Source organism: Pseudopodoces humilis, chromosome 7 (assembly GCF_049639895.1).
Source record: "Pseudopodoces humilis isolate 2021_Gansu_Grassland_sample_001 chromosome 7, ASM4963989v1, whole genome shotgun sequence".
NCBI lineage: Eukaryota > Metazoa > Chordata > Aves > Passeriformes > Paridae > Pseudopodoces > Pseudopodoces humilis.
The window spans coordinates 41,041,140-41,612,841 of record NC_142206.1 but is presented as its reverse complement, the minus strand read 5'-3'; the positions used below and the strand labels follow the sequence as shown (position 1 = coordinate 41,612,841).

The 571,702-nt window shown below is 43.7% G+C and overlaps 18 protein-coding genes across 37 annotated transcripts; 11 read left to right on the top strand and 7 right to left on the bottom strand.

Moving 5' to 3' along the window:
• Positions 1-16,352: 16,352 nt before the first annotated feature.
• Positions 16,353-90,258, bottom strand: ADCK1 (aarF domain containing kinase 1). Its single transcript, XM_014249711.2, has 11 exons — positions 90,185-90,258; positions 87,235-87,372; positions 82,872-82,955; positions 61,126-61,329; positions 39,136-39,294; positions 35,470-35,628; positions 32,195-32,311; positions 23,026-23,175; positions 22,596-22,793; positions 18,768-18,961; positions 16,353-17,355 (listed from the first exon to the last, which is right to left on the bottom strand). The coding sequence occupies exons 2-11, from the start codon at positions 87,358-87,360 to the stop codon at positions 17,184-17,186; spliced, it is 1,563 nt and encodes a 520-aa protein (XP_014105186.1). The 5' UTR covers positions 87,361-87,372; positions 90,185-90,258; the 3' UTR covers positions 16,353-17,183.
• A 10,130-nt stretch (positions 90,259-100,388) lies between these two features.
• SNW1 (SNW domain containing 1) lies at positions 100,389-118,723 on the top strand. The gene is made up of 14 exons (XM_005520225.3): positions 100,389-100,478; positions 101,473-101,626; positions 104,049-104,210; positions 109,889-109,984; positions 110,075-110,181; positions 111,008-111,112; positions 111,203-111,272; positions 112,055-112,120; positions 113,390-113,506; positions 113,855-113,996; positions 115,668-115,764; positions 116,585-116,702; positions 117,721-117,884; positions 117,961-118,723. Exons 1-14 carry the CDS (start codon positions 100,465-100,467, stop codon positions 118,163-118,165), a joined length of 1,617 nt encoding a protein of 538 aa, XP_005520282.1. The 5' UTR covers positions 100,389-100,464; the 3' UTR covers positions 118,166-118,723.
• SLIRP (SRA stem-loop interacting RNA binding protein) lies at positions 118,656-122,691 on the bottom strand. The gene is made up of 4 exons (XM_005520224.3): positions 122,568-122,691; positions 122,353-122,411; positions 120,562-120,669; positions 118,656-118,776 (listed from the first exon to the last, which is right to left on the bottom strand). Exons 1-4 carry the CDS (start codon positions 122,659-122,661, stop codon positions 118,717-118,719), a joined length of 321 nt encoding a protein of 106 aa, XP_005520281.2. The 5' UTR covers positions 122,662-122,691; the 3' UTR covers positions 118,656-118,716.
• Positions 122,692-122,727: 36 nt separating this feature from the next.
• ALKBH1 (alkB homolog 1, histone H2A dioxygenase) lies at positions 122,728-137,057 on the top strand. Of its 4 annotated transcripts, none has more exons than XM_088057314.1 (6): positions 122,728-122,859; positions 125,596-125,704; positions 129,922-130,084; positions 133,635-133,725; positions 134,795-134,985; positions 135,511-137,057. In XM_088057314.1, the coding sequence occupies exons 1-6, from the start codon at positions 122,728-122,730 to the stop codon at positions 135,929-135,931; spliced, it is 1,107 nt and encodes a 368-aa protein (XP_087913440.1). In that variant the 3' UTR covers positions 135,932-137,057. The 4 variants fall into 4 exon arrangements, with proteins under 4 accessions (XP_087913440.1, XP_005520455.2, XP_087913441.1 ...); XM_005520398.3 differs by having other exon boundaries at positions 134,792-134,985; XM_088057315.1 differs by having other exon boundaries at positions 122,736-122,859; positions 129,963-130,084; positions 134,792-134,985.
• A 17,068-nt stretch (positions 137,058-154,125) lies between these two features.
• SPTLC2 (serine palmitoyltransferase long chain base subunit 2) lies at positions 154,126-226,154 on the top strand. The gene is made up of 12 exons (XM_005520226.3): positions 154,126-154,247; positions 165,209-165,403; positions 172,819-172,973; positions 174,003-174,151; positions 174,482-174,606; positions 178,854-178,947; positions 181,907-182,012; positions 182,830-183,049; positions 184,926-185,052; positions 218,124-218,259; positions 220,307-220,436; positions 225,430-226,154. Exons 1-12 carry the CDS (start codon positions 154,149-154,151, stop codon positions 225,547-225,549), a joined length of 1,656 nt encoding a protein of 551 aa, XP_005520283.2. The 5' UTR covers positions 154,126-154,148; the 3' UTR covers positions 225,550-226,154.
• A 7,313-nt stretch (positions 226,155-233,467) lies between these two features.
• ISM2 (isthmin 2) lies at positions 233,468-251,718 on the top strand. Its single transcript, XM_088057946.1, has 6 exons — positions 233,468-233,802; positions 247,666-247,923; positions 248,410-248,779; positions 249,586-249,726; positions 250,232-250,309; positions 250,762-251,718. Exons 1-6 carry the CDS (start codon positions 233,662-233,664, stop codon positions 251,277-251,279), a joined length of 1,506 nt encoding a protein of 501 aa, XP_087914072.1. The 5' UTR covers positions 233,468-233,661; the 3' UTR covers positions 251,280-251,718.
• A 6,802-nt stretch (positions 251,719-258,520) lies between these two features.
• AHSA1 (activator of HSP90 ATPase activity 1) lies at positions 258,521-264,812 on the bottom strand. The gene is made up of 9 exons (XM_005520227.3): positions 264,584-264,812; positions 264,051-264,241; positions 263,790-263,872; positions 263,003-263,120; positions 261,282-261,370; positions 260,795-260,929; positions 259,929-260,030; positions 259,344-259,395; positions 258,521-258,930 (listed from the first exon to the last, which is right to left on the bottom strand). Exons 1-9 carry the CDS (start codon positions 264,661-264,663, stop codon positions 258,758-258,760), a joined length of 1,023 nt encoding a protein of 340 aa, XP_005520284.1. The 5' UTR covers positions 264,664-264,812; the 3' UTR covers positions 258,521-258,757.
• Positions 264,813-265,051: 239 nt separating this feature from the next.
• Positions 265,052-281,855, top strand: VIPAS39 (VPS33B interacting protein, apical-basolateral polarity regulator, spe-39 homolog). 3 transcript variants are annotated; one of them, XM_005520229.3, is made up of 20 exons: positions 265,052-265,163; positions 265,259-265,351; positions 265,818-265,917; positions 267,209-267,352; positions 268,359-268,397; positions 268,753-268,817; positions 270,717-270,773; positions 271,678-271,770; positions 272,433-272,466; positions 272,904-273,006; positions 273,095-273,122; positions 273,282-273,355; positions 273,900-273,975; positions 274,270-274,404; positions 274,901-274,942; positions 275,340-275,429; positions 275,828-275,914; positions 277,551-277,640; positions 277,955-278,059; positions 278,323-278,810. In XM_005520229.3, exons 2-20 carry the CDS (start codon positions 265,259-265,261, stop codon positions 278,341-278,343), a joined length of 1,476 nt encoding a protein of 491 aa, XP_005520286.1. In that variant the 5' UTR covers positions 265,052-265,163; the 3' UTR covers positions 278,344-278,810. The 3 variants fall into 3 exon arrangements, 2 of the variants coding, with proteins under 2 accessions (XP_005520286.1, XP_014105392.1); XM_014249917.2 differs by having other exon boundaries at positions 265,064-265,163; positions 265,240-265,351; XR_015772892.1 differs by lacking the exon at positions 265,052-265,163 and adding an exon at positions 279,644-281,855 and having other exon boundaries at positions 265,170-265,351; positions 278,323-278,547.
• Positions 281,856-282,003: 148 nt separating this feature from the next.
• SAMD15 (sterile alpha motif domain containing 15) lies at positions 282,004-286,906 on the bottom strand. The gene is made up of 3 exons (XM_088058067.1): positions 286,748-286,906; positions 286,538-286,636; positions 282,004-284,232 (listed from the first exon to the last, which is right to left on the bottom strand). Exons 1-3 carry the CDS (start codon positions 286,904-286,906, stop codon positions 283,966-283,968), a joined length of 525 nt encoding a protein of 174 aa, XP_087914193.1. The 3' UTR covers positions 282,004-283,965.
• A 116-nt stretch (positions 286,907-287,022) lies between these two features.
• Positions 287,023-297,987, top strand: TMED8 (transmembrane p24 trafficking protein family member 8). Its single transcript, XM_014249919.2, has 6 exons — positions 287,023-287,320; positions 288,338-288,416; positions 289,966-290,095; positions 291,004-291,142; positions 291,404-291,703; positions 292,820-297,987. The coding sequence occupies exons 1-6, from the start codon at positions 287,104-287,106 to the stop codon at positions 293,035-293,037; spliced, it is 1,083 nt and encodes a 360-aa protein (XP_014105394.2). The 5' UTR covers positions 287,023-287,103; the 3' UTR covers positions 293,038-297,987.
• Positions 297,988-303,952: 5,965 nt separating this feature from the next.
• On the top strand, positions 303,953-311,970 carry LOC148184014 (uncharacterized). Of its 2 annotated transcripts, none has more exons than XM_088057217.1 (13): positions 303,953-304,181; positions 304,512-304,688; positions 304,942-305,047; positions 305,558-305,680; positions 306,197-306,431; positions 307,425-307,448; positions 308,232-308,354; positions 308,891-309,078; positions 309,810-310,009; positions 310,308-310,399; positions 310,705-310,759; positions 311,421-311,518; positions 311,670-311,970. In XM_088057217.1, the coding sequence occupies exons 1-13, from the start codon at positions 304,069-304,071 to the stop codon at positions 311,882-311,884; spliced, it is 1,749 nt and encodes a 582-aa protein (XP_087913343.1). In that variant the 5' UTR covers positions 303,953-304,068; the 3' UTR covers positions 311,885-311,970. The 2 variants fall into 2 exon arrangements, with proteins under 2 accessions (XP_087913343.1, XP_087913344.1); XM_088057218.1 differs by lacking the exon at positions 303,953-304,181 and adding an exon at positions 304,278-304,370.
• An 833-nt stretch (positions 311,971-312,803) lies between these two features.
• Positions 312,804-321,915, bottom strand: GSTZ1 (glutathione S-transferase zeta 1). 6 transcript variants are annotated; one of them, XM_014250062.2, is made up of 12 exons: positions 321,780-321,865; positions 321,274-321,395; positions 319,375-319,461; positions 318,785-318,836; positions 318,154-318,221; positions 317,238-317,318; positions 316,646-316,771; positions 316,041-316,116; positions 315,416-315,496; positions 315,198-315,250; positions 313,866-313,915; positions 312,804-313,131 (listed from the first exon to the last, which is right to left on the bottom strand). In XM_014250062.2, the coding sequence occupies exons 3-12, from the start codon at positions 319,387-319,389 to the stop codon at positions 313,005-313,007; spliced, it is 729 nt and encodes a 242-aa protein (XP_014105537.1). In that variant the 5' UTR covers positions 319,390-319,461; positions 321,274-321,395; positions 321,780-321,865; the 3' UTR covers positions 312,804-313,004. The 6 variants fall into 6 exon arrangements, with proteins under 6 accessions (XP_014105537.1, XP_014105539.1, XP_014105540.1 ...); XM_014250064.2 differs by lacking the exon at positions 315,416-315,496; XM_014250065.2 differs by lacking the exon at positions 319,375-319,461.
• On the top strand, positions 321,905-349,416 carry POMT2 (protein O-mannosyltransferase 2). Of its 3 annotated transcripts, XR_015772868.1 has the most exons (22): positions 321,905-322,113; positions 322,789-322,873; positions 323,665-323,769; positions 323,999-324,107; positions 325,003-325,111; positions 326,515-326,674; positions 329,236-329,342; positions 330,268-330,350; positions 331,491-331,600; positions 333,609-333,675; positions 334,482-334,554; positions 336,020-336,098; positions 336,850-337,001; positions 338,628-338,719; positions 339,808-339,884; positions 341,008-341,079; positions 341,294-341,353; positions 341,532-341,637; positions 342,606-342,746; positions 343,401-343,515; positions 344,055-344,274; positions 346,343-349,416. XR_015772868.1 is itself a non-coding variant. In XM_014249682.2 (21 exons), the coding sequence occupies exons 1-21, from the start codon at positions 321,905-321,907 to the stop codon at positions 344,158-344,160; spliced, it is 2,214 nt and encodes a 737-aa protein (XP_014105157.2). In that variant the 3' UTR covers positions 344,161-349,416. The 3 variants fall into 3 exon arrangements, 2 of the variants coding, with proteins under 2 accessions (XP_014105157.2, XP_087913341.1); XM_014249682.2 differs by having other exon boundaries at positions 334,485-334,554; positions 344,055-349,416; XM_088057215.1 differs by having other exon boundaries at positions 344,055-349,416.
• A 7,661-nt stretch (positions 349,417-357,077) lies between these two features.
• NGB (neuroglobin) lies at positions 357,078-363,607 on the top strand. Its single transcript, XM_005520235.2, has 4 exons — positions 357,078-357,184; positions 358,553-358,664; positions 360,177-360,296; positions 361,444-363,607. Exons 1-4 carry the CDS (start codon positions 357,078-357,080, stop codon positions 361,588-361,590), a joined length of 486 nt encoding a protein of 161 aa, XP_005520292.1. The 3' UTR covers positions 361,591-363,607.
• Positions 363,608-365,728: 2,121 nt separating this feature from the next.
• Positions 365,729-398,081, bottom strand: TMEM63C (transmembrane protein 63C). 4 transcript variants are annotated; one of them, XM_005520236.3, is made up of 24 exons: positions 397,946-398,081; positions 379,339-379,453; positions 378,841-379,061; positions 378,437-378,516; positions 377,243-377,330; positions 375,345-375,382; positions 374,783-374,925; positions 374,424-374,475; positions 373,873-373,981; positions 373,380-373,453; positions 373,195-373,275; positions 372,938-373,058; positions 372,687-372,820; positions 372,345-372,467; positions 371,628-371,781; positions 370,993-371,099; positions 370,112-370,198; positions 369,525-369,590; positions 369,232-369,394; positions 368,898-369,003; positions 368,530-368,697; positions 368,133-368,248; positions 367,906-367,977; positions 365,729-367,830 (listed from the first exon to the last, which is right to left on the bottom strand). In XM_005520236.3, the coding sequence occupies exons 3-24, from the start codon at positions 379,036-379,038 to the stop codon at positions 367,618-367,620; spliced, it is 2,493 nt and encodes an 830-aa protein (XP_005520293.2). In that variant the 5' UTR covers positions 379,039-379,061; positions 379,339-379,453; positions 397,946-398,081; the 3' UTR covers positions 365,729-367,617. The 4 variants fall into 4 exon arrangements, with proteins under 4 accessions (XP_005520293.2, XP_014105198.2, XP_087914271.1 ...); XM_014249723.2 differs by lacking the exon at positions 397,946-398,081 and adding an exon at positions 397,634-397,666; XM_088058145.1 differs by lacking the exon at positions 397,946-398,081 and adding an exon at positions 396,496-396,515.
• Positions 398,082-414,041: 15,960 nt separating this feature from the next.
• On the top strand, positions 414,042-421,198 carry ZDHHC22 (zDHHC palmitoyltransferase 22). The gene is made up of 2 exons (XM_005520238.3): positions 414,042-414,970; positions 419,176-421,198. The coding sequence occupies exons 1-2, from the start codon at positions 414,412-414,414 to the stop codon at positions 419,439-419,441; spliced, it is 825 nt and encodes a 274-aa protein (XP_005520295.2). The 5' UTR covers positions 414,042-414,411; the 3' UTR covers positions 419,442-421,198.
• Positions 421,199-435,752: 14,554 nt separating this feature from the next.
• Positions 435,753-446,091, bottom strand: CIPC (CLOCK interacting pacemaker). Of its 4 annotated transcripts, none has more exons than XM_005520237.3 (4): positions 446,023-446,091; positions 443,957-444,131; positions 442,901-443,070; positions 435,753-439,345 (listed from the first exon to the last, which is right to left on the bottom strand). In XM_005520237.3, the coding sequence occupies exons 2-4, from the start codon at positions 444,021-444,023 to the stop codon at positions 438,467-438,469; spliced, it is 1,116 nt and encodes a 371-aa protein (XP_005520294.1). In that variant the 5' UTR covers positions 444,024-444,131; positions 446,023-446,091; the 3' UTR covers positions 435,753-438,466. The 4 variants fall into 4 exon arrangements, with proteins under 4 accessions (XP_005520294.1, XP_087914416.1, XP_014105525.1 ...); XM_088058290.1 differs by lacking the exon at positions 446,023-446,091 and adding an exon at positions 445,915-445,935; XM_014250050.2 differs by lacking the exon at positions 446,023-446,091 and adding an exon at positions 445,551-445,762.
• Positions 446,092-501,798: 55,707 nt separating this feature from the next.
• On the top strand, positions 501,799-505,414 carry IRF2BPL (interferon regulatory factor 2 binding protein like). The gene has a single exon (XM_005520239.3). It carries the CDS (start codon positions 502,444-502,446, stop codon positions 504,655-504,657), a length of 2,214 nt encoding a protein of 737 aa, XP_005520296.2. The 5' UTR covers positions 501,799-502,443; the 3' UTR covers positions 504,658-505,414.
• The last annotated feature ends 66,288 nt before the right edge of the window (positions 505,415-571,702 follow it).

Genomic DNA, 571,702 nt, shown 5'->3' with positions numbered 1-571,702 from the left:
ATTCTTTAGAAGACCAGAGAGGAAAACAGAGGTGCTGGTGAGCCAACAGCAATGTTTTTTGTCTGTGTAAGCAATGCATTGATGCACTCAATCAAAATTCTCGTCAGTGACATGGGGTGAGGCGGAATACATGCTGGCAGAGACCTCCACAAAACACAGCTGCCAAAACACAGCCCTCCAAAAGTCTCTGCACTGCTTTGCTTTTCTCATACTTTCTCACATTTGTCCTCAGCTGCCATCACACACCATCCCACACTCACAACCAACAGACAGACAGGATGAAGGTCCTCTCATGTGCTCATTGTCAGACTCACAAAGAAGTTCAAGAAGAGATACGCTGTCATATTCAAAAGCCACCACCATGGTGGAGCAGCACTTCCACCAGCCACCCTTGCCTTGTATTTTTCCCAAAGAAGAAGGCAAATACTCACCTTTCTCCAGGTCACCAGACAAACAACCCTGCTCCTTGGGACACCCTCCCTGCTCTAGGCTCTTCCCCCTGCCCCTTGTTCCCTTCCTTCTTCACACTGCCCATGTGTCACACCAAATGAGCTACCAAAGCCTTCAGCAGATGCACTCATTAACTTCAGCAAGAGAAAAGGCAACCAGAATCCAGAGCTGTAACCTCTTTATAATTTGTAATGAGTTGATGGGAAAATATTTCTGCCTGAATAGAATCTTTAGTGATCTCCTGATTATTGTGAGTGGAATATGGCTGGCTCCTTCTTTTGTCCCAGCCATAATTACAGGACAGCTTCTAGTACACTGCATATATCTCTTACCGTCATCCCAGCAGGAAGAGGTATACTCACTCTTCCCCTTCTGTGCCACACTCTGATAACAGCAAAAGAAAAATACTGCTGGTATTAATATATCATCCCTTGCTGTAAATCAGGGTTTAAACTTTCTGCTGCTTGGGAAAAACCTTTAGTCATCAGCGATGTCACCAAAGACATCAGCCAAAGACACTGAGTCATGTTGCACCAGAGAATGTGCTGTGGTTGGGGGTTTTAAGATCCTTTAACAAGTGCTTGGAACCAAGATGCTCTTTTTCTCTTATACTGTACCTATTAAAAAATTGTTTGGCTGAAGCAATGAGTACTGTTGAGTAATTCCACTTGCAGAGGAAAACTGCAAAATAGGTATTTACAAAAAAACATGCACTCAATACTGCATGGTAACCACAGGGTTGGGGCCTCCCAAGGCTGAAATACAGTTCAGGAGCTATCACACTTTCCCCAGATATCCTTCTTGCTGGCAGCTTCAGGAGGAGCCAGAGAGGTCATGACAACAAATGTTCCGTCATCCCAAGGGAGATCCCTGCAAGGTGGGCCATGATGCATCTGCAAGGCTCTTCCCTGAATTCCGTGAAGAGTTTTCTTGTCTTCTTTCAGCTTGGAACTACAGATGTCCACAGAAGACCCTGTCTCTCCACAGCTTCCACATTTCCCAAGCACTGCAGGCCCACCAGACAGTGGTGATCAATAGAGGCCAGCCCCTCTCCATCTCATATATAAAGTCTGGGACTTTATATTTGAAGAGTTCTCCACCTTCATCTCCTGTCCATTGTCTCCAATTCAAGGCACTCAACTCTTCCTTCAAATTCTTCAGACAAAACCCTTGCAGCCTACACTCTTGACATTCTCTCTAAAAGCCATGACAGATGGCAGTTCTCATCAAGTGATTCTTTCTTCCACAGGGACCAGCAGCATCTTTTCTTTGGCTCCCCAACATCCCAAACACCAGGCCAATGAGTGGGAGGGGACAGGAGAGGTTGTCCAAGTTCAAATGGCTTTATAACACAACTGATGCACTTGGTGTGGAAATGGGTTTAAGTTAATATCTTATAAATACAGGGAGGGAGGGAGGGCCTTGCCTCCAGAATTGATCCAGCTGATGGAGTGTCCAGGGTCCTGGAAGCACACACCTGGGCTTTGTGAGGGTACCTCTGTACAGATAAGTTTTCCCCACCCTGGAGCTAAGTTATTCTTTTAATGAAAATTAGTTATAATGCATAGTTTGTTTCTTTCTGAAAATGGGCCAGAAGTTTTTGGAGGTCTTTGGTGGTTTTGATCTTCCCCTGCAGGACTGACCTTGGCTCAACAGCCCATGACACTTCTTGAACCTCATACTTGCACTTGCACTGCACTGTGTTGTGCCTATCTCAGGAGCCAGAACAAGGATATTTGTCCCAGACAAGCACTGCCCTACTTCTATATGGCCCCTTTCTCCAGCCACAGTGTTCTTTCTTGCTCATTTGTGCAGCATGTTCTTACCAGTACTCCTTGGTTGGTTCCATGACTATCTGGCTATTCGTGTTTGAGACATGCATATTAGCCCCTTATCTTCTGGGCTTCTACAGCACCTTTACTGTATTTTTGAAGATGCTCTGGAATTTACATGCAGATGGCTGGAGCAACTGAACTGATCTTGGGAACTGAGATGCCTCATATGGTCTTGGTGATTCAACTCCAGCCCACACAACTTAAGTGCCTAAGATGATCTGGTGATGTGATGGAGTCAAGTGATTCATATGATTAGGAAGGCTTGGACAGGACACCTTGGTGACCACTGTGACAGTCTTTGTCACTGTTGTATCACAAGGAATGGCTGGGCCCAGAAAAATGCAGTCAGTTGGTTTGTCACTGTACCCTGCATTGGTTTTAACAGTTTTAAGGTATTCAGGCACAACTGCAATATATGTAAATACATACATATATATTCATAAATCTTAAGAGATGCAAACCTTCTTGTTAAAAGTTTAGACCTGTTATAAACAGAAGTATAGATTAGGAAGAAACTGCTCCACTTGGCAAGTTCTAAGTGCTGTCCATTTGTGGGCTTTTCCACTGCGTTCTGCACCAGTCAGAAAGAACTACTTTTAGAGGCTGCAGGCTGGACTAGATGGAGCATAATCTGGCCATTTAGATTCCAGTCTTATGTTACAAATTGTGGTTTTTAATTGTAACTAGTGCTAATATTTTTAATTACTTTTTTCCATCTATTGTCCTTTAGTCTGTGTAATGCCAGATGTTTGTTTAGTGCATGTGGTTTGTCCTTCCAGCAAAAGAGAACTACAAGATTTGTGGCTGTGAATGGCATACACATTTGCTTTATTCATGCAGCTCTGGAGCAGAGGTGGTGAAGAGCCTGCATGTGCTCTCAGGGACCTCAGTCCAGGACTGGTGTGGATTTCCCTTTGAACTGATATCAATGAAAACCCACAAAAGAATGGTGGTGCTTACAAGGCTCTCATTTTAGGTCTCTTAAATCTGTCCCAAACCCTGCAAAATCTCTGGGCCGTATCACATCCTTCTGTGGCCAAAAAAAAGAAAAATAAATTGAAAGACTGTGTGTAATGGGATCATCCATTGGCACATGCCATGACAATATAAACATATCCTGTCTCTTAACACTGGTTATTCAATTTTTAACTCAGGCATTGATACTCAGGACTTGCAATGCTTTCAACCCCCATATATCAAAGCCCTTCTGTGAAATGAGAAATGCTGTGTAGGCTGCTAGAAGCCTAGAGATAAACAGTTAAGATATGGAAATAATGGCCAATACACTCACTAACCCAGCTGCAGATCAGAAAAGTGAAAAAACCCTCTGCCCAACATACAGCTGCTTTGGTGTGAAGCCCAGAATAGCTTCCCTGGAGTAATATAGTATGGAGTTCACAAATATCTGTATGTGAATATTGTAGTAACATAGAGCTGCCTTTGTAATCTAAATTCCCCATTTCTTAATATAATCTCAAGCAAAACCTGTTCTTTCAATCCATACAGCATAATATACCTGCCTGAGCACTTCTCATTGCCATCCCAGTACAGGCAATGAGGTCAGAGATTAAACAGCACTCTACTCCCCAGCCTCTCCCATTTGTAATCATGCAGCATGTGTGTATTTATGGGCAGAGGCTGCAGTGTCCCACTGTGGAGAGATCAGTGGGCAGCTGTTTCCCACTGAACATGTGAGAAATCAGTGACAAAATAAGGGTGCTGGTGGAGGCTGAGTCCCATCCTGCTGTAATGAACCAAATCATCCTCTGTCTCTTCTGACCAAGCAAGAGCCCTCGACGTTTTGCTGTATGCTTTTCATTTCCCTTTTGCTTCCTCTTCCCCTCTAAACCACACTGTTTTCTCTTAGAATTACTCACCCCCTCCTTCTCCAACTGTTATCCATGCTCAAAGTGATTAACTCTGCCCCTTTCTCTGGGCCTGTTCCTCTGAAGATTACTGTCTCATGCTTGGAGTGGATAATCCATCAACCAAATGGCCTGCTGCCACCCAGGGGTCTGTTGCAGTCCTTTGGCACTAGTGCTAGAAGGTCTCTGACTGCACAACTGGCAGAGGGTAGAGAAGGCAGTGCATCGGGAGCAAGAGCAGCACAGGCTGGAGTTCAGTGTTCTGGCCAGAACATGCACACATAAAAATCAGCACACATATGCACACTCAAACTAGCAGCTCCACACCCTCAGATCCCAGAAGATGGCTGGAAGAGGAGCACAGGAATGTTTGACATGATGATTAGCTGTCAGGAGACAACTTGCCTGCTCTCACACTGCAGTGACCTCTGTTACATCAGGAGGGGAAACTCTCCTTGCAAAGAGCCATGGGAGCCAAGGTAGAGTTTTCAGATGACTTATGGAATCTGAATAGTGTTATTATCTAAAGCAAATATGGAAGTGAGCTGGAGCTAAACATGCTGATGCTGAGCCCACATCCTGTGAGCTCACAGGGTTCTTGCAATACTCTAAGACTTTTCTGCCAGAGCTGGTGCTTCTATGGTTGGTTGGAAAACTTCTAGCCTGGTGATGCCATTGCAGACTTGGCTTTCCTCATAGCCTTGCCAAAATGCCTCCAGCCTGACTGCTGTGCCTGTCCCAACTGCCCAGGCTGAGCCAAGATCTAAGTTACACCACTATTAAAGACTAAACTATTGGTCTTTGAAGTGATCTAAACCACACCCAACATCTCTCCACAACAAGGGCAATTGATAAGCAACATCAACATCTTTACAATATAGCCCAAACCACAGCCAGGTCTCCTTCAGCCTGGAGAGGCCAACCAAGCATGAGAGAAACATCACTGCAGAGTGGGCTAAGGAAGGGTGCAGCAAAAAAAGTAACAGGGAAATTACTCAGTACATGGGTCTACCACACAGACTGTTTTGGGCAGGTGGGAACAGCCCTACCAGCTTCATGAAGCCAAGATGAGGCAACATCTGCCTTGTGGCTAAAGCAAGGAATGAGGGGAAGCTGTACCCTGTGCTGTCAGTCCCTCCCTGTGCCTTATTTGCCGTGCCCATAGCACCAGCCAGCAGTGCCATGAGGTGATGGCAAACAGCCTTTCAGTGTAGCAGAAACTGGGGAGAAATTTGCCTCAGAAAACCAGTTGCAAGTGGAACAAATATGCAAGAAGAGAAGTGCAGAACACAAGCTTCTTGATGGGAGTGCCATCAAGCCAAGCTGCTGGCAGAGTGAATGGGCATCTGACTGATATAACAAGCCATTTAAGAAATCCATTTTCCTCTACTTTTCACCATTTTTTCTTTCTCTTTTTTCCTTTGTGTTTCCTATATTAGTCATTTTTTAAAGGGCAGACAGCTTATCCCATCAAGCTGCCCTGAGAGGAGGGACTGGGCTGCCTGAACCTTTACCAGTTTCCTACTGACAATCATCTATTCAAATCCTTCTCCAGTTTCAACCAAGAGAGGCATACAGATCCCAGAGATAATTAAAGTCTTTTAGATGTAATGAAAATAGGTAGGTGGAGAGGCAAGAGAGGACTCTCTGAGCACCCCCACTGTGAGAGACTGCAGTGCGAGCTAAAATACCAAGTACTAGCAAACCTTCATGGGAGAAATCCTGTAACTACTGCAGGCCATAGGAACCACATTTAATTTGCCTCTGCACTCAGAAGGGCACTTGCAGCTGGACATGGAGCAGGGAGTCAGCAGGCGATGGAGGCAGGCACAGCCCATAATAGGTGGATCAGCAGCAGGACTCTGTTTCTCTGGCCTCTCTGGAGACAGTAGGCACAGCATCTGGGAGCAGATGAATCCATTGTACCCAGTTTATCATGTGGGTTCCCTTCCTGGCATCATTGGCCAGCCCTGAACTGTGCATTCATGTCTGGGACTGCCAAAAGTGTTTAAAAGCCCTCTCCATCTCTCACAAAGGAAAGAGCATTCTCTTCCCTCTTTACATCTGTCCCAAGGAGACTGTATCCTCTATACTAACGATGCTAGGCCAGCTTTGTAATGAAGCCACACTGTGCAGCTAATGCTCCCGCATCCTCTAGGCAGAGCGAGGCCAATGAGCCTGCTCTCTGTGCAAGTCTTCCCACACCAGCTCCGCAAATAAGCTCATGCCAGGTCACAGCCTGACTCCACCGCTGACTTTGCTGGCACATGAGTGCTCGACAGTTCCTTCAGAAGTTGCTAAACAATACGAACCAGGCTTAATGATGGATGCTTGCATGCTCCCTGTGGATTTTCTGTACTCTGCTTGGGAGATCCCATTTCCCCTCTGAAGGAAGTAGGCAGAAAATGGTAGGGCATTATCCCTCCTATTTGCACCGAAACTTTGGCAGAGCCAGCACATAAAAAATGGAAGGAGCCATATACCTCCCTCTTTTAAAAACGTAAAGGCTAGGATGTTTTCCAAGCCTAGAGACAAACTTAAGGCCAAGGCTGACATTTCAGGGATCACTGCCAGTTAACTTAATGAACAAAATTCTCTTCTTCAGCCATGCTCTGTGCATGCTGGAGAAGAATTAGATTGTTTTCCTGCCCCAGTTCTGGATAATAATTTTTGCTGCATTCACTCAGAGACATCTGTCTATTTTCATGCCTGCAATGTAAGCTGGTGTTGAAGTTGCATCTGCTAGGAAGCCTCTCAGCTCCCTATCCTGGGGGCTATTTCAGGGCGAAAGTATCCATTAACTGCTTACTCTGAAGCACACGCTTAACAAAGCACGAGCAAAAAACATAAGGATCAAGCTCCGAATATAAGTCATTGGCAGTGGCCATGCCTGGAGAGAGGGTGAGGGAGTGGTCGGGAGCAGGGTGGCGAGGATGCATGGGCTCCCCAGCACCATACTTATGCCATGGCCTTGGCAGCAGGACTTGCTCCTGGGCATCCCAATGCAACCCAAACCTCCAGCATGTGCGGTGCCAGACAGCCACCATTCCCAAGGGCAGCCAGACTCTCACGGCAGCTCTGTCCACCTGCTCACTGGCTGCGGGGGGACACACACTGCTTCATACCCTTGCAGACCTGAATCCACATCACATCCACCCTCCTCTCCCTGCCACTGAGGCCCGAGCAGTGCTCCCCCACTTCACAATAGGATGTTTCACCAACCACAACTTAAAGATGCTAAATAAAATAGCAGTGAGTTCCAAAACCCACTATAAAAAAAGAAAGGGTGAAAGAGAGGGAGGGTGTGGTCTGTTTTCAGGGGGAATGAATGACTGGAAACAAACCCCAGATCCCTGAAAGCTCAGAGAAAACAGGAACAAAAAGTGGAAGAAAACCACATAAACAGGGAGGACGTGATGAGGAGAGGGGCTTTTGGTATTGATGTTTGAAACGGTCTCTTTAAAATGGAAGATAATGACACTGAAAATTATTCTGAGCTTTTCAAAGGCATAAATGACCAAACTGCCTCCTGACTCCTGAATTACATTATCCAGAAAGAACTTAATAGCATGTTATTATCGCTTCTCCTCACTGACAGGATTTCAGCACTGAAAAGACAAACAAGAAGTGCATTCATAATCACAACCGCATTCACCTCTGCGACGCACTGGCCACAGCTAATTTCAGGTAAGTGTCTCAGCAGCCAGCCGGAGAGCTCAGCAGTGAGGTAATTGCTTTTGTCACTACCTGAGAGGGAGAAGCTGGGTGTCCCCAGTGGCAGCCAGTGCCAAAACGCTGCTGTATGGGGAAGAGGGGCATGTCCTGGACCGATGGCAGCTGGTTGGGACCTACCTCTATGCGGCTGGCTCCAGTGGGTCACAGTGTGTCCCATCCTGGCAGGCATCTGTGAGGGGGCCCAGGCTGTGTGGATGGCAGTGGGGTCCCCATGTCTGCTGCAGCTGTGGCTCCACTGGCCTGATGGGAGCTTGTAAGAATAGGAGCAAGACAATAAAGGGGGATATAGGGATTTGTGAGGGCTGGGGAGTGTGAGTAAACAGCATGGCCTGAGCTGTCCAGGGATAGCCCCAACCCTTGGCATTTGTCACATTGTTAGTTTTCATGACCAGCAGCCCTGAAGGAGACAAAAGTGTTGCTGATTTCCAGAGCTGGGCAGTTTCACCAGCCTCCCTCCCTATTCCCCTACCTCTGCCACCCCATCCCCATGCGTCAATTGAGAGGTCAGTAGGCAACTTGGTCATGTTGTGCTCCCTGCCAACACTCATGCCCTGGCAATGTCCTAGAGAGGCCTGGTAATCATCCTGGTGTAAGTTGGGGATGACCCTGGTGTCATATAACGCCACTGTGCCACTGTCTGAGAGGAGTTTTCTTTGGGCTATTGCCAAGGCTTTCCTTTACATCTTCCTTGTGCTCTACTAAGATGTGCCACTGCAGTACAAAGCACCTCTCTGCCAGGTGGTGCTCCATCTTCTCCTGAAACCTCCCCCAATGGCCAGAGATGGGGCTGGCTGCAGCTAAGGCAAGGGTACATGGGAGCTCAGCCCAGATGGAAAGTAACAAAGGGAGAAAGGCAGAGAGCTGTATCTGGCTCTGCTGAGCTGCCACTGCCATAGGATGCATTTGTATGGACACAGATCATGACCCAGCCCAGCAGGATCTCTGCAGAAGACCATCCCTGCTATGGTGCTGATGTGACAAGGCCAAGCTAAATGTCAGGGGCAGCCTTCATGCAGCACTATGTCCTGCCCATGATTTATGTTCCAGGTTTAAGAGAATTTCATTTCAGCAGCCATGTTCTGACATCTGCAGGCCCCTAAGCAAGTGAAGAAGGTAACTGCCAAGATAACAGCCAGCTCTGTGCCTTGCTGCCTGCCTGCTACACATGTAGTTGTGATTTTTCTTCCCCCATAGCACAATTTGGCAAATAATCCTTCCCCACTCCCAGCAGAAGACAGGCTGTGGAGAAAGCTTATGCAGTGCATCCAGAGCCATTCATGTCATCAGGGTAGGACTCCCCAGCCCAGACTTTGCAGAACGCTCCAGGGAAGGGGCCATAGAAGCATCTGTTCCCATAGCAAATTTTGAGTGCTGCCAAGGGCAGTGCACATAGCACAGGAACACCCAAGCAGCTTTGCAACCCCTCCCATGGGGACCCCTACAGGGTTCGTTTCTTGTGCAGCCACTGCTTGGCAGAGAGAGCAAATGTAGCAACAAAAGGAAACCATGGGAAGATCTTGGACACAGCTCCCTTGAGTAAGACCAAAGAGCAGTCTTAAAAATGAAGGAGTTCCATCAACCACATAACCTGGGCAGGATGAAGACTGAAGAGCAAACTGCAGGAAACAGTCCTCAGCCAGCAAGGGCTGCAAGGGCAACCTTACACTGCCTGCACAGCTCTCCGTCACATTCACTGGCTTCAGAAACTCTCATTCCCTGGCAACACAACTGAACAGCCAAGTATGGTTTCTACAGGGAAAGACTCTTCTCCCACAAAACTGATTGTTCAGCCTATTGTGCAAAGTTATCAATGGTACCACACTTAGTTGACTCCCGCCCCACATCACTCTGCTTTCTTCCCTTTGTCTTCCTCTGGTGCTCTCTCCAATTCACACCAATATGTTTTAGGCCCATTAATACCCCAAAGTTAATTCTCAGTCTGCATCACCTCATTTTTTAGGTCTCCAAACCAGCTGCTGCACAACAGCTATTTGCCTGCTGACCTTTTGCTCACAGAGACTACAGTGACAGGCTCACTCCGCTCCAGTTTATCTGATGATGCAGAGAAGCTACTGCAGTCCCAGCACAGACTGGGTGCAGTGCAGGCGACCATGGGACTCACTGCCCTGTGATGTATGCATCTTATATTGCCAAGTTTTCCTTTCAGCCTTATCAGCATGATGGATAGTTTAGCCTTAGTGAAGTACAAGACAGCAATAACAATGCCCATAATTTTTTTTTTTTTTTTCACGTTTTCTTTAAGAGCAATATGTTATTACCAGGCTTCATGCATGTCACTTTGTTTATTAGCTACCATTTAGTAACCTCTTCCATCTTTGCTTTATTAAAGCTAGATGTACTGTTAGGCTGAGAGTTGAGAGGAGAGCAAGGGCTCATGGGGCAGCCACCCTGGGGAGATGCTTGCTTGTGCACATCAATGCTGAGCCTGAAGCTGCAAGCTTGCAAGCCACCAGCAGCTAATGTACATTTTACATGCAGACTCGTCCTGCTAGGTCAGACCCAAGTGCTGTAACTTTCATAGCAGAGCTTCAGTTACAGGAAGAGAACTTACGAGTGGTTTTTATGCTCATATGTATCAGAATATGGAAAAGTAGCCTCTGTAAAACAGACTCTGAATGAAACAGAAATAAAAAGAAAGTAAAAATAAAATATTAGCAAAATACCAAGGCTCCTCCCTACTCCACTGTTCATGCAGTCTAGATGAACAGTCTTTACCAGACCACCAGAAGTCACGAGTACCTGGTTACAGCAAGCAGCTCAAGGCAAAGCTGTGCACAGAGCATCCTGAGTTCTGACATCGTGGCTGATCTGGAGTGACACCGAGGATGGCACAGAACGACGCTCTCTGGATCACGCAAGTCAACCCAAAAAGGTTAGCTTTCAACAAGGACACCATGAGCTGCACAGGGTCGGGGGCAAGAGTATGGTCAAGAGTATGGCAATGGCCCTGCCCAGGGCTCCCTCAGGCACTGCTGTGGATGGACACACAGCCATGTTTCCTGCAGGGGACAGAGGCACTGATCACTACCCTAGACAGGTGTAGCTCCAAATGCCCTCCCAGGGAAACTTCAAACTGTCTTGGTGGGACCTGACTACCATCACACAGAGAACACTGAGCATCCTTCCAGCCCACTCAGGAAGCCTTCAGCTGGATGTGCATACAATTTACTCCCAGTTAAAACCTATTTAAAGCCTGTGTTAGCCACAACAGGGTCCTGGGAAGGCACCCACTGCCTCTTCTCTGGAAGACACTGCGACGTGCAGGTTTTGCCAAGAAAGACGGACACAAGAGGCAGCTGGCTGATAAAAACTGCAAAGCAAGCTACCCAGGCTGGCATTTGCCAGCACAGGCAGGCTCACACCCACCTCTACACCTGAACCAAACAAAAACAGCTGAGAAGCCCTGGACTGGACTTCAAAGCAACGACCAGTCAGGGATGTTATTTCGCATCTGAGCACAGACAGTGACACAGAAGGAGAGCTGGGAAAGCTGAAACCCAGATCCAACCTCATCCCACAGCACTGACTCAATGGCAGTGTGAGCCAGCTCCCTGCCTACTCCATGCCATGGCTGTATGGTTCCACCAATGGGCTGGCTGCGAGGGGCCACCAGGCATCTGACTCCTCTCCTGCTCTGAGGGAGACTCTTGCCAGCTGAACCACTCTGCTGGCCAGCCAGGATGGAGACCCTTTCTGGGTGACATATCCTAGCTTTGCACCACCTTTTTGTGGGGGGTGGAGGTTCATTCCTAACTTTTCAAACTGACATGTGGCCACCAGCGTTTATTTACTCATCTGGTACTGCCAGAAGGAGGTTCTAATCACCTTTCAGAGCCTCCAGCCATTATCAACTCATCCCTTTACCTCTTCCTTCCAGGACTAAACAATTCCATCTCCCTGACAGGCCATAGGAATAGGTCCTTACCATGTCATGTGCCCTCCACCAGACCCAGTACAGTTTTCCAACATCTGTCTTCAACCGAGAGAACCAAAAGAGGACACAGTTTCAGGTGTGGACTCAGTAGCACCAAGGAGAGGAGGAGAACAAGTAGCCTTGGACATGATTTCCACTGTAAGTTTGTGTTTAGCTGGGGTCCCCCATAAGCCCTTCCTGCAGGGCTGCTAGTCCACTACTAGGTTTTCCCAGTTCTAGTGATACCTCATAGAATAACATGTGAGGTGATGTAACCATCACCTTGTATAATACTTGGAAATGGTAATTTTTCTGAGGCAGACAATTAGTTAAATGCCAGTCTCTTACTGTCCAACTCTTTTACAGTCCTGGCCAGCACCTGAGCAGATGCTGAAGGAAGGAGGATGACCTGCAGGCACCTCCATGGAGATGACAGAGGATCAGCTCTTCCCTTTCCTTTTTCCATTCCTTTCCTTTTCCTTCCCCTTCTCTTTCCTCACCTCTCCTCCCATCTCCAAACTCCCAGGACTCGCTAGAAAAATTAATTGCTACAAACACTCAGAATCACATGCATCCTCCCACTGCTCTGTGAAGAACAGTTTGCTGCCTGGCTGGAGCGCCAACACTGTGCTAGCCACTGGCTACTGCCATGCTGCAGCAAAGCAGCTGAGACCAAGTCCCCTTACATCAACAGGGGCAGAACAGCAATCACTCCCCAACCAGCAAAACTGAGGACTGCCAAGGGGAAGGAGCAGAAAGCCTTTGGTTCTTGCAGGCTCTCTCCACACAACTTGGCAGGAGGCAGTGAACATGGAGTGGTGGCAGCAGCTTGACCTCAGAGATGTCAGCTGCTGGTACCTCGCTGCTTAGGGTGGCCCCTAGGAAACTTTGGAGGTCCTGGCCCCCAGCACTGCTTGCAGCCTTGCCCAAAGTGCAAAGCTGCAGTTATGTGGCTTAGGAGCCCAAAGCAGAGGCAGCAGAGGAAAGCAGAATTCCTTGGGAGATACTGCATTCCTACAGCAAACAAGACCTTTGTCACAGCCTGTAGGCAGGAGATGGCTCTTCGGTGCAGAGAGCAGCCCTTCTGCTGATTTTCAGAGGACACAAGAAGAAAGTCATGAGCAAACAAAAGACTCCAACTGCTTCTTCTCCATACACCCTGCTTCACCTTAGGATATGTCTATCCAGGTTACTTGAAAATCAGCAGCCCCAACCTGACCTGGATTTATCCTGAGGACTGGGATCCTCTGAAACATTCCTCCCACCTTTCAGCTCAGCAGCACTAGCAAATTCCCCCTCCTAGCACACTGCATGGCCCCAGCCTGCACCCCTCTTATCTCATGCTGTTTGTTTGCTGTGGGCCTTTGAAAGCTTTGATACGTTTGAAGCTGCAATACAGATTTCTTGCCATCACCCAGACAAGCACAAACCCTGGGTGAGATGGGCAAGGACAGAGCTCAGGATGCAGGGGCAAAAGCCGGCCCCAGCCTCTCGCTTCTAGAGAGGAGTCAAGGAGGAAGAAATATCCATCTTCCTAGCCATTCAGTTATCAGGGGATGAAAGGAATAAGGCAATGACTGCCCTGAGGGCTGTATCACTCCAGGCATCCCTCTTTTTGCTCCTATCTGAATGCTGGGCATTGTGGCCCAGCCCACTGTGTGTGACAGCTTCTTGCATGCTCCAGGACCCAGCAGGCTGCCCATACCCCTTTGGACACAGGGTGTGGGGGCAGAGGGTATAGTACAGGGTGACACAGGGATGCACAGTGGATGTGGGGGAAGACCCCTGCCAAGTGATGCAGTGGAATGGCACAAGATGCACACATGTCACAGTTCATATGCTGTGGGAAGCAGTGTGTGATTCATTCTGAAGCTTCTACACTGCAACAGCATGAGGTTTGTGTGCTCTGGCAAGATGGCAGACAGCATCATGCAGCCTTGATCTGCGACTCTAAACGCCACCCATTTGTCATCAATAGTGTTCACTAGATGGGCTAGGCAAAGGCTAGGGTGTTCAGACTGGCTTTTTTTCAGCTGCATGTGCAAAAGCAAGTTCACTTCATACCCAAGATTCTTGAAGTTTTGCACAGCAACTGCATTTTCCCTGACTGCCCCATTTTCCACCTCCAGTGGATATAATGATGGCACATATAAATGCTAGATGAAATGTCCACTGGTTTCCCAACACATCTGAGAGCATTAGGATTGGTGATGCCATAAGGCTACAACAAAGTACTTCATGTTTATTACAGGAGCTGAAAGATGCCCATCAGTTTTGCACCTCTGGCCAACAGCTCTAACCCCCATGTTAGTCCTGAGAAAGAGTTGGTGGGCTCCAGGGCCAGCATTTAGTGTCTGCACCAAACTTTAGTTTGCTCACAGCTAAAGCTGGGCAGACAGCAGCCCATGTGCTGCCTGCAAGCCAAGCAGCAGAAGCTGTGTTTGCTGGTGGTGAAAACACCATTAAATGCAGGTTGGAAAGAGAGGCCAAGTGCACAGACCTGATCCAGGCTACCCATGTTTGACAACTGCAAATTGGGATGAGGAAGTGTCTTTTCAAAATGCTGTTAACACATTCACCTTTGAGTGCTTTCAGCAAAAAGACAAGGCAGGAATGTTACAAGGTCAAAGTCCATGTGTTTGCTTCTTTCTTAAGACAAACTTTCATCGATTGACTGTAGGAAGGGTGAAAGCTGAGCACAATGGATGGAGGAGTCCCTCCGCTAACACTGCAACACACAGCCTCCCAGCAGAGACTAATGACAATAGACAAAGCTCTGCCGAATATTCCCTGTTCTCTGCCTGCTGCACACTGCCAGAAACCAGTCCGAGGGCTGGTTCCCTACCACTTTTAGAGTCAGGGCCGTCCTCAGGTAGCAGAACTAGCAGTCATGTGGTAGGATTTTGAAGGAGTGAAAGAACATGCATGGCTGAGAGCACGCCGTGAGCTTGACAGCCAATGCAAATGACAGCTACAGGGAGCCTCTCCACAACACGAAATCCTCTAGAAATGAAGGCCTAAATGTAGGATGAGCTTTCACTTACAGATGAGAAACACAAACGGTGCTATGGTCGGTATATCCTGCCATGAACAGGCAAAGGCATTTGCACAGGCATCTAAAAGGTGAGGATATGCAGTTGGTGACCATTACTAGAGGGTCTCTTGGACTTTAACAAGGCACAGCAGTCCAGCTTTCTGAGAGGAGCTCTACCTGTGATGAGAACAAATCAGGCCCACCCATGCTGGCCAGCCTACCAGCTCTAAGAGCCTGAGCAAGGCACTAATTCAGTCAGACTGCTCACATGAGCAAAGATTAGTCATGTACAGGATGCAGCACCAGTATTCCAGGGCCTCAGTGACTCTTTGTTGACTCAGGAGTCTCATCCTGCAATTATCACCACTTCAGTCCCTGATGCCATCATATGACCCAGAAGTCAAGGGAATCTCTGACCTGTCATTGCATGGGTTGGGGACAAGCTTTGCAAGGACGTTAGTCTTACCACTTGGCAGTCCTGAGCCAGCCAATTCTGCCTACATGCTTGTGCGTGTACACAGTCACTGTATGCACATCTGCAGTCCCTAACCCATCATGCCCAAGCCCACCAGTAACCAGGTACCTTTTCTGGATTATATTCCTTCCCTTTCCCACACAGCCAGAAAGATGACTGACTCACCAGGGACTCACACACACTTACCTGCACTCTGTCCCCTGCTTCCCTTCCCAAGCAAATGAACTCCCTTCAAGGTGGGGTCTCGCACCTGTGCAAATTGGGAAGTTGTATGGAAACTGTGAGAGGAAATGGCCTTCTTGTGGCTTGCCCTCAGGCACAGTTTGGTTCCTGAGTAACTCTCAGTTTAGCAAGCTTTCTGAGAGTAGACGGACATTCCCATCCTGTCCTTCATGTCCCCTTTCACCAAGATAGTTTATGAGGAAAGCTGAGATCATGTGAGCAGTCACCTCCATCCACCTTTCCTGGATAAAGGTATTCTTACAAGCAACAGAGATGTCTCCCAGTATCTCAGATACGTCTCACACAAGCAGGCCTCTAGGTGAGGCTTTCTGGTAGCTGTCCCACAACTACAGAGTCAAAGCCATCAGATCTGTCACTTGCACCACTGAGCAATGGCAGGTTTTTGTCTGAGGCTGGAGTAGTAAAACATCACAGGCAGTGACAAGGTGAAATGCTCACTGTGGCATGGGGATGGTGACATCTCACAGATGTGCTGTAGCGTACTCCCACAGGCAGGGAGGAGGCAGGCTCAGTGTGGATCTGGGCAGAAGGGTATGAGATATCCTCCCAGCAGAAAGATGCCTGCTCCTCCACTCCATCCCAACATGCATTTGATGCAGTACTAGAGGATTCAGATGTGGCACAAACTTCTTGGATATAGAAAAGACCAAGTGGACATTTTGCTTACAAGGAATTACCAGCACTGCCTGGCATCACTCCCTTGTGGAGAAATGGAAACAGGACTAAGGTTAGAGGCTCAAACATAACTCTAGTGCACAGCCAAGCATCCCTCCCCCAAAGATCTTTGATACAACACATTTATTTTGTTGTGTGATAGTTTTGTACAGTACACATACATTACCAGCAGTTTCAGAGCCCTGAGCTGTCCTTCTTACTGCCTTTCCTGAATTTCAGAAGAGAGGCAAGATCACTGTCCCCTTCCTCCATTTCACCTGCAAGGAAACAAGCCAGGAGAAGTCCAAAAACAGAGGCACTTGCTGACAGGACTGGAGATGCATCTTAGGAAGTCAGACTCCCAGTCCACCACTCTCACCATTTGTGTCCTCTTTCCCTGGTGCTGGAAGAAAAAAACCCTAGTGACAGCTTTCCACAAGGTCTCATTCCTCTGAGAAACCTTCCGCACACCTAAACAGAAATCAGACTAAAGAGATTGCACAAATTAATATAAACCCTATTGTATTTTAAAGGGACTTACCACCCCTCTCTGAGGGTCTGAAAAATATTTTGGGGCATTCTAGGTAGGGCTGGGATTCTTTTAAATTCTTTAAGATTGTTTAAGAAAGAGTCAAAGAGGCATTTGCTTCCAGCACAATCCCACTAGAATCTGAGTGGAACTTAACCTGCACAAATGAGGAAAGAAGGTATTCTTTTCTGTCTTTCCTGCCACAAGGTATCATGCACCTACTTTACCTAAACCACAAAACAGTAGGGCTCTGGTATCAACTCAATCTCTCTGTGCCACAGGGGAAGCTAATGCTGTAAAAGAAAAGGACAGTGCAGTGTGTAATGTGGAGTAAGACCCAAAAATAGACAGAAATAGTCAAAAAGGCAGATGTGCCATGGAGAACAGAAGGGAGGGAGGGAGCACCCAGGCCTCTCCCACCAGTTCATGTCAGTACATTAAATGGTGCATCCGTCTCAGGAGAGCAATGACCCAGTTCCCCAGCTGGGACCCCTTCAGCCACAGAAAGAGTTCATATAAGTTGATCTGCCACAGGCTTAGGGCTTCTGTGAATGAGATCTGGGCCCTCCTGTAAAGCGAGTGACTCTTGCTCCTCTGGTACCTAGAATGAGAGAAACAGCTGCATTAGATCCAGCAGGAAACAGCCCAGGAAGAAAGGGGCCTGTCCTACATCTTCCACACAGCTGACCCTCCCCAGGGGTGGGCGCTATCCCCCATATGGAGAATCCTCAGGAAGCAGGGATTTTCTCTAAGCAGTGCTTCTGAGGAGCTGGGGACTGCCTTTTTTGGAATGAATCTGGCAGAAGAGACAGCCTGCTCACTTGAGAATTCAGTTCTCTTACCACTCTACGTAGTGATCCTAGGTTATGGCATTCCTCTGCTTCTATGCCCAGCTTCACCTCAGCTCACATGGACAGGTGCACACTACTATTGCTTTTCCTGGTAGCACACTTGTAAGAGTCCAGCAATCCTGACACAGATTCCAGGAAAAGTATTTCTCCACCTTTCTTTAGCAGAGGCTAACTGGGATTCACAGGTCCCTCATCAGCCCAAGAAATAACTGTTATTTCATCTGCAAGGAGGAGGAATCTGAGGAAGAAGTGCATTGATTCATAAGACTCAGAGAAGGCAATCACTTGCACAACTCCTGTTCCTGGCTTTTAAACATCAGCCTGATCTTCAGTCAGCCCAATTCCCTCAATCCAGCTGCAGTGAACTTTCAGATCTATGCTACTCACAAATACTGCCCAGTGGTAATGCCTATAATGGGAGAGAAGCCCCTTCCCCTCCTCTGGGGGACAAATCCTAAACCCTTAACCTAAGGTCTCCAACTCTATCCCTGTCCCCAGCCCCAGGGTGACAGGTTTGTCCTCTGGAAAGGCTGATGGATGTAAGAAAAGCACAGACAATGGCTGAGACGTAGCTGAGCAGGGGCAGGACCACAATGAGGGGAAGAGATCCACAGCTAACAGTAATAGGTCAAGAGGTTAAGTCAGAGCCTTATCAGCCCCCCTGAGTGGGGCCCTAATAAGTCTTAATGGCCCTGACTAGCCTGGAACCACCCCCAACCCTCTGTTCATAGGCCCAGAAACCTCAGTTCATCTCAGACATGCACCTTCAGTTCCAGCCTGAGCTACACTGGAAGAGTAATGGTCCTCAGCTCATGTCCTGCTGTGAAGCCCCATGAGCTAGACCTCCACATGGACCTCTTTGCTTGATCTCAGCCCTGTCTTGTCACGATGGACCTGCTTGACAACCACCAGACATAATCTAGACTGACTTTCTCATTTGTTCTTAGACCTGCCCCATCACCAGGATGTTGCCTAATCATGTGGACTTTTGATTGGATCTGACCTTCATCTCAAGGTCTGTCCTGCTTGCCTTGCATAGCTGCAGTGGGACTGGACCCTGACAAGCCTGCTGTACCTCATCTCCCCTCATCTCCCAGACCACAGGGATAGTCAGCTCCTGCTGCTCCCTGTCTGGCCTCTGATGTCTGGATAAGAGACTCACGTGGAAACAGCTCTGATGCAGCAGCGAGACATATTGAGGAAGGAGCTGGCACTGGCCCGTGTGTGCAGGGCTGACTCAATCCCCCTTAACAAGTCATTGGTCTTCAGCAGAAGCAGCATCTGGCGGGGAACGTTGTTGAGAAGCTGGGTGATCTGGGGCAAGTAAGCGGCAGCATTGGACCGGATCTCCATGTCCTGTGGCCAGTCAGGTCATGTCAGGGAGAAAGGAGAGAGAAGGTGAGAGTACATGGGAAATCTGGGTCCAGATGCAGCTGAGATTTGCCAGGAAGAGACAGTGTTTTAACAGACCATGACACTAGGACAGAAGCTAAAGAGCTCTGTCCTTCTTTCCTGCAGACACTGGGCACAGCACTCACTGCACAGATCACTCTTGCCAGATCCCATTTTCCCCTCGGTGAGATAAGGACCTATCCCCTCACTGGCAAGATTAATAGCCTCTCAGGAGAACAGACACTGCTGCCTTGGTTCTTGGTCCTAGGCAGCCTGCAGCAACCAGATCTCATTACTGCCATTGGAGACTTCTCACCTCACCAGCCCCAAAACCAGCAGAGGTGCAGGTAGTAGAATTTCTGAGGAAGGTGGAGGCTGCAAAGACAACCAGGCTGCTTGATCTTTGCTTCCCCATGCAGCTGACAGCTCTATGCTATACTGGTGAAGCCATTTCCAATGCTAGTTTAGTCCTCTGTCCTCAACACAATTCAGCAGAGGTGAGAAAAAATTACACAGTTAAGCATCATGATAACCCAAAAAATCAAAAATCCTCAAATTGTCATCTGTCAGATCTAGATCTATATCCTGTATGACAGCAGCTCATAGCAGATAATTAAGGGAAGAGTGTAAGTCCAACGCAATCCTTCATTATCTCTAGTTCTCCAGAGTCCAATAAACACATTGCTTACTGTAAGAACCCAGTGAAAACTTAGGGGCTACAGTCTGAGCCACTTAACTGAGCTCCTCTCCAAATACAAGTCACCAGAGCATGCAAGACAGTCAGCCCTGCTTCTTATTCCTGTTTTTAGATCTGAGAGTTCCCTCACCATCCCAGTAAATGTAGCACAGTGTAGCTGGGAGCTGATCCTATATGCATACCATGCCCCTACCCCCTCCTACAGAGGCCATGACATGAACCATGACATGAAATCCAAAGACAAGTCCCTGCAATATCTGCAATCTACAAAATCCAGGAGAACACATGCAAGGGGGCAGTAAATAACTTCTTACAGTAAGGAGGCTTCTTTGTGGGCAATGACAGTTCTTAAGCCTTCTCTCTTCTGGAATGAAGGATGGCCTATATTTCGTGACATGAGATCTCCCGCTCACTCTTTATGAACTTCAAACTTATTATAAAGGAACAGACCTGCACAAACTGGTGTGCAGGTCATGATGGTCAGAGATGTACACAGCTCACACAAAACCATGTTGCTTTGCTGCTGACAAACAAATCCTTGTGTCCTCCTGCCTCCATCACTGACCAGATACACAAGGCTTCAGCAAGATGCCTAGCACTCCTAAATGTTGTTTTCTTTAATTATTTGTTGGCAGAAAATTGCTCCCTGATTATCTCTTATCCCTTTTCCCAGCCAGCATCATTGCCTACATTATTTTCCAGACATAGGTTTTCTTTTCTATTTCTTTTCTTTTTATTTTTAGCTCCAGCTGCTTGTCCACATCACAAAACAACCACATGATCTGTCATCAGAACTGTCATTTTCTGTCAAGTGTGCAGAGGAAGAAATAAGCTATGCCACAGGACCTGAGAAAAGCCCCTTGGCTGCAGCTGCTGAGGCTGCTGCAGGATGCAGCAAAAGCCATCATAAAATCAGATGAGATGAGGCTAGCAGCCACCCTGAGCGATCAGCTGCCTGGCCCTGGATGGCTTAAGGCAGGAACAACTATACCTATGGCAATCCTCCTACATTTTCCCAGCCTGCACCTAAAACTCTCCAGTAACACGAATCAAAACCTCCCCAGGCCATCTGCAGTGGCATTTCACTGCTTTGCCACTAGATCTGGCTTTTCTCATGTTTAGCTGAATTTAAACCCATGTTTAAATTCATTGCACTTGTCCTGCTTGCAGCACTCTTCAAAAAACTCAAAAATCACTTCTACAACCCTTTCTGACCTGCCTTTTCTAGATTTTTTTCTGACCTAACTTGCTCAGACTGACCTCATGGGCTACATCTGTTTGGCCACTAGTCCTTGCAGATTCCTACTGGACTTGCTCCAGTTTCATCAAACCTTTCTCAAGATGCAGTATCCCAGACTGAGTACAGCACTACAGATAAGATTTTGTTTCAGGAAGGTTACTTCCTTGTCTCACAGGCTACTGTCATGTTGATACATCCTCAGGCACACTCTCTGGAGCTCTGCACTGATGGTACCTGCCTACACAGCGCTCAGCTCTTGCTGCTGATAAAATCTTTCAAATTCACCTCTAAAGTAAGGGCAAGCAGCAGCTCATTTCCTAATGCCACAGCAAATCTGCTCAGCTCCCCATTATCTGCTGCAGGATTATCTAGTTTCAGCATTAATTGTGTCATGTAGGCAAAGACAACAGAGCTGGTTCCATACACGCAATTCAACTCAATTACAAAGTTCATTAGCACACACAGAGTACTATGTAGCTGCAGCTACACCTCTGGCATAACCTTCACAAGTGAGTTGGGAATAAACATTGCTCACTAACTCAGATTTAACACTGGCCTTCTAGTATTGGAGTCAGCACTGTGCCAACTTGCTTTGGCAGCTTTGAATTTTTTTCTGGAGCTACCAGCTCCAGAACTCACCAGATGAAGCACAGACTTCTAATTACTGTTAGATAGTCATTATATTATTTCTGATGTGCAGAAAATTAACTCAGATCATTGGGAGGGGGTCCATTACCCAATGACCTACTCATTGCTATGGACAATGGCAAACCAGTACAGCAAATTCTGCCACATCCATCAAGATGAAGAAACTTTTAGAAGAGAATTTCATAGGGCAATATTATAACACTCCTTAAATGAATTCCATCCTCTCCACTACAGATGTGTGTAGATAAAAGCAAACCATAGGATACAACACACTTCTACTTACAGACGCTTGTCCATTGGCTGAATCACATCACTTTATGTTCTTCTCTAGAAACAGCACAGTTGGCAGGGCTGCTAGTATTCTTAAGGTGGGGTATTGTGTATATCAGGTGTGCGAGGAGGCGTGAGAAGGATCCCAGCACGTGTGTGTATGGAAGGGTGGAAAATGTAAGCAGCAATTTCCCAGATTTGTAGTGATTGAGTTGACAGAATCTGCAGCTAAGCAACCTTGACTCCAAGTTAATAGGGTTTTTGATTGGAAGGTAATTTCCAGAAGTTTTTAGGAGTTTATATCAGTGCTGACAGTCATTTATATGAATAGTGATAATGCATTATTCTTCTCATGTCTTCCCACTAAACCTTTATGTCTCCTGTACCTTATCCTAGCCTCCTTGATGGTTTCCTGCACAGCTGCATTGAACATTTTTTTAAGAAAAGGACAATCTACAAATGTTTCCCCAGCCAGAAAGAGTGAACACTTAGGTATTAAAATATTATACAAAATTTAAGCAGCCCATGACAAGTGAATCTGGGAAATTAAATTCAGCTACTATAAAACACATTGCAGAAGGAGTATGGGCTTTTTTTAGCTCAGCTATCAATACAGAAATTGCTACAGAGCTGCGAGGGGTTGCCCAGCACTGCTGTACTATCAGTGGTGCAAGTGATTTCAACAAAGAAAGGTACTGAGGAGAAGCAAGGGCACACATTAGGGAAGGACACACAAGACCTACCTCACTGGCAGAGACTGGTGACTGGTCAATGCCCCTGTTGACAGATTCCCAAGATCTGGCAGTCAGCATGCAGGCAAAGAGAGGATACAAATCCCCTGCCCCAAGTCGCCGGCTGTACTTCTGCACCCTCTTCATATCAGCCTTGATGAGGGCCTGCCAAAGCCGGCAGTAGTCCATGCGGAATGACTCACTCAGCACCTGGGAAGGGAAACATGGTCCCCAGAAGCTCATAGAGGACAAGAAACAGGGGGAAAAGTCTTGCACCCCTCACCTGTGCCCCATCCTCCACTTCAGAGTCAAAATATATCATTGGAGGGTTATGGAAGTAATATGAAAAATGTATTCATATATGTGCTTAGAGGGGCAAGACTGCAGCCTGGTGCCCAAAGGCAGCTTCACAAGGCCCTGGAAGCCCCTCATACCTACATACCTGGTAGAGCCCATGATCCAGGAGGATAATGTGGGCCTTGCCAGAGGCTGGGCACTTCTTCACCAGCACATTGCCTGGGTGTGGGTCACAATGCACAAAGCCATTCACAAAAATCATTTCACTGTAGAGCTTTCCCAGGTTGCGAGAGATCTGCGAGGAGACAAGAGATGGTCACACACTGCCACCCACAGCAGGGTGCCTGCCAGGGAGGGGAGGCAGCCTCTGTGTGACAACCCAGGAAGCAAGGGTCTGTACACACTGATATTCCCACGCAGAGCTCCCACAGCTCCTCACACTGATGGAGGCACACGGTGGCTGCTGGCATCTACCAGTAGCAGGGTGGTCCAGGTCATTCAGGAAAGGATCCATGCAAGGATCACCATGAAGGTGGCTGTGGGATCACATGATATTTAAAGACACTTGTCTAGCATAAAAAAGATACAGTACCGGTGGGTAGGAATGGGGTTTCTGGTAATGAGGAGGGAAGTGGGAAAGCAGATAGTGGTGGATATGCATTCACAGGGAAGGCATGGAAATTGCTTCTGGGTTGGGTGAAACTGCTTGGAAGAAGACTCAGGTTTCCATCCATGGATGGCAGCAGGACATGGTGGAGAAGGGGTGGGGAGAGACGCAGCCAGTCCATCTGCCCACCAGAATGAACATGCGCTCCCTCTCCCCTCCCTCCATCACACTGTCTGCCACTTTCCCTCTTTCGTTCCTCACACCCATGCTAATCTGTTCAATGTCTATGAAGATGAAGAAGCACATAAAAGCTGTTTAAAACATCCTGTCACTGCTGTGTCCCTCCATACTACTGCTCCTTATCATCAAGAGGTGTTATTAATGTTAAAAACCTCCTAGGAGAAAGCAAACATCCCCAGGGCATGGGATCAACCCCCTGCCATGCAACAACACAGCAGCCTTTCCCTGCCATTCCACCAGCCCTCCCTGCCATCACAGAGAGGCACAGCGCTCCACAGCAGAGTGCTGTACAAGCAATTAAAAGACAGTCATCATAAACTATCCCAAGCATATCTCCAGACACACTATGTAAGCAGCAAACTGACAGCTGTCCCCATAAGCAGAGGTGGTAGAAGAGGTAACAGGGATAGTAATGACAGCTCATCCTGCAGAAAACCAGACAGACAAAAGAAAGGGCTTCCTTTACCCATCTCTGAAACATAGCCACCTCTGAGAAGAGTATTCACCAAGAATAGTGGCCAAGTAACTACAAATGAAGAGAAAGAACAAGAACCCTCCCTGCAGCACAACTACAGAGACAGCAGTAGAATCAGGCAAAACAATCCTCTCCCTCAAGTGGGACCTGGAACCACTGCTGAATCACATGAATGCTGGCTCGCCCCATGATGAATCACCGACACGGACGGAACAGCACAGCCCTGTGATCTCCTGTAGTGCAGCTTCCCTAACGCCATGCAGGTGTTATTTTAAGTACTGACTGAGGGGAGTGATGTTTCCCTTCTGAATCACCAGCAGAGATCACCAGAGCCATGAAGTGACCCTTACAAGTCTCCTTGATCGGCAAGCTCTAAAATTAGACAGGACCGAAGTACCAGGTGCTGTGATCTCATATAAGAGCTGAGTAGCCTCTGTTAACAGTCCAAGGACGTGCCAAATAGTCTGTTTTAAGCCCATCACAGCATTCACTCACAAAGCCTCCCAGGGACCAGAGACTCACTTTGCACACGCCAGGCTAACCACACTTGGCCCTCGCTGTCACAGCTGTTTGTCCTCCTAGGGCATGGAAAAGCACAGAGTTATTGAAGATGAGGACTTGGGGACAATCTGGGGCCCAACATGATGCCTCATTCCTGCTGAGGACAAGTCCAGACAAGGGTTGGTAGTTATACAAACCTATTGCTTGGTCATAGCTGAAGAGGTTGTGCAATGCTGGTCTGACCTCATAACTGACCCTGCCTTAGAAGGAGATTTGATGAAAGCCCTCCTGAGGTTCCCTTCCAAACCCAAATATCCTAGGATCCTACAAAAACGCCTCTCACCAGGTTATCCATGCCACTCTCATTAACAGCATCTTATGATATGGCAGCAAGCTCCAGATGCAGAGAATGTCCCCAATCCTAAGCCACTATCAGCAGAAAGGTGACTAAATAGACCTATGGTCATAGCCTCTTGCAACCTGTAATGCAACACAAAAGCAGCTTGAGATCCATCTTCCCACCCTCCCATGAAAATGAGCCCTGTTCAGACTCACAGGTTGGGTCATTGGTAGAAGATTATGTTCACTGCAAGATCCCCATCATCTCTCTCTCTTCCCTGCTGTACTTATATTTACCTATTCCCCAACATGCAACCTTGAGTATCTCCAGTATCTTCAACTAAACTTTATGACTTCTTTAAGACATATGAATGTATTATGTACTACTTCATTAGCATACAGAAGATATGTTACAGGGATTTATGGTGCAAGCATATAAACAGTCTTCACTTTTGGAAAAAAATTACCATGGAGCTGTGATGCACACTAAAGTATTTTCACATAATTTTGTCTGTTGTCATACCTCTAAAATAGGATACAAAATAAATTAAGATAGAAAGCAACAATACTGTCAAATTCTAAACAAAATAGGAAGCTTTACACTCTAGGTCTTAAAGAGTAGTATGTGAATAGCAACCTATCATTGTAATTCAGACAAAGGGAGTTCAGATTTCTTGAGAAAAAGTTTAGGAAAAAAACATTAAACCCTTATATACATTAATTCTTCTGTACTGTGCCTTGTCACTTCAGGCCCTTATTCCTTATTGAGAAGGCCACTGGATAAATAATATCTACAGAATTCACTCTGGAAGAAGACAGCTAAGTGAAATGAGAAAACAGACTTATGAAAACCTCTGCTCAGGAGAAGGGAGGAATTCAGCATGCATTTAGGCTATGCAAGACCTCAGGGTGAAGGTGCATCACAAATTAGAAAAAAAGGTTGCAATGATTTACAGAAGCAAAAACCATGGTTAACATAAAGGCTTTTTGTTATGACACAGAGAGGTCATCAGTCCTTTCTCTGTTTATCATCCAACAAAACAAGGTCTTTATCATTACCAGTATCCCTCAGCATTGTTCTGATGAATACTGTAAAAAAAATAATCAGTCTTGGAATTCTGTATTCACTTCTAGACACCTCATTAACTCAAGAGGTGCAGACTACACAGAGGGAGTTCAGAGAAAGCAAATAAATGAGCAGGATGGAGGAGGCATTTACTGGGGAAAAAAAAATTAAAAGAGCTGAAGATTCCAAAGTTGGCTAAGGAATGGCAGAGGAGGAAAGTCTACCAGTTAGGAGGTTTGAATAGCAAGGAAGTAGAAGCACCTGTAGTTCTGTATGTACTACAAGAAATAAAACCAGGCAAAAGTGGGTGTAATCATGAATGGCATAATTTAGGGGTAACATATAAGAACAAAACCTACGCTGATCAGCAAGCAGAGCTTAGCTTGATATATCAGGATGATATCAGAGTCTGGGTCTGGCCAGAGACATGTCCCTGCCTATTGCCAGAAGGTGTGTTAGTGCCTAAAAGAAGTTAAATTTCCCTGTCTGTGCTGTAGCAGAACATGATGACTACAGTCACCAAGTGAGCCTGTGGCCTTACCAATCAATGCAAATACCAACCTGCCATTGCCAAATGATGTGACGTGACCACAACACCATGTCAGGCAAACCTCACATTTTCAGCCCAATGTTTTCATTTTGGAAAAAAACAGACTTGAGAAATAAACAGATTGGTGACACAATGGAGTGACAGATACAAGTATAACAGCCGGACTTGGGAGTAACTCTTCACCAACCTAAGCGCATGAAGTGCCCTTTACCTACTCAGTCTGGCAAGGATGTTACATGTCACAAACTATTGTATGCGAGTTACAAACAAATACAGAAGAAAATAAGAACGCAGTGCAAACATTAAGGGTTGTTACTGTACAGCATCACACAATCCTTCTATAAACTGGTCAAGTTCACCAGAAATATTTAAGACAAAGTATGACTTTGGCAGCTGTTCCAAAAATTTACTTTTAGGTGATCAGAATGTTTCCCATAAATCCCAGCCTAACTTTAATATGTTCAGTTTAAATAATTTCCTTAACTAGCACAATCCTTGAGTTTAACTAGTTCTGTTCCTCTCCAGTATTTACTACCCCAATGTGTCCACCAGTCAGATATGAAACAGCAGAAATATGCCCCATTTTCTACAGGATGCTACCACTTTAGTCCTCAAGGCCAACAAGTGCTATTGCTACTCCAGTCCTCCTCTACAATGTCAGACCTCTCAGCTTGGTGTCATCAACAATCTCCTTGATACAGTTGTGTTTGTGTTGAGGTCATCACCGGTTTGTTAAATGAAATCTATTTGAAAAACAAATTCACAAAACTCCACTGTGGTAACCTCTCTTGACCACTGCCTCTATGAGTTTCTTACCTACTTTGCAATTTCCCTACTAATCCCCATGTTTTCTAGTTAATGGAGTCATGTGCAGTGTACCAAATATTTTAACAAGTACACCTAACTACATTTCTGTCACCTAACTCAGAGGATCCCAAGCTGTAGTGCAGGTACCAGCAGTGATATATTTCTTCTTGTATATGTATGTACCCAGACACAATATGTTGCTGCCATCAGTTTTGAAAACCTAGACAACCTGTCACCCTTGCCCTTGTACGCAACTAATCAACACACCTGCTGACAAAGCAACGTGACAGTAACAAAACTCTAGAAAGTTCATCACAACTGAGTATCTTTAAAAACACCAATACACAAGAATTAGCAAGAAACCTCTCAGAAAAGAAAAAAATGCATGCAAATTTGAGCTTGTGAGTGTTCCTACAGTAAAAAGCACATACATCGTGCTCATGGGTAGCATGATATAGTGCAATGTAACAAACCAGCCTGGGTTATCTGGGGAAAGTCACTGATACTTTCCTGGACTTGTGAGCGAGCTGGAATGGTTCTGGCTCCATGCCTCTAACTGACATGAAGAAGAAAAGCACAGAAAAAAATACTGTGTCATGGTCCTGTAGAGATGACCTCACTGCCTGCCCCTGATAAGTCCTAGATGAAACTGCCTGATAGGGCATCATCCCTTCCCATCCCACCTCCATCTGTGACTGTCTCTTTAGATCAGAACCAGATACTAGTCTCTGGCCTTAATTTGGCTGTAATATTTGCCAATTATTTTAAGAGATGGCGACACTAACTTCTATTGATCTCATTAAAAGTAAAGGTCGTTGTGCAGCTCATTTCTCAGGGCTCAATATTACCTCCTCCGGCCAAAATAATAGCATTGATTTTGGAACCTTAATCGAAGGTTAATTGGATTGAAGACTGTATTGGGTTTTTGCTTGCTTTCATTGTTGTTATTACAGCCATCGTCTAAGGTTTTGCTTAATCCTGCTAGGGCAATTCTGCCCAATTAAACTGGTGTCAAATTAGCAAAGGGTGTGGGCAGAGAATAGCCACAATTTGAAGTCTTCTCTGCCTCAGCTCTGAAATAGCTCTTATCCACAGTAAGAGGGTGGTCACACAAGAGATCTTATTTCACACTCTGTCCTCTATCATCCAGTTGTGAGGCTCAAAAGTGCTCTGTTAGGCAGTACTATTACTATGCAGTGATCTAGCATCACAGCAATATGATGTCTGAACACACCTGATGTCATTAAGATACAGGAATAGTTTTTAGGACTCCTGGAGTGCACTCCTAGTATGCCCTGTACTCTCTGTTGGGAACTCAGGAAATTATTTTCATGCTCAATGCTCCATCTTCCATGGCATGTAAGTGGAGAGAAATGTTCTGACTCATCCACCCAGGGAACTGAGAGACTAACTCATCAAGTTTGCACAGATTCTCAAAAGGACACAGCTAAAGAAGACTAGTCATTATTTTTTTTTGTTTCTTGCATCTCTGTCAGACACAAAATGACCATGGGGATCATTTCCCTTGGCTTTAAACGCAGTTGTATTTCCTTGATTTAATGTAAAGCATCTTGTTGAGACTTAAGCAATTGATTGATATTGATGCTCAATACCAACTTTCAGTAAGAAACAGGTCAGCGTCTAATTTAACTCTTTTACCAGGTGTCTGTGCCCAGTTCAAAAGCTGAAAATACTGGAGGTCACTATTTTTACTTATCAGTGCCTTCTGAATTTCACTAAGCTTCAGACAAGATGAAACATAGGACAATCGCAAATGAACTTCTCCCCAGACTAACTCAGTAAGTGCAAAGAGCAAGAATAGCCATCTTCCCCAGAAACAGTGTTCTTCTCCATGCTCCGCTTCATCTAACACTTGAGTGTTATCAGAGCAAATACTTGAGACATGACAGGTTTCCACTGCTGACAAAAGGATCCCACCCTGGGAAATCCCACTTAAATTTTAGCAGCTACACAGCTACAGCTCCTGACTCTTGGCAGAAGGGTAAATGCCACATTGAAAGCGTATTTCAAGTTGCAAAGCTGTCAGCTACAGGAAGGTACTGGGCTCTTTATCAAGCTAAGAGATACAGTTTCAGTGTAGAACCCATTTAGTAACAGAAAGAAGCAAAAAGCCATAGTAGGATGGAGTAACAGATGGCAATAATTGCGCACAGTAGCTCATCTTAAGTACCTTAGTTGTTTGCTTTCAGTTCTCAGCTGGACAAAACACTTTTCTGACTTCTGAATCAACCATGCCTCATGACCAGGCTCTTGGTGAGCTGAAGTACATGGCGTTGTTTCTTTTCCTTGACTCAAATCCAAATCAGGCTGATCACAGGGACTCTTGGCTACCTGACCTGGCTGGTTAGTTTGAGGCAATACAGCACATGCCATGAGCACATCTGGAAGCTCCACAGGTCCTAGAGCCTGCTGATACAGCAGTCTCTGCAGAGACAGGCAGAGAACTCACAAAGAAAGAATGGAGAATCCATGTGGCAGACCAAAGACAATGTTAAGATTTGTATACAAATAAGATCTCTCTAAATGAATCAGGTATAATCAGAATAGATGCAAAAGGAACATTTGTGTCATCTGGGATCTTTAAAAATCCATGCTCTAAGTAGTCTCACTGTCCTTCCTTTCCTCCTGTATATACTATGCTACAAACCCCTTGAGAGCCCCACAGTCTAATTTTTCTCTCTTCCCTGTTCTACCCACTTCTTCCAAATATACCTTCCCAACTAAGACTGCAAGCATTACTGTGTTTTAATAGAGGAAAAGCCCAGTTTCCAGATGCCCCCCTTCTTAGCCCTGCCATGTTCTAGTCTTCCCTTAAAATTCCTGCTAGCTCATTCTTGGTAACTCCCCTCTCCAGGTTTCCCTTTCACTGTCAATATCCTAGCTGCATGTTCCTCCTCAACTACACTACAGTGTACAAGTACACTTGTACATGAATAAGTAACTGTTCCACAGGCAGATATTTCAATGTTTGCACTTGTCTTTAGAAATCAAAGCCTTCTCTGATTAAATGCCATTACAATCCAGCACTTGGACGGATCCAGAGAGATTAATGTGCTTTTGGGCAGCTTTAATGATAATCCTGCTACAGACGGTATTAAGTAAATGTCAGTAACCTGGTTTGAAGGGAGCTTTCACCTCAGGGATCCTTTCCATTTAGAGGAGAGAGGCTCAGCTTGCTTTTCAAGGCTGCATTGTCACAAAAAAGAAACCGTGCTCTGTGAAGACTGTTCTTCCTCCACACCATAAAACAAAATGGAGGAAAATGATAGAGGGATTTATAAAATAAATATATTTGGGGGATGTGTAGGTAGCTAATGCATCTCTTGAAAGCCAAGATTGCTGTCATATTATAAGCCAGGTCACAGTTTTGAAACATGGGTTGCCACCCCTCCTTACGCTCCTTTCATTGTCTGCTGCCTTTTGCCCATCTCCCCACCATGCCACGCAGTCCTTTACCCAGGGCAACAACAGCAGCAGCCAATAATTAACCTAGGCAATATTTCTCCCCATCTGCTGCACCTTGCCGCAGGAGAAGTTTGGGGTGTGCACTGCCCCTACCTCATCTTACTGTGGCCATAATAACAGACCTCCTTTCCCATCATATGATTCTGACAGGCTCAGTATTTCCTCCTTTCTACATTGCTTTGTTGGCAATCAGTAAAAGTTAATCTTCAACTTCAGACAGTGGGGAGAGAAAAGGAAGAAAATTCAGTCCTACAACTGAGCTGAGTAGCATCCTCTATCTGTCAGATGTCTGCAATTATCTGAAACTTACACATTGCAGTAGTAGAAGCCCACTGACAACTTTTCAAAAATTACTTCTTAGCTATTATTTAGAGGCCAGCTCAGACTCAGGAAAGCATGGGATTTCACTGCTGCATGGAATGTATTGTGCCAAGTCATCATGAAACAACCTTCCCAAAGGCATGGATAAACAAAAAAATTAGCAGATATTTTCACTCTATATTGCTCCTATCACAAGCAAAAGCCTCTGCAAGTTAGAAAAACTGAAATTAGCCGTTTCTCTATAACTTTGCTATCTCCACCAGTCTGAGAAAATACAAAGAAAATCCCAGGGAGCTGCACTATGCTAATGACCTCAATCTCAAAATGGATCTGCTGTCTGAGATCTAGGAAGAAGCCCACCTCAACATCTAAATGTACATATTGCTCAAGAGCCCTTCTATTAACGCATCAAAACAAGCCCTTCTCAAGGGGCTTGAGACTGTCTCAAGACTTGAGGAATATTCACTCTTCTGAGTGTGTGGGCTAGATTTCACCTCTGCCTATAGCAGAAGTATAGTATAAACTCTCTCAAAGAAACAATTCTCTCACTTTGGACCAGTTGACTTGTCCGGATGAATGGAGCTGACCATGTTTTGCTACAGACAGAACTTTCCAAAGCTCTCTTAATAGCTAAGTCCATGAGATAAAAATAATCAGAAACTTAAGTTGTTCCTTTAGGGTAACAGGAACTTCCATCTTGGAACAAACTGTGGGTGTCTTTAATGTAAGAGCATGGTCATCTTTCACTATGTCTCCCTGAAGATCTCCCTTTTCCAAAGAGCACAAGAACAGAGATCTCTCAGACTGACTGCTCTGTGTGTGCTTATTCTTCTACCCTGTCCCATCCTGTCCTGTCAGTCTCCATTTTGCATCAAGGTCAAAATCAGTTTTACACCAAATTCAGAGATGGCTGAGAAACTACCTCATTGACATTGATGCCATTCCTCTCCATATAGGCCCTGTCATTCACTTGTCCCCCTTCCATAAACTCCATGAGAAGGACACGCCTTGTTGAAAGATCCCAGTAGATCCTGGGGACCTGAAACAGAAACACGTGGGTTAGGTCAGGCAACATCTTGGGAAAAGAAGGAGAATATATGACACAAATCCCAGAAAAGAAGTAAAAATGAAAGCAGCTGAAGCGCAGACTTTGCTTTTTTGATGAGCACAAGGGAGGTAATTCCATCTATCAGCCTCTTCCGCAGGACAGCATCAATGTACACAAGGATAATACACCAATTCAACTACAGTAGTATCTGATCTCATGTAACATTTCTGACCACGCTCTACAGGATTCTGAACACCTCCCATTCCCAGTGAGGTCTGAGATACCTTTCTTACCTGCAGCTCCTCTAGCTCAGCTGTTTAACTAGTACCTATTGCAAGTTTCTGTATCATCCACTCAGCTCCTTTAGACAGGAACTGCATCTTCTTTGCTACACACAAACAAGCAGCTTTAAAAATTACAAGCCATCGTCATAAACTGTATCTCCGCAGTGCCCCTTGGAACATGAATGCCTTTGAGCTGATAAACCCTGCATACTTAAGGCCATCTGCAATTGAACTGGGAGAAAAATCAAGTGTCACAAATAAGGGACTTGTTTGGGAAGACCCTTATCTATCTTATTGCCAGCAACACAGTAATGAGTGTAAAATGTCAAAGCACTTTTCATTCAAGCTGTGGTAGATCAAGCTGAGTAAGGTACCAGAGAAGAGGTCTGGTGTCATCCAAGGAGTCAGTGATGAAAGTGTCTCTCAGGATGGCTCCCCATTTTCTAGCCTCTCTCTCAAGACAAATTTCTCCCATGCTGAAATCCCTATTGTCAAGAGCCATTTTGCTGAATTCCCTTTTGAAATTCCTCATGTTACTGTGCTGACCAAACCCCCAATCTACCCTAATCTGCTTTTGCACATGGGTGAAGCCACACATGTATATTTTAGCAAAGACATAAGGGAGCTCTGCCCACTCCCATTACTGTGCCCCAGTACAGAGATGATAATTTTGGATCATGCAAATAATAAGCCAGCTGTGCAGTCCCCTCTCCCGTGATTAAGCCATGGACTCAGGACCAGCACCTTGAGGCAGGACAGGAAGAAGTAAGAGGTGTTGTCCATCAACTGACCAAAACCAGGGGATGACCAGCCAGACACTGTAGCTCATCATAGCTCCTGAACAAGCAGCATTTGTTGCTTTTAACTACTGACAATACCCTAGTCTCTTAGAAACTATCGGCTTCCCTCCTATTCATGTCCTAGAGAGACCACTTCTACTTCACCATGTGTGTGCCACCTTACATCAAAGGTTCCTCTGCTGAGCAATTTCAATGTCCCTCAGTCCCACCATTCAACATTCCTGGTATACTTTGCATGTGAACCTTGCTTAGACTTTGATGCCATAGACCCGCTATGACCAAGGGGGATACAGATACAGCCATCCCAGCTTATCTGGATGCCCATTCTTTGCAGTTAGATTGGTGAGAAAGCCTGCTAACTCCAAAACTAACAGCTCCCCATCCCATCTAGCTCACTGATCCCTTGTATCACTTCCAATGACATCATTCTTATCTCAAGATTTACACAGGCAAGTCAGTGGGCTTGTAAAGCACTATTCATGCTATTGGAGATGCCTCTCTCAATCACAGCCAAATTCTTCAGTGATTTTTTTAATTACTCACAGATGTTTGGCTCTAATGCCTGTGTGTGGAAATAATTTATCTCTGGCTTTAAAAGCTCAAACAGGTTCACAGCACAAAATCTACTTCTCAGCTTTCTAGCGTGTTTAGGAAAATTTATGATACAGGAGCCCAATTCTTCTGTTCCTTTTAGGTGATGAATACGTCTCTGAATTGGCAGGTCAGACAGAAGGATCCATTATTTGGCCATCTCAAGTCATTTGTTATCGTTACACATATTGATATCATGATAGCTCCTTAGCCCAGCAAGGAGGTGTTTGGCTGCCTCCATGGGAATTTACTTCACAGTATGCTACTTACAGCTGCAACAGATACACTCTCTAAGGTGCATCACTTCTGGTAAGCACCCACTCAACAAATCCATTGGCCTCTGACCTTCCATGTGGTGGCTTTTAGCTATCTGTGTCTAAGGGAAGGCCACTGCTACAACTGGGCTCCGAAAGGACTGCTCCAAAGCTGGAATTGGGCAATATGGAATTACAGCCCTTATGTGGAAGAAGCAAGGAAAAATGGATTTATCAGCCTGTAAAGCCTAACAAAAACTCACCTTATTTCAGACCGCTGTCACTCCTACCTTGGGACTTCTGCATAAACAGGAAGTGGCAAGCTCATTTAGAAGTGTGTATACAAGAAGATCCACAGCAGAGTGTGATTTTTGCTGCCTTTCTGTATGTGCCATGGGCACAGTCACATCAGTGACTGCAACCATGGCACTATGTGTGTTTCCAGAAAGCACACACTGGAGGCTTGTGTCTCTTGTACCTCAGCAAAAGATTTCTGAATGTGTGACTTTGAAGATGTGAGCATATGTCTTTCCAAGAATGAGATGTGTATGTGTCTGGTTGTATTTCAGACATTTATCAGTAACATAAGTGTGTGGCAGGGGAGGTGGGATAAAAGTATCAGAGGGGAAGACCAAACATGGGTGCAATTTGATTTCTGTATGAAGATAACATGAATTAGCCACAGATCTGTATGAAGGGTAAATGTCCAATTCTAGGGTGAGAATGTGCTTTTTTGCAGTAGGAAGGACTCATGTGAATATGCTTCTTCCTGAGATACAAGGTGTCCACAATACTACATCACCAGTTTCAGTCTAGCTTTTCTGTTCTGTGTCCATTTCTTACCCTCAGCTGAGACAGAGCCCAAGGAAAGGTACCATCAAATTCAGGTTCAGCAAAGGATGGCAAATCCATAGTCTCTGAACAAGTTCAGAAAGAAATTGAAAATGAAATTCAGAAAGAAAAGCAAGCTCCAAAGACAACTGGTCCCAAGCCACCACTCCTGGCCCAATAGAGTGCATTCAGTAGGAAACAGACAAGAAGAAGGCATGTCTCAGAGAATTTTCTGGTCTGTATCAGCAGAGCAGTCTAGAATGAACAACACAGAGAGGCTGAACTCCATTCTCTCTCCATGGCTCCTCCATTTGGTGAATGAGGGGCCTAGGACATAGTAAAGGAGACTATTCATGCACATATACAGACAGAAATACGTGCTTCCTCACCTTCAGGAAGTCAAAGTTTTTGAGCATATGAGCAACCTTCTCAGCATTTCTGCCTTCATTGAGGAAATCCAGCTCTAAGGGCAGATTCTTCTTAGCTTCTTCCACCAGCCACATGAACTCAAAATCTGGAAAAATCTGCTTCACAACCAAGAGAAGAACCTGAAAACAAGCAAACAGACAATTAGTTGCATGCTGGCTCCAAAGTCACACAGCTACACACAGTGATGTTTAGATAGTATCATTCCATAAAACTTCCAGATAAAAAAAAACTAAGTGCTTTTAGAGTTCCTGCAGTATCACAATAAAACACAGAATCATGCCTTGGTCATGTAAGACAAATTTTGGCCTGTACTTCCACAGAGGAAGGCACACCTAGGAGTTAAATGATGGCACACACATCAAAAAGAGGCCAGCTGGCTGCTGCCTAGAAAAGAATAAAGCTCTGGAGAAGAGACCACATGACCAGATCTCACCAAGAGTGTTGCCCTGGAGCAACACTTTCTTCTGAGTCCTATAATTCTACAAGTCACTCTTTGGCTTCATTTGAACAGATCTCAGATAATGTAGATGAGGAAGATCTAAAGTAAGACTTGTCACCTCTTTATTACTTCCACTGCTGAGCAGAGAAAATCCTCTGGGCAGTTCAAAGAAGACAGTGGAGTTTGGATACAATTAGTAGGCTACACATCTTTAAGTAACACTTCTGGTGGGGGTCAGAGGGCAAGTTGCTCTTCAGCATCAGGCAAAGCCATTCTCACAAGGCTGAAGTATTTTCCAAATATCATATATCCACCACATGGAATGCTCTTCTTCTTAAAGGGATTAGATATTCAGTGACACAGCATCTTGAAAATCTCAGCCAAAAACATTTGATTGAAGCAACATTTAAGGGTGAGTGAATCAACATTACACAATTGGATGGCATAATCAAAGCTGCACAGCAGCCAAGTATGCTTTCTGTTCAAACAAAGGGACAGTTTCTCCACCTGAAGTAAAAAATTTGTTTAGCTGTTTTTAACTGAGTCATAAAACAAGTAAAAAAAACATAAAAATGGCACTTTGCTGTCTTCATTTCACCTGTTCTGCACATTTATCTGAAAACAGAAACAGGCCTTTAAGTGTGTGTTATTGCAGTTTCCCCTTCTTGATCTTCACCACAGAGGTGGGAACTCCTGCACTGCAGGAGGAACATTTAAAGTACACACAGGAAGCTGCCATCATTGAAATGTATGACAAAAATAATTTTATGAACCATCACTGCTCCCGTTCAGTTGTGTGACAACATTTGTTCTCCACCCTGTCTCAACTTCTCTTATCTAAATGTCAGTTGCAAACTCAATGTTCCTTTAAAAATGTAATCACCAGGTTCCAGACACTACTGAATTGTACTTTTTACTGCTACATCTAGAGGCATAAATCCTTTCAAATTTATGTCACCCAAATGAAATGTAACCAGCGATCTTCATGAACACGAACATAAACTTCAGAGGATCTCCAAGATTATTTCATTGGTGCCTGACATGACAAAATTAATGCATTTTTTTTCACTTTCTTCAAATGCTTTTTTCAAAAAATTTGCCAACTTGACTATCAGCAGGGACATCCTAACAAGTATTTTGCCTACCCCTTTTCTGACATATGGTCTTGAAATAATTATTGATATATAGAGAGCAGTGAGGTATCTCTCTCTGGGTTTATCAGATGCTGCACTGATTTTTAAAGAGTCAGCAATTGATGCTACGAAATCTCAAGTGAATTTATGAATTTTCCTTTTCTTGTTCAGATTCTTTCCGATCAGTCTCTAAATGAGACCATCTCCATCAATATTTAAATTAACCTCTTTACCTAGCTTCAATGTCTGTCTGATTCTTAAAGGACCAGAACATTAGCATGTGACCTAGCTTTCTATGCAGTCTACACAAAAACAGTCCCACACAAGGATATGATACAAGTAAGCCAAGACTCCACAAGAGAGACCTTTTATAAAGAAAACCACATGTGTCATATTCTGAGCTATTTTCCTAATACCTATTTATATACAACATGTGGATGGTAAACCAGACTGTCTGTACAAGAAAGACAGTACTAAACTACCAAAAGAAAATAAATTGGTTTAGCTTCAAGTTTTCCAAGAGGAATAGTTTAAAGCCAGAAAAGACAGGAATCATTCTAAAATAATTTGTTTAAATGTCTCTTACCAGTATAATCAGCAATCACAGCAACATGGTGTGAGGAGATATGTTTCTGTGATATTCACTATCAGAAGGGCAAATGTCTCAAGGTAAACACAGGTTTGGGTCATTCACACAGAATCCTCTTATTGCCCTGATCCCATACTCTTTCATTACCTGCTCATCCTTAATCCTTGACTGCTCTTTTTCTGCCACCTTGTTTTGGGAGGGAGTGAAGGATGTCATAAGCCGCCTGAGAAGTGCTGTGCATATGATGACTCACAGGAGCAAATTCATTGGGCAGATCACTGCAGTGAGTCCTGGAGAAGATCTGAATCAAATTCAAATCTATAGCTGGACCCAAAGCCAGTTCAAACAATTCTGTGTTTTCAAGCCAGCACTGAAACAGACAGATCCTATCTTACTGGGACATCTCTTTGGAACCCAAAAATTTCTTTCACTATGAGTTCAAATTAAATATTCAGCTGCAAACTCATGTTCCCCAGCTGGAACCAGCTGTGCTGCTATGCAGACTAGCCAGGACTGCTCAAAGCAGGGTATTTTAACTGCCTAGAGAAGCTTTAGTTATGTGGTACTCTGAGAGGTTGCTGGCAGAACTTTTGATTTCTGATCTTCTTCACAGTGACGGAGAAGTGTTACTGCATGAGCAATACCCTCCAAACACTGACCAGAACTCCTCAGCTTCACTTCTTTAGTACCATGGACCTACCCATCTGCCAATTAATGTGCACTTACTGTATATACGGACACACAAATATATATATATATATATATATATATATATATATGCTTTTTTAGGAGAGCAAAAAGCTTTAGTGTTACCACTTACAGACCTAATCCTTCCCATCTCCTCCACCTCAGCCCTGTGTCCATTTCCTGTTCTATACACATTGAAACATTTTCCCAGGTGAATTCCTCATTTGTATATTTGCCCCTGTTGGGTGAACCTCTCCGTATTTTAGTGTTTTTGTTTCTACCATGAATCAGTTCAGCATTACAGAGCTGATCAAGAAACAAAACTGAATCATAGCAACCTCATCCACTGTTGAATCCACAACAGAATTTAATCAAAAAAAAAACATGCTAATCATGGACTGTGATTTTCCTTGGCCACACAGCCCTGACTACAAGAGAACTGAAACCAGTTAAGGGGCACACAGGCTGTAAAGAGACTTGAGGACTCTCTATTTCTTAAATCTTACATGGACTTACTATGATGTCATTTATCTTTACCTGTCTTCTCCTTCTGCCCTCCTTCCCTCTTACCCTTTTGTTCAGTCTCCATCCACAAAATCACCAGCACTGCAATCCTCACCAGTTTTCTGTATTAATCCTGCAAGAGAGCATTGATCTCTGTGGAGGTTTCAAAGCCACAGATTGGTGTTGTTATACCTGCTTACACCATGGGTGAATGTGGTCCTTATATGTTTCAGTGGCAATTGTTCTGTAAGTTGATGTCAACCGGTAGTTTTACCTCCATGAGCAAAATATCCTTGGAGCTCTGAGCTTGGACCTTGGGGTGCTGGATTTTCACTGCCACCGTTCTCCCATCCTGCAGCACTGCTTTGTGTACCTGGGCTAGTGATGCTGCTCCCAGGGGAGTGTCCTCAAAACTCATAAAGAGCTCTTTTATCTGCCGAAAGAAGAGAAAGAGGCATCAGCTTGGGGTAACAGAGGCTGTTCTCAGGAAAGCCCTGCCCACAGGCCAGAGAGTTCCTGTGCCAAAGCTGGACAGACTCAGCCCTTTCATCCTTCTTCTGTCCCCTCCCTTAGCCTTGTCATTGTTTGGCCTCTGAGTGAAGCCTGCCAAATGCGCAAGTGCCCTGGAGATACTCTGCTCATGGAAACATGTGACAGAGTCCCAGCAATATGTTTCATCTTGGACTTGTAGTGGCCAGGTAGTATGAGAGAGACTTCTTTGGGCTGTCCTGAAAATGTTTTGGAATGATTATGGTCAGCATCCTGGGTGCAGAAGCCAACAGCTGTTCCTTTGCACGTATTTCTTTTGCAGATATTTAATACCACCCACCACCACCCCTGAAACCTAGCAGTGTGTATTCCTGTGCATTACAGTAGCAGCAGCTAGCTCACTTGGTGAAAGCCAGCACATGACTGGGAGCAGTGGTTAACAGCAGCATTCAGGGCAGGGGGACAAAAATTGCTGTTTCAACCTCGACAGCTTGGCCTGTTTAATGTGATGGACTTTGTCACACCTTCTGTAAAAGTAACCAGTGCTCTCAACTCAGAAGAAGCGCCAATCAGAGACAGAAAAGCACTTGGTGAGCAGGAGAGGAAATTATTAGAAGCTCTGGCTGAGAAATCCAGGACTAGACTACAACGAAAGTTGTAGATTAAATAGATTTACCAGAAGCAGGTCCAGGAAGCAAAATCCAAGGTAGACATGGGTGAGGCAATGGGAGAGGGCAGAGGCCTCTGCCCTGCATAACAGAGCACCATGCTAGAGAGCACCAACTCTTGTCAGCACCAGGCAGCACAGGCTCTGCAAACACTACAACCAAGGCAGTGCAATTTCAGCCTAGCTAACAAGCCAGGCCCCTCCACACAGTCAGTCAGCTCACAGGAAGGGCCAGCACAGATATGTGGATTCAGGCATAGTTCATGTAATGCTAGTTGAGGATTTTTGTCCTGCTCTGTAGAGCAAGGTGAACATAAGCTCTGAGGTTTCCAGAAGTCAGCAAAGGGAACCTGTCCTACACTTCTCGCGGGCTCAACTGATTTCAAGTGAGCAGTTGAGAAGCCTGTAATTTATGCAGTAACAAAAAAGAAAGAATGTCAGTGCATTTTTATAACCTGCTTTTTAAAAGGTAATTAAAGATGGGAGCTGCAGCAACCTAGCAATTAAATATGAATAAAGACCTTCTAAGCAAAGTCTTCATGCAAAGCTTTAAACGAATACTCTTCTGCTGAAAAGGAAGAAAAATACTACAAGGAGCAGCCTGTTCCCTCCTGCAGCTGCCAAGGAATGAACCCCCTCCCACACCACCTTACCCCTTCTCTCCCAGCTCCTTCCACAGAAAACTACTGCTAGCAACAAACTGGAGCATTTGCAGTAATTAGATACCAACACAGACTCAGCTGCCTCCAGTAATTCACTAGGAAGGTGCATTTTATTTATTTAATTAATTCTCTTTGGTCCTGGCGGCAAAATCAATTAAGTAAAACAACTGCATTTAAAAACAACTAGTTATGTGGTTTTTAATTACAGCAGGTCCATAATTCAAACCCATTGACATTTGTGTCTCAAGAGAAAATGTGTTCAAGACACAGGGACTTTTACCTTTATGTGAAGTGTATGTATTGCCTGAAGAGAGGATCTGTTAAGGGTAAAGATTTAAGGTAGCCAAGAGCCTGCTGGGCTGTAAGATCCCACAAGGAAGAAAAAAATGCAAACAAAGAACTTGCCACATGAGGTCAAGCTGGGGCTTTCTTCAATTCTCTCACTACCCTACATCCCTGTATCAGAGGGATGTACCTTTTTACGAAGTGGTTACCACTCTAATTGTCAACAGGCTGGGTAACATCCTCCAAAGGTTAAAACACAGATCTGGGAGTTCACTGGCTTGAATCCAATAAGGTACATTTATAGTAAGATCATATATAAATTGGATAAAATTCCATCTGCTCTGGATTTCAAAACCTCTTAATTGCTTACACTGTCAATCCAGCCATATTCACCAGTACTGAATGCATGCAGTGGAAAGAAAAGATGCACATGTTCCCTCTGTCAGGAATAATACATACCTCATTATCATGTGACTAAGTTTTCTAAAGAAACATAATGGAAGAAAGCTGCATCTAGGAGTTACTTGGGATAGAAGAGTTTCATTTTAAAACTTGCTACTTAGGACATGGAAGTCAGGTTAACAGTGATGTCCAGTAGAGCCAACCCAGTGGCCCTCCCACAATTCCAGGGCAATTTTGTGCACATTCACAGGCTGCAGACAAGGACAGGAAGGTGAGGTATTGCAACAGGGCTACAGAATTGATGGATACCCCAGGGGAAGAAGGGCAGAGCATACACAGGGGGAGGGAGCAGATCTCAGCTGAGCCATTACGTGAGCAGGTGTGAGGCTGAGATAAAGCGGAAGCACAATTATGGCAGGGCTCCAGGACCCCCCACTTAGCAAATGACCCTCATTCATTATGGAATTGTCTTTTCTCAGCTCACTGGAGGTAGCTAATGCCTCTGCTGCAGGCTGTGTGTCCCAGACAGGCAAAAGCAAGCAAGAGGCGGTATGATATGGAAGCAGAGGTGAGCCTGATAACCACACTGCCTGCCAGGGAGTGGGCTCTTTCCCAGGGAAGGTGGCTGCACCCATTTCATGCAAGCAGGGAATTCTTGGAACAGGCTGCAGACCCTTACTGCTCACAAGCACCCTTAAAAAAAACTGTCATTTCCAGGATGGATAATTAGCAAACAAAGGTCTGGGACACTCTTGGAGTCCACCTGACTTAAGGAACTCTCAAGTTTTTTCCAGGCTACAGCTGGTCTCAAATGGCCTCATCAAACTCACTGTTACCATCTGTAATCCTGGCAGGAGATGAAACAAGCATAGTTTCCTGACAGGTTTAATACAGGTTTAAAAGGAACTTTAGGGCTTCTCTTTTAAAGGAATAGGACAGCCAGCTGCAGGTTTACAGCCGTACAGGTGAGTGGTGTCCCTGCACACAATGGCTTCCCTCACTCCTTCTGCACAGGTCCCCATCATGCATGTGCTGCACCAGCAAATGAATGTGCACTGTACTTCATTTGCTGGAAACACAGCCCTTATTGTTTAATTCTAAAGAATGAAGCTCATTTAATTTTAAATACACAAAATATGCATGATTGTTGGTATTAGTATTCACACCTCAAGGAACTGATATAAAAGCTCTAACAGGATCTATCTACTTACACATTTACTAGTATGTATTCATGCTGAGGTTGCAGCTAGAGACCACATTAAGCCCAGAGGGCCATGGTATGATGTGCACAGTCGCAACGGGCCCTGCACAAACTCACGCTTTCTAGGAGTTCCCAGATGTCAGCTACAGGCTTCCTCACATGCTGAAGTGCTTTCTCAAAGCACAGCTGTTCTTCCCATGGTCTGCAGCACATACTACCTGATGCCACAATGCTGGGTATAAGGATGCCTCAGTATTTTTTGTGAATCCTATCCTTAAACACTTAGGAAGATACTGGAAATCAATTGGATTTAAACTCCCAAATCCTGAGTCCTTTCTGAAAGTATTACCTTACACGACCTGCCTAGCATGTTCTGAGAAGTCTGACAGAGCTGGGATTTAACTCAGATATCCCAAGTTCCAGCCTGGTATCTTAATCTCTAACCCATAAAAGTTAAATGTGCATGTCTTGCTAGCTAATTTCTTTTGAAATATATTGCCTCTTAATCCAAACCTTTTTATATCCATGTGCTGCAGCAAATGATGGCATATTACTGCCTGGTTTCAATTTGCCCACTTCACGGAGAGGTATGCTCTTTTCCCGCTCCAGAAAGGCTGCTAGCACGGTACTCTGGAGCAGGAGCCTAAGTCATGGAGCCCTTCTCCAGCCCAACACTATATAGTATCTTCTACATGAGATGAGGTGGCTCTGCTCTGCCACTGTGATGAATGTTGCCCATGTGTCAGCAGTTTGTTCAAGACAGATTTAGGGAGCAGTGAGATGCAGGATCACTAACAACAGAAGGCATTCTTAACTTTTGGAATTCACTTTACCAAAACTAGTACGCTATTGCTCTCAGAAATCTGAATGACCTTCCTGGTTTAAGGAATGTGAACCACATCCTAGGCTGGTCATCTTTTCAACAAGAGACACATAATGGCGTATGTTGCTAAGGTCTCACTGATCCCTCCAAGTCTGCAAAACCAGAGTTCTAGGTGTGAGAAAAATATTACCTCAGTATAGAGTAATATACTTCCCAGACAGCAAGTGAGGGTTTTTTTCCATTGTCCCAGCCTTTCTATCCCCTTTACAAAAACAAAATGTCACAGTGTTGCTCTAAGAATTATTAAGACAGCAAAAACTGAAAGATTAGATTTATCGCAGTAGACAGTGGATTATGAAGAATAATTCATCAAACGTCAGAACAAAAAGCCCACAATTTATAGGCAGCTTTGTTGAGTCAGTGAAATCTGATTGGACTTCTCCCCACCTAATGAATGCCAAGCTTAATTGATGGTTTCTAAATTCATCTGTCAAGAACATGTATTTATTAATTTGGTATTTTTAATAATATTGTAGATGTATACAGAATAGTATGGATTCAATTCAATGGATTCGCTGCTGTTCCTATTACATTTAGACTTACGTGCACATATATAAAGAGGTATATGCTGCATCCAAATGAATGTTGGTAAAGGTATGTGTGTGTTCTCATGCACTGCAACAACTACCTATGGCTTATTACAGAAAACCCCTGCATCTTTCAGTGTACTGGATGGAAAAGTAAGGTGGTTCTTTTCAGGGGGAGATATGCAATAAGGTGCCTGCCTAGAATTTGGGAGAGCTGAGGTCTAACATTGTTTCTCCTTGATATCCCATATGATGCTGGGCCACTCCATGTCACAGCGCTCATGCTGTGATGAGCAGAATTAGGGCTGTCAATACAACTAGAAATCTGCCTTTGCCTAATTTATAAGGACCAAATTTTTAGCTTTGATTTTAAAAACCTACCTGTATAATACATATACAACAGTTACTTCACACAGCCACAAACATGTCATGTGCCACTGGTACACATTTGCTCCTGGCATGCCAATCACCACTAATGTCATTAATCACTGCTAACGTTTCACAAAAATAGCTCAAAATCGGTGCTGTCCATCAACCATCAGCTTTTCTTCTAGAAAAAGGGCTGTTACTCAGGTGGGGTGTGAAGTTCACTTTTTCCTGTTTTTGTTACCTACCACCACTTTGGACCTCTGCAGCCCTCTACCTGCTAAAACCCTGAGAACCTTCTCTGGGATCCTGCCAACAGCATTTCTCAGTGTTTAGTGCTAGAGAAAATGAACTCTGCTAAGGGAAAAGTCATTGATCCCCCTCAGCCAAAGACCAATGTTTGCTCACTCATTCATTGTCTGCTACCCAGGATCCTGGCTACTTCCTGTTCTGCTCACCTATGATCCTTTTTCTGTAGTCTCTTTTGGCTAGACAAGCAGTTGAAAAGCTTACATGAAGCCACTCTTAATATTCATCATATCCATCCACTGAGCTGTGCAGCAATAGTATCAGTCTACTTTACTTGCTATAGTACCTTTAATTACTACAGAGCTATACCTTGAGGAGAAGCACCTTTATTCCTTCCCTGATGACTCCTGCATAATAGTCTGTGCTCAGACACACTCATGTTAGCTTCATTTATTTTCCTGAGTAAGTCAGATCCTTAAGACAAGGCAGAACTGTCTGAGACTATCACTCATCCCAGATCGAAACCTGGATCTCAGTGGTGACAGCTACAACAGGCAGTAAGAGCAATGAGCAGACAGAGCAGATGTGTGTCTCCTGAGGCCGTGTGTGTGAGGTGGACCTCATATCCATGGCTCCCACAAATAAAAAACATTCAGCCTAACAAAAGCAAGGACTGTCATAGCCAGACTGGAACATAACTGGCTCAGGAAAATCCTCCTGACTGGCACAAGGAGATAAATGTTTTTCACCAATTAAGTTACTGGATGTCCCACTACCTTCCAGAGACACAGGATTAAGAGATTAGCTCAGTACCCAGAGATGCTTTCAACAGCTGGGAGTTCTACAGGTTTTCTAATAGCATTTCACCACAGCCTCTTCTGTGTTTAGCTTCATCTGGCTGTTCTTTGTCCAGGTGCTGGTTTCACAAAGCACTCTGAAAGCAGAGAAACTGCACAATAAACTTCTGATGTAAGACAGATATCAAGATAAGTTGTAAGAAAGCAGAGTCCAGATATCATCTGCAGGGCTAGCACAACATCTTTGGTAGCAGAAGCATATAGATGACACCAGAGAAAGGAAATAGCAAAGCTGGGATGTCTCCAAACAAGTTTCTTATCCATCCACGTGTGTGTGAACATTATTCCTGGACAAAGTATTCTATACAGGTAGTTTTCCCCCACGTCTATAATCTCATACACAGAATTACATTCCAAGAAATTATATTTCTCAGAAATGTCCATTACCAAGGGAAAGGTTTTGCTGTTGGAAGCTACATCATAATTTTAAGCTGCAAGTCCAGTTCACTTCCTTGTGGAGAAGATGGAAGGTGGAAGAACCTTGCATAACTGAATCAACTATTTCCTCAGAATCCTGAAGTGATAACAAAGGGATTAACAGTCCGTCTAACACTGACATGAACATTGAGAAAATGCTTATTTTCTGTCTCTACATGCAGTTAATTAGCACAATGACCTGTGGCCTGTTCAGCATCCCACTTCTTTCCATCTTAGAATACAACATCTTGTGCACCTAGTAATCTTCCTGATACCCTAAACCATTTCTGCATCCCAGCCTGTCTGTGACTGGCCTCCAACAGCAGCGAGTGCTTCCTTATCCTAATGGTCAAGCAAGAGTCCACCAACTGTTGTTGACTTCTGTTTGTGTGGAAAGGGAAGATGTAAAAGTACAGTCTCTCTATGTGCACAGTAAACAATGTCACTGTGCACTCTATTTTGCATGACATAAGTATCTTATAGCCTATGCAAAATCCACAGACCAAAGCAAAGTAAAGCCAAGGTGTGTATGTACATATATAATCCGGTTTGCTATCCATTCCATCATTCTGAAAAAGAAAATAGTGCTTTGTGAGCTACTTATTCACTCCAACAGTGCAGGATATGGGGCAGATGCTTCCCTGCTCTTCCCCTGAACATACAAATGCTCCATTTAATTTTTTATCTTTCTCCCAGTTGATCAATGTTCATTAAATCCACTCTTTTCTCTCTGACTTTTTGGGGAAATACTACTTCCTCTGCATCTCTCCTGTCTGTGAGGATGGAGCCATGCTTCTCAGTTGTTCAGACAGACTGGAATCACAGTCTTTCAAGAGCACACAACAACTCCACTCCCAGCCACCTTTTGTATTTTAATTGAAAGCATTCTTTCTCTTTCCTCCCCCTGCTAACAAAGGAGGGTCTCATTTCCAACATCAGTGCACAGTGGAAGCACAGCAGAAGACAACTCTTTGCTGCGTCCCATCTACCCAAAGGGATTCCTATTCCATGGCTGAAGTAGAGCATGGTCCCTTTCTATTAAGGCTTTCTGTGTTCTTTGCAGCTCTTCAGCTCCCAAGCAACAGAGCTGAAAGTGCTAACATAGCAGGAACATCCCAGTAGCCTCCTAAGGAAGGGAAGAGTCCCCTCAGCCTTCTGCTCTTTTAATGGCTCTCTTAGTATATCTGAGCAGCTGGCTTATCCCTTTCCCAGATGGAGATGTTACACAAAGCTCTGCTCACAACCTCTACCCCCACCACTGCATCTGGGTAACAGCTCACATAAAATTCCCACTTCCTTTCTGCTGATTTGTAGTTCTGGCTCAGTACTCTACATCAGCCTACTTCTAGCCAAACTACCATTTCAGACTGTTTCTCAGTCATCTTTCACACAGTCACATCTTTGCTCACATTCAACAAAGCTAAAGTATAGTTCCTAATCTTCTAAAAAAAAAGTCAAACCATACCTTCTATCTCCTTTCCTAACACAACAGAGAATGTCACCAACTTTCTGTCAAGCAGGCCTGCAGCCTTGACCTTGTCATCAACATTGACTTCGAGGTCTGACTCTGATAACAGACATAAAGTGCTAATGCTCACAAATGACAGATGAAAACAAGCCGATTGTCCCCCATCCCCTCAAAGTTCACATTTCTCTTGAGCCACACATTAGTAAAATACGTGGAGGTCCCCAACACACAGAACCCCTTGACTGAATCCCTAAAGACATTCCCAAATGATGCATCACCCCTACAGATGCCAGCAGCCTGGTACAAAGACAGAACATTTGTAAAGAATCATCAAATCATAGAACAGCTCTGGTTGGAAGTGACGTCAAAAGATGGTCTGGTTTAACTTCTCATGGGAAAGGAAGCCTAAAAGAGATTGTAACATCTTGAAAATCTCCAGTGATGAGGTCTCTACTACATCCCTAGGGAAGTTGTTCCCATGACTGGTAGTTCTCAATGTAAAAAAATTCTTCTTCAGGATGAAGCCTCACTTGAAATGCCACAGAGATGGGGCCAGTTGGCACATAAGCAAGAAGGTTAGATTTAAGAAAACGCCCAGAAGCAAATGAACTTCCAAGACCATTTTGACTCCAGATATAAACATCCCTGCCATGCACTGGCTGAAACCTGTGTAGGAAAGGGTCAAGGAGACACAACAAACATGCTCCATGTTAGTCACAGCCAGGCAGGGGGAGGCTCAGAGAGGACTGCAGAGATGCCCCAAGGGCCTTGTCAGCAGTAAGCCTGCACAACAGCAGCAGTCCTGTGAGAAATAACCAGCTGCCAGTGCCTGAGGATATATGGGGACCTTCAGGAACACACATCACCTGTGCTTCATCTTAAAATGCCTCTGATTCAGCTTTGAAAGCCTGGGGGCTTCAATAAGTGTATAAGACAAGGCAGGGGAGTTGGGGGGGGGGGGTGGAATGTGTATGGACAGTTTTATGTGACTATACAGAGTGTGATGAGGGGATGTTTGGAAGAGGTCAGGTACAAGGATTTGGTCAGGAACTGAAGCTGTGCCAAGTCTTGAGCACAGAATAAAAAAGGAAGCATGGAGCAGGGCATTTGTGTACACAGCTTGTGTGGGGAATTGTAGGTAAAACCCATCCACATAGAGGCAAAAAAGAAAAGGATCAGGATGGTGTTTGTGTGTGTGCAGAGGCAGGGTGTGCAAAGAGGAGGTTGCAGGGTGCAGGGTTCCTGCAGTGTGTGTGCAAGACAGTACTACATTTTGTTTTGTAGTATCATAGAACGGTTTGGGCTGGAAGAGACCTTAAAGATCACCTAGTTCAAACCTCCCTGCCATGGGCAGGGACACCTTCCACTAAACCAGGTTGTTCAAAGCCCCATCCAGCATGGCTTTAAACACTTCTAGGAATGTGGCAGACACAATTTCTCTAGGCAGTCTGTTCCAGCACCTCACCACCTCCACAGAAAAGAATTTTTTCCTAATATCTAACCTAAACCTACTATCTTTCAGTTTGAAGTCATTCCCCCTTGTCCTATCACTACCACACCCTCATAAAAGTATCTCTCCAGCTCTCTTGTAGGTCCCCTTTAGGTACTGGAAGGTGCTATGATGTCTCCCCCAATCCTCTGCCAGGCTGAACAACTTCAACTCTCTAATCCTGTGCTCACAGAAGAGGTGTTCCAGCCCTCTGATGATCTTCATCACCTGGGACAAAGAGCAGGAATGACAGAAGCAGCACTGGATGATCCAGCAGCCTGTCACCAGGGTGGACAGAGGCACAGCACACAATGATGACATGCAGAGGGCAAAGCCCAGTCCCAGACAGATTCTGCCCAGTTATATCCTTTCCTCTGGCTTTGGTTATAATTACATAGATACAAACAGGCCTGAAGTCTTACTGATGCACAACACTGCCCCAGATTAATAGAACAGGGAAGTAGGAGTAGGGATCTGAAGTGGACCTGGAAGTACACGCAGTCTGGCAGATGTGGGCAGCCCTGCCTGAACTGAACTGCTATCAAGAAAAGGATATAATAAGGTCACTACTTTAGAAGAATTATGCTTAAAAGGTAGTAAAGCTCTGCCGAAGATGTAAAGCTCATAAGCCCTTTACTGTGCCCTGATGGGATATTGAAACACCAGCATACATGGCAGACAAAGTCAATGCGAAAGACACTGCTATTCAGCAGTCCACACCACAGAGACCAAGGTGCAGGGACTAAGCAGAAGCTGAGGTAGAATAACTTACAAAGAGGTCTGGATGAGGCCCTGGAGTTTGTATCCTTTGCAGCCAACTCTTGGAAAAAATGTACAGAGATCAGTAAAAGTCCCTCAAGAGACACAACTGCACAACAAATTAAATCCAAAACTGACTTTGCCAATAGGGTCACTGGCACCATGCATTAGGTCATCCCTAATGATCAGTCATACATACAATGAAGCCCTGAGCTCTCTGCACTGATGCAAAAAGTCCTATGCTAAATCAGCCACATCCTATCCTGTCTCCTTCTTGTCAATCTCTCCTCTGAATATCAACTTTTTCTTTCTTTTCCTGACCATATTTCCCCTACTTTTCACATGTCTGCTCTGATCTGTCTGTTCCTTCTACAGTTCATTTATTATCTGCCTTTCTCCTCTTCCTCCCATGCTTTTTTTCCTTACCCTCGGATCTTAGTGCAGGGCTGCCAAATCCCTGCTTCATTGGTGTAACCCAGCTGACTTGCTTTCCTTAAAGCAGTGTCTGCTCTCATGTAAATTACCCTCCAAACCCAGCCTGTGAAATGGGCTTGTTCACTAAACTCCATGAATAGTAAAGTAGGCACAGCTGGCCTATTCATAATCAACATAAAAAATAGATTAGCACTTTACAGATTAAACATTATTGTTTCAACAGTTAACATAAATCAACTACACTTACAGGCCTAGCATTGCTGCTGTCACTGCAGTGTGACAAGTACTGCAAAGGGAAGGGCTGGCAGTCCAGGGTGCAATGGGAAACAGCTTGAATGTAAGTTCTCCTCTGGCATCCCCAGTGTGTACTGCTAGAGGTTGTCACCAGGACAAAAGTAGGCTACGGAAACAAAACTAGGGGGGTAATTTTGATTAATTCACATGCATTTCCAAGCAATCTAGCAACCCATTATTCTAAAGCCAGAATACAACTGCCTTTCTTCCTTCCCTCAGGCTCAAAAATGCAGCTCAAAAATGAAGCAACAAAGCCAGCCTCTGGTAGGAACAGGGCACTCATAATAGGAAGGCTCTAAATACTAACTGGTACGTAGCTCTGTTTCCAACAGTTCAAAATATTTTGCCTTCTGTGGATGAAGATAATAGTTTGGGGGATTCAATCTACTGTAACCATCTCAAAAAGCACCTCATTACAACCCAGGATTCACCTCACCAAAGAAGGGCCAAGTAGAGATCCACTTCAGACATGTCCTATCGAGAGCAAAGCCAGGACAGAGTATCCCAGAGTGTTCAGGCTGCACTTCCTCCCTCATCAGGTACAAGATGCTAAGTCACTGGAGACACTCAGTCCAACACACTGTCATCAGTGTGCTGTGGTTGTGTAGTCATGAGAGAGATAAGGCCCACAGAACCAGTCTGCTCCATACCTTTCTATTCCTTCCTGCTCACTCACTGAGAACCACCCACTGTCTCAAATGTTTATCTTGGAGCAGTTGAACTGTAATTCCTGAGCTGGTTTTAATGACTGCAAGGGACTGGCAAAGGCCTTGGCTAGAACATCCCATTAAGAATGAGCCTCACACTTCTTTCAAATAAAAAACAAAACAGTAAAACAAAAAAAAAACAGAAGAGGAAGATTTTAGGTTATGGTTATGGTCCAAAGGACAAAAGATGGACTGAGAGAGGAGGCATTGGCTTATAGGTTTTCTTGGCAGCCAGGGCAAAGACATTAGCAGTTTACAAAGGGCAAGGCGGGAGAAGTTACATGGACAGACTTCTTTACTATAACCCCTCTTAACAAGCCCTGGTAATTTTAATTGCTCTGGCCTTTCTTGATAAATGGGAATAGCAGTTAATAGACCTGAACCAATCAGCTACATCCAATAAGGTGCTTGAGAAAGTTAGCTTTGTTCTTCACGCACAACTGATACCACCTCAGTTTCATGCATTATCCAAAATGAGCTAACTAATTTAAATTTTCTACTAATAATTTGAAATTTGAAGGATTGATGCTGAAGAGCCTTTTTCAAGAACTTGCTAATTTGAGACGCAGTAGTTATGTGAGCTTTGTAGGGGAGAAACTTGTAGGCTTGCTTCAGCTGAGCTCTCCTGGCACAAGCAATAGGTCATGTGAGTTTACTTCTTCAGTTGTCACAGACAGCTTCAAAGGTTTGGCTCTGAACTACACATCCTGTAAAACTAAATACTGCAAAGCTTACAGAAAATAAGTGGAAAATGTGCCTAATGTTCACAAAGGTAACATCAGAAAACTTCCTCAGGGTGGTCTGCCTATAAGGAACAAACACACTTTGCTCACTAATGGTGTAAAGAATTTTGAGACACCTTAGATCCCAATTTTTGCCTCAATCCTCAAAACATGTAAAAGCATGTTGAGTGTGTGGCTTCTTATAATGAGAATTTCCAATGCTCCTACCAGTTTTTTTCACAGGGAAGAAAACTTGCAAGCACAGTTTAAATGTTTTTTATGGCTCAGCATCCTTCCATAGAATCAAGAGCTGCCTGTCAAACAGATCCCAGAAGTGCCATAAAACAAAACTTATTAGATCACCGTACATCTCAAAAATTTGTAAAAATGCTATGTGACTATTCTGTGTGTTAGAAAAATACAAATATGTCAAGGTCAGGCCCTGTAACTCCTTATTTGATCTTACGTCATTTGTTTCATCTACAAATAACCTATTGCCAAAAGTTCCCTAACTCACTGCATAAAGTTTACATGTTTCTGATGGGTCAAGAGCCAAGTAACTATGCAGATGTAAAATTCTGAAAGAAATTATGATTAGGCAGCATCAAGCAGGAGATTAGAAGATCAGTGGGCAGGCAGGCAGATGACAGGATTCTTCACTCAGAGAAAAATCAGGCATAGTAAATCCAGTCTGTGTCAAGATCAGATCATCAAGAATATTTCAGAGAGTATCAGCAGTGGGCTTTGAAACAGAAGCCAGTCCCTCAACACAGCAGCTCAAGGTTTCTGCCCCTACACGGATCCTGCTGTGTCAGAAATGCCTGGCAATTGCTGAGCAAAGGAAATACACATTTGGAAAAAAAGTCTCCATATGCAAGAATCAGAACTATTAATCTCAGTTACAGACTGCAATTTCCAGTAATAGTTTGGAATTGGAAGAGTTACGCACATGCTGAGAAGTGTTTTCTGTCAATGGCCTGAGCATTGCTGTGCAGCACATCCGCCACCTCTACAGGATGTGGACACTGAATACAGTCTGACACAGCTGTTGTGTGTACTGTCAGCCAAGATGTGTTTGCTTCAGAGCAACACTTCAGGTGTAATCAAAACTCTGAGAAAACTGTACTGAACACAGCTTACCGTCTGCAGACACTGAGCCAACAAATTCCATGCAGGTATGTCATACACTAATCCCCAGGCACCTAAAGAATTTGTAAATTGAAGGCAAAAAACATCACTAAGCATCCAGTTCAGAACTATTCCTTACCAGGTCATTCCCCATTGCACCTTCTGATCTGAAGTTTTTCTTTTCCTTACAGAAGGCCCTCAAAACAGTCCTTCAAATGTCCAACCTTCTATACTGTAAATCTTACTAGTTTGAAAGAAGTCAAAGATTATCCTCTAATCTATACTCAAAACCTCCCGTCTCTTAGGTACTGTGGGGCCTAGAGTACCCAGGGAGAGGTTGCCATGAGTAGGACGCAGCCGAACTCTCCCAGGAGCTCTGAGTGGAGAGAAAACCCATGGAAAAAGGCAGTATGCTCTTCAAAAGCTCCCCTGGCAGTAAGGACACCAGGCTGTCCTTGGCATGACAGCAAGAGTCAGTAACAGTGGAGTTTGCATACAGAGTGAGCAGGGACACAAGAAACAAAGCAAGTTCACTACCTGAGGCACATAAAGCTCTGTTTGCTTTCCAAATCTGCCCTTGGAGCAGCAGTTCTGGACAGCTGCTGTCCCCACAAGGGCTCAGTGTAGAGGCAGCCACACTGGGATCTGCCAGTCACTGAGGCCAATTACCAAAGACAAGGCAGGGCAAGCACAGCAGAGGCTGCAGCAGCAGCGGGACCTGCACAGGCAGCCACTTGTGCCTTTCAGTTGAGTAATGCAGGACCATTTGTTCTGGGTGACATTAATGCTATTCGCCATCCATCTCAGACTCTTTAAATTACCTTTTTATGGCCAAAATCTTTTTCATAATTGATAAAAATCTCTTTTTTATATCCCAAGTTATTGAAAGAAATGTGAAGGTTTTTTATTTGCCATTACAGTTTTAATAAAAATGTGGTTTTTATTGACGTCTGCTTGGAAGCCCTGCAGGGTGTACTGAAAGAGACTCAGAGTGGTGAGAGAAGGGCCATATCTTCCCATCCCACTTTCCAGCACCTCACACTGTCAGAGTAATGGCCTGCCACAGCTCAGCTTCCATGTGGGTGGGTAATGGAGGGTAATGCAGAATAAGGAGATTTCCTTTGACCAACAACACCCATAGCAGGCAAAAGAGGCTCTTGCTGACCTAGATCTGGTTGCCCTGAGTCTGTTAGTGAGGTAATGCACAGTGATGCACTTCACAGACCACGCCAGCACAGCATTGCTGGAGATGGTGTTTTAGGACAGAACCAGGTTCATAAGCTACAGGAGACCTGGGTGTTCAGAAAAGCCATTTTGTGTCAGTCCACAGCCCCAGGCAACCACGGGAGGCACTGTGCACTGTGCCATACATCAGTGCTTTTGGGCAGAGCACTCAACCACAAGGCTGTGCAACACTGGAGGAGTGTCCTGGCATCCTGGATGGGTTAAACAACACTGCCCGCCTGGGAAAAGGCTTTCTGAAGCCGTAACAGAACCTGCAGCAACCATTATGACATGAAGACCTTGCGATCTAGCACAGTAAATGAATCTTCTCTAGAGCACCATATGGAGCCAGCTACAGAAAGTGGCTCATGCTACTTTGGGAATACCCTGGATGCTGTAGGACATGCAGTGTAATACCCAACAGCCTACTGAGGGCCTGGGTCCTCTCCCACAGGGCTGAGCATGGCTTGAATAATTCTGCAAATTAGAAAGAAGCATATGTCTTGCAAGAGCTTAAAATGCTCATCGACTATTCCAGAAGATAGGGAATCAAGTCCATCCTTCTCCCTGTCACCGTCACAGTAAAGGCTGCCATACTATACCAAGAATTTATACAGAAATAGGAGTAAGAAGCATTTTTTCTATTCCTGCTATTTCTCATACTCTCATAACAGTATAAGGACAGGGAAGTCTCTTGCACTGGGGATTAGCACCTTGCTGTGCTCTCATTCTCTCTTTCCCATCACAGTACACAGGGGTACACAATTTTTGTCCCTCCCTGTCAAATGGTCATGCAGCATCACTGCAGATCACTGCAGTGACCATACTGCCAGGTGTATATGGGTACATTTCAACAACAGATTAATAATATTTCATACACCCAATGCAAAAAACACTTTGGGAACTTTGGGAGTGCCCTAGTTCCAATCAGGACAGGGTTAATCTTTTGCAATAGCCAGGAGGGGTTGTGGCCAGGACCCTAAAGTTACCTGATCCCACCTCATGCCATTTGCAGTGGCAGGAGAAAGGGACTCTCCTCTTCCAAGGAGAAGGGGTTCCTCCAAGTCTAGTTAAATGGTGGACAGAACAGTTAGGTATTATTATCAGGGGCTTTTCACATAAATTGTTTATTTTGTTATTAATATTGTTGCTGTTATTGTTTGTTTTCTTATCTGATTGCTGTTTCCAGTAAATTGTTCTTATCTCAACCAGTGATCTTTGCCTTTTGTGCCCCCAGCTGGTTTTAGCTGGAGTACTAAATTAGAGAATACCACTCCTAAGCCAAGACAGGGAGCAAATTAAAGTGTTGCCTGGAAAGAGAATCAACCTTCCTAAATAACATTAGAGTGATAATATCATAGCAAACCTTTACTTGAAAACCTTCAGGTACACAATATAGCAAAAACCACATACGGTACAGTAATTCAACAATTTTTGTAAGGTTAGTTGATTAGTATACCTATTAAATATTGTCCAATTAGAAGAGCAGTTGGTTAGGTAATTTTTTCCTGGGTATTGCCCCATTGGAATTGGTCCCACTGGATAGAGAGGGGCTTCTCTATCCCACTTCTTGTGTCTCCTAATCCTGGTTGGAAAACAAGATGTCCTTATTGATGGTCCTCTTTTTAAGTAAGACTAAAAGTATTTCAGGAATGTGTTAGAAGGTTAGATTAGTGTTCTAAAATATAGGGGGAAAGGGTAGGAAAAGTACTAGGAGCTGCAGTCACGTATTAGCAATCCACAAGGCTACAAATCTATGAAAAATATATAAAAAGCTAAAAATCTTTAGGCATCATTTTCCCCTTTAGAGACTTGACAAAAATTCTATATTGTATAGTCTCTAACACTTACATTTGACAAAGGGCAGTATTCTTCTTAGCCACAGTTTTGCTGCAAAGACAATGAATTTTTAGAAAAGAAGTATCTGTTTCTTACTTGCACAGCACTGGGCTGTGCCAGGTACAATAGCAGGAATCCAAGGCTGAATCCTCCAAACATCACTGTGGAAATGCATCCTCCTTCACAAATCACAGCACAGGAGGTTCTTCTACCACATGTGCTTTGTTTATAAATCACAGTCAAAGCATTGACATATCCTGCCCTGCTCAATCAACAAGCTCCTTTACTGTATGGCTGTGGGAGGTTTCTTGCAAATGGCAAAACAGTGCTTCAACAACCTGTAAAAGCTGCAATTAACTGTGGATGAAAAGGATGGTCTCCTTGGAGGTGCTGGGTAATCAAGCAATTATAAACTCCTTCCCATTACCTGCATTTCCACAAAGCAGAGCTAGAATGACATTCCTCCAAATGACTGTCTTTCCATCTGTTTAAGCCCTTTATATGATTTGGCTTCAGCAGAGAAGTCTTGACCTCTGAGCTCTCCTCAGCCTTTTCTCCCATCTTAAATAAAGCAAGCATTGTAAGCAGAGCTTTAAATCACTGGTGTGTTCTCCCTCTGCAACTCTTTTGCCTCAGCCTTCCCTGAAGCACAGCAAACTCACCAGCAATGGCATATATACGTATGCAGATAGGGATACTTGCAGTCAGGATTTCTTGGGATCCCTCATCTGACAACATCTGAGGCTGCTCAGCTTCAACCATTTCTACTCCTCTGCAACAGTTTCAGCAACTGTTAGATGTGAAGGTAAGTCAAGAGACAAGGAGAGACATTCACTCCCATGGCTAGTCACATGCCTTACAGCAGCCTGTCACTCACCAAGCAATGACAGCCTGGACACACAGCACCTGGGCAGCCACACGACAAAAGCACCTCATCAACATGGGAAAGATCCTGCCTGGGACCACACTGCCCTCAGCTGGAGGTGTGCTAACTTTATCCTTGCCCTTATCCCCAACCAAACAATCTCACACCAGAGACAGGAGCAATGACTAGAGAAGCTGCCCAACAGGAACATGCAAGAAAGAAGCAGGAACTGGGATAGGGATGGGGAAGAAGGGAGTGTCTCCCACCAAGGAAAATTACCTCCAACATGAGTTAAGGCCTGAGTAGAGTATGGCACAAACATACATGAGTACGGCACAGACACAAAGATATCAAGGAGAATAAGAAGTCCCAGGGAAAAGGTCAATAAGTTGATTGAAAAATGCCGATGTGTAAGGATGGGCTGGAAGCTGATGAGCAATAGGATGTGAAAAGTGACATTTTGCTGTACACAGGAGAAGTAATACAGTGGCACTGAGTGGGTAGGCTATGGCCTACTTGGATGTGCAACACGAGGAGGTATTTTGGGACAAGAAAGAGTGTGTGTTGGCACAGAGAAGAGTACACAGTGAAGCAAGGAGATGCCACAGTGACACACAACTGTGACAGCACTGTGCAGTAGCAGAGAAGTGAGACCATATTAGGGAATGCACTGGACAGTAGTGGAGCCAGGCAATAGAAAGGCACAAAGGATATTTGGAAGACCAGGGTTGTATAAGCTGACAAGTCCTTCTGCAACCACTACATCCTATGACAAGGGGTGATGTGAAAGGTCCTTAATCAGAACAGAGTGGCATCATCTCCCCAGTATCCCTGTACCCCACAGCCACATGACAATCCTTTCCAACAAACCTACCAGGGGAAGGAAATGTCCCTAATTCCAGTGCTGTCAAAATTTCTTCCACCTTTTCTAGTTTCTAAACACAAAAATTTTGTGCTTTTAAGGTGCACCCACTCTGAAAGTTTTATTTTCCAGAGCTTCTCATCAGTCTTTCTTCCTAAAATGTGTGGTGTCCACATTTCACCAGAAGTTGCCTGGCTCTGCTCTGCATGCACTTCGTTGAGTTACAGCACTTAGCTGAACCAGCTGTCTCTCCCTGTGTCATTAATAGTTCTGCAGAGAAAGAACGTATTTGGCTTGCTTTCATTTTCCACGCTTGACACCTTTTCACTTTCAGAACTTTGTTCAAGCAAGGAAGATAAAAATAGAGGCAGGAGAGACTCTTTCATTCATATCTTAACACCCATTCTTATGAACAGAGCTTTTCCCAACTGCTCCAAGGAATACACCCAGAACAAGCCCAACCTGCAGGATCTCCACTGTCTCCCAAAAAGATTCTTGCTCTGTGATCCCAGTGGTGATAGTTTCCAGGAGTTATTGCAAAGATTTCTTTGTGCAGCCTCTCCCACTGCTACTGCCTCGTGTTACCCTGCAAATCCCACCATCCACCTCAACCTCTTGCATATAACACTCAAGAGAATGATCACCTCCCACTATCACTCATCCAAACCACTGTGGCTGAGATTAGAAAGCCAGCATTTGCACACTACTGATTATTTTTATCCCAACGATCCCTGATAGGTACACAAACTAGCCCTGGACTTAAAATAGGATTAGACAGGAAAACCCACTAGTCAGCATATATGATGCTTCTCTTTCTGTGTCAAACCTATGCCATTTGCCTTTACATCAGAGATACATGCTGCAGCTCCCAGTCCCCAGCCATGATGCTAGCCTAAAATGGGAGACCCCCATCAGCAGGGTATCAAGTAAGTTTGTGTGGGGGCAACAGAGTCATGTTGAACTGCCAGAAATCCACCTCACAAATTCTCTGTCTTTGCTCAAACATCCATCCCATTGGCATGGTCTCCATTTAAGCCAGTTTTCCCACAAAACATTTATCAAAGATCCAAGCCCATGATAACATTTGCAGGAGTAGGTCACATCAGAAGGCTGACTACTTCTAATTGACTGAAAATATAATGCTTCTGTACATGAAATTGGCTTTTCTGATCTTCCTGCCCTTTTGCAAGCTCTTGCCTAATTTGTTAGATTGTCACATTCCTCCCTGGGTATCACTGTATTTCCAGTTTCTCTTTCTCCCATTTGTTCTGCACTGATCCAGGCTGTATGTAATTACTTCTTGCCTACACTTAAGATTCATATAAAGAGCCCTGCTCTTGGTCCTGACAGGAGTTCTGGAAGTCCTACCACCAAATTCAAGAGCAGCAGGACTAGGCCTAGGCACCGTGAGAAGATTCCCCTATTGCCATTTTTTTCTTCTATTTGAATTCATCTGCAAGTTCCCAGGTGTGATGCTGGCACCAGGAATGAAAATTTCAGGATCCCTCTCTGCACTCTTCTCTGCCCTGATACTCCACCTTCCACTCTGCCACCTATATTTCAGCTAAAGTATATCATATTTAAAATATACTGAGGATCTGGCTACACTGAAATCAAATTTGTTCCTGAAGCAACCCTTTTAAACCCTCTAGGCTCCAGCAATGACAGCTTTGGTGCATTAGGTTCCTAAATCCTTTCTGGTTTTAAATATCTTGATTTGGTACCTTGTAAATATTAATACAGGCATTTACATCAGCTTTTAATACTACCCAGTTTTACAAGGTCCTTTATTTTTATATATGTAATTCTCTTCATTTATCTCTTTTATCATTGCTCTCTTTCTCTTGTTACCATTTCCTCTCCATCACTTTCTTCCCATTTCTACCTTTTTTACACTCCCTCCCTCTGTAACTTTAAAATTAAATATTGCCCAGCACTGCCCATGCGAAGGAAGTGAATGCTATGAGGTAAGGTTGCTGTGGAGACTGTATTCGAGCTGCTTCACTGGGATCAATGAGGCACACAGCGTTCATCTAGCTCCCAAGAAGCACAAAGAAACCAGGGATTATCAGTGGCAGCTGCACACACACTTGAGAGAAAAGGTCCCACCTCCAAGCACCTACTTCAGCCTTTAAGAGACACCAAATAAAGTGTGCCAGAGGTGGCTAGTGTGGTAATTTAACATGGATTAACTTTGGGGTGGCTTTCCACAGCTCCTGTGGGAGATTGTCACATGGGAGCCCATGGAGACAGAGGCCTGCAGGGAGCGGTCAGCCTGCTCTGCTCCATCTATCACTGAGCTATGAAACAGTTGGTACCAGCCATGCTACAAGGATAGAATCCTAACAGAGGGAGCGTGTTGCAGACTGGGGGCTGACATTAACCCTGCCATTAAACTGTAGGGAAATATTAATGGTCATTCTTGGCTAGACAATATGTATACCCTTAAACTACACATAGGCAGACTCGCCCTATTCAAATATGCCCATAATACACCCTCTAGGTGCAAATACTTCCCTTACCTCATGTTTCCCCCACACCTCCTTACCACATAGTCAAACAGGCCAGAACAACCAAAATAACCCCAAAAACCTTTATATATGAGAAACAACAGATGTACACACTGCTTCCCTTATTCAACCTTCTGTCTTCCTCCCCCTCACACAACTTTCCCTAGCATCACCTTTGCATACTGTTGCCTCCTGCCTCCCTCCTTACCATTGCAGCCATGATCCTTGAAATGCTTCTCCTCAACCTGGGCTAGAGTGTGAGGGGATATCTTGTAAAGAGCAAGATGCAAAGTAGCAGAACACCCTCAGTAATTTACTGTGGTTACTTCCCTTATATCTAAATGAACACAGTCACCTACCTACTGATCTCAGTGCTGTGGGCTGCTGAGGGTTAATGATGGCACTGACTCCTGAGCTACTGCGTTACCTGACTGCAGCACCAAAAGTGATTTATGCTATTATTTTCTTTGGGGGTTAATTAGGGGCTCGAGAAAGTAAAGGGCTGTCAGTGCTAGCTGGAATTGGTCTAGTGCAGCCAGGGGAGAGCAGTCATCCCTCACAGAGCTCTGCCAATATATCTTTGTCCTAAACATCAATACCTCCAGCTCCCACTCCTCAGTGTGGCAGACAGCCCTCCATCCTGACCTCCAACAACCCTGTTCATCTTGGCATACAGAGTACGCTGCTCTGCTGAGTCCTGCCATTTCCATTTGGCACCTTTCAAACCCTTCCTCCTCTGTTATCTTCTCCTCACCAAAGCCTGCCAATAATGCCCATTGATGGACAGGGAAAACTCGCATGGCCTTCACTCAGAAGCAAGGACAAGGTACCTCCCCTCGGTATCTCATATAACTGAGAAACAGCAGTTTTCCTTCCTCTAGCTGCTGTCTTCCTTCCTCTGGCTGTCCGGGGCTTGCTGAGGCCTGAGAAGCCAACACATGTTATGGCTGCCCCTACCTCTTTTCCCAGATCCTCACGGATAACTTGCTCAATCTCCTGCCTGGTGCTCTGCGGGGCCTGGCTATGCAGCACCTTGAGGGTGCGGGTGTACTCCTCAGGCAGGAGGTAGTCCAGTGCTCCCAGGTGCTGCCCCACCTTGATGAAGGTGCCTCGGTTGGAGCAGCACAACTCCCGGAGGCGCTCAGCAGAGCGCAGGTGCACCTGCAAAGAGACCAGAACATCTGTCAAGCCCTTTTGCTGTCTGTTACATGCATATGTCCACATATGTATCTTTTTTGTCCAATATTTAAGCAGACCAAGGATTTCCATTCTTGATTGTAGGCATCATCATCTAATGTGTCAGTCCACTATTAGGACTCTGGCTGGATTTAAAGGATCTGAACCAGACCAGGACAAGATACTCCCAAATATAAAGGGCTTCAACACTTGCTTGCATAGGCAACACGATCAGTAACAGCACATTTTGTCTGGCCATAGGGCAGCATTGGTTTGGCACTGCAATTCTGCACTATGATGCACAGTTTGGAAACTCCTTGACAAAAGAAAAAAATCATCACCACAACTCTTATGTTAGACTCTTAGTGTGAGTGCAGTGAATTAAAATGAGAAGAAAACCACAGATACCATCCCAGAAACTCCCAGGAGTTCAGAAGAAGAGTCTGTTAAAAATCAAAATTACAGATCTCTGCTTGGCAGTGAGGAGGACAGTATGTGCGCAGTCCTTCATCTTTCTCACCTCACTTTGAAACACACAAGGGGAAATTACATCCCTCCAGTCCAGTCAGGTCTTGGGTCTTAATGCTTACATTGCCAACAAAGTCTGCAGTGACAGTTGTTTGAGCAACTAAGTGTTGTAAGACTTGCCAGCTGCGCTCACAGTGGCCAAAATGCAACTTCCAAATGACAAAACCCATTGCCAACCACTTGCCTGGTCTGTATTTCAGCTCTTATGGTTCCTTTTGCTCCTCAAGAACACACCAGCCACCACATCCTTCAGTGACAATGATTTATTCTCCCTTTATTACTGTCACTAGAAAAGCCTCCTACCAAGGACACAGCTATATTGAATAATATTTAATGAGCTTCATATAAGTTTATCCTGATACATTAATAAAACCTAAGCAGATCAATAACAAAAAATAACTGTATACCCATGTCCTGTTAATGCCTGACACCAATCTGCATGAAGTCTCCTCATTCCTCCGGCTTCTGTGTCAGAAGTCATTGAAGGTCAAACCCTGTGTCTGCAGCCCTCAACTGCACAAGATCCTGTGCAGTTGTGATGGACTCCACCAAACACCTTGAAGTATGTGACAAAAAGGAACAATACCACAAACATTCATGAACACCATATATACCCAGCCATTCAGTAGCTATATTTGCTCTCTGTGCAAAGCAGTGCCATGTCACATCATGGGACAGGCTGAGTGTCTCGCATTTGGCAATGTGTCGGGGACAGACTGAGTGCTGGATGCAAGTGCATGAAACACACGCCTAGGGGAGTGTGAGGAGAAAGACTAATGTGCAAGTCTCACCCTCAGTGTGAGACTTCAGAGTTTGATGCACACATGCTCACACACACGTATACGCACATTTTCCTACATGGGCAAATACAGGCAAGTGTAACTCATGCTAGGTGAGTGAGCTTCGCCCAGCATTGCCAGCTCAAAAACACTCACACATGTAGGCTGCAAATAAAACCCATGAGTATGCCTCAAGTCTCACACATCATTCTCCTGCATTTTACACAACAGCTTTGAAGCTCCTGCTGTAACAAGCCTCTGCCCTAGCTCTTTCCCTGCTCTCCTTCCCTGTGTGCAGCAAGGACAAAAGCAGGGAAAACGGGAACAAGGAAAGGAAACTGTAACAGAAGAGAGCAAGAAGACCAGGGTGGGAGTAATGGGATGAAAGAGAAAGGGAGAGAGGGAGCCAGTGCAGCTGGGTTGCTTGTCACAGCACAGGGAGTGCAGCCCATCACAGCGAAACAGTGTTTTTGCAGCTCTAATAGTCACCCTCTACCCACTGCCTCCAGCTGTGGAGGAAAACCCCTGCCAGCAGTGAAGGAGAGTGGTGGCCAGCCACATACCTCCAAGTATTGCACAGCCATAGCCAAAAGCATTGACAGGAAACAGGGGCAATGCACTTACAGATATGTTCCAAGAAACCCAGCACTGAGCTCCCAGCATTGAGCTCAGGCCAGCACAGGGACCTGCAATCTCCCACACACAGCAGCAGCTCATCAAATGACTCCAGGTTGCAGCATGACTCAGGGCAGAGCAGCAGCAACCCGGGGCTGTAGTGCAGTGCTGGGTGCCAGGCCAAGCAGCCAGCTCAGGGTAGAGGTGCTGGCTCCAGCACATTACCCACACTGCATGGATTCCCAAGGGAGATGGGAAAAACAGGCTGGAAAACTCATGCAACTAAACTAAAAATGCAACTGGTTGTAGACATGCCTCCATACAAGGGTGTATCTTCACATCTGGGTTAGCGCTGAGAAGGAGGTGGCAATAGCCCCTTTTTCCTCTAGAACAAGGTGAGAGGAAATTTTTGCCCTCACAAATTTATCCAAGCTGTTGAGAAGCTGGTTGGCCTCATGGATGCAGCAGTCCTGGACAAGAGGATCCTTACAGAGGGCCCCAGGAACAAAACAGAATAAAATGCCCTTCAAAGCATCCTCCGCAGTGCTCTCACAACTGGCTTGGCTTAAACACCTAAGAGACAGATGCCCTGGCTGGCTGGCTGGCTGGACCAGGGAAATCCAGCTCCTGCACTTCTGGAGAGATGAGATGACCAAGCAACTTATCCCAGAAAAATTACATCTCTATTCCTACATCTTACAAAACTCCAGTCTGCATTAGAGGCAGAAGTACATAAGAGGCAGAAGTAGGACTGTGAATGCAGCTTCCAAGGACTCTTTTCTTATCAACCAGATAAGGTTTTTTAGAGGAAGTTTCCTAATGATCTCTGTTATTTTCTTGGATCTCCCCAAGACAGGTCACTCCAGATGCAGCACTTGTTTCTCTGACAGACTACATTCCCCTAATCACAGACAGAGCGTCACATTCCTACTATGATGTTCAATAGCGGTGGCCCACATTTCTGTTCCTCCTTGAAGAAAATGCAAGGTGAATGGAAACCCCCAGAATGGCTCAGAACTTTTCTGCAAGATACTGCTCTATGTTGCCCAAGCAAAACTTCGAAGACTGCTTTTATCAGAGGAAAGAGCTGGAAACAACACCTAGTTTTACACAGATGTATTCACAGACCCCTAGGAGCACACTACAAAGAAAGGAAGCATTTCACGTACCAAGGAATATCAAGAATAAGCTTCCATCAGAAAGCCCTTCAGATCACAAATGCTGTCTGTGCACACAGCTCTTTCCTCAGTCCACATGGGCATCCCTTTCTGTCTCAAAACCCTTCTCCAAATTTCAGCAGGACAAATTCTACATTGGCCCAAATGGCTATCCGACTCCTCTGCTTTACCTAAACCTCAGTTAGACTGGGATTAACACTGATTATTAAAACCGTGAAAGTAACAACTCTTAGGTGTGGAGAAGAGGCATCTCTGGGATGAAGCACATGTTCAGCAAGCAGAGCTGCAAAGGTATGTATTTTAATTTATCTTTGATGTACAATCAGACCTGGCTTCTCAAGTTGCTTTTTTTTTTTTTTTTGGTTGCTTTAGGAGGAGCCTTTACTCACACAGATTACTGGCACAGAACCGCTCATCAGAATATCACACGTGCAGATGTCTTAAACTGGCAGGTGCTGATCTGGTCTTAACAATAAAGGAATTAATTTAGAAGAAAACAAATACTCAAACTAAAATCTACCAGTGAGAACTTCAGTATTTGATATCTGGTGACAGACCTGGTGGCAAAAGTGCTCAGAAAGGCCACTGAACACAGTAAAGTAAGTGGTGGAAGCAACTCCTCATATGAAATCCCTCAGTAAAGATATCCCAGCTCTGCAGGGCATACTCTTAGCTGGCAAAAGGTGAAATGAGGATTAGGAATGCAGAGAGAACAGCCTGTCCATCACTGCTTGCAATGGAGAGACACTCTCCAAGACAGTATTTCAAGAAAGGTGTCTCCAGAAAACACCTGGGAAACTTCAATCACATAAAAATTAGAGATGAATTCAAAAAGTAGCTGAGATGCTAATAACCATAATAAAAGGAAATCTCATATTAAAACTGTTAACTTGCAGAGGACTGAAAGGGAATAAATGTTGCCCTGATTTTAAGAAAAATCTAGACTAATCTGGGAAACTATAGTCCTGCAAACTTTAATTCTGTATCAACTAAATTAGCTGAGACAATAATTACAGAGAGTACTAAAAATCATCTAGCTAAATGTGATATGACTGATAAAAAGCCAACAGGGATTTTGAGGGGAAAAAAATAATTTTTCACCAGTCTACCAAAATACTGTGAGCTTGCTAATACAATAGAGAATAGAAAAGAGGTATTAGAAAAGAGGTATTTACTAGGACTTTCAAGTGGCTTTCAATAAATATCCTCACAAAGAATGAAAGGAAAACTCAGTAATTATTGGAGATACAAGAACATCACTTCCTCATCCCATTCCCAGCTCAGAGACCCAGCACTACAGATAGCAGCAATGGAAGACACTCCAATTAGGACAAGGCAGCAACATTTAGTGCTGTTTTCACGACAGTTTCATTTCAACCTGCTCTGAGCATTTTTAGACCAGATGATCCTGCAGAAGCCTTGTCCATCTTAGGACCTGCATTCATTGTTACTTCCAGGGAGGATGAACTAGCACTGAAAACAGAGAAACATGATGAAAAGGGGAAGAGGTCCAGGTAGTGCACAGATGGAGCTCTCTACTATAAAAGGATTGACCTGCATTACTGTTAAAAGCAAACAGCAAAGTGTCCCATTATACCTGTTCTTACACCAAAGTTTAACTTTCTTGCTAGTGATCTGGCAAAGAAGAGAATAGTGCAGCGACAAAAATTCCACGAGACATAAGAGATATTATTCACCACTGTGGAAAAGTAAACTCTGCCAAAGACAGGCGAAAAATCAATATACTGGGAGATCTTACACTCAGCATAGACGGCTACAAGGTCACACATATTGGGAGGTGCAGTCTGTCCTCCCCGCACACACTGCTGGGCTCTCAATTAACTGGAACCATCCAACACTTGGATCACATTCTTGTGGACAGCTCAGCCTGCTCAATGCATATAGTGAGTCAGAAAAATTTAAAAACCTGTTTCACTGTGATAAAAAAGCTTAAAATATTAAAACTATCAAAAGATTATTGTATAAATTGAATTCACAACCCAACCCTGGATTCTAGACATCCTATCACAAAAAAAGATAAATAAAAAAGGACAAGGGAAAACATGACCACGTCATATAAAAGAGTCTATTTAAAAAGAGATTTGACATGTTAAGAGACTGTTGATGCATACGAGAGAAAAGTTGTATGTGATCATGAAAATAAAAAGTTCCCATTCCTATTTCCAACTCATATAAACCCAGAAAACAACAACCGTTTTTAAGTTGTTTTTTTTTACATCCCATTTTGCACATTTCAGCATTAACCAGTGGCACTCACTGTCAGAGGATAGAAAAGCCAAGAGCTTAATGGAATTCAGAAAGGCTTTAGATATTTATGATAAAACAACCATACCTGATTTTATATGGAGCTTTTCATCTCTAGAAGTGCTTTTACAAAGCCCTTTACAAAACTCAGGATTGCTATTCTCCGTTTTACAGACTCATAAGAACATTACAGGTAATAAAATGTCTAAAGGGCTTTAAACACTATTGCTCAAGGCATCAAGACAAAAATTACCCTACTGTCTGGCCACAATGAGAGAATACAAACAGGGTGCATTATTAAAACCTTTAGAGAACCTATTTGGTGTATCCAGCTCCCAAATTCTGGTTAAATCTTCTGCTGAGGTCAACCTGTCCAAGGGTCTTCCCTTCCAAGGGTATTCACAAAATTACCTGCCATTCAAAGGACTTGTGACATTGGTGATGAACTCTTACTTTCCTTCCACAGAACAGAACTGCTGCTTATGGTCTTTCATATTAAGCCTTTGGGATGCTGGGAAGAAACCTGTAGCACAGAGTGGGGTGGAAGCATCCCAAGCAAATACGTTGTCAGCCATCCTAGACAAGAACACTCTTGCAGAAATGCCTGCAGTAAGAGACTGAACTGGAAGAGCCAGGCTGTCCTCTGGACTCCCTTCAGAGGCAAAAGAGGATGTCATCACCTCTGTGGTGGGTATCCCCAAAACAGAGTTGGGTCAGGAGAAAAGACATGTCAGAGAATATAGGAAAGAACCTTTTCTCTTCCACCCCAGATAATGACAGGGCCATAAGCACAGGACTAGTAAAACTGTAGAAATGGCTTTAGACGACCCAGGACGGCACAAACCAGAGAAAAATGAAAAGATGTCCACCTCAATTTAACACAGTGAGAAACTGAAATCAGTGGCCTTGCCAAAAGATCTGTAAGGATCCTTAGGGAGGATACAGCTACTGATGATGTGAATAGGGTACTTGGGTGCTTTAAAAACAGCAATACAAAACGTAGAACCCATTTCAGTGACAGTGTAGTTCTGTCTAAGGGGCTGTTATCTCCTCTTTCAATTAATCTGAATAAGCATACAGTAAATATAAACTGCTACAGCCGTCACTAACACTACCAAACTGGTAATCAAAACTGACTGGCAGCAAGGATGCTGCAGGAAGACACACAACTCTAAACAATGTTATTGCCTGCTTTTTGTATTATCTTTCCTATTACCTTTTACAAAAGCTCATTCCTAGGCACACTAGATATTTGCCATTCCAATGCCTCCTTATACCAATACTAACTGATCATACTGCCGATGATGATAACTGATCCATGCCTTTGGAATTGGAATAAGCCCTGGTGCAATGTACCTCACTACCTAATAATTCACTATTTGTGTGAGTTATGTATAACTTAATAACATCCTTCAGAAATTCTGGCACAACAGTTGGTTGCCAGTGGGACAGAAACAAAGTGAGAAAGAGAGCTTTATAGTTTGGAAAGGATTAAGGATGGAGAGGATCCCCTTGAATAAAGTGACAACTTCTTAGCTTCTCAGTTTCATAAACACAGAAACAAGGAGTGACACAACTAGCGGGATGGTCAGTAAACTCAGTACTAATGGAATACAGACAGTAGGCCTACAGACAGCTGAAATCTGGTGTTGGCGCTGTGGCTTTGTTTCAGTAGTCCTACAGGTAGCTGAAATTAAAGCAAATACATTTTATAATTCAAGCAAAACTTCCCTGGAGATCACAACAGACTCTTCCAAACCTAGGCAAACACATTTTAAACTGAACAGATATGCAAGCTCACACCCCCCAAACATCAGGACTCCGAATTTCCACAAACAAGTGCACACAAGTGTTGACATCCCACCCGTGCCACACATACTCCCAAGTCTTACTGCTAAAAGCCCTATTCACAACTTTGTTTATATAGATGATTGAAGGCTGGCCTAGCAACAAACCACTAGTGTGAGATGCCACTTGGTTCAGAAAACATTTTTACACTAGGCTGAGATCCACCCCTTTGGCCAGTCACTTGCAAGCTGCTCTGCAGAGCAGGAAGCAGTGTTTCTCAACTGCAGAGCAGAGCACCAGTAGTGACCTTGCTGAACCCTGCCCTTGCTGGCTGGTGCATGCACAACCAGCACCAATTGCCTGCTTGTGTTCCATCTTCATTTTACTCCAAGCTCGGTCATTTGTGGTCTGATTATCTCTCATTACTGACGACCTTGCTGTAATGAGTTTTAATCTGCCTCGTATTAATTAGAAACATTTTCATTAGCCAGCTCAATTTTAGGTAAATAGCTAATAGAAGCAACTGAGCTGCAATTAGTTATCTGTGGGGCAGTTCAGGATAAAAATCAGAAGAGAGCAGCTGTTTCCCCTCTAGACACCTCTGTGATATAATTCACTGTTCTGTGTAAGTCTCCTGAACCAGGAAAACAAGAAGCACAGGGAAGGGCTGGTCAGAGACAAAGGGAAAATAACATGCTAAAGTAACTGGGCTGTAGAACTTCTGTGCCTATGGCAGGAATCTCAGAGTCAAGATGAGTTCCCTACACGCACAGACTTTACCTCCAGTGAGATTCTGCTCTTGAGGCTGTTTTACCCTGTGAAGGTCCTTCACACAGGCTCTTCTGTGGGGCACATACATTACCATTAATGGTTACTTACACATGAGGATAAGATAAAATCAGATCAGATTTGCCCAAGACAGAAGGATCAGACCCATGTCTACACAAAAATACAGTACTTGCAAAGACAGCAAGTTCATAAAAGTGCATTCAGTGCCTTGTTGTCCTGATAGCTAATATACAAATAGATCTGTCCTGTGCTTCATTGCAGAGAACCCAAGGAGGATAGAAAGTAATTCAACAGCATGTCTGCAGAAGGAACGGAGACATTCACAGAAGCCACAATGAAATGAGGCACATGTCTTGATCCATTGATCACAAAGCCTGCAGCTCCACAGAGGCAGGTGAAATGATAATAAATTTGACACAGCACCACTCAAAATCTGGCTAACAAAATTAACTCCCTTCAGCTTGGATCAAACCACGTAGGATGCCAGTGAAAACAAGCTGAGTGCTGTAAAGACACCATCTAATTTAGCATTGTGTTTAGCTGTGTGGGAGGCTCTCACACCTTCCCATCAGTCCTATGAAGTCTTGTTTCATTTGCTGTTTTTAGTTACTGTATGCAATAGTATCAGCGAAGATATGTATTACACTCAGAAGTATTTCCTAAACAGGAGCTGCTGTCATACCCTGCAGAAATCACATACTATTGACAGAATACTAAGAGATGATGCTGTGCAGTAAAAATGACCTGAAGGGAGAATACTCCCCAGACAGCTATTTCCAGTTAACACCGTGAAAAGGCAGTAGCATGGGAAGTGAGGGCTGGTCTTGGGCCATAGGGACAGTGGGGGGAAGAGCTCAAACAAGGAAGGCCACAGAAGCAATTAGCTGTCACTGAAGCTCACATGGATTTGGCTACACTTTCAAAGCTAAGTGAAGAATCCTAGCAGCAAGAAGGAAGATGGAGATCTGACAGCCTCTTCCCTGAGTTCCTACACTCCATCCTGCAATAAAATAGAACTGGAAAAGCCATGAACTCCACAGGAAGCTGCAAGATGCAGAAGACAGACTGAAAGGCACACTGAAATGTAAGTTTTATGAGGATGGATGGCCCAAGCACCATCGAGAAAGCTCAACTACGTCTCATCTAGCTCAGCTGAGGGTCCAGACAGTAGCTTCACAGTCTGCTCGCCTACTGTGGGTGTGCAGAAAAGTAGGAAGCACAGAGGCAGCTGCTGCAGCTGGAGGGAAGAAATCGTCACATCCACTTTGTCAATGCTAAAGAATCTGGGCTGGCATTTTTCTCTTCCCAACAGTCAAATCCCACCCTACCAGCTGCACGTCACAGCTGACCTCCAGTCAGGATCTGTCTGAGTCAATGTCAAGTGATTAAATTGTGCAACAGCAGCTTCTCCCCCTTGTACATATGTAACTTCTCTCCTGGCAGGTCACTCCAACAGCCAGAGGAGCAGAGCAAGCCGGCTCCCTCTCTTACAGCCATGCAGACACACACCAGCATTCACCTTGGTGACAGACCCCAGAAAAACGAGTTTTTATTGCCGTGTCTCTAAAGAGAATACAGCCCCTTACCAAACTGACAGAGGCAGATTCCTTCACCCTTCTTTAATCTGAGAAGCTCTGACCTTTAAAGTACAGACCTCTTCCCACAGGAACTGGATGCCTGAGGAGGAAAGAGACAGTAACACATGAAATACCTACAAGTGATTAAATTGGATTGACGAGGAAGTCAAGAAAGATAACAACCATGGGATTATGCTGTCAATTCCAAAAAACTGCAGTGACTGTCATAACACCACATCCAACAGAGAAAGTGGCTGCGGTGCCAGTAAGTCATCACCAATGGCAAAGTGCAGTTCTGTGTTCATAAAAGTGCCCATGTTAAAAAAGAAAATAACCACAAGGAATGTATCTTTGTTACTCAGCAGGTCTGTTCCCTTCTGGGTATCCATCAGAGTTGCTGACTACAGTGAAAAAAAAAAAAAAGTATCAATAACTCCAGCTTTTTCATCTAGTTGACACCACACAGCTCCACACCAAGGAAGGCAGCTGGTGTCTATTAGCATCCCATCAATGTCACCAGTATGGGAGACTGAGCTGGTGTCACTTATGATTCATACACAATAGATTCGTTAAACTGCAATTAGGAAGTCCAATACTTTCTTGCAGCCACTCCTTTGCAGCCACTGCTTTCTCTCTGAAAACAATAGGTTTCTGCAGGTGTCAGTGGAAGGAGAATTTGGACAAAACTGACTTATGCGCGTGCCAGTGAAGATAGCATTTGGTCTGCTGAATCCTTATGGCTGCTAGGAACACAAGGAAGAGAGAGAACCTATATTGACTATGAGAGTGCCACTTCAAAATAGCATGAGATAGCAATTTAATGAAGTAAAACATGAATATCTGACATGGCACTAAACTGAGATGAACAAAAGGAGAGCCCAGGTGAGGCCACATGTTACCCAGAGTAGATTACTTTTGCTCCCACAGAAAGCAGAAGGAAGCAGCATCAGAGACAACTGCCTTTGTTGCAGCTAGTATCAAAACAAACAATATTGTGCATTCCTTCCCTGCACTTGGCTGTGGCTCACCAAGGTTGTGAAGGGAATAAAACTGAGATCATCTTTATATAAAACTACATATTCAACATTTCTCCATCAACAGGCTAGTCAAAGACAGCCAATGTCTAACCTTGGCTAGAAGGCATAAATAGTAAACTCAAGACAAAAGGTGTTGTTGCAAAACCTAATAGAACAATAATACTGATAGAGATCCTCCAAAAATACAGATCTTGGTGGCCAAGTGCAATCACTGTGATTGTTCCCAAAGACAATATTTGCATGGCAAAAAAAAAAAGATGTTAAAGAATTTGCACAACACAAGATGGACATGAAGCAAAGAAATTAAAGCACATGCTAGTAATCCAAAGCTAATACTATCTATGACTCCTAGACTCAAATATTTAATATTAAAGCATTTATATACTCCACACAGAGATCCCATGAAGAATGAAGTTACACTGAAACTGGGAGTTGAAGTCAGCAGGCAGGAGAAGATGGAAAATGACATAAACACAGTCTTGATTCAGTCTTGGGAAATAATAGAGCTTCCCTATTCTCTCATTAAGGAGACCATGGCATGAATGGGGGCTGTGCATTGATTACCTCTGAAGATTTTCTCCTTTCCTGGACAGAGTGCTGCTAGGACAAACACCTAGCTGGAGATGGTAAGAGGGGACTCAATCCCAGCTACATGGATCCTTTGATCTGTAGTTGCCTGACAACTTGAGGGAAACATCGAGGCAAAGCTGAGAACATGAACAGACCTCATCCAGGAGCTTCTTTAACGCTATATTATTTCTATTTTGAAGTCTATAATTGGCTCCCTCTTAATGGTTTTCTCATCAGCCCCTGGCATTCACTAGCACCCCACAGTAGCCACTCAGCCACAAGATACACACCTAACTGCCTCTTTGAAAGCACAATTACCAAGTCTAAATGGATTGCTGTCCAAACTATGCATACATTGTGTCAACAGTGAGAAATATAGGCATTTCAAAGTCCTCCTCCTCTGAGAATTGACAGAATGGTTCAGTCATGGGGAAGCAAGGTGCCTCAATTCCCTCTACTACAGGAAAGCAGACATGTTTGGGCCACATCATAACAGCTCCCAGATAGCATACCATAAGAATAATTTGGAGCAGGTATTCTGCAACTTCCAGGGGGACACAAGCAGACTGAACACTTGGAACTCAACCAGCACATTAGTTTGGCCTCCCTGACACAGAAAACCCTCAGTGGCAATAAAGCAGTCCAGATAATAAAAGATAATAAAAGACTGTGTCCTGTTCTAAAATCCATAAAATCCACAAGTCCAGCATTCTTCATTTCAAGCCTTCATGATGCTGCTCAACCATGACCCAGATAGAAGACACTGGTCCAATACCAGCCATGAAGACCTCTCCTCCATATGGCAATGGCTCCACCCTAGATCATTTTGGCACATAATGTTGGGAAACTGAAAGCTCAGTAAAAGGAAGCTTGGAAACCCATTCTATATGCTAGTTCAAGTTTTTCAAATCTCCCATCTCTAAGAAAAAATCTGTTGGCTTACAGAGAAGCATGTGTTTCTAGCGCTTATACGGGAGCTGTTAAATTTTACTACTCAATTGCCTGAAAGTAAAAAAAAGAAATCCCCTCTGTTGGCCTATTAATCTGTCATAACGAGATTCTTCATAATTAGTTTGTCCCTAACAGTTGCTTTGTAATGGTAGTGAGAGAATATTTCAGGAATGGCAATTACCTCTGGTGTCAAAATGATGAGGAAAACAAATGTTCAACCATCAACAAAATGCAGTGCCTTTTCCACTCCCACCTGATGGTGGGTGACAGCACTGCACATCAGAATTACAGTGCGGGTAATTACTAGGCATGTTGTTATTGAGAATTCATTTCCCCTCTTGAGAAGAAATTTGTTGAGCAATGCAGGTGAAAGGTGAGGCAACTGTCACTGGGATGGGTGTCCTGTGGGTAAATGGTCTCACCAATACATTGCTTCTTTAATTTACTACACATATGTACAACAATTATAAACAGTGAACACTATTTAAAGGAACTTTCCTATATTAGCTACATACACATCCCATCATTTCCAAGATTTTGCAAAAGGACAGAGCTTGACCTCTTTATTGTTGCTTTATATAAATTTAGTATACTTCAAATAAAATACACATGTCTGCATTAGTTGCTTCACTCCATCCATACCAACAGGAAATATAGTGGGTTTCTAGGCTATTTGTAAACAGAAGAGTTCCTCAGGCAGTGAGCTCATTGGATTTCAGCATATTGTGGAACCTGACATCTGGCTGTCTCTGGAGTGAGATTTACAGGAATGAGACTAAGGCACACACACTGTGGAGCTCATCTTCTCAGATGAGGACCATGTTCTGCTGAAGCTGGGAATCCTACTCCAGAGAGGAACTGGGAAGGGAAACCTGCTTGTTTGACTGCCATTGACACAAGTGTGCAAAGCAACAGCCTGGGAGAGCTGTCCTGCCTGTGTTCAGCAGTATGTCCTCCCAGCACTTGAGTCCCAGTTCTCAGAAAATCAGGACTGTGGCAAATCTTTCCCACATGAGTTACCAAGGAATGCAAGGCCAGGCAGGGTAAACCTATATCAAATCTGCCAGTAGGGCAGAGGCCAGAGAGGTGGCAGCTAGGGCTGGGGCATCAGTGGGCAGAGGTAAGGGCAGGCAGAGGTAAGGGCAGAGCTGGAGCAGGCAGGAAACCGAATCAGGCCTGGTACAGGATGGCACTGGAAGTGAACAGAAAGCTCAGCTGTGTAGGGCCAGTGTAAGAAGCTGCATGCATTCAGATGGGGATACACCAGAAGAGATGCATGCACGAAGCTGCTTCTACATGCATTTTGCTCAGTACTTAACCACATTACCAAACACTTGCTACCCTAAAATCAAAACATAGGTTTAAAAGAATCAAACATCACCCTCACTTCTGGTACAGATTCAGTCCGCTTTGGGAAGAGTGGAAGTCAAGGAAAGTTGCAGAGGATACAACCCTGCCAGTCAGGGCAGGAGGAGCTGGTACTGCTCTTGGGAGCCCCCCACATGCATCAGATTGCAGTCACCTCTTGTCTTCAAGCACACAGTCCTGAACAAGCACCAGCTCAGAGTGAAGAAGGTGCAGTTCCAGCTAACAGCCTTGCTGTTTCTCAATCCCCATCACTCAGGAGCCATCATTCTAATTTAACATTCTCCAGTCAAGGATCACCATTCTGTATGTTGGCACAGAATAACTCACAATTCAGAATGACACAGCAAAACTTCAGTTTACTGCAAGAAATAGAGGCAGGGATGTTGTCCTGGAGAGGAAGAGAGACAGAACAGGTGATACCAGGGCATTGCAGAGATGAAACAGCTCCTGCTGAGCTCTGGAAATGCCCGGCTGTGCTGCCTGACTGTGAATGCAAAGGAAAGGGCCAGAGGGAGGAAAGCTTATCTTCCTCCCTACTTCTCTTCACACAACAGTCCTATGATAAACAAAGCCTGCTGCCCTTCAGCAGTTCTGTAAAAAACAACTTGTGTTCAGAAAAGCCCTACAATAACAAACAGGCTGCACAGCTACAGAGTTCACAGGCAACTCAAAATGAGTACATTTTCAAACAAAGACTGCACAGGCAGTAAAGACATTTTAAGAGATGGGTTTTTTTTTTGAAAAGCAATTCTGCTAGTGACCTTTTCAGTGAAATTACCTCTAAATTCAGCAAAACTAGCAACATAGTAAATGGATTCAGGCTTGGCAGAAAGCATTTCATAAAATATTGGGCAGGTTCATATATGTGCAAGCTCACATGCAAATTCTTTGTTAAAGTGGATCTCGGAACAGAGTGGAGGCTTTATAAAGATGACCCCTGTTTATCTGCTGGCTGTGACCCTCTTCCATGTCACATCGGCTCAGTACACTGACAAAAACAAGTTGTTACTGGTGTCAGACCTGCCAAAATGATGCTACTGCAGAGGAAGGAGCAGCAAGCTGCTCTGAATGGTGCACCATCAGCAGAACTTGCAACCACTGACACAGAACTTTCAAACCGAAAAAGATACAAGTAAACAACCCAACAAAAATAAAGACACCCCAAGCCAGTCCTACAGGACTAAAAGTAAGTTTTACTAGTGTAGCAGTGAATGTGATTACCATCTTGGATTAACTCTTCCAAATAAACCTTTGAACCTTTGACTCTGTTCAGAAAATGGCTACTTTACTATAAGGACTCCTCCCTGAACAAACTGACACGTGTCTACCTGCCCTGATGTACAAAAATTCACATTTCTAGGCAGAGCACCTGAACACTAGTAAATAAAGCAAGGGGTAGCTTTAAAACCTGACACTGAATGATACTTTTTGGTTTATTCCTAGAACTAAATCATCAACTACTCTAGTTCAAGAGAAACAGCTTCCCTTTTTCCTAGTCCACAGGGCTTCCCCAGGCCTGACAGAGTCCTGCCTGGCATTGGAACACCAGATGGAAGAATACAGCAGTTCCTTTCAGAAACACCTTTCCCTCAAGTACGCAAACAGCGTAGCCCCCACTATGTCAAAAGGATTTGCCTGGAACCCACTAAGATGCCCCCCACATTGCGAACAAGTCTAGAGGAGGGTTTGCAAGACACCACCCACCACAATTCCCTCACCACTGACTTTAACTGGCTAAATGAAGACACTTCCTTGACAGGTAAGGTACTTGTGAGCTGCCCTCCAGCACACTCTTTTATCAGATCCACTTCGGGGAGAATGTGATAAGGTCACTGCTTTAGCAGAACAAATCTACAATATTTAGTCCTGCTCTGAAATTCCAACCTGGACTGATACATGAAATAGCCTCTGCATGCCTCTGCTATTCTCTTCACCCCTGGTTTTACATCTAATTTGTACTCCTAATTTGGAGTATTTCAAGATAGTTTCACTGCAAGCTAACTACAAGAACTTTAGAAAAGAGAACAGAATCCACAATATGGGTCTTGCTGAGGACTCAAAGGGCAAACAAAACATTTCAGAAGTCCACTTTGACATTGCAAGTATATGTCTCTATCCCAAAATGAAACTTTTAGGTATCTATTTTTCCTAGCCTCAGATAAGATTATTTTTCCTCTCAAGCTAGCTGTCTTCCTGTTCTTAGAATGGATTAAGTACTGGCTATCTGTCAGCTCTACTGATTTTAGAGGTCGCCTCCAACAACCATATGGGCCATTCCTTTAAAAGTTGGACTTGATGATCCTTGTGGGTCCCTTCCAACTCAGAATAATCTGTTTCTGTGTTCTGTGAACCATACAAACTGGTCAGTAGTTCAAGGTGACACAGTCCTTCATTAAGAAAACAACCCTAATCAGGGCCTGATCCAATGTCAATGGGATCAACATTAAGTCACTTACAGTGGCACCCTAAGTAATTTCTGCTTTTTGTCTTCTTCCCTCTTTACACAGACCTTCAGCCTCTAAGAAATCCCATGTTTGCGTGTATTTACACCATTCACATCTAGGGTGAAAATCTAGGCAAATCAACCATGACCATGAGCTTTTTAGAGAAGATACCATCTCTTGCCTAATCTCTTGACTTTGCACTGCTGAGTGCTCATGTCACACTGGGACCCAAGGCATAGTCAAACACTATATAAAACCTGACTATTTCTCCATTTCTCATTTGTTCTTTTTATGTTTCTTATGATGCAAGTTCCTTGCAGCCTCCATCCTCCCAGAGCTTCCTAATGGTTTCCCCACTCTACCAGAGATGTTCTTCAGATAGTACTCTGGCTACTATGTACCTCTTCAACAGCTCTACGGAAGTAATGTGATGACGTCCTCAGGGATTCAAATGAAAAGGGATAGCCCCACCTGGAGGAGACACAGCTAAATGCTCCCCAGGCATACTGTGCCACTCCTACTGGGAGGCTGAAGAGACGGCTCAGGCAAGCCGAGTGCACAATTCACACGCTCCTGGAGCAAAGCACTTCACGGACAAGCCTGCACCGCCAGGAAAAAGCATGCAATAGATGAGGCACTGCCTCCTTACCTTCACTTTTCTCCTCCTTCCTCCTTCAAAAATGTCACAGTAGATGGGCCATTTTTCTAAATAAATCACTGCAGATGACTGAAGAACACCTAGTTTCATAGGGACAGATCCCACAAAAAATGGACCTTTTTAATGCCACAAAATTAAAACCTAGAGATGCTATGGCCAGAGCATTCAGCTGACACCACTCCAGAAAGCACAAGGAGGAAAAGGAAGTGTCTTATAATTATAACATTTATTTTACAGCTTGTTATGTTTTCAGTGCAAAGCTTTCACTCTTTATGTGTTGGCAGGAAGTTTGCTAGACAGCAGCGCTCAAATGTAGAGTCATCAAGCCACCAGCTGGCCCTGAGAGTAGCTTTTTTAGATTGCATTAGTGTTGACCATGCCTTTTAGATGAAGAGATATCCCAGGGAGCACATAATAGGGCAACCAAACATGAGCAGCTCGGGGACTGTGGATGGCTCTGAAGCTCTTCACCTCTCTATTACTGGTTCCCAGTTAGTTTGGTGACAGAAAGTCACTGCCATCTAATGGCTATTTCGTGTCTCATAGGAAAGTTCATTTTTCTCAGTTCACCAGAGGCTGAAGTACAAGTAGACCCACCACTGTGTACACTGTCTGTGGTGGAGAACAGCCCAAAATCCCCATTCACAGTTGCTTTTTTGAAGGAATACCATGGAGAGTTCCTGAAGACTTGTCTCTGCAGATGCAGTCCATTTCCATCAGGAAGAAACTATTTTAGGACATCACTTAATATTTAAGGCACACAGTGTCACTGAATCACAAGGGAAGTTCAAAGACACAGGCTTTTTCATTGGTCTGAACTACCCAGAAACTGTAGATTATTTTTGAAAACACACACACACACATACATTCATTTCTCTTCTTTCCAAGATCCTTCAACTGTGCCACTTCACTGTGAGACAAAACTCAATTTGAAAATACCTACTCCACTGTGAGAAGTAAACATAGTGAAGCCAGGAAGAACCTCCAAGGAGCAAGAAATCATATTCTGCATAATGATGGCACAAGGTTACGCTTTCCAAATATTTGCCCAGGTACTGACAGCCCAATAACCATAAATTTGAATGAGGAGAACATCCTCATTCTGCTCTCAAAAGGAGGACTTTTAATTAATCTCCCCAAATGTCTTGTCCCTGACAAAGCAATTTTGTAGCCAATGAAGTTAATTCAAGAATGGATTCCCACTGTCTTCTGAGATACCTTGCCCACAGATCCTTTTTCTCCTTGCTATCTCCTCTTCATTACAAAAAAAAAGCAACCCTCAAAGCAGTAACCTTTTGTCCAACAAAGGAAAACAACAAAAAGATGTTCTGCTCAAGATTTTAAACTGTGACTACTTGTGCCAAAATCTGCAAGACAATTGACCCATTGCAACTGCTACACTGACAACCCAGAGTTCCATTGATACTAGCACTTAAACAAACTGCATGCTGTGACACACCTCCTGACTGACAGCAGGATCAACAGAAATTTATGCCAGCAATGAAGGAGTGTCAGCCAAGACATCCAGATCCTACACTGAGAGGAACACCTCTCTGGAAATGTCACATGGTAAGCTGACTTGGTACTGAGGAGACATACATTGCGAAGGGCCAACATTCACTGAGGCAGAAGAATGTCAGAGAAATGCAGCCTTCTACAGAATAAAATGTTTTGTTGAGAAAACAACAGGTAAGGAAATGGCACTGAGCAGGCTGCCCTCCTTCCTCCTCTGGTCCAGTGCCAGTAGGAATAGAAAAGAAATGCCCAAGCTTACATGTGCAAAGATGTCCAGAATCATTTAATGAAACAGACATGAACTGAAGAAAGGTCATACCTCCCCTAACGCTCCTGACACTAGACCTTCAGATATACGATGTCTTGGAGCCATGGCTACCACTGCCCTTGACATCAGTACACTGGCAGTACCACCATATGCAGGAAGAAGGCCCACACACCAGGAAAGGACCCCTAACTTAGAAGAAAGATTGAGTTTTCAATGTGGTTGAGCCATCCATGGTGAAATGAAGCAACCACTGGGAAGGACATAAAGCCCGAGCACATAAGCAGGTTCATCTCTGCCTCAGGCAGGGGCAGGAATGAAAAATAGCTGTTGCTGAGGGACAGTGATGTGTGCCATCTGGCAAGTGGGTTTCATATCTCCTAGTTGACAGGAGATCCAGGGAGAGGCAAACTAACCTCAGGACACACAGTGAATTCCCATCTACTGCTTGCCACCTAAAGGAAAGTAGTAAAACACTTCCCATCTGCTGGCCATAAAAAAGTGCTGGGAACTGAGGAACAGAGGGGCTTAGAGTATTAGCATCAAAAGTGGTTCATAAGGGACAGAAATATATAGTAAAATTGAAGATAATTCCTTGGAGCTAAGCAGGAACCTGGCTAAAAGTCACTGGGAAACCCATTTCCTTCTTAATCTGCTTTGCATTTAATTGTTTCCTAATGACTATGTCCCTGTTTGGCCCCAGTAGGCTCAGGGACTGGTGCTGCCACTGAACCTTCCCATCTCTCATGCAAGCCCATGGGTAACTGGGAGACCCCAGTTTAATGTCTCACTGGGAATTCATGGAGAACAAGTTAAGCATTATTTGCACTGGAGTAGCATCACCAGTATGCTGAGTACCAAGAGGAGATCCACAGGAAAAGGAGTTTTTCCACTCCCAGCTGCAAGCACATCACAGGCATATATGCACCTGCACCCCAGTACTGGAGACAGAGGCACAAAAACCGTATTCAGACCTTTTGGCACTATCAGCAGTCCCATGGTCACCAAATCTCACACACCCACACCCACACATACATATACACCCTGCCTCACAGTCTCTCTTCTAGGCACAGCATCTGGAAATCAGCAGCTAATTCATGCACATGCTTAAAAGAAAATTGCAAACTCAGTATATGAAAAGCAGGTTAAGCTGGCCTCATTAGAAGGACAGAGAGAGTACAGTGAAGGGCTCAGAGTACTAGAGATCTATCCAAGACAGAAGCTAGTAGAAGCAACATCTGTATAAGTATTGTTAAAACAGTTATTTGGGCAGGGCATTCACATCCTCTAGGCCCTATCCAGTGACAAATCTTAAGTACCAGCTCCCATGGGGTAACTTCTTACAAGTCATTCTGAGCTAGTACGAAAACAACAAAAAAAAGCTGGAAGGTGGTAAACACTTGGTTGCCATCCACTTAAAACTGCACTGAGATAAACAGTTTGGTGTACAATTGCCCAGATCCAAAATATCTCCTATGCCAAACTGATGCTTCACTAGCACAAGCTCTACAGGGATGTTGCTGAGGAACCCACAAGTGCTGTTCCTGCCAGGCTTAGTGGTTGCACTCTGTAACACCTGTCAACAGCAGGACTGGCCTCCACTGGTCAATGAGTTTCACCAACTCATGCTATGGCTGTGCTGGCTTCCTCCTATCTCCAAGCTCATCCCTCTTTATGCACCTGAAGGCTAGTGCTGGCCATGCTGGCATGCTGTGCTTGCCACTGGCTCTGCCACATGCAGGAGCTGCCTAATCCTGGCAGCTAGTCCTGGCTGCCAAGCAGGGAGGCCACAGCTCTGTGCAATGCTTGCAAACAGGGCCCTTTCTGGCTGCCTGGGGCATGGATTGACAAATCATCAAAACCCGCTTAACAGAGGTTAATGAAACCATGCAGATACATGGCAAACGATGAGGAATTTGCAACAGCTGCTGCAAATTCTGCCAAATGATAAGCTGTCCACAGTACTGATAACTCCACAACTTGGGTGTCGCTCAAGGAAGCTACATGCAGCCCTTTTGCAAACCAGGTTTCAAAGGTCCAGGGCAGAGATGTTGGGCAGATGGACAGTGAAGCTCCAGACTCCAACACACCTATCTCCAGTTTATGCCAGGGCATAAGTGCCACTCACTTGGGATGGGGAGCTACATTAGAACAGCTTTGCATCTTTAGACAACAGAGGATGAGAACAAGCCCAAGGAAGCCATTCTGCAAACCGTTCCAGATACACTAAGACCATATTGATGATGTGGATTTTCTGCCAGAGGAATACTGAAGCATGTTGGAGTCCAATGTCACTGAATTCTACCTTACTCAAGGCTGTTTCCAGCTTTATAGTCATTCCAGTCTGAGAATCCCTGGAGAGCACCACTCCATGCCTTATAACCAACCACACCAGTGGCCTAAATCCTACATGCACCAAGAAGAAAAAAGAGGCTAAAGACCTTACTTCAATCAAACACACTATGCAGACTGGCCTAATTTGGCACAAGCTGTACTTCCCACCCCGAAGAGGCCTTGAACTGGAGTAGCAGAGCAACTCTGGCTAACATATATCACAAACACTCAGTTAAAACCATGTGTCATTCACAGCTCAGTGAACTATAGGGCTGTAGGCTGGAATGAAAGATGCAGCAGAAGACTTGAGAGGAGCAGTAGAGGGGTGCTTGTCTTCCTTCCTACTAGAAACGTTTTTGCTATTATTGTTAATTACTGATATCAAAACACAACAGTGTGTTTTGCAATGAGATGTACACTTCTTTGCACAATTCTCATTTCCTCAGAGATCTGCAAGTCTGATTCATCTCTATTATTTTCTTTCCAAGACACTGCTTTTACTTAAATCAGTCGGCCTTTATGTTATGGCCATTACCAAACAATATGCAGAATAAGAAAGTACTGCCAGGCCACTCTCAGCAGCTGACTGCCACACAACCAGTCTGGGCAGCAGAGCCAAATGCATACACCAAGGAGTCTCTACTGGACTTAAGTGAGCAATGGATGCATATGGCTACTTTTGACAAAGGACCTTCTTCACTGGCCAACGCAAGTCCTGCATGATGCTGATCTAATATGGGGCTATTATCTAATACTGCTGTTAACAATCTGGTAGAAAGCATATTGAATTACTAAGCTGATAGCATTACAGCAACTCATCTGTGTCTTGCAGTTTCTGAGGAATGCAGTTGAGGGCTATTACCTACCTGTGACTTGAGGAACTCATACTCCTCTGATCCATATGGGACACTCCGAAGAGAGGTCAGGTAGTCATAGGTGATAACTGCCGTCTGCAAATGAAACCAGAAATGCTGAGCAAGCTCTACAGTTATCAAAACAGTAAGACTTCTGTTAAAGAGAATGCATGTATCTTAGACTTCAAAGTTCAGGCTCCACAGTGAAGCCTGAACAACAGGCTCATTAATAAATTAAATGAAAACATTTTAATTTCAATGAACACAAAAAGAAGCGCAGGGACCTCACTGATATGTCACTTTACATAAGCAAAACTTGACACTCCTATACTATCTGCTATTTGAGATGCTCAAAGCATTTTCCTAATCTCTGTACAGCACCTTGCACAGCAGACTCCCATCTTCAGTCAGCCATCTGGGGCTTCCACAATAAGGTCTGCTGCTAGTAACAGAGGCCATTCAGACTCTTTCTGTGCCACATCAGTTATCCCACTTCATAGCTCCAAACTGCCTAACCAGCTTGCTCTGGGTAGAGGCTCAGCAGGGAACAGAGTGATTGAAGACAAACTCAGATTAGCACAAGCAGCGATACTTTTGGGGATGTTCAACTGCACAAAGAACTATGGAGCCAAAGGGTCAAATATCCAATTACAAAACCAGAATATGGGATCCAGCTCAAGCCTGTTAGACATTGCCATGGACAATGGAATTATATTCTTAAGTGCCTTAATGATTTCTGAAAATAAATCTGGGGTATTTCAAAATTCCTATCACTAAAGTTCCTCTCTTTCCACAGTCAGAACATCAGTGAATGGGAGAGAAATCTACAGGTCACGTTTGGAGGGAGAGAAGGGAACATACAACTAGCCTGTCCACTAATGTGCCATTTGAACTTCAAGATCCTTGTCATGAAGAACCATTTGCATAACTCCCACTGAAAGTCAGTTTTCTTCAAATCCCCCTACTGAAGGGGTAGCATTCCATTCTGGCACCCCAGATACCAGTCCCACTTTACACCATAAACATGCCCAGGAAAGGCACAAAGTACAGTCAACACATCAGGAAAGCCAGGGAAGCAAGGAGAGCAAACCTGGTTTGAGACAAAGCCAGCAAAACTGAAAATAGGGAAAGAGTCAAAAACTCAGAAATGCATCCAAGAGTGGACCAAGATGGGAATCAGTAACAAACAGACACACTCCCTTCTTCCGGAGGTTAGGTTTCTTATGTTTCCTTTTTTCCAAATTGTAAAGTGAACACATCAAATTTTTTTTCTGGATTTTCAGGTTCTCTTGCCCCCGGTCAACTCAGGACCTGCACAGCTGCAGAGACCAATTCAGAAGAAAAATTTTTCAAAGCATCTTCACAATCTCAAAGAACAACTTTGAAGTGGAGGGAGGTTCAAATCAGTCTTGCATGAAGGCTTGAGTTGGTTCTTATTTTATCTCTGGTCCACAAGGGTAATTATCACCTCCAACTGAAAAAGAAGCAGCTAACAGATTGGCCTGTATTACAGAGGAAGAGGGAATTAATTAAGCGGTTGCTAATTACACTATAATCTTAAACACTAAATTAATATTATGATGATCCTGATAGGCAACTCTGACATTGCCAAATCCCTCCCAGTGTCTAGCTACTGCACAGAATGTTCCTTCCACATAACAAAAACAACTCATATACTCTCAAAAGAATACAGCAAATGTACAACGGCTCTGCCAGGTTTCTAATTTAGAAATACAGAATACAGAAACGCTTTGCAGCATGATGCTGCCCACGCCACTGACTTCGTTCTCATCCAAGACTAGTGCTGTCATTCATGTTACAGTGTAAGACTGAAGCTCGGAGTTAAAAAAAGATAAACAAAATCAACCAATCCGTCCCTTTACAAATGCTAGATTACTTTCACTGAGCTTGCATCCTGCCCATTGTTAAATGTCCCACTTGGTATCAATGAAAACTCAACACTGCACATACACTCTTCCACTGCTCCTAAACCTATCCTCAGATCTTACCAAGCTGTGGCACAATGTTCCCCCTGAATAGCTGTCTACCCATACATAAGAGCCAGTTCCCTAAACAGAGCATTAAAAAGAAATTTTCTGCTAGTGAGCTTCATCAAGTTTCTTATGGAGTCTGCAAAGAGCTACTGAATCAACGTGCTTAAAATACAACCAGAGTCAAATCTCTCTTATCAAACTCAAGATTAAATCTGTCCAGAGTCTCACAGTTGTACTTTAGGTTCCTTGATCCTCATGTGTTCTTTTCTTCAGGCTTCTCTTTTGTCTTATTTTGTTTGCCCCACTGTAACTTGTCTTAAAGTTTTGTGTCGGCTGCTGTTGAACTTATAAGCTTCGTTACAGTCTGCTTTTGCCTGGCTATGGTTCAATGACAGAATCAAGCATCCAATAAGAATCCAGGGCAGGACTAGATTGAAGGACAGATACTTAGGTCCATGTAGATGACACTGATATCCAATAACACTTGTTTGCTACAGAGACTTATCTCCTATTTGCAAAAATTTGCAAAAAGAATAAACCCAAAGCTGAGCTTCTTAGAAGTAAATGTCTGCTCTATTGGCTTCACCTGGTCCATGGCTAAAGAGTGACAGCAGTTCTGGCTGCCTGTCTTCAGATGAGAGCTGACTTCTGACTGTTCAACAATGAGCAGGGAAGGCAGAGGTCACTGGTGCAGCAAGACTAAAGAATCTCTCAGAAGCAACTCAAATACATGCAGTCATACATACCAAAGGAAACAGAGAATTCAGAAAGAGACAGAACATTATTTTTTGAAAGTATACACACAGATTTAAAGACATGCTGCCATCCCTTACAGAAGACTGGTAACTTGGTTTTGGGGTCACTGCTTGCAGCTATGAGTGCAGAACCCTCTAATGCATTTAAGAGCAGGACCAGTGAAGCGCTTTATAGCCAATGACTTGTGACCTCCCTGAAGGCAGAGAACATGAAAGTCAGGCATGTCTGTGATTTGCCACCAGCTAAAGCAAAGAATATTTCCTTTCCCCTACTTCCTATTCTTCAGGAAGGTAATCTCTCACCATCACTCAAAACAGACCAACTGTACAGCCTCATCACTGGAACTTCTCACTTATTTTGTCTTAAATAGTCGATTACCACAAAAACAGTAACTTAAGAAAGACTGAGAAACACTAGCCAAGCAAGCAGAACTCAAGGACACACTGGAGAACCCAAACACCCTGAATAACAGATTTTCCTCCAGCAACAAGCTGCATGCCTCCATTTCCTGTGCTTTAAAAGGGAAAGAGCTGCTCCTTGCCACCAGGCAGCACCTTACCATCAGGGACAGAGCACAAAGCTTAGCACTTGTTAAGTAAGAAGGAAAGATTACAGTTTGTATTTCTGCCTTCACCCTTTCAAAACAATCATTCATTCTTCCCAACAGTTTATGATGCTGCACGCACATGGCACCTGAGCCAACCCACAGAGCTTGTTTCTCATTGCATCTGCCCTCAGGAGCTGACTCCTTGTAAAACTCATTAACGAAGTGCTTAGAAGTCACAGAAAATGCAGATAGACAGCTGCTTACCACTGGGGGTCTATAAATGATGGAGATTGTGGCCTGAAGTGACAGATGTATAATGCAAGTGAGGTACAGGGAGACTGATACCCCCTCCAGTGTCTCTGCTCTCCATGTTCCTGGCTGCTCATGGATTCATCAGTGAACTTCGTCAAGGAAAAGCAGCAGTCTCCAATCCCAGTTTTCTGAGAAATATCAGTGATGCCAGGCAGCTACAGCATTCATTTTACACATCTGGAAACCATATCCAATCTCAGAAGTATGTAATCACCCATCCTCACTTTACTCTTGCTTTGAGAATGATCCACAGAACACCAGTCCTTCTCTCCTGAAATCTCATACCAAGGGTCATAAGGAAATGGTTACCCTAATTTATCAATACAACCAGGATACTTACAACAGAATGTGAAAATGGCACATGCAGAGAGGAGGGTTTGAACTAAGTCACTCTTAAAAGGCAGCAGGACACTGCACCTGGGCGACTGACCTTGAAGGGTAGCTGATGAAAATGTGGGCCCAAAGTGAGACCTTGCTCTGAAGGTCCGACCCTATCCAGGGAAACAGAGACAGCTCTCTGAAGTGCAGTATCTTCATTTTTCTCTTTCCAAAATGTGCAAACAACAGCTGTATTCCTTACATGCTTTCACCTCCTTTCTCCTCATGTATCAAAAACTTTAAGAGCTCCCCACAGACATTCGCACTTCCTAAGCCAGCTGCCAACTGAAAATGCAGACAGGGAATGGAGAAAACCCCAAGTTTTTGTGAACTTCAATTCCCTTATCCATCTAGCAATCTTCCTGCACACTGCTGCGATAGAACTTACTGTGGCAATGGCTCGGCCCACACGAACAACTCCAAAGTCATTAGGATCCAGGAACTTGTTTCCATACAGATAGATGCCAGAAGCAGCCGCTGTCAGTGAGGCAAATTTCAAGGCCCTTAGTGCCATGACTGATGAACCCTGCCAAGACATAAAACAGCAACTGTAACATCTGATCAGGACTTAGTGATCTGATGCCTACAGCCCCAGAGGACCTGACAATCCAAGTTTTAATTGCTCCTTTCCTAATGACACATTGCTAGCACTGCCCTCAGCCAAGAGCTCAAGCAATCACCCAGCAACTGAGGGCAAGTTGCTCATTGCTATTCCTAACTCAACAGTGTCTACTGGCCACAAATCCAGAAGCAACTCACAGCTAGACCTTGCATATGTGCAACAAAACATTTGCTCAGGATCCCAAAGGCTTTTCAAGGAGATAGATACAACAGGTGGACAGACAGAAGGAAGCCTGAGATCACCAAAAGTCAATTCTGATCCTATCAACAGGCACTTCAACACAAATTTTTGAAGATATCACAGCATAGGCAGATTTTAAGGGGACAACAGAAGATATAAAAAAACAGGGCTTAGAAAGAGCTCTTGCAACATCAAGAACACCCAAAGCATGTTAGAAACTCTGCCAGGCTAGTTCTTAAAGTTCCACATTGATGAAGAGTGGTCTGGGAAAAGGCAATGCACCCCAGGAGGTTGTATGCCACTCCAGCAGTCTGTGCCAGACAACCACAGGGGATGGGAGAACTGATCAGAGTGACCAAGAGAGACTGGTTTTCTCATTGTTACCATCGCATTCAAGTGTCAGACAGGGAATGTACTGGAAGAACAGTCTTGTGCAGGAATCTACAGCCTATTCCTAGCTCTGTCACAGGCCCAATACAGGCCTGGGGTGAGACACTTCTCAATCACTTTTTTTTCTGTGAGACAAGGGTGGGGAATGAACACATCTCGCACACTAAGCACTTAGGATCACTACATTCATTGATTGAGGTATGTAAAGTAGCATAAACATGTAACTCATTACATGTTAATACATATATTTTCCATTTCTTTATGTCACTGTAGAGGATTCAGATATGAAAAAAAATAATGAGTTAGGTACATTTTTCTTTCCTTTCCCTATGGCTGGTATTGGATAGAAGGTATGATTGACCATTCCTTCTGCTTCTACCACAAATCAAAAGGTATTGTCACTTCACTGCAAGCTCTCAAGGGCACCCTCGAGACAGTTCAGGCTCTTACCCCATCAAGGTGGAGCCTACCAATCCTCCCATCCCAGACTTGACTGAGAAACTTGCCTACTTCTCATTGTGAAGTTTCAGCAGGGTCAGTCTGCTTGTGCCTTTTCTCTCAGAAGCCTTGTAATCAAAAAACACATGCAGTGACACAGGTCAAGTCTTTCAAAAACAGTTCACAAGAACACAATCAGCAAAGCAAGCTAATATAACACAAGAGACCTTTGTACATGAAACTTAGCTAAACTTTATTATTTCCTTTTATTTCCTTACAAACCCTAGGTAACTGTGAGGCAGAAAAGCTGAGACATATTCCGTCAGTGCCTGTCACAGCTGCCTGCAGCAACCCAGCTCTTTCTCCTGTCAGAATGGGTAGCGGGCTGACCAGGACTCCTTTGAATCTATGATCAAACTCAACAGAAAATAAAACTGGGCTCTTGACTGCAGCCAAATGCACACACACTTCACAAAAAAAAAGTCGCCCTCCTTCTCCTGCCTCACTGTAATTCCAGAAATTTTGGGGTTTCTTCCAACAGGACCAATCTTTTTTGTACAGAGATCTCTTGTATCCTCTGTCACCTTCTAAAGTCACTTTTTTGCAGTGTTTTAATTAAATCATTTGTGCTCCTTGTACATTTCCGTAAAATTTCATTCATTGAAAAGTGAAAGGTGCAGTGACATTTTCTTAACAGAAAATATGCCTCTCTTTTTCATTATTTTTTCCTTCAGTTTCTCAATTACTAAAAGAACATTTTATTGAAAGCAGAATGCAGGTCCATCTGTTCTTGCATCTTATTCCTACCTGAAGCTATAATCTGCAGTTTGTTACATCACATCTATTGCCATACCCGCCAGCTGTACGTCATGAATAGAAGACGGGAACTTTAGGCAGCAAATAAAACAGGCAGCAAGCTGAATTCTTCAGCAAGAAAGTTCCTACTTTCATGCTTAACATGTTGCAGCAATAAAAAGGGAATAATTAAAACCCCTCCAATATAAGGTACAGAAATAGAATTGTCTGAAGTAAATCGTATTTCAATGTTTTGCATAAGGTATAGAGAAGTCTTTTCCATGTAAATGAGCCATTACGACACCCCTAGGGATATCTTAAGGGCCCTGTCAGCTGTCAAACAAGCCTTGGGATGTCACAGCCTCTCGATATTAAGCCCTGCGTTGACAGATGACCTCCAGCTCTATTTTCACCTAAGTGAGGTGGCTCTTTTGACTTTTACACAACTTGGCACACCTAAGCGTCCCTCGCGTTACAGCTAGGCGTCTCCTGTTCCCACCAGGGGCAGCCGGGACGGTGCCGGTTCCCTGTCGGAGCCCCGAAGGTGACCCCACCGCCACCTGCCCAGGCTCGGCGAGCGGCGGCGACCGCTGACCGCCCCGAGGACAGTGAGGATCCAGGGCCCGAGTCCGCCGCCTCGCCCGAGATCCGCCCATGAAGGACACAAGGGGCCGGCGCCGCCTGCTCTCGGTTCTGCTTCAGGCCAGGCCGGGGCTCCCAGAGCAGCGTCCGCGCCCCGCGCCGCTCCCGCCTCCACGAGCAGCCCCGGCCGCGCCGAGCCCTGCAACAACCGGGTCCCCGCCGCCGGGGCCGCAGCTGCGGGCGGCACTCGCTGCCTGGGCCCGGAGTCGCCGTGGCGGCCGTGAGGGTGGGAAGGCCCGGGCGCTCCGGCGGCGCTCGGAGCGGCACTTACCGACCGCCTCGCCGGCACTTCAACTCACGCGCGCCCCTCGCCGCTCCCCCCCTTCACCTCGCACACGGTACGGCCCTGGCTCGCACGGCACGCCGGGAAATGTAGTCTTCCGTCGCGGCTGCTCGGAGGGGCGGGGGAGCGGTGGGACTGCAAGGGGCGGCCCGTGGACGAGCCCACAGGGGACTAGTGGGGGGAGGTCGGGGGAAATGGAACGCTGGACCTCGACGGCTCCGGGGCTGCGCTGATGCCTTTCTGCGGGGAAGTGAGCAGCTCGCACCCCGGATTAAAGGCTTCCTACCTCCCTTCGGTAATTGCAGGGTAAACGCAGTCCCACTTTGTCAGTGGGGGTCTCAGAAAACCCATCTTCTGCGCTCTTAAAAAAAAATTCATACTTAAATTAAATTTCACATCCTATTTCACCCAATCAACTAGGTTGGAAAAGACCTTTAGGATCACTGAATCCTGTCTATGACCTAACATTACCTTGTCCATTAGGCCACAGTACTAAGTGTCACATACAGTCTTTTCTTAAACACCGCCAGGGATAGTGATTCCACCACCTCCCCATTCAGCCCATTCCAATATTTAATCATTCTATTCCAATGTTTAATCACCCTTTCTGTGAAGAACTTCCTCATGTCCAACTTAAACCTCCCCTTCCACAGCTTGGGTCCTCTTGTGCTATTGCTGGTTGCCTGGGAGAAGGTTGCAACCTCACCTGGCTGCAACTTCCTTTCAGATGGTAGTAGAGAGTGATAATGTCTCCCCGGATCCTCCTCCTCTCCAGGCTAAACACCCCCAGTTCCCTCAGCCACTCCTCATAGGATCTGTGCTCCAGAGGCTTCACTAGTCTGGGTAGACAACATCCACAGCCTCCCCTCATACACCAGGCAGATCCCGGACCAGGGCCTGCCTCTCCAACATCCATGCTGGCTGGGTCTGATTGCTTGGGCATCCTGTAGGTGAAGTGTGATTTTACTCCAGATGATCTGTTCCATAAACTTGCCAGGAACCAAGGTCCGGCTGACAGGCCTGTAGTTTCCCAGATCCTCCTTTTGGCCCTTCTTAAAGATGGGTTCACATTGGGTTACCGTTACCTTGAATCATAAGGGACCTCCCCAGGGAGCCAGGACTGATGGTAAATTATGGAGAGCAGCTTCACAAGCCCGTCTGCCAGCTCCCTCATCACTCTGGGATGGATCCCATCCAGTTCCATAGACTTGTCAGCATCCAAGTGGCTCAGCAGGTCACTAACGGCTTCCTCCTGGATTACGGGGGGGCTGTTCTGCCCCCTGTTCCCATCTACTAGCTCAGGAGAGTAGGATATTGCACTCAAGAAAACATCCTGATATCAAGTCTCTCTTCCTGGATGAATAGGTTTTTCATCCAAACCCCTGTGGAAAAGTGCTGTAAAGGAAATTTAACTATCTTCTCCCTGGCTGGGGGACAAAGGTGTGTTAAATATTTTCCTAAAAGATCAACATAATATTGGAAACATTTGATGGACACCTGTATTGGATTTGTGTCGCAGCATTTTGTTAGGGGGGGGCAGGGGGGCTACAGGGTGGCTTTTGTGAAAGCTGGTGGAAGCGTCCCCCATGTCTGACAGGGCTAACACCAGATGGCTCCAAGAAAGGCCCTCCACTGGCCAAGGCCAAGCCTGTCAGTGACCGTGGTAACACCTCTGCGATAGCATAGTGAAGAAGAGAAAAAAAGTTATTGTGCAGAAGTAATTGCAGTCAGAGAAGAAAGGAATGGAAATATGTGAAAGAGACAGCTCTTGCAGACACCAAGGTCAATGGAGAAGGAGAGGCAGAGAAGGTGGCTATTTTCAGATCACAGAATATCCTAAGGCACCTAGAAGGAACATCAAGTCCCAACTCTTCAGTGAATGGCCCATACTGACGAACAATCCTGCAACCCCAGTGTTATTAGCACCAATCTCTAACCAGCTGAACTAATCTCAGGGTCATAATACTCCAGGTGCCAGAGCTGAGACTCCCCTGCAGCCTGTGGTGAAGACCATGATAAGGCAGTTGCACCTGTGCAGCCCATGGATGGCCATGATGTATCAGATGTCCACCTGCAGCAAGTGGATGCTGCTGACCCTCTAGAGCAGGACCTGTGGACCTATGAGAATAGAGGAGCCCACACTGGAGCAGATTTGCTAGCAGGACTTGTGACCCTGTGGAGGGGCCATGCTGGAGAAGTTAATGAGGAACTGGAGGTAATGGGAATGACTCACATTAGAGAAGTTTGCGGAGAACTCTTCAGGGGAGGGACCCCACAATGGAGCAGGGGAAGAGTGTGATTTCTATTCCTGTGATAGAAGGAACAGCAACATACATTCATGTGTGATGAACTGACTACAGACTCCATTCCCTGACACCCTGTTCTTCTGATGGAGGTGAAATAGAGAAAATAGGGAGTGAAGTTGAGCTCAGGAAGAAGGGAGAGTTGGGGAAGGTGTTTTTTTAAATTTGCGGTTATTTGTCACTATCCTACTCTGATCTGATTGGTAATAAATTAAAAATAAATTAATTTCATTTTCCCCAGTCCCCATGTTTTGCCCCTGACAGTAATTAGTGAATGATCTCTCCCTGTCTTTATCTCAACACATGAGACTTTTGTTATTGTCTCTCCCTGTCCAGCTGAGGAGGGGAGTGACAGAGCGGCACTGGTTGGCATGTGCCGTTCAGATAGAATCAAGCTGCCACAGTATCCCTTTTGTTTCTGTCTGGCTTCATTTTTGTTTTCCTCGCTTGTACTCTGCGGCAGACCTTAATGCCAATGCCTGCACAGTGAGGTCTTCCTGCTAAATATTATCTCTAAGAAACAAAGCAGCTACAAATTATGAAGGGCAGAGATAAGGGTGATTACCCTACTAGCACTCTGAAGATACAGGGCCCACATGACCAGTTGCTGCATCAGCCATATGATGGCTAAACTGGCTGCAATGCCTTAAGTTTCTTTCCCTTCTAGGACAGATGGGAGCTTTTGAACGGATGCGGGGCAGTGAAGCACTGCAGCTTAGTCTTGGACCATTACAAATTATGTAGGAAGGACTCTTTGTTGGAAGGAAGCTTCATGGTTTGGAGGGAAAAACCGAAGAAAATAAAAAGTTAGGGAGATGTGAACCTGACATGCTGCTGAGGAAATGAGAGAAATAAATACAGATTGAACATGAAGTAACAACTCTGAATCACATAATTTAAAAAGCTTAAAAATACAGGGAAAAGGTCCACTGTTCTACTAAAGCATATGTAAATTTTGTGATGATTTTTGTGTTAGCAAATTGACAGCCTCCGTGGCTCAGGCTGACAGTGGGCATAATAGTGGGGTGTCCATTTAAAGCTACTGTGCTATTGCATATAAAAATTAAAAATAGTGTGAGAAATGAACTTGTAAAAATTCGTAAAAATCTAAATAAATGTATATAACAATAACGAAATAAAATATAAAGTACAGTATGACACACAAGCCCTTCCCAGATCTAGCCACGAATTCCCACTCAAAGGATAACGATCCTAGCCGGCGCCCATCAACAAAAGAATAGACAGGACGCGGCCCATCAAGCTGACAGAAAAAAAAAAAAAAAAAAACTCCTCAAACTGACAAGGACAGGCTCGGTGACCATCAACGGGGAAGAATAGGCAGGACACGAAACATCAAGCCAAAACGGAGAGGCACCGACGAGATATTCATCACCGGACCCGAACACCTCGCCTTGCGGGCTACCGTTGGGGGAAGCCATCAAGTAAACAAAAGGAAAAATCCAGCCGAAATATCCATCGGCTCCAACCCGGATCCAGCCATCCCATCCGGATGGCCTGAACCACAAGAGCCACTCAGAATTTCTTTACATATGAGGAGACTCGGTCCGGACGTCCATTCGACTCTATTCTCCAATGCCAGGAAATCAATTCATACGACAATCAAGGACTGTTGATGAATGGTGCCTGCCTGGAATTCGGCCTCAAGGCTAAAAATCCCTATAAAAACCCCGGACAGTTTACCCTCCTTCGTGGATTTGGGAACACCTATACCTTTGAGTATAGACCCCTGTCCACCCAGCGCTGCGCTGTTTGTTTTATTGTGGTTTTCCCTCATTGTTTATTTTTTTATAGAAATTGTTTTATAATAAATTGTTTTTATTTAACCCAAATCTGCCTTTGCATTTATAACAATAGTGACTCTAACCTCAGCACAACCACCGATTCCTGACCACAGCCCACTGCTTCTACCCAGGATGCTTCAAAGACTGCTGCCCGGGCTATCAATCCCCTGCTTCAACAGCTAGATCCCACATGCTGGCAATGCTCCCAGCACAGGGAGCAGGTCAGCATCTGATTTTTGCTGGCCTCTCCCGGGAAAGCTATGGAAGGTTTCTTCAGAATTATTTTGTTCCTTGCAACTTGCTGTTAAACAGGCTAACACTAGGTCTGCTGCAGAGAGAGGAATAAAAAAAGAGGCTTTTGTAGCATAACAATGCCATGTGCTGATGTGCAGTGGGCAATTATGTAACCAACGCTAAATCTTTCTATAATTAGAACAAGCACCTAGTTAGAGTGATCAGAGCTCTTTTGTGTGCGCCTGCACGGGGCTATGCAAGAAAAATCCTGGCTTGAAAGAAAGATGCTGGCTTGATTTCCCTTCCCTTTTCAACTGGAGAATAAATTAAATCTCAGATTACCCCAAATTGCTGTGAAAGACAAACTGCGAAAAGTGAAAAGCGTTTCCTTTTCATTCCTGTTGAAGACATTTGCATCCCAGGTGTGAATCTCATGAAATGCAGATGCAAACCCAAAGACTCAGCTTCTCTGTCCCAAGCAGCAGAGCAGCCAGACTGCCTGGAGAGAGGACAGAAGGTCAGCATCAGCCCTCCCTAGAGAGAATCAATGTTTTTTTTAGATTCACTTTGATGAAGAACATGGCAAGATATCCACAAAGGCTCATTTCTACTAGACATTCCTTGTGTATGGAGAGGAGGCATGGGAAAAGAGAAGAAAACAGTCCCAGAGAGCAGGTGATTTTGTGGACCCAGAGGAGCATCTTAGAGGAGATATGAAAAGGAATGGTGAGAAATTGTTACCAGAACACCTTGACCCTTGACTCTTCTGATCTCCATCTTGTGGATGGTCAGCAACACAAATATTGAGGCAGATCTATCTTCTGTAGCTATAAACAAGTTCAACTCTAAAAATCACTGTAGCAATGCCAAGTCATACAAGTTAAAGATGTGGCTGGTGGGATCTCTACTGCTAGAGATCTGTGCTTCTCAAATATTTTCTGCTTCTTTTCTGATTTGGTCAGGTCATCAGATGAAATATTAAAAAAATCTCTGTATAATAGTTGACAGATGTGCAAAGCAACATGAAAGATAGGAAATACAGCAACCTCCTATCTGGAGGTAATTCCAGAAGATAACACAGACAGGCCTGCCAGGACCCAGCCTGCAACACACGTCTTCTGATAGGTCAAACCCACCCCATTCTTGGTCCAACTTAAATGGATATTGGCAGGTTTTGCCTTTATATCAGCAATATAAACTTCAGAGCTGACTCAGGAAGCCATAAAATCTTAAAACAGCATCTTCTTACCAATCACACTGTACAGAGCCAATATTCGGATAAAATATCTCTCGACAAAAACATGCCCATTGCCCAAGGTCATTCAGTCCCTGTGACTCAGTAGTCACCAAAGTCTGAATGTGACAATAGGAAGTGATGTGCTCCTTGGAGAGCAGGGCTTTACATGAGCAGCAAAATCCACTTCCACCAGTATTTTGTTCCTTCAAGGCCTTTGCTCAACCTTGTGGTGTGGCATCAATTTAGACAATTGCATGCGACCTCCATACCTCTCTCTCATAATTTCTGCTGGCAAAAAAATTCCCCTTACTTTATTTGCTAAAGCTGTTGGTACCTAAAGGGCACGCCACTTCTTCTTGCAGGTTGTTGGGAAGTGTCAGTGGGCCAACATGTCCCACTGTGTGAAATGATCTTATCACCTGGAAGTGGAATGCTTCCAAGACCTTTGCAAAACATCCACAGCGTCTGTGGTTTTTACAGAATTACATGAGAACATTTTTGCCCGAGATAGTTTGTTTTTTTACAATATGCAACAAAAAACAGAAATTAAACCAGCCTTATTTCAGTCATTCCAGAGAACACAGACATGGCTAGAAGAATTTAAAGATTTTTTTAAAAAAACACTAATAAACCTTGTGATCTTTTCTCCCCAGCTATAATTATTCCTTTGGAGTGCTGTCTGTAACCCCTAAGAGAATGTGAAGTACAGGGATTGCTGATGTGGTTGAACCTTTCCATCTAGTTAAATCTCTTCTCTTTCACTGTTTAGCATCTTACCTGTCCATAATTTATCCCTTGAGTTAAGAAAATTCTTTTATTTTGATCATTTTTATCTGAGTATGTGCAGTAACTGGTAGGCATACAGATATCTGATATTAACAATAGCTTATTCCATTCCTTTGTATCATCATCTTAATTTGTTACAAGATATTTCATGAACCATTTAATTCTGGATTTGCAAATGTGAAAAGTGCTGAAGTAGATAAAAAAAGGTGCAGAGGATTTAACAGCTTAAATCTACCCCAAAAGACTCCTCAGAATGCATCAGAAATATGTTCTTAAAAGCAGCTATGATGTTCTCATCAAACTAAAAATGTCCTTACACCCAGCCATGCCAACAACTCCACAGAGTTCTTACCACACTAAGGATCATTTTAGCACGATCATTTTGTGTATAGAGATGCATTTGAAAACCTGATATCTTTATTGTCCAGAAAGATATTGTCAAAAAATATCCTGATAAAAACAGAAAGTAATTAATCCTTTTTGTCTTAGAGAGGGATTTATACTTGGGGAAAATAAGTTTCAGATTCTCAGAACCATTCCTTGCCTAATGTTTCTTTTGAGAGAAGCACAGAATAAGCTAAGTTGGAAGGGACCCATCAGGATCATTGAGTCCAACACTTGGCCCTGCACAGGACACCCCAAGAATCACAGCATGTGCCTGAGAGCATTGTCCTGATGCTTCTTGAGCTCTGTGAGGTTTGGTGCCGGTGTGACCACTTCCCTGGGGAGCCTGTTCCAGTGCCCAGCCACCCTCTGGATGAAGAACCTTTCTCTAATACCCAACCTAAACCTCCCCTGACTCAGCTTCAGGCCATTCCCTCAGGTCCTGACACTGGTTACCCCAGAAAACAGATTGGTGTCTGCCCCTCCTCTTCCCCTCACAAGGAAGTTGTAACTGCGTTGAGGTTTCCCCTCAGTCTCCTCCATGTTGAACAGACCAAGGGACCACAGTTGCTCCTCAAAAGGCTTCCCCTCAATGCTCTTCTCTATCCTCATTACCATACTTTGGACATTCTTCCATAGCTTTATGTCCTTCTTACATTGTGGTGCCCAAAACTGTGCACAGGGCATAGGATGAGACCACACCGGCGCAGAGTAGAGCAGAGTATAGCTCTGCCATTTGAACAATTATGAGGTCTGGTTCAGAAAAAGTTCAGACCTAGGAGATACATGAAGATGCACAGAGATCATCAATTCAGAAGGGAATATTAACTTTTCTTGTCCCTCTGTGACTGTGGGACAATTAGTTTAATCTGACTGTTCCTGTATGGGCCCTGGTCGCTCAGGCTCGCCTAAAGCAGATCTGGTAATAATGAAACTGTCTCTTCCCAGATTTCAGCTTTGATTAGAAGATAACAAGGGGTAGGAAAGTGAGCACCTCCCACAGTTTTTCAAAGGTTAATTGCTCTCATTGTTAAATATTTCAACCTAACTTCTCATTTGAATTTTCCTAATTTCCACTTCCAGTCACTGGTTGTTTCACCTGTATGAGTTTAAGGAGTGGCTTAATATCTTGCATTTCTAATTTGTGCAGATACATATACAAGATGGTCAAATCTCCTCTCAATTTTTTTTAATGAACAAGATACACTAAATATTTTCATTTGCTCACTCAGGTAATTTTTTCTTGTAATGTAATTGTCAAAGGACAGATGAATAGAGTTAACCTCATTCTAATCTGGAAATAGTAACATTTACCTCTTAAACTTCACCACAAAACAAATTCACTTATTGTATTTCCCTTATACTTCCAACTAATGATAACCTTATAATACCTTTGTAGTCTTTTAACCCTCTTCTACCTTCCAGCATTGTTTTAGAAACTTGAAGACCAGGACAAGAGTCCCTCTAGAGATCACCATATTCCTACTTCTACATCCGTGGCCTGCATGAGTCTTTTTGTTACTTCATAGCACAAGAAATTTCTTCTAAACTGCTTGTCTCTCATAACCCTCATGAGTCCTTTTCAGAGTCACTGGTTCCCAGCACAGCCTGTACTTAACACCACCATTTCTTACAGATATATGTTTGCACAATGTGATGTTGAAACACAGCTCATTTAAATGGATTCTTCTTACCAAGTCATCTAGCTCACACTGTATGACTCTCCTCCCAATATCCCTGAACATTTTGCCACTCATTTGGAAACATACAGACTTTATGAATAGCAATTTCATATTGATAGCAAGCTGATGAAAACGGTGACCAGTATAAATCATGGTGTGTCCCTTCTTCTGTAACTTCCTCAGAAATACTTTGTCAGCATTGATCCACTGCTGATGATTCCTTTGTATTTTGGGAGGCCAGCCACTTCCCAACCCTAGTGGAACACCTCTTCAAGTGTTGCACAGTGCTAATTCTTTAATCAAAAGATCATCAGAAGCAGAAGATAAAAGTAATGGTGTGGTGGTGCATTCCCCCCAATACAGTATTAATTAATGCTCCACAGCAAAGGAAGAAGGAGAAATGTCAAAGTAGGAGGGATAAAACATTATTTTTTTCACTGAGACTAGTATAACAGCTGGGCACAGAAGCCTTGGCAAAGAGGGGAAAGAAGGCTCCTGAATCTGGTGGCAATATTGCCAGATATGACAACAGCAATACTGTCACTAAATGAGTGACAGAAATGGGTAGAAGGGATGACAGATGAGTTTTGCTTAGGAAAATTATTGATAAATGGTAGGTGACAAAGTCTTGTATCTTTAGCTTTGTCTGAAGTGCTCATAAGACACCAGCTATCTCAGAGAGAAGGGAAAGTATTTGTCATTCATAGAGGTGGTGACAGAGCTGCTGTCACCACAATGTTAAGCCAAAAGCTGATTCCCACGGGAGATGAGGAGTTTGGGCATAGAGAGACTGCACAGGATTGCCCTCACCTTCCTCCAAATCTACCCTGTCCTAGAAGTTGTAGCAGATTAATTTAGCCTGCATGAGTAGTTAATCTTTCAGATCAGGAGATGATAAGGCAGACAAAATGACTAGAGGACTGCAAGACAGTTACTCTGCTGTATCATATTCCTGCCTCTTATGGTATAATTTTTTAATCTTAGATAGATAGATAGATAGATAGATAGATAGATAGATAGATAGACAGATAGATAGGTAAGTTTGTTTCTTTAGTCATTCTACCCTTTTCTTCCCTGTCTTCTGTTTCTCTTCTAGATAAACCGTGTCTGGTTCAGTGGGACTCTTCTGCCTTTGATTCATTAAATACGATGTAACAATAACAGCTACTAATTAATAATGTTTTTGGCTATATATGGTGCTATGTATTGCCACTTTAACTCAAATAGTGACTTTCCTATATAAAGCTCCACCTAGTTCCCATGTATTTCAACTCCCTGAGAAGTATTTTTGCATCTTCCAAATTTTAATTATTCTCTAAAGAGTGCATCTCTTGATTTGATTTAAAGAACTCCTATGTAACATATGGATGCCCATATAATGTAGACGGCACAACTCCTCTTTAATGCAGAAGCTTTCTATTTAAAATCAATATGTTCACACTGCTTTAAGTCTCTCTTCTTCACTTCCACGTCCCAGTTCAACAATTTCTAAGCAGCGGGTATCAGAATAAACTTTATTCCGATCCATTTGCTCTACATGTTCTTCTTTTTACTTGGACATTTTCAGCTGGATGAACTGTGAAGTTACTGAACTTGTTGGAGACTTGTGTGAATAGTGCAGGGGAGCGGAATAGGATGGCTGAAGAAATAAAGAGGGATACTGTAAAACTACATCTCCCAGGATGCCTTTTGGCCTACCCGCGTGCGCCGCCGCGCCGGGAGTGACGTTACGGAGACTACAACTCCCAGGCCACGGTGTGGGCACGGCGCATGTGCAGGCGGCGCCACCTTCTCTCTCCTCGGCGGCCTGGCTGCCGAGCGGACGGTGTACGCGGTCAAGATGGCGCTCACCAGGTGGGTCGGGCAGGCCCAGCCGGGCCGTGAGGGCGCTGCGACCCCCCGGGCCGGCCCCCGCCGCAATTCCCCGCCGCAATTCCCCGCCGCGCTGCGGGACTCCGCCGACGGCAGCGGCCGCGGTTAGGGAGCGCGCTGAGAGGCCGCGGCTTCTGGGCAATGGGCCCGTAGGCCGGGCCGCGGCCGCAGGGAGTGTGGCGGGGGCCGGTCGGGCCTGGGGGAACCCTGGCGGGAGCGGATGTTTGGGCCCTGGTCACGGCTCTGCTTTCTCGTGTTAACTGCGGGTGGAAGGAGCTCCTCCGCCTCGCTTGGGTCCGTGGGATTTTGTCGAGGTTTCTTCATCGTCAGAGAGGGAGAGCGGTCTTTGTTATGAGTTGTAGTGTCTCTTGCAGAGCGTGGGAGTGCAGTTCCGGTGGCTGCCCCGGAATCCCGAATTTCTCTGCATACTTTCTTAGTAAATGGACAAAAGGTTTCTGTAGACAAGAAGAGCTGAGAAAGGGGAAATTAAGAAATTGGGTACCCACTTGCCCTTGGCAGGGAGGTGTCAGGCGTCGAGAGGGAAGGTTGTTGTCAGATCTGTCTGTGTGTTTGCCTTGAGAGAAGGGGAGAGCGAGTCACTGGGACTAGGGATATAGGAACACAACATTTATTTCTTCTTCGTAGCAGCGTAAAGAAAAACAGTGGTGTGTGACCTTACTATTGGAAAACGGGCATTCTCACTCTTCTGTTCAAACATTATGTGAATGTGGGTGAATTTAGCATTAGTTTTTTTAAGAATCTTCCAGAATGCTGAGAAAGCACACATTGCCTTTGCCACTCTAATCTCAGAAGTTGCTCTCACATTTACAAGTGCAATGCTCAAGTTTTATAAAGTTGCTTAATCTGTAGAGAGTGATTGTAAGTAAGTATCAAGCATAGCTGAGTGTCCTTGAGTGAAGTTAAAATAATTAACTTTTATGTCATTCTCTTTTGCTTGCTGTCCATGGATATCCAGTTTTTTGCCAGCTCCAACCCAGCTGTCCCAAGATCAGCTAGAACTAGAAGAAAGAGCAAGAGCTCAGAGATCCAGGCAGACTGCTCTGGTCTCCTCACGAAGGGAACCTCCCCCATATGGTTACCGGAAAGGATGGATACCACGGGTGCTAGAGGTGAATATTTGATTTGATACAATAGTAGTGTGTCTGCTAAAAGGGAAAAAAAAAAATCTGGAATAGAAATAAACTCTGAGCACCTTGAATGTGGCTGAGAATGGTGCAAAATCTTACCATGTGCATCATACAGCCTGCTTGATATATTCTTAGGTTGGGAGAGGTTCTAATCTGCCAGGTTTTTTAAAATATTTGATGGTAAACAGGATGGTCTATGTCTACTTCTCTTCAGAGATTGTTGTGTTGTAATATGGAAATATGTTTGTGGCCCTTTGGGTTTACAATTTGTGAACACAAGATTCCCTTGAGAAAGACATCCGTATTGTTCCTCTGTTAGTATTAAATATGCATTCTGGATTATAGCTGAAATAAGCGAACATGTGTGTATCAGAGAAGAGAACATTTCATGTGTTTTGTTCAAAAATGTAGCTGCTGTTGCGGGACAAATTTATTGCAATTGGAAGGAAACTTAAAAATCAGTTAAATATTTGTTGTTTAATTATGGTACTGGCTAAAGGGCTTTCAACAATGTTGTGTGTCATTAGTTGTAATCCTTGCCACTTCTATGTAATCTGAAGTGGAACTGCTAAAGGTAGAGAGAAAATATAGATGTGTAGCTCTGATTACAAAACTGTTTTAGTACAGTTTCTCCCTGTGAGCTGGAAAGGCCTTGCAGTTTGAAGTGATCCTTGACAATGACTTCTGAGACCTGTTCTGATGAGTCACAAGCCAGTGCTCCTGGGACCAAGCATGCTGTTGAAGTTCCATTACAGTAGTTCATGTGTGATCCTACATTGTTTCCAAATACCATAATTTCATCAGCTTGTAACAACATTGCCCTCATTTATGTTTGAGTGCCATTTTTGTAAATCCAACACTGTTCTGTGGTGATCCATGTACTTCAGATAGTAGTTCCAGTGGTTCACTGAAAGAAAACATTCTTATGTGGGTTCAGCAATTAGTCATATGTTGCATATGTATGATGTCAAAAATTACACTTTCATTACACCCAGTGTAGGTTTCCCTTCCTACACTGTTGAGTACTAAAGTTAATATTTTAGTGCTTATTCTTTCTTAATGTTAATAAAGAAATTTTTTTAAGAAGCCAGGTGCTGAAGGGGTGTGAAGTGTTTCCAGCACCATTTGGTGACAAATCAATGTACATCGCAGAAAGCCTGTTAAAGGCTCCTTTCTGCTTCATTAAGTGCAAATTGCAGTAAATGCTTTCAATGCTTTCAAAGCATAACCTTTTTCCAGTGACCCTGGACTACCATTGGTGGGAAATGCAAAACCTGTTCTTAATACATTAAGAGTTATGCAAAAAAAAATTTGAAGAATGACTGAATTTGGTTCTGGCTAATACTTCAACAACTAATTGTTGAATGTGGGATATCCAGTGGAAAATTTCAGATAACAGGAACTATGTTTCAAGGAGCATTTGCAGATGGCATAAGCACGCTGTTCCTGTTTGGAAGTGTTCTGCTTGGTCATTTCAAGTCTCAATCCACTCCATCCCAGTGGTGATAACTACTTGGTCCCATGGTGAGCATGGAGGGAGATTGGGTGTCTTGAGTAGATCATTCTTATTTTTTGATCTGTTTTGTTACCAGACTCTACATAAGCCATGCCGTTGCAACAGAGAAAGGGATAGATGCTCATGCTGCTTTAAGCAAATTCTTCCTCCAAAGCGTTGCATTTGAAACTGTAGTCTGAAATTGTTTTATGAATGGTATCACTGCATCTTCTGTGGTACTGAGCCAGGATGATCTGCTTTAACAAATGTTTTTGATTATCTGTTTATTAAATGCTTTTACACCAACACATTGTAGAAGAGAGGAATAAAGTGTAAGAATTTACAATTCCTACAACGCCTGTTGGGCACTGGCCCAATTTTCAGTGTATTTACATGTCAAAGTAAAGAAAGGCTTGACACATGTAGCATTGTAAAGTTATGAGCTACAGGCTTTGAAAAGAATGGAATGCTTTTTTTATCTTCTTCACTTCATTATGGTGTGAAAAGCAACAAATAACCAGTAGAAGTCTTCATAAAAATGCTGCTCATGTTGTCTTAATATCCACAGTTGCTTTATTTCAGAAGGTCAGTTTTTGAAGTTCTAATTAATAACTCATATGAGAATTAAATACTTAATTTTGTATTGTCTGTAGCATAGTATTGCCTGCACATTCTAGTCAGTAATATCTGTCCCTACTTTGTGCCGGGAATAATTACTGCAAGATGCCTCTCCATTTCAGTGCCTTTTAATAACTGTAAGTTCTCTCATTAATTACTCTCTTACCAGTGAAATAATAAAGTTACTGGAGCATTCTTGCCAAGAATATTTTTGTTGAAATCAATCTGCTCTTTCATTCCATTTTGCATTTTTTTGTCTTTCAGGCATTCACTACTTTTTCTTTTCTGTAGGATTTTGGAGATGGGGGTGCTTTCCCAGAAATTCATGTGGCCCAATATCCATTGGATATGGGCCGAAAAAAGAAAATGTCCAATGCTTTGGCAGTTCAGGTGGATGCAGAAGGAAAAATAAAATACGATGCAATTGCTCGACAAGGACAGTCAAAGGACAAGGTACTATTTCTTCCAATATGTCATCTGGCATGTATACTTGAAAAAGTTGTATGTATGCATTGCATATACTTGAACTCATTGGTCTGGCATTAGCCACATGGATTGTGTCCTCTTTTCTTAAAAACTAAAATAATGTCAGACTGAAATTGTGATCTTCTCTGTAATATAATTAAAAGATGAGGCAAAAATGGTGAAAATCTCTATTCAGAACTTACTTGATAGCTTAGCAATTTTCATTTTCCAAGGAAGGCAAGAAACTGAAAACAACTGTGTCCTCATTTCAGTGCGTAGAGAGAGGGGGTAAAAAAATAGATAGAAAACACAGGTCAGCCTTCAGAGTACTGCACCTTGCATCTTACTGATCCAATATTTGACACTTATGGTCGTTTTCAGTGGTTTTGGGTGCTCTGTTTTTGCTATTGTTGTTTATTTGCCAGTGGTTATACTGCTAAAGTTTTGTGCTGAGTTCAGAAATACCAAGATTCTCATGGAGTTTTTTAGGAGAAACTTCAACTTCCTGTATCCAGTAGCCTTTTTAAAACCAACAGATGACACTTGAGGTCCTAACTAATTTTGAGGCGATCAGGTACTTGAGTCTGCTAAGTCTACTTTAAGGAGTGTTTAAACTTTTCAAGTATGACCAAGTGGGTTACATGGACTTCAATTATCTTAAGCAGATGTTGGGGGCTGGAAAACTGCTTGAGGGCTGACAAAACATGCGACCAGCTGCTTCTTCCAGCAAGCATCTTCTGTAAAGAATAGGGTAACATGAAGAAGGTCTAAACAGAGTGTTAACTATAAAGAGTGTTTTAGCTAATAGATATGAATAGTTGTTGTCAAAATAATTTGACTTCTTGGGCTTTAAATTACGGTGCCTTGAAAAGCTTATGGTTATGTAATATGCCCCATGTCTTACTACATTTGAGGAATGGAGGAAACCAAAATATGAACATTCCCTCTCAAAAAAAAAAAAGGTGGGAATTCTAAGACTATCAGGGAAAATACTTTTTGCAGATACATTTATTGTTTTAAATAGATTCTGCAGCCAGTAGGATTTTATATTGAATTAATAATCTGAGTGTCTAAGCATCACATCTTGCATATCCTCATCCTGTGCCTCATGTGTTACTGCACTGCCATTGAAAAAGATGAGTGCAAACTGATCTGCATGCTGTTATGTGGAAGAAAGTAGTTAGACTGAACAGAAGAAAACAGCGGTGGCAATATTTTTATTGAGGGGACTTTTCTTGGAGTTCCATCAGGCTTTATCTAATGTCTGGCACTATTTTTCAAGAGGAAGGTGTTAAAATATTAATTCTGTTCAAAGACATTTTTCACTAAGTACTTGATACTTCATGCTAAATAGAAGTGTTGCTTTGTCAAAGGCATACAAAATAATATCAAGCAGATAATTAGACAAGAAGTAATGGTACCCATTTTTGGGAAGCTACAGGCCAAATAATAAGAAAAAAAATAGCGTAGTTAAACACTCATTTATAAAACTTGTCATATTCATCTTTACTTACTTGTAGGATTATCTTTAATTTGTGTGTAATAGAATTATTCTGATTGGAATCTTAGTATGCTTCAAAAATTACTAGATATGATAGTAGGCTTGTGGCAAAAGTGACCATAATCTTTTTCTGAGTCTTACTTGGTTTGGAGTTAGGAAAATACTTAACAGGTAGGGTTAAATTTAAGCTGTTAATGTTTGTCATACTTGATTCATGAAGATCTGTGCTTTCATGAACTTTCCATATGGTGTCTATAATGAAGGCAGTAATACTCTCTTTCTCATTCACCAGAATGGAAGAGATGTGGGGCTTTTCCAAAACCAGGTTCTGTAGAACTGTAGACTTAGGGTTTCCTAACCCTGAGCTCTGCCTTCTGGGTCAGGTTGATCTTGATTGCATCCAGGATGTAAATGCTGAGAGTAAAGATTAAGTATAGTGATTCAAAGGGGAGTAGAACTGAGGGAAAAATAGGTAATAGATTCAGAGAATGGTTTGGGTTGGGACACTGTCTGCCAGACCAGGTTGGTCAGAGCCTCATTCATTCTGGCCTTGAATACTTCCAGGGGTGGGCTATCCACAGCTTCTCTGGACAGCTTCACCACCCTCACAGTAAATAATTTCTCCCTAATCCTGATCTAAACCTACCTTCCTTTATCTTAAAGCCCTTCACCCTTGTCCTGTCACTACATGGCCTTGTAAGAAGTCCCTCTCCAGCTTGTAGGTTCCTTTAAGTACTGGAAGGTCTTTCTGGAGCCTTCTCTTCTCCAGGCTGAACACCACCAACTCTCTCAGCCCATCTTCATAGAAGAGGTGCTATAACCCTGTGGTCAACTTAGTGGCCTCATCTGGACCCATTCCAACAAGTCAAAGTTGTCTTTGTGTTTGGGGCCTCACAGCTGGATGCAGCATACCAGCTCAGGTCTCACCAGAGCAGAGTAGAGGGGCAGAATCACCTCCCTCAATCTGCTGGCCACACTGCTTTTGATGTAGCTCAGGATAAAATTGACTTTCTGTGCTGCAACAGGTATTTGAAACAATTTCACTGGAAACAGCAGAATTACTATTTCTTGTTTTGATTTGATTTTCTTTGCAGGAGAAGGTATTGGCAGAGATGTCATAGGGAGCGGTTCTCCAGTGATCTGTGTTGAGTTGAATAATTGAGCGGAATATTTTCTCTTAAGAGCTTCTGATAGTACAGTGTCAGTAGGATTAGATACAGAAATTTTCTTTTCCAGAGAGCTGCAGCCATAATTCAATACTTCTTCAATCTTAATACTTAGAGCTAAAAGAAACAGATACTTAGCAACCTGACAGAAATGAGATGGAGTTTATGAACCTATTCTAGGAGCTACTTGGTCTGAGTTAGGAAGCAAATTTTGCTTTCGCTACAGCTTATGGATTTTTTTGAAGTAGAATTTAGTATTCTGCCTTCTTGTAGAGACAGCAGTTCCATCACCCAGACCCTATCTCTAGATGACCTGTCAGCAGTTTCTACTATTGCAGTGGTTCATCTCCTTTGCATCTGTTCCCTTATGTATTTAAAAAATAGTTGCTTCAGAGAATTTTCCGTGAAAAATACTGACATAAATGTGATAGTCTGACAAGCCTTCTGTTTGGGTTTGGCAGAAATTCTGCTAGACATGAAATGCTGGATAGCGTTGACAGGCCTGGATGCGTGACCTTATGGATCTGCGGATGGAATTCCATCTGGTTGTCGAGATGAAGGATTTCTAGCCTAGCTGTGTGGTTAGCTCTTGTGCTGCTGTAAATTCTTTCAGTACTTTCTCTATTTACGTTACTAAAAGCCAAACTAAAATAATGCATCAATAGTGATATATTTTAGTGAGACTGATGCTATCCCCCTTATTAGCAAAATAAGAACATGTAATTGCATCCTGTATTTTTATGAAGACAGAAGAAAGTGAAATCAAGGAATGGAACTGTTAAGTCCCTTACATTTTTCCAGCCAGAATAACTTTATATGCTGGAGTTGCATTTTTTCTTCATGGCCCAAGACTGTGGCCTATTTGTTAAATGAGAAAAAAACAATCACAAAGCTAATTTATAAGTTTTTTTCCCAAGATGGTTGATTCAGTTGAAACATTTACAAGAGAGTAGTTCCACTGTTGAAGGAAGTCCTGTCACAGCTATGGAACAGGTCAAGATAACATAAATCCAGCTGAAATAATCAAGTGTACTTACTCACAACTTGTTTGCCTTTGTGGCAGAGTTCGGTTTGAAAGTTTGTTACCAGTTTTTTGTCTGGTGTGTGTACCAGGCTTACAACCAGGTAATGATTTCTAAAATTTTATATGCTTCATATGGAGAAAACATTCGTTGACTAGGAAGGAATTAGTGTTACATTGCTTGATAGTAAATTCTTGATGTAGCTATAGGATTGATGAGCACTATACAGGGCTGGTTGAGATATAAAGAACAGAATATTTCAATGTTTTTTGTGTAGCAAATTAATACATTTCTATTAAGACACTTGGATCTGTCAAGTGTCTTGTGAGACTCTGAATAGGATTGATGTCTAAATTCTGCAATGTGGTACAATATCTTAAGCAGTTAGGTAATGCTAGTCTCTTTCTGATTGCAGTGGCATGCAGATTTCTAATTGCTGCCTCTTAAGGCTTCCTCAGCCAGGGAATCACTTAACTGTAGGAAACTTGAGGTTTTTCTTCCTGCCTAGAAGGAGATTCTGCTTTTCAGTAGCAATCAGAGTGAAATATCTAAAACACAGGCTGATGCTTCCTTTCAAATTTTGTAGATTGAAAAATAATAGTGGATAGGCACACTACAATATCAAACAATCCCAGGCTCTTCTTTATCTCAAATGAATGAAATGTCTCAACGTTACTTGTAAAAAAAGATAAATGTCTAGAAAAACAACAAAAAGAAATGTAAATTCTTTATCTGCCTCTTTTTATCACTTCAGAAAAGGACTACAGTTAAAACATGCAAGTGTATAAAGTTTCTGATGTCAACAGAAATATTTGTATTTTCAGGGTAGTTTAATCTATATTGCATATTCTTTCCATAATTAAGTATATTGCCGTTTACATGCAATATTTCAGAGTTTAAATAGTTCATACAGATCATTTGTACCTCAGTGTAAAGTACTTTTTAGATCACTCTTAGACCACCACAAGGAGTACCTTCTTTTATAATTTTTTTTTTTTTTTTTTTTTTTTTTTTTTTTTTCTTTTGGGATGCTTTAAAGCTCCTTCAGCATACTTTGTTCTTCATATTCTTCTTCAGCAAGACACTTGGACTTATGAGTTAATTACCTTAGAGGAACACTTCAGATGTCCTTCATTCAGCATCTGAGAAGCTAGAATATTACTGATACTAATTCAAAGGACTAAAATTTAAGGAGTGAAGGCTGAGAAGTAGAAAATGGCTCTTGTGTGATTAATTAATGCTGAGGATCAAGGTTAATTTTGTAGTTGGACATGTACTGTTTAATGAACTTGAAATAATAGTTCTTGACTTTTAACCCTTTGAACTAAAGCTTCCTATTTTGTTGGCTACATGGGAAGCATTAATGTAATACAATACATTTTTCCCAGAAGCCATCTAATAGTGTTCTTTCCCTGTATTTAAAATTGTGACTTAAAGCTGCCAGCAGCTAGCTGCATGTTGTGTGAAAATTCAAGGACCTGTGTAAAGGGAAGTGTCAAGACTAGACTTGTCAAGTATTTATTTTTTCAAGAAAATAGTAAACATAATGAAGTGAAAAAATCCAGATGCTGGAAAATACTTGTATCAAATTCTTGAGTAATCCTTAAAAACAGAAGTAAAAATGTGCAGGGTTTTATCAGTTTGAAGTCCCTAAAAAAATAAAATACTAGGATTAGGAAGGAGAAAACTGCTGTCTAATGCCAGTTCTGAGAGCAACTTATACAATTTTACTTAACCAGATTGCTTTGTTTCTTCAATTGCTCCATCTGTAAAATAGGGTCCAGAGTATATATATCCTGTTTACATATATATGTAACCAGGTGTTCTATGAGAGTAATTGAACAATGTAGTCGTAATGCATTTATACTTGTATATTTAAATTAGTACCCAAAGTATAGTCTAAGCCTGAAACAATTCCTTTAATACATGTACATTTATTCCTGTTCATCAGCACTAGTAAAATATGATGTCTTCCAGGTTATTTACAGCAAGTACACAGATCTTGTGCCAAAAGAGGTCATGAATGTGGATGATCCTGAACTGCAAAGACCAGATGAGGAGGCAATTAGAGAGGTATTGTATGCTCTGATGTGCCTAGTTAGCAGTGGTAAGCTTTATGTCTTGCAATGGGATAAGATGTACACTGTGGTATTTTTTCTTCAGATAACAGAGAAGACAAGAGCAGCCTTGGAGAAATCAGTCTCCCAAAAAGTTGCAGCAGCCATGCCTGTTAGAGCTGCTGACAAACTAGCTCCTGCACAGTACATTCGGTATGTAGTGCTGATGTTTGTGTAAGATGTTGTGATACTCAAAATGTATTAAAATTGGCATACTTGTTGAATTCTTGAGAACAGAAATTCCTCTTGAATTCTATTCTTCTGTAAGGAATATGAAACTGGCTTCTGTATTTTCAATTAACCCACTAATGATCACCTAATTTGAAGTGTGTGGAAATACATCATTATCATGTAATGATTTATGGCACTTTGAAGGGGTTATTGTTTTAGCAACAAAACACAGATATCCTAGGGATCACTATTAATGATGCTGCTCTGAAAGCAAAGTATTTACTGCAAGTTTCAAGCCACAACAAGACCTGTAACAAAGTTCTTCCTTCACAGAAAATGAGAAGTTGGAAATAATTGGAATTAGGAGGAGGCTGATACTTATTTATGATTTTCTGTTTCAAACACCAAAAAATTTCATGGCAGGGTTACACTTGGCTTGAGGTTAATTCTGAAAAAAAATATGGGAAGAGGTTCTTAATGAGCAGTAAGAAGACACCAGGGCTTCACAGATAGAGGTAGGAAGTATTGCAACAAGCTATGTGTACTGTACTTGTTTTTCTTCCATTTCAGAATTTAGGTTGAAACAGGAGACTGTAGCCCTGGAGAGAAGTTACATTCTGTCTGGTGTAACTGAGTCTGCACTCAGTGGAGTACCATCTGTACAGTTACCTGCTGCTGACATTCATAGTGGGGTAGTCTTAAACTGTTGTGGATAAAATTAAACCCCAGCTAGAGCAGCGAACTGAGTAAAAATGGAGGTGGGAAAGGATTATCTGTGTGCAGAGAACTGAGCACTGTGTTTATTCAGGTACACACCATCTCAGCAAGGAGTTGCATTCAACTCTGGAGCAAAACAGAGAGTTATTCGGATGGTGGAAATGCAGAAGGATCCCATGGAGCCTCCAAGATTCAAGTAAGTATTCACTTGTTCATGGAAAATAGAAGATTCTGAAGTGTATTTCTGTGCAACATGATAATTGTAATTGTTTTCTTATTTACTCAGAATTAACAAGAAGATTCCACGAGGACCACCATCTCCTCCAGCACCTGTAATGCACTCTCCAAGTAGAAAGGTACGAAATGCCATAGCTGTTCACAGTTTTGAATGCTTAGGTGTGTCCACAGATTCTTCTTTTAGTTCATTTCTGTGTACGTTCTCCTTACTGATTTTTTGATGTGATGTTGAGTGATAAATTTGGTGCCCAGTGTGGTCTTCTTGTTTGGTTTTTTTTCCATTTGGGCAGTTCTGAAAGTAACTGTCTTTTCAGTTTTAACTTGTCTAAGGTGGAGTAGATGTGTCATGTATTTTATGCCAGGCTGCATTGTTGAATTTGTTCATGGCATGAATGAGTTGACCAAGGCTTTAGCCTGGGTACTCTTATGTTGCTTTTTGACAACACTGTTAAACTAATCCTTAATAACACTAACTTGTGTCATTAAGGATTAGCTCCTTCTGAAAGATTAGTGTAGTGGTCGTTCATTGGTTTGGTACAACTTGAATAGCTGCTAAATGTGCAGATGTTAACAGGCTGGCTGTGAGTTATGCCTGTGTGATGAAAGCTTAAGAGGCTGCTGAAGAGCTGTTGGGGCTTTATTCAGTGTTGGCAAAGATACACCGCAAAAATAAATCCCATGACAGAGGGTTTGGAACCAGCTGATCTCTAAGGTCCCTTCCAATCAAACCATTCCTTGATTCTGTAATCATACTGCTGCTAAGAAGAGTTGGGATTTTGTTATGGAGTCCTGAACTTTTTACTCTAACTTACTTCAATACTTTCATAGTTTCTTTGAGAAAGAAAACAGTATTTCCTTTTACTATAAGTCTAAGATGATTTTGCTTCTTCTCTTAAATCAGATGACTGTGAAAGAGCAGCAAGAGTGGAAAATTCCTCCATGCATTTCAAACTGGAAAAATGCAAAGGTAATTAAATTGTCATAAACTAACTTTTCTAATGTTGTACCCTGATGGAAAACTTCTATGAATGATTTAAGCTTCAATTGTACTGATTTTAAACATCTAGAGTCAGGTAAACTGGCTGCTTCCAACATGGAGAGCACTTGATGATACAGTTAATTTTTCTTCAGTTTGGCATATGAGGATTGTCCAGTTGAGAGTATAGGAACTGAGAGCAGATATGTTGCTTCATGGCAGAGATAATAAATTTTGAGAGGAAAACATTGTATTAGTTAAAATACCCATAATAGTGCAGTCCAAAGTCAAAATTTCTCAAGGTCACAAAGTAAAGCCAGCTAAATGGAAAAGGAGCAGATTATCAGAGACCCAAGCATGTTTCTTTTTAATACTGCAGTCCATTTTTTGGAAAGTTTTCCTTGTTGCATTCTTTCATTAATTAATTTTTATCACTGGTCAGCTATCTATTTTTGTTCCTTGTTTAAGTAGGTATGTCCTATCCCTTTGATTTTTATCAGTCATTAAGTTTATGTTCTTAGAGAGGGGAGAATTAATTTGCTGCAGTAACTAGTCTAATCATTCTGAAATGTACTGAACGGTTGTCCTGAGACAGCCTCTTCAAATGGAGGAAGGAAAAGCTACATGTTTGGATGTTACTTTTTTTTTCCTACCCCAACACAGCTGTCTAACTGGGACTGATGCTAATTAGGAGATCAAATTTTTAGGTTACAGATGCTAAAACCAAAGCAAAAATTTTGTAGAGCTTACTAAAATAATCTTAAAATATAATCTATAAATAATTTTGAGTTTCAGCTTTGGTAAACAAAATTGGCATTTAGTGTGTCTTACTTTTGCTGGCTGCCTTGTCCCTTACTTTCTCATTTTGAATCAGTTAATCTCTTAACAGGTATAGAAACAGTTTAGGTAAAACAATTTTTAAGCAAAAAATGGTAAAACAGCTTAGACACTGGGGAAGCTGTTATCTGTAGTTCTTAACACAAAGCAAAAAGTGGACCTTATCACTTGAAAACTGTCTTTTGTCATAAGATGAACCTTGAGGGGAAGCTGTGATTTGGATTTGTTGGGAGGATGGAATTGGAGTGAAACTTTGTATTACCTGGCAAGAATTTGAAGTACATATGAAAAGGCGATCCATTGAGGCATAATAATGATGGGCTGTGAATTTTGTGTTTTTGTTTCCTTACACAACAAATACAATAATGCTTGTTATTACAAATACTGTTTCTGTGATTAACTGCCCCTCTGTTTCCACTGTAGGGTTACACCATTCCATTAGATAAGCGTCTGGCTGCAGATGGCAGAGGGTTGCAGACTGTTCATATTAATGAAAACTTCGCCAAACTTGCTGAGGCACTCTATATTGCTGACAGAAAGGTCAGGTAGTTCTTTAAACTGTTTTGTTCCATACAGTTTTACCATCTTTGTATATTAATTTCCTTCAGAAAATCAGCTGTGAATAGGCTATAGCTTTTTGATTTGTCCTGCTTCTTCGCTAATCTAAGACTTAAGGCCTTATCCCCACTCTGAATCATGGGCTCAGTGTGGATTAAGTTATTGGAAGTCATGGGTCTTGTCTCTCAGCTCTAACTGCTGTGGCTGATGGGCTTTAAGCTTCCTAATTTTGGCTTCATTTCTGTCTTGTTTACTGCCTAGCTCCATGACAGATCTGCTTGTATCACAGGTGCTATGCTTTTGGTATTTTTAACTGTCTTATTTGTGCAGGCTCGTGAGGCAGTAGAGATGCGTGCCCAAGTGGAGAGGAAGATGGCTCAGAAGGAAAAGGAGAAACACGAGGAAAAGCTCCGAGAAATGGCTCAGAAAGCCAGGGAGAGAAGAGCAGGGATCAAAACCCATGTTGAAAAAGGTACATTTCTTTGTTATGAAGACGCTATGGCTTTTTTTAATACTCTGAAGTGTAGGTTTGGAGCAACAATCTGGGAACTTAAAATATCTAAATACCAGCTGAAATTTCTAAGCATGACATCAGTTCATGCTTTTATTGGTTAATTCACTGGCTGGTTTGATGGGATACAGGTTTGAACCTCAGATCAGTATGTTGATGTGTACAGGTTTAGGACACTGAGAATTTTGGAGTTAATGCATCAGTGCAAGTGATGGCTTTCATGGACAGTTCTAAAGTAATTTTTTTAAGCTTATTGCTGATGAAGGGCAGCTTTCTCTAGAAGAACTTAACCATCTTTAAGTTTTCAAAGGTGGTAAATGCAATATTCTGGCTCTTGCACTGTTGTAACTGATCTTGCAGAGCTGCAGTTTTGTTGGCCAGTAGGCCCTAAAAAACCCTGCTGCCAACCTAACTAAATTGTCTCCATTGTGATGTCTTACGTTCTGATTGAAATTACACTTCAAAGATCAAGTTGATGAAATTAGAGAGTGGTTACGATCTCTCCAGAAGATGGAGGGATATGGTCATACAATGCCAAATCCTGCAGCTGGGATGTACTAACCTCTTACCAGCAGGCTGGGGGCTGGCCAGCCAGAAGAGCCACTGTTGGAGTTGTAGTGGACAATATGCTGAATATAAGCTAGCAGTGTGCCCTGGCAACAGTAATGCTAAGGGCATACAAAGCTGCATCTGTAGGAGTGTAACCAGTAAATCAAAGGAAGTAATAATTTCCTTTTATTGGTGGCCTGTTAGACTGCATTTAGAATACTTTATGCAGTTGCGGGCTTCCAGGTACAAGAAGGACATCGATAAATGGGAGTCAGTTCAGTGGAAGGCCATCAGAAATGTCATGGGACTCAAGTAACTGCCTGGAGATGCTGAGAGAATAAGGCTTGTTCTGCTAGGATGTGATGTGCCATTGGGGCCAGATAATGGGAAGATTACCCACAAGGTCATCCCACAATCATCCCTAAATGATTATCAGAGCTCTTCACCAAGTTGACAGTGGAAGAATGAGACAGTGGCCAAGAGTTGAAGCAGGAGTTTCAACTGTGTCAGGAGAAAAAGTTTCACCATGAGGACAAATAGCAGTGGAACAGGTTGTCTAGGAAATCTGCCAGTCTCTAACCTTGCAGGTTTTCCTCACCTGAGTGTGAAAAAGCCATGTGCAACCTGGTTTGAATATGAGTGTTGATAGCAGGAGGTTGTGAATTAGACTCCCTTCCAACCTGGGTGATTTTCTGATATTGCATCACAGAATGTTCTTCAAAACTGTTAAATCCCTGCATGTTTCAATTAGATTTTTATGCTTAGAATTATGATATAATCTGTAAATGTTTTAGGATATTAATTCCTAGACAGACAATCATTCTAAGCTCTTTAAAGTTGGAAGAACATAGTTGTTAGGATATGTCTGCTCTGACTTGCCAAGGACAGTCACTTGCTTGAGGCATAAGAAAGCCATGGTGTTAGTGTGTTCAGTTTATTTGAAGTATAACAGTTTAAGTAGTGCTAAGGGTCATTACTCTTCTGTAAAAGAATACTGAATTAAATTACTGTGGCAATGTCTGTGGCATAATTAATTCAAACTTTAAATATTTGTCTATAATGAGTAATCTTGTACTTGTTCAGAGGATGGAGAAGCTAGAGAAAGAGATGAAATCAGACATGACCGGCGCAAAGAAAGACAGCATGACAGAAATCTCTCTCGGGCAGCCCCTGATAAAAGGTGAGTCACAAAAAAAAGCTGGTTTATTCCTGTGGTAGCACTGGCTTCCCCACTAGGGAACGTATTACTGGGCTTTCCTTTTCTTGATGTAAGTGCCTGAATTGTATCTTGTGGAGATAGTCACTGGTATGAAGCACAGTTTGTTCATTGTATGAGAAGGTATTACTGTGTTAAAATTCTCCAGTACTCTCTTCAAAATGTAGAATTTTTCACATGAATGGGAGAGAGGGGGTGTGCTGTATTGGTTTTGGGTGGGTTTTCCTTCAGCAGGACCTCAGTATGTTCAGGTTTAATTAACATGTTGACAGCAAAGATTGAAAGCTGAATCTTCTCATTTTGGTGAGACCAGAGTTAGAATAGTGGCTTTGTTTCTTGAAGCTGTTCATTTTAAGTAAGCTTAGATTTATGAAGATAGGCTGAAGTATCTTATTAGCTGAAGCCACTGAGATTTCTTGAGTGCAAATGATTTCTGGATGCTTAAAATCTCCAATATGTTGAAATTGGATTGCTTGGCCTTTCCAGAATATAACTACACTGATTCTTGCAAAAAATAAGTATGACATTTTAGACCAAGTCAGCTTGATGTGAATTGCAGATAGTGGAAAGCAAATTTAAATGTCATGCCCAGCTGAACATAACTTTGCCAAATGTTTCCTTTGCCAGGAGACAAATTTTAAATGTTACCTAGTAAGGAAGAACAACAGTCAAAATTTGGCTCCTGAGGAAAATCGTTACCAAGGAATACAGGATCAGGTTGCAATTGAGCATGTCAACAAGTATGGTTTACTGACCTCATAAAACTTTCAAATTTTTCATTCAGGTCAAAGCTGCAAAGAAATGAGAACAGAGATATCAGTGAAGTTATTGCCCTGGGGGTCCCCAACCCCAGGCCATCCAATGAAATCCAGTATGACCAGAGGCTGTTCAACCAGAGCAAGGTAAAATACCCTTTCACAGCTGTGTAGCTTTTTTAGCAGAACATGCTCATCCTTCCTTTGTGGGTACAGCTGGAATACTAAAGGAAGCCAGTTCTCATGGTTGGTGTGGATATATTCAGAAAAAAGTTATTTATGTAAGTGATCAGGAAACTATTGATTTCCTTTATCCAGAGCCTATGCAAAGGAAAAAAAAAAAGAAAACAACATTGAATATTTTAAGTGTATAGCTGGATTAAAGTGTTTTTGTTGTCAGTTTTCTCACTGGGGAGTGGGGAGAAAAATTATTTTGCCTTCAAGCTGCAGTGACCTCATTTTCTTCTCTTTTACAAATGTACTGACTGAAAAGGAAATCTGCCTTCAGAGAGAAGCAAGTAAATGCTCTCTATTCCCATTACTGCTTGTGTTAATACTTCTGAAGATATAAACAGTTAACAGCAACATTTATTTTCCCTGAATTTTATACTATTCAGAGATGACAAAATAGATTTGGCTTCAGCAAATCCCTCAATACACCTGCAGTTTGTCAATCACTCTTTTTCATGTTTGCAATGAAAGACTTGCAGGCAAGAAGGGAAAGCTGATGAACCAAAAATGAACAAGCAGACACTTCTACTTTCAGAGCTTATATAAGCCTCTGTGTGATTTGGATCAGTCAGCTTAAATCATGTTTTCCAGAAATTCTGAATAATACACATTTCTGTATGGTTGTACTTAGCTATTACAGACAGCTGTACTTTCAGGGCAGACTGAAATGATCCATTATTCTAAAATGTGGATGGCCTGTAATCTTTCCTATTGCTATCTGGAAGAGTATTACTGAGGCTTGTAATGTCATGTTCTCTGGACTTAATCCCAGACCCAAACCCACTCATATCCTCATGCAGTGCTTGGAGTCATTTGAATCAATAATAAATTACACCATGTTGTCTTTGTGTAACCGTGTAACATCATCAGTGCATTTTGTTGTCAAAATAAGTTAGCTGAAGGTTTGTTGATTAACTTGTGCTGTTCTTCACAGGGTATGGACAGTGGGTTTGCTGGAGGAGAGGATGAAATTTATAATGTTTATGACCAGCCTTGGAGAAGTGGCAAGGATATGGCCCAAAACATCTACAGGCCAAGTAAAAATGTGGATAAGGACATGTATGGTGATGATCTAGAGGCTCGAATAAAGACTAACAGGTAAGGAAATAAATATAAGAAATATTCTTAATTAGTACTCTAAATATAGTCAACTGAGCATCATCTTCTCCTGCAGGTTTGTTCCCGACAAAGAGTTTTCCAACTCGGATCGTAACACCAGAGGCAGGGGCAGAGATGGACCAGTTCAGTTTGAAGAGGATCCATTTGGTTTGGACAAGTTTCTGGAAGAAGCTAAGCAACACGGTGGTTCTAAACGGCCATCAGACAGCAGCCGCCCTAAGGAACATGAGCATGAGAGCAAAAAGAGGAGGAAGGACTGAATGCCTCTGCTCCTTGAGAGGTAGGGAAATGGACTGCAAGCTTGGACTTCATGCAAAAGAATTTTTAATATTGTGTGTACAGGAGGATGGTGTTGTAACACAGCAGCTCACAATTCTGGCCGTGTGGATATATACACACACTAATTTGTCTACATAGGACAGCTACCCAAGGAGAGAGAAGACGTGTAGACCACTTTGAAACATTTCATAAGGGAATTAATTACTGTTTAGCAAGTTTTCTGATTTTGCTGATTCCCCATTGCCCAGCATCTCAGGGTAAGAATGTAGCCCCCTTCCTACAGCTTTAGTTTCTGTAGGTAGCTAAAGCTTTGACTTGATCTGTTAAAAGCTTTCCTGCTGTATATAATGATTGTCTTATGTTGTAACAGATGCTGGGGTGTTAATGATTTGGTGTTTCAGTGTGGCTATAGTTTATTTGAACAAGGCAGGGGAAACAGCTGGCTTCTGTTTTAAAACAAGTACTCATTCATAGTTTCTCAGTAATCTTTATTTTAGTTTCTTTAAATTTAGTGAAATAAAGCCTCCTTCCATCACTCACTTTGACTCTTCCTTTGACTGCGTCTTCTACGGATCTGCTGCCTGAGAGTAAGCTGAAAACAATGGAAATTATTGAAATTAGCTAGGCAAGAATGTTTTGTTCTTTTTCATTTCTGATCACCCACAACATTGATATAGAAAGGAGAAGCTTTATAACCAGTTCAGTTTCACAAGCCCCAAGCCAGGGCTTTCCTGACAGGAAAGTTGAATATATGTGCAAAGCAACTGGTAGTGGTACCAGCAAAATGCATCTTGAAAGCTTGTGCTTTCCACTGTAATTAATAAAAAGTAACTGTCTAAACCTAGCCTAGAAAAAAGTGGAAAAAGTGCTTATGTATTCTAGAGAAGCCTGCACTTTTTAAGAAATGAAAATAACTACTGTTTGCCTTCTGCTTTTTATTTCACTATAAAAAAGCCTTTTAGCTTGCACCTCTTGTGAGAGTACAGTCTTTGAAGCCTAGGCAGTTAAGTGCATGTGGCTATCCCTTACAGCCTCAAGAATAAAAAGCAGCAAAAATTTGCAGGAAATTGACACTAAATACTATGCTATTTCTAGTACCTAATTTGGTAATTGCATACAGATAACATCCTAGTTCAGCACACTTTAGGAAGAACCAGCCTGCTGCCTATTCTTTAAAACTGTGAGCCTACTCACAGTTTAAGGAGTCTTGATTTCTGCTCCCATTTTTGTACCACAGTTGGAACTCACAGTTTGGTTCTTCTTGAGAATAGGTACTGAAGTAACCACCGCTAATGACAATTGATGCAGTAATACACACAACCACAATACTGCAACACTGAAGTCTCTTGTCAACATCTCCTAGCATTTAAATCTCAAAATAAGAAACTAGTTATCAAACGGATATTGAAGAATTCTTATTAATTAATCAAAGGCTTGAGCTGATTGTGTCTGATACACCAGCCTGCCTGTTGCTTGTGGCTTCACTCTGTACTACACCATCTGAGTAGTTTTATCAGCTCAAGCACATGTAAGTCTGTAAGAAAATCCCCTATTTAGGGAACATACCAGATGCAAGTTTCTAATTATTTTGAGAGCTGTTAATATGTCAGTGGCTTTCAGCAGCCATTGACTCGCTGTTCTTCATTATTCCTTATCTGTTAACACCACTGCACACTAAATGTTGGGAAAGCAGTGAGAAGGTCTTGTTCTGTTTCTGTGCTGGAGGAGAGTTGTCTGGCTCTAGCTGACCAGTCAAGGACAGACACTTTTATATGTATACTAGATCATTACACTGTCTCAATACTGTACACTAATGCACTGAGATTGCCAAAGTGGTGTGTTTTTCCTTTACTAACATTTAAAATGTTAAAGATGGACAGAATGAGACCCTACACCTAAAGCAAATTTAGAGTTGTCTTGAATATATGAAAGCAAGCAGCTGATTTCTCCTGTGTGAAATGACAGCTGAAGAAAAATTTCACTAAAGTTCAAAGCTTAGCATCACTTAATCTTTATCATGTTCCCCCTGCCACTCAACATCCAGATGAGATGCAGAAACCAGCATTACAAACTGCAAACTAACTGCATAGCATATCCCAGACAATTTTACTGCATTCACATTACTTTAGCATAGCAGGAGTTTTTAGTCTCTTGAGTGTGATCTCTCGGGTATCTCTATGATCTTGACCCCTAACAACTCCAGTTGAGAGGAGGGAATAAACAGAAGTAGTAATGAGTTAAAAAACATTAAGAGAATACTGAGTGGCAAAATCCTAACCACATTTTGAAAGAATATGTCATGTTTTCATGTTATTGTGTCCAGTTGAAGGCAGAGTCAACTAGTCACATTACTTCATTAAAGGAATTAGCACATTACCTTGGAACCTTCAAGAATGTGGGACTCCTTCTGTAACACACTCTCAACAACTTCTGGAGCTGAGAACTTAATCCAGCAGTAACGTCTGTGAAAGCCTGTATCTCTGTCCTAATTACCAGTTAAAAAAAAAAAAAAAAAAACAAAATGCAATTACTGTAAGAAATAGTCACATAGGCTGTTAAAAATTTTCTACAGATACTGAATTTAAGGATTCAGAAATTATCAGAGGAACTGGCACACTTGCTGTTTCAGGAGCCTTTTACACACTAAGACATTTGCTGTCAGTGACAGCATGGGGGGGTCTAGCAAAGGCTGTTCTACATCCCTTTCAGTTTGAATCCAGCAGTAATAACAACAACAACTCACAATTTTAAGATATAATTGAAGACTGGAATAATGTATAGACAGTAGTTTCAAACTGCAGTGTTTATCTACTAATAAGCCAGTCACAACAGAAGTGACATTTAAATGGCCAAGGTACTTGAAAAACATTCAGCAAGATAAAGCAGCTGCTTAAGAGACTATGAAAGCAGAGTGCATCAGAATGACAAGCACTTATTGCTCTAAAAAAAAGTTATTTTTAGAAATACTTTGCCAGTCAGAAAAGACAGTTGTTAATAAACAGGTGATAATGAGGAAAAGACAGGTGTATCTAAGTGACTTCTATCCCTACTCTGATCCCACTCAGAGCTCACAACAGCTCAGCCACTCTCACCACCAGGCACAACTGGCAACACTTCCAAACCACCTACAAGGTACTGCCTGGTTTCAGTATCACAGTGCTGTCTAAATGAGGCTGTCCTACATTGGTGATTTTTGTACCTCTGGGTTTTAAGCATTAATGAAACTCCTCAAGTAATCACTGAATCTGAATGTACACGCATGAATCACTTGAATCAGTGATGGAGGTGGGTTTGTGGTAAGCTGCCAGACTCTGCAACAAAACTGCAGTCTGAGGTGGGCTTGAGGAAAAACATGAGAGGCAGGCGCCTAAGCATTAAGTGTTCAGAACAACCAGCTTGTTTCAAACTCTCCGTTTCCAAACTAATCCTCAACAGAGAGTGAATCCATCAGCTCACTAACTTAAGTTCACTACACACTGAGCTTAATTTAACAGGATTACTTCATGTGGAGAAACATAAGCAGACATAACCTTTGCACTTCCAGCAATGGCCTGCAATTTACCTGCAAAGGAACACTTTTTTTATCTCTAAAAAAGTGCACTAGATACTAGGATCCCTGACCTATACACTCAGAAGATAAACAGCCTAAACGACACAGGCACTGACAGCACCTTGCAGAGGTTATGGGTTTTGTGTCAGCCCTGTAATCTGGCTGGGGTCTGAATCCACAGCAGGAAAAGATAGTAGGTTCGTACCCACACCTTTAGTTTTTGACCAGTGAGACCAGGCACACAAAAACTCTATTCTCTGTCAGAAGAATGATAACACGATGATAAAGAAGCTAAAAGCACTTTTAGATTAATTATTCAGAAATGGCAGCATCGGCAGGATGTGAAGGATGTACACTGTAAAGCTCTTTGAAGGCAAATGAAAACCACAATAAGGCCGAGCGCTCGCAAACAAGTGGTGGCGCTCCGGGAAGAAGGAGCTAAGGACAGAGAGCACTGGAAACCCCTCTAGAGTTTAACATAAGGCGTCCGGACTGCAGCTCCGAGGAAGTGGGGAAGCTGCTTCGGGGCAAGGCCTCAGCCGCAGGAGCAGCCGGCGGCTCTTCCCCGCTTCGCCGAGAACACGCGATCTGGGGCCCGGAGGACGCGCAGGTACTCACGAAGGGCAGCTGGCACCTCTGCACCGGCCCGAACTGGGAGAAGTACTCCTTCAGCTCCTCTGTGGAAAAACACAGCTGGTTACGCGGGCCCGGCACCTCCGCGCAGCCGCGCCGCCCTGGCCCGACCCCCGGCCTGTACAGGCGCACGCGGCAGGGCCGCCCCACCCCGCCAGCCCCAGCAGCGGTGAGGAATGGGAGCGGGGTCGCAGACTCACTGCTCGATACCGTCCAGGGAATCTCAGCCACGAAGATATCGAAGAGCCGCCGGGAGCGGCGCCCGGCCTCCCGCACTGCACTGGCCGCCGCCATGTCGGGACTGCGGTGAGAGGGAGGGACGGAGAGAGAGAGAGGCGGCCCCGCCCTGGCCGGCCCGAAATGGCGGCGGCGGCGGCCGCCTTGACCCGTGAGGGTGGGGAGGATGCGTTCCGTCGGCTCTTTCGTTTCTATCGGAAGCGCGACGCGTCCGACCTGCGGGGCGTGGTGGACTTCTCCGCACCGGGGGACCAGGTAATGCTGAGCTGCTTCCGCCCGTGCCCCGCGGCGAGCGACTCGGAGGGCTCCCGCCCTCTGCGTGGTGTCTCAGTGTGGCGTTGCCGCTGCAGCCTGTTCTCTCCACCTGCTGTTTTTGGTGCCGAATACTTAGTTCTGCCCTGTTTCTGGCTAGAGGACACTGCACTCGAGCGCTGAGCCTCTTGCGGGTCCCTGTGATAATTTAAAAGTGAAGGTGTGACCCGAGAGGGGCAGCTGGGAAGGGCCCGCGGCCCCTGTGCCCGCGGGCCCCAAAGCCGGGCTCGCCCAGGGTGCCCCTGAGCCGTGGGACGCTGCCCGAAGGCACAGGGTGCCCTGCGGCCCCCCCTGCCCAGCACGATGCCTGGTCACAGGTTTACTCCTTTTGCTTATATATACTTTCATAATGTTTAACTAGCTCCCTACACTGCAGTCGGGGATCTTCAAAGTCTCTAGTAGAACCATGTGATACTTAAGCAGCAGAATGTATGGACATAAAACCCCCCAAGTTTCACTTTCGGAACTGTTTCCTGGGCCTGGTGGCCTTTGTCTTAAACCTGAAATGGGTGAGCTGGAATCAGCTTCCCCTTGCTGTGCTGCCTTCCCTCTAGTCAAGTTTCTTCTTATTTCTCGCTCCTGTATAATAAATGCCTGGCTTAGTCATCAGGATGAGTTCAGCTGTTCCAGTGGGTTGGGGAATATAGGCATCAGCACAGCTGAAAGTAGTAGCCATCATAGTAGTAGCCACCATGTCTTCAGTGATGAAGAGTTGATCCTTAAAACTTGTCTTCTGTTTTGTTGCCTCACCAAAGGATGACACATATTTGCTAAAGTGTTGTTAACCAGGGATTTTCTCCTTACAAGCTTATGCAAAAAAAAATAGTGAGGAATATAGTTCAAATGAAACTCTGCCTAATTTTTCATAGTTTCAGTGTTTAGTCTTTTCTTTTTAGTGTTCTATTGAGCTATTTATTTTTCTATCTTTTTGGACTATAATTTTGCTGTTGCTAATGGAACACAAAATCTGACCCATATGAAATTGTTAGAGGCATTAGAATTAACCAAGGAAATTGTTAACATTTCAGCCTTTCTTGAGCTTGGAGGACTCCTGTATTTGGTAAAGCATTACAACATTATGGCTCTTCTGGGAAATTCAAAGTATTTGAAAACATCACAAGGATATGTCTTCTCAAAATACAATTTTTTTTGTGCCTGTTACCTTCTAAGATCAGGTGACAGCTTACTAATGAAAACATATTTTATTCTTCTTTCCCTCAGGTTGAAAACATCTGGCTTTTTTCTTTAAGAGCTACAGGCTGGGCAGATTGGCGCAGATAATATTGCTTCTTTATTCTCAGAAAACTGCTTCAAGCAGTTGAGCTCTTCAGTGAAGTGTGATGTACCCCATCTGCCCTGTTACCAGGCTTATTGAACTGATTCAGCACGTGTAATTCTGCAGCACAGAAACATCTCCTGTTCTCCAGAAGCCCAGGCAATAGCTGGTGTGGAAGCACTTTGAGCAGGCAGTGGGGTGGCAGAGTTTTGGTCAGAGGATGAGCATTCCTGGGGGCATTCGGTGGACAGGAATGTGAAATAAGCTCAAGGTTGGCACTCACAAAACTGCTTTTGACAAAGAGCTGAAAAATGCGTAAAGCTGACTATATTGCCAGAAGATGCTGTCCGGCAGTAGTTCAGAATTTCTTAGAAATTCTATGTATGTAATTTAGTCCTGTTGTTCAGAAAATGTTAACCAGAGCTGTCAGCTGCAAAGAGACTGATTTACACATGAACCACTACATAGGCTGCGTGCAAAGGCCTTGATAAACATTTTAAGTTGTCATAGACAAAGTCGTGCAGTCTCTGCATGCTTATTCCTACTGTGCCTGGTCATCTCTTTCCTTATATGACCCTGTACTTTTCCACTGCTGCATGGAGAGCTGGACTGGGGAACTAAGCCAGAACAAAACCAGCCTGCCTCTGCCTTGTCCTCCTGAAGACAGTTCCCTGTCCTAAGGGAAGAAGGGAGTGGGAGCCCAGTAGAATGAGTTTAATGGGGATTTTTCCGCAAATGGTAGCTTAATACATGTGCTATTTCAACTTAAGAGAATATGTCAAGCAATTTCATCTTGCCAAGCCTTGAGCTGTTGTTGATCCTGCTGTTGGCAACAGATGGCATTCAGAATTGACAGAGTTTCCATAGTCCTTCATATCAAACAGCTTTGGCTACATCATTGCTGTACTGCTTATCCTTCTGTAAATTAGAGATGAGAATATTCATCTACCCTATAGGATCATGAGCAACTTGTATCTGGAATGTTCTTTGAAAGTATAAAGTGTTATGAATATATTGCTCTGTAATGGAAGTTGATAATTACCAGAATGTTTTATAATGATGAGGCTGTATTGTGAAAACAGACAAATCATTATGAGTTTTGTCTTATTGGTATATATTGTATGGGTTTTTTTTATGAGTAGGGCACATCTCATCTCTAGGTAAAACCTGTAAGTACCAAATCAAAGAATCAAAGTACCTTTTGATTCTTATGTTGCATGTGTACTGGCACTGTTCACCCTGTCCTGATCACAGCTGTTTAGACAGTAGTTCTGTGGTACATTTGGCATTTTCACGAGAGTTACCTTCAAGTGTGGTAGCACTCTTCCTTTAAGATGCTGTTTTTGGATGAATTTTGTGTTTCTTTTTGTGTTTTTTTAACCAGATCTGTTTTCTTTTGCCAGGTGTTCAGATCACAGCTCAGTATTTCTGCAGTCAGTGATCAAGATGCCTACAGAGCAGGATTACAGCCAGTTAGCCAGTGGAAAGCGTATGGCCTCAGTGGGTATCCAGGTAGGTACCTCTGATTTCCTGAAAATTAAACACAACCTCATTGCTTTGAGGTTTCAATCTTACCTTTCTTGTCCTGCCTGAAAAAGCTATTTTGGTTTGCCTAAGAGTAATTTAATGTTATCATAAGTGCAAGAGGACGAAGAAATCAGCTAAAGGGTGGGATACAGCAATATTTATGAAGGTGAGAAGAGACAGTTGTTTCACAGTGAGATCAACCAGACGATAGCTCATGAGAATGGATTCCTGTTGCCTTTGGTAGAGACTACATTTCTGTAGAATCTGTTTTTCCTCGATATATATCATGCACATTGGGTATGTGGCTGAAATACAGTAGTTTCACAGTTGAGGTGTGGCATCTACTTGTCAGTGTAGGACATGGACTACAGTAAGTGAATAAGAACCTTTTGGCCTATTCAATATGCAGATTTCATTAAGCAGGTTATTTCAAAAATGGAAATGTGTTTTAGATTTGCAGTTTACCTGGTGTAGTCACAGAGAGGTATTAGGTTGGAAGGCACCTCCAGAGGTCTCAGCCAGCACCCTGCTTAAAGCAGGATGAAGTTGCAAGTTAGATCAGGATGCTGAGAGGTTTGTATGGCTAAATTCTGGAAATCTCCAAGGATAGAGATTACACATCCTCTCTGGGCACCTGTACTGATGTTTGGCCATGTTTTTTTCCTAAACCTTATATCTTATCAAAATTTGTCTTGCTGTTATTTGTGACTGTTGTCTCTCATAATCTTGCTGTGCACATCTGAGAAGAATCTGGCTCACGTCCTCTCTCCTGCTTTTAGGTGGTGCTCACCAATACCAAGATGTGTCACTAGCCCTCACTGTTGCTCACAGGCTGCTTAAGGCAGCCGGGCCTTGGTTTGGAGCTGCTCTTGACCCTTGGGCCATACTGTTTCATGGGGTTATTCTGCCCCAGATGCAGAATTACCACTGTAATTCTGAGGTTCTCTTTAGTTCTTCGGCTGTCAAAGTTGTTTTCAGGGCAGCAGTAGCCTCCAGTATATCCACTGCTGCCCCAATTTAGTGTAATCTGTAGGTGAAATGAGAGTGAACATTCCATCATCCATGTTGATGTAGATGTTGTTATCAGTCTTTGCCCCAGGATCAAAGAATGCAGCTCATAACAGCTGCTTATTTTAGACAATTAGACTTTGAATCATCAAATCACTATTCTTTAAGCCTGGTGATCCAGCCACCTTTTGCTTACCCTTTCAATTTGGCCAAAAAAATTATGGTTCCCAGTTTCACTCCAATGGTGCTGTAGAAGACCAAGTGGGAAACTTCTCTTAAGCCAATGTAAACATGATCTCCTGTTTTCCCCCTGTCTGGAGATCTCACTGTAGCAGGCAGTAAGGCTGGTTAGACAAAATCTGCCTTCTATGCTGTCTGACCCTAACCACCGTATGTCTGGAAGTGGATGCCATGAAAGTTTGCTTCATAATTTTATTGGGTTTTGGTAAGGCTAATGAGTTTGTAGTTCCCCAGATCCTCCTTATTTCAGGGATTTGTTTGATTAATTATGTTTTTTCTCATGTTTCTTCTGGTTTATTGGGACCTCAGTTTCTGTGTGGGTGCTTTGAAGCCAGCCTAGCATTTCTGAAACTGAAGCAGCCACGCTACCCATCTGGCATGTTTAATACAAAGGGAATTGAATAACTTCAGGAGGAAGGCTTCTGCCTCTTCTTGCTTCTATAAATGTTTTGTTCCACTTACCTGTCATATTATAGCTGCCCTTGCTTGGTCAGCTTGTCATTTTCTGTCTGTCTAAACGTCTTTCCTAGTAATTACATAGGGGGTGTAGGGAATCACAGGTGTTCCACTTAACTGCTTTTCTCTTCTGCTTTGGCAAAGGAAACCTTTTACTAAAATGAAATGCGAATACATTGACAAATTATCTGTCCTGTTTAGAATCAAGCCATATGTGTACTTGAAAAGATTACTATTTTATCAGTTTTCAGCTACCTTTATCTGGACATCCTCAGACAGTAGGAGATGTGTAACCAGCTGTCCCAGGAGCCTTCTAAGGGAAACAAGAATTTATTTAGTTTTTCTGTGAGCAAATGAAAAGGAAGTAATTTGGGTTTTTTTCCCCACAATAAGCAATGAAATAGAGGATTAAGGAATCTGGGTGAATTTCTATTCCAGTGTCCTGAGTTCTGTGAGAAGCATGTGATGCTGTCTTTGTAACTGACACCTGTTTTTTTTTCATGAGAGGTTTTTCTTGCTGTTAGACATCTGCATGTCTTTTCCATCCTTTGACTGAGGTTGGAGACCACTTTGATTAGGTGAAAATTAATTTGTAATACATAGCAAGATAGTGCTGCAGTAAGAGAATTGCATCTGCTTCCTCAGGGCAGTTTCCTTTAGTATACACATTCACAAAGAAAAATTATTTCGTTCTTTCCCCCCACAGCTTTCAAGGCCAAGAGGTTCAATTATGTTGTCTTCAAAGTTTGTCTATGGTGTTCTTCAGTCAGTTCAGAAAGATTGCTACAGAAATATATTTCTTACTCTTCTTCTTCCTATTGTGCCCAAATTGATTTCTAGCACTATTAGTCTTTGTTCTGTGTTTACACAGAATTTTATAGTAAAACTCTGCAACTGTTAGAAATTTGGTTTCTGCCTTTATTGAAACAATAAGCACAGTAGTAACCCACTTTTTAGTTGTTAGTGCTTTTGTAAATCTAGACCAATCTAGTTTCTTAAGAGTAACCTATGTCAAGGAAAGGTTTGGAGAGACGTGAACATGTTCTAAGTTTGTGATATAAAAGCCATAAAATCTGGATTCTTGTTCTAATCTCTGCTTGTAACTAACTCTCCAGGCTTCAATGCCTTTATTAATACCTGGGGATAATACATACATAGTAGAGTGTAATTTCATGATTGTAGTAAAGTGCTTCAAGAACCGCACATCAAAAGCTGTAGACAGAAGGGGCAGTATTAGTATTCTGTTCTATGCAGATGCCAACAGCAAGTAAATGTAATGTTTCTGGCAAAGAAACTTCTTGTAGCCAAACCTATCAGAAGGCTGCCGTAGTCTGAAGGTGCAGGGAACAGAGTGAAGTGGATGACCATTTGTTATTAATACACTGAAGGCTTTTTTTCTAACCAGTTACTTTAATCTTGAGTCTGAGAGGTATGCCGGCAGGTAGCTCTTTTTGTGGTTTTATTACTACTTTCATAAGGCCACAAGGCAAGTTTGTATCCTACTGAGACTCCCAGATTTGCTGCTTCTTTTTTCATCTATTTTTGTCTCTGTTAACTTCATATGACTGAGTTCAAAAAGACACAACAGACCAAAACCTTAAAACCTCATTTTCCTTTGTTCCTCTTGTACCCTTATCTCTCTTTACATGTGGATTTTGTGTTGGTGAGTCTTACTGAATTGACAGTCTTTGAGAGAGTGCCTTGATTCTCAGAGCAGGTACAGTAGCGTCTCTCATATGGGCTGCTGCTTGAACCCTGCCTGAGGTGCCTGGCTAAATGAATGTGCACAATAGCTGCATGCTTATTTTTTGTTTTGTTAATTAACAGTGTCTGCAAAGTATTCACAGTCAACAACAAGCGGTTTGGCATATAATTTGACTTTCGTGCCCCTTTCTGAGTGTTACCATATCAAAATGCAAATATGGATATAACCAGACTTACCAGGAAATAAGCATGAAGCAAAGTGGGAGGACACTTTACATTACTAGACACTTGCTCAGCCCAGGGACTTCTTTCTGAAGTGGCAATAGGAGGAAAGTATGGGTTCAGAGACAGGGATAAAGTTAGTTTGAAGCTTAGAAAAACTCAGTCAGAATTACTTTAACTTTGCTGGGCTTAAGAGAAAAGTCATGCTGAATAATTTTAAAAATAAAATTTACTCCAAAGCAATTGGATTTCCATGTTCTTATTCCCTTATCTCTTGTAATCAATGTGCCTTACATAGATATGTCCTTTATTGTAATTTTTGTTTGGACCAGTGTTGGCTGCCCTCTCTGCCTTCTACCTTGTGCCACCATTTGTTTTTTCTGAAAAAAACAATTAACATTTAACTTAACTATAAAAGATTTAATCAGCTTTTATGCAGAGTCAATAGTTGTATGTCTAAGGGCTTTTTTCAGTACCTCTGACTCCTAGCCTTTGCTCTAGATTCAGGGAAAAAGCAGGGAAATACCTAATCCTATTTTGTCTCCATCCTCTCTTTTTTCCTTTGTGGTCAGGGTTCATTTTCATACCAAATCCTTTCCTTCCGGGCTGCCAGCGTCACTGGGTGAAGCAGTGTCTCAAGCTATACCCTGAGAAACCCAATGTCTGCAACCTGGATCTGCACATGGCTCCTGAGAAGACCACTGACCTGTGGGGACAGAGCAAGGAGCAGCTGAGGTAAGTTCACTATCACCTTTCTTGATCAAAACTAATGGAGCCAGATATCATCTTTGAGAAGGTCTAAGAAAATTGAGCAGGGAAGAAGGGAAGCTGTAGAATATTATCTACATACTGGCAGAATACAGATGGTGTCAGACATGCCAAGTTAAAGATGGATATTTCATGGCCTCATGTGCATCCTTGTTAATCGTCCGCTTTCATTCTCGGTGGGATTTTCTAGTAGCATATTGTTCTAAAGCCATTGGGGAATGTTAAATAGTGACTCTGGCTGATGGGGTGCTTGAAGCTTGCTACGCTCAGCTACAAGTGGAGCCATGAAGTCCCTCTAGGCCTCAGTTTTCCTAGGCAAAATGGATCCTTTCCAAAACTCCCCACTAATGGTAGCACTTTTTCCTAGTCAGCTCTTAGACCCCATACACTGCAATTGAAATGCTGTTAGCTGTACTTTCTTGAGCTTCTCAAATCTACCAGTTTCTGTGTTCTTATTTTCTGAAGTATTTCTTTTGGTTTGGTTTTGTTTGTGGTTCTTTTTAATTCAGCATGACATTGAATTAAATGTATTAAATGTACCATTTTAATGGCAATCCTGTTTAATCTGAAAGATTCTTTCAGGTTCAGAATTCTGTGGCTGATGTAGCTGCTTTTCCTCTACCTGATTTGGAATTTATTGGAGAGTTTGTCCCCGTTTTGAGGTCAAGTAGAAAGTTTAAAAAAAGGAAAAGTATTTTAAAGCTTCAACTTTAATAAAGTCACCTGTAAAAATACATATAAGGCAGACTGTTTACAATACACAATCTTTTAGCTATTTGGATATTTATCGTTACCTTATTGATTTCACTGCTCATTTTTCATAATGATTGTTTTGTGTGGTGGTGCCACCAGAGTTCCCTACAATGCTCATCTTCCACCTCGGTCTCTTAGTGTGGTTGACATGCTGACAGTTTTATTCAAAAAAAGTCATGACATCTACAAGATACAGAATGGCAAAAGTAAGATTGTGACTTCTAACTGTTTGCAGTTTTAGAAGAAGTTAGTATAAGTTCTCTCTATGAGTTAAGTTATAGTCTCACTTGTATCTTCCAGGCTCAGTCAGAATTAGTTACAGAAATGTAGACACCATTTTTGTGTTCCATCAAGAATGAGAAATGGTTCTGTGAAAGGATTGTGCCCAATGGCTGAAAAAAGTGGGATAGTATTCCAGTTTGACAGGCCTCTCCCATTAGGACCTCCTGTGTGCAGATAACGATCAGAACAGAGGTTAATTTGCAGCTGAATTCAGTTCAGTTGAAAACAGTTTTTCAACTGAAAAAGTGGGAGAGTGATGGCTGGCAGCAACCCTGGCAGTTCTTTGAAGTACTTACCTGAGTCTTCAAGTGAGCAAACTGCTGTATTTGTGCTTATACCTAGGGGCAGCAGATGAAACTAGCCAGCCTCTCTAGTATCTGGAGTGAAAGCCTGTCAGGGAGGTGAGAAACAGTGCTTAACTAAAAAGAGGTCTACTTCCAAGATGGGTCACAACTTTAATGCTTTTTAAAGCCATCAGGATAATGCATGCATGTGCTTGGGTCATGGCTTATCTGCTCTTTTCAGAATGCTGGAATCACAAGGCAGGGTGAATCTGTACAGTTCCTAGAAATATATGCTATGCTTTCCTCACAAAGTGGAGCCTGAGTATTTTCTCTGGTGCTGGGGACAATTAAAAGAATAAAAGGGAATAGAGCATTCCCACAAGGGAGATAGAGATACACAGGTATATAGATATGTCCATCCCTGTATAAAAGAAAAAGGCTGGAGAGGTTTTATAGATGTAATCATTACCAGGAAATAGAAAAACAAGCAATCTTCAGACCAAAGCTCCCATGCTGTTCAGTCTTTTTGTAACATAGTTATACCAGACCTTTTCTGTGCTTTCTTGTGGGACCTCATTGTTTCCAGATACACATGACTCACACTTTCCCCTTCTTAGCAATTGCATGTGAAATCACAAAATACCAGGTTCTGGGAATAAGGACTTCCCACACACATTTGGGCTCTTGCTGTTGTGCAAACACTCTAGCACTGCAGTGAAAGAAGGGCACTTTTGAAAGGCACATGATAAAATTGTTTCATTATGAACATTGTTTGTCAGTTGAAAGATGTACATGAACAAACTGTGGGCTCTCCCTTTTCTAAATGCTGTGTTACCTGCTTCTGGGCTACACAAATTGTTCCAAGCAGCATGTATTTGACAGTTACTGTGTTGGTGTTTATGGTAATTGCAGTTGCTGTTACTGCATGACAGATGGAAATTGGAAAGACTATTTTCACTAATCAGTGAGCTAACAAAAATTACTAAAGGTAAAGAAACTGGTCTTTTACTCCTGTTCCTGGTTTATCTTAGGATCTATCAGCAGGCATAGTTGAAGGGCAGGAACAAGCTGCGTGTCCAAGTAGAAATGCACATTAATTGCAGATGTTTGGCTGAGACTTGGCCATGGCAGCACAAATATCAATTTTTTTTGCAAAAGAGAGCATGTCAGGCTGAACTAATGAGGCTATAAATGAGAGCCAGCCGTCTGGTACTACTGTTTATCTTCTGAGTATATTTCCCTTTTCTGTCTTTTTCTTTTTTTACCATAACATGTGACTTGGCGTGAGAAAAGTACACTGAAATTGCTGAAATGAGTAGACTAGAAGATAGATGTGTACCTTCCTTTTTGTATTTGTCATTAACATATTTCTATCTGATTTAGTTACTTATTCTCTGTAATTTTTCAAGGGCTTTTCCATAGTCTGTACTAGAAGCCTCTCCCTGAATCCTCTTCTTGTTTTTTCACCTTCAAGTAAGAATGGTAAATTGGTGTGTGGCTTCAGACCACTCAGTGCCTTTACTTCAGGGTTGTCATGTAAGAACAGTTCTTTGCCCTGCATAGCAGTCTGGATAAGGGGACAGCTGCAGTCTAGACTTCTTGATGCTGTGGTTATAGCTAGAGAAGTCTTGCTTTTTACTGCAAGTCAGTCTGTCCCAAGGACATTTACCAAAGTACCAAGTAGTAGAACTAACCACCCTTTGCAATATTAGGCAGCATGCTATGCTTCACTGTCAGGCAACTCATTTTCCTTTCTTGTAATTTTCCATTAAGTGCCTAGAACATTTTTTCCTTCCATTTCCTTTTTGCAGCTTTCAGATCTTCAGATTCTGGTCTTTCTTTTTTGTGTGCTCAAATAGGATATGTTTAATTCTAATTTCTTAATCTATGCTGCTCATTGTGTTTCCATCCGATAATCTCTTAGGTACCATATTGAAAATACAAGCTTTCCAACTGTCAGCGCTTGGCAGTAGGCCCCATAGCTTGCACATATTCCATGAACTAAATTTTCAAGGTCTTTGGAGAAAAAAAGTATTAGCACTGAAAATAAAAGTTTAGTATTGATCAGTTTTAATAGCATTGACTGGTTTTAATATGCTGTGAAATGGATGAGTGAATTTCATTACTGTATGCTGCACTACCAGAAGACCCCTCAGAAATTAATACATATCCTATTTCTTTATATTTTGTCTTTGTAGAAGGAAAGGTTCCAGTAAATGGGAGCCTAGGAGCCTGTTGGAGAAGCTGCGCTGGGTGACCCTTGGTTACCATTATAACTGGGATACTAAGGTATTGAGATAAAATTCTTCTCCATTTTTCTTAGCCATAAGCACTCAGAATGGCTGAGAAGGACATCATGGAATAAAATGTTTATGATCCTACGAAACAGTCTTGAGGCAAGGCACTAACAAAGCATGCTTTTAAGAACATTTTAATCTGTGTTGGTTTACTGTGAAGGGTTTAACAGCAAAAGCCCATTGCTGCATTCTCATTTGAAAGTTAACATGATAGCATACACTCGGGTCTAAACCTGTGACTATTTCAGGGTAAGTGGCATTTTTACCTACGAAAAGGGCTGATTATAAAAACGTTGCTAACTACTTAAGATGAGTGTGACTTCAGAGAAACTGCTCTTTTTTGGTGGAGTGAGCAGGAGCAAAAAGAGACTGTAGCTCATGTGTTTTTGAACTTAAATGAGTCTGAACCACTATAATGCATTCTTATCAACTAACAGCTATTTTGAGGATCCTGATCAAAATAAACATTTTTTTCATGAGACTGAGGTTGATGGAGGCTGATGACCACTGGCAGAGTGAATATGCATCTTAGCTATATTTTGCAGATAACCAAATCTGGTTGCAGCCTTTTATTTACCAGATCAACCTGTTATTGGATGTCCTTAATAAAAGTTTATCTGGTTATCTTCCAGTCTTCTCAGAATGACTTATGAGAGAGAGAAAAAGTAGGTTTGCAACTGATTCCTGCTTGTTATTTATGAAGGAATAAAGATGCTTGTTTTGGAGCTCTGTTGATCAGCTACAGAACTGTCTTTCTCATTGGCAGTTTCACATTGTGACTGAGAAGATCCTGATTTCAAGTTTAGCATCTAGATATAATGATTAACTTCACAATTAATTGAATCTCTGGCAGCCTCAGCCTAGGCCACGAATTTAATGGTAGGAGGTAAATTTGGTGTGGTTCTGCCTGTGTTGTAGTTACTTTCTAGGTAAATGTCATGTCCTTCTTCATGACTATCAGCCGGACTTTTGAGTTCTTTTTCAATGCTTGTTTCCAAGTGTATTTGCTGCTCTGATGTGTTGGGTGTGGCTTTCTTATTTTTTTCTCCTCCTTCCAGAAGTACTCGGCAAATCACCACACTCCTTTCCCCTCAGACCTTGCATTCCTATCAGAACAAGTGGCTGCAGCCTGTGGCTTTCAGGGTTTCCAAGCCCAAGCAGGGATCTTGAACTACTATCATTTTGACTCTTCACTGGGAATTCATGTGGATGAGTCTGAACTAGACCATTCTCAGCCCCTGTTATCATTCAGGTAAGTCAAGGAAAGCACACTTGAGTGTTATGGAAAGATAAGTGGTTTTTTTTTCCTAGGGTAGCATATTGTTATAGGAAGGCAGTATGATCTAGTTTGCTAATTGGGTATATAATCTTCATTCTCAGAAGATTTGAATAGCAGAAGGCTGTAGGTCAGGGACATAGGTTTTTCTTTAAGGACTGCTTGAATAGCATGGATGTGGTGCCTGGAGTGAAGAGTCCTTTTGCAGAGAGCACAGTTCTGTTCTAAATCAGCAGAGTGTCGCTTGGGTACTAAAGAACTATCTCAGCAGAGCTTCAAACCTGGCAGGGCAATTGCTTGCAGTGTGCTTGAATCAGATCTCCTAGTGTGTTTGCCATGTTTTCACCTAAAAGCTATTCTTAGGAGTCCCTCTGGTTTTTGTGATTGCTTGGGGTGTTTATTTTTAAAGGAATTTAACTGCTGATATTTTCTTACTGTACAGAAAATTTTCTCTACCTGAATTTGCTTTCTCTTCTCTCTCCATCCTTACATCATCTCTAGTTTTGGGCAATCCTCGATATTTTTGCTTGGGGGCCTGAAGCGGGAGGAGGCCCCGACAGCAATGTTCATGCACAGTGGAGATATCATGGTGATGTCTGGCTTCAGTCGCCTGTTGTACCACGCTGTCCCCCGGGTCCTCCCCAACCCTGAGGGGACAGCTCTGCCTTCATGCCTCGACCAAGCTCTTTCTTCAGACCTTCCTGTTGGCTCAGTCATTGAGCACAGCTCTGATGAGGATTGGCAGGTGTGTGCCAAGTACCTGCAGTCCTCCCGCATCAACATGACTATTCGACAGGTGCTGGCTGAGGGTCAGAAATTTCCAGAGGAATCTGGGACAAATGGAAAGGGCCAAGCAACCTCTGAAGAGAGTTATCATGAGAACAGTAAAGCCAAAAGACATAAACCAAACACAGGGAGCTGAGACCAGGAGATCATATTGAAATGGACTGGACAGGCGATCTCCATATGGAATTAGGAACTGGTGTAATACTGGAAGTCACTTGTCTGTATTGCAGTTAATAAACTTGTGGAGAATAAACATAGTCCTTCTTGCCGTCATAAATAGATCAGAGGAGAAAAAGAATTTAAAAGGAAAAGAAGGATAAGTTCCGGACTAGAACTCGGGAGATTAACTCTATTGGCATTTTGTTGCAAATGTTTACTATACTCTGTTTCCTTTAAAATAACTGTATGTCAGAGAATTTTAAGCTTGGTTAAGCTTAAATGGTTTAAGCTTTTGGTGAAGCTCTGTTTAAGCTTTAGGAGTGATGCTTACAAGGTATTTTGACATTATTGGGCAGAGAGTGTTAGTAAAAGATACATAATTGCTATGTAACAGAGAATGCTGTTTGGCTTGTAAAGCTTAGCTGAAGCTCAGCTGAAGCAAAGTAACAAGTGTGAATGACAATGGGCTGCTGTGCGTGTGAGACCTACCTGCAACATTTTCAAGGTAATTACTTCTACAGCAAAAATGCTTTCAGTGGTCAGAAACTGGCAGCTCCCTCAAGCAACATCTGCTGTAAGCTTGCTGTAGTCCTGTACTCTCCTTTTGCCTTCTTGCATCCCCTCAGCTGCAGAAGAATCTGCTTTTTTGAATGGTACTGAACATCTTAGATTATAGAGAGAAACAGTTGTGAGTGATATCTACTTAGAATATCTAGTAGCTCCCAACTGGGTCTCCTCCCAGCAGTAAGTATGTGACTGAGCCAAACATTGCCATTCTTTCAGAACTGCCCTCTTCTAAGTGCCTGTGTGTTACGGTTCTCCAGTCCCAAGCTAGTATCTGTAAGGAACAGGATAACTTGCAAATAAAAGCAATGAAGCTGTAAATTAAGTACCTAAAAAATTAATCATGACTATCTCTGTCACCCAGAGATAAATATGTTGAAACAAAGAAAAGCACTAGCTTTTGTTCTAGTTCTTTTTAAGATTCAGACCTTCCTATCTACCTTTTAATGCAATTTTAATTGTTGGAGTGGAATGCACTATCCCTGGGGTATTTTGTTGCACTTTCCCAATGAATAAACTTACTTGGTTTTTAAATTAAAGATCTCTATCAGTTTTGGGCTGGCTATTTTCTTCTTTCCTTTTTCTCCCTATTAGTTGTTTCAGTGTATTGTTAGTGCTGCTGTATCTCTTGTGCAGTTCCGTCCAGGCTTCTTTTGGATCTACTGCCTCTGCAATCTGCTCCTGGGGAAGAGCCCTGCCTATGTCTGCAGAGCTGCTTTGCTTAGGGGCAGCTCAGGGTTTGTTGGGCAGTTGCAGAGGGGTGTTGCCTGCAGTATCAAAGTTCAGTTTAATACAAATGTGGCAGCTTTTCCTCGCGGCTACAGTGTCTGCTCTGCTTATTTCATAGGGGGTGAATGTGTTTGCATGCAATTAATTCTTTATACAATACTGCAAAGAGTTCCAGTAACTTCAAGTATAAAATAATTAGATATGAGTTTTAATATCTTATTCTATGCTAGATGTGTGTCCTTTCTGTAGCCTAGGCCTGGTATATTTACAGCTGAGCCCTAGGAGAGTGAATATATTATGCAGAGAGGTTGCAGCATGACCAGAAAAGAAAATTGGCTGAGTCAAGCTCAGAAAACAGCAAAGCTCCCTTAGTGGCACCTGAAGATGGAGAAGGATGGAGAGAAATCTCTGTTTTCCAGACTGAGAAGGCAGGCTAACTGTTCTTCATTCTGGAGAAAGAAGCAAAGATTGTCCAACTTACTAATCTCTGATGATGAGACAAAACAGAGTCATGAACTAGAAAGCATTGAACAGGAGCTGGTTTCTTTATGTCACAGGCTGAATTGGAAGTCCATGGTTTTCACGTCTTTTGTTCCCTATAAATATATATGACAAACAGTCATTTATTCCAGGATTCAGTTGTTCCTGTGATACAAAGACAAGAAACCATACTTTACCCTCTGCAGTTAAAAATTGTAGTAAATGGCTGCAAACTACTGATAGCAATTGGTCATGAGAAGTATCCAGTCCATGTTTAATTGTGACTGAGTTGAGAATTTGCTGAGTTACTTGCAGTCAAGCTTTTTATCTGATGCCATTGTAAGACAGCCTTGATCTAATTCTGTATCAGACACCCAGAAAATGAAAAGTCCATGACCCAGAAATGGACATACAGGAAATGACCCAGAAAAAAAAAACAAATCCATGTACCAAGAAAAACAAGAAGAGAGAATTTCCTGAACTGCCAACCTAGCAGGATCATTGGTTCTGTGACCAGAGCAGAGTGGAGTACAAGTGAGCAAGCCACAGGACTTCTGCAGGCTCTGCAAATTGCTTCCAGAATATAATTTCAAAGAGACAGTAAGTCCTGGGAAGAAGGCAGGGAATTAGGGCTGCATCCAGTAATACACTCAGGAAACACTGACCTACTCTACACAGCTTTCAGCGTCTGACATTTGCTTGGGCTTGTTATGATGTGAAAGGAGTTTTTCATAGCACTGATCAAATTTTTGTATCTATAGGTACCACAGATAATTGCTTGTGTTCATATAGGTGCATGCTGAGATAATCTCTGTAGTTTGTAATTCCTCTGAGGGAAAAGAGGGAAAGAAGAGGACATCTGGACCAATTCTGCAAGAAAATTTATGTAATGAGTTGATTACAGGAAGATAAGCATGTGTTTCTTTCAAAGCCACCTGGAACTGAAGCACATTGTTTACCACACGGACGCTGTTCATTATGTGATCTGTAGATAAAGCTAGCTGTCCAGCAGTTACTGCTTTTTTTAAAGTCAAGAATAAAGGGAAAATAAATCTCCAGTTAAATGAGAAAGTGCAGTGGGATGAATACTGGAACCAGAAGAGGAAGCTGCCTGCACAAACTAAAAATTTTCAGTCCTCTTGAGAGAACTGTGCTAGAACAGTTCAGTGTTGCAGCTGAACTGCTGGCTGGTGCCCAAGAGAGATTTACTGCATGGCCTCTCCATGCTGCCAGGCAGTAACTTATGGGCAAGGTAGTCCCTAAAGCTGTGTCTGCTGCTGGAATGATTCTGATCTTAGGTATTTTTCCTTTCTTTGGGAGCTTTTTGACTTTTTTTCCTCACTGTTTCACAGCAGATATTTCTAGGGATTGTAGTAAGGTGCACCTAAGCTCTCTTTTGCAGTATGCTCTGCAGAGCTAGTAGGTAGAGAGAAGCAAGTGGCTGGGGAAGGAAGCCGGGTAGGGACTGCTGAGATAGTGGCAACATCACACTGCCACAGCTGGGGTGGTGGCACAGCTGGCCAGTGTCTTATGTAGTGCAGACAGCAGTTCAGATCTGTCTTGTTCTATTCATCTAAGTTATTCTCTGCATCACACCTGAAACAGGATTGATTTAACACAGAAAAGAGACTTGTCAGTCATAAGATTTTCTTCTACTTAATTAGGATGCAAAATTAATTGAGCAATAATTCAGTGTCCTCTAAGCATATTTCAGTTCTGATGAAATAATAAAATTTGCCTGAGTCTGAACACGTTACCTCAAAAAGTGAACAGAACACATGGCCTGCAGATATTAATGATCCAGAAAAATACGTTGATAGAGGCCTCAAAGGGCCCATATATAAAAGGCTTTTTTTTGTTGTTGTTAATAATCTTGATGCAAGAAGAGACTTAAAGAAAAACAGTGACAGTCATTCACGGTCTGCTGCTCTCTGTAAATCCTAACGACCAAAGCTGTTTGAAAACAGTCTGCAGCATGATGCTATAGATATGTTACGAGGAGGTACAAGATGTGTCTGACACTAGTTCAGCACAGTACAAAATAAGTTTCATTATTCATACTCAGCAAATAATAATCACAAATACCTTAATAAAACCGTTTTTCTATACAAGGAATTGAACCATGACTAAGAACGTGTTCATATGTCCTCTGGTAAAGTTCAGGTGATATAAAAGTTGCCACTCTGTAAGTGACAGCTTTGCTCATACAAGCTGTTTTCTTGCATCCTCATCTGGACAGAAGGTAAAGGACCACAGAAATGGTGGTTGAAAGGACCTCTGGAGGTGTCTAGTCCAACCTCCCACTAGGAATTTGTGCTGTTACCTACATGAGACTTAAAAAACCTTCCATGATGGAGACTGTACCATTTCTTTCAGTACCCTATGAAGAAATTTCACCTGTCTGAGTTTCCCAGGGTACAACCTCTATCCATTCTCTCTGCATTTTCTTACTATCTGTTAGTACTGGAAGTTTGCTTCCACTCTCTTTGTAACTGTCCTACAAATAATTGAACTCTACATTTAGACCATCTCCCCTTAGTCTACTCTGGGGCACATGGAAGGACCCCAGGAACCACAACACTTCCCCATAGATAACATGCCCTGGACCCCCACCTTTCTTCACTTTAGTCCTGTTCAGAACCTTGTCTGATTTCCGCTGCTGCACCGCTCTCTCTGCTAGGGCTGGTTTCTGTTACAGTCAGGAAGCCAACAAATTGACGTCTGAATCCTAGTTCCTAAATCTGCTAGATACACTAGATCCAGATTTTTACAGTGTTTCCTAAATTAAATAATTTTTTCCTCCCATCTACATCATAACAAGATAAAAGTAGTTTATTATAGTGAGGTGCAGAATGAATGAGCCATGGTCCCCTATGGCTTTCTGTTCCTGAAAAATTGAGTTCTTACTGAAGCTTTTGATCCAGATGAGTACTTACATGTAATTATTTTCCTATGTAGTGTCTCCAGAGTTTAATACATGCACAGTGCACCATTTTCCTGAATCAGGATATTTATAGGGTCCCTCTCTAACTGGCTAGCTACTACCTGCAAGGACTTCATTTGCTATGAAATTTACCAAATCTTATTAAAATAGACAACCAGGTTCCAAAGTTGCTCTACAAGAATGTGAGGACACACCAAGTTTACATCACAATCCATAAGAACACATGCTTTCTTCCTTTAGGAAACCTGTTTCAAAAGGATACTTTCATGCTCTTAATGCAAGCTGATCTGGACTTCTGTAGCAGGTCCTGCTCTGAAGGATTCTGCTCTTGATGTCCCAGAGAGGAGAGAAACGATCTGGAATATCAGAATAATTTCAGCCCAGCAGACACAATCCCCATCTGGTTCCTGCAATTATATCAGCCCCCCATAGAAGAAGCTGACTATGCACAGAGACTGAACTTGATCAGCTAAATGCTTATCTCTCCAAGGTGATAACTAAGTCTCAGGAGTACAGCAGGGAGTTGAACCTGATTTTTATTCAAAGCTAGGGCTTGTATTCAGACAGGCATAATAGAAAGTAGCATTTCCACTGAATCAGGGGTGACAGAGGATAAAGTCTGGAAAAGCCTATAGTAGTCATCTTCCCTCTTTTCAGAATAGAGGTGTTTATTTCTCTGGATGAGGAAGTAAAAGCTTTAACCCTGTGGAGGCATGTCCCATCTTGTTTTTTCCCAAGTCACTAGAGATTATTCTGTCTCTGACCTTTTCCTGTGGGGCTGTTGAATGCCCATTTCCACAAAATCCCCATGTGTAGTGGACTCTCCCCTGAGTTTCTCTGTATAGCCTGACCCTTTTGGTCCATGTAATCATATGTCTCAGCACTGGGGTTGTGCCCTCCTTCACCACCACTCAGTGCTTATTTCCTTAATTCAATAGCTCAGTGCTTCTGCCACCTGCCCACAATACAGCTTTTCTAATTTGTTTCATGATGTCAAAGCACAGGTCAGGACCATTAGCCCTGGAAGTTCAGAAGCAAGGCCAGTTTATAACAAAATGTGGGGAAACTGAAGTAGAGGTAATGCGAGATGGCATTTACCACCTCTTGTGGTGCTTAGAGACGTGGTTTAGTATTGAGAGACTGCCAGCTATTCACCAGTCTTCACAGAAGTAATTGTGAATGCCGTTTATTTCTATTATTAACACACCTTTTATAGGGTTTTACAGGGTCCGCGGTCAGAGCAAGCTACTATTGGCTAACACACACAGGTTTACATTCTTATCCTTGTACACAAGAATATTGTTTTGCCTTACTCTCTCTTCTGCAGGCAAGTTTCAAGGATTTTAGCCCTTAATATCACAACTTATTTCAAAGGCTGGTTTGTGCATACAGGCCTTTACTAATATATAAAATATATCAACAGTTAGTGCTTGATTTGGCTGTCCACTACAGCCAAGGTTTAGATTTAGGTTATAGTTTTATGCTTGGACTCGATGATCTTAGAGGTATTTTCCAACCTAAATGATTTTATGAATCTATCAGGCACAGTGAAACACTCTCCAAATATGCTTGTTGAATAGAGAATAAAAAGTGAGTCAGCCTAGAAGACATACGTCTTTCTCCTCTGATGTTGAGAAGTCAGTATTTTACATTAACTTTTAGCTTATTGTAGGTGAATTTAAAATACTCATTCTGTATTTACTGAGGAAGGCCAGAAGAATCAATAAAGGCCTTGGCTTTCTAGAGGTGATCATCTCACCAATCATTCCTCGTCTGTTCTGTGCTAAGGGCTTAGATAAGAAGGTTTTGTTTTTGTTTTCTTTCTCCTTAACGGATAGGTTTCTTAATTAGGGTGGGGGAAAAATGACTGCAATTTTGCTGTGGCAAATTAAAACCAAAATGAGGTAGCAAAGAGCAGGATCTGGAGGGGAGGGGGGCAATCAGAGACAGCTATTGATTTGGAAATGATGGAGTAGCCAAAAGAGAGCACACAGCCTGGAAAGGAGATTCATCTTTCAAAGCACTGTTCTTGCTGAAAACAATCAGTACAGGCCAAGGTGTTGGTTGATGCTAAAGCTTTGGGGTTAGATTTGTTTCCAGACAGAATTTAAATTTTAGGAAGACTCACTGGTTCATAATGGGATAACTTCTTAGACAAATTTTGAGATTATGAGAGCTAGGAATCATGGAATGGAGCTGAAAAAAAGTAAATGTGAGTGGAGCATCAAGACATTTTTAGCAGCAGGGGTAACAAAAAAGTTTGGAAATAGTTTTTTTCAAGGACAAAGTGTCACTGCTCACCACAGCCTGGGCAGGCAGAAAAATGGGAAAAAACCATACTCTGAATATGAGATAAGCCTTCACTACCAGGTGTTGAGTAGCATGTAGCATGTCCCATCTTTTCTAGAACAGAGAGAATTCATTTGGCATCATCTTACCTGGTCCCAGCAGCTGAGACCAAGCTTAGGTACAGCTTTCTGCCACTCCAGTCAGCACACTTTCATTTTCACGGGCCTTTTCCCCCCATGGCTTTTCAGACAATGTGCCTCTAAGGTTAGAATCAGATGCTAGCCTGACCTTTCATCACATTTAACCTGGAAAGGCTGTCAGAGAACTGCACCAGTCTTGTGATGACTGGTTTGGGTTTGTCAGCTTGTTCTCATTGCTGTAATGAAACTTGACTTGGAAGAATTGCTGATTGTCAGGTATCTGTTACAGGTCAGGAAGATTTTAGCCACTACTGCAAATAATCTGCAGCCATTCTAGACCCTGCTGAATGCTGCACACAAATAAGCCCCTTTTCAGTCCACATATCTGAAAACACACCTCAGGCCCTTTTAAAGCAAGGCTTTTGTTCCATCTTGTAGGAGAACTGTCTTCTATTCTTCACAATGACATTGCTCCATCAAATCCTTATCACAAGGCTGGTGAAAAATTGTTATCCCTTTTGCTTCTGGCATAGCATGTACTTTAGCATATCTTCTAGGAGGATCTGCTCCATGATCTTCCCAGGCATAAAGGTGGGGCTCACCAGTTCTCTAGTCCCCAGACCTGACCTGTCAAACGTGAGGGATATGATTGCCTGCAAGCCCTTCCTGGCCCAACACTGTAATTATGCTCCAGGAGAGATCTGAGTTCGGCATGCTATTTTGATGGTTCAGCATTTACCTGAGCTGAAAATTAAGCAAGTCTGCAGACAGGTCCTGGCTTGCATGGGAGTCCTAAGCACCAAAGCAAGTCTTATTACTACCTCCGTCAAATTCACTAGCACTTCTTCCCTTCTCCTAGATCAAAATGGTAAAAAATTAAAGGAAGGAAGGATGCCAGGTGAGCAAGCATAAAGAAGTGAAGATACAGTATGCTTTTTCTGTCCCTGTGGCCTGCTCAGCTCTGCCTGCAGCTGTAAGCATCACTGCACACCATTCTGCAACAGCAGAGGGGCTTGGTGCTGAAGGCTGCAATCTTTGGCTCCACAGATGTTTAATACTTCCTTTCCCTGAATTTCACACTAGAAATTTTTTTTTTTTTTCATGTGGGATAAAACCTACTGAGAAACCATGGGTCCCATCTGGAGAGTGACTGTGTGAGTACTTTGTGCTTGATTCCATGAATATTATTTTCTGCAGCAGAAAAGTGTAAGAGGAAGAAACATTAGTCACATACATGCTTAATTGAGATCTAATAGCCAAGGTCAGTGCTCAGTCCAGAATAGATAGCAGAAGCCTCCTGTGATATATTTTTGTGATGAGAGGTTCATAGCACACAGACTGATCTATTATTGGGTTTCACTATGAAAAATTTAGCTGTCTCCTGGAATATGCTCAAATCTATTTTGCATAATTTCCTTGCTTTTTCATTTAAAAGTATCTTTCCAATGAGACCTCATGACCATGCAAATTAGCAAGTCTGTGCTTTGTGGAAAGATTGCTGAACCTCCACTGAAGTGCAGCTATTTGTTCTTTTGCCAGCCCTTTGCAAGATGACAGTACCTGTTTGTCAATGTCTAGAATGCTTTTCTGTGATTTAAACAAAAACCCTTTCATGGAAAAGATGAGTACCCAAGGGAAGATGCTGCAATGGCCACATCAGTGAGGAGAAGCTCTGGACCTTTGCCTTGAGCTGTGTTCTGCATGTCTGCAAAATACCAGTGCAGCAGTGACACAATGACCTACTTGCTGGTCTGCATCACCTCCCTGGTTTCCTGTGGTGCTTCAGCCTACAGGACCAGCATGACCATCTATTTGGTTTCTTTTTTCCAGCTTTTTCACATGGGTCCGTGCAGGATGCATCAGTGTTGCTCCCCAAACCAAGCATCTCCAAACATTTTCAGTCCACAATTTCAGTCTCCTTTCCTCCTTCAAGTTTTCCTCACAGATCACAAAGTAACCACCTCCCCAAACTTCTAACTGAGAGCATAGGAGAAATACAGTTTGTAATAGCCTCACAGACTACTTAGAACTAGAGAACTGATGAAAGAAATAAGGTTTCTGAAGCTGAAAGGAGTAACGTCTCTGAAGATGAAGTCATTGAGGAACACCTTAGCACCTGTAGTACCTGAAGGATGCAGCTGTGCTTTCTTTGCCAGGAAAACAGCATAGGACATGATTTGATCCAACTAAGTAAGAACAGAGAACACACTCCATGTGGGCACTAAAAGCAAGTATGAATACTCTAGGTGCAAAAAGGCATTACATTCTGGTGCACATTTGTCTTTTGTCTGTCCTTGGAGTCTTGCACTACCTATTGCTGGTGAGCTCCAAGCTTCTGGTGGCAGCAGGATTGGAGCTGTTCACTGTATGCTCCCTGGAGCACCTCTTGCAGCACAGGTGTGATGTCCTCCCACACAGCTCTCTGCACACATGCAGTTTGTGCCTAAGGGCTGGCTCAGACCTTGCTGCTCCCAGGGACACTAATTGGACACACAATGCAAGAACCATACTAGGTCACAGTAATTGACACACAATGTAAATGAACCACAGCCCTTTTGTCTATGCACTGCAGTAGTGACCACTGTAGGAGGTACCCAGACAGTGGCCCCTTCTACTGAAAGATGGAGTTTGCAGAAAACACTCCATATCCCGGTGTTTACCATTCTCCAGTCTGGAGACTGGGCAGCATGGTCCTCACCCTTTCCGAAAAGAGGGAGAGTTTGGGGATTTTAGAGCAACACACGAATATCATTGCCTGGAAGCCTGGCATCTGTCAGGGAGAGGAGTGCAGTCGCCATGGTAATTCTTTGCCTCATTTAACTGCCGAGTGTGGTTATTTGTAGCCATCCCAGCACAGCAACGCCCTGCCCACAGCCCACAGCTACACAACACATCCCCTGCTGGGCAGCACCCCTGCCCGTGGATAATACACAACATGTATGCGCTGAGCAATTCACACTCCTTCAGTCCTCTCCCCCTCATATCACCTATGCCTCTAGATAACCACCCAGTCCCTGCTCCTACAACTATAGGTCCCACTGCTGGACAGGCATAAGATGCTCTGGGAGCACAAGATCAGCACATGCTCAGCCAAGCACCAGAAGATGGACCCACCCTGTCTCCCCCAGCCTTGCCACCATACAACTCTTGTACAGTTAATTCTTAGATGCATTTTGTTTTCATGCTGTGGCATGAACAAGGAATAAATTCAGCTCTGTCCCATTCATTTTCCTCTGTTTCTGCCAGTGACCAAAAAAACCCCCAAAAATCTCAGAGAAGCAGATCTATAAGGAGAAGCCTAGCTGCCTCTCTGCAGAGCCAAGTTATGGGAAGCTGGTGATCCGGTCATTTGGTGCTCCTGAATGTACCCTGCTGCTCACATTTCTTGGCAAGTAACTACAGGAAATCAATCTTAGTACTGTTTCTCCTCAAAGCACCCTATGGGTCCCTGCAGATCTCCAGGAGGCAAGCAGAAACTCCTCAGCCATACATACATGACAGCTCCAGCTAACAGGGTCCATGGGATTTAGCAGACACAGACTTGGTGAAGCCTCAAATTCCCATATCACATGGTGTAAAGTGTCCTTTTCTACCTTGTGCAGTGGTGAGTTTTAACAAGCATGTAGTAAAGGCATGCAGTCAGGGATGGCCTGTGACTGAGAGAAACAGTCACCTGAGTCTGGCAGGACTACTAACAACCAAGACCCACTTGTTACTGCCACACTGCTTGTGTGCTCTATTCATGTGGCCTACAAAATGCTATTAGAAGTGCTTCAGGCAAAACATCTCCCTTAGAGAGCTAGCAGGGTTGCCTGCCCATATCCTTTCAGACCTTTATTCCTCTTTGTAAATCTTCCAAGCTTGCTGACTTCAGCTCTCTTTCTCCTGAGGTCACCTACCCTTCCTAAAAGCACCTCAATGTCACCACCATCAAGCCTGAATGCCCTAATCTGAGTATGATCTAGCTAACACAACCAGACATCTGCGTGAGGAGAAAACTGAAATGAGTTTTTAGTTTCCCCACCTGACTGCCCATCATCTCTGGACAAGACATTTCCAGTTCTCTCAGGACTGCTCAGGATTGCACATCTCATCCTCTCCTATCTTCAGAAGTGATAATTCACTTTCCCACCCTTGCTCCCCTCTCACCCCATCCCCATTATTGCTACCTGCACACTTGGCTGCGGCTGAGCTCACGTGCCTCCCAAGGCACTGGCCCTGTTTTTATCCCTGTTTTGGGACCTAGGCAGACCCAGGGTGCTTGCAGAGCCCACAGCCAACACAGCTGGGGCTGTTCCAGCCCAGAAAAAGCACCTAATGCCTGAGCACACACTTCCCTCTTATGGCCATGCCCAATACAGCAACCACGCAGGCCTGCAGCATCTTCACTGGAGATGTGATTTTCCTACAAGTATTTATGAATTTCCTATGAATTTACACATATGAAACATTTCCCATAGTTTCCTCTTACATTTGTTGGACACAGATATGTCTCCCCTGCAGTTGAGGCTCAAGCACAGAGTGAGCTTTGCAGCCCTGTCTGGCTGCTGCTGAGCAGCACACACTGTGAGCAGTGTGAGTGGGAAAGACATGAGTGCTCAGTCCTGCCTGCACCATCACACTGTCTCTCTGATGGAAGGCCAAGTATCAATCCTTGGTCCTGGGGTAGATTTCCCCTCTTGGTAGTGCACAGCCTCTAACATTTTTCATCTCAGTTAAGTATGGGTTTTTCTTCCTTTGACTTTGAAGGGAAAGTTTTAAACTACCTAGTTATGGGTAGTTCAGGACTCTTAAATTTCTCCCTTGCCCCATTTCACTGTATGGCAAAGTCTCTCTCTCTCCTATCTATAATAATAGGCTTGCCAAAAGGAGAGAGCAGCTTTCTGTTTTCCTGTATTGACCTTTTTCTCTGAACTGAACTTTAGTTTCTTTCTGTGCTCCCATCACCTCTGTGGTGGGTTTAAGCGCTGTCAATCAATATGAAACCAGCACATTCCCTAATATCAGATTTTGTAATTCAAAAGCAGTTTGCTGCACAGATGGGGTAGTTTCCCCTTATGTCTAATCTATGGCCACCTTCCTCCAGCTGCTAAGTCAGTTCAGTACACAAGCCTTAAGAAAATTTTCCATGGGATAATTTTCTGTTGCATGAGTTGAACTGACTCTTTTCATGTAGAAAATTGAGCACTAAAAAACAACAAAAAACAAAAAAAAACAACAAAAAAAACCAACCAAAAACGTTCCTTTAGCCATGTCTTTTGCCAACTTGTCCATCTTCTTCACTCATTTTTCTTTTTCTAAAGAGAGGTAGGAAAATAAGAACCTGCAAAACTGTGCTTGGTATTAGAAAGGTGGAAAATTGCTCTTTCCTTCCTCTCCAAGCTAAGGTTTGGTCACTGCTCAGGTACTAGAGCACTGTCCTCCCTGCCTCTCTTCTCTACAGTATGCTGTCTTCTCCTATGCCACCTCTGTAGTAGCATCAGTACAGGATGAAATGAAAACTACCAACAAAGACATTTTCAAGGCAGCACCACTTTTAGTTCTGTTGTTCTCACAGAAAGAGGTGACTAAGGAAGAACCTGTCCAGTCTCCTGCAGTACTAACAGCACAGTCAGAAGCAGCAGCAGCAGTTAGGTTGCCCTTGAAATTAGCCATAGCAGCTTGATCATGCTCTGCTGGGCTCTAAGCCCTTCACCAGAGCTTTTCAGAGCACCCCGCAGCCACTGATAAAGTGAGACCACATCTGCTCTGAACCTGTTTGCTGTTTGTTTACCTGTTCTGATGTAAAGAGGGTAACTTCCATAGTCCCAATAGGTAAGTGCAGATCCTCAAAAGTATTTAAGCACCTAGAAAGTAGTTAGAAATTAAAACACTATGGGCCTTGAGGTGCTAATGAGAATGTAGTTATATTGGTATTCAGTGTTTTTGCTGATATAGCTGATGGTGCTTGGTAAAGTTCTGCTCAAAAAAGAGCCTCATTCTGCTGACATAAGCTGCCTGCACACAAGGAGGGCTTCACTACTACAACTCTGCTGCTACAGCGATATCACACACATTTACATGTAAATTAGGGCTTTGTTTATACCGAACAGATGCAGCCTTTCACTCCATCCTGGATGGGGAGGAGGGGCAGGGAGAGTAATGGTCTCACTACTCTGATTTTATGGACTGAAAAAGCAAGGCACAAACAAAATGAACTCACGAGTTCAATATCACCCAACATGGCTGTCAAAAAAGGTAGGGATCATAGTTTACAACCATGGGACTGTTTTACTGTACAGAGGGGGAGACAAGTGAGTCATCACTTGGCTCATAGGGGCCTCACCATTATGTGAGGTCAAATTCCTGATGTGTTTGTGTTTGAGTTTGAAACGGAGGTGTTAGGAATGAATGCACCAGGGAGCCCTGAGCACAGGGCATGAAGGCCTGTTTAGATGCACTGTCAGAAACTAACCTGAAGTTCGTCAAAGGAGAATGATTTCACCACAGCTGTTGGCTCAGCAGCAGGACATCTCCCCTCTCCCTTGGCTGACAGGTTTTATGCCGTTTCTCAGCTGCAAAGTCCCATTGAGTTCCCCTCCCTGCAAGGATTTCAACAGAGCCCAAATGAGGTGTCTCCACTCCACCCTCTGTTCCATCCCCCTTTGCAGGTGCTATGGTTGCAGACTGTGAGTGTGGGGAGGAGTAGGTTTTGAGCACACCGACCACATTCCATCCAGGGAGCAGCAACTGTGTTTTACTCTACAATTTCTGTATTTTTCTGTTATAACCTCTATTAGGTTGTGAATATAACCTCTCTGTTTCCTCTGATACTACCACCATCTTTCCACAGCTGGGTGAAATGCAGTATGGAAAGTGGATGGATTTTACTGGTGGTCTTAAACTATAAGATATAGTCTAGTTCCACTGCAGAGAAACAGCCATCTCCATTCCAAAACACTACACAAGTCACTGCCCAAAGGAGGGTCAAATATTCAGAAAATTGAATGGAGGAGGGTGGGATAGGAACAGATAGAACGTTCTAAGTACTGTTTTGTACAGAAGTCTTGGGGACAGGGAACATAAGTAAAAGAAGATAAAGCATAGGAGGATCTGAAGAAAGCTAGGACAATCTTGGTAGTCAGCCCTGACTAAAGCCTAAAGAAAAACAGCTTTTTGGTGTGGTCTGAAAGAAGCTGTGGTGGTGCATGCGCCTTTCCTCCCCACCTCTGGATGCACTACAATGCAAGAAATGCTTGTCAGGCCTCAGCCTTGATGAACAGCACCTTGTCGCAGCTTTTCTTGGGCTTATCAGAAACACTGTCTGCTCCCAGGAACTCATGCTGTCTAATCAGCTCCTGCTTTTCAACAAACAACCTTGGAAACTTACTTTTCTGGCCTGAATATCAACCCAAGTGTATATTTTCTTTGAAAGCTCAATAGAAAAAAAAAAAACCAAGAATTGTAGCCAGGATGGAAAATTACTATGGCTAAAGCCAACCCTCTTGTGACCCTACAAAGTGCAGTCCTACGTGAGACCCTTTGAGCTCTCCAGGACTGCAGTGGGCTGTGAACTGTGGGCTCTCAGAGCTCTCAGACTTTCAAGTGTGCTTCCCAGTTGTTCCTTCCAGAACTTGCCCTTCTACCATCTCCAAAGGTCACACCTCACCTCTCTGAGCCTTGCCCTGTGCTCAGGGCTCCCTGGTGCATTCATTCCTAACGCCTCCATCTCAAACTCAAACACAAACACATCAGGAATTTGACCTCACATAATGGTGAGGCTCCTATGAGCCAAGTGATGACTCACTTGTCTCCCCCTCTGTACAGTAAAACAGTCCCATGGTTGTAAAATATGATCAGGATCTCTACCTTTTTTGATAGCCATGTTGGGTGATACTGATATTGCTCAGTGGGCGGAGTAAGGCAGTTTACCAGTTCACTGGAATAACATCCTTGAGACTTAAAATGTAATTCAAAACTGGAATTTGCCCTTCAGTTTTCATTTGGCTTCCCTGTTTTGCAACTGCCTAGTCCAGAGGCACAAGCTGCAGCCAACTATGTACACAGGTATCTTGTGCAGTGCACAGAGCCATATCAGAGCTGCCTGCAGGTGTGATTCCAGGAGCTGTGTGCAATGTGTTATTGCTGCCTGTGGCAGTAGCTGTGCCTTGGGATGGCATCCCCATGCTGCCACTTGTCTCCATGGATATCCTGGACTCTTCTGTCACTGCAGACCCAGTGTGAACATGGCCTTCTGTGTCCCCTGCACTGTGCTGGAAGGGACTGGATGCCCCTAAAACACCAGGCTACGCTGGCCCCATGCTCAGAGCAGGGTGAGGACCCTCTGTGCAGGGGAGTACTGCAGCTGCTGTGTTAGACTGTACAGTCCTGCATGAGCTAACCGGTAGGTTCCTTGATATTATTTAGATTTCCTAAACCAAAACTGAAATCATTGCATTCTAAGGATTCATGTTAGTTGGGTTCAAGGACAGATGAAGTGACCAGTCTGTAGGTACCTACATGTGAAAAGGGTTTGTGCTTTAATAGGTAACACAGCAGTGAGATCCTATGCCCGGCAGGTGAAGCAGCTTATCCTCTCTAGAATTAAGGCATTAGCAGGTGAAACTCCTCCCTGTGCAGGTGGGCAGCCAGGGAGTGGAGGGTGCTGCCCTACATATGCCTTGTGAGTGTAGACTGATGACCATCTGCACCCCGTGGCAAAAACTAGTCAGTGTAATTCAGTCTGTTCTGTTCAAAGGGAGAAGAGGCTGGAGGAAAATGCTTATAGCCTACTATGGCAACAGGGGAAAAAATACTTCTGAAAGTCTACAGTATATGGTCCCCTAATACTCTTTTTTTCTCTTTTTATTTTTCATTATATTTATTAGTTTCTTCATAAATTACTTCAACAATGCAAAAGCCCTCCCTTGCTCATCCAGAAATAAATCACTTGTGTCTCTTCCCCACTGGTGGAGCACCCACCTCCCTGCACCTACACCAAAGCCAGTCCACTTGCACAAGCACTCAAGTGCTAAGCAGGGGTGCTTGCTGCTTTGATCCCAAGGTCCCTCCTAATAACACCAGTCTCCCCCATGGTCCCAACCTGCAAGACAAGAGGTGGGACATGGCCCAGCTCATCTTAGCTGGTGGCTCTCTCTCGCTGCATGTCAAAACCAGGTGAAGAAAGCTTACTGCTGAGGCAAGTGCACACCTGCTTCTGCAGCAGTCCAGATATGGGCGTGGCCACAGACAGCAAGAAAATGAACGAGGTCAAACACCCAGCTTGCACTTGTTAGCGCTGAGGCTGTGTTTGTACCCCTCATTACAAAAAGCCCTCTTGTCCAAAGGGGACATGGGAGACATGAAGCAGACTGGACATAGGCTGTGAAGCTTTCCTGTCTTCCTGAGGGAAGAAAAATTACTTTCACAGAAGCTAATTCACTTGTTAGGTACTGCATGTTCACACCAAATTTGCAATAAGATCCATGACAAAGGCTCCAAGATGTGATTATAATACATAAAAAAAACTATCAATAGTAGCAAATCAGAGAAAAGGATGAGACCATTCTCTCGAATTCATATGCCTGAACCTGATAATTCTTCATTTTGTTTTTTCCCCTGTTGCTAAGCTCAAGGAAAACCACAGCCCTTCCCTCTAAATTACTCTGGAGAAATCAAAGGTCACATTCTTCCATCTTTTCAGTGTGTGACTGAACATGTCAGGCTGTTTCCTTTCTAGCAATTAATACTCCTGCAGCTCGGAAGCCGCTCCCTACTCCCTCACCAGGATGCATACAGGTGTTTAATAGCAAGCAAATACAGACACACTGTGGTTTCTTTCTGGCTTTGTCTGCGTGCTGCTTGGTCACTCAAACTGCACCGAGGTTGGTAACATCCACTCCCCTACTAAATACAGCGTTTAGTTCGCCTGGTCTTTGAACGAAGTACAGCTCTCCAAACCCTGTCAGGAAACACCTTTGTACCTAAATGTACATAAATACAGTACGGTTTTAAACAGCCGGGCAGCTCCAGCTGTCGGGGGCGATTACAGCTCAGCAGGGCGGCCAAGCTCACGCGTCTTCAGCCCAAGTGTAAATCCCATTGGAATTAAGCTCTGCCCGAGGCTGGTTTGCAGGCTTTCGTGCAAACGTTTTCCTGGCGAACTCCGGGTAACACACATCTCTTCCGAGCTGCCGGCAAGGGCATTACGGTAACTACGTCTGATCTCCTAAATGCTTGCCGGAGCTCTCACCCAGGGCTCTCCGTCGCCTTCGACGGATGATTTCATTAGGACACAGCCCAAGGCGTCCTGGGACAGCCCTCCGGGTCTCGGAGGAACCGCTTCGTGTATCAGCTCCCTCAACACGGAAGAGCGAGGCAGCCCGCTGCCTTACCCCACCCCGGCGCTCTCCCAGCCGTGCCCGAGGCAGGGCAGTACGGGGACGGCAGCAGCACCGACCCGAGCGGCGCTGGCCCCCGTCCTGCCGCCTGCGGGAACAGCCGCTCCGCTGGGGAAGCGGCGGAGCCCTTTCCTGACCCCCGTCCCTGGCCCCAGCCCTGGCCCTGGCCCGTCCCCGCCCCAGCAGCCTCGCTACCACCAGCGCCCGGCGCCCCGCCCCTTCCCTGCCTACGGCTGCGCCCGCCCATTGGCTGCCTCCTCAGCCCCGCCCCGCTCCTCCTCCGCCATTGGACGGACTCTGCTTCTCGCTCGCGCCCCTTCCTCGGCCTCGCGCTGTGATTGGCTAGCTATTCCACTCCCCTTCACTCTCCGTCCCATCTCTGTCAAGTGATTGGGCGACGCTCACACCCTGGCTCCGCCTCTCCACGGGCGTTCCGCTTTGCGATTGGGCTAGCCTCTCCCTCCGCCTTGCTCCCCTGGCACTCGGGTGCTGCGCGGGCTCTCCCTGGGCCGCGGCCGCCCGCCTCGCAGGCGCGCCGGCGCGTCCGGGCGGGGCCCGGCCCCTCGCGTGACGCCCGCACCGGCCATTGGGGGAGCGCGGGTCGCGCTTCCGGTGCGGCGCGGCCCGGCCGGGCGGGGGCGGCGGAGCGGGCGCGGCGGGGCCAGCGCGATGGAGCGGCCCGAGCGGCCCCGCGCCAACGGCTGCGGTGGCGGCGGCGCCCACGGCGCGCTCCGCAACGGTTTCGTGCGCAGCCCTCCCGGTACCCAGGTGTGCGCCGGGGAGGGGGGGCGCCGGGGCGGGCGGGGAGCGCGGCGGAGGGGCCCCGGAAGGCACCGAGGTGTGGCTGTGAGGGATGTCGGCAGAACCCAGGTGTTTTGCGTCGTGGGCCCTCTCCTGGGGAGGGAGGGAGGGCAGCGCCCCGGGGGTGCTCACCGCGCTGGTGGCGGCGTGGGATATGACTGTCCTTCGAGTCACGGCTGTAACTTTACTGCAAGGCTTTGAACTTAAACCTCGCTATAGCACAGTAGGGCTGCGGTTTGAGAAGAAAAGGTTTTATTAGTTCTTCACCACTGCTGCGTTGTTGCAGGTGCGACGCGGGGGGCTGTGGGTCCAAGTAGGCTAGAGCAGGGACTTCCCTAGAAGTCTAGGGAAGAAGACTCTAGAGCAGAGCTGGAGGTTGATGCAGCACTTCCCATCTGAATGTATTAACACCCTGTGATGCAAATGTGTATTTGCTTGCAGACTTCAATTCTTTCTTTGCAAAGCACTCGAGTTTTGTGTTACAGTGTGAGGAACTTAAAGGTTGCTATGAAGTCCGCCTCAGTAGAAGGCAGTAGGTTGTATTTCCGTGAACACCTCAAGCTGCTTGAGAAAAGCCTTCTTCTGTCATCGTCTCTCCTGCTGCTTCTGTTCTTCAGTCTTCTGCTGTCCCTTCTATTTTTTTCAGTGTAGGCTTGTGCACTCACTGTGTGAACGGGGTTGAGAATTGATGCAGGGTAAAATGAATCTTTTTTTCCCCTGAGTTATCTTTGACTACTTACTGTATTTCTTTGACTGGATGGATGCTCGTAGTCTTGCCCTGGCCTTTGGGAGATCCAGCACAATACTGGAAGTGAACAAACGGAGGGAGGTATACTACCTTCATTTGGCAGCAGTGTCAGCTTGTACTGGTTTGGGGAGCCATGGCTTTGGTAGTCCCTGCCTTGCAGACACCAAGCACTGCTGGCTATAAAACCTTACATGTAAATCTTTATAATATCACAAAACGTGGTGAAGGTGAGTGTTCTTCTGTGAGTGTTTTTCCCCACTCTGTGCTATCTAAAGAAGAAGGTCTGCATACAGTTATATTCTTCTACTTCAGAAGAGGAGAAAGTAGGGTAGGATAAAAAGCGTTTTGCTCAAGGACTTTGTTCACCTGTGTGTCTGGAAAACATGGGTGATGCAACATGTGAATGGGGAAAACCATAGATGTCAAACTGAGGAAGCTTAAAAACCTTGCTGGTTTATGAGATGTTCTGTTCACTTAGTAACTTATACTATGCTCAGATATGTTTTGGAGACCTGAGACTTTTGAGATAACTATTTCTAAAGTGGGTCAGGGTTCACTGGAGAAGTGGTCATGAGAAATCTTACCAAAAAACCAAAGTGCAGCAGCACTGTCAGAGGATATAAGAAGAGTGTAGGAAAGTTTGGTATCTTTCTAGCAGATGCTTGCTGCTCAAACAGAGGTTTATAATTAGGAGTATTACATTCTTATCTCCATAATTTTATGCTGGCTAACTTTATGCTAACTTTCAAAGTGAGGGTCTGAATGTTAGAACTGGACTGGAAGAAGCAACTGTTTAGGAAAATTAATTGTGTCCAGCTTTCTCACATAAACAGTGATGGTAAGCTGCCAAAAGAGGTGTTTGCTGATATGTCACAGATTTGGATGCTTGCTTGGTGTTTTGCCTTTTCACTTGTGTTTTTTGGATCTTTCTACACAGGGAGAGAAACATGTGAATGCTCACTTTGTGTTGAATATATTTGTCTGTGTCTGTATATACTACGTGCATACCACATATAGCACTTGAGAATCTGCAACTGTAAGCAAGTACCAAAAAGGAGGTGGCTTACACAAAAGAATGTGATTGTTACTTAGTAGGGAAAAAAAAACAAACAGAAAAGTAAGGATGAAGAGAAGAAGTTTTTCAAGAAAGTCTTTCACAGGTTTTGTGCAAGAAATAAGAGGCAAAATGAGATCTAGCTAAAATGATGGGAAGAGGAGGGGCAAGGAAAACTGTCAGTTAAAAGAAATGTTGCAGTCATTGACAATTTCTCTGGAAAATCATGGATCTTCTGAGAGGAGAGCTTAGAGATAGGGTAGTGCATTACCATGCCCTCCATTAGGGCTTGATAGTGCAGGAAAGCTTTACCAGTTTTTAACTGTGTTGAAAAAAAGGAGTCCTCTTCTACCTAGGATGTTTCTGCACAGGTTATCTATTTAAGTATTGGGGTTTTTTAATTCTTGATTTGTTTGTTTATGTTGCTCTGGGGCTTTTTATCCTTAAAAAAAAAAAAAGGCTTAAATTCAAACACTGCCTGATGATACTGCCTCCAGTAAGGGTGATATTTGACATATAGAGGGTTCTTTACTGTTACTCCAGCATGAACAGAAGAGGGTGAAATTGTTTGCTTAATTTTCGAAGAGGTTGTATTTTTCTCCTTCTGAACTGCTAAACCTCTTTGGTAAGAGGAGAGGGAAACTTGCTGCCTACTAAAACTGTGCAGTTACAGACTTTGGCTACCTTGGAGATTAATGAAATATCATCAGTGACTAGGAAAGTGACCACTTGAAGTTAAGGGTCCGGCATAGTAAAAACATTCTGATGAAATACTAAGGTAAATAACCAAGATAGCTCTTGGCTTTCACGAGATGTCTTGTGTTCAAATTACTTGACTCCTGCTTGAAGTTGATCTGTTTAGAGATTGTTGCATTCGCTGAATTTCAGTTTCAATCTCAGTATAAACATGTTAATTAAAAGAGGTTGGAGAACCGTATAGAAATTAAAAATTGTGGAATGTTGGAGAAAAGTTACTTTTTTCTGTTCCTTACTGTACAGTTAAGGGAGTTTATGGTCAGAAAGAATAGTAATTTATGGATGGACTTAAAATTGATTTAGAACTCTGGTGTACTACTGCACTATGTAAGATAAAAGCCTGACATCTCAAAGGGTATTGTCATGATGTGAGGAATTGAACATAGATAGGAGAAAGACAGCAAATCTTAGTAAAAGAGATGTGAAGTTACCTCTTCAAGTTGTGCATGATTCTGCTTTTTATGCCCTTCTGCTCTTTTGGGGAAAGTGTTGAGTTCAATATAAAAATGGTGTTTAGGAGCTATCAAGACACTTGTAGGAATAAGTGGGTGGAAATGGCTTTTACTTTCTGCAATGCAATTTTAAACTGGAATGTATTTCTCCATTGCAACGTTTTGCAAATGACTAAAGGTTTTCCAATGCTGCATCTGAAAAGATTTTTCTTGATTAGAATAGGGAGATTGGGACATCTTTAATGAGAGAAAATGCCCTTATTTTCCAAGATAATATATTTGAATCCACCTGTTACTGTGAACAAATTCTTAGTAGTGTGATTTTTTTTTTTTCTTCTTAATTTGGCTTCTCATATTAGAATGGTTCTGTTGTGCTTCTAGAAGTTAAAGAAGTAGTCTCAACCTGAAAAAATAAAATTGGAATATAGGTTTTAGATACCAAGTTCTTAATTTCTGTTGTGTGTAGTGTCTCCAAGTCAGTTAGATAGGAGCTGGAATTAGATAAACAAATTTTAATTTCCCTGATGTTTCTAGAAGGTTTTCAAGCACCATCCTATAGCAACTTCCAGATAACATACATGCCTTTGTAACCAAGGTCTTGTACTGCTTCCTCAGAAAGACAAGGAATAGTTTGCTTGAGAAAAGTGGGAGGACTGTGGGATTTGCATTCCTTTAAGACTGTCACAAGTCCTGAATCCTAACAGCTATTAAAATGGCCAGCCTAGATATTTCATTCCTGGAAGCTTTGGTGTGGACATACAGAAAACAGTTTTCGTAGTGTGGTTTGTGCTTGGTCTTCTTAAATAGAGCAAACTGCTTATTGGTTCATCTTGTGGGATGCTTCAGGATGCAGGGGAACAATGGCTTCATGTTGATTTTTAAGATGTTTTTGCTGGAATTCAGGTTAGTATAGTTTCCTTTGGAGATCACACTTAAGATGACTGCAGCAGATACTGCAAGTTCTTCTTGCTACAAGTGATTTAGTGGTAGCAGTGATGTGGAACTTCTTTCAGATGAAAGTTAGGATAAGATAAATGTATTAAATAACTACCCTATCCACTGGTGCAAAAAGGAATTGGACTACAGAATTGTGAGATGTTTTTTACATCTGTGTGCAAATTTAAAATTCAAGTATTTCTGACAGGGAAAAAATGATCCTGGGAATCTAAATCTCATTAACTTCTTCATGAAGAAGTGGTTGTTCCTCCTTACTCAGCGTCTTGCAAATGGTGTCCAGTTTTGAGCTCCCCAGAAAGATGCTGACATAACCACATCAATCTGTGAGTCCAGTGGAGGGTCCCCAGGAAATGAGAGGCTGTGAGAGCTGAGTTTGCTCAACCTTCGGAAGAGAGAAGGCTTAACTAGCTGGCTGCAGGATATAGAGAAAATGGGACCAGGCTCTTGGAAGTGTGTGGCAGTAGTATGAGAGGTAACACATATGATTTGGAGGAATGGGAAATTGTGGTGCACATTAGGAAAATAATTTTTCCCACGAGGGTGGTAAAATACTGAAAGAAGAGGTTCTGGAATCTCCAACCATGGAGGAGTTCAAGAAGTTCAAGACTCTTGAACGGGGCCCTTGGCAACCTGTTGACTTGGACCTTGGACACAATGGAAGACCTTTCCAACCCTGGTTATTCCGTGCTTAGATGAAGTCACGGACTGCAGGAGAGTTTGTCCAGGTTTAGACATTAACATTTAATCCCCAAAACCCTGTGAAAATGTGTGCCTTAGGGCTCATAGTAGGTACTCTGAGGAAAGGAATTACTACTTTCTGGCTCTTGCTTGGTTTTATGATTGACTGTGTTTATTGTGTCAGTAACACAAAGCTGAAGTGAGGAGAAAGTTGTCTGATCTAAAAAAGACTGCAACCTTGTTCAGATATTTTAATTGACAAAACTTTTATTTTTTAAGAAGTGTAGCTGTGCACAACAGTCTTTTTCTAGTACCAAATTCAGTTATAAATGACTGTAAGCCTTTGTGGAATGAATAGCTACTCAGCATTTTCCCTGGCTAAATGAATGTTTGAGGCCATCATATTATATAAGTAGGTGTAGTGCCAGTGTTGTACTTGTTGAGAATTTGTGTGTCTGTGCTGGTATAAAAGCAAACGCCCATGTTAGCTGCTGATATGATGGACTTCCCTTAGATTTGAATATGTGCTGAGAAATTAGTTGGGTGAAGTGTTAAAATATATAGATTATATTTGGACTGCCGTTTCAAATTTAGCTGGTGATAAACCTTAAATGCTCTAAGAAATTGTTATAAATGTATAGAAGTATACAACGTATTCAAGTTTGGGTTTTTTTTTTTTCTGTCTACTTGAGAGATATGTTGTATTTTTCTGTCTTAATTGTACAACAAAAACAATGCTTTTTCTAAATTTCATTAGAAAACAATTTTCAATTTGTTTGGGGGACAAAAGCTTTTTCTGAGTTATCTATTGAAATCAGTTTCTCTTGATGGAATGTAAAACATTGGCCCATCTTCAGTGAGGTTTCCAGTTTTTTGTTCGGCCATGATTAAGAAATGAATCCTAGAGAAAGAACTGTTTTTAATTCAGAATTATAGTTTTGAGGAATACTTATGGTTGAGAAAGCAGGAGTTGGAAAATTTAGGAAGTAGTGGGGTTTAATGTCTATGAAATAGATAGGTTTAGGTTTAATGTCTGTAAAAATGAGAGTAGATTCTAAAATACATCAGGAAATGCTTTCAAAGGTATCTGAGAGCCTAGAGATTGATGTGTTAGGGAAGCACTGCAGACCTGTTATGTCGTTGGAAATCTTTATTGTAAATCATATTTAGTATTCCATATGCCTGAAATCTACTGAACATAATAGGTAAAGTTACATGTAAGGTTTAAGGTAATTTAAGGTACAGTGTCAGAAGAATAGTATATTCTCAGTAGAATTCAAATTGTCGCCTGTATGTAGCAAGCAAAAAACTCCAGGTTTAACTGCATCCTTTACTTGCTAATGGGGGGCAGGGAGGAACCCAAACAACTTTTAAACATTATGAAGATTTACGCTGTTTTTGTACATGTGGTAAATGCATCTTAAACAAGGACTGTGAAATTTGTTGTGAGTAACTAGTTGCAATATTTGATAATACCTGTCAGGAAGAACAAATCTGTAATTAGGAATATACTCTTGATGTCTGTTGTATAAAACAAGTTTATGTCCTGTGGGGTTTTTTTAAAGCTTAAAATGTGATTCAAACCAGTTAGTTCTAATTTTGGTAGTAAGTACTTGGTCTTTTTACCCGTGCAACAGTCTTTGAGATTTGAATTCTAAGCAAAGCAGTGCAAGGAAAAGGGCTAGAGGTGACAGTAAAATTACCACAGAATACCTAACAGTTTAGAGCAGCTGCCTTCATGGAATTCTCACTGCTGTGGTTTCTGTAGTGCTGATTTCCTCAATCCTTTGTAGTAAATGTGGCCACTTTTGCATACGGAGGCACACTCATGGATGCAGTCTTTCACATTGTGTTTCTAAAAATAGAAGCTGCAAACCTGTTAGTAAAATTTCTGCAGCATGTGTGGTATGTGGCAGTGAGAAGCTACTAAATTTTAATAAGAATTTAGCAAAGTTGTCCTCCAGCATAAATAATCTTTTTAATGTGTTTACATAAAATCTGCCAGGTTCGTCTGAATTTGTGGTTCTTGTCAGCATGAACTGAAATGGTCTCTCTAATACAGAGTGCTGGATCTTTCCCAGGGCAGCAGCAATAAGCAGTTACCCTGTACTGCTCTCATACTGTGTGCAGCGTGAATTGCACTTTTAGCATCTTCTCTCCCTAAAGTACATGCCTGCAATGCAAGGTGTGTACCCAGAGTCCTGTGGTCAATCCTGCGTGTTGTCTACAGTAGCATCTGCAAATGCTCCCGTGTTTGTGCATGGCTTTTGTCTTCTCACTCAAAGGATGTAGAAAGCATCCAAAGGAGGGCTACAGAAGTGGTGAAGAACCTAGAAGGAAAGCTTTATGAAGAGTCACTGAGGTCACTTGGTCTGTTCAGCCTGGAGGAGACAGAGAGCACACCTCATAGCAGTTACAGCTTCCTCCTGATGGGAGGGGTAGGGGCAGGCACTGATCTTTTCAATCGTGTGACCAGTGACAGGGCCCAAGGGAAAGGCGTGAAGCTGTTCTGGGGCAGGTTTAGTTGAATATTAGAAAAAGGTTCTTCACCTAATGGGTGGTCAGGCACTGGAACAATGTCCCAGGGAAGTGGTTGCAGCACCAAGCTTGACAGAGTTCAAGAAGCTACAACTGCCTCAAACAGATGGTGTGACTCTCAGGGTTGTGCAGTGCAGGGCCGGGCCAGGAGTTGGACTCGATGGTCCTTGTGGGTCCAACTCAGTAGATTCTGTGATTATCATCAGACTCTGATGTGTTTTGCTTAGACCTGTGGAGTCCTTTCTGGCAGTAGTTGTGTGACGTGGCTGCTGCTCAGTAACTGCTACAATACTGTTCCATGTGATTTGTTTTCCCAAGAGTTTGCCCCAACACAGGCATTACCTGTGGCTGGTTCTTTGCTGCCTTCTGTAACCAGCTGAGTTGTGCTCTCTGACTCTCCTGCAGTTGAGTTCCTTAATGTGATGGTGCTCTTCTGCATACATGTACTCTGCACAGTACAGGAAAGAGGCATGTAGGTGAGCATACACATACTTCTTTTGAACCATGCATTTAAATGAGCTCTGACTTTGCACTTGGATATGCCGTATATTCTACTTCAAAGGTCATGGCTCACTTTATGAGCATAAGGCTTATTAAAATCATAAAAGTCTTAAACTTCCACGCCTTTTTTCTCCTCGTGATAAAAGGAAATTAAGCATAGAACTGTACCCATTTGGTTTCTGGAACTAAAATTTGTGTTGTTTTGTAGCAGCTTTGGAGCTTGCAGCATATAAGCCTTCATTTGAAGGCGAATATATGGATTTATAAGGCATTCTTAGAAAAACAAATAAGCTTGTATTTAATGTGACTACAAATGTCTCTTCTGTAGTCAAATTCTAGAGTTTTTTTACAGTCATATGCTTCATGAAGAGTTTGTGGAACTGCATTCAGTTTTTTCTTTAAATTTTGATTCAGCTAGGGTAACACAAGTTTGTCAGCTGATGTGGTAGCTGACATGCAAATTTAAGGATGTATTAGCACATTGGTGGAAGAATGCTGAGAGGTGAAATTGATTGGAGTATGGGTTGAATCAATACAGGTATTCCTAAAACAGCCTTTCTTAGTGAAATATTGGGATTGACCATATTCAATAGCTTTTTTAGTTTTAGCATTTGTCACAAGCACAGGCACCTACAAAGACCTGGAAAAAAATTGGTATGTTTTTATTCTTACAAAGTTTGCATATAGATTTGGGTCTCTTAGTTGTTTTTTCTTCAGTAACTACTTTTTGGTGTTTGGTAACCTTGGATCCATTATCTTAGGATGTAGCCTTTCATCTCTTCCAGATGAACTTCCAGTTGCCTGGGGAAGACATTAGAAGCTTTGATATGATCTCTAGTTATTCAGTACTAGGTAATTTGTGAAGTAGTTGCTACCAGTTTTCTGTCTGCTTATCCTCAAATCAGCTGCTGGTAGGCAGGCACTGATGGCAGGTATGTAGTGTGCCTGCTCCTGAACAGCTGCTATTCACAGCCTGATCTGACAATGTGAGGATGCAAACTTCAACTTCTAATTCCCCAAGCTGTGAAACTGTGGTGGTCAGAGCTTTGGTGCATGATCTTTCTTGTATCTAGGTGCAACAAAATTCTATAGTTTTGCCTACAGGAGCCATAGTGATAGAGCTAAGGAATCCTGAGAGTAATAGAGAAGATGTGGCTCTCATGGTTTTTCCTTTGCAGGGTTGGCTCACTGATTCTGCGACTGTCATGGTACTTCTGCCTCTCCTCTCTCTCCAAAAGCTGCTGCCTCTTGTTTGCTGAGCTCCATCAAGTACCTTTGTGGAGCGGTGCTGTAAAGACTATTGCGGTCTAATGAATAACCTTCTGCAAACGATTAAATTTTCAACATGGATCGGTTCAGTGTTGAAGGGATGCTATACTGATAATCAGATTTAGTTGTACAAGCTGGAGGCTGGTGCAGATGGTTCAAAGCAGGAGTGAGTGGGGCTGGCACAGTTTCTTTGGATGGCGTTGTTCATGAAGAGAACAGTGCGTGAACCTTTGGCCTGCATTAAGGCCTTAAATTGCCAGCACTTTAGCTGCAATGAGGTAAGCAAGTCCATGGCCACCACTGTATGCAGTATGTTCTTAAAATAATACTGCAGTATTAAACCTGGCCTCAAAGCACTGCAAGTTAGTTACCTGCATCTGGCTTTAAGTGCTGCTGCTAAAAGAGCTGTCTTTGCTATTTGTTTCCATACTTATACCTATTCTAAAGTCCTCACAACTATGGTGACCAAATCAAGATTTGCATTGCTGAAAACTGTGTCAGCAGAAGGGAAGAGATAGAAATGACTATCAGGAGGGAAGGTGCCGTTGTGGTTTATACTTGGTGACTGCATAGCTGTAGCATAATTGTATCCCTAAGAACAGATCCTTGCTTCTGTATTTCTGCAGACTTGAAATACAGACTTGCTCCAGCACCTGAGATGAGCAGGTATCACTTTCCGAATAACTCAGTGTGTGGTGCTGCCAGCAAGTATGTGTGCCTTTTTGATTCATCAACTGTTGTCGAGATTAGTAGGATTCTACCTTACTTTCCCATATGATAATATGAGTGACATAGGTGAATAACTGGTTTTATTCTGTCTATTTATTTATAACTGTCTGCTGACCCACACCCTTCAGGAATTATTTGCCATTGCCTTTTTTTGATGAATTTAGGTTCAGTCTCTTTCCTTGTTGTTGAGGTTTCTTTGATTTGTACATTGTAAGGAATACATTTTTTATATATATGTATATATATATTTGATGCTACACAGAGGGGGTTTATGTTTTGTAGAGTGTTCTTTCATATGTAGCTATTTTATTATCATGCAGCCATTCTGTAACTTAGCCATGCAGATAACAATTTGCATCTAATGGCTAGATTTCTATGTTTTTGTTCATTGACTTATGACATCTGATCTTTAACTTAACAGTTTGAAAAAGTAGTCTAGTTAAAGCCATGGTCTTTCCCCCCAGTGTTAATGCTGTGCGAGCACTTGCCTTCTGGAGTTTTTCTGTAATAGTCGCAAATATTGTGTATTCCAGTAACTGTACTTGAGATAGACCAGTTGTATGCACTAGGCAGCTAGTAAATCTCCTACCTTCAGATGACATGGAAGTAGCAAGATGAATTTTAGCATGGATTTTATGCAGAAAGCCATGCTTTGTTCTGTATGCTGACACATATGCTGTGTTGAGACTCTATATACAATGACTTTTTTGTCTGTGGTGTCATGTCCGCCTCATGGATGAGTACAGTGTTTATGTCTGCATCTTTAGGCTAACAGCTATAGAGGCACATGGATTATGATTGTTTTGTTATATAGGCTTCCAAGTCTGAGAATATATTGTTTAGATCAATAAAACTCTTATTTTCTATTTTGTTTTTCTCTGGGATGCATCACTGTTCTGTTATTTGTGCCCTCTTGGTGAAGGCACTCTTTCCATTTTGGTTTGCCTAGATGTAAGCAATGCTCTATGTGTAGCTTTGCAAACTGAATAGTTTTAATGAGATGTTAGATTAAACTGCCATAGATTGGTAACTGTTACTTGGGTTATATCAGCAACTTGGCAACTTCATATATGGAGGCTGGCAGTATTTATCAGTAATGGCTGAACTTAGCTAGAAGCAGTTTTTGCAGAGTGGTAGGGGATGCAGAGCCTGTAACTGACCACAGGGCTGGGGACTACTCTGAAATGTCTGTCTGCCTTTTCTTCAATTAATACCTCAACTGCCTCTCTTTACATTTGTACTATAGATAAATCATATTGTACACAATGGAGGATTATACAAAAGGCCTTTCAATGAAGCTTTTGAAGAAACACCAATGCTGGTTGCTGTGCTGACCTATGTAGGCTATGGTGTTCTCACTCTCTTTGGATATCTGCGAGATTTCATGCGGCAGTGGAAGATTGAGAAGTGTCAAAATGCAACAGAAAGAGAAGAACAGAAGGTAACCGCTGGGAAATAATGTTTGGTGGGAAATGATGTGGCTGAGCCTTGATTGTTTCTTTGGGGAGAAGTGGAGTTCCAAGTTTTATGCTGTTTTCCTTGTCTTTTGGATGCCCCAAATACTATGAAAGTACTGCTGTGTTGTAAAAAAATAATGTTCTTTTTGAGTTTTTTCCTCAGAGTAGTTTCCTCATCTGTCTCAGTGCAAAGCTGCATCAACAATTATATCAGTGTACTGAAAGATTCCCCAGCTGCAGAAACAAGGGTTTGGGCAAGAAGAGACTGCATGTTCCAGCATCAGGACCTCAAGAAAGGCTCTGGTTTTAGCTGGACACCAGTGGGAGGCTTTCTGATGCTGATCTGGTGGCTTAGTTTTGGTTTAGAAATGTTATTAATTCTCTTCATCTGAAGCAATTGCGAAGAGAAACTTGTGGGTCAGATCCAGAGCACAAGCTATGTAACTTTAAATTCTTTTGGAGTCCAGAACACCAGCAGGTGAGCTGGTGAGTAATTCGAGGTACTGACTTGTGGTTCACTGATAATGATTAGAAAGAATTCATATTAAGACCTATTCACAAAAGCTTCTGTTACCAGGTGAAAGGTATTGCCTGCTTCAGCAGTTAGCCTTGAATGGATAATTCTCATTTTCAATACTTGTAGATAATTTTAGAAAAATTAGAGATCTTTATTCCCCACAGGAGTTAATTGTTTTTAGGAAGCTACTTTGAAACATGAAGTTCACAAACTATTTTCTTGCTAACTGTAAATGTGAGCCCTCTTAGAAGAGTGTGACTACCAGTGAGCTTTCTCCAAAGGTCTTTCTCTTGCTGATTTGGGTTCTCTGATTTGTTTTTCTCAACTGCTTTGGAGAGCCAGAGTGGCTTATAAAATGTTAAGGGAGTTCCTTTTTCAGTTGCTGGTTTCTGGTTCTCTGTGCAGCCACACAAGCAGTTGGCTAGCAGGAAATAGGGAGGGGCAGAAAGGACATCTCAGTAAGGCAAACAAATAATCAAGGGTGGCAGGGAGGTACTAAAAAAGGGAGGCTCCTTTGGAGACTTTTTTTGGAGACAGCACTGCAGTAAAGTGCACATCTTTTTACAGTAGATTAGTTTTGGACCAGTGCCTAAAATTACCTCACAGTAGCTTCTTTCTGTCAACATTGAGGTAGAATTAAACAGATTCATAGTAGGGCACTAAATTCCAAAACAGAAGCATTCTTACAGGAGTTAAATGAGTAAAAGGCATTTCATATTGGTTAAAAGTACAGGAGTTTAAACTATTGCCAAAACTGACTTTTAGAATATGAAAGTAAAAATCTTGGATCCCTTTTAATAGTTAAAATATCTGATTAAAGAATGCTGGTTAAATCTCAACTTGAAACTTGGTGTGTTCATTAATGTCTTTTGAGCTACTTTGGTTTATGACATTTGAGAGCATGACATAATGTTGTATTTTTCTGTGTGTAAAATAGAAGTTGATACATCAGAGAGCAGTCAAAACAGTTGCCAAAAACTACCAAGACATTAGAATAAAAGTTTAAATATTGGTATGTATTCATGGTGTTGAGGATTATAAAGGAGTAACTGAAGTGTTGGTGCAGTTATTCTATACTGTAATTGTTACATTTCTGTTGCACAGTTCTGAAAGGTTTGTCCTGTTATCAGTGTGTAAAAACTGCTTACAGCAGCCCTTTTCTGTGGGAGCAGTCATGACTCTTACATGATTGAGTGTAAAAAAGGGGGCAATAGGTCTAATTCACATAGTTATGATAGTAACACATTATTGGTATTAGGCTCTCAGTAAAGGTTACCACAGGAGGACCTTGAAGCACAGAGGTTGTTAGGAACAGATTATCCTAGTCCTAAAAGAAATGTAGCCTTGAATTTTTTTATAATTCACTCAGCATTGTGTCTTACCCTGAAAGACATTTGCTTAACAACTAAATGTCCTTCTGGACTGCTGAATTGAAACTCTCAGTTTCTGTGTTGGTTACGGCTTCCATGATGAGATGCACGTATTCTGGTTTTGTTTTCTATGTAGGATGTCTGTGGATGGAGCTAATAAGAAGTGCCAGTGAATATTGCGTAAGAATGAAAATAGGAAATCCTGTTTAAAGAAGTTTTGACATTGGAGAAATCTCAGCCTAGTGTACTTCCCCAAATCACGTCTCTAGCACTTAGATTGTCATAGCTGCTTCTGATATCAGACAAATACAAAAGTGATCACGTGAGGTCTGGAACATGCAGTACTTATCCTCACCCTTTGCTGCTGTAAGCTTTGTTTGCTTGCAAATGAATTGATGAGAGCACATTGCAGCATGTCTAGCATGTGGGAGCTAGGGGTTATTTTGGTGTAGGAGGTGGAGGTGTGTGCTCAATTACTTGTTTTGAAATTATTTTCCCCAATATTTGAGTCTCTCTGCTGGATGACAGCTCAGTCACCTTTTGGTAAGGGAATGCAGGTACTAGTGTGCAGAAAAGGCTCAAAACTCACCTTTTTATTATTATTAATACATGCTAATCAGAGGACCCCTGTGCTTACACTGGGGTACTTTCTGGCAGATTTGTGGAAATCTTTCCTCTGTGTGGTAACATTTTTATTATTGAATTTTTTTTTATTGAAATTCTGAAGAGCCAACCAGGTTTTTATAATTTTCTAAAGCATCAAGCAAAATGATTAGCATTACCTTTTTGAAATGGTTTGTAATTGCATAGGTGAAAAATTATAAAATTACATAGTGTGAGGAAGTATTTTGTAAAGGGCTGAATGAACCTTTTCTGAAAATCACAGAATTGAAGTATGTGGATTTTCTGTGGTTTGTTTCTGAAGGTGATTACATTTAAAAGCTTAACATAAACTTAGGTCCAAAATAGTATTAAAAACAAACATAAGGAAAAGACTCAGTTTTTCTGTGTTATAGAGGGTAGTTTATTTCAGTAGAGTAAGTCCTTCCTTATATTGTCATTTAATAGTATAGTCTTATACTGCATCATAACTTGAAAATTGGAGATGACCAAACTAATTTAAAGAGCAGAGCAGGACTTTGAACAGCTTTGAATTCTAACTGTTTCTGATGGCAGGTAAATTCCTTGGAATTTATTAGAGCCATGCATTGATATGAATGATTCCAGAAAAACCTAATGGTCACTCTCTCTTGAAACACAAAAGGGTGAAAAGGGACAGACTTTGCTAGTACTGACTTCCAGGAAATAGTTTCATGGGTTTTGGCTTTGTTTAAAATATATCCAGCTGAGCTTTTCCTGGAGACCAGTGTTGTGCAGCACATCCTCTCTGAAGCATTACTGGTCTGTTTTAGGCATGGGTAAATGGTAAGATTAACAATTCTCAATTACCCTGGGATCAATTTATGCATACTCAATTTAATGTGCTGTCATACAATACAGTTAAATATGCAAAATGCTTCCAGGATTTTACAGGCTGGATGAAAATCACTTTTACCTTTCCTCCAGTCTGATTTGCCTGTTGATTACCTTACATGTTTTGTGTTTGGGAGTGACTTTAAATGGGGCTGCTAACTCTCTAATATACTGCTTCGTGATCTGTAGCTTGCCCAGATAGAGTTTGTTTCTAGCATCCAGGGTTTTCAAACAAATGTTCACAGGAGTCCAGCTGTAGGAGTATTTCAGGGGCAGTAAACTGGAATCGTTTGTTTGATGTCTTAGCATCTGTGTAGCTCATCAGAGGCCTCCTGATGATACAAAGGCTACCCACAGTTATTGCTCCACTTTCCTTGACTCACGTAACAGCGAGATGAAACTAGTCTTTCTGCTTCGTTTTAGAAGCCTGAAATTTGTTGCTCTGTTCAGAGTCAGTTATGTGTTATCAGAGAGCATATTATGCGAGTTGCAGATAAACCCTGCTGGTGCTCATGGCACCATTTGTTAGCTTAGGTGCAATGCTGTGAAAACTTGGCTCTAAAAGTAGCATAATCACTGTATTTGCATGTCCCTGTGCCCTGGGCTAAGGGCTACAAAGCTCTCATTATGACCTTCACTTGTTGCAATATTAATTTGGAGTATGATGAAATAATGGATTCCCAAATCACCTATGCTAAGATATTGCACCCCAAGGGAGAATTTTATTCTTCCCTTCATTGGCTTTGCTTTTCAATGAAATTGATATGCTTTTCTTCTAGGACACCACTAGTACTTCGTTTTTTTTAATTAAGCATTCCCCCATTAATAGGGACTGTGTTCTAGGCTGAAATTGACAGGAATAAAGCTGTTGAGGATTTTTTTTAGCTCCATAAATGAAAGAACTTACTGCTTTTGCTCCCTCTTTTGGGTCCACTGTTGCAGTTTGACTCTTTTTACTCAGAAGATTGCTCGAAGAAGCAGCTCCTAGAATATTTCTCCTCTGAATGAAACTGTTTCATCTCAGACTCATATTCTTAGGGACCGTAACAGCTAGGAAGAGCATTGGATCTGAAGTAAGATGACAACCTGATAGAAAAATAACCAGATCTGAAGGCTGTTTAAGTAATAGTGGTTGCTTCAAGCTCTAGGGTGCTGTTGCAGCAGAGTGCTGTGGTTGCATGTATCAAAAATTTGAAATCATGGAATATGCTAAGTTGTAAGGCACCCACAAGGACATGGAAGTCCAGCTCTTAGGTCTGCACAGGATATCCCAAAGAGTCTCACCATGCACCTGAGAGGGTTTCCAAACTTCTTGATCTCTGTCAGGCTTGGTGCTGTGACTACTTCCCCTTGGGAGCCTCTTCCAGTGCCCTCTGGGTGAACACCCACAGGGTGAAAAGTATGGATTGATAGAGTTCATTTGTCCTTTCCTCCCCAGGTGTTTTTTTTTTGTTTGTTTGTTTTTGGTGTTTTTTGTTTTGTTTTGTTTTTTGTTGGGTTTTATGATTGAGGATTGGAATTGAAGATTTTTTTTTTGTATTTGAAGATTGAAAATACTAAATTAGCCTGAGAAATTCAAGTGGTCTTTTTGTTGTATTATCTATTCTTCATCTGGAATGCCCCACTGCAGAAGGATGGAGGTGAACAAACAAACCAACCCTCAAACCAACCAGCAGACCATCTGCTCCCGTATGCCCTCCAAAAGAGGGCTCTGAAACTCCAAAAGTCCGTATCAGTTTATAAAGGCATAATATCCTTACCCTTTGTTTTTTTTAGTTCTCAGATGCATGGCTCATGAGAACCCCTCAGTGGGGTTAGGATCACTGAGGAAATAGACAATCCATTTTTGCATTATGCCAAAATAACACTTCCTGCTTGTCCTCTTCCAAGGAACTTTCTCATGAGACCTATCTGAGGGTGGGTTGGAGGGAGTGGTACATGTATAGATAACAAAGGAGTTGACAGTATGCTGATACCTACACTTAATGCCCTTTACTATAATCCTACAAATTGATACTCTGAAATACTAAAGCTAGTGTCCCATATTAAACCCTAATTTCCTTACCCATAATTTATCCCTTGAATTCTTGTGGACTTTTAAAATATCTTTTCTTTATCATAATCCAGTAGGTTAAGAGAACTTCTCTACTTCACAGTAACTTTAAACTTTGTTCTAATGCTGGCTTTTAAGATAATGCTTATGTTACATATACTGGTGGTGCCAACCTGTTGTGGGTGATTGTTCTTATCTCACCAGTTGAGCTTGTTACTGTTCTGGCTTTGTCAGCTTGGGTTTCAAAAGAAAGCTCATCTCATGAGTGATCTGAAGTGGGATTGGGCTGTATCAACCCAGGCATACCTGCTTGAGTTGGTATAATGATTCATTTCCAGCCTCCCCCTCCTAGCCATGAGCCTTGGCTAAAATGTCAGTTGTTTCTCTGCTCACACAGTTGGTGTGCTTAGATAACTATTGCAAAGCTGAACTCTTGTGTGTAGATGGTTAAGAGGAATTGAAAGTACTTAGAAGCATGTCAGAAGATTATAATTAGATTTAACAAGTATCTGAAGTATTGCTCTTCTAATGTGCCAAGGTTTCTTTTTGATCTCGTGTCCCCCACCACTCTACAAGTAACATAGCTGAGCGTTTGAAACAATTATTTTGATCTTGTGTCATGAGTTGGGATGGGAACATGGAAGAATTAATTGCCCTTCTGTGCATCTTAGGACCTAGAAATTCTACTCCAACTGTCTGTCTTTGAGAAAGGACATATTTGTGATTCTCTGAAATAGTAATTGCCAGCTAAATTTGGGTTGTTTTTCCATAGCTGAAATGATGGAAATTAATATCTTTCTGCCTTTTTGGTGGAAGCAAATCAGAAATTGGTTTAGGTGCAACTGTATCTGCTTAGCAATTGGCATTTTTGGGCTTGGTCTTTTCTGTGCAGCTGCCGGAAGGAGGATGCAAAGGTGTGAACCTAAATGTTCCTCTACTCCAAACTGCAAGGACAAAGTTGTTAAATCATTAAAAAAGAAGGGTAATGAAAAAAGTACGCCTCTTGCAGGCAAGCATTGTAAGTAAGAGCTTCTAAGTGCTTGTGTGTGTTTTTATTAAAAATCTGCCATAAACGCTCCCAGCCTTGCTTCAGAGGTACAAATGTCTGACACTATAGGACTTGGTGAGATACTCTGCCTTTCTCATACTGTCACCAAAAATAAAATTCCTGTCACAGTATTTGCATTTTTCTTGTGAAAAACAGGAAGAAATGCTCTGCTGGCTCTTACCTTCATAATAAATGCTACTTTTCCTTCTGTACATGATTAAAAAGGTGCTTTTTTTTACTTTTCCAACAATGAATTGTGCATTCTTATCTCTACTAAATGTCAAACTTTCATAATTAAATAGTAAAAAGGAAATCTTGTGACTGTGGAGCAAGAAAAAAATGTTCTTGAGTGCTCAGATGTCCTTGCTTCCACAGTTAGTATGACATTCTTGTGTTATCCATTCAAGTCAGTCACTTAGTTTTCCTGGAAAACATTGGAAGGGAAGCTAAAATTCAGGAAAGGCTCATTCATAAAAATCATGTGGGACTTCAAGCTGTGCAGAAGAGAGGTACCATAATGTAGCTTATTAGCTTCTATTGAAAACAAAAAATTGTGGAAGGTTGTAATGTAATGTAATGGTAAAATGTAATGGTAATGTAAAATAATGCTAGTGGTGCTATATTAAATGCATTTCTTATGCACAGAATAGAATATGGTAGAGCACCTTAGTTTTCAAAGTCTGTGTGCTCAGTACAGCAGTGCATATTGTTTGGTGCCAAAAAGGCATTGCATGTTCCCTTGCTCTGCTTGACTCAAAGGCTGGCTATACCTCTCCTGCAAAGATTATGTGCCCAGAATTTAATGGAGTTATTTTAGGTTTTGTGTTTTCTTGAGTTTTTCATTACACCAGAATGACAGAAAATAATTATTCCTCTTAGTGTAATTTTATTGTCATATATATTTTCCTTTTACTTTGAGTGCTTTTGATGTGTTTCAGGACTTTGTCCCATTGTACCAGGACTTTGAAAATTTCTACAACAGAAACCTCTACATGCGCATTCGGGACAGCTGGAACCGTCCAATCTGTAGTGTGCCAGGGGCCAAAGTGGACATGATGGAGAGAGTTTCCCATGACTATAACTGGACATTCACGTGAGTCAAAATTGAAGAAAACACTCCCAAAACCTGTCTTGAAATATACGGTCTCTAAGAGCAAGTTGCAGGCTGTGAGGTTAAAGGAACAGTGAATTGTGAGCTTTGTTATGAAAGTTTGAGCTTTCTTGCAGCTTGAATCAATGAATTTTGCTCTTTTGAAATGCATTTAGGCCCCAAGGTGATGATTTGTATATGATCTTTTGTATTAAGATTTCCTGGGTATACACCTGTAATAAAATTAATACCTTTGTGCGTGATGACAAGAACTTGGTGTGGATACTTTGGGCTGCACTGCTGCTTGTGACTTTGTGTTGATTTAGAAGTAGTTCTGCCACTTGAAATAAATGCTGCTGCCTGAACTGAATTTAACATGATTGTTTTGAGTCAGAACTGAAGTAATCCGTAGAAACAAAATGAGAAATACAATAAAGGATTTTTACAAATTGGAAATGACATATCAAGTCAGACACATTTTTGATGTGAAGAGGTTTGCAGCACAGTCCTTGGTGAAACTGGTTGTGTCTCTTCTTGGCTTTCAAGGGCAAAAGAATTATTTTTTTTCTGCTAAGCTTCTTATTCTTGTTGTCACGTATTGTTAGCACAGAAGTGCCAGATGTGTTTCCTTTCTGTGGTTAGAGGATATCCCGCTTGAGGGGCTGCCAAGTTAATTGATCTAGAGATGTTATTTTGTAATTGAAAGAAAAGTTGTATGTTTCTGGGATAGAGGGAGAAATGTGTCAGAGCAACAGATAGTTTGTGAAGCCTCAAGCAATTTTATGTGTGATAGCAAATTCACCTGTAAATGTAAACTTTTCTGGGAATTGATTTGAGATTGTAAGATAGGGAGAGAATCTTTTTCACTGATTGTTGCAGTTTGATGGTGAGAGGCACTGCTGAAATAATTTAATGGTTCTATTGAGTTCTAACATTTCAGTGTCTAGTCTAGGAAAGTGAAATAATAATCTTCTGGTGTAGATAATTTTTTTAATTTTGGGTGTCCTAACTTGTGCTGTTTTTAAAATGCAGATACACAGGGAGAGTAATAAAAGACATCATAAATATGGGTTCTTACAACTACCTTGGGTTTGCACAGAAGACTGGGGCTTGCCAAGAAGCAGCTGCTAAAGTTCTGTCCCAGTATGGAGCTGGGGTGTGCAGCACTAGGCAGGAGATGGGTAAGTTGGAGGATGATAGTATGTTTCCTGAATGTGTATTTCAAAGTCTGTATCTGATTACAGGTCTTTGAAACATTAATTGTTTCAGCATTGAACTTTAGTCTTAACTGATAAAGCAGCTTTTACTTTAATGAAGACAAATTGAATTCCTGGATTTAGTTTACATTGCACAGCAGTTGTCTTACTTATGTTTTCATAAATGGGTTTTTTCAGTGTTCTCTTATGGGCCTTTAAATAAAGCACAGTTTGGTTGGTGGAAATGCTCTTTGTAGAATTTAGCAATAGTGAAAGCTTCTCCTTACTCAGATTTCCCATTTGTTTTATGTACAGGAAACTTGGACAAGCATGAGGAGCTGGAAAAGCTAGTTGCCAGGTTCCTAGGGGTGGAATCTGCAATGGCATATGGAATGGGATTTGCAACCAACTCTATGAACATTCCTGCTTTAGTTGGCAAGGTATGGCTTAAGTCATGGACAGAAGGCCACCTAACAAAGATTCTGGTGGTTAATTTTTCTAAAAGCTACTTGTTTGCTTTTGTTTTTCCTCAGTGGAAGCCCCTGCAGATATTCTCTATGGAAACTGTAGGTCACAGTATGCATCTCTAACCATTGCAAAAATCTCTTTGGGAAACAGCATCCATGGGACAAGTAGCAGCCCAGAACTTTCTCTGGGAGAAAGCTTAGCATGTTAAGGCTTACTTCCTCAGGCTACTTCTTGGTGTGTGAAATGGTGGCTGATTAACAGACTGGTTGGCTGGAGGTATTTTGATGCTTTTAAGACACTAAGAACCAACTCTGTCAGTTGCACAGATAAGCTGAATTGTATGTTGGTACATAAAGAATTTATTATCTTTGAGTGACAACTAAGAAAATCCCTCCTTTGTTGAAGTAGAATGATGTTTGAGGGAGATAAGGTCAACTGTGAAGACTCATGATGTTTACTATGTGCTGCATAAAACAGTAGATAATTAGTCTGAGTGTCCAGTATCTCCAGCTATGCTATTTTAGTTATTGGAAAATGAAATAAAGGTGAAATTTTTCTTTGCCTCTACTGATGCAAAATACATGTTCTCTTAGCTCCTCCATAGAGTAAAATAGTGCAAGTACTGGAACAGGTCTTTTTTTTTTTTGAAAATGATTCATTGTCAACCTAATATTGCTAATCTATTGGAATTCTTTGACACTGTGTAGTGAATTATTTTCCTTTTATTTAATTTATTTATTTTTTCACTTCCTGAGATTACTTTGTAAGTCTTCCATTTGCGATATCTACAGATCATAAATTTGCTGCCTTGTTCTTCCTGGCAGCTTTTCTTCCTGGTGATTCTCCTTCAGATTAGCTGCAGTGTCTTCCTGCATGCTATTTTTTTCTCTTTTTTGTAACAAGGACGTAGCACTGTCTACATAATATGCCTTTTATTTTGGTCTGTTAAGTTTTAACTATCAAATTATTTGCATAATAAAAAACCCAACATTTTTCAGTCTGATGCTGGAGAGAAATCCAGTGCTTCAAATCTAGTCTTTATGGAGTCAGATACTTCTGCAATGCTGTGAAGCTGAGCAACATATGTTACTTCTGACATATCTTTTACCTGCATTTTTTTGCTCTTTGTCTTTCCACATCTCTCCAGTCTTAGGTTCAAAGAAAAATGATTCATGATTTCTGTGACACCTTTCAGATTCAGTACACTATCAGATACATTTAAGTAGATTGCTGGTTGTTCTCACTACAAGTTACTCATTCCTTAGCAAACCTACTCAATCTTTTTTTCAGTGTGGAGCCCACTGTGTATCTTCAATGTCTCATGAGAATACCCTTGAGCCACCTTATTCAGATCCTGAGTTTTCACCTTTAAACTTCAGCAGGTTTTATAACCATTGAGAGAATCTGACCAGTAAATTTCAAGGCATGTAACATACCTGTTTTTATGCGGCTCACTTTAGTAAGCCAGCTCTTGTCATAAATGGATACAGCGGTCAGTACTGGGTTAGTCGTGAGGATACTTAGTTTCTTGTACATTGAAATAAAGTAGTAAGAAGCTTTTGCCTCATAACAATACAAGTGCTCTTATACTCAGGTGAATACTCCAAACAGAAATTGTACTCTGGTGAAGAAAAGAGTTCTTGTCAAATGAACCATTTTGCAGTTCAGAATGTTCACTAAATGTTTTTTTTGGCTGCCTGAAGTTGCTTCTCACTGCATATTTGATTTCTTCATTGTCTGCAAATAAGGACACACAAATCCTGAATTTTGGCACCACCCATTACACAATTAATTGTGTGTGCACAGCCTGTTTGGCAATGCTTTGATAGTCCTCAGTAAAGCTCAGACATTCTTATGCTTGATTAAACTCTTGGGCTTTTTTTTAGGTTTTTTTTTTTAATGACTGTTTGTGTCTTTTTGCATGTTCTGCTTACATTTTCAACTGCAAAGCTGCTTGGAACACAAGATATCTTCAAAGTTAATGGTATCTGGGCTTCTGTATTACTACTTAAACAAGTAGTTTAAAAACCAAAAACAAGCTACTGAGTATAGTCGCTCACATATACTGGACCACCTGTTCTTTTTCTGCTCTGTGGAATCCTGAAGCACTTAGTTTGTGTTCCTACTGAATCCTCTTTTAAATAGAAACATATGCAGTTTGACTATTTTAGATCCATCTCTATGTCATAATTTGATCAGCATTAGTCAGCAAAAGGGAATTCAAAAACTTCATTATTTAGTTGATCTTTATTCACTATGCTTTGTTAACAGCAGCCTCTACTAAGCAGATGCTGAAAATAGGTATAGTTGGTGTAGACTGAAAATTGTATTTCAGCACTGCTAAAAGCATCACTAAAAACAGGTCTTTCTGCACCTGGCAGTTTTCAGCAGTAGAGGTCCCCTGTTCACAGCCAAGTTGTTGTGTGCCTGCTACAGTCACTGCCAAGTATGCTAAGTCTAGACCACAGATAATGTGAAATTTGAGGGTTACTTAGTCAGAAGTTGTTAGACCATTTGAGGCTAAGCTAGACCCTCAAACTTGCCTGTTTTGAATTAAGCATCATTAATGTAGTTAGTATAACTAGGTAATAACACCATTCTGTACTGCCTTTAGCACAAAGCTTTTCATCATAGATCTGGATTGAGAAAGACTAGACAATTGAGTTAGAACAATGATGCTTGAAGGATATTTTTTTGGTTGTAAGAAAGCAAATTAATTTCCATATATAGGTGAGTTGCAAAATTAAGTGCTCAGGACTAAGTTACACAATTCATGTACATAGCACTCTGTAGTAAAATGTGGCGTTCAATTAGCCTTACAGGATGTGGTGGTAAGCAATCTTTTCCTAGGCAATTAATCTCTTTTTTTTTTGTTTTTTTTCTTTCTTTTTTTTTTTTTTTTTTTCAATCTATCACTTTTCCTGCTTTCTGCTGTTCAAGGATACTAGTACTGGATTATTATGTTCACTTTTTTTGATACAGTAGTGTTTAATAGCAATGCCCTGGGATGTATACATGCTCTGTCTGGTATAGTTGTTCCGAAGAGCAAACACTAGTTGGAAATTTCCATACTTCATATGCCAAAGTCTATGAAACATGTAATGTGAATGTTTGTAGCAGCACTATGAACACATGGCATTTGTTGCAGTTTCTGGGGAAAACCAGTCTCTAGCTTTCTCAGAATGTAGAATGTTTCTAGGTGAATCACAGTCTAGTGCAGTTTCCTTTGTTCTGGTGAAAGTTCTCTGGTTGTCTGTGAAATTCCTTGTATAAATAAGGCAATGCTTTTTACAGTCCTTTCTAGCAATTCCCATTGCAGAGAAGAAAGCCTCTTGATTCTTCCCTCCATCATTATTAGAGAATGAGCATGTTTCAGTGTTAGATCTTCATAATCTTGACGGTCTTTCTAGATTTTTAACTGAGCAAAGTCACTTCTAAAGTTGCAGCATGTTTGTATAGTAATTGGAGTGGGCCAAAGTTATTTAGAAATATTGTTGCTCCCTTATATATTAATCCCCCAATATAAATACATTCCTGTAGTCCACAGCCATAATGCTGTGATTGAATGTTCAGCATATCAGTTATTGAACTGTAGTCATGACTGCTCTCAAAACATACATATTCTGTTTTAATGTTTGTCCAAGGATTTATCTTCTGGGTTTTTTTTGAAAAAGCAGATTAATTCAATATCATGTTTAATGGCTTCAGAAAACTTCTTCATTTCACGATGCAGTTCTGTTTTCCACTTTCTGTCTCTTGTATATTACCTCCACACATGGTCTAGTCAGTGGTAGCCTCCTAATGAAAGTAATAGTGCAACTTTGATAAAGCCTTTAACCTAGGTCTTCTGTGTCCTGTTTCTTAGCAGCCCTTGCTGAGTGAACTGTGGCAAGCTGCTCTGCTCCCTGTTTTACCTGACTCCATAGAAGGATGAGTACTCATCAACAGCATGAGATAGTCAGGCAGATTCAGCTGCACGACTTCCAGGAAAAGTGAAAATTGAGTGGCTCTATCAGTTAAGAGCAGTTGTGTATTTTTATTTGCCATACTAAGGCTGCAAATTGGATCTTAGCAAGTCTTGCCTGGACTAGCTGCATTCATTTTAGAATTATTTTTTTTCCTTAAATGATCTTGAACCACTTCAGAGCTGAAAGGTGTTCCATGCTTGGTTGTGAAACATAACCTTTTCAATATCTTCCTCTTTCCCCTTCTAATTCAGGGCTGTCTGATTCTGAGTGATGAACTGAATCATGCATCACTAGTTCTTGGAGCAAGACTGTCAGGAGCAACTATTCGAATCTTTAAGCACAACAGTAAGTATCAGAGGGTGGACTCTGCCTTTCTGCAGATGCTGTAGATCAGATACAATGTTTTCTGTCTTGTAATATCTGGAAATCCAATTTCATGCAAGGAAATCAGTTGCGAGTTATGTGAAAGGTCAGAAGACTGCTGCTGCTGAAAGCTGAATCATCCCAAATCATATTTTTTTAATATGTTCAGTCACAACTAATAACACTTTTATCCTGAAGCTGTTCTGGCCTACATCTTCTGCATGTGGAGAAGAACGTGCTATCCCTTTGGCAAGTCTAGGGGCACTGGTATTTTAACATGGTTTCTTATTCTATTCTTATTCTATGCTAGAGTAGCTCAGCATGCTTAGACAATTCTAACAGTGTGTCACATAATGATGCCATCTTAAAGGGGTCTAGGTTACAATTTGGGGGATAGGAACGTGTAATTTTAGAACTAGATGCTAACATGCTTATGATTGTAGATGTCCTAGCTAAAATAGATAGTAATGAATTTGCACAATGTAGTACTAAAAGAATTTTTGGGACATGAAGCATAGATTAAGTTCAATGAATTACTTGCTCTAAGTATTTAAGTATTAACAAAATACACAGATTTTTAAATTTCCTAGTTTCATCTTCCTCCAAAGGACGTATCTATAATAACTTTCAGGTTAAAACTACTTAGGATTTCCTTCTCTTACTCTTGATGAAAGAGGCACATGGTTGTCTGTTGCTGTTGTACACAAAGTAGAACGGTGGATTCAGTCACAGCACCCGAATGAGATGGTCAGAAAAGCCTTTATTATCTGAACTTCTCAGCTTTTTATAGGGTATTACAGTACAGGTTTAACATGATTGGTAAAGGGACCACCACCTCTCTGTCCTATTGGTGGGACAAGAGAAAAACCACAGCTGTACAGAGCTGTTTTGAGAAAATGAAATTGTTTACAAAGATAGTCCTTGAGCGAGAGATACTCTCAAGAGACTTTCCCTTGGGAACAGATCAGCCACTGACAGGCTGTAACTCTCTCAGGCTCAGAAAAATTAGGTCCACAGTTGTCCTTTATTAGTAAGAACTACCTTCATTCTTCAGGTACTCCTAATACTCTTTATACTGTCAGTTTCTGAGATCACAGTGACTCTTGCTCTCTTTGAAGTGTGTGGTGGTAACAACAAAATTTGGGTGACTGCAGTTATTTTTCTTTCTTTGTCCTACTTGATAGTGTGGATTCTCTCTTCTGTGCTTACAGTTTCTTTGGTGTTCACTCTTTCTTGTTTTCTATCATTTGAATAATTAGTTTTACAAAAAAGTAGAGTTTATTGGAACATTTATTTTTTCTTTTTAATTCTTCATAAATTTTGGTTGCTGAGCAAGGTAACAAAAGCTTTGCATTCAACTTCTGCATTTGTATGGACATACTTCTGAACATTGCATCCAGTTGCAGAATTTCAAATTGGTGATAAACATAGTTCTGGCTGTGGGGAGAGGGCCTTAGACTTAAATAAAAAATAGATGATTTGTGGGAATGGGCTACAAACTAGCCCTGCTGTAATTGTGGGCTATTCTAGAAACATTCTAGATGGTGGGTTTCTGTGGAAGAGAATGTAATGGCAGATTAGAATCAAGGCAAAATGCAAACAGTGGTCTTGGCCTGTCAAGATGATGTTCAGTTTGTATTTCTGTATGTGTCCTACTCTTCTTATACTCTATGCTGTCTTTTTATTGTCATTTTCTTGAGATGTTAATGGCTTTGTTCATATTCAAATTTTTAGAAATTAAGGGTGGGGGAATGAAAAATTCCCCTTAAATTCCTTGTTCAATGTTTTTATTTTTTTCCTGCCTTTTTCTGTCATTTGTCCTTTTAATTAGGTTCAGACTCATGTTCCCCTCCTTCTTGAAAGATTAGAGTAGAAGTCTATTTTCTATTGTTCTCCCTAAGTACACTAACCTTGCCTTTCCTTCATTGAGAGACCTGCTGGAGACAGGGACTACACTGCTGAGTTCTCCATCACTGACTTTTTGAACATTAGCTGTCTTTTCACAGTCCATTAACTGACTTACTTTGCCATTTAGTTTTTAGTCTAAATCTAGTTCACAAGCTCCTCTTGCCACTGCATCTGCCCTAGTCTATCAGTTCTCTTTTCATGATTAATTTGTGCTCTTTTCCACGCCCTAGTGTTTACCTGTGTCTTGCTCAGCACTTGGATTCATGCTTTGACTAATCCCATCTTAACTCCTTTCCTCTGAGTTTTTTTTCAGGACTGATTCCACATGCATGTATTTGTTCACATTAGTTAGGTCTCTTAGGATCACATCAAGTGTTTGTAACCAAAGCTTGTAAGATTTCAGAATATGTTTCTACTAACAGTTTCATCTGACTAGTTTCTGATATGCTGAACATTGTCCTCTTTCCAACACTGGTGGTTCTCTTTTTTTTCCTTTTCTCCTTTTTTAGAGGCTTCCTTTTCCCACTTCCAATCCCTTCAATTTTAAACAAATAAATAAAAAAGTATACTTGCCCTGCTTCTTTTCCTGCACTTTGATCTATCTTCTACTTATCTTTAATTTATTATCCTTGAACTTGGTGTGTTCTAGCTCTGTTCTATTGTTCTGTTCTGAGCTATTTCTATCCACAAGGACATTCTTACTACCTAAATTGCCTTTTCATCAGAATGAGATACCTTCCTTTTTCTCTCCCCTCCTCTCTCCTCCCCCTTTCTTTGTTTGTGCCTAGTGCTCTAACTTGTGCTTTTAGTTTAGAATGATGAAATTCTTCATTGCAGCCCGTACAGTTAACTATTTCCTTAAATCTCATCTATGGGCCTGTAGGTAGATGAAGCCTGTGCTTATTGACTTGCATATGGTCTGTCCTCCATGCTGGAGCAATTTGTGCCTTTCTGGAGTATTGCTGTCTTTAGTCATGTCGAAGTTCAAGCTAGTAGCTGTTTTGGTACTATTTAACAGTAATTTCTGGTGCAGATATGCAAAGCCTGGAGAAGCTGCTCAAAGATGCTATTGTGCATGGGCAACCTCGTACACGGAGGCCCTGGAAAAAAATTCTTATCTTGGTGGAAGGAATATACAGGTACAAACTATTCTTTATATTCCTAAGACCCTCCACATGAGATCTAAATGCTTAGTGTTTGGGTTTCTTTGCCAAATCAAGCTATGAATATTGTCACTTCATAGTTATTTCATGAGTCTCATCTCATTAAATTACACTGTGTATGTCTCACATCCTTTCTGTTGCTAGAACTGTAACTGCACCTTGTGTTATCACAATGCTTCCCACATCCTTATTAGCTTGTAGAAATTCATTAATCAAGATTATTTATATCAGAGCTGAGGTCTTAAGTTGCTTGTCCATTCCATTCCTTCTGGGCTCACTAGATTATGCTAGTGTGAATGGAACTGCTCAGATTTTACGTTTTTGCTAAGAGTGAGTGGGAGCAGTAGCCATAGCTGTGTTAGGCATTTAAACCCTAGTGACTTTCAGTACAAAATGTGGTGTTTTGGAGTGTTACTAATAAAAGCCTAGTCAGTTCTTAGAAACATCAGGTAAGTTAATGTCAAGTCAGAATACTGACATTAGGGTGGAAGTAAAACTGAGATAATTTTATAAATGAATTATCGCTGAACACATTCCTGCACCCTAACTTCCTGTTGCTGCTACTGTTCAGTCTGTGTGTCAGCATCCCAGAGATGCTGAGCAGGTAGAAAGCAGAGATCTGGGCCCCAGTGCAAGGAGGAGGGGTGCATCTCTGCAGACTGTGATGGGTCTATTAAATTTTAAGTGTCTGTAATTACTGAAAGAGTGAAGAAATGAAAGCTTAGTGATTTAGGCTCTATAAGGTGGTCCCAACTATTAAATCAACTTATACTGAATTTCTGTTTCTCAACAGTATGGAGGGATCCATAGTCCGTTTGCCTGAAGTGATTGCCCTTAAGAAGAAGTATAAATCCTATCTGTACCTTGATGAAGCTCATAGTATAGGTGCTCTGGGTCCCAGTGGCCGGGGTGTAGTGGAGTATTTTGGACTCAATCCTGAAGATGTGGATGTTATGATGGGAACATTCACCAAAAGCTTTGGAGCTGCAGGAGGATACATTGGGGGCAAGAAGGTAAAAAGCTGGGAATCTCATGGCTGGTGGTAAAGTCTATTTCAGGCAGCTGGTGGAATTCTTCATTAAGCGTTTCAAATTTAATCTATTCCTCAAGTACCCTATTGTCTGTTTGTTTCATACTTTTACATGCTGTCTAATACTGTGAAAGTCAGCAGTGCAGAGGAGTCTAGTTTAGTAAAATACATTGTAACACCTTGTGTGTGTAGTTCTCACATGGTCAGTGATGATCTGAGTTTGCTGAATGTACAGTAGTGATGTAATATCTTTCTAGGAAGGGCTAGGAGCCAGGAAATTGTTTTCTTGATGTTACTTTTAATGGACTTGAAGGAAAAATGCCAAAAGCTTAAGATTTTCAACCCATTTGGAGGAAAAGCCTCTTAGGTTAGTCTGGTAGAATTGATTTCCCTGGGTGTAAGCACTTTGCTTTCTGAAAAGACACTTTTCCTTTTTTCTTTTTTGGCTGGTTGATTATTTTGGTTTTTGTTTGTTTTTGTAATTTGTTTCTTTGAAGTTTTGGGGTTTTTGTTGTTCGTTTGTTTGTTTGTTTTGGTTTTTGTTTTATCTACTGTCTCTTTCTTTTGGAAAGTACAGCTAGAAAGTGTTGCCCTTGCCAAACCTCTAATCCTCAGAGGGATGGTGTAAACAATTCCTTGTGTCACCTTTCTCATATCATAAAATATCTGATCTCACAGATCAGATTTCTAAGCTCTATTGGAGGGTAAAATTCTACCATTTTCCTACCAGGACAATAATTTTTTACACCTTAATTGTGATAATTACTTTCAGCTATCCAAATGGAGATGGAACTTGGAGATATTCCTTGTAGGGTGTTTACTACAGATTAAAATTAATTCAACAACTTCCCCAGAAAAAAAAAGTCATATAAATCTTTTTTCCAAAGGTAGTGAGCTAGTGGGATTGACTCCATGGCATAAGGTAAAGCAGCTAAAAGTCCTTTGCAACTTTTTTAGCTACTGATTGAGGGATTGCTTCAGTGGTAAGAGGCCTTAAATCTTCTTACCTAGTTTATTTCAAAGTCCCTTTACGACTTCCTTTCCTTTAACTCTGACCCTAGGCAGACAGCAACAGAAAACTTCTGCATGTTTTTATAATACATTTGAAGCTTGTGATAGCTACAGAGCTGTCATTATTCATTTTATGGTAGCAAAAGACAGGATCTCTTCTGGTATTCATAGTGATGTTTATAATATTTTAGCATGATTTTGTTACAGTTAACAAGCAGCCTAGATGCAAGGTGTGTTGGTCCTTTGTTCCTGTATGAGCTGCTTTTGCCCTCTAAGAAAAATAGGATATGTGTTTAAGTGGGAAATGCACAAGGATTAGGCTGGGGTTTGTGCACTCTTAAATTACAATTACTGCTTTATTTATATTGTGCAGATGAATGAGAGAGATTTTGTGACCTGTTCCCTTGTTTGGTGTTTTTTGGAGAGGAAATACATGTATTGAGCATTATCCATAAACACCTATGGATCCTGCTCCCCACTATTTCATTTTTTTTATATTCACACTGTTATAATGACCATTTGTGAAACTCACCCTGGGCACAGCTCAAGTAATGCAACATAATGCAAAGCCTTGTTGCAATCTACTGCTGATGGTGTTAGCTAAACAAGTCTGTCATAGACATTTGTCTCTGATCAACACACATTCTTGCCCTGTGACATTATTATGGGTTGTCATGTCCCTGCTGTTTCTTGTAGTGTAAAATTATTCCTTGAGATACCTGTTCTCTTATGGGGCATTCTGAAAGAGGTTTTTTGTGGTGCCCTGTTTTATTGTGATTAAAGATGTGACAGAAGCATTTCTCTGAGTGCTGGGAAGGCTATGTCTGATGCCTCTTGTGTTTTGCTAGGAACTGATTGATTACCTCAGGACATACTCTCACAGTGCTGCGTATGCAACATCAATGTCACCTCCTGTTGTGGAGCAAATCATCACCTCTGTGAAGTGCATTATGGGTGAAGATGGTACAACTGTTGGTGAGTCTTTCTAGCAGTAAGCATGTAGCAAGGGGAAGCCAAAAAGAGCCTCCATCGCTTTGATAGATAACACATTCAGTGGACACTTTGATAATTATTAGTAATTCTATGGTTGGAATTTCTGGGTCAGTAAACCAGTTTACAATTCTGCTTGGCAGATCAGCCTAATAACAGCATAAAAAGTTTTCAGCTAGAGGTAAGTCATCTTAGTCATGTCTAAGACACTTTATTTTCTTGTACTGATTTTTGTTCTTTGTCAAGCTATTCTAGGCACCTGCTTTTTTTTGCATTGTCTGTCCTTTGTTATTTGCCTCACTTTAAACATTGCTTTCAGAATATTTTGCTGTTGTATCTTTTACAGTTGTGTCCTGGTTTATTGCAGGGACAGTGCTTTCAGTTTTCATCTCTATTATAATTCGATATTTGCATCTCAGTTAAAGTAAACATGGAAATGTTTCTGAAATCCCTTTTATCTTGGGGAGCCGGAGGCATTTTTCAAAATCAGTGAACTTTAATGGACTAGGAGAAGAAATTCAGCATATTTGTCTTTATTGTCTTAGTTTTCCTGTTTCATTATAGAAGTAAAAAGGGAAATTTATACTATCTGGGCATTCAAAGTCATAATGACAGATTCTTCTGTCTCATTTGCCTATGGGTAGCAGCTTCCTTCAGTTACAGCATGAAGTAAATAGCTCTTTAAGCTGCCTTGAAACTGAAATGGTGCATTTTGCATGTAGGTTACTTTTCCCTCTTCACATGTAATTGAAAAGTTGTGAGCAGCTCACACAGGATGCTGATATAGTTTGTTAAGGATCTGTTGGTAGCATTTAGTTTGGAGGCTCTCAGAATTCTAACTGCAGTATATATTGAATTCTCGGAGCTTGAGGCATCTGGCCACGAGGTGGTGGTGGTGGTGTATGCTGGAAAAACTGGCTTTTGAACATGTGTCATCTGACCAACCAACCTGTTGGATAACTTACAGTGGAAAAGCTCACTGGAGAAATTACTTGAGAATTTTTCTGTTATAGCAGTTTTCATTTGGTTTGCTTATATTATCTGAGAACAGAGTTAAATGCCAGCAGTTGGTGTTCGTTCCTCTGCAGAGACATCATGAGTGAGGCAAGTACAGCTGGGCAACAGCCTGTGTCTCTGCTAGCTTTGAGTGCTTCCGAGTGGTCCATGTGAGAGACCTGTACCAAGAGCCAGGAGTTGACTCCCTGCTCTCCAGTACAGGTATTAAGCAAGCTTCACACTACACAAAAAGCTGTCTTGCTGTAGTCTTGGAAGTAATTGTTTGAGGTTTTTATAGCTGATGATTTGCCAACAATCTGTGATCTACTTAGGCATTGCTTGTTTTGGGTTTCTTCCAGTATCTGTTTTGCTTAATGAATTTGGAAGCAAGGAATGTGTAACTGATTTCTGTTTGCAGTATTTAAACTCAGGCATTTTTGTCTCTTTCTAGCGGCTACAGTGTGGTATTTGTTCAAGCCAGGAGAATGGAAGTAACTTCCATTCCACACTGTTCTCTTGCCATTATGCCAGCAAGATTTATTTGAGCTGAAAGACAAACCAGATTAGGAACAAATATGGCAAAAAAAATAAACTCAAAAGATTGTTTTTGTTCTCATGTTGCTTAAAATGCATGTTGAGCTATATCCTGCTGATTCGGTGCCAAGAAGTACCAGAATTCCTAGGCATTTTCACGAGAAAGTTAGTGGTTTTGGTGTTTGATAGGTGTCTCGTTTCCAAGAAGTCTCTGTATGTCCACTTTCTTTATAAGCTTTAGCGCTTTTCATAAGTGATGGATATAACAGCTGGGTAGCCAGAACCCTGTTGTCAGATCTCAAATGATTTCTCAGCTACAGGTCTCATGAAAGTGTTACTGGCTTTTTAAGCATCTAAGTCAACTTTGAGTTAAAATAAGCATCTCATAGGATGATTTCTGCATGAAAGTGCTTTTCTATTTATTTTCTGCAGCGTGCATTTTCCCATGCATGCATTTTTTAGATTGCCTTAAGACTTTATAAATAATATTACTTTGTAGACATTTTCTGTGGACAAAGTTGGCAAAAGTTCAATTGGGTGAGCTAAGGAGCTGATTAGTGATAGCATGACAAAATTTTTTTCTTTGTTTAAGGGCTTTGACTGAAAAACTTCTGTTCGGATTCTGTGAAATTACAAGTGGGGCTCTGGAGGTCTGGAGGACCACTGCCTGCTGTTGGTTTGAATAAATAAGAAATACATGGGTGCTGGTAATAGTTGTTAACTGTGAAAGACAAGTGGAGAAATAGTGTTAAACTGGGTCACTGGTAAGCACCTCTGAACTGACCATGTACTACAAAGATTTCATTGCTTTTAAGTTAGTCAAGCCAAACAAATTGGTAAAGGAAAGTGAGATAGGGAAATGGTTTTACAACAGCATAGGAGCTGGAGCCGGAATCAGAACAGTAGATGGCTAGCTCCCAACCTCATGTTTTGGACCACAGCTAAATCTTTTAATAGCTTCAAGAATGCTTTCTTGAAAAGAGCCTTTGCGGCTTCTTTGTCTGCCTGCTTCTTTTTACCACATGCTATTTGTAAAACCTGCTGTCCTTCATGGCATCTAATCTTCGTGGAAATTGTCATGTCAGATTGGGATAGTCTGTAGCTGAGGAATAAGTAATAGGACCCAAGTAGTTTTTGAAGATGAAGGGGTTTGTATATATCATTTTGCAAGAATATGTTAATTGTTCAGGTTATTTCTAAACCTAAAGAAGCATCTGAAGACTTTAAACTTACAATATAAGGTGCTGTAATTACCAAAACTTTACATAACTAAAAAAAAAATAATGTCTCCTTTCAGATTTTTCCAGCAAGTTGTCAGTGACTAAATAGGATATTGGTAGGAGGCAGCACAGACAAAGTACATACAGATGCTATTAAAAGCTTCTCTACAGAGAATGCAAAACATGCTTAGGTGCAAATGTGCTGCCTTAGTTGCCACAGTAGTTTTCTTCTGTCTATTCAAATTAATCTGTTAATTCTTTGTAAGGTGTATGCGTATAAATGACTAGCAGGCTTCAATCACCCTGAAGACAGTTACAGCAGTATAATTATATATGAATATATTACTTGTTCCTTTATCCAGACTGCAAAAACTATGCCAAGAGCTAAAGTAATGGCAGAGCCACCTTACGGGTTCTTGGTAGTGGTGCTTCCAGTAATTCCAGCACTGCAGCTCCTCTACATTATCAGATCAATGCTCTGTCTGTCCTATTTTACCTTGCATTGCTTGTCTTGTACAGTAATTGGCTGGAAGACCATCATGGGGTCTTAAACAAAACATACTTGATCTGCGGTCCCTTTGAGAATTTCTTCAAAGGAACAGTCATCCTCAAGAGTGTTGAATACATTGAGCATACAGACTTTCTTCAGAGAATTCAGATTACAAGGTACATGAGTATTTTGTATATCATCACATTTGGCTTTAATATATAGTAGAGCGAGGTAAGCAGGAGAGGTGAAGTCTTCTTTCTGCAAAGACAAACTTTGGAACTGTTTTCCATTTCAAAGTCTCAATAGTTGAAAACTTGTATTTGGAGAAAGTGTTGCAGATGCTTGTCAGCAGTTTGGTGAATGTTCTTGCTCTGTTCAGCCACAAAATGAATGAATGTCAGATAGTTTTGTAGATAAAGGAGCTTTTTAAACAACGATAATAAAAAGACACAATAAGCAGACTTTCAGGGTCATAGTATACATAAAGATGAAAAATTGGTTCATGGAATGGAGTTCTGGAAAGCTGTAGCATAGAGCCACTTGATTCTTGCTGATATTTAAATTGACTGTAGGGAAAATGAGACAGCTTGGTTCTTGTCATGGTAAATGAGACATTGTTGTGATTTATGATGTTAAGTACTTGACCTGTCTTGGTAAATTTTTCAGCATCAATGATTTGGTTTGAGTTGAAAGCTGGATCTTTTGCTGCTACAATCTCTCTAGGACTGGGGAATCCAGCTGGCTCCTTTCTGTTGTATACATAAGAGCCAGTGATGCATCCTGTACAACTGGAGTTCTGTGAGCATTTTAGCTGTTCAGGACCCAGCCTGTTTGTTGCCCTGATAACGCTGCTGGGGGCAAGTGGAAAAAAATCATAAGTAACCCAAGTGAGATGCAGGCAAATCAAAACGCGCAAAGTGAAACCAGCCAAGGGACTGGTTAACCACCTTCGAAGGTGAAACTTAGTTTGCTCTTCTGTGTATTGAAAACTGAAGATGAGCCTTAAATCCAGGTGTATTTTAAGTTTCAACTAAAGCTGGCAGTACTAATGGCTTGTAAAAGAGGTGAGCTATTTCTTTCCACAGACCTTAACTCAGTAATAGTAATTATACCTCTTGACATTTGTAACAAGTTTGACTGACTTCTGTGTGAGTTTTAGGAGGGAAATATTCCCCACCTAATCACAGCGCCATACACAACACATATAGAATAAGTTGTGGATAGACTTTGCCAAAGATGGCTCTTAAATTTTGACTGAACGTTGTCTTGAGCACTGTATGGAAATGAACGGTTGTTATCCAACATAGATCAGTGGAGGTAGCAGTTGCATTGCCCATCCCAGCTGCTAAACCATCAGAAACAAATAACTGCTCTTTGAAGGCTGGTCAGTCAGTTAGCAGCACAGTCAGATTGGTATTTGTCTCAGTACCTCGGTTGTGAAGAGTCATTAATTGATTCCATCTCATCAGTGAAAATATTTTTAAAAAATTAATAAAAATTCTACTCTTGCCATTGCTGTGCAACAATATTGAGTAAGTTAAATCAGAGAAGGCAGTTAAACCAATTATAACCAGAAGTAATAAGAAGGTACGGCTGCCTTGGCAGAGAATTGAGCATAACTGAGCTGTTCAGAATTCAGGACCATTGTTATATTGTTAATATACCCAAGGAGAAGCATGCTGGGGAAAAAAAAAACAAACCAAACTAAGCTTAGATGGTCTGCTTAAATTCTGGAGGGAAAAAGACTGCAATTAGTATTTTAGCTTCCATTAAGTTAATTAGGCCCTCAAGTGAAGATAGGACTTCAGCAGTTCAATCATCTGCCTAATCAGTAGGTTTCTTGAAATTGGACATTTTGTAACATTACATTTTTCTTTCCAAAGACAAACCATTATATGCAAGTACAAACATAAGCAGTAAACGAAGGAATAGCCCATGTTTCAGCACCTGGAATTGAATTTTAAGTAGCTTATGGTATATTTATAAATGGAGTCTGTACTTTGCCATTCATTGCCAGCAGTCAATCCTCAAATGGAAGCAGTGACTGCTGTTGTACTCCAGTCGGGAAATAGTCCTTCTGCAAGCTGAGGCTGAAAACATTCAATTATCATTAAAATCGGTTCATTTGAATTTCCTCCAATAATGCACTTGTTAATGAGGTGTTAAATTATCACCTTGGGAACCTGAGGAACAGTCAAAACTAATTTGAGCAAAGTGAATTTTTTTTTTTTTTTTTGGTTGCTGCCCTTGAGAATCTCAAGCTGAGCTGGGAAGCTATTGGAAAAACAAATACTCTGGGGGTCATAAAGAGAGTTTCCTGCTTCTCTCCAGGGGTCTAACAGTTTTAAACATCATTCTCTGTATTTGTACTTCCAGCTGAGGATCTTTTAAATTCAGCTTGTTGCTGCACCTCTACCTCCCTCCCACAGAGCATGGCAAGCTTCCAGAAAGACTGCTTTAACTTGGGCTGGGCAGGAGAAATCTTTCAGCCTTTGATGCTTTGAAAAGTGTTTACAGACATTAGCAGAGTTGTACCCTTTGTGTTGTACATTGAAATGTGAGAATTCTTCAGTGCCTCTTCTTTTGGACTTTATTCAAAGTTATAGAGTTTGTATAGAGCTTATAAACCTTTATAAGCGTACACCTGTTTTGTTCTTGTAACATTCTGGTTCTTGCTATTTCTGTTAAGGTAGGAGCTGTCATCCTTTGTCTTCATAGACTAAACACTGATCTGTCATAGCAGAAATACAACTAGAAATGTTGCTTTGTTGAAGTAATTTAATTTTTCTTCATTTCTTGTACTTCATTTAATTTAAAATGTGTGTCTCACTTTTTACTCTCAGTAGCATGTGAGGTGCCAGGTTTCTACAGAATTCTGGTGTGCTGCTCCTACAGGAAAAGGAGAAAATACTGGTAGCAGGTTACTAGTGTATATATATATACTAGTAAATATAGTATATATTGTTAGCAACATTGCAACTAAAATGCTTCTAAATCAGCAACATTAAGGTAAAACATTTTACCTTACATTTACGAGGTGATGTGCTTTCTGTCTTTCTCTGGGTTAGTGTGAAACAGTTTGTGGCTCCTGATGTGGTACATGATTTACTAGAGCAGAGTTTTTCGAAAATACCTGAATGATCCACACAAGCACTACCTCCTATCACCTACACAGAAAAAATAATAGTACTACCACACTAGAGTCTGCAGTATAGAGACTTCTGTGAAGACTTATGTAGTATAATTGTTTCTGTCTTCTTTGGAAACAGGCAATAGTCAGTAATGAAACCCTTTCTGTGGGCTGTGTTAGGCTGTGTGGGACTTGCAGGCCAGCTGAGCTACTGTCCATGCCCACATTAGTAGGTTCTGATGGAAAATATGTTTGGCACAAGGTCAACTCATGCCATTTCACATCAATGCAGTTGACCTACCACAAATTCCCAAACACAGACAATCTTGACAATCTGCAATGTGTACTTTTGTCCTGCTAGAGTGCAGATGTTTGCTAATGTTTCAGAATTAATAGACTTTCTTAAATAGTAGAGATTTAATGTTAAAAGGAAAAAGCTGTCTGAAAAACCTGCATGCCAATTAATGTGTTTTAAGAGCATGTGGCCAGAGAAGAGATTTGAGATTACTTTAAATGAGATTGAGCGGATTCTCAATTTCGGTATTGGGGTTTCGTTCAAGACAAATTGACTTGAAGGATAAAGGACAGGATAAAGCAACCTGTAGGGCTGCTTTCTGCCACAAGTAAGCTTCTGTTAGCTTCTGTTAATGCTCAGGTTATTGCCTAATTATTGCATAGTGGAAAAGTTGTGGTTATGATACTGCCTACATGGGGGAAAATGTGTTACAGAGTATGCATGCTTCTCAAGTTCATGTTGGCTAGCAGCTCCTAAGATTTCTTAACTGTTTGTCCATGGACACTGGTATTGCAATAAAAAGAAGAAAAAAGGCGCCAGTAAAATATTTCTGAAGCTTTTTAAGACTTCCAAGTATGGCTTCCAGCTGGTCAGCTTAATATTGTATCATATAAGTGTGTTGGCAAACTCAGGCTCTACATGGGCGGTGGAGAACTCATTTGTCCTGCAACTAGAATCTCTAGAACTAAGTACTCTGTGCAAACAGATGTGTCACTCTTATAGAGTAACTGTGTTTAGCACCTCCAATCTGAAAAATAGCTTGTATTTTCTAGGATCATAGCTGTATTCCTGAAAATTTTCTTTTTGTTCAGGACATGGCAGCATCAAGCCAATTGTGGGTTTTATATGCACAGCTTTGATCTTTCCAGGATCCTTGGAAAACAGAGCTGTTCAGGAAAAATGAGTCTGTAAATGTCAAAGGAGAGACAAGGTCCCCAGGGCCTGGGCCTTTTCAGGCACAAAGCCTGCTCTTCCACCTCACTGCAGTTCCAGGTGGCAGGATACCAGAAGCTTCTTGCCAAATACAACTTACTAACATGGGAAAGCTCAACACCCTTGCTGTTCAAATTATTGTAGAGTTTTAGGGTTAATCTGAGAGCACACTGCAGAAGGACAAGTACGGCTACTATAGCAGATATACAGGCAGATGTGAGCAACTCTGACTTGGTGGGAAATTTGCAGACTATAGTTTTATCATAAGCTGGACTTGGCTAGAAGCATCTTTGATGTCAAAGGAGAAACTTGAAATGTTCTTAAGGATCTCTTATTTAATGAATCAAAGTCTTCACAAAAGATGTATGAAGATGTGTTCTGTGAAAGACTCAGCTGTTGCCTTCTCAATGACTTCTTACAAAAGCTTCTTATTGAAAAAAAAAACAAATAAACCAAACCAACTCATTCAGAGTGAAAGTTCTTCATTTGAGGACACATTAGTAAAGAGCACATACACACTTGCAGCATCCTGTCTCTCCCATTGTGCCTCGTGTTAGGTGAAATCTGTAGCAGTGTTATACTGGGAGGTATATCAAAGTCCTGTTGAAGGACAGAAATAACTTCAGAACTTAATGTGCTCCATTCCATATAGTCCCATTTAGTACCACTGATGAAAATTAGCTATTCAGGATTATTCTGTTCAGTTTCTTTAGCCCTTAAAGGATTCTCCTATGAAGAGACATAGTAGAAGGTAGTCTGACTGCCAGACTGCTATTCTGGATTTTCAGACTAATGCAGAGATAAATCCTTTTCATAGTGTCTTCATAGTGTCTTACAGTATCTGTTACTGGGCTGTGTAGGATCTCATTATTATCTCGAACTCATGGAGTCTGTTTCATCGCACTCTTGGCATCATTTCTTTATAGAGCTGGCTTCTGTTCAGTTGGGCCAGAAGATGGTACTTCAGTGTTTATGGCTGCCACCCCCCAGAGGAGTTTGCCAAAGAGTACGGTAGTCAAACACATCCCATCCCTCAGGTGGTACCCCCTCAGGGGTACCTCGCTATCCAGGTAAGAGAATGGATGCCCTAGCTCTATTTGTTGCTTTCTAGATGAAGCTGAATATTTCTAACCAAAGCTGGCTATTTCTAACCAAAGGCGGACACTTTATAGCTGGCTGTGTGTCTTTTTCAGTGAATGACAAGCCTTGCTATGCTAGAACTTGAGCAGTAGTCCAGCTGCTTTAGCAGCAATGCTGTTAGAAGCTTTTAAGGTGTTGACATGGAGCGTGACCAGTCAGCTGACTTTTGCTGAATACTGTTTCTTGCACTTGGAGCATTCCTATTTGATTTTAAATATAAGAGCAACACTTCGGTATGTGGCTAATGCAGCTGCAGGGAATGAGGGAGAAGACTGTTGCTAGTCATCTGCAGTTAATTTGCACTGTTTCTTAGTCTACCTTATTGCCTGTGATTTATGTGACATACAAATCCCTCTATTTAGCTGAACTGGCTTTGAGTTTTAGAAGAATAGATTAAGACCTATGGATGTTGTAAAACCTTGTGCTTTTATACTGGTTTGATGTAAAATTCAAAAAACAATGCAGGAGAACAAAAAAATATAATTTTTATGACCAGTGAACAAGAGTTCCATAGGGAAGCTAGTGTAATAAACCTCAGTCAGAAGAGCTACTGAATTACTGCTCTAAAGCTGAGTACTTGGCTATCTTGTCCAGTGTATGGATTCTATGGTGAACTTCTTAAAGATGTGCCTAATGGCAGGATAAATATACTGACAAAGTAAACATTACTACTGTTAATAAATAATAGCTTTTCCATAAAACTGCACAGACTACACTTCGCTACATTTCCCTGAAGACTATTCTTGTGTTTGAGAATTTTAGTGGAAAATTGTTCTGCTTTTTTTCTGAACACAACAGAGCTAATTCTTCTTTTCCACGTTTGGTTTTTGGAGGTGTTTCCTGTTAACCCAGGTCATTCAGTGACATTGGGTATGGTTGTCAGACTCTTCATCTTTTCTAGCCCTATAGCTTTGGATATAACCTATGTTTTATACAGTTATTTTTATTGGATTTTAGTACTTTTCATTTTTGTAGTACTTCATACCTGTACCTTTCTTCATTATATTTTGAGGGAAGTGAGAATAGTTTGGAGTAGAAGGCTACATGGCCATTTTGGGGTTTTTTGGTTGGTTTTGTTGAGGTGGGTTGTTTTGTTGATTTTTTTTTTGTGGTTTTCTTCGGCCTTTTTGGAATTTTGTTTTGTTGGGGTTTTTTGTTAGTTTTGTTTATTGTTTAGTTTGTTTTGTTTTTGTGTGTTTTTTATTTTTTGTGAATTTTTTCTTTGGTTTTTTGTTGGTGTTTTTTGGTTTGGTCTTGGGGTATGGTTTTTTGCTTTGGTGTGGATTTGGGGGTTTTTTTGGTTGGTTGGGGTTTTTTTGGTGGGATTTTCTCCGTTAGGAAGAAGGCATTAGTAGCTTGTAGCCTGTTGATTCTGGATATGTGCCCTTATATTCTGGTTGAGTCCCTAGAATTTGGTACTTAATTAACTTGGAAATTTTAGTACCAGGGGAAACCTTTGGAAAGTGTTATATAGATAAAAAAAAAACCATCTGCTACAAGTGTTACTCTTTTCTAGGGATTAGTTCTTTTGAAAATTCATCATGAAGTGGAGGATTTGCATAACGTTGTCTTCATGGAAGCTCTGTAGATACCTTGTAAACAAGGGGAATTAGACTGTGTTCTGGGAAGTAGATGTGCAGGATCTAGGGGTTTTGATAGTTCTGTTGTAATGGCATTTATTGGAATGGTGGGAGACACTACTGCTGCTCAGTCATGGTCTTGGATCTGTGTGGTGGTTTTCATAAAATACCTCAAGTTTTGGGTTTGATGTATTCAGTGGGATTGAAGGCTCATATGAGGGACTTGGGGGATATTTTTCATAGCAGGATTTTTCCTAACACAGGGTATAAATGTTGAATGACTTCCCTTTAGATTTGAGGGTAGTCTAACATGGGGCCACAAGGGCCACGTATATTCCATACACATTTGTTTTTCTATAAAGTAGTAATGTACTGTGGAGTGGTTCAAGTGCCTTTTCTTTTAAAGTGTTGTCTGTATAGATCACACCTATTAAACTTAAGCACTGTGCTTTTTCTTGGAAAAGCTGGTGTGCACTGCAGCTTTTTTGTGTTCTTGGAAAAGAAATACAGTTTTCTGCACTATTTCCTGTGGTCTGCGTGTAGAGAACAGCTATGCCATATAACATAGAGTGAGCTCCAGCCTAACAGTGGCAGAATGGCAAAACTTGTGCTAATAATACAGGAGTACAAGAGATGCTTTTTGTTATTTGTTTTATCTGTTCTAATGTGGATAGATTCAGAAGAAATTTTATGCTACCACTGTAAATGAACTTTGGAGATGGAAGGAAGTATTGGATGGATGGCTAGTATTTTTGTTTTCCTCTGGAAGTACTTACAGTGCTGTCTTTTTCATTCTCCTCATGCTTGACTTAAAGCTGATTTCATGTTTCATACTGACCATATTTTTCCATTTTTGATTATAACTCTCTTAAAATGTGAAAAGGGGCTGCTTTACTGTTCTTATCACACGTGTTCACCTGGAAGTGATAATCTGTCTGGTTCTGTAAGGTTTTTTTTATATCTGTATGATATTTTACAATTAATAAACACAGTAATATTAGCTGAAACTAGGTGACTGCTACATTATGTGTACCACTTCCTGATGAAACAAGAGGTCTTCATCACATATATTTTTTAATATATATATATATATTTAATAGCCATTCATATCCTTCATCTTCTCTTGTACTGCATGGGAAAAGATTTCTTTACCCCTTTGTGTTGCTTTTTAAAATCCCAAGGAACAGTTAGCTTTGATACTGACTTCCACTGTAAAAGAAGAGTCTGCATGAAACAGATGGAAAATATAGTTCACGCCCTTTGTTGCTATGTTGTAAAGCTACTGAACTGTCTCCATGGAAGTAGATTATAAACATCCTTAATATAATATGCTTTGTCAAAGCTTGCACATTCCTGAGCTTCTAAAGAAATGTGGTGTTTGTATGTGTTCCTGATGTTTCTGCTCTCTGTGTCTTCAATCTGCCATGAAGGCCTGCCAACCTATTTGTACTGTACAAAGGTTCAAGTCTTTTTTTTGTTCTGTCTCTTCTTCACTGATGCTTTCTCTTGAGATTTTTAAGAGCAAAGATGTGCTTTTTGAATTTCACTGCCCATGGTACCATAAAAAAAGAAAACAGAAGGTTTTAAATGCTTGCTTTTTTCAACAATTCAATTACCTTGGCACAGTAAGTTTCATTGAAACTATATAAAGGTAATTTTTTTCATGGTTCTGGTTTTATGATGGAGTTTATGCCACAACTAGTTCAGAAGAACGGCCTGATGAGCACACTTTTTTTTTTCTTCTCATCAAGACACAAGAATAGCTGTCAAACAGGATATGTACAGCTGCCTTTTTAATGACTATGAGTGCTATTATGATGACTGCATTTGTGATAATACAAAATCTGTATGAGCTAATATGTAAGTAGTGTTAATACAATCCCACAAATCCTCCCAGTGATTAATATGTACAGTTAGATAATACATTTACCCAGGCAGCACAAATTTAATTTCTTCATTCTGGAGGGATAGCCCTGATCACATTCTTTAAAATAACCTGTTGATCTGAACCAATGCTTTATAAGTTCAATGACTGTAAATCATAATTGTTAGGATGCAAGGAATTTTAGTCGTGACGATAATGCAACCAGATACAGTGAGCAAGGTATAAACAAACCAGAGGAGCAATTGTGAATTACTTTTCAGAAATTGCTCTCTGGATTGTCTAGGGGGGTAGGGGGGAAAGCTCTTGCAGTCAATGCTGCTATTCTTCCGCGGATCCCTCAGCTAGTGTCAGAGTGAAGTTGGCTGGTAGTGTGCTTTTGTTCTCACTTTCTGTCACAGTAGACTTTCTTTGTATGGCTAATGTATTTGCTGTGATAACTCTAGAGAGAACTTAAACTGCTTTCAGTAGAAATTTGGCCTCTGGAAAAGTTCTGTGTGAAAAAATACAGGGGTAGATGTGGAGCTGGAGTTAGGGAACCCTTCTGGGTCTCATGAGCCTAGTCCCTCACTGCAGCAGGGCTTGAAACATATCAGAGGAGATGAGTGCAATGTGACCATGAACTGTAACTGTTGTTCCTGTGCAATTCTTTGCATGTGAAATAATACCGTGTTCAGCCAGTCTTACTAATTTTTAGATACACAGGCACATGCTATTGCTTTCTTGTTCTTTTATTTGTTAATGGTAAAATAGAGTTCATGGATAATTTTATTGACTTAGTCAACCAGGCATTATCTTGAATTCTCCTTTAAGTGGAAAGGGCTTGTGTGTTTCTGGCAGCCTTCTGACAGGAGGCAGTGTTTTGGTTTGGTTTTGTTTGTTGTTGTTGCCTTGGACAAGATCCATTCTTCATCAAAGACTTCTGTCTAGGTGGATTTCCTATGAAAAGTCACACTAAACACAAAAGGAGAGGATGGGACCTTTTGTTCTGTGTTGTGTGAACGTTAGAGACAGTTGCTATTTCTGCAGTGTCTGGTACACCATTGAGTTAGTACTGGGGGAAAGAAATTAAACGCAAATTACCAGATACACGTGATTCTAACAGTTGTTAAGGAATCCAATGGTACCAGCAGCTAGCAGTCTTTTAAGGTTTTCCTAAGTGTTAAAAAAAGTAGGTTTCTGTAACTCAAAGTGCATTTTGAGTGAAGAGAAGGGGCAAGAATTGGTATTATGACTTTCCATCTCTTGAAAATGAGTTATTGCAATTAATTGCAGGTTGGCATTATGTTTGAGGACATGGTTCTTTTACGTGGATAACTGCAGATAATTTATACGATGTGGATCTACTATTTTATAATTTCTGTATCTTTAAAATCAAGGGACTGCTGAAGCTAAATAATGGGAACAATTCCATTTTACTTTGCACACTGTCTTGCATAAGATAAAAGCCTGCATAAACGCAAATCGGATTTATTTTGTATTTTGGGCCCATTTTTGGAGGGGATTGGATTTGTTGTGATTGGTTTGTTTTGTTTTTCCCCTGATGCTAATTTATTGGTAATTCATACCTAAAGAAAAGAAATCGATGCTGGCTGCATGACAGTTTTTGCATGTTAGGCTTAAATGAAACAGTGATACACAAAGTCTGTTTCACAGCAGTCTTTGAACATTCTCTGTAGCCACAAGTTTTCTGAGAGTCCCAGGTGTTTTCAGGTTTGGAGAGAACCACTACTCCAGCAGAGCTTTTGGAGAGGCAGGCCTGGGGGGATGTATGTATGTATGTCCTGCTGAATAGTCCTTCCCTCTTCTTTAGGTAATGTTTGTGCAGACTTCAAAGACTGCTTGAGGTCAGCAGATCATGTCCTCTGATTATCACACAGGGAGTCTGAGAGGGTAATGACTCCCTATCCCTGTTGTGTGTCATTTTCTTATCTATACAAAGGGAATGGGCAGTTTTTAAAATCAGGGTGAAAAGCACTGCAGCTCAAGTGTTAAACCTCTTGAAGGTTGCTGCTGCAGGCTCTGTGGTTCTTCCGATCCCTTTTAAAAGTTGACAAATGTAAACACATGAATTACAGCCAGATTAGGCTGTTGGTGTCCCTTTACTTGTAAATTCCTGAGTGCTGGATGTACCTTATAGAACAAATAAATGGTCTGATGAAAAAGCTCCAGTTTTGGAGAGCTGGTCTCTTCAGCAACCTGAATGTGTGGGAGGAGGTACATAGCCATAGCCATGGCATCAACTGATGAATCTCATATAACAGCACAAAACTTCACACACTTCAGTGACAAATATGTAGCATGTCTCAAATGCCAGACTTGAGTAGGAATTATCCTGGTATTAAGACAGCTGAAATGTTTCCATATTAAATTACAAATAATTCTGTCTTTTGGATGTACCAAAGAGTTGCATGTTGTTCCTGTTGTGGAGCAATATTTTAAGAGAGATTTGAAAGTTCATCCATTGAAATAGTTGGTGTATTCTATTGGCTGTATTTTTATCAGAATGCTGAAAATATCTGGTATTTTTAAAAACACTAGTCATTATGCAAGCCATGATGTTGCATACCAGTGGAGCCTTGAAAAATCTGTGTTCCCCAGAACTGTACTGAAATTCACTTCATCAGAGCTCACACAAAGTTCAGCAAAATTGATCATTGGTGCCTTGTGGTTTTCTGTTAGTTGTGGGTTTTTCTGGGGGGGTGTCCCCCTGTTTCATTTAATTACATCTCAGTGCAGATGCTAGTTCATCAGTTCATTCTGTGTGTCAGGAGGGACTAAGGTGTTTCAGTTAACAAAATTGGTTAATTCTGTTCCTGGCTCTAGAAAATTCGGATTAATTAGGAAATCTAAATTGCAAACTAGAAGGAAGAGTCATAATAAAACCTACATAAAAACTGTTCAGACATGTTTGTCCTTAGAGTTTTCCACTATTATTCCATTATTTTAATATGGTGTTAATTAGAAGGTGATATAATTTCTTCAGTCACTTACTGTAGCAGGAGATTGATCAAGAGGAAGATTCTGAACATGCTGCAGTCTGGTTCTACCTTGGTGTGAGTGCTGACATAAATAGCAGCTGATCATCTGTGCTGTGGTGTAGCCTGTGTTCTTTGGCTTTATTTTTCCAAGTGAATCAGTTGATATTGGTGGTTCTGAATGTATTTTCTTCATGTAAAGATGAATGCCTTCAGTTGCTTTTAGCTTGATTGGGGATTGACTGGTTTCTGTTTGCTCTACTTTTTAGTTAACATTGATTTAGTAGTAGTGGCAACATTAATGCTTTATAGCTGTCAGGGGAATCTCAAAGATGATTTTGTAGTATACTCTTTGTGTAATACAGCAGAGTTGGAGATAATGGTATTGTACAAAACAAGAACAGTAAAAATGTTTTGTTACCAAGGTGAGACTTGTTGTCGTGTGTTGAAAAACAAGCAAAAGCATCCAGCTTGGAAAGGGCTTTGAGCTTTGTCTTGTGTGAGTCTGCACACTGAGTGTGACGTGCTGCGCACCTGTGTCTGGGCTTTGGAAAAGCCTGCAAAATCTCCTTTTAGGCTACTGCATAGGTGCAAGAAATGCTTAAAATCTGAGAACAGTTTTAAGTGTTAGTAAAAATAGATCAGTATCTGTGTGTCTGTGGAAGTTTATCAGTTGCTGTCTCCAGTGTTATGCCCCTACTGCATGTGCTTATCAAGAGTGAGTAACAGAGATTTTTTCCAGTGATAGTTTAAGTTCTGGTTGAACTGGTGTCCTAAGGTAAGAGCTACCCCAGCTCATTCAGATTGAGAAGACATCTTATTCTTTCTCTGTGAAACTTTTTGTTGATGCACAGATTTATGCTTCTTGGGAGAACCAAAGGATCATGCTTTATATTCTTCCCTTTTTTAATGAGTTGTGGTCTTCTGGATGGTAAGTCATCAGCTATTTACTGCAGCTTCTGGAGGTGATGAGCAGAAATTTATCAGCTGAGATTTTTGCAAAGTCTTAAAGGCTGTTCCATTGTTGTGGTGGTTTGGGATTTTTTTTTGTTTCCTATCATGTTTTGTCTCAGTGTATTTTTCTTCTGCGGTTGTAAATCACATGTAAAATATAATAGAATCTATAATAGCGTCCTTTAGACAACTGTTACATGAAGAGAAGAACTTACTGATTTGATCTTAGCTAGAGAGAGGCTCAATCAAAAGTAAACTGAACTAACTTATCTTTTAATACATTTGTTACCACTGTGGAACTGAAACTGCAGGAATATTTCTGTTGTATTATATTAGATGTAATTCCTGGAAATGGTCACACTTGAGCTTCCAGCTCATGTTTAATTTCCCAAGCTGGACAGTTATTCTACTTTTTTGAGGTGAACAAAATGTTCTGGTGTTATGAAAAAAGGATGTGTTTCTTAACCACTTCATTAAATATGTACTGTTGAAAGAAGGACAAGTTGAAAGCTGGTTTTTGGCGTGGAAGTAGGCTCAGAAAATGCTTTGAGTGTTCAAATAATTACTGCTTTTTATTTGGCGGGGTTTGAAACTCAAGGGGAAATTTAGTATGTAGTGAAATTCATCCAGTTTCTTGCATTGCTCAAAGTGAAGGTACAGTTTGGTTTATTGTAACTTTTTTAATTATCCTGCAAGGTCCAGTCCTCTGAATTACTCCAGTATGATTGCCATGTGTTTCCAGCTGTCAGAGGAGTATCAACCTAGTAGTGTTTTGGTGTGTAAGACACAGCTTTCTGTTCTCTAGCATTGCTTGCTAGTTAATTTCAATTCTCTGTGCTTTACAACTTTTCCTCCCAAAATAAATGTCACTACTACAACTTTTGAGATGCAAAAATGCAAAGCAGAAGAGGTGCATAGCAGAGCAATGGATGTCTTCCATAGTTTACCTAAGAGGTCTAGGACAGAGGTGGCATTCTAATGTAATACAGCTACTTTTGCTGTAAAATTTGTGATGAAAAAACTCTATGCAAAACATTTTTAAAGAAACTTCAAAATGTCTTTACTATTTGGGTTTGGTTTTTTTTTAATTGTGTGTCATCAGTGTCCTCTGAGACACTCATGCTATGCTTTTAACAAATGGTCTCCTTCACTTCTGTGAGTTTAATGAATCCTGGAGCTGCACAGTGGGAGTCTTGACAGACTGGAAGTTGCATTAAACAGCTTTGGGTTTTTATTGAAAACATTGTCCTTGGTTCAAAGGAAAGGTAATTATGCTGCCCTGAAATGATAGTGGCCCCTCCTTTATTGACAGCACACCATCTGGTTGTGATAAATTACATAGCCCTGGCAAGCCTGCAGCTTTCTGGCAGCAATGGGTGACGTAAAAGCTTTATGTCCAGATGGCAGAAAATAAGAAATAAAGATATTTTTTATAAATTACACACTTCCCTGTGTTTGGTGTCATGGTTTAACCCCCAATGAGTCACTTAAGTTTTTGGGGTTTTTTAGATATATCGCTAAAGGAAAATTTCAGAAAGCAAGATGGTGTATAGGGTTTTTTAGGAGCTAATTCTTGCTGCAAGGTAAATTCCACTAATCTTCTGAGGGAGAGCTTGAAAAAATGATGATGGAAATCTTGAGTATTTCAGGTGTAATTGGCACCATTTATTTTACTTTACTACTGTTAGTTTTACACTTAGTGTAGTTCTCACCTAGCAGTATGAACAGTGCAGATTATTAAAGGGTTTTTCTTCAAGAATTGGTTGTACTTAAATTTGTTTGTTGCTGTAGCTTCAGGGAGGTAGCTTCTTTTTCTGAAAGCTTGCCAAGTAGTCAGTTTACATCTATAAGTGAAAGTTCAGAGTGCTGTTAGGTAGTTTGCTAGTGAATATGCTCTCCTGGCAGCTGCTACTTTTTCTTGTTGTCCTAGCCAAAGTATTATTTCTTCTTCTAACCTGTTTAATTTTATTACACCATTTAATGATATGATACATTCATGCTCAGCTCTTATGCCCAGCCTAAAACAAACATTTGAGCCAGTGGTGATTATTAAACAGAAATGTCTGCAGGAATCTTGCTGGTAGAGGCAGTTTTCATTCTCATAATGTCTGAATTAGAGCTGTAAGCAGGTTTAAGTGTTTGCTTGTAAAACATACTGCTTGTGACTTCCTATAGTGTCTGATTTGTTGAGAATGTTGGCTGGTACCTACTTCCAGGCTTTATTTCAGAACACAATTTTAAATTCTCTTGCTACACATTTCTGTTTAGGGTTTAAAAATGTCTTCCATTTGTTGTTTTTATTTGTTTTAAAAACATAATCACAGCACACTATGATGAAGCTTATTCTTGACAAGTTCTTCTAGTATCTTTTGTGAGGCTAATTGCTGCAGAGGAAAGTGTCATCAACTAACTCTGCAAAGCATTTCAGTCTTTTTTATTTGGGCTGAGGTAGCAGTAATACCACTCATTACTTGTTCTTCCTTTCCTACTACTGCTGCTTTTGGAGTTAGATCCTTGCAGTTATATTTGCACAATGTGGCATGAATAACATTTATCTTAGATTTAGATGTAAAGAGGAAACACTTTGAACCTGGCATTGCTATGCTTGTTATTTCTGTGGCTAGGCAGTTTGGACATGGATGTGGGGATTGGCCACAGGTTAAAATAACTCTGAAGCCAACTTGAGTTGTTACTAAAATTTGGTCAAGAATTCGATGTATCATGAGCAAAGTGCCCTGGCAAGTTTGACTTATCTTTTGGCTGCCAGGGTACATAAGAAGCAGATGTGTATTATTCTGGGGTTTGGCAGCTTAGACCTTCACCTTTTGTGGGCAAAATGCCTCAGCAGCTTCAAGCTGTTTAGGCTAATGCCTCATATCTAATATGCACAGTTTGTGGATGAGCAAAAGTTACAAAGTGCACATTATTATTAGTCTCTCAAACCAACAGACTTGAAATTTTATCCTCTATTGTGGAAGACAGCTTAAAGTACGAGGTAGAACTAAATGTAAGTAATTGTAGTGTGTATTAATTAATGTGTGTAATGTTTTCTGCACCTAGTAAATTGTAAGTCTTTGATAATTTTAGGATTTACCAAAGAGGGAAAGAGTTTCTGAAAACTCAAACTAAGAGGATGCTCAAGCATTGGAAAACACTGCTCATGGAGGTTGTAGAGTCTCCATCTGTGGAGACTGTCAAAACCCCAACTAGACTCAGTTCTGGGCAACCTATTCTAGGTGATGGTGCTTGAGCAGGCAGGTTGGACTGACTGATATCAAGACATTTATTCCAAGCTAAAGAATTTGTGAAAAGTGGTACCTTCCATGTCAGTAACAGCTCTTTTCATCACTTAGGACATTTTATATTTTTGCACAGAGAATAATAAATCTGTGGAACTTCTTTTACATTCCACCAAAGCTTTTTTCAGGGCCATAGGAAAGGTGCAGAGCAGATGTTTCCAGAGTCATTGTCTGTGCAAGATGCATCCTAAAATGACCTCATTGTATTAACACTTGTAAGGATATCATTTCCTGATGCTTTATAGGTGATTTATGTTTGTTTGCTTTTGGCCAGTTTCAGCCTATGGTCAGAGATCTGACTTGTCCTCTGATGAGATTCCTTCTGATGGTCTTTGACAAGCCAGTACAACATGTCAGCCCATCCTACTAGACCTGGCCAGTTGAGGATAATTCTAGCATCTCATTTCTTGGACAGACCCTAGATACATTACATAGTCTCAGATCTGGTTGAGCAGAATCACATCTGGAGATCATCAAAGCATTTGGAATGTCCATCTGGAGTTGAACAATGCCCATGTGTAGAGCACTGTCACACTTACAAAGGATATGCTAATTAGTAAGCAGGCAAGACCCAAGAGGACATTCTTACCTTGCTAAGTAAGCTGTTTTGTGCCATGTTCAAGCTGTTACAAGTTCTGGAGTAGCTGTTTGATTACTGTTTTTCAAATTTACCCATTGTTTAGATAGGTTTCTTGCATCTCCTTGGCCACTTATGTCTTTGAAATGCTATTTTCTTCATTCATTCACGCTGTAGTCCTGAAGTACCAAAGCAGTCCAATACTGTTTCCTTCAGTAAAAAACTTCTCTAAGGCAAATTCCATTTTTCATTCCTGCTATACTTGTATACCTCATAAGGGTCACAGTCACAGTCAGTTTCTCTTCTGTTCTCTGAGGATTATTATTTTGGTGATCTTGCTGCAAAGGAATGACTGACAGCTTTTAGGGTTTTTTTTTATTTTCCTCCTAATGGTTGACTTTGATCCAAATCTTCTTGAATTTTCAGTCTGTTTTTGTACTTCAGGACTGAAACTTCCAATAACAGAGCAATCAAGTCTTGTTAAAGGCTTCAGTTTATCAGTGGCTGCAGTCACTCCATGAACTATTAGGATTGATTACAGAAGTCCTCTCTAGTAGCAGAAGCATGCTCTGCTAAAATAATCTAGCATAGCCCAAAATGACTTACAAATGTCTTTCAGACACCTGCAGGTCCACTAACCTTATATTTCAGTCATGGCTTCGTCAGAATCCCTGCCACTGGTACAGTATATGATAATGATGCTACATTTGATAAAGTAGCCCTCTTCATATATGTTTTAAAGTCTTGGATCTAACTGTTGGCTAATTGTAATGATAGCGACTGATTGGAATCTTCTATCCTGATTTTTGGATCTACCTTTCTTAACACTTGGTATGTTATTTTCATGCATAATAACCTTCCTCTGAGTCCTTAGTAGGTTACTGAATTCTGTAGTTTAAGGGACTGTAAAGGGCACATGTAAGGCTGAACTTTAGCCTTGTCTCAGTCACGTGGGGGAAGATGTAGGCTGCTATACAACTGTGCCAACTACGAAGGCAAAAAGTATAGAAGTTGATTACTAATGATGTGTGTGCACCCAGAAGATGAAACCTCCATGTACACAAGATAAAGAATTGGGTTATCAAGAAGTATAACTTTGTATCAAGAAGTATAACTATGACTATGGATTAATAATTTCTAAGTTTCAGCTATCAACATTTGAAATGGAATTTACTCATTTTTTGCATTTGCAGCTGTTACTAAATGTTTTGTGTATGACTGTTTTAGGAGCCAAGGTTTGCCAGATTTGAGGCAGGATGAACTGTTAACCTGTCTTTTTTTCTGTAGGATCAGTAGAATTCTCTTGGTTTAATCTCTTTCTGTTTAAAGCCAGAATTTTCAGGATCTTATAAAAAGTATTTTTGCTGAAGAAAAGCTGACTCCTGTAGTTTGATAAACATTGGCTCAGTTTAAATCAATTGGTTTTAATACTGCCTTTACTAACTCCTTAATGTTTATTCATGCTGGTCTCTTTAGCACATGTATCTTATTTCAAAGTCTTTCTGCTCACTTAATGAAGCCTGCTGTTTGAGGCAAAAGATGACTAATCAAATAATTATAATGCTATCATGGCTGTGTACAAAGGAGCACCCATTTTAGCTGATCTTATTACAGTGTCATTTTGTAATGTCTCTGTGTCCCCATACTGCAGAAACTCTTTGACATGACAATGCTACTACTTTCATATTTGAAGTGCGTGTGCAGCCAGATCTTTCAAGTTCTTTCATGGTCACCAACACAGATATTTAATTAATAAAATAATAAACTGTGAAACGTGCTATTTTGAACAATTAGTAGGATCCTCTGGCAATGTGTGTCTTTCTGTAGTTCAAGGGAGCTTATGTGAAAGATGGGGACAAACATTTTGGTAGGACCTATTGCTGTAGGACAGGAGGCAATGTTCTTAAACTAACAGAAGGTAAATTCAGAGGAGATATAAGGAAGATTGTTTTTTGCAAGGGTGGTAGAACACAGGCTCAGGTTCCCCAGAGAAGTGGTGGATGCCCCATCCTGGAACCATTCCAGGCCAGGCTGGATGGGGCTCTGAGCAGCCTGGTCTAGTATTAGGTGTCCTTGCATATGGCAGCAGTGTTGAAACTAGATGACCTTTAAGGTCCCTTCCAACTCAAACTGTTCTGTGATTCTAACAGATTGCATCTTTCCAGTCACATCAAACAACATGACTTCTTGGTGAGAGCTGCATCTTTTTATGATGAAGTTCAAGGGGAGAGCAGGCTGCCTTGGAGTTCTCTAAATGCAGCTGGTAGTTGCAAACAAAATCAGAAAGTGCAAATATAAAAATACTCCTCTGAGCTCTGGAATATACCAAAGGCTTCAATCTCACCAGTATATATAAACTCAGTGAATACACAATACATGCACCCAGCTGTTTTTTGGCATGCTGTTAGACTCCACTGGAACTGTTTAGTTTGATAGCAAATGCAATGACCAATACTTAATATTAGCATAAATTTTGTTTCCCTGAGACATTTTACTGCCAAGAATATCAGCCATAATTTTTCTTTTCTCCTTTTTCTGTTTCTTATTCTCTTTGGCTTTACTGTTGCCAGTTTTTAAAATCATGTTTAGCTGTTTTCCTTTCTCCTTGAAAGGAGATTTTTACCATCACCTCTACAGTGGCTCCATACTGAGTCCCCACATAATCCAGGCAAATCCCCTGCATACAGTGTTGTTAAAAGCCACAGTTATGGGGTTAACTCAGAATGGTCATGAGCCAAGCCCTTCACTGCTTCTCCTAAAATAAATCATTGTTTCTGCTGCTGCCGTATGGCCAAGGAGCACGAGCTTGCAGCCATCTATTGATTTCCTCATCCATGTTTTCAAGTGCGCTGACTCTTAAATCAGTCTTCTCCCCCCACGTTATTTGTAGTTTCTTTCCTGAGTGGTGAACTCGGGAAGCATGCAAGTATGTCAGAAGAATAAATAACTTGTCTCAGCTGTCCCGTTAGCGTCTCCTGGGCGAATTCAGCACAGCCTTCCTATGTTGTGTTGCAGCCCTTTTGTGGGGAGCACAGGCTGTGAGCAGGTACTGCCGCTGGGGACTCAAGGGTGCAGCACTGGCCTCTAGTGGAAGGTACCTGGCCGTTTTGGTGACCTGGGGCCTGAGATACACAGCCCAAAAACTCTTCCCATTCCCAAATTTGCGTTAAACCCGGATTCCCTGTCAGCCCTACAATAAAACCCAGTAAGTTGATTCTGTCTTTGGACTAGCTTGCTGCATACTATTGTTTGAACAATTTAACAGTAATATAATAGAGTTAAAGAATTATTCTCATTACTTTCTTTAGGTTTCTCTTTGTGCTTGGAGGTTCTCTTGGTATTTGCTGATGTGAGGTTGTTCTTTCTAATGTAAAACTGGGAGTATCTAGTATTCTCATCCGTACATTTTAATATTATCTCTGTGCAGTCTCAAATTACATTGTATAATTGTATATGATAATTTTCTGAAGATCTGTAATGAAAATCTGCAGAGAGCATCTGAAGGGCAGGATGTAAAATTCTTACTGGATATATTGGCAGTGATGCGGTGTTCACATAAGCAAACTTGGAGGAAGCAGACCGAAATGTGGAGTCACCTTGTAGCTGGAACTTAAACAATAAAATAGGAAAAGTATTCTGAAAGATAAGAAATCTGTAGGTACTGTATAATAAAATTTTATTTATTACTTTTATAGAGTGACCTCTCAGAAGAAACCAGCAAAACTTTGCTTTATACCTCATCTTGTTTATGAGCTGTTGTAAATCACTTCTTTTAGGCTGACAGAGTAGGCTGCTGTAGGAGGTCAGCTCTCCCTTGCTCTGTGTGTGAGGGATGCCTTTGGATGGGTTGTGCAGGTGAATCACTGTTGATCCCTCTTTCTGCCTTGGGGTGTGAGTTCATGTCATGAGTCTGCTTTCTGACAGATGATGTTACAAGTGTCTTAAAATCGGCTTGAAATCAACACGTGCTTGGTCTTTAAGCATCCATTACAGCATTTTTAACAACGTTGTGCTCTCCCTGTCTCTTAGTGCAACTTTTCCTTAAAAGGTAAAAGTTTTGGCATTTAATCAGTGTTGAAATGGAATTTTGTTTAGTGTTCTTTTTTGGTTTAAAATCTTGCTCTACTTTCTCTGGTTTTAAGTACTCACTGTAGCCCCTAATAGGTACTACTCTGTTTCTAATCTGACCCTTGCTTCCCATCAGATATTCATAAATTGTGCTTGCCCTTTCTGCTAGATGGCAAATCCAAAAATATTTTGCTATTTTTTTTCATCATGCAATATTACTAGAAGTCATGCTTGACTTGTGCTTTTCAGGAGAAGCCTTCAAGAGGAGAGTTTTCTATATCTTCTATGAAAAACATGTTTATGGCAATTAAAGCATAGTAATGCTTTTATGCCTTCTCAAAAAAAAAAAGGGCATTGGCTGTTGTGTTGGTTTTTTTAATGTTGAGGTATTTACAAGTATAATGTCCAGAAAACAACTTGACTTATTATGTTAACATTGCAAAAGATCTTCATAAGCCCTTGGGAAGCAACTTAGCTTCTGAAAGCTTAGTGGAGAATCTGTTAAATCAGCAGAAGAATATTGAATTCCTGGTTGAGATTTGAAAAATGCTTGTTTCCAAAACAGAATATGCTGAATTATGTCTTTAACTGAAACAGCCAACCAAAAGATGGAAATGTAGGAATAATAAACAGAATGAAAGTATAAGCCTTTGCGAAAACAAGGGGGTTTTAATGTGGAAAAATTTACAAGCTTGATTGTATAATAGCATCACTCTGACTTGAAGAAACAAACTTTGAGAATGGTATATGTAACCAAGTTTTCCTTACCAGTTTACTTTGATTTAAGCACTTCCCAACATCTGAAAATACAGGCTTTTTGAAGTAGAAATTGTATCTTGTTTGGCCCACTGATAGCAAGATATATGGAGAAAAAGCACTATCCATGTTAATGAAATAGTGCTTTATCTTCTCTGTCATTGATGCTAGTGCTCTCAGAAAAGCAACCATAGAGTATTAGATACTGGTCCATATCCTTGCAGTGTAGGTTGTATGTAGCCATCGTCTGTTTGAGGAAACAGGACACAATGGCATCACATTGTTCTCTGTGCCATTGAAGTGGATTGTGATTTCCTTCTGTTTGTTTTGTTTGTTTTCTGTGATGGAAGACATTTAATTGCATACATGTCTGCTAAAAATTGTAGTAAGCTTACATGGTCTGTGATTTCTGTAAAATTGGGTTATAGGTCAGTAATGGAGTTTGGGAACAATGGTGGATGCTACAGAACCTACCCTTTACACAAACTCTTTTTATTCCACACAACAGTCAGTAAACATTAATGTTTAGGTTATAAAATGCCTTTCAGCATTATTTATGAAAAAGCAGGTTGAGATCTGCTGCTTTGATCTCATTTCACCCTGTATGGATGCTGCTTTCCATTAGGACTGACCTGCTGAGAAGCGGCTCTGGTGGAGAAGGACAAGGGGGTGCTGGTGGACAACAAGCTGTCTGTGAGCCAGCAGTGTGCCCTGCCTTGTGGCCAAGAAGGCCAGTAGTGTCCTGGGGTGCATTAGGAAGAGCATGGCCAGCAAGTCAAAGGAGGTGATCCTGCCCCTCTGCTCAGCCCTAGTGAGGCCACAGCTGGAGTGCTGTGTCCAGTTCTGGGCTCCTCAGTCCAAGAGAGACATGGAGCTCCTGGAGCAGGTCCAGGGGAGGGCAGCAAAGATGATCAAGGGTCTGGAGCATCTCTCTCACAAGGAAAGGCTGAGGAAGCTGGGACTGTTCAGCCTTGAGAAGAGACAGCTGAGAGGGGGACCTTGGCAATGTACACAAGTAGCTGAAGGGAGGGTGCCAAGAGGAAGGATCCAGGCTCTTCTTGGTGGTGCCAGGGAATAGAACATGAGGCAATGGGCAGAAGCTGATGCATAGGAAATTCCATCTGAATATGAAGAAGAAATTCTTTATGGTGCAGATGACTGAGCACTGTAACAGATTGCCCAGAGAAGTTGTGGACTCTCCCTCTTTAGAGATACTACAGACATGTCTGGATACAATCCTGTGCAAAATGCCCTAGGCTGACCCTGCTTGACCAGGGAGGTTTGATGAAATGACCCACCTTGGTCTCTTCCTTACCCGTTCTGTATATACATGCACTCAGAGCTGCCATAATCCCCGTGAGCATTTAGTTGGCCAATACCTTCTTTTAGTTAGCTTGATTTTTATTTTTAGTTCTAAGAAAGACCAAAACTTGTTTAGTTCAGGGAAAGCATTTGTACAAAGAAGGGCAAAGTTTTATTGTATTCCCTGGATTGTGGCTATCAGGAGAGAAGACAAAACCTGCCCAGGTAAGCAGTCCGACAAAATTCATAGCCCTCCTAGCAATCTAGTATCTGCAGAGGTCATGCAATCGTCAGTAAAGTTGTGGTATTTGGCAGAGTAAACTGATTGCCAGGTAAATCCCTTCCTTGACTTAAATAAACGCCAAGATAAATGATTCTGCCTCAAATTAAGGATGGCACATTTATTAGTAGTTAATATAATGCTTCTCACCTCTAACACCTGGCAAGAATTCATAAGATGGACCAGCTTGAAAAACAGTGTGAATTACAATGGAGACTGGAAACAACTTTTCCACGAAGTATTAATAGAGTGTTTTCATCTTAAAGGTGCCTTATGGATCTGATATTAACTTGCTGTGATCTTCTTACAGTGATTTAAAACATCTTTAATGTGCACCTGACAATCTTGTTAACTAAACCTATTTCTTGTTAGACACATACTGAGTCTTACCAGAGGCTGTGTGCCTACTGTCAGACTACATCTTCACAATTTCATACAGAATTCTTTCAAATCTCTGCTAATAAATGTTTTTATTTCCTTGATCACATAATGAAAACTGAACCTGAAGATGTTTTGATTGGTTACAGCATGAGGTGTTACTGAGGGACTGAGTAATTGGGCCAGTAAATATGTATCACAAGTGGAATGATTCTGCATGTACTGAATTCCAGTCAATTTGTATGAAGATTTTTTTTAATCTACATTTTTAATTTTATCATTGAAAACAAATATGTTAGTTTTCAATCAGTTTGTAAGGTGAAGGCATGAAATTTCTTGGTTAAGCCTCTCTTTCCATGTTGACAACAAAGTAAATGGGTTAAATCAAGGCTGCAATAATAAAACTCTAATATTAGTGTTGAGCATCTACAAGATTGGTTAATGAAAGAATATAGAGTAACTTCATCATAGCTGCCTAATGTGAACTGGTATTTGTTGACCAACAAGAGCTTGTGCATACAACTTACAGTTTCACTGATAAGGAGTAATTTTTCAAGATGTGTCCTACTATTTTGCCTTGAAGTCTTTGTAAAAACTAATTAAAAATGTAAACCTTTCTTTAAATTGGAATATCTTTGTTTTAGATCCAGGAGGCAGTGATCCCTAGTGTGACAAGCAGATAAAATCCTGCCTGTGTGTGGTTTTGCCTGTCTGAAGTTGGTTTGCCCCACTGAGTTCAGTGTCAGAGGATAATCTGTCTGTGTAATGCAACATGCTTTTTATTTCTCAAGAAGCCATGCTGATGAAGTGTTGCACTGTTTAGAACAGATTTGTGATTGCTCTCCAATTACTATGTAGAGATCAAGGCATGGGGAGGAAAACAAGTACATCCTGGTTGAACTGAATTTTCTTTTGTGTCCAATACCATCTATGATAGCTTATTTATCAACCTTAATAGATTACAGAAATGTTATAAATACTAGGTTTTTGTGAGGAGGGCAACTTCCACAAATTCTTGGGGTTCTTTGTTCTTTGTAGAGATGATTTTTTTTTTTTAACATGGAACTGACACAGACATCAGCTCTAAGAACTACCCTATTTTTTTTTCTTCACCCAAAGGCTAAGTTCATCCTGGCTGTGCAAAAATTTTTAATTGCTGACCAATTGTTGTTTATTTATTAAACTGACTTCTGCAAATCTGGGATGTATGAGAATCCTTAAGTATCTGGACTGTTAGTTTAATCATGAGCTTTTATGAGAGAGTGAGGTTAAATACAGATGACTTTCTCTGTTGATGTGTATCATTGGTAAATCCATTGCAAAAGGAGTTTTGATGTACTGTGGTGGAATGTGCAGCTCCCTTTTTATCCTGCTAATTATAGCCAGTATCTTGAATTGTAGTTCAGTAACTCAAATTTCTACTTCAAGAAGAAATGTGCTTAAATATTTCTTCTATAATAACAGAATCACACACTGGGTAAGGTTGGAAGGGTCCACAGTGGGTCATTTGGTCCAACCATCCTACTCAAGCAGGGTTACCCTAGAACACTTTCCGCAGGATTGTATCTGACATTTCTTTAATATCTGGGCCCCTCAGTTTAGGAAGGACATTGAGACGGTTGAATGCATTCAGAGAAGAATAACAAGGCTGGTGAAGGGTCTGGAACACAAGCCCTGTGAAGAGCAGCTGGGGGAGCTGGGGTTGTTTAGCCTGGAAAAGAGGAGGCTCAGGAGCAACCTTATCACTCTCTACTACTACCTGAAAGGTGTTTGTGGTCAGGTGGGGGTCTCTTCTCCCAGGGAACCACTGACAGAAGAAGAGGACACAGTCTTAAGCTGCACCAGGGAAAGTTTAAGTTAGACTTCAGAAAAAATATTCTTCACTGGAAGAGTGATTGGGCACTGGAATTATCTGCCCAGGGCGGTGGTGGAGTCACCATCCCTGGATTTGTTTAAAAAAAGACTGGACATGGCACTCAGTGCCATGGTTTAGTTGATGGGGAGGTGTTAAGTTAGGTTGTAGGTTGGACTTGATGATCTCAAAGGTCTTATCCAACCCAGTTCATTCTGTGATTCTGTGATACCCAGTGAGGGAAACTCCACAACCTCTCTGGACTATCTGTTACAATGCTCAGTCATCTGTGGATGATCAGACATGTGGATGTCAAGTCTGTCTATGTGTTTTCCAGCCCAATCCTCCTTCACCGTGAGAGAGTCATCTTTACAATTCTCCTTTACCCTTCCTGGTCTTCTGGGTCATTGATTCCTCAGGACTGGTGGTGTCAGTGAAGACCGATGTGAAGAAGGCATTCAGTAACTCTGCCTTCTGTGCTTACTGTTTTCATTATAACTTCTGCCTTTCTGAGCATTAGGACCTCTAAAGCAGACACCTTCATAAGTGATGAAGTATTATTCAGAGAATCACTGTATATCCTGAGTTGGAAGGGACCCACAAGGTTCACAAAGTCCAACTCTTACATGAATGTAAGATATTGGACCCACAACCATGGCATTATTGGCACCATGCTCTAATCAGCTGAGCTAATCTTTATCCTGTGGGAAACTGTTCTGGCAAAGACATTAATTTATTCCAGTGGTTGCAAGGAACATGCATCTCATGTGCTTTCAGATTCATAATGGAGTACTTTCTGTAGGGTGTTGGATTTTTTTTTTTTTTTCAGGTACATGCTAGCTGCATTTTTAAAATAATATTGCTTACATTGTATATTTGTGATAGGAGAGTATTTCTTCCCTTTAGATGGCATGTGAACTTTACTTCTGATACAATGACAGCATGTTCTTTAGAACGTATATGTGCACTTTAGACTAAATGATGGCCAGGCTACTACAAGCAAGGAAATGTTTAAGAGCAATCTTGATATGACTGCAGTAAACTTGCAGAAGGGTATAGAAGTACAGGAAAAGTTACTAGTTATCCTCTAATTTCAATGTTGCTCTGTCAGTAGCTAGTTTAAGCCATTTACAGGACCCATGAGGGACTTGAGATAAGTTGATCTGATAAACATTTCTAGTTTTTTTAACCTTTTGAAGAACTCAGTTCCAGTAATCATCCCTTTCTTCCCCCTTTCCTTCCTTTGCTGAATGTCATCACATTCCAGTTTCCTAGATGAAAGGACATTACCAGAATCATTGCACAACTTCTATGCAAGTACAATTAGCAGGGTGGCGTCGCATCTGTCCTTTTTTGCGTGGTCTTAAAAATGCAGCTGCATACTGCCAAAAAAGCCAGTTGCTGGAGAATTTATGCAGTCCTGACAATTTTTCTAGGCCTACAGTTGAGCAGTTGTGGACAAAGTTCTAACCTTCAGGAGATGCTTGGGCTGGGAATGGATTTAGAGGTCCTGTTTGGGTGCTCAAGCACTGCTTGGGTTGCAAGTAGGATTAGCAATGATACCTACTCACTGCTGTTTCCAGCACTGCTTGGTTTGTCTTTGTGGTCCCAGAAAACAAGGTGGAGCTGTACTAGCAGCTGACAGCCTGCTACACCAGTGTGTACCAATGGGTCTGAACCAGCAAACATCAGTAGAGCCAAGCACTGGATATATACTTGCTGCATAATATTGCAAACCCTATTCGATTAGCATGTGGGATCACTCTTCCAAGTGTAGGATTTTGTAGTGGAGTAGGAGACTAAACATGGTGAAGAGTACTTGTACAGAAGGCAGGGAGAAAGGCAAGCGGAGGACAAGGAACCCGTGCTCAGTTTTTGTTTGATTCCCGATGCTTTGCTTCACCACAGCTACAGTTCTCTTCCAATAGTAATGATATGTGATGGGTAGTGAGCCATTGGGCAGAAATGCCACTTAATATGTTATCAAGTTCTTGGTAATATTATTGCAGCCACACGTTTTCAAACAAGTAATAATTTCATTAAATTGCTTGATGGCTCTAGAGTGAAGTAAAAGCTGATAGACTTTTGAGACCCACAAACCTGAAGAAGGCAACATCTTCCAAATACATCAGTTGCTTTTAACAGGTGATTACATCTCTATAGAGAACTGATTCGTTCTTGAGACTTGCTTACATTGCAAAGCATTCTTCAATCTGTAAGGACAAATCTAGAATCATAACCTGTTTTTATGGGAGTTTAAGGAAGACTGTGAAACAGTTGCTAACTACAAATTAAGACTGATCTTTAATCTTTAGTCTGGAAGGCTCCCACTAACATGGAAAAGGGTATAAATGTATAGAGGGGAAAACCATAAAGGTGATGAAATTCCTTCTGCTTCATCACTTTAAACTCCATGCTTTATGGGAACACAGAGAAGATGTATGTATGATGAAAGCTTCATTCCTTGTCCTGGGAGAGGGGCTCATCACAGTAGCTGTGTGTGTTACCTTACTACACTATATTGGTGGAATCTGATTTGTATTTTGATACAATTATACATCACTGACCTGACATATCATAAATTGGTGCATTTCTGTGTAGGGGATGTGCAGATGCAGCTTTCTCAGAAGGTACCAAAATAGCTTTTTATTCTGCATGTAGTTTGCTGGGCAGTTTTGGGCAGTTATGTATTTATTGATTGCCTCAGTATTCGAGATGCAAGTAGTAGCTTTTGGCCCACTATTTTTAATAACTTGCAGTAAGACTGGTTCTTTTAATTTTATTGAGTTTGTTCTTTTCAACTTCATTTTGCAGTCTGGGTTATTTAAAATGACCAAATAATTGGTCTGAAAACTCAAGAGAAAGCTGGGTCTGCAGTAGAGGATCTGATCTGATGTGAATAAATTAAAAATTTAATTTATTAAATTCAAGAAGCCTTTGTATTTTGCTGAAATCTTACTGCTTTTTGGGGAAGAGGAATTAATCTTCTGGAGAAGCTCTGGGGGAGAAAAGATTAAGAATTAATGCTGTTAATGGAGAAGAAAAGATGTCTTAAGTGGCAGTCAGTGTTATTAAAAATACTAGCTTCTACCCACTAATGATGGCCAAGTTTTGCAAACTTAACAGGTTTCACCTTTTTTTTTTTCTTATATTCTGCCTTTGATTGGATTTTGCTTTTGATTGCCTGGTTGTGGGTGGAATATCTGCTACTCTTGGCAACAAATACTATATAGGTTCTTAAAATTGCATTTGTTCTGGCCTGGAGCAGAGCTGTGTGGGTGTTGGATGTTTCTTCGAGACCTGGAATTCCTGTTAGTTAATCACCTTATGTTATCTACAGTTTTAAAGGAAGACGATTAATATCTAGCAGGCACCTTCACTATGTGGCATAGATCTGCATGCTGTACATTTAATGGTTCAGTTTATCAATCACCCACCTGGGGAAGGCAGTGTTTGGGTAATCAGTTATCCAAAAATATACTTTGTGGACCAGAGGCAAGTAAGTTAAGTGTTACTTATTATAGTCTTATCAATGGCATAGTGCTTAATCTCTTAAGCACATTAGAGTGTTAGCTGATCAAAAATTTATTGTGATCTGCTTAAATGAGATGATGTGCCCCTTTTTCTGGGCAATACAGTAATATAATACAGTGTGCTAGGCTAGAATTTAATTAACTGATGAATAGGTTGTTCTGTGCATATATCTGAACATCTGAAATATTTAAATTGTGCTAGCTGTCTAACATCCTGTGTACTAGTTGTGACAAATATTAAAGAATCCGTATGGAAATGGTGGAATACGTGAGAAATTGGCTGCTGCCACTTAGTGAAGTGGTTGGATTATCAGAAGTAATCAGTTTAATTTAAACCCAGCTCATTTTAACTGAAAAAGGTTAGGGAGCAGCCACATAATAGTTCAGCAAAGAGATCTAAAGAGGAAAGTAGTAATTTACAGTAGTGCAGGCAAGCAGGATAAAATGTGGCGAACAACACCAGCTGATTCAATAGGTTTTCCATTAATTATTCAAAGTGTAATCAAACTCTTCTTCAAGATGCAGTTACTGGTGAATTCTGAGAAAACTTTGAATCTTGTTTAAAAGCAGGTAACTGCCTTTTTTTTTTTTCCAGGTACCTCTTGATTGAAATAAAACCTGATATGGAAAAATTAGGCAGTGCTTGGACTTGATATTTGTGCTTGTCCTGGTCCATTCAGACTTGTCAGGAAATGCATGATTAATCTTGGCTTACATGAAGGAGAAGACACTGCAAATCCTAATTTGCATTTATTTTTAACGCTTCCATAAGCACAAGCAGGACATTAATGTCTTGTACTTTAGTTTTAGGTCTTGTATTGCAGTTACGGATGTGACTTATGATAATTGAGTCTAGTCTCACCTTCAATTCTTTTCTAGGGAGAGCACGTGTGCAGCAGCTAGCAGAGAACACAAGATATTTCAGGAGACGACTGAAAGAGATGGGCTTTATCATCTATGGAAATGAAGATTCCCCTGTGGTGCCTCTGATGCTGTACATGCCAGCAAAAATTGGGTACGTGTGACAACATAACTTCTTACCCATCTTCTTTAAAGCTAGGTTGGTGTAAGAATATGAAGAGTTTTCTAAATATAAGAAAATATTTGTTTGATTTTTGCTTTTATTATCATTACTGAGTCGTATAAAATACGGAACCTTCTATAAGTGATCTTGAGAAAATCTAGGCTTGTAGCTTGAGTCATCAAGAAAGCACTTCAGGGAAACAATTTTGCCTCTATGTGTCATGTTTTAATGGTTGAGTTGTGTGTTTCCATTGTATTTATATGTAAAGTGTATAAATGTGCTAAAGAGGAGCTGAAATTGAGTGAAAATTACCATTAAAAGTCACTGGAGGAAGTCTTTCAACTAGCTCTTGGATCAGAAGGAGCCAGCATTTTCATTAATGAACTCTGAAAATTAGGAAAGGAAAAGCAGCAGGGCAAGACATGATGGGACACAACAACATGTATTTAATGAATCCCAAGTTTGTAAGAGATCTAGATAAAATTACTTGGGTATTTGTATTGTAAATGCTAAAACAACTGTAGCACATAGGTTTATAAATGCTTGCTGATTTGTGGGGTGCTGTGTGGATAATTCAGGCTAAAATTCTGCAAGGAGGATATATAAAGTATGTATCGAGAATTTTTTCAGCATAAACAAAATCCTGATTTCAAGGACAGTTTGGCTTTAATTACTACTTTTCAGGGTCTGTATAATGCAGTGCTCAATCAACCCTTTCAAATTTAGAAAACACAATTTCATTTTAAGCTGTACTGAACATCACTAGTGCTTGACTAGCTCAGGCTTCAGTCTGGCACTTTTTATGAATACAGGAGTATATATTAATACATTTTTTTAATATATATTTGTACAGTAATTTTCCACCCTTCTCAGTGTAACAAAGCTTTAGAAGGCCTATGTTACCTTTATGGGTGCTGCAGATTGCACATCCAGCACACAGAGGCAGCTGTTTCCACTGCCCAGCTTCTCTACCAGTCAATACAATCTTCTCCTTGGAAATGTTCATGGAAATATTTATTAGCTGAGCAGTTGGGCCAGTATCTTAAAATGAGCAAGAACAGAGAGCTCTGATGAGAGTTGACCCTTAGGATCTGCATTAGGTTTACTCAATCCTTTCTTTATCCCTTGTAGCCTGTTTTTAAAATAGTTTGAGAGTACTAAATGCATACAAAATGAAGTGCATCAGGATGCACCTATTTAGAAGGAAAATAGTTGTGGCAGAAAATTTCAAGGCCTAGTAAAAGAATGTTATTTTTATATGTCCTTACAAACCTCTTAAGTTCATTGCTACTTCTCACAAGGTCAGTTCAAAAAAGATTAACCATTTCCTGTGGCATATAGAAACACCCCCAACTGCACTGCCATTACAGATCCATCCGAGATCTTCGTGCCTCTCATTGTATAAGTCACTGCCACTACTTTCTTTAATCTCCTTAAGGATTTGTTTTGTTGAAGAAAGTGTGTGACAGTTGTATGATATTTTTGCAGCTTCCTTAAAAATATTTGGTGTCATATTAGATGATCTCAGTTTACTGTGGTGATTCAGTGGTTCCTTTGATACTTACAACGTGGTACATTCTGTGATGCAATAATGTACTTTAATCAAATTAAATTCATGAAAACAAAACATCTTGAAATTGCAGAAACATCCGCTTTGGGATATTGCAGCATGAGGGATTCCTTGTATAGTCAAACTTCTGAGCCAAAATCATTCTTTTCTGTTGGAAAGATTTCCAGGCTTAGGTTACAAATCCATTTAGAAACAGCCTGCTAAAAGTCTCTGCCACATACAATCTTTCATCTTTTTTAGAACTTAATACACTGAAACCTTTTGAGAAGGACCACCTTGGGATTGAATTTAAAAAAGGCTTTTGTGAGCAGGCATTTCTGTCCCTTAAAAAAAAGTACTGGAAGCTCCAAACTGTGGTCTGACAGCCTTGCTATAACCAAGGCCTATGTAGGTTACCATACTGAGTCCTTCCTGCTCCTGCTCTGCCACCACTGGAATAACTGTGATGATCTCGTTCTCTCTTGGCAGTGCGTTTGGGCGTGAGATGCTGAAGCGGAACATCGGTGTTGTGGTTGTGGGCTTCCCTGCCACCCCCATCATCGAGTCCAGAGCCAGATTCTGTTTGTCTGCAGCTCATACCAAAGAGATGCTTGATACAGTAAGTGTCTCATCTTGTCTTCCTTCTGCTCATGCCTGCTAATAAAGATACAACAATTGTCTGGGGTTTGTACACTGGTTCAATGTTTGGTACGCGACACAGTTGAACCTAATCTTCAAAGCCCTTTGTAATAGAGCTGGCATTGACTCATCTCTTTCCTTGCTTCAGCAGTGCAGAATGGCTGCTTAGAGTAAATCTCAGGACTTTTCTTGTCCTATTTTAAAAGGAGACAGTCTCATTCCTGTGAGACAATGCTAAAGGGTAAAAACCTCTTTAAATGCTATACCTTGGATTGAACTGGTTAGAAGGAAATATTTTGCATCTTCTGGCCCTAGATGCTAATGGTAAGAAAAAAAATAAAAATGCCTGAGAACCTCCAAACCATTTCTATTTCTCTCAAAAGGAAGTGCATGATTACTAGTGAGAATTTCTTTTTCGAGTGATTACTATTCTTGTTCCTGTTTAAAGCTTCAGAGCACTGTATCTTAAATGAACCTGTCCTAGTGAGTCTGTACCACATGCAGGGCCTTACTTACTCTTACCAGCACTTGCAGAGGGAACAGAGGTCCCCTCAAAGGAAGCCTACATCACAGTTAGGAGATGCTGCCTTCAGAAGGTAAGGATGGTGGTTACTCTGACTAACAAGACATGAAGGAACATTATATGAATAAGTCTGACTATTCTTAGTATGTCTTGGTGTGGTAGCTACATTCAATTTTGAGTCTCCTAAATAATCTTTTCTGATGGGCATGTGTACATGGGCTTTCTTAGGCGTTGCCAAAGTTCTACATCACACCTTTTTCCCCACTTTGAGGGTCTGTGACTCAGAATGTAAACTAAGTTGAGTCATGAATTTGGGCTTCATGACAGTAGACTCTGTTCTATTCAGAGACTTACTTGAATCCCATAGGATACAGTCTCAAAGAGCAGAGGTGTCCAGGACAGCTAATTGATCTTTCCTCCCCAGTCCTTCCCTTAAGAATGATCTATCCTGAATTAAAGGAGAGTGGATGTGATGGGAAGCCTGCATGGATGAACAAACCAATGAAAATATATCATGAAAGTGTATAAGAGATGCAAGCACAGACAGGCGACCAAGGAAGAATAGAGACACATTCCTGAGCATGCAGGGATGGGGTCAGGAAAGCCAAAGCTCACCTGGAATTCAGTCTGTCAAAGGACATCAAATGCAGCAGGCAAAGCTTTTATGGGGCATTAGCAGCAAAAGGAGTAGAGAAAATGTGGAGGACTGCTGCTGAATGGCACAGGGGATCAGGTGAGAAATGTGAGCAAGAGGCAAGGGTGCTCAGTGCCTTTTTTGTCTCAGTCTACTGTTGTGACTTAGGAATCGTGAGACCATGGGATTAGTGGAAAGGTATGGAGCAGTAAAAACTTACCTTTGGTGTGAATGAGGCTCCAGTAAAGGAACATTTAAGCAAAATCAACATGCACAAGTACATAGGACCTGATGAGCTGCATCCATAAGCATTGAAGGAATTGGCTGTGACTGCAACGCTGCTCTTGATTATCATCTTTGGAGGAAGAGTATGTGGTGGTTGGAGGAGGCTCCTGAGAAGACAGCAAATGTCATCTTATTTAAGAAGGGCAAAAAAAATGTTCAACAGCCTTGCTTTTATCTTGAGAAGATCGTGGAGAAAAAAAATCTTGAAACTATTTTTGAACATTTTGTGGACAAGGTGACTGGGAGTAGTCACGGAGGAAGGGGAAATCATTCCCAATGTCCAAATATGATCAGGTCGTAACACTTCAATATGTGCACAGCAAATAGGATATCTAACAAATATTTACTAATGTCTTGTAAAAAAAAATAGACTCAACCTTTTCACACTTGACTGCTGCAAAACTTACCTAAAAATCAACACCTTAAAATGACACACTTTTTAAATTTAATTTCTGATAAAAAAATTAGTAAGGTAGTGTGTGGTGTGAGCAGTGTCATAATGTATGTGTAGTGTCATTGGGTAGTATGGACCTGCTGTGTATCTGTGGTTCTGTACTTGCTCTTCCTGAGTTGGTTCTGCCTTGTGAGAGATTGCCTAACATAACACTCCAACAGCAGACTGCTCAAGGAATTCCTTCCCAGCTACTTGTCCTGCTACTCTTCCCTTAATTATCTTAATTTAGTTGTTTCTGTTCCAAATAAAGGTTTTGAACCAGCATATTCAGGGAAGACCCTCTCCTTTGCTTCCTTTCCCCTTATATAAAATAAAGAGTATCAGACTTGGCTCAGCATGATAATAGACCTGAGTTCATTGATGCAAACTTCTGGTGGGCATGGAGTGGGGATGAATGGATAAGAGATAGAAGGAAGGAAAATAGAGGAAATGGAAGTCTCTGAAATCATATTACTGAAAATTGAGCTGAAACCGAAACTCTACAAACTTGATGTGTGGGCGCTACCTGAGCAATTGTGCAATTTTACAGTAGGTTAGATTCTTGGTCTTCTCTTTTAGTGACTAGCTGGGCCTTTGCCACAATAAGCTTCTTTTGTAGGGTCTGTATAAGTACCACGTTTGCTCTCTTTGAAAATCTATCTGTAATTTTTATTACTCTGCTTTAAAATTACTCTGCTTTCTTTTCCTGTCAATTCTTTCTGCGTTTTCTAAAAAATGCTTCAAATTTTTTGCATTTAACATAAGACTCATGGCTAGAGTACCTCTGCAAGTGTTAAATGTACTAAATTGAGGAAATGCATGTTCAATATATTAGAGCTTGTCTGCTAAGAAAATTAATCCAGAGCAAAATGAGGTGTGAATTTTGAAGTGAATGAAGAAATCCTGATTTAGCTCAGTATGTGGAGGCTTTTTTCCAAGTTAGTGTAACCCTCTTTATGGTTCAAAATAGCTGCATGCTCAGAACCCAGAGCATTGGCAAGAGGAGTTAATAAGGAGCAAGTCTTTGTGTCAGTGACTTTGTGCTGTGTTTTCTTGTGATGCAGTGAAAAGGGATTGATTTCAGGCAGCTAATCATTAAGGCAAACCTCAGGTCTAATTCCTCTGCTAACTCTGGCAACACTATCCGGCGGAGGAAGAGCTAAAATGAATGGACTTGGGGAGAGCTGGCAGACACCTTCTTCAAGTCACTGACAGAGAGGACAACTTGGTATCCCATTTGTGTATTCATGAATGGTACCTAGGGCTCATGTGGTATTTAAAAAAAAAAAATGATCCAGATTTGAAGCATAGGGAAGAGAAGCTTGTCTTGCAAATAGTGATATTTGTAGTGCTTCTTTGTTCTTATTAAATACACCCACATGGTGAGGAACAGTTCTTAGTTAAAATTTTAACTGTTTTATGTAAATAAAACTTCCTTGCCTAAAAATATTTGGCGTAGGATCAGAGTGAAGTCCCTCATAACCTGCATCGCTGTGGGCTGTGCTTTCTTTTCAGTGATGAAAAATATATTACACTCTCCTAAAGTCAGAGTACACCAATGCCATTTCCTTTGTAGTCTTTGCTGGTCACATGGCCTTTTTTGTTTTAAATTAATAAAATCCTAAATCTGCATTCAAGAATAACAGTTAACATACTCTTTCAACAGAAATTCAGCTTTAAATTGCTTCCATATGGGATCTTTACTTAAAGCTCTGGCAGACTATGCCCATACTTTTGTTTTGTTCTGTTTTGTTTTTACTGAGGTCCAACTTCTGGGTTTGTAGTTTCCCCAGATTTTAGAGTGCAGAGGTTTTTGCTGCCAGATATAACAAGCATGAAGGGCCATTGTTTAAAGAAACAAAAACTTGAACTATCCATCTAGGAAGAAAAAACATGTACAGCTATTAACCTCCATCTGCCAACTGTCCTCAAGAGACAAGCATTTGACCCAGATTGAAGCATTAATGTTGAATTAGTGAAATTCTGAAGCAATGCTGAATGTACCTATCTCAATAAATTTGCAATTCAAGGCAGTGAAGAATGCCAACCTTTGAATTCAGAAAATCACATTGGATTTGGAAGTGATCTTCAGAATTATTTTTGTCACTTGGCTATATAAAATAACTAGCATCATATGCTATCACACATTTGTTTGCAGCAACTGATCTACTTTTGACTTTGCTCTAGGAGTGTTCTGTAGAGAAATGAAGTTTAGGATTTGGCTTTTAACAGACCCTATTGTGTGTGGACCAGTGTCTTATCAGAGATTGCAACATAATGGAAGTATGATTAACTGAGCTGGGACTTCCCTCATTTCTTATGCAAGCAGATGTTTAATCTCTGGTAAACGTCAAAATATTTGAGTTCAGGTCAAAATGGTGAAAGGCTGTGCTAATTCAGTAGCAGTGTTCTGGGTCATCAGTTGCTTGAGTGTGGCCTTTGAGGCAACCTCAGTGGGACTTGCTTTCCAAGGAGAAAATGCTTGGAGTCCTACCCAGAATAATTTCTTATTTTTCTTTCCTTGGATTGTCTGGCAAAAATCTCCTGTGCCATGCTGTTTATGACACATAGATTTCATCTCTAGTTGTATAAGGACAATGCAGATTAACCAAATGTGGATGTAACAGATGGATCTATAGAACTTGTTAACTCACTATTGTAATTTGTCTTTGCTATTTTGCAATTTAAAAAGTACAGTAGATCAGGTTTGCTAACACAGGAGTCAAACCTCAAACAAAATGTACATTTTTTTCTATTTCAGCTTCATTGCCTCCAGGAAGGGAAGAACATTATTCTGTTTTTCTACCTATGAATAGTCATGGGGTTTGCTGGATATTATGATCCTGTTCTGGAACTGGAATAGTTAGATGGATGCATAGGTACTCTCAGTTAAGTGACCAGTGCTGTTTATGTGGTCTCAAAATTTCTGAATGCTAAAATAAAATAAAAAAATCCTATGCACTTTTGAAGGTACCAGCTTCTAGTATAGGAAAAATCTCAAGTGAAGTGTCAGAATAGTCTGCAGGCAGGCATAAAGGAAGATGTGTGGATAACTTGCATCTGTCTCGTCTGCTGATCTGCTGTGGTCTCTTTGTCAGGCTTTAAAAGAAATCAATGAAGTTGGGGACCTTTTGCAACTGAAATATTCCCGTCGCCGTTTGGTACCTCTCTTGGACCGGCCGTTTGACGAGACAACATATGAAGAAACAGAAGACTGAATTCCCTCCATGTGCCTCAGTGGGAGGGACACACCCCATGGGACACTCCGTGGCACACAGGCCACAGCATCTGAACACACACTTATGACTGCTTAGTATAAGAGACGTTTCCTCACAATACTGAAGTGGCCACATCAGCTCTAAACGGCATTTTGTAAATAGGGAGAGGAGAAAAAAATTCTTTGATTCCTGTGTCTTCAGGGTCTGGCCCTAGAGGTGCTTGGCTTTATTTTTTTCTTGTTGCTTTTTTTTTTTTAATTTATTTGTCTCAATGAGTTCACAGCAACCCAAGTGGCTGTGGCTGATTAGTTCAGACTTTGTATGCACCATTAGCCTCCCAAATGCTGGCTGAGATGTTGCAAGCATGTTTGACGCTGGCATGGCAGCATTTTCAGTGTCACTGCTAGGTGTCTGATCTTCCCAATAAGGAATGAGCTGACCTGTCTGTTTCTGAAGACTTCCTAGAGAAACTGTTGATTGCTAACTTTGACATATTTAACAAGATGGATAATCAACCAAAGCTGTTTTTTTCATTTGCAGTTACTTATGTTTAAAACTTGAATTTAGCCTGTTTTAAAATAAATGTGTTGTTGACATGTCACCGACAGGACCATTGTTCCCAAACATTATTTAGTTTTGTAAGCCACAGGCAGAAGGACTTCTGGGACTATAGCCTCTTTTCCTTCCCAGTATGGATATACCAGATTGTCTCCTGGTTTTGACACTAATTGTCCCTTTGATAAGAGGGTAAGTGATGGAGAGAGGTTTGTTTTGTTTTGTTTTTAATACTTCTGTTTAAAAAAAAAGAAAAAAATATGGGTTGTGTGTGTTGCTTTCTCATCTTAAGGTTAGTTTCTCTTGCTTTAGAATTATCATGAAGTCATGAAAAAGTCACTAAGTCTAGAAGGGTGCTCTTGACTTTAAACAAACTAGAGCAAGTCTCATGCTTTGCCTTAAGACTAAGCCCCCTCAATAAATAGGCCTATACAAGGGGTGACTATTAGGAGAAACATCTATTTAATGGAGATCTGTGAAGGACTGCTGCCCTTTGCCCTGCTAACTCACTGTTTCTTGTCATCTGTGAGGTGCTCTTCACTGGCCCTGTTATGCTTATGGACAGCTTGAATCTTGTAGTCATACATTATATTTTGGCTGGCCAGCAGAGTTCCCATCGGCAGCTGCATGTCTGTAGGCCTTCCCTGAAGAGAGAAAATGTCCTCATAATTGCATTTAGTGCAATATCTTTATTCTTTTGTACTCCTGTAACTGATCAACACTGCTCAAATGAGTGTTCACTGAGCCAGTTGCTGTTTGGAGTCTTTTTATTTGCAAGTTTCATACTGTCCTTCTGTTTCAAATAGATGCCTTTGCTCTAACACACCTTAGAACTGGTCTGCTACTTAGTCTTTACATCTTGAGTTCTTTCAGGGAACAGAATGGATCAACAAAAAGGTACCAAAAATTTTAAGTATGAGTAAATTGCAGTGTAGTTTGTTTCTGTGATTTATACTTAGACATAAACGATTTCTGCAAAGATAGTAAAATGTTAACATTTAGCAATTAACAATTGTTAACACTATGTCAATTGGGCCAGCACTTCAGTTTGGGTTAGCAAGATACTTTCAGCAGGTTACTGAGGTTTTATGAACAGACCCATCATAATAATACTAAAGCAGAGAGCAACTCAAAGCTCTTTGTGTGGTGCTGAAAAAAAAAATTCATTATTTTAAAGTTCTTCAGTGTTCACTCTGCAGCTAACAGGGAGGGAGTGTTTTGGCCACTAGAACCAAGCAGTTCTGCAAATATATGTGGTGAATTAAAGCAGAATTGGCTTCTATTTTATAGATTATCTAACTTCATACATTTTAATATAATGGAACTTCAAAACACCAGTTCATCTTTTTACCACTGGATTTCAGAAATTTAATTACATGAGAAGAACTGAAGAACTGAAACTGACTGTTTGAAAATAGGTCCAGATAACTACTTCTGTCTTAGTCCATTAATGTTGGTTGGCTCTTCTTCTGAGCTGAGTGCAGAGTCTGAGAAGTCTGTATGTGCAGCTTGGATAGCTATGAAATAGTCTCACGTGTTCAGCCCGAGTGAATAAACAGCAGTTAGCTGAACTTACTTTCTCACCCATGTTCTGCCCAGGACTAGCTCTAACATTCCAGCAGATTACCTGCTTTCTGACTTCAAGAAGCTTTACCTCAAAGAATTATTGATCTATTTTTTTTTTTTTTCTCCTCTCTGGATTGTACTAGGGAACAAGAGGAGGTTAGTACAGGAAGCCCTGACTTCAGCCCTGATTCTATTAACTTGATCTTGAAATGGTTTAAGAGCAGACAAAACTGACCAATTTAAAGGCTTGGATCAATAGGTACCTGTTTATAAGCATTCACAAGTGTACAGTGGGTTTGTTTGCTGTGTAGTCGAGTCAGTTTGGAAACTGTGATGTATTAAGTTTCAAGTGGGTTATCATAGATTCTACAAATGTTGAATCTTAACCTTGTCTCTAGAAATCAGTTTTAGAGCATCTTGACTTTTGAAGGGAGAGAAGCATCTGGAAAAATCTCCATAATATATATAAATCCTGTGTAATATTTCTGAAATGGTTAGTGTTGAAAAATTACTAGTGTCCATTTGGCTTCTAGTTGCACTTGGTGAGGAAATTGTGTTCAAGCTTCTGCATTTTAGTATCTTTCTGCTGTGTCACACTGTCTACATATAACTTTGAATTTTGGGTTACAAAGACACTTCAGAAATAATTCTGGTAGTTAGCATTTGCAAACTGCTTGGTTACATTTCAGCCTTGCCATATCCTTTTTGGGAAGCAAATCCACCCACTCCTCTCTGAAGCCTTTTGTTCAAGAGAACCTGTTTTGCCAAAGTCTGGTAAAAATAATGAAACCTGTTGAAACTGCTTCTGAAAAAGTAAGAATTACAAGTCCAAGATTTCATTCAGTAATTCACTAAGATTGAAAGCCAAGAAAGCCTTTTTGCATCTACTAAAAAAACTCCAATAAGGGTTTGTGCTAGGCAAACCTACAGCATATATGCTGTCACAGTATGTGTAGGATGGATTGCTGCTTTGATATTTATATACTGACCAGAAATCTGTCTCCTTTTTCTCCTGGCAGTAGAAATGAATGAAAGAACCAATCTTGAGAGATCACAAAGGAAGAAAAGCTGCTTAAGAAATAAAACTTCAGTCCCTGCCAACTTTTCAGAGACATTCTAATTGAAAATGACTCCTGGTATTTCTTAAGAGATGCAAAATCAGAAAGAAAATGAAGGCTGCTTTTGAACAAAGATTTTGCCCAGTACTGTATATTGGCTAAACTTACTTATAAATATACAATAGTTACCTTCCCAGTCCCTCTCTGAAGAACTAAGCAAGCAAGTTTTTGCCTCTTTTGAGCAGAGTAAAGAGTTTAGAACCATTACTGTTTTTAATGCTAATGGCCATATTCTTTCACTCGTAAGAAAATTGAGAAGCTCCTATTACCGAGCATCAGCAAGGAGTGATTCATAGTTTTCCTTTAGTTCTTTGGCAGAGAAGAAACCAATTATTTTGTGTCAGAATATTCAGGGCCTTCATTTTTGTTTTTTACATGACACAAACTTTTGTATAGTATGTATATGGTATATTTAATTCTTTAGTTGCTATATCTTTTCCATTCTAAGTAGCATCCTTAATGAACAGTTCTGGTTCTTGAGTTGTGGGTGTAGTATGCTTCTGCTTTAGGCAAAGACTCAGGAGTTGACCCAACATCTGAAGGAATTGCATTATCCATCCTCTTCTTGCTGTTTCCTCTTAAGACTGCAGATGTGGTACTCACTATCAGAGCTGCACCTTCACAAAGAACAGGTGAGGGAAGTGTGCCCATAAAATCAGCAGTTCTGTGCTGTGTGAATGAAGGACTGATACAGCAGAGATGGAGAGAAGTAGGGTAGTTAATCATTGCTTATTTTCAGCTGTACAGGGATTTTTCATGTGTGCTTGAACAAGTGTCCCTAAATCAGGAATGCAGCTTTCAGTGCCTGAATGGACACTCCTCTAAAACTTTTCCACACCAGGTAAATACTTCTTCTCCTTCTGTGCAAAGTCTGATTTCTTTACTTCTGAAAAGCATTTGGCTTACAGCTGTTTGCTCACTCAGAAGCCGTGTTATCCATTCAGGGAGATCATAGGAGAGGTTGGAAGAAAGTGTGAGCATGACTTCATTTCATCTAAGAGAAAACCTTGAAACACTGAATCTGGAGCACTTTGCATGAGCCCCCTTCCTGCATCACAGAGAAGGAAACTTGTAGAGATGTGTCCCAATACGCAGTGCTCAGTCAGAATGTATACAGTTTATATATATTATTTTTACAGTTTATATTCAGCCTATGAAAGTGTCAAGCATGCTGGGATCTGTGTGGGTGGCACCTTCTGCATGGAGATTTGAGGCACCTGCAGTCTGTTCTGTTTTAGCACTAGTGAAGTGCTGAGCTGTTCAGGAATGCTTAGTATGACCCCTCAGCATTGTTGGCTTTGGTGCTGGACCTGACACCCAAGTGGCATTGGACCACTACTTGGGAAAAGCAGGAGTCATTTGATCTGCATAACCAGAACATGGTTTCAAAAAAAAAAAACAAAACAAACTCCAATGTCATTCTGATCTCTTTGTATTCCTGTAAACATTCCCAGCCTTGCAGTTGTTCACCTGTTCAAGGATTCAGATTGTAATACTAGAGCACGAACATAAAGTGTTTGTGTGAAATAGCGTGCTTTACCTTTCACTAGAAAGAGAAGTATTTGCTGCAGACATTGGAGCTGTTGTGGTAATATCCCCAAAAGGGGCTGGGTGAAGCAGATGGTGACTGTGGTGTGTGTTGAAGGCCTTAAACTGTGATTCTTGGTATGAAGAATTAATATTAAGACTGACCTTGAAGAATGCAGTGGATTTTAACCCATGGAAGGATACTCAGTGCTCTTAGTTAAGCAGTATGCACTGCTGTTTTCTTGGGAGGGAGAGGTTCAAAACTCAATTTGTGTGTGATCCTGGCTAGCAGCTGTTTAAGGAGATGTCTATATATGAGAGCCAAAAGTAGTGCAGTTCTCTGCACCAACGTTCCTGTGTAGCTTACATAGTTCCTGTGTAGTTCCATCCCAGACTTGTTCCTGGGCTGCTGAAAGTGGGAGACCTACTGAAACAGTCAGGGACTTTGGAACCAGTGGCAGCTAGCAAATTCATTTCCTCAACAGCAGGTTAACAGGTCTCACATGAATATGCCAAGGGTTGGTGCTGTTCCAAAAATACCCACGGTGAGGTGAAACATGCACCAAACCGTCTGACCTTTGTAAACTTTTTCTTTTTTTTTTTGCCAAAGCTCATCCTATTCAGACAGTATTTCTGCTACCCCCTAATGGTATATTAAGCTTAATGCATCTCTAGCCTCCCAATATTAACTGCAGACCCATTTGAGAGAGAACTGAGGAATGCTGGAGCCTGAGGCTTTAGGCTAGCAGCCCCAAAGCCAATGGTGGCCCACATTTCCACAAGCCCTGGGCAGAATCACTAAGTCACAGCACTTCATCTTAAATTGCACTGTATTCTTATGCCTCTGTGTTGCTATAATGTACATATATATTGGATTTTTTTGTAGATAAGACATTTTAGATAAAATTTTTAAATGGGCTCCCCCCCAAAATATTTTATGCCAGATGTCTAATTTTTTTTACACTTGTGATTAACATGAATATGGATGCTCTGTGGGCAGGGAAAAATACAAATGTATGGTACATTGGCTTTAAAAAGATAACAATGCATGTTTTAAAAAAACACTGGAGAAAAAAAATGCTTGGGGAAAAAAAATCATTCAAATATATTCTATGTTCTGCGTAATAAAGACTTTAAAAAAAAAAACTATATAATTATTTTGGCACTTTTTTTCTTAATGAGGCTTTTCCCTGTTAAGGAGACTGAGCCCTCTTCCTTCCCAGTCCCTCTCCCACCCATCCCCAAAATAAAAACCTCAAAACAATTCAACACACAAATTTCATACTGGAATGACTTGGTAAAACCATAGCCTGTTTGAGAGCTCAGAACTCATTGTTCCCCTCTAGCCTTGTACTCCAGAGCCAGGAAACCTTGCGAGAGGGATGCTTAGCTGGTTTTGGGCAGTCTCTGCTCCATAGTACAGCAGCAGCTTTGATGTGCAGTCTAGAAAAGCCACTTCAGTTACGGAGAGACGCCTGCAGTTGTAGCTGCTGTTGCTGACGTGCAGCACTCCCACGATGAGTGCCCGCTCCAGCTTGGTGCTGGCCCCAAAAAGCTGCTGTGCTTGAAAGCTAGGCTGCTACCCGTGGGTGCTGTTAGAGTGTCAGGCTGCTCTCAGCTGCCGTGCTGCTAATGAGATGTTTGAAAGGGCTTCTTGATCCATCTTGCATGGGATTCTTGACCTCACATCTGTCTTGCAGTTTGTGTCTTGTTTTAAACATTTCCTTCCATTCATCTCAGCCTTAAGTCTGCATAAACCAGATGTCGGTGTTTGAAAAGGAGATGCAGGTCCTGATTTTAGCTGTGGGTACACAAATGCGCCCAGGTGATTTGCAGCTTTGTGCTAAGGCTGCTGTAGAAATGCTGGGTTTTCCCTTCTAGGTCTCACTTTCTTGGACTGTGCCACTGCTGACACTTTTCCTCATTGGGCTGCAAAACCTCCTTTCAGTGTCCTTCCCTAATAATTTTTTATAGTCCTTTCCCTAATTTCTTTCATAGGCTCATGAACGCCTGTGGAAATCCTGGAAAAGATACTCTCTACGCCCCCAGTAAACTCCATGTTTCCAGCAGGCTTTCAGGGCTGGGTAAGATGCTGCCGGCGTAGAAGAGAGCAGATCATGGAATGAAGACCTTTTTTCAGTGGTAGAAACTTTCTCCCGCAATTCGGGAACAGCCGGGGCTTTCACCAGGGAGCACAGAGACCCGTTTCTGCCTGTTGCGGGCCGGCCTGGAGCGGGGGGGGCCGTCCCCCCTCCCTCAGAGCGGCCCCAGGACTAGCGCTCGGAGAAAGGGGAAAAGGAGCGGCTTTTCCCAGCTCTTTTCCCCGGGGGCGCGGCGGTAGGCTCTGAGCCCCCTGCCCGGCCGCGTCCCGACTCCCGCCCCTCCATCCAGGGCTCCTCCATCCTCCCTCCACGCCTCGTGCGGCCGGGCCGGAGCCGCCGGGGCCCGCGGCCGCCCCGCCCCGCCGGGAGGGCGCTGCGCCGGCGGGGCTGCCCCGGCGGGAAGCGCCCGGAGCCGCGGGGCTTGCGCGGGGCCGGCGCCGCCGAGGCGCGGGACAAAGAGCCCCGGGCCGGGCCGGGCCCGCCGCAGGGGCAGCGCCCCGCGGGCACCGCCGGCTGGAGGGGGCGGCGGCCGGCCCGGCCATGCAGCTGCCGGGAGGGGAGGAGCAGAGCGGGCGGGGGCGCCCCGGAGGGGGCAGCGCCCGGAGGGAGAGGGGGGAGGTCTGGCGGTGCCGGCAGCCTCAGAGCGGGGCAGGGGCGCGGCGGGGCCGTGCCCGGGGCTGGCAGCCGCGGCGGTCGCCCGGGAGGGGCCGGACCGCTCTTCATGCGAGCAGGAGCCTCTCCCCGCCGAGCGGCCTCCCGTCCGCACTCCGGTGCCCGGCGTTGCCTGCAGAGCCGCGGCAGCACCGGGGAGTGACTCGGCGAGGGGAGGAGAAGAGGAGGAAAAGAAATCGGATTGCCGAAAGGATTAGGAAGTGGGGTGGGGAGCCGAAGCTCTCTCCCTCCCTCCCCCCCCCCCCCCCCCCCCCTGCCCGCACACATTTGTGAAGCTTTTCAGAGTTACCCTTCAGCATCAGTACCGGCAGGCGACCGGCGGAGCCGCGACAGCGGAAGGTGCTCGGCAAACTGCAAGAGCGATCAGAGGGAGCGGAGTGGCCCGGGCCCCTGCCCGCGGGGCACCGCGCTTCCCGGCTCCGGTGGTTTAAATATACATAGACAAGATATAATTTTTTTTTTTTTACGTTTTTACTGCTCCTCTCAGAGGACAGGATTTGGAGCATTAAGGGCGGGCGTGCTGCCAGACCTCCTGCCCTGGACGCACGAGGTGGAGAGAGAGGAAGGGAGAGATGCCTCTGATTAGAGGGAAAGTCGTGCTCATCCTCGGATTCGTCTTCCTGACAACTTTCCTGGCTGCGGTGAGAGGGCTGCCCGTGAGAGGGAAACAGCGCAGCAATACCCCGAGGGAGAGGAGCTCCAAGCTGGCGGAGGTAGGGCGATCTTTGGGGAAATACGGAGAGCCGGGAGGGTGCTAGGGCGAGCTCTTCCTCAGCTTCTGCACCCCCTCCCGTGCCCAGGAAAGCCGAGGGAGAGCCGGGAAAGCCGGCCACCTGGGCGGTCACTGGGGCTCCCTCGGAGGTAGCTGTGCGTCTCGGACGGGAGCAGCATCCAACACGTGTCCTGCGGCCGCCCAGAGCTCCGGGGAGAGAAGCAGCCGCGGGGAGAAGCAGGGGCCCCCCTCTTATCGGCTGTTTCCTCGCTCGCTGAGGGGCAGAGCCCTTTCCTGGCCTGCGGGATTCTCGGGAAGCCTCAGGTCTTCGCACCGCACAGAGGATGAAGGAAAGGGAATGCTTTAGGCTTTGAGTTCGGGGCCGAGTGCCGTGACCCGGTGCCCGGGAAGATCTGTTGCCTCCGGCAGCCAGCATCCCAGGTGGGAGAGAGGGGTCCGGGTGCAGTGGAATTAGCAGTTGGTGCCCTGCCAGGAACACCAAATCTCCTCTAGCAGAAACCTAAGACACGATAGATTTCAGCCATCATCTCTCCTCCCCTCCCCGCCGAAACGCCCCCGGGGCAGGTTCCGGAGCGGCCATACTCCCTTCTCATGCCGGCAGCCTGCGCCCCGCAGTGCCCCCGGGGCAGGCGGCCCTGGGAGCCCCCCGGCCGCGAGGAGGGGATGGATGTCCCGGGCTGCGCCTCTCGCTCCTCGGAGTGCCGGATCCTGGCCCGCGCTGGCTGCCGGGCGCGCACTGTGGAAGGGGAAACTTCAGCAGGCAATGAGGCACTGGTCAGACTGGAAGCCAAGTGGTGGAGCCTGATGCGGATGACGGGAATGGAACGGGAAAGAAACTACCGGGAGAGCGGGTAGTAAGGAAGACTATTGGATGGTTGAAACGAGCTGTTTTCCATCTGGAAATTATTTTTTGGAGGAAAAGTCATTCAGGCAGCAGAGCTGTGTTTAGAAAGTGCTCTTTCAAAGAATGCTGCTGCTGCTGCAAGTATTTGAAAGGAATGATTGAGAAAAGTGATGATCGGAGGAGTTTGAGCAGAACAGGGTAAGAGCAGCTCCGTCCTTGCTGGCGATATGCAGCAGGATGGAAAGCAGCAGATTTCATCTCCAGTGTCAGTCAGATTGGGAGAGGAGGTGCAAAGTGATGGGAATGTACCGAATTGTAAGTTCATGCCAAACCAAGGTCTGATCTGTGGAGGAGTCATGCTGGCAGCTCCTGTCGGGTGCACTAAACTCCATTCCAGCATGAAGGCTAGGGCACAAGTGTGAGGAGGGAATCTGCCACATGGAATGCTTGGCTAAGGGACAAGAGAGGCTGCATCCAGCCAAGTACCACTAGTCAAGTCTGGTGATGGTATTGAGTGGAGCATGGACAGAACAGATGCAAAGAAAACTGCGGGGGATGATGTGCTGTAGTGCTGGTAATGCCATGTTGATGCTGTACTTTGCTAGCAAAACTTCAACCATAGACGTAGATGCTGCTTCAGTTGCCAGACAAATGTCAGGCAGAGTGACCTCAGGCTCCAGCTGCAGGAGTAGGGATTTACACTTGAAATCCAGGAAGGTATTGCAGCCCTGTTGCAGGGACCAAGGATAGGGACAAGCTGTCTGTTGGGAAGTTGTGCATGCCCCCACCACGGGACCCTGCAGCGCAGTCTCAGGCTCCTTTTTATCTGACATCTAAAATACATGGGAGAGCATGTGAGCTGCTGTCAGTCGCGGTTTGTGAATGGCTGTGAATGGGGAGCGTTGTGCGGCCAGCCAAAGATCACACACGGCACTTACACAGCGCGGCCTCTGTCCCCGGGACCTTTGCTTCTTGCAGAAATACAAACATGCAGGAGGGGTATAGGCAAAGGTTTGAGAGTGGAGGTTAGGAGCAAGGAGGAGGTCGAAGAATGGATTCCTCTGGCAGTCTGCTGCACCCTGCATCCCTCAGAGTTCTGGGGGCACAGTTCTCATGGCAGGGAGGAAGCAGTAGGTATTGGCATGTGTCTCCTAGCTGTGTTTTGGGATGAGATCCTCTTTCTGGTGGATGCAGGAGACAATTTAGAGTAGTCATGCCCAGCTGTTTGAACTAAAGCAGAGAGCACAAGCACAGCAGCATGGTGGTTAAAAAAATCCAGAGTGATTTTGGGTCATACACACAGATGGTTCCTGTTGCAGCACTGATATGTCCTGTTTCTATGGCAGCAGGGCAGCCACAGCTGGAGTATTGGTTACACTACGGGTAATGCCCTACAGATGTGGGTAGAATGAAGGGGGCTGTGAGGAGAAAAATAGAAATGACAAAGCAGAGCAGATAGACAATCAAAACCATTAAACAATTACATAACTTGGACTTATTTTAATTTAATAACTTTGTTTAAAGCAAACATTTTTCCTTGTTTTAGAATTGAATGGGAATTTTTGTAATATGTGCTGAGTCTTAGAGTTAGACTTCTATACTAAAATAGTTTAGAAAAATTAGAACAAGTAAGTTTTTCAGTAAATTTTTAGAGACAGAAAGTCTTATTATTGTAGGAAGGATGGAGGGAACACATGCTTTGTTTTTGGATGTTAGCCTTATTGGTGTGTCCGAAGTCCTGTACCTCAATCAGGATCCAGTATTTCCAGTCATTACCAGAGGAGCAAATACTTGGCATTTACATTATCTCAGCAATGACACTGTTCAGCAAAACTTTGCTTTTTTTTGACACATATACTGTGCTCAGCATAAACAACAGATGTAGTGAGAATATTTTGCTATTTCTTCAGTCTGTTTGACTAGAGGTTGAAAAGGCAGGATGAAAATGTTGAAAGGGAGTTTTCTTTTGGAACTTTGAATTGAATCTAACAAGAGAAGACACCTGCTCATTTGGAGGTTTGTTGGTGATGTTTGGGAAGGCGGGTGGGTTCAGAAACAGCACACAGCTGTACAACAGGGGTTTAAAGAATGCTTTTGCAGGTTGGATGCATCATACTTTGATGTGGGCAGAAATGTGGCAGGATGGAGCACTGATGGTTAAGTGGCTCTTCAGATCTGGATAACTTAATATTTGGAAAAGCTTGTGTCCTTTGTGGAGACAAGGTAGAACTCATCACATCACTTAATGGTTTGTTTGTTCATTTATGAAGTCAAGAGGTATAAATGAAAAAAATATGTTTTGATAAACTCACTGGATTTCAAAATATTGGCCCTGAACGTTGATAATAGAAGTTAGGATTCTTTCCAGCTGATGCCAGTAAGTTACGGTGCTCTTCTGGTAAATAGAAAACAGCCACAGCACTAACACACTACGAAGTCAGGAGTGATCAAGTTAACATTAGGAGTGATTAAATCTGTGTGAACTGACACAAGAGTTTCAATAGTTGTGCATAGGAATAACCGTGCCGGCGGGGATGGTGACAGGGGTGTAGGAGCATCCCGGTGCTGCTGGGGTGAGGCAGAGCAAACAGTATTTTATGGAGGGTCCAGCCCCCCCAGTACAGCTCTGGTGGGCTTGGTGGGTTTTCTTTTCCAGGAGGGAACCATTCTTGAGAGGAGCCCAAGAGCAATGTTAGCAAACTCCCCAAAGCGCCCAGGATGTCACTGCAGGGCTGGGACTTTCTGTTGGATTTCCCCTGCTCTGAGGCTGTGAGCAAAGCAAATCTGGCATCTGCGATAAGAGATAATGAAAGGCGATAAAAGAAATATCAAGCATAACATAAAGGCTGAGTTGGCTGCAAATCAGTGGGTTTGTGCAGCACCTGATATGGCTGGCTCCTGGTCCCTGAGAAATAAGGAAAGAAGTAACAACACTACTCCTTATTTACTGGTTAAACTATGCAGTGAGAAAAACAATGGGAAACTACTTGTAAAACTGAAGGTCTACACCTGATTAAAAATAATTTAAGAATTAAATGTGTAGCATGGCCGGAGATACCAGCAGACACTCGAGTGAAGGAGCTCCAAGGTGACGTGGTGCGGCTGTACTAGATTTAAAACGCGTTAAAGGGAAAGAAATATCACCTGGGCTTGAGTGGAGTTTGTCAGGCGCCTCTAAGTCAGGGTAGCCCTGTCATTTGGGAGCCCTAATGTAGCCAAGACACGTTGGTTTGGGGAAACCACTGGGGTGATGGGTAGCACAGGCACAGAGCTCTGCTGGAACAGACCTATGCCTCCCCGCCAGCTCTTGCTCCATCTTGACTCCTTCAGGGCTCTGGCCAAGAAGAGCATCTCAGTTTCCCCAGAGCCGTCTCGCCCTGCTGTGGATGTCCAGCTTGTGTCCCCCGTGGGGAGCACCTTGTGGCCTCTCGGGAGAGCCCAGCTGCGGCAGAGCGGGGACAGCTGGCTCGGTGCTGGCTGCCTGCACAGCCGGATCCCCGCAGCCACTGCGGGCTGTGTCAGTAGCAGAGTCATTTTGCCCGAGGATGTGCTTTTTACCTTTTCGTTTCTTCAGCAATTAAGCGTTCTTGTCCCTGGCTTTGTCCTTGGCGGAGGTCGGATTTGTGGGTACAAAACGTTCACTGAAGCATCCTTCCGCCCTGAAAGGGGCTCTTTGTGCGCAGGGAGGTACTTCGCCCTTTGTAGCAAATTCTCTTTTGAGAAGTGCCAAATTATCTTAGTCAACACAGTTGAAAACCCTCCCGCCCTGGGGCTGAGACGGCAGCAGAAACAAAGGCGAGCCGGGTGTAGGGAAGCTGCCCAACAAGGGGGCTTCTTCCATTTTCACTGCACAAATAGGTCTGCTGCGTTCCCATTGTTACAATCAAAGGGGTTCCTGTAAAAGGCACATGTAAGGGGAAGAGATTAGGTATAAATCGCCCCACAGGCTACTGCCCTGCACTCTCAGGGTTCCCAAAATTGTCCAGCTCGTGCAGACCCTTTCCCCTAAGACAGTCAAGCTGGAGGACTCATCCTGCCTCCAGCCATGATCCTTCCCAGTGGGGTGGAAGAGGGAGCAAGATGGAGAGCAATTCCGGCTTTCCTCTTGTGTCTTAGGGGTAGGGAGTGCAAACTGGTCCACAGTAGCAGTAAGTATTCTTCCTCTCAAAATAATGCTCAAAACAAGAAGCCTGATACTTCCCTTAGGGAAGCCTGAGGACAGTCTGAGCTGCAGACAGGCCAGCAAGGTGTACCTGTGCTGTCCAGCTCCTTCAAAGCAAATGTTGTCAGCCAGAGGCTCAGATTTTATATAGTATACTGGAGCAAGGAAGAGATTGCGGCATATTTCACTGTTAAATCAGATTTGTTTCAGACAGAAGCTTGCAAAAGTGCAGTGTAAGGACTACTTTGCTAGTTTGTTTGCTTGTTTTGGTGAAATGTTTTTGCAAGGAACCTTCATTGAGCAGCCTGATGCTTTTATGTGGCCAGCTATAAAAGTCAGCCTGCCTGTGTTGCTTCCAAGCAATTCAGTTTCTCCATGTTCCTTCCACGAAGGGACTCCAGGAGCTTGTCTGAGAAGTTGTTTGAGATGTACTCTCACCTCAGTACTTACGAGATGGAGACACCAAAAATATGGTAACCTACCTGCTTCTGAGTCCTGGGTGGCCCTTGACATGAAGGGCACCAATGCGTCTTGGGGTTCAGGCTGGTTTAGTCTCCAGGGCAATGATACAACTTCAAAGGGAACAAAATGCAGTAAATTGCTGCCTTCTGCTGTCCCCTGAGCACCACAAGACAGGCACAAGGTAGAGACCTGGCTTCAGGCAGCCAGGAAACATCTATGCATACAGGGAGGAGGTGGTGAGACATGGGTTTATCTTGGATTAGGAGCTGGTGGTTGGCCTGGTCTTTCAGGCTCTTATCTAGCACTCAGGACTTGGGCTGCAAGGCAGGTGTGGGAACATGTCCCAAGACATGTCCCAAGAGAGCCACTACCACTCAGGGCTCAGCAGGAGGCTGTCACATGGGTACAGTACCCTTCAGGTGAGCCACCTTCCGTCCCAGCCCTGGCAGCCCCAGCCAAGGCTGAGCAAGGCAGCCCCGGCTCTTTCCCAGCAGCTGAGCCCCCAGGTACCTGCTGGCTGAGGAGGCAGTGTTTGCTGGGAGGCCTGGAGGTGCTGTGGGACGTGCCCCATGTGGAAAATTGACTTCTCTTGGCTTCCCTGGGATGTCCTCTCTTCCTCAACACTTTGGCACTCCCTCCTGCTGTCCTCCCTGCCCTCCCCTTCACCTGCAGCCATTCCCATAGCAGCCAAAATAACAGGGAGTTCCAGCTGCACTGTGCTGTACCATGAGCAGTTCCATTGAGACGAGGTGTTGTACAGATGTCTTCATGTATGCAGTTCCCAGCACCTTCCCCTCTGGAGACACTGTGGTTTTATTACATGCTAAGGCTGCTGGCTCCTTAAAATCAAAGCTGGCTGGGGAGGGGAGTTGAGCTTGACCCCAGGCTGGGGAGCTGTACCCAAGCACCTGGGGCAGGGACTGCTGGCTGAGAGTCATCCCAGCTTTGCCTGTTCAGGAGGATAAGATGCAGCATCCCTGCCTGGATCCCTTCCTGTGCAGGGCGTGGAGATACTCCAGGTCTGGCTCAGGTGCCCATTTTGAAGGGATCCCTGTTGGATTTGCATTTGTTTGGTTGGCTGCATTAATTACCCCAATGCTTGCACCTTTCGTGAGACAAGGGGAGCAGGTGCCCCCTGCAGTCCATCCTACCTGTGATTCCCTCCCCCACCTCTTCTAGCCAGCAGGGGAGGCTGGTGTTGATCTGGTCCTGGCAGTTTCTACACCTGCTTTGCGATATTTCGGGTTTTCTTCTTTTGCAGTTTCATCTAGGCTATGGCAGGCAAGGAAGCAGCAGCTGGAGCAGTGGGAGTTAGGGTGTGCAGACTAGCAAATGCAGATCATTAGCTGGAACAAGTTAATGGTTACTGAAGCACATGAGGTTTAGAGCTGGAACGAGTTAGCAGTGACTCCCTCTGATGCACTGGGAGCTTATGTGTGTTACTGCTCAACTATGTTAACAGAAACCATGTGTCCTAGCAGGAGCATTTGTCAGAGACCACCAGAAGATGTGGATGTGTGTCTGTTCATCTCTCGTGGGGACCTCTCCATGCAGCCTCTGTGGAGGCCTTGCTCCCACCGTGACTGAGCAGAAGTCTCAGGGTCTTCAAGTAATGGGTGCCTTGCCACCGGCTGCTGTCCTTGCAGCAAGCACCAGCCATCAAGAATTGGCCCTTGGGACTGTGCTCTTGGGCAGAGTCTCTGGTGCGAGGACAGCCCCATCTGCTGTGCTGGGATGTATCCACAGTGCCAAGGATATGCTCCAGCTTCTCCACCACAAGGCCTGCGTGGTTCATCTGAGTAGGAAGCAGACCAGTTCCCCCTTCAGGGCAGGTGGGGAGAAGAAGCTGAGCTGTGGTGAATCTTCTCCAAGTGCAACGTGGGAGACCCGCATGTGTGCCTGGCCTTGTCACAGGCTGCCTGAGGAACATGTTTTCTTCGTCTGAAAAATGGGAGTTTTGCAGGCAAAGAAATTTGGTCAGTGTTAAAGAGTGAGAAGATGTTTATGGTAGAGAAGCACCTGTCAGTCGAACAACCCTGATCTGCATGAGGAGGGCAACAGCTTGGCATGGTGAGGGGAAAGGCCACGAGGCTGCTGCTCTTCCTCCTTGTGTCGCAAGGGATCAGGGGGAGCGAGGAGCACACCCACAGGAGAGCTGACTGTGCTGAGAGGAGCTGGGCTGTGCCAGCGGGATGCATGCTGAGGAGCAGTCTCAGTAGTCTGGACAACCTCCTCATTTTTGGTCTTACACAGAGTCCACTATGCTGTGTCCTTGCTCCTCATGGTGCTGTGTGCTGCTGCTTTTCCATGCTGTGGTGTCTTCTGCTCCAGGGCTGGCTCTGCCTCAGGGGCAACTGAGTCACTGACCTTGGAAAGAGTTTTGAGATTATAGTTGTTGCAAGTGTGAGACATGAAAATAAATGTGAAACACGAGGAAGCCTTTGATGCTGCCTCCTGCAGCTCCCTACCCAAGACAGTTGGAATGAACTAGTTAGAAAAGAAAGTGATACCATATGATCTAAAGTATTTTGATAACTGCATGAAAATTATAATCATGAGGGTGTAATAATTATCTGCACAGCCCACAGTTTGCTGCTGGCTCCTGCTGGTCTGTCCTAAACAGGATCTGCCCATGTATGCACGATAAGCAAGTGCCTCATCTGTTCCATGAGCACTTTGTAGAACTCTCCTAAAACCTAAAGGGAGTCTTTATTAAAAGAAAAGAACAAACCAACAGAAACAAACAAGCAAGCCAATAACTGCCCCCACAGCACCTGTGTAAGTTGATCCTGAGGTGGACCAGATAGTACAGCATTTGGGAAGTCTCTGTTCTGCTCTTCACCTGTGCCACAGCCCCTTTGCAGACAGGAGTGTAACCCAGGGCACAAGAAGAGGGAGGCAACTGGAGGTGTTAACCTCTTTAAATTACCCCTGGGAGATCTTCCAGAGCTCACATGTCAAAATCCTGAGTGATAGCTTCTGCTAAGCCACCTGCCCATAAGTCTAAATGTGTTGGATCTGATAGCTTTGATTGAGGCTCCGAAGGTCTCACAGACAGTAACAGGAACTGAGTGGCATGTTTACCTTCCCTGTTATCTCCTAGGTACCCACCCAGCTCTTGACACCTCTGGAGGATGCTGTGCTCTGTCATGGCTCTGGGAAATCCCTTAAGTGGGTGATGAGCTGATGGGTGGCAGAGGTCACTTGCCTAATGTGTGTCCCATGGATTTTCCATCTGGCTGAAAAAGTGCCAGTAGACAGGTTATGTGCTGGTGGATGGGTTATGAGCCAGGAGGATCAAACTACAGCCCTCAGGAGGCTGCGGTGGTTTCAGCTGGCTGGGCTAAAAAAGCCCTTTATTTGAGCAGTGCCTCATAGAGGAGAAAGTATGTAGTATGGGAGGGAGGCATCATGGCATACTGCATTTGTTCCTGGTGATTACCCTGCTGTTCAACCTTACTTTATTTTAAAGAGACAACAGTGTTACCTGTTGACACTAGAGAAACCTCCCTTTCTGCCCATCCCACCAGCAAAAATTGTCATGAGCCTTTCTGCAAACTGCAGCCCCAGAGCTAACCCAGACATGCTGGGTTTCCTTCTAAGGCAACCAACCAGTCTTCTCTACTTCCATAGCTTTATAGTAAAATCCTGCTCTGGAGTTGTTCCTGTCCAATTTCAGTCCAAATATAATTTTTTTAAATAGTTTCTCCACATCCTTGCGGCTCATTTAGGTAAATCTAAAAAGAAAAGTTTTATAGTTAAAAAAAAATTTAAAAATTGTACGTGACTAATTCTTAAGTGTGCAAGTTTGCAACAGACAAATTTTAAAATAATGTTGGAGAGAGCTTGGGGGAAAGAGAAGGAAGGTCTATTCAGGAAAAGATCAATAGTTCTTTTGGTGGTTTCTTGTTTCAATACAGCATGGTAAAACTGTTCAAAGGAAACCTAACACAAGCAGTAATGATTAAGCAACAAAAGCCCCCATTCCTTATAATTATAGCTCAGTGTGATACCAGCCTTTAGCAAATACGTCATTTTCTTCACTGCAGTGTTAACTAGCCCAAAGCACAGCCTGAATGTTGCCTCTGATCTGACTGCCGTGTGCACAGGTTTCTTTGGCTCAAGCTGAATGAGTTTATGTGCTCGATAATTGGCTTGGGATAGGTGTGGGTAGAAGCTGCATCCTCTGAGCTTGTCCTGTGCTGGTGACTTCCTTGCTCCACTGGCTGCTGATGCACAAGCTCTAGCAGTGCTTCACTGCCAGGGGAGTTCTCTCAAATGTACTTGGGTTGGTTTAACCCCATGATGAGGGGCAGCTCTGCTCAGCAGTGTATGTAGTTACAAAGAGCACTGCTGGTGCTCTGCAGCTTGCAACGCCTACAGAGATGCTGAGGAACGTGCTGGAGGGACAAGTACCTGTGGCTGTGTAAGGGGCAGTGTGGTAGTGACCCTGGTTGCCGAAGTGCAGTACAGCACAGGAACTAGTCTGATGATGTTTTCTGGTTTTAAACTGCTGTAGGATCTGAGATGTCATGTCTCTAATGGTAAGAGTTGCAGCACGTGAACATCAGTCATTTGCTTCCTTAACCCAGATTTAGCTCAAAGCCTTACAGACATTTCTAGCAAAATCACAAGTTCTAAGAGCAGAAGAAATTACTAGAGCCTTGAATTTCTTCCATAGTGCAGTTGCAGTACTCACACATTGAGCCCAGTGATGTGGGTTTGACAGTCTCCACAAGAGAAATTGTCACTTTCCTTGTTAATTGTTCCTGTGCTTAATTACCTATGGCATTAAAAACCTTATTCCTCAGTTAAATTTGTTTGCCTTTCACTGGGGCACATTGCTTCCTATTATGTGTTTCTGTTCTGGATTATAGAGTCTCTGGTGCCTGATGGATTACTGCCTTAAAGAATTGGAAAACTGAGTCATTGCTTTCTTTTTTCAGCATGACAAACAAATTGAATTGTACAAGTCTTTCACTGGAAAAGTCTTTCCATCCCTTGAAATGTTTTTGTGGTTGCTCTCTTCATCATCTCCAGATTTTTGAGCAATCCTAATAGAGGTGTATGGACTAGAAATAGAAAAATGTCAGCCTTTAGTCTCCAGAGAAATGATGTGTGCCTTTTCCCACACCTTTTCCAGATGCCTTGTTGCCCATGTTATGTACAAAGTAGACATGACACTGGGGTGAATTGCTAATGAGTTACTTCCCCTTCCAAACACCTCTTCTAAGCTAGTGCCTCAGGGTGTTTTAGTGGCCAGTCCTACACGTGGGACAGCCTGGACTATCTGGGAAGGGCTCCTGGGCTGGTAGGTAGGCAGGTGTGATCCTGCTTATAGCCTTATAGTCAAAACATGATCTTCACAAATGGAAAGTTCATGCTCTTTCCTGAGTGCTGCCCCAGAGCTTCTCTCAGGTTCCTGCCCTGGTTACCCTTATCCCCAGCCAGGTAGGATGTGCCAAGTGTAAACAGGAGCAGCTGTGGCAATTCCTTGTTCAGCTTTTTCCTTTGCTTGGTGCTGGCTGGTCGCAGGAGAAGGCTGGAACTCACCCACAAGACATTGATGGTTTCCCAGCAGTCTGCTTCCATGGTGGTGGAAGGAGAAGGGAGCTGCTGATGACCAGCTCTCCCATGGTTTGCAGACTTTCTCCTGTGCTCTACAGAGAGCAGGGGAATGGAGTGCTCCCTCTGGACAAACCAAGTCTTCTCTTCCCTCTGCCCACTGCAATGGCTTAGCTCCAGGCTTGATGGCTTTATCCTGCTGCTCCTTGGAGAAGCAGAGGAGGAGAGGGTGCAGGAGTGCAAACCTCAAGGACAGCTGCTTATGTGGCTGTCAGGGGACCCTTGGTGACTTGGAGAAGACAAATCTGATGCATGGATGCTCTGACCTGGAGGGAGCACTGGGCCTTCTAATAGCTTGTTAAATCCATGGATTGATTGTCCATGGGGCAGGACACTGAGCCTGATGGAGGGTCATCTGATGCAGGGATAGATTTTAACCCAGCAAAGCTTCAGAGCGATGCAGATGGCAACAGGAGGGAAGCGTTGGGTGGTACATTGTAGTGACCATTGCTGAAGGGCTCTTGGCCATCCAGGGTTGCCACCCCTGTTGTGCTTATGCCTCCAGAGTATCTGGGAGCTGAGGGAGTTCTGTTTGCCCTGCAACACTCTTGCAGCCAATTCCCCTGGAGCAGTTTTACATTCTCCTGTGGGAACAGTACCCTGAATTTCTTGAACTTGTTTGGGCATAAAATCTAAATTAGGCACTGAGTGTAAATTTGGTGACTTTGAGTCTGTTCCTGGCTTGCTTGCTTAGTGTCCTTAGGTGAGCTCAGATCTTGTAGAGACCTCACTTTCCATGTGTATTTATTTTGGGTTGTGTGTGAAAGGAGCTTACCCAGCCCAATAAGCTCTTTGCAAATTAGGCAGGTAGACCAGCCTTGCAGGGCTGATGTCAGTCTCTTGTGCAGGGGTTGTGTTGGGCATGTGCAGCTGGCAGCAAACCCAGCACCAGCAGGCAGTGTCACGCAGCCAGCACTGGGACATGGCTAGGTTTGTCTGCTCAGCCTCCCTTGCTGATTTTGTTCCACTGGGGCTCCTTGTTCCTTGTCAAGGACTCCTGGGACATGACAGAAGACCTAGCAAAGGGCAAAGGCACTCAGAAATAGGCTGAGACAGAGCCAGGCATCATTCCCATACATTCTTCCTAAAACCGTTGTGGTTTGGATGAGGACAGAGGGAGCTGGGAGGGGAAGGTGTATGCAGGGGTGTCTTTCTGCTCAGGTTTGCTACCAGCAGTGCCACAGGAGTCCTCCAGGCCAGGGAGAGGGGCAAGCCCCCAACGCTCTCTCTGGGCAGCCCAGGTTCTGTCCTCTCTGCAGCCCTCTCTCCTCCGGGCCCATCTGGTGAAGTCTGTCACCGGCCCTTCCCTGCGTTCAGCCTGCTCTGGGCTGCAGCCAAGGGACCAGCAGCGTCCCTGCTGCTCTTTTCCCTCCCCCGGGGATGGAGGGATCGCGGGCTTTGATGTACAGGGACAGGGCTGGGGACGGGCTGTGTGCGCTCATGAGAGTCTGGCTAGGCTCCAGCTGCCTTTGAAGTGCTCCAGTGATCAGGATGAAAGGGAGGGGAGTCCTTCCCCAAACCATCTGGCTCTAATTGCAGGTAGAAATGCCTCTCTGCGTCCCCCCCCGCCCGGCGCCGTGGGGAGGGGGCACTCCATGCTCTTGGTTAATCCCACGGCTCTCGACTGGGCTGACGCGAAGGGTGAGAGCTTGGGAACAAAAGGGGTTTTCAGCTGGGCAGCCAGAAATAGGCAGACACTGGCGGAGGTGCTGGGAGTTCGGGCACCTCTGCTCTCAGCCTTGAGCTGCGGGGCCCTGCAGACCTTCCCAAGGACGCCCGTGCCCCGAGGGGGGCTTTGCCAGTTGTTCCCATCTCGGGTTTCTTGGGCACACTGGAGCCTGCTCGCCCCTGGAGTCACGCTCTGTCGTGCCAGCGTGCACCGAGTGCGGGACGAGGAACGTGGGAACTCGCTGCGAGCACAGACATTTGGCAGCATTTGCTGGCCACCTCCCTGGCCCCCCGGATGACTGGTGCTGCCTCTCGGGCGAGGCTCCCTGTCTGCTACCCCTGCTCCTCCTCCTGGGGCTGGAGGGCGAGCCATGTGCCCCTGGAATGGCAGCAGCACTCAGAGCCATTGGCAGCACTCGCAAGTGAGTTTTGTTGACTTGTTTGGCTGGGCATCTTCCCTTTCCCAGAGAGCTAAAGGTAGCTGGGTTATATCTGCCAGCAGCTTCTTTCCATCTTTGTGGTAGCCTTTGGGCACCATCAGAAGTTTCTATTAAACCTGTGTTGCTTGAAGTAATCTGCCCTAATACCAATACCACAGAACAATTTATTTGGGTGAGGTTTTCCCCTTTGTCATAAAGTCCTGGTTATAAACTTCTTACATAAATATACAAGATTATTAAACATGACCTGTGGTAACTCTGTGACCAGAAGCATCCCTTGATATTAACCCATTTCCAGGGACTGAGAAATAGCTAAAAAGGGAGAGTTAGAAGTGGAAAGCCAGGCAAGATGGGCAATGGGACAGCAGAGGGATGCAGAGAGGGTGGTCATGGGTTTGGGAAGTACCAGTCTGAACACACCTGTAGGCTCAGATGCATCAGAACTGAGCACTGGCACAGCACAGGGCACTTTTATTAACTTGATAGATTAACAGGTTAATTGCTATCCTGATGTTGCAGTAAGATGGGGTGGAGGAACTGCCTGGGGCAGGAGACCAGACCCATCTTTACTGGGCAGCAGTTTGCTCCCTGCCCTGCACTGCCACCCTCAAGAGATGTTCTCTCTGACTCTTCCCTCTCCAGGTCTCAGCATCATCCAACCCCCGTTCAGCAGGGGACGAGGAGCTGCCACCATCGGGCAAGGCGCGGGGGCTGAGGCGGAGCGGGCAGGCTGGCTCGCGGCGGCACAGGCGCAGAGGGGTGGCTCAGCAGGCTGCCAGGAACCCAGCACTGCCCCAGCCCAGTGGTGCTGGCCAGGAGAGCCTGCCCTTCATGCTGGACCTGCAGAACTTGCCAGGGCTGGCCAATGTGGACTTGAGTGCACAGAACCCCAACATCCAGGTGGGGAGTGGGTCTGGGAAGGCCACAGGGGGGATGTGGGTGAGCACTGTGGTGAAAGGGATGCTCTCCAGCTTCATTTGGTTCCTTAAGAGAAAAGATCTCATGAGCAGGGTCTGTGTGGCCACTGTCATCTGTTTTCTTGGTGACTACCAGCTGCACATAGCTGGCATGGAGAAGCTCGTTGACTGAGGAATTTCCCCCCCCCCCCAACCCCTTTTCACAGAGCAGGAGTAAATCCTCCTAACGTGGGTGACCTCAATTTCTGAGGGTGGCGTTTTCCCCTGTGGGTGACCACCAGCTCCCCTGTTCTTCCCACTCTGTCCCTACTCAGTCCCTCTGGATGAGTAGAGACTGTTTACGCTCTTCATATGGTCCTGCAGCCCAGAGTGTCTCTGGTCTCTTGGGCTGGGAACCAGCACACGGTCTGGTAGGTCTGTCCAGGGGCTGTGCCCCAGCTCACTGCCTTGCCTCATATCTGCCCACCAGGTGACCATTGAAGTGGTGGATGATCCTCAGGCTGAGATGGAGATGGACTTGCTGAAGGAGACAAGTAATGACTGGTCTCTGACATCCTCTGAGTGGCTGTCTCACAAGGACCTGTTCTGGCCCCTCTTCTGGGAATACACTGACCCTGCTGAGGGGGAGGAGGAGGAGGAAGATGAAGAGGAGGAGGAAGAGGAGGAAGAGGACAACCTGGATGTAGGGGACAGGGAGGAGGAAGAAGAGGATGATGATGAAGAGGAAGATTACACAGCAGAATATGAGGAGGAGTCCATGCTTAGTGGAGTAGGCAGTAACTGGGACCAGCGATGGCCTGGGCAGAAGAACTGGATCTTTAAGGAAAAATACAATTACGGTGAGTTCTCTTGGCACATGCAGCTGCCCTGCAGACCAGCAATGCCCTCCCCTGTCCTGCCTGGCCCACAGCTCTGCACCAGGGGTCACAGTGCACTGGTGCTCAGCCCCTACTTAAAAAATAAGCAAGCATGCCAAGGAGCAAGGCCAGCACACTCAGCTGGGGCTGCCAGCAGTCAGACATGCCAGTGTCCTGGTGGGAATTGTCCTTGCATGTAATGGCACTGGAGCATGGACTCTAGTGCAGGCATGCTCAGATGAGACATAAAATGTAAATGTTTAATGACAAGTGCTGCTGCCGTTGACTCAGGTCCCTGTAGTGACATCAGTGCCAGAAGCCTTTTCTACAGACCTGGGTGTCCCCCAAGAGAAGAGCTGCAGAGAGCTAGATGGCAGATTCTAGTGGGCAGCTGGGCCAGGGCACCCCAGCAGCTCCCTCCTGCAGCTTCCTGACCCTGACCCCAAAACCAGCTAACCTTTGCTAGTACGTGATGTTCAGCATCATGGTCAGTGTGCTAGGCCATGTGGGGGTGGGCAGCGATACCTGTTTGGGTTGGTATGAATGGGAGCAAAGCTCTGAGAATGAGAGCCCTTGCTCAGGGCTGCTTCCCTGGGGTTGGCAGTAAGGATGGTGTTGGCTGGCCCTTGACATTGTGTGGCTGGGCACCTCCATGTGCCCCTGGCAGCACTGTCCCTGTTCAGGGATGGGGGCAGAGCTGAGGGAGGTGCCAGGTGGCTGCTGTCTCCCCTCCTGCCAGAAGCTTTGCTGGGATCCATCACTCTCTGCCTCTTCCCTGCTGTACACAGACTATGAAGATGAGGAGGAATGGAGCCCATGGTCCCCTTGCAGCATCACCTGTGGCAGTGGTAACCAGAAGAGGACCCGGTCCTGTGGCTATGCCTGCACAGCAACAGAGTCGAGGACCTGTGATCTGACACACTGCCCTGGTAAGCCCCTGGTCTTATCAGTCCTTGGGTACTGTCTGACTTGAGCTGGTCCCCACTGCTGCAGGATGGGCCTTGCTCGTGCTTCAAGAATTAGTTATGTTTAATGTGATCAGGGCTAATGACCATGGGGCTTTGTTTCCACAAAGAAGCTATGACTGGGCTTCTTGTCTCCCCAGGGAGTTGTGGGGCCCAGGCGTGGTAGAGATGGAATCACACACATTTGGTGTGTGACCTCTAGCACCTCTCTCACATTGGGAGCTTGAAATCCTCTCCTGAGGCATATTGAGATCCAGCTCTATCCACTGGGATTTACATAACTAACAGCTTCTGTTGGGCCAGTCTGGCTGCTGGCTCTTCCTTCCAAACACAGGGCCATGTTACCAAAGAAGTGGCAGGAGAGGGGCTGGGAGATGGACAGTGTCTGGTGCACATACAGAGGGAATAAAACCACCGTTCCTCCCGGTGTTCAACCAGGCTCTTTGTTTTGTTTTTTTTCTGTATCAAGGAGCAGAAGGAGAAATGGTCTTCCCCACAGAGGAGACACCTTTCAAAAGTGACAACACTACAGAGCTGTTCAACTCAGGTCAGCCTCTGCTTTGCGCTGGGGGCTTCAGTCACAGACCTTGGGAGGGTCATAGCTGGCTGGTGGGGAGGGCTCTGCCAAGGGGTCCAGACCTAAGTCATCCAGAGCACTGCCATGTGCAGGCTTCAGTGGTCATGCTGGGAAACCCAGTTGCTCCCACAGCCCTGGAACAACACAGTCCTGCTTTAGGGTTCTGTGGCTGAGGCCAGCCTGCCACTTGCCCTCTCCCGTGAGGGAATGTTGCCAGCCTGGCCTCAGCACAAAACCCCTTCCCTCTGTCATGCCTTGGGGATGGAGCCTGGGCTCCAGCTCGTCCCAAGAGCCTGGATGCTCCTGCCAGGTGGTTGCAGGTTCTGCTGGTGGTGTTGGCATGGCTTCAGGCAAATGGCAGCTGGGTAAAAAGTGGGTTGCAGAGTGCGCATGCCCTCACCCTTTTGGTACCCTCCCCACAGAGGTGGACAGCTGTGAGAAGTGGCTGAACTGCAAGAGCGACTTCCTCACCAAGTACCTGAGCAAGGTACTGACTGACCTGCCCAGCTGCCCCTGCTCCTACCCGCTGGAGGCCGTCTACAGTGCTGTCAACCTGCGGGACGAGCAGCGGGGCAAGAGCTTCCGATGGCGGGATGCCAGCGGCCCCAAGGAGCGCCTGGACATCTACAAGCCGACGGCACGCTTCTGCCTGCGCTCCATGCTCTCCCTGGACAGCACCACCCTGGCTGCCCAGCACTGCTGCTACGATGAGCACACCCGCCTCATCACCCGTGGCAAGGGGGCCGGTGTCCCCAACCTCATCAGCACCGAGTTCTCTCCGGAGCTGCACTACAAGGTGGACATGCTGCCCTGGATCCTTTGCAAGGGTGACTGGAGCCGGTATCACGCCGTCCGGCCCCCCAACAATGGCCAGCGGTGTGCTGACAACCCCGCCGAGGAGGAGTACCTGTCCCAGCTGCAGGAGGCCAAGGAGTACTAGCCACAGCTGCTCTCAAAGATGCCACCACCACCACTGGCTCGCACCCCTGCACAGCCTGGCCAGCCCTGACCCTGCTCATGGGCTCCTCAGTGGTGCCAGGCAAAATGGGGAAGATGTGCCATCTGTCTCATCCCCTCAGAGGGGTGTCTCAGCCCCACTCCGATTTCTGAGGGTGCTGGAGGTTATTGTGGTGCAGTCCCTGCCGTGCCACCCAGGGCAGTCCTGCAGTCTAGGGCTCCTGGGCTGGCATGTGGAGAGCAGCGGGGTCTGGGAGGTATAAAGGGAACAAGGGACTGCTCCTGGCTGCTTTTGTTCTCTATGACCTTTCAGCGCAGCCTGAGAGCTGAGCACAAGGTGAAGTGGGCTCAGCTCCTGCTGGCTTCACACCACATCTGAAGAGCTGCCGCAGGCATGGCTGCCTGCTCTTGTCTGTACATCTGCCCTGGCACATGCTGGTTTATGTCTGAAACCGGGGGTAGGTCTTCCTAGAGAGTGCAGGGCTGTTCCAGCCATGCATACAGAGCAGGGCCTTCCCCATCCTTGGGTTTGTGCATGCACGGTTGGGAAGGAGCAGGGAAAGGCTTATCAGGGTCTGTGGGTCTGGGGGGGGCTGTGGGGCAGGAGGGGACTGGCTGCCTGGGCTTCTTTGGCAAGATTGTCTAGCCATGAGGGTTCTGGCTGCCAAAGCTACATGTAGGTGGACCTCAGAGGAGGTCATCATGGGGACACACCACTCGTGTGCATTTCAGCCCCTCTGCCTTGGTGCTTGAGGGAACAGGGTGGTAGCATCTGTGCAAGTCACAGCACTAGCCTTCTACCAGACCTTAGCCTCTTGGCAGTCCCCAGAGGGTCTCAGGAGCTCTTGTGACACAGCTCAAAAGAAAGTCCTGTGTTTCCCACTCACAGCCCTGCCAGGGGCAGGAGGCACCTTGGCCACTGCTCATGCCGTTGCTGGTGAGGAGCAAAAAGCACTGAGTCAAGCCCTGCTCCATGCTCAGTCTGCCCATGTTCCCAGCTTCTCCATTCTGTGTCTGCCCAGGTCCCTATGTGGAGGCAGCCCAGATAAAGTGGGCCATGGACCCCTTAGCCTTGCTTCCAGGCCAGGCTCATCCAACTGTGGCTCCAGAGGAGGGAGACACACATGTGCTAAGAATGTCAATGCCTGGTGTCCACAGATCAGGGATTGTGATGCTTTCTGTTGGCACTTTGATCCTGCCTGGGTTTTATTCAGCTTTTCACAGGTCCATGGCAGTGTCTCCCAGCATATTTTTGAAGCTTTTCTGCAGAGAAACTAGGCTGAGCACCTTTGTCCCTGGACATTCAGTTGCTGAACTGGCAGAAAATTTATAGCTTTTATTTAACAAATTTTATGCATCAGGGGAAATAAAAGTCAAGCACACATGAAGAAGAATGGAGTAATTTCTACACTAGAGGTTTCATGCAAGGCTGCTAGCTACTCTGTTTACTTCTGCAGGGCACTGTTGAACCAAATGACTGGTTGCAGAGGTCATTAGTTGACCATTCTGTGCTCTCTGTCCTTCTTACAGGAGCTTTCTCCAGCCTCAGTGAATATCCTCAGTCTGAAAGCTCTTGGGGAGTCTTTATGGGGGTGTTTTTGTATCTGTTGAGTGTATGTTGATCCGTTTGCCTTGGTTACTGATAGAATATTGCATCCTTGGTCATCCATGCCTAAGACTTCATAGCTGGTAAAACAAAAGTATTAATGAAGTTATCACTGAATTATTCTTACTCAAGTATTATGATACCCCTGTATCCCTAGGCTCTGGATATGGGTTCTGTCAAAATACAGGCAGACATCATCCATTTCCCAACAGACATGCAGTCTGAGATGACCAGTGTTCTGTAAATGGTGAGAAGGAAGAGAACCAAATAAGCATGGATGGAGACCTAGACCTTGGTACATTTTCATGATCACTACTTGTTCTCTAGCCCAGATGGTCATTCACTCACTAGATTCTGGCAAAGAGGTAGGTCATACAGAGGTGGTCAAGAGGAGGTGACAGTGATCTGGTGGCTTGGTTCTGGGAGCCAGGGAGCCTCAGCAAGAGACATGGAAACAAACAAATTGAGCGTCTGCAGCCATGGAAGGATAAGTTTGTTAACTGCAATCATTCAGCAGAGCATATGGCCACTGCCATACCATACACCATCATTAACATCATCAGACTCTCAGTGGAGTTTATTTACCATCAATGCAGACTTCTTTAAAGCAACCTCCTGTTGAATGTGCCTAGTGCTCAGTCTTGGACCCATGCATGGCAGCAGGACTTCTACAGTCTTTCTTGAAGAAGACTTGCAAAAGCTCAACCAATTTATTGGTTAGGGTGGCTGCTCTCTAAGGAAGTGTTCTTACAGTACGAGTGTTACCCAGGATTTTTACCCTCCTCTTCTGTACACTGGCTATGTCAACCTGTCTAACTCCCAGAAAAAAACTTGTAATTTCTGTAATAACTGGAGTTCCTGTCCAAGGGCAAGTAAAAAAATTTCTTGCATTGGTACTTCCTCGTTCCCTGATGCCCCCACTAAAGCTAGTTGAAAGCCAAGTAGCTGTTCTGCTTTGCTGCCTATGTGGTTTGGACAATGCAGGCACAAACTGGAGCATGAGAAACAAGCATTGTTGTTCCTCATACAAGCACCTTACACACCGTGAGGCTTTGCAGAACACCATGAGAAAAGCAGACATTAAGCAAGTGTTTATTTTTATATCCCATCAAAGATTCTGTCCAGCCCACTGCTATTTAAGTGATGAATCACTAAGCTTCCTCTCCTTAAGTTTATTGGTTTTTTATATATATAATATATATATAAAATGTCTTTTATTCCTACAGAACTTCACAGAGAAGAGTTCTTTAACCTGATGCTGCAATAAAGCACTTTATATATGTCTATGTCATGCTGATGTCATTCAGTTGTGACTGAAGCATGTGTTGCTATTTATTTTGGTTGAGAGGGATGATACTATGTCTTGGGTTCCCAGCCCCAGCTGGGGCCCTGATGGCTTTGCTTCCTTCCCTTAACATTTGCATTTGAAGTTGTCTGGCTGCAAAAGTCACAGGTAAGAAAGACTATCTGGAGCCCATGGGATATGTGAAGTTCTGCTTACAGGGAAGGAAGCCTCCTACAAGAAGACCCTCAGGGGCAGTGCTGATAAGCAAATGCATTGCTGGTGCCCCAGCCCTGACCTTGGGTTTTATTGCATGGTCAGCCTGACCAGAGCTGGATGCTGGCTGATGGTCCAGCACACCACTTTAAGCAGCAGGAGTATTAAGCATGGAAGAAGGGGGAAAAAAAACCCCAGCATCATCCCAGCTGAAAAACTGGTTTGGCAAACCACCTCCAGAGCCAACAGCTAATTATAGCAGGGGTATTTGCAAAGCTTTCCAGTGATCACAACTTTTTGTTGCTGTTAATTAAGCGTGTAAATCATAAACACTTCCAAGCTCTTGCTGTTTCCAGCTGTTTCCCCTCCTTCTCTCTTGCTCTTTTTGCTTTGTGCTGGCTGCATATCTGTCAAGGGTTATCTGCTACTCTAGCACGGGATTCTGCTTCACAGTTGCCTGGCACCACTTCTGGCCCCTGCCTGGGGGAAGCAGGTGACTCCTCTCAGTGAAGGATGCTAGGGGCTTCCTACTGGCCTTCTGCAGCACCAAAAAGAGTGTTGCATGGAGCCCAAGCCAGGGGGAGCAGGCTGAGCTCCACTCTGCTCAGAGAAAATCCCGCTTTCCCTGGAGGGGCAGTCAGCAGTTAGTGCTATGTATATAACATGCCTAATGTGCTTTTATCCTCTGCAACAAGGTACTTGCTGTGTTGGATGATGAACCCTGCTGTGAAACTCCTGGGATATAGAAATCCCACAGCCAGAGGATGAAGCAGGAAGAATTCTTCCCCTATTTCTGCAGGTGCTGAAGACCTGGAGATGTCACCTGAAATCAGAGAGTGAGTCTTAAGCTGCACTTTTGCCTGCTGCTTTGAACACAAAACTTCTTGACCAGGTGCTGTTGAGTTATCTTAGTCTGCCAGCTTGGACTGGAGCTGAGCTGGACCAGTCCCCAGGCATCCAGTGTGCAGTGGTGTTTGTTTGCACATAGAAGGAGCAGTGCCCAGGTTTTGCTGGGGCACGGGTGGGGTGAGTAAAGCCCATCTCTCAGGGATGAATATGAGATTTTGTAGGAACATGTTTACAGCAACAGAGATCCCATTACCTGACTGATTTTTTTCAGGGCCCCAGCTCCAAGAATCTGTTTCTTAGAAAGCACACAAAAACCTAGGAAAGAGCAAGGTGTGACTGTGGTCTGTGGATCTTGAGTTAAAACTGTAGTTCTAGAGAAGAAACAAACCTTTCAGACACCCCTGTTCTGGCCTGTCAAGGGACACACCCCACTGTGTGGTTACATTAGTCTTCTGTGCTGGTGGCACGCCTCTGGAGAAGACTAGAAAAAAACCAAACCCCAACATGCTGCAGGTTTTCAGCTGTAGTCTTGCTGACCTCACTTTTCCACTTGGTCAAAAAATTTTTGATCCTAAACTTGTCTTCTAAACTTGTCTTTTACAGGACCAGTGGTAATGTAATTTTCTTTTTTTGCTTTTATTTACCACGTGTATTATGTTCTGTACTGAAATGTACTGGATTCATTACAGCTTTATTAGGCCTTCCGTTATTTACTAATAAAACTATTATATAGAGCATTGCCTACAGTCTTAAAAAAGTTCAAAAACCCTTTTTGCTTTATTGTTTGATGGTTGCTCCTTACTCATCTCCATGTGCCTCATAATGGCATAGTCAGTGAGGCTCCACCTCTGACTTTTCTGACTGAAAAAATAATTTCTGTTTTGTTTTTTTTACCTTTGTTTTCTTTAATTTATAAGACTTTCCCTCTTATCCTATGTCAGATTCTTAAAGAGCTGTTGGGCCAGAGTACACTGAACCTTGCTTTTCTCCCTAATCTTGTACATCCCTCCCTTCTCCAAATAGCTGAAGGACTACTAAACTGTGACTGTCTCCCAACACTTCCAAGTAAAGCAGAGGTCTGGGGTTTCTCATTAACATCGTGTAGCTGCCCCAGAGGTCAGCTGTAGCTGAAGGAGTGTGTGTCTGCTGGCAGTAGGCAGATGTAGTGCAGCGACTTTCTCTAGTATGACTTAAGGCTCAGATCTTCACCAAGTAAATGTCTGAAGTGGTGTAAGGCCTTAATTACCATTGCTGTGCCCCATTAGAGCTGGCACAACCTGGTACGTTCTGCCTGAGTGTACAGCCTGGCCTTTTAGCACAAGCTTTCCTTCAGTGCCGGGTTAGTCCAAGAGATTCACGTGTGAACAGCAGCCAAGGCATGGCTACATTACACAGCCTGTTCTGCTGCTGTGGGGATGGTGATTTCCAGCCTGCAGGGCAGGGAGCCAGCTGGGGAAGCACCAGCATAACTCAGGGTAGTCAGTTTTGCTGGAAGGGCCCTCAAATGGCCTCTGAGCAAAGCCCTGAGTCCATGAACCCCATGCATGTGGGCTGCTGGCGGAGGCCAAAGCGTGCCCTATTAGAGTAGCAGCAGGATGCCTGAAGTAAACCCTGCTTGTGATGAAAGGAAGGCAATTAAAATTCCACTTCAGTTGCCTTCCTGTCCCACTTCCTAACCTTCCAGCAGCAGGTGATTAGCAGGGCCTGCCTTCTGCTGCCCTGGCCCAGCTGTGCCAGCAGAGCCTGCAGCAGGCGAGCACTGCTACAGCGGCATAGCTGCCGAAGCACAGCAGGGACATCGCAACTCAGCTGTCACGTTTGTCTCAAGTTGACTTAGAACAAGCTCATTTTCTTCAGTTTTTAAATAATTTTGCTTTTCTTTTACCAAATTTTTGGCTGTGAACTCACTTGCTAGCCCTGTTGTTTAATGTTTCCCATGTTCTGTTCAGGATTTCCCAAAGAGAAGACCAAGCATACAGGCTGTCCAGTGAGATCAGTGTGGCTCCATCATGTTACCCACCCACTACTGGGTGCATATCCTAGCTCATCTGTGCACAAAAATCCTGGCAAAATAGCTGCATCCATTTTCCCAGCCAGACAGTGCTTTAGGGAAGACAACCCTGCATGGCACAGGGAAGCTCTACCATATCTACAGCTGCCTCTTTGTACAGCCTCCTTTGCTCTCACAGGCCAGCTCAGAGATGAGTACACACTACAGAATTCAGTTCCATGCCACTTTCCTGGTGTCTGTCTGTACATGCTTTATGATTTCATACTTCAGCACTTTGGAATAGTGAGAACAGGCAGAATCCTCTTTCTAGTTTAAAAGGAGACTCCAACAACTACATTCAGTTTTTTTTTTTTAAACAGGTACTTAAGTTTTTTCCTGTCTCCTTTATTAAAGGCATAGTTACCACATATGATTCAGATTTTTAAAAATTAAAAAAAAAAAAGCAAGAAAAATCCCCAAACCAGTAAATTTCACCCAGTAACATTACTCTCTTCTAGGTTACTAGAGGTGCTCTGCAGGACACACTAAGAGAAAAACAAAGTATCCAAGAGCAGCTCATGCCTCAGAAGGAAAACCAAGCACTTCTGTCACCCTCAAGGTTAAGCAGGTTGACGCTTCTGATCAGTCAGATTTTCACCCCTCCTATAAACAAGTTTATTGCTTTAGAAGACAGCTCCAGGAGCTAACATATTAGCAGGTGAGAACAAGCAGGTTCTTTTCTTCCTCACCAGTTAAAGCAATAGCTAAAGTATGATGAGCGAAAAGTACTGCACTCTGTAACAGACTCTAAATGGAGGTGGGATTTATTTCTGAAAAAAAAAAAAAGTTTGCTTTGGCCTGAAGCTCTTGGCAGTAGCTGGCCCTGGGCCCCACAATCCTCTAGAACCATTCTGTAGGTGGGAGTTTCCCTAGCAGTGGATTGCATGAGTTCTTGTAGAGCAGACCAGTGTAAGTGTAAGAAACTATTGTGTTGAATGGGATATGCAAAGGAGAGGAACAGCTTGAACAGGATCATGGATCCCTTCAAAAATGGGAAGGGTTTGAAACATTTACTAGCGGCAGATCAAAAGCAGAGGGAAAATGAGCAGCTGCTCAGACTAAAAACTGCATCAAGCTCATGCTCTCTACTCCCCCAGAAGTGAGGAGTAAATCACATTGGCATCAGCAATCCTCACTGATCAGTGTTTTTCCACACAGATCCCTCCCTCAGCCTATTGCCCAACCCTTTGAACTCAAGCCAATTTGAGGACACAAATTCCACAGTTTTTTTAAGTTAGGTTTATTTAGCAATAGAAGTATGTACATGTAAGAGAATCCCCTGCAGCACAAGACATGCACAAAGCAGTGAGGGACTGAAAATGGTGCTGCTCCATGGCCTTCCTCATCACCTGTCATCCCACTTTACTCAGCAGCAGGGCCAAGATTAGAAAGGAGCAGGTGAGAAATGTATCAGTCCATGTGGCAGAGTCTTCAGGCAGAGCCTCCCAGCAATCAGTATTAAAACAAGCGGGCACCATAACCAAATGTCTGTTTTATGCCCTCGAAGTAGTAGCGCTGCCAGCCTTGCTTTGTTCTTTCTTCTTCACTGGCAGGAATGCCCTTGCCTTCCAAGCACACTTCTGTCTCGCCACCTTTGTCATTGAAGTTCAAGGTAATGGTTGCAAAGTGCCCTAGAGGAACCAAAGCAAGTCTGTCAGCAGTGTGTAGTACAGTACATACAGCCCCCATAGGCAGCTCCGCCCCTCCTTTCACAGGGCATCACTTAAAAGACTCTCGGAGGTCCTTCCCAAGAGGGTCCACTGACTGCAGCTGGAGGCCTTCCCTAGGAACACAGCTAGGAGAGGGCTCCCTCTTCCTGCAGTTTGAAGCAGTTGCAACTACAGCTGCACAAGCAGCTACTTCATCCTTCCTACCTGGTCACTGCTCTACACAGTGGCTGAAGATGCACACATGATAATGTGGGATAGGAAGCTGGGAAAACACTGGAGCAGCTCCCAAAACATCGTGTGCTCCCCGATCATGAGCCACAATGAAGTGCGGCAAATGGGGCTGGTATCCTTCAAAGACAGGCTGGACTACTTACCAGCTGGCCAAGATTTAAATCTCCATTTCATAACAAGTTGCTTCTCAGGAACCTTGAAAAGGGAGACAAAAAACTGAGTAGTAATTTTTTGTAAATCCTGCAGTCTAATAGAAAGCATTTAAAATTGTGTTGATATCAATGTAGCCTTAGAGATCCCTTAAGAAACACACACACACACACACACACAGACGGGAAGAGATTTAAGTATCCTTTTCTTTTCAATCCCCTTCTAGAAAGATATGCAATAGTACAGTCCCAAACACTGAGACAGAATTCCTGTCCAGAAGACTTTAGAGAAAAAGAGTTACTATCTTTACCACTCCTCCAACCCCTGTAAGTAAAATCACACAAAGACAGGGGAGATCTATGACTGGAAGCTACATTTTCTCCCCAGACTGAAGTGCTACGCATTAATTCACACTACTAGGAATGCTTCAATAGCCACAGAAATTATAGATAACTATTGGGCACCAGGTAGAACCCACAGTTAGATAACAGAAGCATTGTAATGGAACTGATAAAAAGTTGCAGCCTGATAACAGTTCTGCCTCTGTGCAAGATACACCTGAACTTGTTAGTACTTACTAGGTCAACAAACTCTCCTGTGACACTGCCATCCAGCAACTGAAACTTGCCTCCTTTATCGGCCTCCAAGGTGGCTTGTGCGTGGGTGAAAGCCTGGACCATCTGAAAAGAATTCAGGAGCAGACCTGTATTACTTGACATTATCTTCCTGAAAACTTGTTGCCTAAAGCCTCCCACCCAGCTACTAAAGTTCTGGAAGAAGAGATAAGTCAATAGTGTAAGGTCTTCAGCTAAAGACAAAACCCCTGCCCTGGCCAGAAAAGCCATTTATCACTACACCAACATTTCACCTGCCCAAGGAAAAGAACCTCCAGCTTTCTAGTGCTATGCAGTGTTCTGAGTCACACAGTGATTTTACTTTGTTGATTTCTTAATGAAACCTACTAAGAAAAAAATATGCTTTTCTTTTTCATTTTTCTCATCAAAACAGGAAGAACAAAAGACTAAGACCATGTTTAAATAATAATACAATGCTGCTCTCTCATCCTAAACTGTATAATAGCGTGCATAAAAGTGGAAACTATTTCCAAAGCACACTTTTGATACCCCCTAACCTTAAAAGGAAAAAACAAAAACAAACCAGAAGGACACAACGGTAAATACCAAGTGATCTGGCCACATGCAGTAAGGGATACACCTACACATAGGTGCTGACAGCTGTCAGGAACTTGCTTCTGGTTGGCATTAATCCCCTCTTGTCAACTGTGTGAAAAGATGCACACACAAGCTTTCAGCAACTACTCTGCAGAACAGCTTTCTTATTCCATCCTCATGGATTGTGAATGTCCTACAGAACTTCTTAAAAAGCTTATTAGGAAGAGCCTCCTATATGCAAAGAACAACTTCCAGAACAAGCCAGGCATTACCTCCTGAGTAACAAATACCCGGTAGAGCTCCTCAGGAGATGTTAAGAAGGTGTCCTTCAAACTGATCTTACAGGTAGGGATCTTGACTCCTATGGATTTGGACTGTGATGTGGCAGTACTGCTCTTGGCAGCCATCTAACAAAACAAGGAAATCAAACACATAAACACTTTTTTTCATCAAAAAAAACCAAAAAACAACCCAAACCAAAAATCAACAAATGGTTCACATATCCAAGGGGAAAAACAAAGGCTCTTGGTAAAGATGCAATCAGACACAACTGTACTTAAATGTAAAAAGGAGATTTATCACTTTGCTTGGAAGAAACATCATGTGCTGTCAATGGAAACAGTCACACCTATTCCACAGATTGCCAATTCCTGAATGTATATATTCTACACACAACATAGGTTGCTCCTATAAGTACTGGAATCTAATACAGTGTACCTTTCTTCACTGATCCCAAAGCATGTTTGCAGTTTTGTTTACCTTGCGGTCTTCTGCTTTAGGAGCCACCTGAGGTGCTGTTTCCGTATGTTCACCATTCACTGTGGGCAAAATCATGCCCTGGGTGAATTCTGGAAAGACAGGAATGTGCCCATGAAACCAATGAAAGATCAAGTAAACTTTCTGACTGTACTTTGAAATACACAATCAAAAATGGTTTCCTGGTTTCCCCCTTGCTCTTGCTAGTATCTATGACTTGAAACAGTTTTTAGAAAAAGTAAACAGACCTCTTTTTACAAGCACTTAATTCTTTCCCTCACTACTCTCCACCAAAGGCCATGTCAGAACCTGCCTACACTAACAATTAGGAAGTCACCTCCTCTTTGCAGCGTAGACATACCATCTTCTACATACTGCTCTTGCATTAATGTTGGTTAGTCTCAGACTTAGATAGCTTTTTTCCTCTCTCACTCTCTAATACAAATTGCAAACACTTAAAAAACTTTTGCCTGGCTGGCCTAGACACACCAAACCAAACTTTTCCATTTCTTTTCACAATGGCTCTTCATTTCTTGTATCACTGCAGTAAACAACAGTAACTTCTAACTCCCTCTTTGATTTATCTTTATGACCAGATGCCAGGACAACACATGGGAAGTCAGGCAAGCCTTGCCAGTGCCCTGTCCAGCAGCACTAGCACTACTGTAACTCCATTAGAACCTTCAGCCTCATTCAGAATTACATTTGCTTTTTCTCCACCTCAGTAACTTCTGGTTTTACCAATTATACAACATTTTTCTCCTTTTTCTTCCTCTTCATCTGTTCAGAGTAGCAAGACTTCCATTAAAAAGCAGAGTTTTATCATATGTGCATAAACCTGTATCCTGCAATACTTGGTTCCCACTTATTCACATTTATTGCAGCCCACAAGATCATACAGTTTTTTTTCTGATTAGCATTCTTATCTTTCACTGGGTGACTGCATCTCCCAGCCTGAACACTATAGTGCCTGAAAAATAAAAACAAGAGTACAGAAATTTGATCCTGGAAAAACAGCAATCAGTGGTGGTTTGTACCCAGTGCATCTAGAACATGAAGTGTAATATAAGTAAATGGATATAAAAAGAAACTGTAGCATTCCTAGCCTATATTTGAGAGGAAAGCCAAACTCAACCAAAACACATTGATTTAACTCCAACTGCTGAACTCAGATTTAACTTAAAAAAAAATAAATTTGATCCAGATGCTGAGACAGCTCATTAAAAGACACCAACAAAACCTGCAGAGCAATTTCCAGACATCACTTATTCTAAAGTCAAAGTAACACTAAATGTCTTTACCAGTGTGGCAAGAGGAAAAAAAAAACCCAACAAAAACAAACCACAAACTGGAGAAGATGTCACCTTCCAAGAAAGTAAGCAAACTGAAGGCCAAATTGTGCCACAGGCAGTGATTATATCACTGGGGTAACCAACACATTTTACTGGCTTTCATTTTCTCTGAAGCTTCAGGATATGAAGGGCATTCTCAGTTTTAAAACATAAATTCAAAAATACTGTTTATTACTGCATTATCAAGAAAACAAACCTTTCTGGGCTGTAGTATACTGTCTAGAGCTAGAAATGCTTCTTCCTAAAGTTACTGTTATTGCTCTGACACCACTCTGTTGAGATGAAGCAAGCAACTCCTCTCTTCACCCCCATTCCTTCTTTAGAATTAGTACATATGGGTTCGTATAGCACTTCTCCATCTCAGTTACATACCCGTTTTGAGAGTGCTGATGTAAGTTTTCATTGCATCTCTAATTTTCTTTGCACCCTCTTGCTTCATTAAGGTCTTCAAGTTAGTGTCAGGCTCATCTTTAGCAAGGCTGACAAGGATCTAAACAACAAAGACAAGCATTCATTAACTAGGACAAATGTGCACGCTTCTTTTGTTACTCAATTCAACATCGCAGACTTTGGCTAAACTTCTATAAACACCCCTGCAGTTTTATGCATCTTACACTTCATCTCTCTCAGCCTACAGTACTGTACCTATGTGCCTAAATACGTTGTGCTACAGAGCCCATTGCATCTAGAAGACAGGAATTAATTTGATAAAGGTACCGCACAATGGGGGAGAGACTCTGTCAGGGAGTGCAGTGACAGAATGAAAGATAACAGTTTTAAATTGAAAAAAGGTACATTTAGATTAAGAATTAGAAAGAATTTTTTTACTCTGATTCTTTACTCTAAGGGTGGTGAGGCACTGAAACAGGTTGCCCTGAGAATCTGTGGATGTTCCAGCCCTGTGTTCAAGGCCAGGCTGGATGGAGCTCTGACTAACCTGGTCTAGTGATAGATGTCTGTGCTCATAGCGAAGAGGCTGGTAATGGATGACCTTTAAAGATCTCATCCAACCCCCACCATTCTTTGATTCTATTAACTTAAGCAGTCTCTAGCAGAAAAAAAAATTCTATACAAACATTCCAAGAAAGGTAACAGGGAAGGAAATATGAATGCTGTGACTATTCCTGTTAGAATACTTCATACATCCAGCTGTACTTACCTCAACTTCCTCAATGTCATTTTCATCCGAGAGATTAGGAATCTCCACGTAACCTTTGTACTTCACTCCTGTCTTTGAGGTGCCTGCAATTATAATTATATTGTTCAGATCAACCTTTCTTACTCTGGTTGTTCTCAAAGCAAACTTGTATCAAAATACATTACTCTCCTTTATTATTACTTCCCAGATGAGATAATTATCCTTGCTCTTGGTATTATACCTGAAACTGACCTTGAAACAGGAAGGATGCACCTCACTCACCAGTCCATGCCAGCTTGATAGCCCACTCATAGAAGAAGATAAGTTTCCCTTTGCGGTTGTTAATGGAGGCCTCTCCATCCAGTTTGCTCACTTCTGTCACCTCACACGCCCCTTCCTCACCCTCTACCCTGACAGGCAGGAGGAGAGCTTTCAGTCGCTCCGTGGACCAGTTGGAGGCATCCCTCTCCGTCCTGCAGGAAAACCGAGCGGGATGAGAATCTGGGACAGGCCACGCTGACAGCACATATTGGGACTATCCAGTGTTCCCCGATCTCGTGTCTCTGCTCCGCTTCAGCACAAACACACACAGGTTTCTTCCCCAGACCATCTCTACGCATTCCCCCGGCACACCTCGGCTCGGGCATCCCCCTACACACGCAGGAGCCGGGGGTCGCCCCAGAGGATCAGCCCGGACCCCCCGTCTCAGCACCAGCCCGCGAGGAGGGGACGGGAGGCGGCCCCACTGCCCGCGACTCCGGCCGTGCAGCCCCCGGGGCCTCCCGGGTGGGTCTGGGAGCAGCCGCCCCGCTCACCAGTGCCAGTTGTTGACGTTGGTGGCGTCCGCCCGCTGCTCCACGATCCAGCGCGGGTCTCCCTCCCCCCACTTGGCCATCGGGACCGGGATTGCCGCCTCCGCTCCGAGCGCCCGTGGAAGCTGCTAGAACCGCCGCGCCGCCTCCCGCCTTCCGCCCGCCAGGGCCCTTCCGGCACGCCCCCGCAGCGCGACCCCGGCTTATTGGTTCCGCCCGGCAAATTGGTTCCAGAGGGCCGCAGGCAGCTAAAGCTGTCGCTCCCGTCCCGTCCCCGCCGGCCTACAGCTCCCGGAGTCGGCTCACAGTTCCCGGAATCAGCCCACAGTTCCCAGAGCCCCGATCCCGGCTGTCGGTCCAGACACCGCACCACCGCTCTCGCAGCCCGCTGGGACTGGTAGTCCGAAGGCACGTCAATGCCTTCGCCAGTGTCCCGCGGGGCACGCCGGGAGTCGTAGTGCGTGAAGGAGGAGCGGCCGCTCCGCGTCCTGTGTGAGAACTACATATTCCGGCATGCCCCGCGCGCGGCTGCCCCGCCCTGCTGTGAGGACGGCGGTGCTGCTGGCTCGGGAGGGGCGGCGAGGTAAGAGAGGGGCCGGGACCAGGACTAGGGGTGGTGATACCCCCGAGGCAGCCGCTCCATTCCTCTGCTGAGGCAGCCGCGCGGTGCCGTTGCAGATGAGCAGGGTGCGGGCGGACGAGGAGGAGTACTGGCACAGCTCCAAGTTCCGGGCCTTCACCTTTGACGATGAGGATGACGAGCTCTCGCAGGTAGGGAGGGTCCGGCCCCGGCACTGGTGATAAGACACCCTCGTCGGGTGAGCCCCTGTTACCATCCCAGCCCAGGCCTCGGCCCTGCACGTCGCGGAGAGTTGATGTTCTGTAGATGGATTGTCACCTCCTGCCCCCTGAGGAGGGTACCGAGGGCTCCCGTCTCTCTCTCCACAGTAGCCAGTCCAAAATCTCATTACGACGTGGTTCTCCCCCACGCACCAAACTGCATCTCCCGCTGGTTGAGCTGTTAGTGTCCATGTAGGTGTCCTTGGGGTTCGCAGTGGTGAGGAAGAGCTACTATGTTTGCTGCATAGCTACAGGACTAAAATACCATCCTGACAAGCAGCAATGGAAGCTGAAGAAACTGTATGCAAAGTTCTTTGGGAGATGTTTGATGGTAATAGGAAACAAAGTGCATTGTACAATGCTGATGATCCTTATGCAAGGTCACTCTTTTGTGTAGCTAAAGGAATCCAAACGGGCAGTGAATAGCCTTCGGGATATTGTCGATGATGATGATGACGACCTTGAGAGGGTCAGCTGGAGTGGAGAACCTGTGGGAAGTAAGTAGAGAAGTACTGTAAATTATCTTTGAGACAGAGGGGGTTTAAAATTGCTGCTTAAGTCAAGTTACTTAAGTCAGGAGTATTATTTGCTATCTAATCTGACTCTAGTCTCCCAGATCGCATTGTCAACTACTGGATTTACCTGAGCAGATCCACTGAAAAGAGGGTGAGCAGAAGCCCAAATTGTGTAAAAAAGGAGAGTGCAGACAAGTGGAGGAAATTCACTTTTTCTAATATGTAGCCAAGCTCAGAGCAGGTGTTTTGGAGGTTATGGATTAATACTTGTCATGTTCAGGTGGCCTATGAGATTCTAGGTGATCAGTTCCTTCACATCACTGCCTGAAGTGGCACTGTTTAAAGTTTATGTGTTTTTATCCCACAGCACTTTAAGCAGATAATCCAAGGTTCCGTGTGTGTTTATAGAGTGACTCCTACACTAGAAATTTGAAAGGGAGGTGTAAACATTAAGTAGATGTGGTTCTAGTGATGATGGGAGTGAGCTCATGGCCCATACACAATGCTGTGTGCTGTGCTTTTTGAGTTCATGACCCACAGAATTGTGACACTTGGTAGCCAGTGTCAAACCATGAAAATTTACATATGGATCACCCAAAGTATCTTCAAAGACTGATCTTCTTGTCCTTTGCTATAGCTCCTCACTCTGTTTTCTTGTCCCACCCAGGGTCTTTCTACCTATTGTGTTCTTTTGCTTATCATCCTGATCCTAAAATAAGTGTGTTGTGCAGCTGTGTGAAAACAAGGGGAAACTGTATTGAGCAGGCAGGAGGGAGACATAGGCATTGTTGCCAGCAGCATGGGCACACTGAGAACTGTTTTGTCTGTGTGGGAAGGAAAACTGTCTTAGTCCTTAGTGTTCAGGAAAGCATCCTCTTAGGCTTCTGCAGTTTGAGGTAGGCTAGAGACTCTCTGTCTTGCTTTGTACTTCTAGAACAACGCAATTTATTTTATTTATACTTTTATCCCAAATGTAATGGGTGATAATGGTGGGGGTGTCTATGTATTCCTTTTAATCAAGCCATAGCCAGCTGTACAATGCTGTTGAAACCAGCCTTTTCTGGAGGACAACATGCCACTGCTTAACAAGCAGCATTACATGAGAGTGGGATTCTGCATGAAGAGATGCTCTGCTTCTACTTAGTGCTTAGGGTCAGACTTACCAAGATGTGCTAGTGCAGAACTGACCAGCACACACTTGGTAATGTTTCTGCTGTGCCAGATCATTCTTTACAGACTCTTTCGTGGTTAAAAATTCCCTGTCTGCACACAGGTATCTCCTGGTCAATCAAAGAGACAGCCTCTGGCAGCGCTAGTTCCCTGGATGGCCGAGACTCCAGCCTACAGAAGGGCTCTTCCTCCTATGCTGCTCTTCCCAAGCAAGCTTCTTCCTACTCTCTAAGCAGCCTGTTCAAAGGTGAGGTTCATTATATACTATATTGGCAAATGTGTTTTCTCTTAAGACCGTCAAGGGGCAGTTGTGTTATCTTACGTAAATTGTTTTATCTGAAATGCATTGCAAGACAAGGAAGCTCCGATCTCTCCTCAGAGTGGAGAGTGTATTGCTTATTGCTCACTGGTCAGAAATTGAAGACTGTCTTGTGCAGTAGATCGCGTGTTTTTGTGGAGTGCGAAGGGGCTTTGGAGATTATGGCTTCTTAAAATCCAGGTTCCAAAGAACAGCAAGGTAGAGCACAGCACTGTGTGGCAATCCATTTGGTTGGTGGAAAAGAGCAGGCTGCAAAGGGACTGGCTTGACCCATGTAGCCCTCATTTGATTTTCAGTTCTGTTAGAGAGGACAGATTGCTGAACCAACACCAACAGTAGCCAGCTGAGCTCCAAATAAAGGATAATCAAACACATGATAGGAGCAGTGGCAGCATAGCTGGTTACGGGGGGAGCTGTGCAGCAGGCCGTGGTCAAACATACACAGCTTGCAATAGTTCAGCTCTATTTTCACACAGCAAGACAACAAAACAGCTTTGACTTTGTCTTTCTTTCTCTGGGGTGTTTTTTGACTCTCAACTTTGACAATAAAGTGATGAAAAAAAGGATCCAAATTGCATCCCTGATGGATGGAGCTGTCCATGTTTCCACAGCCTGTGTTGCAGTGCTGTGCGCTTGAGCCTCTGCTCTGCAAGTAGATGAGTGAATTCAGGCTCTAACCTCTCCTGGCCTCAGCACCAAGAGAGCAGATAGAGATAGAGTGTGATATGGTTTGCAATGCCACAGATAGATTAAATACCTTAGAATGTGAGCAGGTGAGCCCCAGCTATGCTGGTGTAGTGTGCATCACTGTACAGGGTGGCTTGTTCTACAGGGGCATAGCTGCAGTAAAATGGCCTTGTAGTCTAGGCTTATGTTCCCTGTGCAAGAGATGTTGCTCGTGCAGGACAGTGTCTCACCAGTGTTTTTATTTCAGGACGGAACAAACTCCCAAGTTTTCAGTCCCTCTCAGATGGTAAGTTTTGGGTCCCTGCCTCTTTCTGGGGGGGGTGCAGATTTACATGAAACAAAGCGTTTCCAAAAAAGAAAAAGGGAAGTGTCATCTGCCTTAGGATGCAAAAAGGGAAACGGAATCATGTGCTGTCTAAAAGTTCAGTCATGGGTGGTTCTTTCCTAAAAGAAATTAAATAATTGGCATGATGGTTTGGGGTAATTATGTACAGCTGACAACTAGTTCTAGAGTAATGCTGTATTGTCATTTGGTCCTTAAGTTTGGGTCTTCTGCCATGAAAACCAAGGAAGGGATGGGTTTGAAGGTGCATGTGAATCAGGATTTTCATGTGGTACTCATCTGTGCCTTTCCCTCTCAGCCCTCAGTGACACAGGAGTTAAAAGCTATGCCCCAGAGCTGCGCAGACCGAAAGCTGAGTACAAGGTGAGCAGCCTGTGCTTGTTGTATGCCGAGATTACTGAACTTCCTACTCTACTGGTTTCATAGGAAGTGATTAGTTGCTGTTTCAGACAGAAGAGGGCAATGCAGGAAATAGGACAGGGAACTGCAAAATGCAACCTTGCAGTAATTCAGGCGTTCTCTGCTTTTGCTCAGAAGTATGTAGCTTTGCAGAGGTCTTGGTTTTGGTTATTCCTTTTATTGAATAGCCCAGCAGTCTTTGTGGAAAGGATTTCAAAGTAGTGCTTTGTCTGTAAGCTGCTTTCATGCTGGGTCAGATAAACTGGCATTACATGTGGTTTTTACATTTTTTTAAATACGAAAGTTTTGAAATTTCCTATTCATGAATCGCTGGGACAACACAGAGGGAGTTGTGCAGAGGCAGTGTTCCAATTGCCAGGGGTGTTTGTCTACCAGATATGCAGATATGCTCAACACCAGATAGGTGTTGGAGAATCTAGAGGATTTTGGGACTGGGTGGATTCCTGTTTCTAGGTGTGAGATTGTGGTCCCATGTCCCTAGGTCCAGGCAGTAACAAGACTGAGCCCATATTCCCTACAGATACAGACATGCACGATACTAACTCAGCTGCGTGCATGGATTAACACAGACAGAAACCAGCACCTTTATGAATAGACACATACAGGAAACACTCAAGCTTGATCCTGAGCTTCCTTTCTGTCTGACCAATTCTACTGGTGGAACATGCACACGCTCTATGGGTCCCTCCTGCAGCTGGTCTTAGACATCTGGTTTGTTTTGTAGCTGAATCCCAGACCCAGTCTCCTCCAGTAGCTGGCACTTGCATCCTGGAGCTGCTGGGGTTCATGGTCCACCTGTCTTGGGCCATCTGATCATCCCCAGGTTGGGGTATTTTGTCAATTAGCTATTAATGACATAACCTAACAGAGCACTTCCTCAAAGCACAGCAGGAGTGCCCTGTTATGTTGTGTTCTGGGCCTGCAGAAGCAGTGAAACAGGAAGGAGAAGGATTATACACCCCTCTTAAATGGGGTGGTGTAAGTGGGGTGAAGCAAAGGAAGGAAAGTTAGTGGCACTTTTGATGAGTGTCCTGACAGTGTTTGAAGTTGTCCTGACAGCTGAGAAGCTGCCTCTAATCAGCAGTGCTGGAGGGAACCCTGGTGCTCAGGATATTTGACACTCAGCTATACATTGCTTTGAGAGACTCATGTGCGGAGGTTCCCTAATAAGATTGGGACCTTTCATCCTTAGATTTGGGCTTTCAATAAATCTTCAATGGATTTAAAATTCAGTGTCCTCAGAGCTGGCTCTTGTTGCTCCCTTTCTCTGGGCCTCTGGAGGCAGAAAGCTGAATTGCAACTTGGGTCTCACAGAGACTTAGATGACTTTATGGTGTGTGAGTTAGGAGTGGCTCAGGCCACCATCACTTTTTATCCTGAGTCTGTTGTCCCTGTGTTCTCCATGCTGCTGTGGAAGGCTCACCAGCAGAAGTCTGTCTGAATTGTAATGTGAAACTGACTCCTTGCCCTTCAGTTTTGGGTTAGTCTGTTTTGCATGTTTTTGTTTGTCCTGAAAGTAACGTAATTTGCAAGAACTACAACCTGATGCAATGCACTTCTTATAAAGAATGTGATAACAGACCGTACTGAGGCAATAGAAAGGCTGTGTTAACATATGAGCCTTTAGCTTCCCTCCACACCAGCATATGCAGAGTCTTAGGGCTCAGCATTTGCACCTGAAAAATGTACGTACACATCCTACTAACACTTTTCCTGGAGCAGCTGAGTGGTAAGTGTGCGTAGCTACATGTGGGCCATCACTGATGCAGCAGAAGTGGAAAGCAGCTTGGAGACTGCTGAAATTATCTGAGGCTTAAGAGTGCTGTATTTTTCTTGTGGCAGGATTACAGCAGTGACTGGAGCCCCAAAGATACAGTCAGGCGAATGCAGAGGGGCAAGGTAAGGACTTTGCACTCTCACCTGCTTGTAAGAGATTGAGGGTGGGTGGTCCCAAAATGCTTTACACTTTCCTGTGTTCCTGGCTGTTCTGGGAACAAGGAGAGGATCTGTGTTGCTTGCAGCACCTAGCAGGGATGGTGGTCTGTATGTCTGTTACTTTGCCAGGTGGCAGTGCTGGGATCACACTAGCTCAGGAGCAGCAGCAGAACTTCAGGGTTTTGTTGCTTTGTTTACTTGAGTTGTCCCCTCAGCAAGGCTCTGACAGTAGGTATCTGTACTGCTGTGTCCCTTTCTACCCTTTCTGCTCCCTGGGGCTAGGTTTATTTTAAAAGTCTGAGGGGGTGGGGCTTTATCTCCATTCTCAGTTGGTGGCAAATGGAGAGAGGAAGACGGAAATAGTTTCACTGGAGCTGTAATCTTAGTTTCAGCTGCCTTAGTGTGCAGTGAACACATAGGGAGATTGTGGTTTCACTCTGCATGTGTCTCCTCAAAAGCTGAGGTGAACTAAAGGGTGAGAGAGGCCACAGATGTGGGGCAAGAGGAAGAGAGAAAGAGTTATGACTCTATTTTTCTGTTCTCCTTTGAGGAAAGAGGCCTGCAGAGTTCCCTCCTCCTGTCAGGGCTAGTGGTTTGTGGTATAGTTCTTACAGGGGTGTTTGTGCTGAATGCATGTTGTCTGCTGTCCTAGACTGGGCAGTAATGAGGGCTGACTGCAACCCCTGTGGACAGATTTCCAGGATCACGCAGCATGTGGTTTCAGCTAAATGACAATTTCTCCACTCGTTGGGAGGGTGGTTATTCATGTTGCTGAAGGGCTTATGGGAGAGGAATAAACAATACCTTGGGTTCAGCCTGAGGACTGTCTTATGTCCCACATGCCTGCTTCTTCTTGTTCTGTCTCTAGGTCTGCTCTCTAGAGAGATTTCGCTCCCTGCAGGACAAGCTGGTGCTCTTGGATGAAGCTGTGGCAGGGCACGATGGGAATGTCATTACAGCTGTGAGTCCTGCTGGGGCCATACAGGGCTGAGACTTCTGGGTGGCCCCACAGAGAGTGCTTGTGAGAATACAGTCAGCTCTGTTGCAAGACTAGGGGGTATTCTTTAGTTCAAACCAAACAGTTACTGGAAAATGTCAAAGCTTAAGACTGGGAAATTCCGTATTCCTGTTGTCTTTCCTGCCACTCTGCAGAACTGATGTTAATAACAAGGAAACTGATCCATCAGCTTTACAGATTTTTGCAACTACCTTTTGAAGGTCAAGGTTTAATCTTCATTGCAGCACAGAAGATCTGAGACCTGGCATTTAAGATCTGGGGCCTCACCATTTTTTTTGGCTTTTTTAAAGTATCAGACAGGAAATGGGATTGTGTTAGAGCTTTCTTCATCCAGGTTTTTTAATTCCTTGGATTTTGCATGGAAAGGTTTTCCTTTGTAAATTTTGGTCTCACTCATCTAAACTCCAGAATAGGAGCTTAGGCAAGAATCGGCAGCTGTGGCCTAGGCTCTCACTGCTTGTTCTGGGTGTTGTGGGTACCAGAATTAAGTTCAGTGCTGTAAGAGCTGTGTTTTCAGAGGCCCTTTGCAAAAGCTTCTCTAGGCCTTGACCAGTGTGCTGTTTGTTTGTCTCTCTTAATTCTGAGCTGTCTGTCTGTGCTCACAGGTCCTGATATTCCTGAAACGGACGCTAAGGAGAGGTGAGCGTGACTGGCCAGGATTTTTGTAGTGTGTGAAGGACAGAGGGGATCGTCCTTTCACTGGGTGCAACATACAAAAAGCCTCTGGGATATTGCTTTTTTACTAAGCATGAAGTATTTTTGTGGCAAGTGTAGTGTGGGTGGCGGGCGGATAGCAATACCTGCAAAGGCTCCAGAGAGGAGCTTTAAGCAGTGGTAGATGGTGGTGATGGGATGAATGAAAATGAATCTGTAGAAGTAGTACACGGCTGTGAATTCAGCTGTCAGCCCAGTGATTGGGCTCTTCTGTGCTCCAGCCGCCAAGACTGTGATTTGAGATGGGATAAGGTTGTTGAATCCTGCCAGTGACTTTCAACTCCATGCACTGTGCTAAATCCCCTCTGCTTGGGAGTGCTATCTTACTTTACCCACCTGTACATAAACTCTCTCCCTTGCAGAGATCTTGTTTCGGGAGCTGGAGGTGCGGCAGGTGGCCTTGTGCCATCTGATCCATTTCCTCAGAGAGATGGGTGAGCAGAAGTTCCTTCTGGATCTGCTCAGGTGAGGCTGTTGATCCATCTTGTGGCAGGGTTGAGCACACTGCTAGGAACCTGCCTCCAAGGTAATGCTTGCTAATTCTCTTTTGCAGGTTCTTAGACAGGACTGAGGAAGTTGCTGTGAGTATTCCCAGGAGCATAAGCTCCCTTATGCAGGGAGGGGCTGGCTGCAGAGTGTGTGGGAATCAGGCAAAAGCTTTTCATCCCCATTTCACTCTCTGGAATACTGTATCTCCCAAATCCATGAGAAGAGACTGCTTCTTTCCTCTCTCCCTCCAGCTGTCTCAGTACCGGGAGCATTTGAACATCCAGGATGTAGAAAAAAGGAGGGAATTTCTGAAAGGTTGCATTGGGTAAGAAAAAAAATGCAATAGCAGGGGAGGGATGTGGATTCTTCACAGAAGGTGGTAGAGAAGAAAATTAGACCTCTGTGCCAGTAGCATGGCTTATGTGGTTTGAGAGCTGATGTTGATTTTCCGTTAGTGAGGAGTGGGAGTAGAGTTTTTGGTACGGTGTAGACCAGAGAGGAATAATTTGTGGGGATCACCTAGTCCAGCAGCTTTTGCTGCTTATTCAGGGAGAAAGATGTTTCAAGGGACTTTCTGATCATTGACCCTTCAGATTGTAATGGAAGTCTGAGTGCCTGAGCACTTTAGGAAGTTGGTAGCATCCACTTTAGGCTGTTCTATGAGATGTGCCATGTAATGTTTCTCTGAAGCCTCTCTAGTTGGAGACGGCAGTGGGTCAGGAATGTGAGTACTCACTGGCCATTCAAGCTGGGAAGAATGGGAACTTTTTTGGTAGGAAAAAACCTTCTGCTAAGTGTACTTAGAAGCAAATTAAGGATTCTGTACTTAAGAGCTGGTCACAGTGTTTCTTTCCTTCATGTCTGGCCAGGCTGCCGTTTTCAGCTGAGGATACCTCTCACATCCAAGACCATTATACCCTGTTGGAGCGACAGATCATTATTGAGGTATGAAATCTTCTTTGCTGGTCAAGAGATGGCTAGGACTACCTGTGAGATCTCTTGCTGTCCCTAACTTTCACTACATTGGATCTAACCAGCCTGTCCTGGCTAGTGTAGTTGTAATTGCTGTTCAGGCTGCTATGCCAGGCACATGTGAAATACCAGATCTGAGACTTGATAGCATGTTGGGGCTATGCTTGCACACTGCTGTCACAACACTCTCTGTAGGTCTCTATCCCACAGCTAAACAGGCAGTTGTCCTGGCTCACGTTCACCCTGTCTGTCTTCCTGATTCCACAGGCTAATGATCGGCACTTGGAGACGGCTGGGCAGTCAGAGCTATTTCGGAAATATCCTCGCAAGGCTTCAATCCTCAACATGCCACTAGTGACCACCCTCTTCTACTCCTGTTTCTACCACTACACAGAGGCTGAGGTGCGGATGATGTGGCAGAAGATAAGGTTGCATCTCGTCCTTGTAGCCCTCAAGATGTAGGGTGGTCAAGCTGCAGCATGTTAAGGAGAGTAAGGGAAAGAGAGATCTTATTTCATCCCTCAGAGAGACTTTGTCCCCTGGCACCAGTTTGGAGTTTTGTGCTCTAAGACATTCAACCTGGCACAGTTTGTCAGGAAGTTGCCTCCTAGAAATCACTGTCAATCCCATGAGGCTGAGGTGCGTGGAACTGGTCGTGGAAGTGCTGGAGGTGCACCAGTTGAGGATGTAGGGAAGCTGGACCAGAGAGCTAATGAGGTGGGATGGGATAGTTGCTCTCTTCTGTCAGCTGCTTCCTCCTGTGGTACTGACATGAGCAAAAAGCAGTAAAATCTTGAGAAGATTGATTCTGTGCAAGGCAGATGCCTTATAATAGGTGTGTGAACCCCTGCTGTGGCCTGCCCTTCTGAGTTTGCACTGACTTATCTGCTTTCTTTAGGGAATGTTCAGCAGCCCCACCAACCTGAAGAAAACATTTAAGGTGCGTGAGTCTCTCCTGTTTTGGCAGCACTAGCTGAAAACGTGCACAGACAAACTATGTAATGAAAGGGGCTCAGTAGGAGGAATATGAGAGGCTCAGCACTGAGCTAGGGAGGGGACCATGGCATCCTTTTTGAGCAAGGCCCTTCTGGAGTCTCAGAAAGGCAAGTGAGAGCCATGTGGAGATTTTCAATGGATGTACCCTGTCTGCAGCAGCACTTGCAAATCACCACTTCCTACTCTCTTAGGTGCTGTGTGTGGCATCAGGCAGCATCTTGCCTCTTTGTGTGGGTGTTGGTGTGGGTCCTGCCAGGGCTGGGGCAGATGGCATTCATCTCCAGCCCACACAGGCCTTCTGAGCTATGCTGTTGGTCTGACTGCAGCTTTCTGCCTTGCAGATTCCTGATAAGCAGTATGTGCTGACTGCCCTGGCTGCCCGTGCCAAGCTGCGGGCTTGGGGTGATGTGGATGCCCTCCTCACCACCAAGGTGAGCTGCAGAGAGCCTTGCTGGGGACACAGTCCCAAGTACTGGTGTCTGCTACTGATAGCTGGCTTGTTCTGGAGTTGCTGGACAGACTGGTTTTATTCCAGCAAAGTCCAGCACCTTTGCTGCAGGGTGTTGCAATACTTTCCTCCTCTCCCTGCCCAAGACCTCTGCTGGGCTGGCTTGGCTGCAGCAATAAGGTCAGAGAAGGGGCCTGTCTCTGAGTTTGGTTACCAAAGGGATTGCAGCCAGCCTGTGCACAGCCCCTGAACGAAGGGCTCTGCCGTGGGGTGCGTGTGGTGGCTGTGTATTATGTTGCTGGCACTGGGAGAAAAAACACATTTTCTTGTAGCTGGAGGGATTGTCCTTTTGAGTTGACATAGGTTTGGTTCTCATTTCAGAACTGGCTGGGTTACACCAAGAAGAAGGCACCTATTGGCTTCCACCGGGTGGTGGAGATCTTGCAGAGGAACAATGCTCCTGTGCAGGTGAGCCAGGAACCCCTGCTTATGTCCTGCTCTTTTTTGGGATTTGGTGTATGAGTGACTCCTCAGGTGAGCTGCTTCCTAGCTGGAAGTGAGAGAAGCTTGCTGATCTTCTGACACCGCCAGGTGGGTGCAGCACTCAGCTGAGCAGCCCATGCATCAACAAAAGGTGTGGGTGGTACTGAGGGCTGGGTCCTAGCTCTGACTGCAGGAGGGACAGCTGTGCAGGCTGTGACCAATGACTGTGTTGTGCTCCAGGTTTTTCAATACCTCCCAGAATAATCTTCTTCATAATTTTACCATGCACTGAAATGAAATATCATAAAAGGAAATCAGATTTGACAAGGTAACCCACTTGGTCGATCAAGGGAAGCCACTCTATGTAGTGTTTTTGGATTTCAGTAAAGCTTTTGATGTCTCTCGGAGTATCCTTCTGGCCAAAATGTCCAGCACACAGCTGGATAAACAAGTGATGAGATGGGTGAGCGTCTGGTTCATGGGTTGGGCATAAAGGATTACAGTGAATAGGGTGACATCAGACTGGTGACTGGTCACTAGTGGGGTTTCACAGGGCTCCATCCTCTGCCCTGTGCTCTTCAACATTTTCATAAATTACTTGGATGCATGACTGGAAGGGATACTAAGCAAGTTTATAGATGATCCAAAACTGGGTGGAGTTGTTGACTCCCCAGAAGGCAAGGAGGCTCTGTAGAGAGACCTGAACAAATTAGAGGGCTGGGCAGCCATCAAAATTAAGTGGAGTTCAGCAAGGGATGGATTCTGCATCTGGCATGTATAGATAGAATGAGAGGTTGGAGAGCAGCACCATGGATCCTGGTCACTGGCAAGTTGAACATGAGCCTGGCAGCCAGGAGAGCCAACTCTGTCCTGGGGGACATCAGACACAGCATGGACAGCTGGGTAAGGGAGGGGAATGTTCTGCTCTGCTCTGCACTGGGGCAGCCTCACCTCGAGTGCTGGGGGCAGTTTTGGGCACCACAGTTTAAGAAGGTTATAAAGCTATTAGAGACCATGCAAAGAAGGGCCATGAACATAGTGAAGAGCCTTGAGAGAAAGCTATATGAGGAGCAGCTGAGATTACTTGGTCTGTTCAGCCTGGAGAAGAAGAGCCTGAGGGAAAACCACATTGCAGTTTACAACTTCTTTGTGAGGGGAAGAGGAGGGGGGACCAGTGACAGGACCCAGGGAGTGGCCTGAAATTGTGTCAGGGGAGGTTTAGGTTGGATATTGGAAAGAGGTTCTTTACCCAAAGGCTGATTGGGCACTGGAAAAGGCTCCCCATGGAAGTGGTCACAGAATGAAGCCTGACAGAATTCAAGAAACATTTGGACAGTGCTCTCAGGCACATGTTCTGACCCTTGGGAATGCTGCTGTGCTGGGACAGGGGTTGGATTCTATGATCCTTGTGGGTCCCTTCTAACTTGGCTTATTCTGTGATTCTGAGCTTTGTAAGCAAAGCTTCTGGGATCCTGAACAGTCTTGTTGAGGTCTCTTGTTCCCCAAGGAAGGGGCCAAGTCTGTGTGACCAGCAGCCTTGAAATGTTTTGAGACTGGGGTGAGGAAATGAGATGGGATATACCTGTAGAAGGGAACTGAGACATTCTTCTGTCTCTCACAGGTGCTGCAGGAATATGTGCGCCTGGTGGAAGATGTAGAGACCCGGCTGAACCTCGCTACCAAATACAAGTGCCATGATGTTGTCATAGAGGTAGATTGCTGCCTTGTGAAGAGATGGGTCACAGGCCTGCTTTTTCTCTCTAGCTTTTCTGTTCTCTGCCCTGTGCCACTTCTGTCATGTGCCTGGTGGGGTTTGTTTATCCCTGTGGCCTGGGAAAAATTATAAGGTTCCCAGTAGAAGTCCATGAGCCAGGAGAGTGGCTCCTAGCATTTGTGCTGTGAAATTGTTTTGTGCTGGGAGCTAGATGGGGGATTGTAGAATTGCCCTGCCCATCTGCAGGACGCTATCTAACCATGGAAGTGTCCCTTTCTCTCAGCTGGGTGCTGGTTTTGCCTTTTATCTAGACCTACCGGGATCTAAAGGATCGTATCCAGCTGACAGCATATAAATGCAAGGTGGAGCGGGGCTCTGCAGAAGAAGAGAAGATACACAGCATTCTCAGCAATGTGGTATGAAATGCTTACTCTTTCTTCCAGACACTCTTACCAGAAACAGACAGGTGTAGGGGCATGGCTGTCCTACATACTTTGTCTTTGCTGGGAAGCAAATCTTTTGTTTGGTGTTGTATTCGGGGTAGGAATGAATGGTTATACTGGTAGAAATGGCACACTCTGGCCATAGCTGTGCTTGTCAGGGATTGGGAGTCACTAAGTTGACCCCTAGGGCTCTGTGTTCAGCACTGGTGTTAGTGATGTCTTGTTCTCTCTGTTAGCAAATCCGGTGGAAGAACTGAACACCTGTGAAACAGCTTGTTTGGCCATCACCATGTCACTGAAAGAGAGAACTGCAAAACCCAGTCCAGTGCCAACAGAGGAGCTCCGTTACTACTCATTGCATGATCAACACTCATCGATGACAGTGGGTGCCCGTGGCTTGTGGGACCGTGACGTTCAGGCTGCTTGAAGACAGCTACTAAAATGTAGCTGGTGAAACCATGGTACTGATCCATCAGGGTTGATTCTTTTTGGAATCTTTGATGTGGCTGTAAGCCAGGCATCACTTGTGTGTGTGGAGGGAAGTTGCTGGGCACAGCAAGATGAATGTTTGCTCTGGGTGGTGCCTGGGCTTATTCTTGCAAGAGGAACGTGTCAGTCACACTCTGGAGTCTTGCCACCAGACAGTGCTGACCAGTCCCTGTAACAGTCAAGCTGGCTTGCGCATCACTAATCATGGTTGTGGCTGGAGTAAAACCTACCTGGACCATGTTCTCCCTGTGTGAAAGTGTTGGGGGAAAGGACCAGGACCAGTTGGACTTTTTTTTTTTTTTTCTTGTTCGTTCTGGCTCACACTAGGAAAAGAGGTGTGTGAACTCCTGCAGAGCCAGGACAGCAACCTCTGCCAGTAAGTATCCTTCTGCTAGCACTCCACAGCATTTGGAAGATCCCTTTACCAGGAAAAGATGTAGTGTGGAGGTGGTCAGAATCCTTATGGGTTGGATGGAGAGCAAGCAGGGACCTCTCTCAGTTGACACAAACCTGCTGGCTCCAGGAGCTATTTTCTCAGAAAGTGTTATGCCAGGAAGGATTGAAATGCACTTTCTTAGAAACATAACTCCTCAGGCAGCTGCTGGCTTCATCCTTTCAGACCTCACTTCAATTCTGTAAATAAAGCTGTCTCTTTCTCCTTGGGCTGTTTCCTTCCTTCCCCCACTAAGCATATTGTCACTCTTGTGTGTTAATCCTGAGCCATTTATCACCTCCCACAAAACGAGTTGCAGGATGTTTTTTAATGTTCTGAAAAGCACAGTGCATGTCACCATGGAGTGACATTGCTTGCAGCAATACCTTATTTCACACCTTCAGTGCCATCAGCACAGATGAATTAATTTTGGAGAGTTTGTAGGAGTGTGCTGCCACAGGGGGTCACACGAACACGAGAGTAGATTTGGATTCTAGCCTCCCTGCTACACTTTTTGGGGCTTTTTTTTGTTTGGTTGGGGTTTTTTTGTTGGTTTTTTTTGGGTGTCTTTTTTCTTATGGAACCATTTGGGTTGGAATGGACCTCTATCATCTAGTCCACTCCTGCTTTATCAGGATCACCTGGAACAGGCAGACCAGGACTGTGGCTATTGTGGGTTTTCAGTATCATCACAGCTGGAGATGACTCAGCTTCTCTGGGAAACCTGTTCTGAATTTGGCAACACTCACAGTAAAAGGTGGGTTTGTTCTTTCAGATGGACCAGCACATTTCAGTTTGTGCCCAGTACCCCTTGTCATCACTGGGTACCACTGAAGAGAGTCTGGGTCCCATTCTTCACTCCCTCTCATCACATCCTTGGACAAAGTGACAAGGTTGCCCTTGATCTAGAACCATTTTAGGTGAGGGATGCTAAAATTAATAGTAACAAGTCTAATACAGCTTGTATTTTATGTTGCTCATACTAATTGAGTAAATAGAAGTCCTTGGCAGGCTGTATATAAAGTCATATGACCCCATAAACTTAGATAAGACAAATGGGGAGAATTGTCCTCCAGGGAGATGTTTGGAATAAAATCTTTCTAATCATCTCAGGGAAGAGATGAAACAGGGCTTTTTGTAGATCTCAAAAACTAACCAGATCCCAAGGCTCAGCTGTTTCAGCTAAAGACTTTAAATCACCCTGCAAGGACTGGGCCAGGCAGCTAATCTCTTTGCATGTTTATTCCTTCATGTCACCTGCTGCTACCCTTTGCTTTGTAAGAACAGTGATGGGCAGCCACCGAAGTCCCTCTGTGGCACTTTGGGCAGGCAGGCAGTGCTAATAATCTAGTAGCAGTGGTTTGTTTCACCTGCATGTGGCAGAGCACAGGTAATTCTGTTCCAGTGCCTAGAGGTGCTGGTTGGTCAGCTCTGCTGTCTCCTGGACTTCTGAGTCCCTTTGTCCTTGCTTAGTGCAGTAGCCCTGCAGAAGCAGAGCTTTACATGCTTTTATAACAATGCTTAGCTGGTGGCCTGGAGGACATTGTGTTCTGCTGCTGCCTCCTGTCACACATGCTGTCCATCTGCTGTCATTTGTCCTGTCACTGTGTACAGCCTTGACACCTCCATCCCTCCCCTCTAGAAAAATGGACCATGTCATTTCAGAACCTGGAACTGACACCAAACTCAGAAAGAAATGAAATCTCAGACCCTATCTTTGAGATGTCAGTGAGTTGCATTACTTTATTCTGGCCAGGATGTGCAGTGAAAATCATTCCAACTGCACATGTCCTGTACAAGACTTTTCACATATTTATACATTTATTGAAAACAATTTTTAAGCAAATGAGCTTTATGTCATCGGTATCCCTATGTCAGTTTTTTTTTTTTTTTATGCCGGCAGACTTAACACATAACTCATTCTTCTTAACACATACATAAAATATTCACATACTGCATTGAACTCATACAACTCCCTTCGAGTTAAAAGAACTCAAAGTATCTGAGCAAACTCCACTATAAAAGCCACTAATTTACTAACTTACATGTGGCCTAAAAAAAGCTTCACAGTGCACCTTTCACCATACAGTTTCACAACAGGATTTACTGCAGGATTCACTGCAGGACTCAAACCTGCAATTTCTGGATTTTACCACTGGATGGGACTTGAACCTGTTGTTTCTACAAAAGGGGACCTGAAACATCGGAACAGACACTCTGTGATTAGCGCATTGCTGAGTTCCCTTGAAGTACCCATGGTGCTCACTGTGCCATCATGGCCAAATGGTTATATGTCTTTATATGCAGCCTGTCAAGGACTTCTGCTTACTCAACTAGGATGAGCTACATAAAACACAAGATATATTAGGCATGTTACTATTACTCTTAGCATCTCTCACCTAAAATGGTCCCAGATCAGAGGTTTCAAACCAAACAGGTCTGGTTGTCAGTGTAATTCCTCACAGTAGTGTGAGATGAGAATACCTCTTCACATCTGTGTGCACACTGGTAATTGATATTTGATTTTGTTCATCCTGCAAGGAAAATAAAATTCCATTAATAGCTGGTGGTCATTTTTTATGCAGGCCTGAACAGCATCATGTGGCAGAATCTGCCTCAGCAGAAGGCACTGAAACTAAGCAATGACCTCAGCTTTCCTGAATGCTGCCTCATCTGTGCAAAAACCTTCCTGCCCAGGTTTATGTGCAAGAGTTTTGTCAGGAAAGATTTTGCCCCTTTGATTACTCAGGAGGAGAAAGTAGACAGTTGAATGCTGAAGTACTGCTTGTCTCTGCTTTGCAACTTGCTTCATCTCACATATAACATGGGCTACCTTGTTGGGTTGAAGGTGCTGAACTCTGTGTTGTCCTTAGGACATCTTTGCCCCAGGAACTGCTTTAGATGAAGTATTAGCAAGAGAAAACCTGGACTGAGTTATTTTGTCCCTAGATCCTATTTATCATGGTTGTCTGAGGCAACTGATCAAGACTAGGGCAGTGGATGCAAATGAAAAATTCCTATGGGAATATCTAGAGAGGACAGATTTTAGGGGTGATGATCTTATGACTGTTCACTAACTGGACTATTGAGGATGTTAAGTCAGGGGAACACTGCTTGAGGGAAAAGATTCCTGCTTTTTCAGGATTCTTTTAGAACCATTAGTCTCAGTTTTACTTCATGTGACAGAGTGATGCCTGGAACATTTTACACTGAAGTCTCTGAATCTGATGGTTTCTCAAAGACCCAAGAGTCTTGTAGTCAGACACTGAAGAAAACCACTATTTGTTACATTTTTAACAAGCTGCTTTGAACTGTTGTTGCCAGCAAAGGTTTCCACTTGTTTTCCCTTCCCAGAACCTTCCCCTGGTTTGATTTGACAGCTGTGCCACTGAGAAAGTCTCTCTTTAGCCAGCTGCTAGAAAAGAGAGCTTGTCTGGTGCCATCTGATGCCTGGTGCTCTACTGTACCAGGCACCCTCTGGAGACTGTCCTATAAAGCAATGTGGGCTGGTCAGCACCAAGACATCTCTCACTTCAGGTGTAGTGGAGCCTAGTGTGATACTGGATGACAAGTCTCCATTCTCCACAGCTGCTTCCAATAGTTTCTCAGAAATTCCAAAGGAAAATGCTGAGTATGATTCTAAATCTTCATAAACCATAATGAAGCCCGTGAGGAATGCTTTGTTGAGTTCTCAAGTTCTCATCCCAGCCCCTTCATGGGATTAAGCCGTGCAAGAACCAGCACTGTTGAATCTCAGATTCTTTAAATTATTCCAGCCAATTACCCTATGTACACATTTTCTTCTATGAGTTTCACTCTCTGCATTGCTCAGCAAACTTGTTTATCCCTGGTTGCCTGAGCTTTTCTATTGTTTGGTTTGTTTTTTTTTGTCTGAATTTGCTTAATACATAGTCTTGCCCTATGAACTGCTTCAGTTTCATTTGGTTTCTACTGCAGCTTCAATACAAAACTGAATTACAAAACCAAATTACAGTTATTTTGTAGTGGCTCCAGCTCTGGTTTAACAAACTAAACAGGATCAGGTCCAGTCTTTTTTTGTTGTATTTTTTTATTCCCCATGGGGGATCTTGAGAAAGCCATTGTATCCTGACAACATACTAGTGATTTAGTCAGGAGTGCTCTTTCTGTTGAGCCAGGTTTTCATCAGCACTTACTTCTACTTCCTTGCTGGTGATAATGCATTCCACCCTCACCACCACAGACTATATGATATGTCCTTCAAGAAAAAAAAGGAGGTAACTGGATACTCTGTCCAAATCCACCTGGGACAAAGCAATTCTTATTCCCTAAATTCTCTAGTTTACTGTTCTTTTGTACTTTCTGCCACCATCTTTCGTGTTTCAGTAGTGTTTACCATGATAAAACACTGCCTGCCTAGTTTTGCTTCACAGGAAACAATTTCTTTGGTGTGGCCAAAATTAGTTATGCATGTTGCACTTAGACCCCTCGCTTAATTATGATTGCTGACAGCAGCTGTTGCCACACCTGTATACCAGTTATTGTATATGCAATTTATTTTACATCTGGTATTAGAGCAAGCCCAGTCTGTAGATACTGAAGCCTAGGAGAAATCTATTCACTTGAGCATCTGGGAAGTTCTTATCAATCACTTGTGCCTAAAATATGTCAATGATTGTTTTTAGGTCTTTTTTAATCAACTGTGACACAGAAGTGAAAGACAGACAATGGTAGAGTGTGATCTACAACCTCCACTTCACTTAGTTTCTGTAAGCAAATGAAGAATTGCAGAAAAGAGACAATGTGAGAATGGGTTTGATGTAATAAAATGTCTAAGAGTTGCAGTGGCAGTGCAGTGCACAATTTTCTGTAATTGTGAAAAGGTGGAATAGTACATCCTTGAACAATCTGCAAGGTAATAAGGGTACAGTCTGTGGCTGTTGAGCTTCTTATGAAGGCAAAAGTGCAGCATGAGTCTCTAATTCTGTCTCTGCATGTCCTGTGATGCAGGGAGAGTAACCACTCCCACCATGGTCTGGGATCCTTGAAAAGAAGGAACAGTAGTATAGGGCTCCAGTCCTGCTTTTTGGATAAACTGTGAAAAAGTGAGGGCATCTGCTTTCTCTCCTGTTGGTGCCTTTCTCTCTAGGAAGAGACCCATACTGTCTCTGTACGGGAGGGCAATGGATCTGCTGAAGAGAGGCTCCTCAATCCCCAGCAACTCTCGCACGTGTCGTGAAATTTCCTGAAATACAAGATGAAACACCAGAAATTCTCATTTCTCAAACCAAGACAACAGGGCAGCATCTAAAACCATTCCATATCAGAGCAGCAGGAAAAAGTGATATTCCAAATTTTGGTACAGTTTCATGCTTGAAGTTGCAACATAAGGGGGATCTGAATCCATAAGCCTCGTGTGACATGTAAAAGCAGTGCATATCGCCTTCTCTCCAGATTTACTATCAGTGATGGCATCACATTTGGTCTCTTAATGGCATACATACAGCTCTGCTTTCATCCTTACACTTCAAAGACAAACAAGTTATGGGTGAATGAACTACAGTCTCTTCTGCTTAATGCAAAATCATCGCTGTTTGTTAAATTATAATGTGAATGACAATCTACACAAAGGTGTAAAAATAATTAGCAAAAAGTCATATTGTTAATTTAGAAAATGTATAGTTGTCTGAGCCAGCTGGATCTGGAACTGTGAGTGAGCAGAGCCTTACCATTGTTTTTGAAGTAACTTCTGAGAATTTAACTATCTAATTTGATTGAATATGAAAATACAATTTGCAAGGTTTTACTGATCTCTCATAGTATTTGCTCAAAACTTGCCCCCCAACTTTAGCTTGACTCTGAAAAGTAGTACCCTATTTTTTGTGATAACAAAAGAACACCAGACTTGTATCTTGAGTGGTTTTGATATTTAAAATACCAGCACAGTGGGATTAAAACCAGCAGTAATGTCACTTGTCCCCACTGCATAGCTTCCACATAATTAGCTGTAATTCTCTACCAAACTGCCATTTCCCCTAAACTGAAAGCAGTTTCCGTCTTGCTGAGCTGATGCTATCACTCTTATTTCTATAGTAACTGTATCAGCCTTTAATTTATATTTCTCGTTGGGAAATTGTGGCTTTAACTTTTCACCTGCTCTAGTAGACACTTCCTGAAAGACCCAAAGGGCCACATCCTGCAGAGCTCTGCATACTTGGATTCTGTCAGAATAAAGTTCTTTAAAACACAAATAACTGCCAGGATAGGACATGACCTTTGAGAGTATCTCGGTTCCACTGAGGTCTGTGAGATGTTCCCAATTTACTTGCAAGCTTTGGAAAACATTACTGAGACAGTCTCACATCCAAGCTTGCCTGTCTATCGCTTATCTAAAGGAATTTCAGTTCCTACAAGAGGAAGAATGGCTTACAGTTGGTATGTCTAACCCACGGCCTGGTATTATTCAGCAGTTGAACTAACACCATACCTAATCCTGGTATTCCAGTACTAGGGTGAGGCTTACAAAGCCTATAAAATTCTTCTACTTTGGAAAGCACTAATGACTGCAGTCTCTATCAGCTTGTAGAAAAATATTTGTGGAGGTTTGCTGTCTGAAAAATTTAGTGTTAAATTGATGCCTTTCTCTCAACGAGCAAAGTCGTGGCACTAGTTAATGTTTTTGGTAGCTTAAGTTTCAAACAAACAATTAAGATTGTGCAACCAGACAGGACTGTGGTGAAATTGCATTTTGGTACTGTAGAATAAAATAGTGTTAATACTCTAGTCACTGGAGCACAATGCTTCTTCTTTATTCTGGGTTTGAACTTCTAGCTGTGTTTTCTGGTGAAAGCAACCTCAAGCTGTGATGCAAAACATGATTTGGCTCTGTAAATGCAGTCCCTCTGTGGTTTCCACTAAGGGAGGGAAAGAGGGTAGTGAAATTTAAGTTAACTTGTTGATTTTCTGAACTTTTAGGAAGCCTTGGAAGACCAGAGTGTAGCCCTGAAATTCAGCCTTAACTATTAGTGTTTGTTAAAGAAAATATTTAGGGTTGAAAGGAAAAAGACCAATTACATGATCATAAAGTGAGGAAGAGACAGAGTTCCTGTTTGCTTTTCTGTAAGTAAAGTGTAAAAGAAGGAAATAAAAATGAGTGGCCCTTTTTGCTGCTTGAGATCAGTGGCTCAATTGCTGCGGGTTAAATCTAACTAGGTTTTCTACAAAGTTCTACAAATCAGTAAGTGGAAAATGATTTAAAAATTTTTCTGAGTGTGTGGTGCTCACATCTTGCTAAGCAATTTTATGGGGCCGGAGGGCAACATACACTTAAAGAAAGGCTAAGCACTTATGGTGCCCCAGAGAAGAAGCCCTAAATCTGCAGCCAGCTAAAGACCTGAATAGACCTGTACTCTAAAACTATGACTGTATAAATTCGGTTGTCCAGTTTCAGGCTCACTCTGAAGTGGCGCTCTGCCCGGGCAGACAGCAGGGACAGCAGGCAGGGCCAGCCGAGGGGCTGAGGGAGCTCCGGGAGCCGCAGCCGGGCGCACCTGCATGTGGCCGAAGTCCGTGACGCCCATGGCGGGCAGGCTGGAGCAGTTCACGTGGATGAGGCGCCGGCCGGAGATGCCGTTGGCCCTGAAGCATTCCTGGGCAGGGAAGCGGAGGGAAAGGCGGATCACCATCTGCCACTACCGCCCCTCTGCCGCTCACACTCGCACACGCTCACATACACACACACACCGGGTTCAGGCCCGAACCTCGTACTGGGGGAAGCCGAGCTGCGCCACCCACTCAGCCACTTCCTCGGCGCTCCAGGCCAAGAAGGGGCAGAAGCACCGCGGGCCCCCCGCGCCCTCGGGCTCAGGCTGCGGCTCTTCAGCCACTCCAGGCCCCGCGGGACCCGGGCGCGGCTCCATTCCCACATCCCCAGGCCACCACGGCAACGCGTCTGTCGGGGAACCCGTTACCTTGGCAACCAGCAGTTCCTGGTGGTGCTCCCCCTTCTCCCTTCCGCCACTCCCTCCCTGCTGTCAGCCTGCAACGCCGTCCGCGCCCCGCCGCTCTGCAGAACTAAATGTTGATTGGCTGCGTTGTCGAGGGGGGAGGCTGAGGGATGAGCACCGCGGCGCCACCACCTCCCTGCGGCCCGGCTCGCACGTACTCGCTCGGGAGTTTCCGTCCCCCCCAGCTCGGGTGTTTCCGGCCGCCCCGCTCCGGCCCCGCTCGGGTGTTTCCGGCCGCCCGCCGAGCCGTGCCCATGTCGGACGCGCTCTCCGCCGGCTCCCGCCCCGAGCCCCCGGGCGGCGACACCGCGCCCCGGGACCCCGCAGGTACGGACTGGGCAGGGGGCAGCCCGGCGGCGCGTCTTTAGCGTTGGCCTTTACGTGGTGGGTTTGCTCGTTTCTGCCGGAGAAGCCGTGTTTCCGGGTGGCAGCTCCGTGCGGTGGCGGTGCGGTGCCCGCTGCGGACAGCAGCGCCCGGGTGCCGCCCGCGGTGCCGGCTGTGCTGGGGCTGGGCCGAGAGGGGCGGGCTGTGGTCTCTGCGCGGCTCGCCTGCTCACCTGCCGCTCGGGAGCCTGGAACTGCAGCAAGAGTTCCTCCCGGTGCGGCGGGCAGAGAGAGCTTTGATGGAGGTTTGTGCGCTCCCCGGTGAGAGAGGCCCCGTCTAGCCGGGAGCTGGACTCTGCCGTGGGCTGCGTGCGCCCGGGCTGGAGCTGTCTCCTTCCAGCCCTGACTCCTGGGGACGGCCAGCGGTTCCGAGGGGCATCAGCATCCTGCCAAAGCTGGAACTTGTCCGTACTCTGTCCACTGCCTTAACGAGGTCGGAGAGCAGGGCTGTGAAGCGCGTACCGCAGTCGTGTGGGATCAGAGCTTTCCCTGAGCTTGGGAGACTCGGGGAAGACCAGGAGCCATCTTTATAGACGGTCCTTTAAGCACCGACCTAGGAATTTCCATCTCGTCAGTGCCCTCTGTGAACTGCTGCATGATTGCTTTTTCCAGGGCTTTGTCAGCTCAGCTTTACATGATGAAATTTGGCCTTGTTTTGTCCTTCTAAAGCTAGGATTAGTAGTTCCTGAATGAACCCTGCTTCTGAGAATGGCTTTACACCAAAAACATGCGTAGGTTTTTGTTCCCCCTTTCCTAGGGTTGAGGCCATTAAAAATCTTTGTTCCGCAAGGTTCTAGATGCAGCTCATAACACGAAAAACTGGTTGGCACAGGTCTTTGTTCCACACTCTGTGACCTTGTCAGTGTCTGAGTCCTGCCTGCAGGTTTTTTTTTCCTGTCAGTGTATTATAAACACCAACATTCATTTCACCTTCTCTTCCTGTATTCTGTTCGTTGCTAGAAAATGAAGACTCATCCCAAAAGACAGAGCCTGCAGATCAGCTAGTTGGTTCTTTGGAGTCCAGTACTTCGCAGAGCGGGTAGGAAAACCTTTTTGTGTGTTGTGGCCCACATGCGTGACAGTCTGTTTCACTCCTGTGACCTCTTCCGTATGGCAGTTTGTTCTGTGCAGGTAAAAAGAAGGGACTGGAGATTGAATTTTCTGCTTCGGGACAGTATATACCAGAATCAGTATGGGAGGACCTGTTCTTACAGGCTTCAAGGTTATTTCAAAGCTTGTGAAATGTAGTTCATGGTTCAGCTATTCAAATCACAGAGTCATTCAGCTTGAAAGGAACCCTATGCAGTTTTACAATTCATCATAAGAGCTAGTACATTTTCAGGGGGAAATTTTCTATATCCTATCTGAAGAATACTTTAATAATTGAGCATGCCTACTGTCAGTAGATTTGGTAGAAGCTGGATAAGTTCTATAATGCCATAGAAATAACAATTTGAAAATAAAAGCCACATTTGCCCTGTTCAAGTCTTCTCTGTGGATGCAGAATGAGTCTTAATTGAGCTGTTTATTTTATTTTATTTTTAATTATTCCATGCTTCCTTGCTAATGAGAATATTTCTCATTTCTGAAAGGAGACATTTGAAGAAATACATTTTTTTCCGTTAATGCCGTATTCTCATGTTTCTGATCCTTTAAAGCAAGGCAGTTGACATTGGTTTTATACTGCTGTGAGAAGATTTTGGTTTTCAAAAGTGCAAATATTTCTATTCCTATTTAATACTAGGTTGCTTCTCATAGTAGTTTCACATATGTAATGAGAGCATTACAGAGGATACTCTTCTGGCATATGAGCTTGTTTGGGATTATAAATCTAGCTATAGACAACATGCAGCAATTTTTTTCAATATAATTTAGAAGAAAACCCTCAACAGAGAATAAATACCAGAGACATTTCCTTTCTTGCCCATTATTTTCCTGCTATGTACCATTCTTATTATTTTAGCATGTCCATTTTATTTTGTTACAGTGCAGTACTCAGACCTCTTTGCTTAAGTTATTGTGTTGCCCATTGTATGTCTTACTTCTTGCTTATCTGTGGAGTATATTTGAATATGGCAGAGACACTTGGGTGCCCCCTGTATCTGTTGGGATTGCAGTAGGAAAAGGTATAGTAAAAAAAGCATAATGGGCCACTTAAATAGATGACATTCTCAGGATGGCTGTCAAAATGGTTCTGAATTCTTTCACTGATCCAGCTGACCTTTGAGGGAGTATGCAGATGCCATGCAGTAGCTGGCGTAAAAGAAGTTGTCCTTTCTTGGGCAGAAAAGTTGCTACTGATGTCTGTCCTTAGCGTCCTATTGGTGAACCAGCATGCTGTGAGGTGAGTGCAGTGAATCTCTGCTATCTAAAGGACAGTAAATATGGAGTATCCCACTGAAGTTGCTCCCCCTGGCTCACATGGAAGGTAATCACGCAGAGATGGCAGGACTGGGGTGGGCAGGCATTCTTTGTCCAGTTGGCAGGTGCTGACCACAGAAGCTTGTTCTTTCAGTTTGTTGGAATTTCAGGTCCAGAGCAGTGATTCCTCTGCTGGCTGTTGCTGAATTCCTCTCTTCCTCCAAAAGGTCACAATCTGGGCCGCACCTGAGCACGGGCACAACAGAGCACTCAAAGGAAGAAATTGGCACGCTGGGGTACCAGAAAGTGGCTGAACTAGAGGAGAAGCTGCCTGACCAAGTCCAGTCTCTCAAAAAGGTAGATGGATGTTTCTTATGTCTGAGAACAAAGAAGTGAAGCAACAGTTCTCCCACCTTACCTGCTACTGTGCTTGTCACTATGGGATTGAGGCTCCAGGGGTTGTGTTAAGATAAAAGTAGTATTAACATAGATTCAGTTACATTTTTTCCTGTGCATTAGTGGGAGATAAACAGTATCAGTCTAATTTCCAAAATCTCTCTTGTGTCTTCTGCTGGTCCTTGCTTCCTTGCTTCCTTGCTCACTGAGGCTTCAAGGTAATTCTTACCTTCTGCTCCTACCTGTTGCTTCTGGAAATTCCATTCTTGCAGATTTATGGAAGAGGGAACTGAAAAGCCCTTGTTTCTTCTTGTGAGCAGCCAGTTTATTTGCCTTACAGACAGAGTCAGGAAAACCTGTGCAAGTGACACTGAGTTCAGGACCTGTGACTTTGCGTAAGAGCGGCCCTAGTGAACCAGATGGACTTCTAACTGGGATGCAGCAATGACAGTTTGATTGTAGTCTAGATGCACACAGAGCTGAGAGGCTCTCCCTAGAGAGATTGTGTGTTGGGAATTCTTTCCAAGAATAATCAGCTAAATCTATAAATTTGTTGCTTTGTTGAGCGGTGACAATTAACTCTGATGCAAGTGCAAAAATGTGCCTGCCCAGGACTCCTGGGGAGGCCAAGGGGAGTGAAATCAGTGAAACTAATGCAGCTTTGACTTCAAAGTTCATGACTTGGTGCAGTGGGGAAAACAATGCTGAGTGGTGTCTCAGAGCTAGCCTACACTAATAATAGAAGCTTCTGCAGGTCTGACTTGGTTTCATAAAGATACCTGTGTTACTAATGAGTTGTTTCAAATCTAGGTAGAGACTTTTTAACCGGAATGATCTCTGTGACAATATTTCTTATGTCCTTTGTGCAGGAAGCTGTTCCATTAACCAGCTACCATGTACCTCAGGGAGTAGGGGATATAGTCATGATTCAGTCAGATCACACTGGTGCCGTGGATATCCTTTCAGCTGAGCTGGAGACCGCAGACCTCCTTGGGGAGCAGAGAAAAGGTGAGTCCTGAAGGCAGAACTGTTGTTTGGGTAACTTTTTAAGTGCCTGCCCTTGCTAGAAGAACAGAGACTGTCCTGGAGATACTTCTAATTCCTGCTGGAAATTTGGGCTCCTGGTTAGTGAGTGGAAAAAATTCACATCTGGGGCTTTTGGGAGCAGGCCCCAGAATGCAGGTCCCATACCAGAAATGGCTTCACTGTTTTCAGGCAACAGTCAGTAGTAAAAAGTCATGTAAGCCTATGACTCTTCCCTTGTCTCAGCTCAGCCTCCCCCTCTGGCTGCACCCACCATGTGGACCACTGAGAAGATGAAGGAATTCAAAGCCAAGATGGGAAAGGAGAAGAATGGCCGGATGGTGGTGAAGCGAGGCGAGGTGGTGACAGTCCGTGTTCCAACCCATCCTGATGGGAAATGCATTTGCTGGGAGTTTGCTACAGATGACTATGACATTGGGTTTGGAGTCTATTTTGACTGGACCACAGTTACTAGCACTGCCATTACCGTTCAGGTCAGTGAATCCAGTGATGAGGAGGATGAAGAGGAGGATGAGGAAATTGAAGGTTAGTGCAGATCTTATAAAGGTTAATTTGTGTTGCTTATTGCCATGCTGTTGAGAGTATCTGTCAGATGCTATAATTTCCATCTACTTTGTTTAGTCAGCCCGTTTGCTATCTCTGCAGCCTTTTGGGCTCTTGGTTAGAGTGATTAGAAAGCATTTGGCCCTTCCTGCTTCAGCATATATTAATGGCTGTCCTCTTCAAGAGCATTCTTAAAATTGAACACATGGAAAAATAAGATCAGAATTCACTCAGTCAACTTCTAGCTGATAAAAAGATGAAAGACTGAAATTTTAACCCGATTCTTTTTGTTAGACTCTCAGACTGAGAAATGTCTGGTGGTGAGTGGAGGCAAGAAGATTTTGTTTTGGGGTGTTGTATTTTGGGGGGATTTGTTTATTTGTTGTTTTGTTTTTTGTTTGTTTGGTTTTTTCTTTGTTTTGGTTATTTTTGGGGGTGATGGTGTTGTTTGTTGTTGTTTGTTGGGGGGGTGGGGAAGTTTGCTTGTTTTTTGTTTTTTTCTTTTTTTCCCCTGTACATCAGTAGCTCCTTCTGACTGTATTTGAAATGTTTGCTACCTGTGTCACTCTAATTGGGAAACACACAGTAATGTTGCCTGTTTTGTGGCTTCAGAGTATGTGTGACCAGTGTAGCTGGGGGGTTTGTGTCTGAATTTTGCAGGCCCTGTAAATAGGGGTAGGTTCCTTTATGAGGAATTCTCTTGGAGAAGTGAATTAAGGACATAAACACTATGAGGTAACAGCAAAGATCTTTCCTGCCTCTCTTTGCTTCAAGTCTGTATGGTAGGACTGCTCTTGCATGTATAAAAGCAGCGAGGTGTCTAAAAGGTAAGCTAAAAAAGAGAGGAGACTGGGCTGGAGGGCTATCCCATCAGTATTCCCAAGAGAACTGGTTCTTGTTATGACCTTTGTTATGATAAGGGAAACTGGACTTTGTGGGAATTATTTGCAGAAAGGTTGGAGGGGATGCTCTGGATAATGCTATCACAGTTAGCTTTCCATGTAGCTGCAAGTCTGTGTTACATTCTGGTCCTGTTAGTCTTGTTCTGGGTTATGTAGTGGTTCTGGCCTACTTACTTGTCTCCTCTCTCCCATTCAGGACTGTCCCCTGCAGGTGATGTGGAACGGGGTTCCAAAAGCTATCTGCGGAACCGCTATGGAGAGATCATGCCTGTGTACCGGAGGAACAGCCACCGGGAGGTACAGGCAGGCAGCCATGAGTACCCGGGCGAGGGCATCTACCTGCTGAAATTTGATAACTCGTACTCTCTGCTCCGCAATAAGACTCTGTTCTTTCACGTCTACTACACTGGCTGAAGAGGAGGGAAGGGGCAAGGATGGCAGGCAGGTGATGGTGAGTGTAGCAGGCTGCCACCCAGCCCTGGTACTGCCTGACACACTGCTGTGTGACAGAACCATGGCGCAATTCTGCCAGCTCTTCTTCAGACTTGAACTGGTTCTCCCCACACCCTTCTTCCTTCTTCCCCACCGTCCCCGGGGAGAAAGGTAGTTGTGACTGCCTGGTTGTTCCTAGGCAGCTGCTCTTTCTCCAAAACTTCAGGAGGTCTGCTCCATGCAGGCATTGGGCTGGGCCTTCACGTCACAGCTGGCAATTGCCCAGAAGCCACATTCAGGTGGTTGTGGTTCTGATCTGTTGTGCTGTTACAAAATGAAGTGAAAATAATCTGTTACTATTTTGTGAATAACTTTTCCAACTCTCCTGCTGCATCTGCATCACTAGAGGTCAGCTGTTAGCTTCAGTGAGCCAGAAGCACAGCTGGCTTGTCAGTTAGCCAGGGTAACCCCATCACCTACCATCGCTACAGCCACCAGCAGTCAGTGCTTCCTTCACTCACATGAGTGGGTGGGAGTGCAGCTGGCCAGCAGCACCCTGTGCTGCAGTGACTTGGCAGTGCTACAACAGGTGGGCCCCAAATAGCAGTCACAGCTCATGCTTGAACAGGGGGTGGGAGCAGGGTGCACACCTCATAGTCCATAGGAAGACTTTTCCACAGATTAAGAATTGGATGTTGTATCTGTTGATTATAGGCATATGTAGATAATTAAAACCTCAGCGATTACCAGAAGTTTTTTCTGTAATCCAGATGTGAAGCAGAAGACATTACTTAGCACCATGCTGAATGAATACAAAATGGTTGGAATACAACTAATAAATACACAGGAAATGTTTCTTAGTAGCAGGATGTTGGTTCACTGCTATTGCACCCATATGTAGCAAGGAAAAGGCTCCCAGAGAAATGCAGTTTGTCAGCTGCTATTGCTGTTGCAAAGGTATTGTTAGGAAGTTTCTTGGCATGTTTTTGTGACTAGTGATGATATCAGTTATCAGCTTCTGCTTAAGTAGTGGCTGAGTTGAGCAAGGAAAAGTTAATCCATCAGAGATGAATTTTAAAACATGTTAATTGTTGTTTATTTTAATACTTTTAACTTGAAATAGTTCTCTTTTCTAAGAATACTGCTGTATTTACATTTTGATACCTCTTTGCAGAGACAAAAAATTACTTTCCATGGTGATACTAGAAAAGTTCTGAGTTTTATTTTTAAATCGTGCAGGTAAAGCACCTCTACTTGGTCCATTCCTTCTATTGAGAGGAAATGATGGACAGAATTACTTGGGGTAGTTAAAGCCAAAGATTTTGCTCTCATAGGAGGGCTGCATATTTCCTATAAAGGGTATATTGTAATGCTGTACAATTCGCTCTATATTCAAACTTACTTTTAACTATCTCTGCTTACTGATTCACTGCTCCAGAGCACTTAGTAGGTCAAAATGGTAAGAGAGAAAGCAGTTGAGCAGCCCAAGCTGTGAGCAGGAGGAGTGGAAATTGGAAGAGCATTGCTTGGAGTACAGTGGTTTACTGGGCGAGTGGGCAAGGAGCAGAGTTGCTGCTGCTTTGGGCCCTGAGATGGGGAGAAAACAGCCACCTTCCTCAAAAGAGAGAGTGTGTTCACCAGGATGGGGGGGAACTGCAAAGCTACCTTATTCAAGCAGGTCAAGCACAGGGAGACAAAACAGTAGGGCTTGGTATCTGTCAGAGCAAGATGCTCTTTCAGTTAGCAGCTTGGAGAGGGCTATTCCTTCCTTTGACCTCTCATGGATGAAATGAAGAAACATCCTGTGGCCTTTATACAGCACCTGAATCAGGCCTGAACAATTTAGGTAAGGTGGTTTTTTTTTTTCATCCTTTGTCTATCAAGTTCCTAGATATTGCTGATGGAGTGACACACTTCACTTCTAACAGAGAAGTAGTAGTGGTTTGTTTGCTGATAAAAAAAACATCAGTTTTCACAACATTTCATAGTTGGTGTGTTGTGTATAGCCTAGGAAATAAGAGGCTGGAGGAACAGCACTGCAGACAGGGATCTGGGGGTCCTGGTTGATGACAAGTTGAACATGAGCCAGCAGCGCCCTGGCAGCCAGGAGGGCCAGCGCTGTCCTGGGATGTATCAGGCACAGCATGGCCAGCTGGGGAAGGGAGGGATTGTCCTCTGCTGCTCTGCACTGGGGCAGCCTCACCTCAAGTGCTGGGGGCAGTTTTCATAGCCACAATATAAAAAAGACATTAAGCCATTAAAGACCATCCAAAGGAGAGCCACAAGGGTGGTGAAGGGTGTGGAGGGGAAGCCATGTGAGAAGTGGCTGAGGTCACTTGGTCTGTTCAGGCTGGAGGAGAGGAGACTGAGGGGAAACCTCATTGCAGTTACAGCTTCCTCGTGAGGGGCGGGCACTGATCTCTTCAATCTTGAGACCAGTAACAGGACTCAAGGAAATGGCCTGAAGCTGAGTCAGAGGAGGTTTAGGTTGGGTATAAGGAAAAAGTTTTTCATTCAGATGGTGGCTGAGCACTGGGACAGGCTCCCCAGGGAAGTGGTCACAGCGCCAAGACTGACAGAGTTCAAGGAGTGTTTGGACAACACTCTCAGGTGCATGTTCTGATTGTTGGGGTGTCCTGAGACAGGAGCTGGACTCAATGATCATGATGAGTCTCTTCTAACTCAAGGTACTCTGATTCTATGAACGTTTTGTACCAAGTCACTGGAGAAAAACCCTAAAACTATTTATGATCACACAGAAAACACTGGGCCAATGCCAGAAGAAAAGTTGCACATAAAATACGGAAGTTGGTCATGTCCCAGAGCAGTAAGATCAGCCACATACATGTATGGTCAATGCCAGGGCTCTTCAGGCTGTTCTTCAGCCTCTGGGAAAACTTGGTGGTGTTGAAACTCCATGGTGAAATTTTGCAGGACTGTTGAAGGAAATAAAATAGGAATTACATTTTTCCTAGAGGTTTCACTAGGTTGTTTCTTACCTTATATTTTATGTTGTTAATTAGGAAAAAATACTTTGGTTCATCACTCAATGCTTGTCAAGGAAGTGTTTTTGTAAAAGTGGGTACAAGCTTAAGTCAATCTGTGAACTCCAAATTGTCACAAATTTATGGAATTACCTAGTTCCATTACCTAAAAGACTGTATCAGGTAAAATCTTACAGTAGAGGATTAGACTAATAATTTTCTTCCCACAGATGATGTAGGAAGTAAAAGATACCAACGACATGGAAATGGCAGGTTTATTTAGTAAATGCTTTAACAGCACAAGGCAGTCTCTGAAAATAAGAGAAAATAAGGTCAATGCTAGAATTAACTGTCGCAGATTGTCAGGAGATGGGACTATACTTCTTTTCCAGCTTCAGTGGGTCTTATGAGAAAGAAGGAAGAAGGTCTGTATCCTTACAAATTATGGTCTCTATCCGTCTGATACAGACTGTAACAGCTGATGTGAAAGCAGGAAAATTTGAGGAAGTTCAATAATTTAAATTCAGACAGAAATTCAGAAATTCTCAAAAATCTCTTGGCTCTTCAGGCCTTTAGACTCAGAAAAGTGTTTAAATAATTTTTTCTTAGAAATGAGATTTTTTTCATGTGCTGTTTTATAAAATAAATAAACATTTCATTAAAAGTTTATTGAAATTGTCATTGCTAATAAAATTGGAATTATTGAAACCTCTAGAAACACTCTAAACGCAGTTAACAGTTTAATTGTATTTTGCACATTTATTCATACCCCTATAGTAAAACAAGTCCTTAAAAAGCTGACAACAAAATCCAGCAGTAGCAGTTGAGTATTATGAAGACACTTCTGCAGCTCAGGCCACCTGAGTTACTCATCACATTCTGCAATTGACAGTATCCTTTCATAACAGCTTTTGGTTTAAAGGAGAGTTGAGTTAGAAAAGCAAATCACAAGGAAATATATGTTTGGGGATTTTACTCCCCTACCCTTTTTAAAGTGTTAGTTTGCGAATAATGAAAATTACTGATTAAAAATGTGACAAAGAGATTAATGAAGCATCATTCAGATATCAGGATCAGTCATGTCAGTCAGCTCACACAGATACAGTACAAAATACTTGGACAGACAAGGACTGGAAGGCAGGGCTGTGCCAGGAACATCAGAAATGATCATGATGTGGCTACAATGTTTGACTCCTCCAGTACTTATGGATTACAGTACCCCTGTGCCTCATGAAGCACTACATGCAGCAGTAACTGTAGGATGCCTAGTTCTCCTCATATGCTCTAAAGGCTGTTCTCATGGCTTCCAAACCCATCCCCTCTCCCTCCTCACCAGCTATCCTGCACTCCAGGTCAGTGCTGTGAACCAGGTGTAACCCATCTCCAGCACACACAGCCCCACAGGCACAGCACCCCAGCACGTGTAACCTGTCTCCCACACAGCTCTGCAGGTACAGCAGCCTGGTCTAGTTGAAGGTGTGCCTGCCTATGGGAAAGCAGTTGCAACTAGATTATATTCAAGGTCCTTTTCCAATCCAAAACATTCTATGATTTTATGAGTAAATGTGACAATAATTTAACAAGATATGATGGCAAGGTATACATAATTGTTTACTGCATAGAGGGCAGGGTCAGACAAAACTGTCAGGGAGACCCTGTGCTGAGTCAGGAGGCTCAGAAAGGACCTCCTTATTTCTTAAACTCCTTGAGAGGAATTTAGGTGTGTCTGGATCCAGACTTAGTCCCAGACTTGGCTAGCAGTTTACATCTAAAGGATTATGTGCACAGTCAATCCTGTATCTCACTTAGCTAAGATTTCAAGGTTTTGTGTGCTATTTAGCATTTAGTGAGAATTCACTAGCAAGGAATCTCTCAGCCTCAAGAAGTTAACCCTAAGAGGCATCACTAGTCAAGTGGGGATCCTGGGGTACAGCCTGCTGCCATGAAAGATACAGTAACAGGCCCTGGGCTGTCCACTGTTTAGAGTAAGATGATTGACTTACAGTCATATTTGCACACAGGCAGTATTTTGGGTTTTCTTGTGTGGAACTGGTCCTAAGCTTTTGAGCAAGACTTACGGCCCTTAACTATTGTGATCTTATCTGTCTTCTCAGAGTCAGTCCTCCTGACCACCACTGGTGGCTGGCTATTGCTTGAGCAGAAGTGGGAGGGGAGAGCACACTGTCCCCTAGGCACTAAGCAGAAGAAGATGGAATAGACCCTTCAGTCTGACCACAGTGTCAGCATTGCCCCACTCAATGATTGCTGTTGGTCCTTGGCTGTGAGATCTGCAGAACCCTATGTGTGTCTGCTGGTTAACATATTTAGCACCTGTTTGGCACCTACTCTGCTTTCTAATTAAGATTTCTTTATGTTGAAGGGAACTCTGACTTGTATGTACATGAGATGTTCCAGAATTGATCTTCAGCTGCACAGCTTGTTGCAGGCTAGTGGGTTATCTCCATTTAAAACTATACTGTAGCCTCCCTGTTGCTAGCTTGCAGCTACTACCCTCTTCTGTCTGTTGCTCATAATAAGATTTGAAATACGTTTTGTCATGTTTTAAAAAATTAATAAGGCCTGCCTCACAACCAGTTTTGATCACTTGCTGACACATAGATAGTATGTGCCAGTTTTCAATCCATTAGTTAATGGGTTTTGGTAAGATAAATTGCACTGTAGGTAGCAAACCTATTGTTCAGTTCCCTGCTTTCTGAAGTGTGGACCAATCTTTAATAAGGCTTGGGTCACTCTTTTGGAACTGTGCCCATCTACCTGGTCTCATTGACTTAAGCCCAAAAGCAGCACTGAATGTGGAATATCATCCCAATGAGTATGTGCCCAGCCTGCAAATGCAGCCTGCCCACAGGCCTGCTGCAGTGGAACTGAAAGCATTTGGTGTGTGTTGTTTCACTGCTTAAGTTCCCCAGAAGTATCTGGTATCTTTTATGAACACAAGATAGTTTAAGGAATATTTAATCATCAGGAAAGCTTCACAGTTGTGCAGGATAATTCCTCTTTTTTTTTCATTTTCTTGTATTTCCCTATGATACAAATATGTTGTTTCTCAGGTATTCAAATAGCATTTATTATCAAAGTGACAACTTCTTTTTGGAAGGATATGCAGTTTTTAATAATTTTGTGATAAATCAAATAGCTTGGCTGTGTGGCTAGTGATTAACAGCAGCCATTCCTATTCAATATCAAACCCCTAGTTGTTTCAAAGAAATAATCTTATTTCACATGTGTAATTTTTTCAGTTTGGTATATTTCCTGGATTTGTATTCAATCCTGCTAGCTGGCTTAGGCTGTTATGGAAACCCTTCTTTCTTATTTAAATAGACATGTTTGGAATTAGACCTTGGGTCAAGAAAGAAAAATAAAGTTTAAATGCAGTTGCACTTCAGAGAGGGAAATTAATCCTCAGGAAAGGAAAATTTAATCTTTGTTTCTGTGGAAGGAATATTTCAAATAGGTTTTTAATATATCTTTCCTTTCCCTCTGTCTCTAGAAATTCAAAAAGCTAAATCAAGGAAGAAGCTTCTTTTGCATTTTGGCTTTGCTTCTGTGAAAGCACAAATTGTTTTCCATTTTGTTTTGAATATAATTTAGATCTAAATAAAATTTACCTGTTCAGTCAGAGATATATCCTTTAGCAAAGGACTTGTATAAAAATTACCTTGTGTGTTTAGTTATAATAATGGTACTAATCTGTTCGAAATTTTTTATGTCAGAGAAGGTAATAAGCTCTCCATTGTTTTCTCTTTTTTGCTTTAGGTGTAATGTAGCAGCAGGAGTTTAAAATTATTGAGAACAGAGAGTTAAAATTGCTCAAATCAAGGACCTCTACTGGTACTGCTTACATTTACTCAGACTCTTTGGAGGCCTGTAATACATGTTCTCAGGAAAGGGTACTGGTGTCAGACACAGGCTTCTAGCAAATTAATGCTTGGGATCCATTTAATATGCACAAACAGGTAAGATGAAAATGTGCTAAGAGGAAGAACTTAGTTACCTGACTTCAGGTGCTAAGAAAGTCAAGTTACTATGCACTGAGTCTAGAAGGCAGCCACATGCCTTTCTTGGTGGCTGTCAGCTTGTCTCCTTGTACCTGTGTGTGCATGTAACCTCCATCTATAGCCAGCAGTGAGTCAGTTGTTGCAGTGCTGGACCTGGTGAGGTGAATTTGAGGTTAACCTTATTATAGGTCTAGCTGCTGAAAGATTTTGTTGTTCTTTTGGGGAATTAGGGTAGAGAATGAATCCCTAAATGAGTTCACTTTCATCCCCACTGCCTATACTCTTCCTTCTTGTCTCACTACCCCTATTAAAGCCACTCTACAGAGAATTTATCACAAGGTGCCTTAGGAACAAAGAGCATGTCTGAAATAAGAACCATAGGTGTCATTAATACAAGAGATTTCTTATTTCTCTGCCCATTTGGGTAGGGGTGGTACTCGCTAAGGTCAGGCAGGGAGAGCCCCTCTAGACTGTTCCTGGAGATCTAATCTGTTCATAGATGGCCTTGTTGCTGTAAGATGAGTGGTACAATGGTATTTGAGTTTCCTGGTGCCATACATTCTTTGCCTTCATATGCTGCTGTCAGATGTCTAGGAACACCAGAGGACTATTCCTTTTGATATGCTGACACTAAACCCAAGGACCAGAGGAACATTAGATAGATATTAGAAGAGTGTTTCTTATGGCCTTTCATAATTTTCACTAAAAAGAGTGTTGAAATCCTGACTTGTGAGTGGTGTGTTCTTATGCATATTGAGTGTGGATGAGAGACCAAAGCAACAAAGCTTTTTGTTTGGGTTTTTTTTTAATATCTACAAGTGTAAAAGGAAAGACTATTTCTCCTTTTCTCGTATCTGGGAAAATATTGGATGTGACAATGTCATGTAGATGAATGATGAATGTCACAACTGGCAGGATGAAGAACTGATTGTGTTAAGTACATTGCTAATTAGACTGTGAAAGAAGACAGGAGTTTAGCAAAGTGCTAAGGCATTTATCTAAAGAAGCTGATTTGCAGTAAATACCAATTAAATAAAATTTTAGAAGGTACATAAAATAGCAGAGTTCAAATGTATATCGCACGGAGGAGAGTTTTCTGCGGGAATAGTCCACATTTGTCTGGAGACAGTCTGGCTACTTACTCTGAAACTTTGTGGATCTGTGTCCCCTTGACTTTTCTAGTTTCCATTCTGGATTTTACATGTTGCTTTCTCAGAATCATTATACATTAAATGTAGCCTTTATTGGAAAAGGAGAAAGGAAGAATTTTCTGAGACATCAGTGAGGGTTATCTGTTTTAAACCCATCTGGACTGGTGAGTCAAGTCCCTTGGGCCAGAAGCAGGATGCCAGCCACAAAATTCAGAGCTAAGGAGACCTTGCCAAGTAATGACCTTGACATTTAGGAGCTGTTTACTTATCATTTGGAAATGATAAATAGCTAGAGATGGCCTCCCTGCAACCTCTAGGATCTCCTGGGAACAGCTCTCCTCAGAGGGAATCAGGTGCTTTCCACTCACAGCTCCAAGCCATTAGCAACAGGCTTTCAATGGGGAGCATCTTGTAGCTGGTCATACCTTTTTCAAACCTATGTTCTTGTGAACTGTGATGGTTGTTTGTCAGTCCTTATGTATGTGATGTGAATATTTTTGATGTCCTGTGATTTCAAAATTGAGTACTCAGCACCAACTGTTTGCTTTTCATGTGCTCACCAGGAGGTGAGTTTTAAATAGAAAAGAGAATATTAAAAAAAAAAAAAATGGCACTGGACTCTTTCTGAAGGGTATATATAAAGTCTATATTTATAGTGTGCTTGCATTCCTTCTACAATTGGTTTGTATTGTTTATATTTGGTGTGTTGTGGTTGATTTGTAGTAATATATTGGAACTTACTCCCTTTAAATAAACTTTTCACTATGCAACCAAGAACTTTGTCTTCTTTCTAAGGCTAGTGAATATCTTGATATAAAAAATTCAACTACTGACCTTCCAACAAAACAAGAATATAGTTAGTTTTAGGAGCAAAGAAAGATGCAGATACACAAAATACACTTCACAATGTGCAGGAGATTCTGATGCAAATGGATAGGAAAATGCTCTGTTGTCAGCTCGTGATAATGGTTCCAGCCACAAAATCTTTTGTGTGTTAAAATGACTTGCTGGAATATTTTTATGAGATTGTACTGAATGCTTGAGGAATTGGAGAGGAACAAGCAAGTAGCCAAGCTCATATAATGGACATAGGCAGAGTTTGAATACTTTACCCTCCAGTTCTTCATACTGCTACTTGTCACCTCCATTTGCAGAGATCCCCTAGATCCTTTGTAACTTCAGCTTTCAATCTGGAGGATTTAAAAACATCTCTTCAGTTATCAGATACTCATTAAATTGTCTAGAGAAAAGTGCCCTTCACAGCTCCTCCCAGCTGCTTTGCCCCTCAGCTTTATCATACTACAAAGGCTCTACTTACATGTCCTGAAAGAAGCACTTGCTGGCCAAAATGAGGAATGAAGCCTGTAGCAGGAATCATCTTTTCTCACCTATCTTAAGTTTGGTAGGACAAGTGCTACTGAGTTTCAATTCTCTGTTCTAGTCTGATGTTCCCTTGGAACACTTTTATAAATTAATTGATGGGCAGGAGCTGATCCAAAGAATAGATGATTCTGCCAAGTTAAAGATGTTTCATTGCAATTTAAGACCACCAAAGAGAAACAGTGCTACAGCTACTTTATTTGCATTGCACACAAGATACATCCTTGTGCTTGGCTCAGACCTAGGGCCAAGAGGAAAACTAAGATAAACTGTGGGGATGCAGGGAAGTGAGGCAAAATTTCACATTAGTTCTTCCCATCCACCTCCACTCTGCCTCTCCCTTTCCCCCATCTGTAACTTTTGTGGATGGGCTGCAGCAGAAACACTCTGATCATGAGTTACTCTGTGAAGGTCTTGCAGCAGGTTTTGTTGCCTGTGCCAGGGAAGTGGCTCTTCCCTGTTTCAGGTGAATAGGGAGAATATTGTACTTTGGCTGCTGAACTCCTGTCACTGCTTTTAGTAGTGTTTGATTATCAACAGCAGTTTTAAGTTTAGCAGAGCTACTCATTGTTATACAGGTGGTATCAGTTACCCAGTGGAGCCTCTGTAGTAACACACATATACACACATGTAATTACTGTTCAAGGAGTATCTGCCTCTGCCACCATCCTGCCTTCAATATGAGCCCTGACTGCAGAGTAAGAGAAGCAAGGTTCACACCTGCTCTTTTTCATGAAGGCTACAAGAAATGTGTATGCTGATTTAGGAACTGGCAAACAAATTATCTCTCTCTGGGAAACATCATGTGGCTTGGGCTCAAGAAATGGTGAACGTCTGGGACATAAGTCCTTTGAGGAGTGGCTGAGGGAGCTGGGGTTGTTTAGGCTGGAGAAAAGGAAGCTCAGGGGAGACCTTATCACTTGCTTGAAAGGAGGCTGTAGCCAGGTGGGAATTCACCTCATCTCCCAGGCAGCCAGTGACAGGACAAGAAGGCATAGTCTCAAACTATGCAAGGGCATTAGAAGGAATTTCTTCACAGTAAGGGTGATTATATACTGGAATGGACTGCATGGGGAGGTGGTGGATTCAGCACCCCTCGAGGTGTTTAAGGAAGGACTGAATGTGTAGTGCCCATGTCTAGCTGATACGGTGGAGTTCAGTTATTGGCTGCTCTCGATGATCTCAGAGGTCTTTTCCAACTAATTAATTCAGTGATTTTGTAGAGGCTGATTTGGTACGAAGGCACGGCTGGTCCCAGCTTCGGAAGGCCTCATCAGCCGACCCTACTCCCCCCTACCTCCTCCCGGCTTGGCATTGCTGCCGCCGGCACTGCCGCTAATGGGGCTGGCCGCGCTGAGGGCAGGGCGGGTCCCGCGGGCCGCTCCGCAGCTGTGGGGCCGGGCCGGGGGATGCCGGGGCCGCCCCCCTGCGCCGCGGGGCTTTAATGTCGGCGCTGGGGGTGCCGCCGTGCTTCTCAGCATGCTGCGCTCCTGTCGCCGGGGTTGGCCGGGGCCTGCGGGCAGCGTCCGGCAGGGCGGCCTCGCCTTCTACGTGCTCTGGGCTCTGCGGGAGCCGCCGCGGCGGCTCGGCAGGTGCGGCCCGGCCCCGGCCTTGCGCGAACGCGGCCGGTCCCTGTCAGGGCTGAGCTCCCCGCGGGCCGGGGCACCTGCACGCCATGCCTTGGCCCCTCTGGAAATGCCGCTGCCCGAGCGGCTGCGCTGCTCCTGCCCCTGGCGGTTCTCCCTTCCCACCGGTTATTTCCTTCCCGGCATCCTTACACGGTTTGGTCTTTAAATGACACAAGCCCTCTCCTTTCACCCTTCCCTGGCATAAACGTGTTTTCAGGAGTCGTCATATATTTTTCCACCTTTTATTTTTCTCCTTGATTACTATCTCTTGGTTTTTTTTCCCTCCTCTTGCAGCCAGTCCAGCCAGATGGGTTTCCAGGCTTGGCTGCCACTGCCATTGCCAAAGCAGCTGGTGGTGTTCGGGCTGGGAGACTGGAGCTGTTACTCTCCGGACACGAGCATCGCAGTGGATGTGCTGGTGTCCCCAGATGTCGCGCCACAGCGGGTCGGCACGCTGGAGCCCACCCGCAGGTTACAGCAGGAGCTGCCAGGGTGTCAGGAGGGGCATCTTGGAAAAGCTTTTTGATCTCTGGTGCTGTTCTACAAAAGCTGCTCAGGCCCATTGGTCCTCCACCATGGTGTTTCCCTCTAGCAATGATTCTTTTTGGCTGCTTTCGGGGTTAGATCTCTTTTGGCTTTGGGCTGTTATCATCTAGTATGGGAGCAGGAATTTTGTCCTGGTCAGTGTCACTTGTGGGCTGAAAAGCCATGGTCCCTTGTGCAGGTCTCTGGTGTGGGAAGATGACTGGAGAACAGATATTTTCATGGCCTCATTGAAAGAGATGGACAAAGGCAACCCTGTGAGGCTTGTCCTGACTGTCAGTGGACAGGTAAAATAATTGACTCTCCTCTTTTCCTGTCTAGGGTCCCAAATGTTGTTACTTCTCAGCCCCAGAACCTCTTCTCTCTGCTTTCCTTTTCCTTCTATGCTACTCTGAGCTGACAAACATGAACCTGTTAATGCACGTCTGTGATTAGCCTGAAACCTCTGTGATGTTTCAGGCCTGTCCTCTGAACACAGTTTTGCCAGAACACCCTGTGTGTTGCAGGAGATGGGCAGCAGACAGCTGTTCACTTTCAGTTCCACTCTCTCCTGAACTTTGGTACTTAAATAGTTGTACCTTGAGCTGAAGCCAATGGATTTAGGATCTTGCTAAAAAAAAGCATTTGGCTTTCCTTTTCCTAGTTTGTTTTGTTGGTGTGGGGGCTGAAAGGTAGTTTATTCCATTGCAGAGAATCTGTCCCTCACAAGACATGCTTTTGCTCATCCTTTGTATGGAGCCTTTGAATGGAGGCTAGCACACTTACAGCCTTTTATTCTGTCGCTGTTTCTGCTGCAGCTGCTCCGAGGTGTCTCCAGCAGTACACCCGCCCGTTCTTTTCTTGTACCAGAGACCACCCAGTCACCAGTACTCCCAGCAGATGATAGGCCACTTGGTCAGGACCTGGAGGATCCTACTGGGGTATGTGTATTTTGGAGTCATCTTCTTGTTATTTCACTTTTTTCTTAGTATCTTCTTCCTCACCAGTAGCCATTCAGTTGACGTCTAGCTGAAACATTTGCTGCCATTTTTTCAGTGGAGATATGGCTAAGCAAATTCTGGACCCAAAGTTTCTGTCGTGCTGAAGCAAGATATATTCTCCATTGAAATGCCTTTTTAAATGTTGGATATACTAGTTCTTGGTGGGATGGTCAACTAATCCCCTTCATTCCTAGTACAGATAGCCTTTTTGCCCTTCCACGTTCTAGCTGTGCCCAGCAGCTAGCAGTCTGAATGCTGCCTACATCACACAGCAGCAGATAGATGTATTGCTCTGCATCTGTTTGGCAGCTGATACTGATGGCATGTTGGCTCTTAAAACTTAATGGGATGATGAGCTTAACAACAGTTACCACATCTCTGACCCAGTAAGATGCAATTCACAGTAGCCTCAGGTGTCTTTCTTCAGGGCTGATTTGACTGGGGCTTATGTCACAGGTTAAGAGTCAGAGCTCAGAGGTGGCTGCCAGAGCATCCAGACCTGTGAAGAACATCCAACCACCACTGAGGACTGTGGTGGTACCCTGTACCCTGAAGTCACCAGCTGCAAAGGTGGAATCCAGTGAGGCCTGGAGGAAGAGTCCCAACCAAGGACCACCAAGAGTCCACTCCAAAAAGCCCAGAAAAGTTTTATTTGAACCCACAGCATCTGAGAAAGATCTTGATGAAGAAGGTAACTCTGGTAGCTTCCAACTTTATTTTACAGGTCTTGTCTGAATGATCTGTCAATGCTGCTGGGCTGCACCTTCTCAGTCTTTTTCTCTATGTACCTCCAAGGCATGATGGGCTTGTATGTTTGGCTTTGAAATACTAAGAATGGTCTTTATTCCTGGGTCAGCTGCTTGATGAGTTTTTGCCTGCTGGGAAAAGGCCAGAAATGGAACATGGGATATTCTTAGTGTCACCACTTTTTACTGTGACATAATGCCTATCTTTTCATCCAAGTAAAAGTGTTTTCTAAATTAAGACAAATATTGTTAGTCTTGTTTTAGAAAAGAATAAATTGAGGCACAAGAAAATTACCTACTGTGATGTTCTGTAAGCTGCATTACTCTGTACCCCTACTAACAGCACACCACTTGGTCCATAGAAGACATTGGTTATTATTACAGTATAGAAAATATGGAAAGGAATATATGTGTGTATATATATATATATAGTATAATTGTACTGACTTTTGAGTACTAAGAAGGTACCAAGGGATTTGGAAACAAAGCCTTAGGCTTCTGGAGTGGGAATTCTAAGTCAGCTCCAGAGTGTGACCAAGTTTATGTGTAAAAGTTTGTCAGTAACTTAGTGGTCCCCATAAGAAATTACATACTGGGACTTGGCTTGCTTGTCATAAAGGCAAATATAGCTCCATCATAAAGATTTTTCTGCTGCAGGCAGTGTGAGCAGGGAAACAAACTTCCATCAGAGGGGTAAAATGCAATGGCAACAGCATTTGGCAGTCAGAGGAAGTGTGCCCTGCTCCTACTATCTTCTGCATTTCCTCTGATGAGACTTAGTTCATGATTCTTGGTCTTGCACCTTGTTTGTTGCAGTGAGGTAGCTTTGTGCTGGAGGTTGGAGGAAGGTCAAAGGGCTCTTGTACAGTGGAGCTGATCACTTTCCACAGTATGTCTTCTGGCTGCTTTATGAGGCCATCTCTGTGTTCCCTCTGCAGATCTGGCAGTGAAGGAGTTGCAAGGTGAGGATTTGGTTCCTAGATCCTGGTTTGTCTTTTCAGTCATTCAGTGGTGGTGTTCCTTCCCTTCAACATCAGAAGCCTCTCATGCTTCATCCTGTATCTCCCCAGTGATCAAAAACAAGTAGGTTGTGTGTATATACTGTTCCTTTTCATGCAGTTGCCATCAGTGCTTCCAGTACTGTCAGGCTCTCAAATATGTTTCTTTAGCCCCTCTGAATCTCAGGCATACCTCTGGGTACATAGCTCTTTGAGGAAAAAAGGTAAGATATGAAATAGACTTTGACTAAAAAGTATTTTTTTTAGCTTGCTCAGCCAACTGCAGGGGCTTGGGGGTGGAAGGGAGGAGGAACAGAGCAGTACAAGGAATACCTCTGGAAGCAGCTCCAGGCTTCTGATTGTTCTGTCTTAGACACTGACAAGCTGTCCCTGGGTAGCCCTCCCTCACGAGGAGTAGTATGGGGCAGGTAGCACAACTGGGATATCACTTTTGGAGATGGGCTAGTAAATAGGGGACATCCAAGCATGTCTGAAGTGGCAGCTTGGATGCATCCAGCTACTGCTTCCTCCTGAGTTCTCTCTAAGTACAGCAATTATTCCCCCAAGCCAACTGAAAGTATTGCTCAGGGAGGTATGTCTTTCTCCCCTGCAGAGGGAAGGGACATGGGGCCCTTGCCTTACCATTTCCCCCCTCTGAGCATTCAGGTGGCTTGTTCTCCCCAGCAGGGAAGGGAGCTGAGGGTGTCTTGTTTGACTGCTCACAGGCCTGTGCTCTTCCCTCCCCAGGCAGTCCCAGCCCTCGATGGTGCCATGCCATGTGCCTCAGTGACCTGGGGACAGCTGTTCTCATTGGTGGAGAAGGTGTCAATCAACAGTCCTGCAGGGATGCTTTCTGGAAGCTGGAAACTGGTGGGTACTATAGGGTTGTCAAAAACAATGGAGACAGTGGGACTTGAGGATGGCTCATGGAGATGGGAGGGGATACTTGGGCATCTCTGTGCAGATGGAGGGGACAGCAAAGGCATCACGCCTGGCATGTCTCGAGGCCGAGCTGACAGCATAAAGCACCTTGTGAGGCTCTGGGAATGTACTTGAGAGCCCTCTAGGAGCTAAGGTACAAGTTCTGGAAAGAGATGGAATTTTAAGGGGGAAAAGCAACAGTGGCATTTGCAGTCTGTGTGTTGACTGGTGGGGAAGTGTGAGATACAATTCCAGTGTCTTGTGTCTTTCTGCGCCTCACTGGTCTTCTCTTTCACCTTACTATTCCCCATCACTCCTTACAGAAACAATTCTGTATGAGTTCCCTCTAGCCCTGAATCAAAGGAGAGGAGGAGACAAAGGGAGCAAGGTTTTGTGTAAAAAATTTATGGCATATTCTTTAAATTCTAGAGAAATCAAGAGTGTTTTTGAATTCCCACACCATGTGTCTGCTGTTGCTCCCACAGACAGTGATTTATGGCTTCCAGTGGGTTTCCAGCTACAGAATGCCATGCCATCATGCTTGCATGGTCACACAGCTACCTATGACCCTGACACCAAGCGTATCTACATCTTTGGGGGCATAAGGGAGGACAAAGACTACAGCAGCATGTACATTCTGGACACAGTCACCTGGAAATGGCTCCTTGTGGCTGTGAGTACTGCATCTCTTCCAAGACAAAAGTGCAGGAGGGGTGGCAGGTTCTGTCTGAATGTGGCAGTCAATGCACCCATTTCCTTAGTCCAATAGTGTTTGTTCCACTGTTGCTATAGCTTGTCTGAGATGTATAGTTGGGTTTGACAGGTATTAGGAGGCTGTGTTGAAAAGCCACATGCTGAACAGGAACCAGGTACTGTGCCTACAAGGCATGAAGCAATGTGAAAAAATGGTTGCTGCAGAGGGCTGTGCCTGACCAAGCTCAAGGGTGGGACATATTCTACAAGCAGTGGAAGTGGCCTCTCATTTTATACGGTGCCATTGAGAGCTGCACCAGATGCTGAGGTTAAGAGACAGTCTTCTCAAATCAGGAACTGCCCTGAGCACAGCAGAATTCTGAGCCTTGTCAGCATGGGACTGTCTCTTTCCTGGTAAAGCACAAAGTAGCTTTTACAGGGTAAGCATGGATGAGTTACCATGAGTTCTGTTCCCTGACATCTTCTGAGGAAGGTGTGGGAGGCTGATTTCCTTTTCTTATCAGAGCATTCTGGTGGTGTAGAGCATGCCAAGAACATACTGTCTGCCTGCGTAGCAAAGATCTGGCTGGGAAGCCAATAAAGTGAAAATTGAGACTTGTCAAACTCACTGCATGATGTGGGCCCCTTTCCTATGGGTCATGCAGCAAATAATGCACTTCTTGTAACAAATATATATTGAACTTTTTCTAGGCGAAAGGGAGGATACCAGTGCTCACCTACCACAGCGCAACTATCTACCACAAGGAGCTCTTTGTTTTTGGAGGAACTTTCCCTAGAAAGGCATCACTGGCAGTTGCACCCTGCAGCAATGTGCTCTATGTCTTCAATCCAGAGCATGAGATTTGGTATCAGCCCATTTCAGAAGGGGAGAAACCTCTACCTAGGCTTGGGTGAGAGTGCTCTAATTCCAGCTATCAAAAAATAGTGCAGAAAACCTCTGCTTACATTCCCTCCCACACCAGTGTGATTTTCTAAGTATTAGGCGATTATTTTCCACCATGTACTCCTTAAGACAGGGCTGTGTTTAGAGCAATGGGATTCTCAGTACCTCCTGTTGTGAATCCTGATGGGATTCTGTCCGAGGTGTAGACTGAAGCTATGGCAGCACAGTAGAAGAGGCCAAGGCTAAAACAGAAGTTTTGGGAACTTGCTGAAGATGTTTTATTCATTTGCTTGCTCTCTGCCCAGGCATTCAGCTACTCTATTGAAAAACAAGCTGCTGATTTTTGGGGGTCGGAGGACTTCTCTCTACCTTAGTGACATGCACATTCTGGATCTGGGTAAGAAAGTCTGTGCCATGTGTCTGCCTTGGGAAGGTCTGTTCCAAGACAGGGAGTGAGGTGTGCTCAATGGGAAAACAGCAATAACATTATACAAATTCCTGACTAGACAATGGAGATGAAAAACTATGGCTTAAAAAAAAGCCCTTTCTGGGGCAATAAGGGAGGGGATGAAGAAAAAACAATGGCTTTTTTTGGAAGAAGTTGGGTAATAAAGAAGACAGGTTGTTGATGTGGCAGGGTTTTTGTCTAGTTATGAGGCTGAGGTTTTTTGACATGTCACCTGCCTTTTCTTGGTCTGTCAGGTTTCATGGAGTACACACCAGTCCCCCTGCTGGCAGGACAGCCTTCTGCACGTTGGTAAGATTCTATTGCAGACCCAGGAGCTGTCTTCTTCTGTCACTTCTTTGAAGCCAGATTTAAACAGTGCTTGTGATCAGACCCAGCTGCATATCTCTGTCCCACTAGTCAAAATACGTGGATCTTCTCTCTGCTGTGGGCCCAGGAATTCCTGTGCTGTCCTTGATGGTGCTAGTATGGTGTTGGGGGATATTACTTAGCCTCCCTGGAAATCTGTCTTTCAGGTTAGGCTAAGTCTTCTGCCCTGTGCTAGTAAATTGTATGGCCTGCTGTTTGGTCTTCACAGTGTGTGGAGAGGTAGTGTGCCACACAGAGGAACAAACTCCTGTACCAGGACTATACTGTTCCTAAAGGGACAGAATTGCTCACTGTAACAATGATCTAAATTAATGAAGAGCCCAGCTAACCTGCTATCTCATCCCACAGAGCAAAGCATAGGAGTTTTGATAGCTCCTTTTGAGATAATGAGTTCCTCTTCAGGCCTGATTGTGGCCTGCCCTGCAGAGGCAAACTTCTCTTTTAGGGTTATTCTGAAAATCAGGGCAGAGAGAAGCAGAAATCAATTTTCTTCTTGCAGCTTAAAGCCCCCATCCCTGCCCATTGCTGAGGCCATCCAAGCAGGTTTTGTTGTAGCCACCTTTTGACTTTGCTTTACTCACAGTTTTCATGCAGCTCTGGCTGTGTCGGACCAGAAGGTTCTGATCAGTGAAGGCTGCAATGCCAGAGGAGCCTTCCATGATGCCTTTGTCTTCCACCTAGGTGAGTGACTCTCCTGCAAATACAGCTTTTGATAGCTGAACGTGACTCTGGGGCTGCAGTGGTGTTTTTGAACACCTAGTCTAGTCCATTTGTGTCATCCCTTTGCACCAGGAATGGGCTTGTCATTATTGATATCCCCTTTCCATTTCAGATACTCTTTCATGGAGCACAGTGATCCACCACGACCTCTGCTCTGTTCCCCGAGCTGGCCACACATTGCTTGACCTGACTCCTGCCCACTTAATAGATATGGACAAGGAGAAGAAAGAGGAGCAGAACCTGCACAAGGTGTTGGTCTTTGGGGGCTCCAACTGTGCTGGGACCTTTTATAACAGCACAGTCAAGATCCAGCTGGACCTAGGATAATGCATGATTCTCAGAATGAGCCTGAACAGCAAGTCTCTTCACCAGATTAAATACAGATATGGATGGCAATAAATGAGTCCAAGCAACATGGCAGTCCAGGTATCTGTATGTAGGTGAATGCCACCTTGGTACAAGTGATTGTGGGTTTATAAAGTCTGAAGGCCATGGGTATTGTTCTCCTAGGGTACCTGATATACAGTATCTGGGTTCAGGTGCCAAAAACATTCAGTGGGATCTGAGCTGAGCCTGCACAAGCACACAGACACAAGGTTATAGGTTCCCTTTTTTCCCTACAGATTTTTAGCTGGAATTCCCAGGGCACTTTCAGCTTTGAAGGTGACTTAGGTGTTTGGTTTCATTTGGGATGAATGGAATAGTATTTACTGCTGCTATTTGTCCTCAGCGTAATAGGTACAGGTATGATTCTGGTTTGGAGGGAATCTGGGGTGGGATTCCCTTGGGCAACAGTCTGCAGCTGAAGGCTAGGAAAACACCTAGAGTGGTAACTGAGGAAGGGAAAAAGAAGAGAATAATTTTCAGTGTAGGGGAGAGAGTTGGTTGTGTCTTGCTGTCACAATCACCTAGCTTTTCTCTAGGCAGACCTTTTATAAATTCTGTGCTCTGGTTATTGCAAGGGGTCACAGAGTTGCTGACTTGGCTTTTTCAATACCCCAAGAAGGGTTAAGCTATCTTCCATCAGAGACTAGATCTTATTGTTTATATCCATGGAACTGATGACTCTGCTGTGGCTCTGAGTTGGCTCCAAGGATAAGCACACTGTGTACGCTGATTCCCTGATGCTCTTTCTGTAGATGGTAAAAAGAAGTAACCCCTGTGGGGAATACAGAATTGGCTCAATGCCTCACATTTGTTTGTGGCCACATTCCCCAACCCAAAGCCGTACAGAGGGAACTTCTGATCATAACGGATACTTCTGCTTTAATCTGCTTCATGGAGATAGACTGCATAGAAAAAATGAGTAGCTGCAAGTGTTCCAGCACAGTCACAGCTCCTGTAAGCCATCTACACTGTTTCCAGGTCTTCTGTCTTTCCCTACTCAAATTGGAGGTGTTATCTTCTTTATCATGCCAGCTTTCTAGATTTAATGAGTAGAAAGGCTTCAAGCTCGCAGCTCTGCAGGAGTATCTGGCTGCCGGGAAGGGTGGCTTATTTTGAAGGCCTCTAACTCCAAGAGAGCTTTATTTATTCTGGTTATTGTGGGATATGGACCCATGTCCACTTTGAATCTGTAAAAGGAAAAGAATTTGTGAAGTACTATGAGTTGGAGAGCCAGTGCAGGAGTGAGCAGAAGTACAGAGCAGTGTGATAGGCCTGCCTAGTATGGGAGAATCTCACAGGCATTTGCACTAACAGAAAAAGTTGATCCTTGTAAGTTTAAAAACAAATTCTAGAGAGATTAATCAGTGCCTGGAGAGGTTGTAAAGGCTTCATCTCTAAAGGTACTCAAAACCAGCTGGATGCAATCCTGTGCCACTTCCTCTAGCAGGGAAATTAGACTGGGTGACCTCCAGAATTCCCTTTCAACCCAAATCATTCTGTGATTGTGTGATCTTCACCAGATTTTTACGTAATGTGCAGTAAAAGGTAAGAAGACACCACTTTTCCTGGAATCATACAGCCACTGTATGTATGAGTTTAAGGCTAGAAACAAATAGTCTGATTAATCATTCCCTCCTGTGTGCAGTGTGAGAATAGAGCAAACAGGGACAGAGAATATGGAGTGTGGGCAACCTCAGCTTTTCTAAGGTCACAGATCAGGTTTACCCAGGGGCCTCTAAGAGGAGACCACAACTCCTTACTTCCAAAAGAGACAGTATTTATGAAAAAGGAAAATTCATGGAGAGAAGAAACATGGAGGAGGGATACTTTATAAGAGGCAAAAGGAGCAGCAGAAGGTAAGATCTGACAGCCTAGCATAAGTATGTGTGTTGAAGAATATCTCAAGCTTAGCCTTAATTACCTTTCAGCATTGGCAACTTGAGGCACTAAACACAGATCAGCCATGGAAACCTGCAAATATAGCAGAGAAAAGGGGTTAGAGTAACTCAGAGCCTGTTCCCTCATACTTCCCAGTGGTGGCAGGCTTTGAGACCAGGACAGAAATTATTTTATCAGCCAGTACAGAGGAGTTGTCATGATGATCTAATTCTTTAATTCAGCATTAATAACACATCAACAGTACAAGAAAAAGAACTTCATTGCAGTCACTAGTAGAAGCCATCAGCTTTTAGGGAGCTTTACATTTACCAGCTGATCATTGACATGACCTCAAGGACACTGTGCTTCTATGGCAACTGCCTCTGAGCAAACAGGTCTGCTGGCAAGCTGCAGATGGAGGTGATGGAGGGAGGGGGTGTTTGCATGGCTAGGAAAAGTTAAGTAAATTTTGCTTGTTTGCACTGCAGGAGTATCAAGCAGGTCCTGCCAATGTCAAGACTTGATATGTGATAGGGCCTCTGTACACAGGCTCAGAGACTTGCAATCTGAAAGACTCAAGGACAGTGCTGCTGGCTGCCTATCTGCACAGAAAGAGGCAGCTGCCCCCACTCTGCTCCCCAGGTCACAAAGCCTTGGGTGCCTCTCAGAGCACATGTTATTCTCCAGCATTAGATCTTGTAAGTAGCCTTCACCTGCCAAGGGCTCCATAAGGCTGCTACTAGACAGTCCTCTGCATCCCAGCATAATGCAGGAGCTTTCTTTTTTCCCTAAGGCTTCTATAGGAAAGATCTTTTACCTCTTTTACCTCTTTTACCTTTTATTAGCAGAACTAATAAATGGAAAATGCCTGAGCTACCTCTAGTTTGGTAAGGGCCAGAACAGCTTTTACATGAGCTCTGTGAAATCTGTCCATAGTAAAACTGGATGATCAGAGCAGAAAAATACAAAGTTGGTTAAAGGTTCCATAGAACAGAGCTGAGAACTGAACCTATGTTTTTTGAGCCAGGCTTTGCCCCTATGACAGGACATGTTGAAGTCCAAATCCCATAAAGATGAAATATCTTTTTCCATATCCTTGAGTACGAGCCAGATCATAGATACAGCTGCAGAATCTGGCCATCAGCAGGTTGTAGGCAGGGACAAGTAAACACCTGCATAACTCTCTGCTAGTCAGTAATGGCCTAAGTAGGATCCTTGCAGCTGGTTTTTGTTATGGTGAAGGCACTGCATGAAATTCTAGGTACTGGATGGGGTTGTGCTCTTGTCTCCTTTACTGATTTTCTTTCCTATTTTAGGGGAAGATTCTGGGGTTTTCAGTTCTGCGATGGCACATAGGACTCTCTCAGATACTTACTTCATCCCCCACACAGTAGCGTCCAGCAGTCTGCTGCAGAATCTGCTCCAGTGCTGTCAAGAGAGGTGGTACACTGGAGTGAGGCATTGGAAAGTCAATTGAAAGGGACACTAAAACACTTTCTAGACTGGGAATTGTGTACAAGGGCATCTTAACCCTGAGCAGAGTATGAAAAAGGAGCATTTTGGGACAGAAACTAGAAGGAATAGATATCTTACTATAGTTATGGTAGTCTTTAGGGTCCTTCAGCTTTTCTGGACCCAGGGTGACTTCAGCTGCTTCAGACTGCACTTGAAATACTATAAGGGTAATGTAGAAATACGTGATTGTGGAGAGGAAAAATGCAAAAGTTCAGTCAATTTGTGTCTGTCAGAAGTGAAGATGGGCCTGTCATTGCAGCACATGGGGAAAGCGTTTTGAGGGAACCAAAAGCACTTTATTTCTCTCAAAGAGGCAAATAAGTACCCTGCTACTTGCAAGACTCTGTGGGAGTCTGCCATTAGATGTCTGATTACAAAAGCATATCTATCTATCTATGTAGAACTTTGGAAGTGCTGTGAGCCCTTGTGCTTCAGAATGAATCAGCTGCTATAGTGTGCAAGATGGCACCAGGTTTCCACTCTTCCAGGTGCAACAGTGGAAGTGTTCTGTGTACATCTTTCCTCTCAGATCCTGGGGATCTACCAGTCCTGGAGAAGAGACTGGGCAGGAAGAGCACTATCTCTGCCAGTACACCAGCCTAGGAATATCTGTAGTTCTACTTGAAAAGGCAAGTAGAATGCCAGTGGTGCAGTATTTTCTAAGGTCAGCCAAAATACTGATCATTTTGGATGTGGGATGTACCTTGAAAGCCAGAGGTGATACAGTTCTGAGCCCATTCCATTTTTTTCTCCCCTATTTGTTTCAGGACACTCAGGTTCTGTGAAGGCAAAGCAATTGCTACATTAGATGGCTACTGCTGGCCACTGCTTACCCACTGTGTCATCCAGTGGAGGAGAGGGGAGATAAGGAGTTGCCAAGGCTGAACCCCTGGCCTGAGTTGTGTTGGTTGGGTTAGCCCTGACCTCACCTGCACTGAATCATGCACCCTGCTGTATCTTTCTCTTGGTACTACCCTTCTGTAACAGTTGCCAGGGTATCCCTTTACCTCTTCCCTTTGGGCTGCTCAATTCTCTTCATCCCAAAATGTCCTAGTCTCTGCAGTAAAACCATATGGATTCAGCTCTTTCTAGAAAGAACTCTGGGATGCTATAGGATTTTCTGTGTTGGAAATACTGTATTGTTGCCATTAGCATGGTCAGGCAGAGGTTAAGCAGATTTCATCTGCTAGCACACCAATCTGAAGTTCTGCCACACAGTTGGCTGGTAACAATTTAAGGAGACTGAGAATTTCAGAGGCAGAAATCCTTTCTGATTCTCTCATTTGCATGGATCTGACAAGGCAGTACCTGGAGTGGTTGAATGCCAGAGACAATGTGATCAGCGATCATTCTGACTTGGGCTCTCTTCTTTGGATCTTGGGGCAGGAGCCTGGGGTTAGGACGTGTCTCTTCTAGGTAATTAATTATAGCTAGCTGTAATGAACAAAGAGATAATGGGAGGTTATTGGAGAGCCAAGGAAAACTTCACATCCCGAACACCTGGGAAAGGGGAGCTGATCCAAGAGAATACGACAGCTTTTGAAGGCAGCTTGTTACCAATCCAAGGAACAGAATAACCCCTCTGACATCTGCCTGTGACCATTTGGTCCAGCTATAATTTCAGGCAAATCATGAAACAGCCATCGAAGTCAGACTACAAACTGCTTAGTGAAAGGTGGAGTTATGAACCAAAGCAGAACTGAACTTAAATCCTTGGCAGTAGTTTCCCATCAGGGACTATTTGCTATTTCTGTTTCCAAGTGGGATCATAAATGCCATCTCTTTTTCCAATGTATAGGTGAGAGCTCTGGGGAAAAATATGGGACAAAGCCATCCCATCCAGATTGGGCAGCAGGCTGGAGTGAAAGGTTAACTGATATGGATGTAGCTGATAACTCACTGACTGAGAAAGGATGATTCCATCAATTTTCAAGGCTGGGACTTGCTGCATTGGATTCAGTGCCTTGAATTCAGCAGAAAACTGTGGAAACAAAACTGAGTTTACTCTACAGCAATAAGAAATTCTTCCTCCTTGTTTTCTTCTCCCAGGACCCAGTTACCAAATTTTTTTTCCCTACCTCTTTTTTTTCTCTCTAATACTAATCTTTGCAGTAAATTATACTGTACTTATTAGTCTTGCAGCTAAGCTCTCACTGGGGCTCAGGGATCACTGCAACCAGGGCCAGACTGCCTTATCTCTTGATAAAGCACCACTGCAATGCCCAGAATGGGTGGTACTGCATTGGTGCCACCATTACTGTCTCAGTTGTCCAACTCTGCCTTAGCCCATACCAGCCCACTGAGCCAGTGGTACTATGAGGTGCACAACTCCCTCCTATAGACGCCCAAGTAAGATCTCGGTGAAGACCTCTTTTGGCAACCCACCTCTTCCTTTTGCAGGCCCTTTGCAGCCCCCTGCAATATCATTTAGCATCTTTTGGACATCCCCCTATCCCCACCTCCATGCATTTTCTGGTGCTAATTGAATGAGGTTGAGTCTGTTTAAAGTGTGGGGCAGCTTCTCTGAAGTCTGTGCTCCAGACATATTCAGTTGTATCATGGTAAGCAAAAGATCTTCAGCCTTATGGATTCAGTCACAAATGTTTGAGAGAGAAGAAGGCCTCTAGTCTCCTGCAGTCATATGCTCCTCCTGTCTCACATGCCAGGGAATACTGGCTGAAAGCAACTATTAATTACACAGAAGTGGTGAGGAATTTAGTAATTTTGCCTGTGAACTTTCTAGTGCTAATCCCAAGTCTCCTAATGATCCCCAAGTTCAGTACCCCTGGAGAGAGCTGTGGTATTTTTATCCTTACCTGCTGCCCTCCATCCTTAATGAGGTTCACTGGTACCAGGTCATACGAAATTCCTTTCAGAGCCAGTGCTAGGGAGAGCAGAGTGTATAGCTTCAGATAGCTACACTGGGACCAGTTTCATTGGTAGAGGGCTCAGGGAAATGTTAGCATCTACATTTGAAAAAAGACCCCATCCCTCAAGGAGGGTAGTCTGAGTCCACTTAGAAGACAGAGCTCTGGCAAATGAAGGCCCAAAGCACTAAAGATAGTCCTGGCAAAACCACTGTGTTTTTCAAAATAAGCTTTGCAACTCTTTGCAGCACAGCCCTTCCTGATTTGGCTTATAGAGGGCAGGGGACCATGTGCTCACCTGTAAAAACTTTGTCTCAGTACAAGTAGGGATCATTCCCAGCCCTGTTTAGCTCTCAAGACCTGGGCAGACCAGAGTCTGAGGCAGTGTCATGAAGCCCTCTTATCTGTTCCTCTCTATTCCACCTGTTCCAGGTAAGCAGCAGTCTTCCCCTCCTTCCCCCCTTCCTCACTGTTCCAGACTCATGTTTGCTGACATCTCTGTTAATAAGTGATTGATTAATTGGGTTAGGGAAGGATACTGCAATACTGAGACAAAAAAGAGATCGACACTGCATCTTACCGGTTCGCACTCTCCAAGAACAGGAACTTCGGAAATAGCTGTAAAGTATCGGCTGAGAAGAGAAAGATAAAAGGGTTATATGCTGGGAGCACCAGAGAATGTATGTAAAGAGGAGAATACAGGAACAGAAGGCATTTCAGGAACTGTTATGACAGGGGAGAGCAATGTTTGGAGGAGAGAAGGCTTCTTTCTTAAAGTAACTCTTCCTGATTTGGGCATGCAGGTACTATCACTGTCTCTCATAATAGCCTTTTCATCATCCAGTTGCACCTGATGTTTCCAGCAATGTACAAATTATTCCCTATTAAGCGTCCCTCTTTGTCCCTATCCAATATTGCTAACTTCTATCCCATGTTAGATTTCTGAAACAATTTCTGTATTGATTGTGCCATTGAAGCACCTGCACTGGGTATTTGCATGGCATGAAATAGCTTTTCCAGCCATGCAGGGGAAAAAGCCAGATCTCTTTCCAAATAAGAAGAGCTTCTGCTGTTCGAGCTGAAAGCCACAAAGGCAGATAATTCATCTCTACCTGAACTGTAACACTAAGGCAGCCTTCCCCGATGCTTCCACCCTGTCCAAACTCTCACCTTTTCAGATGCCATGATGCAGTTGTCTCCACAAAAAGCTCTGTGTTTTCCTTTTTAACTCAGCTGGAATGGGGGAAGGCTTCTCTCCTAAAACCAATGAGGAAAGGACTATGCCCCCTAATCTGTGCTCAGGGCACAAAACCCAGCCAATCCTGAGTCACCGCAGTCACCCTCTCCCAGCCCTGATACCAAAACCATTAACCAGATTTAAGCTTGGAAGCACATTTAGGAACTGTTCTTATTTCTGTAGTTTTTCATCCAGAAACAAGATACCTAGAGAGCCTCCCATGCTGTCACCAGTTGTCAATGCAGGAATCTAATCCTGGAGAACAAATAAAAGAAAACCAAATCTGCTTGCAGAATTTGTTTCACTAGGGAATGACTGCTAGCTCTGGGAATGGGCTGCCTTTGCAGGGAGATTCGTTAGTGTGCTCCTGTAGCCCACCTCCCACCAGTACTGGCCAGTACAGAGGATTTTCTACATTGCAGATATGAGAGAAGCTGCTACTCTGCTCTCAGACCGACTCTATGTAAAATAAAAGATTGCTTTTTTTTGTGTCACAATCTTTTCTTTCTGCACAAGAAATTGGTACCCATGTATGTCTCTAAATAAACCTGTAATCATGTCTCTCCTTGCTTACACAGTTCCAATGGCATGACATGGATCTCTCTGTGTCTCTACCCTCCAAAAATGCATAAAACTTTTTCCAGAGACTGGCAGAAAGACAAAAGAAAGCAGGGATATGCTCATATAGTCTGTAAACAGAAAACCAGAGACACATATGATCCATGTGCTCCAGTCCTCTGTAAACTTCATGCTTCTCCTTCAGTTTTGATTGGCTCAAATATCTTCAGATAAGGTATGTCTTTGACTAAATTACTCAGATTTATAAGTGAGGAGGAAAGTGATGGCAGTAGTTGTAACACGTTAGTGGACAAAGCATTCACTGATTTTCTTAAATTCTCTTCTTCTGGGATCAGGGCATTAGAAATATCAGCTATGTTAATTTTTCAAATGTTTAGCCTACTGAGTTTCAGGGAAAGGAACAGAACTATGGCTTCAAAAGATAAACAGAGCATTCATGAGATAGTAATTTTAATTGCTTTCCCTGAGGACCTTGCTAATGATTTTTTTTGGCTCAGAAATCCATGTCCTTTACCACATCTATTTTGGACTCTGCCCTTTCAGCCAGCAGACATTTCTCCTGATTCTCTCTGCAGTTCTTTTTTGGTTTTACAGCCTTTGGTATCATTTGGAATAAACTGTGCTAAGCTAATTGCCTTGCTCTGTAATTTCAAAGCCCTGGGGGATTTCACCAAAAAGAACATGGAAACCAACTCATCGTTCAGCTGGGAACTGTCTCCAGAGGTTGGGGCATGGAGTGGTCTCTTGAGTTTATGCTGTTTTGCTCCTAGCAGCAGGGCAGATCATAGGCAAAAATAAACAGCTAGGACTAGAGACAGAATAAATGTTTTGTCCTCCATGGACAGAACCCAGAGTGACACTGGGTCTTCCTCGGAGGAAATGCTGAGCATGGTCCAGGGAAGTCTCAGGAAAGAATTTCCTGCATTTACTACCCTGTGGGATAAAATCCCAAAACCTGCAGTTTAGACTGGAGCTGGGATGGTAACAGGAGGACAGAATATGCTTGATGTCTTCTGAGAGTTCTGGTTTGGTTCTGTTTTCATTTCTGGCAATCAGTGAGGAAAATGTGGGCTTAAATACCAGTCCAGAGTACAAATTTGGGAAACGCGCTTCCCTGTTGTGAAAGAGAGAAGAAACACCCCAAACTTAGTGTGTTGACCTCTTAGGATTCCTGTCTGCTTCAGTACGGTCTACTCTGGCTACCTCTTTCCAGGCGATATGTGGGATGCACCTGGGAAGGCCGAATCTCTCACCTTTCCTGAGAGCCATCAAGCCCAGCAGCCTGCACACAGACAGTGCTCCTTGGGGGCTGGCATGGGGGACACCTCGGTGCCTGACAGTCACTGCTTGTACTCTGCTGACTTCAAATGTAAAGCTGAAAGAACAGATTTACTCCTAAATTCTTAGTATCTCTTCAATAGCACTTGCACGCGAATAAAATATGGTAAGTATCACCGCTAAAAGCATTAACACACTAGAGCATTTTATTTAGCAAGGGGTTAAATGCCTTGTTTTCCATTGCGACAGAGACACGGCTGCAGGCGGGGGCGCGGTCGCCCCGGGAACCGCCAGCCCGGCCTTCCCGGGGTGCCGGGGCACCAGAACCCACAGCCGGCGACAAGGCCGAACCGAGCGAGGCCGGCGCAGGCCGAAGGCGGAGAGCCGCCGCCCCAAGCCCCGCTCTCTCCTGCTCTGGCGCCGCCATCGCCCCCTCTCCCCTCCCGCCCCGCGGGGAGAGCGCGGAGCCAGCGCCGCGTACCTTGGCGGCGGCAGCGCTCATTGCCGTCCCGGCCTCCGCTCAGGGCTCGGCTGCTGCCCGGCACCGCATCCCCGGGACTGCATCCCCCGGCGTGCCCCGCGCCGCGCCCGCGCTCCGTGCCCAGGATGCGCCGCGCCCGGCGCGGAGCAGCGCGCGGCGGGTGCCCGCGGATGCCTCCGCGCCAGCGGGAGCCCCGCCGGGGGCCGGGGGGGCCGGAGCGGCCGGAGCGTCCCGCCGCCCCGCCCGCCGCCACCCGCCCGGCCGCGCTGGCCCTCGTCACCCTGCTCAGCTTCGCCTCCCGCTTCCACCGCCTGCGGGAGCCGCCGCACGTATGGTACGGGCCGGGGCGGGGCGTGCGCCCCTCCGGCCGGGCGCTGCCCGGGGTACGGGTGGGTGCGTGTCCGCCTCCTCCCGGACACCGCGGCCGGGACTGCGCCCTGGCTCCCGGCCCGCGCCCCCTCCCCGCCCGGCCTTGCCCGGAATGGGAAGGATCCCTGTTTATGGCCGGCAGGTGGACGGGACACGGCAGTGAGGGCCACGAGGATGTGCTGCGCTCTCAGGCCAGCCCGGCCTGGCCCCTGCGCCCTCCCCGCTGCTCTCGGGACGTGCTGCAGGGAGGGCTCTGCGTCCCGGGGAGCCGGTTTCGGGGATCTCTGTGCAGCAGGCCGACTTTTTAATCTTGCTAAGGCAATTTGGAATCAAAAGGGCAAACCAGAGGTTTTAGAGTTTTAGAGGTTTTTTTTAGAGGTTTAGAGGTTTTAGAGTGATAATATCAAACTGTTTGAAAAAAGGACCTTTCCTACAATGGCAGTGCTCTATGATTTCCCACTGAGTCTAACGCATTGTCTCATATGGAATGCTATACTCGTATGGTAGTAACCCTCTATACTATAAAAAGCATAAGTAAAAAGACCTTCCTGGATTTTTTTTTTTTTTCTTCTTGACTCTCTTCAGTATTGTAGCAGATTGGTTATTATGATTTGTGTTTTGTTGGTGTGTTTTTTTCCAGTTGGGATGAAACTCATTTTGGGAAGATGGGAAGTTACTACATTAATCGGACCTTCTTCTTTGATGTCCATCCCCCTTTGGGGAAGGTAAACTGCTTTTCTGTTACATGTTTCAGAAGCCATAGGAGTGGGTCAATTAAAGTCTGCCTCTGCCTTCTGGCCAAGGGATGTGGTGAACAACAAAGTCCTTCATAACTGTTGTTGACATCATGGCAGTTTGCATTGTGTCCAGAACCTCAACTTGCAACTTACTGCCTTCACAAAAAATGCTTCAAAAATAAGAAAAGCAAACAGTATTGCATGATGAGTTTTTGAAAGGCTTGACATGAAAAAATCAATTTGACCATTGGAGAGCATATGTAGTAGAAACCTGTATTTTTAAGGAAGGAAACAGTTCCTGATAACTTAGGAGCAAATGAGATGCCTGCCACAAATGACCCTGAGAACACTGATTTCCTGTTCTGTAAATTAACTTATTTTAGCAACAGTGTGCTAAAACTAGTATAGTGTGGATGAAGGTGCATCCTCCTGCCTTGTCAAGGTTATCTTCCTTTCAGACTGACTCTCCTGAAATTAAAGGGATAGGGAGCTATGGGAGACTACAGAATTCTCTCTGCTCTATCCCACACCTGGTATTTTTCTTGACCTTGCAGTCATCCTTACAGTATGTTGCAAAAATAATTCTGATTTTGCCTTTAGGCAAAGGGCAGTTTGTATGCATATGATTTCTGTAAATAAACTCTTCTTTGGATGATGTGTCTGAATTACTTGTCCTCTGGATCAATGTGGCTTCTATAAAAACCTTACTTGCTGCTAGCCTGGATACTTTTTCCTCCAGTGTGATTTTTCTGACCAGTTTTTTCACCGTTTCTCTACAGATGCTGATTGGACTTGCTGGCTACCTTAGTGGATATGATGGTACATTTCCTTTCCAAAAGCCAGGGGATCGATACGAGCAGCACAACTACATAGGGATGAGAGGGGTAAGGCTCTGCAGGCTAGTGTCAAGATGGTTTGCTTTCCTGTGCCTTTCAATACAGGGTGTTACATCTTAAGAACAGCTCTCCCTGATCAGATCAGAGATATGTTTGGGAGGGGAGGGGTGAGGAGGGGAGGTGAGGGAAAAAGGAAGGGGAAAGGAAAGGGGAATGGGTGTGAGCTCTTGTCCACTGTGGGTGGGATTATAACTTCTCCCATGATCTTTTCCTGCAGTTTTGTGCATTTCTTGGCTCCTGCCTGGTTCCCTTTGCCTACCTCACAGTGTTGGAACTGTCAAAGTCACTGCCAGCAGCCTTACTCACGGCTTTCATCCTTATTTTTGGTAGGTGTTCCTGCTACAGCAAACTTGAGTATCTTAATTGTTCAGATAATTTAATTTCTGGATTACCATGTGTTACCTAACCAGAGGATATTTGGGTTAGCGAGAGACTTTCACAAAAGCAAAGTAATTCCACATTTTTTTATATAAATATGTATGAGGCTTTTTTATTGGTGGTCCCCTTAAGAATTTTACAGTCTTGTTTAGTTCATAGGTATTTCTGTTACTTACATAACCACAGTATTGGATTAGATTGCACCTTAATTTTAAAAATTTTTATAAGGCAGATGGTCAGGAATGATTTTGCCCACTAGTGAAATATTGGGGTTTTCCATGTGAATTATATGAATTACAGAGATGTTTAACAGGCCCTGCATTACTTTAGAAGAATTCACAATAAGAAATTAATAAAATCTGTTGTTGAATTGAGCCAAGTGGAGAAATTAACCTTGTAGATGGAGTTACCAAAATAAGAGTTTTTTAGAGGACATACAGGTATTGAGAAATGGAGACTTAAAGTATCAAAGCCATATTCATTATTTATAGGTACAGTCTGAAAGATGACTTCTCCTCTGGCATCCTATGGGACCATGGTGGTGCCTTAGGTAGATCATTGCTGGCTGTAATCCTCTCCATCCGAATATGTTACCAGTACTTTGCAAATGGTATTTCACAGATTTCACTGCTTTTTTTTTTTTTTGGTTTTGTATTTATTTTTATTTTTGTTTTGTTTTTTTTCTTTGTTATCCATGTAGGAGATGAAATGCTGTAATCTCCTGTTTCTAAAATTTCCTGTCTTCTTCTTGTTTTGACTACACTGAGGAAACCGAATTCTTACAATCTTAGATGCGCTTTGGAACTGCAAGTTTTTCTGACATTGCTGTGTATCTCTTTGCAGATACAGGCTGTATTACATTGTCCCAATATATTCTGCTGGATCCCATTCTGATGTTCTTTCTCATGGCAGCTGTTCTGAGTATGGTGAAATGTAACAGCTGTGCAGACAGGTAAGATAAGGATGATAATTTTGTTAAACTATAGGTATTTAATTTTCGCACAGTTAAAGTAATGTCTGCCACTGGTGATGTGTGAATAGTTGAATTGAGATTATTTCAGGAAATTTGAAGGTGAATATATCTGTTGATAGCAGAGAGAAATTTTTACTGTGACGGTTTGTGTAGTTAGGGAGAAAGTATTGTGACTGGAGTACACCAATTTACCTGTGACTGTCAGGTAAATTGGTGTACTCCAGTCGCAATACTTTCTGTTGACTTTATACTGACTATAAAAATCCTGCTGTAATTTGTTTGATTTAGAGAAATGGCCACAAAAACTTAGAAGGAAATATAGCTGGTGTGATTCTGAATAAAGTAGTCAAGTTGCTATGGATATTTGCTATAGACCCATCCAGAGAGGGTGGTGGTTCAGAGGTGCTGGGATATGTCAGAAGCCTTCTTTGTGGCTGGGCTGCACAGAGTTGTTTCCTTGAAATGCATCCTGAATTCAAAGACATAAAAAGTTGAAGTTCTTTGTTATTTATTTCATGAAACATTCAAGAACGGATTGTATCAATCTTAGTGTGTCTACAGTTCATGTGGCTGAAATGCTGCCTGCAGCATCATGTACAGCTATCCAAGGCCATCCTTATCTACAGCTCATTCCCCAGGGAATGCAAGCACTAAATTACAGGGCAGTGCTTGATCAGCTCTGTGTGCTTTGACCTGAATTTATTTTTCATATATTGGAACTAATCCTTTTGTCAAAGTAGTTGATACTCTGAAAATTAAAAGCCAGCTCTAGCTATCGTGTTGCTTAGCAGGTCATGGCGATTTTGTCTAGTTGAAATAAAAGCGTCAAGGCATTAGGAATCAGAAGGAAAAAGGTTTTAAATTCTGCTGTCATTTTTTCTGATCTCTCTGCTATGGTTCAATTTTATGTCAGTTTATAATTTGTTTGCTTTTTGCTGCAGCATTTGTTTGTGTTTTGGATAGATTTTTCCTCTAAGGCTTTCTTGCTTTAGTAAGGGTGGCTCGTCTTTGCCTCTTGTTCTTCCCCATGTCCTAAATTTCTGAGAGAAGTTTGCACTTTCTGGAGCAAAATTCTTGTTTCTGTTCTCAGAGCTTCCATGTAGTTCTTCACACTAGTATTTTAGCTTATACCTGATGGCTGTGTTTCCATCCTTGAATGGGAGATCTGGGGTATCAAGGCTTCACAAGCCTGTATCTGAAACCAGCATCCTTGCATGATTCTAAACTAAATGCAGAACTTATTTTTTGTCTTCTTATGGGTTCCTGAGAAGACAGACTATAATTTTGTGGGGCAATTTATTTGTTATTTATTTTTGTGATAGCAGGATACCCATTCATGTAGCCATCATTTTATTTACTGACTTGCTCTACTGGTCCTGCAGGCCATTTTCTGCCTCCTGGTGGCTCTGGCTGAGTCTGACTGGTGTGAGCCTTGCTGGAGCAATGGGGGTAAAATTTGTTGGCCTTTTTGTAGTCCTCTTGGTTGGCCTGAACACAGTCTATGACCTATGGGACTTGCTGGGGAACCTTAGCCTGTCACTGGTGAGTTTCAAAGGCTTTTCTTCACTTTAAGGTTTTTTTGTTTTGTTTGCTTTGTAATTGTTCTAGTCTTTGACCAACCCTTCAAGTACCCAAACCGAGGTACTCTGTCTGCAGCAAAGAGGGGCATCTGATGTGGGTGATGAAAAATGGAGATTAAGGTTATAATGAAAAAAATATTGCTAGACTTTTGAAAAAAACCCACACTTATATTAGGAGGGCCTAATAATATACACAGCAGAAAGATTGTTATTTCTTCCTGAGAGAAACTGTTATAATTCCAGTTGGCTAAATTTTGTGTCTATGCTAAAAATGCTCATTGTGAGCAGCTTTACAGTGGCCCAAAGCAAGATGCTGTCCAACAGTGTTACCTGACCTTCCAAGGAATATGTGCTACCTGGCAGACAGGCATGTTTGCAGCACTTAGTTTGCATAAGCAGCGTGAGGTCAGGCTCTTCTTGGTGAGAGTAAGGGGGCAGAGGCTGCATAGCTGGAGCATCACAAGTCATAGAAATGCTCTGTAGCCTGCAGTATCCCTAGCCAGTTTAGAGGATGAAGGCAGCCATAGTCTGCTTGATTTCACACACATTTAGTTCTTTTAAGCCCTAAAAAAATTGCTAGTGGGTTTGAGTGTCCTGGTCAAATGTATTGCATTTTATATTTGAGACGCATGAAATCTGCTATTTGGAGAAACATCTTGATGTACCATTTGCTGTCTTGCAATCAGCAAGAAGACAAATTCTTCAGACATATCTTTTAAAAGGTGTTCAGTTCTCCTCTTGTCTCTTTTGAAGCTTGAAAATTCTATTTCTTTCTCTTACTGTTTTTGTCTCATTTGTCTTATAAACAGTAGGGACATGGGGGGACTTTTTCTATTCCTCCTGTGTGATTTGTTTTCTTTGATTAATGTAAATCAGTATGGGCTGCTAAGATTCAATGTTCCAACTCCAGAGAAATACTTCTTGAGTAATGTCAGTTAATTGCATTTGAAATAGAACAAATCCATCATGTCTATGCTTTCTGCCAGCAGACAGCTGCACAGTGATTTCATTTGTGCTGCTGGCAGCAAAGGCAGCAAAGCCCTGAGTGTTAGAATATGGAAAGAAATTTACTCCAAAAGATAGATGCTTTCTGAGTAGCTATTTGGCAACTGTGGTGCTTGAGGAGAGGGGAAAAAAAAAGGTGAGGATTAATCTCCTGAAAGCCTGAATAACTTGCCTCTGCATTTGTTAGGAAGCTACTCATTATTTACATGCAATTTTTTGGGGACTAACTTGATTTCTAGAATTCTCAGCTTGTGTTGGTCCATTGTTCTGGTTTGCTCACTGGTGTCTTTCACTTTCTTTTTTTTTACTTTGCATTGAATTCCTTAGTTAAAGAAAACAATTTCATGAAAATTGACGCATATTGAGGCCTTTTTAAGTGGGGAACTGAAGGTTAGTTCATGTGCCTCTCCACTGCCTGTATTTGGTTATGTACTATCAATCAGCATTTTCTTAAGTGTACAGTGCTTATTAAGTGTTCTGCTGAAGTACTTGAACTAAACAACTCTTTCCTTTGTTGACTTGAGTTTTGCAAGGTATTCAGCTTTTTCCATTCCTTCTAAATTAATTTGTTCTGGTGCTAAGGGATGGAGAATGATTAACCTAATGATTATATGATAGGTATCATGTTAAAAAATATGGAGAATAGCAATTGCATCTGCTTTCATCCACTTTGAAGTTAGTGTGGGCATTTTGCAAAGTTTTTGCTATTTATTTTTTTTCTCCTTCCACAGCTATTTATTATCCCCCCTCTATTTCACATTATTTACTCTACTAACAGCAGTGTCAGTAGAATGTGAAAATGTAATAGCTTCTTTGGCATCTTTTTGCAAAACATGTTTTCAATTGGTTGAAAAAAAATACTTTGCTTTCATTTTGGGACATCTGAAGAACAGGTTTTGCTGCTGACTTCTGTAACTTATGGCTGAGCAGCACTAGAAGTTGCAGTGTGAGAGCATCCTTGCTAAGCAAGGTAATTTCTGTAAGTGAAGCATATCTAGATCCCCAAGATGTCCTGGTTCATTCACATTTGCGTAGACTTATTGGGGGAACAAATTTCCATTTTCCCTTTTGCTTAGCTTAGTAGTAGTACTTAATAGTAGTTACTGTTTTGGAAACCATCTCTTTGATGGGATTTTGGGTCAAGATGTGTACCACTGATAAACAAGTTAAGGTCCTTACTCTCCAAGTATTTTCAAGGGGGGCTGCCCAACCAACCTTCTTTGCCAAAGTTAGGAATGCTCAACACTTTGGAGTGCTAAACTCTCCTACTGCCTGTTTTTGTCTCTTTTCCTATGACCCTAAAATTTTGAGGTACCATAGCTCCAGCTTTTGGAGATACACAGCAAGGTCTGCCTCAGCTTTTACCTCTCTCTGGGCCTTTCTGAGGTAATTCTACAGCCTGGTGAGCTTTCTTGCACAGCAAGCTCGAGCTATAGGACTGCTGCTTAGAGTCTGCTGAAATAAGGAAAGGAGTGAAGTTGTTCCTGCACTGTTTGATGGAGATTGTGTTTGTTACAGGTCATGTTTGGGAAGCATTTACTGGCTCGTGTACTCTGCCTCATCGTGCTCCCACTTGCCCTCTACACGGCTATCTTTGCTGTTCATTTTGCAGTGTTAAATAGAAGGTATTTCACAATGTTTTCTCCAGAAGCATTACTTGTCTTTGCTTTGAATTAAGGCTACTGGTTATATAGTACTCCACTTTCAGTTTCAGAAGCACAGCCACAAGCCTTGTCTTTGTTTAATTCCCTTCCCCAACTCTCTGGCCAAGCTGGCAGTGAAATTGAATTTGAGCTTGAGACTTTCTGAAATGCCAAGCAAGTAACCTAACCAAACTTCCTATCTCATTTTTTCCTCTTCTCTTTCTGGGACCTGAAAATGTCTCAACTCCATTCTTTGTCTTTTTGTAATTTAAAAAAAAAAAAAAAAGTCATTGCATTCCTGAAAAATGGTTGTGATTAAAAAGAGTCAGAGTGTGCCTGAAGGGAGGGCTCTTTCCTGAGTGCTTACAACCAAGGGATGCTTTTTACAAGGAAAGAGCTAGTAAAATGGCCAAGTAATGTGTTCCATATACCAGCATTAAAAAATGGGGAGAATAAGAATTTCACTGTAGAAAAAGAATAGAAAAAGAAATCTGTTATTTTTCAGTTAAAGTTGACTGATCTTACCACTAACCTCTTAGCAGAAGTAAGACTACAGGTACCACAGAGAAAGGCTTTGTTATATCTGTCCTGACAGTGGGTCAGTTTATTTGTTGTAAGAACACTTGCAAAGACAGTTCTGATGCTTTGTGCAGTGCCAGCATGTACATTTTTGTGACCTCAAGCCCTTGCAGCCCTGGACAATTTTCTGCAAGACTGTCTCTATCTGATGTGATTCACAACATTAGAGAACTGTGCCTCTTAAGGGAACTGCACCCACTCTTCTTCAGATTCCTAGTCTGGTTTTATAATTTTTCTTCTGTTATAAACAACTTGGTAATTCATGACAGAGGTTTGTATGCTGTTTAGTGAGACTTTGAATTGTCATATTCTTTGCTCTCTTTTGTAGTGGTCCTGGGGATGGTTTCTTCAGTTCAGCATTTCAATCCCAGCTGATTGGGAACAATCTTCATAATGTCTCTGTTCCAGAGCGTGAGTGTCCAAATGAATAAAGCACTCTGAATGTTGTCAGTGTACATGAGAACTTTAATAAAAACAGTGTCCTTGTGACTCAGTGAAGGGCAGTGTGAATTACACCTTCCATGGTCAAGGCCAGATCTTCCTCTGTGCAGTTATATGTATTGACAGAAAGAAAAAGGCTGAAAATAGCACCATGTTCAGTGCATGGTCACTGGCTGTTTCATCATTTTCCATCTAGAGGGAAAGATGCCATTTTGAGGGGTTTGACTTGTGTGCATGCATCTTGTCATTCTTTGGTCTTATATATTATTATATATCTTATATATATATTATATATTATATATTATATATGTATTATATATTATATATATATTATTATATCTTATATATTGCTTGATACAACAAAAAGATGTTTTTCATGTTCAGCTTAGATTTGTAGATGTTCAGATGTGGGATTTGTTTCGTAAATATGTGTAAATGGAAACTATCAACTTTTGTGAGACAGTGTGCCACTGGTCCAGCTGTGTTGTACTCAGAATGCATCTGAATTTAGCAAAAAGAAGTCTCTGTGGTTGTTCCCTAATCCTCAGGTTGGCTAGGGACTACTGAGCCTTTAAAATGGTTTAGCTTTCTGATTACTTCAGCTTTTTTCTGGCTCTTCCCTGCTCCAGAGCTGTCACTGGGGGAGCATCAGGTCTGTTCTCCAAGACTGAGTTTTCCCACTTGCACTGGGGGGTTAGGAAGGAGGATGTCTTAAGCCAGTGTATCAGTTCTGCTATCCAGTAGCTGAGCTTGCCTCCCTTCCCTCTTGTATTGCTGTAGGGGTCAGCAGTATTTTGACTGTCTACTCTTAGGGAAAGCTATCTCAAAAGTCTCATTATGAAATTGAACACAAAGGAACGCCTTACCACGTCTGTTTATGTTAAAACTTAGTGGGAGAGTTTTAAGTGTTTCAGCCAAATGTTATGTAACAGTTTCACTGCTTAGGGATGGGAGATAAGCTTGCAATGAGCACTGTGGAGTAATGTGTCAAACAGGAAAAAAACTTCCATCAAAACCAGTGGGGAATGCATGCCTAATCAAGCACTGTAGACTAGCTGGGGGAGATACAGGAGAGCTGCCTGACATCTTTTTTCCTCCTTTCTCATGCAGATTTGGCATATGGGTCTGTGGTGACGATGAAGAACCTTCGGATGGCAGGGGGATACCTTCACTCCCACTGGCACCTCTATCCTGAGGGTATTGGGGCTCGCCAGCAGCAGGTTGGTGTGCTGTGGTAGTACTGCCTGTGACTACAGCCACTGACTTACTCTTTTTGCATTTAGCATTAGGGGCCAAACTGCTGGGAGCTACATGTTTACTCAGCATCTGTTATCCTCTCAGTGCCACAGCTATGCACTTGGCTTGGAGCTCTGACTAAAAAGGAGGCTTGAAGAGAGCCTACCACACTGCATCAGAGAGGTGACTTACAGTAACAAGGCTTTTCAAGACTGCTGTCCATAAGTGGAATCCAAGAGGACTTCAGAATAGTCTTCCATAATGAAAGTTACCTCATGGAAGGCTGTAAAACTCTGTTTAAAACAAATACATTATCTTAAAACTTTAGTGGCTGTATATTAAAAAAAAGGAATAGAACTGCTGTATATTATTTTTACTCCAGCCACTGGCCTCTATGACCTTACTTGAATCCCTCTCCTTTGTACCTTGTTTCCTTCATCTATCACCAAAGAATTTGTAGTGCTTTGCTCATTAAATTAGATACTGTACATTTGTAAGCTAATGTAGCCATATGGAAACCATCTGAACTAAGGGCTTCTCATTAAATGATTAAGCAATAAGTGAAAGTAGAAATCAGAAATCGTGTAACTATCTCTAATTAAGAAGTACAGACATTAAGTGGATTTCTTAATTTTTGTTCATCATCATCAAGCTTCACAAATCATTGCTGATTCTGCACTTCTACCAAGATGCATTCTGCTGTTTGATTATTGGTGTCTAAAAATTGTTCTGAGATCCTTGAAAGAAAGTTGCCAGAGAAACACAAGTGTTTGGTTTTTAACTCCCTGTTGTCTCTGTGGCTAGGAGGAAGTTTTCAGAAGTGAAAACTTTGTCTTGATCTTTTTTTCCTGCTGCTTGTCACAATTGGAATTTCTAATACTCTAGCATGACATTAATGTTTATTACAGTGTATGGAAATGCCATGCTAAACTGCTTTAAGCATAGGCAAAATTAGAGTGCAGATCATGCTTTATGACACTAAAAGCAGGGAAAGGCAATTTGGAGAGGACACTAATGGGAGTTCCTTGTGGAAAGTGGGAAAGGGTGGAGATTTCCTCCCTGTGCTCCCTGCCCTGGTGGTAGGACAACAGTAGGGTTCTAGGGTAGTTTCAGGGCTATGGAGAGGGGAAGGGAATTAAGAACTTAGAGAAGATTTAGAGAGGAAAAAGTGATCTCTCTGCTTCCATTTTCCCCTCCTCTCCTGATGGCTTGACCTCAAGGTATGAGGGTCTACCTCCAGCTCTCCCTTCCCCATCGTCACACACTTCTCCGTGTTCTGCCTCTCACCCACCCACTGGGTGGTGCTCCCACCTGAGGCACAGGTGGGGCACTGGGCTAGGGTTCCACAGAGCAGGGCTTGCTGCTCTGTAAGGGGAAGGTGGGCAGAGGGAGCACAGTTCTACGTGCTCTGGGGAGCAGCAGCCTGGAATAAGATGGTCTTTGTGTCCATGGTAGCAGTAGATGCTCTCTGTGAGGCTGAGTAGGCTGGCAAGGGTTAGCTGTCTACCATGTGTGGCTGTAATGGGTGATTCCTGAATCCTTACCTTGCCTGGATCTTTTGGCAGATACTATGGATGTCACAGTCAGCCTGTTGTCATAAATCTCAACTGTCTGTAAAGCCAGTGCAGCTTCTTATCTCCTGGTTCAGATAGTGGTCAGAGATTATTCAAGAGTTCTAGTTTGGGTATCCTGTTGTTGTAGAAGGAGCTTCTGAAACAGGGTGAGAGGAGGTCAGACTGTGTTTGGAGGCTGTTGGTGCATGTGAGCTGCCATGAAGTGCTTCTGAGTACAGGCTATACACTAGCTAAGAGGTGTCATCTGGGTTAAGGAGCAGCCCTTAACTGGTTTCCTGGAGGGCACTGTCATAAAGGTAATCCCAGGATTTCTGTGTGGTTGGTTTATTCATCTGGGGCTTTGATTTGCTGTTGGATGTGTGACTGCTATCAACGGCCTTTTTCTTGTTAAGTAAAATAATTAATCCTGTCATTTCAGGTCACTGCCTACTTACATAAAGACTTGAATAACCTGTGGATCATAAAGAAACATGATTCAGATACAGGTAACAAATACCAGTAAAGTGCCTTTTATAGCTGCTGCTTCTGTTTTTCACATAAATATTCTGAGTTCTCTCCAGAGTGCAGCATCCTTCATGGATATGAGGAGGAGAAGAAGAAGAAGAAGAAGAGGAAGCTGTCTCCATCTTGATTTACACTGTGTGTGTCTACTGTGTTTTGGTTCCTCTCCAGATTGTACAGCTGAAGTAAATAAGCTTTTCTTAGCTGAAGGTTGCATTGACAATTTTTCAGCTGTGTAAGGCTGCAAATAACAGCAGAGAGGAAATTTGTCTGAACTGAGTTAATATTTTTTGCAATCTGTTATTGTGGCTATGAGTCTTGGGAAAGCTGGGTCCTGTTACGGTCTGGTACATTGTGTTTGACAGATTTTTGTGGATGATTGCTTGGGACGAGATAAGAGTACTGAATGTGATGATACACGGTTTATACAAAAAGCTGTTGGTTTAGATTATGTTGTGTATGTAGCTGAGGCATGCTTGGTCTGGTAGTTTCTTGTTTTTTAAATGCTGCATGTGTCTATAAAAATTAACAAGAACTGTCTAAACAGTGAAATATGTAAATAATATAGATACATAAGAAAAACTATAGTCAGTGTTGCAAGAGTCTTTTATAGTTCACATTCTTTGGAGTTGCTCTTAGGGTTAAGAGTCTAGAATAATGTTTTACCCAGGTTTAGGGGCAATATAACTTTGCTTTATTATCTGCTTGAGGCATGAGCATCAGCAAGAAACTTTCTAAGGGCCTGGTAAGTTTGTCAGTGCATTGATATGATTAGTTTGTCTTTCTTCAGCAGATCTGTCTGACCCCTCAAGCCCTGTGGAGTTTGTGAGGCACGGAGATATTATTCGTCTGGAACATAAAGAGTAAGGATGATTTCTGGGATTCAAAAAGATTGTGTAATTAAGTAGAATTGATGGGAGACTTGTCCTTCTGGAGACTGTGGTTAGACGAGCACAAGCAGGCTGTGTGACAGAGGTATCTGTATATCTGAGTTTCCAGTGTGAGGTTTGTAGATTTTTTCTTCTATGGTTTATGTTTTGAAAAGTGCCTATTAAATGAGAAACTTTTAAGACAACCACAGAACTTTATTAGAACAAGCAGCATGGAGATCTGTTCAGTTGTGTGAAGTGCAGTAATCAGAGTAACTCTTCCAGAGAAGCAGTTTCAAAACCTGCATTCTGTTGCCTGTCTCCATGATGAATTTTCTAGACAAATAGAATATAGGGTTTTTTTGTCAGTGTACTGCAAGTATCCTGTTCCTATGTTCATAGGCAGTATCCACCCACTGAAGTTCTCAACAGCACTGAGATCATAGAAGTTAAACACTTTGAATGAAAATGGAAGCTGATCCCTTCCCTTTCTGCAGGGAATACCTAAGTGGAAGCAGGGGAACCATAGTGACTTGATATTTAGTCTTTGTCTCATCTAATGTCACTGTGCCAAAATGCTCTGTGCTTTCACAGCTTTGATTTCTTAACAGAACCTCTAAACTCGTGAGCCAGGAAATCATGTTGTATTGTATTCAGTATGATGTATGCACAAATCATTGCTTAGATTTCCAAAATAATTATAAGACTTATTTTTTTTAACTTTTAATTTGGGAGTTTACTATCAAATATATGGTAACAAGGATGATAAAATCTTGATTAGGCAAAATGGGCTAAGTCCTGATGAGGTCTCTGTCCTGGGAGTGAATTGGCAGTGCTGGGGAAGGATCTGGCGTGTGGTGCGTCCTGCGGCACAGCGGTGTCCCTGCCGATGTGGCCGGGCGGCAGCAGTGTGCCTTTTGGCAAGGATTGACAGTCTGTGGCCATGTTTCTCTGGTTCCCTCAGTTGGCAGACCCTGCCAGAGTGGGAGGATCTTTGTCTGCACTGTGCTGGTGCTAAATGGTGGCCACTGATTTCCCCTTAAGTTGTACAGACTTTCTTCGCAAAAGCAAAATTGGTAATCACAAAAGGTTAGGATCTTGCTTTTCTTCTTACATGACAGGTCTCTTTGTCACACTTTCACTTTTAATTAAAAAAAACAAACCAGAGCAAACAGAAACAAATATCTTTTCCTTTTAGGGGTGGAAGATTGTAGTTTGAGGGTTGGGTTTATTCCTGCTGTCATCCTTTTCTGTCACTACCCAGTGGCATAAGTTCAGAGTCACATGCTGGGAAGTGACAGTTTCACTCCATGTCTCCCATCCCGTTAAGGCTGCATCCTGCTGTGCCCTCAGCTGGAATTCAGTGGTTAGAGTACTGGCAGATCTCTGAATGGCTCAAACCAATGTTTTTATCACAAATTGACAAGGTTCAAAGGTTTGACTTTCAATTTCATTTCAGAACTTCTAGAAATCTGCACAGTCACCAGCATGAGGCTCCCCTGACAAGGAAGCATTTTCAGGTCACTGGCTATGGAATAGTAAGTGAAGGCAAGATAAAACAAAAGCTTCTTCTTTGGGAAGAGTTCATACCTTGGCAAGGGAATTCATTGTTGCTTTTTTTAGTTTGTTAGCTAGGATGATAGTTGAACATCTGCCATCCTCAAGGAAAAAACTGATGTAGTATGAAATGCCTTATCTCATATTTAAGGTCTATTTAATGTGAACAAAGATTAAAAAATAATTTAAACTTTTTCTGTCAGTCTTGGCAGCATTCAACTCCAGACATGACAAACTGAGCAACCTTGAAGTTGCTCTGACAAGTATTATTTTATGTATTTGGCCTTGTCACATAGACAAGTGTTTTTTTAACAGAATGATGACAGAACTTTGAATCACAAAGATGAAATATGCTTTGAGGGATGAATTTCCAAATGCAAAGATCTGTTGCCTAAACCCCTTTTATGAAGCAGCCAAGTTGTCCTGTTTATGCTGTAACTCTGAGCTACAGTCAAGAATGAATTGAAAGCAAACAAAATTAAGATTGGTGAGACAGAGATGTATTTGCAAGTGGTTGCTTATGTCTAGAATGATGTCTTCCTGATGGGGAATCTCTTCTGTGAAGTTTGAGTGAGGCTGGTCTGGGCTAGATTTTTAGTTTTGCACCCAATAGAGTTTCAGAATTTCCTATTTGCAGTGCTTCAGGTCTGTGTGTCTTCTAGTTTGGGCATTCTTTTGTTCTGTTTCTCTATTTTTATAATTTTTTTCTTCAATGCTATGTTTGCATGATAGAATGGAACAGGAGACTCCAATGATTTCTGGCGGATTGAAGTGGTAGGCAGAAAAACTGGGAAGCTCATCAAAGTCCTGCGGAGTCAGGTCCGGCTAACTCATGTGGCCACAGGGTGTATACTGGGATCTTCGGGAAAGACTCTGCCAAAATGGTAAATAGTTTGTAATCCCTGTCCACCCCTGCAGGGCCTGGAGCTGACATGTTTCTGTACTCAGTGGTACTTTTAGCATAAGTAAGAATTAAGTTTCTTTCATTTTTTTAAAAGAATAGAAATACAGCTAACAGGTATTGAAAATATGACCAGAGGGGAAGATCTGGGTTGGGGTTATGCAGTCTGTTACAGTGAAGGTATACAGCTCTGAAAAATAATATCCCTTACTAAGAGATGCAAAAGTGGCATGGACATAGATCTTGTCATCTGGTAAGGCCAGGAGGGGATGACAGATGTATCATTTAACTTGTTATTTATCCTTGGGGTTTGCAGAAATCACTGGAAAGTGGGGCGGTTCATGGTGTTCTGTACCACAATCTTCAAAATTACTTTCTATTGGTATTAATCTACCTTGTGATTAGAAGACCTTTGCCATTTTTGCATGCAGCATCTGAAGCAAGACAGTGGTTACAGGCTGCTGTTCACAGGGGTAAATGTGTTTTATATGTCCTTGAATTATACATCTCCATCTTTCAAATGAGGTGTATGCAGAGACATCCAGGCTGATGCCAAGCAAGCTGCCCTGTCTGTAAAGCTGCACCATGTGGGATGCTGACACAGATCCTGAGGCAGAGGCTGTGCGTTCATGTTGCTGCTGTTTCCAGAGCTGCCTTCCTCTCTAGGTTTCCCTTCACTGTGTTGTGGTAAAACCAACTTCTAAGGAATCCTGTGGATTCTGAATCACAGAGCAGACAGTTGCCTGGCCAGGAGTGCATGTGCCACTTAGATGTCACCATAAAACTGGGCTCATGGGTACATAATGTGTTCAGTTAAAAAAAAACCAATCTCCGTCAAGAGCATTCAAAAAACGTTGTAAATTGGGGTGTTTTTTTCCTCACTAAGAATTTATTATGTGAATGGAAATTATTGCCACAAAATATTGATGATAGTAACAGCTGAGGGGAAGGAATACTTGTTAACTGCAAATAAGGATGGTTAGAGTATATTGGGTTTTTATATTTTTTTATTTAATGGGTAGTAATCACTATCCTTCAGATAATTTAATAGTAATTATTTAATGAATTACTTAATTAGTGAGATTTACTAAGTGGTGATTGATAGAAATTTCCCTGTTAATCTGTCATATTATTGCCAGATTTGATGCACTTTCTCCCAATGTCTTTGATGTGACCCACTAGACATAGGGTGACAGACTAAAGAACAATTTTTAGTATCCTCTATGGTACTTGTTTTGTTTCTGTAATACAGTTCTTGTAGATATGGATTGAGTTAAATTGATGATGGTAATTTTCTTTGGAAGGACTATAAGGGTTGAATTAGAAGTAGTTTCTAGTTGGCAAAGTGCATAATTTTCAAAAATCCCACATACCCACCTAGGGCTTTTTAAGTGAGAAAGTGAGAAATGTGATTCAACTATTCCATAGAGTTTCGATGTCAACTGCCTTGCAGATTGTTTTGGTTTCTACGTGGTTCTTATAGCACATAAGAATGCAACTGCTGAAGCATTATGGAGAAGTATAAAGCTAAATGGGGAAAAACAAAACAAGAAATGAAAATATTGAGTGTTCCTGTGGGGTGGTGGTGAATTGTTCCGCTGATCCTCAGGGGCTGGGAACAAGTAGAAGTCACCTGCACACCTTACCTGAAGGAGACACCCAATTCCCTCTGGAACTTTGAAGATCATATTAACCCTAAATGTAAGTAACTGATTTCCTTTTCAATTGAGAGTGCATCTTGGCTTGCTGTTAAATGAAGGGATGAGCTATTAGATAGCAGTAACTGGCATTCTGCATTTGAAATGTATGTGTTCTTTCTCAGCTGAAGTGCAAACTTGCTGAACCTGAGTATGTGCAGGGATGCAGAGCTCTTTTCTATTTCACTGTTTGTACTGGAAGTTGATGATAATGCTTGAAGTCTAGTGGAAGTATAAAGACTTTTTAATGGATTTTGAGATTTTAATGTGTTACACAAGTGTGAAGCACTCCAGTACAGGCTGTTACTTCTAACATTGTTTAATTGGGAATTGTTGTCATTGATCTGAGTATGTCATATATATTTCAATGATTTTTTTAAAAAAGCTTGGATCCAGTCTGTTCTGGTGTATTTTTTTCCTTCTTCTACTGGGGGTGTGCTAAATGATGACATTGTAGTACCATCAAGAAATGAGTAGTGTGTGACTGAGATCTAAGTTTGCCAGTAATGACAGATGGGCCCTGCAGCCTCATCCAGGAGTTAGATATGTTTCACAGGCTCATCTGGCCCGGTTTGGTCAAGACAATTTTCATTCCATGAATTTCAGGTGTCTGGGCTGAGTTCTGAGTTAATAAAACACTTACTGTTCTTCCTCCTGTGGGAGCAACTGTATGCAAACCAAAAAAGAGGAATTCTGGGCTGTTGACTTAGTAGAATTTTCTCTTCTGTTGTAATGTATTTTACATTCCCATACTTATGGCTTATTTACAACTAAACAACAGCCTGTGAAGAGTATGTCTCTCATTTCAGCCAGAAATAAAAATTTATTTATTTAATGGACTTTTATATATTTCTAGGGCTCCTGGAAGTAAAGGAGGAAATTTAGAAGTACAACAGTTGTAAAGTTCACTGGGGGATACTTTTGAGTGCAAGCCACTGTGTTTAGAGTATGAATGAATTGCACAGAGAATTAAAAGAGGTTCTGGAAGCAGATTTGTTGTAGGAGGAGAGAGTTTAGTTTATTATGAAAAAGGCAAATAAAAGTAAACCATACAAACTTCTAATCTATTTTTCTCTCTTTTTTTTTTTTAAGTGCCCAATATCAGCCTGGATGTTTTGAAGCCTTCTTTTGCAGAAATTCTGTTAGAATCCCACATGGTTATGATCCGGGTAGGATATCATTGATTCCAGATTATCATTTCCTTCTTCCTCTCTCTTGCATTCAAAAAGAAATAGCACTTTTTGAGAGATCTGGGTGATGGCTGCAAGCTAGGGCAGAATTTGCATGCCCAAGCAACCTACTTGAATTTATACTTAGAAAAAAGGATGGTCTTGGAGCTATATCTTCCAAGTCCATGTTTGGAATCCTTGGGCTTCGTGCCTGGCTTTGCTGTTGGTGTGATCTAGCTACAGCCTAGTTATGTAATGTTTTCCATACCTTCCTGTAGGGCTTTAAAGGAAAATTAGTATTTGAGAGACAGGAGGATATTACTATGGTCGAAATCAGGAAAATCTGCTAAACAGACATTTACAAAGCCAGTAAGTGTTTGGATTGAAAATGGAAAACTTCTGATTTTTTTCAAGTTCATCAAGGAGCTGTGATTTCTGGTTTCCTTTTAATCTCTGAATATATATTTTTTTAAAAAGCAGATTTTATATTTGCAAGGTGGACTGACCTTGCAGTCTTGTCTTTATACTCTTGGCCACAGCCCTTCTGCTTCCAGCTCCTCAGTCCTTCTTCTGAAGAATGAGAAGTTAATATTTTGAGAAAGGAGTCTATGGTTTTCTTTACTACTGTTTGCGAAGGTCTTCTCAGATTTTAGAGGAAAAAGTAGTCAAGCACATTATTGTTATTAAAGTGTTTGTAAAGTGTTTTTGTAAAGCATTTCCATGGCAATCAGTGATAATGCTGTCTCAGGTAAGGAAGCACCTGCATGAGTTTCCATGGAAATAATCTTTGAGGCTTTTTTTCATAGTGGAGGGAAACGTGTCACAATACTCTCTTAATGAAAAAGGTCTTGCTTATGCAACGTGTATCCTCAGTGACAGGAAAGCTGGAGGAATGAGAAAATACTGCCTCTTTTGCTACCCAACCATTTTCAGTTGCACAGTAGTATTAAAACATTCATAGTCCTAATAGTGACTGTTGTGGAAGATGATGTGTTTATGTAGGTCAAAAAAGAACTTTCACTCAGGAAGGGCATTGATGTGTGTTTGTGTAAACAGACATTTCTGGGCAGATATTGCAGCATAACTGCCTGCTCATTTAAATTTTATGTTGATGTATCTGTAGGGAAACAGCGGCCTCAAACCAAAGGACAATGAAGTTACATCCAAACCTTGGCACTGGCCCATCAACTACCAGGTATATTGATCAATCCATATTCCTTTCTGTTTTCAAGTGCTTTTGCAGTGCCTTTTGAAGCACAACACCTTGTAATTGCATTGAAGATGCTGTCAGCTTTCTTTTGTAGCACCTGAGATACATGGATGGGAATTTGTCTCACCTTAGACACTGTGCAAAATATAAACTGGATTGATGAATACCTGTTTTTCTCCCTTCTGATCTCTTTCCTCAGGGACTGCGTTTTTCTGGTGTCAATGAGACGGATTATCGGGTTTATTTGCTTGGAAACCCGGTAAGTTGGAGTGAGAGGTTCCAAGCCATTGTCTATAGCAAATTTTAGCTTAGTCTTGCTTCTGCCAGTTCTCTTCCTTCTCCTTTTGGACTGTCTCTCTTATTGTACTCTTAATGCTTGCATGTCACATGAACTCATCCAGCATAAAGTCCCAAATCTTTCTTTTCCTCTTGTGTAGGTGATTTGGTGGCTAAATTTGGTCACTATTGGGTTATATCTTCTGATAACAGTTTGCACTGCCGTGGCACTGAAGAGAGGTGTCCAACTGACATCTGAACTCAAAGGTGAGGTCAGTCTTCCTTTTCATAAATGCCTTTTGCAGGAACCTTAAAAGTGTGTGGATGGCAGGACTTTGTGTCTTAAGGGTGGGAAACCACTGAGCTTGGATTATCAAGCACTGTCCACAGGGAAAAGAGTGTGAACTTCATAGCTGTAGTTTAATAGTGAACACCACAGATCTTCTACAAAAAGAGTGCATGGCCACCTACAATGGCTGCAAGGGATACAGGCCAATTAATCAATGCCCTGCCATCAAGCTCTGCCTGTGCTCTGTACTCAGTAGTTTGAATTAAGACAAGAAGTGTTTTCTGATATTTATGCAAAGCAAATGACAAATGCAAGAGATAAAATGATCCTTTATTATGTCAATTGCCAAGGTTTTGGAGCTTTTCACAAGCCCAAATTAGTCATACTTTCACCATTCCTGTTTACATCAATGGTTGCTTCATTTTGTAGATCTCCTTATGCAAAATCAGTTCTAAAATGTGATGGGAAACTACTCAATTGTACAATAAGTTATTGGCTAAGCTGTATACAGACACCAGAGCTTAGTCCTTTCCCCAGGCTCTGAAAGCTAAGCACCACTTCTTTCCAGGAAGGGCTGACAAAATGATCATCTGGGTGGTTCTCATTGCAGAAACAATGAAAATCATCAGAAACCAGAAACACCTGATTAGTCTGATGCACATCTGGAGAAACTGCACGTTTGGTCCTAGCATAGAGCATGGTCAGCCTTCTGCCATGCCTTGAGACTTAGGTTTTTGTATATCTTTTCAGATAACTGTTCTTCTGAAGAGTGCTTGTAAGTTTATAAAGAATGCAGCTAGGATGTTGCAGAGGCTTGAAGCAATTCCAGACCAATGACTTCCAGCAAAGATCATTCCTGTTGAGTTTACTTAGTGTGTTAAGGTTGAAATAAACAGGAATTGTAGCTGAGTTTTTCTCTGCTGAGGTCTGTGTGTTTGTGTTCCAGAACTGTCCAGAGTTGTGCTACGTGCTGGAGGGCAGATCACACTGGGCTGGCTCCTTCATTACCTCCCTTTTTTTATGATGGGACGAGTTCTCTACTTCCACCACTACTTTCCTGCTATGCTGTTTTCCAGCATGTTGACAGGTAAATACTAGTCTTGGAGAAGACAAGGTAGGGAAAAAGGTGATATTGTGTTAAATTGAATATTTTTCACCCTAAAAAGTTCATTATTTTTATACGCTTTGTTTGCTTGTGCAGAGTGCTTGAAAGCATTGACTTCCTCAAAACGTTTTTCACAAAGCAGCTTGCAGTTGCAGACTGCAATTTTTTGTTTGTCTATTTGGTTTTGGTTTTTTGGTGATGGTTGGTTGGTTGGTTGGTTGTTTTTTTTAAATCACCCTGAAGAGGCAGTCATGTCTAGTGCTTAGGGCATTTAAATTTAGAGATGGGATTGCTGACCTCTGCTATTTCACTGTTCTTACATATTCTTGTATATAAGCTACTTCCCTCTTGGTTTACTGACAACACTTATAAACATGTCTGTTTATAATTTGGCCTTGGTAGTTTTTCCTGTGATTTTATACCGACTTCATTAGCATCTGGGGCCCAGATCTCTTCTGCATTTATTCAAATGGGAAGGTAGGACAAAACAACCTTTGCTGATACAAAACAATCTCTATGGTTCTGAAGGTTACCAAGGTAAATGAATTTAAAAATTGACATGGTCTTTTGGTGTTAACAGAGTTTCATCAGCCTAGCAGCTTTGTTCTTCTGCCTTTTACCTCTTCCTTCTCCTAGGAATCACCTGGGATGCACTACTGAAGTTCTGTGCTGGGCTCTTGTCACCCAGCACTACAGCTAGAAGGGTATATGGAGGTGGATTCCTCGCCATGGTTCTGCTCATCCTGTACAGGTGAGTGCTAAAAGCTGAACTTTACATGGATGGAATGTGTGACCATTTCCATCTCAATAGAAACTTGGCTGCCTGTTAATTATCCTTAGCCTTTTTTCCCTTTTCTCTGCTGAATTTGTTAAGATATCCTCAAGCCCAGTCCTAAACCTTCAAATTTGATTAGATTCAGCATCTGTGTCCCAGTAATGCATTATAGAACATCTTTGTTCCATTGCAGGGAATCTTTCTTTTGTTGCAGCACACAGTGTGAACACTGTTCTCCTCCAAACCCTCTATTCAGTGGTTTGTGGTTCTAAATCCAATGATGGTGACATATACTTCAAATATGGGCAAATTTTTCATTATTGTAGGTTTTATCATATTCTTAGAGTAAATACCACATGTGATAAGACTGTGCTATGTATATATTTGGTTCAGCAGAGATTAGACGGCTCCCAGTAGAGCTTAGAACAGCCCAAAGACCAAGGTCCCATAGGCTGTGAACTTCTTGAGACAGAAAACTGTGTTGTGTTTGATGGATATTCGGTTTCTTTCCACAGCTTCTACCTCTTCCATCCACTGTCCTATGGGATGATAGGACCCATGGCCTCCAACCCTAGCAGCCCCATGGCAGGGCTTCGGTGGATGGATTCCTGGGAATTCTAGAGCAAAGGAAGCCTGGGAACAATGGATCAGAAACATGTCAGATCTGCTGCATGTCAGGCTGATTCTGGTGCTTTGAAGACGTGACTATAAAACGCCGTCTCTGGAGAACTCTGGGTATAGTAACCCTGTTGCTTTGGCATTCGTTTGCATTGCCTGCATTGGAAGATGCAGAGGATGAGGAAGTCCCCTTAAATTAAAAGACTCATGTCCTGAATTCTTAGGTTATATTAATGGACAACTGGCTGCCTAAATGCCGATTCCTTGAAGCAGTATATGTCAGTCAAACAGCAGTGGCATTCCAGCAGCCAGAGCAGTACAGGTTGGAGGCTGTCCTGTGGTTGCATGTACACTCTGTCTCACTGTATTAGGAACAGTGATAGTGACAATACAGACTCTCTACTTCATTGCAAAGAGAGCTCTTTTTATTCTTACAGATCTTCTTTTATAGACGGTTCTGAGAAGGTCTGGAAAGGTATAGCTTTCATTGGTTATCAAACCAACACATCACCATCATTGGACAGTTAGGAACAACACCCTTTGAACATTTTTTGCAAGTAACAAGGAGACAAACAACACCTGCAAAGGTTGGATTCCTCCTTATGATTTCCCAGGCCAGAGTGAGAAAGTTGTGTACTTGACTTTCCCGCAGGCTCAAGCTAGTGCCTGAAACCTAAAAATCTCTTATTTGACCACTGTCACTTCCCACACACTTCATGTGTGTGTCTTCCTTCTTGTAATCTAAGCACCACTACAGTTTGAAGCACTACAGGACTTCTATCATGATTAGCAACCTTTCTTATGGTGAGGTTTTTGAAAACTTACTGTTAGTATCTGGGGACCTCCATTCTACCTTCTTTGGCTGTCTGAAGTTTTTTTTTCTTCTGACCCTGGATTTTTAAAATTTGACTGAAAGGGTCTGTTTGAAATCTCCTGAGCCATTGTGCCTTGCCTGTCTCCCAGGCCCTCTGCAGAGATGGAAATTGTTTATTCCTATATACTGCCTTGCTTTCTGGTCACCTTTAATCATTTCTACAACTCACCTAGCAGGCCTGTTTTCAGGGCCAGACTGTTCCAGCTGAGCTCTTTGTAGCTTCTTTCAGTTCTGTTTGAAGGTGCCAAGGAAATTACAGTAGAAATGGCAGGTGATTTATTTTCAGCCCCAGTATGTTGTGGAGACCAGCATGGGAATGTACTAGAGACTGTAATGATAACTTGGAAATCTTACAGACAGCTGTCATTCAGCTTTTGTTCCCAGCTATTTCAGTACCAGTGCCTGTGCTTTTAGGGGAAGGCTTCATCTCAACGCATGTGGCATCTGCAAAACTGGCTGCTGGTGCCAAGGTATCTGCTCAGTTGTATGGAACACTGGGGCTTAGTGTTCCCATATTGAACAAGTTCCTTCTCTAGACTGCTGAACATCAAATTACAAGGAAGTGTGAAGCCAGGCAAAAATTCTTTGTGATGTGTCAAGAACCATTGGATGTTGAATTCACCCCTTCCAAGAAAGCAGAGTTTGATTTATCAGGTGCCTTTGTCCTGTGTTAGGTCTATCTTTGTCTATGTTTCTTTTTTTCCATTTCCTGCTCTTCATCCAGTGCCGATTTCTTGTCACAGTTCAAATTGCTACCTTGTAGCATTCAACATGAATGACAGATCACAGCTGTGTTCCTGTCTCAAGAAGTAATATTTGAAAAACTCTTTTGTGTATGTTTCAATGAACTTATGCCTTTCATTTCAGAATTCTTGCTTTGCTTCACAGCCTTGATTCAAAATTACAGGTGGACGGATAGTAGCTGGGTGGGTGTGTCTGCCTTTAAACATGGACTGTGCATTTATTTCTCTTACCAAATCTTGGATTCCAATATGTTTCCTACCACACAAAAGGGCTGCATTAGCATAGTTGTTCTGTGGAGGGGACTAGACTCCAGTCAGACTTGCTTTGGTTCCCCTTTAGTAGAGATCCATAGCATTGTTCATTATGGCAGCTTGCTATGTAAGGCTCTGGCTTGGTATGTCACATGTCTCCAGAAACAGACTTATGTAGATACTAGCTCAGATGGGATGGACCTGTGCTTTTGATTCTAAAGGTTTTGAGTTGATCCCCTGCTGCTTATACATGGTGGGAAGTCATTGCAATAAGTAGCTGCTGGGTTTGATGATTCTTTTCCACTTGTTATTGCAGGAAGTGCTCCTACCTGCATGAGCCAGGGGTTTACAGAGGTGATGCATAGACAAGAAGGATGTGGGGGAAGGCTGCAAACTTCTTCAGAACCTGCCAGATCTGACAGCAGCAGCAAATTGTTAACTGCTGGTTATGCGGAAGGCAGACAGTGCAGTGCTGCCTTGTAACAGTGTGATCCAGCATCAACTCTTGGTGAGATCACTGACTTAATACATTGCTAAGCTCAATATGAGCTTTCCCTAAGGTAGTCCCATTGTCACGGGGAGGATTTGCCAGAAGAGCTGGCAGAAGCCATGATTTAAAGTGCAGTTTTTTCCAGCACATAAAATTAGACACTTCCCTTTAGCATTAACAACAAAAAGAGAATCTAAGAAACTTGTGAGTGTTTTGGAATGACTGTTTCTAACACCCTTTATTTATCATATTAAACCTTGAGAATGCAAAAGTTGAGTCAGTAACTGTGGTTTCTTCAGTTATTATGAAGGGGTCAGTTTTGTAGGAGTTGCCTGAGGAAGATGAACCACTGTGTTCCTTGGTTAGGATCCCTCCATGCTTTATTACTAATAATCTTTTGCATGTGGATTGGCAGCTGAGTGCTGAAGATGGCAAGTTTAATGCTCCCATCCCACCTTCCTATGCACAAGTCCAACTTCTGTTTCAACACAGACAAAAGGTTTATTTTTCTTTAGGACTGTCACTTCAGAAATTCTATTGAGAGCATTTGATTGACATTGAGACAATTTCTTAGGTCTTGTGTGCTGGTAAGGAGGGTGGAGGTATACAGTGAAAAAATTTCTAGCTGTTCCACAAGAGGGAGCAACTTCCAGCAGAATTTTTATTTTTATCTGGAGTTAAAAGGATTGAAAGGTCTACATTGAAGACTAGAGGGCAGACATTTCCTCTGCACTCTCTGGATTCCAAGGGTTGGGTTTTCAAGTAAGTGTACATTGATGTGGCTCTGTATTCTTACTGGAGAAAAGTACTGAAAAATTACTCCAGTTAGAATTTGACCTTCAGTATTTGCTTCTTAAAACAAAACCTGTCATGCCATTGTTGAAACATAATAGTAACTGATATTTTGTGAGGTCAATAAAATACAAAAATTTCGATTCGCTTCCTGACTCTGTCTTGAAATATCTGAGTGGTACAGACATGAGGCAATGGGTGCAAGGCACTCTTTGCTTTCGGGATGGAATTTGGGCTGCTTCAGCTCAGTTTTTTCCAGTTGTACTTGTGGAATGAGTTCAGGTTCTTTTCGATAACTGCTCATTAGTCATCTTCTCCAGTCGTGTGGAAAATAGCTAATGGTGCTTTCTGAGGCCAGAAGGTGCTGTTCTCTGGAGCAGCTGCTCTCTTTGAGCCTTGCTTGACAGGGCTCCTTTTATCACTGACTAAGTATTTCATCAAACTGTATCCATAGCTTCAAATCACAAAAAGCTGCAGGCTGCCACGTTCCCTGCTTCAAATTCTTTTTTGTGTGTAAACTCTATTTTCAACTCTCTAGTCTCTGAAGGATAGATAGAGGGCCTTGAGGCTCATCTGGCTTTATCCTAGGCAATCCATCCGTCTTAAAAGGCTTCTGCTAACAGTCGCTTCAGGACATCAATACGCACACATCTATTCCAGCAGCAGGGACTGGCCTATTTCCAGGAACTGGACCACTCATGCTATGAGACACAGATGTGACTGTGAGGAGGATTTGAATGGAGATTTCTGTGCCAAGATTGCTCTTGGTCCAGGTGGAGGGCTTAGTGTCATCACTGTTTGCCACCATTGTTTGCAGCTCTTTAGTCTGTACAGGGTTTTCTTTTTGCATCTTAATTGGAAAGGTTGATTGATGCACAAAGCGCATTGACAATATGCTTTTTTATATCTTCCTCCTTCCTTCTGGTTCTTGAAGAACACCCAAAGTACAGGACATGTCTTTGCTTCCCCTAATTTTTGGGCTATGCATACATTTCATACAGGTGCCTGAACAAGGGGTAGGACAGGACATCTTGTAGTAGCCTGAGTGAATGAATACCTGTTAAATGGTCTGAGGGCAAAACCAGAACCTTGTTATGGAAAGGTAAACAAACATGTTACTTGACAGTTCCCTTCTGTTCCTCCTGAATCCTTCAGAGAATTGTTTTTAAGGGACTTGAGAGCAAACCAACTGTTAACGTGGAAACACAAGGCATTTACCTGAAATTCTCCATTACCGTGGTTAGCAGTGTCCCTTCCATGCTGTGACTGAATAACCCTCTGGGTTTTCACTCTGTGCACAAGCACTGTTTCCTCCTCTCAGGATCCTGCTGGCAGTGTGAAAATTCACCTCCTTAGCAGTGCCCTGTGTCTCTGCCAGCTGGGGAATGTAGGTAAGATTTTTATTTTCCCCCTTTACAGCAATTGATCATGTGACCCCACACATGGGCAAGTGTGTCATGAAAGGAAAAAAGTGTGGACTGCTAGAACAACATAAGGCTCTTCCCTGTTGGGAAAGGAAGGCTGAGGATAAGGACACCACCTCCATAGCATAGTTTCCTCAGGGCGGGGCTGTTGGCTGCAAGCTGTCAGGACTGAAAATTCTGTTTTCTTTGAAGTACTAAGACCTTGGTTGTGTAGTTGGTTGCGAGTTGCTTCACTTTGTAAACTTTTATGCTCTTTACTTGAATATCAAGGGCTATGGTTATCACAAATAATATGTGAGGTGATCACATGTTAGCATAGATATCACTCCTGCTGAATTTGTAATTGATTCTAAAACTTTGCCAAGTGAGATTCCTGTGTTTTACAAGAGACATGGTTTAGAGCCATCTTTGAAGAGCTTGCCCCTGGCTAAGGGTTTGGAGCAATAGTGAGAGAGGTGCTTTGGTAATTCTGTTCTGTATCCTGAACCTTTCTTAGTAATGCTGGGGGGTGTGTGCGTGCATCTATCTCTGAACTGAATTCCTTTAACTACGGTGCAATTACTGTACCATATGGTGTGGATGGGAGAATGTTCCCTTGAGCTATAAACGTGTTTTGTACAGGTGATAATGGAAAATGAGGTAGAATTTGGAATTTAATTTTGTAATAAATATCTCTTCTTTGAATCAATCTCTTTGTGTCTAAATTTTGGGGTGGGTTTTTCCCCCTTTCAGTTCTTCCTCACATACATGGTTTGCTTGAAGTAACAGCATGAACATTAAGTGGACCCATTAGAGAATTTAATCTGGGATAGTGATGGTGTACATCAGCTTTTAGCACACAAGTATTGCTGGACTGCAATTCTAGGAGATCAGATTTTACTGCAATCCAAACAGTGTATTGGTAAGCACAACAGGAAGCAAAAGTGGTACATTTGGACAAGAATAAAGTACTGTCTGTTGAAGCAGGTTTATTTCTCCCTGTTAAAGGTGTGGTAAATTGTAAATATGTATAATATTGACAATTTAATATGAAATTTAATGTGTATTTTCATCAAGCTTCTGATGTTACCTATGAACACGTTATTCTACCGGTCAAGCACTTTATTCAGAAACCCAGCATTTTTCTGTAAATCATACTCAGTCTGTAGTGTTCATAACACCGGACTGGTGAACAGGTTTGTACAAATGAGGCCCTTACTGTGAACTAAATGTGAACATCCATAGTAAAAGTGGAGCACTGAAAATCAGAATCTGGCTTTATACGAGGCTGTAGTGAGGGGCTGGGATATGCTTTTGAGTACAGTGTAATTAGGGGTTGCTTGGGGTGGAACTAGATGAGGAAAACCAACATAAAGCAACCTTACCTGGGACTACACATTGATGCCCAGATGAGTGCTGGAGGAGAGCCAAGCAGTCTGGACATGTTCCAAGGACTGCTGAAGTACGGCCAGGACAGCTAGGAACTGGACTGTGGCCTGTACAGAGTGATACAATAGGCTTTTAAATGGTTACTGAAAAACCTGTTGACTCGTATTGCTTTACGCAGTGCAAGTTGGTCTTTGGATATTGTCTGATCAGGGCTATTGTTCTGGAAGGGGGGACTGCTGATACCAGAAGCTGTGCTAGAATGTAGGGAGATAACCAAAAAAGAAGGAAGTATTGTTCATAAAATGCTGATAATATCTGAAGTTAAACTTCTCACTGCCCCTAAAGGAAGACTGACTTCTTTCTGCAGATGAGTGATCTCGCATGGGTGAACAGTGGTGACTGATTCCAATTTGCACTTGATTTGAACGTACCAGATTTGTAGGCTTCTAGATTCCAGCCATCACCCCGTTACCTGTTCCTCAACAAGAATGAGGCTTTTTTACAACCTGGTGTCTTAATACAGATTTTGTGCTTTGTCTTAAAGCTTCTTCTTAATCTTCTATTTTCTAACCAAACAGAAATTTCCAATGCAAGTTGCTTCATTTGGCCTTCAATCTCCCATTACTTCCTTTTTATTTTCTTTGGTTTACCCATAAGGTTTCCCAGTCTGTACCGTGTCTTCCAACATGAGTCTCCCAAGGTCCATATGCTGAAATCATATGGATTTCATCTTCACTACCTACATCACACCTACCACTGCTGCCTGGTTTACATCTGAGGATTGTGGTTGTACACTTTGGAGTTGTTTTCTAATACACCGCCACTAACTGTAACTCTGGCCCATGTAATGCATGCTTTGGGAGTAGAAAGTTTGTGCTTTATAGAATGGGTGTGAGTCTGACAAGCATTATAATTGTTGTAAATTGCTTTTCTATTTTTTTCCTTCTTGCAGTCATTGCTTTATATCTATATTGCATACAAAGCCTGTCATCTTGTTGTGCAGCTGACAAAATGTTGTCTTAAGGCTTCATTCACCTGACCTATTTTATTCACCATTTATTTTAGGATGAGGTGGTTTTGAAGTACCTGGGTTTCTCCATTGACCAGAATGGGAGTTTAGATTATGTGTCTTTATGAAAGCATCTGTGTTGGATCAGCTGTATCACACCCTGGCAGTGTGCTGGTGCCTTGCAGTGCTTTAGGAAAAATAACTATTCCTTTACAAGGCAGAGAATAAAAGCAGCTGAGAAGTGGGGAGAATCAGTTAAGATGAGAATGTGAACATGCCTTAAGATGATACTTAAGATGATGACAGAAACAATGTGGCCAAGCAGGGCCAAGGCAGTGATTGTCCCCTTCTCAGCACTCACACTTCAAATCCTGTGTTCATTCTTTTGGGATCCCTCACTTCAAGAAAGACACTGAGGTGCTGGAGCGTGTCCAGAGGAGGGCAACAGAGCTGGTGGAGGGTCTGGAGTGCAGCTCTGATGAGAAGCAGCTGATGGAGTTGGGGATGTTTAGCCTGGAGAAGAAGCTCAGGGGGGACCTTGTCTTTCTCTACAGCTACCTAAAAGGAGGCTGTAGCAAGCTGGGGGTCAGTCTCTCAAGTAACAAGTGACAGATGAGAGGAAATGGCCTCAAGTTGTACCAGGCCAGGTTTAGATTGAATATGAGGAAAAATTTCTTCACATAGAGGGTGGCCAGGCATTGGAACAGGCTGTCCAGGAAAGTGGTGGAATTACCATACCTTAAAGTGTACAGAAAAAACTTTAGAACACATAGATGTGACTCCTGGGGACATGGTTTAGTGGTGAACTTAGCAGTGCAGTTTGCAGGTGAAAAATTCCTCACTGAACAGGAGAATTATTTTTGACAAAGCCCCAAAGCTGTGATGGCTTAGGTGAGGAGGAGAAGGTGTCAAACCAGAAGTGTCCCACACATAGAAGGAATAATATATGAGGTTTGCTTTGATACCAGATGGCTGAATGGAAAGCTGAAATGGGGGAATGCTGGCACACACCTAACATGAAGGAATGGGTGCAGTAAAATACAAAACCTTTGTTTTAATAAATCATATCGAAAATGCTATTCCTGGAGACAACTGCTGTAGGTCAAACGTTTATAAGAGATGGCCTAATCAATAGTGTCAATTTAAATTGCAAGGGGGGAGAGAACAAAGAGAGTTGAGATCAGAGAGAAGACAATCAATGACCACTTGAGAGACCAGCAGTGCTTCTGAGCATGAAGTCCAAGGGGGGAAACTACAGAGGAGACTCCACAATAAATAAAGCATTCTTTTACAAGCCTTCACCATGATATTTCAGCAGCTGAAGGATGAGCCAGTCCAGAAGCATAAGGACAATTGGAGGAAGATCCAAGATCATGTGCATCACCCCTAGGTAGGACAGAAGCCAGGTAACTCTGCTCACACAATGCTTGCCTCAATGCCAGGCATATTAGCTAGAGTACCATGTAGAGCTAATGGGGCTGGAGAGATTTTTGCTTGCATCCCACCAGACTGTGGTGCACACACCTCCATAGCTGTGTCTTGTGACCAAATTCAGCTTGGGTGTCAAGACTGACATGGTCTTGAACTCACTTTGGTAGCGTGACTTACTGAAGTCAGAGGTTGCTTCTTGGAAGATCAGCCTGCTGGTGTTGGGTTATCATTGTGCTAGGGGGCCCAAGGTGAATAATATCTGGGGTAAGGTCTGAGCATCTGCAAGTGCCAGACCTGGTTCAACAGCTCCGTGTGATCCCCTTTGACTTTTCTCACCATTTCATGTCTGGTCATCCTAGGACTGTTTTCACCTGCCTGTACAAATTCCCTAGCTGGCCACAGGATATTCAAGATAAACGTGGGGATGTCTAGCAAATTGAATTCAAAAGGAGATTTAATTTTATTCTACTGTTGAATCTTCCCTCTGCCTATCCCTCTCCCCTTAGTCCAGATCCCCACCATGGAGGGTGGTAGTGCTGCCCTGCTCTCTCCACAGTCATGGTGACAGCAAGCAAGCTCTGCAGCTCATTTTAATCATTTTATGGACAAGATTATTACCTCCTTCATCACTTTTGATTCCTGTTATGCAACCATATTTCGTGACTTGCCTTGCTACTGAGCTGTGCCACACCATGGCCTGAGGGGGTAGCTTCAGAAGAATTTTGGAAACGTTGTATGATTTCTGCACCCACCTGAGGATGGGATGGGAGGGGATGGGAGTCTGGGAATAATCTGTCATAATCTGTGGTTTTGAGACTGGGGACAAGGGGAAACAGAGGGGATTAGCCAAGCCCAGGAGTCTGTATCCTAAGTGAGCAGGCAGCCTGAAGCAGACAGATCAGAGTGTCATTATTCATGAAGACTCACAGATGCAGAATTGTAAATGAGCAGGAGTTCAAAGGGAGATAGGGTTTTGTTAGTGCAGCAGCTGGGATGAAAACTGACAGTGCCACAGCAGCATGGGCAAAGCAGTCATCCCTGGGCCAGGCAGATAGGGCCTCCCTGGGCAGGGAGAGTTGTTCTCCAGGTGCTGTGACCCCTGAGCGCTGGGCTGAGCACTGGCATTTGTGAGCTTACTCTTACTTCTGTCACACTGTTTTATGAGATTGGGCAATTTTCTTTCCATGTGGGTAAACTAAGGCACTGAACAAGTAAAGCTGACACTTGGCAAGAGAAGTTAAGAGTGTTGGTACTGTAACTTGAAATGGATGTAGATTACAATAATGAAACCCACTGCAAACTAAAAACATTATAAAATTGTTTATTATTAATTAATTGTTTAATTAATTATCTCACAGTACAAAAGAGCATTATCATCCTCTTTGAATGTCAGTCAATTTCTCTGAAAACCTCCCTTCCCTTTCTTCAAGTGGTCTACAGATTATTTTGGAGCAATCTGTGCTGCTGACCTGGTTGTTCTTCACTCCTGAGAGCTCCAGGGACAGTCTTGCAGAAATCCAAGAGCAGCTCAGAAAAGAATTTAACTGCCAGGTTAGGTACATGGAGCCAAGGGAGCTGGGAGCCATCACAGGAAACCCTCAGACCATGGAAACTTTTGCAGTGCTCAATCTCTTGCTGAGATTCTCATGCTTGAAGGCTCACAAAACATTTGGAACAAGAAGACAGGTTTTCTTGTTTGCTTCCTTGTACTTTAAATCCTCTCTGGACTTGACTTGTGCTCTCAGCATCTCAGTGCTGTGACAGCAGGAGGAACTCCAACAACCACATAACTGCAAGGGAGATGCTGCTTTGCACAAAGGCAAGAGCAGAGTCTCTCCCAAACCCTCAGTCTTTTAAATCATTGGAATGGTGGTTTCTTATCCCTGAGCTCTCCTTGTCTCCCATCTCAAGTCCCTCCTTGCAGCTCCTTCTTCCTGTGCTGGAAGACCTGTGCTATCAAAGGGGAAAAAATGCTGGGTTTATTAGGAGAGTGGAGAAGTATCAGTGCCAGAAAGCAGCAAAGGGATGGATTCACTGTTCAGACAGTCAGGGAAGATGAGGAAACTGCTCCTGAATGTATTCTGCCCAGAAGGAGCTGTTGCTGGGGGGCAGGGAAGAGTTCTTGGACTCTGCTGTGTGTCATACCCCTGTGGGGTTTGGGTACCAACACGTGGGTGAGGATATGGCCAGACCATTGCCCCTTTCATCAGTGGAGGCACTCTTATTTTCCATGAAAGGAAGGCATATCAGGCTCAGCACTCTCAGTGCTGCCCTTACATCTGGTCTGTTCTGACACTAGTGCCTTGTCTGTGAGTGTTCAGCTGCTACCTGCAGCACAGAGGGAACGTGGAAGGCTCAAGGGGAACATTTTGGATGAGAGCTACCATTTTCTTTTGCCATCACAGCTTCACTGCTATTTCTGAGACACCCTTTCTATCAGGAACAACAGCTGAGCCTGTACTTTGTTGTTGCCCTGGGATAGGGTAGGTGATATAGTGCCCTACGAGGATGGGAGGAAAGGTGTCCCAGATCCCAACAAATCTTCAGAAACTGATCACTCTTAACTACAACTTGCTTTTGTGGAGTTTCTCTTCCTTCACTATCAGGCAGCTCTGAATGTATTCAGAATGTTGTTAGGCAAATAATCAATCAGCCTTGCTTGCTGCTCTGACTGCACATATCTGCTTCAACTCTGCTCCTCAGTATCCTGTGGCCTGGGACGACTCCCCATGCTCCTTTCCAGTACCCTGGCAGCACACCACTGCTGTTCTACCCTTTATTGTTAGCAGGGCCAGGCTGAGCTGTCCAGCCAGGCTCGGTGAAGCGCCACATCAGCGTGGTTGTGACAACTGGCTGAAATGTCAGAGTACCTTGCACTGATGACAAAGGATGACACTTCATGATCGTTACTGGTTCGATCAGCCACGATAGCTAAAGGTGAATATTTGTGTTGGCGCTGCCGGGCTGGTCTTCTCTGCCCTGCTCAGATTAACCCTGTATTTCCCACTGCTCTCCCAGCTGCCCTTTCAGGCTCCTTGCTGCTTCAGCAGTTATCATGGCTGTGACTTATCATCAGCCCTCAGTGTGAATATGCCTTTGGAAACCACACAGTTAAGATGCTGTGTCATCTGACTCCTTAGTCCCATCTGGCAGTTCGATTTTATTTATTTATTTTTTTTAGTTTGTTGGACTCTTTCTTCAAGTGCCCGACTTTAGGACAGGGTTCTTCAGCTTTCTTTAATGCATGTGGAGCTTTTCCTATGCAGCATCTTGTCTGGTCTGGGCTGAGAACGGGAGGTCTCAAAATCCTGAGAAAACAGGTAATTTGTTATGGCACTTGCAGAGCCATCTCGGGTGGCTTCCTGCTGTCACTGCAGTCAGTGCTGTCACTCCAGCTCTATAGGAGAGAGGCCCCTGGGAGATGAGCTGGGGCTGAGAACATAACACTGAGCCTTTGAACTTGTCTCCTCCCAGGGAATGATTTCAATTCTACCACAAGAGCCTCCTTTCTGCCTGCACTGAGTCAATTGCCCCTGGGATGGGTCGGTGTCTTTTCTCCTGATTACCAGAAATAAGTCTGATGTACAGAAACAGAATTTGTAATAAGATCAGCACAATTGTTATTTTGGAGCAGACTGTGATGGTTTCAGTAACAGCTGCACTTTTGTATTGCTCTTGTCCTTCTGAAAACCTTAACTTTCCTGACTTCCCTTATACTGCTTGAGACCTCATTTGCCTTTTCTTGCTTTGTTTCCTCTGTGCTGCGTAAATCCTGGGGCCAAATTAAGCAGTGTCAGAACAGCCAAGAGAATCTGTGCATCCTGAACACATTTGACAAAGATGTCACATCTTCTCATCTGTTATTAACAACTTTGCCTGCTTCAGCTGGCATAATTAGCCTTAAATTAGACACGTACCTTGCAGTGTCTAGACTGCATCTACCTGTGGAGTTAGCAGGTGGCTGCGTGGCATCCAGAGTCTCAGTGGAAGTGGCCAAGAACAAGAGGAGGATGCTGTGGAGCATCGCTGAGGCCCTCCCAAGCAAAGTTACACTCAGAGGGAACTGTGCTGATGGTGAGGGAAGGTGGCCAGGTCCCGGTGGTCTTTCCTCGCTGGCACGGCTCTGTTCTGCTGCTTCACTTGTAAAATCAGGACGACGGAAAATGTCAACCGTGAACCAGCTGAACTTTCTGCTCTGCCCCGCAGGCGCGGGATAGGGAAGTTTGGGCATTTCGAATTCCTTTTTCCTTCCTTCCATTCCTCCTTCCTTCCTTCTCCCGAGTGGGAAACGCTGGCGGAGCTGTTCCTTCCCCGGCCGGGGCAGCGGCGGGTGGAGCGGCGGCTCGGCGGTGCGGGCGGGCGGAGCGCGGCTGCGGCGGGGCCGCGGGGGCGGGAGCCCGGGGGGCGCGGGGGCAGCTCCGGAGCTCCCCCGGCCAGCGAGGGGCGGGCGGCCACAGCTCGCCGGCCCCTCGGCCCGCGGAGCCGCGGCACCAGCGCCTCGCCACGGGCGGCGAGGGGCAGGGCCCCCGGCCCCGCCATGGAGAGCGGGATGCAGCTGTCCGGCGGGCAGCGAGCGCTGATCCGGGAGAGCTGGCAGCGGCTGAGCGGCAGCCCCGTGCAGCACGGCCTCGTCCTCTTCAGCAGGTGAGCGGCGCGATGCGGCCACCGGCAGCCGGCCCCGGCCCGCACCGACCCGCGCGGGAGGGATTGGACGGGCTCCGCTTCTTCGAGAGAAACGCTCGCCTGTGCTTGAACCCTGTGCCTGAGCCCTGGCCATGGCTCCTGGCCGGCTCCGCTCCCCTGGCCTCTCTCCCCTCCCGTGGCTGGCGGTCCGCGGGGAGCCGAAGCCGCTCCGCCGCCGAGCCGCCGGTGCCGTGGGGCAGCGGCGTGGGGCAGGGCTGGGCTCGCTCCGCCGCCCTGCCTTCCCCTTCCTTGGCGAGTGAGAACTTTGCCGCGCGGAGACGGAGAGTGAGAGAGAAGCGGCGGGCAGGTTTTGTGCGTTCCTGCCCGCTGATCCCCTGCCTTGTCACCGCGACTTCTGCCCTCGGAAGGGCTGCGTGTCCGTCGGCTCCGGGCAGGGCGGGGAAGGAGCCGCCCGATCATTCCCTGATCGGGGAGCGCTGTGCAGCCCCGGGCACGGACCTGGCCGCCAGGGAGGGATTCAGTCGCAGGGCAGAGGAAATGGTGTGCCGGGTGGAATGGCTGATATCCAGCTTCTTGCCTGTCCTCAGCACACTAATGTATCAATCATGTGAAGGGGAAAAAAGGAAAGATCAATGAAAAGTCGTTTAAAATGGCCAGATGAGCAGCTGATGAGCAGCTTCTGGAACGAGAGGGATCCAAATCTCCCAGAACAGGAGTAGAGCAGTGAGAACAATGTAGGGGAGAGGGGTGCAGTAGTTTATGCACAGGATGAGGAGAAGAGAGATTATCTTGCCTGAATTACCAGTGGCCTGTTTTATCTATCTGGGTGGCTGCTATTGAGTCCCGTATGTGCCTGACATACACTGACAAGGGAGGATGGGGCAGGGGGAGAGGAAATGGCAACTGGTGATGGTGTCAGGGAGTGGGGCATCAGCTGAGTTTGTACATGCTCCCCTTGGTCCACGTGGCTGCTGGAGCTTGGAGGCCTTCCCTGATTTGGGAGCTTTTGGATTCAAGGGGATCAAAAAGTGGGAATGGGAATAGTTGAGACAACAGTTGAGACTTTGAGGAGAAGTGCCAGGCTGGGGGAAACTCCGGAGGGCTGGGACTAGTTCTCAGGTGCCATAAATATGTATCCAAGGGCTAGGGTTATGTGTTAGAGAAACACAAAGGATTCTGTCTTCAGGTAATCTGGATTGCCCCAAACTAAAACTTTTCAGAACTTTTGGATCTTTTACAGATGTGGAGAGATCAGTAGGTGGGAAGGGAGGCAGAAATGAGCTGTGGGTGTGCTGCTGATGAGGTGGGTGGGACTTTATATAAAGCTGAAGAAGTGAGAAGATGGGGTGTTCTTTCTTGCTGTTGCAGGCTGTTTGACTTGGATCCTGACCTGCTGCCCCTTTTCCAATACAACTGCAAGCAGTTTGCAAGCCCTCAGGAGTGCCTCTCCGCCCCTGAGTTCCTGGATCACATCAGGAAGGTGAGAGAGGGGCTGTGTCATGGCTGGAGCACAGCCTCCATGGAGGAAGAAACTTAGGCAATGATTTGGGACTGTGGTGTATCTGACCACGGAACGCATGGGAAGTCTTCTCCTGAGATGGTAACTGCAGGTGGTTACTCGTGCAGCAGAAGGCCAGGACAAAGTGTCCTACAACAGTGGGGAGAGGATGAGAAGGCAGGTTATGGTGGCTAAGAGGCACCGTGCTGATTGCCATGCCCTCATCTGAGAGTGGATTGCTTTCTGTGAAAACTGAAAGAATCCTTCTCCTACTGTAGAGGTGCCTCAGGGAGCTCACCTGTGTCCAGATGAGGACTGAAGCTCTCTGCTTGGCCACACACTGACCAGGAGGTGGCACAGAGCTGTGCAGTGGGCCAGGCTACCCTGGGCCCACTGGTGTGGAGAGGTTGTTGGTGCAGCTGCAGAGCCAGAAGGCCCACAGCACCTCTCAGAGAGCCTCTGAGGGAGTGCTGCAGTACAGCTCTCCCCCCAGGCAGAGAAAGGAGCAATGCTGAGGAGAGGCTCATGCATGCACATTACACCTGGTGCAGCAGAGACCCTTTGCTGAGCCCTGAAGAGAAGCCACACCGGGACAAAGCACAGCCTTGGCTTGCAGATGCCTTCATAAGCTGCCTGGCTCCATCTTTAAACCAGTTTGGTTCTTTGCTTGCCTGTCTTTATTCCTTGTTAAAAGGCTGTTTCAGGACTGAGCTCCTCTGATAGCTGCAAGCTTTTCGTTATTTTCCAGCCTCTCTTTATTGGCAAAGTTAAGATTATTGCCTTGAGCTGAAATAGTTCTTTGCTCTTGTTGGAGATAAATTGCCTGTTGAAATTACAGAGCACAATTCTATCACCTCTCGGCTTTGCCAAGATAACCATGCCCTGGCTTTAATATCTTCTTCTAATTTGTTGTGTCTGTTCCCTTTATCCTTCATTAAATCTTTTCCGTCCTGTTTCCATTTGACTCTTAATGCTCCTGGGAGGCTATGGTATGTGGTTGACCAGACCAGGTCAAGAGACCTGGCTGTACTCTCCATCCCATCTCTTCAAAATACCTTGGCTGATCTTAGAATTGGGGTGGCCTTATTCATAATTGCACCATTTTGGCATTGGAAACTCTAGTCCTGGCAACTTGTGGGGCTCCCATGCAGTTTTCCTGGGGTCCTAGGAGTTGTAATGACTGCATCAGCATTAGATCTCAACCTGCAGCTGCTCTGCTGTAGGCTGTGTCCCTCTGAGTGACAGGGTGGTCAGCAGTGCTGCTTGCTGTGCACCTCTGGTAGTGTCCCATGGGAGGATGTGGTGTGTGCTGCTGCCAGCCCCACTCATGAGACACATGGATCACAGGACAGCAAAGGAAAGCTCAGAGGGCATCTGGGCTGGGAGGGGGTCAGGCTGACAAGGGTGAGGTAGAGGGTCAGACACTTGGTTTCCTCTGGGAGTGAAGCTGAACCTTTCTGTTAATGTAATTCTGCCTTTCTGCTCCTGCCCTAGGTGATGCTGGTGATTGATGCTGCTGTGAGCCACCTGGAGAACTTGTCCTGCCTGGAAGAGTACCTCTGCAACCTTGGCAAGAAGCACCAGGCAGTTGGTGTGAAGGTTGAGTCTTTCTCGGTGAGGTGTTCTCTCTCGTCTCGCTGTGGCTGTGTTTGCTCACCCCTGTCTGCAACCCTCACTGTCCTCCTCCTTCCTCTGGGTTCAGCTGTCTGGAGAGAAAGCTGATGGCTCAGGGCAGCCTGTCCAAGGTGCTGATACCAGTGTAGTGACACTGCCCCAGTGAGGGAAACCTTTGAGCTCCCCTTGTTTTCTGACCTTGCCCAGTAAGCCCATGCAGAAAGGATAGATGGGAGACAAGCATTTGCACTGTTTGAAGGAGACTGTGGCTTAGGACACTAAAGCAGTCTCTCCTGTGCCACAGGGCTACAGGCTCAGCCTTAGCCCTGGGTCCTTTGCATCTGATGCTCTGGGCAACCCTCACCATGCCTGGAGAAGGGAGCATTCAGCTCTCTGTGTCTGCACTGGGATGGAGTTGCTGAACCTCAGCCCCTGCTTTTTCCATGCCAGTAACACCCAAGCATCTTCCATATTAAACCCTTGATCACTCTCCTGCTATCAGTCATGAACAAAAATGCGGTGGGGAAGGGTGGGTCGAAGAAAAGCTTTCTAACCCACACATGGCTCATTCCTGATATTGTTAGCTTTTGTCCTCTTCAGAGGGAGCAGGGTCCCTTCTGTTTGTGGGGGTGGTCCCCACCAGCCCTGCACTCAGTGTGGGAGTGCTCCTGCCTGGGGCTGCTCGCAGCTCTGTGAGGAGCAGTGCCTTCTGGAGAAGCCTGAGAGGCACTGAGACATGCCCTAAGCATCCAGCGTGGAGTCTGATCCACTCTCCTGACATTAGAGCATTGCTCAGCTCTGCTGCTCCACTGCTATGCCAAGGGATAGGGACCTGCACCTGGGAGCCACAGAAATTGGATGTGTACATCTCCCCTGCTGTTACTTGTGCAGTGTCAGCCTGTCTTCCCTGAATTCCACTCTGCACTCATCCATGGTGAGGGCCAGCATAGGGCAGGGGAAGAAGATGACATGGGCTGGTTCTGGGCCCCCTTTGATAAGCCAGGGACTAGAGGGGCCTGGTACTCTGTTGGTGGAAGACGAGCAGATGCCCTGCACTTGGAGAAGTCAAAAAAGGTGGTGAATTGAGAAAAGAGACTGAATGTCATCCTCTGGTGCTGAGCTTGACACCTCCTTGTTTGGTTTGCAGACTGTTGGCGAGTCCTTGCTGTACATGCTGGAGAAATGCCTTGGTGCTGCCTTCAGCCCAGAGGTGCAGGAAGCTTGGAGCAAACTCTACAATGCTGTGGTGAAAGCCATGCAACGTGGCTGGGAGACCCTCCCAGAAGGGGACTAGATCCTGCCAGCCTATCCCTGACCACCCGGCTGTCCTGGGCACAGGGAGTCTCACACCACACTTGCTGCCTCTCCCCACCTCTGTCTTTCTGTGTGCACCAGCCTGTGGCTGTCTCTGCCACTCACACATGCTGTGGGGCTCTCATGTGGTTCCACCCTGCTCCAACATGTGTGTCTCTGCCTTTGCTAAGGGCTGGCAGGGCATGTCCCTGCAGCAGAGCCTGGCAGTGCCACAGCACAGGTATGCCACCCTGCCCCAGGTTCCTTCAGGAATACCAACACCCATGTACCTACTCTGGGTTTTAGTCTGGGTTTAGCTTGCTCATCTGCCCTCCTCTTGCTACCCACCCTGTAGGTGACAGCTGGCATAGGCCTCTTGGGCTTATTTGCCCGAAATCCTATTTGCTTTGCTTTACCTGCTGTGTCTGACACTGCTTGGTCCTCCTGTGCTGCTGTACCTGTCTCTGTGTGACAGATTTGGCTCCATGCAGGTCAAAAGGCAGCAAGAGAGCAAAGCTGGTCACATCATGTGGCTGTTCTCAAACCTTGCAGAGAGTTTTCCCCCCTCTCCCTTCGTCAATATATCACTACCAGATAATTAACCCTGGTGCTTTCTTCTGCCTTGCCTCTGACCTAGATGGAAACCCTGGCTTTCCCCCGTGTCAGCTTGGCCACAGCCCAGTAGGCTTCCTATGGATGTTTCAGGCAGTGGTGTCACATTCATCCCAAGGTGAGACTACTTTTGGCAGGGTTGGGCTGCCAGCTGAAAGGCTTTGTGTTGATTTGGCCTTGGAGCCGTCTGAAATGCAGCAGCAACAACAGCAGCAGTAGCAATGTCTGTTTACTGCTTTGTGTTAAGGAAAATAAAGCAAATCCAAGGAAAAGATGTCTTAAAATAAAAATGAAGGTTGCAATTGTGTCATAGCAACAGCTTCCAGAAATTCTGGCTCTTGGCCAGAGGATGCATAGCTGGAATCTCTCTGCTGCTGTCAGAATCTGGAGCACTTCCCAGCTGCTCGCGGTGCCCATCTGCAGAGTTCCTCACCCTCACAGGAATGAGGAGATAGCATCTGCTAGAAGAAATCCCAGAAAACTGCTGAGAGGCAGCACCTGAGGGCTCTGTGAAGGGACTGAACTTGAGCACTTTGAGGAGAGTTCATCTTCATGGGGAAGTCACTGTGGAACAAATAGAACCATGTTTCTAGCCACTACTAGCACCAGAGCAAGGACATGGAGAAATTATTCAATTACAGGCAGCACCCTTTTTTTTTGCTTCTTCAGGACAGGAGGAGCCTAGTGTTGAGGTCTGAGATGGTCCTGTTCTGAAGACACATTCCTCCTGTTCTCAGATGCCCTCCGCTCTGGCGCAGGAGAAGGCTGAGGTCTCCTAGGCCCATGCCATGGAAGGGATGATGGGGTGCCCTGTGAGATGTGTCTCTAGTGCCCTGCCACCAGGCCTGATGGGAGCCATGGGCTTCCAGCAAGCAAAAAGCCCTCCAGTTGTGTTTGGGAGGCAAGCTAATAGGTGTTGTCAAACAGGCAGTGAACATCCCCATGTTCCTTGTCCTCACCATGGGACCATGTTCTGCCTCTGCAGTGTGGTGGTGTGCCCTGGCTCTCTCCATCAGCTGGGTCAGGTGAAGTCTCCCCATCCTTGTACCCAGCAGTGAGGGATGGAGCAGCTGGGGCTGGGATGAGTCACTAGCTTTGATGGCACTGTATGGGGCGGGAGGGTTCAGGAATGGGGATGTCCTCTTTGCAACCCTGTTATGGGGCATCATGCCTTCAGCATCGTGGGAGTGGGACACCTTCTGGCTCCATGTGACAAGTAGGCAGCTGTGTGATGGGTGGGGTGTGGGTGTTACTGCCCAAACAATCCCTGCTCCCTCTAGCTTTCCCAGCTCCTTGACTTCTGTTCTTCTGTGCCACATTTCGTGTAACTCCCAAGAGAACTGAACTAGTCTGTGTGCCTCTTATACCCAGCTGTACTGTTTATTAAAAAACAACAGTGAGTCTTAGACATTTTTGATGCCTTGTGTTTATTTTAATATAAAAGGCCCAAGGAGACCAGAAAAAAAGGATGACAGAGAGGGGTTTACTGGTTTCTTGTTGATTCTAGCTTGAAGATATTGGTCACTTGGAGCACTTGTGTAGTGCAGCTTGACTGATATGAGAGGGCATCCACCAGCAAAATGTGTTGGGAGCTTTTGTGCCTGGTGATTGAATGGGTGAGCAGTGGAGGGGCTAACAGAGACACCCAGCTATTGATTGCTCAGACCCTTCAAGTATAGTAATCTCTAATGGAATCAGAATTTTGAGCAATCAGCCTAAAAATCCCTTTTCTGTTGTTCAGCTGATGCTTTTGTTTTTTGAGACAGCATTGGCTCACCTGGTCACCTGCTGCTGGTCATCTGCAGCAGCAGAGCATGGCCTCATAATGAAGTCTTGTCTGGCTCCACAGTGCATCATCCAGCCAGCTGGATTATGGAGTCATTCCAGCAGCCCTGCCCAGGGAGCAGCTGGTGAGGATGCAGGAAGTTCTGTCTTCTAGCATGTTCTAGCTTTGATATGATGGGTTCCAGCCCTGTGAGAGTTGGGCACTTGATGCTGAAGAATGGTGCCTGGAGTGGGGAAGCCAGCTAAAGGTTTGTAATAGCATGTCCCAAAGGCTGGAAAACCCAGCCGCATAACAGGTGAGAAGGGAAAACATCCTGGGAGAGTCATGTTGCTGGTTTAGGATGGGTTTGTTCCATAAGGCAATGTATGATGGGCTGTGAAGGGCAAGGAGAGCAACAGAGATCTGGATGCAAAGAAATACTCCCTTTGGGTAATTGATAAAATAAGTTTTCCAGCTCGTCCTGACCTCAGGACTGGTGGTGGGAGCCCAAACCTGGCACAGCAGGGAAGGGCCAGCATGGCAGCCTCCAGCGGCACTCCCGTCTTTGACTGCCTGTGCCAGCAGGGAGGTTTGCCACAGCTCCCACGCACTGCCCCTTTGCTGTGGCTGCTGCCCGGAGGGGATGCTCCTGTCACTGCCTGCCACCAGCTGGCACAGTGGGAGACTCCATGGGATTGCTGGGCCCTGGCTGTGAGGGATGCTGCCTGTGCAGGCTGCAACCAGGGAGCAAGCTCCTGAGTGGCTTTCCAGGCAGAGGTGCAGTGGGATGGGGCTGACACCCCCTCACCAGGCCATGATGAGCTGCCCACTGTGAGGGCTAGGAAAGCTGCCACCGGGGGCAATTCCAACCCTTGCTCACAGCCAGAGCTCCTGCCCATCTCCCTGGCACAACAATGCCCTGTGTTAACTCTCTTTACCACTCATTACAAACCACAGGGGGCCTCTGTAGGAGCATAGCGCTGGGTTTTAAATTTTCCAGGTTTCCACCCAAAGGGAAGCCCTCCCCATGCCTTCTGCCCTGTGCCATAAACCAGAGTGGCAGGGCTCACCCCTGGGAAGCTGTGGAGGAGCAAGCAGGAGGAACCTGCTGAAACCAGAGGCAAATCGTTCAAGTAGTAATTCAGGTAAAAATAGTGTGTATTTTGGGAGGGAGGAGGCCAGAAAAGAGCACTGTTCTCTCAAAATCTAGGACTTCCAAAGTGGTGTTTACCCCCTTCCCTGGGACTTGCTGGTGAGTAGTTCAGCTTTGGAAACATCTGCTCCATCTTCAGATGGGATGGGTTCCTCCTGCCCCAACCCTTGCTGCAGTCCCAGAGCTCCAGGCTACCATCCTGCTACCTTCAAGCAACATCTGCACGTTTGGTGGTGCTCTGAGCCAGCTCTCTGGCAGCTGACTGCTGACAGAAGGTGGGCAAAAAAGGTGTACAACTGTCTCAGGACTGCAACTCATCCCCAATGGAAGGATGGTGCCAAGGGCTGTGCCTGAGACACAGTGAGGTGCTCTTCCACTCCTGAAACTTTGCTGCTTCTGCCCACTTGTTGGGGTTTGTTTTTATGGGGATCATAGTGGGCAGTCTAGAGGTGGGGGTATGTCCAAGCAGTCTCCTTACCACTGAAGCTTCTGCAGGACATACCCAGACAGGGTCAAAAGCAGGCCACAGGTGGGAAACTGCTCCAGTGGCAAGGGTTGCCCCTAAACTGGTGCCAGGAAAGACGCATGGGTGTGATGACAACAGGCAGCAGCTGGGTGAAGTCATTTTATTCAAGGCACGGTCATAGCAATAAATCACGAGAAGGTACAGACCTCTGGCACATTCCTACAGTGGGGCAGCCAAGGGCAATCAGACCAGCAGCCCGAGCTCCTGAGGACACAGTGCCACTAGCAGGCACTTGCTTCTACCCTCAGAGAGGCCACCAGCATCCCCGTGCCCTGCCTGGGGCTGCCTCTGGAGCAGGCAGTGAGGGGAGCAGCTGAGCTGTGGGCAGCCATGGGGGTACCTGGGCAGGAGGCCACAAACCCCCCAGGGAACTTTTTGGGATTGGAAGGGTGCATCTGAGCTCAAGGCTCCCCCGAGGCAACCACTTTGTGACTAGTGTGCTGCAGCCACCACCCCAGCATGCAGGAGCGTGGGTGGGATGGGGGCCATGGGACTGCCAGCCGGCTGAGCTGAGACCCACTAGCCCCACAGGAATGTCCTAAGGGCCCCATTGATGCTCTCACTGCTGGGCTGCCTTTTAACCTCCCGTCCAGCCCAGAACTGGCACACTGTCCCTCCTCCAGTGGCACTTCTAATGCTAACCAGTGCCATGGCTGAGCACCTGCCTTTGCACAACAGCACTTCCCATGCCAGCAGCCCTGGTGCTGGCAGAGCTTCACGTTCCTCTGTTCCTTCCCTGCACTGCCCTGGGACGGTGCAACTCTAGTTGCTCTGAAGCTAGCAGGAGAATCAGGGACAGGAAAATCAGCCCTGAGGCCAAAGCAGGGCTGAGTGAGGAGCCAGCATGGCCAGGTGGGCTATGGTGGGAGAGGAGCTGAGCAGGATGAGGATAAACCCTCATCTCCAGGGGCCACCACAGCTGCTCTGGATGAGCTGGAAAACTCTAGAGATGCTGTCTGGGCAGGTAATGGCACATTAACACTAATCACAGCAGGACTCACACTTGAGAGGCAGTGTGGCTACTGGGGGAGCATCCCACAGCTGCAGCTTGTGGACAAGAGCAGAGAGGATGTGGTGGACCAGGAGGACCTGGAAGTCCAGGTCCTGCCAGCCTACACCTGCCCCCCCTGTTCCGTTGCATTAGGACAGAGCTATTCTGGGTCCCATGGGCAGATAATCACCCTGGTGAGAGCATGAGCATGATGGGGTGCTGCCAGGGAAGAGGAGTGACAAGGAGCTGTCCTCAAAGCCATTAAACACACTTGTCTCTTGCCCTCCTACTTCTCTCCAAGAGCCCAAGGGCACAGGCATTGTGCAGCAAGATGGGAGGATGGGGTTGAGGAAGAGCTGGGCTTGCATTTGATGCCTGCCTTGGTGCAGGGCTGTAGGGGCTCTGCTGGCAGATGTAGGGACACTCACCTTTTCCACCAAAACACACACATGTCAGCAGTCCCTGCTAAAATGGGCAAAGCAGGGGCAGCAGGCCAGCAGCAGGGGAGCCAGCAGGACAGCTGCCTGAGCAGTGGCTGGATGGAGTGAGATGCAAGGGTTAGGGGTGGCCATCCCCTGCCACTGAGGACCCAGAGGACAGCGTGGTGGCAGGCACATTCATCTAGGCTGTCTGGGCTACTCCCTCTTCTCAGAGGGGTCAGGGCCTCCCTCCTGCCCCCAAAAGCATGGCCTCTCAGAGAGACCCTCCCCCCACACTGCTGCACCCCCTCTTCCCCACTGTGTGCTGGATGAGGCAGATGGGAACAGGGGCACATTAGGGGGCTCAGCCAGTGTAGGCAGCGGGAGGGACCATCCGAGCCTCCTGCCACTGCCCATGCAATGGCGTCTCCCTCACGTCAGTCCTGTCATCCCCTGCCCCATTGGCAAGGTAGCCCCCAGCAGTGCAGGGAAGGCTCCTTCCTGCCCCATGGCACATTCTCTGCTCTCAGCACAGTCTGTTCTCAGCCTGTGGCGGGGATGTTCACTGGTAGCGAGCCTGGCTCTCTATCACGGGGCCGCTCCTGTACTCGCCCTCCACTGTCTCCAGCTCTGTCTCGAAGCTCTGCAGCCCCCCATCCTCCCCATCCTCCGCTGGCTCCAGGTGGTTGCCCATGGTGCCATAGGACTGGTGTGCCGGAGAGGCTGCCGGTGTCAGGCTCAGCTCAGGCTCCTGCAGGACAGTGGCCACAAAGAGCTGCCCCGGGGGGCAGTGGGCCATCAGGACCCAGCAGAGCAGGAGGCCACAGCAGGGCTGCAGAGGGGTACTCACATTGGAGTTTGGAGTGGAGGAAACGCTGCTCCGCTCCACGTCATTGAATGCGCCCTCTGACTGGTCAGACATCTAAGGAGAAGTAAGCCATGAGGAAATCATGGTTTGGGGTACCAGCTTTGGCTAGGGACAGCCAGGTGCCATCTCAGACTCCCCATGGAAAGCAAGGAGGGGATGCACTGGGATGCAGGATGATGAAGGAACAGGAGGTGGCTGTCTGCGCCCACCTGGTAGCTAGACGGTTTCCGTGGCTGCAGCTTCTTCAGGCAGAGGCCAAAGAAGGAGAAAATGATGCAGGAAAGGAGGACCACAAAGGTGAAGAGGGTGACAGGCCGAGTGGGACCTAGAGCACAGAGACACTGGGGCAGCATATAAGCCTCCAAGAACCTGCTACATATCCAGCTGAGCCCCAGGCTGGTGCCTACTTTGGGTTTTAGAAATTCTCAACCCTCTTCCCAAAACACAAGCTGACACCTCCTTCATCTGCCAGGTTTTCACAACACCTTGCCCCTTACCACCCTCCACTCCATGCCTAATTCAAGGGTGACACCAGTGGCTCATCACCCCCAAACATCAGACAGGACCCCTTGGCAGTGGCAGAGCATAGCCCCAAGCTCTCCCTACCGAGGCGCAGGACGGAGAAGAAGAGCAGCCAGAACATGCAGAGGATGGGGGCCACCACGACCTGGCTGATGGCGGCGACGTGGAGGCGCTGGTTCAGTTTGGTGGGGATGTACACGTAGTAGATGTTGTACCGGTCAACCATGTGCTTGAGCAGCATGTACAGCAATCCTGGTGGGACAAGAGAAGCCATTTGGGTGGAGGGCAATGGGGACAGCCAGGACATAGGGACAGCAGGGCAGGCCCTGAGGACGATGTCCAAGGTGCCCTCCTATGCCATGCAGGAAGCCTGCACTCCCATGCTGCTGCTGTTGGCTGGGACAGCCTTGTTCTTGGCATGGCTGGGACCATGGGCATGGGATCATACTCACCAAAGGGGACGATGATGGGGCAGGTGATGCTGTAGGTCATGACAACAGAGAAGATACAGCAGGTCCAGGCGTACTCTAGTCCAAACTGGAACTGGTATGCTTGGCTCTGGGGCACAACCAACAGTGTCATTGCTGCCTCTGTCACTGTAAAGCCTGCACTTGCCTTTGCACTTGCCTTTGCACCCACAGGACTGCCTCACCCCCACTAGCTCCTACGAGGCCTAAAGAAGTCCCCCCAAGCATCCCCACAGAACCACAACAGCCTGAGTTTCCATGAGTGCATCTCTGCTGCGCTAGGCGTCACAAAGGCTCACGGATGGCCAGAGCCACGTACCCGCTTGACATGGAGCCGCTCGGGTTCAGACTTGGCAAAGCAGAGGCGAGCAGTATAGACCAGGAGGCCTGGGATGCGCAGCAGTTCCATGGCCGTCCCAATCAGGCTGGAGGTGACCACATAGTTGACAAAGAAGGCGCCATTGTCTGGGAGGAAAACACATCTGCCCCAGGGACAGAGAGGTGAGACAGTGAGAGTGAGAGGATGCTCAGGCAGGAGCTGCAAGAGCTGCTGGCTGTGGACAACAGGTGCTCCCGCTTGCCTGGGAAGTTTGGGAGCTTCCTGCTACTCACTGGAACTTGATTTCAGCCTCATCCAGGAAGTGGGTGTCAAAGAGCCAGCGGAAAAACAGGTCCAGGCTGGAGGGAACAGAAGAGGAGCAGCTCAGACAGAGGGGGAGCTACAGAGTGATGTGAGACACCCAGCAGGCATGTGCTTTTCCCTGTCCTGTGTGTGGCAAGACCTTCTGCACCCTACACTGCCAGAACAGTTCCTACAGCCACACAAGATCACTGTGGAGTGTGTGCTTGCCTCTTGGATGGCCAGGATTGCTGGAGCTGGAGCTATGAAGATATCTGACCAGGTCATTTCGGGGTATGCTGAAATCAAGCAGCAGCTGATCACTGCCACCAGCCCCCTTGGGCCAGCTGTGGCAGCCTGGTAAACTGCTCTGCTCCACTCCTCTGCAGGGAAGGTTTCCATCTGTGACCATGTGTGAGTGGCTCAGCACTGCTAAAGAATGTTTTCCTCCCCAAAGATTGCTGTGTTTCAGAGGCAATGGGATCTTAGCCCTATGGGGCTAGATTGCCAGGGTGAGAGGCCTGGGTGTGATCCTGCCAGCTCATGAGCAGGGACAGCAGCATGGCAGGGTGGTCCATACCTGCTCAGACCCAGAGAGGGCAGGATGATAACCATGAACACCAGGAAGAAGAAGCACTTGTGCATGGTGATCTGATTTTCACTTGACCTGCAGAGAGGGAAGACAAGAAAAGAACATTGCACTTTTTTGGGAAAGAGCAGCAGGTGGGGTGAAGGGCTGGGCTTGGTCTCGCTCTTCACCAAGGAGTTACTCCCTGCCCCACAAAATAGTGTGCATTTGATCTGTGCATCCACTGGAGTCTTGCAAAGCCTCTCCAAGACTAAGGTGTGTCACCATGAGGAATCTGCTGTGGTGAAAGCTCCCACCTCCTTCATTTTTGCCCTCTCCTACCATCCCTTTTGGTATAGACACCCAACAAGAGGCAGATGGGTGTCTAGTATGAGTCCACGACCTCCAGTTTCCCCCAGAAAAAGGAAGGGAGGTGGTTACAAAGCTCCTGTAAAGATTTATCAGACCAGGCACAGGGCTTGGGGCTGATGGAAGGTCAAGACAGAGAGAGCACATCGTAGGAGCTGGGCAGTTTCCTCTACTTTAAGCATCCTGAACCCATACCTCTGCCTTGGAGGATTGGAAGCATGCCTGGGATGCCCCTGCTGCTTCCAGTCCACCATCACACCATCCCTCTTACAAACTTCTTCAGATCCATCTTAAAACCACCTGACTTTGTCAGTAGCCTGGAAGTGTTCAGGACTATGGGAAGCAAATGGCTGCTTTGAGCATGGCCTTGGGGCTCTTTCTATGGAGAGAAACACCCAGGGGGCTCTGCTCTAATGTGGGGATCTACTGCTCACTGCCTGCCTCCCTGCAGGGTGGGTTCCCCTTCCACTGCAGTTCCTCCCATCTATGGCAGCCCTGGGGTCTGTGGGGGCCAGCCCCATTACCTTGTCCAGTGAGACTCGAAGAATGCTGAGTAGTAGACAAGGAAGGGCAAGAAGACTGAGAAGGCCCAGAGCAGCAGCGTGGGGAAAAACTGGGTGATGATAGGGTTCTGCAAGAAGAGAGATGCCGAACACCCCCTTAGCAACCCACCAGAGCACAGCCATGCTGGAGACAGAACATGATGGTGCATGCAGCAGCTGGGCTGGAGCATCCCCTCCCTGAGCAGGAGTATTTGTTCTAGGAGATAAGAACTTGAAGCCAGCCAAAGGCACCACAGCCGTGTTCTGAGCCCCAGTGTTCACCCAAAAGCTCATAGGTCAATGAGTAAGAAGGAGCTGTGCTGCTGGCAGCTTGTAGCAACTCCTGAGCTCTTTCCAGACCTTTATTCTTGAATGGACAGAAACCTGCCTGCCTCCATGGACACCAGCACCAAAGCTCAGGTGCTGCCCCAGGGCTCTGCCACTGGAAACACAAGGAGAAGGGGATGGATAGCAAGCAGAGACATGACCTTATCAATGACCTTGTTTCTCATCAAAGCTCATCCTAGTGATGGCTCATCTTCTTAGGACAGTGTAGAGCTGGTGCCCCCGCCCCCCATCACAGATAAGCCTGGAAACTGGCATGGGTTAGGGATTACCTTGAGACTCTCCACAGGGTGTGTGACATTGAACATGTCCATAGTGTTGACAATGATGGCTGGTGTAGTGAGGAAGAAGAGAAGGACGAACAGGCAGATATTAAGCAGAATGAATCGCACCCACCATGATGTGCCACGGACTGATAAATTTTCCCTGTAAGAGGAAAACACAACATGATAAGGACATTTGGACATTGGACATGATAAGGAGGAAAATCCCTGTGTCCTGGGCCTCCCATCATAGCTTCATGAAGCTCTGCCTCCTCCTATCTGCACCAACCATCTTGGCAGACTTTGTTCTGAGCTCGCCCTTTTCCCGTCCCAAACTGCTTTGCTGTCACATGCAGAGCCCCCTGGACCAGAGAATAGCCACAGTGGAGGTCCATATGACTGGGAGGCTTTGGAATCAGGCTGGAGAAATCAGTCTGGCAATCACCCCCAGTCTCAGCTGGTTGGGCCCTGACACCCTTGTGGTGATCACCACAATCACCCCTGCTGACTTCTGCTATGGCAATACGAGGGATTTTCAGCCCCCATCACCCTAGGAAAGTGTCCTACAGATACAGACACAGGTTCCCTACAGCTATATGGGCTCCCTATAGCTATGGGCATAGGCTCCTTATAGCTATGTACATGGGCTCCTTATGGGTATGGACATGGGCTTCCCCTTGTCTGCTTGTTCCCCCTTCCTCCCTCCCTTCTGCCGTGGGGGTTCACCAGATGATATCGCTGGGTGCAGGGGCATAGCGAACTCCCCAGTGGTGTGACTTGACCACAGTGGTGACAGAGGACTGCTGGGGGTGCTTGCGGCAGTGGATGTGGCTGTAGTCCTTCAAAATCCTGCAGGAAGAGGGAGCCAGGGGTCAGGTCTCACTTCTTGTGAGACCCTTCCCACAGCCCTAACAGGACAGCCAACTCCGCAGATGGCAGAGGCATAGAAGAGACCGACCCATTGCCAGGCTTTGGTTGGAAAAGCTGGCAAGGTGCCCCAGTTCCGCCCATGGCAGTGGTGGCCAACAGGAGGGACATCCCCATGGCCATTGCATGAGGGCCACTCACACAGCTGTCATCCGCTCGTCCTGGAAGGTGACGAAGGCCACATCAAGCCGCTTGAGTGTGATGCGGTTGCGCTCCGCATTGAACTCATCTGTGAGCTTCTCCTCCAGCTCCCCGTAGTACTGCTCAGCATCCACCTGTGGGAGCAGCCAGGGCTGTGCTGCGCACCAGGCTGGGGCAGGGGCAAGCTGCTGTGCTCTGCCTTGCCCACAGCGCAGGTGTGCTGCCTGCAGCCCTGCCCAGGCCCCTCCTACCTCATCAAAGCCACAGAAGTGGCAGCAGAAGATGCGGGCGCAGGGGTGAGTTTTGATCATGATCTTCCCCTCTTTCTGCGCCTTGGTGGTGAAGTAAAGCCGCCCCTTCATTGCTTTGCGCCTGCCAGGATGCCAATAGCAAAAGTCATTTGGGGAGCACCAGACGTACAGACATAAACCCGGACTGGGTGCCTTGATGTGGTGGGCAGGAGCAGTACACCCTCCCACAGAGGCAACGTGGACGTGCATGCACTCACCTCTCCGCATCCAGCTTCATCAGCTTGCGCACGTCAAAGCAGAACTGGACGTTGGTGACGGTGCAGCTGGGATAAGCCTCACTGCAAGCAGACGGGCATGGTGGCACCAGGAGCCAGGGGACAGGGACAGTCCCTGCCACCTGTCTGCCACTCACCCAGCAAGGCTGTGGCACATGGCTACTCACTGGAAATGCTTGATGATAAGTGAAGGGTCTGTGATCTCCTTGGGGATGTGGGTAACCATCAGTGTCCGGGCGATCTGGGGAAAGAGAAGAGGCAAAGGGATCTGCAGGATGGGCAGGGATCTGCAGGATGTAACGCTGCCACCCTGTCCACCCAGCAGTGAGCTGGGGCACCAGCTGCCACCCCAGAGGCAAGTAAGCACAGACCTCCTCAATGCCCAGTCCCAAACCCTGAGGGCACAGCCTGACAATGCCATACCCCAGACAGATGGATACAGCAGAGCTTCAGTCTCAAGAGGGAAGACAGCAAGAGAGAGATACTTGCCTCCAGGCTGTCACTTTATCCAGAAGCCTGTCAAAATCAGGCATACCTTTCCCTGCCAGCCCAGTTCCAGGCTGTTCCTAAAGACCTCTGTACCCATCAGGATCAGCACTTGTGCAAAGCAAGAAGTTGTCCATTGAACAAGGCAGGGTTGGAGGAGGGGTGGTTTCTCACCTTCTCATTCTCTCTGTATTCTAGGTGGACAGAGTGGTGAGCCATGCAAAGGATGGTGAAGATAAAATAGAGGAGGGCAAAGATGCTGTGCAGCCACAGGAGACGGTCTCTGGAAGAGATGAAGTGGGGATCAATGAGCACTGTGGTGAGCGTGTGGCATGGGGATGAGCCTGGCACTCAGCATCTCACCTGTGGCCACCCCTTCCACCCAGCAGGACCTTCCTGTGCCAGCTGTCAGACACTCACCCCAGGAACTAGAGGGGCAGCACCCAGGCTGTTGACTGAGATACCACAGAAATGAGGTCACACAACATCCCCAAGAGCACTTCTGCCAGCAGTGGGTTGCAAAGAGCAATGCCACTGGGTTGGCTGCCCTGACTCTGCCCACGTAGTACAGAGAAACAGGAGAGTTACTGTGAGCAGTGTGCTGCTCACGTGGATCTGTCCCTGTCCCCAGCACGGGACTGTGCTGAGCTCTGTTCCTAGGTGCTCCCAGCAGTGCCCACCACAGCGGCAGCACACACAGCCCCCCCGCCTGTGGGAGCACCTACTGAGTTGGGATGTTTGCGATGGTTGTCCGGCCAAAGTGGGTGGGATTGTGTCCTGCAGAGGAAGAGAAAAAGCAGAAGGTTAAGGGAACCCAGTGCAGTGTGCGTGTCCATATTGCAGTTATTTGCTCTGGTCTGCTCCCTTCTTTTCCATCTCCCAGGTCCTCACCAAGTCCCCACTGCCCTGATTTCCCAGCCTCTTATGTTCCTCTGTCACCCAGCTGATGGTGGGCTCCTGCTCTCATGGAGGCTTCTGAGAGAGAGGTTTTTTTGCCTTCTTTCCCAGAGGCACAGTGCTTGCTCAAAGGCTTGGAAGTTTGCATGGCACTCCTGAGTCAACCTGTGACTAGCAAAGCACCTACCCAGGAGGTCCCCTGAGAAGTTGACAGGCAGGATGACAGCCACGGAGAGCACGCAAACCAGCATCAGCAGGACCAGGAGGTGCCGCTGGAAGGAGAGGTAGGTGGTGGCATCGATCCCACACTTGCTCTGAATCTCCTCATCCCTGGAGAGAGGCAGGTGGGGGTCAGTGCTGGTGGTTCCTCCCCACCACTTCCCACCATGGGGACACTGGCTTGCTCCAGTCTCCCACAACCCACACCAATTCATCACATCCTGACTGTGGCACAAATGATTTCAGCACAGAGGGAATGAGGGACCCGAGCAGCCCTCCAGCTGCCATCTCATTACAGGATTGGTTCCTATCAGGAGAGGCTGAAGCCCTTTTCTTTGGGATAGGATCTAGGGGCCAGGAGGAAATGCAGAGGTGAGCTCTCCGCTCTCTTCAGAGTGGATGTTTTAAGAAGGCTCTCCTCTGCTGCTGGTCCCAGCAGCTCCTGGTGATGGGCCACCACCTGTGGGCACCAGCTCCTCATGGGTGGGCAGCAGTGAGGCATGACCATAATGCCAAGAACACACACTTACTTCATCTGGTAGATAGAAAGAAGCCAGGAACAGAATCCCTAGAAGGAAAAAGAGTTAGGATGAGACAAGGGCAACCACCCCCACCTCCCTGGTGAGGGACTGGGTCACAACATATGCTGAGGAAACATGCAGAGGTGGTGCAGTGCCTATGGCTAGGGGGTTGAGCAAATGGAAGCAGTGCCCAAGGCAGCCTAGCAATGCTCAGCTCAGTGGCAAAGGCAGCTGCCTCAGGAGAAGCAAGGAAAACACACTCCAAAGAGCTGATGGGAAACTGAGCACAACCTCTCTTCCAGGTGGTGAAAGCCCTGAGGGACCATGTGACCTTCCTGAAAGTAGTGGTAAGAGAATTTCTGTGAGTGGGAACAAGAAGTCTGCTGGGGCAGGGGTATAAAGGGATAGAGAAGTCTCTCTACAAGCATCAACCATCCTGATGGATGTCAGGTGCATATTCTTGGCCACAGAAGGATTTGCAGAGGAAGCTGAGGTCAAACACTAACCAACTGTTTCAGGCTCCTGCTTCCAGAGCTCCCTCCTCTTCCCCTTCCATGACATTTCCTAACATTCAGTGCACATTCTTTACCACTATCAAGTGCTAAGGTGGCACTGCTGTAGAGTCCTACAAGACAACCTAAGTTCTTGTGCACTAACTAGCTTATTCCCTGTCACTGTGTACACACAGGGGTTTTCAGACTTTCCCCTGGTGAAGGAGGATTGGGTTAGAAAACACCCAGGCAGACTTGACATCCACAAGTCCGTGGGCCCTGACAGGATGCATCCACAACTGCTGGGAGAGCCGGTGCACACCATAGCAGGAAAGCTCATGATCATCTTTGAAAGGTCCTGGAGATCAGGAAAGGTGCCTGAGGACTAGGAGAAAGCACCATGCACTGGAACAGATTGCCCAGAGAGGTTGTGGAGTCTCCTTCACTGGAGATATTAAAGATACAATCTTGTGCCATGTACTGTAGGATGACTCTGCTTGAACAAGGAGGTTGGACCAGATGGCCCATATTGGTTCCTTTCAACTCTACTCTTTCTGTGATTTTCTGATTCTGGGCTTTTTATGCTCTTTACAAATTTCTCCTCAAAACTGCTCTTCTCCCCTCTTAGTGCATTTTACACCTAATCTGGCAGAGTTGAGGTTTTCCTCATTTGTGAACAGTTTGAGTTTTTAAAGGATGTCTTCTTCTAATAATCCCCTTTAATCTGCTCTTTAGTGTGCTGGCTTTCCCTGTAGTCTTTCTCACTTATTTTTGTTGAGCAATATACATTTCATACAATGCCTAGAGCATCTGGTATAGAGCCTTTAAACAGGCCTCCTGCCACCTGCAAGGATTTTGCTTCTTTTGCTCTTTCCTACTTACATTTTTTAATAAGTCATGACATTTTTTCATAGTCGTACCAGTGACTGATTTTTGAGCTTTTGCTGCCAAAAAGAAATAGAAAGAGGCAGCAGAATGTGTCTGTCTGTGTTTGTTCCCAGCAAAGCCCGCTGTGGTAGAGAAACAAAAAAAGTTACTTTAAAGCCCCACCATGCTGGCAGAAGAGGAAATGTGGTATGGGGGACTTTATCCTGAGGGGTGGGAAAGATCCTTGCAGACAAGCAGCCAGGCTGTGGCCATGCACCATACCAGGTCCCCACAGCTGCAAGGACAGCTATGCAGCTGTGAGACGCTTGCCAACAGGAGCATCCCCTCCAAACTGCCATTCAAAATAGATGCCTCAAAGGATCCAGGACAAAAAACCCTCCAAAAACCCTCCAGCTTCCAGGAACTCCCCACTGCTGAAGGGTATTGAGCAGGAGATTTAGTTTCTCACACTTCTGACCTGGATTTCTGATGAAGAACAGGACAGGCTGGGCCAGGACAAGCCCTGCCCAGGTTCCCACTGGCACTCACCACATCCTTGTTGTCAGCATCCAGAGGGCTGCTCTCTGATGGGGACTTTTCCTTCTCGCTCTGCTCTCCATAGAAAAGCGATGTCAGGCTTTGCAGTGAGGGGAGGAGCGGAGGAGGGAGGCAGAAGAGAAGCAGCAGACATGAGAGGATAAGCACCCTTGGAGAAGTCTCTCCTAAGACAGCAGCCCAAGAAATGCCTCCCCCCCTTCCTGCATCTTACACGGGGGCTGGAACAGTGATTACTGCTGGGCTTGGGACAAAGGGGTTGCATCTTTCTGCCTCTGCACCAACAAGTCTCCCCAGCTTCTATGTGGCCCTGACCCGTGACGGGCTCATGGAGATGTAGCCTTAGCTCCATTACAAGGGACTGTTGAACTAGATATTTTCTATTCCACTGTTTTCAGATGTCTCAAATGGTTTTGCAGTAAAAAGGAATGTAATCAGAGCTTGCATTTTTAATCTTGATTGCCCTTTGATCTCACTGGAGAAGGGAAAACATCACATATTCATCACCAGACTCAGCTCCAGATTCAGAAGCCAAGAGGAACTGGAGGGGAGAAGGCAGAAGAGGGACATAAACAAAGCTTACTCTTGTGGGCTGCCCAGCCTTGCACAGACCCCTCCTGTGTGCACCGGCCTATGCAAAGAAAGATGCTTTGTTTCCCAGGGTGAGCTGTGCTTTGACAGGCAAGCTGTTGTGGGCAGCAGAGCCCACCTGGAAATATGGTCTGGGCTCTACTTTTACCAGAACACTGCTTATTTTTGTGGAATTCTGGCCCAAATGATGGGCCAGGCAAGTTGTTGTGGTGACATGAGGAACAATGTTATTGCTGTGCGTCTCCCTCTGCCTCCTCCACCAGCCAGTCCTGTTCATCCCAAGAGAATGGCAGGAGAAGAGGCAGTGGCACAGTCCCCACTGAAAAACAGTTCTTTGTCCTTCCCAAGAGTGCCCACAATGACATCAAGAACACTGTCACCAAATGCTAGAGGGAATGAAAGCTGGCGTGGGCTTTCCCTCTCCCTGCAGCAGATGGTGACTATGTCTCCATGGGAAAGGAGGGCACCAGGCCATTCCCAGTGGAAAGAAGGGACAGGAACACCTGCTGAACTCTGTGTCATGCCGCAGTGCTGGCCTTCCGTCCAGCCCTCTTTAGAATGGAGCCACCACTTGCAGCACCTTTGCATCCTCCTCACCTATCATTGTCCATCAGCAGTGCCAGGCGCCCGTAGTCCCAGGCTGCTTTCCGAAGACATGAGAAGACCAGAAGGAGAAGCTGGAAGAATAAGAAAGAGAAGTGTTTGCTGCAAGGTCTCACCCCATGGGATCTTCTCATATCCCTCCTTTCTGCCTTCTCACTCATGAGCCCGAGCTCATGCAAAACTCTTACCCCAAACTGTTCCTGCTCCGTCATCTCACCACTGCTGCCCAAGTGTCCTTTGATGCCCACCATGACATGGGCAAAGCCCTTGGACCCCTGTACTCATCCCTGTTCCCCCATCAGCCAGGTGCACCGCTGCACAGGCTGCACTTGTGTGTGGCTGTCAGTGCATGCAGGGGCTGCAGAGCCCATAGAAAGGCACCCTCCTGGCCCGCTCACCAGCCACAGGATGAAGTTGATGGCGAGCACAGTGGGCACGCCACCGAAGGGCAGCCCCTCCAGGACAGTGCTATGGGAGCGGGCGCTGAAGCACTGCTCCTCCGTGCTGTTCACCGGGGCGTCCAGGAAGATGAGCACATCCAGCGAGGTGAGGCCAGCACCATCAGGTGCAGGCTCCATCGAGTACGTGCTTTCCATTGGCACCGTTGTGGGGTCTCACCCTGCAACACAGAGGCAGGAGTGTGGATGGAGAAGCCTTTGCTTGAAAAGGGGCCATGGCTCTTCCAGGTCTCTTCCATCAAGGCCTGAGGAGCTCAATAAGGGTAGGGAGGGGATAAGACTGGCTGGTGACCTCAGTCCCAGTTTCTCTCAGGGAGAGGTTTCTGGACACAAGGCAGAAGGTGCTGCTGAAGAAATCTCACAGCTACGTCCTGCTCCCAGCTACCTCCTGCTCCCCACCCCATTAAACCCAATGCTATTTGGTTGTCTCTGTCATACCTGAGACAGATCTCTCACCACCTCTGCCCCTCAGTCCTGGAAGCTGGGTTGAGTCATGGCCACCCTGGTGTTGTCAGCAGGCAGGAATAAGAAGCTGAAGCATTTGTTTGAATTTCTGAAAAAAACAGCATTGATAATATTGACAACTGGGCTCTTGGGCTGCATTTGCTTCTGTCCCCACAGCCAGATATCTACTGCCTATGGAATATCCCTAAGCCTGCTGTCCTCCTCCAGCATCATGATCCGTGTGACTCAGGAGTTAGAGGACATCCCTTTCATCCTTCCACCTAAGCAGAATTGCTCCTTCCAAGATATCTTGATCTCTTCAGAAGAGTTAGCATCTCAAAACCCCTAAATGTCGGGCTTCCCACCACCTTTTGCAGGAGCTGATACCATAGAGTCCTCACTGGCAGGAGACACTTAAAGGCCATTAATAGCTAAGACTGTGGCTTGTTTCCAAAACCTTTCCTACCACCATGCTTTAGGTAGGAGAGGATCCTCTCCAAATCTGCAGTGCCTGGAACCCCGGGGAACGAGCACCCTAGAGCAGCCAGCATGGCTGTTTCTCATGGGGATGCCACAGGACAGTACCAAACGGCTGCTGCCCTCACCATACAAAGATGAGGAGAGGGAGCCAGCACAGCGAACACTAACAAACATAGGGTGGGGACAAGGGGGCCAGAGTCTCTCGTCTTCATGTGTCCTGCCTCTGTGCTTTGGAGTCACTCTCAACACCTTTAGCCAGCTGCTTCTCGTGCCTGAAGAAGAACAGCTATGTCTGTGGTGAGACAATCCAGTCTTTGGAGGCCTTGAGCAGCCAAACATGATTTTGAAGCTGGCCCTGAGCAAGGGCTTTTATCAGATGACCTCAAATGGGGCCCTTCCAACTGCAACTATTCTACATTCTTATTCTCAGGAACTTGTGATCCTGACAAGAACATTTTCAGGCCTGCCTGAAGTTTATAAGGAGCTCTATAAGTGCCTTGCCCTGCAGACATGATAGGCACAGTATATTGAGGTCAGTGTATTGTGACCAGTGCAAAGGCTATGTGAAAACTCAAGAGGGGTTTGTAACATGTACTCCTGGGAGCTTTGCATTCAAGCCACTGAGCATTCATTCCTCTCCTTCCTTTTCATCTACATTCCAGCCATAACTGAGATCCTGCTACAGCCCCTGCAGTCACCCCGCACCAGGTAATCCCTGCTGGAGGATATTCAAAACTCACATGAACAGGGTGGAAAAAGAGAAGCAGGACCCATGGTTTTATTAAGCAATGGAGGAGAATGAAAACAGAGATATATGGGACCTCCAGGGATGTGGAGACACAGTGTTTATGGCAGCTTCTGCCACCAAGACCACATAAGATGAAATCTTCTTCAACACCAAAGGAAACCTAATTGAGAGGTCCTTGGGGAGCACAGAGACAGCACATAGAAAATGACTTGGCTTAGAAAGGCGATATTCCTAAACTCTACACAGATTTGCTTTTGTTAGGAAACATTTACTTGTGCTGTGTCAGTGTGATATATGCAGGACTACAGTAGCACCTGATTTTATATGCATGGCTGTAGCTTCAGCCTCTCTCTCTTAGACCTTGCAGTTTGCTGCTGGAGGAGTCCTGTCCTCAAGTTCACGAGGAGGAGGAGATTAGTCTTGTCCTAAAGTTCCCAAGGAGCCCAGACATGCCCAATCCACAGCTCACCAGAGCAGGCAGGACAAGAGTGCTGGTGCAGGAGCTGGCATATGTTACATGCCTGAGACACTGACTCTCTTTGACCTCCTCATCCAGGGAAAGAAAAAGCTGAGAAGAAGGGAGGTTTTCAAACACAAGAGTTGACAAAAAAAAAGAAGAAAGTCTGACAACCTGGACACTGAGGATTCCCAAGGGATTGTCAACCCAAGCTCTCCAGAGGGTTGAAGAATTTAAGAACTACTCTTGGTGCCTGCAGTTCCCAAATTAAATACACACACAAAAAAGATGGTGACTTGCTATTTTCTTCATTTCTGAAGCATAAATTCCATCCCAAAGAAAAATCTCCACTGGAAGCCTAAGTGTGGCTGGGATGATTGGACCAAGGCTATGAGTCCAGAAGAGCTTGAGTCTCACTCACCCCACTGCAAGATTAGGCTGGCATCTGACTACCTGCATAGATGCCTTGAAAGGATGTCAGAAGCTGCTGAGCTGCAGGCACCAAGCTCCCCAGGACATGCAGACACATGGCAGTCCCTTTTCCTGTGCATATGGTGCAACGTCACCTGAGCCATGGGCTTCAGTGTATGCTACAGACCTGCCCACACTGCATCTTCAGCTCTCCTCTGAGGTCCCTGTCCACATACACATCCATCTGTCCCGACTATGATGCCTGGAGACATCACTGCCCAAGCTAGGACAGCTGAACGCTAGTGTGACTCTCAAAAGAATTGCCAGGTCACTTGAGATATGCCGATACTTCTCCAAAGGGCCTCCCAGCAGACTTGGGGCTGACACTTGCGCCCGTGGATGCGATGGATCCAAGATGGATGATGGCAGGCAAAGCGTCCCTGCAGTGCCCTCAGTCACAGCCTGTCTCCCAGCCCTGGTTGGGAGTCCTGTACTTTAAGCGCCAGCATGGCCCCATCAGGATAATGGGACCTCCAGACAAGGGACCTCCAGAAGAGACCTGTAAAATGAGGGGGCTACTCTGGCAAGCAGAAGCTGTTTGCCCAGGCTCGCCTGCCTCCTGCTTGCCACCTGGATCACCAGGACCTCTAGCCAGGGTCTGCTCTTTGCTGTGGAAATGCCCTCAATCTGTTCCTCACCATGTGCATGTCTCTCTCTCTTTCCCCTCCTCCTGTAAGCAGCAGTGCTACTGCCATCTGGCATTTTCAGCTGCTAAATAATTCACTGCCTTTTTGTTAACAAGGAGAGTGTGTCTCTGACCGCAGGAGCTGTTAGACCATCAGCAAACAAACAAGGAGACCCTTAGCAACCTCCAAGTCCCTTCTCCATCACCACCACTCCACCACGCAGCAATAAGATCCTGCAGCTTGTTTCTATGCACCGGCTTCACGCTTGTAGGAGGAACATCCTGTCAGGAATGGCAGGTTGAGGGGGATTTTCACAGGGATCTGTACAAGGTGTGTTTCTCTATAAAGTCCTTATTGCTATTCCTTTCTCCCCCATATCAGATATTTTGCTCCTGGTGGCCTAAAGCAATGGGTTCCTCCTGGAGATAGTGCTCCTCTATACTCCAGCTCTCCTGCCCAGAAACCTCCCAAATGCAAGCCTTCACCCTTCCAGCCTGACCAGCTCATTCTCTCCACACAGTACTGCCAGTACAATGCCAGACTGCACAAAGAAATTTCAGAAGATACTTGAAGAACCAGTCCAGCTCTGTCCCCTCTCTCTTAAGCACCTCCAACTCCAAAGGAGTCCAAAGGAGCCATCATGTCATGCTCACACCTGTAAAAACAGCCTTTGCAGTGTATCACAGCTCCTCTGAGCCTGATCTCAAGCCATTCTCCTGCCCTTTTGCTGCTCCTTTCATCACTAGATAGCCACAGAAACTCTCCTCCAAATACCCAAATCGCTACTTTTCTAGACCATTTGTTCCAGCCAGTCTCACCTTTTATGGCACTGCTCTCAGAAAAACTTATGCAAATTATATAGCTGCAGTGTTACCATTAAAATAACTATCGGGGGCAACCAGCTAAAAGTAAATCATGCTTATGTTCTAGGAACAGCATGCAGCAGAAACAGTGAGAGGAGATTTCTGCTCACATGCATCAAGAACAGCTTAAACTGAGACCTGTAGAACATGTTCAAACTCCCTCTGGACGGAGAGCTGTTTTTGATATACAGAATGAGAAATCACAGGGACACCACAGGTCACACTTAAAGTCATTGTTGAAAAGCCTAAGTTAAATTTTCACATCACAGAAATGAGAAAATTCAGCATTTTGCAATATTGCATTGATGGCACTCTGCAATAGTATCTGAAAGGTTCAGCAAAACACACAGTATCACCAAACCAGTTCCTGTTCTCTGCTATGCCATTGCCATTGTGTTTTTCCCAATCTTTAGAGGCCAAAGGAACAAATACTGTTGTGAACAACAGAGCTGTATGAGTGTCACCTCCTGAAGGTGTCAGGACAGCTTCCCATTAGTTGTGCATGAGGCAGGGCCTTTAGATGCCAACCACAGACAGATATCCTCCAGGGCAGCCACTGTCCTGGAGAAGTGACAGCAATGGATTAGTCCAGAAACACGGGGGTGTACAGGGTTGCAGGTAGAAAAATGAAGCAATAACGTAAAGGCAGAAATTTCAATATATGGTCTACCCACTGTAAGTCTTAGAGGGAAGATACTAAAACAGGGTCAGAAAAAAAGTCAGAAAACATGCAGAGGAAAATTATTTTTCCTCTTTGTGGCCTGTGAATGCACACTGAATGCATGAGATTTGCCATTGAAACTGATTTGCTGGATAATTTCTATGAAGCATTTTCAGTGTGTGTAAGCTTTGCCTTGAATATTCAGTGCCCTCTTTGTTTTGTTGATACATCAGCATATGTTTCTTCTCTCTGGTTGGGTGGGCACTAATCCAGAGAATCAGATTTCCAATTAAAAATAAGGCATGTCTTTTATGCGAATGCAATTTTTCATAATTTGTCTTTCCCTTGAAGCATCCTGCCAGCAAACTCATTTGCTAGGGGATTCACGGACAGCTGGAGTAGCAAAACATCAAAACAGTCTTGGGAGCATTGAGATGACTAAGCTGGGGTTCCCAGTATGCCTACGCTCATCCAGCCTTAGCATCCCACTCTGGCACAGGTGGGATTACTGACTTCAGCTGGCCAGAGGGGAGCCAGGGCATGGGGCTGTTGATGGAGCAGCCTGTGGCCACACAGAAAAGCCAGGCTGAGGACTTAGACCTAGAAAACAAGCATCTATGCTACCTGACTGCCTCTACATCCTTCTTCCATTACAAGTAGATCATGGCCAGGCTGTGGAAGGGAAAATCAAGGATTGCTGTACCAGGGAGATCAGGTTCATGCCCTGGTGTGCACAGGATCAGGCAGGCAGGCAAACCTCCAGCATCCCACCTTGCAGGACTGCAGTGACCGACCTTGCAGGACTGCAGTGACAGGGAGGGCAGGAAACCCGAGCCACTGCCACTGCCACATGGCTAACCAAGAACCTCAGGATGGGAAAAAGCTCATCAACAGCCTGCACTGAGCTCAGCACACACCCTGGCAGTTTTGGCACCACAGGGCATGGTGACCTCTCCATTTCTGTCATGTGTGTGCATGGGAGAACAGGCACACCATGGGCCATCTGTCCCCAAGGGGTATGAGCACAGAGGGGATTGGACCAGAGACACAGCCCTCCAAAACTCCACAGAGGTTCAAGGCATTCCTCTCTGGCTCTCCCTTTAACCTTCCCTTTTAAGATTAATGGCCTTGAGGTCCAAAAAGCAAAGAGAGGATCTGGCTGCTCATGGTCTGTGAGGTGACCACCTGTGGGGCAGCAGCCTCCCCAGGCAAGGCTCATTGACATTGGTGTGAGTGCTGTGCCCACACTCTCTCAGACAACCCATCAGCAGAACACCCCATCCTATCACCAGTAGGACATGGGACATAGACCAGCCTGTTCTGTTAGCCTGTTGCAAATTAGACGCATCTTTCAAACAAGGAGAACCATACCACAAGCAGCAGCACGGCTTGTGGGCTATGGAGGCTGGGGTTAGTAAGGTTTGGAGGTAAAGGACCACTCTGCAGCAACAGATGACCCCTATCAGGTAAAAAACACCTGCTCAAATATTAGTTTTGTCATTGTCAATGAAGATATGGTCACTCAGAGAAGTCATGAGGACTCATGTTTCATTGATCCTACTCCAGCTCCCACACACACCCACCACTCAATGAGAAAATGAATGTGAGTGCATGACTGCTTAAAAAAAACCTGCTTAAAAATGGTATAAACTTCATCTTCCCTACCAGTAAGTTCTGGCACTGCTCTCTCACTGAGGAGTACAAAGCCAGGCTCACTGCCAGCCAGGGCAGGAAGAAGCCAACCTATGAGCCCACCCAGGCCCTGGGGATGCAAACCCCACAGTGCTTCCCCTCAGTGGTGAGCCTGCCTTTGGCACTGCTGCTCCTACCCCCAGTGCTTCACCATTCCCAACCTGCCTTGCCAACACTGCTCACCTAATAATGTAACCCACTAGGAAGCTGAGACCGACCCCATTTTGGGGAGCTAAGAAGTTTATCTGCACTCAGGATTGGCAGGCTGCCACTACCTTCTGGAAACCCTGTGCAGGGTCATGCTGCCCCAGGGACTCACCTGTAACCAATACATACCCCTCCCCTGCTGTGTGTCCCTGTGGTGGCTGCCACATCACCCACAGCTCCCTGCCCTCCCCTTCTTCCCCAGCACCGCCACATAGGGCGGGTTTTTGGCACTTGCACAGACTAAATTCCATGAAGTTTTTGAACGAGAAGGCATCTCAGTCGCCCCTGGGACTCTCTGCAGGACAATGGTTGTGGCCTTCCAAACAGCCACCTGCATAAGCCCCTTCTCCTGCGGGTATGCTGTGGACTGAGCAGGCCAACGCTGACTTGCTGCAGTGTTCCCTGGCAGAATAAAGCCAAATCCCAGGCAACGGAGAGCAAACAGTGCTTACAATGAGATCTACAGCCAGGGAGATTTGTTTGGGCCAGTGCGTGGGAGTTGCTGTGCAGAGAGCAGCTCTTCTCCAGCCTCCTCCACACATGTGCGAGCCAGCAGCTGCTGGAGCCAGCACACTGAGCCTGGGAAGGAAGAATTGGAGCGGAATTTATTTATTCCACCCCCAGCCATTTTTGCCACATTTGACTAAGCTGCCAGTGCAGGTTGGCTCTAACCCATGTTTGGTTTGCATTTCACTCTCCCACTGTGCACACAGCCCCTCACACCACACTTTGTGTGTGCAGTGCACCAAGCAAACATGAGCTAATGGGGCTGCAAGCTCCCCAGAGTATCATGCACCCTTGTCCTCTGATAAAACTTAAACCAACACCCTTCAGCACTAAGGATTACCTGGACCAGGACCAACCCAAGCAGAGGGCAGGGTGCTGCTGGGCTGCTGGTAGGTGATGGCTGGGAGCAGAGAGAAAGGAAAGGGGCCTTAAAATAAAGATGGGAATAGACTTTTTTTAGACCTTGTAGTGACATAATTTTAAACTAAAAGAAGGTAGATTCAGACTAGATATAAGAAAGAAATTTTCTAAGTTGAGGATGGTGAAACACTGCCACAAGTTGCAGATGCCCCATCCCTGGAAACATTCAAGGTCAGGCTGGACAGGGCCATGGGCAAACTCATCAAATTAAAGATGTCCATGCTCATTGCAGGGGCATTGGGCTAGAAAACATTTAAAGGTCCTTTTCAACCCAAACTTTTGTATGATACTAAGACAAAGCCAGGGTTAACTTCAAAGAATGGAGACCCAGGTAGCTCACATGTGGCAAAGGGGAAGGTATCATCCCTACCTATACACATGCATACACTCACATCCATCCAAAAAACAGTATTTCAGGAAAACAGTAAAGAGACACCCTGGTGCCATCAGACCCCTGCTCCAAGCTGGGCTGCTGCATGCTGTTCACAGTCCCCAGAGCAACCCCTGCACTTGCAATTAATTAATGATGATACATGCAGATGAGAACAACTCTCAGCCCCTCCTGCCTGTACGACTGAGGGACACGGCAGCAGTTGGACCAAGGGAAGGGCCTGAACTTCCCTGCAAAGGATACTTTGGGGCTCCTTATTGCCTGCCAGCTCCAAGACTACAGCATGTGCCCTTAAGCACAGCCTGCTTTGCAGAAGGAGCTCCCATTTGGCACTGAAGATCAAGGAAGACACCTCTCAGCATGGCTGCAGCTGTGGTGGGATATCAGGCAATTACAGCCAGTTTGCTTCTTCTCCCACCCAGGTTACAGTGCTCACACAGAGGATTTTAAGGTCTTTGTGAAGAAAAGTGCCACCTTCACTGGGAAAAACACTCCCTTGTGGAAATCTGTACAGAAACCAGAAGTAGCTGTGCCTTGGTCAGGGCCCAAACCGAAGCTGACACCGTGAGTCACAGGCATCTTTCACAATGCCACAAGGTGCTAGGTGCACTTTGGTTCCTGGAGACAGGAAACAAGACAGGATGGAAACAGGGACAAGGCAGCTCTTTCTTCCCCAAGTCCCTTCCACTGTTTGGGGAGCATGTAGCTGAGGGAGGTTTATCTGATGCCTTTTATAAAGCAACCTGCTGCAGAGACTGTTAGCCATGGGAGAAGCCAGCCTAGCTGGAGCCATCATGAAGAAACTCTACCTGAGGGAAGAGGGAAGGAGACTGGCAAGGAGAGGAGCTGGGCTGTGCATGGAAGGGATGCAGACTGGGAAGCCCAGCATCACACTGTTTGAGCCAGGCAATTCTGGTTGCTTGGCATCCCAGTGTCCTGCCTGGCCAGGACAGCATGACACACCTGGGGATGTCAGGGACCACACTGTTGAGTTGGTGGAGAAAGGAGGCACATTTCAAGCCCAGCCAGCCCTCCTCATGGCTGATGCCCATCAGCCTGCTGTGCAGTGTGGAGTGAGCACACATGGCGGGCTACCAGGGGCCTGGCACTCATGCTGCTGGGCACAGATCTGCTCCATTCCAGCCTGCTGCTTCCTGACAGGAACTTGGGAGCACCCTCCCACCGAGAACCCTCATCCCACTCCTTCCTAGGGGCCAATGGGCAGTGCTATGGCTATCCTGTTGATCCCCTTCTTCCAGACATGCACTGCTCTGGGGGATGCCCTGGAGCCTGGCTGCCACCTGCCTCTCCATCCTTCACCCCTGCCCATCTTCAAGCAGTCACAACATCCTCCACAGCTGACTGCTGCAGAAGCAAAGAAACATTCCTGCCCTGTCCAGCTCCCCTCTCTGCAAGCACAGAAGCTTCTTCCTGAGAGCAGTGGATTACAACACTACACACACACGTGCATGCACACACACACACACACAAAATATTATTTTAGAGCATCTAAAATCTATAGCAGAGCTAGAACATTTCTATTGCCTGTACTTGGTGCCAAGAGCAGAGTGAGGGCTGGACTGCAACAGGAGCCCATAAGCATAATCACTCACCAATCCTGGCCTTGACAAGGCTTTCCTCCCACCTCTGCCCAGCTTCCAAGCAGACTTTGGTGACACCATATGACTGGGATGAATCACACTGCCCTGGGAGCTGGCAGCAGTGGGTTGCACATGTGGGGATGGCCCCAGCAGCTGCCAGTCACATCCAGCTATGCTCGTTGCATCCAACTGTGCCAGAGGGATTAGCACTCAGCACACTGGTTTGAGTCAATAGTGCATCAAAGGGAAGGGAAAGCTTTTGATGGCGTACACCATGCGGGGCAATCCTCGGGCTGCTTTTCATTGGGGAGATGGAGGGAGCAGGTAGTCTCTCCTCTACTCGCTGGGGCACTCATCCAGCTGTCTCTGCAGCCCACACAGCTTTTGGGGGAGATGAGAGGAAAACTGCTGCTGCAGCCAGGAAGGAAGGCAGCTCTCCCAGGCACATGTGGAGCTGCAGACATGTGGCTCTGCAAAGCATGACTGTTTTGACCTCCTTCTGAAACAGATACTCATGTATGGCGACAAGACTTGCCCCCATCATTTGCATCATCCCCGGGAATTCCCCTTGCCCACAACACCCAAGCACAGCTACAGTCATGTACCTGCTGCAGAGCACAACAGAGCCGAGCAGAGCCGAGCAGGCAGCCCATCACACCCACCAGCCTGCTCTTATCTCCTCCAAGGAAAGGATTTGGGGAGTCAAATGGCCCTGGAGCACCAGAGACAAGAAGGAAATCATCGGACTTTTGGGAAAAGAACTGGGGTTCATGATCCCCCCCCCGCTTCCAAACCCCCAATCCAAACCCTAACCCTAACCTATCACAGGCAGGTGGCCCAGCACAAGGGAGGAATGGGACACAGATGGTCAGCAAACAGACTCTGTTGTGCCAGTGCTGCAGGCTGGCACTGCCTGCACCCACTGCGCTTCTGTCCTGCCCCGTTCTGCCTATACCCATGGGCCAGCAGCTGCCCACACCAGCGCAGGGGGCGTCGGGAGCGATGGAGAAAAACAAGAATTTTTTTTTTCCCTTCAGGCAGAGAAGGAAGTGTCACATCTGGACATGTACAGCAGCCAGGCTGGGAAAGGGACAAGGCACTGGGAGAAGAGAAGCCGTGGGCTGGGAGGCACAGCATCGCCCAGAGGATGTGAGACAGATGGCAGATTTGGCAGCGGGGTGGTCACAGAGCAACCTGCAAGCTTTTTCTGCTGCAAGGGCACACAACACAACACTGAGTAGGGGCTGCCAGCCCAGCCTGGCAGGTTTGCTGGGGGGGTTGCATCCTTTCAAACATGCTACATCCAAAAGGCTGCATCAGAGATGCTTCATGCAATTCAACCTTGGAAAAACTGTCTAGGATCAGGGGGAAAATGGGAGGGAAGGCAGAGAGATTGTCCCTGGCTTCTCTTCACAAGCCTACCTTCCCTGCACAGGGCCACACAGGCAGCTCAGGGAAGGGCTGGCAGCCCTTGTGCTGCTAGATGCCCCATATTTGCCCACTCTGCCAGAAGCACAGGGTCCTCAGGCAGCCACTCCCTGCCCTCCACATAAACACTGCTCAAGTGGAACAGAAAAGACTGGGAAATTAAACACAAGACACTGCAGAAGATGGCTGCAAAACATTCACATTCACATCTCCTTGTCCTTCCAGGGCAGCTTGGGTACAGCAGAGCCAGCACTAACAATACAGCTGGCTGATGATATCTGGGGACCCAGTGTCAGCAGGATGTTATCTCTCTCTGATCCCACCACCCCCCCCCCCACCCTGCAGGGATCAGTGTCCCAGCAAGAGCCACTGCAAGCCTCTCCACAGCCCAGCAGCTACTGAAGCCTTACCCCAATTAGAAGGAATCAGGCAGGCTCTGTGTCCACTTTGGAAGAGATGTTTTGGGATGCAGCATTGATATGGAGGTGCTTGTGGAATGGCTGGGTATCCTGGCCCAGTCCCAGACCAGGCTCCTGCTTTATGCTTCTCATTTCCTACATCCCAATGTTCTCATTTCCTGCATCCCCATCCAGTACATCCCAAATTGCCACTGTGTCCTGCGGCTCTGCACTGAGCACCCTGAGAACCTGATCCAAACATTTGGCCTCTGCAGCACCAGCAAGTCATTTACTAAATGAATGAGGGTCTCCATCTCCTCATGCACTGTGTGACTGACGTAAGGGGCAGTTTGGTGCTCACTGTGCTTCATGGCTGCTGTCCCTGCTCTGGGAAGCATCTCTCCACCTCGAAACACCTCCAGCCAGTTTGGGAAAACACAAGGTGTGAATGTATGAGACCTCAGCACAGCTGCCACCTCCCAGACTGGCTCCCTGGGGCAGCCAGCACTTCCAGTAAAGCATGGACACATCCTGCAGTGAAATACTCCTCTGCTTCACTATTGGCAGCAGCACACTTGCGCTCACTAGAGACAAAAATCTGTACAACCACAGATGTTATGGAGGTTCTGGCTCGTCCCAACATCCTGGTGCCAACCACAGCTCTGGGAGGGTGAGCAGAACAGACAGCCCAGAGTGGTGGGCACTAACATTTAAGTGAAGTTGAATCCCACACTGTTGCTTTTTCCCCGGGGATACACCGATACCTGCAGGACACACTGGTCTCCAAACCCTGCCCAGCTGCTTTCCATGCTTCTCCCAGCAGCACAGCTCCATCACAGAGCACATGAATGTCGTGCTGGAGGGAGGGGACCAAGGAGTAACAAAAGCCAGGTGTGAGGAGCCACAGGAGGACGCTGGAAAGGCTCCTCCTAATGCGCACCATGTCATGGAGAGAGCCAGTGTTAAATGAGCTGCAGGACCAGACTGAACCCGAGAGCTCCCACAGCACTGCTGCTGTGCAGAGCACCAGGCTGGCCACACACAGGACATGGCCACAGAACCCATCTATCCAGCTCAGCTCTGTTCAGCTGAAGGGAGATACCTGCTGACACAAACGAGGTGCGCTCTGAGGAACAGAGAGCTTTCCCCAGGGTGTTCAGGGAGCACACCAGCCTGCAGCATTGAGAGCAGGACTGGAGATAAGGGTCAGCAGAGTCACATGAAATACCTGTGCAGCTCTTCTCCTGCCCCAGGGGATGGAGAGAACACAGCACTGGCACAGAGGGCTCCCATGGGCAGCTGGGGAGATGGATGGATACCCCTGAGTACCACTCCCAGCTTGGACTTCTAAGGCTACATATGTGCAGAAATGTATGTTACCTCCAGGATACCTTCCATAAAACAAAAACAAAACAAACAAAACACAAAACAACAACAAAAACCAAAACACCCCCCCCTAAAAAACAAAACAAACCAAAAAACCACAAAAAAATCCCACCAAAACACTCCCAAAAAGCAAAAAAACAAGGCCCAAAGAAGTGGAGTGGCATCTCTTCTCTGCTGAAACAAACTGCAAATGCCTTTTAAGAGGGCTGGAAATTCACCTTCTCATTATGGAGGGAAAGAAATCCCTGAAGTTTAGCTCTGTGCAGGGACTATCCAAAAAAACAGCTGGTCCTTCAGACACATCTGCCAGGATGAAGGAATCCTGAAACCTGGAGCACACATAAAGCTATACTCCTCAAAGTCTATGGATGTATCTAAGATAAGACTTAGGGCATGGTCATAGTTTCTCTAAGTTTGGTTACTAAAGTTTTCCACAGCTAGCTTTTTCCAGCCCAATGTGTAGGATATCAGAGGACCGTATTAGCAAAGACATCCATCCTCTGACTCCTGAAATGACTGAACAAAACATCAAAGTCTTTAAAATGCACAATTCTCAGGAGGCTACACAGCCACTAGCACAATCACTATCAATATTCCCTTTGTTTGGGGTTACTTTGTTCCTTAAGGAAGAAATTGATGAAATTTCATGGAAGAAAATATAAGAAATTAAAAACCTGGATAAAAGAAAATTAAGCTTGATGAAAACCTCCCAGCAGAAAAATCAAATGAAACTGCTTGATGAGAAGATTAGCAACAGTAATATGAAAGGAAAAAGCAATAAAGAGGACTTGGAACCAGAACAAATAAAAGAATTATGACTCTTGGAAACATACACCTGACCGAAAAGTAATCAGATTTTTCTGAACTAAACACTTTTTAAAGAGACAGCCACTTTAAAATTGGAAATTCTTAAAACCTACATGATAAGACCTCAGATCCCTCTCATCAGTGAAAAATAAGTCACTAGAAATTTATGCAGTATGTCCTTGCTGCCAGATCTGCTCAGTGGTTGAGAACCTGGAGCTAAAGCCTGATGAACTGCAAAAGTGGCTCTGACAGCAGCAACCTTTTTTGAAAGTAGAGGGGGAAAAATGTTTCCATTAACTTAGAACATGGATTAGTTTAGTAAAAGTTCCGAAAAATTACTGCAGGTTAATGCAGGAAAGCCTGGTTCCCTTTCAAAGCCTAATGAAGATGAACTGTAAGAGGATAATCTGTATTAGTTCTGAATTCTTAAATGTCAAAAATAATCAGGTTATATCACCGGCTATATTTTGTATCTCCTATAACAAAATTTTGTTCCTATAATATAGTATTATAATAATACAATATAGGATAGCAGCATAGTATTGTTAAATTCATTACATATATAAATAATATCTTCATAAAACTATTCTCTTTTCTGGATTCATACATTTTAAGCAGTTTTATTTAAACAACTAGAAACAACCTTTTAAATGCTCACGTTCTGCATTATCAATTGGACTTCACTTTCCATTGAAATACAGATGGACTAAATTTATAATAAATAATTAAGTGATTATCTAGATCACTCAACATTCTGTAATGCAAGAAATACAGATATTAAGTATCTCAAAAACCATATGTTAGCTATAAACCCACTCACTTAAGCACAGTGCAGCCTCCTTCTCAGCCCTAAGCATCACATCATGCTCACCACTGAGAAACAACTTGTCCTTAGGAAAAGAGCAGAAGTGTACAAACACAGTGAGATTGAAAACAGGTGCTTAGGTCGTGGCTTTCTCATCATTAACTTAAGTCCTGACTTTAATTCATCCATCCTATTCAGCAGCAGGTCAAGAGCCAAACAAGGCACAGACCAAGTTTACTCTGAAGTCTGTAAGGTTTGGTTCCTTTTTCTGTCCTCTTTGCCATTATACTTCCACAGTTCTGCCCTCCCTGAGAAAAGCAGCCCAGAAACACAATGAATATTGCATGTCCCAAGTCCTGGCAGTCTCCTGGTCTTGTAGAGACCTCCAGAATGCTTCTTGCAGACAAAGGGAAGCAAGGCAAACTTCAGCTTCTGATCATTTCTCTAATGCTGCCTTGGGGATTACCCCATGGTGACTGAATTTGTCAGAAGATAGGAAAAATAACCTCAGAAGCACTGAGGCTGAAGGGAAGTCCCGTAGTCCCACCTTCCTTCTCAAAGTAATGTCAGCTAGAATAGGTTCCTCAGGGCTGTGTCCAGGCAGGTTTTGAACATCTCAAAGTATGAACATTCTACTCCAAACCACAGCCGTGCCAAGAAGACCATCCCAATCTGCTGTTGGAACCAGATTCTCCAGCCAGGTGTGTCCCAAGCCCCACATTACTAGAAGCTGTCCCAATGCTGGCTGGGATCCTAGCTGCACAGGTGCCTGTGGTCCGTGGCCAGCCACTTCCATGCCTCAAGAGTCACCCCCCAGCTTGCCAGCCCTCACACCATCTCAGCACCTCAGCCTGTGCCACTTCCGTGCTGTGCCACCTTAGTGTGGCCCACCCTGCTGCATGGGTAGCACAGCAAGAGGATTCCTCTAACAGGGTCGCCTTGGCTTGGCCAGTACAGAGGCCCCAGACCTTGCCTCAGGATACCACAGGCTCACTTTGGCAGCAGCTGGGAGCCACTCCCCAGCTACATTTCCAAAACTTATTTCCCCTAAGTCCCACACACCCAGCTTCTCTGAATTTTGGTCTCCCCTTGCCCATCCAACACAGCACATTAAGGGGCTCATTGTCTCAATATCCCTCACCTCCTGCCACCAACTCCCAGCTAATTACAAAGTGTTCTCCAATGCAGCAGGGCCACAGCACTTTCCTATCTCTGGTAGGGGAACTCAAAATTACATGATGACATATTCTTCCACCTCTCACAAGCTACCTTTTAACACTTGGGGGTGCAGTGGAGCTTGTCTTTGTTCAGATCCTGTCCTCGTCTCTGTTCAGCCACAAATCTGCAGATTACAAGACACAAGGCTGTGGTGCTGGGGAGTGGGGAATCAGGTCACCTGAAGTTTTCACATGCTCCCACTGAACAGGAGCACTGAATCTCTCTGCTCCAGTACTCCATTTTAAACACATCTTTATTTAAGATCAAACTATGACTGCAAGGAGCCCCTCCTTGGTCAAAATGGTAACCCCAGCTTCTCATGGGGATTCATCACTGATTCCAGTATTGAAATGTTTCTATACAGTGGTGTTCATGCTCCTCGGAGGCTGGACAACATTGTGTTAGGTAAGGGTGACACAGGGACCAGGGCAGCAGGCTGGGAGAGGTAAGTCTGTGCCCCCCTCCAAGCAGAGAGACCCAGGGGACTTGCCGTGCCCTTTCTCACCCATTAACCAGCAACAATAGTGCCCCGGGTGATGGGAAGGGCTGTGCACCGCTCTGTCTGTCCCATTGTTGCAGGAATATTGCGAGCAAACTGCTGACATTGTCCCCACCTAATAACAAGGTGTGATCACAGTCTAATTACCAGTCTCAGACACATTTGAAGCAGTAACTTCAAACAGCCGTGAAGGGATATTTAGGCACCTTAAAGTGCAGGTACATGCCAAGCAGGATCTTTTAAAGCTCTAAGTTCTCTTGTAACAGCTGGTTAGGGACTGAATGTGCTCAAGTCATGGCTGAAGGAAATGAGGACTGGAGCTGCTTCTCCTGAAATAATCTCAAAGCAAACCTGCTTTTGCTCTGGGCACAGCGCATCAACAATTCAGTGTTTTCTTCAAACTTGGGGCTAAGTACACAAAATATATTTACAGCAGCTAAAGTAAGAAACACAGGAGTGACAACAGTAGAAGGCTTTGGTGTTTGTAAGACTTGTGGAGGAGTCAGCATTTGCACAGCACACTGATGTTTGCCAAGGAGTTTAGGTGATTGATTAGTTTAATATCAATTGAATTCACTTGTGGGTGTTACAAACATTTCTCCCTCTTTGTGAGAAAGCTCTCGAAGTCTCTTAAGATGAGAGTATTTCCTGCAAGGACTATTTTAAAGCAGAGACATCCTTTTACAATTCTGCAGATGCAGGCTCTTAAGCTGTGTGTGAAATCTACCTTATGTCCCCATGGGCCAGAAGTCTCTGCATGCAAGGAGGACAGTATTTACTGGCAAGGGTCTACACACACCCGTGATCTGCATCCCCAGCAAGCACCACTATTTCTTCCCTGCACAGGACCACCCAGGCTTACCATCGGCAGCAGCCACCAAACCAGAGATGAAATAGTTAACCTCAGGGAAAGCTTTGGAGAGTCATTACAGAGCAATTCAAATGTTATCATGTAAAAAAATAATAATAATAAAAAAATAAAGCTGAAAGGCATTGGAATGGAGTGTCAGGAGCCAGCATGGAGCCATGCAAAGAAGGCAGAGGTTTAAGCTCACAGGGAAGCCAGAAAAGCCCATATGTGCTATGGAGTCAGAGGCTGCAGGGGTGCTGGTGGCCTCCCTGCTTTTATTTATTACTTATTTGTTTGCCAGCGGCTCTTCGCCAGGATACTTTCAACAAACACTTCCTGAAAGAGCTGCTTCTGCCTCTCTCTCCATCTGTTGCCCAGTCTTTGACCACACTTTGCAGGGAAGCAAGGAAGGCAGTGAAGCCAAGGCTCTGGTCTGGTATAAGAGTCACTTTCCTATTTTTCCCCACTTTCTCCCACCTCCCCTCTGAATAAATACTGCAAACCACTACAAAAGCACCTTTTCTCCCAAATGGCATATTTTGTTGTCTCTCTTCTGCTCAGACAGAAGACTGATCAGCAGCCTGACCAGTCCTACAGAATTGTAAATCTCCACATGGGCAAAGTGCTTTCTCATACCTTGTTTCCCCACCCAGTTTTCCCTTCATACGCTGCTCCCCTGTGAACTCTCTGAAAGGGGCTGGCATGTACATCAGTCCTGGAGATGGTGGCTAAGCAGTTAAAAGGAAAAAGATGTTCATGCAGAAATAATATCTGTCAGCCAGACAAAGGTCTTTCTTTCATTCTCCTGGAAAACACTCTGTTCAGAAGGTTTCTGAATAGCAAACTCACTGTGCAGCACTGCTGCTGCTAGTGAGGATGGGGAAGCAAGCAAGGGAGAAGGCAGGGCCTTCATCCATGGACAAATCTGGATGAAGTCGTAAAGGGGGGGAGAGAATCTTGGCCAGAGCATTAGATTGCCCTGACCTACCAGCCCTCCCAAAATCATCAGTATAACAAAACTGGAGGGAAAAATGGGGAGAGGTTCCCCCTCCTCTTCCCTCCCAGCACAAAGCATATCTAACACCCTCAGGTGTAGCTCCCAGAAGAAGGATCCTGTGGCCAGGATGACGTGGGGACTGAGCACAAGCCATGACACGACACAGCGATGGGGTGACATTTTATGTCACATCACGGGCCAGTGGTGTAGGCCAGTGCATGTGCACTGTGAGAGGACACTGAGGGGCTGGGGCTCACTCCCTCCTTCTGCCATCAACTTGCTCCAGCAGTGCAGGGAAGCCCCTGTGCCTTGCTGGGCCGCAGCCACCCATCAGGCGGGCAGGCGCAAGCATTAGTTATAAACACTTTGGTACACGGTCCAAGATGAAGGCGGGCAAACAGTGTCTAAACAGAGCCAAGTACCCAGAAATCTCCCACAACACCGACCCAAACCCGTCCGTGCCTCCCGGCCCCGCAGAAGGGCGAGCTGTCCCAGGGCTGCCCGAGGAGATGCTGCCTTACCCGCCCAGCGAGCATCCCCCGCCGCAGTCGCACCCGGCAGGCGCAGCTCAGCGTGGGCGGGCCGGGCTCAGTCCCACGCACGCTTCCTCCCCACCCCAAGCACCAGGTCGTGCGCCCGGGTCCGCCCTTCACCCCCGGGCACCTCAGTCCCGCTGGCTGGAGCCCCGCTGCCCGCCGGGCCCCCAGCCCGCTGCCGCTCCCGTCGAGCCCCGCAGCCCGGCTCCCGTCCTGCCGCCGCCTCCCGCCCCGCACTGACCTGCTGGGGGCCCCGGCCCCGCTCGCTCCGGGCCCTGCGCCCTCCGCCTCCCTCCTCCCCTCCCCGCGCTCGCCTCGGGCTGCCCGGCAGCGGCCCGGGCCCGGCTCCGGCAGGGGAAGGGCCCGGGGCCGCCGCCGCCCCCCCCCCCCCCCCCCCCCCCGCGGCGGCGAGGCCGTGGTGGAGGGGCTGCCCCCCCCGCCTCACCGGCGCTGGGCCGGGGCCTGCGCTGCCGGAGCTCCGCGCCCCGCCTGGGGAGCCGCAGCCGCCTCCCGGCCCGCGGCGGGGTCGGGCAGCCCCCGGCGCTCTGCCTACCGTGCGGGCCGTGGCATCCGTGAGGGGAGGAGGGGGCGGGGCGGCGGCGCTCGGAGCGGAGAGCGGGCGGGGAGCTGCCGGCAGAACGCCTGGGTGCGGGCTCTGCGCGTCTCAGGCTATTTCTGGGCGTGAGGCTGTGCCCGCCGCATCCGCCGCTCCGAGCAGCTTCGGCGGCGCTCGGGCTCCTCGGGCTGGCTGCCCGGCGTGTGCCCCGGCGGCGAGCGGAACCGGCCTCCGGGGCCATCAGCCACGGCGGGGGGGCACACGGGGGTCAGTCCCCACCGTGCTAGGGGCAGGTGGCTGCGTACATCTGAGACCTCAACACCGTTTGCAAAACCTCTCCCCTTGATGAAGTGCTGCTCAGATGTTTGGCAGGGGTGGCAGCAGGGGTGGTAGCTAGGAAACTGCCTAAGAATCTTGTTCCTGCAGAAGGTCTCTGCCTTCATCAGGAATGACCAGCAGGACACAGAGGAGCCTGACCCACCAAGTGCAAAGGGGCACTGAAAGCCTTGTTTTCCATAAGCATCCCAGCCTGCTCCCCGTTTCTCCAATCCGTGAGAATGCAGGCAGTGCACTCTGTGCTGGAGAAACCCCTGGCAGCACCCTCAGGGCTGCAATACCGGATGTCTTGCACAGCCAGCACTGTTCCCAAGTGATGGTCATAGACACATCTGCAGGTGGGCTACCAGGGAACAGTCACTAGAATGTGACTGAAGTCTCACCGATATGCCAAGTGCTTCATTGTTCCCACCTTGTATGGGGGACCTGGGGTCCCACATCTATGACTTCTCCAGATGCTGAGTAAATAGTGCTGTTCTGCAGCATCCTCTGAAGGCTTGTTTTGGTTCATTTCATCTATTTTGGGCTGAAGAAGCACAATCCAGTGGTTAAACTCCACCCATTTAAGTGAAGGACCTCACAAGCACAGCTATGAAAATCACCAGAAGCATCAGGGAATGAACATAATATAACAGCTGCTAGCAAAGAATCTTCATTCATACTGCTAGTGGAAATGGCTGGCACAGCACACACATCATGAGGAAGCAAGGGGTGAAAGCCCACTGTCCCCTATAGTGTCTTTCTTTTTTTAGGTTCCCCAGGGCTGAGGTAGCTCTCAGCTGACTTCTGGTCTGCTGGAGCATGGTGCAGAGAACAGGTTGGCTACAACATGATGTCTTTTGATAAAACTTGTTTCATGTAAATGAGTCTCATATAAATGAGATCTTTATCTCCAACCAGGAGTTACCATAGCCCAAACAACACATGCCTAAAACTTTAGGGAACAGCTGGATAAAAAAAAAAATTTCCAAATCTCTTTCACTGCTGTCTTCTTTAGTCATATGTATGATGAGCAGAAGCCATACAGCTTGCCCTCTCCCTCCAGACCAAGCCAAGCCAATGCCAGTCCTACAGCACCACTGAGGCTTGGAGACCTTGACTGCTGCCATGCATCAGGGGACACTCTCTACCTCAGGAGACAGCACAGACAACCATGCCAGCTTAGCAATGGGAGCTTGTGGGAGAAAAAAATCCATGGGGATTTTCTAAAATGCCTCATGACTGTGATCTGCCACTGGGTCCCCAATATTTGATCCCCTGCTTCTGAGCAAGTAAAGACTGCTTTTCATAAGCCGTGGCTTCTCTGATTTCCTGAACTGGCAGCCAACATGTTTGATCACTTAAATTCGAAAACACTGCTGGGAAATGTTGACTTCTGAGCAGATCTGGCAATCTTGCTGCTGCTGAGCTGCCCCAGTCCCAAAGGAACACCCTCTCCCCTTCCTTTGGCCTGCCAAGACATCAGGGATCACACGAAGCTGGACAAACCTAGCTTGTGTGTAAGTAATTTCCTGGAGATACTTGTTTCTTCCTGCCTTTGGCCCAGACAGTGCCTAGCTGGAATGGAATGGAATGGAACGGAATGGAACAGAACGGAATGGAACAGAACAGAAGGGAATGGAACAGAATGGAATGGAACAGAATGGAGTAGAATAGAATAGAATAGAATAGAATAGAATAGAATAGAATAGAATAGAATAGAATAGAACAGAATAAGAATAATAAAAAAGGAAATACAGAGCAGCTCCAAAAGGGAGGAAAACACCTTCATTTTCTGCTATGTACTGGGCCTCAGTGACCGTGCTTTTGGCCCAAGAAGAGCCTTACAGATGCGGTCTCACAAGGGCTCAGGCATCCCATGGTTTTTAGGTCCTCCACATGCCTGAGAAGCATGAACAGTCTGTGGCTCAGCTCCAGCTCTGTGTGTAAAGGAGCACAATACCTCCTTCCTGCGTCGCTTATAACCCTGCAGCAGTGCAGGAGAGACATGGAGTTGCATCCAGAGGCAGCAGGAAGATGAGACACAGGGAGCTGCTTGGCAGCTGTGACTGTAGAACTGCATCCTGCTATCTGTATGAATCTCCCAATTGTAATTCCTCTTTTCCATCATTTATGGCTTTAATATTTACACTAAATTTCTCCAGGCAGACTGAGGGATTCAGGCTGAATTTGTCTAGACACATTTGAGCAAGATGGTGTAACTGTTCCTGAGAATGGCATCTGTGGGTATTGCGTCTGTTTTTTAAAAAGGCTGTTGGTTTACCCTTGGGCAGCACCAGTCTCTGAGCTTCAGAGCCAAAGGTGTGGCCTTTAGCTGGAGATGTGCCTTTGAATACCCCCATGGAGCTGATGATTGTGAAACTGGAAAACTACAGTTTCTTCAGACCAACAGCAAACTTGAAGGGTCAGGAAATGAAAACACCCTTTAAGTCCTTGATCCCTGCACCTGGAACCAGCTAGACCGTGTTTGTATCTCTGGCTGACAGCCCAGCTTGGCCTGGCACATGGCACTGCCAGGATATCCCCATGCTGGCTGCTCCCCACCAGGATCAGTGGGCCAGCTGGAGTGTAGTGAGCACAGCACACGAGCCCGTGGCAAATGGTTTCCTGCAGGCAAACTTCGGAGAGAGCCCTGACCTCTCTGTGCAGGGGTGGAAGCCAGTGCAGGTCTCCATGGGGCTCTGCAGCATGGGCAGGCCTGGATACAGAACCTGGGAAGCTTAAAATGGGCAAAAGAGCAAAACGGCATAGCACAGCCCTGCATGTGGTCCTGGACTTTGTTGTCTGCAAACTGCTTCTGGGGCAGAATTACTTATTTCCTTGGAAGGCTGATAGAATCGTCACATTATTTTCCTGCTGCAAAAGAAGGAATGAATTTCTTCTCATCCCTGGACAAGCGGGGGATTGCCCCCTGGGAAGAGATGGAAGCTCACACCTGCGGAGGTCAGAGCTGGTTGGATTCCTCCTGGCACGGCACTGCAGCCCTGCTGTGCCCACTCCAGCCCCGGCATTCCTTCGATCTGGGCTTCGGGGCTGCGGGCGGACACCCGGGACACGGAGTCCGGGCAGTTCAGATTCGCTGGACGGGGGTGGTGAAACCCGGGCCCCTCGCAGGGCTGGCTCTCCCCAGACCTGCCGACCTTTCCTAGCGCTGCCTGCCTCCTTCCCGGAATATCTCCTGCCTGCCGTAACTAAGGAAACGGAGCTCCTGTCGGCAGCAGCTCCTCGCGGTGCGCACATCGGAAGGCGGGGGAGCTGCGGTACCACCCCGGGCTGAGGCAGGGAACGCCGGGCTGCCCCACAGCCCGCTCCCAGAGCCCGAATGAGAGGCAGCACCTCCCCACACACCCCCCGACATCGGGTAGAGGCGGCTGCCGCTCAGCCGCAGCCCCTGCGCCCGGGAGGGCTCCGTGCCCTCCACTGGGGGCTGCCTGGAGGAGACCCCCGGCCCCAAGCAAGGCGCTTCTCCCTTCCCGCAGGAGACCATGGGACTTAGGCCGTGCAAAAGCTAGAAGAGCTGCAGCAGAGGCTGAGCCACCATCACACCAGACACCTCAGTTCCGTTAATTAAAAAAATTAATTTCTTCATTTTCAAGTGCTCACCCCAGACCTTCTCAGGGCTCTCTGAAGGCAGCTTGCCATTGGGAATAGCTGAGAAACTGGGGCCACGGCTACTACACTGGGAAATCGTCTCTCCCCCATGCCAGCTCCCTCATGGTTTGGTGTCTGCATGTTTATAATTTCAAATCTGCTTCAAAAGTCACCCACCACCCAGGCTGTGTGACCATGCACTAATCAGTTGCATTAAAATATGCTAATTGGCTCTTCCCAATTGCCAGTCAGGTGGGACAGTGTAGTTCAGTACTTGCAGGCACAGGATTTCTCTGATTCTGTATCTCTGTTCTTTGGCTGGCCTGGGTAAGATATTCCCATGGTGCTGCCCAGACACCACCAGCGCTGCTCCAAAAGACACCATAGCTGGGCCCTCAGCACAGGTAGCTCAAGTTGTCCAAGTCCCCAGTGCAGCCTAAACTCAACACTCTCATCTTCACAAATACCATCCCCAGCCCTCCTGGCTGTCAGCCACTGCCTGCAGCAGTGTCTCTGTGGATGCTCTCACCTGTGGATGCTCCTGCATCACCACAGGCAAAGGGTGCAACTTCTTGCTTGGAACTTTCCTCTCTTCACCCCAGCATCCAGCCACCAATCAAATGTTCCTCCACTTTACCCTACCCTGATACTACCTGATACTACCTGATACTACCATAGCAACATGGAACACTTCACTCACCTCCTTGAAGAAGAACCCAGTGGAGAGCTAAACATTCAGGCTTGCACTTGATAGCCCCAATCCAGCTTTTGTGCATCAAACATACTTGCATAATTCTGCAACTAGGTAGTCACATTTCCCCAGAGGTCAGCCCTCTGCTCACCTACCCTCAATACCAGACATTCTGACGTGGCCCCTCATGTCTGCTCTCAAAGCCTAGGATGTGCTGTGTTACTTCCTTGTGTTGATGGATGCAGAAAGGAGCATGTGTTCATTTACTCTGTGCAAAATACATCTCCCTCTCTTAGACAAATACGTATGAAAGAGAAACAAAATAAATACATGGTTATATGGAGCTTGAAATGGAGGTCATGGATCAGAGTGAAATGTTTTCTGGAAATCTCAGGAAAATGACCCCTCTGCTTCAAGAGGTGCAACTTCCTGACATAGGAGAAAAGATCCAGGCTAAGCACTTGACCTTCTGAAGCAGTAAATGGCATTTTTTATGATGTTTAGAGCAATGAAAGACTGATTGCAGATAGACAAGGGAAAAGTGATGGTAGTTTTAATGAGAATGACAGTGGATTATAGGGGAAAGATGTAAGCTAGCAGGCTGAGCTGGGAGAGGCAGTGAGGAAGATGCACATCATGTAATGAACCATACTGTTCTGGCCAAATGCGGGGCTCTGTATGCAGGCTGTATCTCTGCCCACATGCCAGCCTTCCTGGGAGCAAACATTCAATGCACTGATGTTCTCCCTGGCTGAAACAGTTGTCAGCAGTGCAGCTAGCTAATGCACAGTGGCACAGCCCTTTGTGAAAGTCATTAACTCTAAATAAACTGTCTCATAAACAAAATATTCCACAAAAACTTATTTTCTATGTAGCTCATTGGCCCTTTTTCTATGTAAAGAATAGCACTAGAATAAAAAAAAAAAAAAAAAAAAGAGAGAAACAGACAAAAAAACCAAAAAAAAACCAAAAAAAAAAACACCAGCAAAAAGAAAGGGCTGGTTTAGGTCAGAAAACAGGTTTGTGTAGGCTACCATTCTGTTTCTGGAAGGGCTGGCAGCAGCCACCTTGAAAAGAGCATAAGAACAGAGCAGGTGGGTTATTCCTTTAGCATCCTCTCCCATTCACCAGCAAACACATTGTTCTTCAGTGAGATTCAGAAGCATATCAAATGTGGACATCCACAGCACTTTGCAGCAAGATGTTCCCTGGTGAAGCCACACATTGTATGAAGGACACAATGTCTCCTTGTGTCTCTTCTAACCCACTGATGAGTTACTTTCACCTATTTTTCTGCCTGGAACACAACGTCAACATTTGAGCCTAGTCAACAACAAAGAACTATTTATTAATTTCCTGCTCATGCTGCTGGCTTTACCTATGTTTTTACTGTGTGTATAATTTATGACATTCAACTTCATTTATTTTCTGTGAAGGTGGGCTGAGAGAATTGGAATTGTTCAGACTGGAGAAGAGAAGGTTTCAGGGAGAGCTTATAGCAACCTTCTTAGTACCTAAAGGCAGTGTACAAGAGAGCTGGAAAGGGGCATGTAGTGATAGGGCAAGGGGCAGTGGCTTCAAGCTGAAAGAAAGTAGGTTTTGATTAAATATTAGGAAGAAATTCTTTACTGTGAGAGTAATGAGGCACTGGCTAAGTTGATCAGAGAAATTGTGGCGGCCCCATCTCTGAAAATGCTCAAGGCCAAGACTGGGTGGGGCTTTGACCAACCTGTTCTAGTGGAAGATGTCCCTGCTGATGGCAGGACATTGCAACTAGGTGATCTAGAAAGTTCCTACCAAGCCAGACCACTCTGATTCTATGGTTCTATTCTTTGCACCTCCCTTCCTTTCTACATGCACTGAATTGAAGGCACCACTCAGTTGGAGATAATATGGAGTTTATCAGGCTGGAGTTACATCTTGCACAAGCTGGGAATGCTCAACTGAACTGAAACCAGACAGGAAATGTGAGTGAATGACAAATGATTTATGGCTAATAATGCCACCCCACGACCAGCAGAGTCCTGAAACATTGGTGTTCACTGCTGATCACAGCCCTACATCTATCTGGTCCCTCACCCACCTTCCCAGGTAGCTCAGCAGCTGGCAGCTCTGCCACTGCTTCAGCAGACCTCCCAGTGCCGCAGGGAGAGCTCCACCGTACTGAGACACGGCAGATGCAGCAGCTCTTTTGCTCCCTGTTGGTGACCAATGAAATATGTGGCATAAAAAAACAAGGAAAAAGCACTGCACCTCTCAGGCAAAAGCTCAGAGGAGTCCTGGAACATATTTAGTCATGTTGCAAAAGAGCATCCCACTGCAGCGGGTAGGATTCACATCCGATGCATCTTTTATCCTCCTGTACTGAGGACTGCAGTCCTCACCAGTGGCAATCTGGGGAGCTGTGGCTGGGGGATGCTGCTCTGCATGTGGGTCCTGCTCGGGAAGAAAGCGCTGCCCTCCCAAGGTTGATGACAGCTGCAGGGCTGGGGGTTCCCCGGAGGAGCTGAAGAGGGAGACAGGGCAGAGATCTCTCTTGGGTGGCGATGGTTGGCTCCCAGCCCACATCCACAAAGGTCCTCGCCCGGGGACACCGCGGGCAGGCCACGCACTCCTCCCCTCCCCTCAGCTCCGCGCACCTTCTTCCTCCGCTCCCTCCTCCCGCAGCTCCCGGCGGGTTCCCGGCGCCATCTGCCGGCCCGGCCCGGCATCCCTGCCACGCCCAGAGCCCATCCGGGCCGATCCGGGCCCATCCGTGCCGGGCCGGGGGGGCTGTGTCCCTCCATGTGCCAGCCCATCCCCAGCTCGCTCCTCAGGACGGGACAGGCTCACCTGTCACGAGTGGCTCTGCAGCTCGGAGGTGGCGGAGAGGGGACAGCAGCAGCTGGAAAGCCTGGCAGGGGGCGGCTGCCCGAGGAGGTTTGACGAGGAAGGCCGGCGCCAGAAGAGTGCCTGGGAAGCCAGTGCCCCCTGACCCTCTCATCCCGGAGATCACCCCAGCTTCCCGGCTGCATCTTTCTGACCCCAGCCACCCTTGTTCTTTCCAGCTTTTGCATCACACCGAAATCCTCTCCATCTTCTCATCTTCATCTCTTCCATTCTTGTTTCCCAGGTCCTTTACATCCTGTCCTCCACATCATGACAGAATTCTCTCTGCCTGAGCTCTCCACAGGGCTCTTCTTGGCCCTGGTCCCGTTGAACCCCTGAAAGTGGTCCTTGCTGTTCACTATACATCCACTGCTCCCTCTGCGCCCAGAGCACAAGGTGCCTGCTACCCCTCCAATTCTATGGGATAGCTCCCTTTCCCAAGCTGTGAGTGAAGCAGATTCTGGCTTCTGCTTCTGGCAGGCATTTTGGAAACCCAGCAACTGGCTGTGCTTACCCCAGATCCACCAGACATGAATCTGAGAGAAGCAAGTCTGGAGAAAGTCCAAGTCTCACTGCTATGGAACTTCTCCCTTATTCCTCACTTCTTCCTCATTTTTCTGTTTCCTCCCTTAGCTCATCAGTGGGTCTTCAGATGGGTATAATTAACCCTTCTTCTTGCTATTTACACTGTGGTCCTTGGTAGTTATGCCCTAGAGTCCTCCTCTGAGGAGAACCACTGCTTCTCCAGTGTAGAGCTCTGGTTTTCCTCACTCAGTCACTAACCTTGCAAGGAGGGAGAATATGACTGAAGGTGTTGTCCTACAGGAAACACCACAGTGGCTCTGTAGTCCCTGGGCTACCACTGGCCTTTGGAGGTGCCCAGAAGCTAGGGGGTAAGGGAAATTACCACCTGACACATGCATGCTCTTTCTTCTGGCAGACTCATGTGTAGCTGAACTTGATGCAGTGCCATCAGCTTAACCTTAGTCTTACTCAAAGCAGTGCTAAGGTCTTAATTTGTTTGACACTGAATACATCTGGTGATTCCTGGAAACTAGCAAACAGCTACCCATTATCAAATCATGGCTTTTTTTCCCTACAGCTGAGAAAAGAAGTAGCATCTCAATTGTTTTTCCTTGGCTCACCAAGAGAGTTGATATCCCAAGAGCAAGGTTTTCCCTTCAGCCTTCCTAGCCCAGAGGTGGTATTGGCCCCAGGGGCCTGGGCTTTGCTCCCAACATTTGTAGGGATAGCTTGCCCAGACCCACCCCTACCCTTCTGGCACAGAGAAAGAGTGGCCTCCCCTGAAAATCCAGGTCACATGGGGGCTGGGAAAAGGTGAGCATGGGGCTGCCTCCAGCCTCCTGAGAAGAGGACATAGTTCTGCCTCTTCTTCTTAAACAGTATTTAGAATTTCTTCTGTTAAAGCAAGCCAGATTGGCTCCAGGAAAAGATGCTGTTCCTCACCAGTGGGGACAGAGAGCTGCCCAGAGGATGCCCTGGCTGGTGATGGTGCTGAACAGGTGTCTAGCTCAGAGCTGCACAGAATGCACCTTGACTAAGAGTGTGGGAATCCACTTCATATGGGCACCTGACTGGCAGAGATAATGGCCCTTCTTCTGCACCAAATCTGGGGCTTAAGTATGCGCTTGGAAAGTGAAGTGCCTGCACTTAAGGTCCTCCTAAATCTGCCACAGTTTGAGCCCAGTGTCTTTCATACCTAAGGATGGGATAGGATGGGATGGGACCATCTCCTTCAGTAAAGCTGGGCAAGCTTATGTGGTGCACATGGGGACAAAGAAAGGCAAGAAGCAAGATGGTTTGACTTGGCATTGAGGGCCTGGTCTCTGCTCCCAGTGCTGTTAGTGCATCTTATGTAAGAGATCATAAATGAAAACTGCAGCCACTGGGATGGCTGGAAATGAAGCAGGCAGAGTCTGGCTCTCCGTGTAGCAACAGTTAAAATCAGTCAGTTAAAATTATTGCCACCTGCAATGTGGCTGGGTGCTGGTCATGTGCAGTACATGTATTACACTGGCTGATAGCTAGCATCTTTGAAGAGCAAAAATAATGTAGGAACTGCTTTTACAGACCCAGTGGAGGGACATCTTGATAGCAGAGGCAGCAGCCATGTGACAGTGGGGAGAGAGATTGCTTCTCCCAGAGCACTGCTGCAGCAGGCAGGAGGATTAATCCAAATCTATTTTCTGGAATTGATTTAACACTGTGTTCATTTATCTGCAGCTTCTGCTGAAACATTTCATATTTCAGATCTGAATGTTTCCAGGGCTGAAAGGCTTTATTCTCTAGGGAGTAGCAGTTCTACAAGAGAACAACAAGTAGGAGCCCTGGGGAAGCAGCAGAGGGAAGGAATATTTTATCTTTAGTAACTGGTCATTTCCATTTTGGAGGCAGTGAAAGAAGAACCATCTGGTGTGTGCTGAATATTCACTACCTAAACAATTACTTGGTTATGAATATGTGCATGTGTTATTGTTATTTATTATTTATAGGATTCCCTAGGTGTGCTTGACACTTCACAAGCAGAAAGGAAGACCAGGGCTCCTGCATCCTGATGTTCCCAATATAAATTTGACACAATGCTCAAAGTATCCAACAATGGCAGATGAGGGCTCGACAGGCAGCTGAGGGTGAGAAGGAAGATGAGAGACCCGTGAAAAAGGGAAGTGCACAATTTCTGGAGTAGTAGCTGCTTCTACTGACAGAAGATTGCTTCGGATGACTATCCTCACATATTCATGCCTATTAGTTTGGGTTTAATCTTCCCTTGCAAAAAACACCATTTGCATTTATTAGTTAAATTTTCTACTCCTTAAGAGCTCTGTTCCTGCAATGACCTGCCTGGAAATGATGCAGAATGTCAGGAACCTTGCTCTAATCACTTTCCCTGATAGTCATCTGGGAGTGATGGGTCTGCTCAGTTGGCTTGAGCTTTATGGCTCAGGAGCTCCAAATCAGTCAGCTGAGACAAAAATTTTTAGAGATGTTTTATTGTGTACTTTACCTGATAGTCAAAGTATCTTGAAAGCAAGGAGAAGAGTCCCATCAAGTGGCAGCATGATGCCTTGTCAGGATGTATTGCCTGGTACTGAAAACTGCTGGGGATGACGGGAATTCGAGAGCACCCAGACACCTGCAGAGGATGCTCAGAGCTTTGCAGGAACAAAATGCCTGCAGTACTTCCCCTTCTCTTGTTGTTCTTTTACTTTTCACTACTGGAGCTTTTCCACAGGGGGTTTTGCCGCAGCATTCAGCCATTCCTCTGGTGCTGAGACAGGATTATGGGCAGGGTTTGATGAAGGGAGCAGCTGTAGGCACTGGAAGGTAAGAATCTTGAATCTCTTAGGGGAAAAATTCCCACACCATTATGAGGACAGAGCTCAGGGGCATTTGTACTTTTCAGGGCCAGGGGGATGGAAGAGACAGGTGACCACAGACAGGGTCAACAACCCTGGCCTGAGCTTGGGCCCAAGAGTGCCTTCCCTCCCACAACACTCCCTTCCCACCTATCATCAACATTTTCTCTTCCTGCTGTTATGCTCTGACACACTGAAATTTATCTGACTGCAAAAGTTTGTTTCCTGACATCATCAACAAGCAGCAAATAAGTGAAATGTTGATTTTTGCAACAGCTTTCCTGACACAGCAGGGCACACCATGAATTGTGACTTAGAGCCCTTTTTTCCCACAGACCTGTTGCTCCATTGCATGGGTGGGCTAGAATGGACCAGAGCATCATGAACAATGTGATATTCCAACTCCTTGGAAACATGTTACCATCTCGTCCCTTGTTAATAAACATCCTCCTCATCAAACCCCTCAGCACAACTGAAGCAGCACAACGGGAAATCTACATAATTTAAAACCCAGCTGCCTAAAACCATACTGTCAGTCTGCCTGCCCTCAGTGCTGGATGCCCCTCTCAGGTGCTTGTACAACAGGAACAATACCCCAGGACCCTCTCTCTTTCTTTCAGAGGTTTTCAAATACGTTCCAAGAGGTAGTATTAAAGGGCTTGGATGGCTTCATTTTGGGAAGACATGGTAGCCACTTTCAAGTATGTAAAAGACTGCTGTGAGGAAAGGATTTATCATTCTCTGAATCCGCTGGGATAAAGACACCTTAGACTGCTGCAAGGGAGTGCCACATTATGCATGAAATATTCTGAATGGATAACAAGTAGCTGAATGGATAGCCTGGAGTTGGTGGAGAATCTCCATCACCTGGGATCTTCAGGACTTTATCAGACTTTTGTCTGCAAAGGACAGGTAATCTTGGAACAAGGGTATGGAAAATTGGGAAAGATGGTTGAGTTGGCATCTGAAGGCCATTTCTCACTGTGAGTAGATTTGTGTTTACAGAAGATCAGGTCCTGACAAACTATGCAGTATAACCTAGAACTGAATGAGGAAATGACTGAGCACCCTTTTGCTCTCAGTATTCATGCCTCCACCTAGGCAGATTTATAGCTGGTCAGCATAAAGGCATGCAGCTCAGCCACATTATATTTATTTTGTTGCTAAACTGAAGACATTAGGCAATCTCTGTTACTTTTCTTGGCCATTCAGCTTTACCTAATCAAACAGAAAACTTCTCCAGACATTGTGGGCGTTTAAATTGTGAAGGCTAACTACCCAGAAAAAGAAAAATCAAACCAAACCAAACCAGAAACCACTTCATAAAACTCGTAGTTAAGTAATAATTTAAATCAAGCAGCACCTGGTTTACCACAGAGAGCACTCATTATTTAAAAATGTCACAGCAAATAGCAGAGGTTAAATTATTTTGAGATGGAAGAAATTATACATGATTTGGGATGCAATTTAAAGTGAAACCTTCAAAGGTGTTGGTTGGGCAGGCTGTATCAGAGCATGGCATCAACTGGAACAGCATTTTATTCTGTTTGAAATCTCTGAGCACGAAGAATTAAAAGATCTGGGGATAAAGTTACAAAAACTTCCATTTGCCAGACATTATCAAATGTAGCCCAGAGGACTGAATGAGAGGATGGAATCACCAGCTGGCTGACAACTGTATAGATTATGTCAGTGGTTTCCTACCCTGCTTGCTAAAGGGACGTATTGGGAAAGAGTCTATACTAAGATGAGTCCCTGCACACAATTGGCCAGCAGGGAAGAGTGGAGTGGCAACACAGAATCATCAAGGCTGAGGTGAGAGAGGGACTGGCTGCGGTATGCTGTGCTAATTTCTGCACAACATCTGCACCATAGGTAATGAGAACAATAAATTGCTCTTACATGTGTTTCTTATATCCAGCTGCCAAGTTCTTCCAGACAAAGGCAGATAGCATAATCCTTGCTATACTCAAAAGACAAAAAAAACCTTGACACATGAGCAAAGTGATTTTACTTATGGTTGAAAAGCAGAATAGGGAAATACTCCATCTCATGGGCCACAACCAGACTCAGAGAATAAAAAGGCAGAAAATATTTCTAAGTATCACACACCCAATTTGTCTCAAGATGTTGATTTTACAGCAGGAGAAAACCCAATGTATGCAGTAAATGTTACTTTTTAATGCTTGCTCCAAATTAACTACTGTTCCCATTTTTTGCTTACTGTGCTGATCTTCTTATTTACCCATCTCTCTCTTATATACACATGCATATACATAGATAAATTCATCTCCAGTCAATTTCTCCCCCATCCTGCAAGCAGCTCATAATATCAACACAACAGCACTGAAAGAGGATTTTTTTTCTATATTGTAAAATATGAATCCACTAATTTGACAGTGACAAATCATAAGCATCAATGTGCAGGAGCATTTTAATGAGAATGTGGGGAAAAATCTGCCTCACCAATTTTCCATTGAAGTGAAAACCAATCTTCCCTTCCCTTCCCTTCCCTTCCCTTCCCTTCCCTTCCCTTCCCTTCCCTTCCCTTCCCTTCCCTTCCCTTCCCTTCCCTTCCCTTCCCTTCCCTTCCCTTCCCTTCCCTTCCCTTCCCTTCCCTTCCCTTCCCTTCCCTTCCCTTCCCTTCCCTTCCCTTCCCTTCCCTTCCCTTCCCTTCCCTTCCCTTCCCTTCCCTTCCCTTCCCTTCCCTTCCCTTCCCTTCCCTTCCCGCACCTTCCCTTCCCTTCCCGCACCTTCCCTTCCCGCACCTTCCCTTCCCGCACCTTCCCTTCCCGCACCTTCCCTTCCCGCACCTTCCCTTCCCGCACCTTCCCGCACCTTCCCGCACCTTCCCGCACCTTCCCGCACCTTCCCGCACCTTCCCTTCCCTTCCTCCCCCTGCTTTGGCTACAGCTTTTGATGTTCCCTGTGCAGCAGACTTAATGTCTTTCATGAGATGCAGTCCCCTCAGTCGGGAGTCTTTCATGACATGAAAAGATTTCTCTGCAATTTTTTTTTATTATTATTATTTTGATGTAAGCTGTTAAAATATGGAGAAAACACTGTCTGATTATTTAAAGATAAAACCTATACTGGGTCATGTATCTCTATTGCAAGGCTCAGTCTACTTTAAATTGATGAGTTGAGGGAATATTGGAGGATTTTTATTCTCAGTAGTCGTGACAGGAGAATGAGGGAGGTGGGAGTGAAAACTAGATCCGTTCTGAGCAGCTTCTCCTTCAGTTCTGCCAGAGGTGTCTGTTAGCTGTTCGTCACCGCAGATCCAGTGCCTACAGGCTCGGTTTGCACTTGCTTTTGTTATTTCCCCTGCTTTTCCTGGAAATGTTGAACCATGAAAGTTACTGGGGAGAAAAGTTATTTCTAATAAAGAGTCCTTGAACACTCTGTTGCTGTCATCACCTTCCATGTTAATGCACGTGAAGGAGACAAGCACAGCCGTGCTCTCCTCCAGTTCTCTCTCCCTAGAAACTGAGACATGAAACACACTTTCATTTTGCTCTGAACCTTCAGGCAAAGGGAGAATCTCTTGTGGAGTCACAGAGTCTGTGCTGAGGTGCTGGCCAGTAAGCCTAGGACCCAAGATTATATAAAATGCATTTTTCTTTGACTTTTCACCAATGCAGAATTTGACTGTCTCTGGGGACACAGCTGCAGTCCAATAGCCCTCTCCCCTTCCCCTGTCATGGGTGGCTCATCTGTGCAGGGAGACAGGGATGTTATTCATCAGAGCTGGGAGGGTACAGCACGTAGGTGTGCAGGAGAAGGAGAGGCTGTGCACAAAGCCCGTGTAGACAGTACAAGAAGAGAGTGGGTGGGCAGAGGGGGGTGAGGGTGTGTAGCTGTCAGAGAGCAAACACATGTCTGCAAAACTTCTACCAGCATCAGGCTACTGCTACTGCCCAGGCACCACCTGCCTAGATCAAAGCCTTTCCTGCTTGTGTTAAGGGAGGCTTTGAACCTGCAACGACTCCCCCCCACATTCCTTCTTGCCTCCAATGCTGGTTCCAACAGGGGCAGCTTTGGGGAGGCATGGGGACACACAGAAGCCTCACCTTGCCTCCCTCACCCACACGGTGGGAAGGAACGGTGTTCTGCTAGCTGGAGCAGCAGAATGCCTCTTCCCACCCTTCTGCTCTCCCCTCGGGAGTTGTCAGGACCTCAGGGGCCCAGGAACACCTTTCTGTTTTCCTGGCCGGGTTGTGCTCGGTGGGAGGTGGAAGGAGCTGCAGCAGGTGCGGGTGGTGCTGAAGGGACAGCTGCGATGGAGACCGGCCGGGGCGGGGGCAGGAACGCGGGGAGGCTCGGGAAGGGAGACGACCGGACAAGAACAGGACGGGGGAGGGAGCTGTAGAGAAGGAGGGAGAAGGAGAAGTCCGGGATTGAAAAGCACGGGGCAAGGACAGGGACAGAGAGAGACACGGGGCATTGGACGGAAAGAGACAGACACGGGGCAGAGGCAGAGAGAAGAGGGACAGGAAAAGAGCAGGAAGGGAGAGGAAAAGGAAAAGGAAGAACAGGGCAGACTCCGGGCTGCGGCTCGGCTGACGTGGGGCTCTCGGCAAGGCCGGCTGTAGCCGCGGCTCCGCCGGCTCCAGACTCGCCGGTACCGGGCTGCACCCGCCGCGCCTGGGGACAAGGGGACTGCAAGGTGGCAGCGCGCAGCCCGCAGCGCCGCGGGGCCGAGGCGGCTCCGGGGCCGCCGGGCTCTGCAGACACCGGCCCTGGGGAGTCCTTCAGGCTGCCGACGTGGGTGTGCTCGGCGTGCCGGGGCACCCACACCGCCACCCAGCTCGCTGCCCGCCGAGTGTGGCCGCCGGGCTATCCTGTGCCCTGGCGGTGCAGGCTGAGCCCCGGGGCCGGGGGTGCCCGTCCGTCTGCCGGGGATGTGTCGTGCCCGGCCGGAGCTGCGGCTGCAGCTGCGGGGCTGCCCCGGCTCGGTAGCCGAGCGCCGCAGGTTGCATCCGGACAGCGCTTGACCAGCTGTTTTGTATATTTTCTAATTTCGTGCAGAACAGGGCAGCGGTCATAGAGGTAATCTGTAGATCCGTGGCTTTAAGGGATAAATTAGAGCATTGGATTTGATCCGTATTGCAGTGGATTAGAGCAACCTCTCCCCCCTCCCCTTCTCCTCCTCCCACCCCTCCTTTCCAATTCACTCCCCCCTCCTCCAGCACCACCTTTTTTCCTCTCATGCAATACCAAAACTGACCCTGCCTGGCAGAGAGACTCTGCTAGGCGAGCAGAGCAGTGCTCACATCGCCAGCACACCGCGGGAGCCGCCTCTCCCCTTCCAGCCGCTGCAGCCCCCCCGGGGCACCGCTGCTGCAAGTTCCCCGGAGGCTGGCGCCGGGGCCGGGGTGTCTCCTCCGGGAACCGGGGAGCGGTCGCTGCCCACGGGCTGTCCCCTTGCCTCGGCCCGGCAGGGGCCGTGGGGCGGCGGCGAGGGAGAGCGGCCCCAGGAGGGCATTTCCCGAAGGCAGCGGGGCCGGGACCCGGCAGGAAATGGAAGGATGAAGTGTGCAGCCGGAGCGGTGATGTTCCTTCTCTCCTTGCTTTCCCCAGCAGGAACGTAATCCGCAATGCTTGTTCTCAGGTTGCTCAATGTTGTCGCTCCAGCCTACTTCTTGTGCATCTCCCTAGTGACCTTCGTCCTCCAGATCTTTGTCTTCATCCCCAGCATGTTCAGAGACCCTTCCACCACCCAACTTTTCTCGCCTGCTCTGCTGCATGGGGCCCTCTTCCTCTTCCTCTCAGCTAATGCCCTGGGCAACTACGTCCTTGTGATCCAGAGCTCCCCCGAGGACTTGGGCAAGGACTTAAACTTGGGCAAAGGAGCCGAACTGGCAGACTGGCTGGATGGAAGCAGGTCCCCTGGCTCAGCCTTGCCCAGCACTCACTTCTGTAGACTGTGTGCCAGAGTCACCCAGAGGCATGACCACCACTGTTTCTTCACAGGGAACTGCATCGGGAGCAGGAACATGCGAAACTTCATCATGTTCTGCCTCTACACCTCCCTGGCTTGCCTTGACTCCCTAGTGGCAGGCATGGCTTACATTTCTGCTACACTTTCCATGTCCTTTGCGGACCCACTGGCCTTCCTCACTCTTCTGCCTCACTCCATCAGCCAGTTCTTCTCAGGTAAGGACTCCTTGCTCTGAGATGAGGAGCATGTTCCTCTTCCAGGGCTCTTGGGATGGGGGACCTGATCTTCCTTGGATAGCCATCTGTGTGGAGGTGTGGTAGGGAAATGGGAAAGAGGGGCAATTTGCTTTCTTTGGAGACTACAGACAGTCTTTTCAAAAGGCTTTGCTTCACCTGAAATAGAAGCTGGGACCCACTCCAGGTTACATCCGTAGCTATATTCCCAATGCATTAGGTTCTGGAAAATGCCCCATAACCAATCTGGTGGTGATAGAACAGAACTATCTGTTGTGCAGGGCATGTGTTGTAATTACACAGAAGAGATGGATTTCACTGCAGGTATGGGCAATCTTTTGCCTGTGCTGTGGTAGAGGTGGGGGGGTCCTGTAGGGTTTCTTACCCTACAAATCTACAGGTTCCCCCATATCCCAGCAGGTCTATCTTATCCAGGTCCACTCATTCCCTTCACTGTCACCCACCTCCTGCCTCCTGGCAGTGCAAATTTATTGAGATCTTTTCATGCTTCCAGCACAGGAGGTTGGGGTTCAGGCAACAGAAACCAAGAGAGGAGTTAATGTGATGTGAGTACCTCCCTGTCTTGTGACCCCAATATGGGACACAAGTCCACAAAGAGCCAGGGGAAATTCTCTTTGCTGCTCTTTGCAAAAGCTCCACACTAAAAGCAAATACCTCGTTCTTCTTCCTACCATTCCTTACCCTTCTTTCTACTTCTTCCCCTTTCCCCTCTTTCCCTGCCTTTCCGTAAATCTCTACAACCCTTCTCCTTCCCTCTCCTGATTTTGCTCCCATAACACATCCTCTGCTCTTGCAGAGCAAGAAGCCTTGCCTCTTCACTTTTCAACACACCCTCAAACTCTCCAACCTCAACCCTTTCTCCATCCAAACCCAAGAGTTAGACAGATCCTGCCCTCAGAGAAGGGATTATGCAGACAGCCTAGACTGTTACTCTGCCCTGAGAGCGGCTGCAGAAAATTGCCATCTCCCCCCTATGCAGCTCCTGCTTCATACACTTACATCAGCTGTTACTAGACTAAAATAGGTATCCCATATATTTTAGCTTTGCAGGTTCAGCTGAGCTCAGTAAGAAGGGAATCTCTTTTGGCTTGTGCACTGTCACCAGAAGTGTTGATTAAGATCTGAGTGTGGAGACTCCACTGCTGGGAATACAGGAGCCAGAGAGGCCCCAGCTTGCCTTTCAGATTCCAGGCTGGGTTGCCATCTGAAAACAAATATCCCTCTACTTGGCAAATTTGCAGATTTGTCATGGTAATCACTGAAAGACAATAAACATGAAATCCTGCCATGACATTTTTATGGAATCATTTTTCCAAATAGAAGAATTTTTGTAAATAATGTTGCATGAGCTAGCAATGCTAGCTTTACTAGCATTAAAAACATTGGGAATGATTTTCCCCTGTGCCTAAGCTCTGTTCAGCACAGCAGTCTGGGAGGGGGAGCAGGGATATGGGAGGAGATTATCAAGGAATTAGTTCCCTCTGACTCTGAGGGCTCATCTGCACAGACGTGGGTCCTGGCATATGTTTGCAGAGACACTGAAGGACCCCTGCTCTGGTGGCAGCAACTGTGGTGCCAAGACATTACGTGGCACTGTTTGAGTGGGACACAATGGGTCTGGGTGCAGAGCTAAGAGCCAGAACACCCTTGAGAGGCAGCAGCTTCCAGCAGCTCCCAGCAGCTCCCAGCAAACCTCTAGTTCTGCTGAGAAGAGAACTGCTGCCTCACACAGCAAGATACAGGCATGTGGTGTCCTGATTGCTTGGGAGGAAGGGCCTACTGGGTTTCTACCAGCACATTTAACCTCCATTGCAAGAAAGAAGAAGTCTTGAACGGTTACCTGGATGGGCTGCTCACACAGTGTTTTTCAGTGAATGTAACTATTACTTAAGGGTTGTTGTATGATCCAAACAGAGGACTGTGATAGCAGGGAAAAAAATTTCTCTTTCTTCTTCTCCATCATGCCCACTGTACTGCAGAAGTAGTAAAGGAAGATGAAGGGTTAATCTGCTGGTCTTATGTCAACTAAGTGTTCCCTGCTTTCGTCCTGGGAAAGTTTTCGGCTGGCTCATTCTGCCCAGACTGTACTCAGACATGGATTTCAGAATCTGACCCAAAGTCGATAACTACAGCCTACAATACAGCTTTTCTGGCATGGATAATATATGGCAATATGAGCTTGAGATCACACTGGGTCACTTAGAGCAAAAAAGAATCCAACACCAAAAGAGACTGAGGGGATGAGTGGAAAATGGAGAGCACTACTGTAAACACCTTATATTGGACCACACAAAATAAATTATAGAAAATGCTTTATGTAGGTAGCCTGAAGAAAAAGTTTAAAAAATCATGTATCTGGAAAGGATGGCTCAGAGATGCTTAATATTTTCAAGGGGAAACAAGGGTAATTACTTCTTGAATGTTGAATTTCAGCAAGTCAGATAAATAAAGCTTACAGGTGCCTTGCAAAGGGACTAAAGAAAATGTCTCTCTCCATATCCCATCTCAGTATCAGCTGCAGGAAAAAACCAAATGTCTGTCATATTCTGGTCCAGTAAAAGACGGAAAGAGAATCCAGTATTTAGCTCTGGGCTCCCTACCTGGTAGATTAAGTTATTCTGACACAATTGGTATGAGGATTTGTCATTATCCTAAGGGGCTTGTTCTTCTCTTGCTGTGTTGCATACGGAGCCCACTGAGCTGAATGGGATCTAATAAGAAGGGAAAGATGACATTGCATTTAGGAAGAAAACTGAATGATTCCTGCACCTTTTTCAAGTGAAGACAGTCTCTGAAAGCTTGAGGCTATAGTCAGTGTCCTTATAAATTATCCTCAGAGGAGTCTGCCCCAATCTCTCACTTAGAGCACTGCCAGGTGGAAAAGATGAGATTCAGAGACTGCAAAACCAGGGGATACCACCTCATCCAGCCTTCTGCATAAGGGAAGCAAGAGATGCATATCCAGTGACTCTTCTGTTGAGCTTAAAACCTGAAGCACCTATGTGCCTCTTTTAGGCAGTACACCTCTACTGCCCATGCAATCCCTGCTTGATCACAATTGGTCTTGTAGGGCCCATGCTCTTCCAGAGAAACAGAAGCATGTGAGAGCTTTTTTTTATTTCTAAACCTTATAGCAACCAGTGAAAAGATATAAACTATTTATATCAGTATTGACACACATTTAATTTCCTTTGTGTAAATATTCCTGTGTGTAAATATGGGTTTTTAATAATATACCAACATGCACAAAATACGTGCATAAACATCATATGGGCACACAGACAATATTATATTAATGGGTTTAGATCTGCTTACACACTGAAAGGTCACTCAGTGACACCTGCTGTTATACTAATATTTTCCAGAAGGAGTTCTAAAATCATTGTAGAGGGAAGGGCCTACAGAATATTTTTATTCAGATATATTCATCACAATTATATACTAAAAACCCCCCAGCTGAATTAGGACCTTCAGATACTGAAAGCATTTTGAGTATTCTAGCAGCAGCTAATAAAAGGAATTTGGATTGTATTTTAGAAAGGTTTCTGTTTCTTTCTTGCATTCACATGAAAACTGCCTTGCCCCAAAGGTAGGAAAGTCACTATTGATTTATTTTTCTTTTTTTAGGATTATATGTGTGTGTATATATATGCACACATATTCCTATAGTAGAGACGGAGAAAAAGAGAAATCTGATATATTTCTGCCTTGTGTTAATACAAACAGTAAGGTTTCTAGAAGGATCTACATGTTGTAGGATCCACTTGTCTTTTCAAAATCCTAGAAACCTTAGATTCCCTGTGATGAGCAGGTAAATCCTTAAACAAATTAATCATTGTTCAGAATTGTATTGGAGTCTTATTATTGTGAAGGCTTTACTTCTTTCTGAATTTGTCCCTGTAATCTAGATCCTCACATTTACAGCAAAAGGAGAAGTGTACAAGAGACCATTATCATTTTGGTATTTCCACAGCAGATCCATTGTATCAGACACTACAAAGGAAATAATTTAGTGTAGTTAGAGCAACCAGCCTGTCTTGTTCCTACCTCCCAGCTTGCAGCCAGAGAAAACAGGTGGTTTGTTGGTTCCTGGGGCTGTGTTACACCACATGTGGGGTATGTCTAAGCTCTTTCTTTTATTGTCCTCCCTACCTTCTGGCTTTCAGGAGCTCTCCTTAGCTCTGAGATGTTTGTCATCCTCATGCTCTACCTCTGGCTTGGGATTGGACTGGCCTGCGCCGGCTTCTGCTGCCACCAGATGCTGCTGATCCTGCGTGGGCAGACACGGTACCAGGTGCGGAAAGGAATGGTGGTAAGAGCCCGGCCCTGGAGGGAGAACCTGCAAGAAGTCTTTGGCAAGAAGTGGCTGCTAGGACTTCTCATCCCTGTGCAGAACGTGGAGAGTAGCTACCGTAGGCAGAAAGAGAAATAAAATTCCCGTGCATGTGTGTGCATCCCACGCACACAACACCTTCCCTGTTCTCTCCCACTGTCTCCTGGATCACTACAGAGCTGGGCTACTCCATCTCTCGGGATTGCAGCCACTGTGGGAGGAAAGGATGGGCTATCAAACAGAATAAATTTAGCATATTAACATGGAAATCACAAACCATGTAGATGAGATACTGCAGCTTACTAGTCACATCACTGCACCTGCATATGTGGCGACAGTCTTGAACTAGCAGAAAACTTAGTCAGACCCTCCTCTGGCTTCCTGTCTGAATCCCCCAGCCCCCAGCCCCATTAGTCTCTTTATATAGTCTTAACAAATTGCAGTGGGAGCCTGGGCTGTTGTGGAAGACTGTAAAAATGGTGTCTAGTCTTTAGGAAGATTTTGTGTAGTGCCTTTTTGGCTCTTATATACTTGAGGTAACTTCACATGAAAGCATCATTCCAGAAGTGTTTGGACAATGATCTCAGGTACGTGGTGTGATTCTTAGGATTGTCCTGTGCAGGGCAAAGAGTTAGATTTCAAGGATCCTTGTGGGTCCCTTCCATCTCAAGATATGATTCTTGATTCACAGTACTGACAAGCCCTTAATGACAGAAATGCAATGCAATCAAGCTATCCTGGGAACAGGCTATGAACATAGTTAATGCATCAGGAAAACCTCTCCACAGGCTAGAAAATCATGAGGAAAACAGAAACTGAGAATTTCTCATTTCTGTTCTTGATCTGTTCCTTATACAAGGATAGGTCAAGACTGTACCTCTGCTACTTATTTTTAGCAATCCTTTGTCCAGTGACAGAGCCCAGGCAAAGCTGCCCTTCTGACAGGGAGCAGCAAGCAGATAAATCATGGTCAGATGGAGGGACAAGGAGAGGAAACCACAAAGGTGAATGAAAATGCTGTGTTTGAGAAGCTGTGTGATGAAACAGGCTGTGCATACCTGTGAGAGACACAGAAGGAAGTTTGGCCACACAGCAAGCAGTTGGGAGGGTGCCAAGAGCATTGCCGCTGTGTCAGAGCCCTGATGCATCACCCTCTCACAAGGGACACCTGCACCATTAGTGCTGTGAAGAGTTCAAAACCCCAGAAGACAGGGAAGTTTTCCAGCCCGTCAGGGCACTTCATTTTGCACTAAAACAAACAGAAAAATGTTTTTTTTGACATCCCTGCCACACTTTAGTTACAGGCTCTCCAGGGCAATTCCCTCTCGCATTGCTGCAGAGGGGTAAAATCAACCATGTTATAACTCCATTAAGGATGTTAATAGAATTACTACAGGGACTAATCAACTTCATGTGTCACTAGATTTTTAGCTGCAGCAGCAGCCCATTAGATCAGTGCTGAGATCCTATGCTTTTAGATGCCTTAACAAAGGATACCATAACATCTCTACCAGGATCATAGCACTGAACTCCCCAGCAGCTGCAACGAGAAGCCTGTTTTGGCAAACTGCATCAACTTACGTGGGCTGGATAGGAATCCATTGCTTCTCTTTAATAGGCTGGGGAGTATGCTGACAAGCCATGAAAAATGTTATTTCTTCCTCAGAAAGGCTCTTGGTGCATTCCTGATAGTGGAATTCACCTTGCTTTTATCCTTGTGTTTCTCCCAAGCCAAAATGGAGTCACTTGTTCCTACAGGCTCTGTAACCATGTTTGACCACTTAACACTTGAATACACGTTTGAATCAATAACAAACAAAGTCAATTGTGATGAGCAGATTAGCCTTGAAGATATACTGGAGAAACGCTTAGCTGAATAACTAAAACATGGAGGATATACATCCTTCCACACTGTGTGTGTTTGCATGAACACACCATTGTTTCCACATGTAATATGCTGTATTTTCTCTAACAGTGAACAATAAAAGGTATTCTGATTTTTTTCATGAGCTGTATTGTGCTTTTTGACAGTTAGCTGTCACTAGCAGTCTCTGTACATTTGTTACAGCATATATACAGATGTGTCAAAGGGAGAAATTAGGATTAGTTTATTACCTTTGCCAATAATTAATCATGTGATTTTTGACAAGTCCTTCCATCCTCCCTACTTTAATGTAATGACCAATCTAAAAATACATCTAATAACTAATTTGCAGACCCATTCTCATTTCTATTTATAAATTACACTACCAAAGTCATAGCTTGTCAATTCAAAGCTATGGGAAAATTAAGCTATTATCATCACCCACAAACAGCATCTCAACATAAATTTTTCCTTCCTGGCAAATGATATCAAGGTGAGCAGACAGTCACCTAGACATTGGAACCAGAGCCAGAGCCTCATGCTATACACTTTGCCTTGGAAGGATTATTCTTGTTCCACAGGATTATTCTTGCTGATCCAACTTTGCCACTTTTGTGGATTTCAGGAAAATAGGCTTTCCATATTTCAGGCAGAAGCTACCTCCCACTAGCAGAAATTATGGTTTGACATCTTTGCCCTCTGCTTTTGGCTTTTGAGGGACACTGCAGTCTCAGGCAGCTCATGGCACTTGGCACCTGCTGCCCCAGTGTCTCAGGCTGTAAAGCTCCTTAGGGCTGCACACTGAGAAGGGCAAAACAACTCAGAGGTTCAGTGGGCCACTCTGCAAGGACAGAATCCACCCAGTACATTAGCTGCCCATGAAGCCTGCTGCCTCTTCACATCAGGGCTGGATCATGCCTGGCCCCTGTGTCAGGGTAACAGCTGTCTGCTCTTACCACAAAATTTCAGTCCTTGCAGAAGCACAGATAGATCCCAGTTTGAGTCACTGCAGCACAATCATGCACAACTATTCTTCCTGTCAGACACCTGTGTTCCTGGCTGAAAATTGCTGCATCACCATTTTATGCAGCTAAATTGTTCATTTGCAGCAAACTACTGGATTTCAGCAGTCGTGGTGGGACTTTCAGATGGATACAGCCTTTACAGTTATGATCCTCTGGGATGGAAAGAGCTATAAAAATGTAACATTAGACTGACCCTGTATATTGGCTTATTTCCCTGCTCATTCCGAAGTGTGCAGACTGCCCTGTTTGGGTAGTGGTTCTGCAGAAACAGTTAAGAGTATTTTTTTAATTAGTCAACTGCCCTGACATCCCTTCCTTATCATACCTTTCTATACTTACAGAAATCCTTGGCAAGAAAATTTAACAGGGCTCAACAACTGTGAACAGAACCTTTGCTCTTAGCTATGATTTAGTAAATGAAGGCTGAGCTCAATGGCAATGTCACAAATTCTAAATCTGTTCAATGCCTCTAAAGTTTTCTAAGGATAAATAATAAAAGCTTCTCATCTTCTGTGCTTAAAGAGTCATTACTTACTATTTGCATTTCATTACATAGCAGCTGCAATAGCAAATATATTTTGGAACATGATTTCTTGTGACAATGTCTAAATACTTGCAAAGGTTTTAAAAATAAAGCACTTAGGCTTCTCTGGCTTTGGAAAATCAGATGACCACCAGATTTCTTCTCTGGTAATGCTAGTGGCTGAAGTAAAAGCTCCCTATTGCTAAAGATCTTGCACAGAAACCACAGATGTTTGCTTAGTGGCTTGTCTATTTTAAGAGTGACTATCTGAAAAAATGATGTCACCTCCAAGGTCTCAGAAGTCTTTGCAACGGCAAAGGGGGTGCAACTCTGAAGTAAACCAGAAATCTGTTCTTGTGTACAGAAAGAATCTCATAAAAAGTAAGTAGTAGAGGGTGTTCCTCTCCATACTGCACTACCGGGTGGCCCTGAAGGCCTGCATGCCAAAATGTCTTCACTAGATATCCTCAGAGGATATAGAGTTAAAATGTTAAAGTAATAAGGCACAGGGAACATAGGAGGAAAGATGATGTGAAATAGCATTTATCTTAAGAAATAGCCAGCTCAAGGGAGATGATCACAGTCTAAAAATACTCTCAAGGAGACAGACTGAATGAATGAGAAAACTCATTAACTGTAAGGATATAGCTGGAGGAGGACAAGCAGTCCTGGACTGGAAGAAAAGCTGAGGTTGAGAGCAATCAGAGAAAGAGGCCCCAGTGAGAGCAGAAGTGATTTGATGTGCGTAGGGATGATGAGAGCCATCAGGCAGTATGAGGTATGACAACACAATTCAGGTTAACTTCATTGATTGTTGGCTGAATGGACACAAAGAAAGTTAAGAAAACTCATTGCTAATCACTTTCTGCTCAAAAAACCTCAAAGCCCCAGCAGAGCCAAAAGGGTTTTTCTCTCTTGAACAGCAAATTATGTTACAAGAAGGAGGTGCACAGATAGAAAGCACAAGCAGCAACAGCAGAGTCCACACAGCTCTCTTTGAGTTATTTAAAGACTAGCCAAAACTATTAAAGTTGGAGTAAAGCAATGACCTACTTGTCCAATACAAATGAAGGAAGAAGAAAATTTAAACCTATGTGGAGTCTCTGTGTCCTGCTTGATATTTAAATCTATGGAAACATGTCAGACAACAAACAGCAAGATGGTCTTTAACAATGACATGTCCACATGTGGGTTTTTTGATTTTTCAGCTCTTTTCTGGAAAGCCAGGGGAATAAATAATCCTTGGAGATTACACTGAAAGTCAGCAAACATGGACCAAAAAGCACTTCAGTCCTCTTATGGAGCCATCCTGGCAGCAACCTTGTCTTCATTACACCAAAGAGCTTTTAGCTTTGGTTGTCCTGCTGAATCTAACTGGCAAGTGATGTCAGAGCTCCAGCATGCCAGTCCCATGTCTCTTAAGGTATCTGGAGCCAGATCTTTCTAGTCTCCCCAGATATTCACAAGTAAAAGTTATAAGTTCTCAAGTGTGTACTGGGTTGATCTTGGCTGGACACCAGGCATCCACCAAAGCCCCTCTACACTCCCCTCTGCATCTGGACAGGGGAGAGAAAATATAACTGAGGGTTAATGACTTGAGATAAGGAACAGGAGAGATCACTCACCAAATACTGTCTTGTGTAAAAGAGATTCGAATTGGGGATATTAATTGAACTTATTGCTAACAAAATCAGAGCAGGATGATAAGAAGTTAAACAAATCTTAAAAACACCTTCTCCCCATCCCTCTCTTGCCTCCTGCCTGAGATCTACCTCCTCTCCCCCAGAGCAGTGCACGGAGATGGGGAATGGGGGTTATGGTCAGTTCATCACTCGTTATTTCTGCTGCCAACCAGGGAGAGGAGTCCCTCCCCTGGTCCAGTGTGGGGACCCTCTCACAGGAGAAAATTCTCCACAAACGACTCCAATATAAATCCATTCCATGGGTAACAGCTCTTCACAAACTGCTGCAATGTGGGTCACTCTTCCATGGGATATAGTCCTTTGGACACAGCCTGCTACAGCATGGGTCCCCACAGCGTCTCAAGTCCCACCAGCAAACCTGCTCCAGTGTGGGCTCCTCTCTCCATGTGTCTGCAGGTCCCTGCCAGGAGTCTGTTCCAGCACAGGCCTCTCACAGGTTCACAGCCACCTCTCAGGCATCCACCTGCTCTGGCGTGGGTCTCTGCCACAGACTGCAGGTGGATTTCTGTAGCCCTGTGGTCCTCTTAGGGCTGCAGGGTGGCAGCTGCCTCACCATGGGCTATGGGGGAATCTCAGCTCTGGCACCTGGAACACTTCCTCCCTTTGCTCCACTTGGTGTCCTGCACAGTTGCTCCTGTCATGTATTTTCACCCTGCACTTCTTTGGCTGCAATTACATCTGCTCAACAACTTTTTCTTCTTCTCAAATACATTATCACAGAGGTGTTACTATAATTCCTGATTGGCTCAGCCTTAGTCAGCAGCACATCCATCTTGGAGCCACCTGGCATTGACTCTGCTGGACATGGAGGAAGCTTCTGGCAGTTTCTCACAGAAGCCACCCTATAACCACTCCATTACCAAAACCTGGTCATGCAGACTCAATATACAGTGTCATACACTGTTTGCACAGTGACTCATTTAACATGTTGTCAGTCACCTTAACAGTTGTTCCAGAGTTGCTATCAATCAAAAAGAAATGGAGCATGTTTATCAGATTACTTCACAAGAGGCAAGGCGAGGGCAATAGTAAGCTCTGTGTGCCAAAGTTTCATTTGTCTGCTACTTATTTTACTGCATATCCACCAGCTTAGGGGAATGCACAGCCTCTGGCCTATATTTCAGCTCTTTTGCTCAGTCTGTCTTTACCATCAGTCATTTAAAAATTATTGTACCTAACTGGAAGATTTTCTTTAGTCCAGTCTTTTAGTTGCTTGTGTTGGGCAAGAAGACAAGAAGACCTGAACCTGTGTATCATCAGAGTGCTGAAAATACAATAGATTCATTTGTCAACACAGTACCCTTAATAATCTTATATATTCACTGGGCAATGGAGTTAACACACTGGACCCACACAAGAGGCCCTAGGAGTTAACAAAAGACTGATGAATGCAGCCTTGTCACAGAGGCTGTTATCAAGGAATTATGTTATCCTCCAGAACTGCTTGAGACCAGAGATGAGCTTTACGGTTAGTGACAGGAAAAAAAGAGACAGATCAGCTGGTACTCCTAATGGTTCATAATTGCCAGGAGGAAATTGTTGACCAGTACAACAGAAGCAATCTTTGTAGTTCTACGCATGAACTGCTAAAGCCATACAGTCCCACTAAGTCCAGGTGCTATGAAAGCTGCTTTGAGAAAAAAACTTTGTCATAGCATTACCTAAAGGAGAAAGTGGTTCACTAATTAGGAATTCCCCAGAACTCAAAGCTAAGATCAATATTTTGAGTCCTTCAAGACTTGGAAAGCCTGTCCCTCCTACTGACAACTTTCAAGTTTCAGCTCTTTATCAACATCCACTGAGTTTGATATTTAAAGTTGTCACTAGACGTTCTCCCAAAACATCCAGTGCTATATTGAGTGATTTACTCAATACTGAAGACCCACATAGGTCATCCCAGTAGCAGCCATTGATACTATGATTTTCTTCTCCAGGGAACATATAAAACACTCAGTGGGATGGATTTGTTTGAGAAAACCTTGATTAACCAAGCACTTTATTAAAATACATAAAACTTGACTGAGATTATTATTGTCAAGAGAAGTAATTTTTCCTTTTCTCTTCAAGCCACAGTATGGGTATAAAATAAATATTTTGGACTGATCTATCAGCAGTATGCACTAGAAGTAGTATGCACTAGACTGCAATTTACTGATGGCTCTTGCTGTCTTCCTTTATGCTCCCACTGTCACTAAACATCCAAGGAAATAAGTCTATTTGTGAATATGAAGCTACTGAAAGAAGCCTAAGAAAGCAAAATGTGGCAACAAAATTTTACCTAGGTATCAGCTGTACTGTTCATGGAGACTTAAAATCTCTTTTCTAGCTCTGGAAACAAAGCTCCAAGGAACATCATAATTTTATGCCAGGAGAAAAGATGAAATTTCAAATCAAACTCTAAGACCCAGTTTCTGTCTACCAGTACTGGAGTGTTTTCCAGGTTTGGAAAACCTGGATTCAGCCCACCATCCCCTCAGATCACTCCACTTCTTCAGGATAGACAGGCATGTCAGAAATTTGACTGTATAATCAATGCAGCTGGAGGCACAGCTGGCCTGGGCAGAGCCAATGCCTGCTGCAAGAGGTGCTATCAGCTCAGAAAAAAAATGTTACTATCCAGGCTGTTAACAGGGCACTAGAAGCCCCCTAGTTCAGATGAAGATATTTCCCATAAGATAGAAGCTTCCTTTCAGATGCAACTACATCAGACTACAGGCCAACACCACATTTCTCCCCTTGTTTATCTCTTTTTGACTTTGTCTATGAACTACTCATGAGTGCAAAAGTTCCGCGTGGATGTAAGGAAAATGTGACAACCACCCATGTATTTTGGAGAGTGGGAAAATAATTCATGTTGGACAAACAAGCATCAACTAGAAACAGTGTTCAGTTTAAGAGAAGGAAATGATACATTAACACTTCAGGAAATACTTCCAAATGGCAGTTCTTCCTCTGTCAGCCTCTGGAATAAACTTAGATTGGAGAAGTAGAAATCTTCAAATCTAGGGAGTTACAGAATGAAGAAGGTAAAGAACAGTGAATAGGGAAGTGTCTGCTGTTGCTGGAAAAATAGTCATAGTGCGAAAAATAAACCAGAGAACCTTCCACTTTTTACATAGACAGTTGTTCAAGTGTAATTTTCTTTCCTGTGTTTCACTTATTGTCATCTCATCTGGGTTCAAAATATTTATTAGTATCAGTGCTAATTTATTCAATAAAAGTAATATGAAACACAAATAGTTGTGTAAATAAAGTTATATATAAGTGATATGTATTGAAACAGTGTTTTGGTCTTCTCTTCATAAACATGGTGTTAGAGCTTGATTCCCACATGGCTTCTGTTTGTAAATGCTTCAGCAATGATTGAGAGTCCTAAAGTAGTTTTTGTTCAATGATGAGTTACAGTGCTATTTCTCAGAATTTCAATAAGACTAAGAGATATCCTTAAATTGCTTATGTTTTTACCCTTTTTTAATACTTTTATACTTTTAGGGACCATCAGAATGACCACTCACTGTGCAAACTGAAGAAAACATATTTCTATTTGACTTTTTTTAACCTTGAAATGAACAGGGTGTGTTAACTTCCTATAACACAACTTTCAGATGGTTTGGAAAAATACTGCCAGTTAAGAACTTCTGGTGATGTCAAGACCCTCAAATAGAGCAGCTACACAAACAATATGCAAACTGAGATGTCATAAAAGATTTAAGATCACTTTGAATTCTGACATAATTTTAAGATAATCATTCTTTTTCTTCTTTACTCTTGCTCATTTTTCCCCCTCCTTCCAAGTAATACATAGAAACATTTGTGATAAAACACAGCAGGTCATATAGAAAAGATTTATATGGAAGAATTGGGATACATTTACATAAAATACGGTATAAAAAATACCAAAGACAAGAAAGCAGACATTTCATTAGCTCAGCTATTATTTATGAATCAACTAGAATGACCTTTTATACTTCTTTGATAAAATTTACTTACTGAAACCCCAGTGGAAATGTATCCAATTCATAATTTAGATTTCCAGCAAAAGCCTAAAATTAAAGTTCATATTTAAGTTGAAGTGTTAAGAGTCTGTACAGATTTTCACTCCCTACAGGAAGTCCCTGAGGCATAAAAAGCATTAGTCTGATGGTCAGAAGTCTCCAGCACTACATCAGAAAAAGCAATGATTTTGCAATTAACTAGCCAAATGTCGAGTCTTTTAACAAATGTTAATTTTGGGAGGAAGGCTCAATCATCTGGGTTACATCGGTGCACAAATGGCAAGACCGTGCCCCTAAAGATTCTTCAAGGAATACAAAAATTCCAGTCAGTAATGCACTATTATAGATTAGAAGCAATCTGAGATGATTTTAAAAATTTATACTGTTTCAAAAGTCAGTACTTAGAAGTCCTGATCCTTTTTACCTTAGGCTCTGACAAATCCCAGCACCTCTCCAACAAAATTGTGCTAACTATGTAAACACATGAAAACAAGCAGGACAGAAGCTTCATAGATGAAGACAATAATGAAAACACTCAGTCCTACAGGTAGCAGAGAACTGTATCTCAGTCCAGGAGAAAAGATTTGAGCATATTCTTAGCTTCTATCATAGACATAATTCCATAACTGCAGCTGCACTACTCACACCCTTCACTTTACTCATGTGTTTTCCAGGTATGCTGGTTAGACTGCAGTGCTCAATGACTTCCAGGACTGCATTGAGGGCATTTTTCTCATTTCAGATATTGTATCTTTTTAGATAGAATAATGTGACATCTGATAAGTCTCCAGGCTTTTGACCCCAGTTTCATATGTTGCATTATTACAGTTATATGAAGAGGTTTACATGCTGGAAAGGAAAATTACATGTGTGGGCATAAATTAACACATGATGAAAGGGCACAACATATGTCTGTTTACACCCCAAAAGGGTTTTTTTGTGTCTGCAACATAGCCAACTAACACTCTATCCATTCCTCTAGCCTTATCAACCTTGAAATATTTATAAAAGTTTCCCTGGATAGGCATTGAAGTAGCAATTTTAGTCAGCTATATTTTTTCCCTTTCAGTTTTCCAAACCAAAAGAAAACAGTCTCTATACTCACTTACAGAATTACATTAGGGAAATTAACCCAGTGAGTATGTAGTTTAATCTATTAACGTGAAACAAAATGTAGGTTAGTATAACCACACACATGCTCAGCCTTTATAAAATCTAGCACCAGAACCATGATAGGCCACAGCCATGACTTGTTGTTCCAATTCTTATACAAGAAGCTTGAAGCACTTAGGGAACAAGTTTTGCTTTTCTCATTTTACAGCTGAGAAGATAAAAGTGCCTTCTACAAGGGGAAACAAGAAACTGTGCCTGGAGCTATCTCGATTCCAGCCATATGTTAGTGTTTGAATTATTTCATGCAGCAGTACCAATGCCAGTGCCAAGTGCTTTTGAGGTGGGTGTGATTTGTGGGATTAAAGCAAGAAATTTAAGCCTACAGCATATTTTTTGGCTGGAAGAGAGGAAGGAACACTCAATGAAAGCAGCAAGCTTGTTCCTCTTCACCACCAAGATACATTTCAGCTTATATGTCTAGATCAAATGGAGAAAAAAAATCTTTGTGCTTAAAAACAGATTTTTGAAATGAAATCTGGGAAACTGGTCTACTGTGTGGACAGTTACATTTAAATCTATTTTCATGTATCTGCGAGAAAAATTTTAGGTAACATTGGTGTTCAGTATTCTTTTCCTTTCCTTTGCCTTTGTTCTTTCTCCTTTACTAACAGCTGCCACCTACTTATGGCATTAATTTTGTGGAATTTACTTCATCTTTTTCCACTTTCTTCACGTCAAATTGCCAAGATTTTAGGTGTCAGCCATATGGCAACCAGTCCCTCACTCAAAGTTCTCTTATTTTATCTTCTACCTGATGTGACAATTTAGACTATAGAAAAGCAATGGAAAATTACAGTGCATTGACAACAGTATGTGATTTAAACAAATACTTTCTCATGCCAAGGGAATATTGAACATAAATAGTAATCTCTAGAGTAAGACTGAGAGCTGATGCTACACATTGTAGATATCACATTTGCATCAAGATCTTTTTTGAGTTACTAAGAAAGAGACCGGGGCAAGTCCCAAAATAAGGAAGAAATTCAAAAGCATATGTTATCTATGCTCATGGCACTTGTAGGACATTAAGTGTGAACATAATTGCCAGTATCAATTTCATGCTGTCATGCGTGCTCAGGTTAAAGAAGTTCTCACCTGGAAATGTAAAAACCTTGCCATGGAAATGTATGAAGATCCAAGAACTGAGTGCTGCTATACTTGTTCTCATCCCAAACAGAAAACAATCTCAGGAAAATTGAGACTTATTTTTAATCATATTTATATTTTGAAGAGGCCTAAAATGGATGCAGTAGCCCATTTACTGAAAAATAATGTGTTAAGGACTGATCTTGCATCAGAACAGGGTGGGATAAAGAAATTCAAAAGCATGCCCAAAGATAATCTAAATTGTGGAGAGCAGTGGAGTATTTTCCTCCCTTCCCCATACTAATATGAGAGGTAGGCAGTGGTTTGTTATTGTTATTGTCATTATATTTTATGAAATAGTGAATGTCTGCGTGGCTACTGAGCACTTGGTTGTTACTGAGTTGACTGCCAGAGCAGTGAGATGAAGCAAGAATGTGGCACTCCTCTGAGGCATTCATCTGCAGATAAACAGATGTTATAATGTAGAAACAGCAAACAGGAAAAGTGGTATCAAGGCATCACCTGCCCCCTGGAATGGAAGGCATCCATCTCCTTCCACTCACCCAACAAAGCTCACTGATACACGTTTCACATCAGATGGCTGTAGTGTCTCAGGCTGGTAGGTATTTAGATGCTGGAGGAGCAGTTGAATTTGAAAAAGCAAGCCTTAGAAACTGCAATTATCTTTCCCATAACTTCACTGGCTCCAGGATCAGGCAGAGGCAGTGTATCACTGCTTCTAACACCACTGTTTTAACCTTGGCTGCAGAAGAAATTGAATGGGGTAACAATTTTAACATGCAGGCAAGTTTGACCTTTGCATCCCCATCTTCCAAAGAAATAGAGGTTTTGGCCATGAGGTGCATGCTCAGACCACCCAGCTTGTTCCTGAACTGCTAGAAGGTAGTCAGGGTCATTGGTTTATCTGTGCACCAACATCTCATCCTCAATGAAAACATGTCTTCACTACAGTCTCTTAATATTTGCTACCCAAACACTGCTACTGCACAGGACCAGGAGCACTACAGCAATAGACCTCAGTGCAGCTACTTGCTCTGCTCTGTCCCAGTTTGGGTTGGCTGCAGATCCCATTATGCATCTGGAGGCATTTCACTATTTAGATGATTACCATCAAGCTCAGACTTTCATCTTTGCACAACAAGGATCAGTTTGCAATCAAATGTTTTGGAATACTTTCTGGCCATTTATCAGACAATCTCAGCAACTCTCAGTAAGTTCTAAAAAAGCATTAATGTGTAAGTGTCCTGCAAGCACGGTTAGTGATAGGATGTTGAACAGTGAAAACTTTTCATTTTGATAGAGATGATCTTATTCTGACTTCTGAGCATGTTTGGATATGTATAACATTATTATTTGCATGGGAGATAATACTTACCAGGAACAAAAATAGGCATCGCTAACATTCACCCTGGGTAAAACAGCTTTCCCACTGTCCACTCATATTTCACACTGCCCATTCCACAAAATAGTCACTGCACTGAACTCTGCCTCTGGCATATGTAGAACAAGACTTATCTAGCACCATGATATCTTATGCCAAGCAAAACCCTTATTTATTTTTTTTTAAATATAATTTTTAGGGTGAAAAAATGGTATTTGTACTCACTAAGCCAGCGATTTTCTCGAGATGCTGTTTCATCCTCACTTACTCAGGACCTCTCTGTTTCTCCTGTCTCCTCTGCCATTGCAGACAACTGAGCAGTTTTGACTGGCAATGTGGCAATGTGGGCATCTCCATCATCAGCGTGAGGTGGTGGAACCACTCATCAAAGTTGGAGCCCTGTTTCTTGTACAGGCAACCCAAAATGATCCAGATTTCTTTAGAGAAATAACATCTTCCCCCTTTCCCACAGTCCAGACTATTTTCATAGTGCTTGAGATTCACTGGAAAATGAAAGCTATGACAAAAAACAGCCAAAAAGACTTTTTAATTAAAAAAAAAAACAACCTGAGTTTTCCACTGAAAACATACAGATTTTTCAAACAGTCCCATCCATTGAAAAACATGAAGGATTGGTTTTTTGTCTGTTACTGGATTTCTTAGTCCTGGCCTAAGTACGTGGACTAAAAAAAGATCCATACTACTGCTATGGAAAAAAAGTACGATTGTGTTAAGTGAGCATGGTAAGAAGCATTTTAGTTCCCATTAACTGAATTAATTTAATCACAATAAGAACATGAAGAAAACAATTAAGAATTTGATAAACCCCCCCTTTTGGCCCTGGAAAGTTCATTTCCTCCATTTCTTAATATGTATGAGATGCAGAAGAAATCTTTGCTGGCAACACTTCAGTCCAAGATAGAAATTATAATGCTGCAGTGCACAATGGCAAAAGCATTTCACAAAAATTCCTGTTGAGCAATTAGAAAAACAATGTATTATTCCTCTCAGATCATAACAGGAGCTTGATTTCCACTTCAAAAAATAATTCAGAACATTTCAAACAGTTATTATGCATTTTAAATTAAGCAAGTCTGAGTAAGTTGTGACTGAAAATTGGACAGCACTAATCAAGAAGCTCTGGACCACCAATACTATTTAATGAATTTCATACTTCTAGGAAAGATTTCAGAGGACTGAGGTGAGGAAAGAACTAATATAGCATCAGCTTATCAGTGAATAGGTAGACTAATTCAAATTGACATAGCAGGAAATGTAAAGAAAATAATGTAATAACCCATAATTTTTGATCATTCCAGGACATAGAAAGCAAAACTAATTGAAATTTTTAAAGTTTATAAGAAATAGAGCTGGTCAGATAAAACTGACTCCTTATATTGATCAGCTAGAATTAAAAATTAGTTTAAGACAAAGCCAACACACATGTAGTATTTATGCTACTGATGGGCATTTAAAAGTGTGCCACATGACAGTCTGAAGCTGGATTTATACAAAATTAACTGGCTGGTATGAAATACATTGTAAATATGGCTTCTGAATTGTATACACGCATCCATTAAGCACAATCTTCTTTTTTTTAAAAATTGGTTCTTTACTATAACATTATTTAGTATTATTTTCAATAATTGAAATACAAGATAAAATTACCTTTCAAATCTCATCTAAAGATGAAAAAGTTTCAGAGGAGAGAAGCAGAGAAAACTAATGAATACAACTGACCTTAAACCAGCTTGCTTTTTCTGGAGGTACACTGCATTCCAATGATTGTGGAAACATACAGGACAGGGGTTCACCAACCACAGAAGCAATAGGCACAGGCATTTTTTATACTTCAAATCTGATAAGACTTATAAAAATGAGGTAGAGTAGCAGTAAAAAGACTTGATACTATACAATTCTTTTAGCAGTCCTGTTTTGCTATTAGTGTTCCAATTAAAAATGCATTTAAATTATTGTAAAGGATCCAAAGTGGAGTTCCACAGAGGATCCAGAACACTTGAGTCTATTTACTCATTTTAAAGAGAGCTGAAGAGTGACTTATTCAGTTTGTAAATGCCTACAGTGAAAACAGCAATGTCACATCATGCACTTCAGTTTAGCAGACAAGAGACAAAAGATCTGACAGCTGGATATGGAAAGATGACAAATTCAGGCTCAATATAAGAGATGTGTTTAATAGTAAGTAATTATACTTTAAACAATTTGGGTGGATTCTTAATTCTAGGAGCTTTCAAATCAGTACAGGATGCTTCTTCTAAGAACAGCTTTAGTTCAAACAAGAATTTGAGGAAGTCTTGGAAACTGTGCTCAGCAAGAGAGCAGACTGAACACATGGTGTTTCCTTCTGCCTTCTGAATCAGATTACACTGGCACTCTTACATTTTTCTCATGGAAATACCCCAAAGGAGTAGATTTACAAAGGGAAGAGAAGTGGGCACGAGCATTTTGGACACATAGGACCATGCAATACAGTTGGGACTATATGGCTGCATTACACTGCCACCTGAAAGAAGCATCACCTAGGTACAGCAAGAGTGTAAAATTATGTAGGTAGAGAGGGACCCCACATTTTTGTACTAGAAACTACGAAAATAAAAGCAGTAACAGCATGCTATGTTAAATCTAGCAAATGCCAGAAATTTTGCATGCCAGGAGATTGCTCAGCCCAAGCCTCCAGGGGTACTGTTTTAAGTACATGTTTTTACTGTGAGAAAGAAAAACAAGATAGATGCAATGCACCTGAAAGAAGAAATTTACCTTTTTGGCCTCAGTGAAATAAAGGTGAAGGGGCCTGACACTCTACAGATAACCATGTAAAGGAAAAGGCAGTCAGAAGAGACAGAAACCTGAGAATTTCCTGCTTGAACTGTATCCATTGTTTTGTGAACATAAAATATGCAAACATTGAGTTTCTCATCTCAGGAAATAAAATTATTCCAATTGATGGCATTCCTTTTTGGATATAAGGCAATGAGATTAAAGTTGTCTTGTCTGGTGCCAAGTAAGAGCTTTGACCAGAATCTCTCGGGCACGACTGTCTAGTTCTCCCTGCAAGAGTCATGTCTGAACAAAAGGAAGACCATTTAAAGACAGCCACATTTTGAAGAAATGTGTTTTGGTGAAAAGCTGCTATACAGATTTAGCTGGAGAATCTTCTTCAAGAGTGTTACATTTTTTTACTCCAGTAATTTTTTCAGTAGCCAAGATTCTTACTTCACAATTTCAAACTTCTGCATACCCAGCTGACAGGATTAAGACACAGTGTAGGAGTTCACCCTGCACAGACGGTGAGCATAATGTACAGTCATCATGGAGACAACAGCTCAGAGATGGAAAAATCCTTCCAGGTTGCTCATGACAGATCTATGGCAGCGGTCACCCACGACAAAGTATTTTTAGAGTTCTGTACAGCCCATTTCTATGCATGCGCCCCCCAGAGACCCTTTAATTCATAGATACTGTTAAAGCTCACAAGACTCTCTTCAGAGACATACATCATAGTATCACTTTTGTATCTGTGCTTTCCCACATGGGCAACATGCTGCTGTGGAGCTATATTTAAAGCAGGCTTTGGAACAAGGGACGTTGCAGTTCAACAGCACTAAATAATCCACAAACTTTTCAAGTATATACTTTATTTCATTCATATTTCACAGTCAATTTCTGTAAAGTTTTAGCAAAAAGGTCATGTTCTATAACAGAGGTGTTGGGTTACTGTATTCAGAGCTAGCAACGGGCTTTGAAAGTACAGAAAATATTTACATTCCAACTAGAACAGTAGAATTTCAAAAAGACATAGTAAAAGTAATCAAAAATACCAACATTTATTAAAACTTAATACAAAAACCAATCTGTCTGACCCATCAAGCTACCCCACTTGTAAGTTGTCAGCAACAGCTGAAGCTGCAGCAGGCCATCTGATTAGATAAAGGCAGCTGTCTTCAGCTAACTTCTTAATACCAAGTCTTGCTGTTTCAAAGATTAAAACAAAAAACAACCAATCAAACCTGTGAGCTCACTGCTCAATTTGGAGGCTAACATTTCTGTTCAAATCCACTGGACCACTTTCAGATCCTGCCCAGAATCTGGACTTATCCTCGTCCTGATGTAGTCAACTAATTTTCCAAATGCATTTCCAAGCCAACCTATTTTATTACATTGCAGCCAAGAAAGGAAAACCTTTATTGTTTTAAAGCTTTATCAGGGCTCCCAGAAAAAAAGGCAACTAAGAAAACTGAACAGAATGGTACCTGATGACATATTTATCACCAGAGACCTTCAACATCCTTTTTTTAATAGATGTTAAGGTTTCCCATTATCTAGGGATATGCTTCCTAAAGAGCCACAGATTTAAGTATGAGTTCCAGAGTGGATTTTTCTAGTTCAGTAAATAGTATTTAAGTCTGGACTGATGCCCAGTAGGAGATTTCTAACCAGCTGCTGGACTTTATTCACAGATTTATTGAACATGTATTTATACAAATTACACCAGCTGAAAGGCCCATTAGCTGTAAGCACACCCACTTCAGCCCACCCTCCATACTGTCAGGGAAAAAGTACATGTGGTACTATAAGGACTACGAGAGATTTCCACCAGCTAAGCCTCCTTCAGTCAGAGGGTACTGCCCTGCAAAACAAGTTTTTCATTTCTTTATGCTCTATTAGAGCAGTGGAAATAGAATGGAGAAGGTCACTGGGAGACTCATTTTTCCTTGTCTCAAACAGCTACAATTTGACTTCATTTTTTCTGCCTCCCTTTCATCTCTAGGTACCCTGAGCCCATCATCTTGTTTTCTAGGACAATTCCATCCTAAAAATACATATTCTGAACTTCAAATTCTCCTATTTAATAGGCAGAATAAGAACTTTAGGAAAAGTAGGGAAAATATCCTCCTGAGTTTGCTGGCTGAGTTCCAATATCGCCAGGCTGTGAGTTATGAGACATGGTAGTATCACAACTATATCAGGTATATTAAAACAACTAAATGCCAGAACAGAGTCTACCAACACTTCTAAACAATTCCCACATACTGTACCAGTCTTCAGCAGGTAGGCAGGATCCCATGAAAGGCATGGCTACTAGTTTGTTACAGGTCCACTAGAGCAAACCCTGCCACAATGTTTCTTTCCAGGCCCATGGTTTTACAAACAAGACTCACATGCCTCAACTTTGTAAGACATGTAAAGCATCTTTTCACCAATGTAAAAAGGGTGAAATCCCTTACAAGAGAGAAGTCCCTTACAATTTCTCTAATCCACCTATTTCAGGAAGGACTGTAAAAGTATTCTCTACAGTCTTCTGCAATACTGATTCCTAGAGGCATCAGAAAATGTAAAGTCTGCGTGACTGTCTCGTCACAAATTAGCAAGACATCCAGTCTACTTTCAAGTTTCTTTTTTTTTTTACAATATGAAACAGATGATAGAAAGAATCAAATACCTAGTCACCTAGACTGCATGAGTTTTTGAAAACATTGTCACACAGAAAGGAACATATCACAGACGATTCAGATTCCTTAATGTTCTTAGACAAAGCTGCTCTCAATTTTCTACACAAACTGCCTCTGGAAAAATTCCCTTCAGATTGCAGGGAGTGATGCAGTTAAGTGTCTAGAAAACTGCAATGAAATAAATGTCTGTAAATCAGTTTTTGTAACATAACTACTGTGGCTCTCCACTAGCAAGGTCAGTATCTTATGCATACTGTGGTGTTAGCAGTATCTCAAGGCAAGCAGCCTAGGAATGGTGTCAGTCTATATGAAGAAAAAGAAATGTTTTAGAGTTTGTTTTTTGAAGTTCAAACTTAGGTAGATAAAATTTTTAGCAAGTTTATCCAAGCTGACACACCTCCCACCCTCACTACATTCATCAGATTACTCTACATAAAAAAAGAAGGAACGGCATGGGAGAAGGACTTCACCACACACCAACTCCCTTCATCTACCTGAAACTGGTGATGGCCCAACAGTGGCACCTGTTCTGCTGCTGCCCTCTCAGAAACAACCATCTGAAGATGGGAATGCTTGCAGAATGCTGCAAATTACTACCTTCATTTCAAGAATGGGAACAGACCAGAAGAGCACATACAAAGTTCTTCAGTCCAAGGAATTACATAGAGTTAGCACAAAATTCAAGGTCACACTGCATTACTAAGTACCCATTCTGTCTAGAACCTACCATGCTATTCCAGCCCCACAGTTGGCTCTGAAGACAAACCATTAATGGCAATGCAACTTTGCAAATCTTGGACTCAAAAAATGCTCAAAATAGAAGTTTAAGACAGGAAAAAAGAGGCACAGAAATAACTTGACCAACACCTATGCACATTTTTACTACATGTTGGGATAAGTGGGGTCTTCAAGGTTGCTATCAGCTTTATCAGATCCTGTTAGAGATGCTTCTAGCTCTGCCCATGACTGTGGAGCATTGTTCTTTATTGCCTCTATAAAAAGCTGTGTTTGGTGCTTCAACCGGTCCAGCTCAGCCTGCGTCACCTGGTTCTGATGAATAAGCTCCTTGGTTTTTAAAGTGATCTCCAGCAATCCCGACCTGCGTAGCACAACAAGTGTATTCTGAAAGCGTCTGCACTTGCTTTGCTGTTGCAAGAGCAGCTCAGGGGCAGTGCAAATCTCTTCTGGTATCAATGGAGGGCTCCACACTCCAGAAGGCATTGTAGTCTGTGATGCACTCTCGCTCTCATGAAGGGTGCACTTTGTTGCCTGCAGAGTTCCAAAAGGCAAAAGGGGAGTCAAACCTGGCACTTTCTGAGCATCACTGGAAACATGATGAACACCAGGAAGAGCTGACAGTTTTCCACTTGTCACTAGAGCTGAAGAACTTTGCTGGTTAGAATCCTGAGGGGTCTTAAAGCTAACTGGTAGGTGGGAAAAAGGACTAGTAGGCAAGCCTGTACTCATCAGTACAGGAGAAGTCTCCATCTTGGGTGCTTCTGTGCAGAGTCGTTTATGGCAAGTGGTTTCCTGACATTCTTCTAGATCAAAGGAATGATCTCTTTTGCAGGGATGTGGTGCTATTTTGGGAAAAGAATTCAGGATGGGCAGGTAATTAGTGGAGTCATTTCTCTTTTTCCCAACAGGGTGATGATTAATGGGAGGTGGGATTGATGGACGAAGAAACACTAGCTGTGGCTGAGCTGGAATCACTTCAAAGGATGGCTGCACAGTCCAAGACTGGAGCTGTGATGAACTCCCCTGAGAAGCACAAACAGGGAAAAACCACAAGTCTTACAAAAGCATTGTAGATGATAAAAACAAACTTAAACTAAACAGGTGGACTGTGCCATTTTTCCACATTTGATATATACTGTCCAATTAATGTGTTACTAAGATTTTTCTATCAAACTCACCCTTCTCTGACAGTGGAGCGTAATGCTGGAAATAAAGTTGTAATCCATAATCCTTTTACTATGCAACAGCAGATACATTTAAAAACAATTCAATCTGAATTTATATATGCTTTCCTAAGTGAGGATTACAGTGCAAGATTATATCATAAAATGTTCATTAAAAAGTTTGACCCAGACTTGGGGTCCAACTACAAGTGCTCAGGAAAGCCAAAAAATAATTAAGCTTTCTGTTATGAAATATCTTAAGAGCCAAGGAAAGACTGCACAGACATTTTAGGAACAATGCAGGCTCCCTCTTTGTTGAAAGGTAGCAACTCAAATCTTCTCAAATCTATTCTTATAGCAAGACCTTGAAATGGTTATTTAAGATACACAACAGCTGTTCAGGAAGTCTTGTAATTTGAAGTACAATACAGAGTTTCAGTAAATTTAAAACTATGAAGCAGAAAAAAAAAAAAGCTGAATATTAACCAATGCAAGGAGAAAAGCTTGTGGTAAGCCCAGAGGAGTTTAACTCTGTACCTCTGGTGAAAGTGTCCACTGATAAACCTTAAATGCATTTTATTTCAAGAACAATGCCCAAGGCTTCGCTCCCTCCCACAAGTCATACTCTGGAATATAGGGGAAAGCATCCATTTTTACATGACATTACCTCTTTTTCCTCCAACACCTTACTACAGATCTTCGTGAGATCTTCTGGCCAAAAACACGATTGCTTTTCTCCAAAGACATCAAATGGTCTAGTAAGTCACACTATTTCTTTCTAAAGCAAAATCTCACTTCTGCATATATTTAAGCCATCACCACTACAATTACACGAATATATTGTCAGCTGCTTTTTCAATTCCTTACAATTTGGAACATAACTGGAGGCCTGTTGAAGACACAGTTTTTAGCTACCACAAATACATCTTATTTTTTTAGTACTATATTAAGTCATCTGAAATCCATATCCTTTCCACAAATCTTGTAAGTTCTGAACTGGCAAACACCAACATGCTTTGCTGAAGTCTATTCCCCCAGTAAAAGACTCGGAACTTAACCAAAAGCTGGTATTACCCACTAATTAGGACACTGAGACTGGGAGCTAAGATTCAATTACCTACTCTGACACAGCGTTTCTTTGGTTCAGTGGGCTTATGTGCTTATGGAATAGGGGTACAGAACAGCTACCTGTAAAAATAGATATTACTACCTTAACACAGAATAATGAATATTCAAAAGAAAAGTATCTGGAGATGTAAGGAGTGAGAAAGCATATAGATACTGCAGCTATACATACGCAGGACAGAACATGCAGCCCTAAGGAGCAAGGGTTTGGAACTAGAAGTTGCCATTTACTGCACCACTGAATAGCACCTAGGACGGCAGATCCCCACAATCATTGAGGCCAAAAGAACTGTGGAAACTGTTTATCTTGCTCTTGGGTTTCTTTCTATCTCTGTTCTTTTGTCTTTGCCTTCTCACATAGCACTCTGCTCTTGTTCTCCTACTCAAAATCTCATTTTCAGTAGAGAAGGCCACTTTTATTTTACTAACTCTGCAAACTGTTGTGTGTTTTGTTCCATTTTTTAATGAAAGCTATGAAAGCTAACTTCCTGATGTATCTGTGTCACTTGCCTAAAAAGCCTTCCTACTTATTAAAGACTTTGATGAGACTTACAGAAACCTTACCACAATCAGCACTGTGGTCTAGAGCATTACTTGCCACTTGGTTTTTTTTAGCAGCAATACAGTTAGCTGTTTACATTCTGAAATTGGGCCAGCAGGTAACCACCACTGTAGAGGATCACAGTAGTTCCAAGACAGAAGGATGATGCTGATTGAAACTGAAACTGGAAGAAATAAACAGCAGTAACTGGATGCTGCCTTTTTTTTTTTTGGTCCAGCAAGTCCAACTGAGTGCTGTGTTGAAAAGACCATTTTATAAAGATGACCATCTGAACTAAATAGGCATAATGAAAAAAGGCAGAGAGACATTTCATTATTATTTTGACCTAGACTCATTGCTTTCCTTTATTGTAGTAAAGGTTTTTCAATTTGACATTATTGTCTTTCAGCATATGTAGTTAGATATTATGATGCTCTGCTCAAGAGAACCAAGTGTGATCATTTTATCCAACTCTTCCTTGCCAAATTTCCTTTTTGCTATACTACAAAGATTTTTTATATATATATATACATACATACATATACGCACACATATATAGATATGCACACACACACATACATATATATGTGTGTGTGTGTGTGTAGTTGGAGTTCTTTTATATCTCTCTCTATATAAGCTACTTATTATTAGTTGCTGCTGCTTCTTATTTTGCAACACAACTTGGAGTTTAACACTGGAATCAGTGCAGGTGATGTCTTAATTTTTGAGCTCTGGGCCAAAGGGTATCAGTCTTTGGTGAAGCTTGCCTGTTCCTGACTTTATATATAAAAACTTCAGCATTTGTTTTGTCCACACATCTAGGAATGTGACTATAAAAGAAAATTGTTGTCAAGATAAAGCATGATGCCCAGAGATGATCCTCCCCCACAACTGCATAATCTGCTAAACATTAACAGTGAGTATTAGGTCTTGCTTGTAGTAGTAACAGGTTCAGTAGGAAAAGAATCAGGATTTATATTCTTTTTTTCCCCTTCCCTTCTGTATTCTCAGAAGTATTTTAGTAAAAGAAAACATAGAAGAACTTTTGCTCCACTCCAAAAATGAGTGAGTACAGAGCAAGAGGTCTAATAATATGACAGTACTTTGGACTTCTCATACCTTCTGTTAAAATGTTAAAGTTACAGAGGGGGTGTCACAGATGTGCTGGAGGAAATATACATTACAAAAATACTGGAGAACAAAGATAGGGAATGTAATTGTTGCAATGTGAGCCATCTCATGCAGTTAAGTGAAACAACTAATAAAGTAGAAGTACCATAGCTAACTTCAGATAAGGATTTAACTTTTTAATGTATAACATTCTGGATTAGTGTTTCCCATTGCATATGAAGCATTTCTAGAACCTAAGAATGAGGAAACAAACCTATCATCCTACTTCACCATCTCTACTGAATAAAGAAGACAACAGCAGCTTTCAAAAGCAAGTCACGCTTTTCTGTTTAACCTTTGGTGCTATTCACATAACATTCTTGAAGATGTATTTTGGGGAAATTATTTTGAGACAAAGAGGTTTAGTAGATGGAGATGGAGCAGAATTCCTCTGTATCACATTCCATCTTAGTGATTCCAGCTGCCTCTCGAAAGAACAGAGACTCACATAAGAACTTCTTAAATTACCAGTTACTTTCTGGACTGCAACAACATTGCAAAATCTTTTTTGAAAGGATAAATGTTTTTTAAAAAAATTAAGAACACGCAATATTTTTCAAGATATTATTTCTTCCCTACCTGTTTAACCAACACATTTTTCATAACAACCATAGGAGACAGCGCAGGAAAGGAGCTGCTTGTGGTCCTCGGGCATTGCCAAGGTCCATCCTCTGCATTCCAACACAGCGCATTCAGCACATCCTCGGAGTCTGTCTGCTCCATAGCACTTGGACACTCTGAACTTCCATCTGCCAGATGCAGAATTCAGCTGTTAGTTGTTCCACATGCAACATGCTTACTAGTGTCTTTCAGTTCTACCATTCTGCCTCCTTCAACCAAGTCACAAAGAACAATAAAGTTTAGTTCTGTAATATTAACAAAATTAAAGCTGCTATAACAGCTGTCAAACAGCCTCTAATAAAAGGCTTCGTATTTCAGGTCAGTTCTTATAGAGACATTTTCTCCCCCAAAAAGCTATTACTTTTTGTTCTTTTGTATTTAGTCTCCATGGGACTGCATAGTACCCTGAAGGTAGCGTTGCTCTAAAAACTGCTACAGGAAAGCATTACAGGCTCCAGCATTACTACATGCACAGTTTGCAATGCAGGCATTTTGTGTCTTGGAATTTTCTATCTAAAGCCCAGTAAAGCAGTATGCTTTTTTCTTGTTCAAAGGTTATTTTTGCACAGTTTTGTTGAGTACTAAAATGGCACACCACGTCTATTATTTTACTGATGTTATAACCATTACTCTCTGGTTTATCAGGCTCTACTGACAATATGGTCAGATCATAAGAGGCACTGGGCAGCATAATCCAACAATTCATTCATCAATGCAAAGAACAAAAAGTAATTTTGACATCTCTACTTCTAGACACTAAGTCTAAGATTCTTCCATTAATTCTAAATTCCCATGCCATCCAAATTCAGAGGTTGAACTTTCTAACTTGGTAATGCTCCACTTCAAAAGACTGGTAGTAGGAGGATTGCAGGTGAAACCTATCTTGCATAGAAAGGCCCTCCAAGGTAGTGAGACACAAACTGGAAGGGAGTACTCAGATTTGTTAAATCACCAATTAAAGCACAGCTTCAGCACAGTAACACAGAAAAAAGGTAACACAGTGTTTTTCTAAACCTGAATATCCAGAGTCTTTGTCAGATTCAGCTGCTGCCATACTGAAGCGATGGTTGAAGCTCTTCATTTCCGTCACTTTGCCCAACAATTCTTCAAGGGTGTCAGTAGCTGACTATTTTGTCTGAGTGCTTCCATAGTGCCGTGGGCAGTTTTTAACACCTTTTCCATTGAGGAACTACAAAAACAGTTAAGAACAAAATAGGACTTTATCTGAATCTAAAGAAAAGTTCCATCAGTATAAGACAACAATGGAGGATAGTTGCATATCTCCTTTTATACGGCCAGTGAGCTAACTGCAAATTTTAAGAAACATCTCAAAATGCTGAAATAATGAAATTTCAATCAAAAGGTAATGTATTGGACATGTCTTTCCAGCCCAAAAAAGTAAAACAAACTAAAAATTAAAGACTATTCATAAAACAACATTCATTTCAAGAATTAAAATGACTCAGGGCATTATTTATCTTATGAAAGTTTTGTTGTCCCAAGGGTTGAATTGCAAAACAAGACAGTTGTGCTGGGTGAAGCTCTTACAACAAATACAGCTGAACCTGCAAAGCTGTAGTTTTGCTAACACAGCTTGTTTCATTCTCAAGAGTAGAGTAAGTCATCAGAGAAAATAATGAGTGATCAGTGAACACACTGGGGGCTAAAGAGATCTATGCTGCAAGAAGAGCAACACATCCCGCAATACACTCCTAGGGGAGACAGAGCCTTAGAAATGCCCAAACCCAGAATGAAAACATTGAAAGGCTGAAACTAAAGGCTATGAAAATCCAAAAAATTTAGTAACATTAGGGCCTCCCACACTACATACTTGTCATAACCTTCTGCTGCTTCCTGAGGGTAGGCAGTATCTTGTAAGACTAAGAAAGACTAGTAAGACTTCTGCTTCTCTTAAAGAAGGTAATTGAGAAATTGGCTAACAGAAAACTAACACAATTAAGTGCAGAAATTATTTCTATTTTTGTTTGTAGAAATTATTTTCCTATAAAGTAATCCACTGAAATTATGTCTCAATGTTAAGTTTTATATTTAAATTACAAAAACAGGAACTCAGGAGTCTGCAACACAGTCAGGCCAGCAGTCCATCAGCATCAGTAACTAGTACAAGCTGCTTCAAATGACATTGCAACAGACATTCTGGAATAATCTACACCAAAACACAAGTTTCTTTTTCAGGTCCTGACAACTTTGTTACAAGTGTTCTCCAAAATCCTGAGTCTTAGCATCAGTATTGAAGTCTGAGATGGGAATATGACTGTCTATTACAAAACTATGGAATAATGCTCAGCAGAAGAAAATTTCCTCATGCAGCTACTTGCATCACTTTCACCTTCCATATTCAGTCACACCTGCCTGCTAACAGGTATGGAACAAACACGGTTACATAAGCACAACCTAGATGCTATCCCTGAAATGGAAGAAGTGGTTTAAGTCCTGATCCAGGCTTCCATTACTTAGTCCTTTCCAAAACAAATATATATTTTTAAGAAAGTGATATGCAGAAATGCTAATCTAAAATAAAACCCCAAAACACCAAAACCACCTCAAACCAAAACAAGAAACGGGACTAGAAATAAAGTAAGAACACCTCATCTGCCAGCTTTGCATCAAACGAAGCTTTGGGAAGGGCTGACACATCATCATCTCTCACAGAAAAAAGCAAAACACCTGAACCACAACCGAAAATAAATAAACCAGAAGTGCCACTCCCCCGAGGCACGGGCGTGAGAACCCTCCTGCCCATCCCTGGGCCAGAGCCGCCCGCCCGAGCCCGGCGGGCAGGACCTCCACCGCACACCGCCTTTAAACCGGACACCCTCGCCGTCGTCCAGGGCTGTCCCTGCCGCTGATCCCACCCAACCTCCTCCGGGGCCCACGCGGCAGACTCCTGCGGCACGAGGAGAGCCCGCGCAGGCGGGCCGAGCCACTCGGCTGCCGGGCCCGAGGCGCACCAAGTACAGCACAGTCCCGGGCCCCCAGGGCCGCCACCACCGTTCGCTCACGGCCGCGGCCGCCGCCCCCCCCCGGGCCGGGCCGGGCCGGGCCGGGCCGCCCCTCACCTGGGCGGGGGGCCGCCACAGCTCAGCCGCGCCGCGCATGCGCCACCCGCGCCGCGGGCACGCCCCGCCCTCACGGCCGCCGCTGCCCGAGCGCGCATGCGCAGAGCGGGCTGGCCGGAGGGCGTGCCTTGGGCCAGGCGTGTGAGGGAGCCGGGCAGGGTGAGCCGATCCAGGAGTTTGGGATGCTGCTGGGCCTCTCGAATACTGTACAAAAAAGTACGATTCTTCCCCACACAGAAGGTTAGGCATTTGTGCAGCCTCTCTCACTCCATGAATGAGAAAGGAAACGCAGACAGACGCTTCGAATATGAGGAAAGCAGCATCAAAGAGGTCTCAAACTTGTCTCAAAGAGGGAAAACACACAAAAAAAAATGAATCGCGAAATCAATCAGGTTGGAAAAGACCTCGGATCATCGAGTCCAACCTATGACCTAACACCACCATGTCAAGTAGACCGTGGCACTAAGCGCTACATCCAGTCTTAAACACTTTCAGGGACGGTGTCTCCATCACTTCCCTCGGGCATCCTATTCCAGTGTCTAATGATCCTTTCTGTGAAAAAATTCCTTCTCATATCCAACCTCTACTGGCACAGCTTGAGACAATGTCTTCTTGTCCTGCCTCTGGTTGCTGGGAGAAGATGCTAAACCTCAGGTGGCTACAGCCTCCTTTCAGCCTCCTTGTAAGTGTGATAAGATCATCTCTGAGTCTTCTTTCTGGGCTGAACAGCTCCTTCTGCTCCTCACAGAACTTGGGCTCTAGATCCTTCCCCAGCTTCATTGCCCTTCTCTGGATTCACGCCAGCACCTCAATGTCCTTTCCTGAATGGAGAGACCCAGAACTGGACACAGAACTTGAGGTTTGATTTCACCAGTGCCAAGTACAGGGAAATAATCACTTTTTCCTGTTATGGGTGAAAACAAAAAAACCAACCAACTTTTACATGGTTGGGAAGTGTGAAACCAAAACGTGGATTTGGTTTACATGAACTGCATATAAACCAAGAGCAAATAAATAGGAGGAAGAGAGTCTCTGGTTCAATGAATATAAATAACTAGAGTAGCTGTTCTTGTTCTGAGAACTGCATAAACATGACCAGCATCCAGAAATCAGTCACAATATTTTGCATTTGGACACGAAAACCATTTCATTAGAGAAAACTGAAAAGACTGTGTGAAAGACTTGAGCAAAGACACAATGAATTCCTTAAGTAGAAATGGAAAGGAACACTTTCATTTTATGATGGTCTTGTTAAAGAACCTGAAATATGCTGATTAAAGAGGTCAACAAGATCTAATAAATTCCTGAATGAAAAAGAGAAGAACATTTAATCTCAGCATAGTCTCATAAACAGCTTGTCAAATGCAACACAATAATGTCTGAGGTTACATGGAATGACACTGTCATTTAAAAAAAAATATGGCACTGATGGATTCCAGTCCTACCAATCTGAAGTGCTGTGAGAGAACACTGATGACTCTTGTTCTTAGGATGTATTTTTGACCACTTAAATGCCAGAGGTGGCTCTGATTACTTCTGAACTGTAGTGTGAGATGTGTAATCTCTAGACTCTGGATTTGGATCCCATACTGTTCAGGAGTTTTGAGTTCTGAGGAAAAGCATGCTAAGAATGCTTTGCACAGGCATGGTCCTGAGTTGTCTCATACCCAGAAACAACCCTTACTCTCCTCCACAGAGGCCAGATTTCTCAGAATATGGAATATGTGTGGATGCTCAGTGACAAGAGCTCACCAGAGAGCAAGTAGCCTGTGTTTGGGACAGACAACCTGCTGTTCAGTTCAGATGATTCAGAGCAGATTTAGAATATGTGATACCAGGCCTTCATCCAAGGGGCAGCAGGTAGGAGAACTGAAATACTATACTGTTTAATAGAGAAGTTTTCTTGGATAGTCAAGGCAAACCTCTGTTCTAAATAAATTAAATCTTATCACCCAAATTGTCCCCAAATTAAGTTGACTTAAATCTTAGGTTTATATTGAACATCATCTAAATTCTTCCTCCTCCAAATACATTGGTTTGTAGTTTTAATATTTCTGTCATTGCCACTTCTCTCCCTTTTCCCTTCATTTGATTCTTCATTGATCCAAGGTCTCATATACTGTGTGAGTTCAGTGATTACAGTCAGTGGCAGCAGGATGTTTTTCTTTATGTTATACAGTGGTTGATTTGTTTATCCTAAAGGTGAGTGTTTTGACAAATAAATATTAGCTTTTTGTTCACTTCCCTGTTTATTCTCGTCATACAACAGTAAAAGAGTGAAAAGAATGTGAGTGAAGTATGAATGCATGCTTACTCAGTGTAGGTGTTTCAACAGTTATTAAAAAAAGGTGTTGAATCTCTACTTTTGGGAGAGGATGCAGAAATCATCTTTCATGGCTTAAGAGGGACAAAGGCAAGTTTTATCTAATGAGGTGGTAAAATAATAGGTCTTGTATGCTTACTGAACGATTAATAAAGGTATTGATGCATAGACTTCATAAATGCTTGTGGGACAAAGAGTCTTTTGTCCTAACAGAGCAGTAGAAAAAAATGTTTGGCAAACTTTGGAAATAAAGCATAGCCAGGTCAGAAGAATGTGGTTTCATATTACACAGTCTGAACTGGAAAGGTTAGGTCTGAAAATACCATGTACTTAACCTTTTTTTTCATATACTCAACTACTTTGTTTTGCTATCACAGACAAAATACAATTTAACAAGCACTATATTGTATTAAGTTAGTTTGCAAGTAAATATCTTTATTCATCTCACTTCATTGAACCAGTATAATTTTTATGATATTTTAATACAGGTATCTTTGTTCCTTCTGTTATTCACTTCTTTTAATACTAATTTTAATACATAAATAGAATATTGTTCAAATGATGCCTCCTAGGTTTTCATTGGTCTCAACATAAGAATGAATTCATGCAGATAAAGTGTGCCGTTGGACATTAAAACAATATTAAAGCTCAAAATCTCTTTGAAAAGACATTCCATGTATGTATTTTATCAATAATTAATATCTTATTTATTAAATATCAAAGCAGGAAACACTGTGTAATCATGTGCTCTGACCTACAGTCTATCACAGGTCATAGAATTTCACCCAGAAGTTGACTTAACAAGATTTTTCTCTAATGAAAGTACTTTAGTAATGGCTCCTTTTCTTCTAATTTCAACTTTAGGTATGTATTCTTTTCAAAGTACACATCTTTCATCTTGTTATATCCATCTGCAACTTCATCTTTTCCATAAACGTCTCCAATTTAAGACAAGGCAGAATAAAGGTAATTTAAAAATAACAAATTATTAGCAGAGATGGCATACCAGGAATAAAGCACTTTTGATGCTCTTACACTCTTCTGTACTGTGTTATGTTGGAGGAGAACAAAGGTGGATTTAAAATTCCCTTTACAGCTCGTAGACTTTTGGAACAACTGAGGATTTGGAGAAGCGGTGCTAAAGAGTAGTCCCAGTGACTGATTTGAACCCTCGCAGCCCCAGAGCATTGCAGCAGCCCCGAGTACAATGGAGAGCAGCAATTCCTTTTGTGTTCCCTCACCTCCCCAGCACAGTCACCTTCTCCACTTCTCCATCGACCCTTCAATATAGGGTGGAGAAGGATAGCTCAGTGCAGTGCTGTCAGGGAGATCTCCTCATGACTGTGTTTTTTTCTGGTGGAAAAATCAACAGGATTTACACTGTTGTTATGGAAGAGCTACTATTTGCTCCAAAGCAGGCTAGATGTCATGTTTTCCTGGAGTTCAAAAACTGGGTTTGTATTCAAGATGTTGGTGGTGGCTTTGGGAGTTTTTTTTCCATAAGTGTTGAGTTTGCTAAGACCATCTCTACAGACTCTTTGATATGGATTGTAACTTTTCCAGTGTCTTAATTTTTCTAGTTGCATCTTAATTTTGTGAACCTGAGAACTGACATAAGCGTCCACATGGCTTCTGTATGCCTGCATTGCTTGTAATAACCACTGGGTGTCGTGAGTCTCTTTGGATTACAGGATATAGAGAAGGACAAATTTAGTCCAATCAAGGACTGCCTATGGACTTTTTTTTTTCCGGGTGAAAAGGCCTTTGTCTGATTGACAGAGGATTGCAATAAGGAGTCCCAAATCTTACTTTAAAATTATCTTATTTGTTTAGGTAAATGTGTGATTCTTAGTGCTGTCCTGTGCAGGGACGGTAGTTGTTCTTTGGTGATCCTTGTGGGCTCCTTCCAACTCAGAATATTATGAGTCTGTGATTCTTTATTTATGTACCAAGGGCAACTAATACAGGATAGGAGTACTAGAAACAACAGTCTAATCCTCTACATGTTTTATTTCCATTACCATTTAGACATTCAACTGAATGACACCTTGTTTGGAAGAAAAACACTAAGATGTCAGCAGGTAATTAAAGAAATCCTGATATCATAAATGTTTAACACAGCAGAACTAAGGATGAATTGGTGATCTCAAATCAGTATTTTCCCAGTTTTTGGGAACTATATTTGACATGGCTGTGTTTGAGATCAGTTTTGGCCTGTTATTTTCATTATTTTTTGCAAGCAAATGAAAAGGCACTAATTTGTAACTTTATATACAAGGATAAAAAACATTCTTCATGCAGAAGAGAACTGTAATTTTGAACCTTCAGTTCAACCTGTGCCACGGAGGATGAAGGACCAACCATATTAGTTGCACATAGAAGGATTACATTTCCTACAGACTAGTCAGTAGGAGATCATATGATGTGGTAACATTGATACAGCCGTGTGCTGTGCCACACAGTATGGATAGATGAGCCAGGGATATAGACTGGACGTTGGCTTTCCGAGAAGCTCAGATGCCACTGTGACTCAGTTGCTTTCCCTGTGGGCTTGTTGTTAGATGGCTGAATTAATCTGGTGTGTGGGGGTTCTCTCAGTAGTGGTTGAAGCTTTGCCTAACAGTATGATTGTGAAATGCTCAGAATTACTAGAACCATCTGAAAGACAAATATAGAACTGTCTCTTGGTTTGCAGGGCAAAGTATGTTCCCCTATTATAGGGAACAGTAGCGGGATATATTTTACCTTTAACTTAGAAACCTGCACTGCACTGACTAGCACAGCAGAACACTGAACAGTCTGTGTCCAGTGCGACAGGAACTGTGAGGGCTTATAGGAGCAGATCAAGAAAAATTTGCTAAGTGATGGATTTTACAGTGGACTGTGTGTAATGTAGCCAAATCTGAACAGATTTTTATGATACTAGAACAAGGCAGTACCTTGGTGGTAGTACTTCACAGATCTTCAGACTAACTTTTTTAACTTGGCGAGTGTAGCAGCTCTTCTGAAGAAGTCTTTGTTAGGAGGACGTCAGTATCAATTAAAATATGCTTTTGTTCTGGAGTCATTTATGGACCCTGCTGAGGTCCCTAATTACTGTTTGCAACCTATGGTCAGGGAGAAACTAAAAACCAGTTTTTATTTGAAGTGATACGGCAGAATGGACAGAAAGTATAAACTGGATTTCTAATCTACGTGCAAGGCTGATTTCTGTTGTGCTGAATTCATGAGGAGCTACTGGGGGCTCACCAGTCTTGAAAATGGGACCACTTGTTTGTATATCTTTGGGAAAATAGTAGAGTTTCTATGAAATGTTCTGACAGTAGTTGTCTTTCAGGTTGTATTGATTTAATACAAGGAAAGCCTTTCAGGAGTATCTGTCAATATCCCTGAAAAGCTTACTGAAAAATGACATAGTTTACTTGTAAATACAATATTAATCAGCACAGTACAAAATTAAAAAGAAATAAAATAGGTATAAAATGTGGTGACATTCCTAACTGAAATACAGTCATTGGTTTTCTTGAAAACTTTTGAAAACTTGGACTTTCCTGGAATGTAAAAATACTCTTCTTCTTTTATTAAAATTAATATAGCACTCTGAATTTCCAGCCTTCAGGAACAGTTTTATGTTTATCAGATTTCTCAAGTGCGATTGTTATAGTGGTCAGATAAAATGGAGGGTTGCATAGTGGGAATAGGAATGACTGAAAAACCTATATTTCTGATCCCAAGATAATTTATGTAATTCGATTTGTGATACCCTGCTGTAATGTTGCTTTTCTTTGTAGCATTGCTGCATGGAGAGAAATAGCATTGATACTAAGTGCTTGTATGTTCCTTCAGACCAGAGAAAGAAACTGTAATGGAATATCAGAAATTATAAGCATACCCAGGCTATCACAGTCTTGTCCAGCTCTGCTATGCCAACAAATAAACTGTTTCAATAGGGCAAAAGCAAAATGTACTAAGGACAGCTGAATATTTACCAGATGTTATGGCATTTGAGCCTCCAGGACTAGCTCTGTGTAGATGTAAGACTGAATTAGATTCTTTCAGTTTTGCCAAGGGCAGGAAAAATCATATCTTGTCAGGGAAGACAGATTTTCTCTTTTTTAAGGGAAATTCTCCACATGATGGCAGTAAAAAACCTCTGGAATTCATAGGTGGTTTGTTTCACCTTCAAGAGCCATAGGGAAAAAAACAACCCAAGATGAAGAACTGAGCATGTGACTGAGCTTTTAGATTTCCCATTTTTCTCCTGGTAGGCCTTAAATTCCCCAGATAGTTTTCCAGACAGCAAGGCTACATGCAGCCTGGAACAAAGAGAATGGGTCACCTGTCACATTATACTAGGGCACAGTGTCACTCACAGGCATGCCTTCAAAAGATATTTTTGGTTTCTTATGCTGTGTATTAATGAGCAGAGGGAGAGGATAAGGAAAAAAAGAGGTTGAATTTAATTCCTATCCACAAACTTGTCTCTGCCCAAAGAACTTGGAGACTGTAGCTCATCATTTTACATCACATAACAGAAAGCCCTTGGATAAGCACCCAGTTTGCCCCAACTGGGCATTTTCCAACTTGGTTTGATTGCTGTAACGATGCCAGACAGAGATTAGTTGTGGAATGAGTTTGCAGTTGAGACTCAGCCTGTCTAGAGCTCTTGGATATCTTGGTGTATGGAAGCACTTAGAGAGGAGTGTATTTAAAGAACCCAGAAGCAGCTGTGTCGCTAAAATTAAAATGCATTTTTCTTGTATTGTTTTTGCTTGGTTTCCTGTTGCACACTCTGGACCTGTCTTATGAGAGTAAATGGGCAAAGAAAAGGGATGAGTCAAAGGAATGAAAATCAATCCTAGAAATTCCTGCTTTGCTTTTTACAGCCTGGATACACCAGATATTTGACATGGAAAGGCCTGTGGCTAAAACAGCCTTTGAAAGTCTGCTCTTTATATTCGTATGCCTTTCATTCCATTCTTCAGTCATTTAGCCCATAGATTTCCTTTTTGTGTGTGTACAAGGATTGGTGCTCCATTCCTTTCTCCTCATATTTCCTTCCCAGAACACAGGAGGTCTAAATTCTACAGTTGCTAGCACTAAACATGCTATAGCTGATCATAATATTTGTAAAAATATCTGATTTAAATGTCAGAAAAGTACTGATGTGTAAGTGAAAGCATAAGGTACAACATACAGATATATTAGAACAAGATCTCTGATAAAACAAAGTTAAAAATATAAACAAGTTTAGTTTATAATCAGCAACTGCTCCTTTAGCAGAAGAGTAATTTTTTGTGAAAGAGTATATTACTTAGAAGTCTTAGCATAAAAGACGTTTAGCAATAAATTTATATTCAGATACTTCTGACATGGGAAATTATTACCCCAGAATACTGTACAGGGAATTAGGAAATAGTTTTAAAAGCTTGGTCAAGGTCATATAGGAAAGCTGTGGCAGAGTCAACAAAACATGAGAATAATAAAGGCAGTTCCTGTTCACCACTTCCCTCTCTGATCATGTGCCTTACAGAGATTCTAGAGTCTTGCTGTCAGACAAAAAACTTGCTCAGTCTGATGCCCTAAAAGCTGCTTTGAAGCTAAACACAAAATTCTTAAGTTATGGGAAGCTTGGGATATGATTCCATATGATCTTTTAGCAAAGCAAAAGGACATGTTTATCTGCGTAGTGAATGTAAAGGAGCTATTCAGAGAACCATAACTGCAGTCCACACCAGTAAATCTACTCATTCCATGTGCTTAAAATGTTCTGAAAATCCTATTTAATGGATTAAAAAAAAAAAAAAAAATCCAAATATATGTTAAGCCATGCTGCTTTCCAAAAGAGTAGAAATACTATTGAGATAAAATGACCAGCCCACCTTGCCACTGATAAGTGGAAAAGTAGAAGTCAGGGGTGTTAGCTCCCCAGTTTTTGAAACCATAGGCTTGTCAGAAGTAAGAAACAGGGTTTCATGTAGCTCATCTATATTTTTTAAGGGGTTTACATTCTTTGTGTACGTGCAGCTTTTCTGCAGTTCATGACAAGGAGAGTTGCATACTGTAGCCTGAACCCCCAGGTCAACAGCACTGAGAGGGTCACATTTGCAGTTTGAACTGTCAAGGTCTACTCTAGAAAAAATGAAACCTAAAGACCAGCGGGTGGTTAACAGTCTGAATAAAACAACAAAACTGAAACTGTTACTCATCTAAATCAACCTTCTGCAATCATTTTTGCCAATGTTTTGTGTATTCTGCCGAAATCTCTCAGGGGTCAAAGAATTAGAAACAGTAGTCCCATTAAATGCTGCTAAAGACTGTGGCTTTCACAAGTACCAACTTTTTTTCTTTTTTGTGGTTATACAGATAATGCATCCCTGGTAACCTTGTACATTTTCTGAAAGAAAAAAAGATGGTGGTTACATTTTCTGGTTTGTTTTTCCTCTTCAGAAACAGCTCAGTTGTGAATGACCCCGTGTGATAAGTAAGAGAAATTCAGTATGCAGTTTTGGTGCTACAAAAGGGCCCACTGGCAATTTCAATGCATATTTCCCAAGTCCTCGGAAAGGTCATTGAGGGTCTCCATTACATGCAGTCTAGAGCCTGCTACAATTTTCTCATACAATTTAATCTGCTGCCTGGATGGCCTCCAGTGTACAAGCAACTGACAATCTACAGTCTTTGGAATTGATTTCCTGGAATTGTGGAATGCCTGCTTGGCCTCCAGATGACAGATGTGTGCTGGAGCTCTCAGTGCTGCTGCTCTACAGAGATGAGAGAAAATTTGTCTCATTTCAACATTTTCTGTAAGCTTTTAAATCTTTTAGTGATTATAGGGATGAAGTTATCACTTAGATACAAGCATCATTCTGAGTGGGCATCATTAATAAAAATCTTTTGCTTTCTGTAGCATTTGTCATGTAGGGCCCTTTTTGGTCTAATAAATATTCTCTAAGATAAACACTGTATGAATTTGATAAACTCCTGTCATAGTCATTTTGCACTTGGGGAACCAAAAATTAAAGGACAGATAAATGAGTTGCCAAAATTCACACACCAGGACACTGTTGCCATCAGAAAAAGGTTTTAATCTCAGAGTTTACTTCAAGCAATTAATGTGGATTCATGCTATAGCTCTTGTATTCACTAGGATTGTACCTGTACTTTATTTAAAGCACATGAAAAGTACATGTTCTTCTTAATTAACACTTAATTAACAATATCTGCATAAATAGGAGAGTGAGAAAATAACTTGAGATTTCTAACTTATTTTCCAGTTTTAAGACCAAATATTCCTCCCATTTTTCTTCTGTATATAGCAATTGCTCCTAAATCTGAAGTACAGGTGCCATTCTCTTTCTCTTAAAGTATATAGAAGAAACTCCAAATCTCAGACTGAGGGTCAGCAGGAAAAAAATCCCAAATGATGAATGCACATTGGGAAAATTTGTGGTTTTCATTCAAAAAAACTAATACAAACAGCTCCATGAGAATGGGTGTTTTTTGTTTGATGACTGGCTGAACAGGCAATCTGAAACCTGAGTGACCTACTCTCTTTTTAAATCTAGAAATTTTTCTTTACAAATGGAAATTGTGAATAGAAGATAGTAGTTGAAAAGCTGCTATTCTCAATATGAAACTCCAACTCAACTAACATAGTAATGGATTTTTAAAATGGCTCATTTGATGGAAATACAAGGGCACACATGGTGTTTTGCCCAGAAAGAGGATATGTACACCTGATGACAAAAGAGGGAGATTTCCATTGCAATCCCAAGCCAGAAATACCTGTTGTATAAGGCTTGAATTCAGTTTTGGATTTTGTGGGATAGCACTTTTTTAGAGTGTTTTTGGTTTCTTTGAGAAACTAGCCAAATGCTCTAGGGTATGAAACTACATAAAAACAGGGGAAAAGTTTATGTAGACTTCAGCTGGAAAGGAATAGAACAGCTTACAGTGAGAGAGCAAAACATATATATTTTGTGTCAGCATCGAGACAGAAAGTAGAGGAAACAGCTAGAGAGGTTAGAATAGCAGCTTTGTGCTAAATAGGATGTGGATGAGAACATGAGACTGAAAGAGAAATTGTGTGAACATGAAATGAGAGTATCCATGATCCTTTTGAAGGAAAGGAGGGAGAACAGCAAAGTAGAAGAAAAAAGAATTCAAGAAAGCAGATTTCAGCAAACTCAGGATACTGGGAGATCACATGTCATGGAAGAGAAATTTAAAGGAATAAAGGAATTAAACACTTCCTGATGGAAAACATACTCTTTGGAATTTAATGATCCCAGTGCAAGGAAAGAATAGCAAGTCTATAGCAAGAAGTCATCTGGTTAAATCATATACATTGACCTCAAACATGTGAGTCATACAGGAAATGAAAATTATGTGAGATTACTAGGATTAGTATAAAGGAGTGCATAAGTATGTGGGGACAGAAATCAAAAAGAACAAGGCACAGAAGAAGTTATAATTAGGAGGAGCAAGAAACCTTTTTTAAGTGACCAGCTTAAAAAAAATCTGGTTTTACAAAGGACATCACAGTTTATGACTATGGAGTTTCTACTTGAATTCTGTGAGGAATAAGAGAAAGACTGAGAAACTACTCTGTACTAAGTTGAGAGAGAAAACTAGTAATATCTTAGATCAATTTAATGCCTTTTTTGTTTCAGTATTCAGTACAGAAATCTTCTGTAATCATGTGGCTGATATAATTATTATGAAAAGCTAAGAACCATGATCTTACAGACTAATAAAATGGACTCTGGATTATTTGGTGCACTGGCCAAAACTATTTAAAGCTGTCAGCAGGCATCGCTTATAACATAGGAGATGCTTACTAAGGCTCTAAGAGATTTAAAAAGGAGAAGTGTAGTGCTTAAAGGATAAAAAACAAGCCAGACAATTTTTCATCAGCCACTTTAACTGCAATTCCTAAAAAAAAAAAAATGCTAGAACAAATAAAATGGACAAATAATCAAGTGAGTTATATGTAAACATCTGGAAGATAGCAAAGAAATGGCTGACAGACAGAATGGATCTGTTGAGAGCAGTCTATATCAAATCAATCTGTTTTGCTAGTTCTTTGGGTGAACAGATCTGTGAACAGAAGAGCAATAATAAATATTGTGTATCTTGACTTCAGCAGGTTGTCTGACCATCTTTACATAGCATATCTATGCCATGTTTTCCTAAGCAAAGCAGGAAAATTTGATTTATGAGGAAATTTGAAGAACTGATGGTGTTTAGTCTATGAGAAAAGTCTGAAATAAAACATGTCTTTAGATGAGGCTTCTAGGCTACTCCAGAAAGAAGAAGAAGAATTTTTCTCCATGTTCAGCATAGACAAGACAAGAAATAAGAGTTTTAAAATGCATCTAGAGAAATTCAGGTTAGATATTGGGAGGAATAAGTAGAAATAATGAAGCACAGGCATATGTTGTGAAGAGATGATGTCAAATCTCTGTTACTTGGGTTTGTTCACATTACCTGTGCTCAGAAATATTACTAATACTTTTGCCTCCATCAGGACAGCAGATAGATGAGATGAGCTTTCAAGGTACTTTCCAGTAGCATCTTATGTCAAAAATATGCCCTTCTCCTACCTTGACTGTCCCAATCTTTTGTCTATATCAAACACTTTTTAGACAATGGTAATGGCAACCAAGCACTTTTCAGCATTCACTTTCAACATTCAATAACATTTTGTGAAAAGTTTCACTTCAATAACATTTTGTGAAAAGGAAAGAGGTATTCTGAGTTTTGTAATACAAATGTCAGAAAGAGCTTCTCTGTATCTCTGTAAAGTTTGGGGCAGAAGCTATTAGACTTATATGCAGTTGGTATTTAAACCAAACATAGCTTTCATGTTTTCAGTGCAAAATTCATCCACTAACTTTAAACCATGTTCATTTTTCCTTTTCCAATGTTTTTCCTCCACAAGCTGTTTAAAATACTGTAGTGGGAGCTTCAAATGGACTTCTTATTTAGTTAGAAATTTTTGGCTTCACCTAACAAAATTCTGAAAGTCGTATCTGTAGTTCAGGTAAAAATTGTGATGTCTGTTTAAAGTATCATCTCATCAAAGGACATCACAAGGCCTTAGTACTCCCCTATGTACAAAAGAAGAACTTAGAGCATTATTGTTATTGCCCAGTAACATGGTAAGTCATAGAACAGTGTGTGAACTGTTCAATAAAAAACAAGTTTCAGACCTACAGTGACTTGAAAAAAATCAGGACTCTCAAAAAAAGAAAGAACTGAATAATATACTTTTCCAGAAGTTAGGCCTTGTTTTGCTCTTATTCCTGTCTCCATTTTTGTACATTAAATCTTTGTGGAATAAATATTATAAAACAGCAACAACAAAAATTCTTTGTACTAAGCATAGTTATGGAACTGGAAGCCTTATGGGTGGAGTTTGATATATTCTTAGCCACAAGAGAACAGAGATGGAGCTAAATGTTAGATTTAATGAAGAAGAAAATTGGTAAGAGTATTATGTAATCAAGGATGAATTTGATCTACTAGAACTTAATGGAAGATAAATCATTGAAGATCACAATTAGCAAATCTTTTTTCCATTTCTTAGAGTGTTACCTTCAAGAAGTGGTTATTTTTATTTTATTTTTAGTAAATGGGATAGTTTTTCATTAATACAACAAATAGGTAATAGTATTATAACTATAGTTATAACTATATGTATATAGTTATATATAAATATATGTATATAGTAATATAGTTATAACTATAATTCCATGTATATTAACCTGGGCTGAGAAAGGGAATACTAAAAGACTTAGTGGGAAAAAGTGATTGGAAACACTGAAGTTATGAAAACAGCTCATTTTTGTGAAGTGAATGTAAGCATTGTCAAGAGTTGTTAAATCTCAAGATAAAAAGAATTCACACTTATTTCAAAATGAAAATGAGTTTCTTCAGAGTTTCAACATCAAATGAATGTAGCTGTGTCTGTTGAAGTAGAAAACATGGGTTTGATGATCTTCCAAGTGAGACGTCTTCAGTGTCATTGAAAGTTAGCCACAATGAAAATGTAATTCCCTACTCTAGGTCTTCCTGCAGCTCCTCAACTGCAAACTCCTTTCAGAGCATTCTCAGTTCATCTTTGAAAACCACAATATGACAGATGAATTGGTGACTGTACCTTTAAAAAAAAGGGAGAAAAGAAAGAAATTAAGTCAAAGACTTGTACTTGATAGAAAGTTGCAACCCTCTTTTCTTCTGAAAACATCATCTTTCAGTGTAGCAGAAAATGAGCAATTTGAAAGTGATTGAAGCACTTTGCCCTGAATACTCTCATTCAGATGGATTTAAATTTGTGGTTTCATATTAGATACTACAAGCAAAGAGACAGAAGAAAAAAATTAAAGGAACAACTAAAAGAATCAACTTTGACATTTAGGCATATGGTTCGTTGCACATGAGAAATAATCCAATAATGGATACAAGTAGCCATAGAGAAAAACAGGTTCCTACTTAATGCTATCGATTTTGTGTCTGAAAAGAAAAGCAAGGAATATTGTGTCCAGGTTGGTATAGATGTTGCCTACTAGTTAAAAAAAACCCAGAGGAGGGATCTTTTCATTTGTTCTAATGATGGAAATAAGGAGAATAAAGCTATTTGCATTAAAAATCACTTTAAGCATTTCTATGGTAAGTGTACAGTATATATTGATAGTACAGTTGTGAAATAATGTAGCATTTCACACCATAATATGGCATATTTTGGGAGTTCAAAGGTTTTCCTGCAACCGTCTATCTCATATTTGTTTGATTAAAAAAAGAGGATTGATGCTGTACCTTCTCAACAACAATTCAGAGAACTCTCTGCAAGATTTTGGACCTGATTTTCAGAAAGATAGTGACTTTCATAAGCTGGAGGGACCTAAACACACTTCAAAGTCCATTTTACAGCATCCAAGCAGTATTATGTTATTTTTTGGTCAGAAGAAATTAGATCTAAAAGGTCTCTGTACTTTCATAAGAAATGACACAGGCTTTTAAATTTGTATTGAGCCCAAAGTGTGGTCAAAACACAACAAAGTTTACAGTTGTGTTTGCTTTTTTTTTTAAACAGAGCTGTTACATTTACAAAAGCTATTACAATGTGGGTTTGGCAGATAGAAATTTTATGGACATGTAAGTCTACAACCATGGTCACAGGGAAAATAATGGCCTGTCTAATTAACAGCTAGAACCACACAGGGAGAAAAATATTCTGTGATTATTTCTAGAATTTTTATGATTAGAAATGTTATTTAGCCAGGATCATTGATTATTCATACAGTTGCCTGTTTTTTTGTCTAAATTAGGAAAAAGTAGCAGAAATGTGGAATGTAGACTCTAAGCCTACTTTTCTTCCTTCTTTTAACACTAACAGGCTTTGTACATGACATGTATGGGAAGAAGTGATGCCACAATTTATGTCAAAAGAGTGAAATCTGGGAGATGAATCACAATGAATAGATACTCAAATTCTGACAGATGTCAGTTTTGCAAAATATATACAGTTCTGTTCAGCAAGCTCAGTATGTGTCTCTGGTGATTCAGATTTATTTGGTTGAACAGTTAATCTCTGAAAAACAGTTTTTCAGTATTCTGGAACGGCTTGTCAGAATCCAGCTGCCAAATACCCTGAGCATCTCTGTCTCTACTCATCTTCCTTCCTCCTGCTGGATCCCCTTTATAAAGGGAGAACAAATGGTCCATTTCCAAAAACTCTGAACAGATTAACATGTACCATGATTTTTCCAGACACTGTTATTCTGGAGCACCATGGTACCAGAGGGAAAACTGGTAAAACCTTTTTCCTTGCATCTTAAAGCTGCTTCTTCTTGCTAAGAATGGGAATAGAGTAGATAAAGCAAACTACCTGACTTAAAAAAGAATGAAGAAGAAAGGGTAGTCATGGGTCAGGTAGAGGTACAATATTTCTTACATAAGAAGCACAGCACCAGCTAGGCTTGGTAAACAGAAGAGAAGGGAAGGAAGTACTTTAATTATCAGAACATGTAATTAAACATGAGTCCTGGTGTTCTTTTGCTATCATAAAACATATCTGATATGCAAAGTACATCTTATTCACATCTATGTTCTGACATATTGCGTTTATACTGGTGATTTTATTAGTACAGTCAGACTGACAGCAGCATGTACTAAGAATTTAAAGATTAGAACCCTGTTATTACAGAGAACAACATAGGTCCATATGATGGATTTTGCATCCACCCCTAATTAATTATTTATTCCATGACACTGTGAGAGCAATAAGGTTATGCTAACATTCTAGAAGGTAAGCAGACTGTCCAAAGTAATTATAGATCTGATACCCTGGCATCAAACCATGCCAATACAATTGAAATTTATTAAGAATTTGTTTTTTTTAAAAAAGGGATTAAATATTGGAAATTTAATGAATGCCAGTCAAAGCTGATGTACAGAAAATCACTCTAGTCAGTCTGTTTGACATTTATATATTTACTAATTTATAGAGAAAAAACATACAGATTCTTATAAGGCAGTTGAACTGTGGCTAACAAAAAACAACTTACCTAATTCATGAATGAACCTTTTGCAGTGTTAACAAGGCACATGCTACTCTGGTTGAAGGACTTGGAAGAGAAAATGTAGCTGTTAATTGGGAGCCATCATGAATGAAGTTTACCTTGCACAAGGATTGGCACATGTTATTAGCAGGCTGGTTGATGGCTAATGCTAATCAATACTTTCCCCATTATTTTAACAAATAAATGGTATTAAGTGCATGTGGTAACACTTATGGATAATATAAAAATAGGAGAAATAGTGAATACTGAGTGAAACCAGGGAAGTCTTATGGGACCACTGGGACTGGTTGAATAAGTTGTGGCCGTTCAAAGGAAGTTGTACTGTAGCACTGACAAAAGCAAGATCATATCTTTACAAGCAGAAAACATGCTGTCTGTTCATCTGTAGGAAGCGGAGTTATTTCCTTGAAAACAGATTCTGAAAAATATTTCAAGGTCACAGTAGACAAATGAGCCAACATGGGTTCCTACTGTAATGACTTGGCAAAAATAGGTAAATTGAATTGGAAATGAAACACTTGAGAAGTCATTTAAATTTTGCATATAGAATTGGTGCTGGAATCCTGACTAACTATGAGACTTGCATTTTAAAGAAAATGGTGAGCACTTTGAGTAGATAGAGAGACACAGAAATAATTGTGGAGAATTACTTTGAAATCCGAAGAGCCCAGTCTGCCTATTTCATTTTTTTTTAAGAGAGGGAGAGAGAAATTGTTCAGAAGTGATTTGATTACAATGTATAAATATGTTCCTGTAGAGAAAATCTGACATTCTAAAGAGCTATTAATTTTAGGAAAGATAGGCATAGTACAGTAGCATACTTCTATTCTGGAACGTGGCTCCAAATAAGTCCACATTAGGAAGAAAATTCAAATTTTTTTAAAAGTGATGGACTAAACTATAGAGGAAGATGGAGATTCTTCAACCCGTAAGATGAACATTTGAAAGTTTCTCTAAAAAATATGAATAACCTTCAGATCAAAACTGGACTGAGGGTTATTTTCTTGCATTTGTGAAAAATAAGTAAATAGCCTTAGTGGTGATAAAATTAAATAGACTGTGATATGCCAGAGATCCCATTAAAGGGTTTTAAAAGTCTTTTCTGACCTATGAATTTAGAGGAAAAAAAAATGCATTTTACTAACAAAATACCTCAAAAGAATTTTTAAGTTCTAAGTCATGCATTCAGAAGGGACAAAACAGAATGTGGGCTTCCTGAACAAATTTTCTCCAAACTGTTATGAAATAGTCTATTTACATGTTCTTAGATCTTCAAAATCATCCCTGGAAAATGGATAATGCATAAAAGGCCCTGCCTGGATAGAGCATTATGGAAATAATATGTGGTCACGCAATTATAAACTTATTCTAGCAAATACACATGAACAAAACTACTGTCATTCACAAGCTTGTGAATGCTTGTATCTGTAAAATCCGTGACTCTTTAATGGGAGCAGTGAGATTGAAGGGAATGAGAAAGAGGCCAAGGCAGTTAAATAGGAAGAGTATCCTGAAGGCAGATCTCTCTGAGATGGCTATAAAATGCTTTTAAAATATTGTGGAAGAAAAATACCACTTTTAGGGTCTGTTTCTGCATTCAAAAGAATTATTTAGACCCAGTTCCTCCTTTCTTCTGTTTTAGGTTAACTTGGAAGAAATCTTAAAGGGTATTATGTTTAACTACTTGTCAGATTGATCGGTTACCTTGTTTGTCCAAGCATACTAAGCTGGCTGAGCAGAGCTTGATGGGAGTCTGGAGATGCTGGAATGAAAGAAAAGAGATACCATTTCTCCAAATTTTGTGCATGGTTCTCCAGTCTCAGGGATGATGGAAAACTATGATTGAAAAGCTGTGAGAACTCTACGTTTTATTTCACATTTCTGTGGGCTGAAAATGCAGATAGAAGAAAAGTCATAACTCTCTGAATAAAAAGAGAACAAGAACTTAATTTTAGTGATTTCTCCCTGTTCTTAGATGCATATAGTGACATAGGGATGGCTTTTTTCTGATATGCTGTCTCAGGATGAACTTCAATGGGCTTTTCTCATGGAGTAGTAATAGTCAAAGGAAAGCAATACAAAATAAGAAGCAAATATAAAAAAACAGTGAATCCATGTGCTCTTCTGTTTACAGTCTATAAACTTAAATTTTACATGGTATACACTTTTTTGTTTAATAAAATTTCATGGCATAAAGCTTAGATGTTAATTTCCTTTTACAACATCTTCTTCCTCATCACCCTTTCATGAAATAAGGAATGAAACCAATGTAATAACTTCTTCACACTAAATGGAAAAACTGCAACCATCTTGGTGCCTCTAGCAGGATGCAGTGGTGAGAATTATACCTTCTTGTGAATGTTTTCCTGTTTTCAGTGATATTCTTCTAGTATCAGTGAACCAAATTATGTTCATGGAGTTTCCTTTATACTCTTTTATACTATGTTGACAACGTCTTATACCACATTAACCACAGTGCTAATATAAGATGTGTGCTTTTGATGTTTTTGTGACCTACTATATTTAAATATGAAAAGAGGTTTTATAAGGTGCAAGTGTGGTCTTCATGATTTGAGAATTAAATGGAGAATAAAGATAATTACATTCAGAGGACAAGAATAGTATACCCAATGGGAATAATGATAGGGAAATAGAAGTTACTAACACCGGTGTGTAAGAATATAGGAAATTTAGAGTTCTTACCTGAGAAAACAGGAAACCTGTATTATGTGCCAGAAAGAACAGGAACTTGAAATTGCAACTTCACTAGCAAGGATTTTTAATTAATCTTTCAGTTCTGGGGTGGTACAATGGGATTGGCATATATCAAAATTTGTTTTTAAAAAGAGAGGAAAAAGCTACAGGATTGTTGTTTTGACCTTGATGTTGTGCAAGGTCTTAGAAAACATTTGAAAGGAAGAAGCAATCAAGATCATGGAAGTAGAAGTAAATAGAGAATGGGATAAAATGAAATGGTTTTAGTAAAAGTAGATCATGTCAGACAAACCTCATCTTTCTCTGATAGAACAAGGGTTTTCTTCAAAAATGGCAATGTAGTGGACCCAATATATCTGGGTTTAAACAAAACATTTGAAACTATGATCATGGAAATCTTTATTTAAGCAGAAGAAGACATGATTTTGATTTAAAAACTATGTGAAGACTTACAGTGACTTTTTTTAAAGAGAGGTTGTAAAAACACAGAGAATTGATTTATGGCATTTTTCAAAATTCATCTTGTGACTGATTCTCTTTATTCATTTCACATTAATGACCCTAATTCAAAACCCAGTTTGTGCTCATGAAATTTGCAGATAATGGAGAGTTAGGAGGTATTAGTAATATTGAGGAGAATCTGCCTATGAGATAGGAAGAATGACATGACAGTCAGCAGGAATCATAACAACAAGAAGAAAATTTAATACTGCAAAGTCATGCATTTAGACCCTTCTGCTGTGAGGTGGAGGCTCATTGGTCGGCAGGGATGCAGGAATTTAAACCTCTGTGTTTAGTAAGATAAATGCACTAGTAGTATTCTTCTGCCATGAAGACCTTGTAAATATCAAGCCCAGATTTCTCCTTGGATATTGGAAAATATTGATACAATTAAGACAAAATACTGTTAGGTCTCATCTGGATTACTGGTATCAGACTGACTTTCTGTATTGGAAAAAAAAGTGAATTTTAACTAGAACAAACCCAGGCAAGGTCTTCAAGGGCCTTTAATGGAATCGTAATGGAATGGAATGGTCTGTTGAGAGGAGATTACAAGAACATGGCTTGGTTTGGCTGACCAAGAGGAAGATTCAAAGAGGATATGATTACTTTCTAGAAATACATTTGGGGTCAAATAGAAAGTAGGGAGAAGAACAATTAAAGTTAAAAGATAAGATCAGATCAATATGAATTAATCAATAATGCATTTAGACAGGAAGTTGAAAGAAGTTCTCAAGCTATCAGAAAAATGAACTTCTGGAACTGTCTCCCAGACACAGTAATGGGTGTAAGGAATCTTAATGGCTTACAAGGTGGAGCTTTGTAAATTTAGAGCGGGCTAGAGATGGTCATGAAGTTAAAAAGCAAAGCTTGTGGAATGACACTTTGTGCATTTGGTTTTCTGTCATTCTTGTAAGAGCACTAAAGGAAGGTTTGCTCTCCATGAACAGCTGTGTCAGGAAGTGTTTGGTGGCACAAGCTCTGCTGTAAAATTATTAAGTAAAAGAGAATAAAACCAGAAGAGCTGATTATGAGATACAATGGCACAGGCAAAATGAAAAGCTGAGTACTGGTGTGGTTTCTGTACTGTGGATGTCAGGCATGTCCAGGAAAGCAAAGTGACTGTCTGTTTAAACCCAGGTTTCAGGATGGGCTCCAAGGGTTTCTATGGCTGATATGTGCAAGGACAGAGGATTGAGCCCACCCATACCTACTTATTAGAAAAGGTTCTTTATCTCTTGGTGGATCATGAGCTTTGAGTAGTAATTGCATTTAATTGTTGTATTTAATTAATGTATCACATGTTTCTGAGTTTCCATTCATTGCCTGAGGAAGAGGAGAAAAAAAATTATTGTTTTCTTCATTCCTTTCTGGTAGTGTAATTTCATTTTTGAAATATTTTTCACTCTCCCAACTTTCTCTGATGAGATTAGCCATGAGATGAGCTTTGATGGGGTTTTAATTTTGCTGCACTGGTTTCAAGTCAGAATGAAAATTGTTTTAGTGGTCAAGTTGGCAAGGATCTTCTTGAGACTGCAGAATGGGCTGCATAGAGGTAAATGTTGTACCTATTTATAAATGCTGTTGTGAAGGATACTGAAATTATAATCTAAATGCAATGAAGCAAATTTATTTATCAGAGACTTTATTTTCAGATAGCTGCACTAGACACTAGTATTCAGAAGAAAGCTTTCTTATGGAAGAAAGAAATTTGTAAAATTATAAGTTATTAAAAAAAAAGATAAGTCTTGAGAGTAGGTTTTTGACATTTTGATCTTTCTCAAAATGGCAGATGCATTCCCAGTGTTTGTCATTCCAGGGCACAGATATTACCTTTAAGCCATCAAACACTGTTTATGGGATACGGTGTTGAAAACCTTTCCTTAAGGGATCCAGAATACATTGTATTCAGGGATACAGTTCTTAGCTTAAGAACTTTGTCTTTCATGCCTCTCCATTTTAACCAAAAAAAAAATAGGACATCTCCTAAAAGATCATGTAGGTGTGGCCACCAGTGTTTTTCATGGAGTCTTTCGAAGGAGAAATTCTCTCATAGAGACTAGAAGAAACTATAGGGAAGCTATGGCCACCTTCTTGGCTTATAGGTTTCTTTTTCAGTTTCTTTCTCCCTTCCCTGGGAGGAATGTACTCCTTCTGCCCTCTACCCCTGATTTGCTATTTTATAGCCTCCCCTACTAAGAAGAGAAAGAGCTCTTCTTTCTAGTACTCTAACAAGTCACAGCTGTTAGTTCAAGAAGCATGAAGGAGCTGCTTTCCTGTTTTCACACAGTGGGAGAATTTAAATGCAAAGTGAACCAGGAAGGGGTTTATGGGTGTTATCCCTGACACTGAACTGTTAAGGGGTTTCCAGTGGCAGAAGTTTTGATTTTGTCAGAAGAAATGAAGGAAAGCAACTCCTGTAATATCAGCAAAGAAAGGAAGAGAAGGTACTCTTGATCTGTTGATCTGTTTAGTCAACAACCTTGGATCCCATCTCAGGGACAAAAGCTTCTTGTATCTAGACTGACTGGATCATTCTTCTATAGCAAAGTGCCACTTAACCTGGCCTGGCCAAGATACCATCACCTGATGTCTTTGGAGGTACTTATAAAGGAAATGTCAAATAATCAGTTACTGCTGCCTTATCATCTCTAGGAAGCATTTTCTCTGGACTAAATGAAAGTCCAGGAAAATTACTATTTTGTGTAAGGGAAGTCAAAGTTTAAAGACAACCAACTTTAGGTCACCAAATTTCTGAAACTGATAGATCCCATCTTGCTGTCATAAAACCCCCGGAGTTGAGGGCCTAGCTTTAAAAATTCCATTTAATAAAAACCATGTTTAAGCAAGAGAACACCTATGAAGCCATTGCTGATAGTTCAGGTAGCTCTAGAGTTTGCCTTCTGACTAAAATTTTCTTCCAAGCATTCTGTAGCATGGGCAATTGGTGCTAAGATTCTACTCATCTATCACCCATTCCTCTGGCAGGAAACCTGGTTTCTATACCTGCCAGTGCATGGGAATTCAGGCTAATGCCTGAATCCTCTTTCAGGGGAATACTTCTGCAGATGATTTTCCGACTGCCTTGTGGCATGCCTTGCAAGTGTAGATATATAGACAGGTATACTCACAGTAAGTGATCAATTAAAACCTTTTCATTTTTCCTTAGATACAGAAAGAGAGAGGGAAAGTGGGAGTTTTGACATGGGGAAAAAAGAAGCAAAGCAAGGTCTTTATTTTGTCCACCAGGTGTGTACAGTTAGGTTTAATCATTCTGTCCAAAGCTTTAAAAAGTGGTATTAAGTGTGCCTTCTAGAAAACAAAGAAGTGGACAAGTAGAAAGAATTAGCCAGATGGAATTGATGTGCTGACACCAGATGCCTTGGGTTGGTTTGTTCATTGGTTTACTTTATCAATTAAAAAAATGAGGATCAGTGGGGAAAAAAATAGCATAGAGGGTGAGTATAACTTTCATTTGTGTCACAGCACAGAGCAATTTTTGGAAAGTGGCAGGCTCAGCATTCTTCTTAGACTTTTCCTAGTTTTGATTTGCTTAAGGCACCACTTTCTGGTCACTGGTTCGTGGGGCATTGAGCAAATTGAGCCTTCTTTAGACAGAAAGCAAGCATAAGGAAGATTGAAAGACCAGAAAAGAATTTGTGGGAGAACAAGGCACACCACTACTTTGGGGAAGAAAATGTTAATAGGAATATTAGTTCATATTCTAAACATTAGAGAATCATTAAATCTTTCATTCATTAAAGATTCATCTAAATGTGGTGGCACAGATACCCAGTGTCTCCTCACTCAACCATTTGCATAGGTTTTTCAAAGACAAATTTTAAAAAGCCCTAAAGGAGAGATAATAGATATTAAACTGTGTGGGAGAAGATGGGCAGGCATGCATAGCAATTCCAATGGTGAAATTTGTTCCTTTCCCTGTCTCCTAAGTTGTTCAGTCTAACAACTTTCCGGTCTACAAACCTAAAAATGTTGCCAAATAGCTGCAGAAAAATAATTTCCAGAAAAGGGTGGCATCTGATTTATTTCCTGCATTGTGTCCTGCCCTGTTGTGGTTTTGGCTGCAAGATTGCAAGTCTAAAACTGAGAGAAGTGTCATCAACCCCTAGAGACAGTGTCCAAACAATTGAACATGTTTGGAGGAAAGGTTTATTCTTTGGCTCTCTCAATACTTGTGGCTGCCAATTATTGAGTAGTTATGGCCAGACAGACTCACTGTGGTTCATGGCTGGCTCTCAGGTTCAGAAGTATCTGGAATTTTTCAAGGAAATCTAAGGAAGTGTCCAAATATTTCCTCAATGTTCCTTTGATATTTTGTGCTGCTGATGGCCCTTAGACATGATGGTTTCTCTCAGAAGAAATTTCTGACTCATATCTCAGAGGCTGGGCTTGGATAAGAACTTAAATAGAGAAATGAGAATTCCTTTTCTGTTCATCTGAGAAACTGGATTCACTGAGATCTCTTCAGCCCAAGGCAAGCAATTTTTAGAAAGATCAGAAAGCCACTGAATTCACAGCCTGTTTTCAGGGCTTGAATGAAACTTGGCTGTTGCAGGAAATCTATCCAGTTCTGGGATCAACAGCAGTTAGCAGTCCTCTCTTAGGAACTGGCTACTTTCAAAGACAACAAGAATCTGTCAGACCGAATCAAGAGAGAGTGCAAAAAACAAACCCCTCTTGCCATTCTCCCTCTTCTTGCCCCTTGTGAAATAAATCAAAATTGCCCCTGATATTCAAAGTTGAATATAGATATATTTGCATTTATGATTATGAGTGAGAGATCTAAAGCCAGAGAGGAGATAGTGTTATTTCTCTCATGATGATCCTTTGTCTCGCCTTTTCTTCAAATTATTTGTTTGGAAGGTTCAAAGGAGTAAGGATTCTGACAAGAAACACAACCAAAGTCTTGTCCCCTTCTTCTTCTGGTATCTTTTTCATGAAACCCCTGAGATTAGCTCAGTTGATCAGAACATGGTGCTAATAATGCCAGTGTTGTGGGTTTGATCCCTCTATGGGTCTTTCATGTAAGAATTGCGTTCAATTATCTTTGTCCTTTCCAATTCAGAATAATCTATGATGAACTGCCTTTGTCTGTGAAAAAAAACCCTTGAAGAGTAATACATGGTCATTGTGAAAATGTCAGTCATAGAAGACATTGCCAGGAGAAAGAGTTTCAGTTCCTGTATTCTTTTCCCAAACACACACACACACAATACATATATATACTGGATTTAAATTTCTGCAATTAGGACCAATACATCAGTAGAAGGAAATTCTGCATGCTTTACTGGAGAATAGTAATGCATCCTTTCTATATTCAGGATGAATTTGGGTCTCTAGGCTTCTGAATCATTTCCATCTATTTCTCAGTAAGACAAAAAAGTACATCATGTTCTCGGTGGGTTGTGACCATTGCCTTTCAAGTTGCAATCCTTCAGATCTTCATTAGTCCTTAGGCTATCATTAAAGGCTTGACAATGGTTTTATCTTATCTTTGTTGTTAATGACTGCAGGTGCATATCTAGAGGACTTGCTTATTAGAGATCATTTTTACAGTAGGCAAGTTCATGCCTTCTGGGAAACATTACTTTCAGAATCTTTGTCAAAATAAGACTTTCTTTTGCCCCATTTCAGATTCTTTCTTTGACAGAGGCCACTTGGGGTCTCAAAAGGGCTCTAGTTTACATGTGCTTAGACAGCTTCTAAAATTTAGTGTAGACAGAAGATCAAGCTATGTCCAGAACAGAATACACAGGTTACATTATTTTGTTAATTTTATACTGAAGAACAATATGCACTTTGGATATGATCTATATCAGAGAAAGAGAGTTTAAAGTACAAATTAGCATTTGAAGTTTGGACTTGATGCATTTTCCATCAACGCATCAAAGACTGGATCCAATACTGACCAAATATACTTTGATGAATGTGTTCTTCTTTTAGGCTGCTCCAAAAGATTGGTTTCCAATCAAAATGATTAGTTTCCAATCAAAAAAAACCTGAGCAACTCTTAAATAATAGAATACCAAGTTGGAAGGAGACCTTGAGAATCATCTGGCCCAACCTTTTTTGGGAAAAGTACAGTCTAGACAAGATGGCCCAGCACTCTGTTTAGCTAAATCTTAAACTGTCCAACAGTGGCAAATCCACAACTTCTCTGGGAAGACTATTCCAATGGTTTATTGTTAACATGAAAACTTTTGTCTTGTGTCTTACAGAAATCTCCCCAGGATTAACTTGTACCCATTAACCCTCATCTTTTTCATGGAACTCCTTGAAAACAAAGGAGTCTCCATCTTCTTTGCCCTGTAAATACTGGCACATGATGATAAAGTCTCCTCTCAGCCTTCTTTTCTCATGCTGAACAAGACCAGCTCTCTTTTTTTCTTGCACAGGAGGCTTCCCAGCCCTTTCATCATCTTTGTGGCCCTTCTCTGGACCCTCTCCAGCCTATCTACATCTTTATTTTGTATAGCAGGGACCAAAACTAAACACAGCATTCCAGGTATGTCCTGACAAACACTGAGTAAAGTGGGATAATGAATGACTTCTTCATCTCTGCTGCTGATGCCCTTTTTGATGCAACCCAGCATCCTGTTGACTTTCTTTGCTGTAGCAGCACACTGTTCTTTCAGATTGAGCTTCTTGTCCACCAAGACTCCCAGACCCCCTCGACAGAGCTGCTCTCCAGCCCAGTAGATACCAGCCTGTGCTGCAATCCTGGATTATGTTTTCCAAGTGCAAGACCTTACACTTGTCCTTGTTGAACTTCCTAAGGTTCTTGTTAACCCACCTTTCCAGTCCATCCAGATCTTGCTGCAGGGTTGGCTCTCCCTTCTGAGGAGTTCACTCCCCCCGATCAGTTTGGTATCATTGGGAAACTTTGGCAGAGTATGCCTGAACCCATCTTTCAGATCACTTATGGAAATATTAAACAGTGTTTGGCCCAATATCAGTCTCAGGAGATCCTCCACTTGTGACAGTTTGCCAGCTTGAAAGGGAGCTAATCACCACCAGCCTCTGGGTGCAGCTTGTGAGCCAGTTCCCCACCCACCACACAGATCACATCAATTTCTCTAGGAGGAGGCTGTGGGAAACCATTTCAAAAGCCTTGGAAAAATCCAAGTGTCAATGACCACTGCTCACCCCACAACAGGCAAGCAGGTTACTTTGTCATTGAAGCTGATCAGGTTTGTCAAGTATGACTCGGTGAATCCATGCTGGCTTTTCCCAGTCACGTGTTTCATCTGACTTGTGATAGTCCCCATGATAATTTGTTTCATAACTTTCCCAGGGACTGAAGTAAGACTGGTGGGCCTGTAACTTCCTGGATCCTCCTTTAAGCCTTTCTTGTAGTTGAGGGTGACATTAGCCTTCTTCCAGTCTTCTGGGATGCCCCATGGTCTCCTTGACTTCTCAGAGATTTGGAGAACAGCCTTACAATGATATCAGCCAACTCTCTTACCCTTGGGGTGATTATTGTATATCAATTTGTAGGGATCAAGATCCTGCAATAGCTGACATACCAACTCTTTCTTTACTGATGGTAGGTTTGTGTTTGCATCAGCTTGGATTTTTGCTCCCAAGATATGCACCCCAACAGTGTTGGTAAAGACAGATGTGAAGAAAGCATTGAGAACCTCTTCCTTTCAGTGTTGTTGGTGATGGATTCACCTCTCTGTTTAACAATGGGCCAATAATTTCCTTCTGTTTCTGCTTGTTGTTGACATAACGGAAGAACACTTTCTTGTGTTTTTTTACATTTCTGGGCAATTTCAATTTGAGCTAAGATTTTGCTTTTCTAACTGCGCCTTTGCACACCCTGGAAATGCTTTTGTAGTTCTCAATGGGTGTTTGTCTGCTTTTCCATTTGTTTTCAGCAACTGAGATGCTCTCAGATAAGCCAAAGGGGGTGTTGCTCTGCCTACTTCCTCTACCTTTAAAGGGTAATGAACTGCTTTTGAACTTCCATGTTTCTCAGGAGAAAAATGCCAACACAGACAAAACTTTGCAATCAGTACGCTATGGCCTACCATTCACATTAACCAGCCCACTTTTCTGTTGGCCAGGCTACAGTGTATAGCACCAGTTTCATGATAAAATGTGTTCATTCTCACAGAGCTTTTCCCTTTAAAGGGGAAAAAAAAAAAAAAAAAGAGGACGTCCAATCCTGGGCTTTAGGAATCAAACATCATCTCAATAGGCTTATTGAGATGGTATCTTCTGTTCCAGGGCAGTCCACTTGCCAGATTAATGCCCATTAGAGTCCCTAGAAATTGTGACATCCACAGCATCGTTCCATTGCAAAGGTGCGAGGATGTTTCTACCCTTGCTCTGGTTTGCCAACAGCTCATCAAAAGAGATTTATGTCTTCTGGATGTGTGGTAAACATGCACATTAACAGAGCTCTTCCACATTCATTGCTGGAAGGAAAAAATGTCATCTTCTTTTACTTCAAGAGAATACTTGAACCCCAAGCTCTTCTGCTTCTGAAACAGAGAAGCTAGAGCTTATTTTCCAGGCGCAAGACACAGACACAACTGAAACAAAACGTAAATAACCAAAATTTCTCACTCCTTCTTCTGAGATTCTGAACAAGGGAGCAAACTAAGTCTTCCATAACCAAGTTACACAGCATTTGAAAACAGTGCCTTACCTCACCCTGGTTGCATTCTCCACTCAGCTAAACTATCAGCTTTAACTTTGCTTAGTCCAAGCTTCTTTGCACAGAAATTGCACAGGAACCTCCTGGCAGCCTGATATTTTCAGTCTTCCCATTGGATCTCTGCTGGTTCAGAGTAGGAAGGGATACTATAGAGCAAAGGAGTTATACCTTCACTAATCATCAATCTCACAGGCAAAGCTTCAGACTAAGTTATCAAGCTATTAAAATCACAGATATGAGGTAATACTTTTATGAATTAGATGCAGATTAAAATGCAGAACTGTTAGATTTTCCACATGACAAAAGGTTAATAACGGGGAGCTACAAGGTACGATACTAACTACTCCTATTGCATGTAGTATATTGAACAGTTACTTATAAAAGGGGGAGTGAACAATGAGATGGCAGATACTGCAGATGAAATGAAAGCATATCAGTAGCTGGAATTCATACCCAGCTCTCCTAAGAAATCTCCTTGATCCATTGCATTTTTTTATCACAGCAGATTCTTTTAGTCCTTTTCACTGTTTTCATGAATGTAACTTGCACAATACAACATCCCAGCAACCTTATGCTTCCCATTCTGCTGAGTGAGGTTTATAGCTTTTCATTCTCATTTTCAGCTTTGGGCTGACTTGTAAGACTGAATCCATGTCCCAGCCTGCAGACTGGAAGCACTTAATTAGTATGCAGGGCAGGTACTGAGAGAGGCTGTCTCTATGCGACAGCTCTCAATCCACTCCTCTGATTATTATGGTTCATAGAAAAGAGAATGCAAGTGAAATGAGGAAAAAAAGTGAGAGAAAAAAATCACTGCATTTCCAAATAGAAAAAAAATGGTATAAAATATCTGGTAATATCAGGTAAGAGAATGTATCTGGTTCTGTATTAGTTGCCAGTCATTCCTCCAGTTAATTTAAAAGCAAGTGTCTGTTAAAGATGATCACAAGGGAAGATGCCAAACCTCAAATACAAATTACCTGTTGAGTATTATTATATACCCTTTTAAGGGAGAGCTTATGACTTTAATATGAAAAACATCATAGCACCAAGTAAAAATCTACTCTCTTGATAATTTTCTTGTTTTCCTGTTGGGCAGATAGCAAAGCTAAGTCCATTGTAAATATCTGCTCATAGGGGAAAGAACAAGGAAGTTAGGGAAAGGTATTATTATGATTTACCTGTGTTTTTTTAGGCAGCATATGAAACTATGGGTAAAAGAAATACTACCTTTGTCTGTTGTCATTCATCCTCATGGTAGAAAAAATATTTCATAAATAATCTGGTCCTCTCCTCTTTTTCCAGTTACACATATCCCAGGTGGCTTCTTATTCATGGCTAAAATACTGCCACTTCTGGATAGGAATATTGAAGCTGCTTAGCAATGGATTTTTTACTATACAGTAGTTTCAGGACTGAAAACTACAAAAGGAATCATAATTAATTTCTTCTGCAAATGATATTGTAGGGTGTAACTGCCTTTTATATGGAAGTTACTTTACCTTGTGCTAGAGCTCTTGTCTTACCCTCTAAGCCAGTGGTTTCCTTAAGAAGGTTCAATTATGCCATCTTCTTCCTCCCTGGGAACCTACACTAACAGTTAACTAACTAGTTGGGGTTGGGACAGCACTTTCCTTCCTGTTGGCTCAATGCCTTTGTGCTGGAAAGAGCACAAGATTTATGGTTCCAGAAAAATGGCAGACAAGAAGGGACAGGATTCACTAACCTGGTACTCTGAGTTCTCACCTTTAAGATGCAAGCCCTGGGTTCAAAAGCATTTCACATTTCTCTCCCATTATGCATTTTTTTGCAGCTCACCACTAAACCTTTTTGAGATTTTGATTGGGGCATTTAATATTCTGCTGGCATAGTACAGAAAGCTAAGGTACCTAATTCTTGAGGGTCAGGCAAATAAAATTAGTTGTTTCAATATGTGCATTTTTATTGGAAGATAGTGGTTTATTTCAAAGAGTGCCTATTTTATCAGAAGAAGAACCTAGGATTTTAATTTTGGAAAATTTACTGTGATGATCTATAAACAGCTAGTCTGTTCAATAGTGAGTAAGATGAAAACAACATTAAAGAAATGATGGAGTCAAACTTCAGATGACTAATTCAAGATCAATTGTAATGCCACTAGGAGAGAAACATTTCCTGGCTTCAGGAGGTGCTGGATTTTAATGTTCGTCAATCATGTATAAGCCAGAATTATCTGTTTAATTATTTGCATGCAAACTTATGTAAAATCAATAATCACCACTGTAAGTGAAAGCTATAATTCCATCAAGGAGAAGTGACATGAAGAATGGTGGAAATGAAGCCTAAGTCACTACATGTTAGAGCTGAAATTTCCAGGGTTTAAGCTGCTGTGTAGGCAGTGTATGTATAACCTAGCATCTACACTTCTTTCTACTGTGAATTTACAGTTTATTTCACAGTCCATTTTCTGTTTGGGGATGAAGCTGATGGTTTACATAGCACAATAATTTTAATTTATTACTAATTTTGATGGCACTAAAACACACTAAAGGGACAGACATTATTTTAGGGACCCTTGGCACAGTGATGACAGCACTAAACTGTAATTACAATTAAAAATTTTCTTAGTATTATATTATGGCTAGTATAGCACAGAATTTGTTATTAGAATTGCCTAGGATTTCTACGGCAGAATCAATGTAGTACAATTTATAAATAGCTTAATACAGAATTTATAATACAATTTACGATTTCAAATCACCTAGACCCTAACTTAACTTATGGTTTCTAGTCACCAAGACCTCTGCAGATCAGACTAGATCTTAATACGCATTTTGCAGTGTCAATATAACCAGCATAACCTAGACTCAAAAATCGTATAAAGAATCTAAGGCACTTAATCCTCAGAGGCAGCAAATTACTGTGGAGACATCCTTGGCCACGGGGGGATCATGGGTCTCACTGTCTATCAGCATTTCTTGTCCAAGTTCCCCACTTAGGACTTGCAACTGCTTGATTTCGTAGACAGTGCTCTGTGTGCTGTTAGGCTTCCCTGTCCTGTGACAATATCTGGGATCTGGGACCTTCCAGGCCAGTAAGGAAGGAAGTAATCAGCCTGGTGCCCAGGAATCTTGAACTGGCAAGGAGGGGAAGAAGAAATCTGTTTGCTTTGTGTACTTGGTTCACAGGAACTTCAGGGCCTGATAATGAGGGGAAAGGGAACTCAGACACAACTCGCTCTGACACAGAGAATGTCTTTGCCTCATAACATGGTGTTAATATGTTAGCCATATTATCAGGAGTCTTGAGAAGGGTGTACCAGTCACACCTTCTAGAAACATGAATTAATTTTCTATCTCTTTAAGATAAACACAGGCAAAGAAAAGCCCTAAGTTCATGCATCATGAAGCACTTTTGATGATGATAAGATTTGCATCACTTCTGAAACTAGGTTTTATTTTTCAAAATATTTGCATGGTACATGAATGGCTGATAAAAAATGGATATAATTGTCCTATTTTTAGGCAGCAGTCCTCTTCAACACAACAATTAAGTAAGCATCCTCTGCCAAGTACAAGGTAAATAATGCAGCTGGTTTCCTGGGACCTTGTTGTACCCACAGTTTTGACCATGTTGCTCATCTTGTGCTCTATGTGAACAATAGGAAAAGAATGAATTAAGATTTCATGGCAATCTGAATTTTAGTATTTTAAATTTTGAAGTGTTTGATTTTGCAGCCATAATATTCTTTTAATAAAACCTCTTTATGTGTAATCTCCTGTATTAATTCTATCATGTGGAACCACAGTAAGTTTCATATGGATCATTAGTAGAACTGGAACTTAGATGTGTTTGTGCAGACCTTTAACATTTGAGCTGACTGACCTTAACAACAGGCAGCTATGCTTTATTACAACCAGCCTCTAAAGGCAAATGAAACAACCACTTTGCAAAGGGATTTAATTTTGCTGACACCTGAGGAATGATGGAACTTGGGAAGCCGTGTCATGCTGCTGTAAGTGCCTAATGGCTACATACCCTCTGCTCTAACACTCTAAAGTTCATCTCCTGTATTTGGAAAGGAACTCCCCATCAGCCCAGCTCAGCTTTGAGCAGGGCTACTGAGCAGGACATGCTTCATATGGATGAAATAATCAACAAATTTATGTAAGAATTTCTAGTATGTGCTGAGTATACACAGCTATCTGATGTAGGCTTTATTATGTCAGGTTATTTTCCACCTTACCAAAACAAATTACCTAGGAAACATAAAAAAATTCTCTCTACCAGGGCTACTCTAGCATTTGGTGAGCAATTCTGACATGTCAGGGTTCTGAACCTTCAGCAAATAAGTGTAAGAATTTTTTATCACTGACAAAACAGTATCATTGTGTGTAAGTTATTAATCAGAAAAGACAGAGATATCTACGCTGACACTCTAAAATGTATCAGCCTGAGGTGCAATGGTGCAGAAAAATTAAATTCAAATTACTAGTTTGGCAGTCACAAGCAACTAAACCAAGGTCTCATAACATCAAGCATTAGGTAACTCTCTTTAACCAGATCTTGACAAATGCAAAATGTTCCCAGTAAGATCTGAGACTGTAATAGGGAGGATGAATGTACATAGATACATGAGACTCAGAAAGCACAAGTGTTTAAAAACAACCCTGACAGAGATCAGCTTTGTTTCACTGCCAGTATTTAGGGAAATCAATAAACAAACTAAGCAGACTAATGGTTGCAAAATAATATTTTAAAGGGCTTTTGGATTCAGTATAATAGATTTTATTAGCAAGGGCGTTCAAAACAGAAGAATTTATCTTGATCATCTCCTTTCAGTGTTTTTAGTCACTATAAACTGTGACATTTCTGAAGACCTTTGTATGAAACATAGTCCCATAACAAAACAATTTACTAATTTTGGTAGTTGGCTGGAAACAAACCCACATATGGCAAGTGTAAAATGGAATAATTTTATCTTGCTATTTCTATCAGTTTCTATCTTCTGTAGTTCACTAGCATTTATGTAGTGCTGTTGATCATTAAGTGTTTTATTGTCAATTTATTCAAAGACACTAAAATAACTGAATTTTAAAAATAGAAATAGTGGCGGCTCCTTTTTTTATATAAAAAGCTAATTGGAATCTCTGTTGCAGTATTATTACCCATATTAGGTGAGACTTTCAAAAGTTCTAAATTTTGAACAAAATACTAACTGTGCTCTGTCTTAGATCAGAATTTCTAATTTAATACAGTTACCATAGATCCCCAGTAATTAGAAGTATAATTAATTTTCTAGCTGTATCAACACTGAACTACTATATCAGAAATGGATGACCTGCCAATTAATGTGATAGTTGTTTGAAGAGGAAGATCTGGACATTTGCTGATATTTTTGAGAAGTACTAGGCTTAACCTGGAACATTATAGTTTACCTGACCCAGGCAAGAGCATAGTTTATGTGACTATGCTAAAATTAGAGATGCCCTATTCTATTTTGTGTGTGTCTGTATACAATAAACCCCTGTTTCATGCTGCTCTCCTCATCTCTCACCCATCATTACAAAATACAACCTTTATGCCAAGGTTTTCTACTAAAGGGGAAGCTAATAGGTCTTGTGGCAGGAAAAACTTGCCTTGATTTATAGGCAAACAGTAAAGATTCAGCCTCTGCTAGACATTATCAAGTTTAAGGTCTCCAGAGATATCCTGACAAGTGTTCTGGCCTTGCAAGTGCAGATGCTTCCTTGCAAAACTTGGTGTCATGCTGGTGGACAGTGAGAAGCAGGAATTGATGGGAAGAGAGATAGCAAAATGTAAAGGTATTTCTGTTCCTTTTCATTATGTTAATAAGTCTCTACATGACTCCCTCCCAAATCTTCTGCTATATTCTTATCAGTGCCCAAATCCTCAATTATTTTTTTGCTGAGGATAAATAGTTTATTGCTCTCTTTGGGCTTTTTTGCAAAGTAATGAGCTAATTGTAAAAGGGATACTGCCCTACAATAATATGGCCTCTTATGTTTTTCAGAATTTTTAGGTGCTGGCACTTTCTTTATGTTAAGTTCCCCTCACCTTCCTGGGCTTTGTGTTTGTGCCAAAATAAGCATCTTGTGTAGAGGGAGATACTCCCTACAGTGCCCAGAGGAACACTGCATTGACAGGAGAAAAGCTTTTCTAGCATATTAGGAGGGAGCTCCCACCAAATGCACATAATATAGTGACTGAAAAATCACACTAGCCTTGGCTTCATTTTAGGGGCTGGAGCCCATGGATGTTCCTGGGGAATAAGACATCACTCATAAGAGGCTGAAGGGTTGGGTCATGAGAGAAATAAAGAAGTGAAAAGAGTGGCTACAAGAAATGGGGAGGAGAAATGACCACTGGCGGTGGCCATTTACTTACATATTTGCACTTTCTGAGCATGCTGTGAGTTCTGTTGCAAAACAAACTCTGACTTGTTTCCCCATTAGGAAACTAGACTCACTGCCTACCCTGATGCTTTTAAGATGTTGCTAGGTAGGACTCTACTTGTAACATCCATTCTGAATGGAAAGGCTCTCATGGGCCCCAGTATAGAAGTTTTGGAGGACATGGTAACCTTGATGAGTTGATCGAAAGCTCATTTATTCTCTACCCATCAGGAGTTTAAGTGCTTGATGAAATACTCATGTTTGCCTCCCTGTCTGGTAGGACAGTATGACCAGGAGAGCACAAGATAGATAGCACTGATCAAACTGTAATCAATATCCTAATGCAGAAAATACAGAAATCTCATGTTCAGTGCTTACATTGTGTCATGATGTCCTTGTATTCTTCCTTGTACTCAGCAAGGTTCTATAGGTTGGGAAGTGAAATCTCTTCTGAATAACTTCGTTGAAGGCCCTCTGCACCAGGTACAATTAGCTAATCCCTTGGCCTCTTTCCAAAGAGCATACTTTCTGGGTAACTGTATTATGATCTTGTGTTAGTTTTGCACAGCCTGGTTTTTGGTAGCGGGGGTGGGCCACAGAGGTGGCTTCTGTAAGAAGCTGCTAGAAGCTTCCACCATGTCTGGTAGAGCCAATCCCTGATGGCTCTGAAGATGGACATGTCACTGGCCAAGGCTGGGTCAATTAGAGATGATGGTAACACCTCTGCGATTACCTATTTAAGAAGGAATCAAAACAAAAGTAGTGGCGCAGTTTTAATTCCAGCCAGACAAGAGGAAGAAATTAGAATATGTGAGGGAAACAACATGGAGACACCAAGGTCAGTGAAGGAGGGGGAGGGGTGCTCCAGGCTCAGGAGCCAAGATTCTTCTGCAGGCCATGGTGATGACCATGGTGAAGCAGCTGTGCCCCTGCAGCCCACGGGAACCACAGGGGGTGCTGAGATCCAGCCACTGCCTTGGGGGAGGTGCCCATGCAAGAGCAGGTGGATGCCTGGAGGAGGCTGTGATCCAGTAGGAGACCCTGTGGAGAGAGAGGGCCCTTGCTTCCAGGCTGGAGCAGCCTGTCCTTGGAGGACTGCACTCCATGGAAGAGTGACCCATGCCACAGCAGTTTTGGGAGGACTGTCTGCCCGTGGGAGGGACTCACATTGCAGCAGTTTTGGGAGAACTGCTGTTCGTGAGATTGGGCCTGTGTTGGAAAGGTTCACAGAGAACTGTCTCACGTGGGAGGGACCCCACAGTCTCACAGGAGAAGGACTCCTCTCCTGAGTGGTGGAAGCAAACCTTGGGTGACAAAGTGACCAAGACCTCCACCCCCTGTCTCCCTGTACTGTTGGTAGGAGGGAGGGGTTACAGGAAGAAAATGTGTTTTTAAGGGCTTGTTTTAGTTCTCATTATCATCTTCTGGTTTTGTTAGTAATAAACTCACTCTGTATCTCTAAGTTGAGCCTGTTTTGCCCTTGGAGTGTTTTGTCCTGCTCCTTATCTCAACTCATGCCTTTGTTATTTTTTTCTCTCCTCTGTCTATCTGTAACAGAGGAGGGTGAGTGAGCAGCTTTTGTGGGTGCCTGCCGTTTGGCCAGTGTCAAACCACAACAGATCTCAGGGAAACACCATTTGGGTATGGTGGACCTAAGCACAGCTGAGCTGGCCAGCTGACAATTAATTTTTCTGTCACTGCAAAGCTGGATGCAGGAGTCAGGAATGTCCAGGCTTTGTGAACAGATCTCTGTGCTTATGGACATGAGGATAAAGCCCATCATCGTGCTGGGCAGACTCCAATTGTTTGCACAGAGTGACTCCTTATCTAAAGTGGTGGAGTCACTGTCCATCCTCTCTGTAGAATGTGAAGCAGTCCTCCCCTGCGTGCTCATCTTCTCCCATCCTCTGTTTGCTGGAGAGATGTGTATTTGATAGACTCTGCTATAGGATTAAGCCAGATGATAAGTAGCAGAGGTGTTCTGTTCTGAACAGAACAATTTCCCTTTGTCTAAGGTGAGGGAGAGTCCTGCAGCCCCAGACTGTAGTCATTGAGAACCCTTGTGTCCCATCCTACTGTGTCTAAGTTAGTTCCTCAAAGTGTGATCCCATCCAAACTGATAGCAGCAGAAGCAGAAGTTGTAGCGAGAGGCACACTGTGTATGTATTAAAGTTGCAAAGCAGAAGATGATGGACAGTGCTGCCTGAAGTCCTGTTTGCATACACACAGGCTGTGTGACACAAATGAGTCAGTGGAACACCTGCTGCAGGGACTAGTGCTACTGGGAGGCAGAGTCAGAGCATAGCTTTGTGCTGTTGTTCTTATCTGCTTATTCAGTGTATGCTCAGAGTGTGGGCACATCTTGTCTTCTCTAAAGGTCCTCAGATTGGAATAGTGTGTGCAGCCCATATCACATGCCCAGGTATATAAAATGACATGTCTAACAAAGATGCAATGAGAATATATGTTTTCCCAGTGTAGCCATTGTCACGATAAAGGCTTACAGTTAGAAGTGACGAGAATATGTTACTGCATATATGTGTCTCTGTGTGTTTGCTTGTGAAAGACAGAGTGGTATTCAACATCTAAATTATTCAAAATATTTAATACCATAATAAGACATAGCAGCAGGAATTTGTTTGAATTGGAAAAAAAAGAATACATGCTAAGGATTTAGGATGTAATCTTGGCTGACACATAGGTGACATTCATTTTTCTCCCCTGTTGTGTGCTAGAGATTTTCTGCTGGTAAAGGGAGATCTTTTAAAGGAAGTCCTCCTTTATCTTAGCCAATTGCATAGCAAAAAAATACAAAAGCAAAAATTATAGCAAACTCTAAAGTAAAAGCACATATTTCACCAGTCTTAAATACTCTACATTTAAATAGGAAAAAGAAGGAATTTGTGTAGAATGTTGTTGAAGCTATTAGAAAAATATCACTAGTTCGTATGTTTTAAAGGTATGCACAAGGGTTCCCAATCCATAATTTTATGAACACTTCTATCTTTAAATACATCTTACTTAGGCCCATATTCAGCAAAACATTTAAATACAGACATGAAGTTATTTATAGTCTAACTGCCCATGATTCAATTGGGTCATGGAGGAGCAAAATGCTCACCAAAGACACTATTTATGGAAAGGACTTGGGATACCATAACTTCCTGCATTACATAAACTTCCTGAGTCAAAAAACTAGAAACTGAGATAGGTTTGGCTCATGTTCCTTCAGTATACAAGGTCTGCTAATGCACAGCAATTGGCACAGAAAGGCTGACTCAAATGAGGGCACCTCAAAGGGCCATCATAGCTGCATCTCATGTAAGTGCAGGAGCTGCAGGGATGATGGAGTAGCCCTGGAAATAGGATCTGCACTGCTAAGACTCCTGGCTGGTTGCAGCACAGAGACAGCCTGGGGGCTGACTGGCTGTCATCATCTGAGCAGCAAGTGTTGATTTGGCCAGAAAAAGAGCCATCCATTTTCTGGAAAGTTCCCTTCCTACTGTTCTATGAACTCTATGGAGTTTTGCCAGCAGGAGCTGTGCTGGGCAGACTGAGAAATTCCTCCTCTTTTTCTTTTGTGTAAATAGAGTAGGAATTAAAGTAGATTCAAAGTTGATCAACCTGCAAAACTGTTAAATCCGTGTGAAACAGACAACCTGGCAGTCAACTGGCCATAGCTATAGCTCCAGTAGATCCCTTGGTATGCTGATGGAAGTCAGCTTATGCATTCTTACTGTCTGGGACAAAATCCAACATGCTTTATTTTCTGCTTCCTTCAAGCTCTTTCCTGAACTTCCAGTAACAAGTTGAAGTAGCTTTCTTCATGTCTTAGCCTAAGTACCCTGTTGCTTGCATGATGCCCCGGGAGATGATAAACTCATAGGAAGCCATGTGATTCTTATGTACTTACCTGTGGGTAAGACCCCTTTGAGGTCCTGCACAGTGCTTAAATACAGCTGCTGTAGTTTTGCTCAAGAAGAGTAGAAGGAGCTGAAGAAGGTTAAAGCTGAAATTAGTGGTTATTCACAGAGTGGACAGAAAAGGATACTGTGCAAGCAGAATTTTCTTCTGACTCAGCCTACAGAGTTGATCTAGCTCACAGAAAAACATGCATTACAACATTTTAAGAAGTACAGCAAAGCCCATTTCTGCATTCTTGGGTGCTTCTGCTAAGTCCAAAGGGCAAAGTTGCTTCAGCATAGTCCATTGTTTGTTTTGGAATCTCAAAGATTAAAGATGTCTATAAGTGTTGGTAATTCTCATGGTTATTGTTAAATATTTCCTTTTATTATCTGTATCATAGCAGCTACAGTTTACCAAAAAAAAAAAAAAAAAAAAAAAAAAGGTGAGTTCTTAAGTGCACCCTCACTGTTTCCTGTCTCTGAGCACAGGAATGTTCTGTGCGTGAGGAGACTCCAACTCACACGTCCCAGGAGAGCAGCCTGACCACCAGACTGCAAGCTGTTTTGGAGGCAGGCAGTCTCCACCCTTCCTATTGAAACTGTGCCATGCTGCAGAATATAATTTAAGTTCATTGGTTCAGAGAAAGAGAAGGGGGGTCACAGGGAGTAGAGAAAGCGTAAGAGAAAGCATGACTGTACTGGTTAAGGCACCCATCTGACACATAAAGCCTTAAATTCCTTTCCTGGCCTGCTTCTTAAGTATTTCATATAAATAGTCACTGGATAAAATGCAGAAACAGATGTTTTGAATATTGTACTCAGAGGTGCCTAATTTTTCCCATGCTCTATATAGGAAATTTAGACACAGAACAAGAGATTCTGAACTCCCCTCTAGGAACCTAGTACCTTTCACTTTGGTACTGTGGGGTTGAAGTTCTGAGTAATTAATTCCTATACCGGACCTGATCCTCAGACTATAACCTCAGAAGTCTATTTCAGAGATTCAGAGTCTCCATCATATTTCCCTTCACAGTGTATTTGGCACTGATGGTTTTTTTGTATTCCTTCTTACAACTGCTCCATTATTCCTTTGGCTCTTCTGGATAGCTTTAAAATTAAGAGCTTCAAAAATCAGGTCAGACTTTATCTTTGACTAGGGTACATTTTTGTTTTGACCTGTTACAGAATGCAGCCATTTTCCCATTACAGAAGCTTGACTGTGCCTATTTTCAGATAACAAGCTAGATTGGAGTTGTTTTTCTAATCAAAAACATTTGTGATACAGTTTGGTATTTTATGTGTTTCCCCCAAACACTGCCTGGATTGGAATAAATACACAACCTTACAGATGAAGTTTGGGATTATATTTGGAAAAAAACAGACTTTGAAAAATGTTTGAGGAAAATCACAGGAATCTTTCCCCCCTCCACCCATTCCCCACCCCCCTTTTTTTTACTAGAACATTCATGTAAGCAATATGAGCAATACGATTGGCTTTTTGGGGATTCAGTTTCTGACCTAAACTTCTACAGTTTTGCAGTGATTTCCTTAAACCTGACTGGTTTGGCATTCTGAAAGGGAGCACTAGGAAGGGATATATATGCAGTTCTTCATGACCAGAGGTGTCTCACTGGCGTGAAGAGCATTTAGAAATAGGCTGTGGTGGTGACATATGAGTTGCAGGACAGCAGTGAAGGCCAGAAGTGGCAGGCTGATTTTCAAATACACTTATTTAAGAAATTAGGTTTTATTCCTGATGAGTCAGGGAAAGGGTGAAATTTTTTAAAAGTATTTATAATTTGGATTGTGAATTAATAGCATTGAATTGTATGCTTAGAGGTCAGACTCACTCAGGTCTCTAAATACTTTAGCAGTCCTGTTTTTAACAGAGGAAAAACAGTGTGAGCTAGTGTTTTGAGTTACTCAGTTTGTTGGTTTCATCTGCTTTCTGGTGGACAGCTGTGTGTGTCTGGTACATTTGTAGGCAAGAAGGGTTCTAGGTGACATTACTAAATGGGAATGGACAACAAGACCAAATGTTTCAACTTACAGGGATGTTTAATAGGAATTTCAATAAAACATCAAAACTTTTGGACCTAGTTTTCTCAGGAAGCTTTGGCAAAGAGCATTCAGTGCCATTCAGAATCACCATGCCTTGATAAAGTGGCCTGAATGTGTGCTGCCAGCCTTGAGCAGGGTTACTCTTTGCTGGCCCAGTTCTGTAAGATGCCTCATCACACTCTTTGAATGTTTCCAGTGGTGGTAACAGATGTTTCATTGAGTTGTAGAAAGTGAGCTTGGGCTGGTGCTTCAGGAGGCATTTTTGAGGTGATGAGAAGAGCTACTAGCACAGGAAAATTTGGCTATAGAAGAGTTTTCTGTAGTGCCAGAGCATTCTCACTTTTGGCCAGGCCACAGCATCTCATCTGATCACTGGGCTTGCCAAGAAACAGAGGAAAGAATTTGCCTTCAGTGGTTCACAAATTACACAGGTGCCAGTATGTCCTTTCCAGTCCCTTTTCTGGAAGCAACTCCTCCATCTCCAGTTACATATGATCACTCTAACATGCTTTATTACTTTCTCAAGCTGCAGCTTATTTCCCAGGTTCATTTGTACCATTTTCCTGGATTGAACCCGATTCCAAACATAATAGTATGCTGGCTTTAGCCCCATTCAGCATTCAGTTTGAGAAGAAATTATAGACATGGGCAGTGGAAGAGGACAGCCTGGGCCCTGTTTTGGTTACAAGATCTAGGCAAGCAACTGAGTATTTTTTTGAACAGTTGTACAATAAAAAGTATGATTAGAGAAAGGTAACTCCATGGGAGGGAAGGAGGGAAGGAGGGGAGGAGGGAAGGAGGGGAGGAGGGAGGGAGGGAGGGAGGGAGGGAGGGAGGGAGGGAGGGAGGGAGGGAGGGAGGGAAGGAGGGGAGGAGGGAAGGAGGGGAGGAGGGAGGGAGGGAGGGAGGGAGGGAGGGAGGGAGGGAGGAAGGGAGGAAGGGAGGAAGGGAGGAAGGGAGGAAGGGAGGAAGGGAGGAAGGGAGGAAGGGAGGAAGGGAGGAAGGGAGGAAGGGAGGAAGGGAGGAAGGGAGGAAGGGAGGAGGGAAGGAAGGAAGGAAGGAAGGAAGGAAGGAAGGAAAGGAAGGAAGGAAGGAAGGAAGGAAGGAAGGAAGGAAGGAAGGAAGGAAGGAAGGAAGGAAGGAAGGAAGGAAGGAAGGAAGGAAGGAAGGAAGGAAGGAAGGAAGGAAGGAAGGAAGGAAGGAAGGAAGGAAGGAAGGAAGGAAGGAAGGAAATGTTTCCAGGTGCATTTCAAAGCCTCCATTGTCACACATGGTAAAACTCTAATTGGAGATTTAAAGATACCTAGGGACCTAGGGTCAGGAATAAATAGCACCCAGAATATTTTTGTTTTCCACTATATATAGGGATGCAAGAGAAGCATTATTTACAGTTGTACCAGGTAGACAGAGTTTTATGTTGTTTCATCCCAAAATATAAAACCAAATCATGATCGAAAGAAACACAGTCACTCTGGAGGAGGAGATAGTACCTGTCTACTGCACAAGAGAGTAACACTATAAAACAGGACAGACACCAAAAACCTCCCCTTATCCTGCACAAACACAAGCAGTTTAAGAACAGAATATAGTTAACTGGCTTTGAATTTTAGAGATATGCTAAATTCAATACTTCCAGATTTGTGGGAAATGTCCTCGGAACATTAAAAAGATCACATGTCCAATTGGTAATTTTATTTCTCATTTGAAGGGTTCCATATCCAACAGCATGGACACAACTTTATGATGAAGTGATGAATTTTAACAAGCTTTTCTGGATTCCAAGTTTGCCTTGGTCTTTTATCAAAGGGCTCAGCAGAGTTTATGCTACTTAGCTGTGAACCATAATAGTAGCAAATGAAGTAGATAGTGAAGATTTTTATAGCTTTATATTTAATATGGGGAATTTCTAGAAGGAGTCTAAGTAGAGACTGTTGCCGAGGCTCCAAGCTTTGGCCAAGCAGTTCTTGGCAGGCTTCAGGGAGGATGGTAAAAATGCAGCTTTAAGCCATCCTTACATCATCCTAGGGCTGTCTCCCTGCCAGTGTGGTCCCTTGTGTAAACTGTAATACCAGCAGAGCTACTGAATTTTGCAGGGGCTACCACTGTACCCAAGAAACTACTCTGGTAACTGGGAATCCATGAGAAATAGGCTTGGCCCAGCCGTTTCTAAACTGTATGCCTTTCACAAGGACTCAGGAAAGGAAGAGCCATTGCAGTCTCTGCAGCGGCTGCAAACCAGCTGAGGCTTTGTCATATCTGCACTGGCTGATGCGCAAATAGCTGGCTGAGCTGCCTTACAGACTCCATTGCAGCGATAATGTGGCAAAAAAACAGCTTTCAGTGTCTGGAGGATCTGGCCCATATGCCTGTGTGTGCATATGCAGATGCATGTGATGTCAGTGAATGGCCCCTGCTCCCTGCAAAGGTCACTTTGTCTGAGATTTTTCATTTGCTTCAGAATAAAGCAGCCTGGAGAATGTAATGAAGGAAATGAGGTCTGAAATTTGTTTCCTAACATCCATGAATTGCAGCACCGAGCTAGGGGTAAAGCATTCAAATCCCTCTCTGCCCTCTTGGATAGAATTCTGTTTGTAGCTCTGTAATAATCAGCAGACATCAGTGTCTGCTACAACTGAGTATTTTTGGTATCTAATTGGCACTTAGATACTAATGTGATAGGAGCTTTAGAAATAGCTAAAGCAGATAAATATTGCTTCATTCCCTGTGTGTATGTCTGTATCGTCTGTGTGAAGCTGTGTATTAATGTGAAATATTCCCTGTTGATTTTAATGGAATGCATCTCTCTGCAGAGAATTTGCTTCTTTCAAAGCTGCAGTAATGTATAGAAAGGATAATTTTTTTTGTGTGCTGTGAACATCTAGAACAAATTCCCGAAGTATTATTTGTGCAGAAACTGTGAATGCTCCCAGCTTGCAAATGAAGTCAAATCCTTGTTCATGTTTACAGTAAAACAGCTGTTCTCAGCATTTCTCCCTGAGCCCCAGCTACTTTAGCTCTACCATACTCAGCCTTACATCATAGCAGCTGCAATAATAAGAGGCTGAAAGAGGTCAGAAGCAGCCAGTCCTGCTAAACCACACCTTTGTTTAAAAGAGATTTTGGATTGTAAAATATCTCAATTGCTAAATTTTTCAGCCTGACTGGACTCCATGCATGGGCTGGGTCTTCAAAAGACTAGCTCACCAAAAGCACATAGGCACTGCAGAGTAAAGCAGAACACAGGCTCTTTATACATTTTCCTGGGAAACTTTCTGTAGATCCAGACTGGGAAATGTTCCAAGGCTTCACAGAACTAAAGATAACAGTAATAAAAAATTGGACTGGAGCACACTGACTTTTAAATGAAATAGCTGAGCCTAGTACAATTACATGGCAAAGCCTTCATAATTTGTGCAGCAAGACTTTACTAATTTACACAAATAAAAGTAAGATCACTACAGATCACTGAATTTTAACAATTAGCAGGTATGGAAACAAATAACATTCTAGGAAAAGAAAAAAAACATCAGCATGTAAGTTGCTTTCAAAATTATAATTTCTTTGTAAATATTTATGATTGCTCAAATAATAAGTGGTACTGGATATGTTTCATAAAAATAATTAGGTGTAAGCAGAAGGTAAAATAGATCCTTACCCTGCACAATCTTCTTTTCAGAAAAGAGGGCATAATTTTTGTGCTAAGTATGAAGTGTATGGTCTATTGAGTTTCTGTAGTGTCTACATTGTAGAAATACATGAATAAATAGGAATTTAAATTAAATTTAAGAACATTTTAACATTAGATGTCCTACATGTGATTTACCGAAACCTTTCTGCTGAGTAGCAGAGAGGTGGGTTTTAGCACGGAAAAGAAAATGTGCTCATTGCTGCTTTATTACATAGGAATTGGATAAAAGACATCATTTTTATTTTACTGACAATAGAAATTTGAAAATCAAAGTAAGAAGAAGACAGGATTTGTACAGTTGAAAAAATTACAAATACATTTTAGGTACAAGGGGTTATTTTAACAGCATTTTCACAGTTAAAATTGAGTGTGAACATTGCACTCACGTTACAAATACCACCTGTGACACTAACAGCAACCTTTACTAGTCTTGTGATTCACAGTGTGATGTCACAGACTGTCAGATGATGTCACTGATATCCTAGATTATGGCAATAGATTGGGACAGAGGGGCTGCCACAGCTGGACTGCTTACTGAGTTTAGCAGATTCCACAGCATGTTGCCATCAAAAGGACTTAGTAAGAAATCCCAGATGTACTTTGTAGTAAAAGAAAGAGAAGAAGAAGCAAGCAAAAGAGACCACACAGAAGAATTTGTAGCTTTCATTGATGCAGGTACTTGTAGTTGATACAGATACTTTTAATTCAGCGGGACTGCAGATTCCATTGATACATGGTAAAGACAGTGTAAAGTGGAAATTACTGTGTCAAAATTGTAATAAATTTGACTGTAGTTTCAGTATTGACTCATAATGATGGTGAATTACTTGACTTCAAATAATTCTTTGAGATTCTTATAATTTCAGGTTGTAGGTGTATGAGGTATTGACCAGCAAAATAAAATACATGCACTTTCTTGAAGAGTGTAGAGGCTAAATGTAGAAGGACTATGAAAGGTAATAACATCAAGCAAATTATTTTGTAGCACAGGTACAAATGGTACTCCATGCTTTTTATCACAAAATCCTGTACAGTCTGGGGAAGAACCAAAGAACCCTGGGCCCCAAAAAAGCAATTTTATGTACCTTCATAGATATATAGTATGTATACATCTATAATATGTACATATATAATTTTGTATACATAATTTAATGCTGAGTGCTTTTAAAATATGCACATATCAATGACATAAACCTTTTGTAACTACACACCCAAACTAAATATTACTTAGCTGTGTGCATTTTTCTTTGAGTTTCACTGGTGCATTCAAAGCATGATCAGTTTGTTTCTTTTGGAATAAATTGTCACCTGAACCCCTGAATAAAAATATTGCTTCTACTCTCTCATATAGAGAGAATATATTCTGACTCTCGCTCTAGGTACAAATGTGTCTGTCACATTTGAAAAGGCAACAGTTAAATACATGTTTCTGCTGTCAGAAATGCAGCAGTAAAACCCTAAATAGTATCTATAGGATTAAGATTCATGTACTTCACAAGAAATCTATATGCAGTTATCTTTCCACATTTCCTCTGTATCCCCTATCATAAACTATGGAAGATAATTTAAGAAGAGCTCTAGTATGTATGCTCATTATCTCCATTTTCAGGTAAGTGGAGCAAACAACTTCACCCTAGCAGATTAGCAGCAAAATAGTACACATTCCTCTATGCTAAATGAATGAAAAAAGCAGAATTGAGCCAGAATGGGGGCAGAAGGAAGGAGATGGGAAGGTTTTGTAAAAGAGTTTTCTGAATAATCAGGAAATCCAGTGAGACAAACAGAATGTGTAGAGAACAAGCCAGAATTATCAAATTACCATGACAACCATAGGCAAGAACCCAGAGAGAATCAGGTAAAGATATTACAGTAGAATTACAATTAACTTCACATTTCTTTATTTTTTAAAGAAAAATAATAATCCAAATCAATCAGGAAGAAATATTTCCTTTGGCCCAGCTCATTGTGGTGCAAAGGCTTGTCAAATACAGCCTTTTTTGTAATTTTGAAATTGCTTCAGAAATGTATACAAGTAGCTTTTATCTTAATTTGAATATGATGTTTTAACCATCAGGATTTGATGTCAGATACAAAACTCAGAATCACATATCCTTTAATTTACTTGAAAATATAAGATAAAAGAGAATTCAGAAAAGGTAGAGGGGATGTGTGGGTATGTGTGTGTACACACACTTATAGTGTGTATTTCTCTGTTACTCTTTAAAAATTCTTTCTTGTATGTTTTTCAAATGACTACTTTCTTCATTCAAATCTTTGATTAACACATTCACAACCAAAAAGCTTTAAAACTGAATACAGTAAAAAAAAAAAAATAAAACCAAAGTGGAGTGAAAGTTAAATAAGTAAGAGTGATGGTGTTTATTTTAAAAAGCTACAGGTTAACCAGCAGGTGGTTAACTAGATTATCTGTTGAATATAGCTTTGAAATTCTGTTTTAATGTTTCATTTCATATAACACTGTTCACATATTTTGGAAGGATACAAATATACAGTTCTGAAAGGCAGAGACCCATGTTGAGAGAAGGAAGGGAGGATTTGTTCACATGGGGGGTGGTTGACTTTTCCCCAGATTGAACAAAGCTCTCAGACTGTTAACACTTGAGTATACAAACAAAATCCCCCAGTGCTTTGTCTTTCTTGTTTTGGTCCACTATTTGACTGCATATTGCATTTTACATGTGCCTGTAAACATAGATACATGCCCATATTGATATTTTTAAATGCTGCCCTGAAGTTTGCTGCGTGGTCAGGGAGAGCAGTGATTCACTACATTGTTCCCTGCTATGATGTCATGCTCAGATTTTGCCTTGGTTAAACAGAATTCAGTTTACTGGACTGCAGCAAAATGTCTTTAGGGAAGACAAATCTATTGCTGTAGAAGAGATAGAAAGAAGTAACGTAGAAAAAACACCAGGCAACATAGGGAAATGAGTATAAATTCTGACTAAAATATTTGCTGCCTATATTTTTCTCTATACCTTTACAGAAGTAGATATGCACACTCATCTATACACACACTCAAACTGTGCATAGCTCAAGGGTGTGTTTATTTTAATCTTGGGAACTAGGACAAGCCAAGATTCACTCTTAGGACTTGCATCATCACTAAGATTGCTTTTAAACATGCAGTCTTATATCACACTGTTCATTCTTTTTATTCACACTAACCACTCGTGGAGTGCACATAATGGGTCTAATCCTGCTAGATGTCCACTGATGTTAATGAGAGCTAAAGACATAGGGCATGGTACAACACCCAGTGGTAAATTAATTCATTTCCACAGAATCTGAAAACTCTATGGGGGGATAGTGAGGGGAAGAAAGAGGATGGCCTTTTAATTATGTTAGGAGATCCTGAGCTAGAAGAGAAATCTGAAGGGACTGAGTGGGAAGAAGGAGGTCTTTCCTTCTCATTTCCTCCCTCCCACCCTCCTAGCCTCCAAAAAAAAAAAAAAAAATCTAAAAACCCCTGGGGCCAGTCCTTCCCGAATAAGGACAGTTGGCAGGTATGTGTTAATCTTCCCAACACTTCAGAGGAGCCACGCACAGAGGCTCACCTTGTCTTTTCAAATCGGCGCTTCCTGTCCTTCAAGAGTTAACCTTCTCTGGAACATTTATTTCACCATCTCAGAGCAAAAAAAAAAAAGCCAAAAAAACCAAAAACCAAAAAACAAAAAAACCAAAAAAACACATAACCACACACACACACGAAAAAAAACAACCCAACAAAAAAACCCAAAACCCGAAAACCCCCCAAACCCAAACCTGCAGAGCTGAGAGGCTGCAGATCACAAGGCCATTCTGATAGCCTCCTGTCCCCATGGCAACAGCAACGGCATTTATCAGTTCCTTATGAGAGCAGGCACAGCAAATCTGCATTGCACATGGCAGCCTTCCAGCCTTTCAAATGAAAGAGCACTTTGAACTGCTGCCAAGTGTGGAAGGAGCAGAGCTGTCAGGACTGCTTAATGCTGGCAGTTTGTACTTGGGAGCCTTTCAGTTCCCAGAATCCCTCAGCATGGCAGCCTGCCAGGTACTTAGCGGAAGCTAAAAACTAACCCCCAGACCATTCACTGCAGTGCACTCAAAATTTTCCACATGTACCATGTCACAAGTGCAGACTGTACAATGAAAGCAAACGCCTTCTGCTTAGGATTCTGATTTTATTAATAATCTAGGAAAAAGCAATCAGAGATTAACTGGCTGACAGCACTACGGTATAGCCATTGTTTATAACTCGGGGTGTGTATGTCAAATGTGTATTTCATACCTTAGAAATAGAATTCGCTCAGACAACAGGGGCTGCACAGCCCTAAATCTACATGCAGTACCTGAATGTGGGGAGATTGGTGTTAGCAGGAGTGACAGGATGGTTTTTTACAGTGCAGTATTTTTTAGCAGTCATTATCAAATGCACAGCAATGAGATGTGAAACAGAAAAATATGACAGTATTGCTGACTGGTAACTATTTTTTGCCCTTACCCTCTGCATTTTGATGACATTGTGAGAATCTCGGAAACTGACTGATGAGTGTAGCAGAGATACATGGCTCTTGGTGGGTTTCCTTTCAGTGGAGAGTTTTCATGTGAACTTTTTATTGTTTTGCATTACCCAAAGCACAAGGGCTTCTATTGGCAGAGGAAACAAATTGGCACAGTTCTGCTCTTTTTTTTTTTTTTTTTTTTTTTTAATCTGCACTGAGATCAAGGGTAAGGGCTTCATTTTCCAGCACTAGTCATAAGCCTTTAGCACAAATAGAATGAAAATTGTCTGTCGCTCAGGCAGTTGGACAGGGTTCAGGAAAACTATGTCTGGCACTAATTCCAAAGGGAGGAAGGTTTGGTTCAATCCAGCATCATTAATTTCAGTAAACTGTTTTCACTAGTCTATATCCCACTAGTCTATATCCCACTGTTCAAGAGTTGTTTATTATCTTTTACTAAATAATGTCTTTTGGAGAAGAGAGTAATGAAAAATACCTGATACATACATATGTATACTCTCACATGTATATATACACATAAATAGATATGGTATGTGAGGATGTATTCTCATTTTTTTACTTTTCTATTTTTCTAAACAATTGCTTGTTTCTTGCCTTCACATTAAAAAATACATTTATAATGCCAAATATAAAATAGTAAAAATAGCCCAGAAGGCAAAAGAGAGAGAGAGAGAGAGAGATATGAAAAAACCCTGGAGCAAAGACAATCTCCACAAATTTGTGAGTTTCACTAAAAAAACAAGGAAATGTAGAGCCTCTTTTTCAGCTTGCAGCTATCTTTGGCTGCTGCTTGAAGATTTGACTTAATTCACCCGGGCAGTAGTGTCTAAAAGTAATACACCAAGACAGTTAATTTTGGCACTTAGTCTCCCTTAGGAATTTTACCAACAGTCTTTGTAAAGAAAGTAAATGATCTTTTTTTTCCTCTTGGTTTCTCCCCATAGCTCATCTTGATATGTGCTAATAAAAGAAACTGCCCACACCCCTCCTATTCTCACCATTATCCTCTGTCCATATCATCTTTCTTTCAATAAAAATATTAATCAGCATTTGTAACATGGTCTTGGAGAAAAAGTGGGTTTGGTCTTTTCAGATGGCCTAGTTAGAGAGGAAAAGGAGGTTATGCTGAGTGAAATAAGATAGTGTCAGGGTTTCCTTTCCTTTCCTTTCCTTTCCTTTCCTTTCCTTTCCTTTCCTTTCCTTTCCTTTCCTTTCCTTTCCTTTCCTTTCCTTTCCTTTCCTTTCCTTTCCTTTCCTTTCCTTTCCTTTCCTTTCCTTTCCTTTCCTTTCCTTTCCTTTCCTTTCCTTTCCTTTCCTTTCCTTTCCTTTCCTTTCCTTTCCTTTCCTTTCCTTTCCTTTCCTTTCCTTTTCTTTCCTTTGCCTTCCTTTCCTTTCCTTTCCTCTCCTTTCCTTTCCTTTCCTTTCCTTTCCTTTCCTTTCCTTTCCTTTCCTTTCCTTTCCTTTCCTTTCCTTTCCTTTCCTTTCCTTTCCTTTCCTTTCCTTTCCTTTCCTTTCCTTTCCTTTCCTTTCCTTTCCTTTCCTTTCCTTTCCTTTCCTTTCCTTTCCTTTCCTTTCCTTTCCTTTCCTTTCCTTTCCTTTCCTTTCCTTTCCTTTCCTTTCCTTTCCTTTCCTTTCCTTTCCTTTCCTTTCCTTTCCTTTCCTTTCCTTTCCTTTCCTTTCCTTTCCTTTCCTTTCCTTTCTTTCCTTTCCTTTCCTTTCCTTTCTTTCCTTTCCTTTCCTTTCCTTTCCTTTCCTTTCCTTTCCTTTCCTTTCCTTTCCTTTCCTTTCCTTTCCTTTCCTTTCCTTTCCTTTCCTTTCCTTTCCTTTCCTTTCCTTTCCTTTCCTTTCCTTTCCTTTCCTTTCCTTTCCTTTCCTTTCCTTTCCTTTCCTTTCCTTTTCCTTTCCTTTCCTTTCCTTTCCTTTCCTTTCCTTTCCTTTCCTTTCCTTTCCTTTCCTTTCCTTTCCTTTCCTTTCCTTTCCTTTCCTTTCCTTTCCTTTCCTTTCCTTTCCTTTCCTTTCCTTTCCTTTCCTTTCCTTTCCTTTCCTTTCCTTTCCTTTCCTTTCCTTTCCTTTCCTTTCCTTTCCTTTCCTTTCCTTTCCTTTCCTTTCCTTTCCTTTCCTTTCCTTTCCTTTCCTTTCCTTTCCTTTCCTTTCCTTTCCTTCCCCCCTTTCCCACCTCCCTCATTTTTTGGAAAACACAGTAAAGTTTTGTTCAGTTCTCAAGTGTTATTAATCACTGGGGGAGGCCAAAAGCAGGGATATTTTTCTTGGCAGCACGTTTTGATAAACAATCTGTGTATGGGGTGAAGGGAGGGAGGAGCCTGTCTTGCTGGTAACTAAGCTAATGTTTGGCAGATCCTTAACTGTCACGAAAGTGCAAGTGGCTCTCAGTGGGAATAGTTTTAAAAAATGTACCGATTCAGTTGATTCATTGTTGTTGATCGTTTACTACGTCCACAGGATGTAAGATGAAAACAGTCCAGGAAAAAGTAAAAATAACAACAGTGGAGGCCCCAGCTGTGCACATCCCAGCCTACAACACACTGCCCAGTCGCTAGTCCCTTGCAGAGTGAGCAGAATTAATTATAGGTGTCTTATTTGGCACTGTAAGATTTGGCAAAGGTTAATGTGTGGAAATCTAGGCTCCCAGGCAGCTTTTCAAACCTTAAAGACAGCTGTATGAAAGTCGGTGTGGGGTGGGTCTCCAAGAGGGACCCCTCAGTGTTCCCCGGGGCAAAAGCGAGAGGCTGTGCCGGGGCACTTGGAGAGCTGCCGCGGCTGCACACGTGCGGCGGCGGCCCGGCTGCGCCCTCGGCTCCACGCTCCAGCACCCATGTGGAAATGGGACCGGGAAAAGCAGAGGAAACGAGAGGCAACGTCCCTTGAGAAATGTGTCTTAAGAAGAGTTCCTAGATGGGAACGCAATAAGCTCTGTATGTCAGCAAGGCTCGCTACCTGAAAAATGGTAGGAAAAACCAGAATTATAATGAGATGAGAACTGAAACGATAAACAGAAACATGTAACGACTCCTATTCTTTGTAACTGAGTGTTTTGACACTTCCTGGCAGCTTCTAGTAGAAGACAATGTTGTTTAACTTTTAATTTGACAAAATTATGCAACTTCTTCCTGAAGTGTTTGTGTTTTGATTTGTTGAACACACTCTCTTTACCACCAAGTGCTCTGTTCACTGCTAATCTCTGCATTGTTTTGAAATAATTTGATTGTGACGGATTTTATTTGCTATTCTGAGGTAAATCCATGTAAATTACACTTTCTGGAGTGCGCTACCCTTCTCGTTCTTGTCTTTTTTTCCAGCTGCTGTTTTGATCAGTAAAGAAAGAGCCATTTCTGTAGGTGAGTGCCTGCAGAAGAGCCAGCTGCTGTGCCGGCTGCAGTGATCAGTGCCAAAACTTTGTAAAGCAAGCAGGAAAGAGTTAAACATATTCCCAGGCTGTGAGCATTTAGAGCCAGACCAGACTGTTCATTCCCAAGCTGCTGAGATCATAGGCTCCTAATTATTATCGCTTGCAAACTTTGGGGCTGTCCTATATTCTGCATAATTAGCGCTGGACTGCTGATCGATAATCCACAGTACTCCGTTCTCATCCAGATCAGCAGTAACCCCCGTGGTTTGGGAGCTCATGGCTGGGAGTGGCACGGAGTGGTGCAGCCAGGCCACCTGGGTTTTGTCACTTTGTCCTTCATGGTGTGTTACACCCTCTGCTTTCTATACCTGCTGGTGGCACTAAGAAAGGTAGTGGCCAGCTCCTGCATGCTGTATTTTGTATGATCATTTTGATTCCTTAATTTAAATGAATCGATGCTTCACCCACTGTTTTACTGTTACACAGACCCATATGTGGATGTGTGTACCTTCAAATAAAGATGGCAATAGGAACAAAGGGAAAGGGATTATTTGATGGCAGTATTTATCCTAGCACTGAAAGGGAGGAATTAGTAGATTTCACTTCTGATTGTAAAAATTATAGTCCTTGTCCCTTGGGACTGCTGGCAGGTTGTAAACTTTGGGCAACCTCTGCAGAATCCCTAACACCGCATCCACAGTGCTGACTTGTGTTCCTGCACAAAAAGCAGTAGCTGGGTAGCAATTGTTCACAGCTGCAGCTCCATTCCTCCTTGCACTCCCCTTCATCTCACTAAACATTCTACTGTTTGGGGGGGTACTCATGCTATTTTTTGTTTGCTCGCTTCTTTCTTTCAGTTAGCCAGATTAGACACCTGAATGGATTCATTGTTTGGGCTTCCTCTTTGCCTCCTTCAAAAGTAATATTAATCCCTGGATTATTTCAGAGATAAACACCAGACATGTTTTAGTATAAATCCATCAAGACCGACCTGGATTGCTCCTGTCCCGTCACTCACATGGCAAAGAAAAAAGGCAGAAGGTGAGCAGGAAAGCTTGCTGCTACCCTCGCAGGGACTGCGCTGCCATAGATGGGAAGCTTGTTACATTGCCACCGTTCAATCTATTTTTCCCTACCCAGATTAGATTGACACTGACAAGTCGTTCCCTGTGAAGGTGCCACAGCGAGGCATTTATTTGCATTTACATTGCAGTTCTCTTCATCAATCAGCTTTGCAGAGATCACTGCTGCTGCTGGCCATATTGTTGCTATGCTGACACTTCATCCTTAAGTGCTGCTTGCGTAATGGTACAGTACGTGCCCATGACCAAAGTTTAAATCAAAGTTTAATCATTACGGAAAGACAAACATATTTCCGCAACTGTGTATCCTGCAAGTAAGAGTAAAGGCAGTTTGGTCGGGTCACAGATGCTAATCTCTCTCTTTTTCTATTCACAAACTATAAAGGGAGTTGACAGCACCTGTAAATGGTTTTCTGAGGCTAGATTATATCTAAGGTGATTATTATTTACACCCGCTATAAAGACTGTTTTTGTGAGCCAAGAAGTCTGTTCCTGTGAGGTGAGTTTACCAAAAAAGGGCTTTCTTGCAGGAGGATTCAGCGGAGCAAGGATCCAGGGTGAGGGGTAGTTCAAGCACACGGAGTGCCTTGTCATGTGTTGGATTTGTGTAACCCAGGGACTGAAATGCAGTCAGGATATGCTGCAGTTCTGCATTCCCAGACATGCGGGATGAAGGCAAAGCTTCAGCTCTCTCAACCCGAGTTTTTTAAGCTGAGGCTGACCTTTTACCACAGCCCAGTTCTGCTCCTCATATGAAGATCAACATGGGGCAGTAAAAGGATAGGAAAGGAGATGACATTCCAGTATGAATCAGAGGGAACACATGCTTGTTTAGTCAAGTAAAGACATATTGATGTAGAAATCCTGCAGCCATCACTAAATCACTGTGGCTGGAAGCAAAGACTTTTACTTTGACCAGCTTTCATCTGCCATGCTTCTGTGAAGCTTCTGTAATGTCCACAGTTTAGGTGTGAAATTTCTAAGTGTGAAATCCACTCCTCTTTAGCGCATCTTCTTCAGCCAATTTGCATACAGGAGACTCATATAATTCGAAGACTTTTCTATCTCTGCTTACTGCTTCTACACTAAGTAGAAGCAGCAAGTAGTCTTTTTTTCCTCCTGAAAGAATGAGTCACTTTGTCACAATTGATTTTCTAACTGTATTTTATCTGGTCCTACCATTTCTGTAACTTCAACGTGTGCATTTCATTAAGCCTTCCCTATAAAATAATTCCACATATATATAATCAAACTCATTTGCCAGCTTTCTAGATTGGAACCAGACACGTATAAAATGCTTTAGACAACTAAAAATGGAAATGACACGTATTGGTGATATGAAATGAAATACTGAAAGGAAGGTATTTTGTCGTGTGTGTTCCAAAACGTTATTAATCGAATAGAAGGTATCTTTCTGAGTCGGTGCTCCATAGCTGCCGGTATAAGGGAGCCGGGCACCTAGCCATAGAAATACTAAGTCATTTTAAAGCACAGAGGGAAACCTGCAGTGGACGGGGATTTCGCCGTTTCTGGCAACAAAGGAATCAGGAAGAGGTACTGAAAGAAAGAAATCCATCCAACACAGCCCAGTTGGGAGAGGTTCCGCGTTCGCCGAGCGTGCGAGCGCTTCCCCCCCCACCCCCCTGTACCCCCTCCCCCGCTGCGCGCTGTCTCCGCGGGCACCGTGCACCCGGCTGAGCGCCAGTGACGCGCTGCCGGTGGCCGCCCGCAGCGCACCGCGCCGGGTCCCGGCCGAACCGCGTCCCCGCGGTGACAATTTATTATTCTTTGGACGCAGGCAGCGATGTCGATGTTTGCAAAAACAGCCGCCGACTGCAACGAGAGCAAAAGCGGGTTCTGCAGAGCCCCTCCTGGCCAACACGGGCACCGGCGTGGCCGCGGGGCCGGGCGGGGAGCGGGCAACTTCGGGGATCGCGGGCGGGAGAAGGCAAGCTTCGGGGGTTTTATTTTGTTTTCCTGCCAGAGAAATGAATTCTCGGCTTATTTGCATGAACCGAGGTTGTTTTGAGTAATTTGCCTGTTAACAGTGTTATGCAAATGTTAGCTAGCTATTTAAAGGGGGAAAAAAAAAAAAAAAAAAGCTGTGTGTTCTCACAACGCCGGGGAAATCCTATGTCCCTTTGCATTAGCGAGATGAGATCACAGCGATTACTCACCTACCTGGCCTCTCCTACACCCTTGAGCAATTCACAGCACTATCTTTCCCAGCCCAACCTTAAACACTTGGCAAACATGGCTGGTTTAAACAAATCAAAAGTGGAAGAGCTTCTGATGCAGTCACAGGCTTACAAAAACTGTGTCATTCTGTCACTGGGATCACTGAAAGAGAAACACGAAATCGGATATTAAGGCGGGATCCCCCATTTGCCTCAGCAGCCGGATCGCACGGGAATCCCACCGACAGTCGCGGTGGCAGAAAGCCGCGCAGCCGTCACGGAAGCAAAACGGGGCGAACCGCGGGTTTACAAAATCCCGAAAGCGAGACATCTGAACTTAGAAAGCGCAGTCAGGGAAAAAAAAAAAAACTCAACCAACCAAACAAAAAAAACCCCACCACCCACCACCGCCACCACGACGGCAACTGTGCATGCGCGCCCTGGCCGCGGTGCCGCGGCGGGGGGCCGGCAGCGCGGCCGGGGAGGAGGGTGAGGGCGCGATCTGGCGTTCAAGTTTCCAAACATAGCCGGCAGCGCAGGCTGCCCGCGCCCCGCCGCGCTCCAGCTGCGGCCGCGCCGGGGAGGGCGCGGGCAGCGCGCCGGGCATGCGCGCCCCGCGCAACAAGTGGGCTCCGCGCCGGCGGCCGGGGGGAGGGGAGGGGGGCGCGGGCGCTCGGCGGTGACGCGGGGCCCCGCCCGGGTGCAGCCGAGCCGGGAGCACGGCGCGGAGAAGGGGAGGGGCGTCGCGGCGCGGGGGGAGCGCGGCGCGGCGGAGGGGGCGCGCAGCCACACGCGGCGGCGCGCAGCACCCCGCGCCCGGACTGCGAGCAGCGGCGAGGATGTGAGTGAGGAGCAGGCGGCGCCGCTCGCCACGCTGCTGCCGCCGCCTCCGCTGCTGCTGCTGCTGCTCTCGGACTGCCACAGTTCCGCCGGCGCTCAGGGAAGCCGCCGCCGCCGGGAGCGAACGGCTCCGTGCGGGGTCCCCCTGTCTTGCTCACGGCGGTGGATCAGCACGTACTGAACTGCAAGCTCACGAGGCAGCCGTGGCGGGTGGAAGGTGACCCCCCCATCTTCCTCCGTGCACCTCCGCCTCCTCCCGGAGGAGGAGCAGCAGCAAGCGGAGAGCTAGAGAGCGCAGGGAAACAGAAGCGGCTAGAAGGCGACCCCCACCCAGCCAGCCCCCCGGAGGAACAGTGGAAGCGTTTCCCACCCCACCGGGGCAGCAGCGGCAGGATCAGGTAGAAGAAGCCATCTCCGGCAGCAGGAGCGAACTGAAAGCAGACGGTCCCCCTTGCTGAAACGGGCAACAGGATCAGGTACGGAGAGCCACCCCCCCCCTGCAGCCCGGGGGGGAAGACTGAGCCAGCCCCTACCCCGGCGGCAGCAGCTACCCAGCCAGCAGCACCATGTCCGCCGCTCAGGTGTCCTCGTCGCGGAGGCAGTCATGCTACCTATGCGATCTGCCCCGCATGCCCTGGGCCATGATCTGGGACTTCACGGAGCCCGTCTGCCGGGGCTGCGTTAATTACGAGGGCGCCGACCGCATCGAGTTTGTGATCGAGACAGCCCGGCAGCTGAAGCGGGCGCACGGCTGCTTCCAGGATGGTCGCTCCCCGGGCCCCCCGCCGCCGGTCGGCGTGAAGGCAGTGACGCTCTCCGCCAAAGAAGCGGCGGCGGCGGCGGCCCAGCAGCAGCTCAACCATGTGGATGCCACCTCCAAGGCGGCCTCGGCGGGGCTGACCCAGTCCAGCCTGGACCGCTACGGGCTCAGCGCCGCCGCGGCGGAGCAGCGCAGCCGTTTCGAGTACCCGCCGCCGCCGGGCAGCCTGGGCAGCAGCCATGGCGCCCGCCTGCCCAACGGGCTGGGGGGGCCCAATGGCTTCCCCAAGCCGCCTGAGGACGGGCCGCCGGAGCTGAACCGGCAGAGCCCCAACTCCTCCTCCTCCTCTTCCTCCTCCCGTCGCGGGGCGCACGGGGGGCTCGTGTCTGGCCTTCCCCCGGGGGCCGCCGGCGCTCAGATGAACGTGCCCCCCAACCTGCTGCCGCAGACGCTGTTGAACGGCCCCGCCGCCTCCGGCGTGGCGCTGCCTCCGCCGCACGGGGGCCTGAGCGGCCGCGGCGGCGGGGGTCCCCCCGCTCCCTCCGCCTCTTCCCAAGGGGGCACCTGCGGCGGCGGTGCCGGGGGAGGCGGTGGCTCGTCCTCCGAGGCCTGCGGCAAGCGGCCGGGCTCGGTATCCAGCAGTGACCAAGAGCGGGAGCTGAAGGAGAAGCAGCGCAACGCGGAGGCGCTGGCCGAACTCAGTGAGAGTTTGCGGAATCGGGCCGAGGAGTGGGCCAGCAAGCCCAAGATCGTGCGGGACACGCTGCTCACTCTGGCCGGCTGCACCCCCTACGAGGTGCGCTTCAAGAAGGATCACGCCTTGCTGGGCCGCGTCTTTGCCTTCGACGCCGTCTCCAAGCCGGGCATGGACTATGAGCTGAAGCTCTTCATCGAGTACCCCAGCGGCTCCGGCACCGTCTTTTCCAGCGCCTCCGGCGTGGCCAAGCAGATGTACCAGGACTGTATGAAGGACTTCGGCCGCGGCCTCTCCTCGGGCTTCAAGTACCTGGAGTACGAGAAGAAGCACGGCTCTGGAGACTGGCGGCTCCTGGGGGACCTGCTACCCGAGTCTGTGCGCTTCTTCAAGGAGCTGGTGGGTGCCGACATGCTGCCGCAGCCCTACCTGGACGCCAGCTGCCCCATGCTGCCCACGGCGCTGGTGAGTCTCCCGCGGCCGGGGGCCGGGGCCGGCGGGGCGCAGGGCACGGCCGCCGCCTCCTGGGGGCCTGGCGGTGGCGGGGGCGGCGGCGGCGGGGGGGCGATGCGCAAGAGGAAAGCCTCTCCTGAGCCCTCGGACTCGGCCGAGGGAGCTCTGAAGCTCAGCGACGAGCAGCAGCGGCAGCAGTGGATGGCCAGCCAGAGCGAAGCGCTCAAGCTCACCATGTCGGCCGGGGGCTTCGGGGCGGGGCACGGCGGGGGCCCCCCGCCGCCGCCACCCCTCGGGCCTCACTCCAACCGGACCACGCCACCCGAGTCCGCCCCCCAGAACGGACAGTCCCCCATGGCCGCGCTCATGTCGGTGGCCGACACGCTGGGCAATGCCCACTCGCCCAAGGACGGCAGCTCGGTGCACTCCACCACGTCCACCCGCAGGAACAGCAGCAGCCCCGTGTCGCCGGCCTCGGTGCCGGGCCAGCGCCGTCTGGCCTCCCGCAACGGGGACATGAATCTGCAAGTGGCCCCTCCTCCCCCCAGCACCCACCCCGCCATGGACCAAGTGCACCCCCAAAACATTCCGGACTCCCCCATGGCCAACAGTGGGCCCCTGTGCTGCACCATTTGCCACGAACGCTTGGAGGACACCCACTTTGTTCAGTGCCCCTCTGTGCCCAGCCACAAGTTCTGCTTCCCTTGTTCCAGAGAGAGCATCAAGGCCCAGGGGGCGACTGGCGAAGTCTACTGCCCCAGTGGAGAGAAATGCCCCCTAGTCGGTTCCAATGTGCCTTGGGCATTTATGCAGGGCGAGATCGCGACCATTTTAGCTGGGGACGTTAAAGTGAAAAAGGAGAGAGACCCTTGAGTAAGAAATCCAATCCCTTCAGACTCCTGAAGATGTAGAATTGTGAATATAACAAACTGCAAAAGTTAGTCTTATGTATAGACATTATTTTCGTCGTATGTTTCTATATTTTGAAACAAAGGTATGTACTCTTCTTCATTTGAAGGATAGAGCTGGTTTTTGTTAAACAGAATATAATATTGTTTGGTTACTACATAATACCTGTTCTCATTTCTTTGGCAGTGTGTTGGCTAGGTACAAAGTTAATAGCCCTTAGCGATTACCTGCTGCTGGTGTGTATTTTTGTAAATGTATGCACTTCTCTGAAAGAAGAAAAACACAAAAGACAAAAAAAAATTTTTTTTTTTTGCCAAGGCCAGTGTTGATGCCTAAAAAAATTGCTACAAAAATGGTGACAGCTTACGTTTTACAAGCCCTGAGTGTTAGTCTTTCACTTTATTTTTTTGTTTTGTTTTGTTTTGTTTTTGTTTTTTTTGTTGCAAGACGGTGGGGTGGCTGTGGGGGGAGGGTGTTTTTTTGTTGCAAGTTTGTAAGGAAAATGTTTCAGTTAGTTTCTATTGATCCGAACGTTTTTAATCTTCATGTGTTTTTTGTTTTTGCTTTTATTGATGCACGGATGCTTTTGAACAGTAGAGCAAAATGCTGTACATGAGAAACATGCTCTGTTTGTCCTTTATACATTTCTGTAGTTAACAGAACACTGTAATGTGCCTTGGAGCTTAGTAAATTGTAATAAATTCAATTGATATTAATACTTCCTGAGTAGCAAGTTTTTTTTTTCTCTAAGCAGGCAGTATGCTCAAGCCATGTTGCCTTTTTAAAGGTCTCCATTATACCAACAGTCTGCAGTTCGTTGTGATAATTATGGCACTTGTATGCACATTTCACTTATATGTAGTAAGATGATGATGTTGATGGTGTTATCAAACTTACTTAAATCTTGGCACTGTGCCTATTTACATTTCACCTTTAATGTTGCAGTAACGGTTGCTGACTAAGCATTTTCTATTTACTGTTCCTGCATCTCATTTCCTCCTCCCTTCTCCTCCCCCCCACCAGCTCTCCAGCTGCAAGCTGTTTGCAATACAGGATGCATACATTGCCTGCGCAATTTAATAAGGCTTGAGATTCAAAATGAAGTCCTCTTTTCACAAAAAAAAAAAAACAAAAACCAAACAGCATCATGTGGTTAATAATTTTAGTTAATTTTAAGAGTGGTTGTCAAGGTTTGACATTAGCCACAAACTCATGGTAAGGCAGGACTTTAGCTGAACGGAGCACAAAATAGGCTAGCGTGAAATAACAGCTTCTACAGTTGGTGTTGCAGCTGGTGGGTTGCTACCCCATTTAGGCACTGGCTTTTCATAACTTGAATTGATCAACAGTTCAGGGGCTTTATTGTGTTTTCAGGCAAGCAAGCTTCCTTCCTTCACTGAAGTGAATTCTTTCTTTTTGGCAATGATTATACGTGATTCTTTGTATAATTAAATATTCTGTGTGACGCTGGCATTTTCTGGAGATAGGGGAGCAGTGTAATACCTGTTAAGTGATCAACAGGCAAAGTAAATACACAGGCCTCATGCTAGCTAGAAAATGCAAACAAACCTAACGTGAACTTTGTCCTTTCCAGTGAGGCAAATGGAGGAAAGAATGGGAAACCTGAAACAAAACCAGCAGCACTGCAGAAATCCTTTGCAGTTTGACAAGCAGAACACAGAGCTGTTCCAAATGCAATAGTTTTATTAAATAGCAAAGATCCCCACCCGCCAAAGCCCCGCAGTTATATAAAGGGAAATCTGGACAGCATTTGGTATCTGCTGTGTCTTAATACATTCTTGACTTGTATTCCTGGTGGGAAGATTGGAAGAAGCCTTGAGACTATATGCTTGGTGTGCCTACAGATCTTTGCTGTCTTGTATAGATACACACTCTGCCTGTTTCATCTGTGTGGGGAAGGGGTGAGGTTAGGTTTTGAGATTTAGCATTTGGCATCACTATATCTGTGATTTTAGACAATGACTTTGTGTGTGTATGTATTTTATTTTTTTTTCTGCCAAGTGATATATCAGTGCTTAAAAATCTCCAAACATATTGTTCTTATGTAATGGATCAAAGAAGTAATGCAGGAAAAGAATGTTTTGAGTTGTTAGAGACAACCTTTATTATTTAATTGTTGGATACAACTTCCATGTTTTTTACAGTATAGATTTGTACTGATCCTATTTTTAGTTACTTCTAAGCATGTAGTTCTCATACAGCAGTTTATTTTTAAATTGTGAGATAGGGAGGCTAACATTGTAAGTTCATGACTGGCAGAGAAAAAAAAATGTACACATGGTTGAAATTCAAGTTTAAACTTAAGGAGAAGTAATATTCATGTGTGAATTGCAACTGCCATTAAAAGAGAAGAACTACTGGCTATTCAACATTTAATTATGTCACAGAAATGTGAATACCCTGATTTATATAAACAGAACCACTCCTGTAATCTTGAAATCATTCATCATTAGTTATAGCTAGAAAGAGACCCATTTGGTGGATTTTTCTAATTTCAGATAATTTTTGAAAAGCTCTTATTTTTTAAAACATAAGCCCACTTATGAGACTAAACAGATTGATTTTTAGCAGGCAAAGGAAAGGTAAGGTGCAGTAGACATAGGTGGAAAATAAGCTTGAAGTGAATTGTAATACTGCAGTTAATTAAAGTTAACCATAGCCACGGGGCGTTTGTTGTATGGAGGTTTTTTGTAACCATGTGACCTTTTCTTTTACTCTGGCTCATTAAGCAGCCAGTCTGGGCATATTAGCCAGCATTTCTTTGAACCCACTCCATAGGTTTTTATCTTTCTGAAGACGTCCACAGCTGACAAACCAGCTGTAAGCTTTTTCTGAGGCGGAAAAGGGAGCTGCTGAGTGAGACTCGTGTACAGAGATTCAGCTGATTTCTGTATTTTACAGTAATGCTCCCATCCCCCACACTTGTCAGTTATTTAAGGTACAGCCCAATGTTTGCTTGAATAAATGGTGTAAGTTAATTTATTTGTCCAGGTGGTTATTTATTGTGCTTTCATTCCTTCTTGTAATGGGGAAGTATTTAAATGGTTTATTTTCCCAGGGAGGGTTGTTGTGTTTTGCTTTTTGGATTTTTTTTCCAGTTAGATTATTCTTGACATTTCTTTTAATAGCCTTGTAGCCTATTTTCTTAGAAATGGGTTAGAACATGTGTGTCACTGGATGTTTATTTTTTAAGCATTGGCAGCTGTGTGTGAGTTAGAGATAGACGTGTTTGTGCAATGAAGAGCCGCTATGTCCATTTGGGGGAAATACTACACAGTTCCAACAGGAGCTCGAGTTTACCAATGGTAACTGGTGTAATTTAATACAAACCTTGTTATCTTTTTTATTTGCTTAGCAATGTTGTGCACATGAGCATGCTCACCTCCCCGAACTAGTCAGGACTAACATTGTTTTGAAACTGCAATCTCTTCAAATAGGCTGGCTGCCAGCACAGCTTTGCAGGGCTGCAGCAGTCACTGGAAAAAGGGTTGTCTGCTTCTTTATGTGTCTTGTGAGCTGAGATTTTCTTCCCCTCAAGGGAAAGGGCTTTGTCTTCAGAGCTCTCAGGTTCCCAGCTTACTATGCAGTAGTTGCCTTGCAGCTTCCCTTTTTCCTAGGTCTTGCCATTTTCCTTTTTTTTTTTTTTTCTTTTCAGTATGCAGTCATTCTCCATTCATTGTAGGATGCATTGTGTTGTGCATTAGCGGGCTCTTTCTCTGCCAAAGTGACACATCCTGTAGATCTGCAGCAGAGTACTGAACTGTCACTGTAGTGCTGACTCTTGTAAGGCTATTCTTGAAGCAGAACAGCTTCCCCCTTGGCGTTCAGCCATCAGAATCCATTACAGCACGCATTTTCTAACCAAAACATAGCTCTGTACCTACAGAGTTGTCCTTAAAACCTTCCCCCAGAAGACACAGAGGGCATGGTTATACCTTGCTGTGTAGAAATAAGCACTGCTGGGTTTATCTTCAAAGTGTCTGAAAATCATGTAACCAAGCTTTTGTTGTTTCAGCCCCTGCCTTAAAACCTGTAATGTAGTTTGGAAAGGGGAGTGCCTCTGCTGATTGGTGGTCACACATCTGGGTGATGTGAAAAGAATGGCATACAAGGTCTTTTCCCAGATGTATGTCTTAAAAGAAGAATTAGGCATGTGTGCACTGACTGAGGCTACCACAGGACTCCTCTGATGAGCCAGACAAACATCTCTGTCTCCACGTGTTTGCCACAGGGCAGCCCAGCCCCATGCTGCCACCCCTGACTGGGAGGCCCTGCAGGAATCCAGTTGTTCTCCCTGGGAATGGACTTTTCTAAGAAACATGGGAGGTTACATGTCATTTCAAGTTTCTGACAGCAAACCCACTCTCTTTCAGCCATCCAGGGAACTGTAGAGTGAGCAGCAGAAGGGAGCAGTAAGATGTGAATGGGAGGGTGAGAGGATGCTTACCAAAAGTCAGTCTGACCAGTACAGTCTGTGACTGGTTGGACTGGCTGAGCTACTCGGGGCTGGTAGGTTCAAGATTCCAAGGTCTGACTGCTTGGCTGGATGCAATAAACCATGCTGGTATAAATCTGCGTTGCTGAGAGTGGACGCAGCTACACTGAAGTATCTTCTCTCCCCCTTCACTGACGCAGCCACACAACCCTGCCTGTTGCTGGGTTGAGACTGCGTTCTCCTCGCTGCTGTGTGCCTTCCCTTCCCGAAGCGCCCTTGTAAGGTTTTTTGGAGGCGGTGGGAGCAGGGGTGGAGGTGAGGAAGGTCAAGCTTCTTAGGTTTCAGCTGTTTTGGCGTCCGCTCACAGCCCTCCCCGCCCTCCCCCAGTCCTGCCTGGCCATATGCACTCGCTGCTGCTTTTATGACCGTTTGCAAAGCAACCTTTAAGATGTGAACTGCTGCAAATAGCAATTTATTTTCAGGAAAACGCCCCCTTCCTACACGATTATCTTTAACAGAGAGAAGACTCTGGTTTTCTGTTGTCCCCAAAGACCCTATAATGGAGAGCTGCGCCTTTCTTTCTGGCTGGCACTGCTCTCCCGGCAGTACTGGGTGTGCCAGGCCACCCGCTCGCTCAAGTCTGCTTCACTGGGGTATCTTTCTCTCTTTTTTTGGCCAGCGCAAAGGCCATTTACTTCGTTTAGGGAGTGGAGGCTGAGTCTGGCAACTCCACCGCAGCGCGGAGCGGCTTGGCACTGCTGCGGCATGGCTGCTTAGGCAGGGACTGAACCGAACTGAACCAAACCGGGCTGGGCTGGGCTGGGGAGGGTCGCCAGGGCACGCAGTTGCCGCTGGCTTGGGCTGACCTAGACAGCCGTGTGATTCCCTGCCTGCCCTCCTCTGCGTAGGGGATGGGAATGGGGACATGAAACATGTCTGTGCAGCTTCAAGGAGCCGAGCAGAATTCCCCACTGTCATCATCCTTCTCCCCTCCCTCCCTGCAGGCTGCCAGAGGGGAGGGCTGATTACAGCTCCGCTATTGTTCAAGTAACCTACAAATGGATTTGCATGAAGGCAGGTTGGGAGGGGCAGAGGGTGGGATTTATTAGCAGCAGCTAAATTCGTCGGGATTACTGTTAGACTGAGATCTTCTCAATGGGAATGATCCCTGGGTGAGCGATGGGGTAGAGGGGAGGGACTGGAAAGCTCCTTTTCTGCAAATAGGTGAAGGGGTGGCTGGCTCCAGCCGAGTAGGAGAGGCAGGCAGGGAGCAGCTGGCTGGGGACGGCGCTTCACCTCGGTTTAAACTGTAACCCTCTATTCCAAGCACGCAGCTCCTGGCAGCGCCGCTCATACCAAAGCCTTGACTCAGGGTTATCTGCATGCTGGGTAATAAGCAGCGTCACCAGAGGAATGTGCAGAGAAAGCAGCCATGCTGCTGCAAGCCTCCGCTCGCTCCTCAGGCAAACCACTGATTTAGCAGCCTGCTTCTGCTTCTGGGCTGCCAAACTGGCGAGGCGTAGGGGGCTTCTGCGGGGCGACAGCCCCGAGTCGGTTTGAAGCCAAAACAGCGTTTTGCCCTTCCCTAAGCAAGTGCTTCTTATGCAAGCTGCCTGAGACTTTGCTAACCATCTTTGAGAACTGCGCCTAGGAAAGGGTGAAGCTACTCCTCAAGTTACCACATTAGTTTATCCATTTTCCAGATGGGTAATCGCAAGTGTTTGAGCCAGGGTCACACTGCAAACGCCTAGCAGAACAAGGGACACCATAGACATTGGTTATTGCCCCAAATGCTAGTCTCCTTTCCTCTGGAATAAAAGCATGTTGTTACAACAACTGTGCAGCTGAACTGAAAAGCGCTTGTGTGACACAGGTGTTTGGGAAAAACAACATTCAGTGCCAGGCCACTTGCCTGTAACACGCGTGTGTCCTTCACTCTGATAGCTCCAAGGCTGGAGGCTGTTGCTGTTCTTGCTGATGCAACATACAGAGGGCCGGGGTGAAGGAGAGTGCATACCTGTGTGTCAGAGGTAGGAGCTCCCCTTTGGCTATGATGGAAAGCACACCACATCCAAATCAAAGACGGGACGGGGTTGCTTTGAATTGCTGTATTCCGGATTATCTAAGGCAATCTTACTCTTCATTGCTCACATCATGGCAACAAGAGACAAGATCATAGTGTAGCTCAGGTTTTCATATGAACATGTCCAGACTGGCACACTATTGGAGTAAGGACAATATGCTTTTGTAGGTTTGATGTATGTAAGAGCCAGGGGCAGAATTAGGGAGGGAGTGGGAAGCCTGAATATCTGGTCTGCTACTGGAAAATATAGGCCACTGACTTGCAGATGTTGAAAGTTTATTTGATCTAGCTTGATATGCAAGAAATTTTCTCTTAGAACTCTCTCAGTGTCTATAACTGATTTCTGTAAAATAAAAAGATAAAGTAAAAAACATCTGAGATTAAAACAACTGAAAGAGCTTTTGTCTTCCTGCAGCAACAAATTTTGGAGTATTTTTTATTACCTGCTCAAGTATTGTTGATGTTCTTGACTCCCTGTTATATGCAGCAATAATTCCTCCCTGAAGAATTCAGACTGCATTGATAAGAAAGGACAGTTGGCACATTTATTGTATCCATCTCCTGCAATGAAAGATTATGCTATGTATCTTATCAAAAAGATGCAGCCTTTCAAGAGCTGTACTTTGATAACTGTATATACTCATTTTTGGCAAACATTTGCTGTGGTTTTAACTGGTTCTCTGACTCCAACCCCCAGCTCTTCACCCTCCCTTCCAGCAGTCAACTTTTCTGTTCATCCAACTGTATTCATTCAGCTGTGTTCACTGCACCATTTCTGCTGGAGGGGAGGCAGCAAGAGATGCAGGCATCAAGGATAGTATCAGTTGTGTAATCTGCGGATATCTAGTCGCATTGTGCTAACAAGGACCCATGGCCTAGAGATAAATTCATTAGTCAGCAGCCTTGATAAAATGTCTAGTGGCTTGTGTGACAGTTAAATACCAGGAAGCAATGCAGAAGTTCTCATGCTCTTTTGTACCTGTCTTTCCTCATGCTGGAACTGATGACAGCATTTCTTGAGAACTGCACTGCACATGCTTAATACAAAAAGCAGCTCCTTTCAGGTTTTCACGTGATTAGTTGCAGGTCTCTGCATAGATCTTCTGCGCTCTGATGGCTGGATTTTTACAGTACATATTTTGCAAGTTACAGCTTGAAGCTTCCTCCTTGCAGAAGGTTCTGTCATTTGAAGGAACCCCACCCTGCTCTCCCTTGAAGATGTGCAATCCTAGGCTGTGTTTGAGCATGCCTGGGAAGGCAGGTGCAGCCTGGCTGGATCCTCAACATTGCCTGCAAATAAACACTGTTTAAACAAATTTGACTAAAAAGAACATTCAAGATTCAGGTAATAATCAGGACAGGTTTTACCCTGCAGTCTCCATTCTGTGCTTTTCCCATCCCCTCTCCCTCTGAGTTATAACCCAGAATATATGATATGATCAGGTTGCTATGGAAATAATTTACAACATAAACTATATAACAATAAAAGTTCTATATAGCACCTTTGTTGAAAACAACAACATCAGGTTAAAGTCACTTTAAAACCCCCAGATTTCCTTTCTGCTGTTGTAAATGAGGACTTAAAATTAAAGATTAATTTTCTAATATTTTAAGGAAAATAATCCTTCCAGCATAAAACGTGTAAATGCTGTTGTATTCTTCTTCATTTGACTAGTACATGCATAGCTGTTAGATGTGTCCTCGAGCTCAGAAAATATGGAAGACGCTTAAAGCCGGTAAAATTCTTCAAACCTTAGAAGCAAGGGATCAGTGTAGAACAAGGTTATTTCATTGCTTGAAGCAGGCCCTTCATCCTCATGTGTTGGTCTGTGTCTATGGGAACTGTAGGCTGTCACCTGCTCCAAACCATTTCCTCCTCTGATGGAGCTTTGTAAAGTTGCCCAATTCCTTCCCAGCACTCTGAGAGTCACCATATTTATATTACTTGCTGCGAACATTTAAGGCATCAGTCCTTGGCAGCACACACATCCTTACTCTCAGGGTCTTGTCCAAACTAAGTTCTACAATTTCATGGGGACCCATCCCATTACCACACAGACTTCTCAATGATGTTCTTTTTCAGGGTTGTACTGTGTACTGATATACCAACTTACTTTGGTGCCTAAAGATGTCTGGGTCTGGATAGCTCTTTTACTAAGCTTAAGCCTTCTTGGCTGTTGTTCCCTAAGGAATCCTGGCAATGTAGTTACCAGACTTCTCTTGGTTTTTAATTTGGTTCACAGTGGAGTTCCCACACAATTTTAGACAGTTTGGTCTCAATTCAACGTTATACCACTCATTTACTACACAGGAGTTTCTCTAACTGCTCTGTTGAACAGCTCAAATGACACACATATATCTGTATACGATGGGCACATACCTGTATATGCTGCAGTGAACAATCCCTTCCCTTGTGCAAGTTTGCATGTTAGCTATGTGTCATTGGAGAATCCCTGCTCTCAGGAGGACCTTCTGTAAGCTGGTGTAGGACTAATAATTCTTTACCTCTTATAGCAAAATGCTATTGTCTAACATGAATTCATTCCCTCCAAGCCACTTCCTTCATCATGTTACTCACAGAGGAATTCTCAGGGTGGCATTCCATTTAAGCTCTAGCAGCACACCCTGTGGAAGTCATTCCAAGGCTATTTTCATCTCTGAAGACACAGGTAGTGATGTTCTCTGGGTGTAAATGAGCACATTCCCCATGAATGTAATGCAGCCCAGATGCCATGAGAGTATGCTTCTGGAGCCAATCTCAGCCTGCCCAGAACAAGAGCCAAATAGCTCAACACTCCCTATGCAGTGTGGCCCTCCTTTGTTGAGGGGAGATATCTACTCAATTTTAACCCTCTACAGCAGCAGCATTAGGCATCCAGAGATACAGGTGCTCACGTGTGTTTTAACTCCACCAGCCCTGGGCTAAGCCGGCCCAAACCACCTTCTGCCAGTCCAGCAGTACTTCCCAGGCCCCATGTCAGTGTACATTGCAGCAGTCTCTCCTGCTGAAGTGCAAGCTGCAGTTCCTGTTGCTTTTGTTGACTGCAGGAGGAATGCCTGGTCTGGCACTGGTTTTTCACCAGCAGATAAATTACATTGCTGTCTTTCCCCCTCACAGCACACGAGTCCATTGAGATATATCTTCCTTTTGTTTTTGCAAATATCTTTTATGTCTTTGCTCTGTTTTTCTCTTAGTGATGCAGTCCATTTTTCTGTCAATGTGCTTCACGGTGCACAAACTTCTGGTTTACTTTCCCCAGGGATTTCTCTGTGTCAGGGTCCCAAGTCCATTCAGTCAGCAGTTTGTCCTCCTTTGAGCATATCTGCTTGCTGCAGCAAGGCAAACCACACAAATCCATCCATTTAATTTGCTCCACTACTAAGTCCTTTCTGTAATTCCTCTGTCTCCTTCTCTGCTGGGTTTGATGATTTTACATAGTTGGTTTGCTCAAGGATCATGGGTCCTTAGGAGAGGCAGATCACATTTAGCAATTTGTAGCAATGTTATTTGTGGTCTAAGCACAGCAACTCCTACAAAACATTTTTTTTCTCTTTATGAGAAATTTATGAGGTTAAATTAGATTTGTGTGACAAATATGAATGATAAAAGGCCATGAGTCATTGTTCACTTGAAAGTGTGATAGATGTCAGAATTAGAATGAAATACACCTTACTTGGGACAGAAGAACTACTGTTGTTTTTCACCTGAGAGCTTGAAATATGTCTCACAGAGTTCACAAAATATTCTGAGTTGGAAGGAGCTCACAAGGATCATCAAGTCCAGCTCTTACGTGAATGGCCCATATAGGGATCAAACCAACAACCTCAGTGTTATTAGCACTGTACTCTAACCAGCAGAGCTATCACTTACAGATACACTTAGATTCTTGGCCTGCAGGACTTTCCAGTGCCTCTTACAGATTACTGAGCTTACAGAGGTGGTGCTGAATTGCCTCTGTATAAGTTTCCTTCTAGAAATGAAATTGCGGAGTGTTGAAAGGCAGGGTTGCTGTCAGGAAAGACCAAGAAATGGAAATGTACCTCTTTTGGGATGTGTGTCAAGGAGATCTGGAGACCCTTAACCTGAAATAGAGGATGAAGTAAGAGCAAGTGCCAGTGGCAAAGGCAAGGAAGGAAAACATACAAACTTCAGCAGGTGGGGATGAAAAGGAAAGGGAGACATGCAGAGTTTTCTGGGTTTAAATACTTGAGAGATGCTCTGAAGCTGTTGTGATAGACAGACATGTAAAAAACAAATGATTGCATAGTTAAGAGCAGCAAAACCTTGCAGAGCATCAGGGGCACTGGAAATAAAATTAATTATAGTTGACCAATAGGTTGTGAGGTGAAGAGTCCCTCATTACCAATTTGTCAATGAATAAGAAACAAAGAAGTTCCTGAAATTAGAGGCGAGATTGTCACAAGATGGTGGCTCTTAAATGTGGATCCTGTCAAATACCTTGGTAGTCGTTATTGTTATATTCTCGTATCAGCCAAAGACGTGCAACATAGTTTTTAGAAGACAAAGACATGGTTGTCTTAGAAATGCTTATGATTTAAATACTAAAGGAGAAAACCAGGCGGGGATGTTGAAATGTTTGAAAGTTCTGTTTGAGCATTAAAAGAGTCATACCAGTAGGACTTGGCACACTGCTGATAGATGAATGATCCAGACAGTAGCAGGTTATATTTATGGCACTTGCAGTTGTGCACACTGGGAGGAAATAATTTTCCTAGCGTATTGCCTAGTTTTATTAAAGATAAAGGGTATTTGTGGGGAAGGTCTGATTGCCACTGGATAACTTATTGAAAGCTTATGTCTGTAAAATGGGCATCTGATCAGAAAGTGCATGCCAGAAAGGATGCATGAAGAATGAAATGCTGGATACTATGTGGAGCTTCGTACCACCATCAAGGAACCAACATCTGCCCTTACCTGAAAGAGTATTAGTGACCCCGTCTTAAAAATTATAATGAACCGCTTAAAGGGGTTTGGAGATAAGCCCATGAGAACAGTTAGAGACATGCAAAAATGTCTCTGCACCACAGCAGAAGTGCAGTTATTGTTTATTTATTCTACAGCTAAAGCCCCTTAGTATGCATAAGATGTTGTAGACAAATAGGACAGGTCTGTGCCTGAGGAGTTTGCCTTCTGAGCAAGACGGAGCACAGCAAAAGGAAGCAAACCAAAAGAAGTTTGTTGGTACATGTGCAGAGCAGGGAGGCGGTAGGGGGCAGAAAGAGTCATGGGACAGGAGAGGTCAGGGTCAAAGGTACCACCAGAACCCTCCCAGGTGAGGCACTTACCTTCCAGTAAGGCAGGCCTCTCTAGTGTTGCTGTGGTGAGGAAAAGCTTCTTGTTTCATCTATGAGGTATGACTTGTCTGCTTACAACTGCAGTACTGTAGGAAACACCCTCCAGACTCTACAAATGGTTTTCACTGGCTTCTTTTTCTACATATTCAGATGCTTGCACAGCAGATCCATATTTGTGTGCATGGAAAAGCAGCTGCATTGCACAAACAGCAAAAAATTTCAATTTGAATTCAAAAGCAAATTTTGGGGGACTTGTGTTGCTATGCTTTAATATTCATGCACTCAAGATTTATTTGTACAAATGAATTTTGAGTCAAATTCTAAACATGAAAAAGGTAGTATTGCACATTTTATTGTAAACTTCATGGTAGGTTACAAACATGGTACAAAATCGGTATCATTTGAGATGTGTAATTAGCCAGCATATCAGTAGACCTAGAAATGTTCATCATATAATCATTTTGAGTGATGAAAATCTTGAGTATTTTCTAATCCAGTTGCAGCTAATTTCAGAAGAGAAGAAAGTAATATTAATAGAATATGTTTTTTGTTGAACATTACTTGCTCAGTTCTAGCATTATGTATGCAAATCAGGTAATTTTGTACCTAATTGCCTGATTTGCATGCATAAATGTAGGTTGCACATGTGCAAATGATTTCATTCAAATTTAGTATATGCCTAATATGTAAAGTGGCTGAAAACTTGAATCTATGTATCTGAATAACTCAGAATTTTTGCTTAAATAAAAACCAAAATTTGCCACCAGCTTTGGAGGTCAGACGAAGTACATGGCCTTCTTTGGATGATTTTGGAGGTGCAGTAACCCTGGAGTTGTAAATTTTTCTAGAGAAACGAGGAATGATGTGAATGCCCAGTGAGAGAAGTAAATAAAAATGTTCCTGTTGCTTTAAATGTCACAAGAAAATCACAGAAAAATGTGACACTTGCCAAGTAGAAGAAGACAGAATCACTCAAAAGAAAATGTGGCTTCGAAGTCTTAGATGATTTATCAGACAATGAAACCTAATATGTAAAGTATGAAAATACAATACTAAAATCTAAATGCATTAAAAACTCTTTCAGGTAATATCATGACTATGAAAGGAATTGAGCTGACAGCTCTTGTGAATGAAGTTCTGTGACTTTAGGAGAAGGAGATCCATGGGCAAAGGATAGAAAAGCCTCATTTGTTCTGCCATGCCATGCATTTCACCTCTGATCTGGAAGATAAAGAGGATCCAGACTTGGAAGATTAGCAGAAAGAAAACCATCCCAGGCTCAAGAGCCTGTTTTGTTATGAGACTTTCTGAGGAGCTCCCAGTACTGGGATTGGATGCATTGTCACCAGCAGTTTTCATAATGATGTGGAAGAGCAGGAAGTGTCCCTGAGGAAGGGAACTAAAATTACCAACAGCATTTTTTACTGTGGCATCAGCTGTAGTCTAATAAACAGTGGTAGGCTGTTTTCTCCCTATTACTCAGAGCTCCTCTGCAAGCTTAATTTGCATACACATGGGTGACAACTACTGCTAAAATAAGCATGTAGAAAAATTGGAAGCAATTTAGAGGCACATATGGATTCACAGTTCCAAATTCTCATTCACACTAGTAAGAAGTGCAAGCAGGGTCAAAACAGGTATCATATATGCTTCTTCCAATGCTCCTTCATGATGGCAAGAACTCTAAAAAATTATGGGTCTAAATTAGAATTTGGCACAAAATTCTTTTCTGTCCTTCTAAGGGCCGGTTTGTCCTAGCCCTGCTGACATGACTATGGTACAAATGATTTCTGACCAGCGTAGCTTTGCTAATAAGAATTTCAGGTATCAATGTGTTTATAATGGCAAAGACATGCCATTCTTGGAAGAGGTTATTTTAACTGAGAGAAGGAGACAAGATGGAGTACATCTTACTTTCTGTAGGAATACAGAGCAGGCACGGAGGGGAAGGTAAGGAGGGCTGCCAAGCACTTTTGTGTGGTGTATCTGGAAGCTTGTGCTCTGGGTGGGAAGCCATGTGAGAACTCGGGCCACAGCTCTTTTAGTCTCCTCACCAAGTAAGCATGTTCCATGCACAAAGCATGGCTCACCTGTAGAAGCATATTTGTGGTGCTTTCACAGGTTACCTACCCCAGAGAAGTGCTCCCTAATGCAGACTTTGAGCTCATTCTTTTTGCTCCTGGGCATACAAAATGGTTTTGATTTAAATGAGAATCAAACTCACCTTTTTCCTCCTGTTCTATCAGTGGGAGAGAAAGCACTGCTTGACTAGCTGTCTTACCTCTTTGTTTGTATGATAACCTCATAAGAGCAGCACATGCAGAGGTCTGTACAAAAAAAAATAAACCCAAACCCTGGGCTGTATTCCCAGTACACTCTCTGATTGTTTAGCTAAAGCAGAACTTCTGTTGGAGAGGTGCTCTGTTGTTTGACTAAAGACTGTTATTTCTGCTTATTATCATTTCATCATAGAGTAAAAAGACGCTTTCTATTTTCCAATTTTTCAGTATGAGTGAAAAGCACTGCCTGATAGCCTTGGAGATTGAAGGTTTGTTGTTTTTTCACAGAATGGATATAGCTTGGGTAGTATTAGCTTCCTTCTCTTAACAGCTTCTTGTTCCTCCCTAGTTTAGTGCTCAGGACTGATCCCATTCTTGATCTCTATTCTGAGTCTTGCTTTGTGTGTTTTCTGCAACTGAGGCAATTGCTGCTTGTTGCAATGCAGGATTTTGGGGTGGGCAGCAGTCCTGTGAAACTGAATGGAAACTGCAACTCTGGCTCAGCAGCACAGAGCGTGCAGGACAGGCACCACATTTCAATGGCCACCAGCCCAGGCAGAGGGAAGGGAAGGGAAGGGAAGGGAAGGGAAGGGAAGGGAAGGGAAGGGAAGGGAAGGGAAGGGAAGGGAAGGGAAGGGAAGGGAAGGGAAGGGAAGGGAAGGGAAGGGAAGGGAAGGGAAGGGAAGGGAAGGGAAGGGAAGGGAAGGGAAGGGAAGGGAAGGGAAGGGAAGGGAAGGGAAGGGAAGGGAAGGGAAGGGAAGGGAAGGGAAGGGAAGGGAAGGGAAGGGAAGGGAAGGGAAGGGAAGGGAAGGGAAGGGAAGGGAAGGGAAGGGAAGGGAAGGGAAGGGAAGGGAAGGGAAGGGAAGGGAAGGGAAGGGAAGGGAAGGGAAGGAAGGGAAGGGAAGGGAAGGGAAGGGAAGGGAAGGGAAGGGAAGGGAAGGGAAGGGAAGGGAAGGGAAGGGAAGGGAAGGGAAGGGAAGGGAAGGCGAGGGGAGGGGAGGGGAGGGGAGGGGAGGGGAGGGGAGGGGGGGGGAGGGGGGGGGAGGGGAGGGGGGGGGAGGGAGGGGGGAGGGGAGGGGAGGGGACGGGAAGGGAGGGGAGGGGAGGGGAGGGGAGGGGAGGGGGGGGGAAGGGGAGGGAAGGGAAGGGAAGGGAAGGGAAGGGAAGGGAAGGGAAGGGAAGGGAAGGGAAGGGAAGGGAAGGGAAGGGAAGGGAAGGGAAGGGAAGGGAAGGGAAGGGAAGGGAAGGGAAGGGAAGGGAAGGGAAGGGAAGGGAAGGGAAGGGAAGGGAAGGGAAGGGGGAAGGGAAGGGAAGGGAAGGGAAGGGAAGGGAAGGGAAGGGAAGGGAAGGGAAGGGAAGGGAAGGGAAGGGAAGGGAAGGGAAGGGAAGGGTAGGGAAGGGAAGGGAAGGGAAGGGAAGGGAAGGGAAGGGAAGGGAAGGGAAGGGAAGGGAAGGGAAGGGAAGGGAAGGGAAGGGAAGGGAAGGGAAGGGAAGGGAAGGGAAGGGAAGGGAAGGGAAGGGAAGGGAAGGGAAGGGAAGGGAAGGGAAGGGAAGGGAAGGGCAGCACATCACATTCCTGGTTGCCTGAACCATCTTTTTCCACAAAACAAGGCCCTCGTGAAGGTCATGACGCTGTAAATGTATTAGGATAGGACAAACTCATACCAGAATCCCAGAAGGGGAAGAGCATTTGCACTTGCACTGTTCATCTTTTTGTTGTTGCCTGGGAGATTACTGTAGTTTCTTGACTCAGATCTTATGTTGCTGCCTAATAAATTTTTGCAAATAGATATAGCTTTTTCCTGGTTGCCTTTTCACCCTCTTTTTTGTAATCCCTTTTTGGCAGCTAAAGTGGTCTAACATTTTATGTAACTAGTAGCAGAAATGATTGCCAAGGAGTGAATTGTTTTTTGAGAACATCCCTCCCCTTGGGTTAAATATAGGTTGCAGCATCCCAGTATAATAAAAAGATTGGAAAACACACACTGGAGTGTTTTCTGCTTTATAGTAACAGAGTAAGACATTCACAATTGTGAATATCGTACCTACAAAGACAAGTTTCAGCCTCCATCTTTACAGTATTTAGTCCATACACTAAAATGTTTCCCATTTAAACCAAATTCTCTAGCCCTTGTGTTTTATTACCTTATGATGTGCTGTTGGCTACAGCATACTGGTTTATTATCTTACCATGTGCATTCTGGCACTTGCATTGGTTTTGTACTGCAAAATTGCACAGTATGCTGGACTAAGAATGTCCAATCCTTTTGATTATAAAATATGAAAGCAAATCTGGAGAGGTTTTACTGCTGCAAAAATTAGATCTGTATTGTGTTGTTGTTGCCAAAGATATTTGATTCCAAACACATTTACAGTTGCCATAAACTCTGCTTTGTAACCTGAAATCATCTGTACCAGTATGATTAAAATCTTTAAATTCAGAAAATGGTTAAAATTCAAACTGGAAAATAAAGCCTGAGAAACATTTAGCCTTGCTAATTCAAACACCATCTCCATATCTTTTCTACATATACGCATGTATGCACATGCATTCCCAATCTTGCATATACATTTACAAGCTCACACATTCACTAGCTCAGACACACATTTACAGCGCTCTCACACAGAGAATGTGTTTTGCAGTATAGCTGGTACACAGGGTATTTTTGAAGACAGCACAAGATGACTGTAAATTGACACTTCCACCCACTAATGAAAAAAAGCCAAGAAAACCTCAGCAGAGAATGAGTTTTATAATTAATGCTGAACAATTTTCATTGACAAAGCAAAAAGAAGCAAGTGGATGGCTGATTTAAATGTTGAATGATTAATGCACAGAGAGGTGGCTGAGGAAAAAGACAAATTCAGGAGCAGCTATGGAAATTTATGTATGAGAGAGTCAGCACCATATTCTGATCTCAGTTACACAGTTGTAAATCTGTTATCTTAATGGAAGTATTCAGCTTTTATATTTGCATAGCATAAGTGAAAATAGAATTTAACCCAGAATGTGTTTTCGACTGTGTATTTGCATGACTGAAAGGGAAGAGATGTGTATGTTTGCATGTGATAAACTGCAAATACATGAGACTTTTTGTATCTCTTGGTAAGAAATGTAGAGAATGAATATGCGTGTGGTTGTGTACGTGCGTGCCAGTTGTGGGGTTGTCTGACAGTGAGTGGGAGGGTGAGAACGTGTTTGTTCCTAGACTCCGTGGTTGAGTGAAAATGGCTCCTGGAAATGCCGTTTCAGATTAAAGAGTGACGACTGGAGAGGTGGATATTTCATTATCTGCTTTGTGTGGTGTTTTGGAGTTGGTAATGTGAAAGCAGAGCTATATATAATCCGGTCACACATGTGGTGTCCTCAAGATTTATAGTGCCTGTTAATGCCAGAATCTTTGGGGTGTTTCACTGTGCTAAGCAGAATGCCTCAAAGACCAAGGCAATGCAGACCCCACCTGACTTTTCTCATGTACCAAGAATAAATAAATTCTTCTTCCTACAAGATGTCCAGTTTTATTCCTAAATTTGTGGTAATGCCCATCATAATGTAGAGTGAGTGCTGTCTCTTGTCTTTGCCTTGTGAACTGGGGCCAATCTCCACCTGCCTTGGGTGTGTGTGTGCTGGGAGAGGAGGGTGTAGAGGTCACAGGCAGTAGTTTGCTGTGTGCAAGCATCTGAGATGCAGAGGCTATATTTTTAGCTGCTCCAGTTTCTCTCCTGGCTGGGATATGATGCTGAGAAGTTTATTGCCGTAAGGATGTGCCTAGAATACCAGGCAGCCTCAGAAATTTACTGTGCCGCAGAGCCCTGACTCAGTGCTGCTCTGTGACTCTCCTGTGTTGCTTCTGCGCTGGAAAGAGGAAAAATGGTTCCTTGTGTTCCCTGCTGCTGCTGGCACTGGAGGGACAGCTGCTGTGATTTACTGAGAAGCCCTGTCACAGGGAATGACAGCAGCTTCTGGATCTGGCTAAACTGTAGTTTGCTTGGTGAAGCTGCCCTCAGATTTCTTCACAAATACTACTACACATTTTTGTCTGAAAAGTAGGAATAATCACATTCTGTCTTTGATTTGTGAAGTTCCCAAATATGTCTATAATGCCTCTGTAAGTAGTTTTGTTGCAGCTGTGCACAATGAATGCTTCCAAAATATTAAGGACATTTCACAGGTATTTCCTCTGTAGGGCGTTTCAGGGGAGAACAGGGAAACATGGCCTGGGTGGATTTCTGTACACCTAGCTGTGGGGGAGGTGGACAACCAGCCAGAGGGGTGAGAATTTGATAGGGATACTCCCCATGGTGAATCCTGTAAGAAATGAAATAGCATTCATGGTCCTTCTGTCCCACTGGTGAGGATGCACCTGCAAGTTTGAAATGGTGGTTTCAACCTCAAAACCCACTTTAATTGTGAGATCCAGTACATTTACCAAGTTAAATTGTATATACGGAAAGATCAGCAACTGACTTCTTGAAAATCTAAATCTGAGGAGCCCAGCTTGTCCCTTACCAGTCAAGTAAAACAGCATAAATGCTTGATGAAGAGAAATTATTTGTACCATCATTTTTTTTTAGAAACAAGAAACAAGTATGAGGTACCCCAAAGAGCCTGAGCAGGATGTTCCTAAGCCCATCTGCTTGAGAAACAAGATAAGACCCCGTGTATTCGCTTGGGGTTTGGCTGTATTATATTCCACAAGAAGTGAGCTTTCCTCCATTTTCCAGCCTAAACGATTCTATGAATCCATGATCGCTGCCCGAAGAAGACTGGAAACAAGGAGATGACACCCGTCTGCTCTTGCTTGATCCCGAGCTCTGCTGGAGGCTCCCTGCTGCCCTCTTGTTGCTGGAAATGACACTGGAAATACGCGCACAGTTTTCACGTTGTGATGGGAGCTAATATCCTCACATTTGGGAGAAAATCGTGGAGCTCACATAGGAATGTCTGTCTCATTGCTGTGGCATCCGGAATAACAAATACAGGAATCGCAGCTCTTATGCCTAGCGCTCGTCTGAACTGCCGCATACTCGGAAGCACAAACACGACTGAGGGGCAAGCTTGAGAGAGGATTGTAGGCAGAGGCAATATATTTTTTTCAATTTTTTAGTCTTGCAAAATACAGATGAGCTCTCAGGCATAAAAGCTCTTCCATCACCCTTTCTTTTCCCACATGCTTACTTTTCGAATGCGCTTAGGGCATCGCAACTACTGCTTTAGTAAATGATAGAGACTGAGATTAAAGTGAGGAGTATTTTTGAATCAGGCACACTGAATGCCACAGACACAAGCAGCCCTGTATGGGTATGGCTGCTTCTGTATTTTAATTTTGTATTAATTAGATCACTAGTACTCTGAAATTGTTGTCATCCACATTGTATTAATGAAATTTTTTTGTGGCTTGCAGCTCAGTTCCTGCTTGGTTTGCTGGTTGGTTTCTCTTCTGAAAAAAAAAAAAAAAAAAAAATCCGAATTGGATTCTAAATTGTTCCTTGTTTGCAAAGACCAGTGGCTATGAATGGGATACAAAGAACGAACTCTACTCTGTCCAGTCATGAATGGTAGCCAGGTCAGGGCTGAGCCACACTGGCAGGAGGCAGCGACGTGGGAAGGTTGCCCTGACATTATCTATTCTGTAGACAAGCAGCGGATTTAATTCTCAGAGGATCTCAAGCCTATAATAAAATCTCAATGGGAAGAAAAACCCTGACCCAGAAGGCAGTGGCATATTCTACTTGTTCTCCATAGTCGTGGGTGTAAGTGTGGCTGTGCATCAAGGGAGCTGTGTGACAATTTTGTGGAGCCTGTGTATCAGAAGAAACCCATCCCCCAGTGTTCTGCTGGAGTCACTGTGAGGTATATATTTATACTGCTAGTGAAAAACAGAAGGAAAAATTAAAGTGTCTCCAACACATGTAACCTGCAGAAAAATACACATTTGCATGTTGGTTTTAAGCAAGGAATCTGTGCTAAGAAAATAGCTGTGTGCATTCTTTTTTCCTCTTGCGTGCTGTTTTCCATGTTCCATGAACATGTACTGAAAACCTGGCATTTTTCTCGAGTTGGCAATGCTGGATGACCTCATACACCTATTTGTCATCTCAGCAGTTTCAGCTCCAGTGTTCTTCCTTAGATTCATTAAGAAAATATTTAGCATCCAAAGAAAGGAAGCACCCTGTGGCCTGCTGTGCTCCCTACAGCCAGGCCAATAAAAACAGAGCCCCAGAGCACTTTCTGAGGGTGCAAAGGTGACTCCAGGGCACTTCTGTTCCCTTGGCAACAGGAGAAATGGGTCACATCTACAAAAAGTGACCCAACTCTAGTCGTGATGACCTTCTGCATCTGAGGATGTTTAATAGGATCTTTGCGAGGTGATTCACTTTAAAAAAAATCTTGTTTTCTAATAAATCATGGGTTTTAGACTGGGAGGCTGAGATGAAAGTCAGCTTTCCCTTTAGTTTGGGGTTCCCCTACAAAAATAATTCTTCTTTTTTTTTGTCACACGTGCAAAAGCTTGTTATCAGAAAGGCTGCTCGGGATGCCTGAACCTTTTTGTTCTAATGTAGTATGTGCCTGATTTTTCATTGAAGAAAACAAAATGGAAGCTATTATCTGAAGGCAGCTTTCATCATAGCAGCGAGGCGGGGAGCAGCTCAAGTTTAATAAGACAAAATGTGAGACAAATGTTGCATCCTCCGAGCCAGCATCTGACCTCGACAGTGAGTACCTTCCACTAAGCTGGCTGTTTACAGCCCTCACTCTGACATCCATCTTGAGGTTTGTGGGATGTTGTTTTTGTTCCCATCCCTCCATCTGATCGGGCACAAGCAACATATATTCCTCTGCCTTCAACCCCCACCCTGAGGTATGCTGACATCTTGATTTCCTCCCCTCCTCCACCTTTCCCAGCCCAGTGAGGAAGCTGGGAGAACACTTTAGGGAGAAGGAGCAGGCCTGGAGCCCGGGAGTCACCCTGCTGCTGTGGGGGGAAAGCTACATTTGGGAAGTGAGATTTTTCCTGTATTGCCGAGGCCTGGGTGTGCAGCACCACCTCCACTTGACCCTGCAAAGCAAAATAACTCAGTAGCATGAGCTTGCCTTCTTTTTCTCCCCTCTCCTTTCCCTCCCAGGGAAAAAGCCACCAAGTGCAGCAGCCCGAGCTGATTCAAACAACGGGTGTTCGGTCCCTTCAGAAAATGGGGCTGGGAGGAGTGATGGAAGAGGGGTTGCAGACCATGCTGCTGACCTGCTGAATTATGACTTTAATGCAGTCACTTTAATAACTTGCTGTAGCTCCAACCACCAGATGCAATTTATGGCAAAGCAGGCGCCCAGGCATTTTTCTTTCTATGAAGACTAAGCAGATCTCTGATTACCACCCCCTCCCCCCAAACCATTACCTTCCCCCGCTTGCTCTGCTAATGGAAAAATGTTATGTGTCTATGTGCTTTTTCCCCAAGCCCTGTTTTCAGGAAATGGTGGAGAATGAGAAGCTAACACAAGTGTGCACACGTGCTTTTGCAGGAAAGATTGTTTTAACTCCATTCTTTAACCATGCAAAATTCCTCCTGCTAGCAGAATTGCCAGTTCTTTTTCTAAAATCTTACAACCTCAGCCAGATGCAAGGCAAATTCCAGGATTGATTTGTAGGGAAAAAGAAAGACCCCTCCCTCCATCTGACCAAAATCATCTGAAGTTTGAGTGATTTCACTGCACAATACAAAGCCTGCAGCCCTTTAGATCTCTGTAAAGAAAGCTTGAATACAAGCCACAAACAAACAAACAAACAAACAAAAGACTAACCTGGGAATGATGAATAGGCAAACTGAACTGAAGTTTTAATTTTGTATTTAATGTTTGTGTACAATAGATGGGTACATTGAGAAAGAAATGTACAGATAGGCAGCAGATTCCCCGCCACTTTTCCTATTTTGAAGACCCATTCATTTTCCATCTAAGGGATGAATTCTTCCTCCCACTTTCTTCTACTCTCTCTTTTTCTGTGATTTTCATGATCATTTGCTACATATATTATGAATTACTGTTTATCTTAGTCCAGCCTGCAAAGCAATCTCCCAAATAAATTTCAATGGATCAATAAATTCAGATTGTTTTCTCTTCTAAATTGAGGGAAAGAAAAATAGTAAGACAAAGTAAATGTTTTCTTTTCAGCTAAATGGAACAAAAACCTGAGTTAAACACATATGCCTATTTCTGAATTCTTAGGGCTCACAGAGAAGCCCTGTGATTCAACTGCTTTGTATCTTACTTTTAACTTCCTTTTCCTTTCCTGAAAAAAAAAGTGTACTTGTAACTGCAGCCCTGAAAAATGGCTTGTACTGCTTTGAACCCACTGAAAGAGTGTCCATAGAAGGCCTAGCAGGTAAGTCCTTCATGACTGTTAAATATTTATCAGCAAGGCAAATTCCTCCTAGGTTACAGCAAGTACAGTTTGGAATTACCTGTCTCTGTGCTTTCAAAAATGAGCAGCAGATTCCTGCAAAACATCCATCTCCTCATTCAGCTAGGATAATGTTTTCGTCTAAAGCTTTGGGCTTTGATTAATATGTAGCATATATGGCAAATTTATTAGGGAAAAAAAGTAGTAACATATGGGACATTCAAGTTCCAGAAAGAAGAGTATAAATTGGACATCTCCACATGGGTCTGATATGTCTGTCTATCTGTGTTTACAGTGACATGCCCTGGTTGCACAGCAAGATTGCATTACTGTCTCCAGTACTGCAAGATGCACCTGCAAGCACACACTCAGCCACACAGGTATTTCTTTTAGGTGTGGTGAGTTATCTTTGAGCAACTGAATTTATCTCTGCTTACTACAGAGGCAGCCGAAACCAGATTCCAGACTTTCTGACGGTTAGAGTTAGGTGAAATGAATCTTCGCTCAAGCATTCAACCATAGCTCCTTGGCTTGTGCCATTAGCTTCCTGAATTCCCAGATGACTTCCCACCACAGCTTAGCCAGGCCTGGAACTGCTTATTTTCTCAGAAGAGATGAGGTGAAATGCAGTTAGTTCAGCAAAGCCAGTAGCATGTCAAAATTATATGTAAAAGTATGTATTTGTAGTCTTGTTTTTCAAATGTTGTAATAAATATTCTTAATTCTTAACAGCCTCAAAATACTCTCTCCAGTTGTGGTGATTTTAAAAAGCCTGTTCAAATGTTTATCAAGCCATAAGCAGAACCGCCCCTGCAGCGGTCAGTAAGTCAGTAGTACGTGCACAGAATGAAAGCAGCTGCTTTCGTGCTGCCGCCGGGGCAGTGCCCAGCCCAGGTACTGCTCCAGAGGGAGCACGGCGGCTGCCAGGCCCCGGAGAGCCCGCTCTGGCTCCGGCCGAGGGGCCGTGCCCCGGCCCTGCTGCCTGCGGAGCCCTGCGTGCTGCCCATTTGCCCAGGGCGGCTGTGCAAGAGCTGAGGCAGGGGCGAGAAATTAGGAGAGCAGCCCCCAAGTTATGTGGAGGTTATTAATGGCGGCGTGTGACTGCAGGTACTTGGTGACACCGGAGCTCATTCTGGAGACTCCTCTGATTCTGCTATGTTTTTCTTTTTGAAATCTGGCCTTTGATTAAAAATGCCTCGCTTCCAGCTCACGTTGCCTTTTAAATGGTTCTGTAAAGCCCTCTCGCGGTTCCCAGCTCACATCAGAAGCAGGGCTGGAAGTGTTTCACTGCAGAATAAACATACGGGCTGTAAATCCTGTGATTCAGAAGATCGCCTGCAGTATTCCTCTCCGCTGTTGCCATAGGTAACCGGGCTCTGCAAAACACCATTTACCCTGGAATGCAAGGAGACACGGAGCTCAGCAAGGGCACTCCGGTTAACCCTTTCCTAGCAGAAAAAAAAAAAAGAAAAATCCCTGCGGTAATCCCAGCCGAAACTCGTCTCTCACGAGTGTAGGATCACACACAATAAACGCGCTCCGTGTACACTGAGGCGAGTTACCCTGCCAGCTCGGCCCCAGGCATGTGCACATGTCCTCTGCGGGAACGGCGGGGCTCTTCCCGGGCAGCAGAGCCGGGCCGCCGCTGGCTGCGTGTTTTGGGGACTGCTGACTCACCGGGGCTGTGTGGAGCACAGCCTCGGCCATCAGCCCGCCGGACGGGTTAAACTGGCACCACATGAACCAGATGAAAGGCAGCTCAATAAGGCTGGCCCGGTCTGCAGTCCAAATATAAGGTTTGTGGAATGGTACTTGTCAAGTTACTTGAGACAGGACCTTAGAAAGGAAGACTTTGAGCTCATACTCACCGCAGAACTTTTTTGGGTTTTTTTGCTAGCTGGCAAGGGATCCCTAAGGTTTACAAAGTTTTGCCAATACCATCTAATGGGGCCTTATCGAGACAGACACTGAGTGCAAGTTTAACACTTCCTTTCTGCCTCACAATTCTTTGCAGTCCAGGCATTTCAAACATCTCCTCATGGTCTTCTACTCCATTGCCTGAGGCACTGAATGTGGACAATCGATAGTCATCTGCATTTTAGTTGAACAGGGGCAGAAAGTGGCCCTCACTTTATTCCTTCTCTAATTCTGACCTACCTGTGGGCTAATGTGGGTCCCAGCAGAACAGGAGCTGAAGTGAGGTACTATGCCTGAACACGGTATTTTTTTTTGCCACACAGCCACAGCAGCAATGCTGGCAAGAGAGCAGGTAGCAGCATATGCTCTGCCTTTGCCTTTTTTCCCACATGAAGCTGAGGATTATGTGTGTGTGAAAAGTAAATTCATAGCCCTGTGTTCAGGCAGAGGTTAATTTATACTGCAGAGAAGCTGCAGGTGAGACTGAAGATTTGTCTCATTTTTCAGTTTCACAAACCCTGATACAAGAGCCTAAATATGTTTTGTTCCAAACCACTGCTGTCTTCTTTCTCATACTCCCCTCTGCAGTTCAGTGCATGCACAGATACACACCACCAAATTGTATTTTCTTTTATGACACAGTATTGCTGCAGGGTCATCTACACATAGGTAAAAATGCAAAATTCCTGCTCTGAAATGTCAATAATGTTGATTACTTTTACATGAAAAATCTGATGGGAATAAAGAGAAGTCAGAAAATGTGGATAAGGCTGAAATTACATTCATAAAAGATCGTGCAGTGGTTGGGAATCACAGCCCATGCATGGACAAGCCTGTATTGAGACTGCTGTAATCCCTGGGCAAAGCAGGGGGGAGCGAAGGAGAGGTCACTGTGCTTTGTGGGATTCTCTGGCATTTCTGGGGCAAGGGGAGCTAGTCTTTCTCTGTTATTTGAACAGTGAGTGAGTATTTTTTTAAGGATTTTTTTTTTATGTTGCTAGAATAAAAAGGAATAAGCAAGAGAAAATGGCCCCAAATCATAAGGGAATTGCTGTCTGTGGAAAAGTGCAAACACAGAATGAAATTGTTTTCCTGCAAAATTCTTTTTTCATGGCTTGTTTCCATGCCACCACGGCGAAGAATGGGGAAGAAAATGATATACAAGGAAAGGTACTTTTAAAGATTCCCAAGAGCTACTGATTGGGTGTTGCTGTTTCACATTCTCCAAATTGCTGTTACATCAGTCTGGATGGTGGAGATAAACTGTAAGAGAGCTTAAAAGCTATGGAGCAATGCATGGAAGCACAGTGATATTTATGTGTGCGCTGACTTTTTTGATTTATAGGATTTATTTGCATACTTACTTGGCATTGCCAGAACCTCTCTGCAGACCTAACATTTCATCCCCCTGTTGTGCTGAGTCCCCTGGGGGCTGTTGACTTTGTGGGGTACCTGCTGAGGTGTCAGGGACAGGTTGTGTGGGTGGGAAAATGGGAGCACAAGAGATCAGAAACAGGAGTGTCTCCAGGGCAGAGCAAAGTGATAACTGGACTAGTCTAGCCTCAGCCATTTCCTGAAGGTCTGAAAACCACTGGAAACAGTGAAGAAGCAGAGGCTGGAGCTTGTTTCTTTTCCTGGTTTTATATGATTGCCTTAAGTCAAGGGTATTTAAATGTCAAGTTTTTATGTAGTTCCTAAATTTACTTAGGTTTGGGTGTTTATAGCAGAAGGTTTGTGTCCTTGTGCACTCCTATCTGTGTACTTGAATGATGATAAATGCCAAGGCTTTCTTTTGGGGCTTGTGTTTTTCCACAGCAGAGGTGACACATTCCTATTAAGTTTAACCTTCTCCCCCAAGAGTTGATACCATTTATTTCTTTTGGAAGGGAAGTATCAGAGCTGTAGCAGGCCCAAAGCAATTTCTTTGAAGGCTGCCTTGGCTACGACTGCAGATACAGTGACAAAGAGGAGATTGTGGCAGCGCACTGGATGGGCGCTCAGGCAGGAAAGGGTTACTGTCTGAACAGCTCTCTGTGTCTGGAGCTCCAGGCAAAACCCAGAGAGAGACAATGATGTCAGCACTACCTCCAGGCCCAGGGCCCCTTGCCTGACAATGTGGGCAATCCAACACATTCCCATCTGCCACAACAAGAGCATTCATGCTCCTATTTCCTGACCTCTTTGGATTAAAGCATGTGGAGTTAAATATACATCCAGCCCCATGCTCAAGCACTTGCATTGCACCAGAAATAGACTTATGGGAAACTGGCTGCAGCTTTTGCCACCCGACACTCGGGATCTGTCTCAACGTTGTCATCGAGAAAAGCACATGCTGGTCTGCTCGGGAGATTGTACAGTCATGTACACATAGCTAAAATACAGTTCGCTTTTGTGCCTGGAAATGCTGCATGTAATCAGCACGCAGGCAGAAAGAGGGGGGGGTGGGGGAAGGGCAGCTTAAATAGAAAATGAAGATTAGTCAGAGGCAGTGATTTCAGCGTTTTAGCCATCTGAAACTTGCTGAGTTTTTTAGTACCACATAAAAAGCTCTAACAGCATAGACAGACCTTGGCTGAGCTGGGTGTCTGCACTCCAGGCCGGTGGAGGAGGGAGAGCATGCAGCAGGATTTGCATGCTGCCATGCCGGGCTGGCAGACACAGGGAGCGCAGTTCTGACAAGGAGAGCTTTTTGTTTGCTTTATAGTGAAGTCTGGTAGTGCAAAATTCTAGCAATTAGAAGCATTTTATTACTTTTATTCAGGATGTGTGTGTGTGGGCTCTGTTGCGTGCACATGGGTATTGTGTTGTTTCTTTCTCATGTCTGTGAGTGCTGCGTATCTGTGGCTCTATGCCCATATGTATCTGTGCATCTCCATATTTATCTGTCATTCTGTGTCTGTATTGCTCAGTCTTTTTCCTTTTAAGTGTCAGAGTTGCATTTATTTTCTCTGCACAGATAAGTTTTCCTGTAGTATACACTAAGGGGAAAAGAAGAGTAGGGATAGCTTACATTTTGGTTTTGCCTTTGTCAAGAAAGTGCTTCACAATTGAGAAGTATGAATGAAAAAGAAAATGTGACTATTTATTTTCCTTTCTTTCTCTTTTGTCTACATTCTTCTGTCTTATCTTCCCAGTCATGTATTTTCTTTTCTCTCCCTTTTTCCCCATCATACTGCAAACTCCTGCTCCCATAACAAATGTTTTAAATGTTATCTATCCTGCCTATACAGTTGGTCCCTTTTTCATAGCATGTTTCTTGTACTGTAATTTTAATTTTTTTTTTTTAAACAACTCATCGTAGTCCTTAACACAGCAAGTTCCTGTTGTTTGGTTTGGTCTCTCTCCCTTCATATGTCCTCTGCTTATGGAACTCCAAATCTCAGAAAGCACAACACAGGGAAGCAGAACAAAAATAAACTGCCCAAAATCTGTAGTTTCCCAATGGCTCAAAGGGGTCTTGGAAGAAGGTTTAGCTGATAAAATCCTTAGAGGGTGGTTGGAGGGGTGAGGCCAAATGGTTAATGTAGGATAAAAACTGCAAACCTCTTAATTCTCTTAGTGTTTGGCTTAACCTTGCCTTGACTCTGAAGAGATGGTGGTAAGTAAGGATGAGCTTGTATTAGAAATAGGATTCTCTCTTTCTGCCCAGCCTTGGCTGTGCCAGTTACAGTATTACAGGGCATCAATGCTACAAAATTCTCTATCAGTTTCTGCTGGTAGAGGTTTGGAATTGCCTCACTTCTCAATTAGTGTAATCAAAGCCAAGACCCTGGCATCTTTCCCAAGAACTTTGTTCTCCCTGTGAAACACAGAATACTGAAAACCAGTCAGAAAAAGTGGAGCCAGACTGTAGAAGTATTAGATTTCACCAGTGGTATAATAAGGAAGCTGCCTGTAGTGTCAGCCACTCTAAAGGAGACATACAGACAAATTAAAGTGGTAATGTTTATAATGTCTGTCATCCAGATATTGCAGAGCATATAATAAGCTGTGATTAAATCATTAAACTAAGAACTTCAAAAGGGTCTGGCTATGTAGACTGATGATCTAAATGCAAGAAATCTCCAGTATTCTTTCTACCTTGGTACCTGATTTGCCACTGCTATAAGCTAATCATTTCACACGTATCTTTAATTTTCCCATCAGTACCACCAGGAGTTAATAATACTTAAGCAGAGCAGTGCCTCTTACAGAGTTGTTTTGAACGAAATGGAGACTTACTGAAGGAGTCTTTGTGTGAATTTGCATGCCAGTTTGAAGTTCTTCAGGAGAAAAGTGGAGGAAGCATGTTGAGCACCAGATAATCATAGAAGGCATGAGATCATAGAAGGCATGAAGGTCTACAAGTACCAGGGTAAAGACAAGGTTAAAAACAGGTGCACTGCAGTTTTTAGGGACCCTAAAATAGGCTGTGGAACCTAGGAAGAGGTAGGTTTGCAGTTTGAACTGAGATGCATGCAGTGCTTATGATCCAGTCTTGGTGCCTGATGGACCTCTGCTTTTATTACTTGTCTCAACTTCACAAAGCCAAGTAAATAGATGAGAATAAAATGTCTATGTCCTGAGACCCCCATCTCTTGCCATGAATACTTAGTCCAGCCACCAAAAGCATGAAGAATATGTCCCAAAGTTTCCCTGCTTTGATTAGGACCGTTATTTTGATGATGAGCTTTAATTTTTCCCTAGAAATCAAACAGTTTTCTGCTTATGGCTACACATAAATTTCATATGTCTCTCTTAAGCCATATATAAGCAGCCTTGTGAGAAGTGCTTGGGAGCTGACTTGGAGCAGGGTGGAGGAAAAGAGTAAACCTGCAAATCACATCCTCCTGACCACCTTCATTAATGTGTGCAGTCACACTGCCCCAAAGAGCCAATCAAGGAGGTTTGAGAATGTATGGAGCAAGGGCTCCATTTCACTTATGATCAAGATAAACAAGGGCATCAGCTGAAGGAGAGCTTCTGAGGTGTTCTGTGTAATTCAGTGCCAGGCAGCAGTGACTGCTGCTTAGGAGATGGATTTATTAAGATTATTAGTAAGTGTTATTTGGAGGTGACTGAAATCGCTGGGTTGACTCCAGAGGATTAGCTTTCCAAAGATAGCAAATGCAAAACAAAAAAAAAGCATCCCCAAACAAACAAGTCACCAGTACCAGTTGTGTTTATTTAATGAAGTCTCAGCACAGGATTAGCTCACAAGCATTTGCTTGTTTTTGTGACTGGAGATATGGGGGCTGGGAAGGAGGAACCACCTCAGCATGTAATTCCCCAAGTAAAAGCAAAGCCGCAGCACAGCATCTGGCCTAGTTCACAGAGTAGGTGACAAGGTGCTGTAAGTGGGCAGGCAGAGGAGGAATCGCCTCTTCCTGGATTGCACCGGATTTAGGCAGCCTAGTGTGCAGCAACTCTTACCCAGAAATAATGCGTGAAGGAGGCTCTGCTCAGGAACTGTCACGTCCCTGTACAAAGGGCACAAGTGCTTTAGGCAGGGCATCATGCTGATCTGAGCCCAAGACGTGGCCTGTGGGAGAGATAGCAGCAATCAAAAATAGTAATTTTCTATAGTGAGACTGTAAGAGGACCTCAAAGTGCTTGTAGACATGAATTCACCAAACATCACCCCCACAAGCCTATCTCTCTGGGATGGAGGCTGGTGTTGCTAACCCCAGATGTGAAACTGGAGGCAGAGAGAGCTGTCCCAGCTCCCACAGAGATCAGGCCAAATGGGAACACAGGGAGGGTAGCAAGAGGGAAAGATAAAATCAGGAGAAAAAAGCCATACCTCAGAAAACATGGGGGAAGGGTCTTAAGGACCAATTTAGCCCATGCTTTAATGTTGCTAATGTTGCTTGACAAGTCCCTCCAAAATGCTGGTGGCTGGTGGTGTAGAACAAATGAGTCAGTTTTGCAGTGTAGCCTGGCTGTCCTGCTTCAGTACTGTCACCCAGAAGTAGAAACACATGGGAGCTCCCTGCTGTCCCTTCAGCCTTCCCAGCATTGCACTACCAGAAGCATGATCACCCAAAGGAGAGGTACCCTGTTGCTTCTTTGTAATTCATTTAGGCCCCACTGGGATGTGGCAGGAGAGACTGAGGGATTCTCCATTCAAGCCAAAGTACTGAAAAGGTGACCAGTGCCCTTGCAATTTCCAGGGAAATTGCTTGTTTCCTTTCATGAGAAGCTGCTTGTTTCCTAAATCCACAGGGGCTGCACTGGCTCCACTTCCCTCCTTCAGAGAAGTTCCTTATGCAAAGCTAGGCCTGGTTTGCTATTGCCTGTGCTTCTCAAGACTTTCCTAGATACCACAGCAACAGCAGCAGAACTGGGTTTTGTAAACCTTTAATTTTATACGGTCAGAGTAGAATGGGACCTATGAAACAATTCAGCAACTTCATTCCTCAAGGGTGGGGGTTGGGGCCAGGAGGATGGGGATGGGGAGGGGGAAGGGGCAACGCAGTACTTAATGTTCTTGGCATAAGCTATCACAAGTGGAAATAGGAGGAGGGAAAAGCTGCAGCTCACTGAAGTGGAAGAAAAAGGATGAGAACCCAGTGATGCAGTTTTATACAGAGGGGACAGAATTGTCTGGTAACCTGTGTACTTAATCCCATGCTGTGATTGAAGGATATGTAGCAGTAACTAAAATAGAAGCACAGTGCGAGGTATAGAGCCCTGGCTGCAAACTACCCAGCTTTTGCAAATGTCTTCAGTGCTAAAACTTGTGTTACTGAAATTATTGATTCCTACTACAGAGAAGGTAGAGAGTGTTGGACTAGGAGGCAGAGGAAAAGGGAAGAAAAAGGAAGAAAAAGGGAAAAGGGGAAACAGACTGTAGCATTTCAGGATGATGTTTTCATCTCTTTCTATTTGGCTTCACATTTTTTTATAGAAATCATAAATTTCATTTGAGAAGCTGATGGGTAAAGAAACTATTTTCTATCATAGGTAAAATAAAAGTAGCCCCATTAAAATAAAAAAAAGGCATGATTTTCCATTTCCATGAGATCTTCATACACTGGAGAAAGATCCTCATTCTCAAGAGAGGAAAGAAAAGCTAACATTTATTTGGAAACACTTTGCAGTAGGAATAAAAAATACTACAGGTCTAATCTGCTCCAACTCTTGATTTAAAAAGAAGTCCAAAGAGCTTAGTCTTTTCGCTCTTTGAAGCTGGTCAAGAGGTGCAGGTTGCAGCATGATGCTGGTGAATAGATGGGGCTCTAGTGTAGCCCCTGACTGCTGGAGTGTCTCACTTCTCCAGGGAGAGAGAAGTGCTGTGGCACATTTTACTGCCAGGCTTTGTGAACCCATCCACGGTAAAGGGTCTTGACTTTGCCTGTGACTGATCTGCAATATCTAGAAAAAATCAAACCCCTTTACTAAGACTCATTTGCCTGCTCTAATTTACATCAGAGAACCCAGCACATTATGACTGGTGACACCAAGAGTGGTTTAAGACCACCTCTGTCCTTGAACTTAATACATACATAGAGTATAGCCAAGACTAAGGTTCTGTCTCTTTCTGTGATAAATACCCACTTTTATGGGACTGTGGCCATGAGTACAATTTAACATTATGAAGTAATTTTCTGTGACAAATCAGGTCCCAACTTCATCACTCTCATCTTTCTCTCTACCTGATATATTTTAGTGTTTGGTATTATGCCTAATATGGAGAGATTCCAATGAATTAGATAGGCATTTAATAAAGGTGATGTCTGGACAGTGAGAAGTTTTTTATCTCTGAAAAGTCCTCCAGTGATTGTTGTAATATGCTATTTTAAAATGGGTTTGGCTTAGAAGGGCCACATTTGTATGATTTGTCCTCAATAGAAATTAGAGCCTCTCAGTATTTCTACATGGTGGAATGATTATTTTTTTGAGTTATTCATTATAGTCTTCTGAACCTCCCAGGAGTCCAAGAACTCTTTATGAGCCATATAAAAGGATGCAGACTCACTAGCAGAGCAGAGAAATTCCCAGGAGGAGAGAGATTTGTAACTAAACTGAGATGGACGGAAAGAGATGGGAAAAGTAAACTTCAGAAAGCCTGGAATAAAAGCAAATTCTTTAACAGCCTAACAATGATCTAGACTCCTGCAAGTCAGGAACAGAGCAGGCTATACTGAGGATGTTTAGAAAAAAACCCACAGAACTAACCTGCAAAGTTTTATTTCATATCTGGTTTTGCAGCTGGAGAAAGATAAAAGAAGGTTTGTTTTCTAAGGCTTTCTCAAAACAGTGATCCTGAAAAAAACATGCCTGTTACCTTCAGAGGACCTACTCATCTTACTGACATGCAGAATACTCTCCAAAAGAGGAATAACTTATTCAAAGTACAATAAACAGGGCATACAGGTCAAAGTGAAAAACAGCAAACCCGGTATTTCTGAGAATTTACAAACAAAAGAATTTAAAGATATGCGGACAGAAGTTGTACATACTATAAATGCCTAGGTCTCTTAATAAACACTTTTGGGATTCCCAGACTGCTTAAGAAAACATTGCATAGCAAAGCCCTTTCTCACAAAGAGACAATTAGATAAATGCCACTTGCTGATTGCAAAACTGGCTAAAACTTACTGGGATCCATGCATCTTACAGGCTCCAGCTGATTTTCCTATCTGGAAACAAAGTCCAGTAGAGCTGCATATTAAATGGAATGTGATAGAGCCAAAGCTAGCTAACTAATGGAAATGTATTTGTGAATATTTGTTCATTGCAAATATTGCCAAAATTCTCAATATTATTGATAATTAATTATTTAATCACCTCCAGGTGGAACTCCAATAGAATCCCTGTCTGTACTGTTCGGCCAACAAACATTGTACATTCACAGCACTCCCTCCGCAGCAACTGCAGAAATGCGCTCTGCTTGCCAGTTTCCAAGAAAGGATTTGACTCTGCTGCTATCAGCTAAGTCAAAGTTTCACAGTACTGACAGAGCTACTCGGTCAGGGATGGATTGAGCCAGGCCTATGGGCAGGGCTGTGCTAGTGGGTATGCTCTGGACAGGGATACACCAGGAATATGCCCAAACAGAAGCCTCATGTACAAATAAATGGGTGCATATGAGACACCTGTTTAGTGTGTTGTAGTGTTTCTCCCTCCATACAGGTTTGTGCGCTTTAAAAGTGTGCATGGGCTCATGCAGGTGTGGGACAAATATGTGTTTTTGGCCACTGCATTGGGGTAGATGTGCCTATGCAATATGGGCTGTCCTACCTGTGCACTTTGGGGCACTGATCTCCATGAACAGTCTGGGGTAAAGGCAATTCGGTAGGACTTTGTTTTCTGTCTCCTTCTCTATTTTGTCTCTCATTTTCCAGTAAGCTTTTCTGGAAGCAAGTCCTTACACAGCCAGGATATGGGATGGCCCTCATGCACGGCTGTTCAGAGCCGCACGCTGCTGCATGGAGGGGCTGCAGGTGTCTGTCCTGCCTTCAGCATCAGCCCAAGGATGCTTCTGCCTCTTCCCATGTCATCTGCAGTTCATCAGCAGCAGTTTCTCCCTTTGGCCTGAGGACTTTTGCCTGGGCTCATGCCCAGATCTGCTGTTCAAGCAAAGGGCAGAGGCAGCATTCAGTGAGGAAGTCCTGCGTATTTCAGGCTGGTTTACGGATGTTTGTTCCAGACGGCCCAGTTTGTTGGTCTCAGTTCTTTTTAACTCATGCAAGGCACATAATTCAGGTCAGCTCTTTCCTCACTCTCCTCTATGTCCTGCCCTGCTGGAGTACATTCTATTTCCAGATGAGGTCATGCATTCCCCCCTCTTTATCCTACCACTCTTGTGCCTGTTCTTTCCACTGGGGTTTAATGAGAGTCCCACTAGCTGTGGCAATCCCAGCCCTCCAGTCACTGCTGCAGCCAAGGTCAAGCCCGGGGCAAGAATTGTCCACAAATACAGACACCAGAGTGAAGGGAAGGAAAGAACAATAAGAGCCATTTACTTCCCAATGACTTAAGCGCTTGAGAGAAAGTGCACCCCCCCCCCGATTGCTGAGTCAGCAGCGGCTGACAAATTAGTCAACAGGATGACTGGGCCTCAGCTCCTGGCAATTAGCATGGACAAAGCTTTGTGTGTGCCTGTGTGTTTTCCTATTAGCTGCGGCTTGCACGCCTGTGAAGGGAGGAGGGACTGGGGAAGGAAATTGCTTGCTTTGACTTCACAAACACATGGAATTTGCATTCCCAAGGTTGCACAGCATTCATTTGGCTTCCTGTTTCAGCATCTTTGCAGGCTGTAGCCTTTAAGAATAAAGTATGCTGAGAGCCTCTTAAGAGGGAGGTGCATCAACACAGCTGGAGGAAGAGTGAGCCCTGAACTGTAGTAGCAGAGGCACTTCAAATTGGGAGGGGTTCAGTTTAAACCATCAGTGTGGCTAACAAAACCGGTACTGTAAGGGTCAAGGAGTGTTGGCAAGGGTCGGGCAGAAGAGTTTACTTGTGAGAATGGCATTGCTAGTAGATTCTGTATGGGAGTAAGAAAGGTGTCACAGATCCAGAGAGAGAGGCTTTGGCAGAGCTCAGAGTGATGAAATGATAGAGACAGAGGGGGATAAGGACTGGACTAAAAGAGGATTTTGTAGGTCAGGAGTTCAGTGTCTTGTCAAAGCGATTTGGGAAGCCAGGGGCTAAAAGGTGGAGCTGCAGGTCAGGATTAAGCTGAACATAGGAGCTGAGTTCTGTCACCGTTTGGCAGAGGTCAACGCCTCCAAAGAAGGCTGCTGCAGTCATGGCCCATGCTTTGAACAATGAAATTTCCTGGATTCAGCACCAGTGGAACTACAAACACACTTTGTTGTTAAAATCCTGTGCATCTCCATCTTTCCATCTCTGAGGCCAGGTCACCACTGCTCTCAGACAGGGTATGAGTTGCAAGTCCTCAGAGGACCCAAGAAGAAAGGTCAAGTACAACTGATTTTCTAGCCTCACCTTCACCCATTGCATATCCATGTTCCTGGTAAGTCAGACACTACCATGTTATCATCCTCATTTACAATAAGCTGGTCAGAGTGATTAGCCAAAGTTCTGTGGTGACCCAGCTCTGAAAGGCCCTGCTGTGACCCGTGAAGGTTTAGTGGGCTTTGTTCTGGGTGCTCAGAGACCCATCTCTCTGCTTACAGGCTTTCACAAAAGCTGAGCTCAACTGGGAGCTGCAAAAGCATTCAAGCTATCAGTTCTCCTATTTGTGAGAATGGGGGTGAGGGACGTCTTTGTATTCTGAGCACCACTACATGCTCCTTTGCTAAGCATAACTGGAATCCCTGGATTCAAATCCTGCTGCTGAGAGCCTAGCAACAAGTGAATGTATCTACTTAAGCTTTTAAGGAAGGGCTAGGTTAGTGGAGGTGAAAGTAGGTCAGAATGTTTTATTTTCTGAGTTTGTTGGATTTCTTTCTAGGAACTGTAATGCTCTGCCTTGTAAGTCACCTCTGTATCAAGAGACTAGCAGTGCCGTATCTATTTACACACTTTATGCCACACTAAACCTGAGACAGTTCATTCCTTTCTGTTGAGAGACAACAGTAGCCTCACACTACTTCACCTTTACCAAAGGAGAGGAGTATGCACCAAGGTGCTTCCTGCAGAGCAGCTGATACTCAGCAGCTTGGTGTTCCTATGGTGACCTCTCTGACCTCTAAGATTTTCTGCTTCAGGGCAGATTTTTACTGATCTCTTAGCTGCTGAACAGTGTTTTCTGAAAATACTAGCTGGCACCTATCTGCATAATTAGGTGTCTAAATAGTTTTTGCATCTGGGTGTCCCTTCCTCCATGCTTCAATTCTTCATCCAGTAATTTGGGCTTGAGTCAGGGTTGTACATCTACACATGAATGTGGCTGTGGAGGAGCTGTGGCTCCTGTTCTCTTCTCAAGGAATGTGGCTGGGGCCTTCCTTCTGCTCATCCTGTCGTGACAGTGGTTACACAGCACTTTGGTTATGCTGCTGTGCCTGAGCTTCGAAACTTTAGCCTATGAATTTTCTCATCCTGTCAGCCAGGACAGGGAGTTACAAGGAGTAAATACATTTCATCCAAGATTCAAACCACTACAGATGCACGAAAATAGCAAGTGCTCAGTGCTTGTCTTTGGCCTTCTGCAGAACCAAGAAACTTCTTTAGGCTTGGACCATATAAAAAACCTACAGCTATATATTCCATGTAACACACATAATTTTTCAGATACGCATCCCATAAGGAACCATGGACAAAGATCTGCCAAATTGTCTCTCTATTATCCTTCCTTGTGAATGTCAGAAAGTGGTTTATCTCTTTATCACATGAGATAAAGTTCAGGGTAGCTTTGCTGCAAATTCAGGCCCTCAGTTTTAGTTCCATAATTTTGCAGCACTTAACTTTCTACAATTCTATGATATGCCAAACACAGTTCCTTAAAAAAATCCAGACTTGTTCATATGAGGTGCATGTGCAACTGTGGTAAAATCCATGCTGACTACAGCATTTACAAGAACATCTGAAGGGGTATCAGGGTATCATAATGAAAAATATGTTAAGGACAAGGTAATGCCCAAGTGTTATACCAAAGATTCAAAGGTACCTAAGAAACTGTAACTTTGAGAGTCAGGCATTCATTCCACTGAATTTCATTACAAATGAGCTATGCTTCCTGCAGCAAACAAACCAGGGATGGATACAGTGCAGGGGTGCAGATGTATTTTAGTAACATGGAGTAACATCGGATTGTTACCAACAGTAATTCCCAGATTCCCATTTCTTTCCTGAAGCACATTCCTAAAGCAGCTACTTTTGGGAAAGTGCCTGCAAATAACACTCCCCATCTGACTGATACCCACTTTCTCACCTCTGCTCTTTAAAGTGGGTATTTTTTATGATGGAAGGCACTCAGTTAATTTTGGAGTCTAGAAGGTACATGAAGGACAGGGCATGTCTCTTTAACATGATCTTGACGTTATTCCTCCTGCCCTCCTGGAAGTAATGTGCCTGAGGAATGCAATAGCCTCTTTTCTGACCTGGCAAGCAGTGCCATTTGTAGTGTTGATACTTGTCCCAGTGGGACTTGGGCTGAGATTTTTTCCATCCTTCCCTTGCCCAGTTCATTTTGTCCAGCGTGCCAAAAAGGTGTCAAATGGCATTTTTGCAATAATCAATCAAGACTGGGCTGGACCTGGTGACATGGAGGTGAAAGAATCTGGAGTCTGTTTTCCTGTCCTGCTAAACTAGCCAGTATCTCCTTGTGCTTATTCAGCAGTTTAACTCTGATAATGGCAGTATGAATATTTTGTTGCCATTTAGCTAATAGCCACATTTCCTGTTGCAAAATCATGTAAAGGGAAATAATGGAAAAATAACTGCTGTGGCAGGAGACAAAGACATAATTCAGTGGCTGGTTTAAAGTGTGCTCATGCTGTAGGTCAATTACTTTTTAGCAGCAGGTCTGACAAAATGTTGAGCATATATCCCTGAAAAGGAGTATTTGATTTTTGCAAACCAAATACTTGAGATTTTTGTTTCACCATTTCTGCTAGCTGTTCTTAGGTCTCAGATACCACAAGGAGATCAATCAGATCCAGCCTAAAAGGAATGAAAGGACTATAGCACCTAAATAAGATATTATCAATGGCCCCCCCATAATATCGGTGGTAAAAATAATTAAGTCTTTCTGTTTCTCTAGTGTGTTCCATCTGAGGGTCTCAAAGCATTTTACAAGCGTTAATTAATTAAACTTTCATCTTCTCCCTGAGGCTTTTTCTGTGCTGGAGGTGGTTCAGTCCAGTTGGGTAGATGTGGCTGTTGAAATCACAGCTGATTCTCAAACCAGTGGTTAAAAACTGCCTCTGGAAATCTTCAGTTCTTACAGCTGCTGCCCTTTCATCCTGCAACTGTGCTTCCCCATCTTAGTTTTGTGTATGATTTCTCTTCATCTGGCCTATGAATGCTCAGATCTGCAGGTCCCATCTTCTAGCTCTGTCCTGTTTGAACAGGTGATGCCATTGGTATGATCCCTAGGAGCTAAACTGACCCGCCACTAGCCCCAGAATTACTGAGGTATTTAAGTAGCTTAAAGACACTTTGAGTTCTGTAATCCTCCCTCCCACTTAGACCAGGGGATCTGGACTAGAAAGAAATTAAAAGAGAAGGGATAAAGATCACTAAGCACAAATACTTGAAATTAACTCTTTAGGTAAGCATTTAAATTTGAAATATGCCAAGTGTTCACAGATCAAATACAGAAATTGCTTATCCCATTGTTGAAAGGCAATCATTCTTAGGGCTAAACATGACAATTATTTAACAGTACAGCGTAGCACTTTCATCATCTCTTATGGAAGGAATCAGATTAGTTAATAGAAGCGGGAGAAGATAGAACTGCCCAAACTGAGAGGTAGTCATTGAGATTCTGGCCCTATCTGAAAGGAAATATATCAGAGAATCTGGAATAATAATTACAATCATAATTAATAATTTATATTGCTTGACTTTAAAAAAGTTATAATAAAAATAATAATAGTAATAAAGAACTATGCAAAGTATGCAGAAAGCCATTGGGGTTTTGTTGGTGAGAAACTTGAAATACTTTTGCATTTTGTCTTGGGGATCCCAAACTGTATCAACAACTGCAGCAATAAAAACCTCCTGAACATGGCAAGCCATATGTTGTTCTGTTAAGAACATAATTTCGGAAATCATCTGTAGCATTTCTAATCAGAAATATGTAAAGTATTTGATTTCATTAATTTGAGTTCAATATTGTGCATTCCTCACCTAGAAACCAAACCAACTGGCACATTATAAATACGCTGGCATATAGAATTGTAGGGTGAATGACTAATTTAATAATGTGTACTGCTAACTATGTATTATGTGTTTCTTTCTGAGCAATGAAGAGGCTTTACAAAGGCTGGTGGCAATAGAGAATGATATTTTCAGTTAATTGGAAATGCATACTTTGTTCCCAAGATACACAATTATCCATTCATTGAATTCTACACTTTTCTTGTGTTTAGTGTGTTTTAGTGCCCATGTTTTACAGGTAAAGTGGTAGAAGGGATACATTAAATCCTTCACAGTCAGTGGCAAGGCAGGGACATATTAAAGTCTCTCGATCCTCTCTCAGCATTGAAAGCATTGTTTCTCTCTCAGTTTCGCTGGGCAAGCAACACAGGACTGGAAGAAAAGGTTTTCTAGGATGACCTTCTGGGTCATCCTCTCCTGTCTCCTGCCATCGGGGCAACATGTCCTATTGTGGCTTTTGTGACTGTGACAAAGAAAGAACGAGTCACACTTTTCTGCTGGACACCAGACCACTCATTGATACAGCCCAGGTTGCTTTTCTGAAAAAAGGCAATATAGATAGTATCTAAAGGCAGCTTGCAGTGGGAAAAGGCTGGTCTGGTTTGTGTTCTGGGATTAGAGGAGAATGGCAGCCTTCCAGTGCCAGGTGTTGGGAACTTAAAATAAAGGTGCTGCTGAGCAGGGGTTTTCTCACAGACTCAGCTTCAACTCTGCACTTCCCTAGCCATGTCAACCAGTACTTTCTTAAAGCTAGAAGGTTACTTTTAAGACACAAGAGAAAACAAATTCAGGAAGCATCTTGTAAGAGCATCCTGCAGACTACCTTTTAAACCAATGTCTGAGATTGTCTTAGGTTGGTCACAGGATTGGAAGGTAGGATTAGATAATACCATTCATCCCCTTATTCTCCACAGGTTAGTATTCATGGCAAATGTTAGATGAATTGTTCCTGGGGCTTTGTGATGACAGCCTCCACATCCCTCTCTTAGGTCCTTCAGGCTCATTCACTTTAACAGTTTTACCATCTCCCTCACCATGACTCTTGGGCTGTTTTATCCCTTTTTTGTGCTCTGCATGAGCTAGTCTTGCCTGAAGAGGTAACTAGCTGGGTTATGTGTTTGCCAGCCCCTTCATGTCGTATCAGTGAGTGTGCAGAGGTGTCAGCAGGGCCATTAGAGAAGAGTTCAGGGTACACAGGGGGAATGTCCTCAATCTGAGAAGTCTCAGCTTGGCTGAACTTCAAGTTTTTCTTGGACTGTACAGTGCTTAGCAGGCTGATGACAAATGGGAAGTAGCCAGTTCTGCAGCCAGTTTTATTCCTTCTCATTTTATTGTCGAAGGGAGGTGAATTCACAAAATTTGTGACGATCTCACCTACTTCCCTTCTCCACTGGAGAGCTGCTCATTTATTTTTGTTTTATACTATAAATAGTTAGAGAAGCGAAGCTCCCGAGACCTTGACGTTAATCCTAGTACGTAGCACTGTACATGGCAAATCTGTGTGGTCATGCTTCTCATCACTGGAGGATTGCCTGCATCCTCCATACCTGGATAGTATCATTTGGCTCCTGTCTTAAGCTCTCTCTCTCAAGTTTCAAAGCATGAGAGGAGCAGAAGTTGGATGGCAGGGATAGACAAGAAGATGGTGTAGAAGATAGGAAGAATGGGAAAGTATATGAATGACAGCAGAAAAGTCACAGGAAGACTGATGAAGCTGGGAAAAAACATAAGCAATCATAAAGCACTCTCCTATGGAATCTGGATCACAATTCATTATATCTGCATAGGGATATTTCTCATCTGTTAGCTTACAGCTGTGAAATCTGCTGGCAAGGTGTGCATCACTGTCTTTAGTAGGACATGCATTTGAAAAAACATCAAGCCTTCTAGTATTCCTAAATCCCTTGTATATAAGCTCAGGCTGTAAGAAGACTGGAGAGGGAAACTAGACCTTGAAATTCACTGGACTGGAAGGAAGGCTGATGATGTCCTCATTTGCTGAAAACTTTAAGATGTCTGGTATACTGAATAGGCAGGGATCTGAAAGAAGGGAAACGAGAGTTAAAAGACTGGATTGTTGCATGTGTATTTCTTACCTCTGCTGGCCTCTGCTATCTTTACACTTACATGTAGGTTTTTAAAATACCATGTGTAGTGTGATTAAATTAGTAGTACTACTTTCCCCAGACACATTAGAAACACTTGCCTCTGCTTTGTGTTTCCTACTCCATAATTCTCATGCAAGCTGGTGAAACTTCCTCATGCAAGTCATAGGTTAGAATAATCAAAACTTTCTTTTTAGTTCTTAGTTAGATCTTAGCAAACACCAGATGTTATATCATGGTGCTTTACAATCTTCTTTGCTTCATCCCTCTGTGCCGTTCCGAATCAGACCTGGATGGATACCTGAAGTGGAGTCACTGTGTTCAAAGTGGAGGCTGTTGAGAGCTGTGTCTGTCTGCTGTCTCTAAAGAGAATTTGCTATCTGATATACTTCACTGAAATAGTCTGGAGGGGATAATCTGGCACTGACTTCTCCTTTTCCCACCTCCCGGTTGGAGAGTCGATGGGAACTAATAGGTCTTTTCCTGCCTAACATCTGTGGTTCACGAAATTTTCTGTGGCTGACGTGTTGCCAGGAGGCAGAGGGGTTATTTTGGGGCAGAATCCTTTTAGTTTGTTTTGTTTTCCTCCTTCTGTAGCAGTGTAGCAATCACCGTCCTGGCAGCAGGCATGGCCCGAGGGAAGGGCGAGGAGGAGCCGCTTCTGAAGACAGTCAGAATACTTCATGGCAGCTTGTCCTCTCTTTGACTGTGGCATCAGCTGGGGTCAGGGGGAGGAGAAGTTGCCTCAGGCTCATTCAGAGTTGACCCATGGTTATTTTTAGCTCATTAATGTTCTTTCCAAGCCCCCTGCCCCTCCCCTTCCTCCCCCCAGTTCATTTCTCTCCTCTTGGCAAACGGCACTTTGTGAGCTACTCAGTCACAGGTTAAAAAGCGCTGAAAAAAGTCAAAGGGCAGGCAACGGAGGTACTCCTCCGAGAGAGGCACTTGAAAGGTCAGGAAATGCCTGAGCCGTGGGTAGGAGCCCCTCCTAGCCCAGCTCTGCTTATTAAGCAGTCTTGCTAGACCAGGCAGACAGGGTGATGGGGCTGAGATCTGAAAAACCATATTAAGGAGGGAAGAGGAGACAGTAAAGGGAGAGTAGGAAGAGAGATAGGGAGATACAAAAGAGTTGTGGTAAACAAAGGGGACTGATTGAACTGAAGGACAATATGAGCTGTTTGAGCATGACCGAGAAAAAGACGAAAGAGGAACAAAGAGCAATTTTACTTCCCTCAGTTTGGAAGCCTGGAGGATCTCTCTCCAGAGGGCTATGGACTTCCTCAACCCCTGCGGAGTCCCTAAATATCAAAGCCAGACACACTCCAGAGGTGTGAGGAGAAGACATGTGGGCAGCTCCACTTAAAGGACATACCTTTTACCTGGCCATTAGATGGGACTTGCCAGGAACGATGAACAGCTGACAAGCAAGAAGGTGCTGGGTCCTGGAGAAAGTCAGGTCTTTGCCTTTAGGGAGAGAATGAGACTGTCATTGTGGAGGGGCTTTTCCCATGCTTTGCAGAGCTGTTGGCAGCCCTTACTCCTGGCTGGTAAAGTATCGGATGAAGTCTGAAGTCGGGCCCGAATCCTAGGACCTTGGTCAAAGCAGGTGTGCAGGATCTAAGACTCATCTGCACCATGTGAGGTAGAAAGCAATGCAAGAAAGGAGGTTTTAACTCCTGAGATGCTTGTCTGGGGCCACTCTGATGTCTCACAGCATCTTCTGCCTGCCTGTTGTTTTGTCTGTCCATCCATCCATCATGTTGCAGGATCTGAGCTTTCCAAACAATACAGGGCTTTTTCTCACTGTGCCCCAGGAGGCAGGATTACAGTGTACTATACTCTTCGCTCAGGAGCTGGGGAATGGCTCCTGCAAAAGGCAGGGCAAGCCCTTTCCCCATGCCCATCCTATGGGAGAATGAATAAGCCGGTCCCTTTCCTTTCTCTTGGTGGGGACCTAGAAAGGAGCAGCTGGGTTGCTCAGTTGGCTAGTGCTAGCTGGGTCCAGTGTCATGAAGATGCCAGGGCAGAAATAACCTGCTCAAAATAACATGGCACTCCCTGCACCATTTCCCCCGCTGCCCCCATGTAGCCCACTCTTTACAGTAGCTTCTTCTTAGTTTTCCGAAGTCCCAGCTGTGTGTTCTTTTCTCAGGCAGGGGAAACAGGTTGCCTGGATACAGTCCCTTTGCTGAGCAGTGCAGTCCCCTGGAAATCACTCTGCAGTCCCTCCCCTTCCCCAGCATTGCTTCACAGTGGAAAGATGGATTTGGGTCTCTGGAGGACTTCGGGTTGCAAAAAAAAGGCGGGGTGGGAAACAAAGCATCACAAATGTCAGCATTCCCTCTTCACCCCAAAGAAACAGTCAGATGAAGGGATTGCAGAGAAAGGCAGGGGGCAAGGAAACTGTTCCATCCATTGTTGGAGGCCAGGATGAAGCTGGTCCTAACCCAAAAAAAGAGGATCCCACCCCTGAACTGAGCCAAGAAGCCACTCAGAAATTGCATCACTGGCAACAGAGGATTGATATAGTCCAGCAAGAGCAAACTCAGCTGAGCATACCCAGATGTCAGGATAACCATTGCTCTGAAAATGAGGTTGCATAGAATGGGGAGGGGTTTGGAGGGGATAAAACAATTTCCCTTCATCTTGGTGTGTGAAGGGATAAAACAATTCCCATTCCTCTTGGTGTGTCTTTCTTCAGTTTCACAATTGCAGAGCTTCCTTGGCAGCAGACAGCTTCCTTTGGCTGATGTTGCTAGAAAAATGGGCTAATGTGGAAAAGCACCGGGATGTCCTTATAGGCATCTAAACAGTAAAGACCACAAAAAATATTCATGTTGTTTCAAAAGCCTTTAACCAGGAAGAATATAAAAAAGATGAAAGGGCATTTACTATCGATATCAGAAAAAAAACTCATTCAAGTAAGTCCTTCTCACTTGCTTTATTCCATACTTTTCTTAATGCAAAAAGCCACACCTGGTTCATTTCTAGATAAGAAGTACAAATCCTTACAAAGGATAATTTCACAGCAACATTACAAAGTCTCCATAAACCAAAATTCTATAATTGAAAACTACTGTATTACTGCAATAATTCTTGCACTCAAACCATCTGTCATCAATGGTCTGTCTCCACCTTCCCTATAATCCTCTGACATGGGCCAGTTTCAGAGAAAAGGTATAACTGGACTTAACTGGTTGATTCCAGAAGGAAAGTTCATGCTCCACAGGTCCAGTAAAATAGGTGGCTTTTGTAGCAGATGCTGAAATGCAACAGATGAAATGTAAAATACAAGTATATTTCAGGACCATGAGGAGGAAGAACCCCCTTTATGCAGTTTGCCCTGCCAGAAGCACTCAGCCTGTTTGTCACTACAGGCAGGGCATCAGCAGAAGTGTCTCTGCTGACTATGGCACTGCAGGATCTCAGTGGGAGGTAGGTGTCTCTCAGTTACACTGGTCTTACTCAAGGCCCTAAGGAACCAAAGGAACCTTTCACATTCCCCAAGAAAAGCAATGGCCACCCACTGAAGTTTGGCAAGCCCTGGTAATTCCCAGTGAGAAAGTCTATTCAGCTGGCAGTCATCTGCATTCAACAGTAGTTTCAGTTTCTCAGTGCACCGAGAGAACATTCCCTGACGCAGTGCTTTAGAGCGCATTGAGCATGATGTAAATCATAGTAGGGATTTCTGCTCTGAGGGGAAGGATTGCAACCCTTTAGCCATATAAAGGTAGAAAAATGCAGCCTTGGACACTGGTATTTATGGTAATCTAAAATTATTCTGGCTCTGATATCTTCCCTGTGGGGTGAACTGTGAAAACTGACTCCGGCATCCTTGGTTGCTTTCTTCAACCCATCACCAGCACCTCACTCATCTCTTGATGTAGTGTTAGAGATACAGTCAGGCAACTGCAGGTTAAGTCATTCAGCTGCATCATATGTGCAAGTAGAAAAAGACTAACCACAAAACTGGGATTCATCCCTGTACACAGAATGCCACACCATGTGCATTCTTGCTGACCCTTAGTAATCCCATATGAATATCAAGTAATGAAAACAGCAAAACAGAACTGCATAGCACCCAGCAAGTGCCCTGGAGCAACTAGTATGCTCCTAAGATAGGTGTGGAATCTTCTTGGGCAAATATCCTGAGGGCAGGGAAAAGAGAAGGAGATCATATCTGGCAGCAGCAAAGATAAGGATCTGTAGAGGGGGGGGTTTCTTTCTTTAATCTCAGAAATTAGAATGAATCAGTGCATAACAGGACAATGCTAATGAGACTTTTGAACAATGATGGCTCCTCTGCTCCATTTTCTTTGCATAAGACACACTAAAATCAAGAGACCAGATATAGATGTCACTGGGAATTGGGGTCTAGCTGAGGAGGGAAGAAGGAAAAAGGGACAGAGAAGTCTAATCACAGAGGTTTTTTTTTTACAATTTTTTTTCCTCATTCCCATTTCAAAGCCAGAGAAAAAGAGAAAGAAAGACACACACAGAGAAAGAGAGCGTGAATCATTTAGCATGAATTTTGCTTGAGTGAGGGCTGACATAAGTGTGTGAAATAGGAAGGCAATGTATGAATAATGCAGAACAAGACTCCGTGCAGACAGACGGAAGACTGTTATTGTGTCCTTGTTTACAGCTACTGAAAGCACAATCAAATAGATATGGAAAGAGTGCAAAAAGCCTGCATGGTCATCTCATGATGAAAAGGTGTTAAAATATATTGTGGATCACAAAATACCACTTCTCAATCACTGCACTGAATTTACGCATCTGCTCATACCAAGACAAAGAGGAGTTGGTGTTACATTCAGTTAGAACTGCAATGACTTGTCTGCAGGTTAGGCTTGCTCTTAGTTGTGTCCAAGCTGCACTGGCTGCTGTGGTAGACAAAGGCAGAAATTTGGGGAGAACATATGCAGAGTTCCTCTATCATGCAGTCTTCACCATGGATTCCTGGGAGAAGCATTTGTAGAACTACAGAAAACAGGTATTTTTATGAAGGTGACCCCTGAAAGAATTCACATGTGTCCTTTTGCTTATTTACAGTTGATGCATGCAAGAAGCTGAACTCATTTCTTATTCCTTTTATGGGAGAAAGTATGGCTAGAAACTAGCACATTCTCCCAGGACACTTGGGACAGCTGGTTTCCATTTGTGGTCCTGCCACTGGCTGGTTTTGGCTAAATATCATAATTTTTGTGCCACTGGTGAAGCACTTTGAATTCTTCTAACAAAAAGCAGCATGTAAGAGCTGGATATTAATTCAGATTCTTCTAACAAGCCCATCATCATACCCTGTGGTCTCTTATATTCTGTAATTAAGGCACACTTCTGCCCTAAGGAGGATATTCTTATTCCTTCCCTTGCTTTATTCCAGTTCTGGATGGAATTTGCAGTAATTTCTGAGGTAGCCTGTTGGATCCCCTCCACATGGCTGGTCCTCTTCCAAATCACATTCCAGGAGTTCATTTGAGTAGCCATGGGAGACTCTGCCTGTATTGTGTGCCTTCAGAATTCAGTAGCATCAGAACTCACACATCCATCCATAGCTGCTGAAGATTTCTCAGAAAGCTTTAAAAAAAAAGGGTGGCATACTTAATAACTCTCTCTCTCTCTCTCTCTAAATTATCATTGTATTAGACTAGGAAGAGATAAAATATAACATTACATAAGTTTAGAGAGGTGACTGGAGGATGTTCATATTTTTTGGCAATATTGAGAAGCTTACATGGAGGTCTAAGGAAGGGTGTCTTAAAGAAAGACCTCAGAGAGAAACAGAAGGAAGGCAGTGGGCAAAGCCAGGACATTAGGGCACAAAGCAAGGGAGATTCAGAAACACTGGTGTTATATTTTGGATTGAGAAGAAACAAAAAAAAGAGAAGTGGTAGTGTCTTTGAGGAAAAGAAAATAAGGCAGCATGAGAGCCTTGAAAAAGGAGGATGCACTTTGGATTTATCCTGTTTGTAACAGAAATACTTTGTGCAAATAGGCATTCTCACATTCTGTCTGTCTACCTAGTTAACCCAGTATCATATAAAAAGGAAGACTGTAAAAAGTTCTTTTGCACAGAGACACACACAGTTATAAGTACAGCACTACAAGCAGCCAGAATGAAGAAGCAGTGATGCTGATGCAATGCAGTGATGAAAATAAGCATTCCTGCTACTTCAGGGATAGAAAAGGCACATCCCATCTGCCTCCTAGAAATCTGCTGCACCCTTTCACCAGCCAAAAGAAGCAGCTAGCTTGAGTCAAAACCAATCTGGTTTTGGTTCCTCACCTCCTTCTTGCCCATTTCCTCTTTTTGCCTGGGAAAAAGGTGAGGTCAGCAGGGATTTTCAGCCATATTTTCAATACACTGTATTTTTATGGTAAAATTACAGTGCTGTTTATTTGCTTTTTATCTTTTCACCTTGAAATGGGAGCTGCAGGTGCTTGTATGCTGTGCAGCTATTGCACATAATGAAAAGTGACAGGGCAGTTCCATCTCTGGGGTCCTTTCAGTCCACAGGCTTCCCACTGAGAAACCCAACAAGGTGGGCACTTGGGTTGATATTTTTTCCTAAGCAGTTCTGACATATCTCCTCTGGGAACTGTACTGATGCCCCCTAACTCACATCATGCAAGCCCCCTGGGTGCATCAACTAGCATTTATTTCTGGTCACTCACTGGTAATCTGAGCTCCTATCAAATCAGTAGCCTAAATTTGAAAGGCTCCCTGCTGTGGTGTCCACAAGAGTCCTGTGGTGTTAGATGCTTAATAGGTGATTAAAGGACAAGCCACACTCTTTTCAGCTGTGCTTTGAGGTGTTTTGAGGAAGGATGATATGAAGGGTGTCTTTTGGAGACAAAGACAAGAAACCTGAAGCAGCTTGAAGCAGCAGCTCTAAAATGCAGTGACATCAGTTTTTTCTGCAGACTGCGATGCAGCAGAGAAAAATCATGCCAGTAACAGGTCTGATGTAAAAGTAGGTTGGGTTCTTGTGCATATTCCCATTTCTTCATAGAAATATACCCACTTAATCTTGCTTCACTGTGCTCTGAGGAGCTGTAAAGAAGCATTTCCTTCTCAGACATTCAGATAGGCTGCCATAATGTTGTCATCCTGGAATACATCATACCCTTTTCTCTGCTCCTACAATTAATGTACAGTTCATGTTACCTCCCTGTTAAGCATCATAAGGAACAGTGAATCCAGCTTTTGTAAATGAGGGAGCCCACCAAATTTACCTCTGCAGAAATGAAAAATTGCCTTTAGACTGTCTTCTGTAGAGGAAGATATATTACACTGAATCTAGGGGCTTCCACAGACTCTAATACAAATTGAATCTTTGCCTTTCATAAATGGGAAAGCATAAGAAGATTTCTAAGTCAAAAGCTCTGCTGTGCAGAGTCCACACTCCCACTGTATTGAACCTGCCCTTGTCTTCCCAGTCCTATTGCTGAGCATGTATCCCTGTGTTAGCTGCTGAACCATATGGTGTCCAAGCCTTGTATATATATGAAGGCCATACTGAATCATCTCCCCATACATGGAGAGACATATTCTGGCAACTTGCTCTAAAAGGAGATGAACCTTATTTAGTCCAACATACCACCCCCTTTAATGAAGATTGAGATATTGATCTCCCTGGTAAATCAAGGTGAGATCTATAGATCCCTCCCAATAAATGATGGTGGATTTATTGATTGTTTTCTTGCCACCCCCTGGAAGTGAAAGCAAGACATATTAGTTCCTCCCCATTAAATGAAAGTGAGCTGTATTAAGGCCACCCCCATAAATACAGGGTGGGCTATGCTGACTTAGACCGTAACCACATAAATGAAGGTGAAATGTATTGATTCCATCTTCTGTAATTGAAGGAAGATGGAATCAATACATTTCAGTGTTGTATGATGGTGCTCCTTCCAACATAAATGATGGAAAAACATATTGATTCCATCACTCTTGAGTGAAAGGTGAGTTTTGCTGAAAATCCCCAAAATGAGGAAGGAAAGCCATGCAGAATTCAGCACCTTATTCAGAAATGTATTTTGCTGTGTTATTTACACATGAAGGCTTTTACTGTATTTGGATGGCAGAGGTGTTACTGCTCAAAAGCTCTGGGTACAAATGAAGTGATAAGGAACCATGTTTTAACTGAAGGGATGTAATACCTAAGTCAAAGGCCTCCTGAGTTCCAGTCCCTGTGCTCTTGCAGACCACCTGATTTAGGCAAGTTTCTTGATTCTGATGTGTTTTGTTTATCCAGTAAGGATAATGATCTTCCTCTGACATTAGACACTAGAATTACTTTGTTCATGACTGTCTACAATATTCTGTTGGTTAATGGTAATCCAATTATGGATATAATGGTTATCAAAAATCTTGGAAGTTACTAAGTAAGTTCTGGAGACAACAGTAGAAGCTGATGAAACATTATAAGGCAAAATGTATAAAAATAAAGTGTACTGTATAAGCCCTGTGCCCTAAGAGAAGCTAGGCTTGTACACTGCAGATAAATAATTAGCAGCAGCTGCCTGGACCCTGTGGTAATTTTTGCTCTTTAATTATTCCTGCTCTTTCCTACTCCTTTCTACTAACAGCACCGTTTTTAAATTGCTTTGGCTGATGGGAAAGATACCAAAGTTACCTCACCTCAAACCTATGCACTAATTCATAAATTCAGTCTTTTGGACTGTGACTATTGCAAGCGAGGCAGCCAGGACAGTGCCCATCTGGAAAGCAAAAGATTCAGATTCAACTGCACCCCTCCAAGGAGAATCATGTTCAGCCCAGCAGCATGACAAAGCCCAAGACAGCACAGGGACAGCTGCTGATGGTGTAAAAGAAAGGTGCCAACTCCTTGCTTCCCCAAGGAATACACTCATTTCCCCCACAGTACTCCATTGCACAGCTGTTGTCTTTTGTTAACCTGTTACAAACATCAAAATCCTTAGGGAAGCTACAGAAGACAAGTGAAGAGGACAGAACCAGCAGAGCCTTGCAGAGAGACCTGCCTATGCCTTTCTTCACAATTTGTCGTAACAGTAGCAACAAGATAGAAAAAAATAAAAACAAAGACGACAAACAACAAAGTGAATGCAGGCACATGTAGATGACACTAGGAAGTTAAAGACAAAGCCCTTACACATGCCACACAATAAATTCTATCATTGTCACCTTTTTGCCTAATGTCACAGAGGAGAAGTGCACCTCTGGTACTACATCTTGTGATGAGCAGGCAGAGTTATGGTGCCTTGTGGTGTCATCATTCATCTGCAGGGCACATCCCACCTGATGTCTGGGAGGCTACACATGCAGAGAGGGGGACATGAGTTAGATATGTGTTATTATTCTGCAAATCTCTAACAGTACATACCTAAGAGGGTCCCACACATCCTAACTGTAGTCATATCCAAGATGCAATCATAAGTAATGCAAGCTTTGATCTGTTCTTTAGAAATGCTGAGGTATATTTTATCATGTGTTTCTTAATGCATAATAATTTATCTTGAGATCTTACAGAAAGTAAAATGTGGTTAGCTTTTACATGAATTAGCTGTTCCTGGAATATCTTGTGTTCTTCCCATGTGGGTATTTCCAAGCATACTGCTTTGCCCAGAACAGACTTTAAAAATGCCAGTCAAGTGTCAGCCTCCCCCTAAGCCCTTCAATGGAAAAGCCCAATTTCTTTGCAATTCTCTCATATTGCCAGCTGTCTAAAACTCTCTGTGAGAGGATTTAACTTGGATTTTGTGCTGATTTTATACAGTTGTCTTATGTCTTCCCCATGTGTGGTGAAAGAGATTTGTTCCATACAACATTGGGGATGCAAATATCATTCCTGTTTCAATGCATCGTTTGAAAGGAGGACCAGACAGTTGCCATGGCAACTGCACATCTGAGCCAGCTGTAGTTGCCATGGAAACAGAAACGATGTGAGCCAGAAAAAATAGTCCCAGGGGACAAAGCATTTTAAAACACACACAAAATTCCCTTAAACTAAAATAAAATCTTGCTGTGAGATTCTGGGATCTCAGAAACAAGGGGCAAACCAGAGGATAATGCTGACATCTTCTCATGGTCCTGATGCACCTTTTTTGTTTTTGTTTTTGTTTTTGTTTTTGTTTTTGTTTTGTGAGAGGCAAGGGAGAAGTCATTGAAAATGATCCAGTGATTGCTAGAAAAGGAGATGAAAGTAAATTCCACCATACCTTTGGCCTGGTCTGCTGATCCTTTGGGAATGTGAATGCTCTGCATTTTTTTTGGTAGCTCTGTACCACGGAAACACAAATCGGTACTCCTGTCAGGTATCCCTCTTGTTCACAGCAGCCTCTCCTTCTATAAACCTAACTATGTTGCTTACAAGTGCTTTCAAATAATGACATTGTATCTTTGGAGACTCTCTAGTCCCAGAATGAGGCATGGTTTTTGTCATTAAATAGGGGGCAAGATGGACTGTTTGAGATGTCCAAGGCCTAAGTCTGTGATCCTCAATCAGTGGCCGGATGCCTGGCAGCATTGCAATCTGTGCTCTGGCCTTCATGGGTGGACGTTGTGTTTGATAAGTACTAAAGACAATAATCCACAACATCCTACATCTCATCAGAGTGTTTTGTTATTGTTTATCTGTAACTCTGTTTTAGCTTTAATGTTACAGCTAATCAGAGGAGATGATTAAAATGAGAAATGAATGATGCTGTAGAAGCAAAGAGCTTCAGCATCCACACAGATGTGTGGGTTTGAGATCTTCTGAGAATGTAATAAGGGCAGACACAAGGGCTGACACTGGGAGTGGGCAAAGAGAAGAGAGCAGATGGAGAGAAGATGACAAGAATAGATCAAGTAATAGGGAAAGGTGAGGGAGGAGAGCCTCTAGTTGGGAAATTATAGGGATGAGGGAGGAAGCTGGAGCCACATGTGGTAAAATAAAATGCCGTAAGAGGTGAGTAGGACAGCAGGTGAAGTTTGAGATAGAGAACAAGGATGGAAGCAGGCAGAGATGAGGACACAGAGTGGAGCAGGATGGGACACCACAGAATAGGAGGGTGAGAAAGATGAGGGCAATGTAGTTGGCACAGCAGTATGGGACAGGACAGGGACAGAGATGAAGCCTGGCTCAGTACATAAAGGAACAAAGAAAAGCAAAGTGAATCAGGAGATGTGGAGGCCAGATAGATCACAAAATGGCTTGCAGGGTAACAAACTTTTGGTTGGTTTTCTTAATATTGCTCTAGTTCAGCATATTTCTCTGGCTTTTCTAGAATCACTGCATATGTAAATACTTTCTTTAGCTGGTTCACTCATCACTCACTGATGAAGGCAGCTTAATCCAATGTAGTGTTGTAGTTAAATTTTTCAAGTATTTCTTTCCTTGCTCTATATAGCTAATGTTATAAAATCTTTCAAGGGGCAAACTTTGATTATTTTCCTACCAAAAGCAGATTTAGAAAAGCAATTTATTATCTCAGGTGCCTTTGAATTGTCACTGCATTTTCTGCCTTCTCATTTTGTCATCTCAGTTCCTGCCCCTTCATTTCAGTCCCACTACTCTCTTTCTGTCTGTAATGAAGAGGGAGATGGATGCCACAATCTGCACACACCTGTAATTTCTGTTGAAGCCAAGGGAATCTGCATGCATGTAACTAACAGGACTGGAGGACTTGGCTATGGATTTCTCTTTAAAGGAATAATAAACTGCTCACGTTTACTGAGAAGGAGAAAGAAAAAAGTCTTTATTCAAAATGTAAATATCTTCCTGCTGAGGAGCAAACCCAAAAGTCAGCCTTCAGGATATAAATATTTATGCCTTTTGCATAAACAGCAGATGTAACATTTCCAATTAACTGTCGATCTTTCCATTTCTCTGGCTACTGCTGCTTTCTCTCACAGTATCAGAATGAGCAGTTTGCTTGATTTGCCCGAGCTCAGAACTGTCACAAATTTCCACAGTCAATAAGATGAAATTGTTCCTGAAAATGTTTGTTTATCAAAGTCTAACAATTTCCCTATATTTTTCATCCTTGGTGTTCAGTGTAAGATGAATTCTATCCTGCTGAAAGATGTGAGATTCACAGCCCAGGTAAGACAGCAGAGAAGAAGCAGAAGCAGGCATTGGTGAGAGTGTAGACTCAGTCATTGCAGTAGAGTCCAGCCCAGACCTAAAAGGAGCCTGCCTGGCATTAGGGGTCTCTGACACATTTGGCCACTGGCCCTTCTACCAAGTCTGCCAGCCTGGGGCTGGGTAGTATCAAGTGCAAGAGCTTTTATGATGTAGCCACCTGTTCATGAGGAACTGCCTCCATCAATTCTTCAGCGTCAGCTTTCTCAGGTGTCTGACATTTAATCCTGCAAATGGCAGCCTCCCTCCTCCATGACTTCTTTCTCTCTGGGAGAAAAGTGTTAAATGTGTAAGTAAGAAAATTAACCCTACTAGAGCTGGTAAACATCAGTTTTCTTTGGCATCATCCCTATAAAGCAGAAGATTTTGCTGAAGCACTGGAAGGGAGGGTATGAACAAAAAGCAACAGCAGAGAAGCAGTAGTAGTAGTAGTTAAAAGCAAGATGGAAAGGCAGGTGCAAGGGGAAAGAAAAGCACTTGTCTGAAAATATGTCAGAAAAGAGGGATCCCTCTGTTCTTTTCTGCTGAGAATTTTTTGCATGTTCTCCTGTCCTTTGACCTGTGCTTCAACACCACAAAATTTAGCTCAGTATCTTTTAATTTCCTGGGAATCCGAAAATCAGTTGAGCATTGCTGCAAATCAGGAGCTACTGTTCAGCTAATCCAGCTTTCACTAGGAGCTTGAGTGAAGAGTTCTTGGCCTTCCTCCTTTTAGGGAAAACTCTGGCCTGGGAGCTCATGGCTGGCCTGGGACAGGGCTTTGTGCTGCTGGTGGGGTTAGAGAGGAGGTGGGTCAGCGTGTTCTTTACCTTCCTCGGGAGCTGCATCCTGATGGCTGGCAGCTCTGGTAGGTGCTGTTGCTATGGTAACTGGCTCTGCTTTAAAACCATCCATGTGGCAGTGCAGGGATGGAGGCACCTGCAATCTTCCCTGCTTAGGTGTGCACCCTCCTCACACACTTCTGTTACCTGCTGCCTGCTTTTCTCTAGGTTCCCAGAACTTTGAGTTGCATTTTTGTCTACTCCTTTGGCTCTGTCACATCCTCCCTGGTTCAGGATTCTCACCAGTGTAAACAGCTGGCCTCTTGCATACCATGAGAAATCATCAAATGCTAATCCATAAGAGATGGTCCAAATTCACAAGTAATTGGCATTTTAACTGCTTAATAAGCACAATTTTCAGTCTGTTCTGTGCTGTGCATATTTAGTACTTCCTGCACTGTACCTCTATTCATGTACAGTCTACTCAAGCATCTGTGATCAGTGATGAGGTTATCAGCACTATAAACCCCCAGATGATCACCAACATTTGCTTTCAGATGAGGCAACTGACGTGCATTTTGACAACAATTGAAAGCTAACTTTGCTTGGCCCACTTAGTGCAAATCCTTGCATGTGTAGGATTCCATCACCAGTGGAGCAGGTGCACTGACATAGCTGAAGTTATGACCAGCTGCATGCTACCTTCCTCTTCTTCATATCAACCTCTCTGTGTAACCAGTCACATCTAAAAGAACCTGAGGTAGCATCAGCAAAAAGTCTAGGCTTTGCCTTCCCACTAGGAACAGGAGTCAGGGCAGCCCCAGTGTTGACTGACTCCTCTGTGATGCCCTGCCCTTGCTGAGACTCACACCATTCCTCCCGCCTGGGGAGTTTCACGGGCACGAGGTTGCCCTACCAATTTTATTAAAGTGGATCAGTGTGTATTAACAATTTAGAATGGAGCAGTCTTGAAGAGACTGAAAGTCAGTTTTCTTAAACCACAAGCATTTTTTTTTTTCAGTTCAGCTCCCTTGACTGAGGCTGACTGTGTGCTATTTCTCTTGAGTTTTCACTGCTGGCTGGAGAGTCTCTCTAGTTTAATGGCATCCATTAATCATACAACAATGCATCCCAGCAGCACGAGAGCTTAGAATTCAAATTACAGTACTGATGAACGTTGGCCCGGCTTCTCAGGTTGAGAGGTGCTCTAAGGTCAAGTCAGAGATTTCAGGCTCTGTTCACATTTTGGGTGTAATGTAGGACACCCAGGATGTAGACAACTGCTTGTTTGGGCACAAGAACAGACTTGCATCAGAGCATGCTGAGTGCTCCAGGTCACAAGTCACTCTTGGGGCTGAGGTAAAGAGAATAAAGCCACTGTCACACTTTGTGGATTCGAAGGAGATCTGAGAGCTGCAGTGACCCCCACAAGAATTGTTGAAATCTTTATCAGATTTAGCAGCTCCTTACAAAGACCAGGGCCTCAGTCTCTCATGCCCATTTGCTGCTCTTCTAAAAGCAGATGATCATCTTATGCATTTTTTGTTCTCTGTGTTTTCCCTAGAACAATTTCTCAGGTTGCTACCAAGGTATCCGGTTTTTCCAGTGCTAAAGGACCCAAATTCAGCACCAGCTTCTCTCAGATGCCTTGTGGATGCTGTGATGACCTGCAGGTACAGTGAGAAGCAGCTTGCCAGACTATCCTCCCACTCCTAGCTGGATACAAAAGCAACTGAAGAGCTTGTGGCTCGAATTTGCAGGAATGAACTAAAAATGACCTTCAAGGGATTCCTTAATCAGTTTTTCCTAGCTTTTCTGTTGCTAAGATGGTATTCAAAGGAAAATGTCATAGCCTGATCACAGCCCACAGATCACCAGCCAGACAACTCTGTGCTAGACACCCCTGGGTTTGCTGCATGATCCTTGTTCCAAGACCTTGTGTAAGCATTATGGTGTGCACCACAGAATGGCTGCACTGGTACCTTTCGTCTGTGCAGCCAGCAGTTGTTTCTGTCACTTTTTTTAGGATATCATTTGTGTTACCATAATCCTGTGCTTTACCTGTCTTCAGGGCCCTGATACAGCTGCAAAAGTACACTAGTGCAGAAGCAGATGAGATATGTCCTATTATAACTCCCATGTAGCCTCAGAGAGCCCTTTAGGAAAGGTCCCTTTTGAGAAAGACTGTGCATTGCATTATTCTCCTTGTACATTTGCTCACAAAGAATGTGGAGTAACTCATTTTTCCCAGATTTTAAAATACATTTCAGTAACCAGGCCTTTGAATTTGCACATTAAGCAGCAAGACTCGCTGAGCTGATTCTCTGGAGTCCTACTGACATGTAAAAGATCCATCCTGACTTTTCCATGTCTTCCATGTACCCTATTTCTTTTTCAGTCTGTGTCAGGCATAATGACTCAGCAAATACATATGCTTCTTGTTGGCAGGTAGTGCAGGCATTTGCGATGCTGAATATTACAAGTCCTTTTATTTATCTTGCCCAAGTGCAAATTTGACTACAGACTGATCCATTGTCACTATAATATTTTGTTCAACCTCCCAGCTTCCTTCAAGAGAGGAAACAGCCTGCAGGTGCTGCAAACACTTTTTGTTCCTTTATGACTAGAAGGAACTATTCCTCTAAGGCTTTTAGTCTGACTTGATCCTGGTTCACCCACCTGCCTGCTTTCTCTGGAGAGCTGGCAGGTGAATATTTTCAGTAATTTATTTTAGAGCTGTTCTATCATCCTGCTATTTATTTCTGCCATAAATTATGCCCAGAGGTTAGGATGCTCTTTTTTTCCCACTCACAAAGGAGCCAAAGGAAAATATTCTGCAGGGCACAGAGACATCTTTGGGTGGTTTGTAAATACTTCCAGAGGCAGATATACTGGGGAATGAAAAGAGCTGTAGTCTCTACCTTGTAAGCATCACCTGAATTAACCTGCATCTTCTAGGTTATGCAACAGGGAGCAGTTGTGCTCACACAGCCCCCTCTTCCCACCGTGATTTACATCCAGCGTCTGCGAGATACACCAGCTGGTACTTCAAAGCATATAGAAGAAATAATAAAAAAAAAGCCTTGAGAGATTATAGCTTACTCCTCATGCAGTGGTTTGACTCATTAAAATCAGTGGAGCAATTTTCAGTGACTTCCCTGGTATTGGATCAAGCTCTAAAAGCACAAGCCTTGAGAACTGGACTGCAGCCAACTAACTTAAGGGAAGCAGAATTCCAAGTGAGTTTTCATTTTTAATTCAGAAGCTAAATAAAATTGACCATCAGTGCATTTAGATGGGTTTGCTCCAAGAAAAATCCAGGCAACTGAAGGAGGTGATATTTCTTGTGTGTTTGACTCTTCTTAGCTGTCCCTAAGGGGCTGGTTGCTCTACAAAGCAGTATCAGTTACCCAGCAATGCCCTACTGCTCTTATTACTACTATATGTCTATGTGCTCATTGTAGACCAGGACTCTAGCAAGCTGCACAATAGACAAGTTTAGAGCAAAGAGATGGCCCTTGCCTTACAGAGCTTTTCAGAGTCTACTTACTGTTTTATGCTCAGTTTGTTGATGGGTGTTGTACTGCAAAAAGTGGCATTTTTTTTCCTGTTGAAGTCAATTATATTCCTAGTGCCCCAAGAAGGTGATAGGGAGGTTTGACTTCTTGCTTTGACAGAAAATATAAAACATCAAGAGGTTTTGCCACTCAAATTCCCCTATGTTTTGTTGGAAAACACCTGCAGAAGCTTATTCAGCATGAGGGTGAACTTGGTTGTATCATACAGGCTTGTTTGCAAAATGCAGCATTACCTGTCTCTAGGTCAAATGGGTACCTTGTGCCAAGTCTCCCTGCCCTGGTCTAGGTAGCAATGGAGAATTAACCTACACTATCTCAGTATTCATGAGTATGTGCTTTCCTCAGAAATATATTTTTCTGTATCTTCCTCTTTTATTTATTTTTTCCCCCCTCAGCATGCCCTGATTTCCTGCCCTTTCCTTTGACACTTCTCTTTGTTTTTTGTCTTTTCTGATAGCATCACATAGTCATCCTCTGCAGATAATTCCTCTGGAGAAGGGCAGACATACAAAAATACTAGCTGTAAATCTCTCCCTATAATTCTCTTGGTTTGTGAGGTGCAAAAATAGACCTAATTATTTAATCTTTTTGAGGGCCTACTGTGCTCCTTGTGTTTAGATGAGCCATAATCATGTTCCTCCTGACCCCAGGAAAGGAAGCTCAAGAAATCCCAGAAGAAAAGGTTGTCCCTGTTTCCAGCTTTCCCTGTCAAAACCCTTGCCAGTGTGAGATAAAAACCCCAGTATGAGCGAAGAAAGGATAAAGGAGAAGAGCGGGAAAGCAGCTCAGAAACTTGGGGGCAGTTCTGGCTCTGCTCCAGCAGCTGGTGCTCATCTTTGACAGGTACAGGGAGAAATCAGACTGAAGAGGGATCTCAAGCAAGCAAACAAACAAATCACCTAAATGAACAAGCTGGGTAATAAAGTAGAGCTGAGAATCAGTAGCTAACGAACACATCTCTGTCACTGCACCACTTTCTCCGGGGTAGAAGGGGAGTCAATTACCCACCTTCCAACAAGCTATTGATCAAGCTGCTGCCATGTATTGAATTGGAGACCTGGCCACCCTGCGTGTGGCTCTTTGATTTTCTCTCCCTCTGTAGTAGCACGTGGATGGAAGCCAGATGAGCCAGCACAGGACTATTGATCAATCTGCCTCCCTCCTCCTCCTCCTCTTCTTCACCCTGGTTACCATGGCAACCATGACTGCTGCTGCAGCAGCAGCAGCAGTAGCAGCAGCACTGTTTACCTGGCCTATTTATTTTCCTTTTCAATATCCTTCCCTTCCCCCCACTGCTCTCACCTTGGCATGATATTGGCAAAGCACTCAGCAGTTGTAAAAGGGATGAATTTTTATGACTCTGAAGAGGACAATGCAGTTCTCGGCTCTACTTTATCACCCAGTTTGTTCATTTAGTTGATTTGTTTCTGAGGAATCATTGCCTATAAACAACAGATATCCCAGTCACCACCTAAGTCATGCTCCAGACATGGAGGAGGACCTGTCATTCCAAAAATACAGATCTCCTTCATATGGTTTAAGTGTGCCTGTATTAAGATGCACATTTTCTTCTTAATATATTGCCCAAGAGTGCCAACAGAGAACTTATTCCAGGTATGCCATTGTTTACCAGCTGTTAATCTTACACAACTCCCGGGACAGTATATCATAAACATCAGGTGCACCAGCATTTCTTTCTGGTGTTCAGCCACCTTTGTTAGTCGTGTTGAGGGTGCAGTGTCTTACAGGGACCAGCTGCTATGGAAGGAACAGTGACCAGAGTCATCTCCCAGTAGAAGGCCTTTGCAGAATGTTCACCATGGCTTTCAACTGCATACAATGAGCAGTTCCCAATGGCTCCCCCAGTTCAACAGCACTTTCAATCATCCTTTCAATCTTCCCAAGTGGCAATGTCCCAAGTCTTGTCCCATCTCTTTTCTAATACTGCTTTCATTGCCTGAAACTGCCTTCCTGTTCCTAGGCAGGATGACAGTCATGCTACAAAGACCAAACAGTAGATAAATGAACAACGTTCAAGGAGTAGCTCATTTGCCCCCTTGTGAATGTGTTAGCTTTTGTGCTGAATCATCCATGTGCTGATTCTCAGTGCAGGATTCTCTGCTTAAAAAGGCTTTGTGCAGGGTGTGAAATATAAGATATAGAAACAAAAAATATTTTTTAGAATATGTGTCCACCTTGTCTCAAAAGTCTTCCTGGCTTCCTTTTAATTGAAATTCTTCACCCATGTCTCACATTCCTGATTCTTTCCGCTGTAAAGCCATCAAACCCTCCCAGGAGATTCTGAGTTTTCCTCATAATTCAGTATGATTGATACAGGATGTAGAAAATCAGTTGATGTTATCAAGAACATATTATCTCTCCTTGAAGTAAAGCATTATAGGATAAACTATAGAATTTGCTACTGCATGATATTAGGGAAGCAAATACTGTATTTTAAAGAAAAAAAGAGACATCTCTAAGAAACAGAAAGGGACTGGGAATTGGGTGAAAGGAAGTTCCAACCCCCAGTGCTGGGAGGCACGGAAGGACTGGGGTTAGTGAGGAGTCCTACTTAATTCTTGTGTTTTGTCTACCCCAGATCACTGCCATGCTGGGAGTATTACAGAGCCAACATCCTTGCCTCTGAACACTTTGGCTAATCTCAGTCTGTCAGATACACTACCAAATTCAACTAGACTAGAGTGTCCCTTTATGCAGGAGCTCAGATCCAAGATTGGCTGGGCAATGGATTCATTAAGAATGAGCAAGTCTTAGACTCTGCAAATTGAGACTGGAATTGGGTGTCTAACCACTACCACACATGAGGGCCTCACCTCACTGGGGACAATTGATTCAGAGCACCATGAGACAGAGGTGTATGTTTGGAGCAGTGGTCTGATGTGACATGGCAGGATGCATGATACTAATGCAAATTGTTAGTAGTTATCAACTAATGAAATTGTTATGTCTATAAGGCACTTAACACTCTACAGGAACAGAAAAGAGCTCAGACCCTGCCCTGAGGAGCAGAAGATATAAAAAGGCAAGCACAGACCAATAGTGAAAGGGAAACAATTAATATAGAAGGGGTGTAATGAGAAGCAACGCATGGTTTTGCAACCACAATTTATGTCTGGTTTTGTAAAGAAAGGTCTGTGTGATCACAAGATCTTTGTGGGGGGGGAGAGTGTATGACATCATAGATCTGTCAGATGCATATATGATTTCTGATACATTGGTCAATTAAAAGCAAATTGGATGGGTGAGAAGCTGGTTCAGATATACTTAATCTCATTAAAATAAAAAAACAAGAGTAGCCCCTTTTCCTCAGCTCACAAGTAGGTTGCACCAGTATTTGTATTTTCTCACACTTCAGAAAATTCAGACAGGCTGCAGCTCTTAAAAACACATGGAAGAAAGAGCTTTTAATTGGTGCTTGGAATCAATAAAACACAAAACTCTAGGAGATCAGACTACCTTTGTTGCAGAAAGCTGACCTGAGCAGAGATGCTGCTGCAAAAGGTGGAGCAAAGATGTATTAAAGAACTGCATGAAAGGCTGTGAGGAGACTGGCAGGGCTAGCAAAAGCTCACATTATTAGTGGAGGAGACAGGGAGAAGCATACTGGAAAAGATGAATGCGCGGTCTTGCACAGGTGACTTTTATTTTAACAAGTTCCTTACACTCTGTTAAGTAGGAAGTAGTAGATAAATTCAAGCCAGGGACATGACAGTGTGCTGCAGAGATGACCTTTCTAGCTCCATTTGCTGTGTACTGCAGGGAGAGGTGTATGTCTGATCTGGGATATGAATGCTGTTGTAATAAAGACGAGAGATGCAGAGCCCTTGATACAATGGCTATAGGAACAAAGATCTTGCGAACACTGGGTGTGGAGAAAAATTAAGTTTGTCCACAAATTGGATGGATGAAGTAAGACAGAGAGGAATTGCAACACCTAAGCCACACAGGGCTGGCTGTGGAGTCTACCAGAAAATCAGTGAGCAGCAAGCATAAGAAAGATTAAGATTTCATTTTTATCCAGTATTTTAATTAATGGCAAGATGTGCAAGAGGGAGCATGTATTCAGGATACCAAATAGAGTCTGACCCAGCCCAGCCCGTCTTTTCCACAAAACATTGCGTTTCACTAAGCACTCGCTGCTGTGCTGTTTCATCAGACACGCCGCTCTGGTGCGGATCATATGATATGGCAGCCGCTCAGGCAGGCGGGGAGCAGCGCAGCCTGTAATTTCCTGCTCATATGTAACTGGGTGGGGAAGCGCCTGATCCTTGGGGTGAGTAATGCTGGAATGGCACCGTGAGGCACCCTGCTCTTTGCTGTTCGAGGCAGTTGAGGTGCTGCTCTTGCTATTCCGGCAGACACTCCCCAGGGCACCCGAAGGCTCCTACGCTCTGCTACACTTACAACACCCTCCTGTAACCTGTTTCGCTGAGCACACCCAGGCACTTTCCCACGTTCCCGGCCTCTAGCCGGCGGTCGCCGCTATGAGGACTGCGGATCTGAGCGCGGTACGCTCGGCTCGCCGCTGCCGCGGGTGTGGGGCAGGACGGTGCCCGCCGCCCTCACTGCCGGCCCGAACCGAGGCACGGCCCTCGCCGCGGCGTTTATCTGGGAAACGCTCCGGGATGCTGAGGGAGGAGAGGCGGCCTCTCTCGCAGCTTGGCCGGCCTGCGGGGCTGGGGGCACCGCCTCGCTCCACCCTGCCTCCCTGCAATGGCCGCGGCCGTGGCCTCCCCGCCGGGCCGCCCACCCCGCAGGCCCCGGCCTCCCCACCGCCCTCTCCAGACGAAGGCTGCTTGGTTTTTTTTCGGTTTTGTTTTATTTTCTTTTTGGTTTTTTTTCTCTGTGGGTTTTTTCCCCTTTCATTCCCCCCCCCCCCCCCGCCCTTTTCCTGCTCCGAGACATTTTCCTACGTGCATTTTTCTCCAGTCGAGCTAATTTACGAGCTGGGTTTGGCGAGGGCCGGAGTTGCCGGCCCCAGGGCGGGGAGGGCGGCACGGGGTAAGGGGGCTCCCGCTGGGCTCCCCAGCCGGGGAAGCGCACGGCTCCCCGCCCGACATGAGCTGTAATTTCCGGCAGACATTTGAGGTCTCCGACATCTGCACCAAGGCGCTGCAGCTCCCAGCAACCCCCATGGCCGGCAGTGGGGCGGCCCCTCCTGCCTCCTCCCCAGCCATTTGTGTTTTACTCATTTCCTGCTCCCAGTAATGAGGCCAGCGATGCGGGGGTGGCGGTGGTGTTGCTGAGAAGGCAGATTGTTAAACACACACACAGACACAGACACACACACACACACACACACACACTGACACACACACACGGATGTTTTTGTCTCAGGATGACTTTTTAGTGCTCGTGAAAGGGAGGGACTAAGCGGAGCTCGCTGGAGCCTGGCACTGGACCAGCAAACTTCCCAGCAGCCCTCTGCCAAAAGAATCCAGACATCCAGCCCCCCGCCCCAGCTCCTGTGGCCCTTTCTTGTCCGCTGTCTTTTCCCCTCGGCTCTTCAGGGGCCTTTCTCCCGGCGGCAGCACTGCCCGGGGACCCTGCAGACCCCCTGCCCACCCACGCCTGAGTCCCTTCATCGCCCCAGCACAAGGTTCCTCCCGGCGTGCAAACACTCTGCAGTCATGACCCCTGACTCCTTAATCCAAAGTTTTCTTCTCGGTCGTCTATGGAATTACTGCAGGAGGGTGAACGAAGACTGTGATATTAACGGCCTTGGAGTCGAAAACAGCTAGAGGCCAGATAGATTCATTGCACTAGTGACTTGAACTAGGTGAAATGTCGACAGAATTACTCAACACCACAGCCTCAAAACTCTCGGTACAGAAAATAAACAAACCTTCTGGTGATGTTTTGTATAGTCTCCAGCCCAGCCCCAACCCACCCATTTGTTTCATTCCTCCAGGGACTGAAGGGACGTGGGTCTCCTGGCATGTGACCATCTTCCCCTACCCATCCACCACAGATGAACTCTGCCATTTGTCTCCTGTTACAGTGTACTAACAGGATTCTTCGGGTTTTGTTCAGTTTTGTTCTGTTTTGATTTGATTTTTTTTTAATTTGTCGTTAAAGAAAAAAAACAAAAATTTTTTTTGGCTGCAGCTATCAGCTAATTTTTGGTTGCTTTCGAATGCCAAGGCCAGCAGGATCCAGGAATTCATCTACTGGTGCCAGCAAGAAAGCACTGACCCAAACAAGGGAGCCAGAACTTGGACTGCAGTCCTTGCCAGGGATCAGCAAGAGGCCAGAGAGACCATGCTGCTGAGTCATCAGCGCTCCAGCTGCTGCAAGCCTTTTCTGGGGACGCGGCTGTTGCTAAGATTCCTGGGAGCTGACTGATTGCTCCTTCTATAGTCATGTAACACACACACACACACGTCAAAGGAGCAAGGAGCAGCAGCTGGGGCGAACTCAGAGCGAGCACACAGCCTGCTGGCCGTGCGCGGCCGGGCTCGGTGGCTGTGCCGGACTTGGTGTTCCGCGGGAGCCGCTCTGCGCTGCTGCTCGGGGCTCCTTTTGCAGGCTATCTCGTTCCCTGGAAGCGGCGTCTGCTTCCCACTCATGGAGGCATTAAAAAAATCAGACAGTTCAGGCAGTGATTCTGTACAAAGTTTTCTTTCTGTTTGTACTTGCACATTTTACCAGTCCCCCCCTTCCCGCTGCATTTAGAGGTAGGGACATGCTTAAAATCTGTGCAGTGCATTCCTTGCAGGGTCACTGTTGGGTCATTCTCGTCATGCAGTAAATAAATATGTTCAATCAGAAGGCAAGTACTTTTCAGTTCTAGGGCCCAGAACTGAAACAGGTGATATTTCTTATTAAGCCATGTAAGGTTTCAGAGAATTCAGCAGTTTCACACACTGCACAGTAAGGAAATGCTTGCTCTTGAGCACCCTGCATTTTCCTTCTCCCAATCTAATATTTCTAATCTTTTTATTTTCCTGCCTTTTATCTCTGCCTGAGGTACTTTCCTCCCTCAGATGCTGCAGTTATCCTTGTTTCCTGCTCCACATTTGACACTCAACAAACTACATGCACTCAGGCTTTCAAATCTCACACTATATAATCATGTTTAGGTTGTTAAAGCCTAAGGGTATAGGACCTGTCTTCTCTCCCTGACATTAGACACATCACTGATTTCAAAGGAATAACTAATCATACTAACATTTAATAGTAAAACTAATGATTCCAGAGCCCAGTCTTCCTGCTTCTCTGTCGAGTGTTTGTTGAGCTGCCAAACTCAGAATTACCAAATTGCCAAATGAGGATGCAGAGCACTTGAGTTTCGTGGTCACTTTTTTCCCAGTAGCATCTCAGAATCCTACCCATGGTCCAAGATCAGTGTATACCGTAATATTAAAAAAAGGCTCTCTGCCCCAAAGTGTTCACAGTCTAATAATAAAACAAGAGACCAACAGTGGGCAGAGGTAGACAGGGGAGGACCAGTAGGAAATTAATTTGTTTTGGCCAGCATGGCAGGAAGTGTTTTTCACTAACAAGTAAACCAGCTGAATTTTAGGGCAGTTTCAGGTCAGGAAGGAGGGATTATCTGAGATCCTTCAAAAGACAGTTTTCAACTCAATAGCTCATTTTTGCAGGTAGAAATAGGCACCTATGGCTATTTCCAAGAATGAGTTTTAACTGTTCCATAAGGTCAGTAGCACATTTAAATCTACTGGCAAAATCAACACAGAGGTACATTAAATTTGTTTATGGAGACAAATGTAAGGTGTAGCCAAATGCAGACATGGGTAAACTTACCCGTAAAGTGTTTTGAGAAAGATGATAAGAAATAACATATAAATAACTCAAAGTGCCTGTGGCAATCTCCATCATACCAAATACAAAAAAAAACTGAAGGACACAACAAAACTGCTAGGAAAAAAGTGCTTGGGGACTGTAAGAAGCCACTCAATACTGACTGTAAAGGATAAGTGGGATCAGATACAATTTTTCTAGCTGTAATTTCTACGGTGGTTTAGGTATTGTAGAAAACAGAGGGGGAAAAAGCACTATACACACACAAAGTTTCTAATTACTTGCATACACAGACTTGGAAGGTGCTTTTGGCTTGCGGTCTGACGGTATGCCTGCATGGGTGGTGAAAGACATGTATGGTGGAGCTAATCTTTCCATTCCATGCAGTTACAGGCATGCAGTACTTAAAAAATTCTGCAGTTACAACATTTGAATCACTCTTTTTTGTTAACCAAGAGTGTTTTTATGCCCCTAGAGTGACAAGTGCTTCAGAGTACAGGGAAGTGTGTTGGGTGTTGCTTGCAGAAGCTCACCACCAACAACACAATGAGAAAGTACACTCTGACCTAAGGTGCTACACAACATCCCCCATTCTCCAGTTTAGGGCATTTTAGTATTTTAAGACCCCTTAGATCGGTTGTAAAGCATCAGTCACCACTTGTATTTGAGACACATGTCTGTTGTGGCTGGGATGGATGGCAAAGGATGCCCAAGAGCAGCTTAGGCTGCAGATGACAGGAAATCTTAACACTGGCTTTGAAGAAGAGGTCAATCTCTGCTCTGTTCTGAGCCATACTGTTGTTTGGCCGGTCCTATAAATACCATCTCTGGAGCAATCAGATCTCCCAAGCTACTAATTGGTGTTGAACCTTCCACATTTAAACAAGATAGTAAAGTGGGCCATGAAGAGGTATTCCTGTGCACCTATTTGTCAGTGAAATTTACAATAGTCCTCAGCAGAGGGTCAGGTTTGGTTGTGGTATAGAGGATGCTGGCAGCTCTGTATTCATTCTCCTGGGCTTGCCTGCAGTGCTTCAGCTAGCCTCTGCAAAACTTTCTTACTCCAGACATTAGAGATAATTACAGAGCCTTTGAAATGGATCCTTTCTGCTTATGAGAATGTTTGTTCGTATGATATGGGCAAGGATAGCTGCTTCCTCTGCCTTCAAAGAAGTCATGTGAAGAGCCCCAGAAGGCTTCAGCCTTCCCCCACTACTTTCTACATCAATTCTAGGTCTTTATGTTTATTTTAAAGGCTGCCTGTGAAACTATCCAAGAATATATTAGAAAAGACTCTTTCTTTGCATGTTGATAGCACTGTTCTTCTGAACCTTGGGATAATGAAAGACAAGGCATTCTGTAAGCAGGGTCATGGCTTTACAGATCACTCTGCTTGAAGATATAAATCTCCTTTCTCTGGCTTTACTGAAGACAGATCTGAA

Excerpts from the sequence above, each read along its gene's own strand:
- ADCK1 (XM_014249711.2), bottom strand. The coding sequence starts at position 87,360 with ATGGCACTAAGGGCCTTGAAATTTGCCTCACTGACAGCGGCTGCTTCT. Across the intron at positions 35,629-39,135 it reads AGGATATTTTGCTCATGGAG|GTTCTTCTCTTGGTTGTGAA; the intron begins GTAAAACTACCG and ends GCTTGTTTTCAG. Across the intron at positions 23,176-32,194 it reads ATGGCATCAATGTCAATGAG|ATCTCTCGCAACCTGGGAAA; the intron begins GTAGTTTCTCAG and ends GTCTCCTCGCAG.
- SNW1 (XM_005520225.3), top strand. Across the intron at positions 110,182-111,007 it reads GCTCCTGCACAGTACATTCG|GTACACACCATCTCAGCAAG; the intron begins GTATGTAGTGCT and ends GTGTTTATTCAG. Across the intron at positions 112,121-113,389 it reads CAAACTGGAAAAATGCAAAG|GGTTACACCATTCCATTAGA; the intron begins GTAATTAAATTG and ends TTTCCACTGTAG.
- SLIRP (XM_005520224.3), bottom strand. The coding sequence starts at position 122,661 with ATGGCGGCGGCCAGTGCAGTGCGGGAGGCCGGGCGCCGCTCCCGGCGG. Across the intron at positions 120,670-122,352 it reads AGAGGTGCCAGCTGCCCTTC|GACAGAGATACAGGCTTTCA; the intron begins GTGAGTACCTGC and ends ACTGGTAATTAG. Across the intron at positions 118,777-120,561 it reads ACATTCTTGAAGGTTCCAAG|CTTACTCTCAGGCAGCAGAT; the intron begins GTAATGTGCTAA and ends CATTGTTTTCAG.
- ALKBH1 (XM_005520398.3), top strand. The coding sequence starts at position 122,728 with ATGGCGGCGGCGGCGGCCGCCTTGACCCGTGAGGGTGGGGAGGATGCG. Across the intron at positions 122,860-125,595 it reads TCTCCGCACCGGGGGACCAG|GTGTTCAGATCACAGCTCAG; the intron begins GTAATGCTGAGC and ends TTCTTTTGCCAG. Across the intron at positions 134,986-135,510 it reads CAGCCCCTGTTATCATTCAG|TTTTGGGCAATCCTCGATAT; the intron begins GTAAGTCAAGGA and ends CATCATCTCTAG.
- SPTLC2 (XM_005520226.3), top strand. The coding sequence starts at position 154,149 with ATGGAGCGGCCCGAGCGGCCCCGCGCCAACGGCTGCGGTGGCGGCGGC. Across the intron at positions 174,607-178,853 it reads TTCCTGCTTTAGTTGGCAAG|GGCTGTCTGATTCTGAGTGA; the intron begins GTATGGCTTAAG and ends CTTCTAATTCAG. Across the intron at positions 183,050-184,925 it reads GATACATTGGGGGCAAGAAG|GAACTGATTGATTACCTCAG; the intron begins GTAAAAAGCTGG and ends GTGTTTTGCTAG.
- ISM2 (XM_088057946.1), top strand. The coding sequence starts at position 233,662 with ATGCCTCTGATTAGAGGGAAAGTCGTGCTCATCCTCGGATTCGTCTTC. Across the intron at positions 247,924-248,409 it reads CACAGAACCCCAACATCCAG|GTGACCATTGAAGTGGTGGA; the intron begins GTGGGGAGTGGG and ends TCTGCCCACCAG. Across the intron at positions 250,310-250,761 it reads TACAGAGCTGTTCAACTCAG|AGGTGGACAGCTGTGAGAAG; the intron begins GTCAGCCTCTGC and ends CCCTCCCCACAG.
- AHSA1 (XM_005520227.3), bottom strand. The coding sequence starts at position 264,663 with ATGGCCAAGTGGGGGGAGGGAGACCCGCGCTGGATCGTGGAGCAGCGG. Across the intron at positions 263,873-264,050 it reads TATCAAGCTGGCATGGACTG|GCACCTCAAAGACAGGAGTG; the intron begins GTGAGTGAGGTG and ends TTATAATTGCAG. Across the intron at positions 258,931-259,343 it reads ATTTAAATCTTGGCCAGCTG|GGCACTTTGCAACCATTACC; the intron begins GTAAGTAGTCCA and ends TGGTTCCTCTAG.
- VIPAS39 (XM_005520229.3), top strand. The coding sequence starts at position 265,259 with ATGAGCAGGGTGCGGGCGGACGAGGAGGAGTACTGGCACAGCTCCAAG. Across the intron at positions 270,774-271,677 it reads GGCGAATGCAGAGGGGCAAG|GTCTGCTCTCTAGAGAGATT; the intron begins GTAAGGACTTTG and ends TTCTGTCTCTAG. Across the intron at positions 275,430-275,827 it reads ATGCCCTCCTCACCACCAAG|AACTGGCTGGGTTACACCAA; the intron begins GTGAGCTGCAGA and ends TTCTCATTTCAG.
- SAMD15 (XM_088058067.1), bottom strand. The coding sequence starts at position 286,906 with ATGGAGCCGCGCCCGGGTCCCGCGGGGCCTGGAGTGGCTGAAGAGCCG. Across the intron at positions 286,637-286,747 it reads TCGGCTTCCCCCAGTACGAG|GAATGCTTCAGGGCCAACGG; the intron begins GTTCGGGCCTGA and ends TTCCCTGCCCAG. Across the intron at positions 284,233-286,537 it reads CGGACTTCGGCCACATGCAG|GAAATTTCACGACACGTGCG; the intron begins GTGCGCCCGGCT and ends CTTGTATTTCAG.
- TMED8 (XM_014249919.2), top strand. The coding sequence starts at position 287,104 with ATGAGCACCGCGGCGCCACCACCTCCCTGCGGCCCGGCTCGCACGTAC. Across the intron at positions 288,417-289,965 it reads TCCAGTACTTCGCAGAGCGG|GTCACAATCTGGGCCGCACC; the intron begins GTAGGAAAACCT and ends TTCCTCCAAAAG. Across the intron at positions 291,704-292,819 it reads GGAGGATGAGGAAATTGAAG|GACTGTCCCCTGCAGGTGAT; the intron begins GTTAGTGCAGAT and ends TCTCCCATTCAG.
- LOC148184014 (XM_088057217.1), top strand. The coding sequence starts at position 304,069 with ATGCTGCGCTCCTGTCGCCGGGGTTGGCCGGGGCCTGCGGGCAGCGTC. Across the intron at positions 304,182-304,511 it reads CCGCCGCGGCGGCTCGGCAG|CCAGTCCAGCCAGATGGGTT; the intron begins GTGCGGCCCGGC and ends CTCCTCTTGCAG. Across the intron at positions 306,432-307,424 it reads GAAAGATCTTGATGAAGAAG|ATCTGGCAGTGAAGGAGTTG; the intron begins GTAACTCTGGTA and ends TTCCCTCTGCAG.
- GSTZ1 (XM_014250061.2), bottom strand. The coding sequence starts at position 321,800 with ATGAGCGCTGCCGCCGCCAAG. Across the intron at positions 317,319-318,153 it reads TTAAGGATGGAGGGCAGCAG|TTTTCTGCTGAATTCAAGGC; the intron begins GTAAGGATAAAA and ends TTGTTTCCACAG. Across the intron at positions 315,251-315,415 it reads TAAAGACTACCATAACTATA|CACTGGAGCAGATTCTGCAG; the intron begins GTAAGATATCTA and ends CTCTCTTGACAG.
- POMT2 (XM_088057215.1), top strand. The coding sequence starts at position 321,905 with ATGCGCCGCGCCCGGCGCGGAGCAGCGCGCGGCGGGTGCCCGCGGATG. Across the intron at positions 333,676-334,481 it reads GAAACATGATTCAGATACAG|CAGATCTGTCTGACCCCTCA; the intron begins GTAACAAATACC and ends GTCTTTCTTCAG. Across the intron at positions 342,747-343,400 it reads GTTTTCCAGCATGTTGACAG|GAATCACCTGGGATGCACTA; the intron begins GTAAATACTAGT and ends TCCTTCTCCTAG.
- NGB (XM_005520235.2), top strand. The coding sequence starts at position 357,078 with ATGGAGAGCGGGATGCAGCTGTCCGGCGGGCAGCGAGCGCTGATCCGG. Across the intron at positions 357,185-358,552 it reads GGCCTCGTCCTCTTCAGCAG|GCTGTTTGACTTGGATCCTG; the intron begins GTGAGCGGCGCG and ends TTGCTGTTGCAG. Across the intron at positions 360,297-361,443 it reads TGAAGGTTGAGTCTTTCTCG|ACTGTTGGCGAGTCCTTGCT; the intron begins GTGAGGTGTTCT and ends TTTGGTTTGCAG.
- TMEM63C (XM_005520236.3), bottom strand. The coding sequence starts at position 379,038 with ATGGAAAGCACGTACTCGATGGAGCCTGCACCTGATGGTGCTGGCCTC. Across the intron at positions 372,468-372,686 it reads GACGAGCGGATGACAGCTGT|GATTTTGAAGGACTACAGCC; the intron begins GTGAGTGGCCCT and ends CTCTTCCTGCAG. Across the intron at positions 371,782-372,344 it reads GCACCCAGCGATATCATCTG|GGAAAATTTATCAGTCCGTG; the intron begins GTGAACCCCCAC and ends TTCCTCTTACAG.
- ZDHHC22 (XM_005520238.3), top strand. The coding sequence starts at position 414,412 with ATGCTTGTTCTCAGGTTGCTCAATGTTGTCGCTCCAGCCTACTTCTTG. Across the intron at positions 414,971-419,175 it reads CATCAGCCAGTTCTTCTCAG|GAGCTCTCCTTAGCTCTGAG; the intron begins GTAAGGACTCCT and ends TCTGGCTTTCAG.
- CIPC (XM_005520237.3), bottom strand. The coding sequence starts at position 444,023 with ATGAAGAGCTTCAACCATCGCTTCAGTATGGCAGCAGCTGAATCTGAC. Across the intron at positions 443,071-443,956 it reads CAAAGACTCTGGATATTCAG|ATGGAAGTTCAGAGTGTCCA; the intron begins GTTTAGAAAAAC and ends TGCATCTGGCAG. Across the intron at positions 439,346-442,900 it reads AAAATGTGTTGGTTAAACAG|GGGAGTTCATCACAGCTCCA; the intron begins GTAGGGAAGAAA and ends TGTGCTTCTCAG.
- IRF2BPL (XM_005520239.3), top strand. The coding sequence starts at position 502,444 with ATGTCCGCCGCTCAGGTGTCCTCGTCGCGGAGGCAGTCATGCTACCTA.